At 40.0% G+C, this 482,922-nt stretch overlaps 5 protein-coding genes, 2 long non-coding RNA genes, 1 other non-coding gene and 1 pseudogene across 42 annotated transcripts in view; 5 read left to right on the forward strand and 4 right to left on the reverse strand.

Annotated features, from left to right (window-relative positions):
• Nucleotides 1-32,208, reverse strand: part of LOC129492013 (uncharacterized) — a 164,831-nt gene extending 132,623 nt beyond the window's left edge. Inside the window, exons 1-4 of one of the 6 annotated variants that reach the window (XR_008660692.2) lie at nucleotides 31,107-31,443; nucleotides 30,647-30,747; nucleotides 27,784-27,881; nucleotides 4,068-4,205 (exon numbers count right to left, since the gene is read on the reverse strand). Coding sequence is in view for 1 of the 6 variants with exons in the window: in XM_055296787.2 (XP_055152762.2) it covers nucleotides 30,734-30,747; nucleotides 31,107-31,842 (750 nt within the window). In the remaining 5 variants the exon portion in view is untranslated. Of the gene's footprint in view, nucleotides 1-4,067; nucleotides 4,206-24,803; nucleotides 24,955-27,740; nucleotides 28,379-29,962; nucleotides 30,311-30,646; nucleotides 30,748-31,106 lie in introns of those variants that run through there. The other 5 variants (XR_008660693.2, XR_008660690.2, XM_055296787.2 and 2 more) reach the window with 5 other exon arrangements.
• Nucleotides 32,209-36,113: 3,905 nt separating this feature from the next.
• Nucleotides 36,114-157,496, forward strand: LEF1 (lymphoid enhancer binding factor 1). Of its 5 annotated transcripts, XM_055296783.2 has the most exons (12): nucleotides 36,114-36,620; nucleotides 39,025-39,091; nucleotides 40,482-40,615; nucleotides 116,253-116,385; nucleotides 122,418-122,508; nucleotides 124,179-124,262; nucleotides 126,350-126,472; nucleotides 127,575-127,737; nucleotides 134,422-134,529; nucleotides 140,849-140,897; nucleotides 141,571-141,611; nucleotides 156,283-157,496. In XM_055296783.2, exons 1-11 carry the CDS (start codon nucleotides 36,408-36,410, stop codon nucleotides 141,603-141,605), a joined length of 1,200 nt encoding a protein of 399 aa, XP_055152758.1. In that variant the 5' UTR covers nucleotides 36,114-36,407; the 3' UTR covers nucleotides 141,606-141,611; nucleotides 156,283-157,496. The 5 variants fall into 5 exon arrangements, with proteins under 5 accessions (XP_055152758.1, XP_055152757.1, XP_055152760.1 ...); XM_055296782.2 differs by lacking the exon at nucleotides 141,571-141,611; XM_055296785.2 differs by lacking the exon at nucleotides 124,179-124,262.
• A 10,043-nt stretch (nucleotides 157,497-167,539) lies between these two features.
• HADH (hydroxyacyl-CoA dehydrogenase) lies at nucleotides 167,540-215,939 on the reverse strand. Of its 4 annotated transcripts, none has more exons than XM_055296789.2 (9): nucleotides 215,664-215,934; nucleotides 193,173-193,301; nucleotides 188,473-188,630; nucleotides 183,398-183,524; nucleotides 179,501-179,590; nucleotides 175,223-175,295; nucleotides 170,335-170,385; nucleotides 169,420-169,536; nucleotides 167,540-168,475 (listed from the first exon to the last, which is right to left on the reverse strand). In XM_055296789.2, exons 1-9 carry the CDS (start codon nucleotides 215,793-215,795, stop codon nucleotides 168,357-168,359), a joined length of 996 nt encoding a protein of 331 aa, XP_055152764.1. In that variant the 5' UTR covers nucleotides 215,796-215,934; the 3' UTR covers nucleotides 167,540-168,356. The 4 variants fall into 4 exon arrangements, with proteins under 4 accessions (XP_055152764.1, XP_055152765.1, XP_055152767.1 ...); XM_055296790.2 differs by lacking the exon at nucleotides 170,335-170,385 and adding an exon at nucleotides 174,124-174,141 and having other exon boundaries at nucleotides 215,664-215,902; XM_055296792.2 differs by lacking the exon at nucleotides 170,335-170,385 and having other exon boundaries at nucleotides 215,664-215,939.
• A 49-nt stretch (nucleotides 215,940-215,988) lies between these two features.
• On the forward strand, nucleotides 215,989-315,029 carry LOC129492018 (uncharacterized). Of its 5 annotated transcripts, none has more exons than XR_008660701.2 (8): nucleotides 215,989-216,163; nucleotides 292,640-292,848; nucleotides 300,932-301,051; nucleotides 309,196-309,337; nucleotides 309,429-309,589; nucleotides 309,673-309,769; nucleotides 313,512-313,614; nucleotides 314,873-315,029. It is a non-coding gene; the product is annotated as an uncharacterized lncRNA (long non-coding RNA). The 5 variants fall into 5 exon arrangements; XR_010114047.1 differs by having other exon boundaries at nucleotides 309,432-309,589; XR_010114044.1 differs by having other exon boundaries at nucleotides 309,196-309,589.
• CYP2U1 (cytochrome P450 family 2 subfamily U member 1) lies at nucleotides 256,826-275,792 on the reverse strand. Of its 4 annotated transcripts, XM_055296794.2 has the most exons (6): nucleotides 275,110-275,792; nucleotides 262,306-262,944; nucleotides 260,059-260,220; nucleotides 258,098-258,265; nucleotides 257,656-257,674; nucleotides 256,826-257,365 (listed from the first exon to the last, which is right to left on the reverse strand). In XM_055296794.2, the coding sequence occupies exons 1-6, from the start codon at nucleotides 275,597-275,599 to the stop codon at nucleotides 257,272-257,274; spliced, it is 1,572 nt and encodes a 523-aa protein (XP_055152769.2). In that variant the 5' UTR covers nucleotides 275,600-275,792; the 3' UTR covers nucleotides 256,826-257,271. The 4 variants fall into 4 exon arrangements, with proteins under 4 accessions (XP_055152769.2, XP_063467162.1, XP_055152768.2 ...); XM_063611092.1 differs by lacking the exon at nucleotides 260,059-260,220; XM_055296793.2 differs by lacking the exon at nucleotides 257,656-257,674.
• On the reverse strand, nucleotides 276,607-376,782 carry SGMS2 (sphingomyelin synthase 2). 16 transcript variants are annotated; one of them, XR_010114038.1, is made up of 8 exons: nucleotides 376,554-376,770; nucleotides 343,059-343,140; nucleotides 307,032-307,730; nucleotides 303,516-303,633; nucleotides 299,813-299,966; nucleotides 294,453-294,619; nucleotides 292,580-292,839; nucleotides 276,607-276,807 (listed from the first exon to the last, which is right to left on the reverse strand). XR_010114038.1 is itself a non-coding variant. In XM_063611103.1 (8 exons), exons 4-8 carry the CDS (start codon nucleotides 307,484-307,486, stop codon nucleotides 292,636-292,638), a joined length of 1,098 nt encoding a protein of 365 aa, XP_063467173.1. In that variant the 5' UTR covers nucleotides 307,487-307,730; nucleotides 315,206-315,291; nucleotides 343,059-343,140; nucleotides 376,554-376,782; the 3' UTR covers nucleotides 288,206-292,635. The 16 variants fall into 16 exon arrangements, 12 of the variants coding, with proteins under 12 accessions (XP_063467173.1, XP_063467166.1, XP_063467167.1 ...); XR_008660698.2 differs by lacking the exons at nucleotides 343,059-343,140; nucleotides 376,554-376,770 and adding exons at nucleotides 304,948-305,004; nucleotides 309,175-309,281; XR_010114039.1 differs by lacking the exons at nucleotides 276,607-276,807; nucleotides 376,554-376,770 and adding exons at nucleotides 288,206-290,740; nucleotides 376,074-376,443.
• Nucleotides 327,642-338,158, forward strand: LOC129492019 (uncharacterized). Its single transcript, XR_008660702.2, has 4 exons — nucleotides 327,642-327,770; nucleotides 328,204-328,316; nucleotides 334,334-334,683; nucleotides 337,160-338,158. It is a non-coding gene; the product is annotated as an uncharacterized lncRNA (long non-coding RNA).
• On the forward strand, nucleotides 333,696-333,799 carry LOC129492375 (U6 spliceosomal RNA). Its single transcript, XR_008660836.1, has one exon. It is a non-coding gene; the product is annotated as a U6 spliceosomal RNA (small nuclear RNA).
• Nucleotides 376,783-470,751: 93,969 nt separating the features above from the next.
• On the forward strand, nucleotides 470,752-482,440 carry LOC129491588 (uncharacterized; annotated as a pseudogene).
• Nucleotides 482,441-482,922: the final 482 nt, after the last annotated feature.

Raw genomic sequence — 482,922 nt, forward strand, 5'->3', positions numbered from 1 at the left:
AGTAGACACAATGCAAGCAGAAGCTTGAACTGGATTCAGGCTTTATCTTTTGCAAAATTGTGTCATACACTATGCTTCTCCCACCTTAGGTCTGAATTCAAGTCTCACGAGATGCATCTGATTGGTCCAACCTAATTCACATCCAGCACTCCAGCTGCAAGGGTGTCTATAAACCACGGGCTCTGCAACACAAGAAGGAGCACTAGAATGAAGTTGCCATGAATGAGGAATGATCCAAGTCATAGTAGCCACCACCTCTCTCCTGCTTCAATGTGCCTTTCCAGATTGCCTTGCATAGTCTTGCCCCTGTCCCTGCCATTACCCCCAGGATCCCCCTACTCTACTCTCTGGATCTCAGAGTCCTGGCCAGGATTCCCAGGACCCACAGAAGATCCCATCTTTCCCATGGGCCCTTCCCTGCCCACAAGGGCCTATGTTGGTCTCTGCCCCACCCTGCACAGTGTCTTTTAGTAATCTCCTCCCACACTCCACAGCTGGCCTCAGATAAAAAGGGATCTCCAGCCTCTCTCACTATGCACCTGTCCCCACTTCCTTCTCACTGCACTCAAGACTCGACCCAGCTGACCATTCTATCTCCACCTGGCCGTGGACACTAACCACTTAGCGTCATCTTTTTGGCTAAATTTGAATCCCACAGAGCCATAGTTTACATCAAATCTCCTCCTCTTTGGAGTTGTTTTTTCTCACTGTGTCTTTTATTTGGAAGCAGGACCATCTTATCCATTAGGCAGCAGTAGCGTAGTGCCTAGAGGTCCACAAAAATGCTTAATTTCTTTTAAAATCAGAATTAAAAAAACAGAAAATAAGAATAACAAATCCAGCCTGGATTATATTCTTTTTTGAACACATTTATAGGATATATTTTTAATTTTTTCTTTGATGAAGAAAGGGGCCCACAAAGGCAAAAGTGCCTAAGGCAAACAAAAATCATAATATAATCCTGGTTGTCTCTTAATACGTTGTCACCTTTTGTAGGTGTATGTACGCTTCAACTTCATGCTATAAACATTGCCCAGGCTGGAGTACAGTTGTGCAATCATGGCTCACTGCAGCTTCGACCTCCCAGGCTCAAGCAATCTACCCACTTTAGCCTCCCAAAGTAACTGGAACTACAGGTGTGAGCCACCATGCCCCACTAAATTTTTTTCTTTTTTTTTTTTGAGACGGAGTCTCGCTCTGTCACCCAGGCTGGAGTGCAGTGGCGCGATCTCCGCTCACTGCGAGCTCCGCCTCCCGGGTTCGCGCCATTTTCCTGCCTCAGCATCCCGAGTAGCTGGAACTACAGGCGCCTGCCACCACACCCAGCTTTTGTATTTTCAGTAGAGACGGGTTTCGCCAGGATGGTCTCAATCTCCTGACCTCGTGGTCTGCCCACCTCGGCCTTCCAAAGTGCTGGGATTACAGGCGTAAGCCACCGTGCCCGGCTAAATTTTTTTATTTTTTGTAGAGACAGGGTCTCCCTATGTTGCCCAGAGCTCTATTTCTCCCCAGCACTCGTCAGTTGAGCGCACAGCTGCTTGGCCTTGGATCAGTCCAACTTGGCTACACGAATCACCACATATTCTTATTCACAGGTCTTTGGTGCAACGTAGGCACTTCGTGCCTTACCATGCTCAATGTCTGCAGATAGAGGAGAGAATTTGTCAGCATCCCCACACGTGGAGTTATAAAAGAAGCATCTCCAATGGTTGGCGGATTACTACAACAGCCAACTAATGGCTTTCCAAATCCAGTTTTGCCTCCACTTCAGAACATTGTCCACTGAGCAGTGAGAGATCTTTTTGACGGTGTGTACCAGATGGCATCACTTCCCTGATTATCCCTTTACAGGTTTCTCTTTGGAGGTAAAAGTACAAACTCACAGCGGCCTACTGGGACCTCCACCCTCCACCCCTGCCGGCCTCTCCAGTGTGTCTTTCCCACCGTCTCCCACTCCCAGCTCCACACTCCGGACCTAACCTGAATGTTCAGTTCCTCAAGCAACAACTTCTATTTCTTTCACAGACCTCCTACCTGCCTTCCCCTGGGCTTTCCCCTGTGGAGGTCAATTTTCTCTTTTCTCTTCACTTGGCTACTTTTCAGTCCCCTGCTGGGAAATGACTCTGACCCCAAGACTGGATTAGATTCCCCTGCTTCGCTTCCTCAACAGCACCTAGTATTTCCCCAACCACCAATGCGGTCTACTGTTCTTATCTGTTTAACATCAGTATTCTCAATAGACTGTAAGCTTTGTGGGGCCACCATTATGTCTGTTTGTCTGTGACTACATCCTCAGCACCTACCACAGTGCTTGTCCCATAGTGTCCCTCCACCTATTTATTGACTGTAAGAATGAATTAACACATTAAAGAAGAAAAAGTCTCAAAAAGATAAAACCAAAAATAACTCTCAATGCCAAGAATCAGTTCACATCCACTAAAAGAACACAGGTGTGGGGCCAGAGAATAAGATATATGTGCCTCACTTTCCTCATCTGTTAGGTCTATTTAAAAAGCCCACCTTACAGGGTTGTTCTGAGTATTAAGGTAGTTAAGTAGGCCAAGCATGGTGGCCTCATGCCTGTAATCCCAGCATTTTGGGAGGCCAAGATGAGAGGATCACTTGAGCCCAGGGGTTGAAGAGCAGCCTGGGTAACAAAGTGAGATCCTGTGTCTACAAAAAATACAAAAATTAGCCAGGCATGGTGGTATACACCTGTGGTTCCAGCTACTCAGGAGGCTGAGGTGGGAGGATCACTTGAGCCCAGGAGTTTCAGGCTGCAGTGAGCAAGACCATGCCACTTCACTCCAGACTGGACAACAGAGTGAGACCTGGCCTCAAAATAATACTACTAATAATAATAATAAAATTTTAGAAAAGGTAGTTAAGGCCAGGCACAGTGGTTCATGCCCATAATCCCAACACTTTGGGAAGCCAAGGCAGGAGAATAGCTTGAGGCCAGGAGTTCAAGACTAGCCTGAGCAACATAGTGGAATGCCATCTGTACAATAACTTTAAAAATTAGCCAGTGTGGTGTCATGTGCCTGTGGTCTCAGCTACTCAGGAGGCTGAGGTGGTAGTATCACTTGAACCCAGGAGTCTGAGGCTGCACTGAGCCGTGACTGCACCACTGCACTCCAGCCTGGGCAACAGAGTAAGACCCAGTCTCAAAAAAAAGAACAACAACAAAACCAGAACAAGATAGTTAATATAAATAAAGCATTCAGAACAGGATTTAGGATATGTTGGTATTGTACATGAGGATGATGATGATTTACTTTTGACATCTTTCCAGGGTAGGATACTCCACATGACACAGTGAACGTGCAGGCACTTTACTAAGGCAAGCATGTGCCGGAAGGCATGTTTGTACACTGGTGATGCCCATTGCCCCATCCTAGAGAGGCAGGAGCAAAATCAGCTGAGACTGCTACTTCCTGAAGTTTTCGTTATCTACAACATAGTACAGAGTAGAAAGTTACAACCTTGATCTGTGGAAGTGCACATAAACCACTGCTGCATTTTCAGCCCATCTGGAGAGTTGGGCCAAATGAGTATTCCATCTTTATCCTCCCAAGTCCCCAAGAATAACACATCAAAGAGCATGTTTGCATCCCTACAACAGATAACGGCACTGCCATAAGCTTCAGGGTCCACACATGCTACAGATAGAATGAATTAATAATTTCATATATTTATAAAATATAAATTAACCCAAGAAATATATCACTCCAAGTAAAATTCCGGCTTTTTGAAACTGAGCAGAGAAAGACACTTTGAAAAACGAAAATCTAGTAAATTTTCATTATATGGCATCACCAAAATGGCATTTATCACATGGAAAAAATCATTCCTCTCTGATATACAGGTGTTGACACACCAGAAGCATCAGGTTATGGGGGAGAGGGAGGGGGAATCCAGAAAGCTGACTTTTAAAATTACATTTGATGAGTTAGCTATTTTTTTAACAATAGAAGGGAAAGTAATATGATCAGTAAGAATTCTAGAGGCTCTAGTGCATTTATGTAAGCACAGTAAATTATTCATAAAAACCATGGAGCATTTACCTTTGTCTTTGTGTATAATATACCATGTCTGTGTGGAACCCAGTTGCTTTGATGGTAAACAGCTATTCTTTCTGATACCTGGCCTTATCTTGCTCTGCTCTGTGTCGAAAGGTTCCCTTAATAGCCAAACTGGTTTTCCTGGAAGAAGAAGAAAAAGAAAGCAGTGCAAGAAATGTATGTATTAGACTTCTTTCTTTTCCATAATACTGTCATGATAATTTATATTCATATTCAAAGATGTAAGGATCCATACACCAGCTTTGAAGAGAAGTGGTAAAAAATGTAAAACAGCATCCTATATTAAATATACCATGGCAAAGAAAAAAAATTGTCAGTCTATTCTACAAAAATACAATACACTAAAAATCAACCTTTTCCATTCTCATGTCCCTGACCCTGAAATAGAATGCAAGAATGCTGTAGGCATGTGGATTATTTATTACTGGGTTTAGGGATTATTTTATTGTTGGATAGGCTTGAGGGAGGGTATGTATTATCTATGAGATATTTCCAAAACTTTTTAAAAACATCATTAGAGATGAGAGCAACTCAGGAACATAAAGTTCTGTTTGTCCCATAAAGAATTTTCTATTCAGCACCTGAAATAATTCTATAGCTTGAAAATTTTGTATATATCTCTATATCTCTCTACATAGATATATATTTTGTAGGATTTCATCCCTAAGATAGAGAAAAATAAGATTAAGTAAAGAAGAACTCATTAGCATCACCCCTAGGTAAAGAAATATGTGAGCTGAGATGGAAGGCCTGTATATGTAAAGCTAGGAAAGACTTATTTCCATATTGCAAAATGTGTCAAGTTTTGTAGAGATAATAGTATTGACTAAAGAATGTTAATGACAATAAATCTCTCAGAAATACCCAGAACTGGAATCTCTCCATCTAGCTCAGGATGGTCTGTGAAACAGACCAAGGAGCTCACCTTTGCCCCCTTCTCCTATTCTGTGGCATTTTCCATATGTTTCCAGGTAAACTAGAAAATTTCCCTCTAGCAACAGAACCTGGAAGTGGCACACAGAAGGACCCAAAGTTACCCTTAGTGGAAGCTCTTTAAGAGCCCCCACAGCTGCAGCCACAGAACAGGCAGCAGGAGATTCTCCCAGAATCAGGCCTGTGAACTGTGCCCAGCCCAGGCCACCCGGCCTCTTGGCAAGGCCCACCTGGGCAGACACTCAAGGGCTGCAACCACACTCAGGGCCACCTGAGAGAAGGGAAGTGATTCTTTCTGCTCCATACTCTTCCACCCCACTGGGTTTTATTAGGAATTTCTATTGTATAAAGAGTCTGCATAAATCATAGGTATCTGAGCCAATTCCATCCTTCCCACCAGCACACCAGGGAAAACATTCAGTACTGAGTAAAAGAGCAGCACACGGAAAAAGGAGAAGCTGGAGTAGTGTGTGGTCTCTGTACTTGACCATATTATCCAAACTTCTTCCCAGACCTGTTCTTTCACAGCATAAAAATCACACCGATAATTCCCAAGCAGTGGGCCTGGGTAATATGCTGGATATAAACCTTATTCAAGAAGAGGAATAGTGGGTGATGCAAGTGTATAAAAACTACATGTTATTCAGAATTTCTATTGTATAAGAAATCTGCATAAATCATCTCTGGAAGTTTCTATTATTATTCCATTCTACAGGAGACAAAACCGAAGCTCAGAGACATTAAGGAATTTGCCCAAGATTACATAGCTGGTCAGTATATGAGCTAGGATTTGAACATTACTGTTAACTAAACTCTAAACTTTTTTCAGGTTTCATTAATTTTTCCATTCATGTCATTTTTCTGTTCCAGGATCCAACCAGGATACCACATTGCTTTTAGTAGTATTTCTATTTGATTAGTCTGGAGAGGGAGTCAGCAACCTAATACTTTGCAGTCTCTGGGGTTATCCATATAGGCCTTTATTCATAAGGCTGGAGGAAACCCTTTGTGGCCACATATATATTTTGTAGGATTTCATCCTACAAGGGTATGCTGCATGCTGTTTTTTACCCACTGAACCAAATCATACTATTTATCTTTGTAGATCAGGCAAATGTGGAGAGTATGAAAACAAGTAATGGTTTCATCAAAATATGCATGTCAACTTTATCCATAGTATTTGAATGAGGGACAAGGCACTAAAAGTGTTGATTTATCATATACATACACACACACACACACACACACACACACTTAGGCTAAACTAATGGAACAGTGCAAACACAGGAAGGCATATGTAGGACACAAAGGCTGTATCATGCGATCATATGATCTGATTCTGTGGCCACAAAGGGTTTCCTCCAGCCTTATGAATAAAGGCCTATATGGATAACCCCAGAGACTGCAAAGTATTAGGTTGCTGACTCCCTCCTCAGACTAATCAAATAGAAATACTACTAAAAGCAATGTGGTATCCTGGTTGGATCCTGGAACAGAAAAATGACATGAATGGAAAAATTAATGAAACTTGAAAAAAGTTTAGAGTTTAGTTAATAGTAATGTACCAACATTAATTTCTCAGTTTTGACATATACACCATAGTTATGTAAAATATAAACAGTAGGGCAAACTGGGTGGAAGGAACACAGGAATATTGTACTATATTTTTTATTTTTGAGACAGGGTCTCGTTCTGTTGCCCAGGCTGGAGTGCAGTGGTGTGATCGCAGCTCACTGCAGCCTCAATCTTCCTGGCTCGAACAATCCTCCTGCCTTGGCCTCCGGAGTAGCTGGAACTACAGGCATGCACTAATACACTTGGCTAATTTTTTAATTTTTGTAGAGACGAGGTCTCACTATATTGTCCAGGCTGGTCTTGAGCTCCTGAGCTCAAACGATTCTCCTGCCTTGGCTTCCTAAAATGTTGGGATTATAGGCATGAGCCACAGTGCCCAGCCTGTACTATCTTTAGAACTTTTCTGTAAACCTAAAATTATTCCAATATAAAAACATCTTGTTTTAAACATTAAGTAAAATATAAATATAAATATAAATATAAGAGAGAGGGAGGGGGAAAACAAGAGCACAGTCCTAGAGGCCAGAAAATCATCTTGCTAGCCTCTTAAATCCATAAAGCAAAATCATGCAGGATAATTTTGTAAATGCTTTTATATGTTACTGATATGGTACACAGGTGTAAAAGCATTACCTGTGTATATTTAAATAAGCAGAAAAACAATTCTCAAAGATCAGAATTGGCTGGGCACGGTGGCTCAAGCCTGTAATCCCAGCACTTTGGGAGGCCGAGATGGGTGGATCATGAGGTCAGGAGATTGAGACCATCCTGGCCAATATGGTGAAACCCTGTCTCTACTAAAAATTCAAAAAAATTATCCAGGCGTGGTGGCGGGTGCCTGTAGTCCCAGCTACTCAGGAGGCTGAGGCATGAAAATGGTGTGAACCCAGGAGGCGGAGCTTGCAGTGAGCAAAGATCACGCCACCGCACTCCAGCCTGGGTGACAGAGAGAGACTCCGTCTCAAAAAAAAAAAAAAAAAAAAAAGATTAGAATCATACAGGAGTTAGACTAAAATCTTGCTTTGTCAAAACGGCTCTCCAGGAAGCTTATCCTCTTGTGAGCACTTCATTAGCAGGGATTCCCTTTGCTAGGGATGGGAATGAGAAGAATCTGTTGCCAGACACAAAAGAAGAATTGAAAAAAAAAAATGGTAAAAAATACCATGTTCTTAGAAAAAGACTCAACATCCTTACGTGTCAATTTTCCCTAAATAAATCTGTAAATTTATTAACAACATGTTTCCAACAGAAAGGTTGAAATAATTTTTTAGGGGAACTCAGCAAGCTGATTTTAATTTTCATAAACATGCAAGAACAGCCATGAAAATTCAGAAAAGGAATAGAATAAAAGGGAACAAGCTCTGTCTGATTTTAAAATATATAATACAACTAAAACTTTAAAAACAAAGTGGTACTGGTGTCTAATTAGACAAACTGATCAATGGAACAAAACAGAATGTCCAGAAATAGTCTTGAGGCAAATGGGCAGTGATATGGAAAATATCACTAAGTTGTTTTGTTTGTTTGAGACAAAGTCTCGCTTTGTCACCCAGGCTGGAGTGCAATGGCATGATCTCGGCTCACTGCAGACGCCACCTCCTGGGTTCAAGCAATTCTCCTGTTTCAGCCTCCCGAGTAGCTGGGATTACAGGTGCACACCACCACACCCGGCTAGTTTTTGTATTTTTAGTAGAGACAGGGTTTCAACATGTTGGCCAGGCTGGTCTCAAACTCCTGACCTCAAGTGATCCACCCATTTCAGCCTCCCAAAGTGCAGAGATTATAGGCATGAGCAACCGCACCCAGCCCTAAAGCTGTTTTTTTACATTATATATCCCACTAAAATAAATTCCAGATGTATTAAACATACATTCATATACAAAGTAGGTAAAAACATAGAAAGATGTTTTTAAAAATCTATTTTGGGAAAAGCCTCTTTAAGTATAACATAGAAATCTTAAGTCAGAAAAGACAAGAAATGGATATCTGACTACATAAAAATAAAAACTTTCTGAATAAAAATAAAAACTTTTTGTATTTTACTTTACTACACAAAGTAATATTACAAACATATTTACCAGTTTGCTGTTTATATTTTACTCTACTAAACAGAGAAAAATACAAACAGCAAACTGGTAAATATGTTTGTAACTCATATCCCAAAAAAAAGGTACTAATATTATCATACATAAAGAGCAATAACAAATTGACAAGAAAAGAAAAACAAACCAATAGAGAAGTGAGCAAAGGATATGAACATACAGTTCAGCAGAATAGGAAACACATACTCAGGAGGCTAAGGCAGGAGGAGCACTTGAGTCCCAGAGTTTGAGGTTGCAGTGAACTATGGTTGCACTCCAGCCTGGGCAACAGAGCATGACCCCATCTCAAAAAAAAAAAAAAAAAAAAGAAAAGGAAATATAAAGAGCTCTTTAAACTTACGCAGAGATGTTCATCCTTACTTGTATAAAAAGTACACATTAAAATACATTGAGGCAATATTTTCACCTTATGGACTGGCAAAGATAGAGAAATTTGATCAGTGTGAGGAAACAGGCACTCGCATATATGTGTAGTGGATATGTAAATTGGTATGATCTTTATGGAAAGCAATATGGCAACACAATTTCTATCAAAGCCACAAATGCCCATACCTTCTCACCTAGTAATTTCAATTCTAATAATTTGCACTTCATGCACATTCTCACAATTGGCATGATGTCGGCTCACTGCAAACTCCACCTCCTCACACAAACACAAGAATAATAATTACCACATTTTTGGTGCTAGCAAAAGATTAGATACTACTTAAATATCCATCAATAGAGGACAGGTAAAATAAACCAGAAAACATCCATATAATAGAATACTATGTTATAGATAAAAAGAATGAAGCAGCTCTAGAGAGACTGAGAGTAAAAGGCTTCCAGAATATGTTAAGTTAAAAAGGCAAATAATGAAACAATGAATGGCATGCTATCACATTTGTGGGAGTGGGAGGGCAGGGGGAGGTGTATATATATTTAGAAATGGATATAAAATCTGAGTTTTGGTGATGGAATTTCACAAGTTTTCTCTTTTGTCCTAATTTTTTAAATAATGAACATTAATTCCATTTTAAATAAGAAAAATAAACAAAGTTAATTTTTTAAGGAACTCAATCAATTGCCCTATAACTACTCAAACTCATTTCTGGAAAGAGAAGAAAGTGAAAACAAATAAAACCACCTGGTTCTTTAGGTCTCTCTCCCTGATCCTAAGCAGTCCCCATCCTCTCCCTGGGAAAACAATGCAGTGTTAAACCCTCAAAGCCTCCCAGCTCAGTTGTTAAGGTAATTGTGTTTACTCTTTTCCAAACAAAGTAATTTGAATCAGAAAAGTAAATGTGCTCTGTCTTCAGGTTCTTTGATGTCATCTTCCTCCTTGCTCCGGAGTGTATGATGCCTGCCTGCTGCCCAGAGCATTACACACAGATTCTCTAAGCATTGCCATAGCTACATCATTCTGCTTAGGATAATGATGTAAAACAAATAAGACATAAGTAAAATCAAACTTGAAATAAAACAATAGGCCCTAAAAAAATAAGCTGTGTATGTTTATTTCTTCCCTTTGAACACTTATGCTGATTATGAAACTTTGGAGTATTTTGAAATTTCAGAACAATTTTTAGTGTGCTAAAGCCCCAGAGGCATGACTATTTTCTTTCCTGAAAATAACATCTGATCAAGGCCAATGGTATGTTTGAAACATTAAGAGCCAGTGCTTGTACCTCTTAAGCCTATCAGATGATTTCCCTCTAGATGACCCTTGTTAAACATCACATCAGCTCTAAATGTGATTTTAGGATTTTAGGTTCTTAAGACTCTGAAGCTAGTAGCTGTTTAGTCATCCAGGCCAGATCTATGCAGGCAAAGGACTGAGTAGTTCATGTTGTACTAGATGAATTATCTGAGTTAGCCAAATAAAATCCTCTGGCCTGTGGGCTACCTACTGTCTCCACTGTCCCAAACCACCCCACAGTCACTTCATTCTTACTCTGGGATGTCCTGGGTCTACTTGCCTGGAGCTTCAGCTTCTTTTTCCTGTTTTCCTCTTTTTAACACTCCTTTGCTCTGCCTTTTTTTTGTAACAACAAATTTGGAGTTGGAAGTTAACTTTAAGAAGACAAGAAAGTTAGGAAAATATTTAAAAGAAATCTGCTAGAATGTCCCTTGCTCATTTAACACCCAGCAGTTAAGCTTCTATAATGGCATTTAAATCCTTGGGTTTTTCCTTTTTTTTTTTTCATTACTTTATGTACTTGCAATAAAAACATTCCTTTAGACTTTAGAAATTCTAAATAAAACAAGAACAAAAGAGTGTTCCTTCTTTTCAACTCTCCACCCAAATGTTACCATTGTAAATCAAGGTAGCAAAGTAAATTAACTACTGGCATTTAAATGTTTGCTGTCCCAAATATTTATTCCTTCCCACTCCCCCAATTTCTTTTATACAAAACAATGCTCATAAAAACAATAAATACTCATTCTTTGTCTACTAAAAATTTTAGATCAAAGTACTGTGTGGTCCAAATCCTGAATTGTAAAAAGTAATGTTTGTTCAGCAGGAAGCCTTCAACTTCCCAACAGCAACCTGACCAAATTTGGTTTCCAATTTTCTCTAAGCACTGAAGTGCTAGGTGTAGACATAATAATACGATTCACTCCACATTTGCATAATATACTTTACATCTGGAGTTTCATTTACCCCTTAACTGCATGATGTGCTAGAATGGGATGTATTTTGGTGTCAAGAAAAACCTGAATGTGCTGTCACTTGATGTTCTTATGAGGCTACAATTCAGTTTTGTCATGGGTAAGAACAAGAGGGTATGTATGCCTACTTCTCTGGGATGCTGTGATGATTGGGTGAAATAATACATCCATGACTGCTGCCCCACAGTGGGCCTGCCCATTGTTGCACGTGCCATACCATGTTGTTTTTCTATGTTTGTATATTAGCATCCCACCACTAGAATGTCTACTCCTCTGGGAAGGAACTAGGACCCCCTCTCTACCTCCTTCTGCAGCCTCAGAGTAGCTTCCACGTACATTCTTAAAAACTGATTTAAGCATACTGATTGTTGAATTCTTTTCTTGGGCTCACAAAAATTACTATACCCCATACCACTGCTCCCGAGCAAAAGGGCACTGGAGCCTCTATTTCCCCTGCCACATTCCTACTTCTGGAGCCCTATTCAGGCTGAACATTTACAGGAGCTCTGAGAACCTCTGGTTCCCTCAGCCTCTAGCCCTGAACCAAGCTAGGTTGGCACAAACTAGCCCCAAACTGCCCAGTGCCTCACTGTCCTTCATTCACTGCACTTCAGCTCCAGCCCCACCCCCGCATGCACACACGCACATCACTCCCAGGCGTAGGATGCCAGGCAGTCCACAGCTTTCCATCCAGGCTCTTCCACAGCACTCACCACTCACACTTTTCTGCTGGCCTGATTCCCTCTGCCCAGAGGGTGAGAACAGCTCTATGTTTCCCTGAGGTGGAAGCCCTACCCCAGAGCTTTTGTGTGTGCCTTGTTCAGTGACAAAGTTGTCCCTGGGGACATGCTCTTGAGTAACGAACTTGACAAACAACTTTAAAATGACTACCAACAATCCACTCTAGGGCAGATTATCCAAGGGTAGATACACACTGCCCACCCCCTGCAAACTCTTTTGTGGTCCTATAACTTCCCTTGGGCTCCTCTTTCAGGCAGTACGAGGAGAAATGACTGAGGTTCTTTCATAGTCTGGGTAAGTGGTTTTTGGTGAGGTGGACTACTCTCCTCGTAAATTATTCAGGAATGCATACTGATTGAAGCACTATTGAGCAACCAGTTGTGCTAGTTGCTACAAGGGAGATAATTATAAGACACAGCCCCTGCCTTCAGCAGCGTTATTAGAGGCACAGGTTCTATATAGGGCACAGGTTCCAAATCCCAGCTCTGCCACAAACTATCTGCATGACCCTTAGCCTAGCTCTGAGCGTCAGTTTTCATATCTGTGAAATGGAGATACTCTACAGATTGTTTCCAGGACTAGAAATCACATGTGTGATATGCAGGGCAAGCAGTGAATAGGGTGTAAATGACAGGTGTTTGTTTCTGTTTTGTTTCATTGTTTTCTGAATGCTTGTTAAGAGGTGCTGTCCATGCTCTCAGGAGACCTACCAACACGGGAAGGAAGAGGAGGCAAACACATCACCTAGTACTACAGTAGACTTCTCCACAGGGTAAAGTTCTAGGGTGGGGCCAAAGGAAGCTGCAGTCATGTCTCCCTGGGGTGGGGAAGTCCTTCATAGAAGAGATGACACAAGCTAGACCATGAAAGATATTTAAGCATAGCACAAGTGGTGAAGACTGGAGCGGCATTTCAGGTGCAGGGAAAGCCTGAGAAAAGGCCTAGAATACTGCATGGAGTTGAACACCTGGAGCCTATGGTGAAAGCCTGGGCCCTGTGATATGACTGTTGTGCGGGAGTGGACTGAGGGAGAATCAGAGGCAGAGCACGAAGCGATTTCTTGTAAGCAACTGAGGCAGGCAGTTGCTACTGAGCATGTTTTTCTTTTGATAATCTTTATTTTAATTGTAAAAACAACATATGCTCATTGTTAAAGAAAAATTACATAGTAAAGAAGTACAGGGAATAAAAAGCAAATGATCCTGCCCCATTCCCTACAGGTAAGAGTTTAATGTTTACCCTTCTGGATCTTTCATTAGAGAGTATTTTAGGCAGGAATATGCAATGACCAGATTTGTATTTAAAAAAAAAATCACTTTGGGGCCGGGCACAGTGGCTCATGCCTGTAATCCTAGCACTTTGGGAGGCCAAGGCAGGTGGATTGCCTGAGCTCAGGAGTTCAAGACCAGCCCGGGCAACATGGAGAAACCCCGTCTCTACTAAAAATACAAAAAATTAGCCAGACATGGTGTTGCGTGCCTATAATCACAGCTACTCAGGAGGCTGAGGCACAAGAATCGCTTGAACCTGGGAGGTGGAGGTTGCAATGAGTCGAGATCATGCCATTGCACTCCCACCTGGGTTACAGAGCGAGACTCTGTCTCAAAAAAAGAAAAAAAAATCACTTTGGGTAGAAGGTAGTGGACAGGGTGACTGAAGCCAGGGAGACTCCCCAAGTGATGGGGCAGTTCTTTCAGAGAGACAGTGAGAGTCTGTATGTACTGAGGCAGTGCTGGGGGCGCTTGGTTCCTCACCCATCATGCAGGTGAGGGAGCGAGAGGAATTATAAATGACACCCTGGTTTTGGCTTATATGAATGAAATTAGATGTATAGAAGAACCAGAGGTTTGCAGGGGGAAATTATGAGGATAGTTTTGGGCATGATGAGTTTGATGTGGCCATCAGACAAGCAGAAAAGTGTGTCCAAGGTCTGGGGCTTAGGAGAGAAATGTGGCTTAAAGAAGCAGATGTGGAATACTTTTCATGAGGGGGAGCTCACTGAGGGAGAACTGGGGAAGGCCTATACTTAAGAAGCAAGCAGAAACAGGAGACCTTTCCAGGGAGATGAAGGAGCAGACAGAGGAGGAGAAAGAGGAGAACAGTGTGATGGCGAATAGGAGAGAACTTCAGGAAAGATCAGGGGAGTCAAATGCTGTTCAGGGAACAAGGAGTCTGACGGAAGTGAGGGCCAGCTTTGCTGGTAGCAGTCATCAAGGAAGGGGCTGACAGTGGAGCAAGTTCAGTGCTTTGTTTATATTATCAGAAAAAGGCAAAGAGGAAATACGACACAATGTCCACGAGTGTTACTTCTAGGTGTCCAGATGACGGTGATTGCTATTTTCTTCTGCCCCCAGAAAAAGGGTGAGGGAGGAAGATGAAAGTACAACATTCCAAAAGGAAACCCTTTAAAATTACACAGATGAAGCAAGTTTATTCAACCTGCTTAAGCATTTAAAGTCTTAAGAGACGATACCAGCTTTATGAGGAATATGGCATAAAACAATACAGTCGTTACGTATTACTGCTTGCCATTTTGTACAGGCCACACATGAAGCACAGCATGAAACTTTCTGGTTCTTCCAAAAATCCTCCAGAGCTAGCTCAGGAACTCACAGCAGGTTTTTCCCCAAGCTTCAGCCATGTATGTCTATGATTTTTGCCATATCTCTTTACCACCAGTCTTATTATAAGCATTTTATTTAAACCAGTTGGTTGAAATAAAGTACTTCTTATATGGATCCAGTTATATCACAATAGTAAATGGAAAATCTAATATCACAAAAAATAGTGGGCAACTAAAAAATAAATATAATGAAGGAAAAAAACCCTCTTAGTATTAATTCTAACAAGATTCTCTCAACAACTCGAGGTTTCTAGCCTGAGGCCTGATCTAGCTCTCTGGTAAAAAGGGAAATAAACAGGCACTAGAAATGGTTAAAGATTTGCAGGTACTGTAGTTTGAGTTTTCCCAGAAGCAAACCTGTGACTAGAATTCAGTTGCAATTAGTTCACTTGAGAGGTGAAGGAAATGTGGAAACCCAATGAGGGAGGTGGGAAGTGAGGCAGAAAAGAGAAGGAAGCAATTGAATAACATATTATCAAGCCAGCTCTCACTCTGGACAACTAGAGCTTCATCCCTCTGAGGAAACTCAGGGAGCCAGTGTAAAACACACCTCAGAATTCGCCTACATGAAGAATGAGAGAGACAGGGTATTTATACACCAACTGCTGTTAGTCACTTGTTGAAGGTCAATCCTTAGGACATTAATTCCCCAGCATTCCTGGGCTGTCTTGTGGGCAGCAAAGCAGGTCTCATAGTCAAGAGAAGGCCTTGGGCAAAGAATATAAGGGCTGTAGGTGTAACTCTGGCAGGCATACACCCACTTGATAAAAGTGAAAAGGTATGGGCCAGGTTCCAACAGAGGCTGCTACAGGTACTAGACTGATAGAGAATAGAAAAGGAAATAGTTTTCTCATTATTTGAGTGAAAATAATTTACTGCTAGTCCTGTAAATCACTCAAAATCATTTCTCATACCACAAAGCCGAGGCTCCCCCACCCCTGGACACCTTCAAATACTCTTGTAAGGCCTGAAACGGCTCAGCAAGGATAAAGCCTGGCCCAACACCTGTCCTGAGGGGCCTGGCGGAATTCCATCCAGGCCACTGAAAAACAGAACTTTTCAGATATTTTGCTTACTCTTCTCCCTATCAATTAGAAATAGGCTCATAATACCTGCCTGCTCAATAGAGCATTCCAAAAAAGTCATCTCTAGAGAAGCAGGTCACATTGACAACAAAAACAAATGAGAGTATGACTGTTTACTTTTGAATGGAACTTTTACCTTTAAAAAAGGACCATCAAATGCCTTCTAATAACAGCTTCCCTGATTTGTTTAAAATATGATTTATTGTTTGTATGTATATTAAGCTATATCCATTTAGGAGATCACAACAATAATAAGAGGTAAAGTATATAGGTACTACGTGCTACGATACTTGTGTGTATGTATTTTTGTAGATATTCTTTCATTCAACAAACATTTATTGGATTCTATCTACAAGTCAGGAACTGTTCTAGGTACCTAGATTTATAGCAATGAAGGAAACAGACAAAAATCCCTTCCCTCCAGGGAATTACATTCTACTAGGGAAGATAGTCAAAAAAATAAATGAATAAAATATATAGGATGTCAGCTGGTAATAAGTACTACAAATATAGTGAGAAAAGAGGATAAAGAGTACCAACAGCTGGGAGAGGAGTTATAATTTTAAATAGGGTGATCAGGGAAGACCTTACTGACAAGGAATATTTGGAAAGACCTGAAGGAGGTGAGGGAGTGAGCCATGTGAAGATCTGGGGAAACATTACTATGGAGAAAGGAAATAGCCTCTGCAAAGATGCTGGGGTAAGAACATGCCCAAGATTTGAGAAAGCGAATAAACTCAAGTGGCCAATGCACAGAAAGCAAGGGGAACAGTGAGAGATGAGATCAGAAAAGTAAGAGGTGGGTGTAGATCACATAGGATCCTGCAGAACATTGGGAAATGGTAAGCTGCTGGGGCATTCTGAGCAGAGGAGGGACATAAACTGACCTAAGTTTGTAAACCAAAAATATGCTAAGCCTCCCAACTGACTGTATGGACCCCCTCTGTGCCAAGGGGATCCCAGAGAAACCCGAAAAACTGAATTCCCAGCCATAAGAGGAAGGGACGTCAGGCATGCCTGGTTATACCCCTCCCTTTCAGAGTTTAGGACAACTGACCAGCATTAACACTGAAATAGAGATCATAAGACTGACAGAAACAGACTCTTTGTGGCAATAAGATACCAAATTCCAACTTGATTCTGATATAGCATGACATGAGATAGAAGACTCTGAAGGAAATAAAGTGATTTTACCCTAAAATATATTCCTTTGACATATTTTGAAATGGTCCTAGAAAGCCCTCTCTTGGGGAAATTTGTATCTCTAGAAAATCTCCTTCCCTTTCTAGTTTTTCCTGGATCTAAAAGGGACTAAAGGAGAGTTTTGTTTTGAAAAGTTTTGAAAAGAGACATTTACCATCTATTCTAAGGCTGTTACCTGGAGGTTTAATCTAAATAACAAGAACCTCGGATTTCACAATCCTCCCTGCATCTTGACTCTAGTGTGTCTTTGTACTGACTTCAAGTCTAGACAAAGCTTAACTTTTTCAACCAACTGTCAATCCAAAAATCTTTGAATCAACCTGTGACCTATAAGTAACCCCCCTCATATTCTGATGTGTCCTGCCTTTTGGGGCCAAACCAATGTATACCTTACATGTATTGATCTATGTCTTTGTTGGTATCTTCTGTCTCCCTAAAATGTATAAAACCAAACTGCAGCCAGACATGGCAGCTCACACCTGTAATTCCAAAACTTTGGGAGGCCAAGGCAAACGGATCACTTGAGCCCAGAAGTTCGAGGCCAGGCTGGGCAACATGGCGAGACCTTGTCTCTACAAAAAATACAAAAATTAGCCAGGCATGGTGGTGTGTGCCTGTAGTCCCAGCTACTCAGGAAACTGAGGGGGGCAGACCACTTGAGCCCACAAGGTGGAGGATTTAGTAAGCCATGATCATGCCACTGCACTCCAAAAAACTGTAACCCAACCATGTGGACATACTTTCTCAGGACCTCTTAATACCGTTCCCCAGGCCTGGGTCACTCATATTGGCTAAGAATAAACCTCTTTAAATATTTTACAGAATTTGGCTTGTCATCAATAGTTTTAAGATCACTTTTTGAGCTTTGCAGACAATAGCAGGTATAGCATGGTAGAAACAGGGAGACCTGTTAGGAGGCTATTATAAATATCTAGATTAAAAATGATTGCAGCTTGAACTAGGCTGGTGAGAAGTAGCTGGTTCTGGTTATATTTCACAGGTAAATAATTTGTAGATAAGTCTGGGTGCAGTGGCTCAGGCCTATAATCCCAGCACTTTCGGAGGCCAAGGCGGGTGGATCACCTGTGGTCAGGAGTTCAAGACCAGCCTGGTCAACATGGTAAAACCCTATCTCTACTAAAAATACAAAATAAAAAATTAGCTGGGCGTGGTGGTGTACCCCTGTAATCCTAGCTACTCAGGAGGCTGAGGCAGGAGAATCGCTTGAGCCTGGGAGGCAGAGGTTGCAGTGAGCAGAGATTGTACCACCACACTCCAGCCTGGATGACAGAGCAAGACTCTGTCTCAAAAACAACAACAACAACAACAACAAAAGAATTTGTAGATAGATTGGATGTGGGGAGTGAAAGAGAAGGGTGAGGATGGCTCTAAGGCTCTTGGCATGAGCAACTGAAATAATAGATCTGCCATTTCCTGAGACAGAGAAGACTATGAAGGAACAGATTTGGGGAAAGATCCTAAGTTGGGTTTTGAAAATGTTGAGTTTCACATACCTATTAGACATCAAATAGAGGTTTGTAGGCAGCTGGATATGTAAGTCTGTAAATCTGGGGCTAGGTCTAGGCCAAAGATATAACTCAAAGTTGTTAGCATTTATAATATATTCAGAGGCATGAGACTGGATGAGGTCATCAGGAAATGAATTAGATAGAAAAGAGAAAGGGGTGAGAGACTGAGCTGTAGGGGCACTCCACCAAATACATAGAGGTCAGGAAGACAAAACAAGCAAAGGAGACTAACGAATGGCCCAGGAGATCCGGAAAGAACCAGAAGCTGGTGGCATCCTGGAAGTAAGGGAAGAAAGTGTTTGAAGAAAGTGTAATCAACTGTGTCAAATGCTAATTATGGGTCAAATAAGGGGGACGAGAATTGACCATCACATTTAGCAGTTTTGGTGGAGAGCTGGGGCAAAAAGCATGTCTGGAATGTGGTCCAAAGAGAAGGCAGAGGAGGAATGTATGTTCATTTGCTACCCACTTTGTGCCTATGATTTCAGTACTGTGTGGAACCTAAAGAAATGTCTAATTATTTCCTTGACAAAATAAAGCACGATTGAATATTAGCTCTTTTTGAATTAATTAATTTGGGTTTAAATAAAGTTTTTCTTCAACAGTGTTTTACCTAAGTTATTTAAATGATTGGTGTAATTCTCTACTTTTCACATGAACAAAATATTGGCTACATACTACAGTATGTGGGGTAGATGTGATGGATATTCTGCATATGTAGTCTCTATGGTAAGTTAACAAATGTTTTATGTAAGTCAGTAAGTCTCTCCTCTGTTCTCTTCTGGTGAGGCACCAATAATCCGGAAGATGAGAAAAAGGAGATAGTAGAAAGAAAAAGAGGAGCAAGCAATACTTCTGAATTATCTCCAACCTGCATGATGGAGTTAGTTCTATTTTAATCCAGTGTCAACATAATAGATGGACACAAAGTCAATTCATCAGTGTTCACAGTGAGGCTTGCAGCATAATTACTGAGTCATGGCACAATGTAAATTGAGTTACCAAAATAAAAAAAAGAAATTGCCCCCTTTTTCCTTTTAAATTAAATCTTGTGTCATGTTCCTGGTCAGATCTGGATACAATTCTGAGTTGTTAACTATATAAATTAGTTGTAATGTCTGTAATACCACTCTTATTTGATTGCAAATTCCTCTTTCATCTCACCAAGACTAGAAGAAACTATAAAGAAATAGGATATCACTCATCTTCTGATTAACTGAAAGTGAGGGCAGAGTTTTATTCAAAGGATCATATTTCTGGGCTAGAAATATAATTATTATTGCTTTATTTCTTTTTCTTTTTTCTTCTTTTTTTTTCTTCAATAAAAAAGGAGCAGAAAGAGACATTACAGCTGAAATAGAGTTACTTCCATGAAATGTTTCCTCCACAGTGCTGGGAGCCCTAAGATAACAGCCTTGTATTCAAATGTGAGAGGCAGAAAATGTAATTTACTTGAAGCATTAAGTGAAACAGAATAGGTTTTTTTTTAAATCATCCACAGTAAGTGAAATATTCATAGTAAGTAATGTACAATGTCCATTTGATTTTCAATATTTTTTCAATTTGCAACCAAGAAATAAATAGATATAATGACAATGATTTTCATTTAAAGCTCATTGTCGCTATTATTGGAATAATGAATATAATTAATCATAGAGCATTAACTCATATAGAAAACAAGCAGGCTTATCTTGGTTTACAAGTGAGTGAAAGAGATAAAAGTAAATATTTAGTTATTAAGTAAACTCTCTCTCCTGCTTTACTTCTTAGATTGTGCCTTATCTAATTGCTGTCTGTCCAACCGATATTCTCATAGAAATTAACCTTTTTTACTTTAATTTTCAGCTCACTTATTTCTAACTTACATAGCCACCAAGCAAAGGCATTTCTTACTAAGGTGACCTTCTGGTACCAATTCACCACTTTGGGCACCAAATCATCCTTCCTATCAATTCTAATTCCCTTCATTTTCAGGGGTCAAACTATGAAATTCTCACAGCAAACCAGTGGAAACAGTTTCTCAAGTGATTTCACACACCACATGCCACATGCTGCAGGGTCGATGAAGAGAGCGGGAGGGATGAAATGCACAGGGGCGCAACAGCAAGCAGCTCAAGAGTGTTTTGTGGGCCATACTTGGAGTAGATCCTTAACATTGTTTTCGCATTATTGTTTTTATTTCCCTCACAGCATGCAATGTCTTTTTGGACTACCAGGCTAGTAATCCCAGAAGTCATCTGACCTGAACCATGTTGCAATCCATTCCATAGTCCTCTTTAGGACAATTTTAACCTATATATTGATCACATTGTTTTGGCATGGACCTTTGAGCCCATATTTAAGTTAATTAAATTTTTTCCTTCCTGGAAGTTGAGGTTTATCTTCACCTTAGAAACAGAGAGGAAAGAGAAAGAGAAAAAGGGAGAGAGATAGAGAGAGAGAAAGAGAGATGAACTTCAGCTATTTCACAATAAGGGGGAAAAAAGTCAGACTACCTCCTATCTGTATTTTTTAACACTTCCCATAAAAGAAATTCAGGAAATGCTATCTTTTTTACAGTAAGTACAATATTGTGCCACAGCCAAAAGATGTTCCTGTTTGCTGTGTTCAACTGCATGTTGAACCGACAGAGGCCAGAGGAATGCTAAGCCTAGAAGGTAAGTGCAGGGGGCATGCACAAATCCACGTTGCTCTCCTGTGCTTCTGCACCCACCAAAGAGCCTCATGTTCCCAAGTCACTGGCACACAGCTGCCTCTGGAAATCACCCCATCGGGTCCTTAGTCACTTGCTCTCCTAATACCCTTCCCCAAACATCCATGTCTGGAGCAAACCAAGACCTCATCTGACTGTCAGTCTGTTGAGACCACAGACATTTCACTTACTACAATGAAAAACAGTTTATAATACAAATTATTTCATGCAATTTACTTGGTCAGTGTTTCAATTCAGCACTTTGATAGCCAATCCAATAACCTGAGTTCCATTTCTCTCCTTCCTATTAAGTACATTACAGTATTAGCATGTTTTCTAGAAAGGCATACTCTAAGGTGACAAGTTGTTCAGATAGAGAAAATAAATTACAGAGTTAAGGAATATATCCAAAGCAACCAGTAAGAAAACCACAAACGACCAACAAATGATATTTCACCAAAAATGTAGCTTAAGAAGTTGCTTTGAAATAAGTTCATCCCATAGGGGAAATTTCTGGGATGACTGAAATGTTCTATATTGTGATGGAGTGATAGTTTCACAGATGTATATATTAATCAAAACACTTTGGGGAGTCTTTCAGAATCACCTGTGACTCTGAGGGCTGCCCAATTTAAAAACACACACACACACACGTTTATTTGTACACTTTGTACACTTAAGACCTATGCATTTCATTGTGTTTAAATTTTTATCTTAAAAAAAAACAGCCCATCTTTCTGATCGTTATAAACCAGGGGTGTCCAATCTTTTGGCTTCCCTGGGCCACAGTGGAAGAATTGTCTTGGGCCACACATACAATATACTAACAATAGCTGATGAGCTAAAAAATAAAATAAATCATAATATTTTAAGAAAGTTTACGAATTCATATTTGGCTGCATTCAAAGTTGTCCTGGGCCATATGTGGGCTGTAGGCCATGGGTTGGACAAGCTTGCTGTAAACTCTCAGGGCCCTTTTGTATTGACCTCTGCGTGACCAGCAGGTGGCCCTGAAATTGTGTCTGCTATAATGCACTGGCTCTAATACTGCCCCCAGTTCCTGACACTCTTCTTCTGTGATTTACTAATTTTTGCTGTTGTCAAAATTACCCAAGATCAGCTCTTTCACTTTTTAAGATATTTTTATCACATAACATTTAAAATTATATTTTATTACTTTAACAATGTTGGTTTATTGCATATAAAATTTTCCAAATGCAGCCAGGTGCGGTGTCTCATGCCTGTAATCCCAGCATTTTGGGAGGTCGAGGCGGGTGGATCACCTTAGGTCAGGAGTTTGATACCAGCCTGGCCAACATGGTGAAACACCGTCTCTACTAAAAATACAAAAATTAGCCGGGCATGGTGGCGCACATCTGTAATCCCAGCTACTCAGGAGGCTGAGGCAGGAGAATCGCTTGAACCTGGGAGGCAGAAGTTGCAGTGAGCCGAGATTTTGCCACTGCACTCCAGCCTGGGTGACAGAGTAAGACTCTGTCTCAAAGAAAAAAAAAAATTTCTAAAAGCACAAAAAATTAAAAATCACAATAAAAATCTCCACTATTCAGAGAAAACTACTATTAGTATCTTACTGTCTATCCTTCCAGATATAGTCAACAGATATTGACTAAGTGCCTACTTTGTGCCAGGAATTGTTCTAGACATCAGAAATACTGTGGTAAACAAAACAGTGCCTCTGCTCATAGAGTTTACATTCTAATAAATGATCTGTAGACATAAACTTTTAAAAATGAGGTATGATTGCACTTATTCACTTATAACTTTCTTTTTTAACTTAGCAATGTATCACTAATATCTTCATGTGAATAAAAATAATTGAGCATCATTATCAAAGCTGTGTGGTATTTCACCATCAAGCTATATTAGAATTTCACAAATCCACAGCTAGACCTTTCCAAGTTTTTCAAAGTTATAAATGCTTCTTTTTCTTCCTCCTCATCTTCTTCTTCCTCTTCTCCTCTTCCTCTTTCTTCCTTCTCTTCCCTGCTCGTTTTCTTCTCCTTCTTCCTCTTCTCCTCTTACTCCTCCTCTTCCTCTTTCTTCTCTTCTTTTCCTCCTTCTTCCTTCTCTTCCCTCCTCTTCTTCTTCATCTCCTCTTCCTCTTTCTCTACTTATTTTTCTCCTCCTTCCTTCTCTTCCCTCCTCCTCCTTTCTTCATCCTTTCTCTTTTCCTCTTCCTTTTTCTTCCTCTTCTCTTCCTTTTCTTCTTCCTCTTCTCCTCTTCCTTTTCTTCTTCCTTCTCTTCCTTCCTCGTTTTCTTCTCCTTCTTCCTCTTCTCCTCTTACTCCTCCTCTTCCTCTTCTCCTCTTCCATTCTTTTTTCTCCTTCTTCCTTCTCTTCCTTCCTCCTCCTCCTTTTCATCTCATTTTTCTTCCCCTTCTCCTCTTCTTCTTTCTTCTCTCCTTTCTCCTTCTTCTTCCTTCTCTTCCCTCCTCCTCTTTTTTCTTCCTCTTCTCTTCTTCCTTTTTCTCCTTCTTCCTTCTCTTCCCTCCTCCTCCTTTTCTTTTTGCTTCCTCTTCTCTTCCTCTTTTTTCTCCTTCTTCTTCCTTCTCTTCCCTCCTCCTCCTCCAATTCTTTCTTCTTCTTCTTCCTCTTCTCCTCCTCTTCTTCTTCCTCTTCTCTTCCTCCTTCTTTTCTTCTCCTTCTCCTTCTTTCTTTTTTTGAGGTGGGATCCCACTCTGATGCCCAGGCAAGAGTGCAGTGGCATGATCATAGCTCACTGAAGCCTCGAACTCCTGGGCTCAAGTGCTCTTCTTGCCTTAGCCTCCTGACTAGCTGGAACTACTGGCGCACACAACCATATCCAGCTAATTTGTTTTTAGAGGTGGGGTCTTGCTATGTTGGCCAGGCTGGTCTTGAATTCCTGGCTTCAAGCAATCCTCTTGCCTTGATTCCAAAGTGCTGGAATTACAGGTGTGAGCCACTGTGCGCAGCCTACTCTCTGTACTTCAATGAAAATCTATGGTTCACTTTTATTTTTATTTTTTTTTCTTGAGATGGAGTTTCGCTCTTGTCACCCAGGCTGCAGTGCAATGGCACGATCTCAGCTCACTGCAACCTCCTCCTCCTGGGTTCAAGCAATTCTCCTGCCTCAGCCTCCTGAGTAGCTGAGATTACAGGTGCTTGACACCACGACCAGCTAATTTTTGTATTTCAGTAGAGACAGGGTTTCATCATGTGGGCCAGGCTGGTCTCGAACTCCTGACCTCAGGTGATCCTCCCGCCTTGGCGTCCCAAAGTGCTGGGATTACAGGTGTGAGCCACCGTGCCCAGCCTATGGGTCATTTTTAGTCACAGTAAAGGATAGTATGTTTATGTAATACTTCTCTACCATAAAAGCACATCAAGGCTTTAGAGGTACATCTCTCAACAAAAGAGTCTTTACCCATTTCTTCCAGAAAATGACCCTGCTCTTTTGTTCATCCTCCTCCTCTTATTGCATCAGGTTTAAATCTCTGAAATGGAGGGGAATGACTTTTGCAACTAAAAGAATTTGCTAGGCCTAAGGCCAATGCCTTATTAAAGTATTTTAGTGAAAAGGCACAGGACAGAATAGACTTACTATTATATCTGGCCCATGTATACCAAGAAGCAGTTCAGGAATTGTATCTGAAAATGAAATCTGCAGTGGGAGTAGACACTCTCCATGGTATATATTTCTGGAGAAACTTTTGATCCTGGATGACTCTTATAGAACTGCAGGTTTGGCAGTTTTACAGGGAGGAGAAAGTTATTCTAGAGAATATGATACAGAAAACCTTCAACTTATGTATTTCCTAAAGTTCAATGGTAAATCTATTATTTACAATGTAGAAAAGTACTCAACTCAGCAACATACGAGAACCACAACTATTCATTGCACACCTCTGTTATGGGCAAAGCACTGTTATAATACACTTAAAATGATTATAATCTCAAGTTACTTCACCAAGACTTATTTCACCCTCCGTAAGTTGAAAGTCTGAATTTGCCATGAAAAATAGTATATAACAGTATATTGGTATGATATTCTTTGATATATTTTTGATCACCTACTGTTTTGAGGGAAATGTGTAAGGCAGTATGGGGGTTACAAAGATGAATCTGACAAAAACTTGTCATTAAAGAGTTGACTGGCTGCATACAGTAGCCTCTAGCCATACTCAAGCACTCAAAATGTGGCCAGTTAGAACCGAATCGTGCTGTAAGTTGCCGGGCACAGTGGCTCACGCCTGTAATCCCAGCACTTTGGGAGGCTGAGGCGGGCAGATCACGAGGTCAGGAGATCGAGACCATCCTGGCTAACACGATGAAACCCCATCTCTATTAAAAATACAAAAAGAAAAAAAAATAGCCAGGTGGTGGCAGGCACCTGTAGTCCCAGCTACTCGGGAGGCTGAGGCAGGAGAATGGCGTGAACCCAGGAGGTGGAGCTTGCAGTGAGCCGAGATCGCGCCACTGCACTCCAGCCTGGGCACAGAGCAAGACTCTGTCTCAAAAGAAAAAAAGGAAAAAAAAAGAACTGAATCTTGCTGTAAGTAAACTGCACTGGATTTCAAAGACTTAATATGAAAAAAGAATGTAAAATCTTTCATTAGTGAGTTTTTATAATGATTATATATTAAAATGGTAATAATTTCAACATTTGGGTTAAATAAAAGGTATTATTAAATTAATTTAATCTGTTTCTAGCTTTTTAAAATTACATATGTGACTTGCATTATATTTCATTTGGCAGTGCTGATCTGCATAATTATAGTTATCACCTACTGAGTGTATCTACTGTATGCCAGGTAATTTTATATCAATTATTTGTAATCTTCCATAAGGGAAGTATTCCAGATAAGAAACCTGAGGTTGTCAAAGGCATGTTAATTTATTCTTCTACACACCTTGCTAGTATATTTTCTATATACCAAGAGCTGCCACAGGAAGTAAGGATAAACAAAATCCCTACCCTCATGGAACTTATGAACCAGTGTGAGAAAGCTAATAAGTACAGTAAGTAAGTATAAAAAATAGGCCAGGCAGTGACAGTAAAAGAAGATGAAGTCCATAAAAAAAATGGAGAGTGACCGGAATTGGAGTGAAGGCAGAAGGTTTGGGGGGATGGCTATTTTTTAAGATAACAAGCTCTAAGAAGGGACTATCTGAAGTCAGGGAGTGAGCCCTGTGAACATCTACCTGGCCAGGAGCTTCTGGGCAGAGGCAACAAGGACTGAGGTGTATAGTGTGTGTGTGTGTGTGTGTGTGTGTGTGTGTATACATGTGCATGCATGTGCTTTGCACTCTGAAGGAAGAGCTGGAGAGCCAGTGGTGCTAGTGAGCAGTGAGCAAGAGGAAGCCAGGAAACAGCTCACATAGGGACTTGGAAGCCACAAGTAGGAAATGTTAAAGGATGACTTTGGCTGCTCTATGAGGCACAGACTATTGTGGGGCATGCATGGAACTTAGCAAGAATGGACGCCAGAGCACTTTGAGAGGTCAAGGTGGGTGGATTGCTTGAGGTCAGGAGTTCAAGACCAGCCTGGCCAACACAAAACCCCATTTCTACTAAAAATACAAAAAGCCAAGTGTGGTGGTGCACACCTGTAGTCCCAACTACTTGGGAGGCTGAGGCACGAGAATCACTTGAACCTGGGAGGCAGAGGTTACAGTGAGCCGAGTTCACACCACTGCACTCCAGCCTGGGCGACAGTGGGAGACTGTCTGGGAAAAAAAAAAAAAAAAGAATGAAAGCCAGAGACTCGTTAAGAGGCAACTGCAAAGGTGCAGGACAGGGAGGGCTAACAGTGAGAGAGCAAGAGCTTCAACAAGGTCTGTCTTACTCAGCCACTGTGAGATACAAAGCAAAACAATGTAAAAATTATCCTAGTAATTTGAACTGCAAAAATCAAATATCTCAGTAATTCAAATGAATCTCAAAATATATTTGGCAGTCTGTGGTTATCAGAACTGGCAGTCAAAAATTACCGTCTAACCTCATAGGATAGTAGTTTATCTCTGTCCTTTGCTTTCTGCCAATTTAACCTAAGGGAAGTGGACTTGAGATCTGTTAATTGGCTGAGCGGGACTGCAGGACCTTTAAGTCACATTCAGATAAGGCAAATTAGCTTTATTTTTGCCAAAGAAAAGTGTTTGGTGGAGCCAGGTGACAATTTTGCAGCCTAAACTATTTGCACTGGCTCTCTCTACCATCTGAATTCACTCCCATCATTGTTAATTCTGAGTTTAAGCGTAGCCATACAAGCAAGACAAAGCTAAGGAAGGAACTAGGAATTGGCTGTGTCTTGGATAAATGTATATATGAGTACAGGTAACCTCACTCAAGGAGTCTGTTTTTATGGACAGAAGTGCTTTAAAACAGAAAGCATCCTCAAGGTCAAATGTCATACAGGCCAAGTTCTTCCTCTGAGAGGTAAACAAGGATTTAAAGCAGTTACCCAGTTTCAAATGAAAACAAATACAAACCATTCCCAAGGACACTCAAAAGTCATGTCATGAGAAAAAGGAGGCTCAATCCTGATGCTCTGGGTTGGTTTATATACTTTGATGGAACTCACTAGAAAATTGTTCAACTCCATATTTCACTGTGCCTTTGTAGGATGTGTTTTCTGGGCACTGGATGTAGATCTTGTCAATCAGGCACTTTCCTGGAGCACTAAAATGTACAGATTACACACATCAAAGGCAGGCTGCAACCACTGTAGCTGAAATTTACACAAATCTATGCGGCTAGTAACTGGATAAACAATGAGACTAATGACCTTGTTCTGCATTAATCTCCCTATGGCTCAGTTGGTACTGCAAGAAGGTTGTGGCTTTGGCTTCTAGCCCCAAACCAGGCATTACGTGCTTGCCCAATGCCAACAGAGCCCAGGAAGCCTCAGAATACAGCCCCAGTCCATCCATTTTATGAGGTACATTTACCACAATTCAAGAAACACATCCATTACTACATCCACCCAGGAAAGAGATTTATAAAAATAAGTAAATTCCTTGGCCATGCCTCCCCTTTCAGGGAGTTTACTTTCTTATAGAAGGCCCCAGGTTTTCCTTAAGTGTTTTCAGGGTCTCTCCATTGCCCCCCAAAAGCAAGATAGAATCCTTGATCTATGTTCCTGTTTTGGTCAAGAATAAATTTCAAAAAGGCTGCATCTGTAAAGAAAAGAGAAAGGAAGAATTGAAGTTGACCAGTGAACTTGATCAGCATCCACTTTTAATTTAGGACATTTGGGGAAAGGTACATTGAAAATAGAAGGTGCTTGGGCGGGCGCAGTGGCTCACGCCTGTAATCCCAGCACTTTGGGAGGCCGAGGTGGGCGGATCACCTGAGGTCAGGAGTTTGAGACCAGCCTGGCCAATACGGCGAAACCCCATCTCTACTAAAAATACAAAAATTAGCCAGGCATGGTGGCAAGTGCCTATAATCCCAGCTACTTGGGAGGCTGAGGCAGGAGAATCACTTGAACCTGGAAGGTGGTGGTTGCAGTGAGCCGAAATCATGCCACTGCACTCCAGCCTGGGTGACAAAGCGAGACTCTGTCTCAAAAAAAAAAAAAAAAAAGAAAATAGAAGGTGCTTTCTAAGTGCCAATTAAAATTGCTATAGAGTCCCTTCCATACAATTGGCAAAGGCTGAGGGTTGCTGCTGGCAGGAAGCAGCTGAAGGAGATGGAGCATCTCAGGAGGAGTCTGCACCCTGGGCAGCCTTGGGCCATGCCAAAGGGACCTAGGAACCCTGGAACCCCACCCACCTCCCAGCCCTGCTGCTTTTGTAACTTTGTACACAGGTCACACTGAAAAGCTTATATTGGAAAATGGCTCCCAATGAGCCCAGGAAATGGCTCCCTTGGTGGGGTTACCTTAGGTTAGAAAGGATCACACTGAAGTACATTCAGCTAAATGCCCTATGTACTACACCTGTGGTACTCCTGTCACTTCCCAGCCAGCCCTAGCAATAATCTTTACTGCATTGTAAACTTGAGATACTTCTGTCTGGGATACATAATCACAGTCTATTCTAAAACACAGATTTTTGTGGCACTTACACAGTCCCAAGAAACAACTCATATATACCTTTCTAGTCACTCTCCCCACCTGTGAGTCCTTACAACTGTTGTTGGGGGTATTTTATCCACATAAACATTACTGCTTTCTCAAGCCATTATACTAAGACTGTTTTCAGAGCTGCTGTAATGTGTGTTAAATGTCCCACAAAAAGATATTGTTTTCAGTGTTATTTTCTTCATTCATTTATGAATTCGTTAAAGAGCCCAACATAAACACGAGTTAAGGCATATTCACCCTGTTCTTAAAATGTTGTCTCATCACACTCACTTGGGGGGTAACAACCGCTTCAATGATTTTGGTGGCCTTTGTAACACAACTGATGGAGGCGTGGAGATGGTCCATAGCATGGACGTGAGAGTGTAACACTGTCCCCATTTGCTCCTGTGGTAAGGGTTTCTAGAGCTTCAGAAGTTTTTGGTTTTGCAACTTAACAGGTCCCCTTAAAAGGATCATCTTTGCTTCATGGACTAATAATATCTTACATTTGTATATACTTTCACATGCATTATCTCACTTAATAGTACGGTATTATTATATCCACTTTTTCAGAGAGGAAACAGACTCTGCGAAAGGTTAAATGGCTTGCCTAAGGTTACCAATGGCATGAGAAGGAGTGGCAGGGCCCATCTCCAACCCAGGATTTCTGATTCTTCGTATCACAGTATTTCAAAGCTGTCTCTTTATTTTAGTTACTTCCATAACAACAGAAGTGAAGGGACCTACAGTTTTTTAACCACAAAAACACAAAGGTTTCTGACTGGTGAGTGGCCTATAGGAAAAGATCTCTGCAGTCTATCGACGCGAGGGTTTCAAATCATAGGGATCAACTGTGACAGTAAGTACTTTGATAAAAATATTAACATTGGTTTTCCAGAATCTAACTTCTGTGAAAGAAAACTATACGGTGCACCATATCATGTGTAGAAAAACAGGACCACTATACACAACAAACATATCCACACGTGTTGTGTCAAAGTTCTCTTCCCAAATGTGGCCGCAGAAGAAAGTGCGAAGCATGCTGAAATAAGACAATATTTACGGCTGAGGAAATTCGGCTTCACATACCGGTAATTATGAACAAGATATTTTCCCTAATAAAATTACTCCAAAACGAAATATAGAGAAACTGTTTCCCTATGTTCTCTTTATTTTATACCATGTGCTCAAGAATGGTCACAGAAAAGAGTCAAAGAGAGCAGAGAGAGAAAGAAAGAGAGCTATATAGAGAGCCGGCCTCTGCTGAGGGTTGGTTTTGCTTTAGAAACTGAAATGTGTCCAGGCTTGATTTTTATTTTCAATTCACATTTCAGATCCAGCTCCCCAAACTCTTTGATCTTTCTCCCTGTCTCCTTACCCGGAAGAGAACCCTTGGCCTTCTCAGCTGGGAGCTGGGAGCACACGTGGAAAGACTGGCTCAGATCCATATTCTTGCCAAATTTAGTCACACAAAGGGGCCTGCGAGGGAAAAAAGAAAGGATGAAAGCGGCAGCCGCCGCGACTTCAAAGGCCGCGCCGCCGCGCCGGGCCCTGCGCAGGCGCCGCCCTCAGCCGATATAAGGCGCGGCTCGTGCGCGCGGGCAGCCTTTCCGCGCGCGTCCCCGACCCGGGGGGCGGGCCGAGGGACACGGAGGGCCGGGGCGAGGAGGGCGAAGGGCTGGACGCTGCGGCCGTGCTACCCGCCGGCCTTCCAAGGCCGGTCCCCATGCCAAGTTCAGGCGCCTGAGAAAAGTTTTTCAGAAAAGAGGGGCAAGAATGTCACGTCCTGCCCACGAAATGAGCAGTCCTGTGGCCCGCAAAATGACTCCAGCTCCCACCTTCATTCCAGCTCCGTTCTAGGCATTCCCCGTGCTTGGGAGCTTGGGTTCCCGTCGCGGAGCGCAGCCCAGCGACTGGGGCGCGTGGCCGGGCCCTGTCTGGCTCCTTCGGCTTCCTTGTGCCCGCCTTGCGTTCCTGGTTCCCGTGCGCTCCCCTACCGGCGCGATTCCTCTCCCCCTTGGGCAGCCTTAGGACGTGTGCCCTCGCCTCCCAGCTGGCAGAGGGGCGGTCTGCAGAGCGGGGTGGGATGCACCCCTTCCCCGCGGGCCGCGGGAGGAAGCGGCCCACCGGACAGCCGCGCCCTGGACCCCCACCCAGCGAGGCAGGGACGCAGGGCTCGGCCTGCACTGGCCCAGCGCTGGGAAAGCCGCAGGAGGGCGCGAGGGGTGGCGGACCCCGCTCGCTGGAGCCCCGCGAGGCTGCGCGTGGCTGTAGACGCCAACGGGCGCCGGCCCTGCGGAAGTCCGACGTCCGCAGGCGGCCGGATTTGGGAACGACTTTTTCACGGTCCCACGAGTTCCCTGATACCCCGGAGGGTGGGGGGTTGAGTTTGTTTGTCTTTAGGAGGCGGCAAGAAGAAGCGGAAGAACCCCTGGGACACAAACTGCCATTTCCCTCGCCCCTCTTCTCTCCTTTTCCGCGAAGTCCGTTAAACTGAAGATGCCCACAGCTTTCCTCTCCGGGTGAAGCCGGGGTGGGAAATAGAGGGGGTCGGGGTTCCGCCTCTGGAGTCATATTATTCGTTTTCTAGCCCTTCTCCCTGGCTCCTGAGTATCCTCTTCCGTAGGCCCCGCCACCTCCTTCCTTTGGGATCCCACCAAAGTTGTAGCTGGGAGAGAGTCCAGGCCACACAAAGGGGAAGACCCGGAGCCTGGGCGGGGGTTAGGACCGAGGGGGCGGAGAGGACCCGAGGGGCACCGTGCTTTTCTCTCGTCCTTGTAATTAAGGACTCACTGGACTGTCTGTAGCTGACTCGAGTTGGCAGCAAAATCGCCGGGGGGAGGGGCTTTCTGGTGTGAGTGGGGGTCACTGCCCTGGCTCTCCTGCCGGCTCCCGAGCGGGGCTGGGCTCCGCTTACCCCGTGGGCAGCGAGGCCGTCTCTTCTCCCCCGCTCCTCTGTTCTTGTGCGGGGTGGGCGCCTCGCCCCCCACGCGCAGTTGAGGCGACGGCGCCCGATGTAGGAGGAAGTGTTGATATAAAACAAGTTTGTTCCCAAACTAAACCCAAACCAAGCAAAGCCACCAGGAGGGGAAAAACCAACAGCAATCCAGCCAGCCCCTAGCAATTGTTTTCACGGTCGAAATTAAATCACATCAAAACGCCCCCTGAAACCCACATCCTGAAGGAGTGAACCTACAACAGCCAACCTCCAGTCGTTCGCTCGAGTTCACACGAACAACTTGCCTCTAACATCCGAGGGAAGGGGGCGGCGGGCGGCGGGTGCCTCTCCCGCACCGCACCCACCACATCCCGGACCTGGGATCCCACTCGTACCCGAAGAGGCGGCTGCTTATGTTAATATCAGCCCCCACACAAATTAGAAAAGACCGCCCGGTGACAGAATTGCTTATGCCAGGAACTACACTGAATCCGTAAGGGAGGGGGAAGAACGTCTTCCCGGGGTTATTTCGCCCCTCCTGCGTCCTCCTGCTTTTTCCAAAAGAAAGACTTCACGTGGAAATGTCAACGTCTCTCCCAAACGAAGCTTTACAAATTCGGGGCGCATGGTTTTTACTAAAGCCCCTTCTAAGTGCTGCTCATCAGAAGATTTACAACAATGCTAAAGACAATCAGCTAACACCAGTTACACCACTGTAAGGAAAACAGCCACGCAAATAGAGCAAGGTGCTGGGTGATTTCGTTAGAAACAACGTTTTCAATGGACGGGGTCTCAGTAAAATACCAAACGCAGCCCCCTATGCTTGGCCCTTCAAGTAAACAGTTTCCACTGGTTATTGTTCTAAAAATTCCCATCTTCTTGAGCTTCTAATCTTCAGGAAACCTGGAGCATAGGCTCCAAATGACTCGGGGAATCCAGAGTTCACATGAAGGAGAAAGTGGGATTTGAATTAGTTTCAGCACTTAAAACAGCGGGGGGATGTAAGAGTCATCATTTAATCTCTCTTTGGCTTCCAGAAACTACCCCCTGGCCATTCTGTGTTCTCCCCTCCCCCTCCTGAGGGTTTGATGAAAAGGAACCTCTACTCTGCTTTGGTGAAACTACATTTTCCAGTTGTTTTCCTATTGGTCAAATTGGTGCAGTTATGGGAGGACTTTTGACTTTGTTTTCCCATGTGCCTTTTAAGAATGGGGCTATAAATGTCTGACACAGCTACATGTTCACCTCTCTGGGACACTCACACTGTTGCCTAACTTTAAAGGAAGTGACATACCACCATCATCCAAAAACAAAAATTGGGTTTCTCTCACACACTGTAGCAGAATATACTCTTTTTCTTCTCTTGAGGCATAGCATTGTCAGCTATTAAAAATGGATTTAATGTTTTAATTTTCCTGGATTCCTTCACCAACCCCTTAATTTCACCCCAATCCCCCAGATAGAATTTACATGTGACTACTGGCCATGTTGTAGGGAACAACTGGATCCTTTGTAAAGTTTTAAAAATTGCTTCCTAGTAAATTCTTATTCCCAAGAAGTAGTCGTTATTAGTACGTGAAGTCTTAAGTGCTCACTTAGATACAGCATTGTTAAAATCTTTACCCATTCAATGTTCAGCAGCCTGAAATTTCACCTTTAGGAAAAAAAGAGGGATCTTTGCCAGACAATTACTATATAATGGAGCAAAATCTGATTCTGTAGTGTTTTGCTTGTTTTCGATTTAAGGGAGATGAAGATACACTTCTTTATGTCCTTTGTTTACTGTTCTGAAGTTTTACAGATGGTTACTGTATTGGATATAATAATTTTGCCTAGATTTTTAACTGAGGGGGTTTGAGAACCAAGGGACAAAATGTAATGTGTTTTCAAACTTCAGCTTCCCTTCTGCTGTAACTTTCACAAAGTATCTCCTGAAAACTCCTGTCTTTGTACAAAATTCATCAAAGAGACAGTGGAGACTGGGGAATTTTTGAGGTTGTATTCGGATTTGCATCTTCAAGGGTCCCTTTCAGTTCGCAGTCCAAGGTGCCAGGGACTGCCCCGTCCTCCCTCCCTCTTCTGGCTTTGCTCTCCTGAGTCCTTTTGCCTTCTCTTCCCCCTTTTTGGATTATCTTTTCATTCTCGATGAGGTTCCCACACACTGCGGTGTGTGTCTCTGAAAACCCACGAGAGACCTAGCACAACTCTCCGTACATCCCGTGGTGAGAACAGAATGAAAGAGATATTGTTTAAAAAGCAATAATTAAAATCTAGTCTTCAGTTCCTTCTTCCTCGTCATATTTTTTCTCCGTAAGCCTGGAGATTTTATTTTCACTGGCTTGTTCCCTTGTCTCCAAAGAGCGTGTGTGTGATATTATATTCGGGAAAGCCACAACTCTCTTTTCCTTGTCCTTCTGTTCTCTCTTAATAGTTGAGCAATGTCTGTTATATTTTCCCCTTTTCCTTCTTTTCTCTCCCAGATTCCCGCCTCTCCCCACTGTCAGAGCATCTATCAATGTGGTGTCGATCACAGCGGCGGCGGCTTTCTCTTTCATCTTCCTCCCTCGGCCAGAGCCGGGGAGGGAGAGTGGGAGGCGTCAAGGAGGTAGGGGAGAGACTGGCAGAGGAAAAGGAGTGGGTGGGTGGGGGCAAAGAAAATAGATACTTAGATGATGAAGTCAAGCCACTGCGGCAATGTTTCTTGTCAGTTTCACGCGGGCAAAGCGTGCCTCTCGGTGGGTTATAAGCAGCGCCCGGTCCTTCCTTCTCTCGCCAAGTTGCCTGATCCTTCCCTCCAGGCGCGCGCGCACACACCGCACTCACACACCCCAAAACCAAGACTCGTCCTACAGGATCTGGGAAAAGAAAAAGAAAAAAAGCCCTCAATCACCACCTCCTTCTCGCCGACTCCCCCTCACCCCCCGCCTCCCCTCCAGCAGGCAGCCAAGGAGAGCTAGAGGCGGGAGGGGAGAGGGAGGAGAAGCGACGCAAGTGGGTAGCCTTTCAGCGCCGGCGAGGCGCGGGAGGAGGAGAAGCAGTGGGGAGGCGCAGCCGCTCACCTGCGGGGCAGGGCGCGGAGGAGGCACCCGGGCTGCGCGCTCTCGGGCCGAGGAACCAGGACGCGCCCGGAGCCTCGCACGCGGCCAAGCTCGGGGCGTCCCCTCCCCTCGGCTGGGCGAACCCAAGGGGCGCAGCTCTTTGCTTTGACAGAGCTGGCCGGCGGAGGCGTGCAGAGCGGCGAGCCGGCGAGCCAGGCTGAGAAACTCGAGCCGGGAACAAAGAGGGGTCGGGCTGAGTGTGTGTGTCGGCTCGAGCTCCGGGCAGAGGCATTTGGGCCCGAGGCCCCCGCTGTGACTCCCCGAGACTCCGCAGTGCCCTCCACTGCGGAGTCCCCGCGCTTGCCGGCAAAAACTTTATTCTTGGCAAACTTCTCTTTCCCTTCCCCTCCTCCTCGGCCCCCATCTTCTCCTCCTCCTCCTCCTTCTCTAGCAGATTAAATGAGCCTCGAGAAGAAAAACCGAAGCGAAAGCGAAGAAAATTAAGAAGCTCTAGAACGGACATCTCCAGCGTTGGTGGCTCTTTTTTCTTTTCCTTTTTTTCCCACCCTTCAGGAAGTGGACGTTTCGTTATCTTCTGATCCTTGCACCTTCTTTGCTGGGGCAAGCGGGGCCTTTCTGCCCGGATCCCCTCTCTTTTCTCGGAAAACAAACTACTAAGTCGGCATCCGGGGTAACTACAGTGGAGAGGGTTTCCGCGGAGACGCGCCGCCGGACCCTCCTCTGCACTTTGGCGAGTCGTGCTCCCTCCAGAACCGGCGTCCTCATCGCGCAAATCCCGGCGACGCAGGGTCGCGGGGTGGCCGCCGGGGCAGTCTCGCCTAGCGCGCGCCGCGCAGACGCCCCCGGAGGCGCCAGCTACCGCAGCCCTCGCCTCCCAGTGCCTTTCGGCCTCGGGGGCGGGCGCCGGCGTCGGTCTCCGCGAAGCGGGAAAGCGCGGCGGCCGCCGGGATTCAGGCGCCGCGGCAGCTGCTCCGGCTGCCGGCCGGCGGCCCCGCGCTCGCCCGCCCCGCTTCCGCCCGCTGTCCTGCTGCACGAACCCTTCCAACTCTCCTTTCCTCCCCCACCCTTGAGTTACCCCTCTGTCTTTCCTGCTGTTGCCGCGGGTGCTCCCACAGCGGAGCGGAGATTACAGAGCCGCCGGGATGCCCCAACTCTCCGGAGGAGGTGGAGGCGGCGGAGGGGACCCGGAACTCTGCGCCACGGACGAGATGATCCCCTTCAAGGACGAGGGCGATCCTCAGAAGGAAAAGATCTTCGCCGAGATCAGTCACCCCGAAGAGGAAGGCGATTTAGCTGACATCAAGTCTTCCTTGGTGAACGAGTCTGAAATCATCCCGGCCAGCAACGGACACGAGGTGAGCGGGCCGCTGCCCGAGTTCCGAGAGGCGTGGCGGGTCCCTGGGAAACGCAGAGAGGGAGGAAGGGAACGAAGGCTCCCGGCCGCCCGGCTGAGGGTCCCGAATAGATCCCTCGTTTGTTTTGGGGTGTGTGCATAGCTGGGCCCCCGGTCCGCATTGCGTGTGTGTGTGTGTGTGTGTGTGTGTGTAGGATGGGAGGTAGAGGGGCAGGGTAACTTATTCCAACTGGATCAGTTTAGGGGGTTCGGTGGCTGAACGGTTGGTTCGCGGGCAGGAACCCACAATATTTCGTCTTCGGTCTTTTTGTTGGGCTGAGGGGTGCCATGCTTTAAAGCGAGTAGGGCTGAATAACGCTACTGATAAATTCTTCCGTGGGACGGAAAACAAAGTGCACACGCTATCTCTTGGTAGATGTCTGCAAAAGTGCGTTAAACCACCAGAGGCTTAGGTGGAGACGAGCAGAGCCACAGGCGGGAGGAAGGGGAGGCGGGCGTGGGCTGGGGCACGCGGGGCCGTCCCTACCACCGCCGAGCCGGGCCGCGGGGAGCAGGCCGGCCGATGGGGCGCGCGCCCGGGCTGCGGGGGCGGTGCGGGGTTCAGTCCCTGCGGCCCCAGCGCCTGGGCTGGGAGCTGTGGGTGCGCCGAGCCGACCCACCCTAAGAGTACACCCTGGCTGTACCCCCCCTAACTCTAGTTTTCGCCAACCGCCATCACTTGGAAACAAACCCACAACTTTTATTTGGGGTTTGGGACCAGATCAGGCCTTAAATCTACGCAGAAGAAAGGCGGAGAAGCGGCGGAAGCCGGACACTAGTCCGGCAGGGTGGAAGGCGCTTTATCAGGTCTTCTGGCCAGCTGCGGGCGATAGAGCTGGTAACCTGAGTAGAGTAAATAGAGACACGTGGGTGCTGTGGTGCTGGCTAGAGAAAGCGCGCAGCAGGGCCGCGCTGGAGGGCTGTTTGAAGCCTAGTCCAGAGCTGGTCTAAGGGGCGGATGGACCCTGATACCCGACACTCCACTGGTCACCCTTGTTCCACAACTGGGAAACCCTCTGGAGGAAATCCGGTAGAAAAGTCCTGACACCCGAATGATTTAACCAACGCCTTTTCCCTCCAAAGAAACTTGGAGGATATACCTTTTTTTTTTTTTCCTTAAATGGCATCTTTCTACCCCCAAAAAGAAAGTGTGTGGTTTTGAGGGCGGGGACATTTTGGGTTTTAAACAGCGCGTTTAAGAACACCTCAGGTCTGCCTTCTCTATCCCAATGGCAGAGGTGAGTACGCATTTTGAAAGGCTGGGGGCCTGCGTTCAGAGAACAGAAGGGTGTTCTTTACCCGTTGAATCCAGTTTGAGCGGGCTGGGGGCGGGGGTAGGGTGCACCTAACCCCGCGTGAAAGATTTGTGACTACTGTTTGCTGGGAAAAGGAGGTCAAAGGGAGGACACACGTCCAGAGAACCGAATAACATCCTAAACACAGGCTTTTTGCCAAACTCTCCTATTTGTAGAGCAGCCTCTCTTTCTACCCATTTTGCTAGTCCTGCCTTAGTCCATAAATAATTTTGCCACCCACTTCATATTCTCCATACTTTTCTGGTCCGGGTGAAGGACACTGCGTTCGAATCCGAGAGCACGCCGGTGTTAAAGCGTTACACTTTGCTGGGTGTTAAGTGGGCATGAGGAGGCCTGAGGGTGAAGGAGTAATACCACTGATTTGCACGTGGTTGAGTCTGTCTGGGTGGATGGTGATTACCAAAACTGATATCAACTGGGCTACCTTTTAGATGTCTATAACCTTACTCTCTAATTTTCCTCCCTTTAACCACAGAATCATTCTACTTTTATAAGCCTGCACTCAGCCAGCCATAGTAGGTTAAAGCTCGAGTGGAGCTTCTGCTGGAACTGCGCTCAGGGCAGTTGCCTTAAGACTGCATCTGAGTGGTTGGCTTGTTTATGTTTAAATGTCATTTTCAGTTGCAAAATGATATTTCAGCCTTTTTTTAATCAATCTGATTGAAGTGAACAGTGGTTGAAGAGGCTATCAAAACCATCAACCCCATTAACTCCTACTCCTGTAATATTAGGCATCCAAGGAGCCTTGATATGGTTTAATAAACAGCAGTCAGAACAGCATGTGGCTCATTCCCAAATTTAACTATATTTTTGTTGGTTTTGTTATTATTTATACGTTTTTGGTCCTGGGTGGATAATACTCAAAAATACGTGTTGACAAGAAAAAGATTTTGCAGTACTAAACACTAGCGTATGTCTCTCAGAGTAATAAAACAGAGTTGCCCCTAAACCTCTTCCTTTGAATTACCAGTGCACACACATTTGTATCATTATTGCCACAAACTCTAAGGTGATTTTCTTTCTTTTGGGTGTGGGGATTCATGATGTTAGGTGGCCAGACAAGCACAAACCTCTCAGGAGCCCTACCACGACAAGGCCAGAGAACACCCCGATGACGGTAAGACACCCATTCTACTTCTTCTGACTTTAGCAGATAAGGTGTGCAATTTGTATAAATAGGTGTATTTTGTTACTTTTGAGTTCAAGAAACTGGGTCTAGGTCAGACTATGCCCACTATTTTAATGGTAAAGAAAACGCAGGAAACATGGCTTACCTCTAATATATATTACGTAATTTAAAAACTGTTTTTGAGTGAGTTAGGGACCTTTGGATTTCAGGTGGGTTCCAGATTATTTGGGAAGAGGAAATGTCTATAATGAGTTTTTCTCCTCCTCATCTTACCTTAAGTCCTAATTAGCTTAGATCTTTAGTATTTTTAATATATCATTAAGAAGAATGACAGTATATATCGATTTATTTTCCAACCAGAATAGTTTTGTGTGGATTTTCACTTGCAAAATTGCTGTTTCTTGTTCCTTATTACAGTGAAAAGGCCGGCAGTAAATGAGCAGAGCAGAATCTAACTTGTAAAAATATAAAAGTTATAATTAGGAATGTACATATCAGAAATGATACCCTTTCTCCCTATTTCTGATTCTTGCTAAAAACTTTAAAATTACATACATATGTATTTAGACTTAAGGAGAATTCTTTGTGACTTTAAAAGAATCAGGTCACCTTAGGGATTCCTTGTCAGCCTGTCTCTTCTCCATTAATTACTTAACAATTGGCCTAACTGAAATGAAGTGTTTTTACATACAGTATGTCAACCAGGAGCAGGGAAGAGAATTATATATTAGGCTTCTTCCTCAGCTACAAGATAGTTACACAGATTAACAAGAAGAAATATACATATTGAACAGAAATTTTTTGGCAAAATGATCTCAGTGTAGCACATAAAATTAAGCCTGCCAGAGTTAATCCTTTATAAATTTAGATAGTTGCCTATATACTAGATAACAACTCTTTCAGTAGAATCTAGAAATTTTTCTAGAAATCTACAAGCACAGGTAGAATTTTTGAGTTTGTCTACAAGGCAAAACATAACTTCAAGTGTATAGATCTCTGTGTGTGTGTGTAGCTAGATGGCCTAATATATTTATATTACAGTTTTAGAGTTGTGTGTGTTCTGTATTTTTTAGTCCAGTTTGTTAGTATTAGAACAAATTAAGTTAGATGGATAACACTTATTTTTGTAAAAACATCAGTCAATAGTGGAAGAACTGTTTGAACCACGTTTTTGAAACATCTGGTTTGCTGCTAAGCTATTTAAGAGAATAATACTGTCAATCTAAAATAGAGCATAATAATCCAGTTACAGTATTTTGTAAACAAATCTTTTATGTAAGGTCTGATTTATCTTAGAACTATTAGATTTTCAGATGAAAAATACAGTAATATAAGAATGAAGTCAGTGCATCGTTGATTGCTCTTTGGATTCTGCCAGGAAAGCATCCAGATGGAGGCCTCTACAACAAGGGACCCTCCTACTCGAGTTATTCCGGGTACATAATGATGCCAAATATGAATAACGACCCATACATGTCAAATGGATCTCTTTCTCCACCCATCCCGAGAACAGTAAGTAACATGCTGATGTTGCAAATTATGTTCAGAAGTGCAAATTGATTTGTATTTTAGCAGAATGTTTATTTTTCCAAACTCATTGGTAATGCTTTCATTATATATAACTAGTCATTGCTAAATAAGAGCTGTTATGAGGAATGGCCACCTTAAAACAGTGCTACCTTTGATGTCTTGCCTTTGGAATTTTAGCTTTTGGCTTATTGATTAAAATAAATATGTAACAGATCATAAGTTATAAAATCAAGTGAAGTTACATCAACAAATCCATGATTTTATGAGTATTGTACATTCTATGCTAATGAGAGGAAAAAATTGATTTACTTTTTCAGCTAAGTAAGGACTGTATAGCTTTTAATGCCCACAAGCTTTCTAGAATCAGAACTACTTTAGCTCATTTGGAGCTGAATGTTTGTTATGTTACTTTGGCTTTTAAAACAGTGTCTTATTTTATTGTATCAGCCAATGTTTCCTTAGGATCAGTTTGGCGGGGATGAGTTATTTTTGCTTTATCGTCAATTGTTGAGAAAGCATCACTCAAAGATAACCCTAATGAAAGTTGTTCCTTTTTTTTAATCTTGTGGTTTAGTTAACTTCTAAAATTCTAAAAATGCAGTGGTATTATAACTGCATTATGCAAATGCATAACATTATAAAGAATTTCAGGTTTATTTGATGATATTTCTCTTAGGAAGTGGAAACCTCATTTAAGTGAGAAAACACCTAAATGGTAACTTGTGTAGTACGTAGATGTAAAATGTGCTGGTGATGGAGTTCTCTCGTAAAATGTGCTGGTGATGGAGTTCTCTCTTAGAATTAGCCCACCAGCGGTGGTGACGGATTTTTTTACTGACCCATCAATATATTTACCTTCTCTCCAGCCCCACTCTCCCTTTACCACCTAACCCCCAATGAAAAACACATGTGTATGGGTCTCGGGGATCAGGGTTCCAGTCTCACAGCCCTGGAGGTCAAATCTCGGATTGTAAAATGGAACCTATAGTGTTTGACTTATTTGCCCAGTGTTTCTACCAACTGAAAAAAATCAGTCACAAACATCTGGGAAGAGTAACGTTGTTAATACCTTAGTGAACAAAATCTGGGAGTGAGAAGATTCACTAGCAGAGAATAATGGCTCAAAATGAACAGTTATCAACAAGAGTATTTGTGGTTATCATTACACATAATCTTCAATTGTTGAAATGATACATATATCAAATATGATCACTTTAAGCACTGTGATTTAGATGTTATTATAATTATTTTCCAATAAATTTCTAAAGGATATTTGATCTCTCAGCTAGGGAATAGGCTTTTTCTAATTTTTATATAGTAGTTAAAGTGGAGATCTTGGGGTTCTAATCTTGAGGGAGATCTTGTGATGGTTGCTATAAGAAATAGGTATTTCATATTTTATTTTAAGGCTTTTCAAGTATTTAATGATAAAGATGTCTGTGTGATGAGGATGAATCTCCTACCTAAAAAGTAATTTAAAAAAGCAAAAATAGTTTAATATTTAGAGGACCCTCAAATAAATGCTTGAGTTTTTAAAGTTGTAGGAGACTTTAAATTTTTGAACAAAACATGCAAATATATAGATATCTCTTTAATATTTGGGCAGGTTTTCTTGTTCTTGGAGGGCATGGCGAAGGGAAGGAGAATATGTTTTAGATAAGGAATAATTGAAGATTCCTGTTAAATCATTTTCAGAATAACAAATAATCTTTCCAAATCAAAGTAGTGTTGGTGACAATAGAAAATAGCCACCAAAACAGCCTTACGTTTTTCAGCTGTGCGTATACAGCATTTGTGGAATTTATTTCTTAAAAAGATCAGCTACTTCTCCTTTCAAAATGGTAATTTTAAAAAATCAATATAATGAAAATTTATTGGTATTTATAAACAATCCCTAAGAATATTGAAAATTAAGCTGATCTTCCTCTTTATGCCAGCATTCTGCCTTGTGTTTCCAGTCTTTTCTTCCAATCTACCAGTATACTAGTCATTTTGAAATTTTGATAGAAAATATTTTTTGATAGAAGGTATTTATTGTTAGTGTATATATTAAAATTTTGAGGTCAGTGAATCAAACAGTCATTCATTGTTTAGGAAAGATTTGTGGCCAGAATAAATGTTGGCCTGGGTAGAGTGTAGGAAAGGGGTGTGGTCAGGAAACAGTTACCTTACCCTGTTATCTGTTGCTTTGCTTTATTCTGTTACATATTAGGATGTATTTATTTTAGGCATGTTTTCTTGAGATATTCTGCAGTTTGCACAATTCCAGAAGCTTTTCAGCTGTAACCACAAGACTATGTAAATTTTTTTTTAGGGTCCAACTGAAGTGAGTTACAATCTTTGGTTTTTAATACCTAACAGCTGTTTTTAATGTGTCTGAGATCAAAAACACTAACCGGAAGACAGCCTCTCTTCTTCACCCCTAACCACACTTCTGCCTTCTTGCTCTTTAACTCTGTCCTTAGCAGGGCTGAGTGTTTATGTAGCTAACATCCACAGTGATAGATTTTCATCTAGGGTGTCAGGAGCATGGTGACCATTTGTGTTTAGGCTTAGGATGGGAGCATCCCCTTGGCATCCTCCTACTTGAATTTGCATTACGAACAATTGCTTGTTTACTGCATCTGCTTCCCAAAAGTGTTAGGACTGGAAAAACACCTGGGGTGGGGGAGGGACCTGACCACTCCTTCCTAGTCTTCTGTTTGTATCTAACTGCAGACAATCCAGAGGATACCAGCTATGGCCAACTGGCACGCAGAGAAATGTTTCTGCTGGAATCTAATTATAAGAAATGCACATGCTTTTGCTTATTTTTTAGACAAACGCTACTGTGTCTATGCTCGAACAGATTTTACCTGTGACCAATATACAGTATTTTACCTGTTCAGGAGAACCACTTTCACCTACTCAGCTTTTTTTCTTCTCAAGGGGAATTTTAATTGGCAAATTACATCTCTCTAGAACTGGAATCCTTGGGGGTGTGAATGTGTCTATACCAGAAATCTTATGAATGGGTCTCTCACAGAATTTTAAATAAGAATTCTTAGTTCAGATAAATTGGGTCTAAGAAGAAAGCACCTGTCATGACATATTTGATGTCAGCGTGAGTTCTTAGGGCATAGTAAACCTTGGCTTGAGTTGGTCGTCTTCACCGAGAGTGAAGAGAAGATGCAGAAGCCTGTTAAATATTTTAAAGCCAGGACCCTGGAGAGTTTATTAAAAGCATACTCCCAAACCTTTCATTCTCTGAGCTTTATTTATGAAAATCCCTGTAGGCCAATGGTAAAGTATTAAAAGAAAAAAATAGTTCTTTACATCCCTAGTTTGGCTCTGGCAGTTGTGTGCCTGAACACTGTGTGAATGGTGAGCTTGGCTAGCTTTAATGTAGTGAAAGTTCCCACTGGCCTAATGCACTGTGGTTATTCATCTTAGGTGTCAATCTTCCATTTGTCCTGCATGCAACCCAAATGTTTAACACCTTAGAAAAGAAACATTTCTCTTCAGATGCTTGGGGAGGGAAAAGCAACACAGTGCAGGAAGCTGCAGCAAACGTTGCAGCTCAGTCACATCAAACCACAATAACACCTGGTCAGTGTAGTGCTGCGAACTTCATTGTTTTTGGTTCTTTGTGATCTTTCTAAGAGTCAATTTTTAGGTGGGAAAGGAAAGATATGGGTGTTCTCATTTCAGCTATCTTTTAAAATGTTTATTTTTTTGAAGTAGAAATTGCTATGAAAATGTTCCACGAATTCTTTTCTAATTACCTTGTATAACTTAGTCATGTTGTGACTTTTACCTTAAGGGAATCAACACTTTGGTTTCTATTAAACAGAATTATACCTATTATAACTTTGTCTTACCTACCCCCCATATTTGTACTTGCTTATAAACAGCTAAAATCTGATTTTGTCATTGTTCACATCTGGAATTAAGGAACTAAGTTGGACTTGTCTAATCAGTAAGCTTCTGAATATACCACTGTACATGACATTGTTGGATATCTTTGAAAATAATTCCATAAATAATATTCAAAGATAGACGGAGACTAAGGCTTGTATCTCATGCAAGATTTTTAAGGTAGAGTATCTTTTCACTTTATTGCAAGAAGCTAGTGAATTTGACTTAACCTATAAATAATTTTCACTTTTCTATTTTAAGTTGTGCACTTTTTGAAGATAAACACATTGAGTTTTCCCCCTTCAAGTGGAGAATAAGTTTTAGAAAGTGTATTATTCTAACTCAAATGTATATATAGATGTCAGGAGAATGTGTGGGAAAATTCCTCAGAGCCCCCAAAGTTTCCTGCTTGATCCCTCCTTCATTGCATTGCTACAATTTGGGACAGGATCATAGTCAGAATAATTGGAAGCGCTTGCCATTCCCCCATCAAATACCTTATGGCCAGTTTGCTTGTTTAAGTGTCCCAGGAAACCATACTACATGTAACCCTTGCAGAGCTAATATTTCATTTACATGCCTGGTCCTTACTCAGATAGTTTTTTTGAAATGACCCTAGTAGTTTCTTCTTCATTGATAAAGACATGAGAACAACCCAAAAGATAATCTAAAAAAAGAAAGACCACACATTAAAATAAAGACCATTGAGCCAACCTGCAAAAATCTTGCTTTTGAAGTATTTTTTCCACTCCCATACAGGTCTTAGATTTGCTCTCATCAACCTTATTATTTTGATCGAGTCTTTCCTGTGGTCCGAGACCCTTATGTGATTTAACAGAGCAGAGGTAGGGTCTCACAAATGGGACTCTCTGGAGTTGAATTTGTAGACTCACAAGTACTTGCTATAATATCAATTTTGTAGCGGATGAGTTTTTTTTTGTTTTTTTTTTTTTGTTTTTTTTTTTTTTTAGTGTTGTTCTTTAGGCAGAACCATTTTGGGCTTACGTGATTGAATTTTTTTTTGAGCAATCAAATCACTTCATTTTTGACTCCTTTTGTTCCTCATTTATGTATCATAGACATGATTGGAATTTTATAAAGCTGATTTCCTTTTGATTTTGGTAAAAGACTTGGAATTTAAAGAGAAAACATGCCAGCACTGTCTGTGGCAAGCAGAAAAACATATATGTTTTATTCCCAGGTGAAAGTAGAGCTCAGCATTATGTAGGTGCTGCTGTCTTGGGACTAAAGGTTGCACGCGCGCTCTCTTTTTTTTAAGGGAGTGTTCATTTAAAACTTGTCCTCTTTAAAGCTGTTGCTTAAGTGATTGTGCTGAGCTGAGCCAATCTGTAGGAAGCTAATACTGTAGTAATCAAGACACTTACTCCTCCGTGCTATCCTCACATGTCCTTACTTATATAGAAAAGGCAGCCATTGGATTTTATTCAGATAATTAAAAAATTATACTTTAGGTTCATGATTACTTTTTAAATATTATGATCTTGAAGTACCTGCCCACCTGTAGACTCTGCTATAAACTCTTTTAGGGATATAAATGATCCAGTCTCTCAGATAGAGAAGATGAAAGCCTTAAAATATCCTAGAGAACAACAACAAAGGCTGGGGGTGGAGGTGGGGGGAGTTGGGAGTTAATCTGTACCAAAGTGAAGAGTGGGGAGTTGAGCAGAGGACTGGATAGGGAGCAGGAGACATTGCTAACTCAGAAATTCTGATAATCTAGCTGGGACTATTTGCAGACTGTTAGCAGAGGCTGTGTAGAGGATTATAAAGTCTCTGTAAAAGAGTGCATTTGTATGTAATACCACTCTAGCTAAACCTATAAACCTGCTGCAATTATCCACTTGTTATCTGTAGATTTACTTACAAAGCTCACTGAGCGATGGTACTCACATGCCTTCAATCTTATAGGGAAAATTGCAAGGGCAGTGCAGAGCAAGCAAGAGTTTTGTTGCTAACCCCATTTTTCCATTTGTAGGAGAAATAGGACTAGCAGAGAAGGTTGCATCACAGAGTGTCTAGAAATACGGTTTATTTTTGCAGCTAACTAGTGACAAGTAGAATCTTTAAAAAGCTGGATTTGTTGACAGTTTTGTCTACCTATGCTCACACATAATCCTATGTGGAACTTGATGACAGTTTTGCAGACGAAATTTTGATCTTCATCATAGTAATTTATTGTCATTGTTATGTTCATCTGTAAAAAGTTGCCTATTGCTCGAGGCAGGTGGATCACCTTAGGTCAGGAGTTTGAGACCAGCCTGACCAACATGGTGAAACCCCATCTCTACTAAAAAATACAAAAATTAGCTGGGCTTGGTGGCAGGCGCCAAGCCACTCAGGAGGCTGAGGCAGGAGAATCTCTTGAACCTAGGAGGCCAAGATTGCAGTGAGCCCAGATCGCACCATTGCATCCAGCCTGGGCAAAAGAGCTATATATAGATATTATATATATAACATATATATATAGAGACAAGTAGAATCTTTAAAAAGCTGGATTTGTTGGCTGTTTTGTCTACCTATGCTCACACATAATCCAATGTGGAACTTGATGACAGTTTTGCAGACGAAATTTTGATCTTCATCATAGTAATTTATTGTCATTGTTATGTTCACCTGTAAAAAGTTGCCTATTGCTCGAGGCAGGTGGATCACCTTAGGTCAGGAGTTTGAGACCAGCCTGACCAACATGGTGAAACCCCATCTCTACTAAAAAATACAAAAATTAGCTGGGTTATATATATAATATATATTTATGTTATATATGTTATATATAATATATATTTATATTATATATTTTTATATATTTGTATTTATATATAATTATTATTATTATGAGCTCTACTTTTACCTGGGAATAAAACATATATGTTTTTCTGCTTGCCACAGACAGTGCTGGCATGTTTTCTCTTTAAATTCCAAGTCTTTTACCAAAATCAAAAGGAAATCAACTTTATAAAATTCCAATCATGTCTATGATACATAACTGAGGAACAAAAGGAGTCAAAAATGAAATGATTTGATTGCTCAAAAAATATATATATATTATATATATTCTTTGTATTAAAATATAATATATAAATATATAATATATGTATATAATATATAATATACATAAATATATAATATATGTATATAATATATCATATATATAAATATATATGTATATAATATATCATATATATAAATATATAACATATGTATATAATATATCATATATATAAATATATATGTATATAATATATCATATATAAATATATATGTATATAATATATCATATATAAAAATATATATATAATATACATATATATAAATATATATGTATATAATATATCATATATATAAATATATATGTATATATCTCATATATAAATATATATGATATAATATATAATATATATAAATATATATGTATATAATATATCATATATATAAATATATAACATATGTATATAATACATAATATATAAATATATAACATATGTATATAATATATATTACATATAAATATATAATATATGTATATAATATATATTACATATAAATATATAATATATGTATATAATATATAATATATAAATATACATATAATATATAAAATAATATATGTATATAATATATGATATATAAATATATCATATATGTATATAATATATAACATATATTATATTATGATATATTATATTATATATTATAATATATTATATTATATTATATAATATAATATAATATAATATATTATATTATATAATATAATATATTATATTATATATTATATATATAGATAGAATGAAGAAGTAGATATAAGTTAGACTCTCTAAAAAAGGAGAGTGGTTCTAGGGTAGCTTTAATTTTCTTTTATTATTATTGTCAGCTTCTGAATGAAACAGTAACCAAAGCAAAATTTTAAAATTTGACCTACTAAGATGTATTTCTTTTATTTGTATAAGTTTATGGAGTACAAGTGTAAATTTGTTACATACATAGATTGCATAGTGGTGAAGTCAGGGCTTTTATAGTATCCATTATCCAAATAACATATATTGTATCCATTAAGAAATTTCTCATCATCACCCCCCTCCTACCCCGTCACCCTTCTGAGTCTCTACTGTCTGTCGTTTGACACTGTATGTCCACATTATTTAGCTCACACTTATAAACAATAACGTGATATTTGCCTTTTTACTAAGATATTTTTATGTCTTTTTTTAATCCTGGAAAACCTTACAATAAAAATTATAAAAAATGTTGATGATAGTTAATCATCTAGTAATCAGTTACCATCATAAAGTAACTGGGGGACTATCATCAGCAGTCCTCCAGTTTAAACTCAGGGACTGCTGATGAATTATGTTAGAGTCAGTCTAGCATAGAGTAGAAACCTCAGTAAATTTGCTGAGTTAATAAAGAATGTAGAAGAAATATTGCATGTGTGTTTTCTGGATATTTCCAAATGATCTGTCTTTATGAAACCAAATACTATGTGAAAAGTAAACCTTAAAGTGTTTACTAAGTAATCCTTAGTATTTGATTATTTTACTTTTTCTCTTATTTTTTGCATCGGTGAATAAAATAGCATTAGACCAGTGTTTTTAATGGGGCAGTCAAAACTACTCCTTATAGAATATTGAGTTTCCAGGTAACTCCTGAAAACAGTCAGCCAGGGGAGTGCACTACTGGAATAAAGAATGGACTAGACCCTCATGAGGATTTATCTTAGAAAGTACTTATCTGTTAGTTAGATCCTAGAAACCTAATTGAAGAAATGGAGATGATAAAAATGCTTTTTTCAGAAGGATTCTTGAGATGCAAACACAATACTAGTAAAAAGAAAATCATCTTCAAGTATGTTTCAGAATCATGTGGTTAATGCTTTTCAATTCATTTTTATTCTCTTGGCAATAGAAGGAACTTTTTTTCAGTAACACGAGGTATTTTCAGCCATTAAAAAGTTCTGTCCTTTTCAAATACACATGGCAGCCTCAGTGCTGACTTTTTTAGGCCATTGTGTGTTGTAAATTGATTCTATCCTTTTGCAATGTGGTGAACAAAATTTTTGAGCCTTAATTAGGGAGAGATAGGTAGACAGTGCCCTATGAAGGCTAAACATAGAGAAGGGAAGGACTAGGCTAGATGTTAAAAGACCTGAGATCTAATGTCAGGTCTCCATCATCATCTTCTGAAAACTTTGGGAAGGTTAAATGGCATATTAATATCGGGCTTGTCTACCTGATCTGGTTGACAAGAAGTTCAGATGGCACAAAGCCTGCAAAAGCGCTGTTTTCTAGCTGTGGCCGCAGAGCAGGAGTCTAAGATGGTGTAAGTCAGTGCCTTGGGCCCCACCTGGTGGGATTTCTGCAGCCATAAGAAGTGCTTGACTCTACCCGGGAAACTCCAGAGAAAGGGAAGAAACTTTGAGTTCGTATTGTGCCATCATGCTGACTCAGAATTTGGATACTGGGTGAAGGCCTTACACAAACCTTTACAAAATGTTTGCATAAATAAAAATTCAGCGGAAAGTCATCGTATTTTTACAGATCTGATTTTCCTCTCTTGGGCTTGCTTCCCTCGTGATTGTTAGGAGAGCAGCAGATTTTCTTCTTTAGCACCGTAATCCACCATGAAAGGGAATGAGACCTATGAGGGAACAGATTTCTAAATTTCAGGTTTGTTAGCTGAAAGTCTCATATCCTTCTAATATTTTATATGAAATTGCCAGATAACTCTTAACTAGTTGAATGGAGTTGAATTGAGGTAAGAATATGTTTTTGGTTAGGAGATTTTTTTTTCCCCTTAATCCTATAGGAGCTGGGTTTTTTCTCTCCACTGCAAAAATTATAGAGAAAGGATATCCAGGAGCCATGTGAAGGACAACGGGCAAGTTATTTTTGTTGCCCTTCGAATTTCCTCCTGGCTTAAATTTTTCTAGCTTTCTTGTCACCGAAAAGGATCAGGTCCAAAGGGATGTGTTGGCTGGACAGCAAGGAGAAATCAATGTTTTTCTAGCCTCCTGGGAAATTCCAGCTTCTTTCAAGACTTTTCTTTTTCTTTCAATAAAATCCCATGAATGTTAAATATTTATATATTGGATGCAGCTTTCTTTGTACAGGATCCGTCAATTTTGAACACTATGAATGGTACCTTAAAATAATTATGGTCATATCATCTTGGTATACTAGTTAAAATGACCTGGATCAAGGGGAAAAGCTGCTGAAATCTTATCCCAAATATATTAGACTTTGTTTTGGCATCTTAAAGTCTGTAACAAAACCAAAAGTATGAGGTAAATAATATTTACTGTTTATTACAGTTGGGCTGACCAGTCAGCTATCTGGCAGTGTTTGGAAAATAATCATTGCTTGAATTATTTTTTTTTCTTATTTGTATTCATACATTAGAATTTTAAGTTAAAACTCAAGTTTTTTTCTGTTTTTGTTTTTGTTTGAAAGAGAAGGAAAAGCAACTGATTTTTTTTTTTTCACTACTACCTTGTGCTACATACTATGCGAGGCACCTTACAGGGTTGTCATATTTAATTTAATCCTAATGTGAAAAGTGGGGTGAGTGTTATACTCCCGGTGTTAAAGACAAGGAATCCATCCTCAGGGACAGCAGTAATCTGCCCCAATTTAATATGCTTCCTTAAGGTCTAAAGACTTGTTTGTTTTCATTAAAAATAGCCATATTTACCTTTAAGAATACAAAGTACTTATTAAATTCACCATAATATTGATTAAAATTGAAAGGAGAAGAGCAATTGTTACAATTTTCTTGAAAATTTCAAAAATGCTTAACCATTTTTATTAAAATAAAAAAGAAATTTAAAAAGCAATACATGTTCACTGGAAAAATTAGAAAATTCAAATAAGGAAAAATAATACCAAATATTAAATTCCCAGCATCACATTGTTAAAGACGATCACTTTTTCTATGTGGCCTTTTAGACTTCTTTCTATGCACACATATAAATGTAGGTAAACAAACACAAATACTTGTTATATGTTCATGGCAATAGGAACATAGTATATCATTTTGCAACTTGCTTTTTTGCCACCAACATATTATGTATATCTTTTTCTATTAATAAATACTCTTCTGTAACATCATTTTTAATAGATTGCCTAATTAACCAGTATTTTATTGGTAGACATTTAGATTGTATCACCTTTTTCCCCACCTTATGCAGTACTGTGATGAAATGCATATATTCTAACTAAAACTTTGCACAAATTCTGAATTGTTTCTTTGGAACAAATTGCCAGAATTGCAGTCAAAGGCAATGCACCTTTTTAGGTAGGCGTTACCTGCACTGCAATTTAATCGTAAAAACATGTTTTTTAAGTTAGTATTTAAAAATATGTGCTTGTTTACATTCAACTTTGGTTGTGGTTAGTGTTTTGAGGCTGATGATTTTCATGCCTCTTCAAGTCAAGAATTAGTCCAGCAGAGTCAGACAGAGGGAAAGTATAACATCAGCTTTATTATTAATAAGGCCAGACAGTATCAGGAAGTATAATACCAACTGTATTATCAATAAGGCTACATTGGAGAACATGACTTGAACTGTGATACAAACCGTGGACTTCCTTTGATTTTCCTAAATTGAACACAACACCAAGCCACATGCCTCTTCTGCAGAGACAGGGTGCTCACATCCTGTAGAACTGGAGACGAGACCAAACCCATGTTTGGGCAAGGTGGCCCGACAGAGAGGACAAAGGGTCAGTCTGTCCTTGCTGAGTTCCTGCTTCTAGGTTGCCAAAGAGATGAGTGTCCTTCCTTGTAGAGAGTGCATGAGGTGCTGGGGAGGGAAAAAGGCTACAGCCACTGCTGAGAGGGCAGCAGTTCCTAATTTAGTGACCAAGCTCGGGAGGAAGGGAAAAGGGTGAGGTGATTGTCTCTTTAGTCATGACTTGCAGTCAGTGAGAGTAGGGTCCAACCAAGATAATGGTAAAATAAATGAGTAAATAAATGAGAGCAACAGCAAAGCACTGCTGTTGGAGTCCATATACCTAGATGCCACCACTCTGCTACTGACTAGATGTATGTTCACACTCTTGACCCTTGGTCTCCTCATCTGGCATTGGTGGTGGTATGGCTGGAAGGTGGCCAGTGGCCTCTGAATTACAGGTGTTTCTGTTAGAAAGGCAGATTACTGGCCCCCTCTGCAAATGTCCTGAATCACACACTACAGGCAGGTCATGTAGATGCACTTTTAACAAACTCTCCATTGAGTCTTCCATAAAATAAGTTTTAGAAAAACATTGGCACAGTAGATGCTCAGTAATTTAACTGAGGTTCAGATAACATAAATGACTTTCCAGAGGTCTCACACCCAGAAAGCAGTGGAGCTGGGACTCCAAGTGTGGCCCTTTGGCCCCAGGCTTACTTTCTCTTCACTCAACCATATTGGGCGCTAATTGAGACCACTAGCACTGTTCACCTCTAGTCAGATCTCATGAGGTTTTCTCCCCAAGTGCCTTTCCCCACTGGCTATGGGATTAAACCACATTCTGGGGCATTATTTTTGAAAGCTTTCCACACCCTGGAACCATCTCCCTTTCAAGTCTTACCTCCTCACCACTCTACCTTGCAGCTTATGATTCAGTTACACTCCCAGACCTGCATCCTAAACCCTTTTCCAAAACCTTGTCTTTGGATTCTTGTAGCTTGCTCTCGCTGAAATGCCCTGTTCTCTATTCCCTGCCAGCAGGGTCTTGTCCATCCTTTAAGGTCTGAGGTAAGTGCTGCCTCCTCAGTGAAGTTCCTCCGGATTCCACCATCAGTCAAGACTGACTACTCTCTCTTTCAGGTCCTCATAAGTCCTCCCTCAGAGCTCTGTAGCCATGTTTTCCAATAGGTTTTTGTCTTTGTGTTTGTATTTCTCATTGATTGTTAGTTTCTTTAGGATAGGGAGCTTGTCTTATTCATCTTTGTTGCCCAGAACCTGTTATATTACTTGCCACAGAGCAGGTTACTCACCAGATGTTTGTGGAATAAACAGAACAGAAATTTTAAAGCTTCAAGAATGTAAGGCAACAACACCAGATATCAATCCATATTTAAATGGAATCTCTTAAAAATATATAAATTTGTACGGAATTGCAAAGCCAAAATGGAGCTTAGAAATTATTTGAGCATTTCATATAGAATCCATGGACTAGACGTTAGTTATTAGTTTTGAGTACTTAGTACATGCCAGGAACTGTTCTAAACCCCTTCTATGCGTTAGCCCATTTAATCCCCATAGTAACTCAGTGCTATCTCTAATATCCCTGTGTTACAGTTGAGGGAACTGAAGTATAGAGAAGGTTGAGAAATGGCATGCAGGGCATAGAGAAGGGTAAGGATGACTGTAAACAGGTCAAGAAGTGGAAGGTCAGATAGTTTACCCTGATTGCACAACTGGTAAGTAGTGGCACCAGATTGAGGCTCAAGTCTTCACTTTCACAGCAGAGTACTTTCTGCAATTTCAGCTTATTACCATTTCTGCCACTAGCATGCAGAAGATGCTAGATGACTATTGAATCAGTGAGTTTCTCATAGGTAAGATGGAAATGATTCTTAGTAGGGTTTTGTGAGAATACAATTGGAAATCATACATTTCTTTATTTTGGGTAGTAATAGCTATTATGGTGCTAGTGGAGAACACAAGAGTTCAAAGGTGACCAGTTAGATGTGGAGGAGGGAAAGAGTTGTGTAAAAGATGCTGTGTGTTCCTAGCCTGATGGTGAGAGGACAGTATTAATGGAAATAATTAATTTGGAAAGAGAAGCCAGTTTGAAGATAGGCATTCATGAGTTTAGCTTAGGAATCATTGTTTTCAGTTTTATGCTAAGAAAACAAAATTAACCAAGATCTGGAACCAAACCATTTTACATTATGGGCATCTTTTTGGTCCATACTTTATTTGATGTAAGTCAATGATGCCTCACAAAATCACTTCACTTATCTATGAAGCTTCCTGGACCTTGACCAGAAACCTCCAGGTGATTATGAGAAATAAGTATTTTGTCCAAGGGTGAAGAGAGTACTGGTATTAATACTATAGTAGCATGTAATATTTAATGATGTACTTACATGCATTTTTCTTATTAAATCTTTGCTATAACACTATGAAGTGAATGCTACTAATATGCCTATGTTTCCAGTGAAGAAACTGAGGCACAGAGAAGTTACTTGAATGTCCATAGTCCCAACCAGAGTTTAATAAGTGGTAGATAATTTGGATTCAAAGTCAGGTATTTTCAGGAGCTTGGGCCCAATTCATAAATCAGTTCATCTCTCAGAAGTGTTGAGAGTAATCCTTAGTCAATAAACTACTTTGAGGATTAAAGGTATCTGTTATACTTTTATTAAATAATGTAAATGGCTTAAATAAAAGGTTCTAAGAATACTTGGAAATTGTCTTCTGGTTCATTCAACACATAACCATGTGACTGCTCAATGTATTCTTGAAAATTCCCAGGAAATATTGCTTCCTGGGTTATATCAGACATAGTTTGATAAGTGTCTGATTTTTATGGGAATCTCTATTGCCCACTTCTAGAGGCCCAGTGTCCCTGAGTCTTAAGGACTAAATAGATTAATCAAATAGCTGTATGACCAAAGGTTTCATGTTTCTTAGAATCTTTTTGGCAAATGATGTTGCCTCCTTCTTACATAAGAACTGAGCATTTACAGGCAAAAATCTGCCAAAGAGCATTCTTTGCACAAGAAGCAATTAAAATGTGGTATGTGCTTCATTTTTAGGAGCAGTTAGTGGTGATTTTTGTGGTATCATGATGTTAGTTAAATAAGAGAAATTAGTTTAGAATTAACTGGAATTGTGATCATTCCTGAGAAGTTGCAACAGTGAGTTTCCTTTAAAAAGTGAAGAAACTTTTCTTACTAAGGAGACATTAGGAACAATCTTTTCTTCTTTTTCTCAAAAGGAAATATCTTTTTTTGTTGTTGTTTAATATCTAAAAATGGGGGAAAACCCATGAAAGAACAGAAAAAATAAATAAAAAGTACCTATATTTCTGTCATTCTGATATAATGGTTTCATTTTGATGAATTGTTTCATTTCAGAAATTCTTTCTGTATCTATACCTATAATACAAACATTTTTATAAATGAGCTTATAAGATTATTATTCTATTGTAATCTTTTGTCATTAAAAATGTATTATGCGTGCTCATCTTTTTATGTGAATGTAGGTCTGTGTCATCAGTTGTAATGGCTGGATAGTATCCAGTTTTATATATATATATATATATATATACATGTGTACATATATATATATATATACACACATGCATATATATATATATACACATGCATATATATATACACACACAAATATATACACACTTTATTGGATTTATCCTCAGTTATGGATGTTAAAGTTTTTTTGTTATTTTAAATACTACAATGAAACCATGTTAAAAATATATTTATAATATATTTGTTTATGTTACTTGCTGGTTCATAGCTTTCTTGATTTAAGAGAACTTTTTACATAGTAAGCATGTAAACAGTTTTGACAAACTATTCATGAAATAATGATTCAAAACTGTTTTACACCAACATCGTGTATCTGTTTCTTTACTCCTGCACAATTAAGATCTGCTTGCAAGTTAATATGTAAAGAACTCGCTACTTAATATAAGAAAATTCATAGTAACTCAGTGTTATCTTTGATATCCCTGCAGCGTTAATTTGGTTCATTAGATTTAATTTCAGGAGTGAAGATGCTAATACAGCTCTTTTGACCCTCATAGGATGGTGCAATAACCAGAAAGCACATCTTATTCCAGTTCACTAATCAGAAGATATATGTTGTTATAGGAGTTTCTGAACTAATCCTGAAGTTTAAGGATAAACAGATTTCCTGGTAGAATGAAGATAAATACTAAAGAATGTTTTCAGGAATGATTTATCATTCATTCCGTAAATATTCATTGAAGATACTTATTTTGACAGTCAGTGTGCTGAGCCCCATTGTGGATACATGATGATAAAAGCAGAGTCACCACCCTTAAGAAGCTTACAGATTAGTGAGGGAGAGACACTTGTGCAAACATCCACAGCTGAGCAGAGTGAGGCAGGCATGACATCACTACTACAACCCAGGGATACAGGTGTGGACAGAGCCTAGCCTGCGCACCCTGGAGTGTTGCAGCCTAGTAGAGCAGTTCCAGAGGACTGTCTTTATATGTACTATTCATTCTTTACCTGCTTTCAGTTCCATGTGGCCCCTTTGAAACGTGGGGAATATTTGGTTTGCTTGTTTAAAAAGGGTTGTGTAGACAACTCTGGGCTGGGCCAGGAAAGTTGCTTGATAATTTTTTTTTTTTTTTATTAAAAGAGCATTCATGTTAAGTAACCTAAGACTATTTAAGAATAGAACTCAGAAACTCAGAACTATTTATAGAGCCTTTGAAATGAACAAGTTTATAAACATTGCTGCCAAGTTAACTGATGGTTGGTAAGAGTGGAGGCCAGGACTTAGACCCTCTTCTGTTTTATGCTGTTGGTACTGTGTCACTGTTTCTTTAGTACCACCACCAGAAACCTTTACCTTGTGTGAGGCACTTGCTTTTTGTACTATTTAACCACATTTTAAATCGTTGTTGTTAAATTTGACTACAATTTGAATTTGGCAAACAGAATATTATGAAGGTAGATAAATTTTCATTTATTTACATATGTCATGTAGTGGCTGAGAACACATGCTCTGTCTGCATCTTTAGTGCGTGAGCCCAAATCCAGGATTAGCCACTTAACTACAGGTGGGAAAATTGCTTTACCTTTTTGTTTCTGTTTCTTTACTCACAAGTACTTTGAAAAAATTTCTGGCCTCCTAAAGGTAAGTTGGAAAGAGTAGGAAATGACTATTTCAAAAATATTACTTAGTTACCACATATAGGAAATACTTGGTCAGAATTCATTGCAGGGAATCACTATACTGCTAGGAATAAGGTGTCAACATAGGACCGTGAATTGCAGGCCTGAGGACATTAGATCCCATTTAGTGAATAATGTGAAGCCAACAAAAAGTCACATAATACAGGATTATATGTACTAGATTTTATGAGGGCTTCTTAGTATCTACAGAGGAAAATGGAGATTAAATTTTTCAAAAAGAAATATTTCCTCCTAAGATGGCTGGGTATAAAGAAAAAACAGGCCTCTGTGTAGTATTGAGAGAAATGTGACATTTAAGCTACAAATGAAAAAACGGTTCATAATTCAGGGATATCTGAGATGTTTGTTTTTTTCTTATTTGTTATTTTAATCTTGAGTTAATTCAATAATGTCTATGCAAATTTGAAAACATTGGCTACCTGAGAAAAACCTTTTAAAGACTTTTTTTGTTAGACTTCTATGGTTGCTAATCTCGTGGTGGAGGAAAAAATACTGACATGGAGTTAGGCAAGTCATTGACTAGCCATGTATCCCTGAACAGACTAGTCCCTAACTTCTTCAAGCCTGTTTCCTTCTCTCCCTCCCTCCCGGGCCTCTCTCTGTAACCCAGGCTGGAGTGCAATGGTGTAATCATAGCTCACTGCAGCCTCAACCTCCTAGGCTCAAGTGCTCCTCCTGCACTTCCCAAAGATTCAGGTGTGAGCCACTGCACCCCACTGAGCCTCAGTTTTCTTATCTGAAGTTCTAATGAAGGACTGTTGTATAGACTAAGGGAAACACAGTCATGTCAGTGTGCTTTCCTTGCTTAAAAGCTCCTGGACTTCTTATGGTACCAGACTTTACAGCTCACTCAAAGAGAACACACTTGCATTTCTCTTGAGTTGTTTTATCACTACAGGTTGAGTAACCCTAATCCAAAATCTGAAGTGCTTCAAAATCTGAAACTCTTTGAACACTAACATGAAGATCAAAAAACAAAAAACAAAAAACTTGTCGGAGCACTTAGGATATTGATTTTCCCATCAGAGATACTGAACCAATAGGTATATAATGCAGATATTCCAAAATCTGAAATGAAATCTGAAATGCCTCTGGACCTGAGAATTTTGGATAAAGGATACTCAACCTGTACCGAAAGCATCAGAGTTTACCTCAGTGCTTTGAGAAAGGAGGCTTTTTCTGCTCTAGAGGGGAGGCAAGGTCTGATGCTATGAGAAAGGTAGAAGATTGACTCAATACTTCTTTTTGCCTGGTTCTGGGAGGGCATCTTATATGCTAGTAACTTATTAGGGGCACCACAAGTGCATACCTGTTATACCAAATCAGATCTGGACATCTAACGTGAATAATTCCACCGGTATATAATGCTTACCATTAAAGGTCTGCCTTTGGAACGCCAACCCATACCTACTTTCTGCTCATCCTCTGCTCACTCTCATAGAATCCTGGAATTCCTTGACCCTAGTCATCATCCAGATACGCCTTTTCATGAGCAAACATTTGGTGTTTTAAAGTCACAAGGTCGCTACGTGGACAAAGACTAAGCAACATAGTTTTTTTACTCGTGGAGGACGTGTCCAGGAGAGCTTTTCCTCTGGCTTTTGTTTAATTGGGATGGGAGGAATTCATTCACTTATTCATTCAGCAAGTGTTTTTTCAGTGGTCACTTATTTTTAAAATAGTTTCATTTTTATTGAGATATAATTCACATAGCATACATTTTACCTATTTTGAGTGTACAGTGTAGTGGTTTTTAGTATATTCACATAGTGCAGCCATCATCACAGTCAGTTTTGGGACATTTTCATCACCTCGGAAAGTAACCCTATAGCCTTTAGCTATTATCCCCTTATCTCTCCTTCCCTCAGTGCTCGCCCCAGGCCTAAGCAACTACTAACCTATTTTGTCTCAACGTATTTCCCTATTTGGGACATTTCATAAGAATAGAATCATAGGCACATACAGTATGTAGTCCTTTGTGACTGGCTTCTTTCACTGAGCGTAATGTATTCAGGGTTCATTCATGTCACAGTGAGTATCACAGCTTCATTTCTTTTCCACTCTGACATCCATGGCTCCATCTTGCTTCCCGAAGGTTAGATCAGTACAGTGAGGAAAGGAGTTGATTTAATCTGTGTTGAGAGGAAGAAAAGTGAAATCAATTGATATTTCAGATAACTAAACCCGTAGTGAGAATTATTTTATTGCAAGCCCTCATCAATTAAAAATTTTGGCCACTGTATAATTATTTATGAATTATATACCTGAACTATATAATTATCTGATTATTTCAAATAAAATTGATAATTTCTCATTAGTTTGGTCAGCTTCTCGACAAGTCTTGTCCAGTGTCATTATAGATTTTAGCTTTAACGCAAGCTCTTAAAGGGTTGATATTAGAGGTAGAACTGTTGGCTTTGCCATTTTCTTGATGTTTTTTGTGCTTACATTATTACTGTTATCTTCAGTCCACTTGGCATTCTTGACCATCTGGCATACAGAGCAAACAGGGGCCCCAGTGGCAATTTGCATGTTAAATATTTTTGGTAAAACTTAAAATTTTTCATATAAAAATATGTATTGACGTTGTAGTATTTTCTTCCTGCTGCACCCCAGTGGGTAATGCTATGTATTCTTTGTATGATGTGGGATAACCAACTATTCTAGATTGATGGCTGGGGAAAGTAAACGGGAACTCTATTCCTATTTGTTCCAATAAGATACTTCTGAAAGTGTGGCTGTTGAGTGTTTCATATGAAAGATTTTATGAGACCTGCAGATTATACAGTATTCATGAGGATACTCTTTTTTTTTTCTTTTTCTTTTTCTTTTTTTTTTTTTTTTTTTTTGGCTGGTTGGGTCGATTCTTTGCTGTACAGATTACTTGCAGATTGCTCAGAATCACCTGGGTTTGCTGCACCCTGAGCTCTGGGCTGAGGCTGTGTTTCACCCTTGTGTGGCCCAGCTAAATGACATCATTTGAGGTTGTGCTTCATGGTGACCTTGTGGCATCTCCTGTTCACCCCTCCTGTGGCCCTACCCTCCAGCAGCTGTGTGGGAATTCTGCTCCCTTCCTTCTCTCTAGATTAGCTGTCTGCACTAGGGCACTTGCTATTTTAAACCAAAGATGTACTGTGTGTGCAAGTGATGAAACCGCTTGAAAAGAAGGCTCTGTGCTATCTGAGACAGTTCTCAGTCTTTCACGAGCATGTTGAAAATTGGGCACCATCCAATTTTTGACATATGATTGTAGATCTTGATGGTAGAACTCTGCCAGTTCCCAGGGGGATCTGCTTGATAAGCTGTTCATTTGACTTGGGGAAGACAGGAGAGCAGTTTAAACTCAGCTCCAAATATAAGGACTGTTTCTTTAACATGTGCCTGGGACCAGCTTTGTTCTTCACTGAAGGAATAACCAAAGGAAATGGACTTAAATTGTTGAAAGAATTTAGGTTGGGAGAATTACTTCAGAGAGAGGGATTAATAAACATTGGAATGGTTTATCGAAGGAAAGCATGGAATCTGGTTATTTAAAGGTTTTAAGAGTAAATTTGTATTTGTGTGAAGCAATTGGAATGCCTCAGCTGGAGGGGTCCCAGACTTTGGGCAGTACCTATTAACTCCTCCCCAACCGGCTTGCCTCCCCCACTCCTCACCTCTGAGGAATTTTCCTTTCCTTTCAGTAAGGAGCATACGGACCCTCCAGGTTCTTCAAGAGATTATATTCCTTCCTGAAGGGAAAAATAAATAGGCCAGCACATAGATTATGCCATATAACGAGTCTCCTGTGTATCATTACAGTGTTGTCACCTCCATTCTCAATTATGGCAATTTTTGCTGAGGGCAGTCTGAGGAATGTGTGGAGCCCACGGCTCGGGGGGCTACTGAGATTCCATATGCTTTTAGTTTGTCTCTGCTTAGCCACTGGAGTGCCTCTCTCAAGGTTGGTGGCTGAGCAAGTGGTGCTGTGTTCTCTCACATGCTGTTCAGGTGACTAAAATTCTAAGTACAGGTTTCTCTGAGGAGCGCCTTGAAGAAGGTGGGGGCGGGGGGTTGAGGGGGCGCTGTATATTGACTTTTTCCTTTGGTTTGAATGAGAAGCTTGGGATGCTTCCAGTGACTGTTTTGCTTGTTACTTTGCAAGAGAAGGCTAATGATAGAATCATAAAAGAAATGTTTTTTTGCCTGATAATCTGAAATTAGAAGGGGGCCTTGGGATATGGAAAATGAGATAAGCTTATTAAGAATGCAACCTCCAGAAAAATATTTGATAACACTGGAACTTATTTCCGGCATTTTCCGAAAATGGTAAAATTAAGGAAAGATGGCACTTTTCCAAGAGAAAAATATATAGAATTTGAGATGTTATTATTCAGGTTTTCTTGCTGATTTTGCTTTTGCAATTCTGAAATCATGTAGTTTGTACCCTTTCCTCCAAAGCGAAACAAACCCCTAATGAAACAAACATAAAAACTGTAACCCAGTAAACTGAAGTAGGCAGGCTGTTAAAGGGTTTTCCAGTTCTGCACAGTTACAGACAAATTTTCAAAGAAAATTTACAGTTGGGTACCTTACAGCCAGGTCTATTGATTCAAAATCCTTTCAAACAAAGATGGCTTTTGTTTGCCAATTACTTGGTGTTTCAGAACTAAGAAGTTTTTGTGCAGAATGAAAGGAAGCAGTTATTTCATAGTCATTTCTCTTATGTCAATAAGTTTTAGAACTTTGTAGACTTGGAAAAGTTAAAGACTGATGGTTCATTGACTACTGTCTACATAAACAATATTAAATCTTTGTGAAAAGGGGACTTCGTTAAACGAGATGCATTTTATTTTATAAATTCTCTTAAGATTCTACTTTCCTGCTCTCTCCATCCATAATCCTGTCATTTCAATGTGAATGTAAATTCAGAGTTTCTCTGTAGAGCTATGTAATATTGATTAGGGCAGACATTTTCAAAGGCAGCAATTAACAATTAGAATTTGAATAACGGAAGGTTTTCTTACTAGGGAGTGATTACCGGACATATATAATACTGTATGTAACACCAGAGACATAGTATAGTGATTTATGGTCACCCTGCTTGCTTTTCATGTTGATGTTAAATTTAATAATGGATGAATTACACAATGTATTTAATCATAAGTCCAAAATGTCTTATTTTAAAAAAATTAGAAATAGCTTTACTCTTAATTTCCATTTTAAGAAATAGGATACTAGTGTTGATGTATTTTGGTTATATGTTCTTAGGAATTTTTCTGCCTCTTTTGGTGGCATTAGGTTTTGATTCAGTTGTCAAGACATGATCCTGTCAGACTGATCTGTGTCTCTGTATCTGGAGCCAGAATTGAAAACCACCTCTGACTTTCCCATTCTTCCTCTTCTGTTAAAGGAATCATGCATTTACAACTTCCCAAATAAACCTGTGATTCTTACAAATGCAAGTATCTGCTCTGCTTAGTTGATTAAAAAGGGCTAAGGAGGAGCAGGTAAGGGCGAGGGACAGGTCTTGAGCAGCTGCACCCGTTCACCTTGCATCAGGTGTCTGCAAAGTCTTCAGACCAAATACATGTTAGAGTCCCTTTCCCAATTGGAATCACTTACCCCATCATTTTTATTTTACCCTTTAGGCTTGAAAAAGTGTGTATTTAGCCATCAGTTCATTTTGTGTGGTCTGAGTTATAAAATGCCCCTGCTGGTTTTTCCATATGAAAAACATGGTTTTCATTTGTGGAAACTTATATAATTTTTTTTTCTGGGTCTTTTGTGCTGCTTTAAATTAAAAGCAAATGTATTTCCCTCCCCTTCATTCTTGCTTCCCCACCCCCATCTTTGCATGTTCCAATTACAGAGTTGTGAAAATAAGTCATCTTTCGGCTTTTGTTACTTTAAAACAGCTATCGGTGATGTCAGAGTCAATACTAAAAGCATTAAGAATGCTGGCAGAATGTAATGCAGCTGCAATCCAACATGATGCTGGAAATGGGGTTGAGAGCATAAAGGCTTTCCATATTCCCAGGGCGCACAACTGCTTGCGGCCTTGGCTTTGATCTCTTCAAAGGCTGCTGCCTCCTCCTAGATGGAGAGACTTGGCTGCCACTCGCTTGCATTGAAAAAAGGCAGAGGTCTCTATTCAGGCAGAAATCAATCACTGTGCAGAAACAATTATGTGTAATTCAACCATCATGAAAACAGGACGAGATTACGGGTTTGTTACCTGAGTGACTGTGTGAAGACGGGGAGCAGGGAACACTGGAGTCCCACTGACATGCCACATCTCGATGACAATTATAGACATATGAATGATGTGGCGGGCGGGGGAGGCACAATGACAAATACTGGTCACGCTGTCCAGCAGAGCAGAAAATGAGGTTACAATTGGGAGATAATGTTTGCATATGTAACCATATTTCAGCAAGCTGAACAACTTCAGGGAACAGACCCTGAAAACTCTTGTGAATATTTGTATGTATAGAGACTAGCATATGAATTTGATATTGGCTGAATTAGGACAAAAATAATCCTAATAATTTGAGGATTATACTGAAAGAGAGAAGGAAAGTGAATTTAACTTTGGTTTATTACACTTGCTAATTTGGAGTATATACTACCGCTAACACCAAACTCTGAAAACACAACAACTTTCTAACCTAATATATATGGATCTCTCTTTAAACATCTTCTGGTTCAAGAATAACATTTTCATTTTGAATCTGTAAACTTGTCTCAAAAAAGCATTATGTTTTTTCATCTTGATTGAGGCTTTTGGGGGAAATGATTTTTGTCAGTTGTACTATCTTCCCTTGTTTTCAGACTTAATTTTTGAAAAGCAACTTTCTCAAATGTGTTGAAGTTTCCTTTCACTGAGAAGAAAAGCAAGGCATTTTTCTAGGTAGGAAATAACTTTTTGCTTAAAGTACAAGTGTGCTTAATCTTGAAGCCCTGGCATGCAAAGCTATCGAGGTATTTATTTTTATTTTAACTTGCTTCTTGTCACCTAACAAAGGCGTAGGAGTAACCTCACGCTTTGCTAGCTAACCTGACTCCGGGTGAGGGGAAAGGCAAAATAAGATGAAAACCTAGATGGCTGATTATAAAATGGTATTGCTTCTGCTCAGTTTGATACCAAGGCCTGGGTTTACCTTTTATGCTGCTCCAGCTTAGACATCAGAGGCGTGAGAGCTGCTTTGAGTTATAGATCTTCAAACAATAAGTCAAAACAAAAAATCAATCCCCTCCGGTCCCTGGGTGCAGTTATCGAAAGATAAAAGAGAAAAATAAAGTTATGCTAAAGCAGATAGAGGAAAGGAGCAGATATGCCAAGGAAACACGGAGGACAAGTGCAGAGTTGAAGTGGGCCTCATATGAGCCAACATCAATGAATTTTTATCTTATCAAAAAGTTTTAGGGTTGCCAGTTCTTTTCAAACTGGATCCAGTCTGCTTCAGGGCTGCCTGGAGCGTTGGCTTCTATGAAGTTGCTTTTCCCCCCTCCCTCTAAAATATAACCACATGGGAATTAGACTGCATTTCACTCAAGGTATAAAACTTGCCACAGACTTCAACAGCAAATTAGGGGTTTTGATAATCCCTTGACATTTTGAACATAAATTGAGGGGAGTGTGTGTGTGTGTATTTTTATGTTTATTGGAAGCTGAGATTTACATGAAAAGTAAGGCAAATCTCTATAGTGTGTTTTTTCTTCAAGCCAAATTTCTAAGGAGAGCTAGAAAGTCCCCATGAATTCTTTTTGAGGTAAGAAATCTGTGTTTTTCCTCTGTTTCTTGTGGGTAATGTCAGATATTTTTGGATATTAATTATAACTATCTGAACCATTTTAGATGGTATTTTAACATATGAGCCAGTATATATTTTTATGAATCCGGGTTATAGTTTGAAAAAAAAAAGCCTTACATTTTTACGTATTTTTAGAAAATAATAAACCAGTTTACTCAATTGTTTTACAGCTGTAAACGTTTGTGAGATGATCCAAGCTGTAGTTCTGTTAACGTCCCTAAAGGTCTCTCACAAAATGGCAGCACATATTTCATTCTTGTCCTTCCCTTTGCTTCCTCATTGTTTTCCTTACTGAGAGTTATGTTCCTGAGCTAATGCCAGCAGGGGCAGCAGGGTCAGGGTGGAGGTTCAGGCTCTGCATCCACCTCCCTAACCACTGTGGAGCCCAGCCTGCACCTTGCCCTGTGATCTGTGCTGGACATAGTCACATTTAACAGCCCTTCAAGTTTCCAGGCTTTAAGGGAGAAAAGGATAGTTAGCTTGGCATTGTAGATGTAGATGCCATGCTATTTAAAGATGCATGTTCTATATATAAACTCTAGTTAATCATTTGAGTAAAACCATCATGACTTTCCTTTGCATAGTTCAGATGACTCACTGTTTTGAAAACTATGTAAACTCAAATGGAAAACAACCACGCACTGATGGTTGCAACTTATATTTCCCAGTGTAGAGTTAATGAGCAGAAAAATGGCAGAGCCACTTCCACACATCTAAGGCTGAACATTTTTTGGAACTATTAATGAATGTACTTTACTGTAAACATTGAAGCTTAGCAGTATGTTCTATAGGCCCTGAGAGGAGGGGAATGAAGATTCTTTCTAGTTTCTTACAATTGTACCATGGCAGGGAATCTCAGTCTGTATTTTTAGGTCTTTGTCCTCCAACTCTCCTTCAGGCTTGGTTCAGCTAGCATTTCCACTCCAGTCTCTCTTTACCATTTCCTATCCTTAATCCCTTCTTGTTATCCTTCCAGGCTACTTAGAGGATGTTGCTACGAGTGGCTTAATGTTTACATGCAAGGAAGGGAAGACAGAGGAGGAAAATGGGGCATGGTGGCACATGTAGGTCACATAGGCATCATGCGTCAGCAAGCTCTGTTCTGTCCCCCATGGAAGCACCTTTGAATTCCTGTTGTTCTCAGCCCTAAATTCTCAACTCTTCTATTCTCATATAGGCAGTGGCAACTTCAAGGAGTTTGGAGGAGTGGGGGCTAGACCCCATAATCTCCAGCAATACCCTTCGCCACCCCAAATAAACACCTATGCTAAGTAAAAATACACACACACACACTTGTACATATAATGCAGTGTTTAAAGCTCATGAGTCAGATTTCCTGTGCTTGAATTTCACTGCCAGGCAAGTTCCTAAAGCATTATAATGCTCACTTTCCTTATCTGTATAATGGGAGTAATCATAGTAGCAACCCATAGGCTTGTGTAAAGGCAATGCAAATACAGAGCATAATTGATACCTCTTTTTGTTGTTGGAAAAGAACAATTCCATTCCATACATCATGAAAACATTATTTGCATTTCATTACTGACCTTTTGAGATGTACTCTTTCATCAATTTGTTTTATGCATATTTGATATTCGAAATTCCACATTTGACCAGCTCCCCGAGGAGAGGCCATGGGTGGAGGAAAGAACTGAGTCCAACAAGTCTCATCTAAACCTGTATTTCTGTTGAAATAGCAAAAATAGGAGATTTTGTTGGGGTCATCCTCAAGACTGCATAATCATGAGAGAAAATTATGTGGTTAATAATTTGTTAACCTCTTAGGTTTCAGTAATTTGGAATTTAGGAAAGCAAAATCATAGTTCACATTTTTCCCTAGTCTTTTTAATGTTAATATACTAAAGGAAATTAGATATCTCTTTCAAAGGAAAAATGTTTTAAAATTAGGTGAATGCTATATTTTGGCATGTTATATTGGGTTGATATATTCTATAGGACAATATTAAGTTTTTATTACAGAGTCTATGAGTGTGTAATTCATTAGCATTTGGAATGGTAACAGGAAAACCATATTCAAATATTTTGAATCACAAAATGTGAATTAGGATCTAAAATTCATAATATTCAGGGATATGATGGGTGAGACGAGCAAGATTCAAGTTAATAGATTATTATAGTCTTCTGAATAAAACCAGACTCTGGACAGCAAAGTAACCAATATCATTCCTTCCTACATTCACACTTTGCTCTTCTTCCGCCCAGCACACACAGCCTCTAATCCTCATGCCAACAAATCAGTGCCACTTTCCTCTTTTCCTATCTTTGAGGGCATTTTTATCACATAAATACTCCACATAGAAAAATCTAAGTTTTAGTATGAAGATAGCTTTATGATGTTTAAAATATTACTTGGACTTTCTGTTTTAATTGTTCTTTTGGTTGCATGAATCAGTTTTTTTGGTGGTGATTTCTGAGATTTTGTTGTATCTATCACCAGAGCAGAGTACACTGTACCCAATGTGGAGTCTTTTATCCCTCACCCCACTCCCACCCTTTCCCCTGAATCCCCAAAGTCCATTGTATCATTCTTATGCCTTTCAATAGACTTTCTGTTTTAATAGGAAATTGCTAGCTTTGATGATTTGTGATGTTTTTTAAAAAATGTTGAAAATAACTATTTAAAAAACTATTCTTTGTAGCTTCAAAATTCTGTACTGTTTGAAGAATAATTACAATACTTATTTAGGGAGAGGCACCAAATACATATTTTAACTAACATTAAAGTCAATTTTAAAGTACTTACAATAAAGAAAAAGTTGACTTTTTAATAAGCCAGAAGAAACTTAGTCTGAGTTAAATAGCTTTATCCTTAGCAAAAATGACCAGACAACCTCTCAGAATTTTAAAGGAAGACTTAGAGCCCTTATTGGTAGCTATTTAGTTTTCAGTGACTACATACTTATATATAGTAATTTCATAAAAATTATTGGAAGTTATTTCCCTTTTTACCCTTGGATATTTTGAGTTAGAACATTATTTTTAAAATCTTACAAGCACAGTAGGGTAAATAATCACAAACATTTATGTTTTTTAAAGAAAAAGACACCTTATTGAAGGGCAAATGACCCTATATTATTAGATTTAACTATTTAGTCACTGTAAGAATTACATAACATGTTTTATACAATGTGTGAATCGTAACTCTAGGTCTGCAGTTATAAGACCCCTGAAAGGCAAACTTATGGCATTTGATCATATGTATTGCTGAACTTTCCAGATCTGGGTGGGGTATCCAAACCTGGAATTGTTACAATACTATGCAGCATAAGCATCTAAAGTTTTAAAAAAAGGAAATTTAAGGAGATAAGAAGTATTTGAACTGGAAATATGCTATATAACTGTACATGTTTTTATAAAGATTAATCCTTTGATTTTAGAATACTTGGTCAAATAGCCAGTAGAATTTAAGTTTTGAAGGTTTGGGGGGAATATGCATATAGTAGAAGGACAAAGCAGAAATGGTTAAGAAAGATACGAATTTTATAACATGCTAAACCAACACCACATGAAATTTTATAGGTGCAGGTTCTTCATGAAACTTCTAATGTTTGCACATTTATTTTAGAAAAAATGAACTATGCTTCTGAAAGTTATTTTACATTTAAGTTCAGAGTTATTTCCTGTTTTCTTCTCTTGTCTACCATAACTTGTTTTGGTTTTTTCTACCTGAATTTTAACTCTCGAAAGATTTCATTATTTTCACATCACACCATCACCTTCCCCTGAGCAGCTGAGACCAGTTTTTGCTCATTCAACCTGTTTGTGTAGTAATTTTGTGACTGATTTTCTTCAGGTATGGGCAAGGAAGAAGTCATACTGTTTGTACAGTTCACATTTGGGCAGGATTGGGGAAAAGGGGGATGAAGCCAAAAAGAAAAAGTTCTTGGAGCCAGCCCATGGGGTGCGTGGGAGGAGAGCAGAAGGAATTGCAGGCTCCAAGCGAGTTAGCTTGAAGGACTCACAGTGGATAATTACCTACACTATATGGCTGGAGGAGGGCTACAAGTCTCCACTTGCCTAAAAACAACTCCCCCGCTGGCAGGCCATTGAAGTGTCACTCAGCCAGCTTCCTTGCCCCCAGTTCCCACTGCTAGAGGCTCTCCATAGACAAAGCGGGGCGTTGTTGCCTAGAGGCCCTGTTCTTGCTGGCTAGCAGACACAGCATTGTACCTCTCCTGGGGCATGCCAGTCCCCCAGTGGGAATAACTCCCTCCACCTTCACTCTCGCCATCCTGAGCCTCCACTGGAAGGGATGCTTGCATTTCAGGGCCATCACCAGAAATAGATGGAAGCGCATCTCCATCTGTATTTGAGCCTGCTGTCATTTGCCTCCTCCTACCCTTTATCACTCTTCCAGGCTAAACAGTCTTAGTTCTCCATGCCTGCTGGTTTCAGAACGTTTGCTGTTCTGGCCCCCCTCCTAGTTACATTCTTTGTTTTGGCCCAATAAAAGTTTGGGTTTTGAAGTACACTCAGTGCTTCAGATTGAGCTGGCCCTCACAGGATAGGAGTGGTCTGTAGCTTCCCTCATTCTGGACGTTTGAGTTCCATTAATGCGCTGCAGGTTTGACAGTCTTAATAGCCTCTTGACACCTGGGCTCAAAGTAGATTTTAGGCAGCTAAAACTCCTATCTTCCTCTAACAAGTTTGGTTTATGGACTCATCAACTTGCAATGTTTGATTGTAATCTATATTAGCACCCCCCTTCTCAATTCACTTGGTCACTTTAGTCGTTTGGGGTCTTTTTGGACCCAGTGATGTAGTGTTTTTTATTCCTTCCATTTTCTTGTCATATGGGAATTTGAAAGGCAGGCATCTGTATCCCGTTTAAAGTCATTGTTTAAAATGTACGAAGAAGCAGGGATGCTGGGTGGGTTATCGTTACCCTTTGAGTATATGAAAGGGTTCTGCTTCAACTTGGGAATCAGATAAGAATCCTGGATCTCCCTTTGGCTTGCTGTGTGACCTTGAGCCGTTTACTTTAACTTCTCAGGGTTTTAATTTCCTCATGTATAAAATGATGTTACCTCCTACTTCATAGAACAGAGTAAGGACTGGAGAGTATGCATGCAAACCATCAGATGTGCCTAGCACGTTGTAGTGGGCAATACGTGTTCTTTTTTAACCTGTTTTGGAATCACATTGATAGAGTTTAATCCTTCATCTGTATGTCTTGATGTATTTGGAATAACTCTGTGTGGCCCATCAGCTTCTCCAGTTTCCTCTTTTCTAGGATGGAGTGCCAGTGCTGTAGCCTGCTCCTCCAGTGCCCTGTATTATTCTACATTTGAACTTTAAATAAAGAAATAAAGCTGCTTTGGATGAGCAGTGGAGCCCCTCTCTAGCCCTCTTTGATTACACTAGGTTAATTTGTCAGTTGATAATTTAGAAGTATGACGTGTGGACGCACAGTGGATAAGGGAGAAGTGTAAGAGCTGTCTTCCAATAGTGGAAGGACTGCTAGCATGGAAGAGGAAGTGAACTTACTTGTGTATTCACTGAGGACAAAATAATATGTGTCCACAGTTCTTTATTTGTAAATTTGGAATTGAAAGCTATGTGAAAGTTGATTTTTTTTTTTTTGATAAATTTGGTGGCAAAATCCAACTTTAATTAATGTGAAGTTATATATACTCGTTAGCTCACTAATTGTGAATATTTATATGCTTCACTGCAAAAATACAAATGTGTTTGATGATGGAGTGCTTCCCTGGACCCCATTGGGGAGAGTATAAAACACACAGTATGTGTGCCCTATCTAAAACCTGAAATATTAAGTTGTAAGACGTGCAGCCCCAAGGATTTCAGATGAGATTAAGGGCCCGTACCAATGAGTAGATAGAAGTCTTAGCAAATACAACCAAGTTTAAGGAAGACATCCTCACATATTTGACAATAAAATGAGATTATTTTCTGATGTAATGACATCTCAGACACAGATCATTCATGGTGGAGGTGAGGGTTGCCATGAAACCATCTATTAAGGATGTTATCAAAGGAGTTTATTGAGTAGGAAACTGGACCTCAAAGTCCCTCCTAACCCCACATAAAAGACACAGTTTTGCCAGTGCAGAGGGCACATGCCTGTAGTCTCAGTGGCAGGAGAATCACTTGAGCCCAGGAGTTCAAGTCCAGTTTGGACAACACAGCAAGACCCCATTTCCTTAAAGAAATTTTTTTTTTTAAAGGACATAGTTTGTTTAGCCCTGGGTGGATGAGCTCCAACAGAGGTTTCTCTGATAGAATGAGCTTACAGCCCTGGCCCATTCTGAGAATTAGGCCATAAACTGAACGCGGGACACTATGCTGGAGAGTACAGACACCTAATGAAGGATGAGTCTGTAATTGCTTAACATGTATTACTTGTATTCCATGATTACATAGTCACTGTCACATTTAAATAAAAGTTACATGATAAACTCTCATTTAATAAGGTTGATCTAACCCAGTGGTTTTCAAAGTGTGGTCTCCAGATCAGCCACATCGGCATCACCTGGGAACTTGTTGAAGATGCCGAGGCGGGCGGATCACGAGGTCAGGAGTTTGAGACCAGCCTGACTAACATGGTGAAACCCCGTCTCTACTAAAAATCCAAAAATTAGCCGGGCATGGTGGTGTGTGGCTGTAATCCCAGCTACTCAGGAGGTTGAGGCAGGAGAAGTGCTTGAACCTGTGAGGTGGAGGTTGCAGTGAGCCGAGATTGCACCACTGCACTCCAGCCTGGGCGACAGAGCGAGACTCCGTCTCAAAAAAAAAAAAAAAAAAAGAAAGAAATGCAGATTTCAGGCTGGGTGCATCTGTAATCCCAACACTTTGGGAGATAGGGGCAGGCAGATTGCTTGAATCCAGGGGTTGGAGACAAGCCTGGGCAGCCATGGCGAAACCCCATCTCTATTAAAAAATACAAAAAATTAGGTGGGTGTCGTACATGCCTGTAGTTCTAGCTACTCAGGAGGCTGAGGGAGGAGGATGGTTGGAGCCTGGGAAGTGGAGGTTGCAGTGAGCTGAGATTGCGCTGCTGCACTCTAGCCTGGGTGACAGAGCAAGACCCTGCCTCAAAAAAAAAAAAAAAGGCAGATTTTCGCTCTCATCCCGTATCTATTGAGAATGCTGTAGTTGAGGGCTAGAAACCTGCATTTTATTAAAATCCCTCCAGGTCATTCTGATGCAGGCTAGTTCAATAAACAGTATCAACTAGTTTTCATAAAGAAAACCTTTGGAGGGCCCATAGTGCCTGCACTCCAGGTCTCAAAGTATGCTTGGAAATCTAGGTTATCCTATGCCAAGGTGCTATCCTGAAAGGACTCTAAATGAGACTCGAGATGCAAAAACAGAATAGAAGAGGAAAAAGGGACTGCAATTGGGACACCAAGACAAAGCTTTTTGGGAAGTATGTGCTTTAAGACATGGGTAAGATTTTGAGGGGGTACAGAATGGGATAGTATTCCTTGCTGAAGGAAGAGAACAGTAAAACCTCTTCATTGGCTGGGGAACAGAATCGTCTCTAGAATGTCAGTGGGAATACAATACTAACAAGAGAGAGCTCTTATTCGCCAAACTAGTTAATTACGTTTTTTACATAATGTGAATATGAAATAAATTCTTTTTGGACCCAAATGCCTGTCTTTATCCTTATTAAGGGTAGGCACATCAGTCTAGTCCTGTGATACATTTTGGATTCTTGAAGCTGTAGCCCCATTGCCTAATTAGATCCTCATCCAAATTGTCAATAAAAACCTTTATCTTGAATTTGAAATTTCCTTCCAGGTTGACCTAAATCCTAATACTGCTTCAGTGCATTTTGTTGCACTAGAAAGAAATAACCCTGATTTCATATGTGGTTTTATACAACCAGTATTTCATTGAACTCACTATTATATCATCATACCCTATACAACACACCTAAGTTTTTTTACTGGGAGTTTTTACATTTTAAGCTTTTTATGAGATATATTTGATACAATAAGCTGCATAAAGGCAGGGTTTTATCTAGGACTCTTAGCATGTCAGAAACTTAAAAAAAAAATTTGTTTCCAAAGAGCCCATGTCTCATAGAAGCCATAATTGTGCCTAGTAGCTTTATATCAGCTTGTGTACAACTCAAAAACACAGGCATTTGGTGGTATTCAGCAACCTTGTTTTTCAGACCATGTAGGCAATTTGTGGAGATTGGCTTTGATGCTGTTGCTTGAGTTTAGAGTGTTTCCAAATGTCTTTCAGCCAAAATTATGTCCAGTGATATATGGAAGTGTGTTTTTGTGGTGGTCTTTTGCATAGCTGTATAGGCATTGTGTAGATACTCTTGAGTAGATTTTTATTTAAAACATTTTTTTTTTTTTTTTTTAGAGATAGGATCTTGCTCTGTCACCTCATCCAGGCTGGAGTGCAGTGGCACCATGATAGCTCACTGCAGCTTGGACCTCCAAATTAAATGCCTAGCTAATTTTTAAAACATTTTTAAATAGAGACGGGTCCTTGCTATGTTGCTCAGGCTGGTCTCCAGCTCCTGGCCTGAAGTGATCCTCCTGCCTTGGCCTTCCAGAGCACTGGGATTACAGGCATGAGCCACTGCTTGAGTAGTTTAAATTAAAATAAGCTGGATGTAGTGGCGCCACCTGTAGTCCCAGCTGCTCTGGTGGCTGAGGCGGAGGATCACTTGAGTTCAGGAGTTTGAATTCAGCCTGGAAAATACACTGAGACTCCTCGAAAAAAAGATAAATAACCTGGGAGGAAAGATACAGTAGTTGGCGAAAAGCTTCCTAGGTGATTTAAATTAAAGAAAATATTATCTTTAGCACCTTACCACCACCACCACCAAAATGCAGTAGTTTAATATTGTTTAAGAAAAAAAATTTTGTATGCCTCATTAATTTTCTTTCTTCGCTTGTTAGTGGATGTCTAAGTTCTAAGAAGCAACTTGGGAAGGGCAAGGAAGGGAATGTGTTATTTTACATTTAGTAGCAATTTAACTGGAAAGTCTTTTTTTTTTTTTTTTTTTTTTGAGTCGGAGTCTCACTTTGTTGCCCAGGCTAGAGTGCAGTAGCATGATCTTTGCTCACAGCAACCTCTGCCTCCTGGGTTCAAAGGATTCTCCCACCTCAGCCTCCCTGGTACCTGGGATTACAGGTGTACACCACCACACCTTGCCAATTTTTTTTTTTTTTTTTTTTGTATTTTTAGTAGAGACAGGGTTTCACCATATTGACTAGGCTGGTCTTGAACTCCTGACCTCAAGTGATTTGCCTGCCTCAGCCTCACAAAGTGCTAGGATTGCAGGCATGAGCCACTGCGCCCGGCCTGGAAGGTCTTTTGATGAGCTGTAAACAGTTAATAATATCATCTTAGGCTGATAGTGCAGCATCATAGAACTGGCAAGTAACATAAGAGAGCATTCCTGTGCCTTTAAGGATCTCATCAAAATTATCCAGGTAGATAGTTATCTGTCAAACTCTTAATGGTCTCATTTAAGGAGAATCATATAAGCAGTCTTAAATAACTGGTTCTGGTCACCAGTGTTATCATCTGTCCTCCTCTTTTTTTGGCCTTAATTCCAATTGCTGCTCTGAATGTCCTTGTATGAAGGGAGTGATTTGAAGGGCTATTTTAGCCCACCCTAAAACTCAAAGGGAAGTATATGAAGTAGTATTTTCCTCTAGGTGATTATTGGAATTGATCTTATGGAAGAAAAGAAATGAAAAATGTCATCACTATTGAATACCTTAGTTGTCATTCACCCTGTAAATAGTATCTTTACTCATAACACAGCTTAAGAGGACCATGTTTCTTTCCTAAATAGATACCATTTGTTATTGGTACTTCAGAAACACTAAGAAAATTGTTCAAAGCATACACAGTGTGATTCCTATGTGTAATCACAATGTGATTATACCCTACTAAGTACCCAAATTTGTATCACATTTTTTGTGCCTAGGATTTGCAACTGCCTTTTACTAACATAAACTAAGCATGTTTCTAACTTTATTCAACAATTAGAATGCCAAGGTATGACCTTTTTATTAATGAGGAATATTTTGTTATTGAAAAGACTTATAGAGAATGAGTAGAACAACCTTAGTTTCATTGTTTATGAAGTGGAACATCCTGGCAAGGTTTTTGTTCTCTATCTGGAATTTTCTCAGAATCCAGAAAAGTGTTGTTTTACTTGGATTGTTCTCTCTCTCCTTTGCTTCTCCATTATTCATGAAGGACCATGTTTTTATAGAACAAAGCATTCAGAATTTATGCAATCCATACATGGTTTGAGTTTCTAACTATTACAAGAAAAATTATTACCCTGAGGCTTAGAGAAACTATGATTCAGTGATATTTTTTCTTCCTAAAATTATAATTTGCTTTGGAATTCCAGTGCTCTTGGAATGCTAGAGGTAAAGAAAGCATTCCAATTGGCCACTGGTTCTTGGAAATGGAAAAGGTTTGTGTTTTTTGACCTCCTTCTAGTGATTTGGTTGGCTAATCTACATTTTATGGTAGAAACAATGTGGAGTTGACCAGAGCTGCATATACTCAGAAGGACTTTGAAGTGGTCCCATTCCTGCAGAGGTGTTCAAAGGAACTTTCTGCTCTGTATTCCTGTAGAAGCAGCAGATTCAGTAATGTGAGGACTTTGAGGAAAAATAGAAGCAGAAGGGATGTTCTGATTCGGCTTTGAGTGTTGGGAAAGGAGGAAGTGATGAAGCTGGTGCCCAGTGGACCCTCTCCAGGATTCTTCCTGGCCTGATTTTTTAAAGCAAAAATGTTAGCCTATAATTTGGTAAATATTCTTTCATCTGTAATAATATTTATTTGATTGCTACAGACAACCACTTATGATGGACATTTTTATGGGTTTCTTCTCTTCTTTGTCTTTTAATTTCTATTAAACCAACAACAAAGGAAATATATTTAACTGTACTACCCTGACAGAGAACTCTTCTCATGATTTACAATTTTTTTCTAGTCCTGCCCATATACATAGGTATTGTGTACATTTTTTAGTCTTACCTGATTAGGATTATAAAAATCAATAGGTTCATACTGATTGTCTTTTCAATAAGTATGGCTTCTGTATCTTTATGTATTTATTTGCTAGCTCAAATGAACATATTTTACATGTTAGAAAAGAACTCCTTTAAAATCAGCCTTAAAATAAGTTATGTCTTTCCAAAGGGCAAAAGAAAGTCTAAATCATAACTTCAGTCATCAGTTTATCATAGAAAAAAAAAAAAGCCCTTCCTCAGTGTTTTTTTCTCTTGAGAATTTTAATCCCACCTTGTTTTTCTGCCAATGACTTACTGATATCTTGCCAAGCTTTTATGAAGTTTTTTTAATGATAAGTAATTTTGTTTATGTTGTAATCATTTATATTTAGGAGTTCTTGTTCCACTTTGTTCATCTTTTTGTTGTTTTTCTTGAACCCATAACTGGTGTTTAGAGGGCAGGACTGAAGATTCTTGTGAAGGTCCTGACTTGATTGCTGGACCCTGCTACCACTGGTAAAATTTCCTTGGTGATAACTCTGCTCCCTCCCAAATAGGTGAATACTCTCACTTTTGTAATAGAGTTTGCATGTGTATTTATTTTGAGAGTCTGCCATTCTCTCCTGAGAATGGTACATAATTCATTTGCTAATTTTTTCCAATAATCATAATTACATATACACACATTTATAAACACAAATAAAATATAACACATAAGCAAACCTCCAGTGGTTGTAGAGTTAAGGAAGTAGAGCCTGTAGGGCTGAAATGGTCAGGACAGACCCTACAGAGAGGGTTCAGGGCCATGTGGAAACTCCAGAAAAAGGGATGCAGGGACAAACACCCAATCCCTGACCTCATTCTTTTTGCCTAGTCCCAAACCCTTCAGATCTTAAATTTCTGTTTCCCATAATCCAGACTTTTTGTCTTGTACAAGTTACATACCCCCCTGTTGCATCTGTAAGTTCTCTTGACTGCAATTTTCCTACTATTTATATTCCCAAAATCTTTGGTTTCCTACAGTCACGATAATTTATTTTCCGCTTAAATAATTGAGAAACGGCTAGATACCCTGCCAAAGTAAGTGAGATGAGCTATAAAACCTGTTCAGAATACTACCAGTAGTCCCACTGAGGTGGTTTTCAAGTGGAAGGGGAGAAGGAGAGAGAACATAACATTTATGTCAACACCGATAGTAATTGTACATAATTTGTCATGAGTGAATCCCTGGGTTTGCTTCTTTCTTGCCACTTCTTTCTCCAGTTCTCTCTTTAGCCTATCCCTGGAGAGTCACATGAGATTCACCTTCAGTGATATATATAGCAGCATTCAGGCGGTAAACATTTCCGTAGATACACAGCTTTATAAATCACATAAGTAATTTGTAGATATTTTTATTCCTTTGTTTCCTAGATTAAAGGGTTTTGACATGACATGAAGAGCCTTCCCAAAAAATAACCCAAATAATTAACTTGTCAAATGAGAAGTCCCACGTCTGATCACTGAACCTCTCCCTAGTTGTAGCATTCTGTTCTTGGCCTCTGGGCCTTCACCTGCACTGTTCTTTCTGCCAAAATGAGCCCCCAGCCCCCATGAAAAACTCCTACTTCCAGCCTAGCTCCTATGTCTCCTGAGAAGCATTCTTCTAGCCCCTCATTGGCCGTATAATTACCCCTGTAGTATTTTGTTCATGTCTCACATACAGCATTTTCCACATTGTATTGAAAGTTGTTCATTTACATCTCATCCCCATCATTAGACTACATACAGATTCTTAAGGACAGAGATCATGTTTGTATGACTAGCCCCTAAAATAGAGCTACACACACACACACACACACGTATCAGTAAATAATAGAATACATGAATGACATTTTCCACCTATTCTTTTTGTTTTGTTTTGTTTTTTGTTTTTTTGAGAGAAAGTCTCCCTTTGTCACCCAGACTGGACTATATTGGCATGATCTTGGCTGGCTGCAAACTCTGCTTCCGGGTTCAAGCAATTCTCAAGCCTGAGTCTCCTGAGTGGCCGAAACTACAGGCATGCACCATCATGCCCGGCTAATTTTTGTATTTTTAGTAGAGACGGTGTTTCACCATGTTGGCCAGGCTGGTCTCGAACTCCTGTACTCAAGTGATTCGCACTCCTTGGCCACCCAAAGTGCTGGGATTACAGGCCTGAGCCACCATACCTGGCTGCATTTTCCACCTAATTTTTATTAAAAAAGAATAAAAAATCAGGAAATGAATATTTTGAGAAACTATTAAGTTATAATTTATCCTAATTCATGATTATTCCAATTGCATTTTATCCTGGTTCTTTTAACCACTTTTTCTTCATTTCTATCACACCCTAATGTACATACCAAAGACACAAGAAGATCAAATTCTGTAATCAGTTTAAGTCCTGGTTGGGGACTTAGATGAAAAATTTTCAGTGGAGAGATTGCTAAAACTGACTAAAATGACTTCTAAAGACTTATAAAAATATCCATGATATCTCTGGTTTTTTTTTTAATTACTGTCAAAAATCTAGAATTGGCTTCTTATTCATGTGTATTTTGCAATTAAAGAAACTTATAACTGGAATTTTAAGTCCTTAGTGGAAAATGGAAGAGAGTTTCAGAACATAATTATGACCACTAGACTCAGAAATAGGACTATTTCCTGAAATAAACAACAACAGTAAAAAAATTCCCTATTCCAGTAAAGTTGTTTCACGTACATCTAAGTACTTAAACATTGTAATTGGCAGGTTACGGTTAGTTTTGTGAATTTTGTGAAAAATCTCATTGGTGTTAACACTGTTATGATTAGTAACTTTGTGAACTTAGAGTTTTAAGTAAAACAACATTTACTTTTTAGGATCCATAATACACCTAGGATTACCTTATACATGAATCACTGCACAGTCACACTGCTGTACTTAAACTGTTGTGGGTCAATTGTTTCCAAAATTTGACTACTAAACTGTTTTCCAAATATATGTGCTAAAAAAAAAAAAAAATCCCAAGGTATGTTATGTACCAAGCAAGTGATTTTTCTGGAAGAACTTAAAGTTGTAAAAATCCCTGTAATATCATAAAAACTATCAGCAATATGTATATGTCTGCTGAACTTTCACAAATTTTCATTAATTTATTCAGTAAATTCTCAAACACTAGATATTTTACCTGTAATAGTGGGAAACTGCAAAATGATAGCATGTGGAAGGATATATTTAAAACAGCTGGAGTCATACCACTGTAAATAATATTGGTAAGGCCGGGCGTGGTGGCTCATGTAGTCCCAGCTCTTTGGGAGGCTAAGGTGGGTGGATCACCCTGAGGTCAGGAGTTCGAGACGAGCCTGGCCAACATGGCAAAACCCCATCTCTACTAAAAATACAAAATTAACCAGGCATGGTGGTGGGTGCCTATAATCCCACCTACTTGGGATGCTGAGGCAGGAAAGTTGCGTGAACCTGGGAGGCAGAGACTGCAGTGACCTGAGATTGCGCCACTGCACTCCAGCCTGGGCGATAGAGCAAGACTCTGCCTCAAAAGTAAATAAATGAATAAATAAATAAATAAGTAAATAAATAAAGGTACACTGATGACTAAATTATATTGAATTGATAAATGCAGTGAATACCAGTAAGTTCAGTGCATTAGTTCAGAGACATAATTACTGGCCTATCATGGGAAAATATGTTGGTATGTTAGAATTCTAAGTCAGGACGAGCTATATTCTATATGATTAACCTTTTAGTAGAGAAGTCATTTCAGATATAACCAGTCAAGAATAATGACTCCCACAGGTTGGTAACAGCTATGCCCCATCCAAGTATATGGAACAAACCTAGTGATACCTAGAAAGGAGTGTTAGAAAATCTGTTTTAGTCCTAGGTCCAAGTTGACCTTTGGACAAATGACTTGAAGACAAAAGAATGTGGAAATCCGCAAAAGCTCTGAAATCTTAAAGTGTTTTCATAACTTTTATGTGGTGGCCCAAACTGACCAAAATTAAGACTTTTTATAGCCTTGTCTTTCCTACTTGGATGTTTCACTAAAGCAATGTTCATGTTCCGGGCACGGTGACTCATGCCTGTAATCCCAGCACTTTGGGAGGCTGAGGCGGGGGGATCACAAGGTCAGGGGTTTGAGACCAGCCTGGCCAACATGGTGCAACCCTGCCTCTATTAAAAATACAAAAATTAGCCGAGTGTGATGGCATGCGCCTGTAGTTCCAGCTACTTGGGAGGCTGAGGCAGGAGAATCACTTGAACTCGGGAGGCAGAGGTTGCAGTGAGCCTAGACTGCACCATTGCACTGCAGCCTGGGGGACAGAGCAAGATTCCATCTCAAAAAAAAAAAAAAAAATGTTCATGTATCTGTTTAAGGGGTATGTACTCCCCACACTTTGCTGGGGATGTTACATAATATATAATGTGCATTCTGTATTTTCATATATGTGAATATTTTGGAAACTGAAAAAATATCTGGCTTTGTGGGTTTCATCTAACATATATGAACCAAAATATCAGTTATCTCATGTAAATTAGAATAATAATACCATACAATCTTGCTAAGAGAAAAGTTTTTTGTTTTTAATTTTTTAAGGTTGAGTCTCTCTCTGTTCCACAGGCTGGAGTGCAATCATAGCCCACTGAAGACTCAACCTCCCGGGCTCAAGCTATCCTCCCACATCAGCCTCTGGAGTAGCAGGGGCTACAGGGGCATGCCATCACACATGGCTATTTTTAGTTTTTATTTTTTTGTAGAGACGGGGGTTTCTCTATGTTGTCCAAGCTGGTCTTGAACTCCTGGCCTCAAGTGATCCCCCTGTCTCAGCCTCCCAAATTGCTGGGATTTACAGGCATAAGCCACTGCACCTGGCCCAGAAAAGTTTTTGATATCAGATTATAGATTGTTAATTTTAGATTTAAAGCTGATATTATGCATCTTAAAAATTGGTGTTCTGGCATTATGGTAGATGTGATAGATACCCTAAGCAGTATCTGCTGAAGTACACTAAAAATATGGAGATATATTTTACACACACACACACACACACAAATGACACATATGCATAATACATACTCACAAACATGCATACATATATCCAACCTGTAAAGTTTTTTCCCCCAAGTATACATTTTGAATGCATCCATGAGCTGACTGAAAGTTAAGGGTACTCAGAAAGCAGTAAATGGACCACTAAAGCTGGCTGTTGTAGAATGTGATGAACCAGGCTTCAGATTCTATCTTGTAGGCTACTCAGGACAAAAAATAGACTAATAGGTTAAAAAAAAAAAAAAAAACCAACCCTAGCAGAAAGCTGGGGTCCCAAAGTCTATATCTTTAGTGTAAAGGCAAACTAGAAATAAACCTACCTTCCCAGGGAACTGCAGTGAAAATTTCTTGTCTCAAGTACTGTCACTGACTAGAAGAGGAAAAACGCTGTCCTGAGAATTATAACTGCAGCTGGCTTTCATGCAGGTTTGCAGTCTTAGTTCATATTATCAAGGGTGACCGAAGGACCCCAAGCTGAGAATTTCCTCAACAGAGACCTGGTTTTGTAATGCTCCACAGCATATGGCAGAAGTGAAGGCAGATTCATTCTGGAAGCACGTACTATATAGGCCTCAAGTAATTTCTGCAGATAAACTTATAAGAAATGGACACTTACAGTAAAGAAAAAGAAAAAAGAATAGAAAATCACAACACACAGGAAACATGGCCCCATGAGCCAAAGTCAACATATGCAGTTGAGTCAGACAAAAATCTTGAAATCTGTATTGTCATAAGTGTTATCCAACATGGTAGTTACTACATGCATGTGACTATGGAGCACTTAATTAGTGTAACTGAGAAACTGAATATTTACTTTTATTTAATATTAAGTTAAATAGCTACATAGCTGATGACTATTCCATTGGGCAATGCAGCTTTAGAAAATAGAATTATTGGCTGGGCATGGTGGCTCACACCTTTATTCTCAGCACTTTAGGAGGCCAAGGTCAGACGATTGCTTGAGTCCAGGAGTTTGAGACCAGCCTGGGCAACATAGTGGGACCCCATCTCTACAAAAAATAAAAATAAAAATAAATTAGCTGAGCATGGTGGTGCACGCTTGTAGTCCCAGCTACTCAAGAGGCTGAGGTAGAAGGATCACTTGAGCCCAGGAGGTCGAGGCTACAGTGAGGCTGCAGTGAACCACTGCACTCCAGCCTGGGTGACAAAGTGAGACTCTGTCTCAAAAACAAAAACGAAAATGAATGAGTGGTAACAGTAGATTAGACCTGACTAAATTAATGAAACGAGGGATCTGAAGAAATTATGCAGAATTTTAGAGACCAAAAGGAAAATTATGAAAGGTATGAAAAAAATATGCCATGATCAACCCAGAATAAGCTGATGGAACTATGATAATAACAGATAAAGGAAGATGTAATTCTGAATCATTATGCATATAATAATGTAACTTTAAGATCTATAAAGGAAAAATGGACCAGAGCCACAAAGACAAATCTACTTTCTGGTAAGAGATTTCAACTTATCTCTATCAGTAGTTAGTAAATCAGCAGGAGCCCCCTACCACCTTAAAAAAGTAAATAGGCTATAAAAGATTTGAACAACCATTAAGCTTGATCAAATGGATTATATGAGCTGCTATATCCAACAACTCTAGAATATAAAATATTGGGCCACGAATAGCGTGTTAAAAAACTTCAGAGGATTAGTTGTGACACAGCCATATTCTCTGCTCAGAAAACCATTAATTTAGAAGGAAACAACTAGAAAAACCCTCATTTATCAATAAGGAAAACTCTTCAAAGGTCAAAGAAAAGATTTCAGGACTGAATGGTAATAAAAAGTTTACATATCAAAACCAGTGATGTGCAGCCAACAGGTACTTAGAGGAAAGTTATGGCATTAAGTAGTTATACCAGCAAATAAAGACTAAAAGGTGCAGTAAAAATGTGGTGGATCAAAGAGAATGAATGAGGCATGAAGAATGATTGTAGCACAGTGCAAGCAGGGACTAGTGGGCTTTGCTTCTAGCAGTCCTTTGGCCCCTGTATTTTTGGAGAGTGCTCATGACATTGTTAGGTATGAGTTTTTTATGATCTTGGCCAGAAAATGTTATCCAAGTTATTGGCAATAACTGGTCTAGCAAGTAAGAATATGGAAGTGACAACTCTGGCCTGGCGCGGTGGCTCACGCTTGTAATCCCAGCACTTTGGGAGGCCGAGGCGGGCGGATCATGAGGTCAGGAGATCGAGACCACGGTGAAACCCCGTCTCTACTAAAAATACAAAAAAATTAGCCGGGCATGATGGCGCGCGCCTGTAGTCCCAGCTATTCAGAGAGGCTGAGGCAGGAGAATGGCGTGAACCCGGGAGGCGGAGCTTGCAGTGAGCCGAGATTTCGCCACTGCACTCCAGCCTGGGCGACAGAGCAAGACTCCGTCTCAAAAAAAAAGAAAGTGACAACTCTGTAATGCCAGAAATACTGGGGTATAATTGGCTTGTGCATTGGTATCTGTATTTTTCCTCAAGAGTTAAAAAAAAATTCAGCTCCTTTTGTTGAGTATATCAGTAGCAGCAGCTTTGGTTTAGTAGGTAGATTCTCAGAGTGTAGTGTCTGTACCTCTGGGGTCCCTGAGACATTTTTAGGGGGTCCATGAGATCAAAACTCTTTTCACGATAATACTATCATTTTTTGCCATTTTCACTGTGTAGACATTTGCACTTGTATGAAAACAATACTGGGAAAACTGCTCGTCACTTAGCGCAAATCATGGCAGTGGCACCAACTGTAGTAGTTCTTTTGTTACTATATTCATCACCATGGACTCTCAGTTAAAAAATGCTAGTGTCATTTAATAAAGTAGTAGAAGTTATTCATTTTGTTAAACCTAGGCCCTTAAGCACATGTATTTTTTTAGTATTCTAGTGATGAGATGGGAAGTACATATAAAGCACTTATACAATGTGGCAAAGTGCCATGGTTGTGTCAAAAACACCAGTATGATTGAGTTTTTACTTTGCAGAGTGATTGACAGGTCAGCTGTGGCTCTTCAGACTTGGTTATTTGGTAGACTTGGTTATCAAAATTAAGTGAAATGAGCCTATTGTTTTAAGGAAAACAGTTATCAAGTACAAACTTCAAGCTTTCAAATACAAATTAGAATTTTGGAAATCTTGTATTCCGCAACATAAACTTGACAGCTTTCCTATCCTTTAATGTCTCTTCTGATGAGTTCAGTTGTGATATTGACAAATGTGATTGTGATATTATATAATGAAACAGGTAAACATGGGGAAAATCTGCATGACTCAGTAACCCAACATTTTTTAAATGATCAGTGTTTGTTGCAAAATCACATGTGGATGATAGATTCATTCAAAGTGTTGGACTTTGATAGATTAATGGATTTCAATATAACAGAGTAGGAAAAGTTCACTGATGGTTTCAGATTCCACATTGCAGCTGACCTTTAAAAAATTACTGCTTTGTCCATTGTATCAAAGAAGAATATTCATAATTATCTTAAAAAGCTATTAAAATAATTCTTTCCTTTCCAGTTATGTATCTGTGTGAGGCTAGAATTTCTACATATACTTCACAGCAAATTTTATGCAGAAGCAGACATGAAAATTTAGTTGTCTTCCATTAAGCCAGATGTTAAAGAGGTTTTCAAAAACATAAAATGGTGCCTGGACACAGTAGCTCATGCACGTAATCCTAGTACTTTGGGAGGCTGAGGCAGGAGGACTGCTTGAGTCCAGGAGTTTGAGACCAGCCTGGGCAACAAAGCGAGACCCCATCTCTACAAAATATAAAGAATTATCTGGGGGTGGTGGCACATACCTGTAGTCTCAGCTTCTTGGGAGGTTGAGGCAGGAGGGTTCCTTGAGCCCAGGAGTTCAAGGCTGCAGTGGGCCATGATCACACCACTGCACTCCAGCCTGGGTGTCAGAGTGAGACCCTTCCTTTAAATACATGCATACATATATACACACACACACACACTTATATATAAAATACATACATATAATGGTACAACTTCCTATAAAAATATTTATGTTCACATGTAACAATTTAAACAGATTGTTTTTTAAGCAAATTAATAAACATTTTTTAATTTTCTCAGTTTCAGTTTCCAATATGGTAAACATTGATAGATATAATCCACATAAACAAAAGCTCCTTGGGTGTCCTCAGTAATTTTCAAAATTATAAATGTATGCTGAAACCAAAAGTTTGAGAACCACCAGTTTACTAAGTCAAACCTTTAGGCCACCTTATAGGAAAGACTTGAGGCTACCAAATGCACAGATACATGTGTGTTTCTTTTTGTAATGAAGGCTATCATGATGGGGCAGATCATTCAACATACTTCCAAACAGGCCACATCCTGAAATTGGCAAAGACCTTTACACCTTTTATTGAGGATTTTTTATTTTAATCTTTTGCATTACAGTGGGACTTCTTGAAAAGTGTGGTGATTCTCAGTATTTCATTTTGTACATTACCATAATACTCTTACATGACATTTTGAGCATCATAAATCTGAACTCTATTATTAGGTTCAATATGTACTATGGACTCAGAAATTTCTTGAATGAAAATTTATGATGAGAATTAGTCATATCCCTAGGGTTTAGTTAGTGAAAACAAAACCTCAGTGTATGCATTCAAAGGTGATCAGGAATAGAAATTATCTATTCTAAATGAAAGGAAAAAACATAGAAAATTTCCCCATTTTAACAGAAAACAAAGACAAGTGATTTAGAACCCAAGGACTTGCTTTTCTCCTCAATATGTGATTTTCCATCACCTGATGTTGAACTTTTATCTCGTATGTGGGAGTTAGCTTTCAGTCCTACAGTTATAATCTGTATAGCTGACCTGCTTGAAAGGCAAAGAAATTGAAAAAAAAAGTTTCTTAAAAAATCTTATTTTTATGTGTTTTTCTTTGGTGTAAGTTGCTTGACTGTATTTCATCACAAATCATGTACTGTGCAGTATAGTTCCCTTACAAGGATGCATGCTGTTGAATATACAAAAAAAAAATCTTTGTTTGAAAAAAAATAGTTAGAAAGTTTGTGTTTTAACCAAAAAGAAGCTCAAGAATAGATTAGACCATAACAACAAATTATGTAAAACAAAACCCAGAAAACAGGTCTGGTGGACGTTGTGTGTTATACTGTCTCATTAAAGAAAATGAGTCAAGATTGATCGAATTAACCACACAGGTTCACTACATTTTACCTACTCGAGCAGGCTGCAGTGGCCATCTCCTGCCACAGCTGTTTGTTTAAATTGTTCACATGAGTCATACTGAGAAAGAGCCTTTAAAAAAATAGGTAAACAAACTATTTGAAATCTCTGTCTTCTACCTGATAATCATCTAAGAGAAGCATTGTAATTATGTACTTGGGAGAGTCCCTGGCCTAAGGCCTTTCTAAACCTGAGGTGGCCTTAGATAGATATTTAGAAGTAATATCTTTTCACATGTCATTCATTGGATGTATAGTGTTTTATGCAGTCTTTTACCTTCATGTTAGTTTAACTATAGCATGACAATTCACAGTTCGCATTAAGCCTAAGTTTCGCACTCAAAATCATTTTTGTATAAAATGTATGGAACTTGACTCTTGACAAATTGATGTGTTGAGTATTTTTATGTCACTGTTTAGCAAATGCAGAAATGTAGATTTGTGAAAAGATGACTAGAGATGAAAGCATGAATTCTTTGCCACCTTCCAAGTTAGCAGTAAGTATTAATAAGCTCATCTTTTAGAAAACAATGCAATGGAAATAAAAATAATTATTTGTTCTTGTGGTATGCTTGAAAGGATCATGGACTTTGGTGAAAGATCTGGATTTGACTCCTACCTCTACTACCTGTTGGCTGTGGGATCTTATGCAACTCATTTAGTCTAAGCCTCGTCACTCCCCACTCCCTAAAATGGAAATAATGATAGCAATCTCACAGAGTAGTCATTGGGACTGAACATTTATTTAGCATAGTACTTGGCTCATAATGACTGCCCCAAATGCTAGTAATAGTAGTTGTGGCTGTTATCACTGCTAATATTAAGTTATATTTCACAAGTGCTAATTAAGTCCTGTTATCTTCCTGAGCCTTGGTTTTCTTATCTCTAAAATGGGGACTTGAGAGGTGATCTCTAAGATTCTTCCAGTCAGACCTTTCCAAGTCACCCTGCAGAGGTTGGCAAGCTGCCCATTGCTGGGATCCTTCACGCCCACCCTGATCCCCTCCCTGCTCTTCCTCCCCCTCCCTGCAAAGCTTCTCTCTGGCTAGTTCTGCTCAGCAGGAGGTCGTTTGATCAAAGCCCTGGGAAAGGTCAGACATTCCTGGAGTGGTGACACTCAGCTGGCTGCAGGAGCTGCCCTTACAGAACCTTGTACTGCAGAAGCTCTAGCTCAAATGGAGAGGCTTTTCTAGCAGCCATTTTCTGAGCACTGTGGCTTAGCCCAGCTGGGGAGAAAGTTATTGAAGAACACCTGTTTGGGGGTGGCTGTCAAAAGCTTTGTTATGCTTTCATTTTCTTTTGGGATGTGCAAATGGTAGGAATAGAAAGGTGGGGGTTAAATCTTGTCATAAAGATGCTAACAAGTGGTAAATTACACTATAGTTAAAACGTGCAACCATTAAAAATTCTGTTAAAATATTTAATCAAGGGAAAATATTTACATGTTGAGTAAATTAGATTATAAAATAATATCAAGGTTGTTTTTAAAAAATGTTTATATGTGAAGGTATAATGGAAAAAAATTAGGAAGAAATTTATCTCTAAGTTTTTTTCCGGGTGGCAGTATTAGGTTATTTTTGTTTAGATTTTCTAAATGTTTTACATGGGTTGATTCTAATGAGGAGAAACAAAAGAAATAAAATCAAAGAAAGAACCTTAATTGCTTATCAGATGAAAAGGCTAACCTCTTCACAGAAAAGAGGATGTGTGAATGTGAATTGTGTACAGTGATGTCTCACAGTGAGGGCATTCTGTGTCACATGTTGCCACCTTTGGTGTCTTGTGGGCTTGAAGCTATAGAATGTGACCAGTCCCTTTACTTGTGGGCACTTACACAGTGCTTATGATGTGCCCAGCACTGTTATTGGCACTCTAATACTAACTTATTGAATCCTCTCCACAACTTCCTGAAGCAGATCCTGTTATCCTTATCTTACAGGAAACTGAGACACAGGGATGTGAAAACACACAGGGCACACAGCCAGTGAGAAGCAAAGTCAAGATTCACACACAGGTTCACCAGTCCCCAGAATCCAGGCGCCCACCACATACTGTTCCACTTTGCCCTGAAGTAAGACTCTGAGAGCTCTCGGGGCAAACAGCTCTCAAGTTGGATTTTATGTGTATGGCCATCATGAGGGTTAATTGGGATGTACTGTACTCTAGTGTGGTTCAGAAGTGGACTTGGAGGGCTCTTTGGACTCTTCTTTTTTTTTTTTTTTTTTTTTTTTTTTTTTTTTTTGAGACAGTCTTGCTCTGTCGCCTAGGCTGGAGTGCAGTGGTGCAATCATAGCTTGCTGCAGCCTCTACCTCCTGGGCTCAAGCAGTCCTCCCACCCCAGCCTGTCAAGTAGCTGGGACCACAGGCATGTGCCACCATGCCCAGCTAACTCTTCTATTTTTTTGTAGAGATGGAGTTTCACCGTGTTGCTCAAGCTGGTCTTGAACTCCTGGTTTCAAGCAGTCCTCTCACCTTGGCCTCCCAAAGTGCTGGGATTACAGGTGTGAGCCACTGTGCCTGGCCTGCATCCTTTTTTCTTGCTTACTGTTTCTCTTTCCTGTCAGCTGAGTCCAGCTCATGTCCCCCTGCCCTTTTCACTGTTTGAGTTCCAAGCCAACTCCCACACAGCTACCTTGATCAGATTTGACTCTCTTATTTTACCTCAGAGTCAAAATCTTGCCTGGGCGGGAGCGCAGCAGTGAGCCTATAGCTTAACTTGGAATTGAAACCACCATTTATTTTCCTTCTGTCATTGTCAGGGACCTCAATTGTCTCTACAAAAATAGCTTTCCATAACTGCTCCTCAGTAGAGGGAAGAAAGCAGTAAAGAGGAAGGGGCACTGCAGCCTTCAGACCGCAGGCCTGCCTTACAGCTCTGTGTGTGTGTGTGTGTGTGTGTGTGTGTGTGTGTGTGTGTGTTACATTATAGGCAGACCTCTTAACCTCTCTGAGCCTCAGTTTCCTTATTGGTAAAATGCAAGGATTGAAGTAAATGAATTTCAAGGTCTCACTGCTCTGATGTTTTGAAAAGCTTCAGTGTATCTTTAAATATTTTCCATTACAGATTCTTTTTTCTCATGCTGTAAATGCCAGAAGCAGAGAGAGGTTAGTCTTATCTATTTCCACAGCAGCAGCTACACAACTCTCTTATTCTTTCTCTCTTTAACCTCTTCCAGTCTGATTAGGACTCAGCTTCATCCTACTGTTTTGATAGCAATTACCGATTCTGTGGCATCAGCTACTATTTATTTTTGAGGTAGAGCTCAAAGTTACCAATTCTTGGGTTATTAGCACACTTGTATTTAGAAAGACCAATAATGTGAACCATCTTAAAATTAACACTTAAATAGAAATTTTCTCAAGGTTACATAGAAGAATGACATGGACTCACCATAGCCACTGAGAGAGGGGATCGCTTCCCAGTATTAAACCGAATTATATCTGAGTAACTTCTCTTGATCAAGTCTCACCACCGTTTCTACTTACTAGTACTGTTCTTGCCCTCAGATTCATTCAGTTGTGTCTATTGATCTCTGATCTATTTGGATAGCTCATTTCCAATGTATAAATTTGGATACTTGCATTGTCAGTAGATACTTTTTGTCCCCAACAGATAGTATAGGTGTGCCTATGGAATTATATGTGGACATAGATCTTTATTTGAAGCCTTACAACCTAAAATGGATTATAAATTGCTTCTTTAAATTTAGCCTCCTGGATTTAGGTTGTCCACAGCAGGCCAGTGGGAGCACAATTCGGATGCTCGTCTCCTCCTGTCTCATCCTGTCCTGTTCCGATTCTTTTAGGCAGCAGCTCCCTGCCCTCCTCGAGCCCCATAAGTGCTGCTCGGGATAATTCCATCCTGGGCAAATGCAGGGCAGTGGTCTCTGGAGTTTCTGTTCACGGAGGAAGCCGGCTGTTCCATTTAGAACAAGGAAGCGTAGTTCTCTCAGACATTGCACATGCGCTTCAATGTGATGTAACCTGACAGCCCCTGACGGAAGTCCTAAGGCTCTCTCTTTAAACCCTTTTCCAGAAGGCAAGGTGTTTTCCTTGCTCTTTGGCTGCTGCTCACAGTATTTCGTGTTATATCCTCAGACATTAAGTCCCCTATCTTTAGCTCTCAGAGTTTGTCTGCTCATATGCACCACACTTAAACGTCCACATCTAGAAAACACTCTTGTTTTCACATCACTTGGGGCTGTTTCCCCAAACTGCTTACCTTTTCACCACCGAGGCTTTGCTGTTTTCCTCATTTTGACCTTTTCTTTTTAACATAAGATGCTTCTGTGTTGTTTCTGCAATAACCACTTTCTGGAAGGGCCTAGATGACATTTCTTATCCTGCTGTTTTGACATCATCATCATATATATGATTCTTTGGATACAAAGTGCTTTTACAAACCCTTTATCGTTTAGGCCAAGCTTGGTCCTCCTCCCTGGCTTCTTGTTACAGATTCCCTTACTTGACTCTGATAATACTTTTTAAATTAGTATGCTTACCAAGTGGGTTAACAATAAAGAAGAGAGAAAATCTCTGAAGGACACTTTTCCTTTATGTTTGTTTGCCTAAATGCTAAATAACTGGCCTATTACAGTCACAGAGTATGACTGTAACTACTGACTTAAATATGCTGATTTTCTGCACTGAAAAGAATAGCTTTTGATAAATGTTAATAAATAGCTCAAAATTTTTGACTAATCGTAACTTCCTGAATTTTCTCTAACATACTTGCCTTAAAAAAAACTCCAGATTGCTTTAAACTTATGTGTTTGTTTTTTATTCTTTGTCTTCATATAGTGGTTTTTTAAATGAGTTTAGGGTCTAGAACTAAATCTTTTACAACTGAAAGCAGAACAAAGCAACTTTCAATTGGATCCGTCTTTTCTTTTATTCAAAATGATAATTCTAAGCAGTTGTGACAGTGGGTAGCTGAGTAGTAGAAATAGCCACATAGTGCGTCATCCTCCCTGCCTCTCTTACTTTTCTCTCCACATGCATACCTGCAGTTTATCCATGGTCCCACCCTCCCAACACATTACTGCTGTTTTGCATTTGCCCGTCCTCCCATTTGAAGGAGTGCCAGGGAAGTCCTGTTGAATTCTTTGAAGAGCAGATTTGTAGGTGTTGTATGTTTTGGTATTTTGACAGCACTAGATGCAGACTTGGGTTTAGGGTGCTGTGATCTGCGGCAAAAACAGGATGTTTTAGGTGAGCCTGACTGTACAGGCAGTGGGCTTGTGGCAGGGTGGGTACTCCCTAACTTTGGTCCCCATTTCCCTCCCACCCCCACAACAATTTCTTTGTGTGTGGGTTTGTTTCAGGACTTGTCAAAAGACGGTCGTTCAGTAGGTGTTCCCTTCTCCCCTGTAACACAGCTGCAGAGATCTGCACTTCCCCCACCCAAACTCAGCTGGCTCTCCTCCCTGACACATGCCCCTCGCAGCAACTAGTGCTCTGGGGCTCTTCTGCCTTTTTTCTGCCATTCTCAAAATGCTATCTGGTTCCACATAGCTTTCTTTCTGATTTCCAGATTGAAAAATCTGAATAGATTTACTGGCAAAATGTATTTCTTCCTCTTTAGTGTACTGTATGGCACTAAACAAAGAGAATGGTTTCCATCATTGTATTAATTAAAAAACACACTGCGTCTGTTTCACTTTAAGAACATCTCACCTCGGATAGCATTCCACAGCTCAGAGATATGGCAGCATCAGGCTTCCATTCCTGGGCTTCTGCCATTCTAATGTTGTTTATCCTCCAACAGGGTGGTTTCTGACAGTGCTTTGATGACATTGTCTAATGGTGTACTTAATGGGTAGCTGGGGGATGCCTTAGAGACAGATAATATTTTACCTTGTAGAGTTAGACTCTGGTTTGACTCTGCCTTTTCTGAGAAGGCGGTTTCTGTACAAGGGTGTAGGATTAAAATCAGGAGCATATGCTAATTATGTGAAACTATTTGTACTAATCCCACTTGCAGGTAAAGACATTTGTTTACTGTGCAGCTGAGGTTGATTTATCTTTACATTTTATCTAGTTAACAAACATACTTATATATCATTATGAGCCAGGAATCATTCTAAGAACTTAACTAATAGCAGCTCACTTAATCCTTAACAACCCTATACAACCCTATGAAATATGTACTGTCATCATGATCCTTATTTTCCAATGAGGAAAAATCAAGGCACAGAAAAAATAAGTAACTTGCCCAAGGTTGTACAATAAGTGGCAGAGTTGAGATTCAGCCCCTGGCAGTCTGGCTGCAGGCGTCATTCTCTTACTGCCCCATGGCTGTGTGCCCATGGGTGGGTGGGGGTGGCCATCACACAGTCCTGAATGGCATTGCAAGGGACATTTTTCTCGTTGCCTGGAGAAACCAGGATCAGAACACTGTACCCCAGGGATGGGGCACGCAGCGAAAAACTGACTCTCGAGCCTAGGAGCTATTTGTACTGGCTTTGGCACTTCTTGGACCTCTGCTTACAGAAGCAGATACCTCACAGCCCTCATCTGACCACAGGAAAGCCGTCATAAGCTCATAGGACAGGGTTCCAGACATGGAAGCTTCTAATGCCCCAGCAGCCACACAGTGTGTATCAATGCCTGACCTCCCAACGTCCTAGCACCATTGAACTCCTGACAGGTCATTACCACTGTTTTTTTGCCTGTTTCCAACAGCCCAGCTCTTTGCATACTCAGATCACTAGCTGCTGAGCCTTGTAGGGGAATTAGGGCAGGGTTGACTTCACAGATGAGAAGATACAGTGTCAATAGTCCACTGTAAGACTAGGACCTAAATCCTGCTGCCACTTTTTTTGTATGTCAGTACTTTTACTTTATAACCTGAGACAGGGTCTCAGTCTGTCACCCAGGCTAGAGTACAGTGGCACAATCACAGCTCACTGGAGCTCCCAAGCTTAGGTGATCCCCCACCTCAACCTTCTGAGCAGCTGGACTGGAAGGGTGCACCACCACGCCCTGCTAATTTTTTTGTATTTTTTTTGTAGAGACAGAGTTTCGCCATGTTGCCCAGGCTGGTTTTGAACTCCTGAGCTCAAGCAATTCACCTGCCTTGGCCTCCCAAAGTGCTGGGATTATAGGCGTGAGCCACCATGCCTGGCCTGTATGCCAACACCTTTCTTGCCTCCCTCTACCTCATTATTTCTTTACTCTTCCTCCTCTGATTAAATAAGGTAAATGGTGATAAATGACAGTTAGGGCTGGAAATATATATGGTGGCTACAAAAGGTAAAGAATCACTTTTTGCAGGCATCTCCTGTTTTCCCCTCCTTTCCTCCCTTCAGGCAGGAGTTGTGTGGCCTGCAAGATGGCCTGGTTGCTGGAAGGTGACTTAGCCAATAATGCAGTTCATTGGCTGGGTCCCCAGGTGCACTCAGCAGGTGGTGCTTTCAAAGATTAGCTACAGGCCAATGTGCTGAGAATCAGGATAATAATGCAGCTCTTGTGCAGTTATCACAGCTTTAGATACATTCAGGAAAAAAGCCAGTGGGAATGGAAGGAAGGCAGAGACTGTCACAACCACCTGGGCACATCTGGCATTTCTTCATTTGTCCTTACAGGGGCTCTGTTTGCATCATAACACGAATAATTCTTTCTTCCTTTTCATTATGTGTTCTTTCATGTGGTGTATCCTATGGAAATATTGGGGGTGGTTATTGATTAGCACTATATTTTGCCTTGGAAGAACTTAGAGAAGATTATTGATCCAATTTTACCCAATTGTTAGGTCATCTTTCTATATACTAGATTACCTGTCTTTCATCCAATTTAGTAAGTGCTCATTTTCATTGAAATGCCATAAAATGAGTTGTAACCTAGAGTCTGGACAGATTTCAGAGATATTATGGTTCTAGGACCTACTCAAAGTTTGAAATAATATGAAAGATTGCAATGTGCTTACTAAGCAGCCATGAAGGGCTGTGAATTCTGCATATTTTCTGTAATTCTTACTACAACACTGTAAGGTGGATATTATCTTCATTTTACAGTTGAGGAAGCAGAGGTTAAGTCACTCATTGAGGATGACGGAAGGGAGCAGGGTCAAGGTTTGAGCCCAGGTCTGTCAGTCTTGTCTTATACCCTAGGAGACCCGCACGATGTGCCCATGCAGGGGGTGGGGCACAGATCAGCTGCGGTGATTTCCTGAGAGAAGCGGTGATACCATTTTTAGGAGAGTAAAGAAATAAAGAACATTGATATGTCTGTCTCTTTAGTGGGGAAAAAAGCTCCATTGTGTTTTTTTGCTTTAAAATATCCATAAAAATTCAATCTCAAAGATGATTGCAATCATCCTATTAGCAACCTTCTAGGCAACAGACAAGCAGTAGTTTCACTAGGGGCATATTAAGGCTATTAAGTTGTAGAGATAGTAAATGCCTGCAGTGTATGATGTTTGAGAAAAATTCTGACTTCAGAGAAACAAGAATAGTGAAACTTGTTAATTTTAGAAAGTGAAAACATGCTCCATAAGGAAATGGTTCGTAACACTTAGTGACCCCTGCTGCTGTACTCAAAATAGGAGAGGCAGAAACATTTAACAGTTAAGTATTGTTTGGAGAATGTTAATTTTCTACTTGGAAAACTGTTTAGCCAACAATGCCACCTGCCTTTCTTCTGCATCTCCCCTCCTACTGGAGGCTGTGCGCTCTTGCTGAAGAGAACAGCTCTAATACAAATCCTCATTACATTCCCTTTCACACCTTTCCCCCACTAGACTTCAAAAGTGATAATTGCTTGAAATACCGGGAGAAAGTAATTTGTATTGGTAAAGCTCCCGTGAACTTCAAACGAATCTGTGTTCTCTAATGGTGACTTCTTTTTAATTATGAGGCTGGGCAGGTGTGTATTTTGTGGACCTGCTGCGCCTGCCCCGCTTTCCCAAGAGCATCCCATCTCAGCCGGGGACACTTGATGATGGAAAATAACTTCTCTGGATTAAAAATAAACATCTCTATGTATACAGTGAGAGGCCGTAGTTTAGAACCTGAGGGAATGTCTTATTCAGGACCCTGAATGTTTTGCCTTCTGTTTTCTAGATTAAAACTTACATTAGACGGGAGTGGTAATATCTAGTGCCTATTGGTCACCATTCTAAGCACTTCACATGTTTTGTTTTAACACTTACATAGTACTTGCTGTGTGCCAGACGCTGTTCTAAGTGGTTTGCAAATATTAATGCATGTCCTGCTCCTACAGTCCTTCAAGGGTCACTCTATTCTTAATACCATTTTACAAATGAGGAAACTAGGCACATGGAGATGGAGAGACTTACCAAATATCACCCAGTTGGTAAGTGACGGAAGTGATATTCAAACCCAGGCAGTCTGTCTCTGGAGTTCATGCTTAATCACCTTCCATACTGGAAAACAGCTTGTCCCTTTTTCATTTTTAGAGGCCTTTCTAGATGATTACAGCCTCCAGCAAGTCAACAGCATTTAGCTTCCGTCTGTTAATAATTGAAACAAATTGAGCGCCGAGGAAGTGCTCAGGCTAAAACACTGAGACGTAATAGTTGATGGCCTTACAAGGAGAGGATTTCTCCTCTTTCCTCCAATGTAATTAGTTCTGCACAGGGGCTAACTGAAATATGCCTAAAGATTGCATGCCCACAGCAGACAAGTAGCTTCTAGCAGATTTAACAAATTACCCTTTGTCTGCCAAGCTCCTTTGTTATCAAACCTACATCCCTAGGTAGAAATGTTAAGTTTTTACACATCAAAGTTTGCATGCTAAGCTGGGGACACTGGAGAGATCTATTGAATTTGATACTTGGTCTGGATCCAATCCTGTATTCCTGGTTGCAGATACAAAATGAAATACACACATAAGTCAACTCTAATTATTTGTACCATCTTCACTCCAGATCTTTTTAATGTAATTAAGAGGGTAAGAGTATGAAGGAGGAGAGAGAAACTTGCAGCTCAACAGGAAGAGCTCGTTTGCTTGTTTTCTGTTTATTTTTTAACCTAATATTTAACTGCTAATCCTAACTCAGTGCATGTGTATCTTATAAATAAAGAAACTGAGAAGTTAGTGATTTGTATTGGTTTCTTGAATGATCCTGTTTACCACATGGAAAAGTCTGGTAAGATGAACAAGTGGGACTGCAGCACTTGAGTGTTTCTCCTGACAGTGTGGCTGCTCTTATTTTGATGGAAGTATCCCCAGTTCCAAGACCACTGGACATCTCCCACATTTTAATATAATTTATTTTATACATACAGAAGGAGAACAGCATCTTTATCCATGTCATGCTTTAGGTTGGCTAGGAAAAATCAAGTCCAGAAAAATATTATTAGCGCTGCACCTCTTAACCAGGTCAGGTTGCAAGGAGAAAGGGTATACTACGAGTGAGTCAAATCTAGAAGAAGCTGAAAGTAAGAAAGAGGCGCTATGACAAACTGATTGCAGATAAGATGATGATAATCTGAGACCTTTTTTTATTACCAGCACAATGTTAGGGCTTGTTACAAAACAGTCATCTCTTGCAAAGCACCTGAAGGTTGATGTGGAAAATCTGAGCAACTGGAAAGGAAACCTCAAAGTCGAAGCACACTATTAAAAGCTGTGTATCAAGGTTGAGGTCCTTTGCAACTATACACTTTCCAGAGTGATTAAATAGATGGTTGGGTCTCATCGAAACTTGCATCTCTCTTGAATTAAAGTGAAGACCAGCCTCACTTTGTAGCTTGCTTTGCTTTTGCCTGTCCCTGCCCAGGAGACCTGTCCCTTTCTAGCCTGCTTTAGCACTGTGGATGTCTGACTCTGAATTGAATTGTGAGAGCTGTGCTTTCTGGAGATCTAGCTGTAAGCATCTAGAAGATCAGTATAAGCATCTTCATGTGGTAATTGTCCTTCTGAGTTATGTGCCTGTAGTAGGTTTTCTGTCTGTTCTTTCTCTTATCAGTAACAGGGAAAATGTCAGTGAGAAGCAGCATGTTGGGGGGCGGGGGTGAAGAGTGAAATTGGACTGTTAGACTCCATGATAGTCAAAGGACATAACATCCTATTTTACTGTCCTTCAGAAGAGCTAAAATGTTCTCAGAGAGTGACAAAAAGATGATAGTTACTTCCTTGACAGCAACATAGGGAGAAACTTTATGAAAAGCCAAAAAATTTATATGCGTCTGACTTCAGTGACCATCCAAAATAAATGTCAGAGTATACAACTTTTTTATGAGACAGCTCAAGTAGCACTACCATTTCCCTTTTTCTAAAAAAAATAAAATAAGCCTTTTCTCTGATTGTAAGGATTATGCACAATATTCTAGATAAAAATTTTGGAAAGCATAAGAGACAAAAATTACCTATAGTCTCACAAGTTAATATTGTGGTTTACATTTCAGTGCATATACTTCTGGTCTTTTTTTCTCTTCGTAGACTTTCTACGAAATTTCATATTTTTCCCAGAAGTCAGGCTGCTAGATCTGTGTGATCTTTACCAAAAAAAGAAAAAAAACAAACACCTTTCTCTCTCTGTGCTTATAAATTCTATCAAGTTTGCTTGCAAAGGTCATTGACCTCAGCTCTTCTTCTGAGGCGTGAGTCCATACATTCGTGCAGAATAAAACCAATAAAAGTCATAATGAGGGGCAGAGAGAGTGGATTGTTTAAAGGTTCAGTCCTTTTGAGCAAGATCAATGAGTCTTTTTATCTTAAGAGGCATGTGAGCTGTGGGGTTTTTTTGTATTTTCCAATCATGCACAAGTGACCAGCCAGCTGTTGGACTCTGGGTGACAATGCTTGTGTCTGACCTGCTGTCTGATTTCTTCTCATTCTTCTGTCACTACCCATTTTTTCAACCTGTGTACTGCCTCCATGCAGATGGGTTTCCTCTCTGCACTCACAGAAGTAGAAAAGGAATGTAAATATGTGTAAATTCCCCTTCATTGGTGAGTGTTTTGGGATGACCATGTAATGTCAGTTTTTCTTGCATATTTTTGACCAACTTGACTGGGTTTTGGAAAAATAATTTGTATTTCTCCCACTGATCTTTGCAACTCATCCAGGATAGGTAGTCTTCTGGAGCTATGGGATGGCTCGGAACCAGAAGTTGAGCCTTACAGTCTAGTGCTGGCTCTACTACTTTGCAGCCCGATGACCTCATACAAGTTACTTTGTAACTTGTGTTGCATGAAACGACAACAAAAGTACCCTAATGTGTACATCATTGTACCATATTGTCGCTGACTTGCTTCCATTGGACACTGAAAATGAAGCCCATCATCTTTCCTCATCCTGCCTGCCTGCCCCATCCTACTCCGTAAAGGCAGCCTCAATCTTGAAAACCTGGAAGCCTCTTTCTCCTGACCTTTCCCCTTCACCCAGCACACCCAGGCTGTCACTGTCTTCTTCCCTTCCTTATTACCTCCTGCCTGGAGTTTCATCTCCTAATGGCTGGTTTTGTTTTTAACATTCCGCATTATAGGTGTTTGCATATATGTCTTACCTCCTTGAGTAGATACTAAGTTTCTTAGGAATAGTGATGAGATTTTACTTATCCTTGTCTCCTTGTCATGCTTCCTTGGGATAGCACCTTAACATGGTAGGCATTTATTTAAGTACTTTTTGAGTTGGATAGATGAAATTAACTGATGGGACCGTTTATCTCCCTGAGCCATATCTGGGCTCACCTCTGAGCGTTTGTAACTGGGTCTGGTAGTAGCTTTGTATCCCAGGTGGGGCACTGGATTCGGAGTGGCAACATTTGGAGCCCGACTGCAGACCCAGCTGCCTGACTTTTCTGAATATCACTTTCGTCATTGACTGACTGAGGGTGGTTAGAATTTATTGAACCCTCAGGCTCCTTCAGCTCTGCAATTCTACATTAATAAACTGCTTTGCACTTGATTACTTTGAAGTGAAAGTTTCCCCCCTTTCTTTATAAGGTAAATGAATATTTCATCTCAAGCCCAGGAGTCACTTTGCACATATCCTGTGATGGGAGGCTAATGAAAGCTTTGATAGAGACCTTAAATTGGGAGAGATGGGATCATATCCATTGCTGTATCAAAAGAATTTCACCAGATCTATAGAGAAACGAGATAGAAGACTTAAAATTTTCATTCATAGCTGTACAAATCATGATTTGAAACATTATTAAAATTAATTTTGAAAACACTTGGGAAAATGAAGATGTTTGAGGTAAAAACAATTTTTGAAATTCTAAGAGTGGCTTTTAACCTTTTCATTAGAACCCTAGTAGTCTTCTTAAGGAGTGGATATTAAAAGTGGATTTAGGCTGGGCGCGGAGGCTCACACCTGTAATCCTATCACTTTGAGAGGCTGAGGCGGGCGGATCACCTGCGGTCAGGAGTTCAAGACCAGCCCGGCCAACATAGTGAAACCCCGTCTCTACTAAAAATACAGAAATTAGCCGGATGTGGTGGCACACGCCTGTAGTCCCAGCTACTCAGGAGGCTAAGGCAGGAGAATTGCTTGAACGTGGGAGGCAGAGGTTGCAGTGAGCCAAGATTACGCCACTCCACAATCTGGGCAACAGAGCAAGACTCCATCTCAAAAAAAAAAAAAAAAAAAGTGGATTCTTCATGCAATTCTAAGTTTAAAAAAACAGTGTTTTTAAATGTAGGAAAAACGTAAACCCATAGTATTAAGTTCTGAGGGTTAAATATGTATAGCTTCCAGATTATTGGTGAAGACTAACTGGGCCTGATGGCAGAGACTTTTGCTCATGCCTGTGATTTTAGAGTCTGCACGTTCTCTTCAGCTCCCGTGTCACACGCCTATCTCTCACCTGGCAGCTGAGAACAAGCCCAGAAGACAGTGCGGACTCCCAGGAGGCTTGCACATTCCCTAATTGTCCTCTGGCAGTTTGGAGGATACTTGAAAAGGCACACCTCTAACTCCTAGCTGTCAGTTCACCGGCATGCCCACAGAGAGTCAGATTGATGCCATTTATGGAACTCCAGAGAGAGCCCTGGAAGGGGAAGGGCAAGGAAGACTAATAACAGCCCTTTTGCCATCATGGGGAGATAGGCCCAGGAATTGGGGGCGGGGAGTGGGAAGGAGCATTCCTAGGTATGTCCTTCATACGACAGTTTGGGTGTCACCTGTCTGCCTAAACATACACAATATGTCATGCTTTGCTGTGGGTTGGACCCTGGTTATATAGCATCCCAATTTTAGCTTGCTGGGATTCCCCTGTCATCACTACATGTGAGATTACAATGTTCAGAGATATAATATGTATACACAGTAAAATTTCACTTGGATTTGCCTTCTGTATAAAGTAAAATTAGCCTTCAATCAGTGGTTTTTGGTATATTCACTGTGTTGTACCACTATCACCACTGTCTAATTCCATCACTCCAAACAGAAACCCGGTATCTGTTAGCAGTCATTCTCAATTACTCCCTCCACTTAGCCCCCAGCAACCCCTCATCTACTATGGCTTTCCTGGTCTGGACATTTCATATACATATACATATCATATAATATGTGGCCTTTCTGTTTATGGTTTATTCACTTAAGAGAATGTGTTCAAAGTTCATCCATTGAATGTCAGTACTTTGTTCTTTTTCATAGATGAATAATATTCCATTGCATTATATATACCACAATTTGTTTATCCATTCGTCAGTTGATGGACATTTTGAATTGTTTTCAGTTTTTAACATTAAGAACATGTGTATATATGTATCTGTGTGAATATATGATTTCAATTCTCTCAGAAGGAGTGGAATCACTGGGTCGTATGGTAGTTCTGTGTTTACCTTTTTGAGGAACTGCAAAACTGTTTTCTGTTTCTTTTGAATATCTTTAAACCTCAAAGCATCAACTACTTAGAATTTTTTAAGAGGGAGAGGGAATTAAATTAACACATTTGGTTAGAGAAAACAACTGAATTTTAGTAGTCAGAGGAGAAGGAAAAATTCAGGTTATGTTAAGCAAAAGAAAACATTATTTACATTGACTTACAGTATCTCCACATTTACACATTGAAATGATTAAATAGGGTGGGTGGAGAAAATGAATTCCCACAGATCTTTTAATAGATATATCCAAATTCTGGTGGAATCAGTTGTAATTATTGTCACGAATTAGATGTAACAAGGTAGAGAAGATATCTTGAGCATTTCTAGTTAGCTGGAAGAATTGAGAGTGGGAAGAAATTTGTAGCAATATGGAAACTTAAGGGGAAGGTGAAAAACATAGGCACATAAATTCATTCCTTAAAATGGATGTTTCTTTGTTCTATGGATGGGATTTTTCTGAATATGCAAGAATAGCTTACATTCTTTCTTGACATCCCATTTATCAGCTTGTCCTGGCAATCACAAGGCTTGTGAATAATTTACTGATTGATTGTACTGTTCATTAGCACATTCACATGATATTACATAAACATTTCTAAAACATAAACACAGATGATTACAGCATTTTAGGAGGAAGGCGAAGGTTCCATAGTGATTCTTTGTTGTTTGGCTGCGTGTTTGCAGCTAGACAATTCTCACTCTTGCCTCTGAGGCCTAGTGGCCCACTCTAGGTCAACTTTTGAGACCCACGTAGTGACAGGAGCTGCGTGCTCTTAGAGAACCAGAAAATGGGCTGCATCATGGTTTGGTGAAAGAAAACAGGATTGAGTTCTACTGCTTTTGGACTTTGCTGAGCTTTCTTGTCCTTCTCTGAAACATGGAATATTTATTAATACCTTTCTTGCAGGGTGATAGTGAGATCCAAATGAGATAAGGGTCATGGAGGCACTTTGTAAACTAATGTAAATGTGATGGTTTTCATTATTGTTTAATTCTAGCTTTCTCCCTCAAGACATCACCCTTTTGTTGGAGGAGCTCATTCGTAGCTATACCACACTGCCAAAGATGTGTCCTCTTTGAAATAAAGTACTTACTGGAGACTTAGAATCCAGACCACTTGAATAAGACAGGACTCTTATTCCACATTTGCTGTATGTAAGACCCTAGCTCTGTAATCATACAAGGCATAGAACTTAGAACCACTGAACATCATCTCCCTGTATCAGCTGGAGTCTTTGGACTGACTTTATGCAACTGACTCTAGGTGCCTCCCATCTCCTTCCCTTCTTCTGAAACTGAGGAATGCCACTTTCCTCATCACAGACTTGTCCAACTGAGTTTTTCTGTGAAGGTTAATTTAGTGGTAGAGATTCAAGGCAGGTCAAAGGCACAGGAGTACAGAGTGGTGCCTCTGCTGAAGAAAGGGCATAGCCCTTTGTGGAATTTTGGCAGGATGACCCCATCTCATCTGTAGGTTGTAATGATTAGCACAACCTTACAGGTCCCTACGCTGGAAGAAATCAGGTTACTAATAATTTTTATGAGAATTGAAGTAATGTAATGACAGAATGTTCCTGCTCTGTGTCTTAAATCTGTTCTGTAAGCTTTATTGATGTTCTTCAAATTACCATTTATGTTCTTGCAGATTCCCAGTGCACGTTGCCATTAAACCAGTGCCTACCATCAGCAATGTGGCATTGCTCCATTTTAAAACTGATTCTTAAAAATGTTCAGTAAATAAGTCCATCCTTTTTTTTGTTTGTTTTTTTGTTTTTGTTTCGTTTTGTTTTGTTTTGTTTTGTTTTGTTTGAGACTGGGTTTCACTCTTGTTGCCCAGGCTGGGGTGCAGTGGTGTGCTATCTTGGCTCACTTGCAACCTCTGCCTCACGGGTTCAAGTGATTCTCCTGCCTCAGCCTTCCAAGTAGCTGGGACTATAGGCGCATACTACCATACCCGCCTAATTTTGTCTTTTTAGCAGAGATGGGGTTTCTCCATGTTGGTCAGGCTGGTCTCAAACTCCTGACCTCAGGTGATCCACCCACCTTGGCTTCCATATGCAGTTCTTTCTTTTGCTTTCCTGACTTTTTTCCATAGCTGCTTTTAGCCATAGTGTCAGAACTACAAAATATTAGAGTGTTGAAATTCAAAATTTAGAACCCATGGGATCATGGGGTCACTGGAGCTGGAAAGGGCATTGGAGATAATCATTCCCATACTTTATCATTTGTTGATAGCAGGAATCCAGTGCTCACTCTTTATCATTTCTTGATAGCAGGAATCCAATGCTCATGGGTCACAAACTGCAAGTTGTTGCACACAGGAACTTGCCTACCCACTCCTCTCACTTCTGTTTACCATTCTTGCTACATGCAAGAGTAGACTGTCTTGAGAACATTCTTCAGTAAGCCCTTAAATTATTTTTACTTCTTTACCCCTCTTCCCGAGATTCACAGTGGTTTTCAGAAATCCCTAAGCTGATTTTCATATTCTCTAGAAAGAATTTGTTTCTTGAGTGAACCTGCTGCAAAGACAAAAGTCTCTCTCATCTTTCTGTATTTTAATACTGTATTTAGCCCAATGTCAGCTTCTGTGCATTTGGCCTGGACAACTGGTCTCTGATATATTGCCTCATGTTGAAAGCTGCATTAATTATTCTTTAATGCACTTGTGAAATAGTCTCAATTATTTGCTTTTTTTGTGTAAAATTTGTGTCTTATGGATAACTTTCTAAAATAATCACATCAAGCGTTTTACATTATGCCTTACATTAACGATTTCCTTGAGAAGTAAAAGGAAGAAAATACCTGTGAATCTTCTACAAATCTCTTCTCATTGCTGTACAGTAAAGTTCCTCCTTGTATCCAGTGACTCAAACCCAATGCTGTCTAGGCCCAAGGCAAGGAACCAGGCAGAGTAATTAGGGACAAATGCCTGCACATCCCTCCAGTGTTAGCAGGAAGTGGATCATGAAGCAGGTCACCCCAGACCATGTTAACTGATAATCTTTGAAATTTTTCATCTGAAATAGTTTCAGACAAAGATCAAGATTATGATCCTCTTGTTTGTCAAACAGAAATAAAGAAAAGAGTTTTTCACCTAGTAATTTAGGAAGGGATTCAGTGTTTGCCAGTGGGGTGCTGTTATATGTGAAACAATTAGCTCAAGGGAGAGGGGACTTTTCACATGTGCCAATTTCCATGGTATAAATAATTGTACTGTGACCAATTTCAGGCTACCAACATGATAACAGGCTCTCAAAATTCCTGAAAATTTAGCCATCAGCTCTCTGAGCTAGAACTAGCCAGCTCCTGGACAACTGTAATTCAGGGTAATGTAGATTGCTCTCGGGAAAGATACATAGATTAGGCATTCAGTATCTGTCTTGAATTCTTCACGTTCCCCTAAAAGAGATGGAAATGAAAATAAACTTCAGGAGGAAAATTTTCTATTTTTAATACATGGAACAAAATGGAGTTTATCTTTGATTTTATATTCACAGAAGTGCCCTTTTTCACTAGCAGAGAATAGCTGTTGTCTTCGCTACTACAGTTTTCCATGGGTTATAGAATATTTCCTTTTTATAATTTATTAATATAATTGAAAGTCTTTTAAAAGGTCTTTAAATTTTGCTTCATCCTTTTTGAAATAAATGTTTTCAGGGAAAATGTTCTCTTCTGGCTTGACTTATTTGAGAGCTTTAAGATGAAGCAAAGTTACATAGAACCCAGTTTATGTAATCTGCTTTCTTTCTCATTTAAGTTTTCAGACTCAATTCCAACTCATTTCAGGTTTTGTTTTTAAGTCTATAACAAAAGGTTATTTTTTTCTTGACTCATATAAATATATCCTGTGAATAGTGTTGTCTGCAGCAGCATTTTTCACTCAAGATAAGCTCTGCTTTTTCTTCCTAGATAATGTGCTATGATGTGAAATGGAAAAGATGGTTACCTGTCAAGGAATGAGTTCATCAGTATCTTGTAATGAATCTGAAAATGTGTATTAGGTATTTGTAAAAGTTATCTGAGTTGACTGGCAAGTTGAAGAAGTTACATATAACTGCTTCAAGACACACCATTTAATCATAAAGATCATTCTACCCTGCTTTTAGTAATTTTTTTTACACCATAAAATGAAAGATTATAGTTCTGAACTAGTTGTCATATAAATATTTGGTTTTAAATATATTGACTTTAGCATTAGGAGAAATACCTAATGTAGATGGCAAGTTGATGGGTGCAGCAAACCACCATGGCACGTGTATACCTATGTAACAAACCTGCATGTTCTGCACATGCACCCCAGAATTTAAAGTATTTATATATATATATATGTATATATATATACACACACACACACATATATATACACATATATACACACATATATATACACACATATATATATATATATATATACACATACATGTGTATAGACTTGACTGTCAGTATGGGATATTGAAATGCAATGTTAAATTACCAGCTCTGCCACTTGCCTTCTCTGATTTTCAGTTTTTTTACCCATAAGAGTTCTTTTCCATACAAGGAACCTTTGTTTTAAACACGCCAATTTTTTTGTTTAAGTCAAATTGGAGTACAAGACGGAAAGGGGGCAGTCCCACCTACAAATTTTTAAACTGTAAGCAGAACTCCTGATAGAAATATAGTGCAGATCACAAATGCAAGTCATATATGTAATTTTATGTTTTCTTAAGCTACATCAAAAGGTAAAGACAGGTAAAATTAATTTTAGTAATAAATTTATTGAACATAATATGTCAAAAATGTTATTTGAGCATGTAATCAGTATAAACATACTGAGATCATTTACATTCTTTTCACACAAAGTATTTGAATTCTAGTATGTATTTTATAATTATGGCATGTCTCAACTTGGACTAGCCACCTTTCAAGGGCTCGACCTAATGCTTAATGGCTACCATATTGGACGGCACAACTCTACAACGCTATAGAATAGCTTTAATGCTGATCTTACAGTATAAATATCAAATTTACATGTTCATAGAAAATGATTTGAGTTTTCCAATAACTTTACCTCCCAATTATTCATACTTTTAGTCCCAATCTTACTGATAGTAGCTGAACCCAAATAACTTGTATTTTCCCCATTTGATTTCGAAAGGCTCTTCAGAAGTTCTGTAGAAAAATGAGGACCCCTGTAGACATAAATGTTATCTTTTCACTTATTAAAACACCCAATTTTAAGCAGAGAATACTGTATACATATGGCACTTATTAAAATCAGAGAAGGCTCGGTGGGACAGAATTATACACATAAGCATTTCTGTTACTGTTCTGTAAATCCTTCACACCTGATCTTAAAGAATCAGTTTTACTTAAATTAAAATAAGGCAAAAGCTTTTCATAGAAACTTAAGTGTGAAAGTCCCGGCTTTGAACATGAAATAATTAGATTTAAGTCTGTTGGCTTCGCCTATGGAATTTTGCACCCTCCATTTGCAGTCTGAACATATAAACAGATCATCTGCACTTCATATCTGGGTAGCTGTGGGACTTCTCTGACCTTGACCTTGGGCAGACTGTAGCTTGCCAACCCCGCCACAGGAGATCTAGAGTCCATTTCTCAGGCGCAACCATTCATTGTTTCCTGCTGGACATTCTGAGTGCCAAGGAGAGCTCTTCCACCCTCTAAACTGGGTAATAGAGAGAGGTGTGGCTGTGGTGGCAGTGGGAAGTCCCTCCCTCTGAATATGCCATCCCTGGGCAGCGGAGGCAGAGAGCCTTTTCAACCAACGTGTCCCCAGACCAGCACCAGAAAACCTTGTTGAGTCTATTCAGGATTGATGGCTGATGAGGTTCTGAGGAAATCTTTCTGGAATTTGTCTCCCCTGAACCAGCCCGCCCCAAACAGTGCCCTCCCTCTCTAGTTCTGGAGTCCCTGGGGTTGTGTCATGTTGCCTCCGGTCTGAGCTTTCTGGATGGTATACAGAGAAAGCTTTTGCTCCTGACTTCTCACTCACTTTAATTGATTTGTTTACCTTCCATTATTTTCCACTGACCGGCACAAATACTACTTTCATCAAGCTGACTCCACTTCAGCTTATTAATCATAATAAGCTATTATGCAGTGATTGGATTAGTAAAATACTTCTCTCAGAATCAGGCAGCAGATATTAAAAAATTTCTAGGTTTTAATCATTATGGGTACATAATAGGTATGTATATTTATGGGGTACATGTAATGTTTTGATATATGCATACAAGGGGTAGTAATCACATCCGGGTGATTGGGGTATCCATCTCCCCTATCATTTCATTGTGTTAGGAACATTCCAATTCCACTCTTTTAGTTATTTTAAAACTTACGATAAATTATTGTTGACTATAGTCACCCTGTTGTGCTAGCTATCAAAACTAGATCTTATCCTAACTATATTTTTGCACTCATTAACCATCCCCACTCCCCCAACCCCCATTCCAAGCTGCTAGTAACCATCATTCTACTCTGTATCTCCGTGAGTTCAATTGTTTTAATTTTTAGCTCTCACAAATGAGTGAGAATGTGGTTATTTGTTTTTCTGTGCCTGGCTTAGTTCACATAACATAATGTCATCCAGTTCCATCCATGTTTTTGCAAATGCAAAGATGTCACTCTGTTTTGTGGCTGAATAATATTTCACTGGGTATATACCACATTTTCTCTATCCATTCATCCGTTAATGGACACTAAGGTTGATTCCAAATCTTAGTTATTGTGAATAGTGCTGCAGTAAATATGGGAATGCAGATAGCTCTTTAATATACTGATTGCCTTTCTTTTGAGTATACCCAGCAGTGGGATTGCCAGATAATAAGGTGGTACTATTTTTAGTTTTTTGAGGCAACTCCACACTGTTCTCCATAGTTGTCATATTAATTTACACTTCCACCAGCAGTGTGCAAAGGTTCCCTTTTCTTTATACCCGTGCCACCATTCGTTATTACCTGTCCTTTGGATAAAAACCATTTTAACTGGGGTGAGATGATGTCACATGGTAGTTTTGATTTGCATTTCTCTGATGATTAATGATGTTGAGCACCTTTTCATATACCTGTTTGCCATTCTTGTGTCGTCTTTTGAGAAATGTCTATTCAGACCATTTGCCCATTTTACAAAGGGATTATTTCACTTTTTCCTATTGAGTTGTGTGAGCTCCTTATATATTCTAGTTATTAATCCCTTGTCAGATGGGTAGTTTGCAAATATTTTTCCCCATGCTGTAGGTTGTCTCTTCACATCGTTGACTATTTCCTTTGCTCTCCAGAAGATTTTTAACTTAACGTGATCCCATTTGTCCATTTGCTTTGGTAAGGCAGCAGCTTTAAATCTAGGGATCATGGGCCACTTCTTTCTCTGTCCTCCCCTGTGCATACTGCAACTCCTCTGCCCCAACCCATTGATGTGTGATTGTATTTGTGTATAAAAACATTTATACACAGCTTTCATCTTATTTTTCATGTCTGTGATCCCGAAAAGATGAACCATTGAATTCTCGCTCTGCCCCATGTCCTTCCACTGCAAAGTTTTCCATACCCCATAGAATCCCTGCACCACTATAGCTAGTGGTCCAGGCAGGCAGCTGCTGCTGCTGCTCCTCCTCCTCCTCCTGTTTCTCCTTCACCTCCTCTTCCTCTTGCCTCCTTAGAATCTGGTGAGAATCTGGTGGTCCTTTCTTTTACTTATGCCCCATCCCTCTATTTGACCTCTGAATTAACCACTGTAATGCCTTATTTGTACTATTTTACCACTAAGTAGTACAAGTAAGTTAGTTGCAAATGTTTTAGTTTTTTTTTTTTTTTTTTTTTTTTTTTTTTTTTTTTTGGCTCATTTATCTTGAATGACTCCAGTTCCTTCTCTTAATTTTCAAAGTATTTTCTTCAACATGAAAAATGTACTTAGATGATTAGGGGTATGGTGAGGGTGTTGTGAAATCAATCAAATAATAGGATGTTGCAACTTTACATAATTAGATGTCATTTTTCCTTTACCCTGATCTTTCCTCAGCCTCTAACCTTAACCCCAGTCCGTCTATTTACAGACTCCAGTTACTGAAAACAATGGGTCTCCTTTTGGCTCCCAGAATGAATTATTCTCAGAGCCTTGTTTCCTTCTTGATAAAACAGAAATCTTAACACCTAACTTAGGTGTGGCTTTAGGATTAAATGACTTAATGTTTGGAATTCATCACCTTACAGAGAACTTGGAGAATAGTGAGTTTTCCATGCTTTTTAAAAGGGAGCCCTTCCAACATTCTGTTGTAGTCTGATTGCCTCTGGTGACATCAGTTTTCTCCAAGTGGTCCACTGTTCCTGTCTAGATGCTTCATTACAGTTGAGCCCACAGCAGGCCACATTCACTTGGTTGAGGGGTAGTTTGGAACAGAGATGGAGAGAGGAGCTGAGCACCAAACAGTGTGGGACAGGAAGAGCGGGGACTTTGGTATCAAACAAATGCCGGCACAGATCCTCTCTCCACTAATTATTACTTAGCTCTGTGTTCAAAAAGACTCAGCCTTCTCATCTATAAATATGGGGGTAATAATACCCACTTACATGGATGAGTGCCAGAGTATATAAAAGCACTACTGTAATGACTGGTACTTACTAACTGTGCAACCCATGTTAATTCCTTTCCCTGTGATATGTTCCTTCCCCTCTTAAGAAAACATTTCAGTTGTCTGATGATGGTGCAGGTCTCTAGACCATCCCTTTCCCTCCAGAGTTGGGCTCATGGACCATTTGAATCTTAAGATCCTGGGGCCTCGTTCTTATCTGAAAAATGCAGCTGCATCACCATCAGTAGGGGGTCTTACATTTGAAAGCCACATCAGACCTGAAGCAGGTGTTTGGCTTTGGTGGATCTTAGGAAATATTTCCAGTACCTTATTTCTGAGGTCTAGATGCAAGAATCAATGTATCCTTTTGGAGTAAATCTGCCTCTCTTTCTGGGAAGGCTTGAGAAGCTCAGATTCTCAGAAAAGGAGGGAAAGGCGCAACATGAAGTTACATGGCTTTATCTCACGAGTACCAGACTTCTGAAGTGTTCAATGAAAAGCAAAAATGCCACCATAACAATCAAGGCCAGATGAAATTCCTCATCTCAATAAGTTGATGAAGTGTTAAAATTCCCCTGGATTCAGTTATTACTAGAAGATTATTGATTAAATGCACAGCCAGTTGAAACTCGAGACCTTTATGCACAGCCAGATCCCGCACCTTGGGTTTAGTTTAGTTAGAACCTGGAGATGTGGAAAATGAGGACTAGCTACCAGGCCAGCAGGTTTCTCCCCTAGTTACTCCTCTATCCAGGAGGCCCCAGGCCTTAGCCAGTAGGGAGTTGAACCACCTTTTTAGTTCTTCCCAGAACCACATCCTCTGAGGCTAACAGCTTTCATGACACCTTCAATTCCTGCCAGCGGTGAGTGGGTCATTTCTGGGAATGCTGCTTTGGGGGTGGCTCTCAGGATCCCTAAGTGGCACCCACTTGGTGTCCACAGGAGGTATGGGTTTTATTGGCTGTGATGCCAAAGAGGTCCTTACCTGCAGGGACCAGCCTGAGTGGCAGCCAACCAAGCTTCCTTGGAATGTTTTCCAGTCCTGGAGAGAAAGGCTGCAGTTGAGTCTCCGTAACTCTACCCACTTCTGAGGTGCTTCTTTGTCTCAAGTGTTTCCTGTGCCTGGGACAGAGACCACACAGCCATTTCATAGATGTCACATGCTGTCAGGTGTGGCCCAGATAGTCACCTCAGCGTCCAAGATTTTATGAACTTGGCTTTCAGGAAGGCCACATGATGTACAGGTAATGAGCTTGGCCTCTAGAGCCAGACTTCTGCATTTGAATCCTGGCTTGGCTGCTTGCTAGGGCACATACCCTTCAAGAATATTTTCTTCTCCATACCTGTTTCCTCATCTGTAAAACGGGGATAATAATAGTACCTGCCTCAAAGCTGTTGTGAGGATAAAGTGCTTAGCACACAGTAAGCAGTTGGTAAGTGTTAATTGCTGTAATTACTATGTATTATGTGGGTAGGTTGGCCTGATGGTGATTTGCAAATTTAAGAAAGGGTTTCAAGCTTCTCCCTAAACAGCCATCCTTGATATTTTCTCCCTTTTCTTTCTTTTAAGTATCTACTCTTTTTATCTTTTCCTTTGCTCACCCACCAATCACCTGCCTGAGATGAAAGAATGTGCAGTTGGAATCAGAAACTAAGGGTTTTGGCCTAACCCTTACTGCCTTGTGAGCTTAAACAAGTCACTGAACTTCTGAGCAGAAGTGGAGAATTTGGGGTGACTTAGGGCTGCCAGGTATCTCGTAAAGCTGGAGTAACTGTGCATCCTGTTACCCTGGGATAATGAAACAGGGCACACATTGGGACTAGCTGGTGATTCTCAACTGGAAGCTAAGACTTACCTGATTCTATCTGTGAATCAAAGAGCAGGTGATTTTTACCTTTTCTCCCTCCTTCCCTCCCTTACAGGAAGATGTGTAGTAGGAAAAGCACCCGAGTAGGAATCAGGAGACTTGGGTTCTATTAAGTGAGGTACTTACTATGTGTACAGTACCCAGCACAGAGTAAGAGCCAAAAGGATCGAATTTCTGTACTGCTTGATTCCACTGTATTGGGCAGCCCAGGGGGTTCATTCCCATTGTACTCAAAATGCCCCTGTGTTACTGGAGATGTGTAGTGAGCAGGGCTGTACTATTTTATACAGTAGTCCTGGCTTGACCTACCCCATTCCCTGGTGACCTCTGTTTCTCAGCTTCCAGTGTGTAAAATTAAAATAAGGAGCTAAAGTAAGCTACTAAATGTACTTTAGGTTTCTTAGAGCTTAAACATAATACAAAGGCATATACTTAGATACACACTTTCTCCTATCACCAGGTTCATTTTCGTCATAGTACTTGATGCTGCCTTTTCAGATTTTGCTTGTCTTTTTTTTTTTTTTTTTGGTTTTTTTTTTTTTTTTTTTTTTTTTTACATATTCGTTGTTTCCAATACCCACCCCTTGCTGCTTGACCCCACTTCCAGAGCCCCAGAAAGTAAGCTGCGTGAATTAGAGACCTTATCTGTGTGTTGGTCATTGGTGCTAGAAACATTTTAGGTGCTTAATAAATACACACATATGCACACGGGCATGTATAACTCTGCATGTAATGTAGCCACTTAATTTGTCTACAAACACTTAGATAGTTGGTTGATTATTCTTCCCCTTACCTACTCCCCACAAGAAAATATATACCACATTTTATTAGGAAATTAAATGAACGGAATTAAGAATGGTTATACTGGCTGTCTTAAAACTTAACCAAAGTAGCAGTGCCGGAGTTCTCACTTTGTGCATGCACATAGTGTCAAGGGGCAGTAGCTTGTGAAATCAGAGGAAGCCCGCAGATTTTTGGGCTGAGGACTCTTGACCATGATGATGATGTGCCACATATCTGCAGTGTAAGTTGGAATCCACTTTTTCTGTTTATATACGTAATGGAGATGGTTGGCAGGAAGCAAACCATAACCCTTGGAATTCTGCTCACACATGCTATTGAAATTTCATATTACTTTTATTATTTGGCCACAAAAATGGACATAATCCTTGTTGGCTTTAACACACCTACTAGTACTGCTTTCGCTATCCATCTTGCAAAATGTAAGACAAGGCCAGGCTTAAATTAAAATCCTCGGCTTCTTATCTCTTTCCCACAGGAAAGCAAATCTGTGTTGAAAACCGTAAAATTAAGAGGAGAGCAAGGATAGCATAATTTAGCAAAAATTCATGGCACCAGATTCTGAGCTATATGACTGGAGGGATAGGTCAGACATTAAGAAGATGCTGCCTGCTAATGCAAGTTCCTTAAGGTGGTGCTCTGGAAAAAAAGAATATATCCAGAAGATTTCCACAGTGTTTACTCTTTATAAGTACCCTAAGAAAATATCTTTGTAGATTGTTTGGCAATTATGCTTATTTATGAGACTTTTAAAATGAAACTGAAAGCCATTATTCTAAAGTACATTTGAAATCTATTCATTTTAACATTAGGGTGTTGAGATTTGTGTTTCCATTTTAAAAAGAGTTTGTAATAACCTCTTCCTATCCTCACATCTACCCACCCCCACTTCTAGCATTCTAAATTCCATGTATTTAAGAAGCTTATTCTGTTATTTGGAAAACTGCATCATTAACACTTGAAAAGCATTAAAAGATTTGTTTAACCTTTTACACATTTATATGCATAGATGTTTGTGCTGAGGTGTGTAGAGAAAAATTGTGTGGCTTTGATAATGGCACTCTATTTAATATATGCCAAGAGCTATATGAGCTATGCAAGTTTTGCCATTAAAGAAGAGCTGATAATTATAAAATAGGGAAAATCTTGTATGGAAATTATATCATTTTCCAAAACGTGTGATTTTTTTTCGTTTGCTTTTTTTTTCCCCCTGTAAGTTTCTTTTGGTTGGAGGTTGTAATGATAGGGTATAGGAAGAATTACTAGGATAATTATTTCTAATTTTTCTGAGGGGAGTCCTCATTGGAGCCACATATTTTTATGCCTGATTTGTAAAAAATATTAAGTTCAAAATTAGTGTATGTCATAGGTAAAGCCACCATACACAAGTGTGTTTTGGGGGCCTTCTTAACCATTCAGATATGGACTTACATTTTAAGCACTTCACATTGTGCAGCTTTAGGCACTTGCTCAAATTTTTAAAAAATATGAATATTCGCTTCAGGAGAAAACTGATTTCACATGCATTTTAGTCAGTAATATAGTAAGATCTTACTAATTCAAACTAATTATGATGAAGACATGTCTGAACTAGTGAATTGAGCATAATGATGTGCTCAATTTCTCTTAAATTCATGTTACCCATTACTATAGTGTTTTTAAGTAGAGATTTTCCTGCAACTCTTTTAATTATTAGATTAGTTTAAAATCAGAAACAAACACCTTTAACAGGTATATAATTGTGTTGAGTCCCTTTTTCTTTGGTGAAGGGGTTATTGAGTCTCTTTAAAATGATCCCCCTAGAGAAGTTGTTAATGGGTATAAAAATACAGTTAGATAGAAGGAGTAAGTTGTAGTATGTACAGTAGAGAAATTGTAGCTAACAATAGATTATTTAATAGCTAGAAGGGAAGAATTTTAACGTTCACAACACAAAGGAAAGATAATGTTTGAGGTGATGGATATCCCAGTTATCCTAATTTGATCATTCTACCTTTTATACAGGTATCAGAATATCACATATACCACAAAATTTCTACAGCTATGCCATATCAATAAAAAATAAATAATAAATAAATAAGTGATTTTACTAATTAGGTTAAACCTACTTAAGTCTTCTTTGTATTTTTTAATTACTTAGTAAGCACTTTTGGGTTGGGGGGAAACAACCTTTGTAACCAAAGTAATCACAGGTTTCAAATTGATGAAGTCCAATTAGATAACTTGAATTAAAAAGTGTGACTGTTGACTTCCAAATTAAATAATAAAATGTTTGTAAACAAGTATAAAACATATAAAGTGTGTTAAAATATACAATTTTAACAATTAAAAATATTATTAAAGCAGTATTTCAGCTGGTCACGGTGGCTCATGCCTGTAATCCCAGCACTTTGGGAGGCCAAAGTGGGCAGATCACAAAGTCGGGAGTTCAAAACCAGCCTGGCCAACATAGTGAAACCCTGTCTTTACTAAAAATACAAAAAAAATTAGCTGAGTGTGGTGTCGGGTACTTGTAGTCCCAGCTACTTGGGAGGCTGAGGCAGGAGAATCACTTGAACCCAGAAGGTGGAGGTTGCAGTGAGCCAAGATCGCACCACTGCACTCCAGCCTGGACGACACAGTGAAACTCCATCTCAAAAAAAAAAAAAAAAAGGCAGTGTTTCATATTATGCAGTTCAACTCAAGATTGGGAATTACTTTTTATCAATTAATATTTATGGAAACTAGAGAAGCAGAAGATGAACTGAGGAGGGCCAAAGCATAATGGCTAGTCATGTTTGATTGACAAAGCTATAAAACTTGAAAGAATGGTGTAACATGGTTCTTAAAGATGTACAACCATATAATTATGAACTCTATAAGCTGAGGGGATATCAGTATAGGAAATTTATATTTATTGGGTTTAAAAATTTATCCTTCGGGCCAGGCGCGGTGGCTCACGCTTGTAATCCCAGCACTTTGGGAGGCCGAGGCGGGCGGATCACGAGGTCAGGAGATCAAGACCACGGTGAAACCCCGTCTCTACTAAAAATACAAAAAAAATTAGCCGGGCGTGGTGGCGGGCGCCTGTAGTCCCAGCTACTCGGAGAGGCTGAGGCAGGAGAATGGCGTGAACCCAGGAGGCGGAGCTTGCAGTGAGCCGAGATCGCGCCACTGCACTCCAGCCTGGGCGACAGAGCGAGACTCCGTCTCAAAAAAAAAAAAAAAAAAAAAAAAAATGTATCCTTCGAATTGGCAATATTTATTCATTTATTTGCTCATTGGACAGTTTTTTACTTTTTGTGCCAGACATATGTAATGAATACAAATGTTGTAAAACATTCATAAATTTTGCTTGAATTCACTCTTTATTGACTTAACCTGAGGAAATAATCTAAAAGTGTAAATATATACGTACAGAAATTCATGCCATCTGGAAGAGTAGTGATCAACCTAAATCTCTGAAGAGGCACTGGTGAAATAACTGATAACTCATGAATATCAGTGACATATTCATATATTTGAGAAGTATTTACCATGGAAAAATTCAGAAAAATTCTAAAAGAGACATTTCCACTTGTCCAGGTCTGAAGGTGATTCTTGGGTTATGTCGATGACTGGTTACTGCTGCTGTGTGAGTTTTTTTCTTTGGGAGAAAAGACGAGCTGGGCATCCATATTAACTATTGACCTTGTGGTTACTTTGCAGTCAAATAAAGTGCCCGTGGTGCAGCCATCCCATGCGGTCCATCCTCTCACCCCCCTCATCACTTACAGTGACGAGCACTTTTCTCCAGGATCACACCCGTCACACATCCCATCAGATGTCAACTCCAAACAAGGTGAGAGTCCCTGTCTTTCCAGGCCTTTTTTTTTGCCAAATGAAGAGCCAAGCCTCGTCAGCCTGAGTGACCCTCCAGATGCCGGTGCTCCATGTCACTGGGTAGATCAGAATATGTTTTTACAAGACAAGAGTAATTCATTTGATAGCAATTCTTTGGAAACACGCAAGAATCTGTTACATTTATTATGCATTATTAAAAAGCAGAAGAAAAGCATAGCAGGGCCACTAGTGACAGCTCTGAAAATCTTTCATTCACAATGTAAACCAATAGATTGTGCAAATATACTAAAAATTCAGTACTCTACAATATTCATTTATTTCAGCATGTACAAGATGTTGATGCTGGTAATTTTAAAATAGGAATGGGGAAAGTAGGAGATTTTTACTTCAGATGTTATTCTTTTGAATCTCTTTTGGTTATTCCATTATATCCCTATGGTGCTTCATCTTTTGTTATTTACCAGCACTAGGTTACATATTCTAAATAGTCATTGATGTATAAAACCTCTATTTAAAGTCCAAGAATCATGAATCTTATTTTATGCCTCTGCATTAATATTTGCTTCTACTTTGTTTATAGAAAAAATATACAAGAGGTCTGAAAAATTAAAACATCCTGTTTCTGCCCGATGTGTATGGGTACAAGTTGGGAGTAGGACAGAGAGCTCTGGTGTACCAAGCCTTCTGGTCCCATCACTCAGGGCGAACCTCAAGGGTGGATTTGCTCTCAGGGTGGCTCGTTCCTCTTTGCATGCGCGTGCACACTTGGACTTCAACAGGGTCTTTGAAAGTTCAAAATAAAAGATTTAAAAAAATGTGAAGGCAGAGGACGTAAAGGGGTAAAATTTGCCACTGCCTACATTTTACCCTTTTGTCCATCCCTTTCTGGGACTTACAGTGGACAACAAAATTTAATGGCTGTGTGAAAAAGAGTGGCATAGAGGCTGGGTGTTCTTTCTACTACTGGTGAACACTTCTAGATTAAATACTTAAAGCTTTCATTTCCCTTCCTTGTTAAAACAGAATGCTTATTTGAAGACTTAGTTACTAGCGCAGCAGACTTGAGTAGAGTCTGAGTACTCTGACAAGGTGAGAGTCACTTATGCAGACATTTCTAGGTTTGCTTCTGTTTTTTTTTTTTTTTTTTTTTTTTTTTTTTTTTGAGACGGAGTCTCGCTCTGTCGCCCAGGCTGGAGTGCAGTGGCGCGATCTCGGCTCACTGCAAGCTCCGCCTCCCGGGTTCACGCCATTCTCCCGTCTCAGCCTCTCCGAGTAGCTGGGACTACAGGCGCCCGCCACCACGCCCGGCTAATTTTTTGTAGTTTTAGTAGAGACGGGGTTTCACCGTGGTCTCGATCTCCTGACCTCGTGATCCGCCCGCCTCGGCCTCCCAAAGTGCTGGGATTACAAGCGTGAGCCACCGCGCCCGGCCTTGCTTCTGTTTTTTATCCTCAGTCCTTTCTCCACCCTGCTTCCTTTAATCAAGAGCCTCCAAAAAATTAGGAATGTCCAAGAGTCAGGTCTATGGCTGTATAGTGAGAAAGGGAATTAAGATAGGGGTCTCAGGAAGCAGGCTGAGTTTGAGAGGGAGGACCAGTCTTGGTCGTGGTGAATTTGAAGTGTCTGTGAGATACCCAAGGGGAGACAGGAGATAGGCCACTGAAACGTGTGGGTCACAATCTCAGACCAGCATCCGAGCGGAGGTGCACATCTGGGAACCTATTTAGTTGTTAATTATTTCTTTATTTAACAATTAAATAGTGCTTACCCTGTCCTAGGTCCTGTATGAAACTCTTTGAAACATTAACTTTTTAAAAAGAATAAGAAATCAATCATAGTTCAGTAGTTTTCTGTCTCAAGAATAATAGAACAGTTCAACTTTTTAAAAGAGTTAAGTTTATAACTGGCTCTCAATTACGCTGATAGTTTCTCTTCTGTTTCCATTTCTTACTGCCACCCTACCTTGTTTTGCATAATTAAGTTATATCATTGCTTCTCAAACTTTTTTTTTTTTTTTTAAACTCTCCAAAACTACAGAGAAGGGACTAATGGTCATCACCAGAAGTTGTCTGCTTGCAGTTTCTTTGGTCTTTATTTTGTTCTGAAGATCGGTGTGATTTTTATATTCTGGTCCATACACTATTTGTGCTTGTTTTAATATAAAGATCCTGTTTTATCCCAGGCCTTGTGTTCCTTATCATCATGTACTTCTGGAGATACATAAACTCGAATTTGAAAAAAGCACTCACTTGGATGATACTGAGTTTGTGTCATTCCAGTTGGGCACTTTTGTTGCAAAGAAAATAAGCTTACTAGATCTCTTGCTTTTAATTCTTTTTCTCTCCTGCCTTTTGGGGTATATCATGAGCTCAGCTGGTTAGCGCATGATGGTACTGAGGCCAGAGCTGCTGGTTTCAAAGATCCTAATAGACTAGTTAGCTGTATCTTCCCCCAACCCCTCCACCTCAGCCAGAAAAAAGCAACCGAAGAATATCATATTCACACTTTAACCCTAGATAGAACTGTTCCGTAAATATAAAATGTTTGCCAGCAGAGCTCATTCTCATTTGTGGAAAAACAACTCCAGGTTAATTTCCTATTAGGGAGCACATTAGTTTTCGTGTGTGTGTGTGTGTCTGTGTGTGTGTGTGTGTGTGTGTGTGTGTGTAAGGGAAAGTACATTAATGCCAATTTTCTCATTATGTGTCTGGTAAAAATATCAAAAGGACAGTGCTTTTAGGAAATCCTAGGTTTATATGTCTGTTTTTATCTATGTGTTACCCATTTGATCCTTACAAATGACAACAAATACTTACACTTTTGCACCAGGCACTTTTCCATAGTACATATATTAATGCATTTATTCTTCACAACAATCCTATTCTTATTTTATAAAACAGTAGCAATTAAATAACTTCCTCAAAAATACATAGCTAGTGAGCAGTATATCCATATAGTCTGACTCCAGTATTAAAACCTATGTCTATAGAAGTTACCTATACAAGTTTAAAAATCTTAAAGGCTATGCTGCGTATATCCTCCAGCACATAATAAGTGTTCAATAAATACTAGTTGAATAAATGATGTGAAATGTGCTGGGCACAATGTGGTTCATGCCTGTAATGCCAGCTACTCAGGAGGCTGAAGCAAGGATCACTTGAGGCCGGGAGTTTGAGGCCAGCCTGGGCAACAGAGTGAGACCCCCTCAGCTCTAAAAAAATTAAATAAATAAAAAATAAACTTTAAAAAAATAATGTGAAATGTGTCTTTAGTGGCATAGTAGTTGGTGGAGAGACACACACTTCTGAGAATCTTTGGAAATAGGATTTTTAAAGGACAGTGACCTATTTAGAAAACCCAGATCCACTTTCTGCCTATATAATGACCTAAGCCACATCATGTATTTGCATATACATGCCAAATGGTTGATGATATTGACCTAGCATATGGAATGGGTCTGTTTTAACACTTCTGACTTCACTTGTTTGTTCAATTGGTCAGAAATATTAACTGAAAGCCTCCTCTGCAGAAAACCATGGTTAGATACGTAAATTGGTAAAATGTGATCATTTTCTCCAAGCAGTATATAAGCTCATGCAGGAAATCATTTGCACAGACTAACTATAAAACAAAATGAAGAGCATCCCAAGTACCACATTAAAAGTACAAATAAAAAAACTTGTAGATTCAAAGGAGAAAGATTTCTCAGAGCTGTAAGTTAGAGAAAATTGCCTATGAGAGGAACATTTGAAAGAAGAGTAGAATTTCTATAGCTACAGTCAAACGCCTAGCATAGGACCTGTCCTCTTGTTCCTTCCTTCTTCCTTCTAGCAGAAGAGTGACATCCAACTAGTTGGTATTTTTTGTTCTATTGAATCACTTCTGAACAGTATCACTACTGCTGTGTTCTAAACATGCTTAGAACATGGAGTAGCACGGAGAGTAAGAGTTTAAGCTTAAAGACATGTGACTGCAAGCAAGTTGCCTCTCCATGTCCCAGTGACAAAAGTTCAGGACAGAAAACAGATGCCTTAACAGTCACATGGTCCCTCTAGACCTCAATTTCCACAGCTGTGAAATAGAGGAATTAAAGTAGATAATTCAGGGCTGTGGTTCATGCCTGTAATCCCAGCACTTTGGGAGGACGAGGCGGGTGGGTCACCTGAGGTCAGGAGTTCAAGATCAGCCTGGCCAACATGGCGAAGCCCTGTCTCTACTAAAATATAAAAATTAGTCGGGCATGGTGGCACGCACCTATATTCCCGGCTACTCGGGAGGCTGAAGCAGGAGAATCACTTGAACCCAGGAGGCAGAGGTTGTGGTGAGCTGAAATTGCGCCACTGCACTCCAGCCTGGGTGACAGAGGGAGACTATCTCAAAAATAAAACAAAATAAAATAGATAATTCAGATAGTCTGTGACCGCTACGATTTTCAAGTTAATAGAATAAAACATTGAAATTTTCACTACGTTTCTAATGTTTTTCAGGGTTGGTCAAGTTGTATTGCTTTTATTTTATTTTGTTTACCCCCGTGACTGAGCAATCCCCTTACAGACCGTGAGATTTGTGGAGGTATCTGGATCTCAGAGTTAAGGGGAAAGCAAGTTGAAAAACCTCCTCAATGATTCTGATACGTTAAGAATCACTACTGCAAACTCCCCCACCCCCAAAAAATCCTAGGGTAAAAAATTCATGTTCTGCTGTAACCAAAAGAGTCAGTATTTCTAACAAAAACAATTTTTTTAAATAAAGGAGATTTGAGACCATTATTTTAAAAACAGCCAAACACGAGATGATTTAAGGTAAGCCCTCTGTTGAGAAATTAAAGAACTTTTTTCTTTCCCACCTACTTTCTGTAAGAATTGAGAAATAGTTTGTTCTAACTTCAAAGTTGAATTAACACCAGCTTTCAAGACAGCACTTCTTGTCATTCCCAATTTGAAGGCTTTCAATATCTTTAAGATACAAATGAAATTCCTAGGCACTTTAAATAGTAAAAAGCAGAATATTTAAGAAACATCTTCCATGTACTCATCTAATTCCACATATTATCCAGCATGTAATATTTACAATCACTAAACGTATAATCTGGGTGTTACACCTTGGAATATATGCTTGTATATGGAAGTGGTCTTTTAAAGCCATCATTAGCTATGTGAAGACACATCTGTGGCTTTTTTCTATTCTAAATCACTTTCTCCCAAACACATTGAATCTAAGTTTTTGTATTTTACATTTTATGCATTTGTCTTGTCATTTTTTTTCTTCTGTACCTAGGGTAAGGTATAAAGGGATGTCACTTGGGAGTGGGATTACATATAATCTTTAGGTGGTTTTCACAGTTACAGGGCAGTGTACTCCAGGGAGTGTGAGCTCAAGAAACAACTTGGTGACACTCTCATTTTCTGTGGAATTCAGCTAATCCAGAACAGCTTGACCTTGCAGCCCAGAGGACTCAACTTGATGAAGAGCTTAGACAGAGACCAAATGAATCATATCAAGTGTGACCATTATGGGGCTGAAGATGATTCCTAATTAATCTTTGATCCTCTGAGGTGTCACATTTCCCAAATCTATGTGTCCATAAGGGAACCAATGAAAATATGAAAATGGCAATTTACCTAATCCTTGAACACCATGGCAAGCCATCTACTTATGAAGGGCTGTCGTTTTCCATTCTACAAAAAAATCATTCTCATTCTATACAAAACAATTGTCTACCATTTTCTTAAATAATGTGAAACATTGAGGGCAAAACAAATAATTTAAAAGTCTATTTTGATGATTGTATTACTAGCAGCATCTTTACTCCTTTAGGAGTTCCTTAAGATAATACTGTCTGAAGGCCCAGTTTTCCCAGATGTTGAAATCTTGAGAAAAGCTAACAAATTGACTCCTGTTCCTTGGATCTGGTAAATAAATATTGTTTCATTCTGAACCTTAAGTATGAATGGTATAAAGCATGTAGTTGCATTTCTGGTTAAATATCCTGTGAATCCGTAAATGATACCTCTCTGTTCTGTTTAACAGGCATGTCCAGACATCCTCCAGCTCCTGATATCCCGACTTTTTATCCCTTGTCTCCGGGTGGTGTTGGACAGATCACCCCACCTCTTGGCTGGTAAGAACCTTGCTGCACCCTTCAGCCAGGCATTTGAACACATGTTCCTCCACTTTCCATTCATGGAAATTAGATTTATGAATGGTAACACTTGTGGAGTTGAAGAAATTTCACATCAACAAGCAAGGTGCTAACTTTATTCATTTCAATTTAAAAGATTAAAAAACATACAGACTTTGAAATGGATTGATCTGTTTGCTAATATGGGTAGAAAATGACAGTAGCATTTGCTTTGAAGCTTATAGTTTTATGGATTCCATTTGTGGCTTTGGGCATTTGCTGTGCCTGTACAAAGTTAGTGCTCAGTGTGGTTCTTATTTTCTAGGTTTTTTTTATGAACAACTTATATTTTTCAAAAATGAATGTAGACACATTGAATATCTACCTTTACTTGTAAGTGGGCAAGTGAAGTAAATGACAAAGATAACTAGAGAGAAATTCAACAATATAAGAGCATTTTTGTGATGTTAATGAAGTAAGCGTCCAATTTGAGTTCAGAGTAGAAAAAAAACATTTGGGGGCCTTTTTTCTGAATATAAACGCTAATGCTCTTTATTTTGTTGTTTATTTCTAAAAATATGCTTACTGCTGCCTTCAAAATCTTTTCAATTATGAAGGTGAAGGAAATATATTTTGGGAAGGAAGAATAACATAGTATAGCCTATTTTTATTATTTTATGATTAACCCACAGCATTTCCTCCTCCCACTCCCATACTCTGTCCACTCTTCCCTCTCCAATTCTCCCTCCATAAAAATAATTATCAACTCTAGCAATTGTTTCTCTCCTTTTTCCACTCGACTCTCTATGCCACAGCCCCCATGTCACTGTCCCCCATCTCCCTACCTGGACATCCTTGCATTATCCTTCGTCAGCTAGGAAGGGTCATCCTGCCATGGACAATCCAGCTTTCTCTCTTTTTCTCTCTCTCTATCCCTAGCATTACATCTCTTAGTAACTGCTTGAACTTAATTGATTATGCATACACTTTCAAACCTAGATCAATTATTCTGTCTGAACTTAGCGACTTAGGGGCAGTAGTCCTGTGCTGAATCGTACCACTGGCAGCTGGAAATAAAGTCTGTGTAAATGAAAAATGAGAGATGTAGAAAGAACAGAGGGAAAAATGGACTTCTCAGGGTGGAGAGAAAATAATTCCAGTGAATTAATCTTTCATTTCTTGACTTTAACGTGTATATGGGGGAAATGGTACAGTGTTTTTTAAAATGTTTATTTTTATATAAATATACAATTTTATTTTCTGTCTTCCCTTCCTGAAATTCTCAAAGATTCTGATAAGAAGTCACTCAGCTCCTCTGAAGGGAATATTTCACTATTCTCAGGGTTCTGTTATATTCAATAAACATTTAAGTGCTTACTTTGTTCAAAGCATTAATGGGGTTGGGAGAGGGGATGGGATAAAAGAGATGTAATTCATGGACCGTTTGTTTCAAAGTGGAGGGTGGGAGATTTCTTTCAAGGCAAATGACGCTTTGATTGGGTGGAGGGTGAGGAAGGGGAACAGTTACATATCTGAAAGAATCCTGGGGTCTGTAATACTTCCACAAGATTCTGTTTGAATATCTCCCTCTTCTCCCCTCATCCAACTCTTACTACTGGTTGGTAACTCGTGTTTTGTCATTGATGGGTTCCTTTCTTCTGTGACCTCAGGCAAGGTCAGCCTGTATATCCCATCACGGGTGGATTCAGGCAACCCTACCCATCCTCACTGTCAGTCGACACTTCCATGTCCAGGTAGGTGGAGGTGGAAACCGGGGTGCTCGAGGACAAGTTGCTCTTCTCGTGCTTGCATCCTGTGCGCCTCTGCTTGCCTTTTGGTTGGCTAGGAGGGTGCATACCTCAGCCATGTGTCTGTCTGTGCAGTGTGCCTGGCTCCCACACTAGGTGTCAGAGAGAGTCCCGGGTAGGAGCTCTGCGCTGTGCCCCGGCCGGACCAGCCACGCCATCGAGGGATGGACTCAGCCTCCCTGGAAAGCATTGCCTCCAAACGAATTCATGGCCACCTGACTGTGGGATGGGAACTGTCCGGAAAGCGGACATTACAAGAAGAGTTTGTTTGATTCAAAATATGCCGGGGGTTGGGTAAGGGAGGAGGATAAAACTGGTTTGGTCTCAGCTCTATAATTTGCTTCCTTTGTGGAAAGTTGTATCAGTTTGATGCAGCAGTGTTTGAAAATGCCCAGATAGTCTAGAGCCTTCCTGGACGGAGGCTGTCAGAAGAGACAGAACAGTGTAGACAGGCTGTCAGGCCATACAGGGTGTGTGTCCTAGTGTGTGAATCAGGCCCTGTGTGGACATGGTCGTGCCAGCGGAGCTCGGGAGGCCTGCTGCGCCGCACCGAGAAGCTGCTGTGTGTGATGCTTTTGCTTCTGGAGAGGATGGCTCTGTGCCCTGTGCTTGATGTACACACACATTTGGGGTGCATCATCTGTGTGTTCGATGTGGCTTTGTCAAGGGAGCTAGCATTATTGTGCTGGAAGTCAAACTGGTGGGTTATTAACTGGTTGTGAATATGTCTTTTTTATATGTGTATAGTATTCAAAGCTTCTGTGGTGAATTACAGTTTAAAAAAAATTTTTTTTCCATTGAGTTGTAAATGTAGCTGATTGTGGGAGGAGGTGGAATTAATATCCTTCCCCTTAAAACATATTTTTATATTTTTTAACATTGTAAGAACTATCTGATGATAGAATTCTCACAGGCAAATAACTAGCATCATGTATTTTTGCAAGTAATACATTTAGCAAAGCATCATTATTTAGTCAAATATTTGTATTTTTACCATGCTTCCTTCATATTATAAAATTTGTTTTTGAAAAATATATATCCTAGCAGAGTTCCTTTCAAGAAGAGGAAATTAATTGTATAGGCTGTGATGAAAGACCTGAGAATGTTGTTCTTGCTGAATTAAATGTTTACTTTAAAACAGTTTGAAAAGCAAAAATTTCTAAAACATATCCAAATTTATCTAGAGAGCTTATTGAAAGTACTGTCTTTATTTTATTTTTCTTGCATGGCAGTTTCCCTCCTTTGTGTTGGCTGGTGGTGGATATTTTAAGATTTTTTTTAATGCTGTCCAAGCATACTTGGGAAAAAGCCTTTGGCAAGTGTAGTTTGTTTTTTTTTTTTGTTTGTTTGTTTTTTTTTTTAACCTTGATGCAGAACTTTATCCTTCCTTTAAATTCTTCTCCTCATTTCTGTTATCAGTTTTCCATAAGATCAGATCTCTGAAACATTAGTGTATTTCTGCACAGAAAATCATTTTGGATGATGTTAATGGAAACCTTATTAAATGGGAGACTGATTCCTATCCGTTTTCTCAGTTGTTCCCTCCTAATATGGATGAAGAAGCCAATAATATGAGAAAATTCTCATTGTGATGGTTTGCTTAGGAATATAGGCAGAGATTTTAAAACATGATGTCTTTTGCTTTCATTTAGAAATCATTTAAAAAGCCAAGTCTTAAAGTGTTATATTTCCAATAATTACTTTTAGTGAAATTCCTATTTCAAAATTGCTTTGCAAGAAAAATGATTCTCTTTTTTTTTTTTTAATCCCATGGCCTACAGCCCTCCTAGGAAAAATGTCAGATTCTACTATTAGTTTGAAAAATCTACAGGGAATAATTATAAATATTTCCACCCGAATATAGAAAGAAAAAAATAATTATCAGCCCACTCTAATTTATAGTTAGTGCTTCTGTGCATAAAGATGTGTTTTTACTCTTAGCCTGTAGCAGTTAGTGGATTGCTTTGAAATTCCATCTAGTTTTTGCTGCAACAGCCAGTAGTACATTGTTTTCTTCTCTTTCCTCCTTTTAGGTTTTCCCATCATATGATTCCCGGTCCTCCTGGTCCCCACACAACTGGCATCCCTCATCCAGCTATTGTAACACCTCAGGTCAAACAGGAACATCCCCACACTGACAGTGACCTAATGCACGTGTAAGTATCCACCCGGGCTCTGCTGTGATTGCCTTAGGATACTGAAGATTTCTACACTGTTGCTCCTTTGCAACAGTGATCCTTCACCCCTTTCTGTTACTGTGAAACTCAGTGCACCTCTGCCTTGAAAGCTCTGTCCCTGAGGACATTAAGCAGCTTCATTCCTACTGTGCTGATTTTGATTCTGAGGTCGCAAAGGAGCACAGACCTTAAAAGATCATGGGAACCTCACCAAAATGGAAGAATCTTCAGAACATAGGCATTCAAGACTCTTGAGCTGTTTAGCCATTTACCACCGAATTTTCATTTGGTTCAGATTATTGGGGAGAACCTGTTCCTACCTGAGTGAAGTAGATTGGAGGGTTTAATGCACTTTCTTCTGGAAGTGCAGTTACCCTGGCTCCAAGCTTCAACAGCACAGAATTCAAGGGAAAGGAACAAATAAAGCCCAAGATTCCCTGTTGGGCCAGGGTTGTCTCAGACTGTGAGTGCAGACCTAAATTAATTTACTCTGAAGAGATGAGTAATTAGCTTCTTAATCTAGGTTTTGTGATGGGAGGGTGGGGATAGGAGGCAGCACGTGATGGTCCATAAAGCCCTTGCGAATGTACGCGAAGGCAACATGCATTTGTTTGGGGGAAAAGGTCTAAAGATTTATTAGCTTCTCGAAGTGGTCCTTAACCCCCTGCAAAAGTTAAGAACCTCTATTCCGTAAGAGGAATGATCACCTGTGCTGTGTGTTCAGCTTCTTCTGAGGGGACCAGAGAACTCAGCCTCAGAGCCCACCTGGAGCATCTTCACAATGCCAAGTCCATTTCTACTTCGTGTTCATAGTTCTATAATGACAGGTCCACTTTCTCAAACCAAAGGGTTTTATTCTCAGTCACTGAGTAGGTAGGAAGCCCTATTGGATGGGTTGTTTGCCTCTTAATGTTTCATCAAATGAGTCAAAAACTGCTCTTCCAAGTTGGTGGTGTTCTGGGGCGAAAGGGTTGTCCCCATCCTGAGTGCAGCCATGTGAGCAGGTGCTCTGCATTTCTTGTCCCCCATCCCTTCCTCATTCCTTCCACCCCTTCCCCTAACCACCACCACCACCTTTTAGGAAGCCTCAGCATGAACAGAGAAAGGAGCAGGAGCCAAAAAGACCTCACATTAAGAAGCCTCTGAATGCTTTTATGTTATACATGAAAGAAATGAGAGCGAATGTCGTTGCTGAGTGTACTCTAAAAGAAAGTGCAGCTATCAACCAGATTCTCGGCAGAAGGGTAAGTAGCGGAGTCATGTATAAATGTTCATGGTAGCCATGGAACTGCTTCATGAAAATCTGCCCCAATTTAATCACATATCCGGTGGTCATAGAATGTATTTGCACTTCAAGATATGATATGATGCATTTTAAACAATTTTGATAACTGTTTTTACTGTCATTCTTTTTTTTTTTTTTTTTTTTTGAGACAGCGTCTCACTCTGTTGCCCAAGCTGAACTGGAGTACGGTGGTATGATCATGGTTCACTGCAGCCTTGACCTCCTGGGTTCAGGTGATCCTCCCACCTCAACCTCCCGAATAGCAGGGACTATAGTCATTGTGCCACCATGCCTGGCTAATTTTTTTTCCAATTTAAAAAGTAAACTTTAATGTTGAAAATGCAAACTTGGGGAGGGCAGGAAGATCACACACAAGGCTGTCACTTCACACTTGGAGGGTTGCACAGTGGCCGGGCAGAGGCGCTCCTCACTTCACAGATGGGGTGGCAGCTGCGCAGAAGTGCCCCTCACTTCCCAGACAGGGCAGCAGCCAGGCAGAGGAGCCCCTCACTTCCCAGACAGGGTAGCAGCCGGGCAGAGGCGCCCCTCACTTCCCAGACAGGGTAGCAGCTGGGCAGAGGCGCCCCTCACTTCCCACACAGGGCAGCAGCCGGGCAGAGGCGCCCCTCACTTCCCACACAGGGCAGCAGCTGGGCAGAGGTGCTTCTCTCTTACCAGTCAGTTGGGTGGCCGGGCAGAGGGGTTCCTCACTTCCCAGTCAGTTGGGCAGCCAGGCAGAGGCGCTCTTCACTTCCCAGACGGGGCGGCCAGACAGAGGGGCTCCTCACTTGCTAGAAGGGGCAGCGGCCAATGCCTGGCTAATTAAAAAACAAAAATTTGTAGAGATGTGGTATTGCTATGTTGCCCAGGCTGGTCTCAAACTTCTGGGCTCAAGCAAACCTCCCACCTTGGCCTCCCAAAGTGCTGGGTGAATAAGTGGGAGCCACCGTTCCTGACCCTGTTATCATTCTTTTTTGTTTTGTTTTGTTTTGTTTTGTTGAGATGAGTCTCGCTCTGTCACCCAGGTTAGAGTACAGTGGCATGATCCTGGCTCACAGCAAACTCTGCCTCCCAGCTTCAAGTGATTCTCCTGCCTCCGCTTCCCGAGTAGCTGGAATTACAGTTGCCTACCACCAAACCTGGCTAATTTTTGTATTTTTTTTTAGTAGAGACAAGGTTTCACTGTGTTGGCCAGGTTGATCTTGAACTCCAGACCTCAAGTCATCCACCCGCCTCGACCTCCTAAAGCCCCATTATCATTCTTTAAACAAATATTTATTATCCTTTTAGGTCAGGCATGATGCCTGGAGATTAGGTAATAATTGTTGAATAAAATAGATGCAGCCACTGGGCACGGTGGCTCATGCCTGTAATCTCAGCACTTTGGGAGGCCGAGGCAGGCAGATCACCTGAGGTCAGGAGTTCGAGACCAGCCTGGCTGACATGGTGAAACCCCATCTCTACCAAAAATACAAAAATTAGCTGAGTGTGTGGTGGTGGATGCCTGTAATCTCAGCTACTCGGGAGGCTGAGGCAGGAGGCAGGAGAATCACTTGAACCTGGGAGGCGGAGGTTGCAGTGAGCCGAGATTGCCACTGCTCTCTAGCCTGGGCAACAGAGAGACTCTGTCTCGAAAAGACTCTGTCTCGAAAAATTAAATAAATATCCACCTAGAATTTACATATATTTTAATCATTGTTAGGGCCTGTATTAGCCAAAATAGATACAGCCCTTTCTGGAGCTTCAAGTTTTATGACAGAATACAGACATTAGACAAATAATTAGCCAATAAATAGATAATAAAAATTATGATAAATACTGTGAATGTAGGGAGTAAGATTCAGTGAGAAAGAACAGTAGGGGCTTGGGCAGGCCCCTCTGAGGAAACTATCTCAGCTGAGATGTGAGAGCTAAGTAGAGACAAGTGGAGAGAGGTAGACTCCCCCACCTGCAGATGGAGTAGCATGTGTGTGCCGCCTCTGAAACAGGAAAGCGCTTAGCTCTTTTAGGGAGCTACAGCAAGGCCTTTGGGGGACCATCCTGGCAAACAGAGGTGGCCACTCCTTCCAGGACAGAAGCAGAGCTGTTCTACAGTGAGGCTTTACATGGAAGAATGTATATCCTGAGGAGTCTTGACTCTAGAAAGACTGTTCTCCAAATCTCAAAGTGTACACCTGCCAGGTTTCTGGGTTGCCCTTTTCATTCATTCTTTCACCAATGCTATGATATTTTTCTGAGCACCTATTATGTACCAGGCAGCAGGCTACAACTAGGATAGACACTCTAAGATTTTTTTATCCAACTGTCAGCCAGAAGACATACATAGTCCTTCCAAGTACTTTGCATGGGATTGAAGTGACTTCAGTTAGATGGCTGAAGAGTGGTAAGAAACGTTTGAATTTCTCTAACTTAAATTACATTTTCACCATAGTCACATTATCATGATAATTTTAGAAATGTTCCATCTTGATTTGTTGATGCTCTTCATATCTGTGTGGTAGCCTCTTAATTTGTGACCCTGTGTTTGTTTTTGCAACCTCTCAAATTCATGATTGGCAAATGAACATTCAGTTGAGAAGGATCTAACAACCCTTGTGAAACATAGAGGATCATGTGTTAGCTATTGTCGATGATAATTTTACCAGGTCTGTTCTGAACCTAACAAATTTGAGCATTTATAATAGAAAACCTTTAGGAGGTTTCCAGTCCATGTGAGCAGGAGGGAAGCAGAGGCCCCTTACATTATTGATCCCCATTGGATAGCCTCACAATGCAGCGATTTCCAATCTGCCAGTCACCAGGGTTTCCAGGGGAGGATGCGGTGATAGATTATAGCTTTTTTGGTGTCCTGTGTACAATGCCCTATCTCCCTGTGGATTCTTAGACACTTAATAACAATAATTACGATGCTTTCCCAAGCCAGATCATGGCAGATGAGTGATTCCCATCATCTTGGAAGAACTCCGCCTTAAAAGCTGATGATCATTTTCCCTGACTCTTTAAAAAAAGAAATCAGAGGAAAAGAAGGGCTGATGTTTTTATTTCAGCTTGTATGCAACTCTTAGTTTTTTCTTTTTTCTTTTTTGAGTTAAGGGCCCCCTGGCCCTCCAGTGGGAATTACTTTCCTGCTCAAGAGAGTGAGGATATGATATGAAGGTATGCTTCCTATTCTTAATGCACATTTCCAACAGTTGCTACTTTCTCAGCTCCCTTAACAATCCCCAGATCCAAGCATGTGTCCTAAAGGATGGTTCTTATTTGGGGTCTCTGTCTGTCTCTGATTTAGACACCTGTTTCTATTTATAGGTCTCTGAGATCTTTGATTAAGATCAGGTTTTCTATCCTTTCATAACTCCCCTCTGGCAGGGCAGCCCTTGCTAGCTCTTTAAAGTGTCTGGCATCAAAATCATGACGTTTTACACTGGGATAATTTGAGTTCTTAAAAGTGGATCTTAAATCCATCCCAGAACACTTTATCTTTTGATTTTTATTCATCTTTAGTATATCTCTAAAATAGTGTTCATATGAATTAATCAAAGTTTTATTTTTAATCCATATTATAAATAATATCACAAATTTTATTTTAAAATAAGCCTTTTCTCTTCAGACCTTCCTGGCTATTAAAGGAAATCCCTTTATCACAAATTTATCATGAGAATGTTTTATCTTGGAACTGTACAAGTTTATTCAAATTAAATGGGTATTTTCCCCACAACTTGGTGAAATCTTGACAATAAGATTTGATTTTTAAAAAGTTTGACTCTTTATTTTGCAGTAAACAGAGATAGAGAAGCATTTTTAGTCAATTGTGTTTCAGAAATTCCTGTAAAGAAAGACCATCTTTCAGGTCTGTACTAGACTTTGTTTTTGTTTTCAATGCAAAACTTTAATTACATCATTTTATCTACTGTTCATTTTGGTAAGTGATCTTCTATTTGTGAGTCATTTTTGTACATTAGAAATATCAGAGAACTTCCTGGCTAACACGGTGAAACCCCGTATCTACTAAAAATAGATTTTTTTTTGAGACAGAGTCTTGCTCTGTCACCCAGGCTGGAGTGCAGTGGTGCGATCTTGGCTCACTGCAACCTCCACCTCCTGGGTTCAAACAATTCTTATGCCTCAGCCTCCTGAGTAGCTGGGATTACAGGCATGCACTGCCACGCCTGGCTAATTTTTGTATTTTAATAGAAACAGGATTTCGCCATGTTTACCAGTCCGGTCCTGAACCACTGGCCTCCAGTGATCTGTGTGCCTCAGCCTCCCAAAGTGCTGGGATTATAGGCATGAGCCACTGCACCCTACCATAAATATCGCTTTTCTTTTAAAAAATCAAGGATTAGCCAGGCATGGTAATGTATTCCTGTAATCCTAGCTCAGGGCTGTGGTGGGAAGATTGCTGGAGCCCAGGAGTTCGAGGCTGCAGTGAGCTATGATCACACCACTGTACTCCAGCAACACAGCGAAACCCTGTCTCTTTAAAAAAAAAAAAAAAAAAAAAAAAAACCAATGATGTTTCCTTTTGTATCCAGTTTGGTTTTTCTCCCTGTGAAGGTCTGCAATACTAGGTCAGTGTTCCAGGTTTAAAAAGCTGTCAGTTCCTAGCAGCAGTGTGACTTTTCCATCCCAATTTAAACCACCGCTGCTGCCCCAGACAGATTCTTCTCAGGCTCGATTTGTCTAATGTTTATTCTACTAGTACAAAGAACTGTACTTCAGGTAACTGTTTCCAGGATTGTGTTGTTTTGTTTTTCTGGCACCTCCCTCTAATTTTTTTTTAAACAAAAACACATCACCTGATTTGCCTTTAGGCTCAGGGCAAGCCCTGCTGTGTGTCATGCTTTTTAACCTCACACTCTGCACTTCTAAAGCAATTAAACAATAAATCACCTATCCTCTTCAGCACAGACGGCCTGACTTTTAAGGGGCTTTCAAAGGAAATGGACTCTGTTGCCGTGCTAGTGGGAACTGCTGCTTCTCGCACTGGAGGTTGGAACTGGAGGTGGGGTGTGGCCGGAAGGTGCTGTCATGTCTCATGAAATCAGCTTCATGTTCTGTTGTCAAACAAGAGCAGCAGGTGTTTGTTTTCTCAGCTACACTTTAGAGGCTGAGTCCCGGTTGATTAGGACATAGACATAGCCTCCTCTAGGAGAAGTTTTTCTCTCTCATCAACCTCTCTCACTCTCTCACTCTATCCTTCCTCCAACCCACCCACAACCTTCTTATTTAAAAATCATTTTAAAAAACATGAATAGGGAGATCAAAATTAATATGCAGGGCAGCCATGAATGGGAAAGAATCTCTTAGCCTGCAGTGGGAAGGAAGCAAAATGGGAAGCTCCATACCTGAGAGCTAGAGGAGCAGGAGCAGGGAGGCTCCCAGCTGACAGATTGTGTGTGTGCACACAGGTGAGCACATGCGGCTGCAAAAGTGAGCGTGTGTGGTGTGCATGTAGTTTATGTGCACAGAGGAGCATGTGTGTTATGCATGTGGGTGTGGGTATACGTGCTCGGGTGAGCATGTAAGTGGTGTGTGTGTGTTGTGTGTGTGTATGTGCTCAGGTGAGCATGTATGTTTGCGTAGTCTGGGCTGTGGTCTCCTCGTATAGCTACCATAGCCTCTTTGTCATACCCTCATGGACAGTGGTTCTCCCAAATCCCAGATGATTCTCCCTGGAAAGTTCTGCCGGCAGATCCTGGCATTGGGGAAGTTGGGAAAATGCATGAACACTGTCTGCTGGGGACTGGGGTGAGTCATGTGCAGATGTATGCAAAGCAGTGTGCAAATGTAAACCCCTTAAAATCCCAAACAGATACCTTTCCTACATAAACGACTTTGTTATATATGCTATATAATCAGTTATGTAAAAAGGAGACAAAAAGTTTGAAGGATATTAGCAGCTACATTCTTCATATTAGAAATTACAGTCTCAAATTCTAGATGGAAAAATAAACTTAAATAATGCCCCTTGCTGTCCATCAGAAGGAAGCTAAAAGCCATAGCCATAAATCCATAAATGCTTGTGTGACTGGACAGTGTCATCAGTGTTGTCCCTATGGACAGTATCTATATGAGTGTGAGGAGACAATGAAGAGATGGAGATAGGCTGACTTTTCATGTCCTTCTCTATAGATAATCATATGATTAAGGTTTCAGACTCTTCATATGACAAAATGGGAAAGTGTTCATATGAGGAAAGGGTGTATCTGTTTTAAAAGACATCTGGAAATTATCACATTTTGCATAAATAAAAAGTACTTGGGCTCAGATATCAGAATATGCTACTAACTGTGAAAAACGGTTAAGTTGGGTGTTGAGGTTCACCAGTGAAAGTTCTTTTTAATTTATATTGGAAAAGAGAAATGGTGGGTGACAGAGACCATTTTACTTTGAACACTTTGGTTGACTTTGATGTGTTTCATGTGATATCGGAGAACAGGATAGAGAAACCAAAGTTTGAGTTTCACTGTAGCCACTAGACTACAAGTAGATTTCTACAGCACTTGGCACTTGGTCTTCTGCAATTTAAAAATAAATCAAAGTTTAAATGCTTAATATTTTCATTTTTTTGATTTTTGAAACATAAAATATACTATTGCTATTTTGCTTACTTTTGTTTTTTCTTCCTTCCTCTCTGTTTTAGTGGCATGCCCTCTCCCGTGAAGAGCAGGCTAAATATTATGAATTAGCACGGAAAGAAAGACAGCTACATATGCAGCTTTATCCAGGCTGGTCTGCAAGAGACAATTATGTAAGCCCCTCCTCCATACCAGTGGCTCTCCACTCTCACTCATTCGCTCTTTTGCTTTCAAGAAGGAAATGTGTTTTAGGGTGTATATAATGCTGGTACTACTTATTTTTTGGAAGTTAATGAATTTTGTAATAAGGATTTCATGGATATATTGCATTATGAAAGCTTTGAGCTATCTTTTTTTTTTTTTGCTATGGGTGCTAATGAATGCTTTTAAATAAAATTTTTGAAATAAACTAATACCTTATTATTAAAATTCGATAAAAGAAAAATTTAAAAAAGACCATAATCTTACTATGTAAAGGCAACATTAGTAATAACTACTTATATTACTTTCTAATATTTTTTCTATGCGTGGTTTTTTTTTTACTTGTATGTTTGTGTGCGTGGGTGTATATATATACATGTTTGTTGCATACTTCTCGATCTTATATTTAAAAAGCATTTCTCTGTTGTGGCACAGTGTTTATGTCTATCAATATTCCATTAAGTGAATTTCACAATTTGATCGTATTTTTTCCTGCTTTTAGACATTTAAGTTGCTTCCTATTGTTTTTCTTACAAATGTAAATATTCCTTCAGTGAATATGTCTGTACATAACAGTTTCTTTCTGTATTTAGGACTATTATTTATGTTGAATAGATTCATTGTGGAGGTAAAGGATATAAATATTTTAAAGTTATTTTTTGGTGTTTTTTTTTTTTTTTTTTTTTTTTTTTTTTTTTTTTTTTTTTTTTTTGAGACAATCTCACTCTGTCACCCAGGCTGGAGTGTGGTGGCATGATCTCGGCTCACTGCAACCTCCGCCTCCTGGGTTCAAGCAGTTCTTCTGCCTCAGCCTCCCAAGCAGCTGGGATTACAGGCATGCACCACCACGCATGGCTAATTTTTTGTATTTTTAGTAGAGACGGGGTGTCACCATGTTGGCCAGGCTGGTCTTGAATGCCTGACCTCAGTTGATCTGCCTGCTTCTGCCTCCCAAAGTGCTGGGATTACAGGCATAAGCCACTGCCCCGGCTATTTTAAATTTCTTGATGCATATTGTCACATTGCTTTCCAAAGGACTGTATTATTTTATACTTCTTATAAACAATGTATTCAGGTGACTGTTTTGCCACAGACTACTTAAAACTGGGTAAAAAATCTTTTTTCATGTTGTTGTACCCCAGCATCTATCATGTATTCTATTCAGTGTAGGTATATCATGTTTAAGTCATACTAATTTTATCAGCAGGAAATACCTCATTTATAGTGCCAATTGTTTTATTACTGTAGAATTTGAGCATCTTATGTAGTCTTGATAGGGCAAAGACTGTTTTATAGAGGGGAATATTTTCACTATTTAAGCTGTTAAAGTAATTTAATATTTTGCAGTTGTTATGTCTGAGTTCATGCAGCCTGCTATAATAAAATACCATGGACATGGTGAGTTATAAACAACAGGTTTATTTCTCACACTTCTGGAGCCTGTGAAGTCCAGGATCAAGGTGCAGGCAGGTTTGGTGTCTGGTGAGGGCCTGGTCCCAGTCTTCTGGCTGTATCTTTGCAAGGTAGAGGAAGGGGGAAGAGAGTGCTCCAGGGTCTCTTTTATAAGGACATTAATCCCCTTCATGAGAGCTCCTTGCTTAGGCTGTGATCACCTCCCAAAGACTCTGCCTCATTATACCATCACATTGGGGGTTGAATTTCAGCATATGTATTTGGGAGAACACAACATTCAGTCTATAGTAATTCTCACGGTCTATGTGAGACGAGCATTAGAAATGCCAGCCAGGTCAGTCTTAATAAAAGTAGAATTATTTCTTTTCAAAAGAGCAAGAGCGAAGCCATTAATTAATATACAATTTAATATGTAGCCATTGCTTTAGGTGCTCCTGTGGGGCTCAAGTTCTCACAGAGAAGATGACAAGGATGCGTATCTGAGGTCATACACACATGGAAACTTATTTCTGGAAATGGGTTGCACAATTTATTTCCTATAATGTGCTCCACAGAAGTCACTTTAGTGGTCAAGGTTTGGAGTTCAGACATTGGATATAAGTTTGACACAGGAAGTAAGAGTCTGTCTGTTACTTATGGGAAACAGCATAGTCAGCTCTTCTGAGTTATTTTGGTTGCCTTAATAACTACCATATGCTGATGGTTAGGAACTGTCTTAAATTCTTGACCGCAACCCAGTGGTGGAATGAATATTATTACATGAATATTATTACTCCATTTTTCAGGTGAGAAAATTGAGAGGCTGAAGAGTTTAGGTAATTTATCCAAGGCCTTATAGTAGGTGGCTAAGCTGAAGTCTTCACCCAGGTCACTCTGACTTCAAAATCTACAAGATTTTCCTCCTCCTGAGTGGATTAGCTCAGTCTTCCAGTGCCTTCTTTTTGCTTTTTTTGTTTTTGTTTGTTTGTTTGTTGAGACAGAGATTCGCTCTTGTTGCCCAGGCTGGAATGCAATGGCACGATCTCGGCTCACCACAACCTGTGTCTCCTGGGTTCAAGCGATTCTCCAGCCTCAGCCTTCCGAGTAACTGGGATTACAGGCATGCACCACCACACCCAGCTAATTTTGATTTTTTAGTAGAGACGGGGTTTCTCCATGTTGGTCAGGCTGGTCTCGAACTCCTGACCTCAGGTGATCCGCCCGCCTCAGCCTCTCAAAGTGCTAGGATTATAAGCGTGAGCCACCACGCCCGGCCCGGTGCTTTCTTAAGACTGCTGTAGTTGAAGAATTTTCACCCCTGAACCAGGCTTCTGTTTTCTGAGCAGCAATTACCATCTCTATATAGAGCCCCTGCCATGCCCTGTAAGTAGGAAGATCAGTGTTCACCCAGAGGATTTCAAAAGTGTCTTCTTCTGGCCAGCCATGGTAGCTCACGCCTGTAATCCTAGCACTTTGGAAGGCTGAGGCAGGCAGATAACTTGAGGTCAGGCATTCGAGACCAGCCTGACCAACATGGTGAAACCCTGTATCTACTAAAAGTACAAAAATTAGCTGGGCATGGTGGCGTGGGCCTGTAATTCCAGCTACTCGGGAGGCTGAGGCAGGAGAATCGCTTGAACCCGAGAGGAGGAGGTTGCAATGAGCCCACATTGTGCCATTGCACTCCAGTCTGGATGACAAAAGCGAAACTCTGTCTCCAAAAAAAAAAAAAAAAAGTGTCTTCTTCTAATCCTGCCCTGGGTGTCTTTTGGATGTAGTTTGTCTAAAGGGGAAGAGCTAATCTTCCTCATTTGACCTTTGTAACCTTCATTGTGCTGTGAATTTTATTCAGCATTGCTTGTTGAATGCCTTTAAATTTATTTTTCTAATTCTTAAGTAATGAGTTTTAACTTTTAAAAAGACATAAAAGAAACACCTATATATTCTCTCTCTTTCTGTATCTGCTCTCTCTTCTCCATGTTGATAGTTGGGAAGAAAGTAGTTTTAAAGAAAGCTACAGTAATGTGAATTTATCTTTAAAGATTTCCCTCTGCACAACTTTTAAAGGAAATTGTTTTGCATATTCCTTGAATGAAGGGAAAGCCCAGCTTCATTCATAGTGTTTTCATCATAATCAAAATAAGTCATTCAATTACTGAGGCAAACAGAAGCTGATCAATGATAGTACTTTATCTAAAGATACTGTTCTTTAAATAACAGTACTGTACAGGGATAGAATAAAGGTAAAATGAAGGCATTTAGTGCCAGAATGGTATCCTGATCCCCAGTGAGATTGTGTGAAACATATATCTCAATTATTCAGTATTAAAATACCTTATTACATGACATAGATTTTTAATTTCAACTTGTTTTTATAACTTTGGCTAATAACAGGCTAATTAATAGTGCACAAATTTTCTTGGGTGATATTAGCCAAATATTTATAATGTTAGAACTTTTCAATTTAGTTTTTAATGCTTCCCAATATTATATAGTCCATATAATTTTAACAAAAAAATTTTTTTGTTTTTACCATACATGAATTTTGGTTTTTGTATAACTTGACCTTAATACATCCAAACTACTTAGTTCTTTTTGCATATCATAAATGTAGATTCTCTTGAAGAACTGGTTGATATCCTAGAAGGTAACAGGTTATTTGATTTAGTGGTAGAAGCGTAACGGTACAGGCTCAGTTGGTCATTGTGTGCCAGCTATTTTCTAGACATGTGTGAGTGGGGGAGCGTGGTGCTAAGAGACCCAGGTGGTGCTCTGGGGACAGAGTCCATTATAGCATCTGTGAGGCATTCAGTCATGCAGTGAGCTCAGGGTCATGGGGAGCGAGGAAGAGGAGCCCCAGCTCTGCCTGAGGGATGGACCAACAAGGTGTGGAGCAGAGAAGGTTCATGGAATAGATAACACTTGAGACACGGGTTGAAGGGTAAATGGAGCTGGGAAAGAAGAAAGTGTGAAATAAGGTTCCAGACACATAAAATAACCTTGTCGCAACTTCTGAGCCTTGCAGTAATTACATTGAAAGGACCGTTGTGGATACCTGAAAGAAGCGTGCACTCCCTCTCTACTCCCTGTCCCCAGAGCACCTTTAATAATCTTGAAAGAAGCCCCACTTATAGGGGTGGATTACTTGAGGTCAGGAGTTCAAGGCCAGCCTGGCCAACATGGTGTAACTCCGTATTTACCAAAAATACAAAATTTAGTCAGGCATGGTGGCGTGCGCCTATAATCCCAGCTACTTGGGAGGCTGAGGCAGGAACATCGCTTGAACCTGGGAGGCAGAGGTTGCAGTAAGCCAAGATCACGCCACTGCCCTCCAGCCTGGGCAACAGAGACTCCATTTCAAAAATAATAATTACTATTGTTATGAGAGCAAGACTCTGTCTCAAAATAATAATTATTTTAATAGCGTATAGCCATAGTCTGCTTATAGTAAATGACCAACCTGCATCAGGTATTTTCAAATAACTAAAATGGAACACATATCATATCCAATATCTCTAGCTTATCTCTGCTGTAATAATCAAATTAACAATTTTTTTAAAAGCTAAGATTGTACCATATATATTCTGTGGCTGTATAAAAGTGCATATTTCTGCACCTCAAGGTAGTTCTTCATGTCACATGGCCATTGAGGCTTTACAGCTTCAGAAGGGTGACTGAAATCATCCTCCCCAACACTGAGGCAAAGAGCAGATAGCAGTGACTCTGAGAAACGGCACATCAAAAATAATGGAATCTTCTTTCAAGATTGTTACTATTTTTTGAGACGGAGTCTCACTCTGTGGCCCAGGCAGGAGTGCAGTGGAGCAATCCTGGCTCACTGCAACCTCCGCCTCCAGGTTCAAGTGATTCTCCTGCCTCAGCCTCCCCAGTAGCTGGGATTACAGGCATGTGCCACCACGCCTGGCTAATTTTTGTATCTTTAGTAGAGATGGGGTTTCACCATGTTGGTCAGGCTAGTCTTGAACTCCTGACCTCGTGATCTGCCCACCTCGGCTTCCTGAAGTGCTGGGATTACAGGTGTGAGCCACCACACCCGGCCTAAAATTATTTTTGAGGACAAAGTAGTTATCAAGGAAAAGGGAAAATTAGACCACTACAAGTGTGATCTAAGCTTTTTAATTTGGCATTGAGATGTTTTGAAATGTATTTAAAATGGTGTGCATATCCGTGTTATTTTGTCTGTTTTGGGAAGTAAGGTCCTTAATTGACAGAAATAAGTCTTTGAGATATCTTCAGTTTTCTCAGGTTCTCTCACTCTCTTCTCCGTTTCTCCTTGGTTTTGTCGTTTCTGTGCCACAGGGCCTGTGGGTACTCAATTAACACTGGGGAACTTTTAATTAAACAGTGGAATTCACAGTAAGGTTTATCTTAAGCACTACCAGAAGTGGGTTCTAAGTGTGTTGGTTAGTAAGAAAAGGAATGGCTCATTAAGCTGGCTTTCCTTGAAGAGGGTCCTATGGCCACAGCTCTAGGACATCATCCGTGTGTGTGTGTGTGTGTGTGTGTGTGTGTGCGTGTGTGTGTGTGTGTGTGTGTGAGAGAGAGAGAAGGCCCTATGGCCACAGATCTAAGACATCATTGTTTGTGTGTGTGTGTGTGTGAGAGAGAGAGAGAGAGAGAGACAGAGACAAAGCATCTACCCATGGTGTCAATATTGATGATGTTAAATGTGAAGCTATAGAGACAAAGGTCACCAGGTCACTATTTTCTCTCGTTCTCTTGCTCTCTGACTTTGTTTCTAGATAGAGATGGTGAAGAGGGAGAGAAAATGAGTCATTTTTACCTCTTTGTTGACTGCCTGCCTGTACTTCCACATCACATTCATCTGTGTGTTCATGGTACAATCTGTGACATGACAGTATACCTCTGTTCTTCCAGGGTAAGAAAAAGAAGAGGAAGAGAGAGAAACTACAGGAATCTACATCAGGTAGGCACCATGAGACTTTCCAGTCAATCCTCAGGCTTCTGACAAACACCTTTTAAAGCAGTTTGTATCTCTCTACACACTGCTTTCTTCTGTGACTGTAACTCACGATTCTTTAACTCTGCTTTTACTTCCTGAAATTCTTTTAAAAATTTAAAAGACCCTTCTTTTAAATGTGACTGTGGGAAGGTACATGTAAAAACTGTTTCCCAAACCCTGTCATCTGGAATCCTGGTTGTAAACTGTGGGATTTTGTTTGTTCGTTTGTTTGTTTTATTTTTGCTTCTGTTGTCTGTGTTTGCTTTAATACTCTTGCCTTTTTACTATTTTATATAACTCCTTAAAGATACAATATTTTATGATGATTAAATGATATGTTACCTGGTGTTCCCTTGAGAATCTCTTTTGTGATTTGGGTTTTTTAAAAATATAAAACATAATGATAGGGTTTGTCTTTCTTGTACATTAATTCAAGACATCAGTGAGGTCCCATTTATTTTCCTTTTTTCTTTCATTAAAAATAAGGCCACTACTTGTACTGCACAAATAAAAATGGCTGGTATAAGAACCATGAAAAATAAAGCAAACAAGTTCACATGATATTGTAGCTACTACGTATTTGGAATGTAAAAAAACCTCTTCAATAAAAATTTGTTAAAGACACAATTTTCTGCAGGTACAGGTCCAAGAATGACAGCTGCCTACATCTGAAACATGGTAAGAACGACTCTCTGGTCCTACTGCTGACGTTAGTTGTTATGAAAAGAGGCACTTGCTTGTGAATCTTCTTGCTCATAAAGAGTTCATTCGACATTGCTCCTTAAAGAGGAGAACTCAGCAAAATCAAATTAGTGCTTTAAAAAATCTGATGGTTTTTATACCGGCTATGTATTTGCAATATAGTATGCTTTTATCTTTTCTATCCCCTTTGGCCCATTTATTCTTCCTCCATTTCCTTTCCCCTAACTCTTTCTTCTAAACCATCTCTTACTGATAGTGGCAAATCGGCCTGCTTAAAAAAAGAACAAACAACAACAAACAGTAAGCAAAATGCCATCTTACTCAGCAAATCCAGGGTGGGTTTGAGGAGCACCATTTTAGCCCAGAACTCCCAAGCTTTTGCCCAGTAGAGATTTTTTCTCAGTTGAAATCACTTGTAGTCACTCAAAAGTAATGTATTTGTTTCTAGTCAGAAAGCTTATATATGCTTTATATTTTTTCTATTATTTAATATGGCATGGACACTTATTTAACTGTGTTTCTTCTATCAAGTATTTCTCTTTATTGGTAACTATTGCTGGATTTTACTCTAGTATTTGTAAGTAATATTTATTTTATTTCTTTTTACTATAATTTTTTATTTATTTCTACATGACCACTAGCCCAAGGAACCTGACATTGTAAATTAAGGCTTGGTCTTTATTAAGCTGTAAATTAGCAGTGTGTGTACCTCTTCTCCTGACAACAGTTCTCAAAGGAGCTGCCTTTGGTTATCCTCTCTCTAAGAACCCACATCCGGTCGATCACCAAGTGTTCCCATCCCTGTCTTTGGGGTCTGTCTTGAGCCTTTTCTCTCACACTTACCACTGCCATAGCCCTAGTTCAGGTGCTTAGACTTTCCATCTGGAGTACTGTAATACACGTTAATAATTTTTCTGCCTCCAGACTTTCTTTCTACCAGTTCATCCTTCACGTTGCTCCCGGAGGGATTTCCTACAACTCAGATTGTGCATCACTTCCCGACCTAGAAACAGCCGGTACTTCCCATTGGCTAAAAGATAAAGCACCCGCCAATTGGTGTGTGGGTCTGCCCAGCCCTGCCCTTGTAGCTTTGCAAGTCACTCTTGCTCTCTGCCTCCCCTCACTTTCAGCCTAGCCCTTCTGAGTCCTATGCTCAGTCCAAACAAAATTATTAGCAGTTCCCCACATGGCGAGAGGGCACCGCACATGCTGTCCCTGGGCTTCGAAAGCCCATTTCCTCTACAGAGGAATGGATAGACGTGTGCAGTGTTTCTTAGGAGAATAGTGTTATCCTGCAGCTCATTTGGCTCTTGACTAAACCAAGTGGCCCTTACCTAAACTTTTAGAACTTAATTTTGGTGCTGAGATTTCAAACAACTTGCCCAAAGGGGCCAGCAGAGATTTTGGTACCAAATAGATCTGAGTTTTAAGTCAGTTGATTCCCTGAGCAATCTACTTCAGCTGTTTAATCTTCATTTTCCTTACCTGGAAAAGGGGAATATTGATACCTACCCCCTGCGGTGGTTGATGTGCAGGATCTGCCCAGCGGCCAGCACACAGTTGGAGCTCAGACTCGTTCTTCCTCCTACTGAGACCTAAGTCAATTGCCCTCTCCTCTGTGAAACTTTCTTCATCTTTATTCAGATTCCCCAGGTTTTTCCAAATCCCATCACTGTAGTTTTATGATATCAAAACTCTTCTAAACTAATACTGAGTGGCAAGCTTTCCTCCAAGTGAAAGGAGGACCATCCCTTCATATAAGATCAAAAAATAATATAATCATTTTAACTTAGTGGCTATTAATCAAGAACCTCTTCTGAGCCAGCCACCTGGCTTGGTTATTAGAAGCACAGATAGGATATAAGCATGACTGATGACACCCACCCCAGTTAGCTCATGGCTTCATAGTAGAAGTAAATCTAGTCAAAATCACAAGCCTTGTAATTTTTTTTTAATTGTTTTAATTACTGAATACTTAGAAATGGCCAGAAGTTTTTTCATGTTCTGCCTCTAAACAGAAAGCCCTCAGAATGGCAGTGTGCTAAGGGCTGGTACTTGATTTACCTCACTTCTGTTTGCACCAAAATCTGTGAAGCTAACTATTTTTATTAAAAGCATGCAAAAATGTATTTCTGTATTTCAGAGTTTGGTACTCGATTTGGTGTTCTTCACGATTAGCATCCTATGGTATTTTAGATGTAAAAGATGGCTATTTTTGTCCTAAAGTGTATCCCAAACATCTTTTTCTAGTAAGTCACAGCTGTCATTGTGTTTTCTTGTCACTTATTTATATTTTCTTAAGGTTAAGATGTTCTCTCTATCCTGCATAAGAAAAACAAAGATAACCCTCTGTCTCCACCCCACCCCCCAAAAACATTCTCAGGCCATCCCTCCGCTGGTGAGGCTCCAGTTGGTTGAGCTTCCTGTAATCAGAGTCTCTGGTGTTGCCCTCCCTCTCATTCCTGGATCAGTCACGCAGCCTTTGAAGTCACTGCCCTGCACACCATCCGAGTTTGGAGACCAGAACTGGCAGTTATTGGATAAGAATTGTAGAGTAGAGAGGAGCTCACCCACCTTCATAAAGATTTCCATAAATTAGACATGATAATTATTTCTGTTGTACCCCCACCCCTTCCTTTGTTGTAGGAATTCAGAAACATTCTGTTTGTGTAGTAGCTGACTTGTTCAGTCATGATTCAGCAATTATTGAGCACCTAAGATAGGCCCTGTGGAGACTTGTATGACCTGGAAATAGAGTGTTGGATGGAGCAAAGAAGGTCCCTATTCTCACAGTGCTTGTTATGTTGCTGTGAGGGTAGTTGATTAAAAAAAACAAACAGGAAAACATAAGTACTATAATAAAAATAAATTAGGGAGTAACTTAGGGGTCTGCTTTTAGATTGGATTGTCAGGAAAGGCACCTCCAAGGAGGTGGCACCTAGAAATAACTACCGTTATCACAGAAAAATGGAGGGGGTCTTCTGTTCTGGAACAGAGCCCTGGCAAAGAAATGAAAGACAAAGGGAACAGAACGTCATGTTTTGGAAAGAGCAGAGCCCAGGTATGAGGCCACCCAGGCTCCCAGGTTAGCTCTTGTGTAAATTTGTGCAGCCTGGGGCAGGTCACCTAAAGCCTCTGGTTTCTCGGTATAAGTGAAGGATTGTGCCCAGCGTCCTCTGAGATCCCTGTCTGTCTCTCCCTCAAGTCCAACTTTCTGGTTTGCTTTGCTTTTGTGTGGTCTGCACTGCCTCCTAGTGTTAGAGGGACTCAGATCTCTTTTTCATTTCCTAATTTATGGTCATCATTTTATGTCCGAGTGGCTCTGTATAACTATAAAGCCTCTGCACGACCTTGAAAACGGCTTATACACGATGGGGATGTTCTTCAGTTCCTGTACAAATCATCCCCTGTGTCCCTCCTTCCTCCCCAGGATGGCTACCTTGTGTCCTGGGATATTAGAAGTATTGCCTCTAGTTTGAGGGTTTGATTTTCCACTAATATAATAATATGGTTCCTTGTTTGCCAGACTCCTGTCATACTAGTGCTGACCTCACCTTAGAAATAATAAAATACTTGATTAGAACCAATCCTCTAGGCTGGGCATGGTGGCTCATTCCTATAATTCCAGTACTTTGGGAGGTTGAGGTGGGTGAATTGCTTGAGCCCAGGAATTTGAGACCAGTTTGAGCAACATGGCAAGATCCCTTCTCTACAAAAATTAGCTGCGTGCGGTGGCATGTTCCAGCTACTAGGGAGGCTGAGGTGGTTGGATCTATTGAGCCCGGGATGTCAAGGCTGCAGTGAGCCGAGATCACACCACCGCACTACAGCCTGAGCAACAGAACAGGGCTCTGTCTCAAAAAAAAACAGAAAACAAACCAGTCCGTCAAAGAGTGTGATGTGGAATCTCACACAGCTGGTTTTCAATTCTGAAGGGAAGTTGATGAGTAAAGGTAAAGCTAGGCCAGAAGCAGTGGCTCATGCTGGTAATCCCAGCACTTTGGGAGGCAGAGATGGGAGCATCACTTGAGGCTAGGAGTTTGAGACCAGCCTGGGCAACCTGGCAAAACTATGTCGGTATAAAAAATAAAAAGCATTAGCTGGGTGTGGTGACACACACCTGTAGTCCCAGCTACTCAGGAGACTGAGATTGAGAATAGCTTGGACCTAGGAGTTCAAGGCTGCAGTGAGCTATGATTGCACCACTGCACTCCAACCTAGGTGATGAAGTAAGAATAAAAAACTTGTGTTTTCATTTCTTTAAAGATCCTATGGGTTTCATGGAATGCTTCGCATTTTTTGATGGGCAGTGCCAGCGCAGTGGCCGCATGCAGCCCAGCAGAGAGGCTGGCTCCTGAAGCAGTGCTTTATTCACCTGGTTGTGTTCGTGTCTCCCCGTGTGTTTCTACTTTTGAACATTAAAAAATTTTTCACTCTGGTGAAATCAGATTGAAACAAATAAATTACCATTAATGTGGTTTCAACACTGTGGAGAAACTTTTAGGATAATTGGAAATGAGATCCCTAAAAGCCATTCCTCCAGGTTGGAGATGGTGGTCCCCAAGCAGCAGGGTCTTTTGGAGAGGCCAGATTCATCTGTTTAGCTTTTCGGACTCGTCATTTGTGGGAATGCTGGGAGCCCAGGGTCTCAGGGGATAAGACTGCACACACTATCCTGGGTCCAGCTGGAAGGCCGGTGTCATGAACACTAATCACTTGTTTACTCACCACGCAAACATTTAGTGAGGACTGCTGTAAGTCACGAATCCTGTTAGGCGGTGGGGGTGCTTGCAGATGAGATCCTATCCCTTCCTGGAGGAACTTCAAGTTTAAGAAGATACAGACATATTAAGTGGGTAGTTATAAAAGAGTATGTTTTATGCTGTGAAGAAGTGGCATGCTGTGCCTTATATAAAAATAAAGAGAATAAGGAAGAGAATAAGAAATCGGAGTGAAATCAAGGAAGGCTTCCCGTAGTAGATAGCGCTCGAGCTGTCAGGTTGGTGGCAGAATTTGGGGGTTTGATAGCTCAGTAATAGAATTGATGTGAGTTTCCGGTGTTTGGGATATGTTTGATTTAGAATACCACCTCAAAATCTGTCAGAAGTTAGAGATTATTATCAAATACTGAACTTTGCTTTCTTCTTGACTTAATCAAGATTTATATGAAATTAAAGAAGTAAAGAATTATTATTTTTGAAGTGCTGGAGAGAATTATGACTGAGTTTACTAATTAAACAATTTTCAAAATTGGCTTATTAATATTTACTTTATCAAAACAAATACAAAAAGCCTACCATCTTTAAATTACATAGATTGAAAAGATATTTTTAGATACTTTAATGTATTTCCTTTAGTTATATGACGTAAGAGTTAGTTTAAAAGAAGGAACAGGCTACTTTTAAAAGATAAAAAAAGACTGGGCACAGGGGCCTGTAATCCCAGCACTTTGGGAGGCAGAGGCGGGCAGATCACGAGGTCAGGAGTTTGAGACCAGCCTGGCCAACATAGTGAAACCCCGTGTCTACTAAAAATACAAAAAATTAGCCAGGTGTGGTGGCAGACGCCTATAATCCCAGCTGCTCAGGAGGCTGAGGCCGGAGAATCACTTAAACCTGGGAGGCGGAGGTTGCAGTGAGCCAAGATAGCACCATTGCACTCTAGCCCAGGTGACAGTGCGAGACTCCGTCTCAAGAGAAGAAAAAAGAAAAAAAAGATTAAAAAAAATCTTCTGGTTAAACACATTTGGCTAAATAAAAACTTCAGCCTTTATTTCCCTAGGGCCAAGAGATGAGCATGAGGGGTAATTGCTAAGCTCAATGTAGCAGTTAATGTTCAGTGCTTGGATTTACGTTTTGAAGAAGATTGTCTCTGGCTTTTCTTTGATGATGATGTTTGAGAGCCTTATGGGGTGGTTAAGGCTTGAGAACTTGGGGCTCCTGGGTCCTGTGAAGCTGTGCTAGGGCTGACAAGTTGCAGAGTGGGAATAGAAGCACCAGTGAGAGGACTGCAGCCCTGAGGGTCTGCCAGGAGCTGTGCCTGGTGTCCAACATTTAGTCCTGTCCTCTTAGAGCAGCCAGGGAGTGTTCTAAATATTTTCAGTAGTCTCAATGAGAAAAATATTTCCTATGATTTTTGAAGCTCACTCTGGTAAGTTTGACACTTTTGCCTAATCTTTGTTCCAAATTCTGTTCCACGATGTAGTCACCAACATTAAGTATCAGTAAGCTGCTGGGTTATGTTTAGTTAGAAAACAAAGCCAGATTCTTAAAAATTAATAAAATTAAAAGGAAATTGGAGGTAGCTGAAGAACTCTTAAGTCTTGTCCAAGTCTCAGAGTAAAAATTAAGGCTTCAGCAACTAGAAAGTGAAAAAATGACATCCTGTTTTCCATTCTTTATCTTTTGTAACATACTTAGAAAGCACCTCAGCTAGAATTGTTACCAAACAAGCAAAAGACCCCTGGGGATTCAGAACTCTTGAGAAGGAAGCCTGCATCTAGGGAGGGGAAGGGGGATGTCAAACTGGGGAGAACCAAGTGTCAAACAGCAGCCAGGGCAACATGTGGCTGCGCAGCTACCCTTGGCCACAGGTCGGCACCTCCTGGGAAAACTTCTGCACCCTGCTCAGCACTGTCCCACACTTGGCCTGCAGTGGGTTTTTTTTCTGAATAGTGGCCTAGCCCAGTTGGGGGAACCTTGTGCCGCCATTTTACCACAGTGGTGAGGTCCTGTGGAAGCAACTGCTGGCGTGCCGTTTATCTTGTATGGATTGCCAGATCGCTGCATAGGAGGTGGAGGTTGTGGTGGCCCGGAGAGGCTCCCATATGTGTCGTTTCTGGGAATGCTCCAGTCTGAGGTGATGGCCTACCCGTGTCTTCCTTCTTCTTATGCTTGTGTTCACAAATCCCTGTGACACCTGTCACAGACTAACAGGAAATGTGTACAGGATTCACAAGGTGATGTCACTTGACTACAGATAATCTCAGGCTTGGTCTCATTGTCTTAAATAGCAATGGCAGCATAATGACAGTGTGGTTAGACTCAATTATGCGTGGGCTGCAGGTTTTCACATCCTGGCCATTGCTCCAGGATCCCTTGGTGCATTCATGGGAGCCTTTTGATGGCAAGTGCCAGAAACAAATGGTGCTCACTTAAGGAGAAAGGGGAAATGTGTTTTAAGGATATAGGAGCGTCTTGTGGAATCCAAGGACAGTAGTGCAGTTGGGCCAAAAAGAAAGCTGGAAATTGGAGAGCTGTCCAGACACTTTCTCTGCTTCTTCCATCTGCCCCTCCCTGAAAATCACTTCCTCCTTCCCTTCCCAGATTGACTGTCTCAGTTCTTTGAGCCATATGTTCAGAGCAGTCAAGCTATGTGTTGTTACAGTATCATCTCCCAAAGAGACAATAATTCTTTCAAATTCTATAGAAGCGACTCTGATTAGCCCAACTTGGGTCAAACTTCCACCCCAATCCATAATCAGCTGTGGCCAGAGGAGAAGGTCACATTGCACAAAATGGCTGTCAGGAGCTCACTGCTCTAACAGTGTTGGAGTTGGGATAATGGAGAGGAGAGCTGGACAGCAGCCCGACAGATGTCCACTATAGCTCACTAGTAAGCTGATAGTTGGGGTGGTTTTATCTAGACAGCTCTGTGTTAATAAAGAAATTGGGTTAGGTTCATGAGTACAGTGAAAGCTTTTAAGAATGGGCAGTATCCCTTCCATCAATTCTCTTTTCTCTCCTTAATGATCAGAAGAGCTAGAATTGTGTTTAAGTTGCCTTGGGGAGCAGAAATAGAGAAATAGACCCTCAGGTAGCAAGACTGATCAGATGCCATTGAAAAATAATAGCAGAGGGAGAGAAGTATATGAGGTTCATTAAAACCCTCTTGAAATGCTTCATGTTTAGTATTGTTCATGAAAACTTACAAAATGGAATTAAGATCAATGCACTAGGATATAGAATAAAAAAGAAGTATTTTGGATCAATTTTCTTTAAAAGAACTGTTTGTTACTGAGTTGTGAGGAACTGTGTGGAAATGAGCCCTTCTGGATAATGGAGTTTTTCAGAGAAGCTATATGGTTTACATCTTTAAGTGTCAAAACATGTCAAAACATGTAATTTTTCAAAACAATTTTGGATGCAACTCTGTCTTCTTCAGCAGAGTACGTTGAAATTGATTTGAATACGAATACCTCATGCCATTATTTTACAGTGAATATTACATATGCCACAAGGGGTATGGCGGTTTGTATAATACTATTCTAAATGACCCCAAATAATGTGGAATTTTAAGAAACTGCTTTTTAATAATTCTTTTGTGGCTTCCTTTGCTGTTTGGGACTATACCCTCTGCCCACAGTAATATGTTTCTTCTGATCTGTGTGGATTTAGGAACCAGGACAATGAAGCTTAATTGAATAATATGTAAATTAAAAGTAAATGGGGTCTGAGTTGGGGTATAGAGAAAGGCTAAAATGTGCTATTTTAAGAAAGGCTGAAATGTGCTATTTTTGTGCATAAATTTCATGACATTACTGTGATACATTGAGATCATTTTAACGTGTTTTTCCTCAGCAGTGTTCTTCATAAATGAAGCTGCCATGTTACTGAGAGCCAGATGAGTGGGGAATCCTGCTGTTCATAGCTGTCTGTGACCTTTAGCAAAGTAACTTTATTCTTTTTGACAGAATGATAGAAAAATTAAAAGCATTAAAAATTAAACTCACTTTTTGGCATAAGGTTTACATCAATCTCTACACTAAATTTTTCTAACTGCCTATATATCGTTTTTGTGAATCTAACTTTTTTTTGTATTGGGATTACTTTTTCTCAGCTAGCATCATGCTTTTAGAAACATTCTGTTTCATAAGAGATATTTTAATTAATTGGCAGAATACTCTGTTGGTCTTAATTTTCTACCAGAAGTTCTGTAATAGTATGAATCTTGCTTGCTGCCCCGAATGTGTCGTGTGAAGTTGGAACAGCAGAAGTGGTCCCAACCTGTATGGACCACCTGCCACATTCCGGAGGCTTTAACAGACGCCTCTGCATGTGTTTCCTCCTCTCGTTCTGTAGCAGCCCCATTGTGGGGTGGAGGGGACAGATTTCAGTTCTCTCTGAAGGATGAGAAAACATCACTTGTCCAGGGCCACGCAGCTGGCGAGCAGCAGCGCTGCATCCGCAGAGTGAATTACCATCAGCTCTGAGCCCCAGTTCTCCATCCTCTGCTGTTAGTGCACTCACTACGCTGCTTCAGGGCACCTGCCCTGCACTCGCCCGGCTCTGCACATACGTCTCCCACATCCCGCAGCACACCTGATGAGGTAGAGCAGCTTCTTATCTTCACTCAGATGAGGAAACGTGTTTGGTACGTTCAGAGTGCATGCCAGAGATTTCCAGGTGGTAACCGATGGACCCAGGATCCAAACCCAACCCAGGACTGTCAGTCCTTAGAGCCCACACTCTAACCCACACAAGTTATCACCTCCCTGTGCTTAACCAGATGCACAGGTGCACACACAAATGCTGGCATAACCGTGGAAGGGCTTGGTTTGGGGAAAAAAGAAAAAGTGTGCCCTCATCCTGTCACCTCATTTGTAGAAGGTGAACTTTTAGCATCTTTAGTGTGAGAGAACGTCTGTTGAGAGAAATGTGGATTGGATAGCGTTTGGAGGTGAGTAGATGAGGGAGGTCTACCTAGCTAGTTATTGCCCTCTGGAAGCACTTCAGCTGACAGAACTACAATGGGCTTTTGAGGCTCTCTCCTTCAAAACTTGCTCAAGACCATTTCTCCCATGTTTCCCATGGTAGGAAGGATCTAGCGGTCATGACCTGCACCAGGAGGTCCGGCCTACAAATAGGACACATGTCCTCACAGAGGAGACAGACACAGAGGGCCAGGCTGATCAGGCAGAGAAACCAGTAGCTACAGAAAAATTCCCCTGGAGTAATTCATTAACGGTCACAGGCTTGTCTCAAAGTCATCTTGACATTGCCAAAGTCTGGTTGAGCTGATGGTAATTCACTCTGAATAGCCACAGGGGAGGAAGCCGCCCAGGTCACTCAACCTTGCCTTGGTAGAACATAAATCCAGGAGTGGCGATGACCCCTTTCCTCCCACCTCCAGCTTCTGGGAATCTTTTTGCTTTAAACCTTTGTGGTTAGGGGATTAACTAACTAGTCTTGAATGCTGGGACTAAGGAGTCATTCAGCTGCAGAAATAAAACTCAGTGTTAACCTTCCTAACCACACATTTTCATTTTTCTTTTTTCTCAAATGTTGGGTAATGTTTACTGTCAAGGAGCTGAAGCTGGCTTTTGTAGGTTATATTTCCAGTCGTAAGGACTTAAATTTCAAAGTTAACTTATGTGTTTGTTTCTCTTTATCATCCTTCTTCAAACAGAGCATGATATCCTGGGGGTAGCTGCACTGTTACAGATGTAGACTGCCTCCACCAGGATACAGGGGTTGTTGCCTAGGGATGGACAGACAGAATGATGGAAGGTAGGAAGGAGATGAAAAAGTGAGTGATAATTTAGTTCCAAAGTATGGTGGAGAGAGCACGTGTTGAGAGAGTTCAGAGGCTCATCCTGCTGCCTATTAGTTGGGTGATGTTTGGCAAGTTATTGAACCTCACTCAGCCTCGGTATCCTTACCTGTAAGTGGGTGGGAAGATGCAAACTGTAATGATGATAATGTGAAATTCTAAAGTCCATGTCTCAGTGCCTGGCAAATCAGTGCCCAGTGGACAGTGTTTTTGTTCCTTCCCCCTCACCAGCTTCTTACAGACAAGACCACCTTCAAGTCAACGAGACTGTCACTTTTGTGATGACAGGAGGCCTTGGGAACAGCCCAGCACTGGGACTCTCTAGGGGTCACCATGGGCCAGTCATTTTATGACCATATTCCTAAGTCTCTGCTAAAAAAACAGGATTAGACTAGCTCTGTCATGCTTGCTTCCTGCTGTAGAAGTCTGTACTGCTCTTCCTTCCTACACACATGACATTGTGCAGCAGAAGAGTTCACACCCTCAAATCACAGGCTTTTGTCAGTTTTTCCCAAGGCGTAAAAATGGAGACAATTGGCATAAGGTGTGTGGTGTGATGCTAGAATGCAATTTTTGCAATTAAAATCTGTGAATCTGTTTACCTCTCATAAAACCAGTCTCTAATATTCTCCCCTCAAATTGCACATCGTTTAATCTTGTGCCTCTTGTTAGTAGCATTTGAGAGTGGCGTGAAAGGAAGAGGACGACGAAGAAAGGGTCTTTTATTCCAACTCACTTTTTTTGTATCCTCACCAATTCTGAATAAGGAAGTGATATTACATGATGGGGCAGGGGTGCATTTTGTTCCTGGACACCAGCTTTGCTGCCCTTGCCTTGGCCTGGACAGTTTGAACTGACTGGCCAGTGAGCCTTGAGTGGCACCCTGACAGGGCTGGCCCTTGCCTGCTCCTGACCCTCCTCTCCACCACCTCAGAGCTCACCCATAGGCTTGTCTCCTTGGCCCTTCCTTCCAGAGGACAGCCTGGGGAGGAACTCCCAGGACATGAGCTGGCCAAGCGCTCTGCTTTTGGTAGGATTTTACGTTTATTTGGGCTTAGAGAGAAGGAATTTCCCCCTTTCCCATTCTTCACTCCTGAGTCAGGGTCTGTAAAGCCCTATTGGCCCAGGGTCAGTGCTGTTGACCTCCCAGAAACAGGCCCACTCTTGAAATCTTTAGATTCACCTTTATTGCTTGGGCTTTTAGTAAGGAACTCTACCCATTTGGGTTCATGGTTCCATTTGGTTGATGGCATATTTTGTCAAGACTGGAATTTGGTCCAGGAGAGGATCGGGGGTTTGGTTATATGGGGTGGGGTGGGGTCTTGTGCCGCCTTTGCATCCCCAGTACAAATGCGTGGTGACTCCTGGTGGAGGGAGCCCAAGTCTGAACATACGTAAGATGGGCCTTGCCTCACTCCCTTTGAAGCCCAGCTGCAGCCAGAGAGCAGTAATTGCTGGCTTTGATTGCGCAGACTTCACTGGTGGGTTGGGCTGTGCCAGGGCTCGCCTGGCCTGGCCCAGCTTCAGCCGCAGCCCCCCAGTGAAGCCTTAGATGTGGGAAAGCTCCAGCCTCTGGAGCCTCATGCCTGTGGTTTCTTGAAAAGAATCTGGACTGGACCTGTTTTATATCTGTAAAGCAACACTACGAGGCCCCCGTTTCTCCCACTCGGAAGTAAGAGTTGGTCTCCCCTGACGTCCCTGTATTTTAAAAGAGCCACCAGGGACAAACTGCCTCATTTCATAGTGAAGGAATTTCTTTTGCTTTTTTTTTTTTTTTTAAGCACTAGTCCCTGGAAGGGATTAGTTGCTTTTTGGTAAGGAACTGTACAGAGGCTCTCTGAAGCCAACTTTCCAGGAGAATTTGCAAGGTGACTTCATGGAATAAGGAAATAACAGGTGGGAAAATGTGAGACTGTGGAAAGAAATGACTTTATTAGGAGATGTAGACTCTTTCTTGGCAAGTGACATACTATCCTTTAGGTAAATGGCTATCTCTGGGCACCCCTGTTTGCGTTAATCACTATATTATCACTTGCACTCAGCTTAAGAAGAGAGGAGGAGAAGGCACCCTTAGGTAAGGCAGTGAATGGGACAAGAAGACTCTGGTGGAGCCGGAAGTGCAGGGGGCTCTAGATTGGAGGTGTTAGCCCTGCTTGAGAATGGGGCCACAGCAGGGCCATGGAAGTTGTCTGTACCTCAGTACTTCACAGTTCGCTGTGCCAGGCACAGTGGTGGGATGGCTCAACAGAAGGGCAGGTTGTCTCCCTCAGGCGTTCCTGGCTGCCAATGGCCAGTCTATTCTGAGTCCCAGTGCTTGTCTCAGGCGCTAGCCTAGGACTGCAAGGCCAGGCCTCATCAGGAAACTAAATGTTTTCATGTCAGACTGAGAGGAAAACCTTCCCAGGAAGAGCAACCTGGACCAAGCCTTTGAAAATCTGTGATGCAAAATTATAACGTAAATAGGAATCTGTGGGATGCCCTCTCTCCCACCCCGGGCTCAGCTAGAGCCCTGTTTCTTTCTCCATAGAAAGGCAGGGTCCTTCATAGCTCTTTGATCCTCCTGCGTGCGGGATCCATACCTCTGTTCAGTAAAAGTATCACAATGCTGTTGTGTTTTCCTGTTAAACAGGAATGGTTGATTTTCCAGGAGAATAGAAATTGAAATTGTCATTGGAGGACCTCCTCAGTTGAAATCATTCTGTGGCTGATTTCTTCCTATTTTGTTTTTTGTTGGTTGGTTGGTTTTTGCTTTTTCAGTAGCTACCCAGGTATACAAATGGCTTCTTTGCAGTTCCGATCATCTTTAGGGGCCGCATTGGGCATAATTGGAATAATAATACTAGCTAACCTGCTTGCAGGGCTTGCTCTGCGCTGTGCACTTTGTGAGCGCTTTAAATATAGGAGCCAAACCTCTTTCCAACAGCCTGAGGGGCAGGTGTCCTCGCACTTCCCATTCCATAGATCACCATCCTTCCTTGGAAAGTACTTTGTGGACTGTAACTTGCCATCTAGACTTTTGTATTCATTGTTAAACTATGTCAAAGTTTCCTTTTATTTCTCCTTTACTTTCTTTTTCCATTGAAATGAAAGTGTATGATAATCCACCATTATTTAGAATGAGTTTCTAAAAGGAAACTTCTGCTTGTAACACTGATAGCAGAATCACAAGCACAAAGTGTTGGGATTCATCTGAGGCTGTCAAGGGATCCAGGTTGAGAAGGGCTTCCAGCATCGCTGCCACCAAAGGAAAGCAGCCTCCCCAAGTTCAAAGCAGCGGAAGCAGGTGCTCTCTGGAGTGAAGGAACGGAACTTTGCCATGCTTTTACTTTCCTTTTGTCTTTGTCTCATCCTGTTACAATGTTACATTTTACTTTTAATCACTTTTTAAAAAATCTCAGATCATTAAAGCTTCGGGGATGTGGGAGTTCTCTTTTTTGAAAATCATTATCACCAATATCTGGCAACATTATTTTCACATATTTGCTGAGTGTCCTTTCCAAGGTTAACATTAGAGATCCTAGATGTTAGGAAGGAAAAAAAAAATCTTGAAAATTGTAAGATCTTAAGGAAAAAGGGAGAGGTTTGTATCCTCTGGGCTGTGAATATGAGCGGACAGAGCACATAGCGTCACGGGAGCTGGCAGTGTGTTGGGTAATGTGAATATGTCTGTCCTATGTAGAATCATACAATGGCTTCCCACAGTAGACTAAAAACACCAAACACTGCAGAATGACATATCTTTCCCTGATCTGGCTGTTGCCCGCCTTCGCTATCCATGTTTGGCTGTTTCTTACTGGTGTTTTTCAAATTTTTTTTGTTCTGTTTACCATGACCCAGAGTATTAGCTACATTTCACATCATAACTCTGGGCATACATATACATGGAACCAAAGTAAAAATGTCACTATATTAACTCTGTAGTGTACTCTCAGGATTTTTGACTGCATAGGGCAATTCGTTTTAGCCATCCCCAAATCAACAAAATGGATTAATTAAATGCAGAAGTTATAAGACATACATGGTATGGAATAGAGGTTATAATCTTAAGGCCTATGGCAAATTCATATTAATAGCATTTCATTTGTTCCTTCTTGAGGTGGAAAACGAAGCTCATTCCCAACGTGCAAAGCCAAGGCAGCGACCCCAGGACCTCTTCTGGAGATGGAAGCTTGTTGAAAACCCAGACTGTCTCCACGGCCTGCCCAGTCGACCCCAAAGGAACACTGACATCAATTTTACCCTGAGGTCACTGCTAGAGACGCTGATCCATTAAAGACAATCACTGCCAACCCCTCTTTCGTCTACTGCAAGAGCCGAGTTCCAAAATAAAGCATAAAAAGGTTTTTTAAAAGGAAATGTAAAAGCACATGAGAATGCTAGCAGGCTGTGGGGCAGCTGAGCAGCTTTTCTCCCCTCATATCTGTGTGCACTTCCCAGAGCATCTTGCATCCAAACCTGTAACCTTTCGGCCAGGACAGTAACTTGGCTGCATTTGCCTGCCATGCGCAACTGGAGCCAGCAACCAGCACATCCATCGGCACCTCAGTGGAGGAGTTCATGGAAGAGTTCCCTCTTTGTTTCTGTCTTCATTTTTCTTTCTCTTCTTTTCTCCTACAGCTTTTATTTAACAGCGCAAAAGGATCAGTTTTTTTTTGTTTGCTTTTTTAAACTTGAATTTTTTTAATTTACACTTTTTTTTAGTTTTAATTTTCTTGTTGTATATTTTGCTAGCTATGAGCTTTTAAATAAAATTCAAAGTTCTGGAAAAGTTTGAAATAATGAAATAAAAAGAAGCCTTCTTTTTCTGAGACAGCTTATCTGGTAAGTGGCTTCTCTGTGAATTGCCCGTAACACATAGTGGCTTCTCCGCCCTTGTAAGGTGTTCAGTAGAGCTAAATAAATGTAATAGCCAAACCCACTCTGTTGGTAGCAATTGGCAGCCCTATTTCAGTTTATTTTTTCTTCTGTTTTCTTCTTTTCTTTTTTAAAACAGTAAACCTTAACAGATGCGTTCAGCAGACTGGTTTGCAGTGAATTTTCATTTCTTTCCTTATCACCCCCTTGTTGTAAAAAGCCCAGCACTTGAATCGTTATTACTTTAAATGTTCTGTATTTGTATCTGTTTTTATTAGCCAATTAGTGGGATTTTATGCCAGTTGTTAAAATGAGCATTGATGTACCCATTTTTTTAAATAGCAAGGCACAGCCTTTGCCCAAAACTGTCATCCTAACGTTTGTCATTCCAGTTTGAGTTAATGTGCTGAGCATTTTTTAAAAAGCTTTGTAATAAAACATTTTTAAAAATTGTCATTTTATTAAGAGTGAAGTTCCTGATAACCTGAAATTGCTAATGAACTGAATCCACAGGCCAGGGCAGAGCTGGTTTGTAGAGAGGAACAGTTTGTGTGAGAGGGGTGCTGCTGGTGCAGCCTTCTCCAGGGACAGGCCAGAATCGGCTGTAAAGGGGCACCTTGCCCTGTCTCCTAGACGTGCAGTCCTCAAAAGTGCTTGTATGGCTTGGGCCTCTCCCTCCTTTTCCAGGTGGTATGAAACACGGTCAAAGGAAAGAAGAGGGTTGCCGGGATTCAGATGGGAGTGAGTCCTTTCCTGAACACAGATCCTCGTGAGCTCCCACCATCTGGTTGTGGTGCTCACTGGAAGTCCGCAGGCACCGCCTCTCTTCATAGCTCATTGGTATTCAAACTGGGCTTCCACATTGTGGGGTCCCAGTGGAGAAGGTATGTCTTAACACCCCCACCCATCTCCCCAGTCAACATTTTCTAAGTCCTGAGTTGTATTTCGTAATTTTTACCTTACTAGTACATGTTATAAGTTGGTATCTGATTAGGAAAAAGCATATTTTAAGTTTAAAAGAATATGTCATGATCTTCCACCATGGTTTTCTATCCCTTGAGCCACTTTGAGAACCGCAATCACTGGTCCAACTTAAACCTCTCTGCTGAAATTCTAGCTCGATTTCCCCTTTCTAACCTTCGGTGCAGCTGGGGAACAGCTGGCTACCATACTTATAATAACCCTCCTCATACTGTACTTGAAGATTGCCATTAAATCACCCCTCAAATTTCTCTTCTCCAGGCTAAGTAATCCCAATTCCTTGAAACTTTCATCATCAGTCCTTTAATCATTTTCATTACTATCCTCTGGAACCTTTCCAATTACTCTTCATTTAGTCCTAAACTTGAACCAGGAAAAAAAGTATTATGTTTAGGGGGCCTACTTGTTATAAAGATTTCATATTCCGCCCTGGCCAGAACTTCATTTGAAAATTATCTCTTGAGTTTTCTTAACATGCATAAACCAAGTAGTTAAAAACAGTCTAAAGCTGCCACCATGATCTTTTTGAGAGTTAACTAGAAAATCCAACAAAATGGTAAGGGAGGTGACAGTGGAGCATTATGCCAACACATTGATGGGCTCTTCTGGATGTAGAGAGAAAGCAATTAATAATAAAAGTCTGTTCATCCAGGCAACAGGCATAGCTGGATCTATACCTGAGACTTGAGGCTTGGCCAAAGCCCGCTCAACTCTTCTCTCCCTCGGTTCCTCCTCCTCTCAAAAATGCAGAGGCCAAGTCCCGAGTCTCAGGTGTGTATATCCTGCTATGGTCCAAATAATCCATTTCTTTCAACTTCACAAAAAATTGGTGAAGTTGAAAGAAATGGGTTGTTTGGACCCTCAGCCAGTTCCTTCCACAAACTTGGTCCCCTCCTAGTTTCCTGTATTTCTTCCAGAATAATTTTTCACAAGTAACTTTGATGTCACTGCACAGAGCTCATTCTGGGCTCATTCTGCCCAAATCCTGCTTTCTGTAGGCAGCAGTTCTGGGGGAGAGTCAATAGTCCCCCTAGAGATAGGGATCAAAGTGGGCGTCTGCGGGGAGAGGGAAACTCCTCTGGCCACTTCTTCTGTTTGATCTTGAAGGGATTTGGCCTCCTTCCCTGCAGCGAACTCAGAGCTGAACTGCGTGCCAAGAAGAGGCTAGGTCAGCCTTCTTTCTGGGAGCTGAGCCTTCTCTGAGGTCACAGCTGGCATGCGGGTCTGTATGAAGGGGTGTTTTCCTCTTGGTTCTAGTTTGGTTGCTAGGGCTGCTGGCAACTACCTGTTTAGCTGGAAGGTGACTTTGAACTGTTTCATGACTACAGTTGTCTTAAGTATTATACAATAATTTTTTCTTCTAGTTTGGTCTACGGCTGCAACAATATGGAAACTCTAATAAAGGGCCTATGAACAATAACAAGATGTCTGTGTGGCTGTGCTTTTAAAGAAGAAGAGTCATGAGTGAGTAATGTATCTTTCTGACAGAAAAGAGGCACCTAACATCCGCATGATGTAGTAGTTGTTGAAAAATCACATTTACCACTTCTGCCACACAATGTGATCTTCCAGATGTGGAAGATGTGAACTTTAAGAGCTGCCCTGTGAAACCTAACCTCTAAAGATACACAAGAAAATGTGGACTGCTTTTTAATAGAAACTAAAATTTGATGGCAATTAAGTATCTTAATACTAATAGGATGTAATTCTATACACCATTTATACTGATGTGGGAAAAAATAAGATTGGTTTTCTTGGCAATAATTCAGTGGATATCATTCTGAAAGTGGCTCTTCTAAATTTCTTTAACTCTTTTTCTGGGAAAACTTTTATTATCTTTACTCTGCAGCCAGGCGTGACTCAGGGAGAGTGTACCAAGGTGACTCAGGTACACCTTTAAGCAGGGTGTACCAACAGCAACTATTTAAAATAAACATTATTAGCATGAATCCAAGTAAACTGTACACTTGTTAATTAAAATTAATTTCACTTGAGACAAGTGAAAACTACTTGCCTTTATTGAAGAAACAGTGCTAATATTGTTTATAGCATTGTTCATCAACAGTAAACTGGTGTTAAATAATAGATGCATTCATTCAATACATTTTTACTGAGCACTTTCCAATGGGCTATGCTCAAATAACTGGACACCAGAAAAAATGTTTTGTATTGTCTATCTACTGTAGGCATGTAAGAAATGCCTACTGCCTGCATTTGTTAAAATGTGCAAGTGTCCTTTTCCCTGGATGGTAATTTGGACTTAAAACAGGTTATATTAGGAAGGAGGTGGCCCAGCGGGGAAAGCCCAGGTTTAGAGTCCACAGAGCTGGACAAAATCTATTCATCCCACTGTTGGGAACGGCACACTAAACCCCTCTGGGCACACTTCCTCATGGGCTAAGGTATCACAGACATCTGTCAGGGTATGTGAGAGGTAAAAGAGAGAGAAGCCTGACAGGAAGTGACTAGTAAATTAATTTCCCCTTGAATTGTTTTATAATGTGTTAGAAAACATGTTTTGTCCAGTGCAAAAAATATCTTGTTTATGTATTGCCTTGTAGCCATAGAACATGTGAGCATATTTCTGCCTAGGGAAGCAGTAGGTAACAGGACTAAGCACTCTATTTTGGAGTCAGGACCATGGAAGTACTTGTACAAAAGGGGCAGAGTTTGGATTTTATTGGGTCATCTACACTGATGTGTTCATATAAATATTTTTCTTAATACATAATAGCTTGGGATGTTACCAGCTAAATTATTAAATTTTTGATCCCCACTAAAGTGGGAGAAATTGGTAGAAAAATGTATTTGCCAGATGGAATGAGAACACTGCATACAAATAGATGTCATCATGCATCATTTTAACAGTTTTCTCTGTAGTCACAGTGGAATTTGTAGACTTGTCATTTTCTCTTCTCCATCTATAACTTGTCTCAGAATCTGAAATCGGTGGAATCACTGAATTATATTCTACACCACAGTGATTTTTTTTTCCCCAACAGGAAGATTTATGAGGCAACCAAAGTAAAACAGATCCCCACAAGCTGGCCTGGTTGTCATTACAGGTCCTTTCAAAGTTAGTTCAGACTCCCACTGCTCGACTGGAGGATGGCAACAACGGCTTTAGAATCTCGCCTGCCCTCCATGCTCAGCCCTAGAGACAGCCTTCAGCACTGCACAAAGCCTGGGCTGTGCAGTGCTCACTGCAGGGCTCACTAAAGCTCATAGGTGCTTTGTGAGCAATCTCATCTGCTCACCACATGCTGGCATCTGGTATAGGCTTTGCCTGCTTTGCTTCTCATGTTCCAATTAGCTGGGGCTGATCTTTCCTCAGTGCCTTGTCCTACAGAGTGCAAACCCATTCAGGCAGCCCTTACAAAAACCACCTGGTTTTCAAGAGCTTTCGACCTGAATGAAAGACAATATCATGGCCACTGCAACTTTTATACTCAGATCTGTTTAGATTGTCTCTGTTCTTCCCCAGGCCTTTGCTCCCTAGAACAGCATCTCTCAGACTGGATGATGAGATGTTTAGCTGGCAGGGATGAGGATGTCAAGGAGGTGCAGAGTCTTAAGGAGGCCGTGGTTAATCGGGAAGGGGCAGGCACTGCAAACTGCAAATCACGTGAATGAGATGAGACGTGTTGTCCTCTCCCAGCATTTGGGATTAACTATTTTAATAAAGGGATGCATTTAATAAAGGGTGTGAGTGTGCACACATGCACACACACACAAGACTTAAGAAGGGGAGGACAACAGAAAAAAAATCAAGATAAAAGTATTAATACCCTTACATTAGGCCTGTGATTTGTGATAACATTGTGCCAGCTAGTGGCAGAATCCACCATGCGACTGAGTGCTGAAAGGGTAGCTGGTTCTAAGCAATCTGTGTGCACTGTTCACTCTGACTGCTCTGTGTGTGTGTGTGTGTGTGCGCACGCACACGCACAAGATAAAGTCTCTGCCTAGATATGTAGACTTTGGGGTTGGACAGAGCTTTTCCATTTCACCCCCCTTGGTCCTACTACAAATTGGTGTGGTGGAAGGATAGATTGCTCTCCACTCCCACCCTTCCCTACAACTTGAATATTGACGCTAAAGGGCTCCAGAAAACTACTTGGCAGCAGCATATACCAAAACCTCCACATAGAATGAGGCAGTTGGAAACCATTCAAACTGCCTCAAGTAGGAAATTCTGTTTCAAAAATGCCATCCTCACTCCCTACTAGTTTTGGAGGCATCTCAATTTCCTGTCTTCTACACCTGTAATCTGAGTGGTGAAGTGGCTGTTCAAGAGCAGGTAGCAAGGGCAGAGTTCTTATTCCAGGAGGTTTTCTCTTCTAATACCTGCTTGCCTGAGAACAGACTACATTTTCTAGTAAATATTCCAGTAAGTGCATCTGTAGAAGTGAAGCTGAGGTGTCTCGTGAAGTTTATTGACATCATGAAGCTCCATTGCCACTCTGTCATCCAAAGGGATTCTACCTCGACAGACTAATTTATTTTAAGAGATGGGGTCTTGCTATGTTGCTCAGGCTGTTAATTTATTTTAAGAGATGGGGTCTCGCTATGTTGCCCGGGCTGGACTCAAACTCCTGGGCTCACACAATCCTCCACCTCAGCCTCCCAAGAAGCTGGTATTACAGGTGTGCACCACCCCACCCAGCTTGACAAACTGATGTTCAAGTTAGCTATGGTATCCTCTCCCCTCCTTGATGATGAATCAAGAGCAGCTTGAATTTGTTTCAACCCTAGGGGCCATCCTATTGCTCCCTTGGCTAAAAAATTAATAGACCTAGTAGGGACTCCCACAATTTTGTTCTGAATAAATCTTTAGGAGTCACCTAATGTCATATAAAACTACTGGCCACTACAATCCTAGCACTTTGGGAGGCTGAGGCAGGTGGATCACTTGAGGTCAGGAGTTCAAGACCAGCCTGGCCAACATGATGAAACCCTGTCTCTACTAAAAATGAAAAAATTACGCCGGGCGCGGTGGCTCACGCTTGTAATCCCAGCACTGTGGGAGGCCGAGGCGGGTGGATCACGAGGTCAGGAGATCGAGACCACGGTGAAACCCCGTCTCTACTAAAAATACAAAAAATTAGCCAGGCGCAGTGGCGGGCGCCTGTAGTCCCAGCTACTCGGAGAGGCTGAGGCAGGAGAATGGCGTGAACCCGGGAGGCGGAGCTTGCAGTGAGCCGAGATTGCGCCACTGCATTCCAGCCTGGGCGACAGAGCGAGACTCCGTCTCAAAAAAAAAAAAAAAAAAAATTAGCTAGGTGTGGTGGTGAATGCCTATAATCCCAGCTACTAGGGAGGCTGAGGCAGGAGAATCGCTTGAACCTGCGAGGCAGAGGTTGCAGTGAGCCAAGATCGTGCCACTGTCCTCCAGCCTGGGTTACAGAGCAAGACTCTGTCTCAACAAAATAAATAAATGCAAATAAATAAAACTACATTATGATAGAATGAAGCATCATTATGCTCCTGTTCATATGCCACCACTTCTCTAATTACCATGTGTTAGGAGAATCTTGGGAACGTCTCTCCTACACACCTGCTGTTTGTCTGGGGTCTTAAATCATCCAGTCTACTGCTCACACATAACATGTAGCCTACCTGAGTGACAGCAACCCCTTTCTGACTAGCCCCGACCAGCGCCTCTCTGAAAGTGCGGGAAGACCTTCCAGAGGAGCTGTGGGGTGGAGTGCAGAGCCCCAGCACTGGTCTTTTTGCCAGGTAGCCCAACTGCTTAATTTCTGAGACTCACTTTTCCAAGACTCAGGCCTGCTCTGAATCTTCAGCCTACTCCCCGCTGCTGTCACATGTTCAGGGCTGTCATCTGTAACCTGATGAACATAGGTTACTGGGGCTTCCTTCACAATTGGCCTAGAGATGCTAGGCAGTGTGCTCAACACCTGAAACCTACTTCACTTGGTCCCCAGCAACCTTATGGCATAGGTTCCATCCTTATGCCCATTCTTCCAGATGTATCCAGAAAACAAATAACTTCTCTAGGTTACACAGGTAAAGGCAGTGGAACTGAGAACTAGAATCCAAGTTGGTTTAATTGCAAAGCCCATGCGGTCAAGTAGTTGTGCTACCATCCTGTAGCAGCAGCTACAGTTGGTGATTTTCACTAAAACACTGAATAACATCAGTATCAATGACAGGGTTCTCTTGTCTTTCAGGAGTTAAAGTTTGTTATGCCATGTCAAATGGTAGCAAGAAAAAAAATGCTAAAATAGACATTAAAACTGTGATGGTGAAACAGTGAGACCAATTTAAAAAATAGAATTTACACAGCCAAATGGATTCTTTCAAAGTATAGTACTGAAAGCACAGCCATGATTTCATTGTTCAAAGCATTTTCTCAGATTACTATTTATGTAGCATCAATGCCTGTTTACAAGAAAATTAGTCTCATAAAATTATAGCCACACCTTATACTTTTGGTAGACCTAATGAGTTACTTAGGTTGAAATGTTAAAGGGATTAAAATGAAGGTGGGACAAGACAAAAGCTTGTTTCAAATATGTGAACAGTATAACTCACAAAGAGAAAGCATAATTAGTGTATGTTGTTGTATAAGCCATGACTAACATAGTGGCTGTAACCTCTCCAATGATGACTGGTTGAATCTTAAATGGGTTTCTGAAAGCTGATGTGTTAGTCAAAACACTTACTATTAACGGAACCCAGTGGAGAGTCATTTTCTTTTTTTTTTTTTTTCTTATTTTTGAGACAGAGTCTTGCTCTGTTATCCAGGGTGGAGTGCCATGGTGCCATCTCAGCTCACTGCAACCTCTGCCTCCTGGGTTCAAGTGATTCTCCTGCCTCAGCCTTCCGAGTAGCTGGGATTACAGATGCCCGCCACAACGCCTGGCTAATTTTTTGTATTTTCAGTAGAGACAGCGTTTCACTATTTTGGCTAGGCTGGTCTCAAACTCCTGACCTCATGATCTGCCCCCCTCGGCTTCCCAAACTGCTGGGATTACAGGCATGAGCCACCGCACCCAGCCGAGAGTATTTTCTAACATCGGATTTGTACATAGTAGTTTCTGAGTTCCAAGACATGGTTCCACCTACCCCCACGCTGTGTCATTGAACAGTTCCCAAAGTGGAAATACACTTTACAATTGATGTCAGAAAAAGTTAACTATTTTCCCCAGAAAAACTACTATTAACAGTGAATCTTAAGAACATGAAAGGGCCATGATTTTCATTTTACAAAGACAGCATTAAAACGATCCTTCAGAGAACTCCGTTTTACTAAACAGAATTGAAGTCTAGGTGATGGCTATCAGAGGCTCACCATCTTTTTCAGCAAGTCATCTCCTAAATTGCCTGGTTTTCTTTTTAATCTCAAACTTACACTTGTATTATAGGCAAATAAAAATATCACTGGCCGGGCACAGTAGCCCACGCCTGTAATCCCAGCACTTAAGGAGGCTGAGGTGGGTGGGTCACGAGGTCAGGAGTTCGAGACCAGCCTGACCAACATGGTGAAACCCCCGTCTCTACTAAAAATATAAAAATTAGCTGGGTGTGGTGATGTGTGCCTGTAATCTCAGCTACTCGGGAGGCTGAGGCAGGAGAATCGCTTGAACCCAGGAGGTGGAGGTTGCAGTGAGTCGAGATCGTACCACTGTACTTCAGCCTAGGCGACAGAGTGAGACTCCATCTCAAAAAACAAACAAATAAATAAAAATATCACTAAGAGGAAGCATAGGAGAGAGGAAAAAAAGTGGCCAGGTATGCTGGCTCACGCCTGTAATCCCAGCACTTTGGGAGGCTGAGGTGGGCGAATCATGAGGTCAGGAGTTCAAGACCAAACTGGCCAGCAATGGTGAAACCCCGTCTCTACTAAAACTACAAAAAATTAGCCAGGCATGGTGGCACACGCCTGTAGTCCCACCTACTCGGGAGGCTGAGGCAGGAGAATTACTTGAACCTGGCAGGTGGAGGTTGCAGTGAGCCAAGATTGCAACACTGCACTCCAGACTGGGTGACAGAGCAAGACTCCATCTCAAAAAAAAAAAAAAAAGTATCCTCTTGACCTAAAACTTGGTCTTTACTTTCAAGTGTCATAAAAGATTCATGACAGTTAGGAGGCAAGTTTGGGGAGGTGAGGAGAACCAAGAGCAGTGACACCAGGGCCAGCAGCACTGCCAGGACCCACCCTCCCTCTTGAACAAGTGCTGCCAAAACACAGTGGAGGATGATGCAAGGCACCTGGGGCTCTCACTGAGGCTCAGTTCTTAACCACAGACTGAAGCAAACAGCAGCAGTGGGCCTATATTTGGAAGCAGAGAACTTGACTGACATGACCTTCCCTCCCCCTGCCCCAAGAGCTCTCCGTGGCAAGCAGCTACATTCACCTGAGAACGCAGAGACATGGAGTTGGGAAAGAAAAAGGTACTCCCTCACCTCCGATGTCTAAAGGAAGGATGTTCAAAATCCCTTCTTGGTCCCAAACATGGTGCATGGAAAATATTTTTTGAAAACAATAAAAGGATATTGAGAGGCTAGGCCTTTTGACTATTTGGTAGGCTTAAAGTGCATTTTAAAATGCCAGCCAGAAAGACTGCTGCAGCCCCTACCTCCTCATCCTGGCAGGCTGATAGTCACATTGCTGAGTTACATCTTTCCTGGAATTCAGTGGTCAAGAAAGAACCCTGCCATTTCCAGGACAAGGGCCTGCATCCTATGGGGACTCTGGTGAGACAGTAAGGAAGTGAAGCCCCCACTTAGGCCCAGGGAAGGTCAAGAGCCAGCCTGAGAGAAAGCAGGGAGCTGTCAGACCACAAGGGTAACCTTTAGCGATGGAAATGCGGGTGGCCTCACAGGTGCTTCCTTTTGTTCGTTAGGCAGCATTTTATAAGAATAACCTAAAAGTGTCCTACCCAGGTTCTATGTGCGGTACAAATGCACCGATGTATTTATTTTTCCACTATGTTATAGATTCAAATTTTTTAAAATTAATAAGCTCCCTTTTATCAGTCATAAAATGAAGAAAAAAAATCCCTCGACTATTAGACCTATGACCCAGGACACCAAGGATGCCCATTTTAGGGAGAGTCCTGTCTGAAACTTTGGATCTGAGATTTTCAAATGGGCTATTTTGTACTTAATTTTATCAAAACCTAGTTCTAGTCTAGGCTCTGTGACAAAATATTTAGTGACTTTGGGCACATCCCTTAAGCTTTCTGTTAATGAGGCTATTGGACCTCAGGATTTCTGATGTCTTTCCAACTCCAAAATTCTATCTATCTTGGAAGACATTTTCTCAAGCCAATGATTAAAAGAAGCTTACGTTACACTATTTCACTTTGTTGGCAAAGAAGAAACAGATGTTCCTTAAAAATTGTTCCTGTGCCCTTATTACTGCTTTCCTGGTAAGAAATCTGGCAGCGACGGCCACAGGCAGGTTTCACACAAATGCCTTCTCCTGCCATTCCCTCCCCATCACTCCCACTTTAAAAATTAACAGCAGGTCAAAGAAGAGGAGAAATAGCTTCTGCCTATATTACCAACTTTTTACTTTCATAATCATTTGAGTGTATTACAATTTTATATTATACATTTTTTTTCAATTCAAATTTTCAGACTGAAACATTGTTATTTTAGTAGAATCAATTTACAGGCAATTTGCAACAGTGATTTCTCATGGAAAAAAAGACACAGACAGACAGTAATCATTCAGATCTGTGGAACTGAATGACCATGAAAACCGACCTCCTGCAAACCATGCACACAGAGATATGCCGACCCATCCAGCAGCAGCATCTTCACGATGAGCTGAATAAAGACACATCTTATGTCGTGCCCCAAACGTAGGGCAAGACTCAAAGCTGCAGGTAGTAAAATGTTCTTATAAAGGCAAGATCCAGGTGCTGCTCGCTGCAGTGCTTCACAGACTATACCACGTGCTTGCCAGTGGCTTGTGACTCTCCCACGCAGCAACAGTGAGCATGGTGCACTCGCACTCTCGGAGGAAGTACTTTCCCCTTGATGAGAGAACGAATCCAGGCAATTCTTCACAAAAATGACAAGGTTCAAAAAACATGTTTGCTCCAAGGCACCAAGGGCGTAAAGCTGTTTAGAAAATACACAGAAATGAACAGACTAAAAAAGGGAATTAGTTCTTAATGGAGAATCTATTACTGCTGTAACTGGTGTAATAATCACTTCAATAGATTACAATCAAAATGCACATTTATTAGACTGTGCTGTGTGAGGGAATGTCTGACCAAAGAGCATTCCCACAGGCACTCGGGGCACTGACTGGAAAGTGCTCTCAGGGGTTCTTCTCAGAGCCAGAGAAGCTGCACGTCACTTATATTTGTAAAATCCTTCTCCAGTCTTCTTGCCAAACTTGTTCTCTGCTACCAGCTTATTCAAGGATGGGCTGGGCTGATGTAATGGGTTCTCTGCATCCATTTCATGCCACCCTATTGAGAGGAGGGAAGAGAACTCAGGATGAAGTGCTGGGTTTATTTTTACACCTTGGCATTCCCAAGGACAAGTCTGGAGGCCTGCCTCTGATGTGGGAGAGCCCCCCAGGCATGGCGCCTCTCCGGCCACCGCTGCAGAGGCACCAAGGAAGGCTGTGCTGGTGCAGCCACATCAGCCCCAAAGCTGCTGCACTGCCATGCACCTGTGCTGCCTGAAGCCTGGCCCTACTACAGTCCTCCTGCTTATCCAGTGTCTTCTCAGAAATCACTAAGGCCAAAGGCCCAAGTACACTGACAGAAGCCATTAATTTGCTTGTTCATCACAGGCACAGTTAACTTTCAGAATACACGTTAAAAAATCTGCATTCCTGCCATTGGTGTTCTGCATCCACATAAGATTCAAAATTTAATTCTTCAACTAGCATTCTGTGAAACTTGGGAACAGATAACTACATTCAACTTCAGTAGTCCAGTTTTAATTATTATTTTTACCCTGTCTTCAGAGCTATTACATTACAATGGATATATTTTTTAAAATGGATGTGTATTTTGCTTGCAATGGAGGTTACACAAATCTATTTATGTGATAAAATAACACAGTGTACCAGTGTCAATTTCCTGGGATTTAATATTGTAGTATGGCCATATAACCATTGGTGGAAACTGGGTGAAAGGCACACAAGACCTGTCTGTGCTATATTTGTAACTTCCTGTGAATCCATAAAGGTTTTTTTTTTTTTCTTCAAGGTTACCCTGTTAAAGAGACACTAGACAGTCACATTCTTCCTTCTCCTGACATCTGTTCATGAATTCTCAACCTGGTGAGGCAGGATTTTGGAAGGTCTTAAGACCCCTGCTAACTTTTTTTAAAAAGGCATTATAATTTACAGTTCAGAAAAACGACCACAACTCAATTAACAACAAAAAATTCCAATTCCTACCATCCACGATGAACTTTGTAGTATCCAGTCCGACATAATCTAGAAGCTCAAATGGGCCCATGGGGTAACCGGCTCCTAATTTCATAGCAGTGTCAATGTCTTCTTTGGATGCATCACCTAAGGAGAAAACGGCAGCACTGGGTCACCAACACCTTTCCTTGAATTCTCCCTATCACAGAATTAGCCCCAGAATTACTAAAATTTTATATGCTTGCACAATAAAAAAATGTCTAGAGTGAGACTTTCTGGCTTGGGTAAGATTTCCCCTCTAAAGTACATGCCAAAGAGGTCATAAGATTTTATTTTATTTTTTGAGACAGAGTCTTGCTCTGTCACCCAAGCTGGAGTGCAATGGCATGATCTTGGCTTGCTGCAACCTCCGCCTCCTGGGTTCAAGTGACTCTCCTGCCTCAGCCTCCCAAGTGGCTGAGACTACAGGTGTGCACCCCACACAAGGCAAATATTTATATTTTTAGTAGAGACAGGATTTCACCATTTGGCCAGTCTGGTCTCAAACTCCCAACCTCAAGTGATCTTCCTGCCTCAGCTTCCCAAAGTGCTGAGATTACAGGTATAAGCCACGGTGTGTGGCCCAAGATTTTCAAAGCTACTGCACCACTGAGGTGAATTCCGGAGTACTGATACCCTGTTCATGGAGACAGAAGCCTCCATGCCTGAAACTTCAGCTACTTTCAAATAAATTGGGATTTTCCAACTCTGGAATCATTTATTAAAGTATAATTTAATGCTACAGCATATTTTTGATTTATAAATAAACTTTCTTAAAAAAGAAAACTAAGCTTTCTGCTTTTGTAGGTATAGTTATGTATTTTTTTCCCCCCAGTTTTTTGGGTTTTACAAGTAAGGAGTATTCCCCTGGCATCACATTTCACACAAACCTTTTAGTCAAGATACCTTTTAAAGAAAAGCCCAAACCCGAGTTAGAATCACCACACATTTGGGAGTCTGTTGAGTAGACTAAGACAAGGATCAATGTGCTTTTTCCCTTGGAAATTTACTTACTATGTCCTTTGGCCCCAAGAGGCCTTTATGGAGAACAACCTGTTCCCTTTCTTTGAAATCAGAAAAATAGAATAGTCTGCAACAGGTGGCTATCTATAATTTTGTTCCAATGTGTTAAGATGAAGTCAATCAAATCAAAGCTAAAGAGGGAAAAATGTTAAGACTCTCAGAGAGAAACTACTTAAACATCGATAAAGACGATATATTTTTGGCCGGGCGCGGTGGCTCACGCTTGTAATCCCAGCACTTTGGGAGGCCGAGGCGGGCGGATCACGAGGTCAGGAGATCGAGACCACGGTGAAACCCCGTCTCTACTAAAAATACAAAAAATTAGCCGGGCGCGGTGGCGGGCGCCTGTAGTCCCAGCTACTCGGAGAGGCTGAGGCAGGAGAATGGCGTGAACCCGGGAGGCGGAGCTTGCAGTGAGCCGAGATCGCGCCACTGCACTCTAGCCTGGGCGACAGAGCGAGACTCCGTCTCAAAAAAAAAAAAAAAAAAAAAAAAAAAGACGATATATTTTTAAAAGCATATAAAGTACTAAAGTAATTCCAAAGGATTTCAAGGCATTTTAAGGTGACTAAAATACACCACAATTATTTATTATGGTTGACATTACTAATAACTACACTAATTAGGATTAGAGACGCCTGAGAAATCATGATTTGAGTGTTAGGCCATAAGAAAGCAAAGAAACAAAAATAATCATATAAGCAGCCTCATTCATTCATTCATTCATTCATTCAACTTCTATTTATTATGTAGCAGGCACCATAGATGTAGAATGAGACAAAGATAAACAAGACAAGCACTCAAGGTACTCATGACATAATGGGAGAACTCAGATGTGTAAGCCACTTCAACATAATAAGACCTGAAGATTCATGACTCACACAGCTCTGTGTGAGTAAAGATGGAGAGATTTACTCATGCTGCCAGGCCTTCACCAAAACCACCCCCATGCCTGGGTCCTGGAAGGTGAAGATAATCCTGAGATGAGCAGACCAGGAAGCGCATTCTAGGTACAGAGAACAGCACATGCAGAGGCAGGAATGGGAAGAAACACAGCATATTTGGGGTGTGGCTATGAAGCTTAAAAGTGGGTTCTACTCAGAGGATTTCATTAGGAAGCCCCGCAGCTTCTGTGCTGGTAGAGCCTGGGAATGCTGGAAGTGCCGGCCTCACAGGCTCCTCAGGCTTGGGATATGCTCCCTGTGCCTAGGGTGCTGCCCTCGGACAGCTTCAGGGCTCAGTCTCTCACTTCCTCCAGGCCTCTGCTCAGGTGTCATCCGTCAGAGAGCCTCTTCTCCTCCCTGCATATATAAAAAAAGCAACTCCCTGCACTAAAGGCCAGGACACCAGGACAAGACTCTTGCCACCCCTTCCTATCTTCTTCTCCACAATTACTCATCACAACCTAACATGCTTATGTACCAGTTCATTTATTACGGGCAGTCTCCCTGGGACAGAAATCTGACAGCATAATAGTTGCAACTCAGCTAAAGCCATTTAATGAAATCTATATTCAAGGAGAGGACAATTAACCCTAGAAGCAACACTGTAATTCCATATTCAGAGAGTCACTTGAGGACTGTTTTATTTCAAGAAATAATATGAAGATACAGCACATGATAGAAAAATATCTAAATAACTCTACAAAGTCAGCACAACTCTAAAAATCCTGCTCTTAATAATGCAGAGCAAAAGAGGCAAACTTTCAGAAACAGAGAAATAAAATACAGAGATTGGTGTGCCAAGTGACAGTTAGATGTGGAATTACGCTTTAAACTAATAATTCCTAAACTTCTTTAGAATCAAGTACTTCTGACAATCAGACACCCTCTCCATAAAAAATGCACATATACCCCAAATTCTGCGTCAACCTTAGGAAGTTTATTGGACACCCTCTCCCACCTCCTTCCAGTTAAGAGCCCCTAACTCCAGACAAGACAGCAAAGGAAAGCTTCCTCAGTGAACTCCAGATCAGCACAGCTTGCCCAACATCTGCTTCTTTGGCTCAGCAGCACCACCTGCCAACCATTCTTAGCATGAACAACAGAGGCACTCAGCGACAACTCAGAAACAGCATTTTTACTCATCAGCAGCTGCCTATGTGCCCGCCCTACACAGCACCTTGGGGCATATGAAGATGAAGAGGAGCCAGAGTGCCCCAGAAAAGAGAGTACAGTAAGGGAAAGAAAATACCTGACATGCTACAGGGAAGACAGTGACAAGTGACCTGAGGGAGAGCCAAAGCAAGAAGAGTTGTGATGACAGAGATGACGTCCAGCTGGGAGCTCTGCATACACTCAGGTGGGGCCACGTGGGAATGGCGGGAGTAGTTGTCGGTGGTAACAGCAGGGGGAGAGGGTGGCCAGAAGGAAGGCTCTCTGGCAGAGCTTGTAGATGGCAGGAAACCAGAGAACCACTGAGCCTGTCTTGAGCAGGGGCGACAATGTGAGCAAGATGTCACATGGTGACTGGAGGGCAGGCTCATGGTCCTCCCAGGCCTGCTGCCAGCAGAGCCCTCCTGCGAAGAGCTGACCATTCAGCCCCACCATCCTGCCCACACTGGCCATTAGAAGTGGGTGCCTGGCAAGGGCAGCAGTCCACTGTCAGACACAGCCTATCCAGCCTCTGTCCCTCTGACTCGCAGGGGTGACAGTGACTGGGGCATGCATCAGGCCTCAGTCACAGTGTGAAGGAACAAGAGCAATAGGAAGAGTGAGGACAGAGCTGGGACACTGGAAAGAAGGCCCAACATGGAAGCCACAATGAGTGGACAAACAGCAGAGCAAAAGGGTGTGAGCCTCCACGAGATTCCATGGGGACTGGCAAGAACTGTTAGTGGCGGGGGCCCGGTCATCCAGGAGGCCTGACCTACAACAGCGCACACATCCTTCTAGAGAGCCTGCACCACTCAAGGCAGCATTGGCTAAACCATGTGCATGGAGCCCCAGGTGTATCAACAGTGGGGTACAGAAAAGTTCTCCTTGCATGAGTTCAGAAACAGTCACAGCGTCTGCCGAGGCTGTGCAGGGGGTGTGTGGGCAGATGCAGCAGGCGGTGTCTCAACTTCCTGGACAATATGATACTTTCTCAGTAAGCACAGTAGTGGGGACCAGTCAGGAAAAGACATGAGTAGCGTGAATTACTCTGCTACCTAAGGAACCTCATGAAGGCAGCCTGACTGGGATGGGGAAAAGCTGGGATGAAGAGGTGGAACAGGCATGACAGGAAGGAATCAAAAGTGACGAACAGATGTGGCAGACAAGAGAAGGAGCCTCCAGATGCTTGAGGCTTCAAGGTGGAACTGTGTGATGGAGATGGCATGGTGGGCATGCTCTGAGCACTCCTCTGTGTTGGCTGAGAGAAGGGAGCAGGTGGTGGGCACGGAGACATGGTAAGAGGCCTAGGGTGTGACTGTAGTGTGCAGTGGGGAAGCAGCACCCACCCCAGGCAGAACACCCAGAAGCAGATTCTGAGAAGGTGGTGGAAAAAGAAGCAGAGGGACCAGCAATGATAGGCTGTTGAAGCCCATGCCCAGAGCAAGCTAAGAGCATGACCTGAGGCCAGGTCCTGCTCTTCCAGCTTCAGGCCACAGGTGGCCAGGGATGGTGAGGGCCAAAGGGCATGCACCTGTGCAGAAAGGGACCACAGACAAGAAGAGGGCTTTCAACTTACCATCTGATACTTGGTGCACTGGAGAATGTATCAAACGGACAATGAGGAAAAAACCATTAAGAGGTGGATCTCTCACATGCTACATTCTAAAATATTACATTTTGTTAAAAAAAAAAAAAAAGACATACAACTGCCTTTCAAGGTAGGGTAAAATGCTCTGTGCTTTCTTTGAGGTGTAATTAGGCATATTTGTTGATAGATAAACACAGAAGTGTTGGTTTGATCTTGGAGCAAAAGTGAGGCAATTGCTTCCATAAATCATAGAGAAAAGTTTTAATATTTAAAGCAGATTTTGAGGAAGCAAATGTGCTTTCATCTCTCTGGAAGAGCTGGTGTAAATGTTTTATTTAAAAAATGACACTCTCGGGAGTGAGCATTTATGAATGAAGTAATTGAAAACAATTACATTTGCTTTTTATCCAGTCCTATTAAGGCTTGTTTGCCTTTGAAGCAGACATGATAGCTACCTTTCCAGAAACCAGGGAGGGAAAGCAGGCAGGAGGATGCAGATCAATTTAGAAGCCCGGACCCTGTCCCAAGTCTGATATTTCTACAGCAGAGAAAAGCATTCTTTGTCAATCAAGTACTGAGGAAAACTGTTTACACCATTCTTAAGGTTACAAAAAGTACATCATGACATCATTCAGTAAGGACAGACTACTAAAAACTGTCCTTACCACATATCGGCCTTGTCACATATTTCTAATCACCTGTCAGTCACAAGTATTAGAACCTTAAGGAACTTTCAAGATCCCCTAGCCTAGTGATTTTTACATTATGATTATTTTTAAAAGCAGTAAACCTTTTAATCAAAAGCAGAGAACCAGGATATCAATCTGGGCCGGCCGTGCAATTGCTCTGGCTGGGACTGTAGTGGGGGTGGTGGGAGTTCCAGAGGCCTCACAGGGAAGCCAGGAGGCCCTGGGAAAACAGTGAAAAAGGTACCAGGGCCCAGGGTACAGCTGAGCTCACACAGCTAGAAAACAGACACTGCTTCCTTCATTGTGTACAGCCCGACCCCTCCTAGAGACGCTGAGAATTCCAGACAGTGGCGCCAGGAGCTGAGGCCTGCTGCTCCTGGCCTGGGTCGGAAGGATACCTCGTTCATACAGCCTGATTGCTTCCATGAGGTATGGAACCAGGAGGCGGTTAACAATAAACCCAGGAGTGTCCTGTTTTGGGAGAGAGAAAAACAAAAAACTAGTAAACTTTCATTAAATGGTATCTTTTGTGAAGTCACCAAATTGCCCCTTCTTACCCTGGATCATGTTTGCCCTGATTTATCAGGCTGTACATTTTCAAAATTTGCAGCATGGCCTTATTTCTATCTCATATTACAATTTATCCAACAATCATAGTACTTAAAAAAAAATTCAAACCCAGATGCCCCACTGCACAGATCCTTACATAAAGACAGATCAAGGCACAGGTGTGACCTGGAAGAGCATGGCTTTGGGACAGGCAGATTTGGGTTCAATCTTGAATACTCTCTTGGTCTTTCTGTCACTCTGAATCTGTTTCATCATCTGTGAACTGGGGGTGACAGTTTGTCTCAAAGTTGTGAAGATAAATCAGTAAACACATAAAATTCTGTACACAGAGCCCTACACCCATCCCTTTACTCCTCCTCTTTCCTCCCACTTCCCTTTCAAGAATTGACAAAACATCACACTGCATCTTGAATGGTCCTCAAAGGAGGACTGCTTTCCAGGCTCCCTGGAGCCACTCCTAGGCTACTCAGCATCTTCTCAGGTTCCAGCGCACAGTGCAGTGGAGCTGACTTGGGGGCAAGTGCTCGGACAAAGGAGCAGTGCCACTGACAGAGAGCTGGCCTTTCATGGCACACCCCCTAAGACCTCTGCATCCTGCGGTGACCCCTGTGCCACATATGCCTTTCATCCGTTTCCCTTCTCAGTAACTAACATTAATCATCTCTCCGGAGGACAGGTGTGGGATTTGGATTTTATCTACTGATCTCTTCCGGGGACTTGTAGAGAAAAACAGGTGATTTTTTGTTGAAGCTGATTTCCACTAGGCAAATGGTGCCTCCTCTTTTGTCAAAAGGCTGTGATCTTCCTGAGGGCAGAAATCCTCACCCTGGCCCGAACTCTGTATTCCGTTTCTAGCACACACCAGGTACTTCCTTAATGTCTGAATTACAGATGACCAGCACTCCTCACAGAGCTAACTTGACTGCATGCTGGGAAACTGGACAGTAACACAAAGGATGTGAACCTCCTTTAACCCTAGGCAAACTGAAACCAAGCCCTAACCCCATCTATTGCCACATGAGCACAAAGATGCACAAACAAGTTTTATCAGCTTAATTAAGACCATGGAACAATACAGACTTTATAATTGAGGCAAAAATACTCTTTTCAACTTCAAAAGGTTCACTATAGACTCAAGATAGGGTACCTGAGAACATGAAGCTCCAACAGTTAATATCTTCTACAGAAAAAGCTCATAGAGCTCAATAAGGAAAAAGTGCCAAGACTCATTAAATATTTAAACTCACTGGCCAGTCGCAGTGGCTCACGCCTGTAATACCAGCACTTTGGGAGGCCAAGGCGGGAGGATCACGAGGTCAGGAGTTCAAGACCAGCCTGGCCAAAACAGTGAAACCCCATCTCTACTAAAAATACAAAAATTAGCCGGGTGTGGTGGCACGCACCTGTAGTCCCAGCTACTCGGAAGGCTGAGGCAGGAGAATCGCTTGAACCCAGGAGGTGGAGGTTGCAGTGAGCTGAGATCGCGCCACTGCACTCCAACCTGGGTGACACTGCGAGACTCCATCTCGAAAAATAAAATAAAATAAAATAAAAATAAAAATAAACTCACTAGTAATCAAAAAAATATGCATTTTTGCTAACAAGATTATCAAAGGTTTTTTCCCCCACTGTAATAATATTTGATGCTATTGAGAATGCAGAGAGACAGATGCTATCAGTATATTGGTAGAATGTGAAAAGACACAGTCTTTTTTTTTCTTGGCAGGGTCTTGCTCTGTTGCCCAGGCTGGAGTGCACTGGCATCGTGATCTCAGCTCACTGCAGCCTCCACCTCCTGAGCTCAAGTGACCCTCCCACCTCAGCCTCCCAAGTAGCTGGGACCACAGGTGCACACCACCATGCCCAGCTATATTTTTGTAGAGAGGGTTTTTGCCATGTTGCCCAGGCTGGTCTCGAACTCCTGGGCTCAAGTGATCCACCAGCCTTGGCCTCCCAAAGTGCTGGGATTATAGGCATGAGGCACTGTGCCTGGCAGGAGACACAATCTTTAAATAAAGTAATTTTATTTTATGTAATCAAATTCATATTTTTCAGATTCTTATTTATTAAACACATTTTATTTACTATACTTACTGTGTGCCAGGTACTGTTCTAAATACTTTAAAAATATTAATTTATTCATTCCTCATAATAATCCTGTGAGAGAGGTACTGTAATTATCCCTATGTGAGGCATGAGGACACTGCGGCACAGCAGGTTAAGTTGCTTGCCTAAGGTTACACAGCTAATAAGTGCCAGCACCAGGATTTGAACCCAGTTGGGCTAGTTCATACCCTTAACCTTTGTACCACAATCCCCTCATGAAGTCTCACTAGGAAGGCACATTCCAGGCACATTAATGTCCCTCTTCTATGTCAAGTATTGGTAAAGTACAATACTGTAGGCCAAATCCAGCCCACAGCCTGTTTCTGTAAGTCAAGTTTTACTGGAGCACAGCCACACTCATACTGCATATACTGTCTATGGCTGTTTTCATGCTACAACAGTAGAACTGAGTACTTGCAACAGAGACTGTAGGGCTGAAAATATTCACTATCTGGCCCTTTACAGAAGTTTGCTGACCCTTGTCCTATGTGGTTGCTATATATTGTCCAGATGCCTCATCAAGAGCTTCAATAACTGACCCAGAAAGACCCTCTGAAAGCCCTTAGAATACCACACAGAGAGAGTTCTGGAATGACCTAACAAGAACAATTTAATGAGAACAAAGAGTTCCCATCTCTGCAGCTGCTGTGGCCACTCTGATGGAAGACTGAATCATTACTTTGTAGATTAATTATTATGCTGCTGAAGATAATCATTAGCTTTTCCCTGTATTTCCGTTTCCATATCTTTTTGTCTTGCACAGATGTTCTTTTCAATACTATTACTACTTTCTTCCACTAACAAAGCATAACTGCGTAAGAAAGTACAATCATAACATCCAATTATTAATATGATTTTAGAAATCTAGATGACTTAAAACTACAGAACTAAACAAATAAAAAATGGGTGTTAAAGCATGAGACTCCCTAACAACACTTTACCCATGGACGGGGAGGAGCAGGACACACAAGCCTGCTCTCTTTGGCTGCTGGAGTCCACCTCAACAGATGGCTTCTTCAGATGATTCATGAACAACATGATTTTTCATGGGTTAGTACAGTACTATGAGTTCAAACTCGAGAATATTTTAGAAAGCAAAAGTTTGCTATGAGAACTATAATGATATAAAGGATTATGGTTAAAAAAAAAGTAGATGACTTATATATAAATCTTTGTAATGGTGTAGCATTTTGTGACACAACTATCCCTTAAGAAAAACTGCAAAGTCATGCATAAGTATAGTCCCTGAGTTTTGGGGGAACTAAAGAGGAACTAAAACAAATGGAGAAACTGAAGGTAATCAAAATAATTACCTTCAGGTAGGTTAACATTTCAGCAACTGGGATTTTATGTATAATAACTGGGCAGCTTAAGAAAGGGGAAAAAAAGATGGAGGTCAAGCAGACTTCCCACTAAACCATGCTGCTTCTTGAAAAACAAAACAACAAACAATAAAAACATAATGCAACTTTCCGGTGAGAAACAGGTTCCTTATTGCTACTTTGGCAGGTTGCTCTCTCACTGTCTTATCATTTATTTCACCATCTGTAGTATTTCTTGCAAAAGTAAAGCCCTCATTTTCTGTTAGGGATGTATGTGTTTACCAAGCTGTACCTGACACACAGGGTTCTGACTCCCAGTGGCCTAGTGGAAGTTACAGCTGATTGGGCAACCAAAACCATTTATGAAAATGCAGCCATTCATCAGGAGACAAAAGCCAGGACAGAGAGCAGTCCGGTGTCTTCTACTCAGCTGGTGTCCCGAGCTCCATTCAGGTCTCCGACTATTCACCTGATGGCCTTAGGCATGGCTTAGGAGTCCAGTTGCCCTGTCTGCAAACTAGAACAGGAGGCACGGATTGCTCTTTACAGCAGGTGGACAAGCTTGCAGTATACAGTGCTCCTTCTTTCACATCATTCTATGAGAAGAATTCTACCAGGAACAAGTCAGGGTCCAAAAAGAAAAGAACTACCTCCTTCCCAAGCTACCCATACTCTTACCTTGCAAGAAACAGGATGCTTTCCTAGGGCTTTGCTAAAGTCTATCAAAGATTCAAATGTCTTCTGGCTGGTCATTGGTGTTTTAATGACCTGGAAATGCAAAGCAGAGAATTATGACCAGAGTGTCAGCAAGCAACTTCAGTAGAATGGTTCAAGAAATGATTGATCAAAAGGCTCTACATAGGCAACAAAAATAGTTTTGAGTTTCACCATAGAGGTAGGAATCTCAAGCCAGAAACAATGTATTTCCCAAAATGACTATTTTAAGACAACAGAGGCAGAATGTGGTGGCTCATGCCTGTAATCCCAGCACTTTGGGAGGCCGAGGCGGGCAGATCATGAAGTCAAGAGATCGAGACCATCCTGGCCAACATGGTGAAACCCCGTCTCTACTAAAAATACAAAAGTTAGTTGGGCGTCGTGGCACGCGCCTGTAGTCCCAGCTACTTGGGAGGCTGAGGCAGGAGAATCGCTTGAACCTGGGAGGTGGAGGTTGCAGTGAGCCGAGATCATGCCACTGCACTCCAGCCTGGGTGACAGAGCAAGACACCGTCTCAAAAAAAAAAAAAAAAAAAAAAAAGAAGACAACAGTGTATTGTAGAATGTACAAAATCAAGGCTTAAAATACAAGTGTATGTGTGTACATGTGTGTATAGGACAGTTTTACAGGCTTTGTTGTTGAGACAAGCCTGGGTTCAGTTGCACCACTTACTGGCTGTGTGACCCTGAGTATGTTTCTTGAAACTGAAATGACACTGAAATCACTCTGTTCATCTCAGGAAGTTGAGGCGAGAATGAAATTAGATTGGGAGTAAAGCACAAAGCCTAAGCACAAATGCTCAATAAATGCTGACTTCTATTATTTAATTATTAGAAGTCTGGAAGTATATGATGGTTACCCTTAAAGTCCTCTACATGGGACCTGACCTTCTATTATAGATGAGGAGGAGCCCCAGGAAAGTGGAGTAATTTGCCCAGTGACAGTTCTCCTGGATTCCTGAGTATTCCTCCCATGACTCCACCCTCAGCCACACAGATGCTCTAGAGGCCAGTGGCCCCTTGGCTTCAGTACAGACTCATCCTGCTGGGGAAGGCTTTCATTTACAGCAAGCGGGGCCTGCCACCTGCTCCAGCAGCCCTCCTGACCTCTGTGAGGTACAGGCAAGGGCACAAGGGCTGCCTTACTGGCATCGGTAGGGGACGGCACCAAGCACAATGCCCGGCACAGTCAGCCCTCAGTAAGCATTTAGAGAACTCATGTGCAATGGTAAATGGGAAGAACCAGATGAAGTATATATATATATTTTTAAACAGGAGAGATGCATGTTTATTCACTCATTCATTCATTCAACTACATACACACACACCCACACACACACACACATATACACACACACATTTATACACACACACACATATATATATATGTAAAATGTAAAGGCCAGTAAAGAACTTCAATCAGAGTCAAAGGGTTTACTTCAGACCCTTCATGGGATCTTAGGCAACTGCCTCACCTCTCTTCTCTAAAATAGGGCTCATGATCATGTCTTCCCTGTGCAAGAGGGCCATCTGACCTGGTGAACTAATGAGCTAGTGTCTGTGCAGGGATGAAAGGTGCTATATAAACAAAGAAGAGTTCTCACTCCTGTTTTCTTGTGATCACAGCCTGGGCTATGGTGTCATGCCGTGACACCAAGAGAAGTGAATGGATGGAAACAGGAAAAGACACAGTGAAGATGGAGAAGAGGAGCAGGACGAGAAAGACCAGAAGCCACCCTGTGGGTACCACAAATCAAACAGAATCCCAGAGCTGTTTGAAAGGAGGTCTAAAAAGTCTCCATCAAAACCACAGACTGAGCTGGGACAAACGCTGCTGACTATGGAGTTTTCAAAATAAGTTTTTGGTTTAAAGGAGTTAATAACAGTGAAGGTTTGTTTCTTTTTAAATAGGAGAGATGGATGTTTATTCACTCATTCATTCATTCAACGAACAGTAATTTGTACAGATACGCTGCTCATAGTTCCAACAGAGTCTGAAAAAAAAGTACATATATACATTCAAATGAGCCCGGTCCTAAGTAAAGGAGCCACTCAGCTTATACAAGTCATTTTGGTGTACACCACCCGCAACAAAAGGAAGAGCTAAAGTTAAACAATAAAAACTGAATCGAGAAGAACACTTTTACAAAATACTTTCTAAAAAATAGTAGCATTTGCTAAACATCGGCTGTTAACAACCAACACACCACATTTCCAAAGACAAAAGCATACATTACCAGATAAATGCAGTTGAAAACATTATTAAATCTACAGAATGTGCCTGTCTCCAAAACACTTATATATACAATATGATAACTAAAGAAATCAACTAGTCCCTAAGTACTGAAATGTTGGAAATGTATGCCACTTCTTTGCTCTTATCTGCATGAGCATAAATGCTGTTTCTTCTGTTCCCCAAACCCCTCCCCTTCATTCTTCAACTTCTTCAAAAAATCAGCCTTAGGGGATAGCAGAAAATAGGAGGAAGCTGAGAAGCAATGTTAGCAAGACAGAAAAAGTCCCATTGCAAGATGGTCAAAGTTGTCACTTGAGAGAAAACTCTAAAAAAATGGTCATTATTATGACTTATTAAAAATGCTTATGCTGAGTAGTGGTGAAGAAATGAGGAGGATAAAGGAAGGAAAAGGGAGTTGGAAAAGGCAATAATGAAGAAAACAGACAATACACACTCCCAGAGAGGCCACAGCCAGTGTCTGGAGGTTTGCCTGGCCCCACATCACCCACATGGCAGCATCAGCGTCCCCCACACTTCGCACGGCAATAACTCCTCAACCTCAGAACAAATGCTACTTTAATAGCGGCTGCTCCTCAGACCCTGTAATTAGGACCCTGTAAAAGGCAAGTTGTCCCATTTCAGGTGCAAATTGCCTACTGTGACTCCAACTCCAACATATTGGGAGTCTCCAAGCATTCCAAACAGGATGCTGGGGAAGCGTCCCTGCCTCCCCACTCCACCTTCCAGGTTTGTGGTCAGGAGGCTCACGGCTATCAGAAGCTGGTTTTATTTTTTTACTTTTAGGGTTTTTTTATTCGATATAGGATCTTGCTCTGTCATCCAGGCTAGAGTGCAGTGGTGCAATCACAGCTCACTGCAGCCTCAACCTCCCGGGCTCAATCAATCCTCCCACTTCAGCCTTCCAAGTACTGGGGACTACATGTGTGCACCAAAACCCCTGGCTGATTTTTCATTTTTTTGTAGAGATGGGGTCTTGCCATGTTGCCCAGGCTGTTCTTGAACCCCTGGGTCTCAAGCAATCCACTAACTTCCACCTCCAAAAGTTCTGGGATTACGGGCATGAGCTGCCACACCCAATGGGAGCTGATTTTAATAGCTCTGATCACAATGCACAGGAGATGTACCTCATCCGGGGACAATGCTAAGGCACCATTACATGGGGTCAGAATTAACCCCAGGAACTGTGGACAAGCTAGTATAGTGGATCTAATGAGAACTGCATTTACAGCATGGGCAAGCTGACCTGGATGAGATAATATGAACACATGTAGCTGCCCTCTTCTGTGGTCCCATCAAGCCCATGGTTTCTAGTGCTGCCTTCCCATTCTGATGCCTCTCAGCGCTGCCCATCAGCTCTGGCACAAATGAGTAAATGACATTCCACAAAGTTAACAGCCTTTCTGGATATCACTAAGCAAGACACAGGGCTGTGAAGAAACAAAGCATAGGAGCCCTCCTAGATATGAGGCTCAGGGACAACCTTCTACCCTCAGGTTAAAACCCATCCTAGGCAACTGGTGGCAGGGCTGGTGTACCACAGAAAAGCAGGACTGAGAGAGCTGGCAGAGCGGGCAGACACACACAAGCTGACACTCACTGACCTCCACAAGTTTCATGACAGGTACTGGGTTGAAGAAATGGAGGCCAGCAAATCGGTCTTGTCTGGTGGTGGCATTGGCTATGCTTGTAATCTGCAAGGAGGAAGTGTTGCTGGCAAAGATTGTATGTCTGTGAAGAGAAAATATAGTGGAGTATCAGAGTGAATCTCATCTTTCAAAACAGCATGACTCTTGGGTGCAATGCACAAGGTGACTGCTTACTGCCACATCTGTTGTCCTGACCCATTGGGGGAATCAGGGAGAAGACACATCTTCATATAAGAGGCTGAAATCAAGTGACTTCAGCTTTTTAAAAATTTTTAAATTTGAAAGTAAATAAAATTGGAATTTCCTGTTCCAAAGGGGTATTTAACCGAAAATCCTTCCTTGATTTTCCAGAACAAAATTTTCCCTACCTACTTGTATTAGTTAACTTCCAAGGTATGTGAGATAACAAGAGGTGGCTAATTGATCAAGCTACTTAACCAATCCCAGTCACAAATGAAACTCAGTGATCAAAGAATAATGAAAGAAAGACCACCTAAAAGCAAGAAAATTCTAAATGAACACATACACCCTCAATCAGAAACATCTGATAATAAACATGAATTAAGATATTTTCCCTGAAGTGAAAAGCTTTATTTTTCAATTGGATGCGAATTAAAATGAAAACAAGAAAACCAACATGGTTCAAAAAAATTTTAAGGTTACACAGGAAGATCTGGGGAAAAGAGGATATAGGCATTTGCATATATAAGACATTAACTTATTAATTAAAAAAAATCCATACTGACTTAAACCAAATTTAGTTTTTTAAGGCCACAGTAAAGAGCCAAAGGCATGAGAGGAAAAGCTTTAAACAGGTCGACTTCCAGGCTTTCCTGCAGCGCCACCTTGCGGATAAAAACATACAAACTGGCCTGGTGCTGATTCCAACCAAGATGGCCTGTTGACAGGGCAGGAAAGGCAAGGATCCCTTACTGACCAGACTTGGGGGTTCCTGCTTACCTAAAAGGCAATACTATAATCTGCTCAAATCAGGGGTGGGTGGGAGGAGAGGAGGAAGAGAAGGGAGAAGAAACCAGTTATTTGGAAAGGAGGGAAAAGGGGTAAAAGGCAAGGCCAGTGTGGGTAGGTAGCAGAGAGCCTTCTCTTTCCAGGTATGAGCACATCCGCCTTCTCCAACAGCTTCCAAGGTAGTCCATTTAAAGGCCAGGCTTTCCTTTTTTTTAAAAAAAATGACATTTTTTAAGGTCTTAACATTTCAGTTTTCAAAGTTTCTTGCTTGTGGTCATTGGGGAAAATAATATAAACTATTCCCCATTACAGAAGGTAATGAAAAAAAGATCCTCTTCCAATAACAATGTGTGTGGCCACCATAAGCACTGTTCAGCCACACAACCTGCACCACAAGCACCTGGAACCACAACAGCAGAGCAGGGACAGCCTGGGCCCAAGGTTGTGCCAGCTGTGGCTCCACACTCCTCTTAAGAAAAGAAAGTGTTATTTTAAAGATTAGTATTACAATCGTAATACCCCTTTTCATAGAACGTTTGAAGGGCCATTCACCTGCAAAAAGGGGAAACTCGGGCACATTTGGTAAAACAAAGTGACATCAGAGCCCAGTTCCAGGTATCGCCAGTCCAGGGCACTCTGGCACATTTTATCAGAAGGAGGAAATGATCTCTCCCCAGCAGACCTCTGCTTCTGCCTCTCCCAACTGCGTCAGGCTGACACTGTTCCTAAAAGTCTCACACTGTCTTCTCTCAAGACAGTGTGTTTACATATTAAACACAAAGGACAGTCTTTTTGTCCACGAACAAAATGTACTCTGGACTGGGCACGGTGGCTCACACTTGTAATACCAGCACTTCAGGAGGCCGAGGCAGGTGGATCACTTGAAGTCAGGAGTTCGAGATGAGCGTGGCTAACATGACCCATCTCTACTAAAAATACAAAAATTAGCTGGGCATGGTAGCGCACACCTGTAATCCCAGCTACTAGGGAGGCTGAGGCAGGAGAATTGCTTGAACCTGGGGGGCAGAGGTTTCAGCAAGCTTAAGATCACGCCACTGCACTCCAGCCTGGGCGACAGAGCAAGACTCCGTCTCAAAAAAAAAAAAAAAGTACTCTTATATGTTCCTGGAAACACTTGTCTTGAACCATCTTTTGTTTTTCTCATTCTGACACTCAGGTACCAAAAAAACTACTTTTCTCTTAAATGTTCTAAAAGAAAATCGACAACACAAGCACAGTGATTACTAGCAATGCCCCCAGACCCTAGTATCAAGACAAGAGGGGTGGTGGGGACGGCAAAGGATTCAAGACTCCGTACTTTGTCTAAAGGGGAAAGTCAGGACTTTGATCTGGCTGCCTGTGGGCCTGGTCATACTTTTCATTTGTGTGCCTTAGGCTGCTGCTAGAGAAGTCATGTTCCTCTCCAGGATGCAACTGTTTCATCAGGGTTTCCAACCCGAAATGTATCACTTGACTATATTTTCTTCTCCCATTATAGGATCAAACTGTAAAATCTGTCAGTAAAGTACCTCTCAATACGGCTGCTTAAAAAATGTAGCAAGCATTCAATAATGGTGGTGATCTAAAACAAAAACAAACAGTGCCAAGAAAGGTGGAGAAGGTCAGCAGCCAAGTCACATCTTTGGTATGACTATGGGTCATGTCTTCTTTTCACACCTCACATCTGTTTTGCACCAATTCAGGTGAAAGAGCCTAGTGTAGTGCCTGATACACAGCAGGCACTCAGGAAATCTGAGCTAAATTAAATGAGTTTCCTAAACAACTCTGTACAATAGGTACCAGTGCTGCTGCTATTTTACACATGGGGGAAGCTAGTCTTAGAGAGTTAGAGCCAGAAAGGTCTAGGAAATTATTTACCCCAAACCCCTCAACTCGCATTACAGATGACGAAACTGAGGACCTTTCCAAGGCTGGAGGTGGTGGGCGGTCAGCACCAGGTCCAGGCCTCCTTTCTCCAATAATCCTTCTTCTGTACCAGACATGGACAACGGAGGGCAGTCAGGCCTCTCACTATCACCAAGAGTGACCAATCTTTTCAATAAAGATCAAACTGCTCGACAAAACTCCCTTTTTTGCAGTGGGTATTTATTATCCCAGAGGGCTCCCTGCTGGCCTGGGAGCCAGTCCCGGTACCACAAGTGTCTTCTGTTTTTGTCAGATGTCTCTGCAGCCTCTAGATGCCCGTGTGAAATGCACAAGGACACTGATTGGCAGTGATGGACAGATGACAGAAAGGCAAGTCTCTTCTCTTTGTCGGGGCAGGGCCTCTCTGGCCACAAGGCCACCCATCTCTGAAGGTTAACATTCCGACAAGCTGGTATGCAAGTGTCTCTCTTTAGCTACTGCCCACCGGAAGTGCCCTGAGAATTGCTTTTGTCATATAATCTTATTCTGCCATTCAATTCCAACCAAGAAGCATGAAAATATAGTCAAACAAGTCACTAGAAGAGCACTGATCAGTGGGTCAGGTGTCACACACTCGAAGCCTCTGGATCCCGAGGTACATTCTGCCAGGAAGAATTCCACCAGGAAGCCAGCCAGCTAAGAAGTCAATGCTCCTTTAACACTCCCAAGAGTACTTCGATTGAACCCAGATGAAGCTCAAAACAGGAAAGTCCTCTCTGCCTATAGGCATTCCCTTCAATTACACCATTCTGTTTGCTCCATCCAAAAAAGGAGGAAACACAGAACTGCTCTGAGGGTCCTTGGCAGACAGTTAAGGAAACGTAGGGTATTCCTATGCCCGAGAATGGAGCACAGGAGTACCCTACATGTCCTTAACTGTCTGCTGTCAGATGTCTCTGCAGCCTCTAGATGTCAGTGTGAAATGAACCAAGGAACGTCAGAGCAGCTTCTGGCATAGGAGTATCCATGACCTACACACTTCAAGAAACATATAGGCCTGTCTCTGGATGGACCCCTCCATGTTACCATGGGTAATTCTACACTCATTTGGGACAAGGATCAGATCACAGCAGCCCAAGCTTCTTCGGAAGCAAACTGGGAGGATGGAGAACAACAGAAACCATATTGGCTTTTCTTGAAATAGCTGTGGGGTAGGAGAGACGGAGGTGGATGAACTTGGTCAGAGGATCCCTTCCTGGGAGAAGGCAATAAACAAGGAGGAAAGTTCAAGGCCCAGGGAGGGACCCCTCAGAACCTGTCAAGAATGTCCAGGGGTTATGAACAGATATTTTTCAAAAAAAGACATACTAGTGGTCAATAAACATATGAGAAAATGCTCAGCATCACTAATCAACAGAGAAATGGAAATTAAAACCACAATGAGTTTAGCACCTGATACCAGTCAGAATGGCTTTTATTAAAAAGTCAAAAACAACAGATGTTGGTGAGAATCTGGAGAAATGGGAACCCTTGCATGCTGCTGGTGGCAATGTAAATTAGTACAACCTTTAAGGAAAACAGTACGGAGATTTCTCAAAAAACTAAAAATAGAACTACCATGCAATCCAGCAGCCCCACTATTGGGTATATATTCAAAGGAAAAAAACTCATTCTATCAAAAAAATACCTGCACTCATATGTTTATTGCAGCACTATTCACAATAGCCAAGACATGAAATCAACCTAAGTGTCCATCAATGGCTGATTAAAGAAAATGTGGCATATATACACCATGGAATACTACTCACCTATAAAAAAGAATTAAATCATGTCTTTTGAAGCAACATGAACAGGAGTGAACGCCATTAAGTGAAACAACTCAGTCAAATACCATATGTTCTCACATATAAGTGATAGCTAAATAACAGGTACCCATGGATGTACAGAGGGAAATAACAGACACTGGAGACTCCAAAATGTGGGAGGGTGGTGAGGGTTGAAAAATTACCTATTGGGTACGGTGTTCACTATGTGGGTGATGGGTATACTAAAAGACCAGACTTCACCACTACACAATATAGGCATGGAACAAAACTGCACTTGTACCCACAAATCTATAAAAACAAAAAATAAAAATGAAAAACAAAAATAAGGTTAAAAAAAAAAAAAAAAGAAGATTGCCAGAGGTTACATACTCAGCAGCAAACTTGTCCAGCCTTTTGAAGAGCTCGTTTTTCACCTTCAGATTCTCCACAATGGCTTCCACCACCAAGTCTGTGCTGTGAACAACGGAGGCTGCATCCGTGCTGGTCGCTATGCTGCTCAGGGTCTTCTCCACAAATTCATCGCCAGCCTAATGCAGTGGCAGGAAGAAGAGAACATTTACCCGGCTCACTGGAAATTATCTTTCAAGTTCTTAGCTCTGCTCCAGTTAGTAAACTGGGTGTTCAGAGCACCTGTATTGGCCTACCCTATCTGTTCTCAAAGTGTCCACGAAGCCTGTAATTTATCCTTCCATAGCTCTGCGCCATCCATTAGTCTTGAGGTGGTGCTGACTATTCCTCTCTAATAAAAGCAGAGACTAGCTCCTATTAGAGCAAGGGCAAGAGCCAGGGTAAGAAAGCCGACTTAGCATTTATCAAATAATTATTGCCTGTCATATGCCTGAAACTCTTGTTTCTGAAACAAGCTAGATACAGCCTCTGCTGCCAAAGAGCCTGTAGTTTTCATTGTTTCCTCATTTTCCTCCTGTGACTCCAGGTTTCCACAGACCTCAATAAGGACAGAATCGGAGATGGTGCCTCTATAAGCCGCCATTTTTATTTCATGGTGTAATTTGTCCACAGGGCATCAAAATAGTCATAATCAGCAAAGGCATCCAAAATCCTCATGGAGTAAGCAGCTAGATCTCAGCTGTTATACAGAAATATTCTACTAGCCACATTAAAAAAAGGGAAAAGACGTTCACAGGTGAAATTAATATTATTTAACCCAATATATCTAAGATGCCATCACTTCAACAGGTAATCAATATTTAAAACTATTGAGATGTTTTATATATTTTTTCCCCTATTATAGCTTTAAAATCTAGTGTCTATTTTACACTCAGAGCACATCTCTATCTAGACTAGCCACATTTCAAGCACTCAGTAGCCACTTGTGAGTAGCTATTATATTGGTGGTCAGTATAGAGCTAGATAAGCATAGTATGTCAACTAGGCAAAGTGAAACTGACACCTCCCTCCTCAGTGGTGTCCCTGGCAGAGGAGAGAAACCTCAGGAGTATAGACTCCTGAGGAGTAGCTAGCCAGAGCTAAGCAACTTGAGCATAGGGGCCATCCTTTTATCTTTAGGGTGTGGCTCAGAAACTCAGCCCAAGGAGACAATTAGCTGAAAGTTTGTAAACAAGGGGAAAATGCAGGCTATCTGGGTCAAACTCATTCTGTCCTAGACTCCAACCCTCAGCCCAGGGCTCTTATAATCTCATCTGTCTGGACCCTCCTCATAACATCCCCTGCATGAGGTCCCACTACAATTAAGAATATAAGGGACAGGTGGGCCGGGCGCAGTGGCTCACGCCTGTAATCTCAGCACTTTGGGAGGCTGAGGCGGGTGGATCACGAGGTTAGGAGATCGAGACCATCCAGGATAACATGGTGAAACGCTGTCTCCACTAAAAATACAAAAAATTAGCTGGGCGTGGTAGCGGGTGCCTGTAGTCCCAGCTACTCAAAAGGCTGAGGCAGGAGAATGGCGTGAACCCGGGAGGCGGAGCTTGCAGTGAGCCGACATTGCGCAGCTGCACTCCAGCCTGGGCTACAGAGCGAGACTCCGTCTCAACAAAAAAGAATATAAGAGACAGGTGAAGAATATCTTAATGTAAAAAGTAAAGTAGAAGTTCCTCTTCAAAGAGACTCTCCTCCCCATCTAATTAAGAATAAGTAGTAACTTTTCTTAGAAGCAAAATTTATTCTAAGACCTGTGTTAACATTCTTAAATATCTGCTAGCTGTAATAAAGAAATCAATGTACTTTATGTTCTTAGCTCCACAATTTAGCCTAAAGATTTGCCCTGGCATGCTTATACTGGTCCAAGTGGGCATTAGGTCATAGCCTGTTCCTCTTCCTTATTTAGAGGTGTTTTCACCTTTCTCAGCATTCCACAAGTTACTTCCTCCTTCCTTTGTTCTCATCTGCCTTTGCCTCTTTTAAAAAGTTCTAAGTTGCTAGCCAATCAAAACAAATACATTTGAATGTGAAGTCCCGTTCCAGCCAATAGAAACCGGACACAGCAGTAAGGTGGATGTGTCAGGTTATAAATGACCCTTTGTTCGGTGTACTCTTGTGGCAAAACTGCTGGCGAGTGTACCCTTTCTGCAGAAAGTAAAAATGGTCTTGCTGAGGAAATTAAATTTATGTTCAAGTGCTATTTCTTTATAGCACCAAAGAACAAGCATTTCTAACATTAATCTGCCTGTGATATTTATTATTTGACTTTCATCCTAGAGAAGGTAAAATTATCTCCACCGTCATCTCTCTGGCTTTTAAAGGCCACTAGACATTGGGGAAAAAATGCATATCAAAACCACAATGATAGCAGGACTCGGTGGCTTATGCTTGTAATCCTAGCACTTTGAGAGGCCAAGGTGGGAGGATCACTTGAGGCCAGGAGTTTGAGAGCAGCCTGGGCAACACAGTACAACTCCATCTCTAAAAAAAAAATTTTTTTTAATTAGCTGGGTGTGGTGGCTCACATCTATAGTCCTAGCTACTCGGGAGGCTGAGGTGAGGGAATGGCTTGAGCCTAGGAGTTCACGGCTATAGTGAACTATGATCATGTCACTGCTCTCCAGCCTGGGCAGCAGAGCAAGACCTCATTTCCAAAACAGAAAAACAAAAAACAAAAACACCACAATGAGATACTACTTCACACCTAAGATGGCTACAATAAGAAACAAAACAAAACAAAACAAAAATGGAAGATAGCAAGTGTTGGCCAGGATGTGGGGAAATTGGAACCTTCGTACATTGCTGGTGGGAATGTAAAATAGTGCAGTCACTACAGAAAACAATTTGGTGGTTCCTCAGAAAGCTAAATATAGGATTACCGTACAACCCAGCAATTCTACTTGTAGGTATATAACCCAAAGAATTGAAAAGAGAGACTCCAAACCAATAGTATACCAATGTTCACTGCAGCATTATTCAAAATAGCCAAAAGGTGAAAACAACCCAATTCCATTAACAGATGAATGAGTGATATGGTTTGGCTCTGTGTCCCCACCCAGATCTCACCCTGAATTGTAATAATCCCCACATGTTGTGGGAGGGGCCCAGTGGGGGGTAATTTATAAAGGACGGTTCCCCTGCACATGCTCTCTCTCTTGCCTGCTGCCATGTAAGACATGACTTGGTTCTTCCTTTGCCTTCCACCATGATTGTGAGGCCTTCCCAGCCATGTGGAACTATGAGTCAATTAAACCTCTTTCCTTTACAAATTACCCAGTCTCAGGCATGTCTTCATTAGCAATGGCATGAGAACAGACTAATACAATGGGTTAAAAAAAAAAGTGGTATAAATCCAATGGAATATTAAATTGGAATATGATAATAATCCAGTGGAATATTAAGCCATAAAAAGGAATGAAGTTGGCCGGGCGTGGTGGCTCACGCCTGTAATCTCAGTACTTTGGGAGGCCTAGGTGGGTGGATAACAAGGTCAAGAGATTGAAACCATCCTGGCCAACATGGTGAAACCCCATCTCTACTAAAACTACAAAAATTAGCTGGGCGTGGTGGCACGCGCCTGTAATCCCAGCTACTTGGGAGGCTGAAGGAGAATTGCTTGAACCCAGGAGGTGGAGGTTGCGGTGAGCTGAGATTGTGCCACTGCACTCCAGCCTGGCAACAGAGCGAGACTCTGTCTCAGAAAAAAAAAAAAAAAGGAATGAAGTTGTGACAAATGTTACAACATAGATGAACCCTGAAAACTTTATGCTAAGTGAAATAAGCCAGACACAGGACAAATATTGTATGATTCCACTTACAGGAAGTATAAATGTGTCAGTGTAATTAATGCTACTGAATTGTAGAGTTTAAAATGGCAAATTTTATGTTATATATATTCTACCATAATAAAAAAATTTTTAAAAGCATCTAGATATACCACCTTGGATACCTGAAGTGAGAAACAACAAATGCCTTGTGTGTACTTTTCTCTGGCTGCATACAGCGAGAAATTCTATCCAAGCCCCAAGGAAATCAATCTTAAGCAACTTTAACAAGATGACAAAAGGTAAATTAAAATTTGTTTGGGTGATTTGTGCTGTATTTCTAATTAAATGCAAACTCCTAAGTGAAAGTGCGCTGAAAAAGCAGCATGGCCCTTAGTCACCAACTCCTTCTCATCCCACCATGCTGTTTTTTTCCCAGCCTCCACAGAGTTCCTCAAATTCTTCTATCTCTTCTGCTCCTGGCAAGTAGAATGATTCACTCTTAGTTTCAATAAATACCATATTTATTATATCATTCTCTTCTTAACTTATAGTATAAAAATTATCTTCCTGTTTCTTCTTCTTCCATCCTTTTAGCAAAACAAGTGTTCTTCAATTCCAAATTATCATGTTCTTCTAGAATGAGTTCACCACCTGTACAAGCTTTCTTCTCAAACTCAAATCCCACCCAACAAAATGGTTATTTACTTCTCCTGTTTTGCAATCAGTACCCCCTGAATGTTTAGTAATTATGTTATTATACTGGTTTAAAGTTATGGAAAAATGAGTTTTACACCAACAAACTGAAAAAAAAAAAGCAAGCAAGCCAGAAATCCCCCATTGCCCTGCAAATATAAAGCAGTCAGAGGACTTGTCTTGAAGACATCAATAATAAGAAATTACCTTAGGGTTTTCTGCAAACTTCTTCTTTGCCACTTTCCTAAGGCTTTCCTCAATTCCCTTTTTGGATTTTGCCAGGATGTCCTCTGTCTGGTCTACCAACACTACTGTGTGACCAGTTGCTGCAGCAACCTAGAGCAACAAAAGAACAATTTCTTTTTAAAAGAAAACATAACACGCACATGCACACACCCCACCCCAAAAAAACAGTGGCATTTCATATTCCACATGAATTCTACTACCATTCCATTCAAAATACTGAGTGAACATCTGATAAGTCAACATTAAGTAAACACACACTTCTTGCCAGGCACTGTTCTAAACCCTTTATATTGAATACAACAAATTCTTGAAACAACTGTAGAAGGTTAAGAAGTGGCCCTATGGTTATTCAATGGGTAGACAGCAGAGAGCCGGAATCTGAATCAAAGCCCTGAAGGCCACGCTCTAAATACTTCTCTGTACTGATTTTAACACTGCACTGTTCCATTCAGGGGCTACTAGCTACATGTGGCTATTTAAATTAATTGGAATTAAGTAAAATTAAATATTCAGTTCCTCAGTGGCACTAGCCATATTTCAAAGTGCTCAGCAGCCTGTTCCCAGAGCACCCACTCCCCAGCCACCATCCTTTTCTCCTTAGAGCTGGAGCCCCTTGTGCAGCTTGGCCTCTTGGCCCTTCTCTTCTGCAGCCCTTAAATCAGTAATAGGTAAGACTTTAAACTCCAATAATGGTGGCAAAAAGACTCCTGTCTCCAAGGGCTATTTGGTGAAAGACTCTCATGAAAATGAAGTCTTTGGGATCAGCTAATTTAGAATGGGCAATTCCCTGCCTTCACCATGCCACCCTGGCTGAGGGAGGAATCCTAGGGTAAGGGGAATGTTTAGTGAAGCTGCCCAAGCTCACACACAGCCAGCTTAGCTTAGTCACAGTGAGTGACAAATCAATCCCTATTTCATCACTGTCTGGCAATAGCTTCAGCAAGGATCATGGAATAGGTATTGTGGCTAAAAGCAGATCATTGGGTCACCTTGATTACCTTACAGGCATGTGTAAGTGAATTAGTTCAGGCCAGAAGCAAGAGGACAGGCATGACCTAATATAATCATAAATGATGCAAGAGGACAGCAGAACTGAGATATCCCTCAGGATCTGAGAAGCCCCCTGAAAACCATTGCTTTGGAACCTCGATGACACCAACAGTGTGCAGGAGGGGGGCAAGTTATCTAGAATGAACTTGCCCAGAGAAGAACAAGGAGATGACAGAAATAGTCCCAAACCATGGTCGTGATATAAGATTTCTGAAGCCAGGCAACCAAAACTCAAAAGCAGAAAACCAATGAGTAAAAGAAACAGAAACAAAAGAGCAAAACCTAAAGGCAAAGACATTCAAATCCCAAGGCAAGATTTCCAAAGAACAGTTTTCAAAATGGTAAGACAGGTTTTAAATGCAAGGTTATTTCAACTGCACTCATGGCTCCCTGAGAAAGCAGCACACGGTGGGCTCATGTCTGAGCCTGTGGACCCGCAGGCTGCATCTGCACTGTCTGGGAACCAAGGCATGAAAACACTCCCAAGACCAAAAAGTCTGACAACCAGGACTGGGCAACTGGGGCAACGGGGGATGAGTTATCTTGATACAAGGACAGAGGCAAGCAGGAAACCAGCCCATCAGCGGAACCATTCCACAGGCTGCGGGCAGGCAGCAAAGTAAAACAATGTCCCAAAAGCAAAACCCTCATCATCCCAAACCAAGGTTTTCCCCTAAGTGGCAATGGACCAAGGCCCATCTAGCCAATGATTCAAATCATCTGATGCAAATTTGAACCTCCAATTCAATAAATTCAATGTAAAAAAGCAAGAGCAATTTTTGTGCAGAAAAGACTTAACATGGCAGACCTGAGACTGCTATCCTTAGAAAAAGGCCTGTTAGCAAGGTTGGCCCTTGGCTGGCATCTGGAACTTAGATCTTTCAGGAGGGTTCTCAGCATTCCCTGATAAGTATGCCTTGCTGTGCCTAAACTGTGTGTGCAAACAATGCAGTTTATGCTACATACTTGCTTTCCTTCTGAGGGTATGGAATTTTCTAACTTGCCAGGTAGAGAGTGTTACATGACCAATCCCAACAAAAAACCTGGACACTCTAATGAGCTCTCCTGTGTTAACAGAAAAACCAAACTCTGTAAAATATTTTAAAGAGATTTATTCTGAGCCAATGAGTGACGACGGCCCAGAGAACAGTCTCAAGAGGTCCTGAGAGACTGTGCCAGAGGTGGGCTGGTGGGCAGTCAGTTGGTTTGGTTTTGTCCATTTTAGGGAGATAGGAATTGCAGGTAACATTAGAAATCAATGCATAGAAGGTAAACATTGGTTCAGGCTAAACAGGTGGGAAATCTCGGAGCTGGGGCTTACAAGTCATAGGTGGATTCAAAGATTTTCTGATTAGCAATTGGCTGAAAGAATTAAGCTTTGTTTCAAGACTTGAAGTCTGTACAAAGGAATGCTTAAATTAAGAAAAGGGAGTCTGCTGTCACATGATGCTATACAAGAGGTTGGAAAGTAAGCCACATTATAGTAGGTTAATTTTAAAAATATGTTTAACAAGAGTATGGTTTGCAGGGAATGACTTAATGCATGCCTGGCATGGCCTTAGGTTTGTTTCTACAAAGAGTCTGTTCTGTCAGTCTTTTGGTCTCTATTTTAACGTTAATACTGATCAGTTGTGCCTAAATTCCAAATGAGAGGGAGTTAGAATGAGGTGCCTCTGACCTCCCTTCCCATCATGGCTGGAAAGCTCAAATTTTCTCCCTACTTCAGTTTAAAGGCTGAAGCATTTTCTATAATTTCGGACTCTCCAAAATGCCTACACTTGCATACCTGGTCTAGTAAGAAGGCAATAATTGTATGCTGTAAATGGTTATTCCTGGCAGACTTTAAAAAAAAAATTCTTTTTACTTTAGCTTTTCTTTCCTCGATTATCTCACAAAGCTTCAGGAAAATACAAAGGAAATCTTATAGTGTAGACATTTCACAGACATACATAGAAAGGACACTCCTGCTTGAACCCAAAGTGCATATGGTTAGGTCTGAAAGGAGAAAATACAGGCAAACGAGAAATTTTAATTCTCCTTAAAATATTTTTCCATTTTATGGTAAATCTCTGTGATGCAGGTCACAATTTATTGTGTTGCAATAAACTACCACTATAGCATAACTTCAAGTGATTTCAAATTATAGTAGCATTTTCATTTTACCCATGTGCAGAGATCAACCCAATCTAAAAGTGCAAGGTTCCTTGCCATCATTTCTTATAGTCATACCCTAGAGACACAAGGTCAGTAACTTCTAAGGGCAACTTCAAGTCTTAATCATCTTTACAAACCCCAGTGCCCAACCCATGACCCACAGTGAGCAATCAATGCATGAACAACATATAACCTGATGCCTGGTACATATTAGATGCTTAATAAAATATCCACAGGAGTATAGGTCCAATGTTCTTCGATTAATCTATCCACATGGAGTTGGTGTTCATCTCCTACTGGTGCATTAGTCTAAATGGGCCATCACAGAGATGGACTCAAGATATTAGGTAGGCTATTCCTTTCTCTCATTTGGACCGTTAAAAACTACACAACTTTTATCCCCAGACTGGTTCGACAGGCTATGGTACTCTAAAGCATGGGTGAGCAGCCATAGGCCACCTTGAAGGCCACATTGTTTATTTCTGAATTATTAGTGCACTTGTCTTATTTCTTCTATGAGATCTCCAAGAGCTGAGAGAGCCAACAGAAGTCAATCTCTATCTACCCTCAGAAAGAACTTAAGCCTTGCCAGGCACGGTGGCTCACACCTGTAATCCCAGCACTTTGGGAGGCCAAGGCAGGCGGATCACAAGATCAGGAGATCAAGACCATCCTGGCTAACATGGTGAAACCCCGTCTCTACTAAAAAATACAAAAAATTAGCCGGGCGTTGTGGTGGGTGCCTGTAGTCCCAGCTACTCGGGAGGCTGAGGCAGGAGAATGGCATGAACCCGGGAGGCGGAGCTTGCAGTGAGCCGAGATCACGCCACTGCACTCCAGCCTGGGCGACAGAGCGAGACTCTGTCTCAAAAACAAACAAACAAAAACTTAAGCCTTTAAAAAGAAAAAAGCCAAATGCAACAAAAATAACAGGTGCCACATACTGAGCATCTACTATGTGCTGGGTTCATAATCTGCGTTTTCCAAGACTATTTCTGATTAATCCAACAACCCTAATCCATTTTATAGATGAGGAAAACTGAGGCTTAGAGAGGTTAAATAACGTGTTTAAGGCCCCAGGGCTAGTAAGTGAAACTAACACGTACCACCCTCAACAAGAATCCTTCAGCTTCAATCAAATTAAAGTCACAGTAATAGCAAAAATTACCTGATAAACAAGAGCACCTATCCAGACAAATGACAGTTTCCATGTCAGCATTACAGACTCAAAAGCAACACAGAACACCCTAACCCTTTTGTGGTTCTAGGACAAGCATTCTCAAAGTGTGGGTCATGAACCAGCAGCAACAATCACCTTGGGACTTGTTAGAAATACAAATTCTCAGACTCCACTCCAGACCCAGTGAATCAAACTCTGGGTAAGGGTAGTGATTCTGATGCTCACCAAGGTTACAGAACCACTGCTCTAGGATCTGTGCTCCGATCCAGCACAGATTAGAAACAACTGGGAATATTTAAAAAGCCCAAACCCCAGGCCCCACCTACAGATATTCTAATTCCTCAAGCCTGGGGTGGTGCCTAGTCATTGCTATTTTTAAAAACACCCCCAGATGCTGAGCACTGCCCTAAAATAACCTGTTGGCCCTGATCCCTATCCCTGTCTACACCAGCCACTCTTGGGTTGCCATCTATCTCCTCAAACCACTGAGAAGCTCTAAACCAACTGAGTTCCAAAGTCTTCCTGTTGCTCTCTGAAAGTTCCAGACACTATGCTGAAGACACTATTGCGAAGACTCCTCCCCCACACATTCCCCAAGGAAAAGTCAAGCCCCACCAGGCCTCCTGCCTGGGACTCTTCACATCAGGGTCTTGCTCCATCAGTCCTACATAAAGCTTGCTTCTTAATTCCTTTCTTGAAGGTCAGGCCCTGCACTTGCTTCCTTGACTATGTTTATTCCAGCCCCTTTCTCTGCAGTAGCGCTTTTCTAGCCTTGACCTCTGGCCACACTTGCATCCACCCCCTGTACAGATCCTTAATGGTCACCCGCCTGCTCCTAGCTGAATAACCACCACCTTTGAGCTTTGATCCTCCTTTCTTCTCCACAGGCTACAATGCTGGGAGAAAATCTTGAATCTCCTAGAGAAGAAATTCCTTGAAAGACTCCACAACCAACTGAAACCAGGGCCCATTGAGGTTTGCCAGCCCTAATAACAGCTCCCATAGAGAGTGCTTTCCAAATGCCAGACACCAGGCCTATCCTATCTCATTTAATTTTATTTAATCAGTTCTCCAAGGTCAAATGTCAATTTTAATGAAGCATCACTTTAGTTATGTAGTTTGTTCTTTCGAAACAAGATAATTATGATATTAAAATCTGGATTAAATGAGCATATGACTGTTTTTGATATTTGGAAGAGGAAAATTCATCACAGTTACCATTATGCCTATAACTAATTATTCTTCCAAAGAATGAATCCGGGCAACACACACATTTACAACATAAATACTGTACTGACCATTGTGAGGCCCCATTCTTTAGCATTCAAAGTCCTAACACCAACATTATCAAGTGCCTGTAATTGCTCCATTCTCCCACCACTTTTCTTTCTTCAACTTATGGCAAAATGTCCTTGGAGGAGACACTGTGGCTTCATTTGGCACAAATAATAATATGAACACAAATGCACATAAAGGCATGGATATCTCAGATCTCGTTAGTGATGAAACATTCAAATCATCCAGAATACACTTGTATGAATTCTAGGATCATCCAAAAAAAGGCAAATTTTAAGAGTTTTTAACTTAAGTTTTAGATCCCCAAAGACCCTAGTTTGAAAAACAATGGCTTGATTTAATCTTTTTGGTAACCATAAGATCAAATATTAAGAAAGAAGGTATCTTGATTAGGAGTTTCCAATACAGAAAAGAAAGAAAGAAAGAAAAAAAAGGTGTATATGGTGAGTTACAGTATCAAAAAAACATTTAAACTGAATACAGTGTTATCACTCGGTTTAACATTCCTTTTAGTACCACATAACATCCTGAATACTAGTTTAGGGACATCTTACCTCTTTAATAGCCTCCCAGCTGGGCTTCCAGCCTCGAAGCTCAGCTCTCCCAACCCTTAACATCTCTGCAGGGTCATGTTCCTTCCTCCAGCAGACACCCAGGTCTTGAAATGTAACTCCTAAGGCTGTCCTACACATGTTCTTCAGCTGCTTCTTTTGACCCTAAAAATCTCTTTTCCATCTAACTTCTCTCTTCATTCCTTTCTTGAAAGAATTATCCCTCATTCCTGCTGAGGCCAACCTCTTTCCTATGACAGATATGGAAGTTCATGGTTATGGCTTCCAGTTACTCCTCCTGAATAAAATCTGGGGTCCTTCAAGTTTGGATTATTCATTCACAGCCTTTGGTTACATGTTGATTTGAGGCTGCAAACAGAACAAGTAGTGCTAAGTTTCTCTTGAAAGCCAGGCAGCTGCACTGGAGCATACCACAACTTGGACAGCAAAGAAGCCTTTGTACAGTTTGGGTAAAAAAATGCAGAGGTTAGAAAATGCTTCCTTTTGAATGATCAAAGGTTACAGACAAAAACACTTGGCTTCTCAGAGGTGTGTGCTTTTGATCCTCTGCCCAAGACTTGTGCTCCCCTAGGGATGGACCAAAACTATCACTTAGAGCACCACGCTGCGCATGCCACTGCATTCATTCCTTCACTGACTGCAGCCTATTGACTCAACACCTGCCTTCCAAGGTGAACAAAACAAAATCCCCTACTCTCAGAGAGCTTGCACTTCTTATAAATTATCCCCTCTGATCTTCATAAATGCCTTTGGGGAAGGCACATTATTCTCACTATCTACACGTGACAGTGAGCTCAAGCTGCCTGCTCACATGCCTTTCTTGACCCTGGAAGGCATGGTGAGGTCTGAGGGCAATAGCCTGAAACAGCACTGAGACAGGTAAGGGCCAGGCTCTAGAGCCTGTGTGCCAAGTTGGGGATGGAAAACATTCCTTAACCTCAGCAGGCTGTCTCCTCATCTATAAAACAGGGGCAACAGGGTTGTTGGGAGGGTTAAATGGGTTAATAAAAGTCAAAAACCCGCAGTGGTGCCTGGCACATCACAATAGCTTGGGGTTTTTTTTTTTTTTGGTTTGTTTAATTCTGGGCTGCCCCCTTCTTCTTTCTGCAAGGGTCTGAGGCGTATTGTTGAATCCAGGCACAGCCTTCTAAGGTAAAGTATTTTATTTTGCTTTTGATCTTATGATTCTTACATCTTCTGATTTCATGACTTGTTTTTCAGTTTTCAAGTTTTCCCTTCTGTGTCCTTCTATTTTTTTACAAACAGGCTGGGATCTTGCTCCATATAAAAAGGGAGGAAGAAAAGGACCTTCCTTAATCACCTGAGGCTGGCCTTTGCTTTACCACCAAAGTCTTTAAATTACTTGGTGGCATGGTGATATGTGGAGAAACAAGCCTATAATTGGAGTTCCTGAGTTTAAAACCTGGCTATGATTTGAATGTGCCCTCTTCAAAAGTCAGGTGCTGGCAATATGATAGTATTGAGAGGTGCAGCCTTTAAGAGATTAGGCCATAAGGGCTCCTCCCTCATGAATGGGGTTAAAGGCTTTTATAAAAGGACTTGACGGAGAAAGTTCGTCTAGCTTTCTTCCACCTTCTGCCATGTGCAGACAGCCTTCTTACCCCCGGCAAGACACAACAAGTAGGTCTGCACCAGACACCAATGTTGGTACCTCAATCTTGGACTTCTCAGCCTCCAGAACTATGAGAAAATAAATTTCTGTTCTTTATAAATTACCCAGTCTCAGGTATTCTGTTAATAGCAGCAAAAAAAAAAAAAAAAAAGACTAAGACACTGATTTAGCCACTCACTCACTGTGTGACTTTGGGTGAGCTATGAAGCCTCTATGTCTTGGTTTCCTGATCTGTCATAAAGGTTAGTAACAAAGGTACCCACCTCGGAGAACTGTTGTGAGGATTAAAGAAGTTAATGTGTTTAACGTGCTTAGACCAGTGCCAGACACGTGAAGGTGCACAAAGCTTGTTAGCTGCTATTTTACTCACTACACTTGGTGCTTCTACTTTCTCCTGAGCCATTAAATTCCTAAACTCTAGTAATATGGCTTATTTCAGTCTGTTAGTGCTGCTATAACAAAATACCAAAGACTGGGTAATGTATAAACAACAGAGATCAAGATCATCAGCATGTTCAGTGTCTGGTGAGGGCTGTTCTCTGCGTCCAAGATGGTGCCTTGTTGCTGCATGCTCTGGAGCAAAGGTCCCCAACCTTTTTTGGCACCAGGAAGACATGGGAGACAATTTCATGGAAGACAATTTTTCCACCGTCTTGCAGGGAAGAGGGGATGGTTTGGGGATGATTCAAGTGCATTACATTTATTGTGCACTTTATTTCTATTATTATTACATTGTAATATATAATGAAATAATTGTACATCTCACCACAATGCAGAATTAGTGGGAGCTCTGAGCTTATTCTGCTGCATCTAGACGGTGCCATCTGGGGATAATGGGAGACAGTGACAGATCATCAGGCATTAGATTCTCACAAGGACATGAAACCTAGATCCCTCACATGCACAGTTCACAATAGGATTCATGCTCCTATGAGAATCTAATGCCACTCTTGATCCAACAGGAGGCAGAGCTCAGGCAGTAATGCAAGTGATGGGGAGCGGCTATAAATACAAATGAAGCCTTGCTAGCAGCACACATCCTTCTATGTGGCCTGGTTCCTTACGGGCCATGGACCAGGAGTTAGGGACCCCTGCTCTGGAGGGGATGAGCACTGTGTCCTCACATGGCAGAAGGGAGAAAAGGCAAAGTTGGTCTCTCAAGCCCCTTTAAATGGCACTAAGCTGTTCATGAATACAGAACCCTCATGACCTAATCACCTTCTAAAGGCCTTATCTCTTAATAGTGCTGCACTGGGGATTCAGCTTCGACATAAATTTTGGTGGGAACACAAACATTTCTATCAGAGTAGCTTCCTCCACCACCACTGCTGCATGAAATTAGATACAGTTGGTCCCCTCTTTATCTGTGGTTTTACTTTCTGTAGTTTCAGTTACCAACAGTCAACTATGGTCCAAAAATATTAAATGGGAAATTATAGAAATAAATGATGCATGTTTTAAATTGCATGTCATTCTGAGTCGTGTGATGCAATCTCGTATTGTCCTGCTTGGGAGGAGAATCATCACCTGGTCCAGCATATCCACACTGTAAACTACCCAATCCATTAGTCACTTGATAGCTGACTGGGTTATCAGATCAAAAAGACATAGTATATATAGGATTTGGTACTATCTGCAGTTTCATGCATCCACTGAGGGTCTAGGAATGTACTCCCTCCCCTCGTAAGCGGGGACTACTGTAACTTATCAATGGTCTACTAAATTGCTAAAGTCAATGCCTGTGCTTGGGCTTCATCTTCTACAATAGCCCTGCACATTGCCAATAAAAGTTTCATTTTTGAAACTCTTCAGTTTCTTATCTGTCTGTTCCTTTTAGCCATATTAATTGACCTCTCTTGATCTTCTAAGCCTATAAACAAGGACATCCTTCAAGGTTCTGTTTCCAATATAATTTCCTTCTGAAATTCCAATCATTCTCATACTTCCAACTGTGCCTGAAACCAAAATAATCTATCTAAGCTGCAGTCATCACCTTGACCCTAAAATCAATTCTCCTTGGCCTTCATTAATGGCACCACTATTCTGTAGGTCACAATTTTCTGGACAACACTTTTTCCTTAATCCCAACCCTTAACTGCTGTCCAGAAATGTTCTATCCATTATTCAGGCCCATTTCAAATGCTACCCTCTCCATGAAGCCTTTTCCTAAATGAATGTACTTTCTATTTTGAAACCTCAGAGCTAGATTTTTACTGCTCTTATTGTACTACTTTACACCAAAGTAAACTGTGTCATTTAGATCTCTGTCTAATCTCTGCTCTTAGATTTAAAATCCCTTAATGGCAGAAATTGATTTGGTCTTTGTATCCCTTAGTACTTATCACATGCCTTGAATATGATAGCTGTTCAATAACTGCTAAATAACAAATGCTTTGGATAGTAGTAACCTGATTCTGTAGTCTTCCCCAGCCACACCACATGTCTCCTTCCTCTGTGCTATCTCATGGCTCTGTGCCCTTGCTCATGTGGTTTCCTCTGCCAGACATGTCCTGCTCCCTCACTGCTGCTTCATGGACTTCAACTTACCCTTCATAATCTAACATGGACACCACCTCTCCTTTAGTGAAACTTCTCCCAACCCTTAGTAGAGGTAATCACTTCTTCTTTGTGCCTCTAGTGATTTACAGATACAGCAGATCTTTTGTGCAGGAATTCAAATACTGAAAGAAAATAACTGGGTGTGGCGCTGGTGTGAACCACCAATGGCTGCTCAGTTATGTAATGGCAGCCCAGTCCCCAGGATGTGAACAGAACAGAGAAATAAAAACTTAACTGGTTATAGACTATTTCATGTCATAAGAATCTCACTGATTTCAGAATAAAACTTATTAACCAACCAGCAGAGCATAGGAGAAATCCCAGATGTGAAAGATGAATGATACACTTGAAATAGAAAAGCTAACCATACCAACCTTTTCTTCTTTAAAAAACTGATATGTAATAGCTGTACATATTTTTGGGGTACATGTGACATTTTGATACCTGCCTAAAATCTGTAATGATCAAATCAGGGTACTGGGATATCCAACACCCTGAACACTTATCTTCTCTTTGCCAACACCAACTTTAGATGATGAAATCAAGATAGTACGGAGAGACCTTTCAAAAGTGCTGTTGCATCATCCACTTCAGATTGTCAAGCTGCTGTTACCACAAATCCCATAGGGTGGTTAGGGTGGTTAGGAACACTCCTATTTGCATAGGGTGGTTAGGAACACTCCTATCTGCAGGCCAACTAGAATTTCCAGTAAATACAAATTCCATAGAATTTCCAGTAAACACAAATTTCATAAACATACAGGCAGTACAATGTATACATGTATCTTTTTTTTAACATAAGCCTTTTTAATGTCCCTTTTTCCTTAGCGTAAGATATATATACACACTATATGTCATATCACATCTTAAGTATTTAAAAACCATACTTTAAGGTAAGGTATGTAAACTATTATAACTTTCATCTGTTTCAGATCAAATCCCAGATATGACAGGTAGGCTGTCTGTGCCTTCATTACAATTAGTTGTTCATACCTGTATTTCTTCCACTACACAGTAGGTTTCTCAAGAGCAGCAATCACATCTTACTTTTTACGTGGCCTGATGTCTAGCACAAGGCAGATATTTCCTACTCATGAAATGAACACTTGAATGACAGAGCTATTTTTTCATAAGCCTCAATTTGTAAATTATTTTAGAAATAAGTTCTCAAGAAGTCATGACTGGTTTTGTTGGTAGAAACCTTTATGACAAACTTTGTGTAAGCTTCAAGTTACTTTAAAATTATGAGAAATCACATTATTAGTTTGAAAAGGATAGTAAGAAAAAAAAGGAGCTAATAGCCAGAGTCTTTAGTCAATTACTAAGTGGAAAAAACGCCACAAAAGTCTCTCTCTGTTATTTTGGTGAGCAGATTAACTGCTTTCTAGTACTGGTGGTTGTGATGCTAGGTAAAACGGGAAATGTAGGGCAGTTGCTATGCATTGCCCAATGCAAGATCAATATTCTTTAAGTGGTATCCAGCCCTGTGATTTCAAAATGGATGTGTGCTTAATTCACTCCAACATGTGAATGTGTCTTATACCTTTCATCCAAGAGGCTGTAAGTAAGGCCAGAGGCATGCCAACCCTGTGTCTGTGCCTGTCTGTGAGGGGCACATGTGTGAATCAGGTCAGAGATGGCCACAGACACACAAGCTCACTGCTCTCCAACACAGGTTTCTTCTCTATCACAGAAGGGAAACTAACACACCCAACTTCTCAACTACATTAAGAGATTGGCAAAAGCATTTATTGTTCAGGTTTATTAGCTACAGATAATCAGGATCATCAATTTTGAGAGGAGGAAGACAACCCAGAGATCATTCAGTGTGGTGGCTCTCAAACGTTTTAGCCATGAACACCTTTTTCCATAAGAATGCATATTGAAGACCAACATGTAAAACAAAGGTCAGAGAAGGAAACTTTGCTAACCTTCCAGGAACCATGAAGGAGATTCATGAAATCTCTAATGTCCATCACAGTATAATGTTAAAAACCTCTGATCTATTCATACCCATTAGGATGGCTATTACTAAAAAAATAGAACATAACAAGTGTTGGCAAGAACATGGAGAAACAGGAACCCCTGTGCATTGCTGATACACTGTAAAATGGTGCAGCTGCTGGGAAAACAGTACAGCAGTACATCCAAAATTATATACCCCAAAATATTGAAAACAGCCACTTGAACAGATATTTGTACAATCATGTTCAAGCAGCAATATTCACAATAACCAAAAAATGAAAGCAGCTCAAGTGTCCATTGATAGATGAATGGATAAACAAAATGTGGTCTATGCATACAATGGAATATTACTCAGCTGAAAAAGGATGGGGATTCTGGCACATGCTACAACATGGATGAACCATGAAGATACTATGCTGAGTGAAATAGGCCTGTCACAAAAGGACAAATATTATATGATTCCACATATATGAAGTAACTAGAATAGTTAAATTCATTGAAACAAAGCGGAACAGTGGTTGCCAAGGGATGGGAGCAGGGAGAATGGGGAGTTGCTGTTTAATGGGTACAGAGTTTCAGTTTTGCAACATGAAAATAATTCTGGAGATGGACAGTGCTGATGATTACACAACAATGTGAATGTATAAGGCCACTGAACTGTACCCTTAAAAATGGTTAAGAGGGGCTTGGCATGGTAGCTCACACCTGTAATCCCAGCACTTTCGGAGGCCAAGGCGGGCGGATCACCTGAGGTCAGGAGTTCAAGACCAGCCTGTCCAACATGGCAGAAACTCGTCTCTACTAAAAAATATAAAAATCAGCTGGGCGTGGTGGCGGGCGCCCGTAATCCTAAATACTTGGGAGGCCGAGGCATGAGAATTGCTTGAATCCGGGAGGCAGAGGTTGCAGTGAGCCAAAATCACGCCACTGCACTCCAGCCTGATGACAGAACGAGATTCTGTCCCCCCCCCCAAAAAAAAAAGGTTAAGAGAGTAAATTTTATGTTATGTATATTTTACCACAACTGAAACAAAAACAACCTATAATTAGCCAGGCGTGGTGGCACATGCCTGTAATCCCAGCTGCCTGGGAGGCTGGGGCAGAAGAATCACTTGAACCCAGGAGGGTTGAACCCGGAGGTTGCAGTGAGCCAAGATTGTGCCACTGCACTCCAGCCTGGGTGACAGAGTGAGACTCCGTCTCAAAAAACCAAAAAGATATGTCATACATATAGGCAATAGTGTTCCATCTGAAATGCAGTTCTGTGTGAGGTACTTCTGTCTGTGTCACTTACTCCGCCAAACTTCCATGGCTCCTCATGATCAAATCAAGTTCAAATTCTACAAATGGCATGCAAGGCCCTTAAAGGACTGGGATTCACCTCCTCTCCAGACATACCACTCACTATTGCCTCATGCAGGACAGTCTTAACACCACCACAAGGCCAGTAGCTCCCTACATCTGCCTCTCAACTCCAGCCCTTCTCTTGGCCTCACCTTCTCCCCAACTTCACCTATTAACTAAGCCTAAAAATCGGCCGGGCGCAGTGGCTCACACCTGTAATCCCAGCACTTTGGAAGGCTAAGGCGGGCAGATCATGAAGTCAGGAGTTAGGGACCAGCCTGACCAACATGGTGAAACCCTGTCTCTACTAAAAATACAAAAATTAGCCAGGCGTGGTGGTGCACACCTGTAATCCCAGCTCCTCGGAAGGCTGAGGCAGAAGAATTGCTTGAACCTGGGAGGTGGACACTGCAGTGAGCCAAGATCGCGCCTCTGCACTCTAGCCTGGGTGACAGAGTGAGACTCCATCTTAAAACAAAACAAAACAAAGAATCATTTCCAGATAGTAAGCCTACTCCCCAAGATCCTCTCAGCCCTAAGCTAGATGTCCCCCCACGTGCCCTGTAACACCCCTCATCTGTGTACCACAGCACCTACCAAACTATGTTATAGTAATCTGAACTCTTCTACTGTAGGCTCCTGACCAAATGGCATTCATCTTTGTACACTGAGAACCTAGACCCTGCCTGGCTGTGGCTGGCCCTCAGGGAATGTTGACTGAATAAACACATTTGTTGGTAAAGTCAAGATGAGACCTGGTGGCTCTTTCCACTGCTGTAGCTGATGGCCTCTCCTGATAACGTAAGCTCTATTTAGAAAATAACTGCAGAGAAACAAGTACAATTCATTCTCCTGAGTCATGCAGTAACACCCAAGTTACCGCCAACTTTCTGGGATGGAGAAGGCAGTGGAGAAGTGAACCACAAAAAAAGAAAGGCCTTCTTTTTCTCCTTTCACAGACATCTGTTATTTTTACAACAAATGAGGAGGACTCTTCCTGGCAGTTTAACTTGAGTGACCATAATTTAAATCAACCCACTGAGAACTCATGTTTTATATTACAGTGACGTACACGCTGGTAAGACCTTGAGGACAAGCAGTCTGCAATGGAAAAAAAATATTTGAAGGCTATGTCCTCAGCTCCATGACTTTTCTAGGCCTGGTGGAAGGCAGGCTTAGCTAGAGAGGAAATATTTTTAGACACGGGTGCTTCAGTTGTAAAAATAGGCTAAGTGACTAGCACATGTGTCAAAGCCCCAGAGTACTCTGACCACAGGACCAAGTAAACATGCCAAGCAGAAGCACACTGGATTTATTTATCTTTGTAGACGTATCAAGAAGATTTGAAGCAGCTTTCTCTGAAGCACAACTTGAGTGGTGAGTCTATGAGACCTACATCAACTGGCATGGTGACTGGTCTCCCTATCATCTCCTTCCTCAACAGTTCCACTGGATGTCCCATGTGCCCAGACATTACAAGGAGGGCCACCGTTTTCATCCTCTCTCTGGAAAATCCCAAAGTTATGCAAACTATCTACCACACATGATTTCTGACTTTCTCCAGATCCCCAGAATAAGTAGACTGAGTCAGGGCTCCCTGAGGCCAACTGCGCTTCAGAGGCTGCAGCGCCTTAACAGCAAGTCCTGCCTTTTACGGTTGTCATGGTTTGATCCAGAGAGGAAAAAAGTCATACGACAGTTGCATCTCTCAGGGCTGGCATTTCTGGGTTTATGATTGTCTCTGGTTGTGTAATGTCTTGAACTCTGCCATCAGCACAAGTTGTCTTCCCTGACTTCAACAATTAGCAAAAGGTGTTCTGTTGAGGATGTCAACCACCACCACCACAACCAGCTGGTTTGTTCTTTTTTTGTTTTTTGAGAAGGAGTCTTGCTCTTTTGGCCAGGCTGGAGTGTAGTGGTGTGATCTTGGCTCACTGCACCCTCTGCCTCCTGGGTTCAAGCAATTCTTCCACCTCAGTCTCCTGAGTAGCTGGGACCGCAGGTGTGTGTACCATGCTCAGCTAATTTTTGTATTTTTAGTAGATACAGGGTTTAACTTTGTTGGCCAGTCTAGTCTCGAATTCCTGACTTCAAAGTGATCCGCTTGCCTCAGCCTCCTGAAGTGATGGGATTACAGGCGTGAGCCACCACACCTGGACTGGTTTTTTCTTCAAACAGTTAAATTAATTGGCCAGACTGCTTTATTAGACTTCAAATTTTACATTTCAAAAAGTATTTCTAAAAGGCAAAGAAAGTGTGCACCCATTTTTAGACTAGAATTGTGTTACATAGTTTTTTTTAAACTCAGTAAGTGTGTAGGTTTCATAATAACCCAGATAACCTCTCCCAGGCTTCTCACCTCCCACAAATTCTGAAAAGGTAAAGGGATAACCAGACATGTCAACAGCATGGTTATATTTAAGAATCCTTGGAAGATGTTGCTATGATGGACACTTTCCGGGTAGAGGAGAGTTATAAATCCAAATGTCTCTCCAGGAAGACTAATATGACAATGTTTGCCATGATGAGTGGGCTTTTTCTTTTAGTTTTTGCTGAAAGGACCAATTAAGAGGCTCCCATGACAATTCAGGTTAACACACCTGGTCTAGGAACTGCAAAGGAGAGGGCAGAGGAAAGAGCTCTCCCCTGATCGAAAAGTTACAGAGCCTTTTCTGGTATGGAGACACTGATTGTGATCCCATCTTCAGAGTACATGTGGCTGGAAGAACAACTGCAGCAACAGGAGGGGCAAGCTCTCTGGAAAAAGCTGGAGGGGTAAGAGGGAGGGAAGATAATGAATTAGATCTTGGCAGGTGAGTTTGAGTCTGCCATGGGCAGAAGGATGGCAGCACAGCACCCTGCTGTAGACGACCAGCAGGCAGACTAACTTTGAGTCCAGAGCTAAGGAGACGTCAACCTGGGATGTACTGATTCCGGAGAGCCACAGAGGAGCCCCTGCCATGGATGCCACACTTCTCCCCACAATACAGCACACGCCAGAGGTGCAGGCAGAACTGAATTCAGGCTTGGGGATTTACAGGCAGCAGAACAGAAAAGAAACTCAAGTTCTGGCCCCAGCTCCGCCTCCGACCATTGACCCCAGGAACCATCTCTGCAGGGGTTATTATTATAATGGTCACATGAAATTAAATAAATCAAAATTATTTGAACAGAATAAAGTGTCATATTTTGTAGAGTGGTTTTAGCTCTACGAAAGCCAGTAAATGGTACACTGAGATTATGTTTCTCAATAACCCACATAAATAAGTCTTAACATCTTTAGAATTGCTAGAACTCCCTATATCAGAACTCTTCCGACAGTGAAGACAACCTAAGAGAAATCCTCACTAGATCAGGTCTGATGGGTCTATGTGAAAGCAGCTAATATTTATCAGACAGTTACTATCAAATACACTAATGCTATTCTAGGAGCTTGTATATTAGTTCATTTAACTTTTACAACTGTGAGGTGAGTCTCATTATTCCCAGGTAAGTAAAGAGGCAGAGAGGAGTTAAGTGATTCGCCCGAGGATAGGAAGGCTAGCATCTAAACCCTGGCAGGGACCTCATAACCTGTACTTTTGAGATTAGAATACCACTACCAGAAATAATAACATCATGAATATAACAGGGGGAGCCACAGAGAACATTCACATTATCTTCCTGTGGTCCTAGTAGAACTAGAGAGTGAGGTGTGTGTGCCTACCACAGATAAGGAAGAGAGAAGGGAGAGGGGAAGAAAGAAGAAACTCAAGCAAGGGGCAAGTGACTAAAGCTGGAGGCAGGACATGGCAGGAAAACGCCAAAACCTGACTGACTGAAGTACCATTTCTGCTCTAAAAAATGTCCAAACATATCCCATAACATTATTTTCCGTTGCCTATGAGCCCTACCTCTTCTACCCTCTGGGAATGACAGTATCTCCAACCTCACCTTAAGTCCAATAACTAATATGCTAATAGAGGGTGGTTCTACATCCCAGTACCTCAACCAAGAGCAGAGAACAGCCCAACAAAGATAAGCAACAACTCGGGAAGTGGGGGGAAAACTTCATAACAAACAGACACATCTTATGCCCTTCAGCAGGAAGGTAACAACTGGGAGTACAAATATTCCCTCCATAAGGAATAGTCAAAAGGAGAGCTTACAGCCAGGTAACTGTGCCGGTCTCCTGTGATCCTGAAACTTCTCCTAGGCGTCTGTACTGCTTTGCAAGCAAAGCAGTACTGTACTGTACAGCTCAACAGAGCTGTACTCACAGTAGAAGAGAATAAAGCTGAAAAAATACAAAACAACTCTGATCACTCTTTTTCAGCATGAGGAAATGCAGATTGGGGGCAAGAAGAAGAGATGAGAGATCAAATCCAGTGTCTGGGGAGAAGCTTTCAGGTCTACCTGAATCCTTATCAAGCACGGTAAAGTCACACAAAATGCCTGCAATGTAGCAGGCTCTCCCTGCCCTTACTTTGTTTTTAATAGCCAAAGAAGCTCTCTCTAGAAAAAATACGCACTTTCTGCTTTTTAAAAAGGAGAAAAAAAAAAAAGCAAGCTTTGGAAGAGAAGAACCTACCCCCAACCCCCTTTAAGATGCAAACTTTCTCACTTCCTCAAAGAAGAGTAGTGCACTAAAAAGAAGGCTGCACCAGAGAGCATGTAAAGTGTCTCAAGGAGGACATCTGAAGTGCCCCGTTCCCAGGGAGCCCACCGGCTCCTCACAAGTAATCTAATGAAAGCTATGCATTCTCTCTGGGCTCCTCATATGAAAAAACCCAATGTATGAAGCAAAGCCTAGAAAGGATTCAATACTGGAGAAATGCACACAGCTACCAGCTTTCTTCCTTTCTTGTTTTCCTCTTTATAAAGCGAAAAAACAACTTGTTCCCCACTCAAGGCTCATTTAATCCTATAAGCTTCTTTGCTGGCCTAAGTATCCAGTGAAGATAAATTAGCAATCAAAACCAAGTCAGAAGTGTATAATAAGCAAACATGTGAAACAAGTTAACTTTAAATATTAACCTGCAGTCTAAGGGATTCTTTTTTTTTTTATAATTTAAAACAAACAAAAGAAATGACAGGCAAAGTAGATACTCTTGGAAAATACACATGTACAAATGGCCTGTGCTCTGATCAAATGTAATTAAGCACTGAACTTGTCTTAAATTGCTTAATTGCTTGAGAAATGCATCAGGCTCCCACAAAATCTATTTAAATACTTTTTCATCCTTCTGAGCACAAACTAAAACACGTGTTTAAAATGACAAAACTATTAAAATTATAAGCAGAACTGTACCTTGACTAACATTAAAACTACATCAGAAAGTTCAAGAAAATTAAGCTAATGAAAATCAGTAAGATAACCTCGATACTAGTTTGTGATTGTACTTTTATGGCTTTACTAAAGTTTAACAATAAAATGGGGGGTAAGTAAAAAGTGTTCTCCCTCCTTTCAGAGGTCCCTGAAAAACATACCCGCTGCAGCATCAGTGGGTATATGCATTCAAGATTAAGCAAGATGGAACAGGGAATCATGACCAATATTCTCCATTTAAACATTACAGGCCTACCTCAGCAGCTATGATCAGGATGGGAGTGGATATGAGGCGAAAAGGGCAAAAGGACAAGGACAACTGCAATGAAGATGATGATGATTATTTTTATTTATCTTTTTGAGACGGAGTCTTGCTCTGTTGCCCAGGCTAGAGTGCAGCGGTGCGATCTTGGCTCACTGCAACCTCCGCCTCTCAGGTTCAAGCGACTCTTCTGCCACAGCCTTCCAAGTAGGTGGGACCACAGGCGCATGCCACCATGCCTGGCTAATTTTTTTGTATTTTTAGTAGAGACAGGGTTTCACCATATTGGCCAGGCTGGTCTCGAACTCCTGACCTCAGATGATCTGCCCGCCTCAGCCTCCCAAAGTGCTGGGATTACAGGCTTGAGCCATCATGCCGGGCTGAAGATAATTATTATAAAGGCAGCTAACTTTCTGTGAACTCTTATTATATGCCAGACACTGTGTAAGTGCTTGACATATGCTAATTCATTCAATTCTCTCCCTACGGGGCCAGTACTAGTATTAGTCTACTTTAGAGATGAGAAAACCGAGACACAGAGGTAAAGTAACTTTCCCATGTTAACACAACATGAGGCAGAGCTAGCATGCAGACCATCCAACTTCCTATACTGAACTGTATGTAGCCCATCTGTACTCAAAACACATCAACTAATTCATCTCTGGCACTCAATAAGCAAAACATTTACCCTATGCCAAAAGCTGTTGGTCCAAGGAGCATAAAGAATGAAGCAATACTGCCTAGAACTGCATGCTACAGGGTAGAGTGCAAAACCAGATCAGCTAAACCACTGCAAAGCATTGCTCACAAATGTTTTACAGGATCAGAGCTGTCAACTAAAGTAACTGAGGTTTTTCCAAACTGTGTTACATAAGGATGGAACTACTGTTTCTTATGGTTGTCCACTTTATACATTTCTGGTCTTTATAACCTTTCAGAATGACCGTTCCATTATGTGTCCAGCCTATGGCATAAATAGCTTTTTTTTCCCTTAAGTTTCAAAAGGTACTCCCTGGTCCACCTATTTAAGAGTTTGATTGACAAGCACAAGCCTGTGTTCTCCATTAATGTCAATCATTTCTCCTTACTCCTTTGTCAGGTGAAAGCTCCAATACCATACCTCTAATTTTATGTATTGCCCCTCTGCCTTTTAATGCAACACAACATCCATTTTTGGCTAATGATGGATGCAGCATTCAAAGAACTAAGTACCCTGATTTTCTACAAAAGTTGAAGTGATGCTTTCTACTTAGTTTCTAATCCTTTTCCACTGCTATCTTCAAGGACACCAGCTACAAGTTTCTGGATCCATTTCCCATAATGTTCCTGGAGGCTGCTTAAGGCCCTAATATTTTGTTACTAAGATGTTGTTAAAACGTTTTTAAAAAACACATTGTTCTATTCCTGCTCACAACAAATCTCACTCTCACAACCTTGGGAGAGTTTGGTGGAGCCTGGGAATACAAAGTACTCAAACTAAACTTTCTCTTGAGTATAACCTGTGGAATTCTTAGGTTAAAGGGAATTCCTCCTCCCAGTCCACATACAACATAGATTATGGGGATACTATAACCTAGCAGCCAGGGGATCCACAAAACAAAAAGGGCAATGTATGTCCAAAATTATGGTCTCAGAGAAAATGGGAGACTGTAAGAAGTCATATAAATAAAACATAACAGGGATATAGCTTTTAGAAGAAAACGCAATCAAATAAAAACGCTGTAAAAAACTTGCCAAGGAGAAGAAAATTGAGATATATAATACCTAATAGTAAAAGGTTTTTTATGTTTTTAAAAAGCAAGCATGAAAGCGTGGACTTGGCTGGAAACAAGACACTGAAAAAGTAAACTCTCTCATGACTGTAGCCACAGTAGTACTGTCCCCAAGAAAAATTAGATGACTATAACCGCCTCCCCCAACAAACCAAGTTGCAAAGGACTGAAATGCTAAGAATATAATCAGCTAGGATACGAAAACCATGGTTCTCCAATGTGAGCTGAAATGGAATAATTAAAAAAAAAAAAAAGTACAAGCATTACAGTAGCCAGGTAATCAATCACTCGCACAACTGAGCCTGAACCACAGCTCAGCAGAACAATGGAAAAGCCCTGAAGATGTACAATGCATAAAAGACTTGTTCCGGCTGGGCGCAGTGGCTAACACCTGTAATCCCAGCACTTCGGGAGGCCAGGCGGGCGGATCACCTGAGGTCAGGAGTTCGAAATCAGCCTGATCCACAAGGTGAAACCCTGTCTCTACGAAAAATATAAAATTAGCCGGGCGGGGCGCCTGTAATCCCAGCTACTCCGCAGGCTGAGGCAGGAGAATCGCTTGAACCCGGGAGGCGGAGGTTGCAGTGAACCGAGATCGCGCCATTGCACTCCAGCCTGGGTCAAAGAGTGAGACTCCGACACACACACACACACAAAAAAAAAAAAAAGAGAGAGAGAGACAGAGACTTATTCCGCTGCAGCGCCAAAATCGCAAGCTCAGAACTCTGCACAAACGGCACTATTTCAAAGGTCAAAACCAGGACCTCAGCAATCTTCCATTAGGTGACTTTACAAAGTGCTACAAAAGTCATGACTATTACTATTCTTTACAACCTAGGAAGCGAAGGAAAGACCGGGGAGAGCAGGGAGGCCGTTTAGGAGAGAAAACTACTTTGACAAAGACTGCACAATTACAGAATAAAAATCAAAAATAACTGATAAAATTAAAACTGATCGCAGTTCATGTCTTTGGCAGCAAACTCCCGTTTGAGCCGAGCAGGAACAAACGCGTTATGCCTGAACCTTGTGCACATATAATTCTTTCTTCTCTCGCACGCCCCGCTTCCAAAATGCTTTCACCGCCACTCCCCGTGGAACCTTCAGCGGGCCCTGAGGGCGGCCAGAATTTTCCAAACGAGGAAACTGAGGATCGGCCCAGAACCCTGAATTTTGAGGGGAGTGAGACTTGGGCCCTCACAGGCCCAGACGCGAGATATTGCAACTACACCGGGGAGGGGCGGGGTGAAAACTCCCGGGTGTCGGGCTGGCGCAGGCCCCTTGCGGCCGGTCCCGCCAGCGCTTCCACCTCAGGGTGGGCGGCCAAGCGCGTGGGCACGCTGCAGGGAGGGCCGCTCACCTGGGCAATGCCGGCGCCCATCAGCCCGCCGCCGATGACCGTCACGTGCTTGACGATTATCTTCTTGGCCGAGGCCGAGGCGGTGGACGAGGAGGACACGGAACGCATGAACTGCCTGGTGACGAAGGCCATGGTGTGGCAGCGGCGGCGACAGCAAGGAGACGCGGACGGGCGGGGAAGACGCGCGAGGCGGGCAGCCGCGGAAAGCCAGACTCTGGGGGCGGGGACCTACACTGCCCTGCCGCCCGCGCGCCCCCGGCGTCACCGTGACGTCACAGGGCGGGGGGGGCGGGGCCTCGAGTCCCGCTCTGCCCATTGGTCCGGGCTGTAACGCCCCAGCGCTGAGCGGGATACAAGCGCGGGCTCGTAGCTGTCAGCAGCTGCCCGAGTGAGCGCGGGCTTGAGACCTGCTGAGCAGCGGGACCTGGCGGCTGGCGTTCTGGTGTGGGGCCGAGAACAGACCATTCTTCTGAAAAGCCACTGGCCCCTTGTTCAATGAAGTGAGTGGTGTTGACTCTGTAAATGCTATCCTTTGATGACGTGTGCATATCTAGGCTCTGAAGAAATATGTGCTGCTTGGCTGTGTCGGTAATGGACCCAAAATGTGCACCGTTGGTTGATGTCACCAAATTATCAACTCGGGATTATTTTAATCCCGTGGACAGTGATTGTTTCCCCTAAAAGAGAAAGAAATGCAGACTGCGAACACCCGAAACAAATGTCTAGTGACCCATGAGTTACAATGCAAAAATCAGGCTCAGGGAGGGTAAAGGGAGAGTTGACCTTTAGTTACCCATCTTGACGTTGGACGTCTATCAGTGCAGTGAACATGTGGACGGTTTAAGGTCGTAGAGTAACCTTTGTGGAATAACAAATACTATTAGAAAGCATAGGAAAGAAATGTCTTGTCAAATATATGGAAGACTCGATAGCAGCTTGGCCAATCTTCTCACTCAGGTGGATACTTTCTAATTACTGTGACTTAGTGATATAGGATTCTTATTAATTTATTTGCTTTATGTTTAAATATTGTTAACAAGAAAAACTTTAAACAAATTAAGTTTAGCAGAGTTTATTTAAGCAAAGAAAGCATGAATCAGGTAGTATCCTGAGCCAGTAAAGGTTCAGAGAGCTCCAGCCACTAACAGTGGGCAAGCCGCATTTATAGACAGTATTTCTTGCAGCCTGTAATGGGCTAAAAGCTCCGCTGCGGTGATTGGCTGAGACTTGGCCACTTGTTAGAAGAACATACTCTCAAGTTACATTGCAGTTTATTTACATATTAAGTTTGATTATGCTTTCCGAGGTAGGGAGGCAACTTTAGGCCAGATTTAATTTAATAACAGTTTCCTCCTTTGGATCGGCTTCTCAGTTTTACGAGATTGACCAGAACCTTGTTTTGTCTCAGTATGGAAGTCACAATGTCAAATTAGTTGAGTGATTATACTTTCTTCATGTTGTTATTCTAACTGTAATAACACCATTTGGTATACAAAGGATGGCTGCATAGAGACATTGAAGACTCTCGAGGGGAAACAACACATCAGGGAGACTATCATGGCCACGAGAAGGAGTATAGCAATACACTGAGGTACACACCTTAACAGGAGTCTCTGCAAACTGAACTGATCAAAATCAAACAATTCAAAGTTCAGGCAATAAAGATAGTTCAAAGTATTTGAGTCCAATTGGTCATAGTCTAATTTAGGGCATTATGGAGATTAAGGACTGTTAGAAATGCTTGTTTCTTGGTGCTGTAAAGAAATAGCACTTGAACATAAATTTAATTTCTTTAGCAAGGCCATTTTTACTTTCTGCAGAAAGAGTACACTCGCCAGCAGTTTTGCCACAAGAGTACGCCGAACAAAGGAGGCAGGGTCATTTATAACCTGAGCATCCACCTTACTGTTGTGTCTGGTTTCCATTGCCTGGAATGGGACTTCACATTCTGTATTTGTCTTGATTGGCTAGCAACTTAGAAATTCTTAAAAGAGGCAAAGGCAGAGGAGAACAAAGGAAGGAGGGAGTAACTTGTGGAATGCTGAGAAGGGAAAAACACCTCTAAATAAGGAAGAGGAACAGGCTATGACCTAATGCCCACTTGGACCAGTATAAGCATGCCAGGGCAAATATTTAGGCTAAATTGTGGGAGCTAAGAACATAAAGTACATTGATTTCTTTATTACAGCTAGCAGATATTTAAGAATGTTAGCACAGGTCTTTGAATAAATTTTGCTTCTAAGAGAGGTTACTATTTATTCTTAGTTAGATGAGGAGGAAAGTCTTTGAAGAGGAACCTCTACTTTACTTTTTACAAGGACCATAGTTCACTGAATGACCTGATTCAGCCTTATGGCCTGATTTAAAGAGGTATCCATTTTTGTAGTTAGCCTGGTAACACAAGTTATAATAACCTGGAGACCCGCTAAAGAAGCATAAAGATTAGAAAAGTTTGGAATAGCCTAGCTTGCCTTTCACTGCTCAGGATGCCTACAAACCAACCATTAGCTGCTCCCATAAATGTATCATGTGTTCCTTTCCCCTGAGAAGTTTCCTTAATATATTCAGTGGCAATGTTTAGAGAAACAGCAGTATCTGCCATCTTTTAAATTAAGTTTTCTGTAGTAGTAAAATTAGAGGAAAAATAAGTGCAACATTCAGTTTTATTCAGCACCATGCAAAAGCCCCCAGCATGAGCAAAGAGGAGATCCAAAGTTGTGTAATGTTCCATGAAGTGTGTTTGTTGAACACAAATGTTTTGATCCACTGAGAACATTTGAGTAGCTTCTACCCTCTGAACCCCTAGGAGGTCTCACTGGCTACAAATTCAAGATTTTCACCAATTTACAGATTAGTTTCAAATTCCATACAACAGGCACCCTGCTAATGCCAAGAGTAAGTTCCAGCAACTCCATTGGAACCTTTCCTCAGTAGAAACTAACTTATCTTCATCTATTTTTAGGTTGGTGCTTCCTTTGATTATTGACTGCTTTAACCTCTGATTATGAAAGGTATTATGGGAACTTCCAGGGAAGGCTATTGGGATGCAGGAGCGAGCCAGGCCAAATAGCAAGATCTGAACCAGTGAGGAAACAACAGAGAAGGCAGATTATACACCAACCCAATATAGGCCCTTGGGGGCTTGAAAAGAGGGCCACTTAGTGGTGTTTGAGCCAAGGTCAGTTAAATTTGTCCACCCACAAGTTGGCATAGCTCCTGAATAAAATCCAGTGGTGAACTTACGCTTCTGTGGTCCCTATATAGCATGTTGTAAGGGTGCAAAACACTGGATCTAGTAAAAAGACTTTGCTAGATTTAATCCAGTGAAATCATACAAGCAATTATTTGTACCCACGTAGGTAGTCCCCAACGTCTTAAGTATGCAATGCCTGGAAGCACAAGATACCTTTTGCAGGCATCACTCTGATAGTTTTTTTTTAACTTTTATGTACAATTGACACATAATAATTGTACATATTTATGGGGTACAGTGTGATATCTCAATGCATGTATATGTTGAACAATGATCAGATCGGGATAATTATTAAATAATATGTCACTTTAAACATTTATCATTTCTTTTTGGGGATAACATTCAAAATCATCTCTTCTAGCTATCTTGAAATATACAATACATTATTATTATTAGCTGTAGTCCTTCTACTGTGTAATAGAATAGCAGCTTTTATTCTTCCTGTCTAACTGTAACTTTGCACCCATTGACCAATCCCCTCTATCCAGATTTTTTATATTTGGTAACAGTTTGGTTATTAACTGGAAAGATCAAGATACTATTTTCAGCAAGTGTAGGAAGGCAGTTAGCAGTGATGTGTAGCATATCAAAGATAACCTTCCTCTCTTTCCTTGGGGTTGCAGGGTGACTGTCATTAGGAACACAGAGAGGCATTACCGTTAATGTAATTGTTTCCAGATTTTTGGGCATTAGCTCATAAACCCAACAGTTACTCTGGTTTCTTGGAGACCATAAGACTTTGCCAGAGCCATCCACAGAATATCATCCCAAATTGACAAGGAAATTCAGTTATTTCTGTTGCATACAACATTTTGAGATAACAACTAGAATTATGATTAATAGCCTTATACCAGGACTATTAGATTTATATTAATTTCTTAAAAGTTCTGAAATACATATTAATAGCATATCCATACATATGTAATTCAAAAAAGTCTAGCATTATTTAGGGTTTTCCTAAAGAAAGGGAAGGAATTAGTATTGCAGGAAATAGAGAAAAAAGGAAAAAAAGAGAAGGTTTTCATTATAGCAAAGAACTCTTGATCTGCAATATTAGGAAAGCTGTCTACATATAGGATACCATATGCTTCTAGGGAAAAACTTCCCTGATCAGCTTTATTTCAAGGTCTCCAACAGATTTATAATTCCAGAAGTCTACAGGACCTCTTTTGTGTTGAGAAATGCAGATCCAAGATTCAAGGCCTTGAAGTTTGCTGCAGAGAAGAACTTTGTGTGGTCCCTTTCAACCGAGTTCAAGTACTGTCTTTCTCTGGAGTTATTTCCAAAAGACCCCCACCTCCAGGTTCTATATTATGAAACACTTGGTTGTCATCAGTTGGTGGGTCACGAAGGACTTCTTTCACTTGCTAAAAATATGCCTTGGCAGAATGCATTCAAGCCTTGCACTATTAAGTCATGTCAGGGTTTATAAGAGGGGAAGATACATGAGACTTCATTATTAGGGGCTTATGCCTTCCAGTAATTATTAGTAACCAGTATTAGGAGCTTATGCCTTCCAGTAACTATTTTATGAGGGGTCAATTTATGTTTTACAGTGGGAATGGATCTTATTGCCATCAATCAGTAATATCTTTGACCAAGGCAATCCAATCAATTCAGTTAGCTTTTCCTATGCTATTGTGTTTATAATACCTATTTAACTGTTTTACAGCTTGTCCAGTGAAATGCATACCTCTCTGTTGCTCAAAATTTCTCTGGCAATGCCCTGTAAGGGAAACACATTTTCCAATAACCTTTTAGCTATGTTATATCATTGGCCTTCCTGCATTGGAAATCTTCTATACAACCAGAAAACATGCATTTAAAGTGGAAATTGAATGAAAGCCATTTGTAGGTGTTCATGAAATGTATCACCTGAAGTTTTTATTGTCTTACCACAATTATGGGTTTGACAAACCAAACATTGGTTGTAAACTATTTTAGCAATTTTGTAACAGTCACCCCACCAATCTTTTTTCATAATTTGAATAATTTTATCTCCTCCATAATGAGTCATGGAGTGCAGAGCTTTTAATATTGGAAGATTTAAGACTCCAGAAGAACCAGGCAGCCATCCGGGTTCTTCATGCATCCAGGCTTAACATTGGATTTACATTCTCTTAAATACCAACTTTGTTTCTCCAATTCAGGTGCTTATAGCCCTATTTATTGAATAGGTTTTATCAAATGTAATTTGACTTGGATCAATATTATATAGTTCATTCAAGCTGTATATCTTAATAATTTCAGTACTGGCTTAATTAGCATGAAATTTGGCCCAAGTCATTTCCTTTGTATTATTTTTTATTCTGTGTGACATTAGGTTAGCAGTTTTATGAATCAGTCAATTTCTTCATTAGAGTCCTGGGAATTCTTACCCAACCCAATGGTGTGATTTTAAAGTTATGAGAAACCTGTACTTCTCAGAGTTCTTTCCATAAATCTCCTTGAAGATGAACACTTTAGGCTTATGGTTTCTCAGAAAGTACCAGAGTAAACAATTAACTATCTATGAATGACAAGACTTAAAATGGCCACGACTTTAAAGGTCTGGGAAGAGTTCATTACAATAATGACACAATTGACAAGGAAACTCAGTTACTTCTGTTGTATTCAACATTTTAAGATAATTACTAGAATTATGACTGATAGCCTTATAGCAGAACTATTAGATTTCTATGAATTTTACACAATTTCTCAAATACATATTAACACACTCATACAAATATAATTCAAAAAAAGTGGTATTATTTATTATTTTATAATCCTTCCCATATAATTTATCAGATCAGCCCAATTAGTTTAATATGTCTCTTTCTATAAGAAGAGATATCCTTTTGAGATATTCTGAAGGCCCATATGGAAAATCTCGAAGTTAATTCAATTTCAAGAAAAGACTTAATTTAGAATTTTATTTTGGAAAGTTTATAAAAAATATCAAATGTTTAAAACATTTGATCAAAAAAGGATCACAAGTCACTGTGAGCAATAATCATTCATTTAACCAGAGTGATAATTTAAAGACTTCAAAGGCAAATACAGAAAGTTGCAGAGTTGTAACTTACATTTTTTAATAAAGGGGACTCAGTTTTCATAAGTGATCAAAAACCCAATAAAGGCAACATGAAGCACGGGAAATTATCTTGGTAAAATACAGAATCTTTGCTTCCTAGGCCAATTATAAAAAAAGTAAAGAAAAACTTTTCATAATTTCCTATCAAGAGCAGGCCAACAATTCAAGAAAACCTTATTGTTTTAACAGACAGGACTACATTCTAGTTTTGCATCACTGTACTTTTGATACTAATGCTCAACTTTTGGAGAAACTCAAATAATTTTCTTCTAATATTAGCCAGCTTAATCACGCATAAAACTCCATTTATAAGATTCATCTTCCAGAAAACTTCTACAACTTCCTTATCTGTTCAGTTCTTGTGCTGTACTTTTCCTCTTCACATTTTGGAACAACCAGTCATTCTATTTGAGGACAAAAGTTACTCTTTTTTTCCCTTAACAAAAAAATTCTCATACCTTATAACCTTTTCTTACCCAGAGCACATCTTAACTACCTGATATACTTGCATATAGAGTTTTTCTCTATTTCTATTAATTCTATATATTAAATTAAATAGATTAATTAGAATTTTTTTTTTTTTATTATACTTTAGGGTTTTAGGGTACATGTGCACAATGTGCAGGTTTGTTACATATGTATCCATGTGCCATGTTGATTTCCTGCACCCATTAACTCGTCATTTAGCATTAGGTGTATCTCCTAATGCTGTCCCTCCCCCCTCCCCCCACCCCACAACAGTCCCCGGAGCGTGATGTTCCCCTTCCTGTGTCCATGAGTTCTCATTGTTCAATTCCCACCTATGAGTGAGAACATGCGGTGTTTGGTTTTTTGTCCTTGCGATAGTTTACTGAGAATGATGTTTTCCAGTTTCATCCATGTCCCTAGAAAGGACACGAACTCATCATTTTTTATGGCTGCATAGTATTCCATGGTGTATATGTGCCACATTTTCTTAATCCAGTCTATCGTTGTTGGACATTTGGGTTGGTTCCAACTCTTTGCTATTGTGAATAGTGCCGCAATAAACATACGTGTGCATGTGTCTTTATAGCAGCATGATTTATAGTCCTTTGGGTATATACCCAGTAATGGGATGACTGGGTCAAATGGTATTTCTAGTTCTAGATCCCTGAGGAATCGCCACACTGACTTCCACAATGGTTGAACTAGTTTACAGTCCCACCAACAGTGTAAAAGTGTTCCTATTTCTCCACATCCTCTCCAACACCTGTTGTTTCCTGATTTTTTAATGATGGCCATTCTAACTGGTGTGAGATGGTATCTCACTGTGGTTTTGATTTGCATTTCTCTGATGGCCAGTGATGAGGAGCATTTCTTTATGTGTTTTTTGGCTGCATAAATGTCTTCTTTTGAGAAGTGTCTGTTCATGTCCTCTGCCCACTTTTTGATGGGGTTGTTTGTTTTTTTCTTGTAAATTTGTTTGAGTTCATTGTAGATTCTGGATATTAGCCCTTTGTCAGATGAGTAGGTTGCAAAAATTTTCTCCCATTGTGTAGGTTGCCTGTTCACTCTGATGATAGTTTCTTTTGCTGTGCAGAAGCTCTTTAGTTTAATGAGATCCCATTTGTCGATTTTGGCTTTTGTTGCCATTGCTTTTGGTGTTTTAGACATGAAGTCCTTGCCCACGCCTATGTCCTGAATGGTATTGCCTAGGTTTTCTTGTAGGATTTTAATGGTTTTAGGTCTAACATATAAGTCTTTAATCCATCTTGAATTAATTTTTGTATAAGGTGTAAGGAAGGGATCCAGTTGCAGCTTTCTACATATGGCTAGCCAGTTTTCCCAGCACCATTTATTAAATAGGGAATCCTTTCCCCATTTCTTGTTTTTGTCAGGTTTGTCAAAGATCAGATAGTTGTAGCTATGCGGCATCATTTCTGAGGGCTCTGTTCTGTTCCATTGATCTATGTCTCTGTTGTGGTACCAGTACCATGCTGTTTTGGTTACTGTAGCCTTGTAGTATAGTTTAAAGTCAGGTAGCGTGATGCCTCCAGCTTTGTTCTTTTGGCTTAGGATTGACTTGGCGATGCGGGCTCTTTTTTGGTTCCATATGAACTTTAAAGTAGTTCTTTCCAATTCTGTGAAGAAAGTCATTGGTAGCTTGATGGGGATGGCATTGAATCTATAAATTACCTTGGGCAGTATGGCCATTTTCACGATATTGATTCTTCCAACCCATGAGCATGGAATGTTCTTCCATTTGTTTGTATCCTCTTTTATTTCATTGAGCAGTGGTTTGTAGTTCTCCTTGAAGAGGTCCTTCACATCCCTTGTAAGTTGGATTCCTAGGTATTTTATTCTCTTTGAAGCAATTATGAATGGGAGTTCACTCATGATTTGGCTCTCTGTTTGTCTATTATTGGTGTACAAGAATGCTTGTGATTTTTGTACATTAATTTTGTATCCTGAGACTTTGCTGAAGTTGCTAATCAGCTTAAGGAGATTTTGGGCTGAGACAATGGGGTTTTCTAGATATACAATCATGTCATCTGCAAACAGGGACAATTTGACTTCCTCTTTTCCTAATTGAATACCCTTTATTTCCTTCTCCTGCCTGATTGCTCTGGCCAGAACTTCCAGCACTATGTTGAATAGGAGCGGTGAGAGAGGGCATCCCTGTCTTGTGCCAGTTTTCAGAGGGAATGCTTCCAGTTTTTGCCCATTCAGTATGATATTGGCTGTGGGTTTGTTGTAGATAGCTCTTATTATTTTGAGATACGTCCCATCAATACCTAATTTATTGAGAGTTTTTAGCATGAAGGGTTGTTGAATTTTGTCAAAGGCCTTTTCTGCATCTATTGAGATAATCATGTGGTTTTTGTCTTTGGTTCTGTTTATATGCTGGATTACATTTATTGATTTGCGTATGTTGAACCAGCCTTGCATCCCAGGGATGAAGCCCACTTGATCATGGTGGATAAGCTTTTTGATGTGCTGCTGGATTCGGTTTGCCAGTATTTTATTGAGGATTTTTGCATCAATGTTCATCAAGGATATTGGTCTGAAATTCTCTTTTTTGGTTATGTCTCTGCCAGGTTTTGGTATCAGGACCATGCTGGCTTCGTAAAATGTGTTAGGGAGGATTCCCTCTTTTTCTATCGATTGGAATAGTTTCAGAAGGAATGGTACCAGTTCCTCCTTGTACCTCTGGTAGAATTCAGCTGTGAATCCATCAGGTCCTGGACTCTTTTTGGTTGGTAAGCTATTGATTATTGCCACAATTTCAGAGCCTGTTATTGGTCTATTCAGAGATTCAACTTCTTCCTGGTTTAGTCTTGGGAGGGTGTATTTGTCGAGGAATTTATCCATTTCTTCTAGATTTTCTAGTTTATTTGCATAGAGGTGTTTGTAGTATTCTCTGATGGTAGATTGTATTTCTGTGGGATCGGTGGTGATATCCCCTTTTTCATTTTTTATTGCATCTATTTGATTCTTCTCTCTTTTCTTCTTTATTAGTCTTGCTAGCGGTCCATCAATTTTGTTGATCTTTTCAAAAAACCAGCTCCTGGATTCATTAATTTTTTGAAGGGTTTTTTGTGTCTCTATTTCCTTCAGTTCTGCTCTGATTTTAGTTATTTCTAGCCTTCTGCTAGCTTTTGAATTTGAGATGGAGTCTTGCTCTGTCGCCCAGGCTTAAGTGCAGTGGTGCAATCTCAGCTCACTGCAAGCTCTGCCTCCTGGGTTCAAGTGATTCTCCTGCCTCAGGTTCCAGAGTAGCTGGGGCTACAGGCACGTGCCACCATGCCCAGCTAATTTTTGTATTTTTGGTACAGATGAGGTTTCACCATATTGGCCAGGCTGGTCTCGAACTCCTGACCTCGTGATCTACCTGCCTTAGCCTCCCAAAGTGCTGGGATTACAGGCGTGAGCCATCGTGCCCAGCCAATTAGAATTCTTAATCCTTAGTGACTTTAACTGCCACTGAACACTACAAAGCAAGCAATTGTGAACTGTCTACATCGCCCATGGAACTGCCATATCACTCATCTGTACCTTGGCAAATCTATTAATCATTACTTCTAGAAGCATATGCTTTCTTATAGTACAATTTATCAGTGTCGCCCAGAACACGTTTGTAACAAATATCTTTAGTGTATCAGTAATAAGAAACTGTAAAGGAGACAAAATTTCATCTCTAGCCTCTTAGGTTTTCTTTTTTTATTGCTAGGCCTGAGAATTAAATTGTGGTTTGTACAGATTTCCCTCAAGTTCAGTTTTCCATCTTGATAAGAATGTTAAGACCTTCTAATATAGGAAGGACTGTTTTACATGGGAACTTTATCTTACGTCTGTTTAACTCACTTATTTTGAACAATTATGCATAGATTGTTTATAAAGATGAGACAGTAAGCAGCTAGTCATCATCTTAGTTATTTCTCTTGCTGACATATTTTGTGATCTAGAGGTAACATAAGTTTATTTTACCAGTGAACCTAGGTAGGAAAAGTTATGTGCCTGTATTATATTTAATGCTGAAAATTCTGAAGACATGACTGTTTTAATGAAATCAACAAGATTCTTATTTACCAAGGTCACCCAAGTAATGTGAATTTGAAAAGCATTTTAGTTCTTAATTTTCTGAGTGAATACTTCATTTATATTAGTGCTTATTTTTGAAAAACCCAAATAAATAGAGCTCTTTTTCAATTCAATTTGGCAATATCATAAGGAGATACAAAAATATCACACATGTGTCATACATACAGATCTGTCCATAAACGTATAAACAGATACAGATCTTCTATAGCTTTCATTTAAAATTTTTAGCCATTTGCCAGGCGCACAATAATATAAAACTCAGTAATTTATTTAAAAATATCTGAACCAGAATTGTTTTCCTGGCCAATAGAATAAGATTTCCTGCCCTCATGGGTAAAGCTTTTAAATAGTATTTGTGAAAAAGATATTTAAGATTTTTTTCATTTGTTTTCTGTAAGCAACCTTATAAAGAGGCAATCTTTGCTTTATTTACTGCTTTAAATGCCTGTACATGCCAATTTAAAAATGTATCCCATTGCTTTGTGGCATTTTGGATTCCTTTTTTAATGCCCCTGCAAATGAACAATTTTATGTATGTTAAAATTTCCCCATTGTAACAACTATAATTCTAAGTTGTCCTAGTAAGGGACATTTTTTAAAAAACACACAGGTTCTAGGCCCATAATTTTTGTGCATAAAGTTAGCTGGCATACCAAAAAGTGGAGTCCCAGATTCTTGGAATCCCAGACTTTTCTTTTCTTTTTTTTTTTTTTTTGAGAGGGAGTTTTGCACTGTCACCCAGGCTGAAGTGTAGTGGCACGATCTGGGCTCACTGCAACCTCTGCCTCCTGGGTTCAAGTGATTCTCCTGCCTCAGCCTCCCAGGTAGCTGGGATTAAAGGCGCCTGCCACCATGCCTGGCTAATTTTTATATTTTTAGTAGAGATGTGGTTTCACCATATTGGCCAGGCTGGTCTCGAACTCCTAACCTCAGGTGATCTGCATGCCTCAGCCTCCCAAAGTGCTGGGATTACAGGCATGAGTGCCTGGCTGGAATCCCAGACTTTTTTTTTTAATTTGGAGAAATCTATTTTCAAAAGATACTGACCTCAAGCCTCTGACTAGATCCAATCCAGTTACTTAGATCCAATCACATCCCAGACCCAGTCCAGTAAAATTGCTCAAATAAAGTCAGAGAGGTCAAAACAAAAATTCATAGAGCTTGAATTTAAGAGAGAACTCTGCCATGATCCCAGTTGCTGTGAGAGATGAGTGGGCACATAATCCCTGGTGAGTACCTTCACTTGGCCATACTGTGCTCCTGTGTGTCCCTGGAGGTCTGCTTTGGGTCCCACTTCTGACACCAATCTATTAAAATAGATACTTTAGACAAATTAAATTTAGTAGAGTTTATTTGAGCAAAGAAATGGTTCATGAATTGGGTAGCACCTTGAACCAGTAACAATTCAGACAGCTTCACCCAGCAATAGTGGATAGGCAGTATTTATAGACAGAAAAAGAAAGTGACATATAGAAATAACCTGATTTGTTACAAATGTTTTTCTGCCTTATTTTGTCATGGTCTGTGCAGTTGCAGCCTGTAATTGGCTGAAATCTCAGTTGCTATGATTGGCTGAGACCTATCTACTTGTTACAAGAATATACTCTCAAGTTAGATTGTAGTTTGTTTACATATTAAGATAGGTTACAGTTTACTATGTATGGAGAGAACTTTAGGCCATATTTAATTGAACAGTATATAATAAAGACCCACGAACATCAAAGAAGTCCTCCCCCTACTAGAAGTAACTGTCATAGTGGATCCTGTGTTCACTTTTTTTTTTTTGCTTTGATCTCATCTTTATATATAATTCTGTAAAAAATTTCAGAAAGCACTGTTGTTGAGCACCATGTTAGGCTTGGGAGATCACTACTGGCTGAAGAGAAAGTGTTAGGTTCAAATAATAAAATCCATTAAGTGCTAGACTGTAGCAAATGCAAAAACCTATAGGGTATAAATGAAAAAGGAAGATTGCATAGACAAACTTAGTAACTTGAAGCATGAGTCAATTTATGAAGAAAAGAGAATTTGCTTCAGAGGAAGCAACAAATTCAAAGGCAGAAGCATAAGAAATTAATGCAACAGGAAAAGGGGGTAAGGAATTAGGTGTGGTTAGAGATGAAGCTAGGATGATAGATTGGGAGGATGATTAGGTGGGTTTTTAGTCCTCATTTACAACTTGTGTCAATCCAAGGCCGAACATAGTCTAATTACAGTGTTGTCATATATTTTTTAATGAAATTTGTGTGTAATGGACAGCAGTGATGCTTCAGTATGGTACATTTTCAGATCTGTAATTCTTTTCCTTGGGAAAGAGAGAATAGCTACTTGTCTTAGTCTACTTGGGATGCTATAACAAAATACCACTAGTTTGGTGCGTTATAAACAATAGAAATTTATTTCTCACAATTCTGGAGGCTTGGAAGTCCAGATCAAGGCATGAGCAGATTCATCCTACTTCCTGGTTCACAGATGACTCCTTCTCATTGTAACCTCACGTGGTAGAAGGGACAAGCGAGCTAGCTCTCTGGGATCTCTTTTATAAGGTCTAATCCCATTCATGAGAGCCTGCCCTCATGACCTAATCACCTCCCTAAGGCTCACCTCCAAATATCTTCACATTAGGATTCAACATAAGACTTTTGAGAGGACACAAACATTCAGTCCACAATACTGCTGCAGTATTTTTTTTTTAACAATTCTCAAATCTGAGGTACCTATAGTATGTAAAGATGTGATGTGGCCAGGTACAGTGGCTCATGCCTATAATCCCAGCACTTTGAGAGGCCAAGGTGGACAGATCACTTGGGCCTAGGAGTTTGAGACCAGCCTGGGCAACATGGTAAAACCCTGTTTCTACAAAAAAAAAAAAAAAAAAAAAAAAAAATTAGCTGGACATGGTGGTGCTTGCCTGTAGTCCCAGCTACTAGGGAGGCTGTGGTGGGAGGATCACCTGAGTCCAGGAAGGTCAAGGCAACAGTCAGCTATGATCATGCCACTGCACTCCAGCCTGGGTGATAGGGTGAGACCCTGTCTCAAACAAAACAAAACAAAAAGTAATGTAAAGAAAGGAGCACTGTAGCCAGAATTCAGTGTCCTGGCATAGTCACTAGTGTGCCATATGACCTTCTACAAACACTTGCCCTCCCTTGGCTCCAATGTCCTCATCTCTCAAAAGAAATAGTTGGATAAACAACCTTCTAGCTGTTTTCTACTAAGAGTCTAACACCACTTATCATGTTCTAAAGCGGGAGGGCCACCACTGCCCCTCCTCCTGCCTAGTGCTGATCAGATGACAGTTACAATAGAATCATTCTTCTTTTGCCAGAAGTGCAAATCATTTCCCAAATGTGGCCTTGGGTTTTCAGGAGCCCAGTAGTGACTTCTGTGGTCCCTGACTTGCACCCTCACCCTATTATTGGAGTTGTGCTTCATTTCTCTCTGTGGAAAGAGTGAAGTATTGGGAAATGTGACCCTGGTCACCAAACCAACTCAGAGACAGCAAGTGCTTTGGCAAAGGAAAGGGCTGGCACAGAACAGAGTAAGTAATGACTGCTTTTATTTTTGTCCTATAAATGGATAATTATAGTACTTAAAAAATAGACATCAAAGAAGCATTATCTAACAACATACATGATGGTGGGCTCTGAGTGCAGCAGAAGCAGTGCGTAAAGTAGGTCCTTTGCCTCCAACAGAGCAGTGGTGGGCAAAAAATATCAATGCTTTTCTGGTTTTCAAGCTTTATGAAGTAGGCAGGCAGAGAGAGCTGAGCTGACACAGTACTGACACTGTCAGGTGATAGATGCATCGACCCAAGCACAGGATTTTTTAACAGCCAGGAGCATTTGGGTTTGGGATTCATTGAGTAAGTTGGGATTTTCCTTCTATTTGTGAGAAATTAATAATTTCTGGCTTATGGATAAAAAGTGAAAAATTAATGTTGCCTCTCCTGTTTTGTTGAGCAATTTAAAAATTTCATATGGCAGAAAACCAGAGGCTGTGGCTGCTCAGGGTGGCATGACAGCAAAGTCCAGAAAGTTCAATCAAAAGCTTACCTACTGCAAAATTAAAGATGGGTGACATTACCACTCTTGTCAGCAGAGTTTTCAAGGAAATAATCATATGATTTGCATAATTAAGACATAATTGGTTCAGAAGGGAATGATCATGTATTTGTATGGCAAACTGAAACATGCTCTCAGGATGACTTATAAGACATATAAAGTAAAATCTCTAATAATACTGAAGAATTTATCAAATAATTCTGTGCTCTTGAGCTTTTAGAAAAAAAATTTATCCTGGCAGACCTTAAATATCTTGGTTTTTCTCATCATGCTAGCAGTTGTTGTAATATCAGGTGCTTTCTACCACCATTTTCTCCTCTACTTAGAAAACCTTTATTTCACTTAGAGAGCATCATGGCCTTCCAAAATAGCGAGTTGAAATTAAAGTCTAGAAACTGTGAAGCATAGGATTCCTGGAATCAAAGTAGTCAAAACACATGCAAAACAAACATTTGTATAAAATGCTGCCTTTGGAAAAAGAAGATGATGTGTAGTACAGCTTATGCAATCTTGATTCAGGGTTTTAGGCATATTCTGCAATCTGGGTGAGAATTTATTTGGACTCTTGCTAAGGAGATGAAATGTTCATTCCACCCCAAACACAGATTTTGCACACAGAGGGTGACAGTAGCCTATTTTACCATAAGTATTAGTGGCTCTGGGGTTTCACTGAGTATAGGTCAGGATTCTTTTTCTATTTTATGGGAAGGGAAAGATTTCTGAATTATTGAGAATGAACTATTTTTCTAACCTCAGCCAGCAGTCTCCAAAATGCTTGCATGAGATCATAAGACTCAATAAGTTGGACAATGAGAACCATGCAGTACACATTCATTACTACCCAAGAGGGGAGCCACCTACAGAATGTGTCCTTTCACATAAATTATACCTTCTGATTTGTTTTCTTACGATTTCCAGGTACAAAGATTTATGCAATGAAAACTAACCATTCACTAGCCTTAAAAACAATGGTAATAATGATGGCCATCCCTTTGAGCAATTTTTATATGCCACTCAGTTAGGTTAAATGGTTTTGCATGTCATATCAGCATTTATTGAGCCCATTGCTATTTTTACACCATTCTGGGCACTACATGTGAATTCATTAATTAAATTCTCACAATAACCCTATGTGGTAGGTACTAAGGGTACCCATCTTTTACAGGTAAGAACGTTGAGGCCCAAAAAGGTTCAGAAACTTAGCCAAGGCCACACAGCTAATGAATGGCACTGGCAGACTTCAAATTCAGGACAGTCTGTTTTTAGGGGTCGTGTTCTTGACTACATGCTGTTTTGCCTTTTCATAATGACCCTCAGGCTTTCGTGCTATCCTCATCTAAAATGAAGAAACAGGTTTGGAGCATTTCAACCATTTATTAAATGTAGCTCACCTAATAACTTACCAGGCTCAGATTTTATCCCGCTCTGACCTCAAGGCTCTCATGCTTTTCACAATTCCATACTCGTTAGACAGTACCCCTGCTTCTAGAGGGGAAAAAAGGAGGGAGATGTTCTCCAGTAAACATTATCTATGTTTAGATTTGGAGCTTTTGCTGTTATACTAATATTATCATAAAAATTAGGCCAATTAATATATTTGGACATTCTTACTAATAAACCCCAGAGCCGCAAGTTTCCCACAGTGATTCCCAATGGTTCTACCTGAAGAGTGTAAGAGTCATGTGTTTATACCATCTCATTTCCAGCATGCAGAATCTTGTTTCTCAAACACAAACATCCATTTTTAATTGTTTATTGCTCACCTCTCCTTGATACTTCAAATTCTTATCAGATACTTCAAATGTAACTTATCAAAATTTGAGCCTATTATTTCCTGCCCCCCACCTAACTCAAATAGCTTCCACCTCTTCTTGCATTTGATGCCTCAGTTCATTATGAACCCCCCATCCAAGGGGCCTTGTGATGTACCATATATCAGCAGTTCATCACTTTTTATTACTGAATATTCCATTGTATGGCTTTACCAGGTTTTGACTGTACATTTAGCAGTTGATAGACATTGAGGTTGGTTCCAGTTTGGAATTATGAATAATGCTGCTATGAACATTCACAAGCAAGGAGTCTTGCTATGTTGGCCAGGCTGGTCTCCAACTCCTCTCAAGCAATCCTGTCACCTCAGCTTTCTGAGTAGCTGGAATTATAGACATGTACCACTTCACCCAGCTTGGACATATATTTTCATTTCTCTTGGGTAGTTTTGTGTTTAGCTTTTTGAGAAACTCCAGAATTGTTTCCAAAATGACTACACAAATTTTATAACCACCAGCAATATATGAGTTCCTTTTTCTCCACATCTTCACCAACACTTGTTATTTTCTGTGTATTTGTTATAGCCATCCTAGTGTGTGTGAAAAGTTACACTTAATGCTCTTCCCTAATTACTAATGATGTTGAGCATTTTTATGTGCTTATTAGCCATTCATGTATCTTCTTTATTAAAATATTTCTTCTGGGGCCACCACTGCCTCTCTTGCACTTTTGCCAGAAGTGCAGATCGTTTCCCAAATGTGGCCTTGGGCTTTCAAGAGCCCAGTAGTGACTTCTGTGGTCCCTGACTTGCACCCTCACCCTATTATTGGAGTCGTGCTTCATTTCTCTCTGTGGAAAGAGTGAAGTATTGGGAAGTATGACCCTGGTCACCGAACCAACTCAGAGACTTATTTTCAGTATGTACTCATGAATTCTTAGTCTTTCCAAAGGTATATAATTCATTACTGTATTTATTTGATTATTTTGATTTTCCAATTGAACCAGATTTGGCCAGTGGGAATCTCTCCAAGATAGTTCCTTTGTGACATTTCCCTGCTATCTTCTCACTTCTTGATTCCTCACCACCTTCTCACTTCCTGATTTTTGGACATAACAAGGCTCATTTTGTACCTCTTCTGCCCTAGCTCCAGAAACAGCCATTTCATTTGGAAGCTCTGGTTCCTCTGAGTGGAAATGGTATTAGAAACCAAGGTCTGGGCACAACTGTCCTTTAAAGAGAGTAATCTGGCAGCTGAGTGAAGTATGCATTAGTTCTCTATTACCCTGTGTATTAGTCTGTTCTCACGCTGCTATGAAGAAATAATTGAGACTGGGTAATTTATAAAGAAAAGAGGTTTAATTGATTCACAGTTCCAGATGGCTGGGGAGGCCTCAGGAAACTTACAATCATGGTAGAAGGTGAAGAGGAAGCAAGGCACTTTCCTCACAAGGCAGCAGGAAAGAGAAGTGCCGAGAAAAGGGGGAAAAGCCCCTTATAAAACCATGAGATCTTGTGAGAACTCACTCACTATCATGAGAACAGCATGGGGTAACTGCCCCCATGATTCAGTTACCTCCCACCAGGTCCCTCCCATGACACGTGGGGATTATGGGAACTACAGTTCAAGATGAGATTTGGGTGGGGACACAGCCAATCCATATCACTGTGTGACAAATTACCACAGCTTTGTGGTCAAAAAAAGAAAAAAAAAATCTCACACTTGGTTTTGATCAAGGAATCAGGGGTAACTTAGCTGGGTGGCTGTAGCTAATGGTTCTTCATGAAACTATATTCAAAATGTTGTCTAAGTCTGCAGTCATCTAAAGGCTCGACAGGAACAGGAATATCTGTTTTTGAGATGGCTTGCTCACATATGATACATGGCTGTTGACAGGATGTACCATATTCTTACTGGCTGTTAGAAGGAGGCCTTGGTGCCTTGTCACGTGAGCATCTCCACAGGGCTGCTTGTGTGTCCTCACATGACAGCTGCTGGCTTCCCTTGGAGAAAGTGACCCAAAACGGAGCAAGGCAGAAACCACAATTTTTTTTATGACCTAGCTTCAAAAGCTTCAAAAGAATATGGTATTCAGCCAATTGATTGGCTGAAGATGAAATCACAGGGGTGTCTAAATTGTCTTCACACAGCTAAGTCTTCCCAGGGAAGGGGGAAAGGGTGTTCTCAGAACCAAATGGCATCTCTTTGTTGAAATGCTAAATCTGAAAAATATCTCAAAGATCAGTTCTTTAAGTTTCCCAATAGTTATGTTATCTATAGGAGTAGCTGGGGAGTTACAGATCTTATGACCTCTCATGTGACTTTGGAGCAGAAAGCAATGTATAGAAAAGCAAGCTAAGCAGTGGTAGGTTATTGTTTAACCATGCTTATTCTTTAGCAAGGTTCAAGCCCCAACCATAATTCTAATCTTGTGTTACGAATACAGCATTAGTCTCCAGCAAGAGGGGAGTCAGTTTTCCGTGCTTCAAAGTTTAACTATAAACTAAATTCCTTTCATATTATCTTGGCCTCCATGTTAGAATAAGCAACAACAAAAAGAAAGAAAAAAGAGAAAAGAAAGAGAGAAGAAGAGAGGAAAATAGAAGAGAAGAAAGAGAAAAGCCTGTGAGGTTCAAAGCAAGATGGTCAGTCATGTTAGATTTCTCTCATTACTTACAATTCTGCAAAGGTAGTTTCACTATGTTCAGGGTTATATTCAGGTGCATTTAGGCAAAATTCTTCATCTTAAAGATTTTAACAATGTTGGCATATACTAACCATTCAACATATTTTTTGAATGAATAAGTGAATAGCTTGAAATTTATGGATATTTAAAAACAATGCCATTTCATGCAGTAACTCCCACCACAGGCTTGAGTTGTGGTCCCTTAGGAGTTTCTGTCTCCAGCTTATCTTTGTGTACCTGGTCAGATGTTTCCTGAAAGGAGCAAGCGTTTATTGTTTTTCATACAATTACGTTTCTTATTAATAGGGCAGAAAGTATATACAGCATACACAGATATACAGCTAAATGGTATTACATTAATCCCAGGTCCCCAGAGAACATTATTTAACATCCAATGTAACTTTTTTTTTTTTTGAGATAGAGTCTTTCTCTGTTGCCCAGGCTGGAGTGCAGTGACACTATCTTGGCTCACTGCAACCTCTGCCACCTGGGTTCAAGCAATTCTCCTGCCTCAGCCTCCCAAGTAGCTGGGACTACAGGCATGCAGCACCATGCCCGGCTAATTTTTTTTTTGTATTTTTAGTAGAGACAGGGTTTCACCATTTTGGCCACACTGGTCTCGAACTCCTGACTTCAGGTAATCTGCTCACCTCAGCCTCCCAAACTGTTGGGATTATAGGCGTGAGCCACCGCACCCAGCCTCCAATGTAACTTTTGCCTTTAAGATTTTTTTCTTTGAGACAGAAAAAAAAAATCTTCAAAATTCTTCATCTTAAATATTTTGACAGTGTTTGGCATATACTAACCATTCAACATATTTCTTGAATGAATAAGTGAATAGCTTTACATTTATGTGTATTTAAAAACAATACCATTTAACGTAGGTGCTTGAAACAATACGAAGTAAGAATCCTACCTGTGATTGTTTTTGGTAGGTCCTTAAGATTTGGCATCTTACTCTCAATATATCTCTCTTTCTCTGTCTCTCTCACTCTTTTTTTTTTTTTTTTTTTTACTATGGTGGAATTAGACCAGGGGTCAGAACATAGGTTTTAGTCTCCTTTAGTTCATCTACTAGGAGACTAAATTAGATAATCTCTAAACTCCTTTTTAGTTCTAAAATTCTATAATTAAATTCTAGCATACCATCATTTTGGACTAAAAGTTTTCTTTTTCTTTTTTTTTTTTGTTTTTGTTTTTTTGTTTTTTTTGTTTTTTTGAGACGGAGTCTCGCTCTGTCACCCAGGCTGGAGTACAATGGTGTGATCTCGGCTCACTGCCACCTCTGCCTCCCCAGTTCACACAATTCTCCTGCCTCAGCCTCCTGAGTAGCTGGAACTATAGGCGTGTACCACCACACCTGGCTAATTTTTGTATTTTTAGTAGAGAAGGGGTTTCACTGTGCTGGCCAGGCTGGTCTGGAACTCCTGACCTCAAGTGATCCACCCGTCTCAGCCTCTCAAAGTGCTGGGATTACAGGCATAAGCCACCGCACCTGGCGTAGACTAAAGACGTTTTCAATTAAACATTCTTAGTATGCTTTAGTAAGAGCTATTGAGGCTTTCATTTTACATATGAGTATTAAAGTATCATGAACCAAATAGGCTCTGTGCTGTAAGAAATAACTCAATAGGCCTGGCATGGTGGCTCATGCCTGTAATCCTAGCACACTGGGAGGCCAAGGTGGGAGGATCGTTTGAGCCCATGAGTTCAAGACCAGCCTGGGCAACATGGTGAGACCACCATCTAAAAAAAAGTACAAAAATTAGCTGGGCACAGTGGTGCATGCCCGTGGTCCTAGGTCTTCAAGAGACAGAGGTGGGAGGCTCGCTTGAGCCCAGGATGTCCAGGCTGCTGTGAGCCATGATCGTGCCACTACACTCCAGCCTGGATGACAGAGTGAGACCCTGTCTCAAAAAAAAAAAACAAAACAAAAAAAAACAAAACTCAATTGCTTCCAGGCAAGCTATCGCAATCTGGTAGGACATTGTTCCTTTATTTTTTCAAGGAATAGATGTTCGTTATAGAAAATTTGAGAAATATAGAAAAGAATTAAGAGTAAAACAAAAATCAAACATATAAATTGTAAGTCAGATCATGTCCCTTCTCTGCTAAAAACTCTCCCATGGCTCCCATTTCATTCAGATAAGAGCAAGTCTTTACCCCATGCACTCCCCCGCACCACTATCCGCTACTCTCTTTCGTCAGTTCACTCTGCTTCAGCTGTGCTGTTTCCCTGCTGTTCTCAGACCTCGCAGGCACACACTCACTATGAGGGCTTTGGACTTGCTGTTCCCTCTGCCTGGGGTGTTCCTTTCCTAGATATCTACAGGGCTCATGCCTCAATTCCTTGGCTGTTCACTTAAAAATCACCCTCCCAGTGAGCACGCCTTCCCTGGTCTCGCCACTTAAAATTGCAACCTCTCCCTGACATTTTGTATCCCCTTGCTAGTTTTATTTCTTAACACTTATCACTAACATGCTACACATTTTGTTTCTCTTATCCATTCGCCTTTTTTTCCCCTTTCAGGAATTAAGCCTCTTTTTTTTTTTTCTTTTGAGACGGAGTCTCACTCTGTCACCCAGGCCGTAGAGTGGTGGTGCAATCTCTGCTCACTGTCACCTCCACCTCCTGGAGTTCAAGCAATTCTCCTGCCTCCGCCTCTCGAGTAGCTGAGATTGCAGGTGCCCGACACCACGCCCAGCTAATTTTTTGTATTTTTAGTAAAGACAGGGTTTCACCATGTTAGCCAAGCTGGTCTCGAACTTCTGACATCAAGTGATCCACCTACCTCGGCCTCCCAAAGTGTGGGGATTACAGGCATGAGCCACAATGCCTGGCCAGGAATTAAGCTTCTTACATCACAGATTTTTCTTTTGTTCACTGCTGCGCCCCAACATCTAGAACAGGCCTCATAATTATTTTGTGCATGGTTGAGGGTGGATATTCCATTGACCATAGTGTTGAGCATGTGGAGTTTTTACTCCTTTTTTTCTTTTCTTTCGATTTCTCTTCTCTTTTGCTATCAAATATATCACTGCAATGAATAACGTATCCCAAACTATTTTTCATCTGATTATCTCCCATAGTTAATATCTTAAGTAGAATTTATTGGGTTAAATGGCATAAATGCCTAATTTTTAAAATTTGGGGATGATTTTAAGTTACAGAAAAATTGCAAAAATGGTCCAAAGTTCTCATATTTCCTTCACCCAACCTCTACTAATTTTGACATCTTACGTAACCATGGTTCATTTGTCAAAACTAAGAAATTAACATTGATATAATACTATTAACTAAACTACAGACTTTATTTGAGTTCACCAGTTTTTCCACTAAAGTCAGTATTCTGTTCCAGGATTCAATCCAGGATGCCACTGTGTGTTTAGGAATAATTAGAATCTTGGTACATATTCTTAAATTTTCTCCAGATATGTGGTTCCAGTCTGTATTGCCAACAGCAATGTATGACTACTTCTTCCTTATCAATACTTAGTATTTTCCTTTTTCAAAAATATCTTTAAAATTCAATGGTTAAAAATGGTGTCTCACTGTAATAGTTCCATTTCAATGAATTTGAAAAATGTTTTATATTATTGGCTGTTTGTATTTCTAAAAATTTTTGGCCAGGCATGGTGGCTGATGCCTGTAATCCCAGCACTTTGGAGGCTAAGGCACGTGGATCACTTGAGGCCAGGAGTTCGAGACCAGCCTGGCCAACAGGGTGAAACCTTGTCTCTAATAAAAATATAAAAATTAGCTGGGGGTGGTGGCGCGTGCCCGTAATCCCAGTTACTCGGGAGGCTGAGGCACAAGAATCGCTTGAACCCAGGAGGTGGAGGTTGCAATGAATCGAGTTCGAGCCACTGCACTCCAGCCTAGGTGACAGAGCGAGACTGTCTCAAAAAAAAATTATATCTCAAAAATTAACTCAAGATAGATTAAAGACTTAAATGTAAAACCCAATACTATAAAAACTCTAGAAGATAACCTAGGCAATACCACTCAGGACATAGGCACTGGCAAAGATTTCATGACAAAGATACCAAAAGCAATTGCAACAAAAGCAAAAATTGACAAATGGGATCTAATTAAACTAAAGAGCTTCTGCACAGCAAAAGAGACTATCAACAGAGTGAACAGACAACCCACAGGATGGGAGAAAAATTTTGCAAACTATACATCCAGCAAAGGTGTGATATCAAAAGTCTATAAGGAACTTAAACAAATTTACAAGAAAAAACAAACAACCTCATTAAAAAGTGGGCAAAGGATATGAACAGACACTTCTCAAAAGAAGACATACAATTATATAAAATTATATAAAAAACATATAATTATATAAAAAACAATTATATAAAAAAGCTCAATATCACTGATCATTAGAGAAATGCAAATCAAAACCACAGTGAGAAACCATTTCACACCAGTAAGATTGGCTGTTAAGAAAATAAAAAAATAACAGATGCTGATGAGGTTGTGGAGAAAAAGGAATTCTTATACACTGTTGATGGGAGTGTAAATTAGTTCAACCATTGTGGAAGACAGTGTGGTGATTCCTCAGAGACCTAAAGACAGAAATACTTTTTAAGCCAGCAATCTATTACTGGATATATACCCAAAGGAATATAAATCATTATATTATAAAGACACATACACACATGTTCATTGCAGCACTATTCACAATAGCAAAAACATGGAATCAATCTAAATGCCCATCAGTGATAGACTGGGTAAAGAAAATGTGGTATATATACAACATGGAATACTATGCAGCCATAAAAAAGAACGAGATCATATCCTTCGCAGGGATGTGGATGGAGCTGGAGGCCATTATCCTTAGCAAACTAATGCAGGAACAGAAAACCAAATACCTCATGCTGTCACTTATAAGTGGGAGCTAAATGATAAGAACACATGGACACATAGAGGGGAACAACACATACTGGGGCCTATCTCAGGGTGGAGGGTGGGAGGAGGGAGAGGATCAGGAAAAATCACTAATGGGTACTAGGTTTAATACCTGGGTGATGAAATAATCTGTACAACAAACCCCCATAGAAGTGGCTACGTTGTCTGGGGTATATACCCTGGGGTTCGTGGTCGTGCAGCAGGAAAATGTAAGACATGGACACACGAGAGGAGTTTAGGAGTGGAGGTTTAATAGGCAGAAGAGAAGAGAAAGAGAAACAGCCTTCTCTATAGAGAGAGTGGGGTCCCTGAGTGGAAAAGACCTGCAGGTGGCACTGAATTTTATAGTCAGTTTTGAGGAGGCAGTGTCTGATTTACAAAGGGTTCACAGATTGGTTCAATCAGGTGTGACATTTACATAGCAGATGGGGAAAGGCCGGTTGTCTCACCCTAATCTTACTATGCAAATGTGCTTTCCAGTTGATCTGAGCCATCTTATCTGCTTCTTACTGTACGTATGGCTGGCAGAGAAGGGAAGATGAAGCTGCCATCTTAAACATGTCTAGCCCCTAGTTCCTGCCAGCATTCACCTGTGCAAGCTCCCAGCTTGCTCGTCTGTGTCTGCAGCTCGACTTTACAGGCTGCTCTTTGTTAGACAATGATTTGGGGCTGCTTTTCATTAAAGAGGAAAGCCTTACCGAGGACTTCCGTACCCTCACTATCTGCCTAAGTGATTTCTTCTTAACTCCTGTATCACCATGACACAAGTTATCCTATGTAACAAACCTGCACATGTACCCCTGAACTTAAAAGTTTAACACAATAATTTGTATCTTTTGCCTATTTTTAAAATTAGGGTATTCTACTACTGAATTATAGCACTTACAGTTCACTAGAAGAAATATTATGCTATAGAATATGAAAATACTAAAGATACTATATATTATAGTATATATGGATTTATAAGCACTGACTTATAAGCACTTTATATATTAAGGATATTGAATTTTTGGCAAGGCTGATACAAACATTTTTTCATGATTTGCCAGCTGTTTTTTGGAATACAAGAGTTTTCTATTTTTATGTCATTAAGTGTATTCTGTTTTAGTTTTCTGATTGATTCTATTACTTTTTTTAAGAGTTGGATTTTTTCTTTTTTTCTTAAAACAGCCTTATTGAAGAACATTGATGGATAAAAATTGTACATATTTAAGGTATACAACTTGATGGTTTGATATATGTATACATTGTCAAATGGTCTTCACAATCAAACCAATTAACATATCTATCACCTCATGAAGTTACCATTTTCTTTTTCTTCTTTTATTATTATCTTTTTTCTGTGGCAAAAACATTTAAGATCTACTTCTTAGAAAATTTCAAGTAAGGAATATTGTTAATCATAGCCACCAGGCTGTACATTAGATCTGTAGAACGTATTCATCCTGCATATTGAAACTTTTATCCTTTGACCAACATTACCATTTCCCCCTCCCCACTGCCTCTGGCAACCACCATTCTGCTTTATAATTCTATGAGTGTGACTATTTTAGATTTCACACGTCAATGAGATCAAGCAGTATTTGTCTTTCTGTGTCTGCCTTATTTCATTGATCATAATATCCTCCAGGTTCATCCATGTTGTTGCAAATGGCAAAATTTCATTCTTTCCTGAGGCTGAATAATATTCCATTGTGTGTGTGTGTGTGTGTGTGTGTGTACACCATATTTTCTTTTATTCTTTCATCCATCAGTGGATACTTACATTCTTTTCATATCTTAGCTGTTGTGAATAATGCTGCAATGAACATGGGAGTGCAGATAAATCTTCAAGATCTTAATCTTGATTTCCGTTTCTGTGGGTATATCCCAAAAGAGGGATTGCTAGATCATATGGTAGTTCTATTTTTTATTTTTTGAGGACACTGTATACTGTTTTTGATAAAGGCTGTCCCAACATAAATTCTCATGAACACTGTACAAGAGTTCCCTTTTTCCTGCATCTTTGTCAACACTTTTAATCTCTTGTCTTTTTGATAATAGCCATCCTAATAGGTATGAGGTGATGTTTCATTGGGTTTTCATCTGCATTTCCCTGATGATTAGTGATGATGAGCACCATTACATATACCTGTTGGCCATTTGTATGTCTTCTTTCTAGAAATGCCTATTTAGGTCCTTTGCCCATTTTATAATTGGATTATTTGTTTCTGCTATTGACTTGTGTGAGTTCCTTATATATTTGGGATATTAACTCCTTGTAAGATATATGGTTTGCATATATTTTCTCCCGTTCCACAGGTTGCTATTTAATTCTGTGATTTTTTTCTTTGCTGTGCAGCAGTTTTTTAATTTGATGTGATTCTACTTGTCTATTTTTGCTTTTGTTGCCTGTACTCTTGCTATCTTGTTCAAACACATTATTGCCAAGACAAATGTCAAAAAGCTTTTTCCCTATGCTTTCTTCTAGTAGTTTTACGGTTCTGAGTCTTATGTTTAAGTTTTTAATCCATTTTGAGTTTATTTTTGTTTATGGTGTCAGATGAGGGTCTAATTTCATTCTTTTGCCTGTGAATATCCAGTTTTCCCAACATTAGTTATTGAAGAGACTATCCTTTCACCATTGTGTGGTCTTGGCACTCTAGTGAAGATTGACTGTAAATACATGGATTTATTTATGGGCTCTCTATTCTGTTCTATTAATCTATATGTCTGTTTTTATGTCAGTACCATCTCACTTAGGTTACTGTAGCTTTGAAATATCTTTTGAAATCAGGAAGTGTGATGTCGCCAACTTTATTATTCTTTCTCAAGATTGCTTTCAACCTGGGCAACATGTCAAAATTCCATCTCCACACACACAAAAAATACAAAAATTAGCTGGATGTGGTAATGTGCATCTGTAGTTCCAGCTATTCGGGGGGGTGGGGCAGAAGGATCACTTGAGCCCCAAGGGTCAAGGCTGGAGTGAGCCATGATTGCGCCACCACACTCCAACCTGGGTGACAGAGCAAGACCCTGTCTTAAAACAAAAACAAAAAAAGCAACAAGCAAGACTGCTTTGGCTATTTGGGGTCTTTTGAAGTTCCATATGAATTTTAGGATTGTTTTTCTCTATACGTGTGTAGGGAGTGCTATTTGAAATTTGTTAGGGATTGCATTGAATCTGTAGATCATTTTGGGTAGTATAGACAATTTCATTATATCCCTGTAATTCACAAACATGGGATGTCCTTCCATTTATCTAATCTTCCTTAATTTCCTTCATCATTGTTTTGTAATTTTGAGTGTACAAGTCTTTCCCCTCTTTGGTTAAGTTTATTCCTATGTATTTTATTCTTTTTGTTGCTATTATATATAGGAATGTTTGCCTATTTCCTTTTTGGATAATTTATTGTTAGTGTGTAGAAACACTGCTGAATTTTGTATGTTGATTTTGTATCCTGCAACTTTATTGAATTTGCTAATTAGTTCTAAGAGATTTTTTGTTGAGCCTTTAGGGTTTTCTACATGTTTAAATAATATTTTCTTTTTTTTTTTTTGGAGACAGGGTCTCACTCTGTCACCCAGGCTGGAGTGCAGTGGCATGATCTCGGCTCCCTGCAACCTCTGCCTCCCGGGTTCAAGCAATTCTCCTGCTTCAGCCTCCCTAGTACCTGGGATTACAGGCGCCTGCCACCACACCTGGTTAATTTTTGTATTTTTAGTAGAGGCAGGGTTTCACCATGTTGGCCACATTGGTCTCGAACTCCTGACCTCAAGTGATCTGCCTTCCTTGGCCTCCCAAAGTGCTGGAATTACAGGCATGAGCCACCATGCCTAGCCATGTGTAAATAATCTTGTCATCTGCAGAGATAATTTTATTTCTTCCTCTTCAACTTGGATGCCTTTTTATTTCTTTTTTCTGTCTAGTTGTTTTGGTTAGGTTTTCCAATATTATATTGATAATAGTGGTAAGAGTGGGTATCCCTTCCTTGTATCAGATCTTAGAGGAAAAGCTTTCAGTTTTTCTCCATTGATTATGATGTTAGCTGTTACCTTTACATATATGGCTTTTACTGTGTTGAGGTACGTTCCTTCTATACCTATATTGTTGAAAGTTTTTTATCATGAAAGGATGTCAAATTTTGTCAAACGCTTTTTCTGTTATCTGTTAAGATGATCATATGGTTTTTACCTGTCATTCTGTTAATGTAGTATATGGCATTGATTGATTTGCATATGCTGAACCATTCTTGCATTCCAGAGATAAATCCCACTTGTTCATGGTGTATGATCTTTTTAATATGCTGTTGAATTTGGTTTGCTGGTATTACATTGAGGATTTTTATGGCTATGTTTATCAGTGATGTTGGCCTATGGTTTTCTTTTCTTGTGATATCTTTGGCTTTCGTATTGGGGTGATGCTGGCCTCTAAAGTGAGTATGAAAGTGTTCCCTATTCTATTTTTTAAGGAGTTTAAGAGGGATTGGTATTAGTTCTTCTTTGAATGTTAGAAAAAGCCATGGTCCTAGACTTTTCTTTGTTAGGAGGTATTTGATTACTGATTCAATGTTCTTATTTATTTTCAGATTTTAATTTCTTCTTGATTTAGTTTTGGCAGGTTGTATGTTACTAAGGATTTTATGTTTCTTCTAGGTTATCCAATTTGTTGGTGTATAGTTGTTCACAAATTGTCTCTTATAACCTTTTAATTTCTGAGTCATCCATTGTGATGTCTTCTTATTTCTGATTTGTCTTCTTTTTTATAGTTCAATTTATTTATTTATTTTTTAATTGTACTTTAAGTTCTAGGGTACATGTGCACAACATACAGGTTTGTTACATACATATACATGTGCCATGTTGGTGTGCTACACCCATTAACTCATCATTTACATTAGGTATATCTCCTAATGCTATCCCTCCTACCTCCCCCCATCCCATGACAAGCCCCAGTGTGTGATGTTCCCCACCCTGTGTCCAAGTGTTCTCATTGTTCAATTCCCACCTATGAGTGAGAACATGCTGTGTTTGGTTTTCTGTCCTTGTGATAGTTTGCTCAGAAAGGTGGTTTCCAGCTTCATCCATGTCCCTGCAAAGGACACGAATGCATCTTTATTATGGCTATATAGTATTCCATGGTGTATATGTGCCACATTCTCTTAATCCAGTCTATCATTGATGGACATTTGGGTTGGTTCCAAGTCTTTGCTATTGTGAATAGTGTTGCAATAAACATATGTGTGCATGTGTCTTTATATCAGCATGATTTATAATCCTTTGGGTATATACCCAGTAGTGAGATGGCTGGGTCAAATGGTATTTCTAGTTCTAGATCCTTGAGGAATCGCCACACTGTCTTCCACAATGGTTGAACTAGTTTACAGTCCCACCAACAGTGTAAAAGTGTTCCTATTTCTCCACATCCTCTCCAACACCTGTTGTTTCCTCACTTTTTAATAATCGCCATTTTAACTGCTGTGAGATGGTATCTCATTGATTTGCATTTGGTTTTGATTTGCATTTCTCTGATGGCCAGTGATGATGAGCATTTTTTCATGTGTCTGTTGGCTGCATAAATGTCTTCTTTTGAGAAGTGTCTGTTCATATCCTTTGCCCACTTTTTGATGGGGTTGTTTGATTTTTTTTCTTGTAAATTTGTTTAAGTTCTTTGTAGATTCTGGATATTAGCCCTTTGTCAGATGGGTAGATTGTAAAAATTTTCTCCCATTCTGTAGGTTGCCTGTTCACTCTGACGGTAGTTTCTTTTGCTGTGCAGAAGCTCTTTAGTTTAATTAAATCCCTTTGTCAATTTTGGCTTTTGTTGCCATTGCTTTTGGTGTTTGAGTCATGAAGTCCTTGCCCATGTCTATGACCTGAATGGTATTGCCTAGGTTGTCTTCTAGGGTTTTGATGGTTTTAGGTCTAACATTTAAGTCTTTAATCCATCTTGAATTAATTTTTGTATAAGGTGTAAGGAAGGGATCCAGTTTAAGCTTTCTACGTATGGCTAGCTAGTTTTCACAGCACCATTTATTAAATAAGGAATCCTTCCCCATTTCTTGTTTTTGTCAGGTTTGTCAAAGATCAGATGGTTGTAGATGTGTGGTATTATTTCTGAGGGCTCTGTTCTGTTCCATTGGTCTATATCTCTGTTTTGGTACCAGTACCATGCTGTTTTGGTTACTGTAGCCTTGTAGTATAGTTTAAAGTCAGGTAGCATGATGCTTCCAGCTTTGTTCTTTTGGCTTAGTATTGTCTTGGCAATGCGGGCTCTTTTTTGGTTCCCCATGAACTTTAAAGTAGTTTTTTCCAATTCTGTGAAGAAAGTCATTGGTAGCTTGATGGGGATGGCACTGAATCTATAAATTACCTTGGGCAGTATGGCCATTTTCACTATATTGATTCTTCCTATCCATGAGCATGGAACATTCTTCCATTTGTTTGTGTCCTCTTTTATTTCGTTGAGCAGTGGTTTGTAATTCTCCTTGAAGAGGTCCTTCACATCCCTTGTAAGTTGGATTCCTAGGTATTTTATTCTCTTTGAGGCAATTGTGAATGGGAGTTCACTCATGATTTGGCTCTCTGTCTGTTATTGGTGTATAAGAATGCTTGTGATTTTTGCACATTGATTTTGTATCCAGAGACTTTGCTTAAGGTGCTTATCAGCTTAAGGAGATTTTGGGCTGAGACGATGGGGTTTTCTAAATATGCAATCATGTCATCTGCAAAAAGGGACAATTTGACTTCCTCTTTTCCTAATTGAGTACCCTTTATTTCTTTCTCCTGCCTGATTGCCCTGGCCAGAACTTCCAACACTATGTTGAATAGAAGTGGTGAGAGAGGGCATCCCTGTCTTCTGCCAGTTTTCAAAGAGAATGCTTACAGTTTTTGCCCATTCAGTATGATATTGGCTGTGGGTTTGTCGTAAATAACTCTTATTATTTTGAGATATGTCCCATCAATATGTAGTTTATTGAGAGTTTTTAGCATGAAGGGCTGTTGAATTTTGTCAAAGGCCTTTTCTGCATCTATTGAGATAATCATGTGGTTTTTGTCTTTGGTTCTGTTTATATGATGGATTACGTTTCTTGACTTGTGTATGTTGAAGCAGCCTTGCATCCCAGGGATGAAGTCCACTTGATCATGGTGGATAAGCTTTTTGATGTGCTGCTAGATTTGGTTTGTCAGTATTTTATTGAGGATTTTTGCCTCGATGTTCCTCAGGGATATTGGTCTAAAATTCTCTTTTTTTGTTGTGTCTCTGCCAGGCTTTGGTATCAGTATGATGCTGGCCTCATAAAATGAGTTAGGGAGGATTCCCTCTTTTTTTATTGATTGGAATAGGTTCAGCAGGAATGGTCCCAGCTCCTCTTTGTACCTCTGGTAGAATTTGGCTGTGAATTTGCCTGGTCCTGGACTTTTTTTGGTTTGTAGGCTATTAATTATTGCCTCAATTTCAGAGCCTATTATTGGTCTATTCAGGGATTCAACTTCTTCCTGGTTTAGTCTTGGGAGGGTGTATGTGTCCAGGAATTTAACCATTTCTTCTAGATTTTCTAGTTTATTTGTGTAGAGGTGTTTATAGCATTCTCTGATGGTAGTTTGTATTTCTTTGGGATTGGTGGTGATATCCCCTTTATCATTTTTTATTGCATCTATTTGATTCTTCTCTCTTTTCTTCTTTATTAGTCTTGCTAGCAGTCTATCTATTTTGTTGATCTTTTCAAAAAATCAGCTCCTGGATTCATCAATTTTTTGAAGGGTTTTTTGTGCCTGTATCTCCTTCAGTTCTGCTCTGATCTTAGTTATTTCTTGCCTTCTGCTAGCTTTTGAATGTGTTTGCTCTTGCTTCTCTAATTCTTTTAATTGTGATGTTAGGGTGTCAATTTTAGATCTTTCCTGCTTTCTCTTGTAGGCATTTAGTGCTATAAATTTCCCTCTACACACTGCTTTGAATGTGTCCCAGAGATTCTGGTATGTTGTGTCTTTGTTCTCATTGGTTTCAAAGAACATCTTTATTTCTGCCTTCATTTCGTTATGTACCCAGTAGTCATTCAGGAGTAGGTTGTTCAGTTTCCATGTCGTTGAGTGGTTTTGAGTGAGTTCCTTAATCCCGAGTTCTAGTTAGTTTGCACTGTGGTCTGAGAAACAGTTTGTTATAATTTCTGTTCTTTTACATTTGCTGAGGAGTGCTTTACTTCCAACTATGTGGTCAATTTTGGAATAAGTGTGATGTGGTGCTAAGAAGAATATATATTCTGTTGATTTGGGTTGGAGAGTTCTGTAGATGTCTATTAGGTCCACTTGGTGCAGAGCTGAGTTCAATTCCTGGATATCCTTATTAACTTTCTGTCTTGTGGATCTGTCTAATGTGACAGTGAGGTGTTAAAGTCTCCCATTATTATTGTGTAGGAGTCTAAGTCTCTTTGTAGGTCTCTAAGGACTTGCTTTATGAAAATGGGTGCTCCTGTATTGGGTGCATATATATTTAGGATAGTTAGCTCTTCTTGTTGAATTGATCCCTTTACCATTACGTAATGGCCTTCTTTGTCTCTTTTGATCTTTCTTGGTTTAAAGTCTGTTTTATCAGAGACTAGGATTGGAACTCCTGCTTTTTTTGTTTTCCATTTGCTTGGTAGATCTTCCTCCATCCCTTTATTTTGAGCCTATGTGTGTCTCTGCACGTGAGATGGGTCTCCTGAGTATAGCATACTGATGGGTCTTGACTCTTTATCCAATTTGCCAGTCTGTGTCTTTTAATTGGAGCATTTAGCCCATTTACATTAAAGGTTAATATTGTTATGTGTGAATTTGATCCTGTCATTATGATGTTAGTTAGTTATTTTGCTCATTAGTTGATGCAGTTTCTTCCTACCATTGATGGTCTTTACAATTTGGCATATTTTTGCAGTGGCTGGTACCAGTTGTTCCTTTCCATGTTTAGTGCTTGCTTTAGGAGCTCTTGTAAGGCAGGCCTGGTGGTGACAGAATCTCTTAGCATTTGCTTGTCTGTAAAGGATTTTATTTCTCCTTCACTTATGAAGCTTAGTTTGGCTGGATATGGAATTCTGGGTTGAAAATTCTTTTCTTTAAGAATGTTGAATATTGGCCTCCACTGTCTTCTAGCTTGTAGAGTTTCTGCCAAGAGATCCATTGTTAGTCTGATGGGCTTCCCTTTGAGGATAACCTGACCTTTCTCTCTGGCTGCCCTTAACATTTTTTCCTTCATTTCAACTTTGGTGAATCTGACAACTGTGTGTCTTGGAGTTGCTCTTCTCGAGGAGTATCTTTGCAGCATTGTCTGTATTTCCTGAATTTGAATGTTGGCTTGCCTTGCTAGGTTGGGGAAGTTCTCCTGGATAATATCCTGGAGAGTGTTTTCCAACTTGGTTCCATTCTCCCCATCACTTTCAGGTACACCAATCAGATGTAGATTTGGTCTTTTTACCTCGTTCCATATTTCTTGGAGGCTTTGTTTCTTTTTACTCTTTTTTCTCTAAACTTCTCTTCTCGCTTCATTTCATTCATTTGGTCTTCAATCACTGATACTCTTTCTTCTACTTGATCGAATTGGCTACTGAAGCTTGTGCATGCGTCACGTAGTTCTTGTGCCATGATTTTTAGCTCCATCAGGTCATTTAAGGTCTTCCCTACACTGTTTATTCTAGTTAGCCATTCATCTAATCTTTTTTCAAGGTTTTTAGCTTCTTTCCAATGGGTTCGAACATCCTCCTTTAGCTTGGAGAAGTTTGTTATTACCAAACGTCTGAAGCCTTCTTCTCTTAATTCGTCAAAGTTATTCTCTGTCCAGCTTTGTTCCGTTGCTGTGGAGCTGTGTTCCTTTGGAGGGGAAGAGGTGCTCTGATTTTTAGAATTTTCAGCTTTTCTGCTCTGGTTTCTCTCCATCTTTTTGGTTTTATCTACCTTTGGTCTTTGATGATGGTGAACACAGACAGGCTTTTGGTGTGGATGTCCTTTGTGTTTGTTAGTTTTCCTTCTAACAGTCAGAACCCTCAGCTGCATGTCTGTTGGAGTTTGCTGAAGGTCCACTCCAGACCCTGTTTGCCTGGGTGGCACTCCCAGAGGCTGCAGAACAGCAAATATTGCAGAATGGCAAATGTTGCTGCTTGAACCTTCCTGTGGAAGCTTCATCTCAGAGGGGTACCCAGCTGTATGAGGTGTCAGTAAGCCCTTACTGGGAGGTATCTCCCAGTTAGGCTACTCGAGGGTCAGGGACCCACTTGAGGAGGCAGTCTGTCCATTCTCAGATCTCAAACTCTGTGCTGGGAGAACCACTACTCTCTTCAAAGCTGTCAGACAGGGACGTTTAAGTCTACAGAAGTTTCTGCTGCTTTTTGTTCAGCTATGCCCTGTCCCCAGAGGTGGAGTCTACAGAGGCAGGCAGGCCTCCTTGAGCTGTGGTGGGATCCACCCAGTTCGAGCTTCCAGGCCGCTTTGTTTACCTACTCAAGCCTCAGCAATGGCAGATGCCCCTCCCCCAGCCTTGCAGTTCAATCTCAGACTGCTGTGCTAGCAGTGAGTGAGGCTCTGTGGGTGTGGGACCCTCTGAACTAGGCACGGGATATAATCTCCAGGTGTGTGGTTTGCCAAGATGGTTGGAAAAGCAGAATATTAGGGTGGGAGTGTCCTGATTTTCCAGGTACCGTCACGGCTTCCCTTGGCTAGGAAAGGGAATTCCCTGACCTCTTGTGCTTCCCAGGTGAGGTGATGCCCCGCCCTGCTCCGTGGGCTGCACCCACTGTCTGACAAGCCCTAGTGAAATGAACCCAGTACCTCAGTTGGAAATGCAGAAATCACCCATCTTCTGTGTTGCTCATGCTGGGAGCTGTAGACTGGAGCTTTTCCTATTCGGCCATCTTGGAACTTCTTGTCTTCTTTTTTTTCTTAGTTTAGCTGATGGTTTGTTGATTTTATCTTTCCAAAAAATCAACTCTTGGTTTTGTTGATTTTTCTATTGCTTTTCTATTTGCTATTTATTTCTGTTGTAATCTTTATTATTTCCTTTCCTCCACTAACTTTGAGCTTAGTTTGGTTTGTTCTGCCTAGTCTCTTGAGGTATAAAGTCAGGTTGTTTATTTGAGATCTTTCTCCTTTAACATATGCATTTATCACTACAAACTTCTCTCATAACACAGCTTTTACTGCATCCCCTACATTTTAGTATGTTGTGTTTAGGTTTTTATTTGTCCCAAGATATTTCTTGAATTTCCCTTTGATTTCTTCTTTGACCCAATCTTTATTAGAGTGTATTGTTTTGTTTTCCCATATTTGTGAATTTTTTCATTTTCTTACTGTTTTTGATTTGTAGTTTCATTCCATTGTGGTTAGAAAAGATATTTGGTATGATTTCCATTTTTTTTATATTTGTTAAGACTTGTTTTGTTACTCAATATATGATCTATCCTGGAAAATGTTTTGTGTGCACATGAGAAGAATGTATATTCTTCTGTTGGATGGAAAGTTCTATATTTGTCTGTTAGGCCCATCTGGTCCATAGTGTTGGTCAAGTCACCTGTTTTTTTTTTTTAATTGATTTTCTGTCCAGATGTTGTATCCATTATTGAAAGCAGGGTGTTGAAGTCTCCTACTGTTATTGTATTACTGTCCATTTCTCTCTTTAGATAGATCAATATTTGCATTTATATATCTAGGTACCCTGACGTTGGATGTGTATATATTTATAATTGTATCTTCTTGTTCAGTTGGCCCTTTTATCATTATATAATGATCTTTTTTGTCTCTAGTTAGTTTTTTACTTAAAGTCTATTTCGTCTGGCATGAGTATAGCTATCCATGCTCTCTTTTAATTAACATATATATAGAATATCTTTTTCCATTGCTTCACTTTCAGCCTATGTGTGTCCTTAAATCTGAAGTGAGTCTCTTGTAGACAACATACAGTTGAATCTTGTTTTTAAATCCATTAAGTTACTCTATGTCTTTTGACTGGGGAGGTTAAGTCTATTTACATTTAAAGTAATTATCAATAGGTAAAGGCTTACTATTGCCAGTTTGATAACTGTTTCTGGTCTATTTTGTTGCTCTGTATTCATTTCTCCCTCTCTTTCTGTCTTCCCTTGTGATTTGATTATGTTTTGGGCTTGCATAAAGCATCTTATAGTTACAACTATTTCAAGCTGATACTAACTTCAATCTCATACAAAAACGCCATTCTCCCCAAACTTTGTGTCCTTGAATTCAATGTTTAATTCTCTTTATAGTGTGTATCCATTAACAGTTTTGTGTGTGTGTGTGTGTGTGTGTGTGTGTGTGTGTGTGTGTGTGTGTGTGTTTTAGACGATGTCTTCTCTGTCACCAGGCTGGAGTGCAGTGGCGTGATCTCAGCTCACTGTAACCTCCAACTCCCTTGGTTCAAGTGATTCTCCTGCCTCAGCCTCCCAAGTAGCTGGGATTACAGGCATGTGCCACCATGCCCAGCTAATTTTTGTATTTTTAGTAGAGATGGGGTTTCACCATGTTGGCCAGGATGGTCTTGATTTCCTGACCTCATGATCTGCCTGCCTCGGCCTCCCAAAGTGCTGGTATTACAGGTGTGAGCCGCTGGGCCCAGCCATCTTTTAGCTTTTATATTAGGGTAAAAAGTAATTTACGTACTATTGTAGTGTTACATTATTCTATATTTGCCTGTATATTTACTTTTACCAGTGAGATTTATGCTTTCATGTTGCTATTTAACATGTTTTCATTTTAATTTGAAGAATTTCCTTAAGCATTTCTTATAAGGCAGGTCTAGTGGTAACAAACAGATTCCCTCAGTTTCATTTGTCTGGGAATGACTTTATCCTTTATTTTTAAAGGCTATTTTTGCCAAATGCAATATTCTTGTTTGGCAGTTTTTTTCTTTTAGAATTTTGAATACATCATCCTACTCTATCCCTGGCTGCAGGGATTTTGCTGAGCAATCCACTGAAGAGTCTTATGGATAATTAGCCTTTTCCCTTAACGAAAACTGATTATTTGACCCTCATACAAAGGGAAGAACTGTTAAGAATATATCTTAGCCAGGCATGTGGCACACACCTGTAGTCCTAGGTACTTAGGAGGCTGAGGTGGGAGGATCACTTGAGCCTGCAGTGAGCTGTGATCATGCCACTGCACCCTAGCCTGGGCAACAGAGTGAGACCTTGTCTCAAAAAAATAAATAAAATAATATAAAAGTATATCATTTCAATGATGATAATACCAAATTATTTACGAATGAACAAATATCCTACTTAAATGAATTTGGTTTCTAAAAACAATGCAGCAAAACTGAAGTAGATTTGAGGGTGCCACATTATTCAGTGTTCCCCTTGTTTCACTACTGTTATTTCACTAAAACTCATACTCTGGTGGCACAGCCACAGTCACTGAGGCAGCAGACAGAAAACAATGACAGGTTTGCCTGTATCATCAACTCTGTAGCCTAGGGTCAAATAATCACCTTTCATCAAACTCACTTAATTCTTCATTTGCCTAACATATTTACTGATGCCTGCTCTGTGTAAGGCATCCACTCTTGGTAAGTTATCAGATACAGTCAGTCCCTGACATCCTCATGGAGTGGACATGAGAGAAAGGATAGAAACAGAAGGTTTAAATAAACAAGGTAGTTGCAGTTAGTGATGAGGGGTCTGGAGGAAATAAACTGGGTGATGAGAATAGGGAGTTCTCAGGAAAGGCCACTTTGGATGTCATGGTGGGTGACCTCTCTGAGGAGATGGTACCTGAGCTGTGACTTCAGGAAGAAGAGTAGGCTGTGGAAAAAGCTGGCAGGGGGTCCCTCCACAGGCAAAGTATGGTTCAAGTATGAAAAAGCTCTTTTTCCTGAGCTGGGAAGTGTGAGACCACACTCAATATTTGGCCACAGCAGGCCCATGTAGGCCCATCTCCTCTCAACTCATGCTGGGTTTCCACAGGGAATATCAGACACCTGGGTGGTGATGCAGTCCTCTAAGGAACTTCACTCCATGGGGAAATTTTAAAAGAATTACCCTTGTTTCTAAGGACCATGCTTACATTCTATTGTGGACATCTGTCTTTGGAGGCCTATTTTCTTTTTACATTAACTTGGTATCTGGTAAAACAAAATTTTGTGTAGCAATTAAATAAAAACAAAAAAAACCAGACATGACACTTTCTCAGTTAAAATAGTTTAATAAAAGCAACAAAACTGTGCTAAAGATGAGAATCAAAAATGAGATATTAGGTAGACTTATAAAACAAAGTACAGTTATTTTTTGATTTCAAATAAACCATGATGTGCAAAATTGTAAAATGCCAATATGTCTGAGAAAAGCATTAACAGTCCTTTTAGCAATTTATATATAAAGATGTTTTTAAAGTGCCACAGCTTAAGGCATTATATTTTAAAGTTTAATAAACATCTAATTTCAACATCTCTCCAAGAAGAGACTTCTTCTCAATAAGCTGTTAACTATTTGATTAGGAATATTGAAAATGCATGTATAATTTAAGGAGTAATACACTTGTTAATGCTGAGTTATTAATTAGTGCAATTCAAAACCTTCTGAATTCCATATCAAGAACAAACTGTCCCGCCCAAGGTACGGTGTAATCCACACTGTATCATCTCGTCTAAAAAGCTATACAGCAGCTACTCCATCCACTCAGTTCCTCTGCAGTTAGGCTATTAGCTTTTCTTTTTCAAGAAGCAAAAATTCCTAAGACACCTAAAGATTAGCCTGTATGTCATTTATCTGTACTGAAAGTGCTTAGTAGTATTTCTAAAAAGGAAAAGAGCAGTATGGTAGATAAAGAATGTAGAGTCAAAAATCAATCAATTATTTTAAAATATTTTTTCTTCTTCCTCTGATTATGTTTTGATTAAGCAGATATTATTTTCATTTTTTGAGCTTGCAAAAGTCTGCCTAGGAATGTGCTAAATCAAAGGAAAAATCTAGCCTCATGTTCACAATTGCCCTGGAATGCCATTCCCAGACTGAGATCTAACTACACAGAGTATGGCTAATGGCAGAAGTCAAAGGTTAGGGAGATCTGTTGTCTCTATTTATCTGGAAAACAGAGCAAAGAAGGGTGATCAGTTATAGGCGGCCAGTCAAACAGACGTGTTTTAAGTTCAGAATTTCATCTTTTGTTTAATTCTCAAAGTAACAGCTACTCTGGATCTTTTCTTGCCCTCTTCTCTATCAGTAGGAACAGCAGTAGCTGCTTCTCTCCTTTAGGAAAGTGAATGAGAGGTCCCTGGATATGGCCTAGTCTCCAGGTGGTGGGAGCTTACATTCTGTTACATATAAACAGCTAAGGCATCATTCTAAGTTTGTTTAAAATGGTTGTTTTAAATGATAAACACAAAAGTCCAGTGATTTTTTTAAAAACTGGCTTTAATGGACATTAACAAATAACACACTGATTTATCACCTTTAAGCAACAAAAATATGACTTGTAATTATTCAAATAAGGTAGGATTTTTCTCTTAAAAGTACACTTCTTAAAAGTCATTCACAAGACGACTGGGCATCCACTAAGACCAAGGCACTGTGAGGGAGGCAAACAGCACAACATCCTCACCTCAAGGAGCTCAGCCTGGGATGAAGACGGACACACGCAACTCCAGCATGAGGCCAAGGGGAGCCTGTTATGGGATCAAGTGGTGGCAGAATCGAGAAGTGGTTCTGAAAGTATTCTTTAGTCACAGAGACCAGTAGGCTTGAAACCCAGTGATGTTACTTTTTAACTTTGTGCCTTGCCTTCTATATGCCTCAGCTTCATCCACTATAGTATGCCACCCTCTTAATAGAATTTCTGTAAGAATTACAGAAACATACAAGTAAAGGATTAAGTATAGAGCCAGCATGAGGAAAGGTTCAGGAGTATGGTTGCTCATGACTGCTATGCTTACTTCTATACATGTAGCACTGTGGGAGAATAAAAGAAAGGGGTGGTCATTCTTTGGAGCATGTTCTCACTGGGGGAAATCCTGGCATCTTGAGCAGGACAATTCTTCACTGTATAGGATTACCTTGACATTTAGCATCCTGGTCCCATGGCAGCAGAAGGCCAGTAGCACCCCCATCATTATGATAACCAAGAAACATACCCATACATTTCCAAACTCCCTCTGAAGGGGTTACCAACCCTGCTGAAAACTGCTCTTCCAGAGGGACCATCTACATTTAGAAACAATTTAGTTCTCTTAATAAAAAGAAAGTGAATTCTTTGAGAGTATATTCAAGCATCAGATACATTGGGCCTGGTGGCAGGGAGGCTAGGACAGGAATGTTCAGTATAGTTTGAAAGCAGAATCCTTTCCTGATGAGTCCCAGTATCAAAATCCCCATGCTCACCATTCAGGCCTTAAGTAAGAAGGTAGAGCTGCATCTTTGCGAATAACTCAGTAGAAAGGAATTCTGCCATGAAGCTACTAAAGAAGTAGCAAGGCTCACTGTTCCTTTAGTTGTAGTAGAAGGTAGACATATAAATTTAGATAATAATCCTACAAGGGATTTTTTAAAATTATAATTTCTTTTTTCCTCAATATACACGACAGAGTCCACTTCATCCCACATCTACAAAAAGTAAAAACTAAAATCATAAACAAAAAGATAGTAACAGAACAAGCCCAAAGAAGCTGGCATAGAATCTGTTCTGAGAAAAGTTCTCCCCCAGTATAACCTAAATCCACACCCATCTCTGACAAAGCATTCCAGGCTGAACACCACTTTCATGTTGTCACAGGTCTTTAAAAGCCAGCTGATAGATCTTCTTCTCCTGAAGTTCTTCTCCAGAACTTAACAGCATTTTAGAGATATCAGAAAAGATGTAAGGCATTTGACCATCATTAGTGCTGAGAGGTAGAGAGAAGCCAAGTTTTATTACTCTCATTTTACATATGGGATGTCTGAGGCACTAAGAAATGAGAAGATCGGCCCATTGGTGGAAGCCACTGCAAGTAAAATCTAGATATCCCGTTTCCTAGGTACTTTGGTTTCTATCCCCCAAATCACAGACCTGCATTACTAAAATGGCTGAAGTATCCTGCTGAGGAATCCTCCAAGATGAAACCTCCCAGTGTGCTCTACCCTCCTTCTGACCTCTCTGAGCCCAACTTGGATCCACTGAGTTGCTGGATTCACTGTCCCTTGCAGTAGGAAGAATCTGCTTAGAAGAATATGTATTTATGTATCTTTTTACCATCTCTTCTTGGAGATGCTCTTCATCTCCTTGAAATAGTTATATTAAATGGATGTGGGGCTAAAGTTAGACCAAATCTTCCAGTCAGGAGGGGCTTCTTAGAATCCTTAGGTAAAGCAAATGTGAAACTCTGCATTAGGCTCACAAACATTAGGAATAATTCCATCTTTGCCAGTTGTTCTCCCATACACACCCGCTTCCCTAAAAATGAGATCAGAAAAAAATGAAGGATTATAATACCATCCCTTCTCCTATTTCAAAAGGTACAAATTTATATGAAATATCTAAATTGAGTATTCTAAATGCAGATGGAGTTTTTAAGTCAAATTGCCATATATACCACGTAGCCTCCCACAGCATATGCTGATCAGAATTTTTACATATCAAATCCACATTTTAACTCTTACTCATAAAAACCTATCCTCATTCCAGACAGGAACTAGAGACAGATCCAATGTGGCAGTTATCCTGTCTCTTCCGTGCCTACTTACCTCTTTCCTTCACTTTTACCTGGAAGATTAAGGCAAAAAAATTCAGATAAGAATCCCTAGAGCCTCCCTTTTTCCATAGAAAGAATCCTATGTTTCTAACCTAGGAACCTAAAAGAGGAACTATTGAGATTAGAGAACCCATCCTCTCACCCACCAGACCAGATCAGAAATTGCTCTTAACTTCAGTAGCTCCCTGGGACCCCCCAAAATTACCTGATCAGCTCTGAAAGTAAAATTTCTAGTCATATTTAGAGATTTAAAACCAACTGCCTTATTAAAATCTGATACGAGCATAGTGGAGATGCCTTATCTAAATTATTGATCCCTTCTCTTATATTAGCTTGCCAAGAAAGAAACATTTTTAAAACAACATGAAATAATAAAATATTATTTTAGTTCTACTTCTTTTAAAAATTATGCAGTTTAAAAAAGTGTAACTGACCTATCCCAAAAGGAATAAAGGTTTCTTTTTTAATTAGTTGTCCTTGGTCATCCAGAAATCGATTAGGGTAGAAATCCTCCGGTTTCTCCCAAATGGCTGGGTCTCTATGTACTGACCACAGGTTGGGTAAGATCAATGTGCCTTTAGGAATGGTATACCCTTGGAGCACTAAAACAAAACATACGGGTGTTATTCAGTATGCTTTTACTAGTAGTTCTCCCTGAACATCATTATCTGAAAAAAAAAAAAAAATGTAGTTATATACCTAGCACTTTAATTGGCTGAGACCAAACTGTGAGGTACTTGAGGGCAGGGATAAGATCTTATCAACTGGCATCCCTCTCCCCGCACCATCCCAGGACCCACCTGAGACAGGGAGCAGGCAGTGCTCCAATGAATGCTGAATTAATAAATAAAACCATAAAAACATTACAATGAAGACAAAACACTAAAACAGAAATAGGGCATTTCAAGTCAACTTTCCCTAAAAATTAAAATTCCCAATATGTATAAAACTTAGTTTACAGGGTCATTTATGTCCATACAAGGTATGGTAAACTAAGGAGGTAAACTAAGATAAAGACATATACAGGGAAGCCAACCCTGGCTCTTACCAGCTGACAAGTCAATATGCGCTTTAAACAATGCCCAAAAGATACTATAAACAGTCTATCTAACTTGTACCAAAAAAAAAAAAAACCGTTAAGTGATCCGATGTCATGTATAAGCAACGGCATGCTATAACTGTCTTAAAACTAGATCAAGCCCATTATACTATGGGCTGACTCCAGAGGTAAATTCCTTGTTAATAGGGATGTTTAAAGAGAGTCTGGACATGACCAAATAGAGTTCACTGTAGGTGACAGGCTGAAACAGGTGACTTTAGAATAAGATGGGCTCTTCTAATTATTATTATTATTATTATTATTATTATTTTGAGACAGGCTGTCTCACTTTGTCACCCAGGCTGAAGTGCAGAAGTGCAGTGGCGCAATCTTGGCTCACTGCAACCTCTGCCTCCCGGGTTCAAATGATTCTTCTCCTGCCTCAGCCTCCTGAGTAGCTGGGACTACAGGAGTGTGCCACCATGCCTGGCTAATTTTTGTATTTTTAGTAGAGATGGGTTTTTGCCACGTTGGCTAGGCTGGTCTCGAACTCCTGGTCTCAAGTGATGCACACTCCTGGGCCTCCCAAAGTGCTGGGACTACAGGTGTGAGCCACCGCACCCGGCCCTTTTTTTTTTGAGACAGAGTCTTGCTCCGTCACCCAGGCTACAGTGCAGTGGCGCAATGTCAGCTCACTGCAACCTCCCAGGTCCAAGCGATTCTCCTGCCTCAGCCTCCTGAGTAGCTGGGACTACAGTTGTGCACCACCATGCCTGGCTAATTTCTGTATTTTTAGTAGGGATGGGGTTTCACCATCTTGTCCAGGCTGGTCTCGAACTCATGACCTCAAGTCATCCACCTGCCTCGGCCTCCCAAAATTCTGGGATTACAGGTGTGGGCCACCACACCCGGCCTTCTAATTATTTAATATTTTTGCTTCAGCTGCAGAATTTTAAAAGTTGAAGTAAGATAATTTTCAGGCAAAATCCTTAATCCACATTTAGACGAGCTCTTCTGACCTCCATGAAAAGGAGGGAGAGGTGTCCATTCTGGAGCTTTTTCTGCCAACATAGCCAATTTAAATTTCGACATTATTTGTTTTGCCAGTATAAGTGTGTATGCTCTGAAGGCTACAGAGCTACTAGTAAAACTAAGCAGTGGTAGAATTCTAGTACAACCAGTGATGCACAGTGGAGGGCTGAACATTTCCTAGACATTTTATTACCTATGACACAATGCTAAATCTTCAGAAGGATCAAGCTAGACAACAGTCACCACACCCCTCATCTCAACTACCCTGGATTAGAGGGCCCTGCTTCTGTCAAGGGCATTCAAAGAGGAAGACCCTGGACTTGCCTGTGTTCTCTGAGGTCATATGAGGAATGGCAAGCGGCACCACCACAGTTAGCCTCTGCACTTCCATGATGGTGGCTTCTGTGTAGGGCATCTGGGCCTTGTCTGTGAGGGAAGGAGCTCGGTTGGTACCAATGACTCTTTCAATTTCTTCATGAACCTTTTCTACGTGAAAAGGGAAGAATAAACCAGAAGATAAGCATGGGAGAGAGTTGAATGTGCCCTCCTCTGCATACTTTCCATCACCACTAATATATGACTGGTCAGTTGGCAGTTCAGGCCTGACTCTGCCTCAGTGAAGTTGAAGCATTGGTCGGACATTTCAGGTAGAGACAGCTAGCCCCAGGGTGCCTGTGCCACTCTGTGATTTAGAAGTGGGATAGTGTAACAGATAGAGGTGCCAAAGAGAAAACACTCTGGATTCAGGAGCATCCTAAGTCATACTCTCATATGAACATGGGATTGACACTCTAAGTAGACTGTGACAACATGTGATAGCCTAAAGTGGCCCCCAATATTCCCCATTCTTGTGGTTTATATCCTTGTGCAGTCCCCTCCTACTCTACCAAGTTGGTCCGTGTGACCAAGAGAATAAGGGTGAAGTGATGGCATGTCACTTCTGAGATCAGAGTGGCTCCTCATCTTTGCCACTCTCTCTCTCAGGTTGCTCACTTTTGGGGAAGGAAGCCACCAAGTGAAGTGGCCTTATGGAAGGGTCACAGTGGTAAGGAACTTGGCTAATGACTATGGATAGCCACCCTGGACCTGGATTCTTTGGTCTCATTCAAGTCTGCAGCACCAGCCAACATCTTAACTCTAACTTCATGAGAAACCCTAAACTGGAAGTCATTCCTGGATTCCTGACCCTCAGAAACTGGGAGATAATACATGGTGGTGGTTTTTGTAAAGCTAGCAAATTTGGGGGTAGTTTGCTACCCAGCAATAATTAACTAATACAGGTAGGTATAATCACATCTATAGTAGGCAGAATATGGGCCCATACAAGATGTACACACCCTAATCCTCTGGAGTCTGTAAACATAATACCTTACATGGCAAAAGGGACTAAACTGATGTAATTAACCTAAGGACACAGAAATGGGAAGATTATCCTGGGTCACCTGGGTGTGCCCAATCTAAGAACATCGTTTTTAAGTCAGATAACCTTTCCGGGTTGAGTTCAGAGTCAGAGGAAGATGTGACTATGAACAAATGGTTACAGAGATGCAACACTGCTGCCTTCAAAGACAGAAGAAGGAAGCCATGAGCTGTAGAAGCCAGAAACAGCAAGGAAACTGATTCTTCTTTAGACCCTCCAGAAAGGAATGCAGCCCTGTCAACATCCTGATTTTCAGTCCAATGAGACATATATCAGACTTACAATGTATAGAACTCTAAGAAACTTGTGTTGTTTTAAGCCACTCGGTTTGTGGTAATTTGTTATAACAGCAACAGAAACTAATAATACACCATCCTCCCTGTATTCTTCTACTCTGAACTGCCACGGACTTTCAGTATCTATTGGGACTAGGTAGTAGAACTAGCTGTGTGACCTTGTGAAAGTCACACAACTATGCTGGGCGTGGTGGCTCACGCCTGTAATCCCAGCACTTTGGGAGGCCAAGGTGGGCAGATCACAAGGTCAGGAGATCGAGACCATCCTGGCTAACACAGTGAAACCCCATCTCTACTAAAAATACAAAAAAAAATAATTAGCCGGGCGAGGTGGTGGGCGCCTGTAGTCCCAGCTACTCGGGAGGCTGAGGCAGGAGAATGGCGTGAACCCCAGGGGGCGGAGCCTGCAGCAAGCGGAGATCGCACCACTGCACTCCAGCCTGGGCGACGGCAAGACTCTGTCTCAAAAAAAAAAAAAAAAAAAAAAAAAAAGGCACACAACTTCTCTGAGTCTCTGTTCTCCAATTTCGAAAAAAAAAATGTGTTCAGATCAGCATTATGATTCCCTTCAGCTCTAGAATGTTCTTCTCTAAAGGTCGTTCATGATCATAGATTTCACATAGAATCAGATGCGTAGAGATTTAAGCAGGGGTAAGTAAGTTATGACCTCAGTCCTACTGTCTAGAAACTTGGGTTTCACTGTTAACATCTTACCAACTCCCTATAAGTTGCAAGAATTTGTTTGCCAGCCTGAAGACATTGCTCAGTGTTAGAAGCCACCAGATCACTGAGGTTGCTAATCCTGATTTAAATTACCTGGTTTTGCCATGAACAAAGGAAACACCTATTAATTACCTTGTACATCGGGGTTCAGCGACATATACAGCAGGCACCAAAGCAAAGAGTTAGTTGTGGTATCAGTCCCAGCAATAAAGAGATCCCCAATGATATAAAATAAGTACTCTTCATCAAAACTGCTGTTACTATTATTTTTCCTCTCCTCTTCCATGTGGAGAAGGTACATGTCTATGAAGTCCTGAGGGTTCTCTCTATCCAGAGACTCTTGATGGTCTTTGATGATTTTTTTAAGGAAACTGGTTATATCCTTTTCAATTTGTCTTAATTCCTTAAATGGTCCAAAGGGAAGGTAATAAAGCCAAGGGCATATGTTGACCAGGAGGACTTGACTGTTCAGACAGATTTCTAGCCCTCGGGACATAAAACCAAGCATTTTCTTGAACTCACTATTGGTGTAATCAAAGCGCTGGCCAAAGCACAAGGAGCAAATGATATTAGAGACGGCATTGCTGATGATGGAGAAAGGGCAGAAGGGGTCTTCTTCTCCGTGCTTTTGCATTTCTGCTTTCACATATTTGAACTCCTCAATAATCTTGGGCTCCAAGCTAAGTTTTCCCAACCCAAAATGACGAAGAGTTGAATGAGAGAACTTTCTTTGTTGTCTCCAGACGGGACCATAATGTGCAAACACAACCCCTGCAAAGCAACACCAAGAAAGGAAGATGAGAAACAGCATTCCTGGTAACACTGAACAGACCTACCATGGAGTGCATTCTGTATTTTTCAAGTCACTTATGGAAAACTCCTCATATATATATAAAGACCACTAGTCAAGAAGAATGATTGGTAAAATTTAGTTATCAAGACAGTATGTGTTTCTAATAATAACAAAAATCATATCTAAGGAGAATTTGCTCTAAAGCTTATTATTATAGATAGTAACTCCTGGTGAAATGAAAAGCAATGAGTTTCATTTTCAAAGTTATTGTGCATTTCAAAGTATTATATTTCATAAGAGTGAATCCAGGCTTAGAAAATTTCTCAGGTGGCCAGGTACAGTGACTCATGCCTATAATCCCAGAGCTTTGGGAAGCTGAGGTGGGAGGACTGCTTGAAGCCAGGAGTTCCCGACCAGCTTGGGCAACAGAACAAGACCCTATCTCTATTAAAAAAAAAAAAAAAAAAATTAGCCGGGTGTGGTGGCATGCATCTGTAATCCCCAGGTACTCAAGAGGCTAAGGTTGGAGAATCACTTGAGCCCAGGAATTGGATGCTGCAGTCCACTACGATCATGCCACTGCACTCCAGCCTGGGTGACAGAGCAAGACCCTGCCTCTAAAAAAAGAAAAAAAAAGACAGAAAAATATTTCAGGCTATATATCCCCATACTCTAAACACCTATATTCTGAACATTCTGAACTGAAGGATAATTATAGCAACAGATTGACATGAGGGCAGAGACCATATCTCATTGTGCTCACCATTAAAATCCAGCTTCCGGCATAGTGCTTGGTACATAGGAGAGGTTGTTAAATATTAGCTGACTGAATAGCCCAACTAGATTAGAACTATTGGACATCAAAATTTGGAATCTGATAACTGGCAGGTAATCTAAAATGTCTGTTGTTGGCAGCAGCCCTGATTTTAAAACATATGAACTTGTTAAGGTCATCCACAACTACATCCTATTTGATTTTCACTTATACATCCCACCATCAAACCCCACAAAATTGCTCCCAGATGTTGTATCAAATTGTTCTCAAGTATTCCTTGTTTTCTGTCACCTATTTCATCCTATTTTCCATGGTGTACTCTATCATTTTGGCTAGCTTCCTTCCTTCCCACATTACTTCTGAATTCTTACTATGTGCCAGGCATGGGGGTGCAGTAGATACAGCTGCAAATGAAATAAAGACCCTGCTCTGTGGTTAAATTTTCTCATATTCTTTAATATCCCCATAAAATGTCTTTCAATGTAAACATCCATGCAGTCAAACGTATCAGACAATTTATCAGTTCCACTTTCCTCACTGGAATCTTCCAAATGTCTGCTCAAATCTGCAGTGGTTGCTCTGTAGGCCTTTGGTTCAGGTGCTATGACTTGTATTAGTTATCATTTGGGAATTTTCTTCTGTGTCAGAACCCATTTCCTGAATTATATTTCTTCTTCTTTGTTTTACTCTCTCATTTTGCTGAAGCACATCCTCTAGTAGCTTCTGAGAAAGGATGCATGGGAGGTGAATTTCTAAAGATTATGTGTGATATTTATTCTACCATTGGACTTCCTCAGAATTTTAAAGACATTGCTAAGACTGGACTGACTGATGAGTCATAAGATATGTACATATTCAGTATGACTAGACATTGTAGATTACTTTCTGAAGTGGAGAGTACTCTGAAAGTGTGTTTACAGAAGTGTTTAAATGTTCTCATTTGTTCAGAATAGTTGCCATCACTTGATACTTGTCAGTGTTTTAGTTTTGTCAATCAGAGGGCTGGAACATATCTCATCTGTTTTTTATTTGCATTTCTCTGATTGTTACCAGTGGGTCAGAGCAGCTTTTTATATGGTTATTGGCCAGATTTCCTATTCTGTAATTTTCATTTATCTACTGTGCAATTTTCTTTTTCTTATATATTTGAAATACATAGCAGATCTTTTATCATGTGATTTTTTAAGTTTCTAAATGGTATTATTTGATAAGCACAAGTTTTAAATATAGTTGGATTTATCAATCCTTTGATTTGTGCTGCATATCTTATTTTAGAAATCTCCTACAATGGGTTCATAAACACATTCTCTATTTTCTTGTAAAAATTTTAAATTTTGTTTTCACATTTGTTTCTATAATCTACCTGGAATTTATATTTGTGTTACGTATTCCTACCTATTGTGAGGTAGGAATGCAAACATTTTTTCCCTAGGCAGACAACCTATTGTTCAAGCATGATTTGTCAAAGGGTCCCCACTCCACCTCACCCTTCACCACCAATCTGTAATGCTGTCTCTGATACACATTTCCTATATAGGGGTGGGCCAGTTTACAGGCTTTCTAGTTGGTTATATTGGTCTATGTGTTTATCACTGTGCTCAAAGCACATTGTCTTAATTACTGTTACTTTATAATAAGATATAAATAGACTTTATAGTAATTTTTTATATCTAATAGGGAAGTCCCCCCTTCCCTACAAAACCTCGTTCTTTTTAAAAACTGTTTCAAAAACTTCAAAATCAGTTTCTCAAACTTATTTAGGGATTTTGGTTGGAACTGCATTTAATTTCTTTTTTTTTTTTTTTAACACAGAGGTCTGGGGGATCCACAGATTATAGGAGGCATTTGCTGAGGTGCAGGCAGTGGGTGGAGGAGCCTAATAGGTAGTGACTGGCAGCTAAGTTGTCTCCTGGGAGGGTTTGGGTTCACCCCCAGGCCCCATCCCCAGTCTGAGCCTGTTTGTCTCTGGATGCGGCCACCAAGACCCCAAGAGAGGCAGAATTTCTGCTGGCAGAACTTGGCTTAGACGCCCACTTTGTAGCGTCTATGTCTCCATTCTCACGCAGATACACTTAATTTCTAGGTTAATTTGAAAACTGCCTTCTTTATGATGATTGAACTTGTAATCTAAGGATGAATCTAAACTTGCTTGTTTTTAAATTTCTTTAAAAAATTGCTGGATTTTGTTTCCTAAGTTTTTTAAAAATAGTATATTCACGAATGACAATGGCTTATAAGTTTCCTTTCTCATGCTGTATTTGTCTTGAATATACTGGCCTCCTAAAACAAATCAGGGTGTAGTCTTTGTCTCTGAAAGAATTTGTCTAAAATTGGAACATGTTTCTCTTTTCCTTTAGGTTTATTCACTTCTTTTTATAATACATAATGTTGGCCATCTGACTCATTAATTTTCAGACCTCTATCTTAATAAATAATTTAAAGCTCTACATTTGCCTCTGTCTGGGTACTACTCTAGCTGCAGTTCACAAGTTTTGTTTCCGTGTATTTTCATTATTTGGTTTTAAGTAAAAAAAAAAAAAGTTTCTATTTTGAGTCTTCTTTGCTACCTTACCTGGTTTATCTTATGCTGATATTTGACATTTGACACTTGCTTGCTTTTTTACCCTACTATGTGGCCAATGAAATTTCTAAAAAAAGTTGAGAAGAATGTCTGTCCAAGTAATTTTGAGGAATATGTCCTCTCTATATGTCCAATAGAGAAAGCCTGATAACGGTCAAAGCCAAATTTTCTGTATCCTTAACAAATTTTTAACTGCTTGATCTCTCAACCAAATACTTATATTAAGCTATTTTGTTATAGCTATATCAGTTTCTCTTTACAGTTCTGTAAGTTTTTGCTAAAGGTAGATAAATATCAATGTAGCTATACAGATTTATATTTATATATATATATATGCTGTTAAATACAGATATATATTAGATGACATTGTTAGGTACATTCAAGCTTAGAATTCTATCTTCCTGTTTTTTAAATTTTTAAAAAGTGGATCCATTTATCATGAATGCCCTCCTTTTTCTTAACAATAAAGTATCACTTAGAGTACCTTTTGTCAAAAAAGAACCAGCTTTTCTTTTTAAAGTATTTTCTTAGTATTGTAAAACCTTTTCATTTTGAACTTTTCTGTACCCTTATGTTGGGGGAATGTCTCTTTTTTGGGGAAGATAGATTATGTCTCTTAAAACAACATATAATTGGATATTAAAAAAATCCATTCTGGCAAGCTGTCCTTTAGCCAGTAAATTTAGTCCTCTTACATTTATTCTAATACTAATTTCTAACATACTATTTTGAGACTTGTTTATCTGCTTTGTTCATTCTTTTCCCCCTTCCTTCTCATCTTCCTTTAGGTTGAGACAAACAGGGTGAATGTTCACTCTTACAGTTTTAACATGCTTACTTAAAGTCTAGTTGAGTGGTTGGCAAACTACAGCCCAAAGGCCAAATCCAGCCTGCCGCCTTTGTACAGCCGGAGAGCCAAGACTAGCTTTTACATTTATAAATGGTTGAAAAAATTCAACCTTGTTTTCTTTTGTTGTTGGTCAGGGTTGTTGAGTGTTCTTTGTCAAACTTTCACCCAGCTGAAGCATCTCAAGAGTTCTGTCTTTGTCTAGAAGCAACTTTTCATTTTGCCAGGCCATATCTCTTCCCCATCCCCCATCCCCCAGCCAAGGCTCTCCAGAGCATCTACCTACTATTTTCTGCAGGGGTGGGGGCAGTGATAAGGACCTGATCTTATTTTATGTGCATTTCAAACTATCCTTGTTCTCAGTCCACTGGCTCATTTCTGTCACTGGTACCTCCAATTTCTAACCCGTTTTGAGATTCTGCATGGTAAACTAGGGGAGTAGTTCTCATTCTGTCCTCTCATACTCCACTGGCACTCCCCTCTGTAGATGCTTAGGTGTAGTCGTCCTCCACTCTATTAAGTCATTTGCCAATCGTATAGCCACTTTGTCTTCAGATGTCGTGGTGCAGAAATGTAGATGTGTCACTTCATTTCAATGTGGATAGAGTGTGTGCTTCTGTTCAACATTCCTCTGGTATGGTATGTGATTGTTGAGACAAAGAAGGAATGGAAATGTCTTACCCACTCCTGAAACCAGAACTCTTCTTTTGTGTAATAAAGGCCCATAAACTATTTCCTAGGCTACCAAAGTTTAATCATTCCTCCTGTCTTTAACCATGACCAAGTCTTCTGCTGCAGAGTATTCAGAGGCCAAGTGTTGGTGGGCCTCCTCTTCTCTTGGATAGAAATGGTCTTCCACACCAGCTTCAGGATTTGATACCAATCCCACCTACCCTCTCTCCTTATTTTTATTTATTTTTTTGAGACGGAGCCGCACTCTGTCACCCAGGCTGGAGTGCAGTGGCGCGATCTCGGCTCACTGCCACCTCCGCCTCCTGTGTTCAAGCGATTCTCTTGCCTCAGCCTCCAGTAGCTGGGACTACAGGCGCATGCCACCACGCCCGGCTAATTTCTGTATTTTTAGTAGAGATGGGGCTTCACCATGTTGGCCAGGCCGGTCTTGAACTCCTGACCTCAGGTGATCCACCCGCCTCGGCCTCCCAAAGTGCTGGGTTAACAGGCATGAGCCACTGTGCCTGGCCCTCTCCTTATTTAATATATCACATATAACATCTCTGCTTTGTCCTATTTATCAAAAAACATTATTTTTCCTTTGTTAGGTCCTTGATCTTATCATCTAACCATTTTTAAACTACATATTTGTATTTTAGAAATATTTGGTCTAGCAAAATGGCTCCGAAGCAAAAATCAGGACTCTTTTGCTTCAGAATAACAAAAATACACCCTCAAGCTAGTTCATCGAACAGGCCAGTTAGGCTATGGAATGAAAAAACAGGAAGGAAAGGGTATCGCCACCTCAGGGAATACTGTCACAGAACTCTTTCTCCCTGTACCTATTTTTCCGTCCTCTCTCTCTCTGACTTCATTCTTTCCAACTGCAAACCAGCTTTTCAATGAAACATGAGCTATCCTGAGATGCCTGTTTTCCCAGTTTCACCACCAAAAGGAAAAGCCCTCTATTTTCTAGATTCAACCTGAGAAATTCTGGGGAAGGATTCAAATGCTTCATTAAGGTGTACTGCGGTGATACCAACTTGAGATAACTTAAATTTATTTTGTGGCTTGAGGTTTCTAACTATGCCATGCTATTCTTATCCCAAAACTATGTGAGGATTGATGTATAGTTGTGAATTGTTGAGTTCTGTGCCTGGCCTACAGATTAACCAGTTACAAAAAGGTTAGAAATTCTGATCAGTCCACTTTTGGTCAGTATGTCCCTCAACTTACCACTGTGGCCAAGAAGGTGAGTTTATGTAAAGATATGGCACCTCCCGTTCAACCACAGTTAAGGGTAAAAGGGACTGAGGTCAGAAAAAAGGAATTCATCAGAAGAAGCAGATATTCTTGTCCAAGGAACAGGTGCTAGGCAGTGGAAACATAAAAATCCAACTCAAACCAAATAAAGTATAGACTAAATTGACATTGATACATTCTCACAGATACTATACAGCTCCTAAGAACTTTACAGGAGGATATTTAATAATATGAAAATATGTCCATAATACTTTAAGTGATAAAAAGCAATTTTTAAAATTATGAAAATTATTCCATTTTAAGGAGGCAAATATATTTCTAAAAATACATGTACATGGGCCAGGCGTGGTGGCTCACACCTGTAATCCCAGCAATTTGGGAGGCTGAGGTGGGTGGATCACAAGGTTAGGAAATCGAGACCATCCTGGCTAACACGGTGAAACCCCCTCTCTAATAAAAGTACAAAAAATTAGCCGGGCATGGTGCAGGTGCCTATAGTCCCAGCTACTCAGGAGTCTGAGGCAGGAGAATGGTGTGAACCTGGGAGGCGGAGCTTGCAGTGAGCTCAGATTGTGCAACTGCACTCCAGCCTGGGCTACAGAGCAAGACTCCATCTCAAAAAAAAAAAAAAAAAAATACATGTACATGTAGAAAAAAGACTGGAAGGTGATAATGAAAATGTCAATACGATCTCAATCTTTACCTACTGAACAGAGAGGATGTTGTACACTGATTACATTTACCCTTTCCTTCCATGGGATCATAGAAGTGTTCCTATTAGGGAGAATTCAGGCCATCTCAATGTGAGTGCATAACTATTTCAAAATTATTTCAAATACCTATTTTATTGCATACTCAGTTAACTTGTTTCCCTCATTCATTTTCAAATTCCCCAGATGAACTTTCATTTTCTGTTTCTCTTCATTTCCTAATTTCATTTTGCATCTTGTTCCCCTTTGAGGTATATATCAGACTGATCTATCCCATACTTTTAAAATTCTTCAAAATTTCTTTTTGCCTTCTATTTTTATGGCTTTGCAACTTGCTTTCACTCTTGCTCCAAGTCTCTAGTGATATTATCCGAGCCATATCAGGTTTTAAGAGTCAAATCAGTGTTTCTTTTTCTACTTTCATGACTAGTGTCCTACAAGCATTTGTGGTAGCATAGTTTGTAAGAGCAAAAAAATGCAAAATTTACCTAATTTTTATCAACAGTGAAATAGAGAATATGATACCATTTTGTTCATTCTGTTTAGTGGAATACTGCATAATATGGTTAAAACATAACACTTTTAAATAACAAAAGCTAGTTAGAGAAAGATACTTTAAGTATCCAACATTTGCAAGTTTTAGAAGAACATACCAAATAAAGCTATGTGTTATTTATAAATCTGAAGCAAATCTGAGCTGCAGATAATCAAGTTTATACTGTTCTTTAAGCTTTATATTTGAATATTTTAAAATAAAAATGTGATGTATACAAACCTTTTAGAAGAAACAGATCACATGTCTTACCCTGTTTTGTGTTGCTATAACAGAATACCACAGGCTGGGTAATTTATAAAGAACAGAGATTTATTTCTTACAGTTCTGAAGGCTGGGAAGTCCAAGAGGATAGCACTGGCATCTGGCAAGGGCCTTCATGCTGCATCATCCCATGGTGGAAGGCAGAAGAGTAAGAGAGGATGAAAGAGAGAGAGAGAAAGGGGGCCAAACTCATCCTTCTTATCAGAAACCCACTTCCACAATAACTAACCCACTCTGGTGATAACAGCACTAATCCATTGATGAGGGCAGAGCCCTCATGACCTAGTCATCTTTTAAGTTCCCATCTCTCGACATTGTTGCATTAGGGATTAAGTTTCTAATACATAAACATTTGGGGACACCTTCAAACCATATCAGCACACTTAGAGTGAAACACTCCTTTGGTAGCCTTAGCTCTGATTTTGTAATTTTCTTTTCTTTTTGTGCTTAGGAAAAGAATCAATCAGAATGATGGACACAGCATCTTTATGGCCTATCTAGTTTACTGTAGTTTTTATGGGCTTAAGAAGAAGACCAACTTGTCTAATCATGAAATTTTGAAAAATTTAAACATAACAAATAAAATTCCTACATAACAAATAAAATTCTGGAACTTTTCAGCAAATGTATTAAGTCAACTATTTCTAGCCTCTCTTTGCATTATGAAACATACCCTTCTCTGCTATTCTCACCAACTTCAGCAGCAAAGTTCTTTCAAAAAATAATAAATATTGAATAATGTTATTGGCCTCTAATTCCTAACATAATTTCTTTTCTCTTATGGCCTACACATCTTGTATCTGGACAGTATCACATTTACTCCTTTGCTACTGGGCACAGTAGTCAAAGATGGTTTGAGCTGTCCTGAAGTCTTGCTGAGCTGAGCATCTTGACTGTAGTCACAATGGCCTCTCTTCTTCAGGCTGATAATGCTGTCCATTTCTTGATCTGGGAAGTCCACTCACAACTCATCTGCTCCTTCATCCTTTGATGGTCATCTTGAAATAAATTCACATCCTCCCTTTTTATTCTTCACTCTTGAAAAAGTTCTATTAAAAAAATCCTCTGCTAGCCACACTTTCTTATTCAGTTGATCTGTTCTTTATTCCAAGTTAACTCCACAAGCATTTACTTCGTGCCATGTGGTTCTTCCCTTGTATTATCTTGTCAACACCTTCTCCAGCCACTGAAATTTCTCTCATTAATTCTTTTACAGCACATTCACCCAACAGATACCAGAGCAGCACTGCCTAAGAAAATCCTGTCTCTTGGGGGAATAAATACTTCAGCTGAGATACTACTGAAGCACCAAATTGCCCCCAGGCTCCCAGCCTTTTTCTAAATAGAGATTTAATAGTAAGCAGTTGTCCAACTAATGCTTAGAAATGACCTTGTTATAGATTCTCAACCAAACAATAGCCACCAAGAAGCACTCTGATAAACTGTTTTGTTAAGAATTGGAAACTACACTGTTGAGATCGCAAAGAAGAAAATCTAATTCCTACCTTAAGAAATCCAGAGCAAGAGACAGACACACAAAACAAATTACAATAAAATGTGATACATACATCAATAGATGCTTGTATGCACGAATTCATTCATCTTTTGGTTCTCTATTCTGTGCCAAGAAGTAGGGATACAGTGGTTAACAAAAGGAACAAAATATCTGCCCTAAAGAAACTCACATTCCATTGAGAGGTGGGAGTGGTCATAGGCTAAATACTTGCCAGTGTTTAATGAGAAAAATATGAATGAGATAAAATAAGAGGTGGTACTGGGCATTGACCAAAATAGCACTGAAAGGTGACAACCGGCCTGAGAGGCCTGAGGGATGACAAGCAATCAGTCAAGTAAGAAGTTATTCCAGGCCCAAAGAAGACAAACATCGTACCTTGAGGCAGGCCCAGGCATGGCAGAAATCAGCTTAGTGTGTCTAGAGTAGGAAGGTCAGGTTGAAATGTACAAGTGAAGGGAGAGTTGAAAAAGAGAAAGGCAGCAGCCAGATCCTTCAGGCCATAGTAGGTCAAGTAAGGAGTGGGGAGGCAATTGGTTTTAGCCAGAGAGCTACAAGATTTGATTCATGGTTTATGTAAGAGATACTTCTGGCTGCTCTATGGATGAAAATCTGGAGCGGAAGCAAGCAGGTCAGTTAAGAGGCTTCTAAAGTATCAGATTAGAAATGATGGTAGCTTTAGAAAAAATAAATAAACAAATGATGGTAGCTTGGATGAGGATGCTGGCAGTAGAGATGGAGAAAAGTAGATGGATGTAGCACACATATCTGCTGTAGGAGTCAATAAGACTTATGGATTGATTAGAAGGGACTGGGAAGGTCTTAAAATGAAACAATGTTATCATAGAAGTTCATCTCCTTCTGCAGGGTAGGGAAGCATCTCAGGGTACACATTCTCAAAGAGGTAACATTTAAGCCCAATCTTAAAAGCAAGTGTGAAAAAAAAAAGTGTTGGTGAGGACGTGGAGAAATTGGGACCCCTGTGGGAATGTAAACTGGTGCAGTCACTGGAAAATGGTATGATGGTTCTTCAAAAAATTAAACCTAGAATTACCACATGATCAAGTAACTCCTAGGGACTCAGATATTTGCACCCTTCTATTTATAGCAGCATTATTCACAATAGCCCAAAAGTGGAGGCACAAGTGTCTATCAATGGATGAATGGGTAAACAAAATGTGGTATATACAGTCGACCCTCCACATTCATGGGTTCCACATCTGTGGGTTCCACCAACCGCAGATCAAAAAACCGCATCTGTACTGAACGTGTAGACTTTTTTTTTCTTGTCATTCCTTAAACAATACAGTATGACAACTATTTACAAAGCATTTACATTGTAGTAGGTATTATAAATAATCTAGAGATGATTTAAAGTATCCAAGAGGATATGCATAGGCTATATGCAAATACTACACCATTTTATATCAGGGACTTGAACATCCTAGGGTTTTGTTATTTGCAGGAGGTCCTGGAAGGAATCCCCTACAGATAAGGAGGGATGATTCTACATATGATGGACTATTAGTCAGTCTTCAAAAGAAAATTTTCACATATGCCACAACATGGATGAACACTAAGATATTATCTAAAGATTTTAAATGAGTAGGGATAAAGATCATAATACTTTAAATGCCCCACTGAAAAACAAATGTCACAGTTCACACCTCATCCACTGCATGCCTTCGTAATACTGCTTCTATCTAAAATTCTCTTCTGAGCTCATGGCTGCCTGGAGAAAACCTACCTGCTTTTCTTTTCTTTTTTAAAAATTGTGGTGAAATACATATAAAATTTACCATCTTAACCATTTTTAAGTGCACACTTTAATGGCATTAGGTACTTTCACACTGTTGTGCAACCACTGCTACCATCCATCCACAGAATTTTTTTCATCTTGCAAAACTGAGACTTTCTGTCCCTATGAATTTCACTGTGCTAGGAGCACCTCATATAAGTGGATCATACAATATTTGTCTTTTCCGTTTAAAATCCTGATGCAAAACTCTGGCTTCATCAGATTCTGAAAAGCCTAGATCTTTCTTTGCCATGTTATAGGGGCAGGAAATAGCATTCATTTATTTCAGGCAGTAACGACTCTGTCCTCCTAGATGTCAGAACAGTGGTGAAGACTGACATCCAGGCCCAAGGTCATAAAGTTACGTAGCTTCAGTTTTGAAAAGGGTAGTGAAGGAAAAGTGCTTGGGCAAGGGACCTGGTTCTAACAAGGGAGGCTACCCTACTTGCAGAGGCTGTGAGAAAAGGCTTCCCCGAGGAAAAGGCATTTAACACCTGACTGATGGGTAGGAGTGACTCAGAAAAGAAGTTAGAGACCTAAGCCAGCCAGTAAAACAAAGGGGGACGGTAGAGACAGGTTAGATTGGACAGTTTATTGCAGCAGATAACACGTTTTCCAACCCGCAAAAATGTCCAATTTAGACTCCCATACGCAGGAACCAGAGGCTATGAACCAAAGCCTGAGATTTGGTAATAGGCTTCTTCTGTGTTTTCTGGACTTTTTATCTTATTGGAAAATATCTTCTTAAATTCTTACATTCGAAACCCACAAGGTAAAAAGAATATCCTTCCCTCTTTCTAACATGGGGGCCAAAGTTTCTCTCCGAGGTCACAGCTGGTGGAAGGGAAGGCTACTTTTGGAAAGATGGAACCTGGCTTGCCACCTTGTCCTCCCGCCATCCCTATTACTCTCCCTCAATCTCCGGATGACTTTCTACTTCTGATCTTGGAGTATGAGCAAGTCACGCATCCGTCACTACTTGATGGGATCTTAACGGCATCATTAAGGAGAAGCGCCGCCACCACCATCACCTGTTAGTTCAGGATGCAGGTGTGAGGCAGGCTGGCGGCGCGGGCGGCCGGAAGGGGCACAGGAACTGCAGCCCCCGCGCACCTGGAGACTCATCCGCGGCATCCGCGTACCCACAGCCCACGACCCCCCGCTCACCCTTCTCCTTGGTCACGATGGAGATGAGCGGCACCCGCGGGCGGTCGCTGAAGACCTCGGCCTGCTGCACCAGCGCCTCGCGCACGCTGTGGAAGTCGCTGAGGACCACCACCAGGTAATGGCCGATAAAGAAGCTGAAGATGCTGCCGTACACGCGGGCTAGGTGAGCCAGGAGCACCTGCGGGCCCACGACCGAGGGATCAATCCCTGCGGCCCTGGTCCTGCTGCTCAGCCAGCTCCGCCGCCGGAGGAAGGGAGGCAGCAGCACGTGACCGAAATTGCCCACCAGGGGCCAGGGCCTGGGCCCGGGTGGGATGCCCCGCGCCCGGCGCCTCCGCAGCCAGCTCCAGCCCAGAAGCGCTACGAGGCCGCACAGCAGCAGCGCGCCCCCGCTTGGGTCCAGCCGCAGCAGCCCCAGAGGCGCACGCAGGAGGCGCGCGGGCCAGGGCGGGTCCTCCGCCGGGGGCTGCGGCGGCCCCGGAGAGGACATGGTCGGGGCGCCGGCGGCCTCGGGTTCCCCTTGCTGCCCGGAGGAGACGCGCACGCAGCTGCCTGCCCCGCGGCGCCAGTATCCTGCTCTGCGCTGGAAGGTCGGGGGGCGGGCAGGGGGCGTAAGAGCGCGCCCGGATTGGCTGCGCCGCGCGCATTCTCCCCGCCGCCACCACTCAGCGACGCCTGGGCGGAACCTGGAGACGCGCTGGCTGCCCAGCGGAGGGGATTGGCGGGCTAGGGGGCGCGGGACCTGAAGTTTGCCCCGAAGTGCCGTTACGCCCCTTTGCAGGGTGGGGCTTGGCGGTGACTGTCCCTGAAATTGGGATGCTGGCAACACAACCTTGCGCTCTGATTGGCTGTTGGTTTCCCTTGTGCCATTCGTTTGTCATTATCACTCGTTTGTCAGCTGACAAACGCATGGTTATGAAGTGCATAAACCGTGCTAGGATCTGTACTGAGTGCGGGAAACTGGTGAACAGGCCCGTGAGATGGCTCGGCCTTCGCACCTGTACCCTGAGCTGGGAGAATGGGGTCAACGCCCTATTCCTGCATGCTTCGGTGTAGTAGTGAAGACGGGGTTCTTTATCCAAACCGGGATTCGCAGCACCCTTTCCTCCACGCAGAGACAGCAGGATGCTGGGAAGCTGTGGAATGCAGAATCTGTGGGTGTCGGTTTGGCAGCCAACTCTGCGGAAGGAATGATGGCGGGAGTAGGGGGAGCGAGGGGCGAGCAGCGAGGCACGAGGAGTCACGTTCTGAGAGCTTGCCCTGGGCTAGAAAACTTATGCGGAGAGCGAAAGCTGTGTCCATTCCTGCGTGTGGCCTGGGTGCATTAGAAAATGTACTTAAATCCAGAAATAGCGAAACCAGAATTTGCTTGGTGGATTTAAGTAGCTAGAAATATGAAAAGAAAATAACCGGTTGGGGGAGGGGTGGCAATATTATTATCGGTGTTAGACAACACTTAAAAGGCTGAGGTTGAAATATTAGATATGAATTGTATAATACTTTAAAAACAAAGTCTTACTTTATTTAATCTTCCCAGATAATGGCTTTCCTGATAAGGGCTTCCCTTTCTCTCTTGTTTAGGCCAAATCCTGTAGTTTCTGTTCAAGTTGGGTTGAGCATAGAATTGTCTGTACTGGGCCATTTTTCTAGCCTTTTCATTTTTCTCCATACATTAAAAGTTTGAACACCACGCTGTACCTATAAAAATGTGACCAAAGAAAGCATAGTGAGTCCTCTATTTTATTTAAATAAATACATTATCAATTTTATTTTTCTATAAACAAATGATGCCAGTAGGATATGTTAAATTTCAAGTCCACTCTGTTCTCATATTCTTTTTGACATGCTTTTCATGTTATTTTAAGCTTATGCACCCCAAACAAAAAAAAACCTCCACACCTCTCATCTTCTATAATTAACCACTACTTGTGAGATTACTTTTCTCATTTTTTTTGAATTTTTGAATTGTTAAGTTTTTAAAAATTTAAACTATGTGTTTGTAGATATGATCTTCAACATGACATTCTGGATGTCATCTGATTCTAGGGCTTTGCTCTCCGAAACAGTAGCCACTATATACATCATCCCATACAAGCAATTTAAATTCATAAATGATTTTAAAATAGTTGAAGCTGTGACTAATTTAACAACTCCAACAGCCACCCTTTTATATTGTACAGGATGTAACTGCACGTGTAGTGTTTTCCTAAATCTCTCATTTTCACTAGGTTAACAGCTCTGTGGGGCAGATAGGAAATCTGGGCTGAATTCGGCCTCTCCTCACCACTGTATGTTGAAGCCCTAACCCCCCAGTGCCTCAGAATAAGACTGTATTTGGAGAAAGGGCCTTTAAAGAGGTAATTAAGCTAAAATGGAGTCCTGTGGATGGGCTGTTACCAATATGACTGGTGTCTAAAGAAGAGGAGATAAGGACACAGAGAGGAAAGAGGATGTGAGGACACAGTCAGAAGGCAGCCATCTACAAGTCAGGAGAGAGGTCTCAGAAGAAATCAACCCTGCTGACACCTTGAGTTTTGACTTCTAGTCTCCAGGACAGTGAGGATGTAAGTATAAATTTCTGTTGTTTAAAACATCCAGTCTGTAGTACTTTGTTATGGCTGCCCTAGCAAACGAATACAGGAAGTGATATTGTTCATATTATGGATACACTTTTTATTATTATTATTATTTTTTGTGATGGTATCTCGCTTTTTCACCCAGGCTGGAATGCAGTGGTGTGATCTCTGCTCACTGCAACCTCCGCCTCCCAGGTTCAAGCAATTCTCCTGTCTCAGCCTCCCAGTAGCTGGGATTACAGGCCCGCATCACCACACCTGGCAAATTTTGTATTTGTAGTAGAGACAGGGTTTCACCATGTTGGCCAGGCTGGTCTCGGACTTCTGACCTCAGGTAATCTGCCTGCTTCAGTCTCCCAAAGTGCTGGGATTACAGACGAGAGCCACCATGCCCAGCTGGATACACTATTTTAAACATGAAACTACACAGCTCATTCAGTGCTCCTTAAGGATGAATTTCCCCAAATTACATTCAGGGCGATTTTGCCACATAAAGGAAGACTTTCTGCTTCATCTCTCTTATTTTATATAGGTAAAAAAATAATAGCAGAAGTAGTAAAGGAAGAGAATACTAAGAGATCTTTTGGGTGGGAAGAAGTGGTAAGAAAGATAGAGGATTATGGGAAAAAAATCATTTTTATTGAGACCCTAAAGATAATTTTAAACCACTCACTTTCCTACCTATATCCTTCTTGTTCTACATGGATTTTGGCCAGAATTCTTGGTTACAGTATATCCGAAATACCTGAGTACTTATTTTGTTATAAAGAGTGGTATTAAAGTACTCTATTTGTAAAACTACAATTGTTCAGTTGGTTTGTAATTCTCTGGGAAGTAAGTGCCACACACCACACCTATCCAGAGTCAATGAGCATGAACAGAGAGAGTGCAAGGCTTAAGAAGGGTTTGAAAAATGCTAATGAAAAGAGAAAGTAGAAATGTTATTGGCAGTATTTAGTTGCACAACTCCACTGGCCATTTAAAAATTAACACCTTTGTTCCCTTTAAGTTCTTATGATTTGCTTCGTATATACTCCTTTGAGTGTCTTCTATATATGTGTTTATGTACTCTCTGAGTCTCCATGTTCCTGAACTAAAATTGGGATGATAAATATACCTATATCAAGCATAGGGATTAAATAAAATAACTAGCAACTAGTACTCAATACATAAAAGCTGTAATTATAATAGTTATCGCTGGGTTCTTGGTAATAGTTTAAACTTAATAGGTTGTCACTATTGCTGCCTCTTATTCGCACCTTGCAGATTTACCAGCTTTTTCCAAGATTAGAATGTGAGACTTGCCAGGATATTGTTTCCTATATTTAGCCTTTATGTCTTGTATAATGAATAAATAAACGTGCCTATCTTCAGTATTACTCATTTCATTCCTCTCCACTTGCATGTATTATGCATGATTTACTTGGAGAAGAGATGACGGGAGAAAGGCCCCTGAAAAAAATCTAAATATCAGTATAAGGCAGAATCTCAAAAGTCACAAAATCCAATTCCGAAAACATCCCTTTATTTGGTCAAAGTGGTGCCACTCAGGATTAGGACACATTTTTTATTTAACACCAAAATGAACACAATCCAGATGTCCTTCAACAAAAGAGGGGGGCAGGGGAAGGGGAAACTATGGTATACCTATTTGATAGATCACTACACCAAATAAAAATCAATCAGTTATGACACACTCTACAGCGTGGATAAATATCAAAAAACATGCCGAGTGAAAAAAGCCAGGTACAAGAGTACGTACTCAATAGCTGCATTTATATGACGTCTGGAACAAACAAAATGAACCTATGGTGATAGACATTAGAACAGGCTGGATTGTTTGGAAAGGGAAATTGAAAAATTTTTCTAGGGTGGTAGAAATGTTCTATATCTTGACTGAAGTGTTGGTTACTTGGATGTATGCTCTTGTCAAAACTTAACTGTGCATTTCACTATAGGTAAATTATACCTCAGTAAAACAATTTTTTTAAAAAAGCCAGTATCTTGGCGAAAAAGACATGGTGAAGTAAGAAGACTTAGCAGACTTAATTTATGAGATGCACCTATTGTGAGGTGGGTACCCATAGGAACAGTTAGTCACTTTAGTTAGCCTGGCCACAATTGTTACCGATTCCTGACATTTTATTTTTGTGTAGGCCAAAGCGTTGCTGAATTCTCTGTTCCTTATTTCTTCCTCATTTACTTCCATTTACTATGCAGAAGTCATCGTGGAAACCACATGGAGACCTCTGTCCAAATCTAACTGGGTTGGCCAGGGTACATTGTTAACATTTCTGATTTGTTTTCTTCATCTGGCCAAAGGAGAGAGTTGTAACACAAGGACTCTTAGATTCCTCTGGTCTCTAACATTCTTCTTCTTAAGTGGATTCTTAGGACTTTGACTTTGGCTTCTGATTAACAACATGCTTAGTCAATAAAATCTGAAAGAATAAATTATATTTACATGGCAAAGTATAAGCCAGTTACTTCAATAAAACTAACACAAGGGGGTTGGGCGGGGTGGCCCGTGCCTGTAATCCCGGTACTTTGGGAGGCCGAGGCAGGCAGATCACTGGAGGTCAGGAGTTTGAGACCAGCCTGGCAAACATGGTGAAACTCCGTCTCTACTAAAAACAAACAAACAAAAAATTAGCTGGGCGTGGTGGCACATGCCTGTAATCCCAGCTTCTTGGGAGGCTGAGGCAGGAGAATCGCTTCAAACCTGGAGGCGGAGGTTTCAGTGAACTGAGATCACGCCACTGCATCCCACCCTGGGCAAGAAAGCAAGACTCTGTCTCAAAAAAGAAAAAAAAAAAAAAAACTAACTAACACAAGATTGTTACCTCCTGGTTTAGGTAACTGTGCTTGGCCCTCTGCCTAATAATGAAGTCTTATTTCTAAACCTCACTAAGAATGAAGTTTTAGAAAGGAAGGACATTGAAAGGTTATTTACTTCGTCTTTTAGGCAAGAACATACTCATTGCAAACCAGATATTTCAAAGCCAATATTTTATTCTGCTTTTTAAAAGAGTAATACAGTTTTCACAGAAAATTTGAAAATGCAGGAAACTATAAAGGAGCCAACTATCACCTTTTTATTCTTACCAGAGGTAATCATTTATAACATTTATGTATATATTCTTCTAGTCTTATGTATTTCTTAACTTTATAAATATTCCTATTTATAATATTCACATATTTATACATATATGAATGAAAAGATATCATTAACATTTTCCATGTTGTTCTCCCAAAAATCTTTTTTTTTAATACTTTAAGTTCTAGGGTACGTGTGCACGACGTGAAGGTTTGTTACATAGGTATACATGTGTCATGTTGGTTTGCTGCACCCATCAACTCATCATTTACATTAGGTATTTCTCATAATGCTATCCCTCCCCCAGCCCCCACCCCCCCACAAGCCCCAGTGTGTGATGTTCCCTGCCCTGTGTCCATGTGTTCTCATTGTTCAACTCCCACCTATGAGTAAGAACATGTGGTGTTTGGTTTTCTGTCTTTGTGACAGTTTACTTAGAATCATGATTTCCAACGTCATCCATGTCCCTGCAAAGGACATGAACTCATTCATCCTTTTTTATGGCTGCATAGTATTCCATGGTGTATACATGCCACATTTTCTTAATTCAGTCTATCATTGATGGACATTTGCGTTGGTTCCAAGTCTTTGCTATTGTGAACAGTGCCGCAAATAAACATACTGTGTGCGTGTGTCTTTATAGTAGCATGATTTATAATCCTTTGGGTATATACCCAGTAATGGGATCACTGGGTCAAATGGTATTTCTAGTTCTAGATCCTTGAAGAATCGCCACACTGTCTTCCACAATGGTTGAACTAATTTACAGTCCCACCAACAGTGTAAAAGTGTTCCTATTTCTCCACATCCTCTCCAGCATCTGTTGTTTCCTGACTTTTTAATGACGCCATTCTAACTGGTGTGAGATGGTATCTCACTGTGGTTTTGATTTGCATTTCTCTGATGACCAGTGATGATGAGCATGTTTTCATGTGTCTGTTGGCTGCATACATGTCTTCTTTTGAGAAGTGTCTGTTCATATCCTTTGTCCACTTTTTGATGGGGTTGTTTTTTTCTTGTAAATTTGTTTAAGTTCTTTGTATATTATGGATATTAGCCCTTTGTCAGATGAGTAGATTCCAAAAATTTTCTCCCATTCTGCAGGTTGCTTGTTCACTCTGATGATAGTTCCTTTTGCTGTCCAGAAGCTCTTTAGCTTAATTAGATCCCATTTGTCAATTTTGGCTTTTGTTGCCATTGCTTTTGGTGTTTTAGTCGTGAAGTCTTTGCCCATGCCTATGTCCTGAATGGTATTTTTTTTTTTTTTTTTGAGACAGAGTCTCACTCTGTCACCCAGGCTGGAGTGCAGTGGTGCGATCTTGGCTCACTGCCACCTCCGCCTCCCATGTTCAAGTGATTCTCCTGCCTCAGCCTCCCGAGTAGCTGGGATTACAGGCACCTGCCACCTCACTCAGCTAATTTTTGTATTTTTAGTAGAGATGGGGTTTCACCATGTTAGCCAGGCAGGTCTCAAACTCCTGACCTCATGATCCACCTGCCTTGGCCTCCCAAAGTGCTGGGATTACAGGCATAAGCCACTGCGCCTGGCTCATTTTTAAAAAAATTTATTATTATTATTATTTATTATTATTATTATTATTATTATTTTATGAGATAGAGTCTTGCTGTGTCGCCCAGGCTGGAGTGCAGTGGCACAATCTTGGCTCACTGCAACCTCCACCTGCCAGGTTCAACTGATTCTCATGCCTCAGCTTCCCAAGTAGCTGGGATTATAGGCGTGTGCCACCACACCTCGGTAATTTTTGTTGTTGTATTTTTAGTAGAGACAGGTTTTGCCATGTTAGCCAGGCTGGTCTTGAACTCCTGGCCTCAAGTGATCCTCTTGCCTCCCACAAATCATTTTTAATTACTATATTCTAGCCCAGGGATCAGCAGTCTTTGCCTGAAAAGGACCAAATAGTAAATATTTCAGATTTTGTGTGCCATATGGTCTCTGTCACAACTGTGTAACTCTGCTTGCCGTGGGAACAGGAAAGCAGCCACTGATAATAAGTAAATAAATGGGAATGGCTATTTCCAATAAAATTTGCTTTGTGAAAAAAGGCAGCAGCTGTGCTTAGCCTGCAGGCTTTTATTTCCTGACACTTGAATTTAAAAAAATCTAGTCCATTGTTTAAAAATATTTCGAAGTTTAACCAATAGCCAGTTGTTGACCCTCCTTACGGGTTTTTTGCTATTATAAACCATAGTGGGATATATACATCTTTGATTATTTCAGTAGGATAAATATACCAAAAAGAACTGGTACATTTCTAAGGCTATGGATACATAAAGTGTACACATGCACACACACACACACACTTTTTCCTTCCTACCTCTCGGAGTTACTTGTATTAAAAGTGTGATATATCCTTTTGGATTTCTTATGTTTACATAATTTCCCTCCTGCTTCCCCATAAATGGCATCATACTCTACTTTTGGTTAATTAACCTGCTCTTTTAACCTATCAATGTATTTTGAGAATCTCACCATGCCAATGAGTATCCATCAGCCTCATCCTTTTTAATAGCTGTCTGGTAATTTCACTGAATAGACTCTTCATCAGTAGACTTTTACTGGAGCACACCAATTGTCATGAACTATTCTCAGCACTGGGGATACTATCTAAGCAAAACAAAGTGCTTGCCCTTCGAAGAGCTTTTTAGTGGGGGAAGACAAAAGATGGACAGGCCAGTCATGGTGGCTCAAGCCTGTAATCCCAGCACTTTTGGAAGCTGAGGAGGGTGGATTGCTCAAGCCCAGGAGTTTGAGATCAGCCTGCACAACATGGTAAAACTCCATCTCTACAAAAGATAGAAAGAGATGGACAAATGTATGATGTCAATTGGTGATAAGTACTATGGAGGAAATAAGGCACACGAAGAGGATGGTAGGAATTGCTCTGTGTGTGTGTGTGTGTGTGTGTGTGTGTGTGTGTGTGTGTGTAGGGGAGTGTTTTATTTCATTTAGGTTGTTCAGGGAAGGCCTCTTTTAAATAGACAGCTGATCACCTGATGGACGGCTTTTAGATACCTGTAGAAAGAACATTCCAGACAGAGGAAATGGTAAGTGTAAAGGCCCTGAGGCTGAGGTGTGCTGGGAGTTTTCCAGGAACAAGGAGTCCACCTGGCTAGAGTGGAAAGAGGAAGGGCAAGGTGGTAAGAGATGGAATCAGAGAGGTAGCAATGTAGGGCATTTTAGAGATGTTGATCTTTACTCTCAGTAAGATGGTGCATCACTGAAGAGTTTTTGAGAAGGAATGCCATCATTTGGCTTGTATTTTAACAGAATCACTTTTGCTGCCTCTAAAGGGGCAAAGGTCAAACCAAGGAGCCCCTTAAGAAATCAATTTAAGTATGTCACAATGTATTACTCAAATCCTCTATTAGTAAATATCTAAGTTATTTTCGGTTTCTTTCAATTAAAAATATGCTGAAATATCGGGAGTTTTTTGGGGTTTTTTACTGTGGTAAAAATATGTATAACATTTACCATGTTAGCCATTTCTAAGTGTACAGTTCAGTGGCATTAAGTACATTCACAGTGTTGTGTAACTATCACTGCTATTTCCAGAAGTGTTTTATTATTCCAAATAGAAACTCTGTACCTAATAAGCAACAATTTGTCATTCTCCCTTTCCTTTAGTCATAAGCTCTATTCCGTTTGTCTTTATAAACTTGCCTATTCTAGGTACCTCATTTAAGGTGAATCATATGATATTTGTCCTTTTGTATCTGGCTTATTAAACTTAGAATAACATTTTCAAGGTTTACTCATGTTTGTAGCGTGTGTCAGAATTCCATTCCTTTTAATAGCTGAATAATACTCCATTGTTGTGTATATATCACATTGTTTCTCCTTTCATCTGTTGATAGACACATAGATTGTTTCCACCTTTGGGCTACTGTGAATAATACTATGAACAGTGGTGTGCAAATATCTCTTTGAGTCCTTGATTTCAATTTATTTGGCTATATACAGAGGAGTAAAATTGCTGGATCATATGGTAATTCTTTTGGGGACCCAACATGCTGTTCTCTACAGAAGCTGCACTATTTTACACTCCCACCAGCAACGATAAGGGTTGCAATTTCTTTTATTATTTTTTAATGGGTTCTGTAAATGGAGAATGCAATTTGTTTATATCCTCACCAACACGTGTCATTTTGTGTTTGTCTTTTCGTTAACAGCCATCCTAATGGTAGTAAAGTGTATCTCATTGTGGTTTTGGACTTGTATTTTTCTAATGACTAATGATGCTGAGCATCTTCTCATATGCTTTCTGGACATTTATATATATTCTTTGGAGAAATGTCTATTCAAATCTTTTGCCCATTTTTGAATTAGGTTGTTTGGTTGTTGCTGAGTTGTAGGATCATTTTAGATATTCTGAATACGAATCCTTTATCATAGGGGTCCCCAACCCCCAGGCTGCAGACTGGTACCAGTCCATGGCCTGTTAGGAGCTGGGCTGCATAGTAAGAGGTGAATAGGAGGCCTGTGAGCATGCATGACCACCTGAGCTCCACCTCCTTTCAGATGAGTGGTGGCATTAGATTCTCATAGTAATGACTTAATAAGTCATTACCCAGTCCAAGGTCATAAAGAGCTTCATCTGTTTCTTCTAAGAGTTTCATAGTTTTGGCTCTTAAATTTAGGTCTTTGATCCATTTTTTGCATTAATTTTTGTACGGGATATAAGGTAACAGTCTGACTTCATTCTTTTGTATGTAGATTTCCAATTTTCACAGAACTGTGAATGATGAGAGTTTGCTTCTGAAACTAATTTCCTAACAAAACCCTAACAAACTGTGATGGTGACCATAGTAATTATGACAGGGAGGCAGCAAGCTATAGCCCACAAAAACAAAACTCAATTTCTAGCTCTAACATTTATGAACCCTTTCATGTCATGAAATGGGGTCACCTTCTCTTGCCTTGCTTACTTCACAGGGTTTTGTGAAGATTAAAGAATGTATGCCAAGCGTTAACTGTAAAATGCTATGTTTGATTACAGGTGCCACATATGGATTAAATGTGCATTTTATATATATATGTATATATAAATATATACATATACACGCACATAGTAATACATAATCCATTACTATCCTAACTTATATTAATACAGTATTATGCTTCTGATATTCTTATGTATTAGAAGAAAATAAAATTTACATGTCAATTCATGAAGCATCTATGACTTTACTTACAAGCCCACAAGTTAGCCTGTTCCTGTTTCACTGGATGCTAGGAGAAGACACAAGACTCCTGAGTCAGAGACAAAGGACTTCACTACACATAGCACAGCAGTAGCCAAAGTGTCAGCATGGTCCCTTTGGCTCCCTTGTCTCTGAAATCCCATGGGGATGACTTGGAGAGGTCAAGACAGATGTTACATATGCAGTGGGTTTGCACCTCAACTGAGGACCACTGAGCTTGGCATTTTTACTGCTTTACAGTAAACAGAAAAAAAGACTTCTCTTTATTTAGGGTGATATGCTATCTCATTACTTAACATTGCTTACTGCAAATACAATCCTGAGAAATGGCCTAGGTAACAGGAGTTAGGGCCTTGCACTCAGCATGCCCAGCAAAAAATGTGCTGGATGGATGCTCAGAGCCCATGGCACATTACCTCTCCCAACCTTTGGATGAGATAAAACATGACCTCTCCCAACCTTTGGATGAGATAAAATTTGATGTCTGTTTTGCAATTTTGCTAAAATATTAAATAGAAAAGAATGGTAAAATTCAGTGACAATGCATCCAGAAAAGCAATTCACTTCCACTTCTGGAACATCTAGCTGGCTATGAAGGCCCTGACCAACATTTCCTAAAACTTACAAACATTTCCTAAGACTTGCATATATTTTATGCAATTGAATTTCTTATGATGTGACTTAGGAGTTATGGGCGAGTCTTACAGTGCAGACATTCCCACTTAAATGTCAGGAATTTTATGTATCTGCAGCTCTAGTGCATGGCACACAGAATCACACAAATGGTTGGTGAACATAGTCTAGTTTCCTGTCTTCCTATGTCTCAGCAGGAGATTCAAAATATCAAGGAAGATGAATATTATCAAAAGTTGTGGTGACCTCTTAATAGCATGATCATCTGGAGAGACTGAAGGCATTACGCAGGGTCAAGACTGTAATGACCTGCAATCAAAAAACCTTACAGACTTGAAGCTGAGTCCGTCGTTAAGTAGGCATATAGATCATATAGATACTTTTCTATCTTTAAATGTGGTGGGGATGAGATGGGGGTTGAAGTAAGCGAATTTAAATTCACTTTCTAGTGAGACTAGCATCTAATCCCGGTGGCAAAACTTGTTTGGACACACCACTACATTCTAATTCTAAAATCAACAGCTGTGAGGTAGAGATCTCAAACCAAGCATGAATGATCACCATTCTTTTTTGTTTTAAAGTGATTTTTATTACTTAGGAAACTTGCCCATGATTAATGTGATTGAAAATGCCACTTTAACTGCAGTTGTAAAGTTCCTATTGATTCCTTATTGGAGTAAGAGACAGAGTACTACGTTAAAAAACTTCACTATCCTCAGCACTTTAAAAAATGCCCAAAGAGTTTTGTCCTCTTGTAGCAGGCACACTCAAGAGCCTTCGTATGAAGAAAACAAATGGAACCCAGAATGAATTAGCCCCTTAGTAAAAGTTCCTGTTAGTCCCTTGCACGAAGAACAAGAGTTCATGTTAGTTTCTTGCACGATGCATTCTAGATAAGGGCAGCCTTTGAAGCTATGTGGCCAGCAAAATCAGCATGCCAGTGTTTCCACAGGATGATGGGAATGTCACTGTGATGAGCTTTTCATCCAAGGTCTGAGTAGAGGTGGCAGAAAAACTATTCTGATCTATGCTACATCATTTCTAGATAATTGAAGGATAAAGCCTGGACTATCTCCTGTAACTTACTCTTTGAACCTTATTATCTTATCCTATTCACTTTACCCCACTGAATTGCTTTTACAAAATTTATCTTGGAGGAGGGACATTTGTCATCAGCAGATTCAAAACCTACTTACCACACCTTGCTGTTGCAATGTCTAGCAAACTCCAGTTGAGGACATTACCCTCGGCTTCTGTCTTGTGAAGGCATAAGGAGACCTAGTGACAGAAAGGGGTCGGCTTTTCATGAGTGACTTTGTTCTCTTGTGAACAATGAAAATCAGAATCATGGAATGTGTGATTATTTTCTTCTCTGTGAATGACCTTGTATTGTTCTGAATTTTCACCTTAAATCCACTAATTGAAAGTTATTACTTTATTTTAAAAATAGTGCTTGAAGAAAATAACCCTCTTGTGGTTTTAACAAGTACTCTAAAACTAGAACTCTTTTAAAAATGACACATTTTGTAAATGGAAAGAAACAGTAATATTAATTTTGAAAAGACTGTTGATGTCACTGTGGTTTATTAGGTAAATACAAAGTATAGGCTCTTGCATTTTTTAAAAAGCAAAACCAAAGAGATTAGAAACCAAGTACACATATCCTCTTTAGAAGAGAAACATAAATCAGTTTTAGCAATTAGGCACTTAAAAATGTAAATATAAGACAACATTATAGAAGTATAAACTATAGTTACACTCCTAAATTCCTCCTGAAATGTTTACAAACACAAAATCACAAGCATGGAAAACAAATTTCCTCTTTATCAAAAAAGGAACCTGAATTTGAATCCAATGTGATAAACCAATGATTAAGGTACTGGTGGGTAGGAGAAAAGAGCTTCTGAAATTTACATATTTGATTAAAATGTAAGCATTTCATAAAACTATCACAATAGCATACAGTAGATATCATAATGAAAAATATATGTCAGGAAAATAATGAATCTAGACTTAAAATTTTACTTTACAACAAGGCACTTAACACATTGAAACAGTACAGTAAATTTCCAAAAGAATGCAATTGGATACCTCTGAAACCTTGTAATAATATTTCTTTTGTGAATATACAGTAACATAACCATACATTTTGCAGCATTAATCATTGCATAGGAGGTAAATTAAATAATGAATTCTGACTTGGCAATTAGATTAGTTTTTGTTCATCGTTTCCTCTTTTTCTTTTAAAGGACAGTTTTAAATAATTCCACAATAAAGCACTCTTCTCATTCATGATTTATTTAGAACACAGCATAATGAGTAAGAAAATAAATCAGAACTTATAAGGTGTGTGTATCTGTATAAAAACTTATCTTTGGGTACCATTGACACGATTTTCAGTGTTTGGGTGTTGAAGTCAAGAGCACTTCTTAATAGAAGAAATATTTTCAGCAACTGAGTCAGAGGAGTTAAATTATTGCAACACAAGGACATTAAAAACAAATACTAAAAATCTTTATATATATAAATAGAAAAGCCTTCAACACATGGCATATAACTTATAATATGCTTGATTTAAACATGTAAACTCATTTATTAAGAAATTCCTTCTCACACTTCCTTACACTACAGAGGCTAGTGCATTAAGATTGGCTTAAAGTTTTCATCAGTTTTACAGTGCAAAACAAAAACAAAAAAGAATTAAGAAAGAAATGTTCAAACTATTCAAGGGGCAAGATGTGAACTTTCAATTAAAAAAGAAACTGCATGAGTTCTGTCATGTAAAAAAAAACCAAGACAACAAATTTGGTGTTTCAAAGTAAACAAAACATAGGTCATTATAAAGGGAGACACTAATGATTGTGATCATGAGAGGTAAAAATGTTCTACAAATTTTCTTTGATCAAATGGATACAAGATGAGAATTACAAGTGCCTGTAATCTGAGCACATTTTACCTTTGGGAAAGATTTAAAATGCTTTTAAAATAATTCCTTTCACATGATACTTTCAGATTATTGGCAAACAACAGAAAACAAATGCCTTTCAAAAACTTGAAAACAGGCTTTTAAAAGTGGTGTTTGCATTCCAAGTCATAAAGTATATTGCCACAAGGGGGCAATGGTAATACAAGAAATAACCCTAATGCAATGTCATCCACAAACCAGAGTAGACTCAATGCTTACTCTCAAAACAGCCTTCCTGCCACAGCAAAACTTGTTTCCCAAGATGCCAGTAAAGTAAGAAATTCACAATTAGTTCAAGTGGACTCAGGAAAGGATGCTTTATTTTCAGATCTAGTGGACGAGCTCAAAAACTAGAATCTGAGAGAACTTCATTTGAAATGATTTAGAAAAAAAATGTGGCATACTCCATAGGAATTATATGTTATAGGTATTTCACAGACAACCTAAATTACAGGAAAAGCTTCAAACAGGAGCATAGACTTAAAAAAAACAAGGATAATAAGATATGTATCTTAACTGGCAAAGAACACGTACTCCAAACATTTATGATTTCAAAGGCAAGATCATACTTGTTTTATATCCCAAACTGGCACGTTGGGTCGAAGCTCAAGTTTTCTTTCCTACATGTAAATGGGTTTTACTATTTGTTTTATTTTTCCATCTTGAAATTTTGATTCCCTCACCCTTATTTGCAAACCATGGACTTCCTCAACTCAATGACAGAGCTATACGACACATGCGTGTAAAGACATGGCAGCGGCAGTGTCCACATTGGCATCACAGGTGTTTTTAAAGTTCTTTAAAAGGTGATGGTTTTTTAAAAATAAAAAAAAACTGGATTACTTGACTAAAATCCAAGGCTGTTTCAAGGGTCTGTAGTAATTGGTGCACAATTTTTTATTTCATTAAGTTTAAACACTTATTCAATAGACGAAAAGTGAGTTATCCCGACACAGCTGAATAAGGCTGTAAGGTGTATCAGTCTGTTTTATTTGAATTAGAGGCTCAAGGAAAATACCAGTGTCAGGAGCGCAAAATCCAGGCTTCTGTGTCAGATGATTTTCTTCATAATCGGGTAAGCAGGAACTTAAAAATCAGTGTTTTCAAGCAGAACACCTTGTTCTTGCACAAGTGTTGCTAGTTAATAAATGAATATAAGCGAACATTATATAGAATTATGTCTAAACTCATGAGGTAAACTAGGTATATGTTTATTATTGGTGTATTTAATAAGAAATACTAGAAAATTCCGTGTGCTTCAAAGCCTGCCAAGGATGTTTGGGGTTTTAATTCTTGTTTAAAATAACTGAATTAAAGAGTCTTGCTTCATGACTTTAAACTCAACTACCTTTCCTTTAGTGATTATTCTATGACATACAGAAAAAGCCATTCTGAAAACATACACAAGATTTTAGCACCAAAGGATGTTGACCCTTCTGAACGATTTGCATTGTGCTTTTCTCAAGCAACTTAAAGGTCAATTTTGTGTAGTCAAGGCTGACTAGTTTATAATGATAAATTTGGGGATGTTTTCCATTCTAAATGAAAGAAAAATTTCACCTTCAATATAAACATAACTGCCTCCTTCTACCTGCATTGGCCTCTCCACCCTCTGCCCTAGTGTTGATAGCTTTGCAACCTTAAAACTTTTCTAAGGTTTTAAAAGTCTTGCAAATTAACCTTCAAGTAGTTAAGAAATTAAGCCAAGAATTATCCAAAAGATCCAATAGCATTAAATAATGCACTAAATCTGGTAACATTAAATCTGATCAGATTTTTTAATCCATTTTTGGGCATCACCTTAAAGAAATTTAGAAACAGTTATCCCCCTTCACTGTGTAGCTGTAACTAACACACTGATTCCGAGAGTATATTATAGTGCAGCACCATGTTATTTTCACAGGGTAAAAGTAAAATTACTCAATTGTGGCATATGTCCTTAGGACTAGTTATAAGAAGCTTAGTCTCTTGCTAAAAGCAAGGATACATTAACTTTCAGGTTCCATCTTGGTTTTTCCATAAAGTACAACATAAAAAGGAAGAAATCACCTTCAATGAAATTTGACCAAATATATTTCTGTGCTCCAATTAGGAGCCCTAAAATTGATCTCACACCAGGGCCTGACCTGGAAAGAAAACAGGCTCATTGCCCAAGTGGCGTGAACCTCAGTTGACACACACGTGTTTTCAGCCTGTGCTAGAAGAGTTGACTGCCCTGGGGCACCAGATCCAAATTTACAGGGCAGACAGCATCTAAGTGTGTACTCAAGGGTCACTCATTAGCAGAAACCATCTCATGTTTCCTGTGTATCTGTCATAGAGATTTTAAAGTGAAACATTTACACATATGTAAAATCTGTGGAGTGTGTCAAATACTTTCGTGTTTACTTGGATCAGCTTTCCTTTCTAAGATAAAATGATCTTTTAAAAACAAAACAAAACAAAAAAAGTGATATGTAGCGCATTGGGTGGCAGCAGCAGTGTGCACTCCTGGACTCAACCCGAACTTTCCCCGTGACAGGGTAGAAACAAAATTCACCCAAAGCTGAAGCACAACCCATGGATCTCCTCCTTGCTAAACCTAATGCTAAAAACCACTCTCAACATTAGGCTGTTCTATTTACACAGTGGCTGTAGATGTCCAGATATTTTATTTAAAATATTAACACATCTTTCTGACCTTGGGATGAAAAATATCCTGAAAAAATTCTTTAGTAGAGGGTTTTGGTGGAGAAAGAATAGAGGAAGGAGGAATATGTTCTTTGGCACCTCTTTAACAAGCTCATTAGTAAAGTCCCGGGGTAGGGGCTTGTCACCAATGAATGAAGAGCTGCAGGAGAATGTATCTTTCTCAGGATGAAGAAGAAAACCAGTCAAAGGGTAATACTTTGTTCACCTTTCTAATCATTTACACAAAATTTGGTCCATTTCTTCATTTACCAGTCAGTTCTCCTAAAATAAAAAACAAAACTATACCTTTGGTTACAGCGTTAACTCTTTTGGTGTAAGAGCTGATGCCTTTGTTTTGCTCCTCAGGTCGATTTCTCATTGTCTTCACCAATCTTCTGAACCCGTGAATACTTTTTGCATGATGATTTGAAGCAGCCAGGAGGCCAAGACAGCGGCCAGGAGAAGCAGCAAGGAATTGAGCCTTGTACATTTTTCTCAAAAAAATAAAAGATGGGGAACCACCATGCTCGAGATAAGAAATTAGTCTGTGAAGAGACCTTCAAGTTCTGTAAATGGTAGAAAAAAATTTAAATGAGACATATCTTTCTCAATTTGCATCCTAATTATTTTCTTAAATTGTCATTCACTGTAACCTAGGGAAAACAGAATTCAGAATCACATGGCAGTAATGATTTTCATGTCCTTTCCCTAACTCTACCATGACTCTAGTACCCTAACACACCTAGGTGTCTTTCCTTCCTTTGTGGCTCGTGCAATTTCTTCTGCCTGCAATTCCAGTAAGAATGGAGACTCTTGGAATGGATGTCAGAATTACTCAGGAGGAATAATTTTCAGGATGTGTGAGTGATCAAATCTAGGGGCCAAGCAAGTCAAAGAGTGAAAGAAGAGCTCAGAAGGTTGAACACGTTTAAGAGGAAAGATGAAAATTTTGGTTCAGTGGTGTCAGTAGTCACCTAGATGGAAGTGTAAGAAGGAAGATGGAAACAGGAGACTACAAAATAGGAAACAGAGCTACAAAAAGAAAGAAAGTAATCCAAAGAAAGAGCATTTATTAGTGGACACCAAGAGTTGGACGTAGATCCTTTGGAAATGTCATATTTCAATTGCTCACAAATTCTCCAAATTGACAATATGGCAAGTCTATTCAAAGATAAGTAAGTCATGGTACACAGACCAACTCTATTACACCAAGGACACATACCAAGACTAGGAGAAAACAGAGACTGGGAGGAATAATTCTGCCTTGGGACCAGAGGAAGAGAGCAAGAGAAGGCTTCCTCAAAGAGGTGGCATTTGAGCTAGCTCTTTAAGTTTGAATGGGAGAAGAAAGAAAAGGCATCTGGAAACAAGGAAGCAGCAGTAGCAAATAAGGAAGAATCAGAAGGGAAGCCAGAGAGCACCATTATCACCAAAGGATATACCAAATCCAGTCATTCATAAGCTATTTATTTTGTGTGATTTTAAACAATAGCTGCTATCGGCCGGGCATGGTGGTTCACGCCTGTAATCCTGGCACTTTGGGAGGCCGAGGCGGGAGGATCACCTGAGGTCAGGAGTTCAAGGCCAGCCTGGCCAACATGGTGAAACCCTGTCTCTACTAAAAATACAAAATAAAAATTAGCTAGGCATGGTGTTGTGCACCTGTAATCCCAGCTATCTGGGAGGCTGAGGCACAAGAATCGCTTGAACTTGGAAGGTGGAGGTTGCAGTAAGCCAAGATTGCACCACTGTACTCCACTTGGGCAATAGAACAAGACTCTGTCTCAAAAAAAAAAAAATTAAAAAAAAATAGCTGTTACCTTCTCCTTAAAATTAATTTAAGTTGAAGGCAGGGATTATGTCTTACCCAGCTGCACTACAATGCTTTTACAGAGAAGGTTCCTAAATTTTAATTTAGTACATATATTTCTTCATTCTAGTTTAAGTTACCTGAATTAGCAACACACTGTGCTCCATAACCTTATGGCATTTTTATCCATAAATGGCATTCATATTTGTGAAGTGCTTTGCTGTATTTTAAAAAGCAGTAATGGATATATGTTTAAGTGAATGTGGCAACATCGGTTATCCCCATTAGGCTATCTAAAACTCCACGACATGAAAAGGGTCCACTGCATTCAAAGAAAAGAAATTATCCAAGCATCTTCACTGCTCTCACCTTTTCATTGGCCATTGAATGGTACCACCAAAACAGTCGTGTTGTGATATAATAAGCAATGATCACATCGATAGTGTAGTGTTCATGTGCTACAAGAATGCAGATGATCCCGGCAGCACTCAGCAGCCAGCAGATTAAATGATACCACCAGAAGTGACGAGGCGAATCTGGACAGTAGAAAAATTACAGAGTTAATAAGATTCCCAGAGATGAATGTAATGATTACAGTCTGTCCTAACGACCTTAAGTAGAATAACCCAGGATCAGGAAGTCACCAGAAAGATAAAACTGATAACCTAAACTGAGTCACTATGAACTGCCCAGGATCTGCTCAGGTAGGAGGGAGGCAGAGGAGCTCCCTGGCAGTAGGCATAATAGTCATTCACTGGGGAAGCTGGTAACGCTAGACATTCTAGGCCTTGCCCACGTGAATAAGCTGTTTAATAAGAAAGAACAGAATTGTTTCTTACTAGGTTGGCTGGAATTGCTGCATACTGGCTCACATAAAGGAGCCACTTTCCCACTGGAAAGAAAGATAGTAGCAGTCAAAAGAAAAGGTGGCTGTGTATGAAAATAAGGGGGGAAATGGGAAAGCAGGAGTAATTTCAGGTTTTAAATTTATATTATTTCTCCAGGGGTATGTGTAGAGTAAGGGGGTCAGAAGGAATGGCATTATGGCTAGCAATATTTTGATTCTCAGCAATTTTACACTGTTATTGCCAATAGAAACTATAAAACATTCCCTCTGTAAAGGTTAGGATTCCTAACCATTCACTTATGGACTCAGCCTTCCTGGTATGGCCACTTAAAAGTTCATTCTACTTACTAGCTGTGAGACAACTGTGGCACTCACTGGTTTAAACATGATGGTCCTCCCCTTCTCACACAGTGTTAATGACAAATATAACTGAAACCAGAGTTCATCTCTAGCAGTCTGGTGATCTATTTTAAAGTGGTATTAGCTCACAATAAAAGTTAATCCAATAAACTGAAATTGATTTCATATTTAACTATGTTTACATTTATAGTGATATTTACGTTCACATGTAGAAAGATGATTGAATAGCAAAAGGATCCATTTCCAGAACTTTATACTTATTTATTTTTTGAGAGAGAGTTTTGCTCTTGTCACCCATGCTGGAGTGCAATGGCACGCTCTTGGCTCACTGCAACCTCTGTCCTCTGGGTTCAAGCGATTCTCCTGCTTTAGCCTCCCAAGTACCTGGGATTACAGGGGTGCGCCATTATGTCTGGCTAATTTTGTATTAGTAGTAGAGATGGGGTTTCACCATGTTGGCCAGGCTGGTCTTGAACTCCTGACCCCAGGTGACCTGCCTGCCTCAGCCTCCCAAAGTGCTGGGATTATAGGCATGGGCCACTGCGCCCAGCCCATTTCCAGAACTTTAAATGAAATACCAAATCAGGTATCATTCAAATATAATCTCTTGGTAAAACTAGCCGTTGCTCTGTTGGTCCCAAATGGCACACAGTAAGAAAATAAACCTGTATTGCATTTGAAAGTCTGATTTTCTAATTTTGGATATATTCCTTATTACTTGTCAGTTACTTCATTCTGCCACTAAGTTCTGGAAGACAACTCATGGAATCTCAGAAATTTAATGGGAGAGGCCTTACTCTTGCAGTCTTAGAGGCCAGATCCAGTCCCCATAACTGTTGTGTTAGACTCAGGACATTAAAAATTGAACCAACATTGAGAAATCTGGAGGTCTCACTAAATATGCATTCCCCAGCGCCTCAAACCCTACCCGCTTCCCACCCCCAAGGTCTCTTAGCAACCTTGCTTCCCAACTTATAGGTCTGGGATTTACCTTAGAAGTTCAAAATGTTTGGGCAAACTATAACTATTTTGCATTTGTTTATTCACAAGAAGCAAAGCTGAAGTAGGTCCAGAGGTGGCCTGAATCTTCTTTTTACTACTCATGGAATTGCAAGCGAGGTTTTAGGAATGGCTGGAAACCCCAGCAGTGCTTTCTCATAAAAATGTATTTCCTATTACGCTACCACATTGGGCCCACCACTCATTAACTGAGAACACTGGCTGACCCAAAGAAAAGATTGAATAGAAGCTGTTTTGAAATAGAAATGGCAAAATGGTAATCCTCTTACTTTCTCATTCATCCCATAGGGATAACAATGAGCTAGATGATGACACAAATAATAGTTAACATCATTATCTGTGTAGAATTCTAGCCCTAGGGCGCATTAAATAATAGAGACAATGGACTTGGTAGGGTGGCCAGGTAAAAAAACAAAAAACCAAAAAACTGTTCTCTACTAGCCAGATGATTGGCACTAACAGCTAGTCTGATTTCTCCAGGCTAATTTTATCATGAACCTACCCCCCAATTATAATATTTGCACAACTGTATGAAGCCCTCCCTTGCTAACCCCGAAATGGTCCTGGTGCCACATTTTCATGTGCTCTCACAACTAAATTTAAATCTACTCATGACAACAGAGCAAACAAGGAGAGAGTCCAAACTGATCAAAAGGCGGGAAAGTAAAAAAATATATATATAAATGATGCATCTAATTCTAGAAGCAGACTTTTCAAAGAAACCACTGGAACCACTGCTTACTCAGAACAAGAACATATGGTATAATTTAGAAGATAAATGTTTTTCCTAATTGCATAGAAAAAAACAGACAAACATGGAATGCTCTGCTTACATACAGAACTGACTATAAACTGAGTTTGTGTTAAGTATTACAGATTTGTCCCTCTATTTCTCATCAAAAATTGGAGAAAGCAGAATGGTATTCCTTGCATGCTATATATAAATTTACACAATTTTAGAAACCTCTAGTCAAAATCATGTCTTGGGAAAAAATGTCTCTACATACTGAGTGGCCTTCATTAAAGTATAAAATCAATCACAAGTTGCCTCGCTGTTGCTCTGAGGTGAAAGAATGTACAATAATGAGCAATGTCCCTGCTTATAGATAAGTACACTATTCCTTGGCAATACAATAGAGTTAGCCAGCTTGAATTTCCAAAGTTCTAAACAGAGCCAAGAAATTAAAAGCAAAACCTCTGGATTCAGCCTGCTTCAACATGAATACCTGCTTCTCAGAATGATGTCTGTGCACCGTGGCCAAGTCACTTTCTCTATGCTTAAGTTTACTCATATGGGAAAAAACAGTGCATCCCTCAGAGGGTGGTTGTAAGGATCAAATGAGTTAATTTACATCAAGGCCCTAGAATAGTGCCTGGGACAGAGTATTATGTCTATTTGCTATTATTGTTAATGATATGGTTTGGCTGTGTCCCCACCCAAATCTCATCTTGAATTGTAGCTCCCATAATTCTCACGTGTTGTGGGAGGGACCTGGTGGGAAATACCGAATCATAGGGGTGGTTTCCCCCATACTGTTCATGTGATAGTGAAATAAGTCTCACAAGATCTGATGGTTTTATGAGGGGAACCCCTTTTGCTTGGTTCTCATGCTCTCTTGTCTGCTGCCATGTAAGACGTGCCTTTTGCCTTCCACCACGATTGTGAGGCCTCCTCAGCCACATGGAACTGTGAGTCCATTAAACCACTTTTTCTTTATAAATTACCCAGTCTTGGTTATGTCTTTATCAGCAGTGTGAAAACACTAATACAGTTAATATCAGTTGGTTTTCAGTTATTTTAGAAAACTGAATCTAAGTTTCCTGGGGGTGTTTTTATTACTTTAAACCTACAGTGCCTTCACTCTGAAATGCACCTCTTCCCCCACCTCCACCCTCATCCCCATCTTCTTCTGTAAGTTTTTTATGAACCTCAGATTAGAGATAAGATCCTAAACTCAAATGTACATCTACACTAGAAAATGACTGATCTTACATAGCATACTCATGGAACTTTCCTTGGGAAAATTAGAGTTAGAACCATAGCAACATATATCTTTCCATCCAAGCCCCCAGAACCAATAACTCAATATTAAAAATGGAGTGACTAAATTTAAGGAAGAGACCATCCTCTGATGATGGTGCAGAGACAGATCCAGGACCCACCCCACCACCCCAAGAGTGTGAGAACAGAAATAAGGGAAAAGCTTTTAAGTCAAGTATGAAGACCCCACATGTATCCCACTATTCTCCCTACTGCAGGTCTGTATGTAGAATTTACAAAGGAAGCAACAAAAAGATGCTACAATTCTCACAAAAAAGACTTGACTTCATCTACTACAGAGAACCTCAACTCTTTTGTCATCTTACCCTCAAAGCAGAACTTAAATACCCCAGATAATCAAAGGGGCAATAATTCACTTCTGCACCACTGAAGATAACTCTTGACTTCCACACCACCATTCAATTAAGATAAACCTATTTGGATGAACAAAGGGCCAAGAGAGGAGTGAAGAACAAGGAGGACAGGGGAGGGGAAGCTGCCTTCTGCTGCTCTCTGCTGAAAGACCCCCTTTTAAATATGCCCAGTGAAAAGGATTAAGATAAACCTCTGAAAAATACTGGCATGAGGTAACTTGGAACTAGATATGAAGGGTAATACTGACCAGCTTTGCAAACATGAAGGAAGAAGCATTATTACTTCAAAAAGATTTTGAGGTAATAGGCCTAAATATACAAATCCTCTGAAATATATAAAAATGGGACCTACTGGGCAGCTAAAACAGTACAACCCTACAAAGAACAAGACATGATTTTGGCCATAAAACCTACTAGAAAACCCAAGGATTTTGTATAATGTGAACTAAGCATATAAATATAGAAAGAGATTTTTATTTCTTGCCACCACATTTCTTCTTGAGAAGACAATAATCCGTATTGGCAAAATGGTCCATGAAGACTCCTATGAAAGCATAGAAAGTGCTAGAAGATGATGAAATTAGAATAAAGTGGGACTTGGAAATGTTTTAAAAAGGGGAACACATTAACCGAATTATTTGGAATGCTAGAATGGAAGTGTCCTACAAATAATTCAAAGGTCATTACATCTGTCTTTAGAATGTACCAATCCTTTTTTTGCAATAAAATTAACAATTAATTCCAATATTAAGATAGCTTTTCATACCTTAAGAAGTACTAACCAAGAAGGGAGATGTTTTAGAGGCATGTTAAATGCTAGAGAGAAGCCAGGGCCAGGTTTTAAGCCTTCAGGGTTCAAATCACATATGAGTAGTTGAAATTTTATATATTATTTATATATATATATATATATGTATATACACACACACACACACACACACACACACACTGACATACATATATACACACACATCTGTCTCTTTCACAGCTTATCAATCCCAAGAGAATAAGGGCTCCTATCAATTTCAGGACCCAGGGATCCCTCTCACTATAGCTATCAGTTCAGTGGGAATGGGCTATTACTTACATTCTTTGATGAACAAATAAGTCAGTGTCAGCGTAACCGTGTGACCACTGAAGAGGAAGTCTCCACATAAGATATGTGATCCAGTGATGGACAATCCACCACCAGAAATCAATCGTAGAATCCGTTGAACTTTTGCCTGAGAGTCTCCATTGAGCTGAATGACACAAGAAGATTAAGAAGGGAATTTACAAGTGGCTAAAATCATGTTTCAGTCTAATTGTGTGACTCTTAGAAAGGCCACCAGGTTGTGATTTTTTTTTTCTTTTTAACCTAGAAAGTCAAACAGAATCCAAGGAAAAGCTCCTCAAACTGGGTTTTATTCATTTATTGGCAAGTTTTACTGACATGTTTTACATTATTCAATACGTTACTAATAATATGTCTTGGTGGTGGTGTGTCCTTGGGCAAAGCTTTTAAATATATTAATAACCAATGACTTCACCACAGCTATGTGCTAAAAAGCAGATCAAAGCTACTTTCTTTTTGCAGGGGGAAGTGAGGGTTTTGAATGGTTAATATTTGATTCAGCTGCATACCACATTACCAATATTCTCTACAGTGTATTGGTATCTTGTATTAGGTGGGCAGCCTAAAGTGGACAGATATATAGCTGCATTAATGTCTGATCAAAACATTTACAATTAAGAAGAGGAGTTGCAACTCATTAAATAATTTAAATAGGTTTGAAAATGATGGATTAGAGATGTACTGGCAGCTTTAAAAATGAGTAGCTTTGATTAGGAAAAGCATCCCCTAAAGAAATAGTCTGTGTGCTACGGCAGGAGGCTGGGAGAGCTCCTTTGGACAAGATGCAGCAGCCCCGCAAAGCCATTGTGATGACATGAGAAACAACGCTGGGCTAGGCCAGGGGCCAGAGAGGTTTGTACCCCATTACAATTTAATCATACAGGAAGGAGTTGGTCCAAACTGTAGGCATAGAAAATTGGAATACTGAATTATTGAGGTGCTAGATAGGGTGGGGGATTCAGATCAGATAAGTATAAAGCAAACTGAGAAAATCAAAGAACAATGCTCAGAAAAAAAATCATGTAATAGAATACATGGAAGAGAAATACAGAAAGACCTTTTTCTTTTCTTTCTTTTTTTTTTTTGAGACAGGGTCTTGCTCTTTCACCCAGGCTGGAGTGCAATGGGTGGCACATTAGGTACAGGAGAGACCAACTCGGCTGCTGCCAAACAGGAAAGCTTATCATCTACACTGTTTCTTCCATTAAGAAGGTAAGTATCTGAGGTCGGGAGTTCGAGATCAATCTGACCAACATAGAGAAACCCTGTCTCTACTAAAAAAAACAAAAAATACAAAATTAGCCAGGTGTGGTGGTACATGCCTGTAATCCCAGCTACTTGGGAGGCTGAGGCAGGAGAATCACTTGAACCTGGGAGGTGGAGGTTGCGGTGAGCCAAGATTGCGCCATTGCACTCCAGCCTGGGCAATAAGAGCAAAACTCACCTCAGGAAAAAAAAAAAAAAAGAAGAAGATAAGTGTTTGGCCACCTATGGCCAAGATGAGGGATAGCTCGCCCTAGAAAGCTTTCTCAGGGAAGGGGAATGTTGCTCTCCCAGCCAAACATTCTTGTATGTGGAAAAATAGGTTTGCAAAGCTAAATCATTTTACGTAATCCTTTTATAATAACGGGGCCAACACTTATGTAAACACACTTTGAGGAACACAGATTGTCTGACTGTAAATCAAAACTTGGGTTGGAGGTTGAAGGAAATTCTAAGCAAAAAATTAAAAGTGAACCATAGGATACATAAGGGAGAAGGCAACTGGAAAACTAGGAAAGCAAAGCTTTCACTGTCATGGCTCTTGTAAGCATGTCTGGTGAGTTACAAGTTGTACAGGCATCAATTACTATAACAGATATGACACTTTTCCATAGTGAGTGGCTTCCATATACAAAGTTCTGCCATTGCTTATAGTCATGAAGGACATTCTATAGAGTCAGCAACACAGGAGACAAGATTATCTAATAGCTTTGTAACCATAAAAATCTAAGCAGCACCTAAAGCCAGCAGATGAACCAAATTTAGAACACAACTCTGATGCCTGTTCTGTAACACCACCTCACCTCTAGTCAAACTAAGTGATTTGTGTTTGTTTTACTGAACCATGATTCAGGCATGTATGGCTTGCTTATGCTTCAGGAAGGGGTCCCAACAAGTGAACCTGGGAGATGATTAGTAAGGATGTTACTAGAGGTTCCACTATGACTATTTGTAGCTTGGCTATCCAACGGCACTGATGTGGCTTCCGAAGATTGCAACTCTTCCACGGAGGACAATCTTTAATTTACTTTCTTTCTGTAATCATAGCAATTCATCCTGCAAACCTCATCCGTTACTAAGATGGGTTTGCCTTCTTTTCTGTGGCCATTTCTCCATTTAACACATTGCAATAGCCCCTTAGAAGTGTTTATTACACTTCTGAACTTCTCCCACGCCTTAAATTAGCTTCACTAAAATCAGCCAGTGTTTAAATTCAATATGTACACTGTTTTAATTACAGATATTTTCTGCTTTGATGGCTTTGGAAAAGTATAGCTTCTCCAAACCACACCTATATTTGGTGAGGGAGACTGTGGACATCTTCAGAGAAGCTTGATTTTTCTTTCACCTCAGACATCTGCTTAGTGTTCAGTAAAATATGATGTTAGACTTCATTCCTTTGTCCAGAAAGCACATGATTTGTAATTTTCCATTTTGTAAACCAGGGTGCACTGAAGTCCGAGATGATTAACAGCTCTCTCAAGAACTCGCTCTTCCTGGATAAACTGTAATTCCTTCTTAGGACGGTTTCAGAAGACATCCTCACACACTATCTCAGTCAAAGGCCACTCTCTCTTTCCAGCTGCTAAGAACCTTGGGGTCATCCTTGACTTCTTTCTGTCAAACCCATATCCAACTTATTAGCATATCCTATATCCCAAACTGAACAACTTCTCATTATTTCCACTGCTACCACTAAGGCTGAAGTTCCTATACTGGGCTGTGAGACCCTATGTGATCTGTGGTCTGCACACCCCGACCCTTCACAACTCCACTCTGAGACACCGGCCTCCCTACTCTTCCTTTAACCCACTGTGAATAAGCAATGTTTTAGCCTGCAGCTCTCATGCCGTCCACATGGCTCTCTTCCTTGTCTTGGTTCCTGCCCAAATGTTCCATTATTAAAGAAGCCTTTCCTGACTTCTATATCAAATAGAACCCTCAAGCACCCTTTCACCTTACTCACTTTTGCTGTTCTGCTTGTGACAATCACCTGACAATCACCTGACTTATCAGCATGTGACAAATTATGAATTTGTTTATACTTTGTCATCCCTCAATAGACTATAAGCTCCAGAAGAGGGACATTGTTTGGGTTACTACGATCCCTGGTACATAAGCTTAATGCCTGTAGAATGAATGCATTAATGAATGAGTAAATGAGAAGGTAAAAAAGCAGAGTCAAACCTCCAATGGTAATTTTCATTTAGCAGAAAATACATTTTTTAGCACAAAAGATATATATTTTATAAATACATTTTAATTTCTTCCCCTCAAATCTAAATAGAAAATAGAAAAGATGCTAGATTTCAGTTAACACATAGGGAAGTGTCTAGAAGAATGTATAATAAAGGGTAAGTGATCAATAACTGTTTGCCTGATTTCTTCTAAGTGGTAGTTTGGAGGTACTGACCTTTGGAGCACACTGGAAATGCATTCCAGGCACAGGTAGAGTAGTAACATACATTGTAATGCAGCGATACAGGTATAAAGTTCCAATAATAAAACAGAATCTGCGTCCCACTATTGACCTAAAGGAAAAAGTAGGGATGGGGAAAAACAAGTTTACTGGTTGTTTTTATTCCTAACGAAAAATAAAACAATGTTTAACAGGATAAAGAATAATCGGTACAGAATGGCATTAACAAACAAACCACAGTTTCACAGAGTTTAAAGGCTTACTTGTGAGTTGCCCATCCCTACAGTTCCACGGAGAGATTTGCACCACAGTTTTCAGAAATGAAGATTCACATATTGCAATAAATCTAGGTGGTTTGGCTTCCAAAGGATGTGTGTGTGTGGAGTGGGGGAACTAAAGCAGACGAAGAGTCTACATTAATCACTTCTCCTCAAAGGCACTCTTTGCCAGAAAAAGAACCTGTCCGTATTTTCAGTCAACTCACTGCATTAAAACCCTCTCTTGAGAACATATGAAAGGAATAAGCAAGCCACAGTAACAGACAAATTAACTAATGAGCCAAGGTGACATTACATAATTAGACACATAGGGAAATGTGACAACACATTTAACCCACGGTATATAAGCAGGGTTTATTTGAGGACCATCTGAAGGTATTTTGACAATACAGGCATGAACTATTTTCTCTATGACTAAATAGATTTTCAAAAAACTCTAACTTGAAAATATCCAAAGTGTTCTCATACAGTTAATTACATTTAATAGTGAATGTGTAAGCTGATTATTTTATTCAATCTTGATCAAAAAAAGGATTAAAAAAATCCCAGAAGTCATTTTTCACTTTATATTTTTGTGGGAAGAAGGTTGTCTTAACATTAGCCCCTGTGCTTCATGACCTGAGTCCTTAGCCTAAGGCAGGCTTCCCAGTGGATGACGGAGGATCCTGTCTTCAAAGACCTAGACTTGCTAGGTGTAACTTCATTAGTACATAAAACATATTACTCTAGGTCTCTCATTTTCAGAGGTCTCAAGCTTTCAAGACTGGTAGTGATCAAAGACTTCTGAAAAAACAGGCAGTTATTTTAAGTTTTCCCTAAGACTGTGGTTCTGACATGAATCAAGGTCTAATTCAGATAACATTTGGAACTTCTAATTTCAAGAATTACGTATAAATATATATTTCAGCTGTCTGTTTCCAACAGCTATTTTAAGAATATTCCAAGGTTTCTGGGGTCAAAAAAAAAAAAAAAATAGAAGGGAACACCACCTAGACTGGTAGATGAGAGTATTTATTTATCCCCAAGGAATTTCTTTAAAGGCTTGCTATTCTAGTCTGCCTTTCCTGGTACTAAAAAGGAGCAGGTAATAAACAGTGCTGAATTTCTTCCCTTGGTTAAGGGAAAACCAATTTAGCCTTTGATCCAACCTCAGTGCTGTTTTGAATTGTGCTCCGAAAGAGTGCCGTTTTGAATTGTGCTCCATGCTGTTAGACAAGGGGAAGTAATAAGCAGAAATTATTATGAGTCAATTACATTCATTCCAGCATTCTGAGTTCAGCTGTACTCAGAACAGAAAACCAACTTAGAAGGTGAAAGATGTACTCTACAGCCTTATTTAGAAAAAGAACTAGTGCTAATGACTTTTTCCCACAGCTTTGAAAGGTGCTTTTAAAAGAGAGCAAGCAACATTCCTCATTCAGCTGGGATGTTCAAAACAGGTTATAAAAATTATTCTACTAGTTACTTAAAATGTAAGATCCAATTCTACTTCAAATGCAAAAAGGCAAACTTGTGTGAATTGCGATTGAAACAGTGGATATCATTAAAATGTATGGTCCAGCTATGTGACCATGAGTTTGGACATGTTGAAAATCTAAGGTGGTAGGTAGAGGCAGTTAACAATAACTATCTAATGAAAATTCAAAAAGGATCTAGATGAAAATATAGCTAAACTGAGGGAAAGACCGTACTTCAGGGTGAAGTCCACATACCAGATTCTGGACAATTTCTCTTTTCACACATATATCAATAAAACCTTGCTCTAAATAAAGGAGAAAGCAAACTATCTGCGGCCTTAGCAGACTATTACATTGTGTTAATTTCCAGACACTAAAGAGAAAAACACTGAAGTTCATAAATACATTTTTTGCTTTTAGCATAAAGCATCCTTTAACAATTTCAGGAGCAGGTTACTTTTTTAAGTAAAAGACAACTCATAGCTAAGTCTATTACTTAAGCATATTAAGGAAACACATGAAGAGTTATATTAAGGAAAATGCTTAGGAATGACTGCAGTTTGTGGAATAAGGTTTTAAGACTGCAAAGTTGCATTCGGGGAACTCTTTAAGATAGACTGAATTCCTCTAATCACAAAACAGAAACAGTGTTAGGATCTGAGTGGATATAACACATTGAGAGTTCTATAATTGATCAAGTAATGAAAAGTGTTACCAACTGAAAAACAATACAGCCAAATTTCTTTAAGAATGATCTTGTGGCATTAATACTGAAATCCTATTTGACTTGGAATCTTCAGATTGTATCCAAGTTCGCATACATTACATTTTTAAACTCCATATTATGGTCAGTGTTTTGATCAAAATCATATTTTAGTGATTTAATCACTACCATCCCAGTAGAAAACAAATGTCTAAATGATGAATGAGAGGAAAGGCGGAATTAAGGAGTCTTCGTTTTTATGGACTAGGAGTCAGAATTCACACAGAAAAGCAGAAATAACCACTTCAGGGCTATGTCCAATTCTTAAGTGTCTTCAAAGCAAAAATACCTGACTTATTTCTTCTTGATTTCCTACTATTCCAAAAATGAGGAGGCTGAACCCAGTGAAACATGAGCTCCTTTGTGGTGTCCCAGGAAAATCAGAGGGCAAGTTTACTTTAGAAATCTAAAAATCAAAACCGTATGGATCTGGTTCTAAACCCAGTCTCTTAAACTCTCGTAACTAGATAGCAAGCAAACAAAAAACTGAAACCACACCCACACACCCAGCCCCACAGAAATGTAAAATTTGAGAACTGAATCTAGGCAAACCTTGAAGCAGGCTATTGACTCTAGACCAATACAGACATCACATTATGAGTAATGGAGAAAAAAGTTTCTCAACCTGTTCCTTTTCCCACTTGTCAAGAGCCTGAAATAACAAACATGATGGAAGTGAATGTTATTCCTTTCCAAGCCTCTTGATTTATCATAGAAATACCATAGCACCAAGTTGCTGGAAGTCAGGAACTGCACCTGAAATTCATCAACTCTGAGTCACCCACCACAGTACTGCTGTACACTGCCGTTTTCATACACAGTCGCCCATCAAACACTTGCTGAATAGTGACTGCATTTATTCAATGTGGTAGAGCTTTCTACTGTTTCCTTTCATCAAATGTTTGGGTAAGACTGAATTTATTCGGAAAAAAAGGAAAAATAATCTCAATAACCCATCTATTTACTCAAAAACAAACCCATGGCAAATCCTCAAAACATTAGATTTACTTACTTGTATCTCAGAAACAGCCACTGGGTGATCCATAATCCAACTAATATAATCCCATTTATTTCTGATACAGAAAATGCCCATTTCACCCTATCAATGTAATCAAAAAACTTGTCTGGAAGTGGAGGGCTAAGCTCCTTGGGAGGGACCCTCTCATGTACAACTGTGATCATGACGGTTGTCAAGACGAGGTTGAAAACTGCATATATGAAGGCAATGCCCGTTTTCCACCACTCTAGTGGAAATTTGTTCCTTGATTCAGTGGGCATAGCAATTTGGATATAGTCCGGGTACTTTTTGGTGCCTTTTCGCAGCCCACTGGATAAGCTCTTGGGTTTACCATTGCCATTTTTGTTTTCTTCTTCAACAGGTTCAGCGGGTCTTGCGTAAGTGTTCGTAGGATCACTGGGTTGATTTTCCAAATGTTCTTCAAGTTTTGCTGTCTCTATGATATCCATTGTCCCCTAGACTTCAGATCAAAAAGGAGATGGTCAAGTTCTTGTTCTTTGTGGAAATTTAGCTTTTCTCAATCCTTGTATTTCCAAGATCAACATGGACTCTTACAATGGACTTTGTTTCCTGATACAAAATGTAGAAGGTAGCCATCCAATTACTGTTCCTTCCATGCAGCTATATGCTGTACCTTCACCACTTTCAAGAAAGGAAGCCAATTCTTCCCTCAAAAAGATGTTACTATCCCACCTAAAAGCAAAACAAAATTATGTTCAGAAACTATGCTTGTCCAACTGTCAACCATCCAAAACAAAAACATTCTTGAAATAAGGATACAAATACCAAAGCCATTTGCTTTATAAATATAACGTCAGAACCTAGTTAAAGCTGCTGAGATCAAGTTTATTTACAAAATACTGAACAGTTTTATCTTGGAATTCTTGTCTCTTTTTGAGCTAGTATTGGTAGAAATAGGAATATTTTAACAATCAGTTCCCTTTAAATTTCCTTAAAGAAAAATCAGGACCCAACATCGTAAACACTTCATCAGACACTATCCCTTGTTGCTAACCATGAAGTCATAATAAGCTAGAAACTACCCAGAGATCACACCAATCCTTCCTAAGACTGTATTTTCTATGAGCCATAAAGAAAGAATAAACTGGTAAGTGGCTTATATGCATTGAATAATTGTTACTCTCTTCATTTGTCAAAATAGTTGATTTTCTATTTTCTAAGTAGAATTTATTTGAAGGATAAAAATACCTCACTACAATTGGCATGATAAATTAGTAACTAACAATATTTTGATTCAGCTACCACAATTTCTACCAAGCAATAGAAACAGGCCTCCAGAGGACCAGCTCAGGGGACTCACCCACCACGACACCGCTGAGGATAACTACCTTTGGCTTCAGCTCCACAGGATCCAGAGAGCACACATTTCTTTAGGACACAGGGCACCACTGCCACCTCTTTTATACTTGCTAGCACACAGCCCCAGCTGTTCTCAATTTAGGAGAGCAGTCTTTTAGTCCTGCTACAGAAACCAGCCACCTGATGAGGTTTTCAAACCTCATAATTAGTCCTCTCCCTGGATACACTGCTCAACTTAAGCACAATCCACTGCATTTTAAAGGACCTCCCCCCTCCCCCACCTCCCCCGTTTCAGGGTAACTTCAGGGAAAACTGAGGAGGACAAACTCAAAGTGATGACAGCTAAGCCTTTATTTAATGAAAGAAAAAAAAACAGCGAAAATGGCAGTCAATATGTACAGGCAATGTCTGTTTACAATTATGGGTGGCAAATAGATAAACCACAAGTGTTTACTGTGCGCCTAAATGCCCCAGTGCTGAAGGCTATGTAGGGGAAATTAAAAGGAGTGAAAAACACCTGACCTGAACATTCAGCCAAAGAGCTTGCAGTCTAACCAAAGAGACAGGACTAAAATGATGAAAGACTACTGGAGAAGACTGAATGGCATATTGTGAAAGGAAGGAGAGGGATGAGCTGATTACTAAAGTGAGAGGTTTAGCTGTACTGTTTCCCTGCTCCAGGGACAAGATGTGTCCACACACAGGCTCTGTTTCTGAGAAAGCAAAAGCATGTGGAAAGCTGGCCTGGTAGAGAAATGGGGGATAAGGGAGCATGAGACTAGCTAAAAGATACTACTGAGAATTATAAACATCTCACCTTTCTCTTGTTCTTCTGCAGAGCCCCCAGCTATCAATACATTACAGCAGGATGAGAAAGGCCCAGGCCTTTGACATCCCAGGCTTTGACAGGCCCAGGCTTGACAGTGTCTTGGCACAATGTTGTGGGAAGAATAAGCACAAAGAAGAGGTGCCTCAGGAAGGTATTTTCAACAACAAACCTTCAACACTATGAACTACTACTTCTAACAGAGGTCCGAAGCACTAACACAGCCATTCCCTGTCTCTCTTTAGCAGCCTTGCCTAATCCACTTACAGCATCTTGCCAAATCATCATCCAAATTCCCTTCAACTCTACTCTTCCATATGTGCTCCTAGTCTTAGGTTCATGTGTGAAAGAAGCTTGTGATTTTGAGACTCCATTTCACAGTGGATGTACAGATGGTCTTTATAAGGTAGCTACTCGGTTCTAGAACACAGAATGTGGAACAGAAGAAAATCCAATTAGTAACCTTTTTTCTTTTTTTTTTTTCCCAAGAGGAAACACTCAGCCACCCACCTCATGGGACTGCTATGAGAATGACTGAAATAATTAATTGTGAAGAGCTTTGTACCCCTGGGAGTAAGAACACTATGTGAGTACAATGCCTATTTATTGTCATTAGTGTTAAAATTAATATTTTCCTTGGGATTTCATTAAGATTAAATATACACAGCACGTTCATCATGTGTCAACAAATCTTGAGACGAAACGTTTGTCATCAAGATAATGATCACAACATATTCATTCCTATTTTGGAAGGAAAATAACTGGGGGTCCCAAAATCACTCAGCTAAAGGGAAAAGTCAAGCTGGGAACCGCTTAGGGCAAACCTGCCTCCCATTCTATTCAAAGTCACACATTTGCTCATGGAGATAAATGCATATCTGATTGCCTTCTTTGGAGAGGCTAATCAGAAACCCAAAAGAATACAACCATTTATCTCTTATCTACCTATGACCTGGAAGGCCCCTCCCCACTTTGAGTTGTCCCACCTTTCCAGACCGAACCAATGTTCATCTTACATATGTTGATGTCTCATATCCCCCTAAAATGTATGAAACCAAACTGTGCTCTGACCACCTTGGGCACATGTCTTCAAGACCTCCCGAGGCTGTGTCATGGGCGTGCAACCTCAACCTTGGCAAAATAAACTTTCTAAATTAACTGAGACCTATCTCAGATTTTCAGGGTTCACATTTTGGTAACCACAGAGGGATTCTGAGTGGAGGTGCCCCAGACCTTTAACAAATCTCCTATCAGTGCTTGGTTCAACCTTGGGCTATCTTTATGGCTTAAAACAATAGGACAATTTGCTGAGGCCTGGAAGCACCCATTCCAGAGAATCCCTGATCTCCCCAATTCTGGTTGAGATCTAAAGTTTATTTTGCTGTACAACTTTTTTTTTTTTTTTTTTTTTTTTTGGAGTTTTAGTTGCTTCCAACACAAGGAAGGCAAGTTTTTCCTGCTTCCATGATGATGGAAGGCAGGTAACTCCTTTACGGAGTTTCCCTTCCAACAGGGAAGATGAGGTATTTTTTTTTTTTTTTTCCTGCTCCTAGTGACACAGGAGATAGAAGTTTTTTAGGCAGATAGTGAAGGTAAAAGAGTTCTCCGCAAGGCTTCCCTTCTAACAGAAAGCAGCCCGAGAAACATTTTGTCTAATGAAGAGCAGCCTGAAAAATTGAGCTGCAAACATAGATAAGCAAGCTGGAAGCTTGCACAGGTTACTGTTGGCAGCTGTGCCAATACAAAATGGCTACCTGGGGGCCAGGTATGTTCAACGTGGAGGCTCCATCTTCCCTTTTGTCACCATGTGTAAAGAAACAGGCAACATGGTGTGAGCCAGGAAGATAATCCATTTGCATAATAAAAGATTAGGGCAGGGGTGGCCAGCTTTTTGCACCCTTATGCAAATGGCACACCTGGTCCAACCAATGTTTCATGCCCTGTGTAAATCAAACACCACCTCCTCAAGCTCATCTGTAAAACCTGCATTTCACTGAGGAAGCAGAAACCCATTTGGGACCCCTCTCTCTGCAGGAGAAAGTTCTTCTTTTCCTTTTGCCTATTAATCCTCTGCTTTTAACCTCACTCCCTGTGTGTCCATGTCCTTGATCTCCTCTGCATGAGACAATGAACCTCAGGTATCACCCCAGACAAGGCTGCTTCACTAGGATAGAGAGCAGTCTTCAGCCTGAGACCCAACAACCCCTAGAGAGCTAACTAAATTGGGGTTTGTCTTGGCTAAAGTTAAAATTTTAACAACCAGCTGGTCTTAATGTATTTACCATTAGAGTGCTCAGTAATCATACAAGTTGTGCAATCTTTGTTTTGCTTGTTTTTTTTTATTGTTTGTTTCTCTTTTTGATGTTGTTTCAGTCTTTTCGGCATTGGGTTTGACCAACTTCATCCGACTTGATCAAATCCGAAAGAAAGTTCCAAATTATGGGGAACAAGGCCACTGAAGTGGCTAAATTCTCATAGACACACACAAAAAAGGTCATATGGTAAGGTGGTATAATGGGGGGAGAAAAACAGCCAGAAAAAGGAAAAAAAAAGAAAAAAAAGGAAAGATTTTTTATTTTGACTACTTAAGGGGCTTTATTTACATAACAAAGCCACCTTTTTGCTAGCCAGGTCAAACTGAAAGCAAAGGCAGTCACCCCACGCTGCATTTCAATAGCTAAGGTTCTGCCTTTTTTTTCCCACCATGACAGCCTGAGTTTTGTTTCCTAAATCAAGCCCTTTCTGGTTTGATACTTGGTACTTCTGAAATAGCAGCAATTTGTCCTAGTTCATGAAATATGGAAATGAGATTTAAAGAGTTGTTTTTTTAAAGGGACTCAATGGTTAAAGTCAGCTTAATTGAAAACTACCATTAAAGATGTGTGTCTGTACGTTTACGTGTTTGTATTTAAAAGGCCTTCATGTTTTTATTCCTTTTTTCTCCCCTAGGACTTTGTCTTTTTTTTTTTTTGAGGTGGAGTCTTGCTCTGTTGTCCAGGCTGGAGTGCAGTCGTGTGATCTTGGCTCACTGCAACCTCCACCTCCTGGATTCAAGGGATTCTCCTGCCCCAGTCTCCCAAGTAGCCGGGATTACACGCACACACCACCACACCCAGCTAATTTTTGTATTTTTAGTACAGATGATGTTTCACCATGTTGGCCAGGCTGGTCTTGAACTCCTGACCTCAGTTGATCCACCTGCCTTGGCGTCCCAAAGTGCTGGGATTATAGGTGTGAACCACCATGCCTAGCGCCCTTTTTTTTAAATTTTTTCTTCTCAGTTGACTGGATTCTGTTTTCTTCATTTACTTCTGCTGTCTCTCCTTTTTCTTTCACCCACTGCTGCATGAGGGACCTAAAATAGTTTATAACAGCCTGGGCTTCCTTAAAGAAAATGGAGAAGACACCAGACTCCCTTTCGGGGAGAAACCTGTTTCTCCTATGGAACTTGAAGTTCATCTCAGCTTTTAAACTGCTTGCTTTTGTATTGTTACCTGATTTTTGACTAAAATAGTTATTGCAACAGAGGCTACTCTTAGGTTTTTAAAGAAAAGTGTAGTTTAGACACTTAGAAATGTCTTCGTTTAAAAAAAAATTTTTTTTAAGTGAACCATAAAAACATCACATGGTCTAGCCTCATAAAAATTCTCCCTTTTGCCACTGCACTCCATAATTTGGAATCTAAAGTTATATTAAATTAAATAATAGATATTTCATTATTTGGGTATTTTCCAATAAAAATATATTTGTAGGAAAACATTTTCTTAAAAAAAGTGTGTCCTTTTAAAAAACGGTGAACAATTTTTGTCTAATTCAAAGCTTATTTAAAGGTTATGTATAAAACAAGGTAAAATGAACCAGGAAATATGAGAGATGTAGAGAAAGTTATAAAAATAAAGTTTTTTTTTTGGTAAGAAAGCTTAAAGAGAAATAATTTCAAATGAAAAATAATTGTGTATGAGATTCTTCATATGAGAAAGAATTTAGTCCTAGAGTAGAATGACTGGTTGTTTAAGAAAGAGGGATGTTAAGGACAAACCAGAAAGTCCAAGCATGTCAGGAACGGTCTGTGTAAGTCACAATGAGAGGATTTAAAAATAAACTTTTATATTATCAAGTTGTCATATTATTAAGTTTTGGTTTGCTTAGGAAAAAACTGAGATTAAAAGTTTTTTTTTGAATTAAGGTTATTGCATCCATGTATCTCTTTGCATGCGCTTTTAAAGTACTTGTGACATTGAGTTACAGGCCTTTGACTCTTGTGTCTGAAAAGGACACCAAGTCCTGTTAAATTTTAAACACTGACAGCAATTAAACCCCATCTTCAGGCCAGGTAGAAGATGCCAATCAAAATAAACTGCATTCCTAAGACACTGGGCAAGAAATTAAAGCTATTCAACTCCTCAAGGCCCAGGAACTATCGTGGAAGAGGTAGGCATATGAGACTGTAGGAACTGATTTTGAGAGATGAGTTCAGTTTCTCTATAAATTAATCATCAATGTCAAAGACACACTGATGCAAGACAAGCATATGGGTCCCTGTGTCTGATTAACAAGTTTTTCTTGAAGCATTAACTGACTCCTTAATAAAGATTATAAAGGTTATAAAAGGCTTATGGAAGTTTTATCTTATGGTAAAAATTAAAATTTTATGGTTTATAAAATTTTGAAAAACAAATTCAATTGGCTTCATGCTGTTTTTATTGAAGCTTATTGTTTGGAAAATTAAGTCTCCTTTCCCAAAGAATGAAAGTTTTGCCTTTTTATCCTTGTGTTATCACTTTGGTTAAATGAAATGACTTGTTTTACAATGACCTGTGATCCTATTTTGTGATATCAAGTGTTTTAAACTTTTGATATTTGACAAACTTTCCAAATCAAATTATACAGTATGTCTTTTTCTTACCTAATTAATCCTTTAAGATATTAGGTTCCCTAAAGTCCAAAAATGACATATTTGGCTTTGGTATAAAAATTATGCAGAAAGCATAGTCAAATATAAAATGATGTTTGGTTTTCTTTGGGCTGTATTTGTATAAATATGCTATTGGTATGTGTTGTAAAATTATGGGAAACTTCCATAATTCTGATATGACTTAACGTACATTATCAGTAATAATTATAATTGTTATGTTAAATTATTGTGTGCCACAGAGGTAACAAATTTCCTTGCCAATTGTGTCTTTGACTATGGCTGCCCTAAAATGTTTTGTCCTCCACAGAAAATTGTCTTATTTTGGTCCTCTTTAGAAGGTGGTTTTATAATTAGCTATAAAACCCTCACAGGTGCTCCTGAATGCAGGTTTCTGATAACTTTGGAGACTGTGACATCAGAATAGAGGAAAAACTTTCAGGACTCATGGAGAGCTGAAATGTTCATGAATATTAAGCAGAACAGGAATTAACTGCATGGACTAAACTAATAGAAGTCTAAAGTAATCTTTTTAACTTTTTTTGTTTAAAACCTGTTCATCCTTTGTTTTTCAGAGCAGGAAAACTTTTAAGCTATTTACAGCTTTTAACAATTGAGTAAAGTATACTCCTATGAACAAAATGTAGAGCATATTTTTTTTCTCTCTACCTGATTTCTCAAGAATTTGGAAACTATTGGCAACTATTTGTATTCTTAACTTACAGCAATACAGTTATTTGCATAAGTGCAATAAGAATCTGTTTTCGTTTATAACAGGACACAACTGGAGAAACTGGTTATTTTACCAAGGCTTAGGCTGGAATGGTGTACTTTCCTTTAAAGAATCAAACTTGACTTATGGAGCCAATAAAAGCCTCTTGGGAAAACTGGCCTCATACTTGTCTACACAGTCCCTGTACAGGGTTCCTGACCTGTGGTAAGTAAAGAATGTCACTTTCTGACAGGCCTAGGAGCTCCAAGTTTTATCTCAGAACCTCAAGAGGAAAGAATCACCCAATTCACAGGTTTTTGATGATACAAATTCATAGCTGGGCTTGGTTTTAAAAAAGTCTTATCTGAGATTCCTTCTATTGATGTGGTGGCTCATACCTGTAATTTCAGTACTTTGGGAGGCCAAGGCAGGAGGTCATTTGAGCCGAGGAGTTCAAGACCCGTCTGGGCAACATGGCAAAACCCTGCATTTACAAAAAAAAAAAAAAAAAAAAAATTAGCTGGGTGTGGTGGTGCACCTGTAGTCCCAGCTACTTGGGAGGCTAAGGTTAGAGGATTACTTGAGCCCAAGAGGTTGAGGCTGCAGTAAGCAGTGATCACACCACTGCATTCCAGCCTGGGTGATGGAGTGAGACCTTGCCTCCAAGAAAAAAAAAATTTAAAAAAGGTGCTGTATTAGTTATGTAATATAACCTAGTGGTGTAAACCTGCTGCTGCTACCATTTTTACTCTCTGATGAACTTTAGAGTCATTTTATCGGACTACAGGAAAAATTCTATTGGCATTATTAAAAGGAAATGACTCACATTATATGGTATGGCAACATCAAATCTTTACTGGTATAATAACCTCAGCTTCCCATGTATGAATATAGTATAGCTTTATCCTTGCTTTTATCCACATCAGCAAATTTTTATAGCTTTCTTCAAATAAGTTCTGAACATTTATTTTAATTATTAAAATTTGAGGCCATTTTTGTCTTTGTTGTAGTGGCTACATCAGTAACCAATAGTCAAGTAAGTGATCATATTTTTATTAGGTTTTCTAACTGGTTATTACTGATTCTATAAGGATACTGTGTTTTTAATTTGTAAACAAAATCTAACCTTCCAGTTGAATATGTATGTTTTAGTTATTTTCACACATATATTCTTTTCTGCCTTTTAGTCATTACCTGCCTGTTTTCTTTTTATTTTCTTGGCTTAATTGGCTAGAACAATGCTAAAAAGTAGAGATGTAGAAGTAAAACACAGAAGCACAATGGTGTCTATGGATGTGTTTTCTTGTAATTTGACAAAAAGATTCTAAATCTCATTTAGGAGTGAAAATGAAAGCAGCAGAAGACTTTTCCCACTATGTATTAGAACATATATTACACAGCTAAAATTGTGTGATATTGACATTAAAAGAGCCTAACTATACATACTTCTATTAAAATAAAATACTGAATATTTTTCCCTTGCAACATCAGTTGGATACTGAGTTTTACCAAATGCCATTTTGGCTTCACTCCAGATAATAATGTCTTTTCCTTTTAAACATGTTTGTGATGTATTTTATTACAATCATTTTCTAATTTTAAATCTTCTTTACATTTCTGGAATAAATCATGCTTAGTTCAAAAAAAATGTAACAAAACCCTAGCAGTGTACTGGAAGGTTCAGAGTTTGCCATTTGCCTTCTAAAGGGAGATGAATCTATAGAGATCTTTAATTTTTTCAGTATTATCTAGGTTAACTTCCAGTATTTTGCAATGTAAGAAGACTCAGAAGGCTTGGCATCTGCTTTGCACTCTGGCATAGTACCCTAAACAAATGAACTAATGAAATTGCCATCCACTGAGAGAGGAACTATTGTGGCTTTTTTCGCTTTCCCAGACACCGGTAGGAAAGGATAACTATAGTGTGAACCCTGAAAACCTGAGATAGGTCTCAGTTGATTTAGAAAATTTATTTTGCCAAGGTTGAGGATGCACACCCATGACACAGCCTCAGGAGGTCTTGATGACATGAGCTCAAGGTGGTCATAGCACAGTTTGGTTTCATACATTTTTAGGGGGACATGAGACATCAATCAACATATGTAAGATGAACATTGGTTCGGTCTGGAAAGGTGGGACAACTCAAAGCGGGGAGGGGGCTTCCAGGTCATAGGTAGATAAGAGATAAATGGTTGCATTCTTTTGGGTTTCTGATTAGCCTCTCCAAAGGAGGCAATGAGTTATGCATTTATCTCTGTGAGCAGATATGTGAGAATGGGAGGCAGGTTTGCCCTAAGCAGTTCCCAGCTTGACTTTTCCCTTTAGCTTAGTGATTTCGGGGCCCAGAGATATTTTCCTTTCACATTTCCCCCGCTTTGTTTAAATCTTTTGGAGAAAGCATTTTAGAAGAAAAAGTCTCTGGGCTCAGGTTTCATCTTATCTCTTATGGCTAGGATGGTTTGTTCCTAGATGGGTAGGCCCTGAGTTATTAGGAAAGCTCATTTTTAGAAGGTTGTGAAGTCTCATGTCCTATGAAGAGAATATAGGGGAAGGAAGGGAGAAAAACAACAACAAACAAAATAATCCTGGAAAATCAATATAGATCACATTACTCTGAAGTCCATATATTAGTAGGCAGGTATGAAAGTGGCTTATGAATGTAAATAGGTTGTTATTTTCTTCTGAAGTTTAAGTTGTCTAGCTTCAGTTCACAGGGTTTCATGAAAGCACAGCTTAGTTTTCAGTGACTTCAAATTAGGAAAAATGGGGAAAAAAGAAAAAAAATGGAAAACATTATTTTGAAGACTTCTAGCTAAGAAAAATCAGAATTCAGTCCAAACTGTAGAAAATATTAAAAATTGAAAAACATTAGGCAAGACTAGAATCTAACAAGGGTACTATAGTTTTTGAAACATAATTTTTCTCTCTCCAGTTTCCAGTTTTTACTAAAGACAAATCATGATAGGACTGGTTTGCTTTAATATACTTGGCCTAATTATTTGTAGACAGTGCAGCAAGAATAATGATTTTTTACACAGGCTTTTAAATTGGCTTTGAATGGCATTTTTATTCAGTTATCCTATTTTATGACTTTATCTTAAGGGAATTAGATGTACAAAACATATTTTTACAAGCATATTTTCAATAGTTACATATAAGGGAAAATTGGAAATAATCTAATATCCTAGAACATGGGGTTAGCTAAATGAATTATGGTTACCTTAGTATTACACATAATGTGTGATACCATAGAACTATAAAACTGCAAGACAGATATATAAATACTATATAAGAAGAAAACAGTGCTGAGGTAGGCAGATCACCTGAGGTCAGTAGCTTGAGACCAGCCTGGCCAACATGGCAAAACCCTATCTCTACTAAAAATACAAAAAATTAGCTGGGCGTGGTGGCACACGCCTGTAGTCCCAGCTACTTGGGAGGCTGAGGCACAAGAATCCCTCCAACCTGGGAGGCAGAGGTTGCAGTGAGCTGAGATTGCACCACTGCGCTCCAGCCTGGGTGACAGAGCAAGACTCTATTTCAAAAATAAAAAAAGAAGTATCAAATTAAGAAGAAACTTCAAACTTAATAGGAACTGTAGAATCTCAATAATTCATATCAAAGGTTATAGTTTAAAAAAATGGGAAAAGGCCATGTGATCAATACTCATGGCTACAGAAAAAGGTGCAGAGATAGCAGTTCAGATCTGAAGCTCATTGATGGCAGCTGCAGAGGCTATGAGCATAGACATGGGTTCCAGTAGAAGGGCGTAGAAATGCTTCGTGTTCCAGATTTGTAAGTGTGCCTTGTGGTGCATATGAAGTGTTTAAGAGATATTAAATGTGTAAATATAATTTAAAAATTAAGAGATTTTTATCTAGTTTATTATAGTTTTAATATTTAAAAGAATTTAATCTGTTCAAGATAGATGCAAAACATTGATCAAAAAAAGCATGTTCCTGCATTTATAAACTGCAATAATGAATAACAGATGTTTATACATTGAACTTAAAGGTTTAAGAAAAACTAGGTCTTGAAACAGAATTTTATTGAATTATCAGTTGAAACAATCTGCTGAATTTCTTGACACAAGCTTTCTTAGACCTTAAAAAAGAAAACTGTTGTCACTATAAAGCCATTAAAAAAATCAACTTGTAGAATAAAATATTCACAACATAATAGTTCTCAGCAAATCTTACTTACATGGCAGGTACTATGCTTCTGTATTATCTAATTAATCACTATAACAACCCTAGGAAATATTGTTAGCCAGATTTTTTTTTAAATTGAAACAATCAAAGTGAAGGGACAACCCACAGAATGTGAGAAAATATTTACAAACTATCCACCTGACAAGTGATTAATAACCAGAATATATAAGGAGTTCAAACCACAGGAAAAAATCTAACAGTCTGAGTAAAAAAATAAGCAAAAGTTCCAAATAGACATTTCTCAAAAGACAGACAAATGGCAAACAGCTATATGAAAAGTGCTTAACATCAGTGATCATCACAGAAATACAAATCAAAACTACATCATCTCACCCCAGTTAAAATGGCTTCTATCCAAAAGATAGGCAATAATGAATGCTGGTGAGGATGTGGAGATAGGGGAATCCTTGTACACTGTTGGTGGGAATGTTAGTTAGTAAAGCCGCTATGGAGAACAGTATGGAGGTTCCTCAGAAAACTAAAAATAGAACTACCATATGATCCAGCTATCCCACTGCTGGGAATATATCCAAAAGAAAGAAAATCAGCATATCAAAGAGATATCTGCACTCCCATGTTTACTGCTACATTATTCACAATAGGCAAGATTTGGAAGCGACATAAGTGTCTACTGATGGATGGATGAAGAAAATATAGTACATACACACAATGGAGTACTATTCAGCCATAAAAAAGAATAGGATCTCATCATCTGCAACAACATGGATGGAACTGGAAGACATTATGTTAATTGAAATAAGCCAGGCACAGAAAGACAAACTTCACGTGTTCCCACTCATTTGTGCGAGCTAAAAATTAAAACAATTGAACTTACGGTGATAGAGGTAGAAAGATGGTTACCAGATGCTGGGAAGAGTAGTGGTGGGTGGCACAGCGGGTGAAGTGGAGATGGTTAATGGGTAAAAAAATATAGTTAGATAGAATGAGTAAGTTCTGGTATCTGATAGAACAGGGTGACTACAGTCAACAATAATTTATTGTACATTTAAAAATAACTAAAATTATAACTGAAATGTTTATAACAGAAATAAGTGATGAATGCTTGAGGTGATGGATACCCCATTTACCCTGATTTGATTATTACACACTGTATGCCTGTATCAGAATTTCTCATGTACCCCATAAATATGTACACCTACTTTGTACCCATAAAAATAAAAAAAAAGAAATTGAGATGATGTACATTGCCCAAGGTCAGAGAGGAAGTAGCAGAGGCTAGATTTAACCAGGCATCTGACCTCAGGAGCCTCTGTTCCTAAATGATATACCACTGTCTCTAGTACCATTCCATATGAATAGGTCAACAATAGCATCAGTGAAAAAGATTAAGAGACAATCAGTTATGAACTTTTCATTTCTTAAATTTCAACATTTATTAGATTGGGGGTACAGGTTTGTTATCTGGTATATTGCATGGTGCTGAGGTTTTCTAGATTGCAATACGGGCAATTCTTCAGTCTCTATAATTTTGTAAAAATCAATATAAACTTAGAAAAAAATTTAACTTATAATTCACCGCTATTGTGGGGAAAAAAGAAAAGGAGCCTGTTAAAAATTTCCCTATCACCCATATCTGCCATTTAATTAACGTTACTAATAAGCTACCATATTAAATCTGTAATACAGGTGGGTATATAATTTTATGTTAACAGCATCCAGTTTAGCTAAGAAATCTCATGCCCATAAAGTTTTTCCTAAATACCAAGACATCTTACCTTTTTCTTTTTTCCTTTTTTTTTTTTTTTTTTGAGACAGTCTCGCTGTGTCACCTGGGCTGGAGTGCAGTGGCACAATCTTGGCTCACTGTAATCTCAGCCTCCCAGGTTCAAGCGATCTTCATGCCTCAGCCTCCCGTGTAGCTGGGATTACAGGCATGCCATCATGCCCAGCTAATTTTTGTATTTTTAGTAGAAATGGGGTTTTGCCTTCTTGGCCAGGTTGGTCTCGAACCTCTGGCCTCAAGTAATCCACCCATCTCAGCCTCCTAAAGTGCTGCGATTACAGGTGTGAGCCATTGCACCCGGCCAGCTTTTTTTTATTAACAGTGTTCGAGACTAACTTGTTTGTAAAATTCTTTCCAACCAAAATGGGGAGGTACTAATATGCTTATGGATGTGAGGGTGTTTTGTGAGTGATGGGATTCTATTTCAGAAGCACCCACAAAATTTGTTAAGTATTTTTACTAACAAGTTCTTGAAAACTGACGGAAGATCCACTGCTTACCAAAAAGTTATCATGTATTTCTGAAATACTTTCCCAACAAAAGCAACATTGAAAAGAGTCCTTGTCAGATCATTACAAGTTTTTATATTGCCACTAAGTCCTACATCTTTTTTAGTACAATAGGATTTTTAATTTGGGAAATGGGAAAGCTTGATGGTATCTTGATGACACTTTCTTCTGAGAATGGCTTGGTAAAAAAAAAAAAAAAAATTCAGGTAAAAGATATAATTGAAAAATCAGCTACTAGTAGCTGTACTTCTGAACTTCAGGGGAGATATGCTTGGGTAGAGGGCAGATATTTTGATTTCTGGTACTTATTTTCCATCCCATATTAAGGCAGATTGGACTACTTTGGTTCTATATCCAGTTTTTATAAGAAGAGAAAGGTCTAACAAACAGAGATAGGAAGTAATTAGTGGTTATCTGAGAATGCAGGTGTGAATGGCAGTGACTGCAAGTGGGCTGGAAGTTTCTTTTTCGGTTACAGAAATGTTCTAAAATTAGTAATGATGGTTGCATAATTCTGTAAGTTTATTAAAAATCATTTCATTTTACCCTTAAAACAATTTAATTTTATATATTGAGTTATTGCTCAATTAAGCTGTTAAAAAAGGTGTAGCCCACCAGGTGCAGTGGGTCATGCCTATAATCCCAGCACTTTGGGAAGCTGAGGCAGGTGGATCACTTGAGCCCAGGAGTTCGAGACCAGCCTGGGCAACATGAAAAAACCCTGTCTCTCCTAAAAATATAAAAATTAGTCAGGCATGGTGGGGTGTGCCTGTAATCCCAGGTACTCAGGAGGCTGAGGCACGAGAATCACTTGAACCTGGGAGGCAGAGGTTGCAGTGAGATGAGATGGTGCCACTGCACTCCAGCCTGGGCAACAGAGTGAGACTCGGTCTCGAAAAAAAAAAAATAGCCCATCAAGATAAATTATTTCCAAAGAACTAGAAAACCAAGGAACATCCCACACTCTCTTATTAACTTCTGGACTCACTTATCCCTTTAAGGTGTTGTACTTACCAGCTGAGCACTACTTTTGCAGTGACTCTGAAATAACACACATTTCTAAATTTTCTACAGACAAGATCAAGAACTATCTAATGAAAAGCAAACTGTTTAACAAAATTTGTGTAAACTGTGCTCTAAAAATAAACTTGTAACTAAACAACATGAAATGACAAAGAAGATGGATTTTCTATCAAAATTCATCAAAATTTACTGTTAGATTAAAAGGGGGAAAATCGGTCTATTTCTCACTAAAAAAAAATGGCCAGGTAGACCATTTAATACTTGTTGAAATGAATACAGTACTTACCCACAGCAAATATTAGCTGTACAAATTTGAAAACAATGAACTGTAGAACTGAGAGTATCTCACAAGCAGGGATGATCTGCAGTCCACAGGGTAGCACACAAAGATAGTGGAAGACTGCTCACCTGTATCAACTGTTTCTGCCTTAATGACGTTGATATAATAAAGTACCTTCAATACAATTGGAAGTTCCACAGGATATTTTAAAGTTTGGCTTCTTTTTTTAGACATTTCCTAGTTGTGAGGCTTTCTGTTGGTGACTGGAAAATTTGATGATTAAATCTGATTCTTAGCATATTTTGGAAAGAGAGAAATTGCAGCCCTGGGATTGTGAAGCTAAAGCTCTCCAGAAGGAGAATCTTAAAAGAAGATGGAGTCACATGGGAAGTCACTTTAATAATCCATGGTACAATATGGAAAATGCAGTAAGGTGAATGAATGGACAAATGAAAAAATAAAGGAGAGAATAGATAAATAGGTAGGTAGGTAGATTAACTAGATAGGTAGGTACGTTAATGGAAAGATAGATAGGGCTACCCAAACCCTGAAGATAGAAGAAGACTGTAAAACAAGGTCAAAGACTAGGGGATATTTAAAATAATTCTTCACATTTCCATTCAAATATACCCTAGATGAGAGGTTCTCAAAGTTAAGGTGTGAGAGTGGGGAGCATATCATGCATTTGAGCTTTTCCCAAATGATGGTTTATGCTTGCTCCCAACCCCCTTTCCCCAGCTCCATTTCTGACACATCTAGAGTTTCTGTAGGGCAAGGAAGACGGGACTCCCCAAATAGTGTCTTCCTTCTTGACCTAGATGTTTTCGGTGTTTAGTAGAAAGAGCAAGGCTGAGGCCGGGCACAGTGGCTCACGCCTGTAATCCCAGCACTTTAGGAAGCCAAGGTGGGTGGATCATGAGGTCAGGATATCGAGATCATCCTGGCCAACATGGTGAAACCTCATCTCTATTAAAAATACAAAAGTTAGCCAGGCATGGTGGTGTGCACCTGTAGTCCCAGCTACTCGGGAGGCTGAGGCAGGAGAATCACTTAAACCTGGGAGGTGGAGGTTGCAGTGAGCCGGGATTACAACACTGCACTCCAGCCTGGGTGACAGAGTGAGACTCCATCTCAAAAAAAAAAAAAAAAAAAAAAAAAAAGAAGAAAAAGAAAGAAAGAAAGAGGCGGAAATTTTGTACTTTCCATCCGTTTTTGGACTTATTGCTAGTGAAGTATGACATACACATGGCCTCAGAGAATAAGTTGGGTTGAAGGCTTAGCTTTGTGTTAAAATGCTTATCTACTTTAGCAGATGAACAAAGGAAGTCCATATAATATAAACAGACATTCGCACTTTCAATAACCTAAACTATCATTTTACTAATTCACAAAAAAACTTTACAGGATAGATATGTGGTCACTAGAATCATTTCGTACAAGATAGACACGTGGTCACTAGAAACATTTCATACAACTTGCATTACCTGTTCCATGTTTAATGGTCAAACAAAAGCAGCCAGCACTTGTTTAGGCCAAACACCCTGGGGGCTTTATCAGTAAGGTTAAATATAACTGCCTAACTGAACAACAGTGATAATTATCTGCTTCTACATTCCTAGCTTTCCTTATATATCCCGAAGATTTATATACCTAGAAACTGATTCTCTTAGGTTTTAATACCTCAGGGTTTAATTTACTCTGTAATAGGAGGCTGCATAGATTACCTATTGAAGTGAGAGGTGTTGAAAACCTTAAAAACCATCCCATTTAGTCATTTTTGTTTTGTTTTGTTTAGACAGGATATCTTTCTGACATCCAGGCTGCAGTAAACTCCTAGGCTCAAGGAATCTTCCTGCCACAGCATCCTGAGTAGCTAGGACTGCAGGTGCACACCACCATGCCAGCTAATTTTTTAAATAATTTTTTTTTGTAGAAATATGGGTCTTGCTATCTTCCCCAGGCTGGTCTCATACTCCTAGCCTCAAGTGATTCTTCCACCTCAGCCTCCTAAAATGCTGGGATTACGGCTGTGAGCCACCACACCCAGTCCCATTTAATAGTTTTAAAATAAGATATTTATGACTTATATTGGAGTTAATATTTTCTCCTAAGAATAATGGCTAGTCCAGGGAAGAAAGAAAAGCAAAACCTGAGTCTAGTAGTTTAACATTATATTCCCCAAACCACATAACACTCTCTAAATGAAACTAGAGATCTCCTTCTAAGTAAATAGATCATAATCAAAGTCAACAGTATATTTCCTTGTCAACCACGAAAAATTTCCTAGATTTGGAAACATAATCTTGTTGCAGAAAAATCAGGATAAAAAGTGAAATGAAAAAAAAGAATAGTTCTCTTAAAATAACTTTATAACCCTCTATTTTAATACAGCTCTTGTATTCTGTGACCTTCAGATTATTTTAGAAACCCACATATTGATTGCTCCCTCTACCACATGGAGACCAGTGTATATATTTCATACTGTTTCAAAAAAATGTTGCAAAGCATAATAAAAACAGGCCACTGAAACGGTATTTAAAAATGACTTCTTGAAACATTGCTTGGTCTTTACTAGTGCAATGGAAGAGATATTACCACTCTGTTTTGAGATTTAAGCAAAGTTACCTTCAAGCAAAAACCTATAGAAATGAGTTAGATAATCTTGCTCTGTATGGAGATAAAGGCAGAGACTTGAGGAGAAACATTAACCAGGTGCTGTGGCTAGAATATTTGGTGGGTATAGCGGATGGCACATGCCTAAGAATAGGAAGTTTACTCACTCCCTGTGCTGCTGCAGAAATGGCACCTAGATACACTTCAGTATCATTTCCTTGTAGGAGTCTAACGTCTAGAATTAGACATTGATATTTATTTAAAATATAATGGGTTACTGGTTATTACATTTGTGCTTTGTGCTGTGTGCTAACAAAATGAGTTCAAGAAATAGCTTAATACAGCCTGAGAGGTTTAGGGGCACGTTTCCTAGAAGCAGGAATTGGGCACTGAAAAATTATTAAGGAGAAGGTTGGTTCTAGAATCTGTACTTTGAACAGTTTAGTTCCATCACTTGCTGCAATTTACCAGGCCTTAGTATAGGGCATTGTGGAGTGGGGAGCATGAGGGCTAGAAAGCTCCTAGTGTCCTGAAGTCCTATGCTTCAGACCACCTGGGTTCTTCAAGGTAGAGCAGGGTCTTCATTAAAAGGAAAGGAAAAAATAGAGAAAGGGAGACAACACAGAAGACCCAGAAAGGACTGTAAATCCTCCATTTTTCATTTTCTTATGCCAACCACAAAAATGTTCCACAAATAAAGTAATAAACAACGTACACCATTCATATACAGTCTATACTATTTTCCGCTTCCATTTAAAAATACAAGGCTGTTTTTCTTTTCTTTGTTAACTTTTAAGTTCAGGGGTACAGATGCAGGCTTGTTACACAGGTAAATATGTGTCATGGGGTTTTGTTGTACAGATTATTTCATTACCCAGGTATTAAGCCCAGCATCCATCAGCTATTCTTCCTGATGCTCTCCCTCCTCCTACCCTCCACCCTTCGGTAGGTGGGCAGCAGTGTATTTTGTTTCCCTCTATGTGTCCATGTGTTCTCAATATTTAGCTTCCACTTATAAGTAAGAACACATGGTATTTGTTTTTCTGTTCCTGCATTAGTTTGCTAAGGATAATGGCCTCCAACTCCATCCATGTCCCTGCACAGAACATTATCTCATTCTTTTTTATGGCTGCATAGTATTCCATGGTATATATGTACCACATTTTCTTTATCCAGTCTATTATCAATGGCCATTTAGGTTATCCTGTGTCTTTGCTATTGTGAATAGGGCTGCAATGAACAGACATGTGCATGTGTCTTTATAACAGAACGATTTATGCAGGGCTGTTTTTCCAGAGTTGCTTTTGCATGAGTGACTAAATAAGCCACTGCTTTAAAGTGGTATGAAACTATAAAAAGGTATACCTTCTCTAAAGCTATTAAGGTTGTTGTAATAGGCTGTCGGTTCTCCTAGAACTTAAACTGTTATGTTGCTTTTAAATAAATAATTGTCTCTTAAAAGCACTTATTTGACCAGTGCTGCCAATCATAGGCTTCAGAGATTGGTTTCTGCAAATAACCTAATAATGATGATTTATGTTCTTCAAATTTGGCTCTAGGAAGAGGGACCCAGATATCTAAACCCAACCCTTCACTGAAGACGTGAGGTAGAGACACAAAGAGAATAACCTAAGACATGAAATTTACCTAAAAGATTAAAATCATGAATCTAACAGAATACCATTTAAACAATTTTAAGGAATGTAAGTGACGATGATATTGATACTTAATAAAATATACTTATACAATATCTATCGAATTTTCATTTATTCTAATAAATCAAGGAAATGAAGAAACTGCCATAAAATGTAAATTTCCAAAATGTTCCCTAGAAAGTTTGTATACTTAAAAAAATCACTTGGAAATAAATTTGGTTTATTCATCATAGCACTTAAGTACTGTTTGAGATAATATTAGTGGCTTAGTATATGGATATTCAGAATGGCTACGAACAGACATAGTCTCCTGGGGAAAAATAAGGTTCTTTAGAACTAAATCCCTATGTTGCTAGCTCTAGAGCAAGTAAACTAATCCAGTAACCTTCAGGGGATGATGCATTTCTCTCTTAAAACAGGCAGAACAGCTCACTCAAGACTTTTATTTCCATTTGCGATCAACTGTGCTGGTTCACAAAGTTGCAAAGCAAAGTTTCTAATAAACAAATGTGTCTTTTGTTGCCTACTCTACTAAAGTAATGCCCCCTGTACACAGCTTGAACATTCCATCACAAAGCTTTGGTGGCTGTTGGCACAATAATGATTGTGGAGTGTCTATTTGTACACCGTTAATTATGCTGTGATCCCTAGTGAACTGCCTGTTTTTCTTTTGCAAAAACCTAGAACACGGTATACAGCTCTTATTTTGTATTTCTTTTAGATATATTATAAAACAAGAAATTTAGTTCCAACGTATCCAAGCTGTTCCTTCAGAAGGTGATCAGAAGAGAGAAATGAGTTTGGAAAGGAAAAAGAATAGCTGAACAAGAGTAAGAGTTTCTGCAATAAAGCCTTAAAAGAGAATAAAAATGTGGAAAAGTGAAGGTAGACACTGGAGCTGCACTTGAATAGTTCTTAGGAGCCCAAAGTAAGACATGTTCTGTAAAAGTAAAACTTACAGGGGGATCAATCCTTGCCATTAAAATCCCGAGTATTTGGATGAAAATCCAAATTGTGGTGGGAACTGTGGGCAGGTGCTCTTACACAGCAACATGATGCTAAAATTCTACAGACTGAACTGAAATATTTCTACTGTGGCAATAGTAAATCATATACAGAACCACAATTAAAACTAATTTACCACGTGAAAAAGTCAGATACTCTATCAGGAACAGTTCATTATTGTATGTAAATAAACACAGCATAAGTATATAATAAATTTTAGATTAATAATATATAAAATATAATTTTATTTATATAATCAAGGCTTTCATTTGGGGCCTTGATGCTCATCTTTCTTTGCACATTAAGTCAGTTTTTCATTTTCACATTCTTTTCATATCCCTCGTACGTACATGAAGGCAAGTGATTTCAGAAATCTAAACCCTGAGAAAACATGGGTAACAGAGAAGAACTTTTGCTGATATCTACTTACACAGTGAGTAGAGAAACAGAAGTAGAAGATAAATCTGAGGTGAGTCAGAACTCATTTCTTTACTTCCTATTTGAAGCTGATTTCCCCTATACCTTCTCTGACAAATCGTAGGCGAAAGAGTTCCCGTGACTAAATATTTCCCAATTACCAATAATAAGAACTTCCTACAGAATGTCTCATTGACAAATTAGCACACAAGCTTCTACCCTATTCTAATTCATGGATAAGGAACACTGGAAAGTTATTTTGAAACAAATCCCATTAAAATGTAATTTAAGCTGTAATCAGAAAGGAGCATAAAAACTGCAGTGAACTGCTGGTAGAATCATAAATTGGTACCATTCTTTTGAGAATCTCTTTGTAAATATATGATGAGCTTTAGAAATGGTTTTATCTTTTGACATAGTAATTCTACTACTGTTCAGATTTTGAAATTGTGGATAAGTGATTCTGGATCTGTAAGACTGAAAAACCAGAACCACATTGTCCATCAAAATGGGACTAGTTACATTATAAATAAATGTATATTATATAAAGAAAATTGTGTTATATAAATTACATGGTTACTGGAAGGGTGATACTACATGGAACGTTTATTTCACTTTTTATCTTTTTTTGCATTGAAAAAATAAATAAGCAGCATGTTTTAATTTTACTGCCTAAAAAGACAAAGGTTGTTCTTCGTATTTTTTTTTTAAGAGAAGGAGTCTCACTCTGTCACCAAGGCTGGAGTGCAGTGGCACAATCATAGCTTACTGCAGCCTCTAACTCCTGGGCTCAAGCAATCCTCCTGCCTTAGCCTCCTGAGTAGCTGGTACTACAGGTGCACAATACTATGCTTGGCTAAGATAATTATTCATTCAATAATATTTAGTGAGTGCCAACTATGTACTAGTCACTGTTCTAGGGATATAACAATTTTTAAAAAAGTCACTTCCCTCATGGAGCTTGAATTCTGCTAATGTAAGACAATAATAACGAAAGATTAAAAGTGCTACGAAGACAAAGCAGGATGGGACGTTAAAGTAACAGGGTGGCTATTCAAATTAGGCTCACCAGGCTTATGAGATAACACTCGATTTAAAATTTTAAATGAACAGCTGTTGTCAGAAAGAAAAATCAGTGCACCATCAGGTCAAAAGAACATCAGGAACATCTATGTTCCAACCTACTGAGATCCAATTACAGTAAATGCCCTCTAGAAACCTGTACTAATATAACTTTTTTTTTTTTAAAAAAAAAGATTCCTCTGAAGATGCTCCCATGCTTACTCAATTATGGATTTTTGCCTTTGAGTTCTTTTCTATCTATAATAGATCAAAATAGCACGTGTATAGTACTCTAATTACACTGGTCATGATGGACTTTTATTTAATTGATCATCCCAGTGCTGTTTTTTAAAATAAGTGTTTAACGCATATTAGGCTTTTTAAAAAAGGCTAAAGATGCAATATTATAAGCAGAGGAAGAATAAAAACAAAAGCATTATGTGGAGACATAAAAGTTAAAGCTATCAAACAAGAATTCAGAATTTGACCTTCAATGCAGACATTTTTAAATTTTATCTTGAGTAAATGGGATAGAAACTATACATATAGAAAACTTTTAAAACTGTACCCTGGATTGAATGAAAAACAGTGATCAAACCCAAGATACCAGTACTTGCCGGTTAAATATGTAGCAATTGTTAATACTATTGCTGATAGCCTAGAAGGTAAAGTAAACAGAGAGCCAACAAAGACAGAATTATTTATGTCCTCCTGTTCTGTGCAGAATTGGGTCCTAAATGCTAAGGAAGGCAGCAGAAGAGAAAGCTGGCTCCCGTCCTCAAGGCAGTTTTGATTCAGTAACTGCTTTTTCCCCTCTTCCCAAGCAGAAGTCACTTAAAAAGAACAATGAGAGATAAAAGCTTTTACAAATTAGAAAACAGCCTGAAATAACATTTGAAGTTTAGTGAAACCATATGCCAGGTAGATGTAAAAGTAAAAAGTAAATTCAAATGACAGAAATAAAATGTGAAAAAGACTGGTTATATATAACTTTTAACAGGAATTTTTAAAACGTCTAGGGTATATAGATACAAACTGAAAATAAAATCAGAAATACGTAAAATAGTCTCTCTCTCTGTTAACAGCCTTTTAAAATGCCAAGCTCCGCCTATCAGCAGTGAATAGAAAATCAGCCAAGTAGTTATCCTATTTGGTTTGGCACTGGTCTATCCATGGGAGTGAACTATGATCAAAACTGTTTTCTAAAGGGTGAAATGGGCTTAGAAAAACACAGGATGATTAAAATCGCTGTCTCTAAACCTGAACATAATGCCAAGAGGTAGTCAGGAAACATTACAAACTCAATGTTCAATTAGCATTAGGAAGCTAAAAGATGTAATTTTATACTTAATCTTATTTCCATTAAATCTAATTGTCATTGATGACTATATAAATAAAAGTGCTTGCCTATAAATAATCACTTTAAATTGCTTTTTAAAATATAAACATGCTATTAAAAATTTATATTTAAAAACATCAAAGAATTACACTTCTTTGCTTCCCATGAAACAAAGAAGCAGCCTAGAAAATGAGTTTTTGTTTTTATTGTTTCTAAAATTATCTCTTACAGCATAATCTGCATCAATAAGCATAGGACATTGGGAGCCCATTTCCAAAGCTTATACCAAACCAAACGTAACCAAAAATGACATTCTGGTTAATGTGCATTTACACTTTAGAGGCAATCTTAAAATTGGCAAAAGTGATCATGGGTTAATGGCGGGTATCTTTAAAGGAAAAGAATGAATTCCATCTAAGAGTTCATAGCTCTAAGAACAAAGAAAAAGCAGATGCTTACAACTCATGTACCAAAACACACTTGCCATTTCCTTCCACTCACGTACCTCCTCTTCCATTTCTTATCACAGTAAACGGTACCACCATCCAATCAGCTACTCGGAGTAAATAAATGTTAGCCTTTACCCAACTTCAAACTCCCTCCCCTGCTCACCTGAAAATCACTACAAATCCTGTCCATTTTAATCTCACATCTATTTACCTCTGCTCTCTTTTCACAGACATCTCTTACTTACAGACGACGGACATAAGTCCAAACAAATCAACAGCCACAACAATTTTTAAATGGATCCAATCCATCCACCAAAAAGACACATACAAGATTATTTTGTAAATAAAAGGCTGATATAGTATTAGGAATAGCAGGCATCACTAGTACTTTTACAACTAGAGTACAAAGTAAAAGTATTAAGAGAAAATAGATAATAGAGAACAGCTCACCAAGAAGATAAAAAATCATGGACATTCCTACACAAGGAAAAACTGACAGCTACACAATCATGGTATTTAATGCAGCACTCCCTTCCTCTCTGGTTTTGTTCCTAATCTATTTCCTGCTTTACTGACCTCGTTAAAGATTTTAAATGGCTCCCTATGACCCAAAAGTCCATTGCTTATTTTGACTTAAGAAAAAACTTATAATAGAAAATCTCAAACATAATGAAAGTAGAAAATACTACAGTGAACCCCGTTAGCTATAACAATTACCACAGGAAATCTTTTTTTTTTTTTTAATCTGTCCTCTACTCTGTATTTTTGGAAGCAGTCTCAGAGACCATGTAATTTCATCCGTAAGATATTCTTTTTTCCCCAACATGACCCTAATGCCATTTTTACACCTAACAAAGTTAACACAATTTACTTAAAAAAACAAATACCTAGTCAGGTCACCTTTATCCAATTACTTATTCTCAAGACTGCTTTTTAGATGGTGGCATGTCCTTCTGACATCTGTTGTTTCTTAGCATTGCTTACAAGGCTTTTCATAATCTAGCCCCTACCTTCACTTCTAGCCTCAATTTTTGAAACTAGTTTTTTTTTCCATCCCCTAAATCCTGCGCTTCCACCATATTTACTGAATTTCTGTTCATTTCACATGCAATATCCCCTCTTATCAAGCTTTATGTAAAATTTTTTTAGCAGCCTAAACTTCCCAATCCCATCCACTTGCTTACACACTTGGCTCTCGTGCTTCAGGTCTCAGCAGATGTCACATCCTCCAACAAACCTTTCCTGCTACAACTCCCTGGTATGTGCTACTGGACCTAGAAATGAGCTTTCAAATACAGCACTCACTACCCAGTTGGGTTACAAAACCCAGTGTCCCCTCTCCCCTAAATTCCCTTTTAAAAAGAAACACTAATTTATAACTTTCTGCTTCTTAAGAAACCAACCTTCCTCTCTTGGGTGCTTTGTGCCCAACATGTTCATGGTATGGCTACTATTCTTTACTTCTACCTTTTGACCTATATTCATGCACAATTACACAAATCTCTTAAAAATGGTGTTTTGTAAGTACAAATCAGACTTGTTCAAAGGCTGTCAATAGTAAGAAAATGCACAAAATTACTTGAACATAATATTCAATAATCATAAAACTTTCAAATGTGAAAAATATCCAGATGTGCTAAAGGCAGGTACAAAAGGGATAGTGGAAAAAGAAAATCCTAACTCTAAAATAGGGCTCCAGAATCCTATGGTTACAGGAGCGGAAAAAGGCTTCATTTTATTCTGAAAATGGCAGCAAATTTTTTTTTTTTTTTTTTGAGACAAAGTCTCACTCTGTCGCCCAGGCTGGAGTGCAGCGGCACAATCTCGGCTCACTGCAAACTCCTCCTCCTGGGTTCAAGCAATTCTTGTGCCTCAGCCTACCGAGTAGCTAGGATTACAGGCGCCCACCACAACGCCAAGCTAATTTTTGTATTTTTGGTAGAGACAAGGTTTCACCATATTGGCCAGGCTGGTCTCAAACTCGCGACCTCAGGTGATCCACCCGCCTAGGCCTCCCAAACTGCTGGGATTACAGGCGAGAGCCACCGCACCTGGTGGGCAGCAACTTTAAGAATAAGAATGCACTCATCAAGGGCATTATTGCTCTTCAACAGATAACGGCCTAAATACACACTTTCTTTGCAGAGGTTTTTACTGAAGTGCAATCAGAAACCTTAATTTGAAGATCAACTGTCAAAAAGAGTTTTCTAGGAAATGTTGGTTGACCACTTTGTGTAGCTTTCCTTACCTACGATAAAATCATGCAAAACTAAGCAAAAGTGAAAATTTCTCCAAGCCTTTAACAATCTAATTTATATTGCAAACCCAAATGATTATTATATTGTGGCTTTGTTGTTATTTTAAGCTTTTATTTGGAAAAGTATTTACAAATATACACTTTAAACAATTTCATCAACATTGTGATCATGCAGAGCTAATTGGACTTTATCACTATTATGCTATATTTTCTCTGCCAAAAATATATTTTTATTTCAGTTTAACAACACTAGATTGGAATATTTTCCAAGTGTTTAAAAATTTTGACTATGTATCCTATTAATGATTTAAATTTATACAGCCTGTGCTCGATTCGGCAACACATATACTAAAATTGGAATGATACAGAGATTAGCATGGCCCCCGCACAAGGGTAATACACAAATTCGCGAAGTGTTCCATATAAAAAAAAATTTATATAGCCTAGACTTAAGAATAAGAGCTATAGCTAACACTCATATAGTACTTACTATTGCCCAAATGCCATAGTTCTAAATGCCTTCGTTATCTTATTTAATCATCCCCACAACTCTATGAGGTTAAATATTACCCATGTTTTACAGATAAGCACAGAGATATTAAGTGAATTGCCCAAGGTCACCAACTAGTAAGCAGTGAAGCCAGCATTTGGTACTTTGGTAGTTCTGACTCGGCAGGCTGTTCTACCCCTCTTTGGGAAAAAGCATCGCAAATGAGCACACAGCTTCAGGGTGAATTCTTACAGCAAAGAAAAAGAAATGGGATAGCACAGCCCTGCTATGTCAGAAGAACCAACATCAGACATCAGTGGATTCTCATAGCAACATCTCCCCTGCTGCTTCCTCTTGACACACAGGAAAAATGTTCCAGAATCAACTGGGAAGACTGGCATTGCATTTATTAAATGTAATTCCCCGGCTGGGTCGGTATCTCCTCCAACCTTTCCAATTACGTTCATTTCAGATATAGGGGACAGAAATGCTCCAGAAAAGAACTAGACCATATTTGGAGGAGGAGAGAAGGAGCACACCCTTCATCTGTGTTGTGAACTATGTCGAGGAGAGCAGTATGTTACAGTACAGTCTTGGGGAGGCCATGTGCATGTGTCTTCAGGCCTCCATCTCCTTTCAACTTGAGGAGCTCTGCTTTTCCTACTATTTTAGAGGGGTTACCCAAAATCTCATCTGAAATCTGGGTTCTATGGCTAAAGAAGTTTAAAAACTCATAGTGCCATGACAAAGCCCTGGATCAGAAGTCAAGAAACCAGAATCTCTCTCTCAATTTGGCCACAAACAAGTCATGATTCATCCTGGGTCAGTAATTTTGCAATCTTGGGTTGTAGTTTTCTCAGTGTAACACCATTACTTTACAGATTTCTAAGACTCTTGGCCATATTAAAAATATATCATTATATAAAACAAAATAAAAGATATGTTAGTGACCTCACCAAAGAAAGTTTAAAAAGGTAAATAAAAATCTCATGTCTCACAGAAAGAAAAGAAGTAGGGTAAGGTAATTTATTGATAAAGATTGATAAAGAATGTACTAACCATCATATGAGTTAGTGCTCAGAACACCACCGTGAGATTGGTCCCATCATATGAGAAATCAATATTTCCCAAACACTTTTTTTTTTTTTTTTTTTTTTTTTTTTTTTTTTTTTTTGAAACAGAGCTTCGCTCTTGTCGCCCAGGCTGGAGTGCAATGGTGCAATCTCAGCTCACTGCAACCTCCGCCTCTCAGGTGGAGAGTCAGTCAGAGGCGATTCTCCTGCCTCAGCCTCCTGAGTAGCTAGGATTACAGGTGCACACCACCACGCCTGGCTAATTTTTCTGTTTTTAGTAGAGACAGGGTTTTGCCATGTTAGCCAGGCTGGTCTCCAACTCCTGACTTCAGGTGATCCACCTACCTCGGCCTCCCAAAGTGCTGGGATTACAGGTGTGAGCCACAATGCCCAGCCAAGAGTTTTTTTTAACTTGGTATTTTTATTTAGCTTGATGTAGATAATTTGTGGATAACACATCCATGTGAATACTATTAATAAATAACAAAAGTTTATTCAATAACCATTGCCCCTACAACATGCCCTTGCTAATCTCAGAAGCAAATTAAACACAGGTCAAATGTACATTGTAACATCTTAGAATCCTAAAATCCAGGTTCCAACCCTGACTCTGCCACTTGATGAGAATTAATGCAATCTCCTTGGTCCTTAGTTTCTTCTGTCCTACCCCTATCACATTCTCAAATAAGGGGCTATGCTAAATGATTGGCCATTGGCATATTATAGTTGATCTTATACTTTTATTTCTTGTGGCAATCACACAGTCAGAATAAGCCACATGAAAAGGAAAATAAATTCATGGAAGAATCACCCATTAGGTTCTAGTCACTACTTAAGGCATCTGAATGGAACAAGAGGAGACTATGGGGGTGGGGGGGGATTTCCACCAGGACTGAAACCAATTAAATAAGATCTTAATGAAGAGCCCCTGATTCAGGTGTATTAGAGAAGAAATAAGGCATTAAAGCTAATGAAAATAATTTTATAAAGTTGTAGCTGAAAGGTCATATTCCCTAGAACAAGAGATGGTTAATTAGAAGGTAAACAATGGAAAAGTTATTGGGTGAGCTCAGAGGCCAACATGAAAGAATATAAAAAAGTATTATGCTTTATAATGCTAACTGACCATTATACAGATGCAGATTCAAAATTAGGAAATAATATAATACCAATTAGTATAAACTGGTTAGTGTTTATAAATAGTTGGTGCTTTAAAAGGCCTTTCCCAAAATACTTACAATTGAAATATAATAATATCCCAAGTAATCTGAAATTGCGTATTTTGATTTAAAGTTAAACTATAAATTCCATTAGCATTAATGTTTAAAGGTAGACAATTTACAGTATTAAGCTAGATGAGACCTCTCTCATAATAGATTAGCAATCCCAGATTGTATATTTTTTTCTGGGTTGCAGACTATTCCAGTTTTAACATCATACATGACATACACTTCTAAGCCAGATAGCTTTGAGAAAGCAGCTGATTATGTCTTAGAACTTTGTTAATTAAAACTATAAGTTCCTATCTCAAATGCTTTTTGGAACAAACAAATATAAACAACGTGAATTCTATCGAAGCTTATTTGAATCACTTGAGGCATTATTTATGGCTGTTTTTGAAAATGTTATGTTTGTTCAGTAATATTTTATGAATAATGTTAATATAGTTTTCTACCAAGTAACATAAAGATACCTGATGAAAGATGGAGAATCTAAATTCATGTAAATGGTAATAAAATAGAAAAACCTCTGGGCTCTTTAAAAAATAAACCAAACTTAAATGCATTTTCCCCACACCAACATACACTTACAGAAAGTTATTCAAGGCATAAGACTGCATATAAAACAGGGATTCTACCTTCAACATTAAATTCATTGAAGCACTTTATATATTGTGACTTCAAAGAAAGCTGGAAAATTTTACAGTTCAACGGGCTTTCTCCTTTACTTTTTATAGAGATTGAAAAGTTAACCTTAAGTCACTAGGCCATTATTTTGGCAATAAATAAATCATTATATCATGTTATACACCTTAATATATATAATTTTTGTCAATTAAAAACACATTTTAAAAGAAATCTTTATAGCTATTGAATAAAACGTCATGTACTTATGTTGTACAACTGACCAGAGTTTCTACCTAATTCAAAATTAACTATTATGACTGGCTTTTGAGGCAACTCTGAGAGTCACTCCCCATTCCTTTTCATCCTTTTGACTTTCAGGCCAACTACTTCCTTGGGAAACACCACCATCTCTCAGTCAGCAAAGACAGAACCAGAGAGAGAGACTCTGCAGGTTCAGGAAGAAAGGTTCCAACTACTTTTACTCTCTGTTGCATCTCTTAATGTCACCACTTTCTCAGAGCAGGGTTTAGTCACTACTACAAAACACTGCTCAGGAACTGCAGAGCCACCAGCCTGGCATGTGGTGACACATTCCCAACACAATTCTCTAACATTCTGATTTCCCTTCCAAAAATAAATTCAAGAGAAAGTAGAACTCTTAAAGATCAGATTGAGATTGAATGCCATTGGCTTTCTCCCCATAGCTATGCTCCTACACATCTCTTCAGCCCAGCACAGGGTTTTAAAGCTCACTGCTTAACCCAGGGCCATCTCCTCTGCTGGTTATGAGCTGCAAGGACAGAGTCCATGTCCTATTTGTGTTGGTGTTCCTGGCCACTAGCCAAAAACCTGCAGCCCAGCCCTAGAATAGCAGTTGAATGAATGTGGCAGCCCACACACTCAAAGACACCTGAATTATCTTACCCTTTCCCAGAGAGCTTCAGGTACCTTTCTTTTCCTAAATGAGTCACTAACGTGTCTGTATAATTATGGTTTCCATATGTGTCACAGAGCCCAAACATTTCATCCGACTTACTGTGGTTTACTTTTTGTGATTGCATTTTTATTATATCTTATATAAAAAGGGGATACAACAGAAGGAAAAAAACAGTAAAGCAAAAAGCCATATCTAGCTTCAGAGCATTACATATCCACTGGAAGCCCTAAAGCAGTGCTCCACGATCGCATGGCCTTTCCGCTGCATAACCCTAAAGTCATTTTTTGATACATAATTCTCGAAGTATGTAGTGCTGAAAGACCTTGAAGAGCTTTCTTAAATGATTTTATGGTCAAAATTTCTATGATTGCAGTCCTCCAAATCATAAAAGAATAAATACATCCTTGGAAAAGACCTCACTTCTCTTTTTCTTCATTCCTTCACAATTCAGCCCCCACCTCTCAAGGAGCTGTCTACAGCATGGCGAGCAAGCTAATGCTTTCCCAGAGTTTATGACAGATGCTAGTTCTAGTGTTCCCCGAATACTAACATTAATACACACAACTACTGTATAGGGTGGTCACCATTACCACCCCTATCTGAGGTATGAAGTTAGAAATCTAACAAGTGACAGAGGTAGAATTTGAATGCATCTGAGTCCAGGCTCCTGGTACCATGCTATGTTGTGATTTTCTGGGATCTTGGGCTATTTTTACAATTAGAGATGTGACCTAAGGGCAATGGATTTCCATCCTGGTGACTTCTGGGGAGAGACTGCACCTCTCCCAGTCCTGTCCCCAACGCTTCCTCCTCACAGTTACCATGTAGGAGCATGCAAACTATCCATGTTTGCCCAGTAAGGTGGCATTCTTCCAAACATTAGCAGGCCCCACCTTATAACACACAAGCTAGAAGCTCTAGGTCACTTGACCTCAGGGCACATGCAAATGTTTATCAGGCTGCCCAGTGACTTTTAGAGGAGGCATTTCCTGGAAACATTGTGGTTAGACATTTCATTCAGTGAGGTGTTCAGAGCATCTGAATCACTCCTGTTGCCTAGTAACTTGTTTGTGTTTGGCAGGATGAAGACAACTCAGGCACAGGTACAGTCAGATACAAGGCAGATGTCTATTCAGCACGATGTCCTCCCAACACTAGACTGCTGATTTAGTGCTTAAACTTGACAGCGTTCTTTCCCACTTTCTCACTGTTGGTAGAGGCTCCTTCAGTCGTTCTCTTTAAGTCAGGAGCATTCAAAAGGCACTATGCTGTACGCAGAATAAACAGATCCTTTGTAGCTGAAATACAGGCTACTATTCTTCCTATAGAGTTTTGAAAAAAACCTTTTAAGACAAAGCTAATTACAGAGTTCTTACATATAAAAGGGAAAGGTTATACAGTATCATGGAAATTACTTGTCATCCCTAAAAGAATTAGTTCCCTCACATATTTGCATATCTGTCCCTTTTTCTTGATAACGAGAATTGATTACCACAATATAAGTAGCTTCGGAATCAAGGAGGTTCACCCTCCAATACCGTCATGAACACAAATATATAGCAAAGCTGGCCTAAAGTCACCTTACTCACCTTCATCTTCAAATTTAAGTTAGCATGTGTGCCTGGGTGACTCTAGGAGCCAAAAATCTAGAACAAAACACTCTGGGCTTGCACTCCATATACATGCTCCAACAGTTATGGCTTTTCCTCTATTATTTTATGTCTCCGCTACTTTCCCAGTCATTTCTGTGTGTTAAATATTCAGAAAAAGAAAAATGGTTTTAGAAAAGCCTCCCCACCACTGCCCCAATACTGGGGTTTCTGTTGTTGTTTCTTTCGTTTTTGCTCTTCTTGTCAGAGGACATGCCTGCTATAGAAAAAATAAAATAAGATGTAAGGGTGTGCATAAATAAATATTACTCCTAATCTTAGTGGGACAGTCCTGAGTTCTAGATTTATTAAATGTTTATGGACAGGAGGATACAAAAATTGTTTAGAAAATTATTATTTTTTCTTCCTTTCATCCAATAATATTCATCCTAACCTTGGGGTTTCAGTATGCCTGATATTCGTTAAGAACTATTAAAAATCAAATAGATACGAATTACTTCACTTTTTTAACAACTATAAAATGGGTATATGAGTTTACTTAGCAAAGATTTTCAACTTAAACATATGTTAATCCTTTATCTCCTCCAAAATATTTTTCTTTTTGAAAGGCATATTTAAGGACAAAAATCTTTCCATATTAAAAAATTCTTGCATTCCACCAAAGTCCATAACAGATTTAAGAAAAGAGTACCCTCATTATCTAGAACTGGCTAACTGTAGGCTGCAATTACTAGTGGCAAGAAATAAGAGGGTTGAATCACTCTCCAAAATATTTCAAAGTCCTTAACCACGTCTCTCAAGCAAGTTTTCTAATTTGGGGTTAGTAGTTGATAGGTGGACCTCCTGAAGCCCTGTAAAATGTTTTGGCTCACACACATAACTGGAAGTAGAAAGCTTATTTCTTCAGATTCTCAAAATTGAATTTAGGTCTTGGGACATCAAACTGCCAGCAGATAACTGAGGATTTAACCTCATGAATGTGTTGCTGACTACCTGCTTAAAATAAATTTCAGTAACATAAAAGAAGAATGTTTGTTCCCATGCTGAAACTGAAGATTTCTAATAATTAAATAGCAGTAGAGCCCCATCTATGACAGCAAGTCAGTTTACTGCATTTGTATACCCTGAGAGCTAAATTACCACTAATTGTCTCATCTTTTGAAAATGTATTTAAACTTCATTAGATATGCGAATGTCTGTTATGGCCAGGTGAAAGAGACCGACCTAGTTCCTGGCCTCATAAAGCTTGCAGTCTGGTTGGAGAAACAAACAAATCATTATCACACAGGGAGATAAATGTTTAGATAATTGAAAGTTCAGGATGCTATAAGAACACATTGCCAAGGCATGCAACCCAGTCTGACATTTAAGCTATGAGAATTGGCAAAATATCCAGACGCTGATGACAGCAGGTACTCTCACAAGTTTCTAGTAGACATGTAATAAGAAAACCTTGGCCAGGCGCAGTGGCTTATTCCTGTAATCCCACCACTTTGGGAGGCCGAGGCAGGCAGATCACCTAAGATCAGGAGTTCGAAACCAGCCTGGCCAACAGGGCGAAACCCCGTCTCTACTAAAAATACAAAAATTAGCTGGGCGCAGTGGTGGGTGCCTATAATCCCAGCTACTTGGGAGGCTGAGGCAGAAGAATTGCTTGAACCCAGGAGGCAGACATTGCAGCGAGCTGAGATTGCACCATTGCACTCCAGCCTGGGCAACAGAGAGAGGCTCCATCTCAAAAAAAGAAAAGAAAAAGAAAAAGAAAACCTTCCTCTAAGAGAGGCAATTTAATGATATCCATTAAAATTACACATATACTTTATGAACTGCAATTCTACTTTACAAGTTTATATAGATATATTGTCTACATGCAAAATAACCTACATACAGTTACTTACTGCAGTATTGTTTAAGAGCAAACAATTGGCCACAACCCAAAGGTTGTCTATCAATAGATCACTATTTTAACTGTGGAACATCCATAAATGGACTCTGTTATTCTGTAACTGCTTTAAAAAAAGAATGAGGAAAGTGTCTTAGTACTCGCTTATTAAGTCCTCTTACATATATTGTAAGGAAAAAAACATACACTGCAGAGAAATATAGTATGCTATCTTTTACATTATGAAGGGGGCAAATAGGAATATTCCTATTTGCTTATTTATGCATAAAGAAATTCTGGAAGGATGCATTAGACATTGACAGAGGCTGAGAGGATGGTGGAGGCAGAATTTGGGCAGACTCTGTGAATGCAAAATGTATGAAAATGGTATACTTAAGTAATCCTTACATCAAGTGTGTGGGACATTGCAAAGGAAAAAAAAAAACAGTAATCCTTTATTTTTCAAGCCCAAGTTATATCAACCTAGCACCTTTTTTTGGTTTATTATTTTAATACGCTTCTAAAATTCTGCAGTGATTAAATTAGAACATAAGACTACTTTATTTTCCAAATCAGGGTTCTACTCTCTCCTTTCCTGCTTGTGTCCATCTGCCATCCTGAAGGTGGTTTCCCCAGAATACCTGAGAGTGAGGCGAGTCCTCTGTGCCTCCCTGCTCTGGTTTGTTGGCTGAGGATATTCAAGAGCTTTTTTTAAAGCTCATGAAAGGATTTTGTTTTGTTCACTGCCTCATTCGCAACACTGACAAGAATGCCTGGCACATAGAAAGCGTTCAGTAAGTATTTGTTGAGTAAATGAATTCTTTTCTTCACTCAGCTTCAATGAGACAGACACCACCAGACAAAGGGAAAGATATCAAAATGGTGTCAAATATTTAGAAATAGCTGCCATTCTTAGTACCAGCTCAAAGTAGGCATTCTAACCTTAGCAACATTCCTAGAATTATTATGAATTTCACAGAAGACAAATAATGTTACAGAATACTGTGCTGAATAATATTAATTACCCACAAATATTTATTTTAAATAATTTGGGATTACATGGTCCTGGTGTCCATCTTAGGGTAGAAATCTTTTTAGGCAAACACCACAATAAACAGTAATGATAAAAAGTAAAAAAAACCAAAACAGCTATCATCAGGGTCAAATGAACCCTAGTCTTAAGGTACCCAGAGATATAGCAAGAAAAGGGAAAATCTTTTGCACTAAAAAATGCAACTGTTTTTATTTTCAAGAATAAGATTATACTTGAAATAAAATTCCAAGTACTCTAGGCAGTGAATTGAGTTGTACTGCTTCAACCACACAAGCAAAACCTCTTCTTCCTCAGTGGGCATAGAATGGGTATAACTGCCACAGCTCTTTAAATTTGGTGTAGATAACTATAAAAACAGAATAACTTTGCTAGTAATTTCCGTACTGTTGCTAAAAGGTGCATGGCTGACTGATATTTCTTTGAAGATTTTCTGTTTTCTTAAGGCATGGTTGAGACAGTCAATTGAGTGCTCTCTCTTGGCAGTAATGCAAACAGGTTAGGAAGTTTTGGGGTTACCTCTATCTCTCTCGCTGTCATTTAAAACGGCAATCCAAGACTGAGAAAACATCCATTCACCTGAAAGAGCTTGAAATTTAAGACTCTCCTGAGGATGAAATAAAAATTCTCAGAGTTAAGACATTTATGAATGTCTTAACCAGAGAAGGGAAGATAGCAGCAATGCTGCAGGATAACTGATAGACAGCCAACCTTCAGCTGATGCAAGTTAGACTCATGCTATAGCAGCAGGAAGCACCAAACCTACTGTTTCCAGATGGTAGCACAGCAATTCCCACCTTGGTCCTTGCAGCAGTCAACCCTTCCAGTCTCTGGCAGGTCCTTTCGGAGAGGAGTGTTATAGGGCCACAGGATGCAGCTCTAGGGGAAGAAAAAGTCAGAGATTAAATAAGAATGAGGCTCTGTTGTTATGTGTTGCTAGTTTTCTGGGGGTGGAGGTGAAATGAAGAGCCCTCTGATGCTACCCTCCTAGAGCTCTCCGATACTGGCTCTCTAGGAGAGTTGCCAGGAAAACACTGGCTCCAACAGGTACTGACATTTCAGGACAAGAAGAGCAACTCCGCCATTCATTCCACTAATATTTAACACCTGCCAGCCCCTATGTAAATTTGCAGCAGGGCAGGCAGGCAGATTCCCTTGTCTCCTGATGTTCACGTTCTAACACAGGAACATACAGATAAACAAGAAGACCAGTCAATACCACTCAAAAAAATCAGTCAGAGTCAGGGCAAGGCTGATGTGGTTGATGTAGAGCAAGGGGTCAGGGAAGCCTTTCTGAGGGGATATTTAAGACTTAATAAGGGTTGGGGGTGGGGGGTGGGGCAGCTACAAAAGAAGAGTAAGCCAGGCAGAGGGAACAGCTGGCCCAAAGGCCCCGAGGCAAGAATGAGCCAGGAAGGTTTAAAAACAAACAACCCCATCAAAAAGTGGGCGAAGGACATGAACAGACACTTCTCAAAAGAAGACATTTATGCAGCCAAAAAACACATGAAAAAATGCTCATCATCACTGGCCATCAGAGAAATGCAAATCAAAACCACAATGAGATACCATCTCACACCAGTTAGAATGGCCATGATTCAAAAGTCAGGAAACAGGTGCTGGAGAGGATGTGGAGAAATAGGAACACTTTTACACTGTTGGTGGGACTGTAAACTAGTTCAACCATTGTGGAAGTCAGTGTGGCGATTCCTCAGGGATCTAGAGCTAGAAATACCATTTGACCCAGCCATCCCATTACTGGGTATATACCCAAAGGACTATAAATCATGCTGCTATAAAGACACATGCACACGCATGTTTATTGCGGCACTATTCACAATAGCAAAGACTTGGAACCAACCCAAATGTCCAACAACGATAGACTGGATTAAGAAAATGTGGCACATATACACCATGGAATACTATGCAGCCATAAAAAATGATGAGTTCATGTCCTTTGTAGGGACATGGATGAAACTGAAAACCATCATTCTCAGTAAACTATCACAAGGACAAAAAACCAAACACTGCATGTTCTCACTCATAGGTGGGAATTGAACAATGAGAACACGTGGACACAGGAAGGGGAACATCACACTCCAGAGACTGTTGTGGGGTCGGGGGAGGGGGGAGGGACAGCATTAGGAGATATACCTAATGCTAAATGACGAGTTAATGGGTGCAGCACACCAACATGGCACATGGATATGTATGTAACAAACCTGCACATTGTGCACATGTACCCTAAAACTTAAAGTATAATAATAATAAAAAAAAGAAAAAAATGTAAAAAAAAAAAAAGAATGGAAAGCACGGCGAGAGTATTGTGAACTAGGCATAGAGAAGGGAAGAGGAGTGCAGAGGGCTTTTAGGACAGTAGAAGGACTATGTACATAAAGGGCAAACCAAGTGTCACAGAAACTTAGGTTGATGTGCTGTGCATAATCTGTCACCTTCTACTAAACGGTGGAAGATTTCCTTTGAAATACATAGAGTTGCTGCAGTCTTTTCAATGGATTTTTTAGTTGAAATTTGCCTTGTGGATGGAAGCAAAATATAGGCTACTGGCCAGAGGTCTGCAGTTCATAGAACCACAATATGAATATCCAAAGAATACAACTGAGACTACCCAACAGTGCATATATGTATATGATTTGGTAGCATATATATATATATATATATATATATATCTTTTAACTACCTAACAAATTTCATTAAAATCTGTTTAACAACTGCAGGATGTACACTCATCTGCAACCAGAAATTGATTTTTAGTTGAGATCCCATCTTAATCAAAAATACTCAACTCTTGGAAGAAACTCAAGAACAAATGTGTCACTCTTAGGTATATACCCAAAAAAATGAAAACACAAGTCCAAGCAAAAACTGTACACAAATATTCATAACAGCATTATTCATAATGGCCCCAAAGTGGAAAAAATCCAAATGTCCATCAACTATTAAATGGATAAACAAAATGTGGCAAATCCATATAATATTATTGGGCAATGGAAAGGAATAAAGCAGTGATACACACTGTAGCACGAATGAATCCTGATAACATTATTCTAAGTGAAAGAAGCCAGTCACAAAGACCACATGTTATATGATCCCATTTATATGAAATGTGCAGAATAGGCAAATCCATAAAGACAGAAAGATGTGTGGTTGCCAAGGGCTAGGGGAAGAAGAGAATGGAAAGTGAATGCTAATGGGTATAGGGTTTCTTTTTGGAGTGCTGTAAATATTCTAGAATTAAATAGTGGGGCTGGTGGCACAACTCTGAATATACCAAAAACTACTGATTTCTACACTTTAAAAAGGCCAGTTTTATGGTATGTGAACTATATCTCAGTGAAACTGTTGTAAAAATAAAAGAACAAAAGAGTATCTGAAACGCTGTGAACAGATGAAATAAACTTCAACTGGCCCAAAATGCTATATTCCAGTAAGCATTACTAGACCCCATTAAAAGGGATAAGCAGTTTAGTTTTACACTTCAGATACTGTACACTACACTCCCCGTGGGACATGTTTACCCCTCTGGAAAGATCACCTTATCCTTGGAGGATGTTTTTCTCGTTTCACTTGGAACCCTTCTCTGGTTATTACCCTCTCTCGACTCCACTTACCATCCCCACTCACTCCACCCAAATAAAATTAAAGCAGATAGTTGCTTTTGCGCTCTAACTCAAGTCTGTGGACAATTACAATTGTTTAGAGCATGGTATTAATGATATTTCTAATATGGTCAGCTTATAGATTTTATTCAGTTACACAGCCAAACCTAGCACTTTTCATCTAGTCAAGCTGAAAATGTGTGCCCTTGTCAAAAAGGAGAATGGGCAAAAGGGTAGATACTGGAATGCAAAACAAATTCAAGCTTACTATTCCAAAATCCCTTTCTGTATACATCATAACATGGTGTTACATTAAGACTACATTCATTTTAAATAGTATCTTACAAGTTCATGATTTATTTTAAAGTATATGTAGAATGTATAATTTCACAAAGGAATAAAGTAAATTATATAATAACAACAGCAAAATACTACTGTGAGACAATTAATGTAGAATCACAGAGGCAGGTAAATATAGAGAGGGGTTCTTGATCACAAGGTGTAGTGGAAGAGGGAACACTATCTCCTGGGACTGAATATTGTTTTACCTGCTCCCGGTAGCAAATCACTGCAGAGACAGCAAAGCTTGATGTTTATGAACAAGGATTCTGAAGGCCGACTCCACACTTAGCATGACTCCACGATTAAGTATTATGGCTCCAGGCACGATACTTAATTTCCCTGAGCCTTAGTTTCCTAATCTATAAATAGTACTAAATTAACAAGGTCCTTAAAAGAACCAAAGGTTATATAAAAACAAAAATAGATCTAAAGGGAGAGACAGATTGCAAAACAATAATAGTAGAGGACTTCAACATCCCACTTTTGGCAATGGACAGATCATCCACGCAGAAAATCAGTAAAAAATATTGGAATTAAACTATACTCTAGACCAAATGGACCTACTAACAGACATTTACACAACATTTCGTCCAACGGCTATACAATACATATTCTTCTCAGCAGCACATGGAACATTCTCCAGAATAGACCATATCTTAGACCACAAAACAAGTCTCCACAAATTCAAAACAGTCACTATCATATCCAAGTGTCTTTTCTGAATCCAATGGAATAAAACTAAAAATAACAAGAAGAACTTTAGAAACTGTGCAAATGTATGGAAATTAAGCAACACGCTCCTGAACAATCAACAAAGAAATTAAGAAGGAAATTTAAACATTTCTCGAAATAAATGAAAATGGAAACACAACATACCAGAATCTATCAGATACAGCAAAAGCAGTACTGAGGGAATTTTATAGCACCATACGCCTACACTGAAAACATAGGAAGACTCCAAATAAATAACCTAATGGTGTACCTCAAGGAACCAGAAAAGAACAAATCCAAAATTAGTAGAAGGAAATAATAAAGATCAAAGCAGAAATAAATGGAGAAAAAAAAAGAACCGAAGGAGTTAATACTAATAAAGACATCAGAAACAGCACCTGGCATATAGTAAGCATTATATGTATTTGTTAAATGATTAAAATAGAGTTTACTAGTTAAGTTTTGCAAAATGACTAAAACTATGCTGTATATTTGGCTCTCAACTCCTTTGTAGCTAGATGGGAAAAAATTTTCCAAACTCAGAGAAAGAGAGAAAATGCATGTATCTCCATATGTGTTAGGAGGAAGGCGAGTGGGAACCATATTTTATTCCTCAGGAGGAAAAGGAAAGCATTTGACACTTAGCTTTAATATGGTCTGCACACAAGAGGCAATGAGCAATACTGCAGACCAGGGAAGACCGCCATATGATGTCACTTGATAGTTTTTCACTGTGTTTCTCAATAAATCCCAAGGCATAACTCTCTAGAATTTCTGTAGCAGGAAGACAAGGCAATGTGATACAAATACACAGCTCTGATGATCGGTTCACAACTGCACCAGAAATCTCCAATCCATCTTTTACTTCCATTTCCCTCTGCCATGCTTCTGATAACCAGAGCTGAGGAGGAGACAGTTCCAGATCTCTGAAACAAATTCTCCAACATTAGGAGATGGCCAAAATATAGGCACATAAAAACACTAAGTAACCTGATGCATTGAAAAGCAACTCCCCCTAGAAGCATCTGTTTTTAAGTTTAATGGACTTCAGAGTCATTATCTGGCTAAAGAACAGCCATAATCATCTCAGGAGATTAAACAACTTGGAAGAATATTCATATTAGTCATGGTCATCTCAGGCTCCACCTAACAGTTAAACACAGAACTTTTACGAATTACAAAAGCTATTATGCTTAAGCCATGTTTTACTGTAAATTGGACAGTAGATAACTTTTCTTTAAAAGACTAGTTATACGGTGCAAACCTTAGCTAGAAAACGACCCGTGTTCCTTCGGATAGTCCGATATTGTACATGGAAGACATGATAAAGTTGAATTTCCACAGCTATTACACAGTCCTGTGACTAAGCTGATGTCCCAGTGATTTATCAGCTGTTTTCATTCCATCTGGCAAAGTATGTTGTTCTTAAGGCTAATTATTTAATAATGTTTTCTTCAGATAAAATGGTAATAATCTTATTAATCAACTATAGCAATGTATTTTTATTTGCATACCTGTGGAGTATTGCTAAAGAGAGTAGAAAATAGATTAATTCCCTTGTGTTTCACGTACACTAAATGTAGCATTCTGCAAGGAAGGAGAGCAAGAGATGGCATTTATAACTAACTCCTGTGCATTCTTGGAGAAGCCTTTTTTGACCCCTCCAGACCGCATTCGGTTTCCTTTCCCTTGCTCCACATTACTTTCTACTTTTTCTCTGACTTAACAGTTTGCTAACTGTAACTTTGGTCAATTATTTGTAGAGATTTACTTGTCTCTTTTCAGTGAGATTGCAAGCTCTGTGAGGGAAGGGATCACATGTGTCAGATTCTCTGCTGTCTTTCTGGCACAGAATTGAGGGTTATAAATATTTGTTCACTGACTAACTCCCACTTCATAAGATAAGCTGTGTTCCTAAAGAATCACATGTCAGTTCCTCTCAAGATAAGGAAGTCACTGAAGTAATCTTATAAGGGGAGGGAGTAAGCCCCACTAATTTCATTTAATATTATGAAACAGAGACCCACAAGTTTGAACTTACAGAAGCAGAGTCCATGGATATGGCTATGGCAGATGTGACTGAGGGGGAGGGAGAAAAGGAGTGGGGAGGAATGACCCACTAATTTAGATGGGTGCTTTCAGAGTGAAAGTTTATTATAAGAGCTCAAATAGTGTTTTCTAATTATAGACTGTTAAATTTAAAATATATTGAAAGGCCACTCTGTACCTTCTCTCTGCCCAATGCAGACTGAATTAAAATATCCAAGAAACAGGACTTTTTTTTAAGCCCAGAAAGGCTGACACACCTATTAAAAAGTTCTGTCCCATAAGCTCTGCTTTCTACAGTTTCTGTTAGGTCTTCCACGGCCCAGACAATTGGCAATCTTGTTCTTTCTTTCATGACACAAAGTTGATATATCCAAATGATTAACCTCCTAAGGTTAAAGTCATGAGCAATGAAAAGAAGGTCATATAGTATCATAACAGTGAAAATTAAATAATTTTAAACAAATGCCTTCAAACCTTCTGCAATAAAAGAAAATAAACTTTTATACTTTAACATTTAAAGTGAGAAAGTGTTTAACCTTACTAGTGAGAAAAGAAACTCAAAGAAGTGAGATACCATTTTTCTACATATTAAATTGGCTCTTTAAAATACCAACATAAAATTATTACACTGCTTTCCAGGGCTATTGTAAAGTATATTTCATATATTCTATAAACCTCCTAAGAATGTGAACAAAGATTAGCTCCGAGCCTATTAACCATGACATTGCCAATAACAGTAAAAAAAAAAAAAAAAAAAAAAAAAAAGAGAAATAAGTGTCCAATAATAAGGGACTGTTAAAAACAACATGGTGGGTAGATACAATGGAATAATGAAATGATCCTATCACAGTTAGTGGGGAATGACAAGAGGTGCATTATATATTCATGGGTACAAAACAATGATATGTGTATGATCCTATTTCTCCTGTTTCTACAAGTTGCATGTGTAAATATAAACGTGACTAGAAAGACAATGCAAAATGCTAACGGATAATAGATTTATAGATGACTTAAATTTTTCTTTTGCTTATCCAGGCATAACATTTCCTAAAATAAACATGAGTTGCTATTATAATTAGAAAGTTAAAGAGAAAAGATGACACGAAAACTCCCAAAACACATTGCCAAATAGCTACCATAGTCACATTCTCTTTCAAAAAAATATTATGACTTGGGAGGCTGAGGCAGGCGGATTACGAGGTCAGGAGATCGAGACCATCCTGGCTAACACGGTGAAACCCCGTCTCTACTAAAAATACAAAAAAAAATTAGCTGAGTGTGATGGCAGGCACCTATAGTCCCAGCTACTCAGGAGGCTGAGGCAGGAGAATGCAGTGAACTCGGGAGGCGGAGCTTGCAGTGAGCCGAGATCGCGCCACTGCACTCCAGCCTGGGGGACAAAGTGAGACTCTCTCAAAAAAAAAAAAAAAAAAAAAAAAATTTATTATGACAAGCACATTGTTTCATATCATTATGCTCTGAGGATAAAAACGGTACACTTCATTTTTCATTTTGATCAGTCTGTGTGTGGGGCAAGCAAATAAAGACATTCAGTCTAGAATCTTAAAAGTTTTCCTTTTAGCAAGATGCCATTTGTGGTGATGTACCACCAAGTAGCAAAGAGGTCAGCCTCTCCAGTTAAATATAGCCTAATTACATAGTTGATAAAAATAAAGGAAAATGTACATATTTACTATAATTACTACTCATGCTCAAATAAAATCCTGTCTTTGAAATAGAAATGAAACCAAAAGTAAAAATAAAACAAGAAACTTAATTCATAAATGTGAATTAAAATAAAAGCAAATTTGGGAGGGGGTTATTATAGAGAAGCTGCCCTCTGCTCAGGGAGAGGATATTTGCTGGGAGGCAGAAAAACTCATCAGGATATACAGAAGTGTTATTATCAAAACCGTAAGGATCCTGTAGAATATACATCTGAGTAGGTTCACAGAAAGAGCAGAATGGCTATACCTGAGTAATTTAGCCAGAGCTAAGTTTGTGTTAACTATTCAGGTTAGGCAGTGCCCTTCAGCTTTCTAGCCATCCGACTCTCTCGTTGACTGGATGGTAATTACTTGGATTACCTGGTTGGCAATCCAGGTCCTCTAGTTTTTATTTGCCTCTCTCCTAATCTTTTGTTGTCCTTGTTCTTAAGATTTCTAAGAGGTTGCTCACTCTAGCCTTCTCTGTAGTTATCAGCAGTTTGCTTCTCTTGTGAGAAACTTGTTTGAAAGATGAATGATTTGTACTTGTCATAACTCTTACAAAGACTTCCACCAGGTGTACCATGAGCATGGCATGCACTGTAGACTTCCACACCCTGCAGACTTCCAACATTCCTTCCAAGCAATCAGAAAGCAAGTTGCATATTAGCATATTTACATAAACCCCTATTTTGCAAAGCAAAGTTTTTTCAAGTCTTCTTTTAAGTCTTAGAAGCAGGATGACATGTAGAGAGAACAAAACGGGAGTTAAGAAATTAAATATTCAGGATGCCAAGGAGTTATTTGGTGGTGTCCATATAAAAGAGAGTATTAAAGTACCAGGAATCACTGGAGCAAGAGAAGAAGAAAGTGAAATCAGGGGTACACTCGTAGAAGGTTTTGCAACTGAATCTTGAGCAACATAAAGGAAAATAAAGCAAAGCCCCTAGAAGCTGGGAAGATGAATGCATTTAGATGAGCATCAAGATGGAAATCAGAGGACCTGCCAGTGGAACCTCAGAAACCACCCAAGCTCTAATGGGCTTCACAAAATGGGATGGTGATGCTGACCACGTAAATAGGTCAGCCACATGCTTTTACCTCAGACTTCTAAGTCACACAAGGTCAGAGGCTACACCTCAGGTACTATAGGAAGGGAAAGTGAAAGGAGTAAATGTTACTAATGTCATTTTCAGTGATCACACCACTCTTCTTGGGCTAGGTACCCTGGATGCCCCTTGATCCTGGAATATGGCACCTTCAAGAGAAGGATGGGGTTTAGCACACAGAAAGAGAACCTCTGAGGTTTTCCCTTGCCTCCATAAAGAGTCTAAAGCTTGCTATAAGAAAAAGTAAAGAATAATTCTTATCTTTCCAAAAAGGCTTAGAGATAGTAAACAATACCAGTTTTCCATCACATTTCTAAACACACAAAAAAGTATAAGGGAAATGTAACCACATTGTCTTAGTCCATTCTTGCACTGCTATAAAGAAATACCTGAGACTGGGTAATTTATAAAGAAAAGAGGTTTAATTGCAGTTCTGCAGGCTTTATAGGAAGCATGATGCTGGCATCTGCTTGGCTTCTCAGGAAGCCTCAGGAAACTTATAATCATGGTGGAAGGTAAAGGAAGAGCAAGCACATCACATGGCCAGAGCAGGAGCAAGAGACAGTGAGAGGACAGATGCCATACACTTTTAAATGACCAGATCTTCTGAGAACTCACTATTGTGAGAACAGTACCAAGAAGATGGTACTAAATCATTCATGAGAAATCCACCACCATGATCTAATCACCTCCCTGCAGGCCCCACATCCAATACTGGGGATTATAATTCAACATGATATTTGGGTGGGGACACACATCCAAACTATATCACACGTGTATTCTTTCCAGTGGGGATACACACACCCATTTTTCACTTTGTTTTTCATGGTACTTTGGCTAAATTGTAATAATGTAATAATGGAATAATGTAGTTTGTGAGTTACCCTCTAATTGACAGCAGAGGGAAATATGATGAAAACAAGCCAAGGGGCTTTCTGGGGAAAAGACCATGGGCAAAAACTATTTATTACAATTAGGAGATCTGGTTTTAATCTGGACTCTGACATTGTGATCTTTAAAAAGCCAATTGTGATCTTTAAAAAGTCACTTTAATTCTGTGGACCACAGTGAACTCAACCACAATTTGCAGTTCATCTGTGCCCTCAGGACCCAGACATCTCCTAGTACGTGGTAAGTATTATCAAGTATTTGTTGAAGGAGAAAAATAAAGACACTGATTTAATAGTCTCTCAAATCTGTTCTGACTTTCTATCGCTGGACTGTCCAATACAACAGCTACAAGGTACATGGGCTACTTAAGTTTTAATTTAAATTCATTAAAATTTAAAATTCACGGCCAGGCGCGGTGGCTCACACTTGTAATCCCAGCACTTTGGGAGGCCGAGACGGGTGGATCACAAGGTCAGGAGATCGAGACCACGGTGAAACCCCGTCTCTACTAAAAAATACAAAAAAATTAGCCGGGCGTGGTGGCAGGCGCCTGTAGTCCCAGCTACTCGGAGAGGCTGAGGCAGGAGAATGGCGTGAACCCGGGAGGCGGAGCTTGCAGTGAGCCGAGATCGCGCCACTGCACTCCAGCCTGGGCGACAGAGCGAGACTCTGTCTCAAAAAAAAATAAAAAATAAAATAAATAAAAAAAATAAAATTTAAAATTCAGTTCCTCAGTCACGCTAGCTACATTTCAAGTACTCAACAGCCACATGTGACTTGTGGCTACTGTACTGGACAGTGCAAAATTATGGAACATTTCATCATTGCAGTCAGTTTTGCTGGACAGGAGTGCTTTCAGACATAACTGAGGAGAAAGGCAATGCATTGTACCCTCCTGTAGACATGGCTGTCTATTCTATGAAACTTCATGGAAGGTTTACAGAGGGAACACAAGGAACTCAAGCAGAAATTAAGCATTCCCTTAGAGAACCAGTCTGTTTCTCTGCATGTTGAAAGTACTGCTTCTCAGGATAGTCTTCTCAACAAATTGTGTTGAACAACTCGACTTCCACATGTAAAAAAAGTGAATCTAGACACTAACTTGTAAGATAACATAGGAGAAAATCTAAGTGACCTTAGGTTTGGCAATAGGTTGTTAGATGTAACACCAAAAGCATGAAAGAAAGAAAAAATTGATAAGTTGGACTCTATTAAAATTAAAAACTTCTACTCTAAGAAACACTGTTAAGAAAAAGACAAGTCATAGACTAGGAGAAAGTATTTGCAAAACACACATCTGATAAAAGACATATTCTAAATATAAATAGAGCTCCTAAAACTCAACAAGAAAAATAACCTAATTAAAAGGTGGGCAAAATATCTGAACAGATGCCTCATCAAACAAGACATATAGATGACAAAAAATTATATGAAAAGATGCTCAATATCATATGCAATTTGGGATTTGCAATTTAAAACAACAATGAGCTACAACCATACACAACAGCTAAAATCCATACTAACACCACCAAATGCTGGTGAGGATGTGGAGCAACAGGAACTCTCATTCATTGCTGGTGGGAATGCAAAATAAACCACCCACTTTGGTAGACAGTAAGGCAGTTTCTTATAAGACTAAACAGAGTCTTATCATGTGACAAGGCAATAGTACTCTTTGGTATTTACTCAAATGAATTGAAAACTTTTGTCCCCACAAAAACCTGCACACAAATGTTTAAGCAACTTTATTCATAATTGCCTAAAACTGGAGACAACCTAGAGGTCCTTCAATAGGTGAATGAGTAAACAAACTATGGTACATCACATAATGCAGTATTATTATTCAGTGCTAAAAAGAAATGAGCTATTTCAAACTACAAAGACATGAAGAAACATTAAATGCAAACTGCTAAATGAAAGAAGCCAATCTGAAAAGGCTATATACTGTATGATTCCAACTACATGAAATTCTAGAAAATGTAAAACTTTGGAGACAGTAAAGAGATGAGTGGTTGCCAGAGGTTGAGGATTGGGGAGGAGTGAATACGCAGAACACAGACTTTTAGGGCAGTGAAACTACTCTGTCTAGTACTACAATGAGAGCTACATGTCATTACACATTTTTCAAAACCCATAGAATGTACGATATAAAAAGTGAACTCTAAACTATGGACTTTGGTTAATAATATATCATATTGTCTCATTAACTGTACAAAGTGTACTACACTAATGTGGGAAACTGAGGGGTAGGGGTATAGCTGATGGGAACTCTACTTTCTGCTCATTGTTTCTGTAAATCTGAAACTGCTTTTTAAAAAATGCCTATTAACTTACCAAAAAAGTCTTTCTCAGAATTAGCTATAAACTCTTAGTAATACCTAAGACAACAAAAGTAAAACAATACTCCAATTACGTGGTTTAAGATGCAAAGCAACACCCAAACATTAGTCAAAAACAGCTTTCTCCACCCCTAGTTAGATCCTTTAAGAATAATGACAATTTGCTCAAATACAATCACTGATCTAAATTTACCTTATAATTCGAAAGCACTTGAGCCTTCTAAAAGTAAAGAGCATTCTAAGTGCAGCTTAACGTTGATGAAACAACATTTGTGGTCAGGGCAGCATTCCATTTGGTGGCATAACATTTAGATCTGTAACTCCATTGCTGCCTCCTATAGCTTTCCTATTCAACATACATATTCATGAAAGGGAAGCTTTATATAACAAATGGCAGGACACGCCTTATCCCTCATTCAGTGTGCAACACAAGCACATGTAGGGAAGCTTAGCACAAATCCTTAATGTGCATCTGCAAAATTGTACCCTGACGAAACAATGCCTAAGAGAAGACTTGCTTTACTTCCAAAATGACATCTTTCGGACATCCCTTAAGAACATACTTGTAGCCCAAGATTCACTTTAATAGTGCCCCTAATTAAAGGGTTTAGTAGCTGCTTGTCTCAAGGAACCATACTACAAGCCAGGTTTCTCTTGTTGAAAACCTTTTCTCAAGGGAAGACAGCTATCCTATACTTTATTTGGCTTGTGAGTCCCATTAGGTTCACAATAGTGAAGCACCCTTGAGGACCAACTGATTAGGTTGAGAAAGTTGGGGTACAAACCACACACAACAGAGGAAGGTGCAGAGCACACCTCACAATGCTTCTCAGTAACCCTGTTTTCACTAAATGGCCACATGCTCCTCTTCCTCCCTTTCAGATCACGGGCTCCTTTACTACTCCTGCAACATATGATGATCACTCTTTCTTGTTTCCTGCTTCCAGTACCAAATCCAGACTGTTCTCAGAGCCTTGGAGAAGGAAGGATCTGCTAATCCAGGCCTCAGATGCCTCTTGCAGGATGCTACAACATCCTGTGGCCCAAAAGACTCCATCTCTAGGGAGTTCTATAACGGGCTGCTCCCTAGCCTGGGGCATTCAGCCTAGCCTCTTGTCTCATTTTTCCTGATTAGTTTCCCTTCCTGGCTCAGCAAAACTGCTCTTGCATGTATGGGCTCTGGCTTGTCCCTGACTTGAGGGGACAGGGAAGAAGACTTCCAAGCCTCTTTTCTAGGAGAGCTACAGTCATCTGCCACAGCTTGTATTAACTCTCTCCCCAGTTTAAGAGAGAACAAATGGTCCAGTCTCCATTAGGAACTAAGACAGATCAAAGGCCACACCAATTAGCACCTGAAAGAAAATTAATCTGTATTTGACTACCTGGTTAAATCCCATTTACACATGAGCTCTTTGAAGAGATAGACTGTCACTTCATTGGTTCATTTTAGAATCTAAAATTGGTTCATTTTAGAATCTAAAATTGGTTCATTTTAGAATCTAAAATTGGTTCATTTTAGAATCTAAAATTAAGTCTTAATGAGAATAGACACAATTTTTTTGGAGATAGGATCTCGTTCTGTCGCTCAGGCTGGAGAGCGGTGGTGCAATCACCTCCTGAGCTCAGGTGATCCTCCCACCTCAGACTCTCCAGTAGAGTAGCTGGGACCACAGGTGTGCACCTCCACGCCTGACTAATTTTATTTTTATTTTTTGTACAGACTATCTTTCCTTACATTGCCTAGGCTGGTCTCAAATTCCTGGGCTCATGTGATCCTTCAGCCTCAGCCTCCCAAAGTGCTGGGGTTACAGATGTGAGCCACCATGTCCATCCGACACTTTTTAAAAAAATATTCCCAGCCACTTTAGTTACATGCCCACCCAACCTGGCCAAATGCAAGATGATTTTAAAAAGAGGATTTTTTTTTTTTTTTTTTTTTTTTTTGAGATAGAGTCTCACTCTGTCACCCAGGCTGGAGTGCAGTGGCCCAATCTCAGCTCACTGCAACCTCCACCTCCCGGGTTCAAGCAATTCTCCTGCCTCAGCCTCCCAAGTAGCTGGGACTATAGGTGCCTGCCTCCATGTCCAGCTAACTTATTTTGTATTTTTAGTAGAGACTGGGTTTCACTATGTTGGCCAGGCTAGTCTCGAGCTCCTGACCTCGTGATCCACCTGTCTCGGCCTCCCAAAGTGCTGGGATTACAGGCGTGAGCCACCATGCCCGGCAAAAAGAGGTATTTTAATCACCTATTGAAACTACTCATCAATTAAGAATATACAGTTAAGGTGAAGGATATCTACAAATAAGATTCTACCATAAGACAGAAAACTGACTGCAGAAATAACAGTCAGGTTCCCAGAAATAATTTTCTGCCATTTTCAAAATTCCATGTAAGTTTTATATTGTGATTTTAAATGAAAACATCTCAATTTCAAACAAACTTTTGGTGTTTTCTGTGAATTACATCTAGAATTCAATGGGCTCTGCTTTGCTCCTGACTTGAGGGGACAGGAAAGAAGACATCCAAGCCTTCTTGGAACCTGGTTGGTCACACTGAATGCCCTTCAAAACACAGCACTCTGTTGAACAATAAATTTACTCTTCAGTCCTAACCCAAAGGATGTGAGATCTTTGAGCCTTTTCAGGTGAAAGCACCCAGAGGATGGAGGTTGACCTGAGCACTCCAGGCCTCAGAGCTCCTCCTCCCATCTCTGTTGCCATGACACTCAGCTTATTTGGCTTCTCTTTGTTGACAAGCACATCCATGGCAATTCACAGCTGACACCACCCATCTTCCACTACTTCTGCTTCCAAATTCCATATTAAGAAACTATTAGGAACATTTGTGCTTTATAAACATTTAATAATTTGTTAAATTCAGGATAAGTTAAAGTCATAATCCACATTCTCTTTAGAATATAATCAATTCTCATATAAATAAGTAAAAACATTTTTAAGGACAAACGATTCAAATTAAGCATTTTGTCAATATGTAAGTTGAAGGGATCAAAGGATTCTCAGAATGCCAGAATAGCTAATTACTTGTATAAAAAAGTGAAGTTTTCATAAAAAAAAAAGTGGGTCTATACCCAACCCTAAGATTGTTTCACAAATAACATTTTAGTAGAAGGTTCAAATACACCATTTAAAAACAAACTGAAGGCCTTGTTTTCTTTAGTGATGATGGCAAAGTAGGGCCATCTCAAAGTAGGGGCTCAACTGCTTGTGCAAACGGGGCAAAAAGAACAGAAATGAAATGTAGCGACTAATACCATATACTGACTTTCTTTTGCCTTTCCTACTAAACCATTTAGAAGGAACTTTTATAAATCACATCCTTTCTGAATGTAGTTTCATAATTTTCCTGCCCCTACTAAAGGGAATTTGCTTGTTAAGAAGGAAAACAAAACAAAAAGATTAAAAGGGGGAAAATCAGCTCAGATTACACCACAGGATTTAAAGAGTTGAAAAAAAAAGTAAGATCTATCTGGCACTAGCGGCTGATGAAACAATAAAAGGATGTAATACCTTTAAAATGTTGAAATCTGACAGAATGAGCCTACCTCAAAAATTCTTCGAGGCACACATGGGAATTACGAGACAGGTCATTAAGTCGTGTACACCTTACTCTAGTTTCTATGACTGTCTACCAGACAACTAGAACTAGTTTGATCTAATGTCTCACACACATCTTGATGTAATTTAGATGTTCGTCCCCTCCAAATCTCATGTTGAAATGTAATCCCGTGTTGGAGGTAGAACCTGGCGGATCCCTCATGAATTGGTTTGGCACCACCCCCTTGGTGATAAGTTCTCACTCTGAGTTCACATGAGATCTGGTTGTTTAAAAGTGTGTGGCACCTCGTCCCTCTCTCTCTTGCTTCCGCTCTAGCCATGTGAGACGCCTGCTCCCCTTCACCTTCTGCCATGATTGTAAGTTTCCTGAGGCCCTCACCAGAAGCAGATGTTGGCATTACACTTCTTGTACTGTCTGCAGAACAATGAGCCAATTAAAGACTCTTTTTGAAATAATTTAGCCAGCCTCAGGTATTTCTTTATAGCAATGCAAGAACAGCCTGCTACACACCTTAACACACAGACAGATACAGAGAAGATACAGACAACAGCTTTCTTACCTAATTTCAAATATATTCCCTACTTTCTTCGCAACCTAATATGTATTACATGATTACCCTTAATAAGTCATCTAAGAACTTTAAAGCTCTACTTCCAACACCTTTATTCCGCCTCTCCCAACCTCATGGGATATTAAAAAAAATTTTTTTAAAGGTCAGGCGTAGTGGCTCATGCCTGTAAGTTCCAGCATTTTGAGAGGCCAAGGCAGGAGGATTGCTTGAGCCCAGGAGTTCGAGACCAACCTGGGCAACAATGCAAGACCCTGTCTCTACAAAAAAAAATTGAAAAGCTTAGCTGGACATGGCGGCATGCACGGTAGTCCCAGTTACTTGGGAGGCTGAGGTGGGAGGATCATTTGAGCTGCAGTGAGCTGTGATTGCACCACAGTACTCCAGCCTAGGCAACATAGTGAGACCCTGTCTCTTAAAAAAAGGCCATAAGTATATACACCTATAATGTACCCATAAAAAATAAAAAAAATTTTAAAAAGTACTATGATAAGTAGCATCTATTATTACAGCTTTCCCAACTAGTGTTGGTCTCTACCTCAAGGGACTTAAAGTCCAACTGAAGATCCAAGGACAATTTCTGACCGCCTCAAAATGAGCCCTACTACTAGACCATGCATTCTCAACAAGGGCAAAGATTGGTGCCTGAAAAGTATATTAAAAAAAAAAGGTTTGTAGTCTTCCAAAGGCATTAAAGTTTCACAGGGGAAAAAGAGTGGCTAGAAAAAACTTGCCTAAAAAGGTGCCTTCAGGGGTTAATAATGAAAAAAAGATGGGGAAACTCTGCAAGAGGAACTCAGAAGAGCCTCATGTTTGCTAATAGTTGGTTCAATTACCCTGAACAAATTACTTAATGAGCCTCACCTTGATATACCACCAACTTCATAGAGTTTTGGTTTGGGTTAACAACTACACATGGCCAGCACCTTCTCAAGTTTAATATTCCTTCCTAAAAGGGGTCATTTGCTAATCACTCTCTAAAGTGGGTCTCTCTTCTTATTTTCCCAGCACCATTGGTCCTCTTCCATAACTTGTAATTATATGCCTATTTCCTTGTTTTAATTGGGTGTCTCCCACACTAGGTGGTAGGCTCCATGATGGTAGGGACCACATCTGTTTTGTCTACAACAGTACACTCAGCCTGGCACAAAATACATGCTTGCTTGGTTGTCACCAAGCTCTTCCCTTCACCAACCTTGATTCTGCTGACATGTTGAAAAGTGCAACAGGACTCTTTTCTAGAGATTAACCCTGAAAGATGGCCTCTAATACTAGTGATTCACTAACTCTTACTCACTTTTACAATCACTTCAAGATCCCGTTGGCCCTAGAGCATAACCTGCCCAAAAATTTCTGCAGGATCTTTCATTAAATTATAAAAACTTTAGTATGATTTTCAGAGTTTTTATAATAATATACTTGATATTAAGAGGAAGGTGTTAGGGAAAGAATGTGAATATTTTTAAATGCAAGATTGCATATCAACATGGAACTTTTTACCCCTCACTGTGTCCAAGTTTTAAAAGATCTTTCCTTTCCTATTCACTCCAGTGGCTCTTAGTCTACCCTTGGGTATATCAATAACTGAGCTACTAATAGAGAGATGAGGCTATGAACAGTCTAGGAGAAGAAATCTATCGTGAACATGAGGTGAAAATGTATATGGAGGAGGGAATCAAACTTGAGATACGATCTTTTCAAATCACAACAGCTAATATTTGTACAACACTGACCACCCGAAAACAGCCCTCGCCCAGTTAGGAGGAGCCAAGTCAGGCACTATTACAGGGCAGTGAATCTTAGTGAAAACATAACATGAGGAAATCAGAGTTCTATCAAGAAAAGTTCTTTTGACTCGCTTACAGCAGTAGCAAGAAAATATATATCTTTCTGCAGTTTCAAGACATTAGGAAAAGATTCTATAAGTTTAGTTGAAAAAAGTGAAAAATTACATATGTATGTGCATATGTGTATAAAAGTTATGTGGATTAAAACAAGACACATGAAATACTTCATTCCTTCAGTTTTCTATTAAATGTAGTCTTTAAGTAGAGTGACCATATAATTTGACATCCAAACCTGGCTAGTTGTGAGAGTGAAAGACAGCCTTACTAATAAGTACACTAGGACAATAGGTATACACCGTGACTAGCGTGAACCAGGACACACAATCACTTTAATTATTATAGAATAAAGGCCATGGGAAGCTGCAAGAGTTCATGAAATAGAAATCAGATGGAACAATATTCAAAAATGTGTCTCCCTCTAGTAAAGTTTTAAAAAGCTTTTAAAAATAAATTTTAAAAGATCACTTCAAGAAAATATTCTGTCTATATGGGGGAATTTATGTTCAAGGGACTTAAAGAATGAACAGCGAAGTATTAAAATAGGGTATTAATCTCAAATAAGATCAGAATCTTAATGTTTTCTTTAATTAAGAAATTCAATCCCTTCTAAAAACACAAGCAAATCCTATATAGCCATTTACATACCACAGTCTCTAGTAACATTAATTATTTTTGTTACTAGGAAACATTTGCACAAAAACAAGATTTATAACCTCCTCTTGCTTCTACCCCTCCACCTAAAGGAATAATCCTCCATTAGCAATACACTTAATATCTCCACAGCAACTAGCATAATTGGGGTGTTGCAACAGGAGGATAATGAAGTGGAAACAAACCGATAGAAGTAGGAGAGAAGGAAAAAAAAAAAAAAAACCACTTCCACACAGCCCTGGTAGCAAAATAACTATCGTTGGGGTGGAGCGGGGGGAAGTTGTTAAAAAGAACCCTTTTGAAGTTGCCATAGTCAATTGCTACCAGGCAAATAGAACCCAAACTTTCTAGGTCTCTAAGATACTTAAGTGTGCAATGGGGCAAATGAAAGTTTCAAAAATGGTAAATTGTATGAAGTAAATTCAGAGATGTCTTCACCCAAAGAACTCAGAGGTGGGGGAAAGATGGGGTTTCTGAAATAGGTAAGAAGTGGATTTCCACAGGTTTTCATGTATGACTCCCAAAAAAGTACAGGGTACAAATGAAACGTCCAAGAAGAAAGGAATGGAGCTAAGCAAGCCTTCAGAATCAATCACTGGCAATTGGCTTGGTTGTGGTGGAGGAAGAGTCAGAGAGGAGAGGGAATGATGTAATTCTGGGCAAAGATATCCTCAGTCCAGGCAAGGCAGTGGCTACAGAAGGCAGATGGTGCAGGAAGAGGTTAGCAGATTGATTGGAAAACAGGAAACCTGGGCTCTTCATTTGCTTCTGCCTAAGAGAACACAGTAGCAGATGATATAAGCAAAAAAACAGCATTCAAGAATATTCAACTCATTAATTCAGCAAACATGTATGAAGTGGCACCATGCTAGGAAATACTAAAAAAAATAAATAAATAAATTTAAAAAAAAGGATAAACTCTGCTCAAGGCGCTCTGTCTAGAAGAAATACAATATAAACAGAAAACCAGATTATAATATGGTAGTGGAGTGACAAAGAAGGGCCTGTGAACTTTGGAACAAAAAGAAGACTGGTTTTGATATTGTACTAAAATTACACAAGATGCAACCATCAGGAGTAACAAGTGAAGGCTAACAAAACCCTCTGAATCATCTTTGTAACTTCCTGTAAATACACAATTATTTCAAAAAAAATTTAATATGTAACTTCAAAAAAAAAAAAAAAAAAAGAAGAAGAAGAAGTCCTCTAGCCCACAGGGTAAAGTGGAAAAGACAGAGAGCAGGGAAGTTTGCTGCAGGGGATGCTAGAGGTAATTCATTTGTGCTTTGAATCACTTCTCTAAAAATGCTCAACAAGATATCAAGTATCCTCCCCATTGCTAAACCCAGCGAACATTGTGTTCTCATCTTACTCAACTCTTTAAGAACTTACCAGAGAACTGATTACTCCACCCTGTCTTAAACATTTGGTTCCTGTAGCATCTGGGACACTGTTCTTTCGGTCCTCCTCATTGGTTACCCCATGGTCTCCTACTTGACCTATTAACTGTTACTCCTCAAGGCCTCTCTGCCTACAAAATATTCCCTGGTGATTCTAGACTTCCCATAACTTTATATATCACTTCTACACTGACACAACTCTGGCCCTGATCTCTCCCCTGAATGCAGGTCTCTGCATCACAACTGGCTATTTGACATCTGTCACCATTAGGATGACTAATGGGGAACTCTAATCAATGGCTAAACTACAACTCCATTCACTACAACTCTTTACCCACAAAAAAAACTAGGAGTCATGCTTAATTTTTTCTACCATTATACCACATATCGTACCTGTAAGTCTCCAATACTTTCAAACCCATCCATCATTCTCGATCTCCAACCCCACCACCCTTCTCCAAGCTGCATCAATTCTCATACAGAACGCTCCCAATAGCCTCATAACCATTTCCTTGCTTCTGCTCCAACCCCCTCCTACTCCACTCTCTGCCCAGCAGCCAGAGGGATCTATTACAGATGTAAATCAGACCTCATTCTCCTTCTTATGTCACATCACAATGCCTTCTCGTGGCATTTGGAACAAGACTCATACTCCTTACAAAGCCTGCAAGCCCTACCCAACTCGGTCTCACCTGCCTCGCCACACCCATCTCTCACCTACTTCTGCTGCTCACAGGCTGCAGCAGATTGGCCTTCTTCCCATTCCTGTGTAATCACGCTCTTTCCCTCCACAGGTTGTACATGCTATTCACTCTGCTGAGTCTTTCTCATCCTTCACATCTCAGTGTAAATCTGACCTCTTCTGATGAACCTTTCCTGACTGTCCTAGGGTAGGCTGCCCCGGTCACTCTCTACTTCCTTCCAAGAACTAGCCCAAATCTCAACTGATTCATTGGTTTTACTTGCCTATCATCCTATCAATCCTGCTTTTCAACACCTTTTCCTCTCTCAACGTATACAACAAATTTCCATTGGAGGAGAAACCTAGACTCCTGTTTACTGCTGAATCCCCAGAATCAAAAATGAGGTCTAGCGCCTAGCAAGTGCAAAAAAAAGTGTTAAATACATTAATCAATTTCCAAAGGAATGGAGGAGGGCTTGGGACTGTGTCTCAGCAATCTGTGTCATGTAGGTATTTGATTAAGTCAATATATTTATGAAATCCAAGGCAACCTATCCTGGGAGCTTGAAGAATGCAGTGGCTTCCCCAGTGGTCAGGTGAGTTTTCTGCTATGAAATCTTTCTTCTGCACTGAGTTATTTTTCCCCCAGAGAACTGTACTCTCCTCTCCTCTCCCTCCGCTGCCCATCCTCTCTCCCGGTCTCTCTACTATGGCTGGGTCTTCTTACATTCTAATCATATCTGTTCCGGCCGCCAAATATTTGATATCAAGTAATGTTTTCTCTGATCTGGGTTTTACAGTGGCCTTGCTTCCCAAATTGTCACAATAAGCAACTGAGGAAGAGCACAAATTAGTAAACAACATTGCCCACAAAAACAAGGCAAGGATAGGGTAAAGATGATGGTGAACAAGAGGAGATAGATGAGGAGTTAAACATATTGACGCACTGGAGCTAAGAGACTAGACCAGATGCAAAAGTGTATGAGTGGCCATCTTTCCCATACTCATGAATCAAATAATCTAAACATTTCATTTACAGGCCCAGGCACATTTCCTGGCATTGATATTCACAAATCGAAGGTGCAGACAACCTCAGAGAGAAGTTTCACTGTAAGATTTGTTAACTCATACTTGCAAAAGACACTGGAACCAGTGTGCTGTGGCACTCACTGAGTAACTCCATGATATAATTCAGTTTTTAAAATACAATATGCCAAAGTCATTGGATGGCAACGCTTAATGGATTGTCTTCAGATTTATGTGGGATATTTTTCCTTAAAGATAAGACTGGTTAGAGCTGCAGTGCCCAGTACAGGAGGTGCCAGCCACATGTGGCAACTGAGTGCTTGACATGTGGCCGGTCTGAACTGAGATATCTGTAAGTGTAGAATATACATCAGATTTCAAAGGCTTGGAAAAGAATGTAAAAATTTCAAGAATTTTATATTGATTATAACTGGTAACATTACATATGATAATATTTTGGTATACTAGGCTAAATAAAATGTTATAAAAATAATTACATCTGTTTCTTTTTACTTTTTGTAATGTGGCTGTTGGAAAACTCAAATTACATAAATGGCTATCACGTATGGCTCACGTTATATTTCCATTGACAGTACTGGGTTCTTGGGAGATGGTTAACTCTTTAGGGATGCTGGGCACATTGGTCCGGAGTCTGCTCTTTGTAAGCTCAGAAACTAGTTCATCAAAGAGAAATAAGTCTTAGTTCATATTAACAAAAGATACAATCTTTTAACTTATCAACAATTGCTGGGAGATGGAATAGATACCCTTCTGGTACTAGTAAAGATTTCTTACTTGGCTACTTATATAGTCAAGACATCCCCATTCTGTCATGGAGATACTGGCAGGACAAAGCAAACTATTAACTAAGAATTGCTTGACAAGGATAAAATGAAAGCAAATGAGTCAGAGTCTGATGGGACACTGCACCCACAGAGCCAGGGCTCAAGAAGTTTCTAAATTAGAGAAGCAAGGGCCTAGAAAAATCTCTAAAAGCATTTTAGAATACAGACCAAAACTTCCCACATCAAGTTTTTATTCAAACATGCACATTTATAAGAGGAATTCAATCCAGCTTATATGTATAGATATTTTCCTCTTAAAGTCGCAAAGTGACTCCAAATCTAAAAAGAATGCATTGAAAAGAATTACAAATATGAAAATATTCTATCTCTATGGTTTGAGTTTCCAATTTTTTTAATACTTCTACACAAGACAATCTCTTCCCCCTAGAAACTGCAGCTAATTTTCCACCTGTATTTCATAAAAATTACCAAAATTCTACACTATTTCTGATTCCATTTTTTAAGACACAAGAAAATTCCCAAGATTTTATTTCTTACACTAGTGCTATTGCTACATTGTACAAAGAGAAGACCTTTAACTGAATATAGGATTGTTATTGCAGGGTTCCTTAAAAAAAATAACCCCATCTATTGTTATAATTCTCATTCATTTTATTTTTAGAGATGAGGTCTGTTGCCCAGGCTGGAATGCAGTGGCATCATCATAGCTCACTGCAACCTCTAAATCCTGGGCTCAAGAGATTCACCTGCCTCAGCTGCCTGAGTAGCTGGGACTACAGGTGCATGCCACCACACCTGGCTAATTTTGCAGGGGATAGGGATGGAGGCCTGGCTATGTTGCCCAGACTGGTCTCAAACTCCTGGCCTTAAGCAACCCTCCCACCTTGGCCTCCCAAAGCACTGGGATTACAGGCATGAGCAACTGGGCCCAGCTGCTTGTTCTTTTTACTTTCAGAAGTTGACACTGTGATTCTGAGATACTGTCTAATCTAAGAGTCTATAGCCCTTTACGTACTTACGATAGATGACTCAATGAATGATGCCACCTTTTGTTTACAGCTGTTGTTCTCTGGGATTTCATAATAACATTGCTAGGCAAATGAGAAAATACCAGACCTTTAAAAATTAAAAGGAACCTGGAGTAAAAATTAAGTGATAATCTCCACCATCCCAGTATCACCATGCTGGGACTATCATTTCACCCTAAACAAATGCAAAGATATGACACAACTACATAGGATGCAGAGCCACATTCCTGTTAGGAAACTCTGACAAAAGAAGACTCAAGTGGCTCTATCTGCTCCAGAATCACTAAGACACTTTTTTCCTGGAAACCTTGGTACTGTCATTTTAAATAATTGGTAGGTATAGAAATACATAGAATTATCAAAAGTTAATTCTCCCTCCCACAAAGTGGTTAATTTTACATGTAAAATAAAACAGCCCTCAAAATGTAAACCTTGCTATACTTAATGTGTCTGTAATACAGCATGAGATCAGGCAGCCCTCTGCTAGGACTGGCATAAGAAACAAATCAAAACACAGATTGCTCTGTATTTGTTTCTACTGCTGCTCTACCACAAAGTTAGTGGCTTAAAAGAACACAGATTTTTTCTCCTACAGTTCTGGAGGTCAGAAGTCCAAAATGGATCCCTCTGAGATAAACATCACAGTGTCAGGAGGACTGTGCTCCTTTCTGGAGGCTCCATGGGAGAGCTCATTCCCTTGCCTCCTCCAGCTTCTGGAGACTGTGTGCATTCCTTGGCTTGTGGCCTCCTTCCGTTTTCAAAGCCGGCAATGGATGTTGGAGTTTTTCCAATAATGTCAACTCTCCTGCTGTGACTCTTCTGCTTCCCTTTTCCACTCAGAAGGTCCCTGAGTGGGTGATTGCACTGGGCTCACCCAGATGACCCAGGATAATCTTAATATCAACATCAGCTGGTCAGCACCCTTAACTCCATCTGCAACCTGAATTCCCCCTTCCGTGCAGGATGAGTGAGAATCCCTTATCTGAAATGCTTGGGACCAGAAGTGTTTTGGAATTTTTTTTTTAATTTTGGAATATTTTCATTACTTTTCATATACATCTTATATGCAGATTGAAGGTAATTTTGTATGTTTTAAATAATTTTGTGCATGAAACAAAGTTTTGACTGTTTTAACTATGACCCATCATATGACATTAGGTGTGGAATTTTTCATTTATGGTGTCATATTGGCACTCAAAAAGTTTCAGATTTTGGAGCATTTTGGATTTTCGGATTAGGAATGTTCAAGCTGTATAACATAACAGATTCATAGCTTCTGGGAATTAGGATGTGAACATCTTTGGGGAGCCATTATTCTGCTTACTACCATCTCCAACAGTAATTAGAAAACAAAGAAACCTCAAGTGTACAAGCTACTCTCCTCCAATAAAGATTTTTAACTATTTTAATTTACAACAAATGAAAACCCTAAAGCTAAAAAAATAAAAAGAATGCTGTTAGGACAAGAGGCCTGAGATTGCTGCTAGTGTTGCTCAGCTGAGTGTGCTGAGTGGGGAATGGGAGAATGCATGCTTCCTTCCCGGACCATCACCAGGGTCCACCATGCACTCAGAAGCTTTTACGGAGAAATGCTTGTTAACACCATAGTGAAAATTAGTATCAATGTCTTTTTTCTTTTTTTGAGAAAGGATCTCGCTCTGTTGCCCAGGCTGGAGTGCTGTGGTGCAATCTCGGCTCACTTCAGCCTCAGCCTCCCAGGATAAAGCAAACCTCCCACCTCTGCCTCCCAAATAGCTGGGACTTCAGGTGTGCACCACCACGCCTGGCTAATTTTTGTGTTTTTTGTAGAGGAGGGGTTGCATCATGTTGCCTGGGCTGCTCTCAAACTCCTGGACTCAAGCCATCCACCTGCCTTGGCCTCCCAAAGTGCTGGGACTACAGGCGTGAGCTACAGTACCCAGTCTATCAATGTCTTTCAATAGCAATATTGAAATATATAATCTAGTTGTAATCCTCCACATGGTAAATCAAGGAGTTGATCATATGTTTGAACAGGTGCAATTTTTTTCTTTGGCAAAATTGCATACACAAGGACACAAACAGGGCCCAAACTGTGAGAAACACGCTAGATTCCACAAGCAACAGTGCAGTGATTAGACTCTGCAGTCAGGCTGCCTGCTTTCAAAATAATTCAACTATTTACCACCTGTGTGGCCTTAAGTAAGTGACTTAACCTCTCTGTGTCTCAAGTAGGGATCCTTAAAGTGAATTTTAGGAGTAAATGAGTAACAGTTTTAAGTACTTAGAACAAACCCTGACACATAGTGAATGTAAGTATTTGTTAAATAAACTTTTAAATGCTTCTGCTTGCTGCTTATAACTTGCCAATCAAACTATATTTCAAGGGAGCAAACTTCCCAGCCCTAGCTAATTTACCATATGGCATATATTTTATATATATGTAAATATATTCAATGACATTCATGCAGAAGAACTGGTATATTACACTAATCAAAACAATACTCTTTGTTGCTATTAAAGTTTGGTAGCAACTACTGGGGTAGTAATAACTGGATGGTTCAACAACTCGCTGAACAAATGCAAATATCAGAAGACAGTAGCAGCTGTGTTAAATAAACTGTCTCAGGGCCTCCTAAAGAAAAACGCACAGCATTGGCGAGGACAGTAGGGTTTGTGATTCTTAGTGGCCCAGGCACTTTCTGGGACAGTGGTGTTCATGGTACAATACTGCCCAGAAGCCTAAGCTCTGTGAGGGACAGTACCAGTTGTGCTAGACTATCGCTACCAGCATCTGCTAAGAGGGCAGGCATATTGTGACTGTGGCTTCAAAAGCTTTTCAGCATTCACAGATGATGTTATACACTTCTTATGAAAGTTCTTGAATTCAATGGCAGTGTACAACCAACTTCAATCATTTTATTTTAACCCCAAAGGAAACGAGGAGGGGAAAAATACGGGACAGGCTCCAGCTCCTATAAGCACAGCCAAGAAGTAACACATGAATGTGGATATATCATTCCAAAAGAAACACGCTACCTTAACGAGAAAGAATGGTTCCATTTGACACAACAGGACTGAACTCTTTGTTTTAAAAGTTAGAAGTGCAGCTTGTATGCAGAAAATAATGATTGCCGAGCCCTTGAATATTTACCATGAGGCAGGCATTACTCTCAATGTTTCATACACAGGGAGCCATGTAATTCGTATAGTCACCTTATGGGGTAAATATTATTTTACTCCCATTACGCAGCCAGGAAATAGAGGTTCACCTGTGGAAGCTGCTGCAGGGCATCTAGTGATGAGCAGCAGTGCTGTGACTCAGGTCCAAGCCGGCCTAAGCCTGTCAGGGTTCACCTCTGGCATAATTTCATGATCTTAAGGCAGCACAGACCAGAGAAATGTTCCAGGAGAGTGTACACATACAGTCCTATAGCAAACTATGTCTCTCAAAACCCAACATATCGCTGAAGCTAGTGGAGACAAGACAGAAAGCCATGCAGGGTACTGGGAAGTGCATGGCATTAGAATCAGCGGGGCCTGGCCTCAAATCCCCGCTCCACTTCCCACCAGCTCTGTACCCTTGGCTACTTTAAGGTTACTTTTGCCTTGTTTCACCTTTAAACAATTTCCAAATTGTTTCCACACCTCCAGATTGGATATAATTTCCATTTTGCAGAGCTGTCTGAAGATGAAGATAGCAGTTCATTTAATCTTCACTAGTACTTATAGTATCATTATTTAACCACCACTATTTATCAACACTAACTCCATCTTCTGTGTTTGGGGAAGCTTGGAGAACCCACACAACTGACCTCTCTCTGTTTCAAAGACTGAACTTCACATTCAACTAATGCTGCAAGTCTTCCTGAATGGTCTCCACTTCTCTTTGGAAACAGGACGCTATCTAAGGTCTAATATCTAGAATCTATGCGGAACTTAAACAAATTTACAAGCAAAAAAACCCAAACAACCCCATTAAAAAATGGGCAAAGCAACAAACTGACACTTCTCAAAGACAACATACACACAGCCAACAAGCATATGAAAAAATGCTCATCATTAATTACTAGAGAAATGCAAATCAAAACCACTATAGATACCATCTCACACTAGTCAGAATGGCTATTATTAAAAAGTCATAAAACATGCTGGCAAGGTTGCAGAGAAAAGAGAACACTTATATACTGCTGGTGGGAATGTAAATTGGCTCAGCTAATTACTGTGGAAAGCAGTTTAGAGGTTTTTTCAAAGAACTTAGAACAGAACTACCATTTGACCCAGGAATCCCATTACTAGATATAGACCCAAAAGAATAAAAATCATTCTACCATAAAGATATATGCACACGTATGTTCATCACAGCACTATTCACAATAGCAAACACATGGAATCAACCTAGATGCCCATCAACAGGGGACTGGATAAAGAAAATGTGGTACATATATACCATGGAATACTATGCAGTCATAAAAATGAAATCATGTCCTTTGCGGCAACATGGATGTAGCTGGAGGCCATTATCCTAATGAATTAACACAGGAACGGAAAACCAAATACTGCATGTTCTCACTTATAAGAGGGAGCTAAACACTGAGTACACATGGACCCTAAGAAGGGAACAACAGAAACGGGGCCTACTTGAGGGTAGAGGGTGGGAGGAGGGTGAAGACTGAAAAACTACCTATCAGGTACTATGCTATCTGAGTGACAAAATAATACGTACATCAAACCCCTGTGACACATAATTTACCCATGTAACAAACCCGCACACCCAAAATAAAAGCTGGAAGGAAAAATAAAGGAATTGCATGGCTGAGCAGGGTGGCTCATGCCTGTTATTCAAGCAATTTGGAAGGCTGAGGTGGGAGGATCGCTTGAGTCCAGGTGTTCAAGACCAGCCTGGGCAACATAGCAAGACTCTGCCTCAATTTAAAAAAATAAAAGAATAATGATATAAATAGTAATGGGGTATAGTGAAAGAAAAGACTATACATATAAAAGAAATAATTCAGTTAAAGTTTCTTCTTTAAAAAATGTGCACAAGTTTAGTATGAAAGCTTTAAGCGAGATGTCAATTGAAATAAACATAAACACAAAATTATAAGGCTGAATTTCAAATTGTATAGGGGTATGTCAATAGAGGGAAAACCAATTATAAAATAACTCATTATCTGATTTTACTTTAATTCTATTAGCTGTTTCTTTAAACTTTGCTTTGAATTACAAGTCATTGTTAGAAATTAATAAAGTGAACTGATCTGGGTATCTGCATGAAGTGGCTGAAATGAACACTACTCATATTCTAACATCCTTTATCAAAACCTTAAAGATAAATTAACTAACACTGGAAATCAAAATAGAAAAGTGAATGAAAAACTAAAATTTTGACTCAGAGTAGCAAAGATGTGATATTATTGTAAAACTTGAGAATGTTTCAAGAAATGGTTTATATTTATAATAAAAATTAATGGAAATTTCTTGCACTTTCATTAAATCAGCCCCAAAATGTCAAACAACAAATGTGTAATGTTTTAAAAAACAGGTGACCTATTTAAAATTTGATGGAACTTATTCTAAAGCTAGTGATAAGTCTGCTAAATGCAACACCTGAAAGTATTTAATTCATCTGTCTCACTGGGTTCTAATGCTTCATCAAACTGTGGAGGTAGAATGTCCTTCAGAGAGCTCCTCAGCAAAATTACCACCTCTCCATTCTGCTATACCTCCCCACAAAAGACATTTACCTTCATGGCTAATAAAATAACAAACACAAACAGTACTTGAAGAAAGTTTGTATGTTCCCTTTTCAACAGATAAATTCCTTGCATAATGAGCTACTGCTCCAGTGTGCGGCTCCACAGAGAAGGTTGATCCTATTGCTGAAATCTTATGAGATAGGCTAAAGGAACTCAGAAATTAAGACTCTGAAATTTTAAATTAAAGAGACAGGGAAAAGTTCTCTAATTCTGAATACAGTTTAGAAAAAAGGGCAGCTAAATTAGACATTATGTTTCACTTTTTAAAATGCAAAATAACTGAAATAATCAAGAATGTGTACACAGATATAGCTAGAAAGATTTAATGCAGAGCTGCTTCAAATAGTGAACACTGGAAACAAACTAAGTGTTTAGTAATAGGGGACTGGTTGAGACACAGCCACAAAACAGAAAACTAAAAATGATGTTGTGTAAGAGTATGTCAGTGACATACAGTTGTCCATGTTTGGATGAGGAGAGAAAACGTAAGTTGGAACATAGAGAATGAACCCATTTTTGTAGAGATTTTAGCTGTGCAACTTCAGGAAAGTTACTTAATTTCCCTAAATCAGTTTTATCCTCAGTAAAAGAAGGTAATAAGAGTACCTACCTCACCGGGTTGGAGTGGGGATTACAAGAGATTTTATGTATAAAGCAACTGTCACGTTGCCTGGCCCATAGTAAGATCAATACTTGTTAGCTGTTTGTGTTATCCGTGCATAGGGGCAAAATATAAAGAGGGGGCGGATATAAATGCTAAATGATTTTCTGGGTGGTGAGATTATGGCTGATTTGTTTTGCCTATACCTATAAATTTCCATAAGTAACACATTACTTATAATATGGGAAAACTAATAAATTGGAATACTCATACAAGGATAATCCTCTTAAAAATCTACCATAGTGTTTTGTTCACAGCAAATAAATCTTTTGTTTTGTTTTGAGACAGAGTCCAGCTCTCTCACCCAGGCTGGAGTGCAGTGACGCAATCTCAGCTCACTGCAACCTCCACCTCCCGGGTTCAAGCGATTCTCCTGCGTCAGCCTCCCGAGTATCTGGGACTACAGGCGAGCACCAACATGCCCGGCTAATTTTTGTATTTTTAGTAGAGACGGAGTTTTACCATATTGGCCAGGCTGCCCTTGAACTTCTGACGTCAAGTGATCTGCCTGCCTCAGCCTCCCAAAGTGCTGGAATTACAGGTATGAGCCACTGCGCCCAGCCACACAGCAAATATATCTTAGTTGAGCTGAGCTGACCCTTCAGATTTCATTTAAACAAGCTTGCTTTGAATATTTAAAATTATTTAAACTGAAGAGCTGTCACTTGTCCATAATATTTTACTGGGTAAAGCAAGGCACACTTTTATTATTCGGTCTCATAAAGAATTTATGAGCCCCTATTCAAGACCATTCAGAATGCCACCAGATCTCTTATTATCAGTGGGAGACAGCCTAATCACTTCTTGTCTCTTCCCAAGTCCCCAGCACTCTCCTTTTTTGACTCCTTTTTTTCCCCTCTTGATAATCACAGCCTGAGGTCTCTACTGGACTATAAGCCTTGGGGTAGCAACTATCTCCTTCGTTTGCATTGCTAGCCCCTAGCACAGTGGCTGTTATGTAGTTGTTGCATACTAAAGGTTCAGCAAATAAATATCTGGTACTAGTAGTTCAAGACAAAGCCTTCAATTTCTCCATTGAGACAATGCACTGAAGGTGGGTAAGTCATTGTTTAGTCTAAAACTGTCCAAAACTCAGTAATTATTCCTTTAAAAAAGAAACATCTCACCTCAAAGTACCACTTTTAAAAAAAGTTCTCACTGATATTCCATTGTCTATTTTAATAGTTCTAAGATTATTTCTATTTTTCCCCTATATTTTGTTTAAAGTCCCACAAAAATCCCAAAGAGTTTAAGTAAACTTGCTCAAAGGAACACAGCTCAGAGAGCCTCAGGTCTCCTGGATTCCCATGTCCATGATCTCACTACATGGTACTGTCGTAGGACAGCTCTCAGATCTTTCACCCTATAAGTTGTTATAGTTATGGTAAGAGCAAATGTCTTCAATAACGTGCACAAGTGCTAAAGTTTCTTCCAAACATTTCCTAGGGCTTTTATGAGATTCTGGGAGGGGAGAAACTCAGAACAGGGTGCAGCCATCTCAAGGTGTCCAAGTGTTTCCCTCTAGGTTCACAAGTCAACCAGCTTTACTTAAAAATGAAACCAAAGGAACCAAATTAAACATTAACTTGTTAAAAAAAAAAAAAAAAAACACTTCAACCAGACTATTGTGAAGTAAGAATATTAGAAGACCACAGGAAGCGCCATAAAGAGGAAATTTTGCACTGCTTGCACTGCTTCTTTGGAGAAAAAAAAAAAAGGTAAAGGTAAAGTTAGCTTCCTCACATCCTTTCTTCCTGTAAATTCCAGGTTGTCACTTTCAGCCATTGCTCTGACATTGTTTAAACAGTAAATGGCAGTTCCCATGACACAGGATGGAAACCATAACCTTCTCAGGTATCCGTACTAAAAATGTTTAACTTGCTGAAAACATCACTTCCCAATCTAAGGAACTTGCCAAAGGATTTCACACGCTAACCCTCGGCCCACCAGGCTTATGAGGAGGACATTCTGTGGAAATTAATTGATTACCTAAGCCAGCTGGAACATACTATTATTTAAATATAAACAGCTACAATTTGTTGGGGTCTGCTTTGTACCAGACATTATGAGAGGTCTTTTGCGCTTTAATCCTCATCATCCTAATTATTAATCCTTATTTAATCCACCTTATTATCTGAAGTAGCTATAATCCCATTTTACTGGTTCAGAATGTTTAATGTGCCTGAGCAACCACCGTTAATAGAGGAGACTGGAAATGAAACTAAGGATTTGAAAAGTTAGGTACAGATTCAAAATCCACGCCCAATCCAGTGACACTAAACAGCTGAATCTCTTCAAAACATAACACACATGTCAAAATGATTTTAAGGTCATTTCAGAGCAGGCAGGACTTGAAATAGAGGACTGGCCAACATTAATAAATAAAAAAGACTACAGGACATAACATTTTGAGTTGGTTTCAAGCCGTGGATAATTAATGATTATCCATACCGCTGGATGGATGTTGACAGGGGTTCCCCGCCCCTTATTTTCGCTGAGAAACCAAGTCTTCCCTTCCGTAACGGGAGCAGCTCTGGAATGCCACACGTTGAAGGGTTTCGGTGTGGGCTGCCCAGAGCTAGGCTGTTACTGTTCACACATCATCAGTAAGTGCGTCTCAAAAAAAAATAAAGTAAAATAAATAAATAAAGAAAGAAAGAAAGAAAGAAAGAAAGAAAGAAAAAGAAAAACCACACACACAAACACATACACACACACACACACACACACACACAGTCCCTCTTCCACCAACTGAACTTCAGCCCTGACCTCCGGAGTGGTTCTGGACAGTCTGGGGTTTAACCTGTGCCCTTTCAACGCCAGGACCGAGGTACCCGAAATGGGTGGCAAATGAATGAGCTGACTGTTCAGAGGAAGGAGACTAAGGCACACATCTCTCCTCCAGACCACAAAATCGAGGAAGGATGCCCTGGGCGGGGAGGTTGGGGGCCGGATTAGAGCCACGTCCCCGCTTCGCAATCCACCTTTCCCCTCCCGCGCTTGGGAGGACTCGCCGCTCCCCAGCCCATCCTCCTCCTGGCCCCTCCGCGCGCTCCTTACCCGCTGGTGGCCAGGGCTCCAGACACTCCCAGCTGAAGGCACTTGCTCCCTGGAAGGGGATCTGCCAGGGGATGGATCCCGCTGCCGCAGCCGCCGCGGCCAGCTCCGGGCGTCACCACCCTCGGGCCGAAGCCGCTAGAAAGTTTGCTCGGGGTCTCGCCCTCCCACGCCGCGGCCTGACTAGGGGAAGCAGCTCTCCGGGTCCCTCCCGCGTCCGCCGCCCCCGAGGCCGCACTCGGCGTCGCTGCAGCACCGGCCAGGCTCCGAGCGGCCGAGGGCGGCTCTGTGCGCGCCGAGGGCTGGGTCTCCCCGCCCCACTCGGCCCACGGCGCGGCGCTCAGTGTTGACCGCGGCCCCGCGCCCGTTCTCCCCGCCCGCCGCGCGCGGCCCGCTCCCTGCGCCCTGCGCCCAGCGCGCTCCTGACATCATTCATTCTCTCACACCCTCGCCCGCCCACTCCATTTCCAAACAGTGACTCACCCGTCGGCCCGGTGGCAGCAGTGCCCGCTCCTGCTGCCGTGGCTCTCCTGGCGCAGAGTGGAGCTCGAAAAACCTGCGCGACTTCTTAAGGAGAAAATCCCAGCCGACTCCCCTCGCGGCTGTTTAAGGTGCAGAGGAGGAGGGGCTTGGCAGGCAGAGCAGTTTGGCTCCCGCCCGAAAGGCTGAGGGCCTGGAGCTGACCTCCCCAAGCGGCAACAGAGATCAATCTGGGAAAGTTCTTTGGGTGCCACTCCCAGCAACTTTCAGGGGTGGGGCTGGAACGGGATTCCCCACCCCCGCACCCGGCCTGTTTCGGAAACTGCTTCCTGACGGTGTATGAGTGGGCTTGGGAGCGCCAGCGTTGATTCAGAGGGTTGATTGGTGTTGACCCGGCCTAGGTCAAAGAGGTGGGTTTCCAAACCTCACAGCGTTGCCTGGCAAGGTTAGTCATCAGTCCGCATGGTATGAGCTGGAAGGGTGCTCCAAGCTAATGAGGCTGGCAGCACTGTCCCTTTCGTGCCTAACCATCGTGTCATTTGTCCTGTTAATTGATTTACTTCTCACTTAAGGAATCGCAACCAAAATAAACAGTGTAAGTAGTTATTTGCTTAACTGAATACTGCGCTTTTCCGCAGCTTTTGGGGCCCAAGGCAGCCGTGTGTGGTTTCTTCGAAGGCCTCAGTAAGTTTTTTAAAGGGGGATTGCTATCTTTAAAATGGTAACGGTTCTACATTGTCCTGGAGTTGCTATTCATACGCCTGCTGGGCAGTTTTCAAAGTAAACGATGGCAGCCTCAAGGACTCTAACTAGGAATGACCAATCCGAGGGAATGTGGCTAAATCTTTATTGACATAAATGTTTTACATTAATGTCTCCTTCTGGACAAGGTAATTATGTTTAGGATTTGCGCTGGTTTATGGGTGCTTCCATATAATCAACAAAAATAATGACGGGAATCTTTGGGTTTCTAGTGCAGATATCATGTGGGTCAACAATCATTTGTGGCTATTAAAGATGATGGTAACAGAAAAGAATATACAAGGCAGGCAATCCCCAAACTCACAACTTTAAGATGTCACAGTACAGGCAACCAAAGAAAAGAATGGACAAATGGGATCATATTAAGCTAAAAAGCTTCTGCACAGCAAAGGAAACAGTGAAGAGACAACCCACAGAATGGGAACTATCCATCTGACAAGGGATTAATAGCCAGAATATATGAGGAGCTCCAACAAATAGGAAAAAAAATCTAATAGTCCGAGTAATAAATGGGCAAAAGATTTGAATAGACATTTCTCAAAAGAAGACATACAAATAGCAAATAGGTATATGAAAAGGTGCTCAGGCAATAACAAATACTGGCGAGGTTGTGGAAAAAAAAAAGGACCCTCGTTTTTGTGGGAATGTAAATTAGTATAACCACTATGGAGAACAGTATGGAAGTTCCTCATAAAACTACAAATAGAGATACCATATGACCCAGCAATCTCACTGCTAGGTATATACGCCCAAAAAAGGAAATCAGTATGTCAAAGAGATACCTGCACTCCTATGTTTATTGCAGCACTATTCACAATAGCCAAGGTTTGGAAGCAACCTAAGTGTCCATCAGCAGATGAATGGATAAAGAAACTGTTACATATACCCATGGAGTACTATTCAGCCATAAAAAAGAATGAGATCCTGGCATTTGCAATAACATAGATGGAACTAGAGGTCATTATGTTAAGTGAAATAAGCCAGGCACAGAAAGACAAATTTCACCTGTTCTCACTTATTCTTGGGAGCTAACATTTAAAACAATTGAACTCATGGAGACAGTAGAATGATGGTTACCAGAGGCTGGGAAGGGTAGGGGGGATGGGTAATGGGTAAAAAATATATATAGTTAGATAGAATGAATAAGATCTAGTATTTGATAGCACAACAGGGCAACTACAGGCAACAGTAATTGTGCATTTTAAAATAACTAAGAATATAATTGGTTTGTAACATAAAGGATAAATGTTTGAGATGGTAGATACCCCATTTACCCTGATGTGATTATTATGCATTATGTGCCTTTATCAAAATATTGTGTGTACCCCATAAATATACCTACTATGTACCTACAAAAATTAAGTTTAAAAAAAAATTTTTGAGATGGAGTCTCACTCTGTCACCCAGGCTGGAGTGCAGTGGCATGATCTCAGCTCACTGCAACCTCCACCTCCTGGGTTCAAGCAATTCTCCTGCCTCAGCCTCCTGAGTAGCTGGGATTACAGGTGTGCACCACCAAGTCTGGCTAATTTTTGTATTTTTAGCAGAGATGGGGTCTCACCATGTTAGTCAGGCTGTTCTCAAACTCCTGACCTCGCGATCCACCCTTCTCGGCCTCGCAAAGTGCTGGGATTTACAGACGTGAGCCACTGCGCCTCGTCCCCCCAAATTTTTAAAATAAAAAATAAAACCAAAAAAAGATGTTGTCACAATACAGAAGTTTCCCCCAAATGAAAATGCTCCTAAAATTAACCGAGGGCTCAACATCATTGTTGTGGAAAATGGACTCTTTTAAAGCTACTTTTAAAGGTTAGAACCCAGAGGAGACCACCAATCGAAAGTTATTGTCCTGGGGTTTATTTTTCCCCTTCAATAAGGAGCTCATTTTCAAATTTACAAAGCCCAGGCATTTTGCCCAGAAGGCAATAGCAAATGGATTGGTTTGCTAGGATGCAGTCAAAATTCAAATCAGCAGTTTTTATAGACAATCACAGAGCTAATTCAGAAGCATGGGTGTCCTATCCATTGGTAACACTGAATGACTAGATTCAAATGTATAGCCATCTATAAGTAAGTTTGGGTGAATATCCCACCTACTCCCTACTTCATGATCCAAATATTTGGACATTGTAGGATATGTCTAAATACAATTTTCTACAGATCTCAAATGATATTGTGGGCTTTTTGGCCTGTGTACATGGATAAAGTCAAAAAGCTCCAAACAAAGCCTGCAGGTCTGCCTGCACTGTTGCCTGACATAAACCCTGTAGTTCCCTCATAAGCCTCTGTATGGAAGGCTGTTGAATGGGTAGTTTTGAATTAGTGGTTACTATTGTGCCTCAGTTTAAATATTATCAAATAAATAATTAAGTCATTTTATTATACCACTTAAATATCCCCAAGTACAGACATTAAACAATATAATTGATAATGGATGATACAAAGTTTTTTCAATCTATTCATTATCAACATATGAGAAAGCAAATTACTCATCTTAATTTCTATGTTTTAAAAAACAGTAACATCCTTTTCACAGAAAGATGATTTTTTTTGTTTTTTAACTGCACCTTTTGTTCTTACCATGTACGAAAAGTGACAAAATTTGCAATTCATCACCTTTCAAAAATAATGGCACTGAGTGTTTCAAGGGAGAGAAATGGATGATAGATAAGTGTGTTCTTGTCCATTGTTTTCTCCAAAGCAGTGTAAATCAAGTTTTACAGGTATTTCTTTGATTTGATAAAACATACTCATTTAGGAAAACATGTATAATCTATAGTACTTATCTCCTCTTACAATAACTAAAATCTGAACATATCTAAAGTCATTTGCTCAACCCACAAATTTGTATTGAATTCCCACTTTGTGCCCATGGCTGTTTATCTAAGAATCTCCATGGTCCAGGTGCAGTGGCTCATGGCTGTAATCCCAGCACTTTGGGAGGCCGAGGCAGGCAGATCACATCAGGCCAGGAATTCAAGACCAACCTGGCCAACATAGTGAAACCCGTCTATACTTAAAATACAAAAAATTAGCCAGGCATGGTAGCACATGCCTGTAATCCCAGCTACTCGGGAGGCTGAGGCATGAAAATCGCTGGAACCTGGGAGGGGGAGTTTGCAATGAGCTAAGATCCTTTCACTGCACTCCAGCCTAGGAAACAGAGCGAGACTCTGTCTCAAAAGAAAAGAAAAAAGAAAAAAAAAGAATCGCCATGTTACCTTCTAAACAAACATATGTCTCAGGAATTGAAAGGTTTTTCTTTTTTTAATTTTGCATGAGGATGTTTATTGCAGGATTTGCAGATTGGTTGGGATATGAGGATGAAGCCAAAGATGACTTCTGTATTTTTTTTTGTTCAAGCTCTTTGGTGGATGGTGGTGCCCTTTACCAAGACAAGGAGTGCTGAGACAGCAGCAGCTTTTGGGGGGCAAATTATGAGTTTCAAACTTGATGAGTTTGAGGTGTGAGATGTATAAATGAAAAGTGAACAGCTGATGATACTAGTCTGGAACTCAGAGGCATGGACTGGAGATACAAATTTGAGAATAGCCAGCATGTAATAATAAAGGAATCCATGGAAGATCAACCGAGATGGTCTGGAAAGATTAGAGAGTGAGAAAAGGTCCAAGGGAAAACCCAACATTATAGTTTAGGTAAAGTAGGAAAACATCACAGATGAGGCTACAAATACAGGTCCAGAGAGAGAAGAAAACCAGGAGAATGTGGTGACAAGGAAGCCAAGGAAAAGCCTCTTTTTGAGAAAGATGAGGTGCCATTTATATCAAATGTTCCTGAGACAGCAAGTGAAATAGAGACTAGAAAATGTCCATTGGGTTTGGTGACATTGAGGTCTTTGTTGACCTTAACCAGAGGGAGTTTGCTTATGCTATGGAAGTGTGGAATCCTGATTGAGTAGGGTGAGGAAGAGCTGGTTCAGCAGAGAACCTGTGAGTTGGCTTCCTGGAAAGCTGGTCAGTAAAGGGTGCACACCTGGCACAGTGGCTCACACCTGTAATCCCAACTCTTTGACAGGCTGAGGTGGAGGATTGTTTGAGCCTAGCAGTTTGAGAACACCCCTTCCCATCTCTACAATTAAAAAAAAATTAGACAGGTATATTGACACACACCTGTAGTTTTAGCTACTTAGGAGGCTGAGGTGTGAAGATCGCTTGAGCCCAGGAGATCGAGGCTGCAGTGAGCTGTAATAGTGCCACTGCACTCCAGCCTGGGCAACAGTGCAAGACCCTGTCTCATAAATAAACAAAAGGGATGCTAAAGCATTCCCAGAATAAGTTTGTTAAAATATAATTTGGGTTGGTGGGAAATGAAGAGTGACTACTAATGGGTACAGGGTTTTCTCTAGACTGATGAAAATGTTCTAAAATTGATGGACCACTGATGGGAAGGAATCTGTAAAGGAGATAAGGAAAGAGGTAATGGAGAGGTTAGTGAGGGGTTGAGGTTCATGAGAAGTTGGGAGGAAATAGCATCTGAACACAGATGGAAGTAATAGCCTGAAAGATGAGAGGGAACAACTCCTTCAAAACAACAAGGGGGAGGAAGGGAAAAGAAAAGCATGGGAGTGGTGCAGCTGTGTTCATAGGCGGCTTGTACAAAGTTGAAAAGGTTCTTTTCAGGTGGGGGTGTGGTGGCTCACACCTGTAATGCCAGCACTTTGGGAGGCCAAGGTGGGTGGATGCTTGAGGCCAGGAATTCAAGACCAGCCTGGGCAACATGGTGAAAGCCCATGTCTACAAAAAACACAAAAATGAGCCAGGCATGGAAAGAATGCCTACAGCTACTTGGGAGGCTGAGGTGGGAGGATGGCTAGAGTCGGGGAGATGGAGGTTGCCGTGAGCCAAGATTGTGCCACTATACTCCAGACTGGGTGACAGAACCAGACGCTGTCTCAAAAAAATAAAAGAAAAAGTTCCTTTTGATGCTTCAATTTTTCTGTTAGGAGACATGGGTCAGTTTTTGATTGCTGCTGTACCAAATGAATTACAAATTTACCAGCCTAAACCCACCAATGTATTATCTCACAGTTCTGCAAGTCAGAAGTTCTATAGACTTCTCTGCTAGTTTCTCTTTTCTGAGTTTCATGAGGCTGACATCAAGGTGTCGGCCAGTTGGGCTCTCATTAGGAGACTCTGGCAAGCTTCCAAACTCATTCAAGTTGTTAGCAGAATCTAGTTGCTTCCAGTTGCAGGAGGAAGGTTTCTTTTTTTTTTTTTTTTTTTTTTTTTTTGAGACGGAGTCTCGCTCTGTCGCCCAGGCTGGAGTGCAGTGGCGCAATCTCGGCTCACTGCAAGCTCCGCCTCCCGGGTTCACGCCATTCTCCTGCCTCAGCCTCTCGGAGTAGCTGGGACTACAGGCGCCCGCCAGCCACCACGCCCGGCTAATTTTTTTTGTATTTTTAGTAGAGACGGGATTTCACTGTGGTCTCGATCTCCTGACCTCGTGATCCGCCCGTCTCGGCCTCCCAAAGTGCTGAGATTATAAGCGTGAGCCACTGCGCCTGGCAGGACGAAGGTTTCTAATATCTTGCTGGCTCTCAACTGGGGCCCACTCTTAGCTCCTAGAGGCATCTGTTCCAAATCAGTGACAGTGTGTGGAATGCTCTCACACATGGAGTGTTTCTGCCTACTCCTTCAGCCACATCTTCCTGCCTGAGCTGGTGAACATTCTCCACTTCTAAGGGCTCATGTGATTAAATTGGGCCCACCTGGATAATCCAGTATAATATCACTGTGTTCAAGCCTACAATCCTAATTACATCTTCAAAGTCACTTTTGCCATGTAATATAATACATTCACAGATTCCACAGATTAGGGTGTGCTCAACTTTGTGGGCCCATTCTGCTGACCACAAGATGACATCATCAACTGAGAATAAGGAAGTAGAACACATAGAAAGTTTTAAAAACAATGGAAACAGTTTGAAGTAACCATTCTGGAAAGTAAGAACGAGAACTTTGTAAAATTGATAGGTAGCATCAAAGGCTGAATCGAAGTCAGCACTATAGATTACTATACTCTTGTATAATCAGGTATAATCTTGGTATTAACTAAGAGTGGCTTTCTCAAGTAGCACTCAGCCACCTGGGCAAAAGCACAGAGAATGGGGCTGGTGGTTGGAATCGATAGACCAAAAAAGAAAAAGTCTAGGATGGCATCAATGAAACAGTGGTCTAGGAAATAAAAGATGGTCAGGGAGACAAGCAAATAGAGGAGGAGGCTAATGAATTAGGGAAAAGTGAAAGGATCAATGGCTAGAGTTTCCAAAGACATTGCAAAACAAACAGACCAGGGGTAACAGATGGGAGAATTTGGAAACGTAAGAGGTCAGGTGGTGAGGTTTCTAATTTTTTAAAAATATTTAATTGACAAGTGAAGATATTCAAAGTATACAATGTGATTTGATATATGTATACATTGTGTAATGATGATCACAACACATTTGACACCACTCATGTTGTACATTAGATACCCAGAACTTGCTCATCTTACAACTAAAAGTATGTACACTTTGATCAACATCTCTCCATTTCCTCCTCCCCCAAGCCCCAGCAACCACCATTCTACTCTGTTTCTACGAGTTTTATTTATTTATTTATTTTACTTTTTTGAGGCAGAGTCTCACTCTGTTGTCCAGGCTGGAGTGCAGTGGCACAATCTCTGCTCACTGCAACCCCTGCCTCCCAGTTTCAAACGATTCTTGTGTTTCAGCCTCCAGAGTAGCTGGGATTACAGGAGCACCACCACGCCCAGCTAACTTTATATTATTAGTAAAGATGGGGTTTCACCATGTTGGCCAGGCTGGTCTCAAACTCCTGACCTCAAGGGATCCACCCGCCCTGGCCTTGCAAAGTGCTGGATTACAGACATGAGCCACCACACCCAGCCAGTTTGATTTTTTTTTGGGTTCCATAGGGAGAAAAGAACTTTTATCTGAGAATGCAAGTTCTTATCAGGTGCAGAAAGACCTTAAAGTGAAACTACGGTGATGTTTCACTCCCCGCTTTGAGCTATGTATTCATGTCTTGAAACTTCTTGCTGTTGCCACAAGTAGCTATAAATTAGCCTAATAATGCCACACTGGACACTATAACTCACACACCCTGTAGCTTAACAATGTTTAGCCAATCACTAATCACTGTTATTTCTGTAACAATAAGCCAATGAGAATTTCTGACAAACAACTCTGTATGAGTCCCCTTTTTTGCCTTTAAAAATCCACTTGTAACTGCTGCTAATTGGAGTGTATATTCAGGGCAACTTGAATCTATCTGTGCTCCTGAGTTGCAATCTCAAGCTTGGCCCAAATAAACTCTCCACTTATATTAATTTTGCCTCAACTTCTTCCTTTTAAGTTGGCACTGCTATGAGGATCCCTGCCTTTCCCCTTTTCCTCCCTCAGGACCCAAAGACCACTAACCTGTGCTTACATATATGTGATAATGAATGACAAATTATGATGAATATTATGGAAATAGGTAGGAGAAAAACAGTTAAAAAGTACTGAGCAGCTCTTGGGGAAGAGAGAGAGAGATTCCAGTAGGGGTAGAGCTTGGGCCACTCTGCTGATCAAGAGAGGAAGCCATGGGGTCTGCTGGGATAATATACAGCTGTGGATGGAGTAGGGGTGGTTAGGGAGTAAACTGATAGGGCTAGAGAAAACAGTACAAATACCCATCACTCAGGGGAATCTGGTTGAAACATAATGCTTGAACCAGAAGTAAGGCTGGTCTAACCTGTGGAATTCTATGTGCGTGCTTGACTGGCTAACATTGCTTTGTTTTTATTATATGATCTTCACTTCCATCATCAAGGGGTAAGTGTTGGGGCCATATAAGACCTGGAAGATATAGGCGGAGAGTCTTCTGGAGAGTACTGGGAACACACGCCTTGGAAAATTCAGCAGCAGCAAAGAAAAGGAGTTCTGTACGTTGACAACGATTTGATTCCCAAGGGGACTGGCCTAGCGCAGCATTGCCTGAACTTGCAAGTTTCCTAAGGGGTTCACCCATGATTTAATGAACCCTCAGGGGAGGGATTCTGGACACTATTTCAAGTAAGTGCCTGAGATGATTTTTATGTTGAGAAAAATTTGGAAATTTTTAGGCTAAGTTGATAATCCTCAAATTTTTTGCTATGTAGTTGATGCAAATTACATACTATCTAAAGAAATATTAGCTATAATGTTCATCAGGGATGATGCCATCTTTTTGGAAGGGGCTATCAAAATTATAAGACTGTCTGGGGTTGGATAAGAGGGAGAAGGGAAGGGAAGACAGAGGCGACTTAAGTAGTTTGAAAAGCTTCTCCAGGGAGACAGGCCTCTTCTCAGTGGCCTCAATAGAAACAAGAGGCCTTAGGCCAGGTTTGGTGGCTCACGCCTGTAATCCCAGCACTTTGGGAGGCCAAGGAGGGTGGATCACCTGAGGTCAGGAGTTCAAGACCAGCCTGGACAACATGGTGAAACCCCATCTCTACTAAAAATACAAAAAATTAGCCCGGCATGGTGGTGGGCACCTGTAATCCCAGATAGCGGGGAGGCTGAGGCAGGAGAATCACCTGAACTCAGGAGGCGGAGGTTGCAGTGAGCTGAGATCACGCCACTGCACTCCAGCCTGGGCAACAGATCAAGACTCTGTCTCAAAAAAAAAAAAACAAGGCCTCACCATCCCATTCCCAATCTCCTTCATTGTTTGTCAGTCACCAGCCTAGACTAGTCTAGAGGAAGGCAATTTACTAACAAGCTTAATAGTTATATTCCGGTTTTGAGAGTGTTCTGTGACTATAATTCTTGTAAGTCAGTCACTAGAAGGCTAGGCACCTTAGTGTTTTAGCAATATTGAATGTCAAGCCTACCAAACTGAAGGCCAGACTCTTAACAGACTGGTGCCCACACCAGGAAAGTGACTGCCTGTAGGATAATCTGGATAGCCTGCTAGCCTTCTAGACCACACATGTCTTCATCGACTGCCTCTCCAGTGGTTTCCCCTGGCTCTATTCCAGTGAGAAGTACACATACATTCTCCTCTCCACAGTTTATTGGGGCACTACATATGATTAAATCACCTTACTCCAACATGCCCTTCTTAAAAGTACTTCAATTGCAAGTTAAAACAGACTTTTTTTCTAATTAAAAATGTAAAAAAAGAGTGATATTGCTGGAGGACATGCTGACTTTATGCAGACCTGACTTTTCAGCAGTTAGCTCAAGCTGAACTGTCTAACGAGAAATATACAAAGTCCGCTTGATTATCCAAACGTTTTCTATAATGAAGGGAAGGTAATAATTGTACAGTGCTATATTTTCCTTATGAAAGTATCCAGTCAATGATCTCAAACATGAATAAATACTATGTCAATAATTTTTACAACTTCCTAATAGTTAATATGGTATGGTAAAGAGACTGAAAAAGGAGTAATAATAGACGGAAATCTTGACTTCTCCTCAGCCTCTTCAGCTCTCCTAAGCTTAAGTGTGTTTTCAGATAGTAACCATTAAAGTATATATCATACATACAATCTATAAATTCAGTGTGAAATAACACCTTGCATTTCTACTAATGGTGTTACTGAAAAGAATCCAGAGCGCTTGCATATGTCATTAACTCATTTGTTATATTTTACAACACTCCCTTAAATTAAATTTCTATGACTTTTTAGTCCACATTCAGTAATTAATATCAAATGCTTAAATATTCAAAAGAAAGTAATTGCCTATCATTATTTAAAAAAAAAAACATTTCTTATTTCTTTTTGGGCTTTCAAAATCCAATGTTTTCTACTGAATTTCCTGACATAATACCCCAGCCTCATAGACACACCCACCCTGATAGTCTTCACTCTTTCCTGCCCTTGCCCTGTTCTAGCAGGTTCACATAAATTAATCTCATCTTTCTTTTAACCCTCTCTTCCTCTCATCTGGTTTAATATATTAGATTTACTTTTCTTCTGATTAAATTTGAAGGAGGAATTTACCTTATTTTTATGGCATGTATTCCAGGTTTCACTATTAGCAACTTGTTGCTATTCAATAAATACATTTAATTAAGTGTCCTTTTCACCCATTTCGAACCCATTTAACCCATAAACATTTATCAAGTACATATTGTATGCTGAGTTTTATTTAGTATTTTTATTTTTAATTTTTTTTTATTTTTTAGTTTTTGAGACAGGGTCTCACTCTGTCACCCAGGCCGGAGTGCAGTGGCACAATCACAGCTCACCACAGCCTCGATTTCCCAGGCTCAGGTGACCCTTCCACCTCATCCTCCTGCATAGCTAGGACTATAGGTGCCTGTCACCACACCCAGCTAATTTTTGTATTTTTTTGTAGAGATGAAGTTTCTCCATGTTGCCCAGACTGGTCTCAAACTCCTAGGCTCAAGCAATCTACTCACCTCGGCCATGCTTCTCAAAGTGCTAGGATTACAGGCGTGAGCCACCATGCCTAGCCTGAGTTTTATAAAAGAGACAAAAGAGTAGCATATATTCCTGGTTTCAAAGTGTTCTCAGGCCGGGTATTATACCAGCACTTTGGGAGGCCAAGGCAGGAGGATCTCTTGAGGCCCGGAGTTCTGGACCAGCTTGGGTGACATAGTGAGACCCTGTCTCTAAAAAAAACTAAAAAGTTAGCCAGGCATGGTGGCAGGCACCTGTAGTCCCAGCTACTCAGGAGGTGGGAGGATCACTTGAACTCAGGAGTTCAAGGCTGCAGTGAGCCTGGATTGCACCACAACACTCCAGCCTGAGTGACAGAGCTCTCAAAAAAAAAAGTTTTTTTTTTCCTCAATACGGTTAGGAAAAATAAGATAAACACTTAGAATTATATTCATCATAATGTAATCATATTTCACCTGGAAGTAAATTAAAATTTATTTTCATACGTTTTCAACCCAACTCATAGGCAACATGCCAATCCACTTAGAACTGGTTTCAACTGTTTCTGGCAGTGCCAACAAGCTAGCTTCTGGCCTCCCACTGCCCCTCCTACATGCTAAGTAATTTAAGTTGTAGATAACTACATAAATAGAAAAAGTTAAGAGAAAAACCTAGAATAATAATAGTAATTATATTCACTGAAATGCAGAACCATAGGCATATAGCTATACATGTACTCATATAGTTAGGATCTTGGCAAGGAAAAGATGCATACTCAAAGCGTTTAACAAAAAAGAGCTTAATGAAGGGACTATTTATAAAGGGTGTAGCAGAGAGGCCAGCACAAAGATACAATTAAAAATGATGAAGATCCCATTGTCTACTGGGAAGTCATTACCACCTGTAGGCTGTAAGGGGAAGGAAAAATGTTTCCAGAGCGAACAAGAGCTGGAATTATGGAACAGGGATTGTCTGAGGGGAGCTGTGGCCTTAGGTGGAGGACTGTAGCTGCTCAAAACTGCAGCAAAAGAGGGAGATAGTGAGAGGTGCAGTTATCCCGATCTCTCCTCCTACTCTCAGATTTCTTCCTGGTATGATGGACCCCTGAACAGAAGCTGAAGGGTGAAGACACCCAGGCGATGCAGTCAGCATCCAGGGGTAGAGAACAGGACTGAGAAGGGTGGAGAATGGATCTGGGGGAGCAAATGATGAGTAGCCAGCACAACTCCCTAAAGCAGTAAATTCCAGCATCCCCAGCCCAGTTTGCGATAGGAATAATAGGACAAATGGAAGAGACCATAATCTCAGAATTTCACTTGGCCAATTACTCTACCAGGCCACCTCCCACTATACCAACTGCTATACACTTTACATATATAGTTGTATGCCAAGCTGTTAACATTCTATCCTCTCTTATTTTAGTGGAAAATGCTCTTTTCTCAGGCCAAACCTTAACATCTACAGTAAGGGCCAATAAGGAGAAAAGGAATCTATGTAAAGGTAAGGTGAACAGGTTTTCCCTGGACAAACCCAAGTTAAAACATACACACGTGGCCGGGTGCAGTGGCTCATGCCTATAATCCCAGCACTTTGGGAGGCTGAGGCAGGCAGATCACGAGGTCAGGAGTTTGAGACCAGCCTGGCCAATATGGTGACACCCCGTCTTTACTAAAAATAGAAAAATTAGCCAGGTGTGGCAGTGCGCACCTGTAGTCCCAGCTACTTGGGAGGCTGACGCAGAAGAATCGCTTGAACCCAGGAGGTGGAGGTTGCAGCGAGCTGAGATTGCGCCACTGCACTCCAGCCTGGGTGACAGAGCGAGACTCCATCTCAAAACACACACACAAACACACACACACACACACACACGCACGCACAATAATCATGTTAAGGTTTCGAATGCAAAAACTCCTTGAATGGCCTCTCCTCAGAAACACGCAGATAATCTATGCTCAGGATCTTAATTACTTACAATTAATTTGTGAGACCATTATGGGGCTACAGTGATATACAAGTAATTCTTTTTTTTTTTTTTTTTTTTTTTTTGAGATAGAGTCTTTCTCTTTCGCCCAGGCTGGAGTGCAGTGGTACAATCTCAGCTCACTGCAACCTCTGCCTCCCAGGTTCAAGTGATTCTCCTGCCTCAGGCTCCCAAGTAGCTGGGATTACAGGCCCCCACCACCACGCCTGGCTAATTTTTCTATTTTTTAGTAGAGATGGGGTTTCACCATGTTGGCCACCCTGGTTTCTAACTCCTGACCCCAAATGATCCACGTGCCTTGGCCTCCCAAAGTGCTGGGATTACAGGTGTGAGCCACTACACCCAACCTACAAATAATTGTCACCATTTACCCATTGCTTAGCCAAATTAAGACTCTGAGGCGCTTTGCCTGTAGTAATGACTATCTCTGGCCACCTAATCTGAGCATGGATTCCAAGGCATTGCCTGATGATGGCAGAGTTCTCTCAAACAATTTAATTTAGGAGATAGTGAAAGGAAAGTAGCCTTCTCTTATTCTCACCTACTTTCTGGCTTCCAATTCCACATTATCTTGGCCAACCTGTGACCATTTTAACTAAAGAATTTTCAAGATCAGTAAACTCTGCTATAGAGCAGATGAGGACAGAGAAGGAGATGTTGCACTTGTCAATGGGGGCCACTAGTGTCCCTCGCCAGAGCAGCTCACTTGAGCAGACCTTCCCACCTCATATGCCAAGGCAGGCTGGTAAGTCATGAATGATTACAGGTGAGCTGAAGATAAGCCCCTTCAGTTTCTGACATGGCCAGGAACAGCTAGAGTTACCTTGTTTCCTTGTTTGTTGTCCTCAGATGCTGAATAAACATAATAATTTCCTTTGGGTGTCACGACATGGAATAATTGGGAAGAAGTCCTATAGAGCAATAGCATTGGAAAGCAATTTGCAAATATGAAGGAATAAGTGGAAAAAAGGAGGTTGTGGCCACAAGTATAGGGATTTCTTTCAAGATATAGGTCAGTGAGTGGAGAGAGAGGAAATGGAGTGATTCAAAGCAGATTCAGCAGGCAGATGCTTGAGCACATTTGTAGAGTAGAGAGAAAGAAATGAAAAATACAAGTGAGAAAAAAGGTATAGTGTTAATGTTGAGAGGAAGATCACTGAAGGAGTTTACTACCATGACTGTGATTTTCTTTGTTAAATAAGAGGTTGAATTATCAGCTTAGAGAGGCAGGATCTTGATGGGGCTTAAGAGAGACATAAAGATTTGAAATATCTACTAACAGAAATGAGAAAGGGAGTTGGCAAAATATAAGTAAAAATTTTCCAGCGTTGAAAGCCAAGCTGAGAATGGAGCTCATACATTTGTAATGGAGCTAATCAGCCGAGTCACATGTTTAACACAGCTGTGCCAGGGCACCTGGGTGCTTGAATCCAGTCAGAGGTTTGATGGTTTCATTTAAGACCAAAACCTGAAGGAGCAACTATGGTAAGAGAACAAGCTGGCAAGATAATTGAGGCAGCTGGCCAGGCATGGTGGCTCACACCTGTAATCCCAGCACTCTGGGAGGCCGAGGCAGAGGATCATTTGAGGTCAGGAGTTCACAACCAGCCCGAAAAACATGATGAAACCCCGTCTCTACTAAAAATACAAAAAAATTAGCCAGGTGTGGTGGCGCATGCCTGTAGTCCCAGCTACTAGGGAGGCTGAGGCAGGAGAATTGCTTGAACATGGGAGGTGGAGGTTGTAGTGGTCCGAGATCGTACCACTGCACTCCAGCCTGGGTGACACAGCGAGACTCTGTATCAGAAAAAAAAAGAATTCAGGCAGCTGATAATAAGAAGAGGAATAGAATTTGAGCTTGTTAGAATATGGGCTCTGCCTTAGTTGTCTTTTTATTGATATATCTTCAGCACCTGGATCAGTACCTGCTTTCCTTAATCTTACCTGTGGATTAGAATCACCTGGAGAGCTTTAACAATTCTTATACCTAAGCTGCACCATGAACCAATTATATTAGAATCTCTAGGTGGGGACTACTCACAGTGTGTGTTTGTTAAGCTCTATGAACGATTCCAGTGTACAACCAGGTTGAGAACAACTGGTCTAGAACAATGGTATAAAGTAGAAACCTAATAAATTTAATTCAGTGAGGGGAGAGAATTCAGGTTAGACTACAAAGTCCATGAAGGGGAGGAGGAAACTGGGGGGTTTGGGAAAGGGGTAAGGACTGAGTCTCCATATGAACTTGAATTGTAGATTTGAGGACATTGTTGTCAGAGAGCGAGAAAGAAAGAGGGAGATTTACAAGTTTATTGTTTTGGACTGGACACAGTTCCAAGTAATGATATGATTTAATCTAGTAGTGACCAAGGGTCTTTTTTGCACTAGTGACATGGAGCAAAGCTTGCTGTTGTAGTGGCAGTACAAATCTGAAGTTTGTGAAGTTACCTGTTAAGTTGCACAAGGGAGGGTCAGAAGGGAGGAGAAGGGGAGGAAGACCTGCTGTTCATGGCACTCAGATTGGACATTGATCTCAACTGAATTGGCTCTGACTTTCACTTCCTTCTGTTATCTTCATGACCCCAAATCCATGTTTTTCAGCAGGTTCTTCTTGCCATCCGAGTCCATGATCATCTTTGCTTCCCTGGGACTGGGCCTGTCTTAGTTGAAGGCTGGGAAAGCAAAGAGTAAAGCGAACAGTAAAGTAGGAAATGCTAAGTTCACCTCCTTTACTTACAATTTTGCTTGAGGTCATTCTTCCCAGGGTATCTGTTGGACAAAAATAAAAACAAAACAAACCATAAATCCTCTCCTCTGCAAATCCCATAATGCTTTATGAGCAAAACAGTTAAGGCCAATGACCTTTAACATGGCATTTCTTCTTTATTTAAATAAGCTAGTTATTGCTCATTAATCTTATCACAACTTGTAACCTCTATATGGATTATGCCAAGTCACATTATACTCTGATGAAGAAGTCGGTGATTAGAGGGGGTGGGGCTCCCATGAAAGAGCTAATTTACACTCTTCCTGTTCCCCACCAGCCAAGTCATTCCCAAGGAATTTAAAAAAATTGTTTGATAATGTATGGTCAGGTGGTGGAGACATTTGTAACTCATTATTTGATTTTATGAAGAAGTACTTGTACTCCTCCTCCAGGTAAGGTAAAACATTAACCTTCTGGGTAGAAAACTGCGGTCCTAATCATCTCTGCGGCACTGCTGGTCACATGGCATATCTGGGGGCAGCTCCAGACAGCAGCATGTAAAACCCATGGTACAATGCTTAGACAACAACTGATTAAGAATTGTGGGAGATAGGCCGGGTGCAGTGGTTCACGCCTGTAATCCCAGCACTTTGGGAGGCCGAGGTGGGTGGACCATGAGGTCAGGAGATCAAGACCATCCTGGCCAACATGGTGAAATCCCATCTCTACTAAAAATACAAAAATTAGCTGGGTGTGGCAGCATGTGCCTGTAGTCCCAACTACTCAGGAGGCTGAGGCAGGAGAATCACTTGAACCCAGGAGGTGGAGGCCTGCAGTGAGCCGAGATTGCGCCACTGCACTCCAGCCTGGGTGACAGGGCGAGACTCCATCTCAAAAAAAAAAAAAAAGAATTGCCGGGCGCGGTGGCTCACGCTTGTAATCCCAGCACTTTGGGAGGCCGAGACGGGCGGATCACGAGGTCAGGAGATTGAGGCCACGGTGAAACCCCGTCTCTACTAAAAATACAAAAAAATTAGCCGGGCGTGGTGGCGGGCGCCTGTAGTCCCAGCTACTCGGAGAGGCTGAGGCAGGAGAATGGCGTGAACCCGGGAGGCGGAGCTTGCAGTGAGCCGAGATCGCGCCACTGCACTCCAGCCTGGGCGACAGAGCGAGACTCCGTCTCAAAAAAAAGAAAAGAATTGAGGGAAATAAAATTGTGGGAGATAATCTCTTTGTGGGAGATAATAAGCATCGAAGCCGGCAAACACCGGTGGATTCTCCTCTAGCACCTGCAGCAGTGATACCACATTTTGGAAGTTTCAGGAGGACAAATAATACTCCTCACTACAGAGACTAACTGAACCAAGGAAACAGTCACAGTGAACTCTGTACATATAAGAAAAAAAGAGGACATTTCAAACGAAGATGTGAAGTGCTCAGCAAAGCAGCGTGACTGAGGAAGGATACTAGGTCTCCACCCCTTGTCACTACCCTGCCCAAGTGCCCCCTTCCATCTCTCATTTAGGATCAGCAGCAGCTTCCAAAGGCGTCTCCAGCCTCCAGTTTTGGTCCCCTCCATTCCATTCCACTCTCTGTGGCCACTAAGATGCCTTCTGTGCCTTCTGGTTTTATCACTCTCCTGCTTAAGCCCATTGCATAGCTTCTTGTTGCTCCTATTTCTCAGGATCAAATACAACTGCGAGTGTAGCTTAAAATGTCTATCATGACTTGATTTCTGTCTACCACTTCATTTTTTTCTTTTGCTATTCCCAGCTCCCATTCTGTGTTAAACTTCTTTCATCTAAAATGGTGAGGCTCTCTGGCCTCCTTTTCTGGAAACTCTCTTTTCCTTCTTCTTTGTCTGGCTAACTCCTTCTTATTTATCAGGACTCAATTTAGATATCCTGGTGGGTGCTCCTTTAGCACCCTGAACTTTTTCTATTATAGATTATTACATTTCTCAGGCTGTTTAATTATCTGCTTTTCTTGCCAGGCAATATTAGTTCTCATTGAGTGTTTAATATTCACCATACCTCATATTAAGCATGTTTCTTGGCATATCTTGTGATTTTCACAGCAATCTTGTGAGAGAGACACTTTATTACAAATAATTAAATCGAGGCTATGTTAAGTAATTTGCCTAATCCTTAATAAGCTGCATAAAGGCAAGATGGTGTCAGTCTTGCCTCATATGATCCATAGCAACAGGTGTATACCTAACTCTTGAATGCTGCTAGCACTTACATTGCACTTAGAATGTACTTGGTATATCTCAATTCTACATCTCAATAGGATGAGGAAACTGAGGGAGCACTCATGATTGTACAGCTTTCTTAGCCAGGCTTGAACTAAGCAGCTGGCTTCAGAGACCATGCTTTAACTGAGACACTATTCTTACTTTACATGAACAGAAATGCTTAGAATTGCAGAAATATTAGGGAGGTAAATGAAATAGTCAACAAAGCAAAAAAAAAAAATTGAGATACCACCATTTAATAAGGCAATTCCTTAGTCCTTGAAACTCTTTGAGATTGTCTCCCATGAAGTCTTCCACTGCAACAACAGAAAGATGGATGCAGAGTTCTGGCCAAATGAAAACATGTCTGAAAGAAGGAATCCGTTTTTATCCTGGAGCATCCTAGCCTCACTGAGCAGTAATTAGTGATATAAAAATATTCGCCCAGGCACAGTGGCTCACACCTGTAATCCCAGCACTTTGGGAGGCAGAGGCAGGTAGATCACGTGAGGTCAGAAGTTCAAGACCAACCTGGCCAACATGGTGAAATCCCATCTCTACTAAAAATACAAAAAATTAGCCAGATGCAGTGGTGCATGCCTATAATCCCAGCTACTCGGGAGGCTAAGGCAGGAGAATCACTTGAACCTGGGAGGCACAGGTTGCAGTGAGCGAAGATCACACCATTGCACTCCAGCCTGGGCAACAAGAGTGAAACTCTGTCTCAACAGAAAAAAAAAAAATCCAACTAAAACATTTCCTTCGTTCTTTTGGCACTGAAATATGTACTCAAATGACATTCTCTTGAGAAAATGGGGGAGAGAAATCCAATGGGATTAAGGTGAAAAGTTGAAATCAACCAGCTATACTGAAAGAGGTCTGTTGTGGTCTGGGAAAAAAAGAATTGGAAAAATCTTTGCAGTTCCTAACAAGGCAAAAAAGTTTAGTTTGGCCTTGTCAAGTACAAATAGAACTTGAGTGGCAGCGAAAAAAAGCAAAGGAATGCTTTTATCCTTGTGTTTTTCTCCCTTCCCAAACTGGAAAATTTTATTGCTCTGTTCTTCTGATTTCTGTATTGTTTTGGCAGTTTCTACCCCTAAAGGTTTTGAAAGACCATCTCAGCATTTTTCTTTTTTATAAAATATAATACATTTGAATAATAAATAGAAAAAAAATTTCTTTTTTTAGGAGATGATGATTTGGGAGGAATGAAGCCCAAGGGTTGGCTAAGAGAATGACAGATACCCCCAATCATCAGATGATGTGTCTCTGCTGCTGTGGTAGCCCCAGTGAAAGAGACCCCAGTAATTGTCACAAATTTGATTCCAGAGCCTTATTTATCTTAGCTGCTGTCCCTTTTTTTTTTTTTTTTTTTTTTTTTTGGACACTGCACTATCCTGTAACTTATATCTGGGATTACATCATGGAGAATAGCACTGGTTGGTGTTCTCAGCCCCTCAGTCAAATATATTTACCTCATGGCACTCCATGTACATCCTGTCTGATTATTGATAAGGGCTATTCTCAGGGGTTTTTTTTAATGTGAAAGAGAAATAAACTTTTATGTTGTTTAAGTCCCTATTATTTTGGGTTTTCTAAAACTTGAAACCAAATCTACACCTAATTATATAGTAAGAAATGCAATGACTAGCCATCAAAGGGTTTTTAAAAATTGATTGAGGTGAAATTCATGTAACATAAAATTAACCATTTAAAGGTGAACAATTCAGTGGCTTTTAGTACATTTGCAGTGTGTGCAACCACCACTTTTATCTAATTCGCAAACATGCCATCACTCCAAATACAACTCTTACTTAGTAAGCAGTTTCTCTCCATTTCCTGTTGATGATGTTTAAGCAAGGAATGATGTGATTTGATTTACATTTTCAAAAGATTACTGTATGGAAAAAAATGGATCGTGGTAAGAGTGAAAGCAGGAGATAAATGAGGAGGCAGTTGTGACAGACCAGGCAAGAGACAGTGGTTGTTGAACAAATAGGATGGCTGTGGAGATGGTGAGGAGTTCACAGGATGAGGTTAGGATTTACTGATGGGTTTAGAGAGAAGGAGGTGATAGAGAAGGAGGAACTGAGCCTGACTCGTAGGTGTCTGGCCTCAGCTTCTGGGCAGAGATAGAGAAGACTAGATTTAGGGGAGAATGATTAAAAATTCAGTTTTATGCATGTTAAGTTTGAAATTTCTGCACTAGACAGACCTAGTCTCCTACTTGTTTTACCCATACTACATTGTGGTATCTATTCACTGCACAGCAGTAAGAGGAACCTTTAAAAAATTTTTTTCAAAACTATCCAATGAGTCCATGTCTAATTCTGGAGTTAAAGCTGAAGTCATTTCAATGATATATAATCCTTATATTTTCTCCCCACCTCCAACCCACCCCTTGTTACTTCATTGCCTGTCCTCTCCTTGCTCATTCTGTTCCACTGGTCTCTTTGCTCTTCTTTGAACTTGCCAGGCACATTCCTATCTCAGGACCCTTGTAGTCTCTTCTTTTTGCCTGGAAAAATTTTTCTACAGATATCTTAGATATCTTCCTGACCTCATTTCCTTCAAGTCTTTGGTCACATTTCAGTATCTCTATGAGATCTACACAGACAATCCTATTTAAAATCCCAACTGCTCTTTCATCCCCGGCACTCTACTCTTTCTTTTTTGTATCACTTCTATTTCATCACCTTTTGTTATACTATAACACTTCTATAAAGTCTATTATTAATCTTTGTCTTGTCTCCTCAGAAAGCATCATGAGAGAGAGGGATTTGACATTAATCTGTCCCAAGAACCTAGAATATTCCCTGACACATAGTAGATACCCAATAAAGTTTGGCTGGATGAGTAAAAATAATTATTTGATGTCTAAAAGGAGATATTAAATAGGGGGTTGGGTAGAAGAATCTGGAGCTCAGAGGAGAGATGTGGTCTAGAAATATTAATCTGGAAGTAGATAGTAGTTAGTTAAAGCCATGAGAATGGATGAAATTACCCAGAGAAAAAGCATAGCTAGAAAAGAGAGGTCCTAATATTAACACCTGGGGAATTTCAATATGTCAAGGTCAGGTGGAGGTGAAGAATCCAAGAAAGAAGGTAGATAATTAGGACCAGTAATGTGTGAGAAAAACCAGGAGATGACTGGAGAGGTGTTGTATGGAGAATGGTCAACAATATCATCTCTGGCTGTGGAGCTGGGGAAGATAAAGCTAGAAAAGCCCCCAGTATATTGGCAACATGGAGATCTTTGCTGACCTCAGTAAGAGAAGTTTCTGGGCAGTGGAAATGGCTCAAGGATAAGCTGGAGGATTGCACTCTCATACATCCCCACTAAATAAGAAAAGAGGAATAACAAGAGATAATAACACACAATGTCAAAACATATGAGAAAGAGAAGAAAAGCAGGCAACAATGGCAATACATTTTTGGAATGTGGAAAGTATATGGAGAAGTAGAAATGGATTTGACACCTGTGTACTTGGAAGCAGTAACAGGAATGAGAAATTTAATGAGGAACAAGGCAGTTTTCCATGTAGGAACCTTTAGATGCTTTGCACTTGGATTCTCCAGGTACTCCAGGTACTACAGAAGGTGGAGGTGAGAAGCCTGGATGAAAACAGGAATGCTTGTTGAAAGTTTTATAGAATGATTGAGCTCACCAATCCCCTTCCTTACATGGCCCAGCTGGAAGACCCTATCCCTATGTGCTTCCAACCTGCCCAAGGAGTCTTATTCTCTGGAGAAATTTGATTAGAGACTCTTGACTTTGAGACACTAGGACCAGCAAAAGGACAAGGCATAGAGTCCTAATATGGAGAAAATTGTCACACTGAATTGTAGTTTCTGGACTCCCTTCTCCTACTCTACTCCCAGAATTTTGGCAACAGACTGGATAGCAGATTGAAGGATTTTTCTCTGGAGAATCTAAATTACCCCTGAGAAAAGACTGACATGTACTGATATTTTCAGAATCATCCAGTGTCACGGTCAGTTTGGGCTTTCATAACAAAAACCATATAGTCTGGGTGGCTCAAACAACACATATTCATTTCTCTTAATTCCGGAGGCTGGGAAGTCCAAGATCAAGGACCATAAATATTCCATTCCTAGTGAGGGCCCTCTTCCTGGCTTGTAGATAGGCACTGTCTTGCTGTGTCCTCACATGTTGCACACACACACACATACACACACACACACACACACACACAGAGAGAGAGAGAGAGAGAACTCTGGTCTTTCTTCCTCTTATAAGAATAAGGATATCCTTATATCCTTATAATTGTATATAACTATTGCTATCCAAACCTAATTACTTCCCAAAGCCTCCACCTCCAAATACCATCACATTGAGGCTTAGACCTTCAACAAATATTCCATCCATAACAAGCACCCTAATATTTGTAGCTGACAAACACCCCTTAACCTTGACATGCATATGGAGATTCCTTTCAGAATATAGAGTAAGGCAAAGCATGATTGCTTTATTAGGAAGTGCAATCCCAGGGTAGAAAATAAGGGAAAAAGGAAGCAAAGAAGAATGAGAAGCAAGTATGATGGATACAGTGACCTCTGCTTCCCAATAAATCACTAAAATAAATAGACATCACTTGACCGGTGTATCCCTTGCCTATATGGAACATCTCCACATAGGTTATGTGGGGAAAAACTGAATGCCCAATAGACTATTTCAAAGCTGTTTTTCCAATAGACTCTTCCAAAGCAGTAGGCAAGGAAATTAGAACAATTCAGTAAGTCCAACTTCTGACTAATCAGAATTTGAGAAAGAGGGAAGAGAGAACAAATTATCAATGAAATAATATGTCTGAAACTGAACTTCATGGGTTTCCACATTGAAAGAGACACTTAATACCTAATACAATCAATAAAACATGGTATTTCAGAACCAGCAACAGAGATGAGACACCTAAAGATTATTAAGAGAAAAAAATAAAGCGAGTGAAAAGGATGAGCATGCAGAATGGCATGGACTGCTGTGTAACATACAGAATACTAGATGAGGGTGGAGCTGTGACTTTGATATGCAGAGTCAACTGAGTCAATATGAGGTAAAATTGTTTTTTGACATGTAAAGACTGAAGAATTCCCCTTCCATGTACATTTATATTAAAGAAAACTATTGGTGTATAAATTCTCGCAATACAAAAGGAAAACGAGATCCAGTGACACAGAGGTGTGGGTAGTCAGCCAACCACTTACCTTGACCCATGCTCCTTTCTTCCTGGGACACACTACTACATTCCCTAGCTCCTCTTGCTATTAAGTGTGCCCACGTGGCTGACTCATAGCCACTTTAACAGTAGTGTTTATGAATGGCACCATTTCCAGGTCTGGCCTATAAAAACTTACCACACATGTTCCTCCATGCTCATTTCCCCTTTGGGCTGGCTGGAATGGGAATGGCTCCCAGGCAAACCTAATGGAGTGTGTTAAAGATGGCATAGCGCCCCTGTCAACCTGGTCTCTGAGTGGCTGCATGGAAGAGGGCTTCCTGCCAACTAGTTCACCCTACCCACTATACAGTTTTGTGTGTGTCTTAGTTTGGATTGCTATATCATAATATCATGGGCTGGGGGGCATAAACAATGAACATTAATTTCTCATGGTTTTGGAGCTAGGAAGTCCAAGATCAAGGTGCTGCAATATCCTCCTTTTCTTATAGGGCCACCAATCCTGTGAGATTAGGACCCGGCCCTTAGGACCTCATTTAACCTTAATTTCTTCCTAAAATGCCTATCTATAAACACTGGAGTTAGAGCTTCACTGCATATGGCAAAGGAAGGGTAGATACAATGCGGTCCATAGCAGTGAGTAGGAAATAGACTTCAATAGTGTGTTTTTATATATTTCGAGATCTATTTATAATGGCAGTTACCTTACCTTGATTAATAGAAGGGGATGCAACAGAGGAAAGAGTGAGGTTTCATGCACAGGTCTTTCTAGAGGGCAACCAGTTTATCCTACCTGGGGTAGAAGACAGAGGTTTTTAGGAGGGAGGTTGCCAGGTGAAAAAAGGAACTGATGTGTTCAGATGTCTGGCAAAAATTATTAGTAGAGTTTCAGCAGCTCTATCAGAACATTTAGAAAAAATATAATGTTAGCTACATGGAAAGCTAAGCAGAGACAGTTTGAACTCTAGGATAAACCACAATATTCATAAGGAACAACTTGGGTCAAGCAGTGAATATTTACTGCTCATAGTAATGTCAATGACTGTGACTGCTGACTTAGCCAAACATTATAGTAAAGTGATATTGAGAGGATGAAGAAAGAAAAGGAAGTTCTGTGTGTGTGTGTCTTGACAGAGTTCAACTTCTATAACAGGAGGTGAATTTTAAAAAATTAAAATAGATCAAGAAATAGCAGTAAATCATTACCAGTAAAAACAGTATAAAAGTTGAAGGTGGTTTCCACTGGGAATGGGATAGGGGAACAGGATTGTGGGCTGGGCAGGGGAATGTGAGTTTTCATTAAAGCCTGTTAGTATTAGCCAAATATTTAAAATTCTATGCACCTGTTGATAAAAATCATTTATACATTGCAACTTTTTTTCCTTTTTTTTCAGTAAGATTGAAGGAGAGGTAAAGAAGGAGATATAGGAAGTGTAGACAATTCCTTCAGGAAGCTTTGCCTGCAAAGGGTAGCAAGGGGTTGGGGCAGCAGTCCAAACATTAAAGGGAGGACTTAAACTTAAAAAAAATTATACTAATAATATTTAGTTAACCCATCAATTAGTGCAGGGTTTATAATGAAGAACAAAGTCCCCTGCTCCACCCTTTCCAACTCATTGTTTTCTGTTCACTTATAAACATTTCAATGCTGGCTGCTCTCAGTGCCCTACTGTCCACATGACTGCAGTTTCCTGCCCCGTGAGAGGAAGGCACAGACAGTGATCTGCTAGGGGACAGGGGCAACCCCTCTCCAGTGAGGGAGGGACTGCCACTGGCACAATCCTCTGCCCTGTTCTTCCCACGACCCAAGCCCTTCAGAGGGAATGAGTGCCCAGAGGGGAGGCTAGGAAGTCAGAAGTAAGAGCATTTCCACAGTACTACTCTGCAAAATCCTGTGGACTCTCAGAGTCACAACGTCCTACTAGGAAAATGCCAGTGCAAAGGTGAAAGAAAAAAGTCAATTCCGTTTGCAGCATTGCTGAAAGTGAGAACTGAATTTGGTTGGGGAAGTGAAATGAGTATCTCTGCCCCTTTTGAGGAGCAAAGGAAAAAATGAGCTCAAAAGAGCTTTTCTGTTGATATCATTGTCCAGACCTCCTGTGACTGTGATTATTAATATAAGCAGGCATAGAGTAGTTCTTAGGGTGACGCTTCTACTGACAGTATTGTGGGTAGGGATGTATTTTATTGCACTCAAGTGCCTATAACCATAACAATATGTTATAAGCATATAATGTTTACTTTCTGAACACTGGTGAAGCAACCATCCTGCTATAGAACAAACAAAACTGTAAAAGATTTCAAGTCAAAAATTTCCTTAGGAAAATGACTTAGCTGGCCTGCAGATCATTATCTAATGATTTTTAAAGATGATATTTTAAATTACTTGGCATCCTGTGCTTCTCCTTTTCCCCACCACATTTAAGAGGATGATAGATCTATCTAGTTTAATGTAATATAATCCATTATATAAAGTACTGAAGTTGAATACTGAATAGGCAGGACTAGTGCAAATATATATACCACTGCTCTACAGTGGGAATTCATTTTGGAGGCAGGTTCTGGTAACACAACATATATGCTGAAAATGGTTGGGAAAAACCTTCCTCTCTGATGTTTCCCATGATACTGTCAGTCATACCGAAATGTTGACAGGGGTGTAAAGGCACCTCATCTTTTAGTTGTGCATGTGATTACATCAGCCTAGAAAGGGGAGCTCAGATGACTTCTGGGACTGGACAGGAAAGTAAAATGGGAGAGATGGTGAGTCCCAAGAGTATATACATGAAATTAAACCTACACGTACACATACACATACGTATACACACACACACCAGCCACATCATGTTGTCCAAACAAGGATCTGCTGGTCACATCCTTCCTAAAGGCTACCAATTGAGGATCTCTGCTCAGCTGTAGGAAAATTTCTCTGTCCAAACCGTGGGATCAAAACAGATCTTAAGAGTCAGCAGGATGTCTGACCCCATCCTGGAACAGAGAGATTTTGTCCTAAGGTAGTTAATCCAAAATGATTGCCTGAAGTCCCACCCATACTTCAAGGCCCGCTCAAGTCCAATTCCTCTGTGAAATCATCCCATCCTCCTGTGAGGCTGTGCCTTACCTTCTGCAGTCCTTGCTGTGTTCCGGTGTTACAGTCATTCCAGTGTCTTCTATTTCTGTGGCTGGGACATGTGTCTGCTTTAGCGTGTGGATCTCAATGCCCGGCCTTCCCTCTAAGCCCTATAAAACTCTTTGTAAAAATTTAAACTAAGGGATTTATGAGCATTTTGATTGGCTTGTAGAAATTATAAAAGATTCTAGAACTATATCCAAATGAAAGAGTACCTCCCACTCAAAATATTCTCTCAGTGTTTCCCAAATTGGTCTTCTTCAGAACACTAGTCCCAAGAAGTGCTCCCTGAAAAGTGCTCTGTGCTCAAACGCTGTGCTCCATATCCTGATTAAGAGTCACAAGGCATGTTGGCATTGTAAGGACTCTGAGAAGATTAGAAGAGATTAAAGAAAACACTTCTTTTCACCCAGGGTTCTCTTCATAAATTTGACCACAGAATTCCTTTTCTTTTATTATTATTTTTTAATTGGAGAAAAGGCATACAAACTTATTAACATGTACATAGGGAGGACCACAGTGATTACCCTTAGACTCCCTTTTAATAGAACCATTTAATGGCTTATTCCTTGGAATGTAGCCCTTGGGGAGGCAGCACCCCTTAGTGGGCAAGGACGTAAACTCTGGCCCCAGGCTGCCTGCAGTTCAGTCCTCAGCATTCATTGTCCTTGGGAAAGTTATGTGACCTCTTCATGCCTAAACTCTCTCATCTATAAAATGGGCGTAATAATAGGACATATTCTTATAGGCTTATTATGAAGATTACATAAGATTACATGCATTAATACATGTAAAGTATGTGCCTCAGACTAGATTTGGGGTTTAGGCTAGAAAATCAGGCCTCTCTCCCCGCTCCAAATTCAGGAACAACTGAGAAATAAGATACACATCAAATGATTCGCTTTGCTACCAATGAAATCTGTTGAGAAAAGGGAACCCCCTTCCTGGCCATACCCACTTCACATCTATTCAATTCAACACTTTTAGTCACTGAACAGGATGAACATGCAGGTTTCTTTGTAGGGGAAGGCAGTCTCTGGCAGGGTGAGTGGAGAAAGTGTCTTGTATACTAGTTTGCTAGAGTTCAGAACAGAAATATATGGTCTCACAGCACTGGAGACTAGAAGTCTGAAATTAAGATGTCGGTGGGGACCATGCTCCCTCTGAAGCCTATGGGGGAAGAATCCTTCCTTGCCTCTTCTGGCTTTTGGTAGCCCCATACATGCCTTGGCCTGTGGTGGCATTAACCCTAATCTCTGCCTTCATCATCACATGGTGTTCTGCCTGCCTCTTGACTTGACTTTCCCTCTTCTTGCGTCTGTCTCTGTCCAGATTTCCTCATTTTATAAGGAAACCCATCATATTGAATTAGGGACCACACTAATAACCTCATTTTAACTTGATTACCTCTTTAAAGATCCTATTTCCAGATAAGGTCACATTCTAAGGGCATTGGGGGGTTGGGAATTTAACATCTGTTTCGTAGGGGAACACAATTCAGCCTGTGGCGTCCTGAGATCAGGCCCTCTAAAGAGAGAGAAAAGTGACTAAAGACCAATGCTATTTCTTCTTTCCTATGTCACCAATCAGCGATATCATTCCCCCTTTCTTGGGAAGGAGATGGGGAGGGGTCAAGAGAGTCCAGAAGTGTTTCTAGTCCTTTCCTCCAAGGGCTGGAGTTTAGAAATTTCCCTCTTTCCCCATGAAAAATGAAGAGGTAGGAACAGAATTCCTCATCCCCATCCCCAAAGCACAACCCAAAGATAGCTTTGGGATTAAATAGGTATTTGGAACTGCCTGTGGCCATGCCTTAAAATTTATCAGTTGGAGTCCCTTCTTCTCTCCTGGGGCTCAACAGTATACCTGTTTGTACTGAAAAAACTCGTTTCCTAGACACTGGGAGACTTGAGTACTCTTTCATGTTACACTAGTGGCCACCTCCAATTGGCTAGGTTTTTGGGACCTACGTCCTTTCAAGCCTGATTTTGTTGTTGTTATTGCCAACACACTCATTGGTCTTGGAAACAGCTTTTAACAGCTAATGCTCAACAACAATTTGTATTTATATTTTTAGCAAAAACTTGGGAGAGTGGAACTAATATTCAATAATGAGAAATGGAGTTACACATGGGGCAAAGATCATTTCAAATAGCAATGGATAGAACAAGCCTGATAGCTTCATTTGGGGAGAGGAGCTAACAACTGTTAAGTGTTCACCAAGTGCTTGTATTAACTCATTGAGTCCTTTAGTTCTCACACCCTGTGAGGCTTGATACTGGGCTGTGGGGTTGGGGCATCTGTCTCCAGAGCTTGCATTCTTAACCGCTGAGCTACACAGCCTCCATTGTGTAAATTAGAGCAGATTTCACTTACCTCTTTACTGTCAGAGCAGTTTGTATACATTCTTCCACAGCACTTAATAAATTCGGAATAATCCCCCTTCCTTTGACCTTCTCTTACTCCTTAGATTGTAAGTCCCTCCAGGACAGGAACCTGTCTATACTCATCTTTATTGGCTAGTTTGCTGTCTCTCACTTTGTAGGTAGGTTTTTAGTTAAATGAATGAATACTATTCTTGCCAAAGAAGCTTTTGAAGAGTTTTCTGTTCTACACAGTTATCACAGTCTTTCTTCTTATTTATTTAGCTGTTTTATAATCTTCCAGAATTATCATAGTCTTGAAAGTAACATGATTCATGGATGGTGATTGCTTCAAACCCAGAAACAAAAATGTCCAGGCTAATGATCTATATGCAGACAGGTGACATTATGTTGATCATTCTTCTTCACTAACTAGAACTTTCCCCACAGTTTTAATGGACAAAGCCCAATTTCTCCCTAGATCTCTAAGTGGAAGCATCCAGGGGGTGGTGACTGGTGCTGAGTGCCGGAACATCTTCAGGGAACCTCCTGAGCAGTCACTTAAATAGGCTTTTCCTAGGCTCAGGGGGACGGGGTGACTCTTTGGGCTACTGTTAGTAAATAATTGCAAATTGATTCCATACCCTGCTCAAATGTGGAGTTCACATACATAGTGAATTTCAGGACACAAGAATGACATTTTTGTTACATTCTACTTCCTATAAGCCACCAGATTTCTGGGTCACCCGAGGCTCAGGACTGATCTAATAAATTCACAGAAGAAAATGCATATATTAGATGACTCTCAAAAGCTAGCAATAACCCACCATGTGACCTGCTTTGGGAGATAGAAGGGGAAGAAACCCTGGCTAATTAGCTGCTTATTAAACTAAACAGCTTGCCCCTTGTGCTACTCTGGACAACTTTTTCATATAGAACAAATGAAAGAGCAGGAGGAAATAATATGTTCATGGGAAAATGGCAGGTTCTGGAGGCTGGTTGGGAGCCAGATGGCGGGAATCGTGGCAAAGAGTAAATCTATTTTGTTTTCTAAACTCGAAGAGAGAGAAAAATGGATATTGCTTCTTACTTCAGTGGTCTCTGGGCTACCTAGATCTTTAGATATTTGTTCAGTAACCTCTATTTCTTAATTCATTCCTTTGTTTATTTACTCACTTATTCAACAAGCCTTCATTGTGGATCTATTTTTTGCCAGGAACTCAGTAGGACACTGAGAGTGCAGAGATGAATGAGACCTAGTGCCCATTCTCCAGAGTTTAATGAAAAATTCAAATACAGCAATGGAGTAAACTAAAAGCAGCACCTCGAAGGCAGGGAGAGAGACTTATTTCACTGTTGTATCACCAACACTATGGTGACTGGTATGTAGTAGGCATTTAATAAATATTTACCAAGTGACTTAATGAAGGCATTGCCATATATTAATTAAACAGTTACATGGTAGTGTTAAACTACCAAATACATGTAATATGGATAAAGACTTCAATTATTACTAAAAAGTGATTTGCAGGGTAGGAATTTAGTTAGGATTTGCTAGTTGGGAAAAATATCTCAATATAACGTACACAATAGATATTCTTTAATATATTGAATCCTCAACTGTGCTGCAGCGCTGCTGAGTTTCAACTATGCTTTAAATGATTTGTCCTGACTTACAAGTTCTGGGATAGCATGTTCTTCCTTAAGATGAGCTAATGTTTCAGTTAGCTGTGGCTCAACCTGAGCAAAGCAACTCACATAAAAAGGACATCAATTGTCCTAGTTACCCCTGCGAAAAGAATAACATGGCATGGGAAAACAGTTGCTTTGAGGACATTTAAAACAGTTGGTGTGTTTATATTCTTATTGATTTCTGATAGCGCTTTAAAAATAGAAGTAATAAATTATGCATAGCCAAGACCAATAGAAACTGCAAGGGAACTACATTTAAAAGAAGTGGCCGAAGAACTGTAAAGTCAGCTAGCTTCAGCAAGAATTTCTGATAATAATTTATTTGTTATAGCTACTAGCCTTGCTTATGGCCTGGAAGATGCTAAGGAGTGTCTCTGGTCTGGTGGGATTACAGCCATGGGTCATAAGCCAGCTATGGAGAGTGCACACCTGACCCAGGGCCTGCCTAGAGTTAGGGGTTGTTAGTGGGAGTGGCTCCAGGACTATGCTATTCATCACAGATTGCCTTTGCAGGGCCACTGAGTTCCTCTCATGAGACTCTGTCCTCTATTACTAAGCAGAATTCTCCTCATGTCATGCAAAGGGATTGACAGAAATTCCGGACAAGAATGTGATAGGGTTGCATTTATTCAATGTCAGGGCCAGTGAAACTGCTAGTTTGAGCTTTCCTTAACCATGGTTTGTCTCGTAGCTGCATAAGGAAGTTTGAGGCAATAGCAATCCTGCAGCAAAGTAGTGGAATGCACAGTAAGCTCCCCTAGTTAGAGAGCTCTAGGGATGAAGAATTGGACTTGGAGCTTATATGATGTGGTCTCCATGGAGTCCAGGCTTAACGTGTGACAATTTGATTTGAGGCACTGTGAAAGGTAACATTCCCCAACTCCACATAACAACATTAGAAGACAAAAATAGTTATTGGGAATGCTTAATGCCTTCTAGCTGTTCAGATGGAGAAAGATATCCAGAAGAAAGTGGGGAAGGTGTAAAATCTGTGTGGAGAACACAGGGAAAAATCCAAATAGCTTCTACCTGTCATGTAAAGGGATTGCATGGCCACCTGCTGTTAGCCCTCTCCTGCTAGGACCAGACAGGAGGTGAGATAGCTGCTCTTCTGAAGGATGCCTGAGTGATCCATAACTGGGTAGCCATCACTGGGCATGCTACCCTGTGATGATTAAAAGGTGCATCTCAATCTTTTTTAAAAAAAACTTCATCTTAGGGCAGGGACCCAGAACCTTTGGAAAATGTTTGACCAATGTACTGAGACCTTTTCTCCTGACATGCAATGTGGAAATAAAGTTTACTCTCTCAACAAATACTTATTTATTGAGTGTTTGCTACATTCTAGTTGCTGGGGCTACAGTGGTAAGTGAGAGACCCAGACTGCCTTGATGGAGCTTGCTGTTAGCCTAGTGAGGGAAGCCACTTTAAGAGCAAGTGACAAAAAAAAATATCTATTTTCAAATAGTGATATTTGTTGTGAAAAAGAAGTATCAGGTACTTGAATCATTGCTATAGGCGATTCTAATTTAGAAGTGGAGGATTGGGGAAGGCTACAGTTTGAGTAAATGATATTAAACTGAGAGTTGAAGGCTGAGTCAGAGTCAGTAAAGGTGTGTGTGTGTGTGTGTGTGTGTGTGTACCTGTGCCTGTGTGTTCGAGGGGTGGGAGATGAATGTTGGAGAGATGGGAAGTATCCTAGGCTAGAGGAACAGCAAAGGTCTTATGAGGGAAGATGGGCCCTTTTGAGGAACTGAAAGCCAGTGTGTTGTCCCATGGTGGTGGAGGAAAAGATTGCCATGTTGAGCATCTGGGATATTATCATAAGGGTAGGGGTGTGTTTGCCAATGACTCACAGTGGGATGACGGAGTGGAGCACAACAGTGCTTATCAGCAGAGGTTCCTCAAAGTGTGCAGGGATTAGAATGTGACCATGGGTGCAACACCCATGAAACAGGGTCACATTTTACAGCACATTTTGTAGGTTATCAATGCCGGTGGTAGTACTTTATCAAGATTAAGGAAAAGGCATAAAATCATGCATCGTTATAAAATGTCAGATGTCATGAGCATGTGTGTGACCATCGAGAAGGCAGAGGCAGTGAGCAGATAGGGTGCCAGCAGAAAGAGAACCTGAAGACAGGTTTTTACCCCACATCCCGCCCTAACAGAGCCTCTCCTTGCCCCTGAGCTGAAGAAATAGGAGGAATATTTAAATAAATCATAAATCAATCACTAGACTCTTCGTCTAAGCTTGAAAAAAAATTGCTGTATGTTTTTTAGAAAAGTAATCAAAAAATACCAGCCTGTGAAATCTTTCACATTCCAAAGAATGCCTATGGGTCTGCCCACATTTGCAAAGCCTGGACTGGGATTTTGTTTTCTATAAATATCTTAGCAATAATCCCAAGGAGCATGTACTTTATGTTTTTTGTAAGAATGCAATTCAACATGCTTTGCATTTCACCTGGAAAGGGATTTCTTTTAAATTTGGTGTATTGGAAGCGTATGTACAATTGTATTTCAAAACCTCCAACCCCAGTGAACCAGGGGAAACCGTATGGATTAGCAGAGGAAAAGGCTATCATTTCAAGTTATGGTTTTATGAGTTCAACTGCCAAACATTTCTTTAGAAGGAAGTTGCATAAAGGCATTCTATATAGGCCACCAGATGGGTCATATGATCCATTGTTTGCAGGCGTATTAAGTCAGAAGAGTAATATATTCTTGGCTTCTAGCAAATATTACAGATCACAACCATGTCTGCTACAGAATGAATCTGAATGGGTTGGAGAGGCAATGGACTAATTGTTTCAGAAGATTGGGAATGAGAACAAAAATGTGCTAGGAATGTACAGTATATACGAACCCCACGCTCTGCTCAGCAGATGACTGTCAGTCTCTAGTCTTAAGACAGTAAATCCGAATTAATATGTACCCTGTTATATGCCTTATTTCATAGAAAAATAACTTTCCTTTCCTCTGTCTCATTTGCTTAATCTTAAGAAAATGGGAAAATAATAGTAACCTACTTGATATCTAAGAAGTATGGCCATGAGGAAAAGTGATTATAAAGCTATTGGCAAATGTAGGCTGGATCCACAGAACTGAGCAGAATAAGGTTTCAACAAATATTTCTCAGGCCCTACTTGCCACAGGATTGTGAAGTTGGCCTTCTAGATAGCACAGCCAGACTGTTCTCATTGCCTTGCAAGGTTTGGATCCTGGAGACTGGATATAGCCAGCTGGACTAGGCAATCTAACCATAAAATGTGAAATAAGCAAGACCGCTACAGACTCAGTATTATAAAACTCATTGCTGATTGAGACCCACTTTAAATATCCAAATGATTCTATACTACAATGCAAGGAAGATTAGCACCCCTCAGCTGTGAAAATGGCATGAAGGTGAGAGAGTTAAATTCTGATTACCATTTAGAGCCCAAATGATTTCAAGTGCTTCTTGCCATATTTTAATTGTTTCAAAATTAATTTGTTCTTTGCAGTTACTTCAGGTTCAATGACTTTAAGGTCACATTTAGGCAACATGCTAATCTTTTAAGGAATAATCCCTAAAAGGGATGGTTGAAGGATTTAATAATTAATATTGGGGAAGTAGTGCTAACAAAAATGGAAAGGATTACTTTGCCCATACTAAGCACTATTTTATTTAAAATTGGACAGAAATCTCTTCTGATTTAAAAATTTTTATTGGTACTTTGGTATTACAGCTAAAGTAGATTAGGGTATTATGAAAATGGAAAATGCTGTTTAATTTCTCTATTTATTGAGTTTCACATTTTATGAAGATTTTTTTGTAATTTCCCAACAAGTAGTGAAGTCCTTAAAAACAAGTAAATGCTCAGTGCATCAAGGTGTACAACTTTTTCAATAAACTGAGTGTTTCTGATATAGCTATAATCAAGAAAAGAAACTTTTAAAATAGTAACTAAAATTTAACTTCGCAAATCATATGCTAAAAGTTTCACATAAGTTAATAAATTATGTCAGATGAAATCCAAATCTTGTTAATAATTTAAAAAGGGGAGGAGAGAATGTTTAGAAACTGAGTTACAGTAGTTTGGAGTTACAACAGTTGAGATACTAGTTTTAAGTATACAGTTAAGTGCATCATCTTCTTGCCTTGCTCCCACCAGCTGTCTTTATTTGAATACACTTCATGTGACACGGTGAAAACCAGAGGAAACGATGGCTATTTGACACCGTTTCTTTGGATTCCTTGGCAGAGAAACAAACTCATTGCATAAAATATCATAAGGTCTTGCAGTAGGTCAACAAAAGCCTTTTAGATATGAACCATGCTTATTTTCAGGCACTTAATACATTTTAGATGCTGAAAAAGTAGGCCCAATGAACAAACACTTTTTTATTATGTTTCTATCCTGATGCATGAGAACATAAACTCTATTTGCCAACTGTGGGAATTAACTTCAATTAATTAATTTTACAAGACTTAAAAGGATTTAAAAAATTTTTAAATGTTAGGTAAAGCGTAATACTGTTATTTCTAGTCTGATTAATTTCAATACCTGAGACTATGTTTCCCGCAACGATCTGTGCTTGGACTTGGACTCGCAGATTTTCTACACTCCATCTTCAAATTCTCTTTTTAAACATTTGATTTATTTTTTCCTTTGCCAAGTCCTGCTGGAATCTCTTAAGGTCATTTCATAGATTGTTGGACTCTTTTAGAAGGAGGAAAGCCAGTCCAATGTTTTGTTAATTTAGGAGTTGTAGTAATTGAGGTGACAAGACAGAAAACTCAGTAACAAATTCCTTTCTTTACACTATTTCAGGAGTTTTGACCCACATTTCTTTTCCACCTCAGTTTCAATATTATTTCTGTACAACTTTTGCAAGTTGCACTAAACAATAAAATAATACAAGTGTGAAGATATGGTCCATATGTTCTGAGAAATTTCTGTCTAAAGCAATTAGTAAGAATATATGGGACTTAGTATAGTCTTTAAATGGGATTTGCCTCAGCCATGCTTTAGTAAGCAAATTTGTGATCAATAGCTTATAAAATACTCCTGAGTTTGCATATTATTGAACAACTTGGTCTACCTTTAGCCTGTAATTCACTTTGGGACTTTAAAGCAGTTTAATTCCATTGTCATTCTGGATAAAGTAAGCTGTTATAAATCCAAGGAAGATGGACGCTTCCAGCTGTTCAGAGATTATGTTCTTTCCTTATTCTAAATTATAGAGACATATGTGAGCCCATGGCTTACAAGCTGGGGATGCTATTTCAAACTCCCTTGCAGCTAGAGATGGCCATGTATCCAACCAATGTCTCCCTGATGGAGTATCAGTGGAAGTGATATGTGTTTATTTCCAGGTTAAGACTTGCAAACACTGCATGTTCACCCCACCATTCACTTTCCCATCTCTAGGTGGTAAACATGGACCATCCTGGGACTGAGTTTCAACCATGAAGTTGAGGAAAACACCCTAGACAATGGAGAAGAAACAACAGTCATTCATTCTTTCAACTAATATTTACTGAGTCTACTCCATGCAGGTGATGGTGGCAGTGGCCTGTATGGAATAGCTGCTGTGGGGATGCCAGCCGCAGCAGGAGAGGCATGGCCAAGGCTGCATGCTCTGCAGAGCTGGTGGGGGTGGCAGTCCTGCCCCCTACCAAGTTGGCGGTGGGGCAAGGGAGCCCCTGTGCTCCTGGGCACAGCTGCAGCCACCTAGCCTCAGCTCCAGTTCTGGGCATCCCTGTGCTCTTGGAGGACCCAGGAAGCCCCTTGCCCCTGCAGGTTTGAAAGTGCCTGCTCCTGCTCCCTGGCCTCTTCCCTGCTCCTGGCACCCACTCCAAAGCAGAACAAAGTTATGGCTGAGCCTGGGTGGTGTCGCAATCCAGCTGCATGTGTGTGTGCTTGGGGCAACACTGACATGCCAGCCCCCTGCTGACTCAACCCCCTCCAGAATTTGGAGGCCGACAAGCATGGGAGGGAGGCCAAAGTGGGGATGAAGGTGGTTCAGCACTGGCCTGCACGCGCCCCCTGGGCATGAGCATCCTGGGTGCCATGGAAGGCATGTTAATGGCAGCAGGAGGCAGACAGATTCTTGAGTGGAAAGGGGTGGGTCCTTGGTGAAATCCCACCTTCAAGTCAGGGAAGGCCTGAAGCCTGGGGGCCAGGCTGCCAGTTCTGGGTGGAGTCTACTGTGGAGTGAGGACTTACGGTGCTTTTTCCTGTCCTGCCCATGGCCACCCGTGGACCAATCAGCATGCACTTCCTCCCTTCTGAGCCCATAAAAACCCTGGACTCAGGCAGAACCACACAGATGTTGGGACTACCAGCTGCAGGAGGGAGCTACCAACTTTAGGTCTCCTTGACTCCTCAGGAGGACCTGCCTGTGGAAAGGAGCTACCCACTCAGGTCTTCTGAGAGCTGTTCTGTCGTTCAGTAAATCTCCTCTCTGCTTTGCTCACCCTCCAGTCGTCCATGTACCTCATTCTTCCTGGACATGGGACAAGAACTTGAGACCTGCTGACTGGTGGGACTGAATGAGCTGTAATACAAACAGGGCTGAAACACACCCCCCCACCTCCTGCTCACTACATTGCTGGCATCAAGAAGGAGAGAAGAGCTGTGACCCTTTGGGGAGCTCACACCTAGGGGGCTGCCGAAGCCAGGGCTGTGACACCCTCTTTGGGGCTCCGCAGTTCCTGGTGTCTCCAAGCTTCCAGGCGCCACTGTGTTCCCCTCATCCAGACATGGCTACCTGCAGCAGAAGCTGCTTGTGGTACACCCTGGTCCAGCCACAGCCTTACACAACCACCCACCCTGTTGAAGCAGCCAGTGTGTCTGGCTGTGCACAGTGGCTGGACCCCTCACTTGCATGCTTACATACCCATCACTGTTCTGCACCTGGCTTGACCTTGGCAGGTGTGGGAGCCAGGCCAGTAGTGCAAGCCAAGTGCAGCCTGCCAGGCTGAGTGGGTGGAATGAACCCAGTGGGCATGAGTAATGCTCAGGCAGAAGGCACCACCAGCCACAGAGGTTTCTGGCTGGTGAAGGATCCCATGACACAGGCAGCATTCAAAATGCTGGTGATATGTCAGTGAACAAAAGAGAACAAAATCCTGCCCTCCTTGAACTCAGACAATAAAAATGGTAAATAAGTATAATGCATAGTTTATTAGGAACAAATGCTAAAGAAAAAACAAAGCAGGGAGGAAAGATTTGAAATGCCAACTTGGTATTAGGCCGTTATAGGAAATAAAATGTGAGCAAATAGTAGCACAGACAAATTAATGGCAGTGGGAGGAGAAGCTGTTGAATTCTGGATATTCTGATGATAAAGCCATGAAGATTTGCTGAGGGATTAGATACGGGGGATAAGAGAGGAAAAAAAGAGTCCAAGGTGACACCAAGATTTTTGGCTTGAGGAACTTGAAACAGGATTAGTGTTAAGTTAGATTGGGAAGACTATAAGAGGACTTGGGGGGAATACTTGTAACTCTGTTTTGGATATGTCATGATGATGATGTCTATTGGGATCCAACTGAGGTGACAAGTGACTCATAGAACATCTGGGTCTGCAGGTCAGAAGAGGGATCCTGACTAAAAGTATTAATTTGGAAGCCATCAATATAGATGCTATTTAATACCACAAGACTGGATGAGATCACTTAGGGAGTGAGTAATAATAGAAAAAAGAAATAGTCCAAGCACCATTTAGAGGTAGGAGAGATGAGGGGAAACCAGCTAAACAAAAATAAACCCCAGAAAAACAAACAAGACCACAGATTATAATCAACTGAGACAGTGCAGTGAAAAAGATAGGCAGTAAACCAGATAACTATGATATGATGTTCTCAAAGGCAAGTGAAGTGAGTTAGAAAGATGGAGAAAACGTGGATTCCTGAATGACTATGTGGAGCAAAGCGGCCCACTTACTCATCTGTGGGAGGGTAAATGAGAGAAAAAATAGACTTCATTATTTTGAGTCCATCTATGTGTTGTCTCTTTGATATAAAATTTTAAGCTTTTATTCTAACATCAGGCAAATAGTCAACAGTATCATGAGATAAATATCCAACAACAAAATTAACATTTATAAAAATTCTCAATGTTAACTTTGAAACGTGCTCTGTTTGTGTGTTTATGTTAAAAGAGTTTAAACATTTTTATGATTTTTTTAAAAAAACATAATTTAGAATTTACTACCACTTTTTTACTCTTAGATAAAGACTCGTTTCTGGGTAAACAGAATCTTCTTATATATCTAACAACCATTTCCAGCTTCATTTTCCAGAGAACTCTTCAGAGGAGAAATTGAATATTGAGAGATCGTTGATTCAAGGAGCACTTTTTGTGATCTTGGCTCCAGGCATCCTATGGTTCTGTTGTATTTAATTCTCCTGACTTTCAAGGGCCAAGAAATCTACCTCCTCAACCAGGTTCTACTAATTATTCTGTCTGAAGGAAATAAACAGGAAGAGATAAATTAATTTTGATACCCATAATTTGTTATGTAGCCTTCAAATTTTGTTTCTGTGCCCAGATATTTTATAGTATGCACATATTTGCAAGATAGTGGCTAAATATTACATGAGAAAACTACACTAAGAGTTTTAGACAAAGTCTGTTTGATGTCATCCCTTTCTCTCACATCCTATTATCATCTTGTACACTGAAGACATGAGGATCTTTGCCACCATTTTATCACAGTGCTGATTTTGTACCCCCGTAAGCTTCCATTTTAGGCGAATGTTTGTCATGGTCCCAGTGTTTTATATGATTTAAATGCCATTAAGTGCTCCCTTTTAAAGATGGCAGAGAATGCAACAACAGTAAAAACAAAGTTGCTAATGCAAAGCTGACTTTATCAGATATGTAGTAATACTAGGAAATATTGAATAGGAACCACACTTTTATATCTGACCAAAATGGAAAAATCTTAACTCAGAGAAATAAAGAGGAGAATAAGTAAGTACCTTGAGTAGTAGGTTGCCACATTTCTTAAACTTTTATCCTAAAATGGCAAATTTCTAGAGTTTAAATGGCATCATACATCATAAGTCAGAATATGTGAGTTTCAATATCAGCTTAAACACACACTGGCCTTGGACTTTTAGGTTTTGGGGAAACATTAAATCGAGTGAGTGAGCAAAACTGAGGGCCAAGGAGGAAGTGCATTCAGTGTGCTAGAAAGTGGTATCTATTCAAGTTGCCAAGATTGAAGGAACCATAAGCATTTCTCAAAGCTCGGTGTATATAATCCGAAACGTGCAAGTCAGGAGACGAGACCTAGAAGAGAAGAACAGTTAGCTGAGTTCTATCAAGAAGGGAACTTTCCAGGAAAATGGTCTAGAATAGGTGTTTGGCAGTGACCAGAATGGGTGAGATATGAGATGATCGCTAGGTGGATGCACTATATTCACATGAGATGGTACCTATCCCACAGCCATTGTTTGTTTTTTCTCCCTCATTTCCTCATTTGTACATTTATTCCTTCACTCATTTAGCAAATATTTGATGCCAAAGACACAGAACTAGGCAGGGGACATAAAATGGTAGGCAGAGTAGACATGATTCTTATCCTCATGGAATTTACAACCTAGTAGAGACCACAGACTTTAATCAAATAATCTATATAGCTTGCAAACACAGTGCTTACTATTTGCCAGTCACATTATTCTAAAGATTTTATGAATATTAACACATTTAGTACTCATAGCAACCTATGAGGTAGGTGCCATTATTATCCTCATTTTATAGATGAGGCAATGGAAATAAATTTTATAGATGAGGCAGAGATAACTTGGCCAAAGTCACCTAGTACATGTTAGAGCAGGATTTAAATCCTGGCAGTCTGGCATCAAGTTCCACGCTCTTAAGCATTTGTTTACAATCTCTGTTAAGTGTTCTGTAGGAAAAATGTAGAATTCTATAATAGCTTCTAATTAGGGTATCTGATCTAATTTGGAAAGAAGAAATGAAATTTGACCAGAAGTTTAAAGAAAGTTGTGGTCATTAGTGTCAAATGCTGTACGTAGTTTAAACCAGTGTTCCCCAGCCTTTTTGGCACCAGCGACTGGTTTTGTGGAAGACAATTTTTCCATGGATCGGGGGAATGGCTTCGTGATTAAACTATTCCACTTCAGATCATCAGGCATTCGATGGATTCTCATAAGGAATGTGCAACCTAGATCCCTCACATGTGTAGTTCACAATAGGGTTTGTGCTCCTATGAGAATCTAATGCCTCAGCTGATCTGACAGGAGATGGAGCTCAGGCGGTGTTGCTCCCTTGCCTGCAGCCTACCTCCTGCTGTGCAATCCGGTTCCTAACAGGCCATGGACCAGTACCCAGTCTGGACCCAAGAGGATTGGAGAACTCTGGTTTAAACAATAGGAAATTAAAGATGGGACACTGAATTTTACAATAGAGAGGTCAGTGGTGAACGTATTTCGAACAGTTTCAGAAGATTCTAGAAGGAGAAGATAAATTGCTCTCAGTTCAGGGATAATTGCTAGAGCTGTCCAACGAAGGATGGCTGCTCTGGGAGGTGGGAAGTTTTTTCTTTTAGAGATTTTTTTAAGAATAGGCTAGAAACCACCTACCATAGGCTTGGTACATGACATGTGCTCAATGAATATATGCTTACGAATTGGTAAGGATGTTATAGAGTGTTGGATGTTCAACTAGATAAACTTAAAGATCTCTTCCAGTCTTAAGATTCTATGATAGCACTAATTCTGAATTTGTGATAACACAGCAGATTTGGTTATGCTGAAGTTTCCTTTTGCCCTGTTAAATGGCTTGATTTAGAAATTTATAACAGATGTAAGATTTTTTTTTCTCTTGATTTTTTTTTGCATTATAAGGAAACCATCATTTCAGTAAGAAAGATTATTATAACTACAGGCTGGCATTGGGTCATATTTTAGGCTATTTATGATGTAATCATATTTTCCAGCTCAAGAGTTTTATGTGGCAAAATTTAGATCTAGTATTTTATTTTGAAGTACCCAAACCATCTTTGCTCTTGCTTTTGGTATTTATCTAACTTTTTGTGTGCCATCCTAGTTCTCCATCAGGGACTTTGATTTTTCTCTGCAAATAGAGTACAGGGGCCTTGTACAGGCACAGGGTCCCTAGTCAAATCTGTATTTAAGATTTTAGAGACTGTTTAAGACAAATTGTTTTTAAACCCTGGCAGTCCAATTTGCATATGGTTAATGTACTCATCTAAAAAAGGATATTCTGTATCCTTTGTTAAAATTTTTGGCATGATCCTCATCGTAGCGATATGCTGTTACTTTATGCAAATAATTAAACGATATTTATATAAATTAAATCTATAATCTAAACATTGAGTTCTACTGAATTTTTCCCAAATTAGTTGCATTTGTGAGAAAAGGTAGACAACTTCTAGAAAAGAACACAATGGCTGGTTGTAATCTCTAAGCAAAGATGAACAATAGTTGTTGCTTAATTCCTTTCCAAAGATGTATTTTTCTCACATTTTGAAATAGTTGACTTTCAGGATATAAAACACATTATAATTCTTGTTCTTGGACTACTGCCTGGGGAAAGTGGCAAGGAAGAAATTTCCCTCTTTTTTCATCCTTCCACAATTTTTGAGAGTCACGGAAATTCTGAAAGGACCCCAATGGTGGCTCTGGTTTTAAAATCTGATCTGGGTACCCAGCTACCACTGTCATTGCAAGAGAATCTGGAAAGCAAACAGAGAATGTGAATTCCTTTCCACTTTGGGGAGAAAAAATATATATATTTTAAGGGTTCTAGTAGAAAAAAAAATTTTAGGTAGATTAATTTTATGGTACTCTTGGAACATTTAAACAAACCGAATAATGCCTCCATTTAGCTGTTCCTGCTGTACTGGCATAAAAAAAGCAAATTTTACGATCTTTCAGTGATACTATCTGAGGTAGTAATGGAGTAGGTCCAGAACGCAAACTCACAGAGTGTATTTTCAATGAAGACAGCAACTGCAGGGTAAGTTAAACATCCACTAGAATGAAAATTCCACAGGGCGGGCACCTACAAATCCCTCATTGATGGATATATAAGTGATTTCTAATTCCTCTCATTATAAACAGTGCTCTACCAATATCCTTGTACTTTTCTACTTTTTGTGCACTTATCTGAGTAGGTCAGAAGAATAAATTTCTAGAAAAAACCTGCAAATTAAAGAGTAAGTATATTTTAGACTCCAATAGTTATTTCCAAAATGCCCTTCAAAGAAGTCACAGCAATCTACAATTTCTGAAATTTGTGTCTCAGAAATATTGGCTCAAGAAGAAAATCATAGGGAGACAGTTATAAGCTATATATATATGTGTGTGTGTTTATTAGAAATTAGAGCATATGTCATTAGATTCTTGTTGAACTTTGAAGATATCAACTTGCCCACTATCCATTCTCAAGAGACCTGGGTTGATAACAACTTTGATTTCTGTGCTGAGACCAGAGACACTGCTTCCCAGTGACTCATTATGTTACTTGGGTGTGTCTTCAAAAAATCCTAGGCTTATCTGGTCATCTGGGTTTTTGCTTCATTCCCTTTGCCAGTTATTGATTAGGAATAGACAAGACAGAGGGAATGATAACCGTGGGGAAGGTAGGAATGAAGAACAGGAAGTGCGCACTCACCATGCATTTGTGTGTGTTTCTATCTGAAGCATACCTATGACCAGAATGGACAAAGAGTGACCAGAATTTCCCAAAGGACGCGTTTTGAGTGCACACAAATCAAAGCACTGGGGAGTTGGCAGAGCTTCATATTTAGGAGCACAGGCACTAGTGTAAAAAGCACAGCAAAAAAAAAAAAGAGGAAAATATACTGAAAATCATTTCCCAGTTATCTTTCAGAGCCAAGCCTTTAATCCTTTTCAAATTTTCTATGTTTTAGAATTTTCCTATAGTAAGCATGTATTTTTGGAATGTATTAGATTTCCACATTGGAAAAAAAGAAACAGAAGACTAAGAAACTTCGATTTTAATTCTGCCACTTCTTAATTTTGTGATCTTTGGCAAATTTAAAAGTCTTGCTTAGTCTCAGTCCTCTCATTCTTAAACTATGAATAAATGAGTTAATTGTGAAGATTAAATGAGATAATATACAACATGCTTAGTATACATTAAGGACCTGGCATATAATAGGGACCCAGGAATTATCATCACAATCACTGTCATCATTGTTAATATTATTGGTAGTGTTGATGGTAGTGACCAGACCTTATACAGGCATAGTGGGCTAGTCCAAGGATATCTAAGAACTCCTTCGAATAACTCATAATTGAAAAAGCATCGACATTCTCAAGGAAACAAGTACAAGAAGACTAGCAAATAAATATTACAGGTTTCCCTCAAACAATGTCTTTCTTTCCAGGTAGACTTTGAATAGAGATTCATTTTAAATCTGAGGAAAACTATGCATTTTAAATCAATAGCTTGCAACAGGTGTTATGTACCCTCCAGATTTTCCTCAGGAAACATAATTATTAGCACTAACTTTGGAATCAGACCAATATATGTGACTGTTGATTGTAATGCTAATACTAATATTTATTATTTGGATATCCAATAAGGGTGCAAGATATTGTTTATGTTTTTTCTTTCTCTTTTTTTGCCAGACTTGTTCAAAAGAAAGTATGTTTATTTTTTAAGGCCAATTTCTCAGTTTTTGTAAACATGACCCCTTATGGTTCAAATCTTTGGATTTATTCAATTGGGAACTCTAATTCTTTGAGCTTTTAAGTGGTTTATTAATAATCTATTGATAATTTCAGTTATCTTTGGAGGTTGTTTTTATTTTCACAGTTGAATATGTACTATTGTAAGGTAATGGATGTGCTTTGGTCAAGGATAGGCTGAGGTAAACATCCTGTATGACACAGCAGGAATGGAGCGCAGGTGCACAGTCCCATGTATAATATAAGCACAGCTATGTAGACATACATAGGGGCTCATCACCTGGCTTGGAGCCACTGTTGTTTGTGAGGTGCATAAATGCAGCACTGACCACGTGGGTGAGCTGCGGAATAAAACAATGTCTTATCTGCCTACTGTCTCTTGGGTATTCTTCCAGCTTCCTGCTCCCCATCCACCCACTCCCCTCAGACCTCAGCTAGGACTTGAACCTAACAGCCATTATGATTCTTTAGAATTCACATGTCAAGATAAATAAAACCACATTAAGTTTCTGGCTGAGGAGGCTGAAGAATTTTTTGACTTTTTAAATTTTAGTTGTTTAAAATCATCTCACCACTTCATTTCTCATGGTAAGCAGCCTCTTCTTTCTGACTAGCAATAGCTTGAGCTAGTTTCTTGGCATTTTCTTGCTTTCTTTTTTCCAGTATTTTTTATCTCCATCTGTCTGTGTTGTGGAAAGTCTCTGGTTTATCAGAGTTAAGTGATGAACACTGTTACTCTTAGGATTTTTCATTAAAAAATGATTGTGTATGAATCTGGAAAATGAGGTTTTTGGCTGTCTACTTTGAGCTCACCATTCTAGTGTTGATCTAAATCCTAGAGCCATTAGTCCTCATTTTTTATTAGTAAATATTTTATTCGTTATTGCTATTTATGTCCTTATGCTTCAAATTATGGTTTATTTTCAAATCAAGCGTGGTATTTTAAAATAGTTTACTTCATCAGAAATATGTTAGTGTATATTTCTATTATAGTAAAAAAAGGAAGATTTTTTAAAATATTGCTTTTTTAGAAATTTGAATTGCAAGTGTATTATGAAGTCTTTAATTTTCAAATTTTTTGTATCCTCAGAGCCTACCACAGTGCCTGGACTGTGTAGACCCTTGGTAAGGGTTTGTTGGTGCTGAGGCAACCAATTCCTCTGGTTAAAAATCTGCCCAAGTGTTTATTTAGCAAGATTTGGACCTGTGGCTCTCAGCTGCAGCTGCATATTAAAATCATCTTAGTGATTTTTAAAATGCCCATGCTCAGGTTCCATCACAGAACAATTAAGTCAGAATCTCAAGGGGACTGGGCACAGGCATTTTGTGTTACTTAAAAGCTTTCCAGGTGATTCTAATCAGTGCCAGGGCTGAGAACCACTAATGTAGGCCAAACGTTTTTGAAATTTATTTTAATGTATACCAGAATACATTTTTTATTTTATTATCATTACATTAATATCTAATAACCTAGGCTTCCTATGAGATTTGATATATGCATTTGCCCTATTTTTAAGGCCAAAAATAAAATAAATTCCCCTACCTGTCACCTCTCCTTCCCCTTCTGTTTTTACTATATTTAAGAATTCAACATGAGAAAAATGGACTAGGAAAGTAACAGAATTTTGCTCTTTTAGCCTTTGTTCTACCCACTGGGGTTATTATGACTCTACCCTTTGGTCACTAGTACCACAATTAGCTCTAGAAATGGCAGTTGGCAAGTACATGTGCATAGTTAGTGAGGGGCCTATCCTGCAAATGCTATTTGGGATCAAACAAATAGTGACTTGTGGACTCGAAAAACTCAATGAGAGAGTAGAGTCAACATTTAAAAGCTATTTAAAGTTCAAGGAGTTTTTACCCTTCAAAGGCAAAGCAAAGTTAAATGAAGGGGTTTAAAATCATAGTTCTCAGTGTGATGTTTTTAAAAAGACTTACTTTTGTAGCTAGTTTGGGGTATACTTTTGGGTAAGATGATAAACACTGCTTTCTAATCTTTTTCCTCCATAATCCTAGCCTGTTTTTATAACTTACGGGTAAGAAGTACCAGAATTAAAGGGCTTCCTGGTGTGCTTTTGTAGTAAAACACTGTATTCTTTCCATAGCAAATAAAACAGCCGCAAAAGTTATGATTCCACTTGTAAGATAAATAAATGAAATAATTTGAGGGGTTCATAAAGAGCTGTCCCACACAAAAATACACAAAAGAAAATGTTTATCGAGTGAATAAAAATAGCTTATCAGTAAAGCACAAGATTTTGAGGAAATATTTGTTCTGAAGGAATTGGTGTTACTGGAAAATCATGATAAATAGGTCACTTTAAATTATAAATGAGTACTTTTGTACTAAGTTTATCAAGTATAAAGAAAAAATTAACTATCAAGAGAAAATCTAGTCAGTCAAAGTAGATCATTTAGGTCACCCAAATTCATTCTAATTGGATTTAGTTAAATTAGCAAGATAATTAGCAGCTTTGAGTTTATTTTTACATTTTATTACATTATTGTTACTTTTTTTCATTACCATGTATGATTATAATTTCACTATTCAGTAAATAATCAATGCAAAGAAATTTTAAAAATGACTTAAATTGAATAATGGTTTTATTATTTCTTAAGATTATGACACATTTATGTTAACAAACTACCCAGTTGTTTGGTCAGTATCAACACATGGAGGTACTTTGAAGTAAACAAGTCTAAAAGCTAAACTTTGAATAAGCCTGTGTACATGAATTTATATTTCATTCTATGTTTTCTCTTATACTTTTTAGTGTTTGTGTATGAACTAAATGCTTGAAAAATTTTAGGAAGTAAATCATGAAGCAGATCTGTAATGTATTTAAACTGTTGTGATTGTACATGTTTGTTAAATGAATTAAATTAAATAAGTAGATGTAGAAAAAGGACAATCTAGTTACCTGTGAAGCTAACAGAAGAGTTCTCCCAAACATGAAATCATGGCATATTACTGTTGGTCTTCTACTCCTGACTATGAGTTTTCTGTTTTACTCCTTTATTTTATTTTCTTTCTTTGTTTCCTATCTCCTTCTCTCCTCTCTTTTCCTCTCCTCTCCCCTTTTTCCTTTCTTCCCCCCTCCCTCCTTCCCTGCCTTTCCTCCTTCTCTTTTCTTTCCTTCCTCCTTCCTTCTTCCACAAAATATGCAGTGAGTTTATGCTATGCACCAAGTGTTGTGCTAGCTGTGGAGACATGAGCAAGAGAGACCTAATGCCCCCTTGATGGCGTTATTTATTTATTTATTTTTACTTTTATTTAAGTTCAGGGATACATGTTCAGGTTTGTTACATAGGCAAATGTGTGTCATGGGAGTTTGTTGTACAGATTATTTCATAACCCAGGTATTAAGCCTAGTACACATTAATTATTTTTCCTAATCCTCTCCCTTGTTCCACCCTCCTCCTTCCGATAGGCCCCAGTGTATGTTGTTCCCCTCTTTGTGTCCATGTGTTCTCATCATTTAGCTCCCACTTATAAGTAAGAACATAATGGTATTTGATTTTCTGTTCCCGCATTAGTTTGCTAAAAATAATGGCCTCCAGTTCCATCCATGTTCATGCAAAGGACATGATATCCTTCTTTTTTATGGCTGCATAGTATTCCATGGTGTATATATACCACATTTTCTTTATCCAGTCTATCACTGATAGGTATTTAGGTTAATTCCATGTCTTTGCTATTGTGAATAGTGCTGCAATGAACATACACGTGCATTTGCCTTTATTATTATTATTTTATTTATTTCCTTATTTTTTTGAGGCAGAGTCTCGCTCTGTCCTCTGTCGCCCAGGTTGGAGTGCAGTGGGGTTATCTTGGCTCACTGCAACCTACGCCTCCTGGGTTCAAGCAATTCTTGTGTCTCTGCCTCCCAAGTAGCTGGAATTACAGGCACACCATCACACCCAGCTAATTTTTCTATTTTTAGTAGAGATGGGGTTTTGCCATATTGATCAGGCTGGTCTTGAACTCCTGACCTCATGGGATCCTCCCACCTTGGACTCCCAAAGTGCTGGGATTAGAGGTGTGAGCCACCATGCCCGGTCTGCATTTGTCTTTGTAGTAGAATGATTTATATTCCTTTGGGTATATACCCAGTAATGGTATTGCTGGGTCCACTGGCATTTCTGTCTTTAGGTCTTTGAGGAATTGCAACACTGCCTTCCACAATGGTTGAACTCCCACCAACAGTGTATAGACTATTTAAAAATTCATATGGAACCAAAAAAGAGCCTGTATAGTCAAGACGATCACAAGCAAAAAGAACAAACCTGGAGACATCACGCTACCTGACTTCAAACTGCACTACTATTTTGTACAGTAACCAAAACAGTTGGTACTGGTACAAGAACAGACATATAGATCAATGGAACAGAATAGAGAACCCAGAAATAAGACTACACACCTACAACTATCTGATCTTTGACAAAACTGACAAAAACAAGTAATGGGGAAATGATTCCCTATTCAATAAATGGTGCTGGAATGACTGGCTAGCCATATGCAGAAAATTGAAACTGCATCCCTTCCTTACACCATAAACAAAAAATAACTCAAGATGGATTAAAGACTTAAATGTAAAACCTGAAACTATAAAAACCCTGGAAGACAACCTAGGCAATGCCATTTAGGACACAGGCACGGGCAAAGATTTCATGATGAATATGCCAAAAGCAATTGCAATAAAATAAAAATTGACAAATGGGATCTAATTAGAATAAAGAGCTTCTGCACCTCAAAATAAATTATCAAAAGAATGAACATGCAACATATGGAATGAGAGAAAATTTTTACAAGCTATGCATCTGACAAAGGTCTAATATCCAGCATCTATAAGCAACTTAAACAATTTTTTTTTTGAGATGGAGTTTCACTCTAGTTGCCCAGGCTGGAGTGCAGTGGTGAGATCTCGGCTCACTGCAGCCTCTGCCTCCCCGATTCAAGCAATTCTCCTGCCTCAGTCTCCCGAATAGTTGGGATTACAGGTGCCTGCCACCATCCCTAGCCAATTTTTTGTATTTTTAGTAGAGACAGGGTTTCACCATGTTGGCCAGGCTGGTCTTGAACTCCTGGCCTCAGGTGATCTACCTGCCTCGGCCTCCCAAAGTGCTGGGATTACAGTCATGAGCCACCATGCCCAGCCAGGAACTTAAACAAATTTACTAGAAAAAACCAACCCCATTAAAAAATGGGCAAAGGACATGAACAGACACTTCTCAAAAAGAAGACTTAAACAAATTTGCAAGAAAAAAACAACCCCATTGAAAAGTGGGCAAAGGACGTGAACAGACAATTCTCAAAAGGAGACATATATGCAACCAACACTCATATGAAAAAAAGCTCAACATCATTGATCATTAGCGAAACGCAAATCAAAATCACAATGAGATACTACCATCTCACACTAGTCAGAATGGCTATTACTAGAAAGTCAAAAAAAAAAATCAGATGCTGGTGAGGCTGTGGAGAAAAAGGAATGCTTTTACCATGTTGGTGGGAGTATACATTTTTTATTGTGCTTTTTTATAAATAGAATTTTGACAGTATATCTTTCATCTTGATTTTGGGGTTATTATCAGTCGTTTTACTAAGATTTGTTTCATATTTATTCTTTTGGATCTAGTTCTGCTCGGATACATGTTCCAATTTTTTTTTCTTTTTTCGGTGAGACAGGGTCTCACTCTGTCACCCAGGCTGGACTGCAGCGGCACGATCCCTGCTCACTGCAACCTCTGCTTCTCAGACTCAAGCTATTCTCCAGCCTTGGCCTCACAAATTGCTGGGACTACAGGCGTGAGCAACCATGCCTGGCTAATTTTTTTTTTTTTTTCACTTTTTTGTAGAAACAGTTTTTGCCATATTGCTCAGGCTGGTCTTGAACTTCTGAGCTAAAAGAGACCCACCCACCTTGGCCTCCCAGAGTGTTGGGATTACAGGTGTGAGCCACTGTGCCTGGCCGACATGTTCCAAATTTTGACTGAAGGAAGGTGTCTTGGCTACAAACTAGATTGATCAAATAAACCTTCCAAATGAATGGCTTTTCAAATGGGTTTGTCAAGAGACATGTATATGGTGAAGATAAATTTCATGTCTAAGCATTAGTAGAATGGTCCCTTAGGAGGAGATGGTTAATATTGCACAACTAGCATTTCTTGATTATGGTGGATAAGCTTTTTGATGTGCTGCTGGATTTGGTTTGCCAGTATTTTATTGAGGATTTTTGCATCAATGTTCATCAAGGATATTGGTCTGAAATTCTCTTTTTTGGTTATGTCTCTGCCAGGCTTTGGTATCAGGACGATGCTGGCTTCATAAAATGTGTTAGGGAGGATTCCCTCTTTTTCTATTGATTGGAATAGTTTCAGAAGGAATGATACCAGTTCCTCCTTGTACCTCTGGTAGAATTCGGCTGTGAATCCATCAGGTCCTGGACTCTTTTTGGTTGGTAAGCTATTGATTATTGCCACAATTTCAGAACCTGTTATTTGTCTATTCAGAGATTCAACTTCTTCCTGGTTTAGTCTTGGGAGGGTGTATTTGTCGGGGAATTTATCCATTTCTTCTAGATTTTCTAGTTTATTTGCATAGAGGTGTTTGTAGTATTCTCTGATGGTAGATTGTATTTCTGTGGGATCGGTGGTGATATCCCCTTTTTCATTTTTTATTGCATCTATTTGATTCTTCTCTCTTTTCTTCTTTATTAATCTTGCTAGTGGTCTATCAATTTTGTTGATCTTTTCAAAAAACCAGCTCCTGGATTCATTAATTTTTTGAAGGGTTTTTTGTGTCTCTATTTCCTTCAGTTTTGCTCTGATTTTAGTTATTTCTAGCCTTCTGCTAGCTTTTGAATGTGTTTGCTCTTGCTTTTCTAGTTCTTTCAATTGTGATGTTAGGGTGTCAATTTTGGATCTTTCCTGCTTTCTCTTGTGGGCATTTAGTGCTATAAATTTCCCTCTACACACTGCTTTGAACGTGTCCCAGAGATTCTGGTATGTTGTGTCTTTGTTCTCGTTGGTTTCAAAGAACACCTTTATTTCTGCCTTCATTTCATTATGTACCCAATAGTCATTCAGGAGCAGGTTGTTCAGTTTCCAGTAGTTGAGCAGTTTTGAGTGAGTTTCTTAATCCTGAGTTCTAGTTTGATTGCACTGTGGTCTGAGAGACAGTTTGTTATAATTTCTGTTCTTTTACATTTGCTCATATTTCAGATTCTAAAGATGGATACTTCAGTTACTCTATGTGTGTGTGTGTGTGTGTGTGTGTGTGTGCAGGCACCACACTATAGCTTTCCTCTGAGTGAGATGGCAATAACAATAATAATAGCTATTAAAATAAAATGTTACCATTTATTGGGTGCTGTGAGCCAGGATCTTTGCTAAGCAAAGCAATGGAATAAAAATGGAATTTCACAAAAGACACTAAGTTCTAAGAGGTCAATGGCACTTAAATGCTGTCTGTAGTGTATCTGAAACAGAATGCCATAGATTGAAAGGGAAAGGAGAAGAACATGGACTAGCTGATGCTACCTTATGGTAGTGAAGGATCTTTCTGACAGCTGTCAGGGTGTTCTCAGCTGGAGCTTCTAAGTCATGATGTCCCTCTCACTGCTGGAGCTATTGTGTTGATTGGATGAACGTCCAAGGTGGAAGATTCTTCTGCAAGGTAGCAGCAGTCCTTCTATATTTCAGTAGCATGAGGCCAGCAGTGAGGGACCATCAGGCCCGTGAACAGGAGAAACAACCAAAGACGGTGTGGGAGAGGAGGTATATGCTTGTGATTTCACCCTCCTGGGGTTCCTTAGTTTCCATGTATGAACACTGACCTGTGGTCATTTGGTGGGGAGAATGCTGGAAATATGCCTGGTGCATTCTGCACAGAGATTTTATGAGGCTTGTAAAGCCAGTGACAGAGGCCACTTTAGAGGCCTAATTTGAGGAAGAGTTGGAAATGCTTAGATTGAGGTACAACAATTTAGCTGTTTAACCACATGTCAGTATCAGGTAGCAAATGATTTATACCAATTTGGAGACTATTTGGATGCCTGAGTGTCATTTTAGCTACTTTCTTTCCCCACTCACCCCCACATACCTTTTTTTCTCCGGAGATAAATAAATATGAAAATGAGCTGGAAGCAAGGGAGTTTCCACTGAAATAACTACTGGCTAATAAGTTAGCCTCCCACAGTTTCATCGATGCTGGCAGAATGCATGAGGCTCATGGATCAGAGATAAAGGACTTCAATACTCACAGCAAAAGCAGTTATGCAAGTATCAGCAGAGTTGTGCCAGTTCCCCAAATCCTGTAGGATGATCGGAAGGCCAGGCGCAGCGTGCACAGCAGGGGTGTGTACCACAGGAGGGGAACCCTAATAAATCCATTGCTTTTTAGACAGCAGCAAGCAACCCTTCCTTTGTCTGCAAGGAGACAGGTACAATGCAAGATCTACAGTGCTTTACCTGATGTTCAGGATTGCCAGCTGCATCATCAATCTTGAGAGGTGGCTCATGGCAAAAGGGACGGGGCGAGTATAGTCAAGACTGCAAGTTTGGCTCACTTAGCAAGATATGTGGGAGTACAGGAAGCTTATGGTGGACTGCTTCTCTACAATGAAAAAGAAAAAACTTCATTTTCAGTATTCAACCAGTCACATGCTTATTGGCAGCAACATAGTGATTCTTTGTATTTCCATGAAACTGGTATTCAGCTCAAAGCAAAGCCCCAAAGATTAGCTACCTGGAGGCTTAGTCCCCTGACATCCTAGGAAGGATATTGATGCAGTGACCTGCCATGATGCTGTTTACTTTCGGTCTAACTAGACCTCCCTTAAGTCTTGTAACCTGAACTTGAGCAGGGCCAAGGGAGTTGAACTTTAAAGTTCCCTTTCTAGGGTTGGAGGAGTGGGTAGTATTCTTTTCTTTTCTCTCTCCTCACCTTACCCTGACTATATTAAGTTGCATAAGGAACAAGTTATAGAAGAATGATAGGATTAACATACCTAGAGCTGGGTTGTGGGTGGAGAAAAGGAACGACCAATTAAGAAAAATCCTAGTAGTGTAAGTAGAACTAATTTCACAGGCAGGCTTAACTCATAACCTTTACATTGAAATGTATGTGTGTATGTATATATACATATTTTTTTTCTCTTAATGTTTCAGGGAAAATGTGTACTTCATCTTCTTAATCTATGTTGTTTCTTTCCACTTTTTCTCCTCTTTACCTTTGTCTCCTACCCTTTCTATAATCTATCTTTCCTTCTTTCTCTCTATTATAAAGCTATTTCAGAGTTCTGATATGGTTTGGCTGTGTCCCCACCCAAATCTCATCTTGAATTGTAACTCCCACAATTCCCACTTGTTGTGGGAGGAGCCCAGTGGGAGATGATTGAATTACAGGGGTGGGTCTTTCCCACACTGTTCTCATGATAGTGAATGAGTCTTTACGAGATCTGATGGCTTTAAAAATGGGGTTTCCTTGTACAAGCTCTCTCTTTGCCTGCTGCCATCCATGTAAGACATGACTTGCTCCTCCTTGCCTTCTGCCATGATTGTGAGGCCTCCCCAGCCATGTTGAACTTTTGTAAGTCAGCTTTTGTAAATTGCCCAGTCTTGTGCATGTCTTTATCAGCATTGTGAAAACGGACTAACACAAGTTCCTTTAGAGATCTCCTTGTCCTTGAGTCAGGAAAGACAAGTTTCATTTTTACAAATCATAAGTAAACTTTTATTTAAACATAGAGTTGTATGTGTCTCTGGGTAAATATGCCTATATTATCATTTTTAGATTTCTTTCTTTAATTAACAAACTTTATTTTTCAGAGCAGTTTTAGGATCACAGAAAAATTGAGCAGAAGTTTCCATGTATCCGTATGCCTCATACATGCACAACCTCCCCACTATCAACATCCTGCTCCCCAGTGCTACATTTGTTGCAACAGATCAACCTATATTTACACATCATTATCCCAAAGTCCACAGTTCATTTTAACGTTCACTCTTGGTGCCGTATATCTAGGTTTTGACAAATTATAATGGTATGTATCCACCATTGCAATACCATACAGAATGGTTTCACTCCCTAAAAATCCTCTGTGCTCTTCCACCTATTCATCCATCCCTCCCTTACCAACCACTGATCCTTTCACTGTCTCCATACTTTTGCCTTTTCCAGAATTCATATAGTTGAAATCATACAATATGTAGCCTTTCAGATTGGCCTCTTTCACTATTAATATGCATCTAAGTCTTCTCCAAGTCTTTTTATGACTTGATTGCTCATTTCTTTTAAGTGCTGAATAATATTCCATTATTTGGATGTACCAGAGTTCATTTACCCAGTCACATATTGAGGGGTGTCTTGGAAGCTTCTAAATTTTGGCAATTATAACTTAAGCTGATATAAACATCTGCTTGCAGGTTTTTGTGTGGACATACATTTTCTGTTCATTTGGGTAAATATCAAGGAGTGTGATTGCTGGATTATATGCTAAGAGTCGGGTTAGTTTTTTAAAGAAATTACTAAGCTTTCTTGAAAAGTGGCTGTACCATTTTATATTCCCACAAGCAATGAATGAGAATTCTTATTGCTCCATATCCTTCCCAGCATTTGGTGCTGTCAGTATTTTGAATTTTGGCAAATAAGCGTGTAGTAGTATCTCACTGTTGTTTTAATTTGCAATTCCCTAATAACATATGATGTGGAGCATCTTTTCATATGTTTACTTGCCATCTGTATATCTTCTATGCTTACTTGCCATCTGTATATCTTCTTTGGTGAGGTGCCTATTCAGGTTTTTGCCCCTTTAAAAAATTGGTTTGTTCATTTTCTTATTGTTAGGTTTTAAGAGTTATTTGTATACTTTGGATAATAGTTCTTTATCAGATGTATATTTTTCAAATAATCACTCCCAGTCCGTGGCTTGTCTTTTTATTCTCTTGACGTCTTTCATAGAGAAGAAGTTTTTTTACATTATAATGAAGTCCAGCTTATCAATTATTTCTTTCACAGATTGTGCCTTTGATGATGTATTTAAATAGTCATGTCCAAAACCAAGGTAATCTATATTTTCTCCTATGTTACTTTTAGGAATTTTATAGCTTTGCATTTTGCATGTAGTCTAGGACCCATTGTAGTTAATTTTTGTGAAGGATCCAAAGTATAGGTCTGGATTAATATTTCTGCATGTGGGTGTCTAGTCGTTCCAGCACCATTTGTTGAAAAGACTATCTTTGCTATATTGTATTGCCTTTGCTTCTTTGACAAAGATCAGTTGACAGTATTTATGTGGGTCTATTTCTGGGCTCTCTGGACCTGTTCCGTTGATGTATTTTTCTATTCTTTTGTCAATACCACACTGTCTTGGTTATTGTAGCTTTATGTTAAGTCTTGAAGTCAGTTTGTGTCAGTCCTATGACTGTTCTTCAATATTGAGTTGTCTATTCTGACTCTTTTGCTTCTCCATGTAAACTTTAGAATCAGCTCGTTGATATCCACAAAATAACTTGATGAGATTTTGATCCGGATTAGGGTCTATAGATCAAGCTGGGCAGAACTGACAACTAAATAATATTGAATCTTCCTAACCATGAATGTGGAATATCTCTCCATTTATTTAATTCCTCTTTTATATCTTTTATTAGAATTTTAGTTTTCTTCATATAGATCTTGTATACATATTGTTAAATTTACACTTTAGTATTTCGTTTTTGGGAGTGCTATTGTAAGTGGTAATGTGTTTTTAACTTCAACTTTCATTTGTTCCTTGCTGGTATGTAGGAAAGCATTGACTTTTGTATATTAACTTTGTGTCTTGAAACCTTGCTATAATTGTTTATTAGTTCTAGGAGTTTGTTGATTCTTTTGGATTGTCTACATAGGTGATCATGTCATCCCTGCACTGGTTCCTGCCGAGGTTTCTGCTTGTGGGTTTTGCTCTGGTAAGTTGTGGTTCTGTGTATATCCCTGACTCTCCAAATTTGGGGGCCGTTTATGCTCTGTGATCTCCCTTTTCTGATGGATCTAAGAAGAGTTGATTTTCAGTTTGTTCAGCTTTCTACTTGTTGTTAGGATAGGGTAGCAACTTCTAAGCTCCCTAAATCCTGGACCAGAAACCCAGATAATAGAAGATAATAGGTTATTCTACTTCATATTTCACTGAAGTGGGCTTTCAGTTGTAAACATTTTCAAATGAATGCATTCCTATCACTATTAGAATGTGTTCTGATAAATTGCTGCCTTTACTTATTACATTTAATTCTAATGCCTCCCTACTGTAATTCTAGTATGGATATTTATGCTGGTGAGACAACTTGTGTTCGAAAGTAAGTTAAAAAATCACATTATAAGGCTACACATTATTCTGAGCCATTTGCTGCTTTACTCTCCTCTTTTTGTGAACATTGAATTCAATATAAAGTAAAACGGTTAGCCAAAGGTCAACTAAAACTATTATTATTCTAAAGTAACTGGAAATGAATGAAGCTCTTCTGTACTATTTACCCTATCTCCAGGAATAAAGAGAAATGGCATAATTTGGATGTTACTTGGCTATCTACCAACAAGCAGATTTTGATTTTGTTAGCGGCAGAGGAAAAATAGCTACTCAGAAGTTTTGATGTACCTTTTAAAAAATATCAGGTAGGAATCTAACATATGTTTATAAAGCCTTTTAAAACTAAATTATCTTTGTAAAATGTTTGAATAGGTAATACTAGAAAAATTCAAAACACTCCAAAGAGCATCCAGGATAAAGTAAGTTTCCCCAGTATCATTAGCCACACCCTTGCCCAGAGGAAATCACTGTCGCCAGTTTCCTTATATGTCTTTCCAGATGTATTCTGTAATCTCATTATTTTCACAAATGATGGTGATGATGATCACAAATCATAACATTTATGCCAGACACTGTTCTAAGCACTTTCTATATATCATCACATTTAACCCTCCCACTAACTATATGATATGTACTTAATCTTAATCCCATGATAGGGCTTTTAGAAATAAAAAAATTCTAGAGACAGAGAAGATAAGTAAATTACCTAACATCACACAGCTGATTTGGAAGAGCTAGGATTTCTTTTCTTTTCTTTTTTTTGAGATGGAGTCTTGCTCTATTGCCCAGGCTGGAGCACAGTGGTGTGATCTTGGCTCACTGCAACCTCTGCCTCCGGATTCAAGCGATTCTCCTGCCCCAGCCTCCTGAGTAGCTGGGACTACAGGCATGTACCACCATGCCTGGCTAATTTTTGTATTTTTAGTAGAGATGGGGTTTCACCATGTTGGCCAGGCTGGTCTCGAACTCCTGACCTCAAAAGATCCACCTGCCTCGGCCTCCCAAAGTGCTGGGATTACAGGCGTGCACCACCATGCCCGGCCTGGAAGAGCTAGGATTTCATTCCAGGTGGTTTGACTTTAAAGCCCAGGGTTTTAATTACTACATTATTGGCATACTCTATACACTGTTTTGTACCTTTCATGTTTCACTTACTACTTTGAAATTGTTTCTATCAATATATATAGAACTAATCCATTTGTTTTAGTGGCTGAACTCTATTCCAATTATATCACTTTCCAACTGAGGCTGATATTGTTCTCCAGGGATATCTGGCAATGTCAGAAGGTATTTTTTGGTTGTCACAACTGGAGGGAGGTGTTGGCTACTGGCATCCAGTGGATACAGTTTAGGGATAACCTCCTACAACAAAGAATTATCCTGCTCAAAATGTCAATAGTACTAAAACTGAGAAACCCTGTGGCATACTTTCATTTAACCTGCTCCATATTTTTCTAAACTAAAATTCAGCTAAAAGTATTAATAATCAGAAATTTGATTATGCACTTTTGCACTCTAATTTCTATAAGCTAAAAGAGTTGGAAAAAGAAAGTCTGAAGTTGACAATTCTAGATGATTTTGAGTATTCATAGAGACTTCTGCCTATTTGTAAAACCCTTAAGGACTCTGAGAAGGGCAAAACTGAGAAGGCCCAAAGTTTTTGATTGATCTTGTTCAGTCCCAGAAAACATTATTTGATTGACCTGGTTCAGTCTCTCCCTTGGAGTGATAACATATCAAAATAGAAAGCTGGCTTTCATTTGCCTAATGAAAATACTGGTAATCCAGAACGCGTTCAACTCCAGGGAAAATTGGGCTCTCTTCATTTCCCTTTAAATAAGGAGGACTGATGGGACTGGCGAGTCTCCTGTTTGATCAGGAGCAATTTTTAAAAGCTGCTAGGGTGGACCATCTTTGAAGATATAATTACCTCATAAGTTTTATTTAGATTGTCTGTATTTATGTTTTTCAAAAATAATCAAAGTAATATATGCTTGTGGTAATTCAAATAATGCTGAAAAATACAAAATAAAAGTTTCTCTCCTGCCCAGCCTAATCTTACTTCCTAAAGATAACCATTATCAAGAGTTTATTATATATTTTTCTAGATATATTTTTATGTCTACAAACATCTATGTATATATTTATTATAAATACATACATATAGTATTTTTCCCAGAAAAAATGAGCTCTATTAATTTACCAAAGACTTATATTTCCATTCCCATCCCATCATTCATCAATTTGTCATGGATTATTCTCCAAGGCAGCCCAAACAGATCTAACTCATGTTTTAAATGACAATATACTGTGTTATGTAGTAAATCAAAATTTATTTGGTAATTACCCTATTGTTGGTAATTTAGATCATTGCCAATTTCTCCTATTTGATAATTCAGCAAAGAGCAACATTACATACATAATTTACACACTTCTATAATTGCTTCTCAAGGATAGATTCTAGAAGTAAATTTGCCAGGTCAGAGAATTTAAGTATTCCCAGTGCATAAAAGTGCCTATTTGCCCAAACCTACTAAAACAAGTAAAAATAAATTTAAATGATTAATAATAGAGACACAAATGAAATAATTATGGTGCTATAATAGATTAGTTATATGATATTAATAGATACATTATTGCATAAATACTAAAATATTAAGCTTAAAGGAAGTTTTAAATGTGAAAATGTTTATAACATACAGGGTAAATAGTAGAATGCTTTGTATATAAAATTATGTGTGTTTAAGTATAAGAAATGAAAGAGTACATGAAAAAGTAAAAAAAATTGGGTGGTGGAAGTAGAGTTTTTGCCTTTTTTTCTTTTCTGGTATTATTATTTGTTTGTGAAATAAATACAATAAAAATGGGAGCCTTTAAACAACAGAAAAGATCACTATAAAGGTAAATTCTTACTAGATTTATTGGCCAGTGTCTATCTAGCATTGGGTTGGTGTTTATCCCTTCAAGTAGACAATGACAAATTATATATATGTACATGTTGTTGGGACTAGGTGTTTTAAAGAGTTGATCCCTCTTTAATGGGGAATGCCATAATGCTGAAAAAAAGCACCGGCACATCACATTGTTTGTGAAGATAACTGGTATGGCCTCAGCTGAATAGACTTAGCACAGTCTCTTGAATTTGGACAAATGTTCATTTGTTTAAATTTTGCTTTTGCCCAAGAAAGTCATAAAGGATGTCTTTCATTCAATTTTTTTCATCTTCTATAAGTAGCACTTTCAAGTTCTAATTATAAAAATCAAAGTTCCAAAGATGATAAATTTCAGAATTGTGGTAAGAATTGTCTTTGCCAATCATTTGGCAGGTTTTGAAGGACGGGAAGGCCTTGGCAAGGTACAGAGGAGATGGGTCCAGATATTCAATAGCCTGACCCAAAAGATGAAAGTAGGTATGGCCCATTGTATGCAGAGTTCTCAGAGATTCATTTAACTTGAGCAGAGGGTGCCTGTTGCAATGTGAAGGACAGTAAGTTTAAATAAGCAAACTGAGGGCAGTAGGAGAGAAAAGCAGGCATTGAAAGCCAGGTTGAAAAGAGTGGGGATTGAATGCATTCAATTGGACTGATGGAATAAGAAAACATTGTAAAGTCCTCAGCCATGAAATTAAAAAAAGTGAACATTCTCTTTACAGATAGACAGCAAAGTATGTTCTTATCTAATTCTGAAAGTAGGGGCACGAAAGGGTATGAGCAGTTTGAAAACAAAACAGCATTTTGTGTAAATTGTTTTTAGTCACAAAGTTTGCTTTATTCCAACCTCAAAATAATATTTTTTAAATGCATGGGTGTTTTTTTTGACTCATCAAATGCAGTTATGGGTTAAAAATTGTTGAGAAACACAGAATATAAGCCCAGGTATTATTATTTTTCACTAATGTCATTAAAATAATAGGATATAACAGAGAGTTATAATTTTTTAAAAATGGCCCACCTGTCGCTGTACCCACTCTTACTCTCTAATTTCTAATCCTTTCCCTGTGTCTTTTGGTATTTTTCTGTATATATAAGAGCTATACATTTACACTGCTATATCTTGATATGTTCATCTTTTACATAATCTATTGACTTTACACATTGGTAAATGAGGATGTACTTCTCTTAGCCACCCGGTTTCCCTTTCCTCCAACCTCCCACCATAAATACATTAATCACAAATTTGGCTAAATTTTATTTTGTATTTTCATTATTTTTGCTGTCAACATGTATTTCATTGCTGAAACTAGTAGTGTGACATAATTATGTTTCCTTTCCTTTCCCCTGGAGTCAATAATTTTGTCAATTATTCATTCACTTGTCTTCTAAATATGATTTCACATATTCCAACGCTTGTCAGATAATCAGAGTGCCATTTTGAATTTATTTCCAGAAATCTTTACTCTCCTGCTCCAATCTTGACTGGCTGCCTTGTAGTTCCATTTTATGCTTCGTTACTCTCGCACTTTCTTTTGATATTTTCCTGGGAAATCTCCTCAGCTGTCTTCTCTGTTGAAGCCCATGTTTTCAGAATCCTAGCTTCTACTTTACTGATTTTCTCCCTATTTGAGACTTTACATGCCTGAAAATGGCTTTGAATCTGTAGCATATTCTCAGGGGTCATTCAGTTTCTGTCTTGAAAGTTTCTCAAAGTCTTGTCCCTGGGATATGTGTTTATCTGGCTGCGGGTATTTGGGGACAGAGAATGAGGGCTGGCAGGGATTGGGGGTGTGTTTCTCTGATAAATATATAGATTCCACTTAATCCACCTATTTTCAGTCCCATATCTCCTCTTGAATCTTTCTGTTCCCGTTGTCTGTAAGCCTAAATTCTTTGTGATTCATGTTCTGTGAGGAATAAATCTCAAGTCTGAGAATTTGGAAGGGGATGTTGAGGCTTTTCAGGGTCTAACCACCTCTTACACAGAATTTCCAATGATTCTCTTAATTCCAGACCTGGGCTTTACACTCCCGTTCTGCAAAACCCAATTCTTGAGCTTTTGCAGCTTTATTCTGTTTCCTCCTTCTAAAAAAACAGGTTCAGCTTTCTCTATTCCCGAGTAATCAAGCTTTCCATCCTCTAAAATATGTTGATATTTCCTGACCCCCGTGTCTTCTCTCCTGTAATTTTGATTCTTTTAGGCCTATATATTTTAAATATTATTATTGTCATATTAATAGGCATTCAGGAGAGAATAGAAGTGATGCATCTATTCAATTCACCATGTCAAACCAGAAATCTCCATTACTATTTAAATAATCCTGTGGCATTATCTTTTTCTTTTCTTTTTCTTTCTATTAAGAAATTCTTTTTCAAGATAATTTTGGCAGAAATATAAGTAATGAATTAAGACATTATCTTTCTTTTTTAAAACATAGTGATTAAAATAAGAGTAGCATTTTGATTCTTTGAGCTATTTTGAACATGGGATTTTTAGTTGGTCACAGATGACTTTTTATCGTTCCCCTGAATATCCTTTTCTTCCACTATGCCTCTTCATAATCAGTTTGTTACATCAGTTCAAATGCAACATTGCTATGTCTCTGTGAGTATCATCTCTTCCTAAATCCTTCAATTTCTCCAAAATTACGTTTCTCAGGAAATTCACTTTAATTGTCATAACTTCTCTACATAGTTCTATTTGTGGAGAACACAGTGACTGTAGCAAAGCTGTCAGAGTAAAAACAAGACAATGGTTAGCTTACTAATTCTTGTACCTGTAACTCCCAGAATTTTATAGTGAATTTCTTTTAAAATCCTCCACTTGAATATCTGCCTTCATCTCTGATGTTGTCTGCATTTAGTACAGGAAGCAAGGAAAGGAGAAAGGATAGATAACATTGTGTTAATTAATATGTATCGTGTTGGGCTGGGTACATTGGCTCACGCCTATAATCCCAAAATTTTGGAAGGCCAGGGCCAAAGGATTGCTTGAGGCCGGGCATTTGAGACCAGCCTGGGCAACATAACAAGACTCTGTCTTTACAAAAAATAAAAATAAAAAATTGGCTGGGCATAATGACCCATACCTGTAGCCTAGCTACTTGGGAGGCTGAGGTGAGAGGATTGCTTGAAACCAGGAGTTGAAGGTTACAGTGAGTTATGATTGTGCCACTCGACCCCAGCCTGGGTGATATAGTGAGACCTTATCTCTAAAAAAAAGTACCATATTGATATAAAAATAAGATAATGATAAATAGTTGATGTAAAATATAAATAATTAATATTCAAGAAATTAAACACAGAAACAAGTAACCAAAAGAATTTCCCACATACCAACAACTAGTATAGTATAGTACTTTGGCAATACTTCTATTATTTTAGAGAGATAGGTTGTCTCTATATACTATTTACATGGAAAAAGTTTCAAGTTTTGGATACCAAACAATTGATGTTATTTAATTTTTTCACTGAATTGACTCTTAGTGATGTATAAACATCGTTAAATTTGCTCTACTTTTCATACTTTTTGAGTTTAGTTTCATGCACGGTGGGCTTAAGTTAGCTGTGTGTATATGCTCATTCCTATAAAGCAATTGACACTGAAAAATTAAAATTTCACTCAATCATTGACTTATAACAGTTCTTTTATTATATACCTTATAGTGAAGCTGTTCTTGAACAAAGTGGCTGCTCAATATATATTTAATTGAGTTTTTAAAATTTGTTTAGGGATGTTGGTACATAAAAAGTGGTAAACTATAGGGGAAATTGTACAAGCTAGTTGTATATACATCACGTAAGAATGATTTTTCGTATAATGACTACTTTTTCTCTGGGTAGACACACAGTAGTGAGATTCTTGGGTCAAATGGTAGTTCTACTTTTAGTTTTTTTAAAGGAATCTCCACGCTGTAGTTGCAAAAATATGGAACCAGCCTAAACACCCATAAATTAATGATTGGATAAGGAAATTGTGGTGTATATATATACCATGGAATACTACTCAGCCATAAAAAGGAATGAATTAATGGCATTTACAGCAACCTGGAAGGAACTGGAGACTCTCATTCTAAGTGAAGTAACTCAGGAATGGAAAACAAACACCGTATGTTCTCACTCATAAGTGAGAGCTAAGCTACCAGGATACAAAGGCATAAGAATGATACAATGGACTGTGGGGACTTGGGGGAAAGCGTGGGTGAGAGGTGAGGGATAAAAGACTACAAATTGGGTTCAGTGTATACTGCTCAGGTGATGGGTGCACTGAAATCCCAAAAATCACCACTAAAGAACTTACTCGTGTAACCAAATACCACCTGTTTTCTAGAAATCTATGGAAATACAAAATTTAAAAAAGAATATTTTTTTATTTATTGTATAAATTAAAATGAATTCACGTATTCTGTACTGGAAAACTATTATTCTGTTAGGCATTCTTTCATACACAGTCTCTAGTTAATCTACTGAATTATCAGCTCAGTTTATATCTTTGACTTCCCCTAAATAGTGTCTCCTTTTCCAACATTTTAGGTAAGAGAAAGCTTACTGCCCAGGCAGAATCCCCTGACCAGCTGCACTTGCCTCATTCTCTGTGGCCCCTTCTGCTTTGTTGACCTTCCTCTAGACCTTTCAATAGAAATATCTGAGGTTTTGTTTCCAAGTCTTACTTCCAGACTATGGAGTGCAGCTGAGAAAAAATATATATAAAGCTTGTTGGCTCTCTATCTATTTCATTCCCAACACTGGTTCAGTTTTACTCCCTGGGAGACTTCCTTACCAATTGGTGATGAAGAGCATTCCAAACCTTCATCACTTTTATCAAGCCTATCATTGTGGGTATTCTCCCTTTATCTCTGCCCTATCAGAGAAAATAACAACAGCTACCATCTAATGAGCTGCCAAACATTTTACACAAAACAACACAATAGATCTTTTTATTCCCTTTTTTTTGTAGGTGATGAACCAGAACTTCAGAGAGAAAAAGAAACATACTCAAGGGCATACAGCTCATGCCTTCATACAGCTCATCAGACATATTTGATTCATGCCTCATTATCCTTTTTTCCCTTTATTCTTTTAAAATATAATATTTGATACATACACAAAGATATAATGTATAATGTACAATCAGCCCTCAGTATCCACAGGGAATTGATTCCAGAATCCCCTGGGATACCCAAATCTGTGGATGTTTGGGTTCCTTATATGAAATGGTATAGTATTTGCATTTCACCTGTGCATATTCTCTTGTATAATTTAAATCATCTCTAGGTTACTTATAGGAACCAGTACAATTTAAATACTATGTAAATAGTCATTTTACTGTATTGTTTCAAAAATTTGTATTATTTTTATTGTTGTTTTAGTTTGTATATTTTTAAATTTTTTCAATCTGCAGTCAGTTGACTCCAGGGATGAGGAACCCATGAATATGGAGGGCTGACTACATAGATAATTGTTAAAGCTAAATAACACAATGAATGTCCAAAATTCCATCTTCTAATGTAGAAACTAGAATATAACCAGCACTGTTGCACTTACCTATGTTTTCCTCCCTTCTCTCACTCTCTGACCTCCCCCAGCTTTCTGAGGTAACCACTGTTTTCAGTTTTTTAGTTACTATTCCCTTGCTATTGTTTAGCTCTTAATTTTAAAAATAATGTAAAGCACAAGAAAGTTTCGAGAACATTGCAAAATTTCCCGTACACCCTTCACCAGATTCAATTATCACTTGCCAAATTTGCTTTCTTGTTCTCGTTTTATGCATGTTTTGTTGTCTGAACCATTTGAGAATAAGTTGCAGATATGACATCTCTTTGCCTAAATACTTGACCGTATGTTTTCTAAGAATAAGAATATTCAATTATCAAAATTAGAAAATTTAACACTAATGTAATACTATACCTAGTCTATAGTTTAGTTTTAAATTTCTTCAGTTGTCCTAATAAAATAGTCCTAATAAAATATCCTTTATAGCCACCCTATTCTACCCTTCCATCTCCCCCTCCGCCGGTACAGGATCCAATCCAGGATCCCATATTACATTCAGTTGTCATGTCCCTTTTTTTTCCCCTTAATCTGGAACAGTTCCTAAGTCTATATTTCTTGGCATTGACATTTTTTAACAGTTCAGACCAATTATTTTGTAGGATGTCCTTCAATGTAGGTTTTCTTCATGGGATGTTTCATCATGATTAGGTTTAGGTTATCCATTTTTTAGCAGGAATACTATATAGATGAGGTTGTGTTCTTTTCCATGCAACACAACAGAAATAATAAAATATCAGTTTTTTCCAATTTTGATATTGTCAACTTTGATTACTTGGTTAAGGTGATGTCTTCAAGGTTTATTCACTCTAATAGTGCTGTTTTTTCTTCTTTGTAATAAAGTAATTTAAGTAGAAGTAGTTTGAGAGGATGTAACTACTCTGTTGTTTACCAAATTTCAACCCACTAGTTTTGGCATTGGTTGGCAATTTTGTCTGAATCAGTTATTACTATGATGATTGCCAAATGGTGATTTTCTACCTCCATCTTTCCATCTACATAAGATTTTACTCTAAGGTAGAATGATTTTTTTCCCTATTTATTTATTATAAACAGAAATTTATCTGTTTAATCTTAGTATAAACTTTTCTCGTTGATAACCATTGCCATCTGTTATATATGAAGTTTCCATATATTCTTTGGTCTTTCTGGGTTCTCTCTTTCGTTCAGTTGGTCATTTGGCTTTTCCCTATGCCAAAACACTATCTGAATTATTATGGCTTCATTATTAGTTTCAATGTCTGGTTGGCCAAGTTTCCATTTTTAATTGAGGCATGCCATGGATATTCTTGCTTTGCCATAAATTTCAGAATTATGTTGCAATTGTCATGTTTCACAAAACTTCTATTGATATTTTGATTGTGATTATAGTAGCTCTCTTGATCAATTTGAAGAGAATTTACTTTGAAAAAAATTGAGTTTTCCTTTCCATGAACACAGCCTATTTAGATCTGAGTGTATTTTAATAACATTTCATAACATTTCTGTACAGGTTTTATTATTATTTATTAAATTAATTTTAGGTATTCTATTTTTGAGCTATTTAAATGGAATCTCTTTTTACATTAAATTTTCTTTGTGTTTGTTATGCTGTAGAAATGTTTACTGAGTACTTGTTAGGTTTTTATAGAAATGCAGCTGAATTTTGCATAGCAATGATATGGTAAACTTACTGCTGCTAATAGGTCGTCTTATGGAATTTTTGTATACGTTATTGTATCATTTGTAAAATAATGAAGTCCTTTGTCTTCCGTTCCAACCTTTCATCTTTGATTTATTTTTCTTGTTTTTCACCGGGAAATTAATAAAATGAGTAGGAGAGTGCACAGTCCTGGAGATATTGCTTCACTATGCAAATCAATCCTGGTCCTAGCAGTTTGGCACCACCTGGCGGTGATTGTCCACTCCAACCTAAATATTGATGGGATTGATTCAGGGCCTGTAGTTGACTGGAGGTCAGGAAAGCAGTAATGATTCCAGGAAATTCCTAGCTAGATAGTGCTAATTTTGTTGGCCTAGTTTGGGAATATTGAATGGGGCAATTACTGAGCAAGCAGGATTCGAACTCCACTTCTCCTGTGGATCTTGTGCTAGTTTGCTGCCTGGCTGCCCTCTCTATTATGTACCCTATTCCATCCCCCAACCTCAGAACAAAAGCGTTATTCCTCCTCCCTATCTGTTCTACACGTAGGATAGAGTGGTGGATGGGAGCGAAACATCCATTTTATAGCTTTAGAATTTATGATATCCTGGATATATTTTCACAAGGTTGTACTATATTTATGTATTTGTATATATTTTCTGTCTCCTTCCATTATAATCTAGGCTTCAAAAAGGTAAAGATTTTTATGTTTTCTTCCCAGTGAGTAGAAGAGTCCCTAGCATGCAGACACTCAAAAATAGTTGTTGAATAAGATGAGTGAATGAATATTGAAATCTTCCATTATATGATAGATTTGTCCATTTCTTCCTGTAATTCTATCAATTATTGCTTTATATTTTTAAGGCTCTTTTATCAAGTACATACAAAATTGAAATCATTAAAGCTTCTTGGTGAGCTTAGTTTTCCTTAATAATGTTTTGGGGTGATTTGTTTTTGTTTTTATATTTTTGGTCATAAACCTGTTTCAATACTAATATTCCATCAAGATTTCTTTTGGTTAATATCTGTCAGGTATGTCTTTTTACTAACTTTTTACTGTGTCCTTATGTTTTATGTCCCCGTATTCTAAACAGCATTTAGTTGGATTTTTAAAATACAACTGGACAATCAGTCATTTAACAGTGAGTTAAGTTTATTTATGATTATGAATATTATTGATGCTCAGAGTTTATTTCTAAATACCTTTAAAACCTGTTTAATCTGTTTATTGATTAAAAAATTAAACAGTTACATTTTTAGAAGATCCTTCTGTTTCTTTTTCTGATAATATTTCTGTAGCCTTTTTTGTCTACTTATCTTTATAGTTCTGTTGTGTATTTTTTCAAACATTCTATACCCAATCCACCACTGGAATAAAATTATAATATTTATACTACGTAATATTTATACAATGCTAATATAACTGGTACATATATTAGGTAAGCATATATATGCCAGATATTCTTACAAAATTAATAATATATTCTCTTTAACTCAGTGTATTCAAAATATCATCATGCTAACCAGGTACTTTTTTTTTTTTTTGAGACGGAGTCTCGCTCTGTCGCTGGAGTGCAGTGGCGCAATCTTGGCTCACTGCAACCTCCACCTCCCAGGTTCAAGTGATTCTCCTGCCTCAGCCTCCCGAGTAGCTGGGACTACATGTGTCCACCACCACACCCAGCTAATTTTTGTATTTTTTAGTAGAGACAGGATCTCTCACCATGTTGGCCAGGATGGTCTCGATCTCTTGACCTTGTGATCCGCCCACCTTGGCCTCCCAAAGTGCTAGGATTACAGGCGTGAGCCACCATGCCTGGCCCAGGTACCCTTTTTTAAACTTTACATAGATTAACATATTTAATCCTCATTTTGCTGATTAGTCCTGTTTTACAGATTAGGAAACTAGCGGAGAGAAGTAAAAAAATTGGACCAAGTCCAGATAGATAGGTAGAATTCTGAGCTGGGATTTGAACTCAGGCTGTTACTACAATATTTTGAATATTCAGTATGATAATGGGGAGGGGAAGAAAGCAAACATTGTTTTTATTTTTGCTAAACTTAAAGGCAAAAGAGCATTTGATTCTTGCCTTGTAAAACTGCTAGTGATTTTTAACCTTTTCATGTGGTAATTAGCTTTTTGCATGTCTTCTTTATTGTTCCTATTCTTTGTCCATTTTGGTCTTGGAGTCCTAAGTCATGTTTTGTATTAAAAGCTCCTTGCTGGAAAATATATTTTTATAATAAGGTGTATTTTTATTTAAAGAATTTTACATTTTTAAGAGGAATGAAATCCCAGTTCACATTTTCACTTCCTAAGGAAAATTAGAAGATTTGCAAAACAATTACTTTTTCATAGAAAATACACCCCTACTCTCCCTCATCCTCATGACAGGAAATTCTCACCTGTTATTTTTAGTCTGTGAACTCAAATTTCCATAAGAAAACACATGAGGAAAGGAAAAAGTATTTATACCTCTGTTATATATATTATATAAAATATCATCCCTAGCTCTCTGTAAAATTAAATAAAAGCTTATTATTTCAAAGAACTAAACTACTGAAAATACCTTAAACAGAATATGGCACGATTAATAAATAGATACAGCTTAGATTTGTTATTTTAAGGAAAAAATAAAATTAGAAAATATTTTAGAAAGATTATATAAGATATAAAATGGGATTATATAAGATATAAAAAGAAATACTTTATTTTTAAGAATTAAACACCATACAGTTCCTTTATGGAGAGATCTAAAAGCTTATTTGATGTTTAAAACTAAAAGGAAAAAATGTTTAAGAAACTAAAGAACTATATACTCCTATTTTGAGGCTCTCAGCATTTGCCATCTATCAGACACGGTTTTAGAACAGCAAAATTTAAAAATGTTGCCATCTAGTGTTCACCTTTAGAATTATTCCCATAAAATTCGTGCAATATAAAAAGGTTATTTCAAAATATAATTGGATCTTGACTCTTTAAAATTGGAACCAGAGATCAAGAAGGAATTTGCTGAGGTACCTGAGGAGAGTTTTAAAAATTTAGGGAAGAAAGGAAGAGGTTACTAATGATTATGTATCTATACATGTGAAGACAGGTGTGAATGAGGAAGGCACTAGAAAGAGAAAGTAGCAAATGCCGAGGATCATTTAGGGTAAATAAAGAACACGAGGGGAAGGTTGGGAGAAAAATCTTTGAAATGGTAGGAAAATACTGCAATTAGTCATGGAAATGTATTGGATGGGAAATTAAAAAGAATAAAATATATTGGATGTTCACAACTTCTGAAGGAATTTAGTTTGTTTTAGGTAGTAATAACCACCATTTGTTGAGTGTTTAGTGAATGCTCATGTATTAGTCCATTCTTGCATTGCTATAAAGAACTTCCTGAGACCAGGTAATTTATAAAGCAAAGAGGTTTAATTGGCTCACAGTTGCACAGAGTGTACAGGAAGCATGGCTAGAGAAGGCTTATGAAACTTAGAATCATGGAGGAAAGTGAAAACGAAGTAGCCATGTCCTACATCGCCAGAGCAGGAGGAAGAGAGCAAAGGGGGAAGAGCTACACACTTTTAAACAGCCAGATCTCGTGAGAGATCTCACTCACTATCACAAAAACAATAAGGGAAAATCTGCCCCCATGATCCAATCTCTTCCCACCAGGCCTCTCCCCGGACACATGGGGATTACAACTTGACATGAGATTTGGGTCGTGACAGAGCCAAACCATATCATTCTGCCCCTGGCTCCTCCCAAATATTGTCTTTCTCATTGCAAAATATAATCATCCCTTCTCAACCGTCCCCAAATCTTAACTCATTTCAGCATTAACTCAGAAGCCCACAGTCCGAAGTCTCATCCAAGACAAGGCGAGCCCCTTCCACCTATGAGCCTGTAAAATAAAAAACAAGTTAGTTACTTCCAAGATACAATGGGGATACAGGCTTTGGGTAAATGCACCCATTCCAAAAAGGAGAAATCAGCCAAAACAAAGGGACTACAGGCCCCATGTAAGTCTGAAACCCAGCAGGGCAGTAATTAAATCTCAAAGCTCCAAAATAATCTCTTTTGAGTCCATGAGTCCATGTCGCACATGCAGGCCACACTAATGCAAAGGGTGGGCTCCCAAGGCCTTGGGCAGCTCTACCCCTGTAGCTCTGCAGGGTACAGCTCCCTCAGCTGCTTTTATGGACTGGCGTTGAGTGCCAGTGGCTTTTCCAGGTGCCTGGTGCAAGCTATTGGTGGATCTACCATTTTGGGGTCTGGAGGACAGTGGCCCTCTTCTCACAGCTCCACTAGGGAGTGGCCCAGTGGGGACTCTGTGTGAGGGCTCCAATCCCACATTTCCTCTCTGCACTGCCCTAGTAGAGGTTCTCCACAAGGGCTCTGCCCTTGCAGCTGAACTTCTGCCTGAACATCCAGGTGTTTCCATACATCTTCTGAAATCTAGGTGGAGGCTGCTAAGCCTCAACTCTTGCCCTCTGTGTACCACAGGCTTAACACCACATGGAAGCCACCAAGCCTTAAGGCTTGCACCCTCTGGAGCAGCAGCCTGAGACATATCTGGGGCCCTTTTAGCCATGGCTAGAGTTGAAGCAGTGGGGATACAAGAAGCAGAGTCCTCAGGTTGCACAGAGTAATGGAGCCCTGGGCCTTGCCCACAAAATCACTCTTCCCTCCTAGGCCTCTGGACTTGTGTTGGGAGAGGCTGCCTCAAAGTTCTCTGAAATGCCTTTGAGGGATTTTCCCCATTGTCTTGACTATTAACATTCAGCTCCTCCTTACTTATGCAAATTTCTGCAGCTGGCTTGAATTTCCCCCGCAAACAAATGTTTTGATTTTTTTTTCCTTTTCTAGCACATGGTCAGGCTGCAAATTTTCCAGACTCTTATGCTCTTCTTCCTTTTAAATATAAGTTTCAGTTTCAGATAATCTCTTTGCTCACACATATGAGCCCACTCTGTTAGAAGCAGCCAAACCACATCTCGAATGCATTGCTCATTAGAAATTTCTTCTGCCAGAAACCCTAAATCATTTTTCTCAAGTTCAAAGTTCCACAGATTCCTAGGGCAGTGGCACAATGCCACCAGTCTCTCTGCTAAAGCACAGCAAGAGTGACCTTTGCTCCAGTTCCCAATAAGTTCTTCATTTCCAGCTGAGACCACCACAGCCTGGACTTCATTGTTTATATCACTATCAGCATTTTTAACAAGTCTCTAGGAAGTTCCAAACCTTCCCTCATCTTCCTGTCTTCTTCTTTGCTCTTCAAACTGTTCCAGTCTCTGCCCATTAATGAGTTCCAGAGCTACTTCCACATTTTGAGGTATCTTTATAGCAATGCCTAACTCCCAGTACCAATCTTCTATATTAGTCCATTCTCTCATTGCTATAAAGAACTTCCTGAGACTGGGCAATTTATTTAAAAAAAAAAAAAAAAAAGAGGTTTATTTGGCTTATGGTTCCACAGGCTGTACAGTGAGCACGGCTAGGCAGGCCTCAGGAAACTTACAATCATGACAGAAGATGATGAGGAAGGAGGCATATCTTACGTGGCCGGAGCAGGAGGAAGAGAGTGAAGGGGGAGGTGTTACACACCTTTAAACAACCAGATATTGTGAGAACTCGCTCACTATCATGAGAACAGCTAGGGGGAAATCCACCCCCATGATCCAATCACCTCTTACCAGGACTCTCTTTCAACATTGGGGATTACAATTCAACATGACATTTGAGTGGGGACACAAATCCAAACCATTATCAGCCAGGTATTATAAATGTTTTGCATATAATGCATATTTGACTTTTAAAATTATGCTGCTAATTACTCCCATTTTACAAATGAGAAAATTGAGGTACAGAAAACTTGCAAAGCTGGTAAGTGGCAAAACTGTGATTTGTGTAAACCAAGAGACTGTCCAATGTCCATGTTCTTAATCTAGGAGGGCTATACTTATTCCTATAGTAAGTACAGAATTTAGGTTGGGGTCACTGTATAACATTCAATATAAAGTTTAGTCAACAATCCCGATCATTTTGACCCAACTTTATTATTAGGATCCAGTGTCTGCACTGGTAAACTCATCTAACAATTGCTCAGTTTTCTCTTTTACACCATGCTATACTTGTGGTAAACTTCAGTACATAAATTTGTCTTTCCAATATAAATATTTTAATACTCCTCTTTCATTTGTAGAGTATGTACATTAACTTATTTGATAGCAATGGTAAATTTCTTCTCTGCAAATCTTGGTCCTCTCTGTTATCTCTGGTACAGTTATGGTCACTGTTACAAGCTGATCTGTGTCTCTGCCAGATTTATATGTTGAAGTCTTAATCCTCCAGTACCTCAAAATGTGACTGTATTTGGAGACAACATTTTTAAAGAGGTAATTAGAGTCAGCCCTAATCCAATATGACTAGCGTCCCTATAAGAAGTGGAAATTTGGACACAGATGGCTGTAGAGGGAAAACCATGTGAGGACACAGGGAGAACGTGGTCACCTGCAGGACAAGGAAAGGGCCCTCAGAAGAAACCAACCCTGAAGACTCCTTGATCTCTAACTTCTGGCCTCCATAACTATGAGAAAATAAATTTATGTTGTTTAAGCCACTTACTCTGTGGTAGTTTGTAATGGCAGCCCTAGAAATTTGATACAGTCACTGTTTCAATTAGAGTCTTAGTTTACAGATTAAGATTCTTGCTAGTTTAAGCAGAAAAAGGATATTTCTTAAGGAATATTAGATAGCTCAGAGAGTCTTTGGAGGGTTAAAGAGGTGGGTTTGGAGGCTATGCAGTCAGAAACAATGCTCTAACCACATTGCAAGACTGTGGCAGTAAAGGCTCTGATGCAACTAGACACTAAAGCACACACCACTCATTCTGGATATGAAATATCAGGAATTCCATCATTCTGACCTTGAGAGATGACATCTCAGCGGCTACCTATGCCAACATGTGGATTTCCTTCAGCTCCTGCCTTGTCATGTAGCTCTCTCACATGGGTGTGTGTGATTGGGGTAGCCCAGGTTATATGCCTGTAGCTTCGCCGCAAGTGAGTGTGACAAAGTGAGCTTTCTGGCTTCTACCATGTGGAGGTGGATTAAAAGGCAGAAAGTTGCCTAGATGTGGAAAGGGTGCTCAAAAGGCGATGCTAGGTCAGAAAAGTCAAAGGGAATCAACTGTAAAACTTCAGTAGTGTGATTTTTCGGCCAGTTGCTCTTTGCTACTGTCCCTGAGAGCTAGTTATCTTTTCCACAGTCCTTAAACTTTTCTTGAATCTACTTTTGTTTTTATTGAATAAACTCTCCCTTCTCTAGAATTCAAATAACTATCAAGTACAAATAACTGAATCTTCCCACCCCATCCTATTGTATACCCTTCTAAGAAAGAAGTTAAGCAGGTTAATATGAAGGTGCTATTTGTCAAGTATTTATCCCTCCCAATACTGGCAGAAGAACTTCCAACTTTCCTTAGTGAATTATTCCATCTTCCATCTTTCCCTATCATTTGTGTGGGAATAACATCTCCTACTGTGCAGCCCCTCCCCAAGTTCCAGAAGACCTGTGGCTTAGTCTGGCCAGTCAGAACATTCCATACACTGCCCTCACCCCAGCCCTGTGATAAGTTCTAGAATAGGCAAGTTTATTGTCCAGGACAGACAGATAAGATGCAGTCCCTGGGCACCTCCTAGCACGACAGACCTGCATCTCTCTGGTTCCTGTCTTTCTGCTGAAGTTTTTAGTCTAGGATGGCAGCCTGGAAGAGCTGCGGGCCAAACTGATACTCCTCATTAAAAACTTTTCCAGAGTAAAGCTGACACAGATGGACGGAGAGCTGAGGGATTCATAAAAACAATCCTCATGTCTTCTGAGCATTCAAACCAGCTGTGTTAGAAGTTTGTACTACATCTAAACTTTTCAGTTCTTTATGCCTAATAAAGTCACTTTAGTCTTAATTGCATTTGAATTGTTTCAGTCACTTGCGACCAAAAGAGTCCTGACTAGTTTGATTGGTTAAAGATTGTAATCAGTGCAGATTTTCCCCCCAAATTCTGTTTTAACAGACATTTATAGTATCTCTACCTTGCTGTCCAAATGAAAAAATAACCTGGCCTTATTTTTATACAAGTATGTACGTAAGTATATATTGTGTATACCTACACCCCCATACTCCTCCATGCATAGACACAAAGTAAAAATGGAATTAACATATCAAAGATTTTATCCATCTTGGATTCTTTCTCTTTAGATAAAATATCAACTTTTTAGGATTTGATGAGAGGTAAAACATATTTGCATATGTTTTTCTTTAGTTTTTGCTTTATCTAGGTTTACTCCTGTCATGGTTTATTTTACTGTCAACTTGACCAGGCTAAGAGATGCCCACATAGTTGGTAAGACATTATTTCTGAGTGTGTCTGTGAGGACGTTTCTGGAAGAGATTAGCATTTGAATTGGTGGACTGGGAAAAAGATGACACACCTTCACCCATGTAGGTGGGCATTGCCTAATCCTTACAGAGTTCAGTAAAACAAAAAGATGGAGGAAGGGTGAATTCACTCCCTCTCTTCTCTACTTCTTCTTTTTCCCCCCCAGACAAGGTCAGGTCTCCCTCTCTCACTCAGGTTGGAGTGCAGTGGCATGATCATGGCTCACCACAGCTTCAACCTGTAGTGATCTTCCTGCCTCAGCCTCCTGAGTAGCTGGGACCATAGGCATATGCCACCACATCCAGCTAATTTTATTTTTTGTAGAGATCGAGGTCTTGCTATATTGGTCTTGAACTCCGGGCCTCAAGCAACCCTCCCACCTTGGCCTCCCAAAGTGCTGGAATTACAGATGTGAGCCACTGTGCCTGTCCTCACTCTCTCTTCTCCAGCTGGTGGATTCATCTTGTCCTGCCTTTGGACATCAGTTATTGGGCCTTCCAGTTATTGGGCCTCCAGACTAAGAACTTACACTAATGGTCTATCCTGGTTTTCAGGCTTTCAAACTTGATTGGGAGTTTCACTGTCAGCTCTCCCAGTTCCCAAGCCTTTGGATTAAGACTAAATATTTACACCAAAGGCTTTTGTAATTTTCCAGTTTGCAGAGGGCAGATTGTATACGTACATTATGTCCAATAAATCACAAAGTTAATGTAAAAAAAACTGGAAGAAAGGAAAACATTGTGGAGCATCAAAGAGAAACTTTCTGTTCTTCAAACCAATGGGTCACAGTCCTCATATCTACAGTTTCTTCAGGGTACTCTTTCATGTCTCAGTCAGTTTATTATTTATGCAGAAACACAACTAGAGAGCAGTTTCTTGATATATTCAGGTACTGTACCTTTAATGAAATTATTCCTTCTAAGTAAATTTAGATTGAATTCTAGTGATCTGTTTCCTTTAATACAATGGTTGCTCTTAAGATTAGCATAGTAGAATCTAATTTATGATTAGAAGGTAAAGGAAAGTTAACACCAGGCACTGTATGCTAACCAATGAGATAACATAGAGTACCACTGTTCCTTGATAGAAATAAATTCTTACAGGAACCACAGAGATGCCAGTCTTCCTGAATTATAATACTTCTATTAAATATGTGTTATACTCCAGCATTTGTCCTGGAATTGTCAGATGAAAGACAGATCAAAAGGCCAAAACTGAAGAAGTGAAGCCAACATGTTAAAAAGAAACACAAAACAAAGTAGACAACCCTATGATAGCCTCCAAACACTCAGTTGCAAGAAACAGGAAAAAAAAATGCCCTCTTTCTTCCAGTTTTTCCTTAAACAACATTACTAACTTTGTGCTTTACTGGACACAATGTTATTTATTGCATCTTTTTGTATTCTCTTGAAATATGTTACTGTAACTCCAAAATGAAAACTTACTCTTAAATATTTAAATTCTTATTAAACAACTCTGCTTTAGTCATCTGCATATACTAAAACATCTGTATGAAATAATTTGTGTAAATATCAGAAAGTCATGCCCAGTAAAGTTAACCAAGAAGAATGCAGCTTTAATGTAAGGACTGAAGAACTGTGATTTAGGATCCTGTGCATCTTATGCTACCAGGCTGCTCAGCCTAGAAAAGGGCGAGTTCTAAAATGGGGAAGATTCTCACCATTATAACATAGTAATGCAATATCTGGGCTTCTGAGTGGCTTGCTTGAAATGAATGTTTGGGTGTTTTTCAGGACTCTGCATCACAAAAACGCAGGATATTATAACCTACTCATTATTTTGGACATCGAAGGAGAAAAGGACTAGAAGTTATGGGAAGGTTGAGCAAAAGAGAAGGAGAAAGGAAGAGGATGAGGAGGAGAAGGAGAAGAGAAAAGGGGGAACAGGAGGAGGAGAAGGAGAAGAGAAGAGGGGGAACAGGAGGAGGAGAAGGAGAAGAGAAGAGGGGGGACAGGAGGAGGAGAAGGAGTGCTGTGTTTCACTAGTGCATTTTACCTTCTGCAGGGTAAATAATTAGTACCCCCAAGCTTATAAAAAACAGGATAGTGTACTCTGACTAAAATAAGGGCTAGTTTTTATGTTAGGAATTTATAATTTCCTAATTGCTATTGAGATTTCTTGCAGCATAAACAAACAGATGTGCTTTTAATTAGATTAGCCTCTTACAAACAAATGCATGTCTCAAGTTCAATCCAATTTTTTCTTAGTTTCTTATTGTATGCAAACATTTTAATTTGTTTACTGCAAGAAATATGTACAATTAAATTGGTTTCTCTGTGAGTAAATATTTTATAACTTCTTTTATCTGATTTTTAATTTTTACTGATAAAGAGGTACAAAAGTAAATGAAGGAAAATTATTATAATAAACTGTGAAATTATTTAAGTCTTTATAAATAAATGATATTTAAAGTATTTCCTCTAAAATGGGTCATTTCTGAAATAGACATGTGTTTATAAATGTAATCTAGGTGCAATACATTGTTTATGTAGTAATTTTTCCAGAATAGTTAATATATTTTTTGTTTAACTATTGCTGCCTAATAAACTACTTGAAAACTTTGTAGCTTAAAACAACAAGCATTTTATCATCTCACACAATTTTGTGCATTGGACATTTGGCTTGGACATACAGAGAGGGCTCATCTTGGATTTGCTTGATAGCTACTGGGACTGGAACATCCAAGAAGGTTTCTTTACTCCCATGTCTGTCACTTCATCTAGGATGGCATGAATGATGGCATCTGGCTAATGCTTAACAGGGTCATATATCTGGGACTTTGGTTCTTCCTGCAGGGTGGGTTCCTTGGTCTTTTCCAAATAGCTTGAGAACCTCTTTTTCTCCATGTGGCCTCTTCATGCAGTTTTTCCAGCAAGGTAGCCACACTTCTTAAGAGGCTGTGAAGCTTGAGTCTGGAACTGGCATACAGTCACTTCTGCCACACTCTGTTGGCTAAGTAAGTCGTCACAAGGTTAGCCTGGATTCAAAGTAGGTGAGGACTACACAGGAGTATGAATACCAGGATGTGTGGTTCATCAGGGGTAGGGGGTAACTGTGGAGACTAGCTACAATGTATGTGTCCCTTGACAGTGTGATTTCCTGGATCTTCAACTGTATACTTAAGTGTTTCTCAAGATGTATGTTTTGTGTAATACGAGGCTTAAGAAATGTTTTTCAGAAAAAGAGCACTCATATTATAAATTTGAGAGATAGTACAATTTATAGCCCTTCACTTGGGCTCATTGGCATGCTAAAAGTGGTAAGAGTTTTGCAGCATAAAAATCTGTTCAATTTGTGTAGCACAGCATTCCTCAAATATTTAAGAGTATAGAACTGTGCCTGGCACTTAGTAGTCATTCATAAATATTTGTGGAATGAAATTTATCACAAGATCCTTTTTCACAAAATGCACACGGCATTCCCAATGAAGTGGTGTTTCCACTGAAGGAACTTTGGGAACACTGGTCTATTATGGAAAAGAGTAATATGTGACTCATTTTCTTCCTGACCCATGGCTTCTATCTGGGTGTTTCCTAGTGAATTGGTTGTTGCACTTTAAACGACATGATCCCATCTCCTGGTCCCAGGTGACAAGACCCAACTGAGCACCTGACCCAAAGGCAGCCATTCCTAGCTCAGCCAGCAATGATAAGGAAGCCTAGCACAAAATCTTTCTAAAAGGGGGAAGATTCTCACCATTATAAAATAGTAATGCGACATCTGGGTTTCTGAGTGGCTTGCTTGAAATTAATGTGTGGGTTTTTGAGGACTCTATATCACAAAAACTCAGGATACTGTGACCTACTCAGTGTTTTGGAGCCCCCAAAGAGAAAAGGACTAGAGGTTATAGGAAGGCTGAGCAAAAGGGAAGGAGAAAGAAAGAGGATGAGGAGGAGAAAGAGAAAACATGAGTAGCTTAAATTGGATTGTGATAGGCAGACCAAATTATATCTTCTCTTTTGAGTAGTTTGAATTTGAGAAAATCAGTCAATTAGTTGGTAGGGGTAAGACAAATAGAAGCAGAAGCTAAGAGTAACTGAGTTTCCATTATATGCAGTCCTAGGGTGCTCTGCCTATTTTCTGGTTGTGTGGCTGCTGAAAACACCTCCTTTCCCCTTTTCTTCCCTTCATCTTCAGAGTAAAACTCCATTAACTGACACAACCTGTCTCAATTTCTTATTATGGGAAAGAGCCTAACTGTACGTAACATCAGGAAAAGAGGTATATGCACTCTTATTCAGAGTGAGAAAACACTCCCTCAGTTGTTGAGTTCGGGGAGAAGTGCCACTATTATATGTCCCTTCACCAATGTGCAAGCCCAGTGGGGACTTCTATTGGGAAACCCAACTACAAGTCATGCTGGTAAACCAGCTGGTTAGGCAGCTTTTTCAACTGCTGGAGGAAATGCTTTTGTCAATAGCTGCAGAAAAAATATTGTTTTAGGTGAGAATGTTTCTTTAAAGGATCTCTGAAATATATGCTGAAAATTATAGTTTTGACCATGTTATTTGCCCTGGATGACTATCGGAAAATAATGAGAAAAGTAATTATTTAATTAATTAAAATAGAAGAAGGAGGCAATGAGTGGAAAGAGAGAGCACATGGACACCCATGAAGCTGGAACTGTGCCAATGTTAACTAATTACCGAAACAGAGCTGTCTAGGGAACAATGGAAAACCAGGAGATAGGTTCTGCTGGCATGCTCCCTAGTCTGAGTATATGGCGAAATCAAAATGCAACCACTCTCTAGGATATTTATTAGAAAGAGGGAGCAGGTAATATCACCCAGATAATTCATTTTAAGTCCACAGAAGTGAGAAGAAGCAATAGAATACTGATAGAACACCATGTCAATCACTGGTAAGGCTGCATTAACGAAGTTGAGATGCCAGAGGTAAACAGAATTGGCCAGCTATTGTTGTTTGAAAAGGTTCAGTGGATGTTGAGCATTTGAGGATTTAACACAAGAGAGAAGCATATTTGCATTGGGCTGCTAGGATTCTTTTTTAAAAAAATAGTCTTTTTTTGGGCAATTTTAGATTTGTAGAAAAATGAAGCAGACAGTGCAGAATTAATACATACCCCAAAACCCAATTTTTCCAATTGTTAAGATCTTACCTTTGTATGGTACATTTGTTATACTTAATGAACTAATATTGATGCATTATTGTTAACAGAGATCACGTTTGTCAAGACTTGCTTAGCTTTACCTACATTTTCTGTTTCAGGATCCCATCTAGAACACCACATTATGTTTATTTGTCATATCTCATTAGTCTCCTCTTGGCTATGACAGTTTCTTAGCCTTTCTTTATTTTTGATGACCTTAACTGATTTGAGGAGTACTGGTCAGGTATTTTGTTGTATCCCACTGTTGGAATTTATCTGCTATTTTTCTCATGTCTCAACTGGGGTTATAAGTTTTGGAGAGAAAGATTACAAAGGTGAAGTGTCATTTCATCACATCATATCAAAGCTACATACTATCAACATGATTTATCACTGTTGATTTTGATCGTATTGTTGAGGGAATGTTTGCCAAGTTTCTTCACAATAGAGTTGCTCTTTTTCACTTGGTTTCTATTATGTATTATTTGGAAGGAGATATGCACAGCCCATATTTAAGGAGTAAGGATTTATGTTTCCTTTCCTTGAGAGCAGAGTATCTATATAAATTATTTGAAATTTTTCTGCATGGGATATTAGTCTCTTCCATTTATTAATTTATTTAGTTATTTATATCAGTATGGACTCACAGATATTTATTTTATACTTGTGGTAATCCTGTATTACTTTATTTTTGTTGCTCAAATTGTTTCATCTTTGACCATTGGGAGCTCTTTCAGTTGGCGCCTGTGCTCCTTTGACAGGCTCATACAATTATGGTAGTATTTTGTTTGTTTGTTTTTGTACTTCCTTGCTTTCTGACACTACAACATGCCCCAGGCTCATCTTGTATGTTTTCTGTCCTAGTTCTAGAATCAACCATTTCTCTAAGGAACCCTGGCTCCTTTTGTTGGAACTGGTATTAAAAGCCACTGTGGCTTCTACCTGATATTTTATTAGAAACACCAAGATCTGGGCATTAAGTGTACTTGTTGCTACTGGGGTGTCATTGCTTTTGAGCTGTCTCAGCTGATAGTAGCATTAGGAGATATATCTAATGCTAAATGACAAGCTAATGGGTGCAGCACACCAACATGGCACATGTATACATATGTAACAAACCTGCACGTTGTGCACATGTACCCTAAAACTTAAAGTATAATAATAATAAAATAAAAAAAGAAATACATGTGCATATAATTCCATATGTACACATATGTAAAAATATTTCTAGATGAAATCATCTGTGTATTAAGCTAAACATGAATTCCTACCAACATCTTTAACTCAGATCCATTACCATATGAATCATCCTAGCCCTACACCCTTGCTTAACTATCAGTTCCCACTCCAACAGTGAGAAACTTGGCTCCCACTATCTGCCATCCATTTAATTAATTGTTCAATTCTATTACACACGTATAGCAGCTTGGGAATGTTAACCTGTACTCCTATGGGGAATAACTTTAACACTAGAGTACAGTGTCTATGTGCAGTTCCTTTTAACTTTAGTCTCATAGACTCCATTCATTACCAAATTTACTTAGGCCAGCTCCCCCTCTTCCTCTAAGGTAATGAAGGAATAGAGGAGTAATTTACAGATTAAAAGAGACTTAAAGCCATGTCATACTTTTAAATCTGCAAGACTAAATTACATTGTCTAAGGATATATATTTAAATGGTGAAACTTAAAAAATAAAGCAAGGAAATTATTACTATGAAAAGTATAGTTACTTTACTATACTTTTTGCTATAAAAAGTAATAGTATTAAAAAAGGCAACTTCAACTTCTAGGCAGATAAAGAAAGTAGCAGGCATGGGACATACTCTTCACCTGAAACAACTAAAATAACCTCAACAAAATACTCTGTGGAACTATGGTTTTCAGACATTGGATAACAGGCAGTGAAGAACAGTGATCCTTGAGAGATGAGAAAACAAATGAGGTAAGCCCTATAATTGCCCCAGCTTACTAGCTGCAGAGAGTTTCCAGGCCACTGCGATGGGAGGAGGAGCCTAGACAAAAACCAGCAGTTTCCCTGAGTTAAGGATATGAAGCTGGGGTCCAAGAGATAGGGCAAAGTACCAGTGAAGAGGGAGCTACCACAGAGAGAGCTCCAGAGATTACAGAAAGGCCACCTGAACACAGACAGGTGAGAAAACTAATGTAGGCCAGAGAAAACACCACCTAAAAGGAGCAGAGGGAAAATGTCTGGAGCTCACACCCAGCAGAAACAGTTTGTGTTCCCACCAGCCAGAGCGGAAAACCTTGGCATTGGGCAAAGTACTCAAGAAGGTGTTCTGAGTAATAGACAAAAATTAACCCTAAACAAAAAGCTGCTCTGGTACCACCTAATGATGCTAAAAACAAGATGTGAATGAATCAAACTATTTCCAAGTAACTTAACTGTGACCCAGAACACAGCTCAAGAATATTTTTTTAACAGAGTACAGAAATATGCAGTGTTCAACAAGGTAAAATTCACAATGTCAGAGGCTTAATAAGGAGGAGGAAAGAAGAGAATAAAAAGAGAAAGATATGACTTTAATGAGAAAAATGAATCAATACAAAAAGATGTAAACACATATAATTAATAGATAATGACATTAAAACAGTTATATTTCATAAATTCAAAAGGATAGGGAAAGATTGCTCATGTTAAATAGAGGCATGAAAGATATTTTTTAAATGACCCAAGCTGAACTTCTAGAGATAAAAAATAAAATGTCTGAGATGAGATATATAATTTTAAAAACATAATAAGAGAATGAACTGAATAAAAAATAGACAAAATATCTAATCAGACCCTTAAGCAAAGAAGATATATAGATAGGAAATAAGCACATGAAAAGATGTTCAACATCATCAATTATTAGGGAAGTGCAAATTAAAACCACAGTGAGAAACTGTTGCATATGACTACAGTGAGTAAAAAGATCAACCATATCAAGTGTTGGTGAGGATGTGGAGCAACTACAGCTCTTATATGTCACTGTGAGGAATGTTAAATTGTACAACCACTTTGGAAAGCAGTTCTGGCAGTTTCTACAAAAATTAAGCATACACCTATCATATGGCCCAGCGATTCCTCTGCTACGTTTACCCAGGGAAAAGGAAGCCTATGTCCACACAAAGATTTGTATATGAATGTTCATGGCAACTCTATTTGCAACAGCCGCAAACTGAAATGACCCAAATGTCCATCAAAAGATGAAAGAATAAACAAATAATGGTATATCCATGGAAATACTATTCAGCAATAAAATGGAATGAACTACTGATACACATGAAAACACTGGATGAATTTCATAATAATTATGCTAAAAGAACCCAGGGAAAAGAATACATGCTGCATCTCATTACTCACTACTGAGTTACTTTAACATAGAGAAATTATTAATGTTAAGACAATGTTTTACATAGAGTAAGTGGTACAAGACCATTTGTGGTTTTGATTAAATTACTATTCTCAGATATTACTGGCACCTAAATTAAGAACCTAGAATAATTTTAGAGCAGAAAGAATATCCTGAGATAAATTTACACCTCCAGCCCTTATCTTACAGATGAGAAAGCTGAGGTTCATGGAAGTTGCATGGTTTACTCAAGGCCACATAACTGGTAGAAACCTAGAATTCTAGGAAGTTATTTCCACTCACCGTGAAGAGCTCCTTCAAATTACAGGCAAGCCATAATTTAATAATACAATTTTTAGTAACCTGGACTTATAAAATTCATTACTTGGGGGCTTTTTTCTAAGAAAAAAAGTGACTATGTTATCCACAAGGAAATGCTTCAGATGAAATTAATAAGTGACATTTCAAGGTTTCTTTAAGCCCTATTCCTCTTACCATGCTTTTATTTGAGTAAATTGCCTTGGTGGAGAAGATATACCTTCACAGTTTTGCTGAGCCGTTGGTAAAATGAAACTGCTTGACTAAAGGGGTAATTTTCTCAGACTGACCTAGAAATCCTCTGGCAGGTCCCAGAGACTTGAATGGGTAGGCCCCATCTCCTATTCCATCACTTTGGGCATGGGGTAGGATTTCAACATGTGAATCATAAGGTGACACAAACATTCAGACCTTAGAAGCATTAGTTATTGGTTTCTCACAACAGAAAGTGAAAATTTATTTCTCCTCTCCTACCAGCACCACCACACACACATACTTATTCTCATATCCCTTCAAATTTTCCATCTAGTTATACTGTAATCTTGTTAAGGTTTATATTCATAGTTTACATTATCATGACTATGTATGACTTAGAACTGAGCTATGTAGTAAAACCATCATTACCTTTGCTTTCGGCACAATATTTTTCCTCTGAATGTTTGTATGTACATATACATGTTTGTGTACATATGTATAGTTTTCCTTGTGGAATTCTATAAAGTAGTAACTCTTCTCTTCTTAAAAAGTAGTAACTTCTTGTGTAAAAAAAGAGAAAAATTACAGAAATATATCCATGCTATTTACTTATTTATTTTTTTAAGGAATACTTCATGGGCAGTACAGGAAACACTGCTGGTGCCCACCCATTTCCCCTTAATTGCTACTATCATGGCAAATATCATTCTGACTTCCACCTGTGAATAGTTCCATTTCTTTGCATGAGGGCTTCCTTTGGGACCAGTGTCTTCTTGACCTATGTGCATGCAATCCAAAAATACGAGGGAATGAATATTCCCTGAGAGTAGTCCTTGACTAACAACTGAAGAGCGTTGCATAAATACCCCAACTCCCTCTCCTCTTAGGTAATATACTCTGAGGCGTATGTTCAATGCTGTTTCTTAGTGTTCCCTAGTGGGATTAAGCTTCAGTTTCCCATGATGTCTTTTTTTTGAGACGGTGTCTTGCTTGTCCCAGGCTGGAGTGCAGTGGAATGAACATGGCTCACTGCAACCTCTGCCTTCTGGGTTCAAGCAATTCTCCTGCCTCAGTCTCTCGAGTAGCTGGGACTACAGGTGTGCACCACCACGCCCAGTTAATTTTTGCACATTTTATAGAGAGGGGGTTTCCTCATGTTGGCCAGGTTGGTCTCCAACTTCTGGGCTCAAGCAACTTCTGGGCTCAAGCAATCCACCTCCCAAAGTGCTGGGATTACAGGCCTGAGCCACCACGCCTGGCCCTAGGATGCCTCTTTGATGAAACACTATTGGTTTCCTTCCTGTCCCTGTATCACTTTCCTACTCCACTAGTGGAATCTTGTAGGATCACCTCCCAAACAAATTATTGTACTAGAATCCTTCTCCCCAGACTTGCTTCTTAAACAATCCAAACTAAGACAATCAATGCTGAGCACAGCTAATGTTGTCACATTATAAGGCACAAGATATTTGGCATCTCAGTTTTAGAGATGCTAAGAGAGACCAGTGGATGCAGGTGGTGTCAGCCTGATCCCCTCATTATAAAATTCTCTTTCCTACCTTTCATCTAATACTTTTTAGCACACACTGATGATCATTGCCTATATCTGTTAATATTACTTCATAACGTATTTTAAATGGTGTTTTTTAAATCCAGTATTTTTCAAAAAATTAGCCGGGCGTGGTGGCAGGCACCTGTAGTCCCAGCTACTTGGGAGGCTGAGGCAGGAGAATGGTGTGAACCCAGGAGGTGGAGCTTGCAGTGAGCCGAGATCACGCCACTGCACTCCAGCCTGGGCAACAGAGCGAGACTCTGTCTCAAAAATAAATAAATAAATAAATAAATAAATAAATAAATATAATAAATCCAGTATTTTTTCTGCATTAGCTAAAATTCTTCTGTCAGTACAAACTTTTCCTTTATCAACTATTCGTTTCCCCTGAAAAACAGTTTGTACAGAGAGGGTAGCATAAATGTGTCCTTTTTGATGACTTTAAGTAGTTATCACGAATTTAACCCTGAACTATTGCCTGTTGTCTGAATCATTTTTAATATGGTTATTCCTAGTGGATACTCTATCAATTTCATTTTTTTCAGACAAGGTCTCTGAGGGCTTCTGACCTCTCTGAGAGCCATCTTACTGATCACCCTCTAGACCTGGGACACAGAGTCATCCTGGGATTCCCTTCCATCAGTCTGGGGATTCCCTTCAGCTGTCTCCAGTGTAAAAATTCTTGTTTTCCGAATGCCATGTTTTCTTCTTTCATTTTTTGTGGAACATGTTCCTGGAACCAAGCCAGGTCTGGCTGCGTTTTCTTGTGGCCCAATAATGGGAAGCAAACAAACTAGGGAAGAAGGGAATTTATTGCTGTAACGGGATGCAGGGAGAAGGCCGGAGATAATTCCATCAGACCAACTCAAAGTGTTACAATTTTCTTAGTGCTTATATAGGTTGGGGTTATGTGCCTACATGCAGTATAGCATTTGTCTAAGTCTATTGGTAGTTAATTTTGTTTCGACTAGAAGATCAGAGGCAAAAATACTTGCTAAGGCTGATTAAAAGGGCCCCAGTACCTTCAAGGCCTGTCTACTGTGGTACAACACTGATGACTTCTATCTTATCTCCTTTACAGCTTGGTCTGGAGATCTGCCTGAGGTGCTCCAGTGAATTTATTCAAACAGCTGCCTCTCTTGCCTTGACTTGTCTCAGATTTCATCGACCCCAGATGGGTCCTGGCACTAGAAATGCAAGACTGTCTCTTTATTTTGGTTTGCTCTAGGTTAGGGAGAAGCCCATGCAAGGCTCCTACTGACCATATGTTTCATTTCCAGCTTTGATGTCTGGGCACTGATTTCCCTAGGCTTAACTATTTGCTCAATGTTAACGCAGCTCTGTGGAAATTACTCTGTGTAACTGAAGTGCTATGCAGGCCTGTCTGTGCAATTGTCATACAGACTTTTCTGTGTGATTGTCAGGGAGAATTGGCCTGCCACAATCCCCACTGTCAATTTGTGCATGATTTCTGTCATGCTTGTGCAGAGGAGCTGCTGGGGTACTGGAAGTTGTGATAATTCTGGCTGCTTCCTGCTGAGAGGGGTCATCGTCAGGGGTTCTTGAACATGGGGTTGGAGTGGAAGAGGTCCACCTGTTCTCTGAAGTATTTTTCATTTCGGGGTCTTAGGGGTAGCACCTGTTGAAACATAACTGCATGAGTCCAAGGAATGTTCTGAAACAGCACCCAGTAGCAATACGTTCCACAGCATAAAGTGACAACTATGCCTAGGATGATGGCTAAGAACGTCAGAATTTTCTGCTACCACGAGGGCCTGCCACCAAACCATGATGCAAGAAAACATTTAGTGACAGCTCTGGGCTGGAGATGGCCTGAATTTGCTGGTGTGTATCTTTTAATGCCAGGGAGATGTTGCCAGAGTTATCTGGCATTCAGTTTTGATGACGGCACAAGTTCCCCCTTGAGTTGCAGTAAGGATGTCCAAGGCCATTCGGTTTTGTAGAATAGCCTTCTGCATGTGACACATTTCAGTATTTATTAGAGAGATGCTCTGGAGGCTGTCATTCAGAGCCCTTTTCGTAAAGTTAGCTAGGGTTTCTATGTGCCATATAACAGTTCTTAGCCCTACTGAGGGCATGAATATTGTAGCTAGATGATCATACTAATGAAAGACTGACCTAGTCCACCTATTAATCATATGTGGAAAACGGGTTGGATTTTTTTTTTCTTTTTACCCAGCAGCCTTGTGCTCATGGAAGGCCTAGAGTGCAGCGTCCTAGCCAGCCCACAGGGAGCCAGGGCCACACATTGGTGCCACAAAGCCATTGAGTCCTGTTGGGAGCATACTGGGCCGTTGCTCCCAATCTTTAGGCCGGGCCACTGAGACTAATCTGTGGCAAATACATCCCTTTGCTGGAGTGCTATAATATGTTGGCACCGATCTGGGAGAATCTACCCCATAACCCATGTGGCATTGGGCCAGTGGTCAAGGGAGTGGTTTCATTGTTCTCAACACAAGGGGGCTAGTTGACTCAAGTGCCCAGTAGAGGTGGTTAACCATATGAGCCCATCCCAAACTTGGAGAAAGCCACTCTGGTATCAAACATTGGGGCTTAAAAGTTTGGATGGGCACTTTTGGTTCTAACAAGAGAGTAGCTAGTGCTATAACTTCGTCTCTTGTTTTGTTAATCAAGAATGGCTTTTCATGTCATTTAAAGGGTCATTTAAAGTTGTGTTTATGGACCATTCTGACACGTTTGCCCTAGTCACTCCCATCATTTGTGACCCAGTCAAGTGTTTTAAATCCAGGAAGACTTGTAAATGTCTCTAATCTTTCCCTTGCATAGGTGAGACCCACCACAGTAAACCTGTGGTGCTAGAAAGGGGTAACAGGCCACAGACCCAACAGGAATACTGCTGGAGGCTGTCTGCATAGTCCTGTGCCCATTGTAGAAAGAGGTTAGCAGTGTATGCAGAAGCAATACTAGGTATAAAGAGAAAGAATAGGATAAAAGAAAGTCTTATCGTTTTCTGAATAGAAACTTCAGGTCCTCTAGGGGCTCTGCCTCCCATTGAGTGGCTACAGGTGGTAGAGTTATTGGGTGACTGGAATTTCTTTACCCACATATGATGAACCCAAGGTTTGATGTCTGCTAGTTTCAGTGCTGAGTTGGTAGTCAACAGCCCGTCATAGGGCTCTTTCTATTTCTCTTGTAGTTGTTGGGCAGGACCAGCTTCCTTCCATTCCTTCCGCAGCACTTGATCACCAGACTGGAACGGGTGGCGGGCTCCCACGGAGTCTATGACATTTCTGTTAGAAGCAAATTTATGCAAGGGGTTAAGAGTTTGTTCCAAGTGAGTGGCATAAGTTTTAATAGCTAGTTCCTTGTCTGGAGACATTCTAGCCACCCAGGACAAGTTGGCTGCAAAAGGCCTCTTGAAAATGATTTCATAGGGACTTCATTTGATCCCACTTCTGGGAGCTATTCTTACCTGGAGCAGAGCAATCCCAAGCAACTGAAGCCACTTTAGCTGTGTTTCCTGACATACCTTGGCGAGGGTTGTTTTTAAGGTATGATTTATTCTTTCTGTTTGTCTGGAGGACTGAGGCCTCCAGGCTGTGTGTAGCTTCCATTTTATCCCTAGCACTTTACTTACTTGTTGGGCTATTTCCTATGTGAATGAAGGTCCATTATCACTCTGGACAATGTCAGGAAACCCATATCGAGGAATGATTTCCTTTAGCAGTACCTTAACTACCTCCGTTGCCGCTTAGAGCAGCATGGGTATGCCTCTACCTAGCCTGAGAAGGTGTCCAGCAGAACTAGGAGATATTTGTACCCTCCTGGGGCAGGTAGCATTTGAGTAAAGTCAATTTGCCAGTTCTCTAGTGGTTGTTTCCCTCTCCCTTGCTGTCCAGGCTGTCCTGTATTATGGTTGTTGGGCTCATTTTTAGTACAAAAGTGGCATCGTAGGATTATACTTTCTAAATGGGCCCTCATTCCTTTTCTTTTCATATACTTCTATACGAAAGTTAACTAGGCATCTTGCCCAAAAGGTGTGCCATCATGAATATATTTTAGTATTGGGTGAAGGAAAGACTCATGTCCTGGGTCATTTAAAGTTGTGCAGCCATTCTGACACATTTGCCTTAGTCACTCCCATCATTTGTGACCCGGTCCAGTGTTTTAAATCCAGGAAGACTTGTAAATGTCTCCAATTTTTCCCTTGCATAGGTGAGACCCACCACAGTGGTGCCAGAAAGGGATAACAGGCCACAGACCCAACAGGAATCCTGCTGGAGCCTGTCTGCATAGTCCTGTTCCCATTGTAGAAAGAGGTTAGCAGTGGGTGCAGAAACAATACTAGGTGTAAAGAGAAAGGATAGGATAAAGAAATTTTATCTCTGACACCCAAATTAGGCCTTTGTCTTTCAATTTCCAGTCATTTTTCATCCTGAATAAACCCTTTGTCCTTGGTAACCTTTTCATCCTCAAGACTGTACCTAGGTTTGAAGGCTGCCAAATCTATTTGCGGAATTAAAGGAGCCAGGAGTTCAACATTGGAGCTGGCTAGGTGCCTGGCTGTGTAATCTAAGAAAGCATTTCCCCTAGCTACTTCAGAATTGTTGCGCCGATGGCCTGGGCAATGCATAACAGCTATTCTCTTGGGGCCTTTATTGCCTCTGGTAGCTCTAACACTTGCTTTGCATATTTGATTTCAGTATTGTCAGCCTTCGGTAGGCCCCTTTCTTTGCAGATAGCACCCTGTGCATGGACTATTGTGAAGGCGTATTTGGAATCAGTGTAGATGTTGGCACTCTTACTTTGGGACAGTTGCAAGGCTCTGGTAAGGGCGATTAACTGAGCTTTCTGTGCAGAAGTCCCCGTTGGGAGAGTACTTGCCTCTATTCCCTCTGAGACTCACTACAGCATAAGCAGCTTTCCTTCTTCCATTAATGACTAAACTGTTCCCGTTAGCAAACAATGTCCAGTTTGCACATGAGAGGGCTGCGTCCTTCAAATCTGGGGGGCTAGAAAACACCTGATCAGTAACTTCTAGGCAGTCATGTATTAGTTCCTTTGATTCCCCAGTAGGTGGCAGCAAAGTGACGGGCTTTAAGGTTCCAGTGGCCTGCAGTTTCACTGCAGGGTCATAGAGCAGGATAGCCTGATATTAGCCTAATCTGCGCGCTGTTAGCCAATAGCCACCTTTTGTTCTAACAATGCCAAGACTTAGTGTGGCACAGAAATCGTGGTGGGCTGACCTAGAGTCAGCTTCTCAGCTTCCTTGAGCACCAGGCAGGTCGTGGCTACTGCCCTAAGACAAGGGGTCAGCCCCTAGCCACAGTATGGAGCTGCTTTGAAAAATAGGCCACTGGCTGTAGTATTTCTCCCAGTTTTTGTGTTAAGACCCAGAGTGCTAGACCTAGTCTTTCACGCACATAAAGTTGGAAAAGTTTGTGTGGGTTTGGCAGTCCTGGAGCCAGAGCAGATATTAATTTATGCTTTAGTTGTTCCAATGTGATTTGGTGTTCGATTTCCCATAGTCTGCTCCTTTTAGATATAGCTGCTTTACTATTAACCCATAACTGGGACTCCAGATTTTACAAAATCCTGCCATTTCTAGGAAGACCTTTAGTTGCTTCCTGGTTGTGGGCATCACGATGGAGGCAATTGCACTTCGCCTTTCCACTATCAGGGCTCAACAGAAACCCTAAGTATTCTACAGTTTGCTTACGTATTTGGGCCTTCTTACTTGAAATTTTATATTCACAAGCTGCCAAGTGGTTTAGGGTCTTTACAGTGTTTTCTTGACATTCTTGTTTTGAGGTGCCAGAAATCAATAAATCGTCCACATATTGAAGTAGCACCCCATTTTCTAATTGTAAGCCTCTCAAGTCTTGAATCAAAGCCTCTACAAATATAGTTGGGGAGTTTTTAAACCCTTGAGGGAGCACAGTCCAGCAATATTGAAACTGTGCAGCTGTCTCAGGGTCTGTCCACTCGAAAGCAAACAATAGTTGGCTTTCTATTTCTACTGGTATGCAAAAGAAGGCATCCTTTAAGTCTAGAACTGTAAACCATTCGAGATCCTTAGGTAGTGAAGCAAACATAGTGTATGGGTTAGCCACGATGGGGTGAACATCTTCCACAATATCATTAATTGCTCTGCGATCTTGCCCAAACCTATACTTATGGGAATGAGGCTTCTTTAATGGCAGGAAAGGAGTATTGTATGAGGACTGACAAGGTCTTATTCAGCCATATTGCAAAAACCAGATTAATACTGGCTGGATAACTTCCAAGACTTCCTTCTTTAAGGGGTATTGCTTTTTTCTGGACAGGTTAGGCCCCTTCCTTCAGTTTGTTTTTTATTGGACTCACATTCATTTCCCTCTCAGGTGGGAACCCAGACCTCTGGCTTCACCTTGTCGAAGACTTCTTGAGGAATTGCCTCTACCTCAGGGTGTGGGGCCTCAGTGCTCACCAGCAGTGCTTGCAGCTGCAGTCCATGCTCTGGAGGCATTTGAAGACACAGCTGACATTTCTCTGGGTGGAAGATGATCTGAGCCTCTAACTTGCATAGTAAATCTCTGCTAAGTAAAGGTATCAGGCAGTCTGGCACATAAATGAATTGGTGAGTTATCAAATTGTTGCCCACTTTACAAGAAAGGGGGTGCAGGAACTGTTCTGATTTCAATTGCCCACTTACCCTGACTATATTGACAGAAAGTATCAGAAAGCTTAGTGACTGGTGTATTAACTACTGAATAACTAGCACCAGTATCAATTTTAACCAAGGCTCCTTTGGGGAAATTTTGATGTCAGTTAGAGTTGGAGCTGCTGGGAGTCTTGGGCACCCTCAATCTTCCTCAGATTCATTTTTGGGCTTGACAGCCATAAGTGACCTGGGTTTCTTCTGAGTTAACTTGGGGCAGTCTCTCTTCCAGTGCCCTATTTCCTGACAGTAAGCATACTGGTCCTTTTTTATTTTCCCTTTCTACCTTGGGGGTCCTTTTCTCTTTGGGTTTCCTCCTGCAGCTGCCAGGAGTACAGTTGCCTGCCAAAGTGCCTTGGTTTCCTTGGCCTCCCTGCTATTATATACCTTGAATGCAATGTTGATTAATTGGGAAGCTTCATTCCAACAGCCCCCTCCACTTTTTGTAGTTTCTCCCTAATGTCTGGGGCACTTTGCCCTATGAAGGTCATATTCACCATTCTAATGTTTTCAGGGTCCTGTGGGTCTAACTCTGTATACTTTCTGTATGTCTGACAGATCTGTTCCATAAATTCTGAGGGGTCCTCAGTAGGTGTCTGCTAAAGTGCCTGTACTTTGCTCAGACTTTCAGGTCTTGGCACCCTTGATCCAATGCCCTTTAGGATGCACTTTCTATAGTGTTCCAGATGATTCATCCCAGCTCCACCTGCCTCATTAGGATCCCAATTTGGGTCAGTTCAGGGAGTTGCCTCTTTAGGGTCCGGGCTATCATTGGGGCTTTCATCATGAAGGCACTATGCCTCCTCTAACACTAGCCTTCTAACACTAGCCTTCTCTCATCTGCTGTGAGCATGATGTTTAGGAGGGCTTGCACATCAGCCCATGTAAGGCGATGGGTGGCAAAGATAGCAGTAAACAAGTCGGTCATTTTCTGGGGATCCACCCTGTAGGAAGAATTGGAATTTTTCCAATTCAGTAAATCGGACATGGAAAAGGACTATATGCCCAATAATATCCTGCTGGAGCTCCTTGCTGATGGACTCCCACGGGATATTTTTGGAGGGAAAATTGCCCTGCTCCAGGCTCAGTGTCTCCCCAGTCAAAATTAGTGCCTTGTCTATTTTGAGAGGGAGAGACTATTTTTGCAGCCTCCTCCTATTCCAGGGGTGAAGGCCCTTCCCCCTTCTGAGGGAGCGGCGGGGCATTGGCTCCCTCTGGGTCGCCACCTACTGGGTTAAGCACGTTTAATACTTGTTGAGTCTCTAATTCCTTTTCTCCCTCTCCCTGGGTCTTGAGACAAACCTTGTCTGAGCCCTGCACCATTAGCTTATTTCCTTTGACCTCTTGATTATGCGGTAACATAAACGCTTGTACATAAGGCTCCTCTGCCTGTCTACCCTGACACTGACAAAACTGTTCTGATAGATAGTAAAGCAGCTTAAAGATCCAAAAATTGGCCACCATTCCCCAGATCCCAAAGCATATGTTGGCTCAACCATATTACATATTACAATAGTAAATCGTTTTCTTTTTAGTAATAGGAGGGTACCCATACTGTTTCTAATCCAACAGGATCTTACCCAGAGGGCTTCCTGGGGGAAGGGAGCAGCATTCCCCATCTTAAATTCAACAAGGCTGCAGGTACAGACGCAGAGATAGTATCAGATAGACATGGACACAGAGACAGTGTCAGTTAGACACAGAAGAAAGTGCACCTAGGTGAAAAAGGCCTGCAAACCAAATAGCAAATGGGAGTACAAAAAGACCTGTTATCTTCCTAATGGTACTGAACGAAAGGCTTAATAGCCCAGATAAGGAAATAATATATGGTCTGGTTTTCCTCACCCTTTGAGCACGTCTGCTTCTGCCAAACTTCCGTTCTTTCCCAGGTGATGAAAAGGATGTGCGGTTTTGTTCACAGGACAGCCCTCAGTAGAGTCCCCGGGACAATCTTACTCAGCAGCTGCTGGGAGTTTCCTCATGACTGTCTCATTGCAAACTGCCAGAACCAAAGGCAGCACCATCTTGGCGGCCTCCTGGCTGGCTCGGCAAAATTTTTGTTCCTGGAACCAAGCTGGATCTGGCTGTGTTTTCTCAAGGCCCAATAATGAGAAGCAGACAAACTAGGAAAGAAGGGAATTTATTGCTGGAACTGGATACAGGGAGAAGGCTGGAGATAATTCCATCAGACCAATTCAAAGTGTTACAACTTTCTTAGTGTTTATATAGGTTGGAGTTATGTGCCTACATGCAGTATAGCATTTGCCTAAGTCTACTGGTAACTAATTTTGTTTCAACTAGAAGGTCAGAGGCAAAAGTCTGATTAAAAGGGCCCCAGTACCTTCAAGGCCTGTCTACTGTGGTACCAGGGTGATTATTTCTATCTTATCTTTTTTACAGCTTAGTCTGGAGAGCTGCCTTAGACTCTCCAATGAATCTATTCAAACAGCTGCCTCTGTTACCTTGACTTGTCTCAGATATGGGTCCTGGCACTAGGAATGAAAGACTGTCTCTATTATTCTGGTTTGCTCCAGGTTAGGGAGAAGCCCATGCAGGATTCCTACTGACCGTATGTTTCATTTCCAGCTTTGATGTCTGGGCACTGATTTCCCTAGGCTTAACTATTTGCTCAATGTTAACGCAGCTCTGTGGAAATTAGTCTGTATAACTGAAGTGCTATGCGGGCCTGTCTGTGTGATTGTCAGGGGGAACTGGCCTGCCACAGAACATATCCTCCAGTATTTTCTTCAGAAAGGGTATATAGCAATTCCAAATTCTAACCAAAAACACGTTCAGAGCTCTAAAGGTATTGGTCCATTTGTCTTCTAACTCACAGTATTTTTCTTGACAACTTCTAATTCATTTTTATTCCTGACTCTTTGTTCATGAACTCTTCTTCTCTTTAGAGGCTTGTAGGGTTTCCAAACAATTTCAAACTATTATATAACAATATTCTGAAACTTCACAGTGCTATGCTTTTTCCGTGCTTGATTTTATCTGTTGAGTTAGGCATTCGGGGAAGCATTTCAGTTCTAGGAAATTTCATTAAATAATTGCCATGGTTATTTCCTTCTGTGAGTTTTCTGTTTTTTTTTTTTTTTCTTCCTAGAACTTCTAATACTTGGATGTTAGATTTCCTGGATTGTTCTTTTCTTTCTTTTCTAAAAAATTATGCTGTATTTCCCATCTCTTGGGATTTTTGCTCTGCGTTCTGAAAGACATATCAACCATTTTCCCCCATTCCTACTATCATATTCAAGAACCCAATTTTGGTTCCTGAATATTTATGGCATTGCCATTTCACTGATAAATCTTTCAGCATGTTTCTCACTAATATGTTTTGGCTCTGTGTCCCTACCCAAATCTCATCTCGAATTGTAATCTTGACATAGAGGGAGGGAGGTGATTGGATCATGGTAGTAGTTTTCCCCATGCTCTTCTCGTGATAGTGAGTGAGTTCTGACAAGATCTGGTGGTTTTATAAGTGGCGGTTTTTCCTGTTGTTTGCTCTTCTACCTCCATGTAAGATGTGCTTGCTTCCCCTTCCATCATGATTGTAACATTCCTGAGGCCTCCCCAGCCATGTGAAACTGTGAGTCAATTAAACCTCTTTTTTTTATAAATTACCCAGTCTTGGGTATTTCTTTCTAGCAGTGGGAAAATGGACTAATATACGCTCAAATGACTTATTTAAAAAATATAATAACACTGCTATTTATCACACTAAAAAAGTAAGTATTTTATATCGAGTTCAGAAACTCTTCAAATTTCCCATATAGTCTCATAAATTTTAAAAAAAGTTTTTTTGTTTGGATCAGTGTTCAAATATGTTTCAAATATTTCAATTGCTCCATTTTTATTTTATATCTTATTTTATTCTTTAGTTTTTCCTCATTTATTTTTTCCTATCTTTGAATTATTGAAAACTCAGGTCATTAATGATGTAGTTTTCCAGAGTTTCGGTTTGACTAATTGCATTTGTGGTGTTTTCACCACTTCCTCTTTCCTCTGCATTAACTGCAAACCTATAAATTGTCCTGAAGACTTGATTAGAACCAGATTTGATTTGACTTTTTCCTGATTTTCATCATGAGACAAAAGTTATGGTGTTCTTTATTTTCATGATATTTGCAGCCATTGAGGATGTGATGGTTAATACTGAGAGTCAATGTGATTGGATTGAAAGATGCAATATTGACCACGGGTGTGTCTATAAGGTTGTTGCCCAAGGAGATTAACATTTGAGTCAGTAGGCTGGGGGGAAGGCAGATCTACCCTTAATCGAGTGGGCACCATCTAGTCAGCTGCCAGTGAATATAAAGCAGGCAGAAAAACGTGAAGAGGCAAGATGGGCCTAGCCCCCCAGCCTACATCTTTCTCCCATGCTGGATGCTTCCTGCCCTTGAACATCAGACTCCAAGTTGTTCAGTTTTGGGACTCAGACTGGCTCTCCTTGTTCCTCAGCTTGCAGACAGCCTATTGTGGGACCTTGTGATTGTGTAAGTCAATACTTAATAACTCATTTATATATATATATATATATATATATATATATATATGAGTTTATTAAGTAAAAAAAAAAAAAAAATATATATATATATCCTATTAGTTCTGTCCCTCTAAGAGAACCCTGACTAATACAGATTTTGGTACCAGGAGTGGTTCTAGAGGAACAGAATATTAAGGATGGAGTTCTTTCATTGGTTTTGGGGTTTCTGGAGTTGTCTGCTTAATATGATTAGACGCAAAAATGCTAAGGACTCTACTTCTAAGAATATGGAGAACACTGATAGTCCTTGGCAGAAACTGTTTAGAGAGTTATGCCAAATAAGTACATTTGACACTCCTGATTCACCGCTCATGAGAGGCAAGGAGTTTAGTGACTATACAGAATACCCTTGACCATATGTGGAGAACCAAGGAGCAAAATGAAGCTGGTTGGTTGCTCCTAAGTCCAGTGGACAAAGTGATAAAATAAAATGATACACTCAGGGATTCTGTCTCCCAGCTTCAGAAGTAGATACTGAGCCTCAAGTCTGCTAAGATTGCCCTGAGTGAGATTCTTATCTCCTGCAGAGAAACAGCTGAAATTGTGGAAAAACAGACACAAACTCTCATCATGCGAGTGGCTGACCTGCAATGAATGATGCATGCAGAGCTTTGCCAGGTGCCTACTGTTAGTGAGGGCATTGATTGGAAAAGAATGGAACCCTGCAACTTGGAATGGGGACATGTGGTGGGGGGGCCCTGATGAAGCTGGGGACACTGAGTTTGTAAACTCTGATGAAACTTTTTTGCCAGAAGAAACAGCTTCCCCATCTCTAGTAATGGCAACATCCCCTCCCTGGCCCATGCTGCCATCAGCCTTTTCACGTTTGTCTGAGGAGATAAATCCTGCGCTGCCTGAGGCAACGGTGATGGCCTCCCCTGAGGCAGTTGCCAGTCAAGATAATGATGGTTTTTCTCAGAAGCCACCCCTAATACCTCTGTTTGCCTCTAGATCTGTAAATAGACTGAAGTTCCAGCGGACCCCTAGAGGTGAGGTTGTGAGTGTGACCCATGGGGAGGTGCGCTACACTCGAAAAGAACTGTTTGAGTTCTCTAATTTATTTATTTATTTTTATGTATTTATTTTTTGAGATGGAGTCTTGTTCCCCAGGCTAGAGTACAGTGGCGCCATCTTGGCTCATGGCAAGCTCCACCTCCTGGGTTCACGTCATTCTCCTGCCTCAGCCTCCCAAGTAGCTGGGACTACAGGTGCCTGCCACCATGCCTGGCTAATTTTTTTGTATTTTTTAGTAGAGATGGGGTTTCACCATGTTAGCCAGGATGGTGTGGGGAAAAGAGAGAGAGAGATCAGACTGTTACTATGTCTATGTAGAAAAAGGAAGACGTAAGAAACTCCATTCTGATCTGTACAAAGAAAAATTGTTCTGCTTTGAGATGCTGTTAACCTGTAACTTTAGCCCCAACACTGTGCTCACAGAAACATGTGCTGTCCTGAGTCAAGGTTTAAGAGATTTAGGGCTGTGCAAGATGTGCCTTGTTAACAATATGTTTGCAGGCAGTATGCTTGGTAAAAGTCATTGCCATTCTCCATTCTCTATTAGCCAGGGACACAATGCACTGTGGAAAGCCACAGGGACCTCTGCCCAAGAAAGCCTGGGTATTGTCCAAGGTGTCCCCCCCCCCACTGACACAGCCTGAGATATGGCCTCGTGGGAAGGGAAAGACATTACCGTCCCCCAGCCCGACACCCGTAAAGGGTCTGTGCTGAGGCGGATTAGTAAAAGAGGAAGGCCCTTTGCAGTTGAGATAAGAAGAGGGCCTCTGTTTCCCACATGTCCCTGGGAATAAAATGTCTTGGTGTAAAGCCGACCATTCGTTCTATTCTGAGATAGGAGAAAACTGCCCTGTGGCTGGAGGCAAGATATGCTGGCAGCAATACTGCTCTGTCACTCTTTGCTACGCTGAGATGTTTGGGTAAAGAGAAACATAAATCTAGCCTACATGCACATCGAGGTATAGTACCTTCCCTTGAACTTATTTATGATGCAGATTCCTTTACTCACATGTTTTCCTGATGACCTTCTCCCCACCATCACCCTGTTCACCCTGTTCTGCCGCATTCCCCTTGCTGAGATAGTGAAAATAGCAATCAATAAATACTGCGGGAACTTGGAGACCGGCACCGGTGCAGGTCCTTGCATGCTGAGTGTGCCGGTCCCCTGGGCCCACTGTTCTTTCTCTATACTTTGTCTCTGTGTCTTATTTCTTTTCTCAGTCTCTCATCTCCACCTGAAGAGAAATTCTCACAGGTGTGGAGGGGCAGGCCCCCTTCAGATTGTCTCCATCTCCTGACCTCGTGATCAGCCCGCCTCAGCCTCCCAAAGTGCTGGGATTACAGGCGCGAGCCACCGCTCCCAGCCTGAGTTCTCTAATTTATATAAATAGCAACCTGGAGATCAAGCATGGGAATGGATATTAAGGGTGTGGGATAATGGTGGAAGGAACATAGAGTTGGATCAGACTTAATGTATTGATTTCTGCGCACTAAGTAGGGATTCTGCATTTAATGTTGCAGTTCAGGGAGTTAAAAAAGGTTCTAATAGTTTATTTGCTTGGTTAACTGAAATATGGATTAAAAGATGGGCCACTGTGAGCAAGCTGGAAATGCCTGATCTCCCTTGGTTTAATGTAGAGGAAGAGACCCAAAGGCTTAGGGAGATTGGGATGGTGGAGTGGACTAGTCACTTTAGACCTACTCATCCCAGCTGGAAGGATCCAGAAGATATATTCTTGACCAATGCCTTGTGAAATAGATTTGTGAGGGCAGCGCCTGCATTTTTGAAGAGCCCTGTAATTGCTCTTCTCTGTATGTCAGATCTAACAGTGGGACCACAGTCACTCAATTACAACATTTAAATACAATGGAAATAATTGGATACTGAGGTGGCAGGGGCCAAGTGGTGGCACTCAACTGTCAAAGGTAAGGTGGGCATAGCTAACAAAATGGACAGCAGAGACAAAGTGGCAATCAGAATTGGTCTGACACGTGTACAGCTCTGGCATTGGCTAATTCATCATGGTGTTCCTAGAAGTGAAATTGATAGAAAGCCTGCTGCATTCCTCCTTAAATTATACAAACAGAAAACTTCTAGGTCGAATGGACAAAAGACTAATTTGAATTATAAAAACAGAGAATCATGACCCTCAATCAATTTCCAGACTTGAGCTGGTTTACAGATCCAGAACCCCTTGAATGAAGGGAAGGCCCAGTTCCCTTGAGCAAGGACCTCACTACATTACTGACAATGTATGCAGTGAATCTTTCTCCCATCCTTCCCCAAAAAGACCTCTGGCCTTTTACCAGGGTACTTGTGCATTGGGGAAAGGGAAATGATCAGATATTTTGGGGACTACCGAACACTGGCTCTGAGCTGACATTGATTCCAGGGGACCCAAAACGTCATTGTAGTCCTCCAGTTAAAGTAGGGGCTTATGGAGGTGTGGAGGAAAAGTTAAATATTAAATCTGAACTCAACTGAACATAGACAGAAACAATGGTCACCAAGTCCCGGGACAGGTTGCATGAATGCCTTGAGGCGTTCATCCAGCATTGTTTCGCAGAAATCTGTTCCTGTATGTTAGTTATTGAAAAACAACAGACAATCGCAAAAACAAGTTGACCTTTTTGTGTTCCTTGAAGCCAGGCACAAAGGGCCCTCATGACTGGGCCTCATGCCAAACAACTCGTTATAAACAAGCTAGAGTCCCAGACCATGCCAAACAACTCGTTATAAACAAGCTAGAGTCCCAGACCACACTGAAGCTCCACAAGACTCCTCCTCGTCTGTGCACAGATGGGTGGCCAACTCTGGAGCCTAGGCCGTTGCTTCCCAGTTTGGTGATGATTCCTCCATAGTTTGGTGAGTGTGTGTGTGTGTGTACATATATATACACACACATGTATATATATACACACAGTTTTATATATAGATACACACTGGTTTTTTTATATATATAGTTATATATATAGTTTTATATATAGTTATATATACTTTTATATATAGTTATATAGTTATATATAGTTATATAGTTATATATATAGTTATATAGTTATATATATAGTTATATAGTTATATATATATATATACCCTCTCCCTTTCCCATTGTGATTTGTTTCTTATACGTGTATTGCCATATACTTGGGATAAAGGCTGTTTACACTTAAAAGTATTGAAAAGTATTGTGTGTGCCTTTTCTTTTCCCCTCGTGTGTTTCCTGTAAAGAGCAGGAGGTTAGTAATTCATGGAGTTTTAGCTCAGATCCAACTTACAGTGGGTCCAGTGGATGCCTGGACTCATCTTGTGGTCATTTCCCCATGCCAGAATGCATAATTGGCATAGACATACTTAACAGCTGGCAGAACACCCACATTGGCTCCCTGACTGGAAGGGTGAGGGCTACTATGGTAGGAAAGGCCAAATGGAAGCCATTTGAGTTGCCTCTACCTAGAAAAATAGTAAATCAAACAAAAAAGTAAAACAAAAAAATAGTAAATCAGAAACAATATTGCATCCCTGGAGGGATTGCGGAGATTAGTGCCACCATCAAGGACTTGAAAGATGCAGGGGTAGTGATTCTCACTGCATCCCCATTTAACTCTCCCATTTGGCCTGTGCAGAAGACAGATGGATCTTGGAGAATGACAGTGGATTATTGAAAGCTTAACCAAGTGGTGACTCCAGTTGCAGCTGCTGTACCAGATGTAGTTTCATTGTTTGAGCAAATTAAACACATCTCCTGGTACCAAGACATTAACTTGGCAAATGCCTTTTTCTCCATTCCTGTCTATAAGGCCCACCAGAAGCAACTTGCCATTCAGCTGGCAAGGCCAGCAATATACCTTTACTGTTCTACCTCAGGGGAATATCAACTCTCTGGCTTTGTGTCATAATTTTATTCGGAGAGATCTTGATTGCTTTTTGCTTCTGCAAGATATCACAATGGTCCATTACATTGATGACATTATGCTGAATGGATCATGTGAGCAAGAAGTAGCAAACACACTGGACTTATTGGTGAGACATTTGTGTGCCAGAGGATGGGAAATAAATCCAACTAAAATTCAGGGATCTTCTACCTCAGTAAAATTTCTAGGGGTCCAGTGGTGTGGGGACTGTCGAGATGTTCCTTCTAAGGTGAAGGATAAGTTGCTGCATTTGGCCCCTCCTACTACCAAGAAAGAGGCACAACACCTAATAGGCCTATTTGGATTTAGGAGGAAATACATTCCTCATTTGGGTGTGTTACTCTGTCCCATTTATTGAGTGACCCGAAAGGCTGCCAGTTTTCGGTGGCATCCAGAACAGGAGAAGGCTCTGCAACAGGTCCAGGCTGCTGTGCAAGCTGCTCTGCCACTTGGGCCATATGACCCAGCAGGTCCAGTGGTGCTTGCAATGGCAGTGGCAGATACAGAGGCTGTTTGGGGCCATTGGCAGGTCTCATAGGTGAATCACAGTGGAGGCCTCTAGGATTTTGGAGCAAAGCCCTGACATCTCCAGACAACTGCTCTCCTTTTGAGAGACAGCTTGTGGCCTGTTACTGGGCTTTGGTGGAAACTGAATGTTTGACTATGGGTCATCAAGTCATTATGTGACCCGAGCTGCCTATCATGAACTGTGTGCTTTCTGACCCATCTAGCCATAAAGTGGGTCATGCACAGCAGCATTCCATCAACAAATGGAAGTGGTATATTTGTCATCGGGCTTGAGCAGGTCCTGAAGGCACAAGTAAGTTACATGAGGAAGTGGCTCAAATGCCCATGGTCCCCACTCCTGCCACCCTGCCTTCTCTCCCCCAGCCTGCACCGATGGCCTCATGGGGCATTCCCTATGATCAGTTGACAGAGGAAGAGAAAATCAAGGCCTGGTTCATAGATCGTTCTGCATGATATGCAGGCACCACCAGAAAGTGGACAGCTGCAGCACTACAGCCCCTTTCTAGGACATCCCTGAAGGATAGCAGTGAAGGAAAATCTTCCCAGTGGGCGGAACTTCAAGCAGCGCACCTGGCTGTGCACTTTGCATGGAAGGAGAAATGGCCAGATGTGCAATAATATACTGACTCATGGGCTGTAGTCAATGGTTTGGCTTGATGATCAGGGACTTGGAAGAAGCATGATTGGAAAATTGGTGACAAAGAAATTTGGGGAAGAGGTATGTGGATGGACCTCTCTGAGTGGTCAAAAACTGTGAAGATACTTATATCCCATGTGAGTGCTCACCAACGGGTGACCTCAGTGAGGAGGATTTTAATAATCAAGGGGATAGGATAACCCATTCTGTTAACGGCACTCAGCCTCTTTCCCCAGTCACCCCTGTCATTGCCCAATGGGCCCATGAACAAAGCGGCCATGGTGGCAGGGATGGAGGCTATGCATGGGATCAGCAACATGGACTTCCACTCATGAAGGCTGACCTGGCTATGGCCACCAATGAGTGCCCAATTTGCCAGCAGCAGAGACCAACACTGAGCCCACAATATGGCACCATGCCTCAGGAGATCAGCCAGCTACCTGGTGGCAGGTTGATTATATTGGACCTCTTGCATCATGGAAAGGGCAGAGGTTTGTCCTCACTGGAATAGACACTTACTCTGGATATGGGTTTGCCTATCCTGCATGCAATGCTTCTGCCAAGACTACCATCCATGGACTCAGGGAATGCCTTATCCACCATTACGGTATTCCACACAGCATTGCCTCTGACCAAGGCACTCACTTTACCACTAAAGAAGTGTGGCAGTGAGTTCATGCTCATGGAATTCACTGGTCTTACCATGTTCCCCATCATCCTGAAGCAGCCGGGTTGACAGAACGGTGGAATGACCTTTTGAAATCACAACTACAACGTCAAATAGGTGACAATAGTTTGCAGGGCTGGGACAAAGATCTCCAGAAGGCCATGTATGTTCTGAATCAGCAACCAATATATGGTACTGTTTCTCCTGTAGCCAGGATTCACGGGTCCAGGAATCAAGGGGTGGAAGTGGAAGTGGCACCACTCACCATCACCCCTAGTGATCCACTAGCAACATTTTTGCTTCCTGTTCTTATGGCATTACATTCTGCTGGCCTAGAGGTCTTAGTTCCAGAGGGAGAAATGCTGCCACCAGGAGACAAAACAATTCCATTAAACTATAAGTTAAGATTGCCACCTGGACACTTTGGGCTCCTCCTACCTCTAAGTTAACAGACTAAGAAGGGAGTTACAATGTTAGCTGGGGTGACTGACCCAGACTATCAAGATGAAATTAGTCTACTACTCCACAGCGGAGGTAAGGAAGAGTACACATGGAACGCAGGAGATCCAATAGGTCGTCTCTTAGCATTCCCCTGTGATTAAGGTCAATGGGAAACTACAATAGCCCAATCCAGGCAGGACCAGACCCTTCAGGAATGAAGGTTTCGGTCACTCCACCAGGAAAAAAAAACCACCACCCCTTCAGGTACTTGCTGAAGGCAAAGGGAATACAGAATGGGTAGTAGAAAAAGGTAATCATCAATACCAGCTATGAGCACATGACCAGCTGCAGAAACGAGGACTGTAATTGTCATGAGTATTTCCTCCTTCTTTTGTTAAAAACATGTTTGTGCATGTATACACTTGTACTAAGAAAATGTCTTCATTTTATTTCCTTTTCCTTTATCATGTGATATAAGATTCATTGACCTCATATCAGCATTTAAGTATTGTTAACTTTATGTAATAGTATATGAGTTGGGGACTGCATTTCCAGTTGTACGAAGGACAGTTCAGTTATGTTAGACATAATTATGACCTTATTATTGTCTTATTTGAAGATTATGAATGATCTCAGGAGATGTGTATGGGTTCAAGTTGTCAAGGGGTGGACTTGTGATGGTTAATACTGAGTGTCAACTTGATTGGATTGAAGGATGCAATATTGATCGTGGGAGTGTCTGTCAGGTTGTTACCCAAGGAGATTAACATTTGAGTCAGTGGGCTGGGGAAGGCAGATCCACCCTTAATTGAGTGGGCACCATCTGAACAGCTAACAGGGAATATAAGGCAGGCAGAAAAACGTGGAGAGGCAAGATAGGCCTAGCCTCCCAGCCTACATCTTTCTCTCGTGCTGGATGCTTCCTGCCCTTGAACAGTGGACTCCAAGTTGTTCAGTTTTGGGACTTAGACTGGCTCTCCTTGCTCCTCAGCTTGCAGGCAGCCTATTGTAGGACCTTGTGATTGTGTAAGTTAATACTTAATAAACTCCCATTCATATGTATATATCCTATTAGTTCTGTCCCTCTAAGGGAACCCTAATACAGAGGATCATTGTCTTTATCCATTATTTCAGTAGAAGATGAAAAGTGGTGATATTAAAATTATATCATTTCTTCTTTATTTATTAGTGGTACTTCTGTAAAGAGAAACTTCTCCTTATCAACTTTTTGGGTCCCAGACAGTCCAGGGAAAGCAGAGTAAATGCTTAATTCATCCCTTTTATTTACCAGTTTTCAAAATAATGAGTTGGTTTCCCAGCATTCTCTAAGAGTGACAATAAAATTTTTTAAAATCATCATCATTACAAACACCTAGATTTAAACATATTTGATATGTTTTAATATTTTGTAGTTCTAGTCCATTTAGTGCTTTAATTCTCCCATCTTTGACATGGAAAAATTTCTTTAAATTGGTTTCTGAGTCCTTTTGACATAATCCAAGTAGCTTTTGATAGTTTTTTGTTATGTTTCCTGTTTGATAAGATGTTTCTGGCTCATTTACATGACCCATATCTGGAATCATGAATTCGGATGGACAGTATCAATGTAAACTTATGATATATTTTACCTTAAAAAAAAGTCTTTTACTAGAAATAAGGTCAAACTCACAGCAGTGAGCACTCCTAGAGCCAGATCGTTATATCTAAATACCATTTCCCTCTAATAAGAACCAGAACTCAGAGAAATGGCTAACTTCAGATGTGGCCCTATTTTCTCATATGAAGCTTGAGATCTTCTTCCAAGCTCATTCTTGTTATTGGCAGAATTTGGAATTATATTGAAATTCAGTTCTATGTATGAACCCCAGATTGAAAATTCCCTAGAAAAAGCTGAAGGGAACCGTTCACATTTTAAGTAGTCAAGTAACAAGATCAGATTTCTGTTTCAGAAATACCGCTCTGACAGCAGGTGCAAGAATGGGGTGTGTGGCGGGGGTGTGGAGAGTGGCTGCACAGCTGGGAGGATGTCCAGTGAACGGACTTAGTGATAACTCAGGCTGGATATAGGGAAGGCCTAATTTAAGACAGTAGCAGTGGAGTAAATAGATGGAGGGCTGATTTGCTAGTCACTAACATGCAGCAGCCTCAGGTCTTGGTGATAGGGGCTAATTTGCTAGTCACTAACAGGCAGCAGTCTCAGGTCTTGGTGATGGGCAGGGTCAGGGGCGGAGGGCGGCTGTGTCACAGAGGGGCAGAGCTGCAAGCAACTCTCTTGGTGCTAGGGGCAAGCTGCGGAAAAGAGAACTCAGAGTTATGGGGGGTGT

The sequence above is a fragment of the Symphalangus syndactylus genome, chromosome 10 (genome assembly GCF_028878055.3).
Source record: "Symphalangus syndactylus isolate Jambi chromosome 10, NHGRI_mSymSyn1-v2.1_pri, whole genome shotgun sequence".
NCBI lineage: Eukaryota > Metazoa > Chordata > Mammalia > Primates > Hylobatidae > Symphalangus > Symphalangus syndactylus.

Bases quoted from the DNA above. Each gene is read 5' to 3' on its own strand.
- LEF1 (XM_055296782.2), top strand. From the start codon at position 36,408: ATGCCCCAACTCTCCGGAGGAGGTGGAGGCGGCGGAGGGGACCCGGAA. The intron at 40,616-116,252 runs GTAAGTAACATG...GTTACTTTGCAG, and splicing joins CTCCACCCATCCCGAGAACA to TCAAATAAAGTGCCCGTGGT. The intron at 140,898-156,282 runs GTAGGCACCATG...TTCCTTCTTGAG, and splicing joins ACTACAGGAATCTACATCAG to GTGGAAAACGAAGCTCATTC.
- HADH (XM_055296789.2), bottom strand. From the start codon at position 215,795: ATGGCCTTCGTCACCAGGCAGTTCATGCGTTCCGTGTCCTCCTCGTCC. The intron at 193,302-215,663 runs GTGAGCGGCCCT...TTGTTGCTCTAG, and splicing joins TGGGCGCCGGCATTGCCCAG to GTTGCTGCAGCAACTGGTCA. The intron at 168,476-169,419 runs GTAGGAATTGGA...TCCTCTCAATAG, and splicing joins TACAAAGTTCATCGTGGATG to GGTGGCATGAAATGGATGCA.
- CYP2U1 (XM_055296793.2), bottom strand. From the start codon at position 275,599: ATGTCCTCTCCGGGGCCGCCGCAGCCCCCGGCGGAGGACCCGCCCTGG. The intron at 262,945-275,109 runs GTGAGCGGGGGG...GTTGCTTTGCAG, and splicing joins CATCGTGACCAAGGAGAAGG to GGGTTGTGTTTGCACATTAT. The intron at 257,366-258,097 runs GTCAGTTACACT...TCTCATTTTTAG, and splicing joins CTTTATTCCTTTTGGGATAG to GGAAGCGGGTGTGTATGGGA.
- SGMS2 (XM_063611096.1), bottom strand. From the start codon at position 307,486: ATGGATATCATAGAGACAGCAAAACTTGAAGAACATTTGGAAAATCAA. The intron at 303,634-304,947 runs GTTGGATCAAAG...TTTTTCCTTTAG, and splicing joins CAATTCAAAACAGCACTGAG to GTCAATAGTGGGACGCAGAT. The intron at 294,620-299,812 runs GTAAGTAATAGC...TCTACTGTCCAG, and splicing joins TTATTTGTTCATCAAAGAAT to ATTCGCCTCGTCACTTCTGG.